General features: G+C 37.1%; 5 protein-coding genes and 2 pseudogenes across 26 annotated transcripts; 3 read left to right on the top strand and 4 right to left on the bottom strand.

Annotated features, from left to right (window-relative positions):
- Window positions 1-103,829: 103,829 nt before the first annotated feature.
- DTWD1 (DTW domain containing 1) lies at window positions 103,830-139,164 on the bottom strand. 7 transcript variants are annotated; one of them, XM_032176333.2, is made up of 6 exons: window positions 139,062-139,158; window positions 134,753-135,071; window positions 127,869-128,012; window positions 125,481-125,739; window positions 116,674-116,780; window positions 103,830-106,185 (listed from the first exon to the last, which is right to left on the bottom strand). In XM_032176333.2, exons 2-6 carry the CDS (start codon window positions 135,014-135,016, stop codon window positions 106,132-106,134), a joined length of 828 nt encoding a protein of 275 aa, XP_032032224.1. In that variant the 5' UTR covers window positions 135,017-135,071; window positions 139,062-139,158; the 3' UTR covers window positions 103,830-106,131. The 7 variants fall into 7 exon arrangements, with proteins under 7 accessions (XP_032032224.1, XP_032032225.1, XP_032032222.1 ...); XM_032176334.2 differs by lacking the exon at window positions 116,674-116,780; XM_032176331.2 differs by lacking the exon at window positions 103,830-106,185 and having other exon boundaries at window positions 114,293-116,780; window positions 139,070-139,164.
- Window positions 139,165-139,251: 87 nt separating this feature from the next.
- Window positions 139,252-379,517, top strand: FAM227B (family with sequence similarity 227 member B). Of its 11 annotated transcripts, none has more exons than XM_058427717.1 (18): window positions 139,253-139,483; window positions 142,043-142,212; window positions 144,936-145,058; window positions 149,213-149,266; window positions 171,512-171,743; window positions 173,387-173,454; window positions 183,815-183,850; window positions 184,629-184,733; window positions 186,365-186,463; window positions 193,157-193,258; window positions 215,435-215,561; window positions 227,008-227,145; window positions 361,327-361,424; window positions 371,284-371,445; window positions 372,413-372,489; window positions 373,627-373,701; window positions 376,070-376,139; window positions 379,254-379,517. In XM_058427717.1, exons 3-18 carry the CDS (start codon window positions 145,008-145,010, stop codon window positions 379,341-379,343), a joined length of 1,584 nt encoding a protein of 527 aa, XP_058283700.1. In that variant the 5' UTR covers window positions 139,253-139,483; window positions 142,043-142,212; window positions 144,936-145,007; the 3' UTR covers window positions 379,344-379,517. The 11 variants fall into 11 exon arrangements, with proteins under 11 accessions (XP_058283703.1, XP_058283700.1, XP_058283701.1 ...); XM_058427718.1 differs by having other exon boundaries at window positions 371,284-371,449; window positions 372,417-372,489; XM_058427721.1 differs by lacking the exon at window positions 379,254-379,517 and adding an exon at window positions 376,979-377,114.
- Window positions 246,794-307,498, bottom strand: FGF7 (fibroblast growth factor 7). Its single transcript, XM_032176335.2, has 3 exons — window positions 307,212-307,498; window positions 251,818-251,921; window positions 246,794-250,729 (listed from the first exon to the last, which is right to left on the bottom strand). The coding sequence occupies exons 1-3, from the start codon at window positions 307,495-307,497 to the stop codon at window positions 250,535-250,537; spliced, it is 585 nt and encodes a 194-aa protein (XP_032032226.1). The 5' UTR covers window position 307,498; the 3' UTR covers window positions 246,794-250,534.
- GALK2 (galactokinase 2) lies at window positions 378,566-541,695 on the bottom strand. 5 transcript variants are annotated; one of them, XM_032176324.2, is made up of 11 exons: window positions 527,058-527,375; window positions 505,204-505,292; window positions 488,210-488,333; window positions 469,720-469,810; window positions 466,328-466,474; window positions 431,561-431,659; window positions 429,920-430,072; window positions 416,149-416,359; window positions 388,060-388,261; window positions 379,779-379,957; window positions 378,566-378,629 (listed from the first exon to the last, which is right to left on the bottom strand). In XM_032176324.2, exons 1-11 carry the CDS (start codon window positions 527,108-527,110, stop codon window positions 378,616-378,618), a joined length of 1,362 nt encoding a protein of 453 aa, XP_032032215.1. In that variant the 5' UTR covers window positions 527,111-527,375; the 3' UTR covers window positions 378,566-378,615. The 5 variants fall into 5 exon arrangements, with proteins under 5 accessions (XP_032032215.1, XP_032032214.1, XP_032032217.1 ...); XM_032176323.2 differs by lacking the exon at window positions 378,566-378,629 and adding an exon at window positions 379,199-379,263; XM_032176326.2 differs by lacking the exons at window positions 378,566-378,629; window positions 527,058-527,375 and adding an exon at window positions 541,440-541,695 and having other exon boundaries at window positions 379,608-379,957.
- On the top strand, window positions 516,717-519,957 carry LOC116482369 (large ribosomal subunit protein eL15-like; annotated as a pseudogene).
- LOC116482648 (NADH dehydrogenase [ubiquinone] 1 alpha subcomplex assembly factor 4-like) lies at window positions 540,522-541,311 on the bottom strand (annotated as a pseudogene).
- A 55-nt stretch (window positions 541,696-541,750) lies between the features above and the next one.
- Window positions 541,751-572,148, top strand: COPS2 (COP9 signalosome subunit 2). Of its 2 annotated transcripts, none has more exons than XM_032176314.2 (13): window positions 541,751-541,931; window positions 552,341-552,454; window positions 553,108-553,185; window positions 557,761-557,886; window positions 559,951-560,061; window positions 560,182-560,259; window positions 562,896-563,070; window positions 563,297-563,475; window positions 563,570-563,622; window positions 566,860-566,957; window positions 568,117-568,199; window positions 568,917-568,975; window positions 569,580-572,148. In XM_032176314.2, the coding sequence occupies exons 1-13, from the start codon at window positions 541,878-541,880 to the stop codon at window positions 569,722-569,724; spliced, it is 1,353 nt and encodes a 450-aa protein (XP_032032205.1). In that variant the 5' UTR covers window positions 541,751-541,877; the 3' UTR covers window positions 569,725-572,148. The 2 variants fall into 2 exon arrangements, with proteins under 2 accessions (XP_032032205.1, XP_032032206.1); XM_032176315.2 differs by having other exon boundaries at window positions 541,752-541,931; window positions 559,972-560,061.
- Window positions 572,149-576,716: the final 4,568 nt, after the last annotated feature.

The raw sequence follows: 576,716 nt of genomic DNA, 5'->3' as shown, positions 1-576,716 counted from the left end.
TGACGTAGGTTGCTTTCAGATCTTTGCTATTATAAACAATGCTGCAGCAAACATAGGAGTGCAGATATCTCTTAGATATACTGATTTCCTTTCTTTTGGGTATATGCCCAGCAGTGAGATTGCTGGATCATATGGTAGCCCATTTTTAGTTTTTTTGAAGAATCTGCAAACTGTTCTCCATAGTGGTCATACTAATGAACATCTCTACCAACAGTATACAAGGGTTCCCTTTTCTCCACATCCTTGCCACCATTTCTTATTGCCTGTACTGGGGTGAGATGATATGTCATTGTAGCTTTGATTTGCATTTATCTGATGATCAATGATACTGGGCACCTATTCATATACTTGTTTGCCATTTGTATATCTTCTTTGGAGAAATGTCTATTCAGACCTTTTGCCCATTTAAAAATTGGATTAGGCCAGACATGGTGGCTCACACCTATAATCTCAGCACTTTGGGAGGCTGAGGCAGATGGATCACTGGAGGTCAGGAGTTTGAAACCAGCCTGGCCAACAGGGTGAAACTCCATCTCTACTAAAAATACAAAAATTAGTTGGTTGTGATGGCAGGTGCCTGTAATCCCAACTGCTTGGGAGGCTGAGGCAGAAGAACTGCTTGAACCTGCGAGATGGAGGTTGCAGTGAGCGGAGATCGCGTCACTGCACTCCGGCCTGGGTGACAAGAGCAAGACTCTGTCTCAAAAAAAAAAAAAAGGGGTTATTAGATTTTTTTTTTTCTTACAGAGTTGTTTGAGCTTTTTATACATTCTGGTTATTAATCCTTTGTGAGATGGGTAGTTTGCAAATATTTTCTCCCATTCTGTGGGTTGTTACCTTTCTTGACAGTTTCCTTTGCTGGTAGAAGGCTTTTTAACTTTATGTGATCCCATTTGTCCATGTTTGCTTTGGTTGCCTGTCCTTGTGAGGTATTACTCAAGACATCTTTGCCCAATACAATATCCTGGAAAGTTTCCACAATGTTTTCTTGTAGTAGTTTCATGATTTGAGGTCTTAGATTTAAATCTTTAATCCATTTTCATTTGATTTTTGTATGTGGTGAGAGATAGAAGTCTAGTTTCATTCTTCTGCATACGGATATCCAGTTTTCCCTGCACCATTTGTTATAGACTGTCGTTTCTTCAATGTATGTTCTTGTCACCTTTGACAAAAATTAGTTCACTGTAGATGTCCATACTTATTTCTACATTCTGTATTCTGTTCCAATGGTCTAGGTGTCTGTTTTTATGACAGTACCATGCTGTTTTGGTTACTATAGATCTGTAGTATAATCTGAAGTCAGGTAATGTGATTCCTCCAGTTTTGTTCTTTTTACTTAAGATAGCCTTGGCTATTCTGGGTCTTTTGTGGTTTCATATAAATTTTAGGATTTTTTTTTCTATTTCTGTAAAAAAATGTTATTGGTATTTTGATATGGATTTAATCAAATCTGTAGATTGCTTTGGGTAGAGTGGACATTTTAACAATATTGATTCTTCCAACCCATGACCACAGAATGCTGTTACATATTTTGTGTCCTCTTCAATTTCTTCAATCAGTGTTTTATAGTTTTCATTGTAGGGATCTTTTGCTTCTTTAGCTAATTCCTAGGTATTTATTTGTAGCTGTGGTAAAGGAGATTCCTTTCTTGATTTCTTTTTCAGATTGTTTGCTGTTGGCTTATAAGAAATGCTACTGATTTTAGTATGTGATTTTGTATCCTGCAACTTTACTGAATTTGTTTATCAGTTCTGATAGTTTTTTTGTGGCATCTTTAGGTGTTCCCAAATATAAGATCATATCATTTGCAAACAAGGATAATTTGACTTATTTCTTTCCAATTTAGATACCCTTTATTTCTTTCTCTTGCCTAATTGCTCTAGCTAGGACTTCCAGTACTATGTTGAATAACAATTATAAAATTGGGCATTCTTGTCGTAGTCCAAATCTTAGAGGAAAGGCACTTGGTTTTTCCCCATTCAGTATGATACTAGCTATGGGTCTTTCATATACAGCTTTTATTATGTTGAGATATATTCCTTCTACACCCAGATTAAAAAATTTTTTTTTATCATGAAAGGATGTTAAATTCTATCAAGTTATTTTTCAGTATCAGTTGAAATAGTCATATGGTTTCTGTCCTTCATTCTGTTGATACCATGTATTGCAGTGATTGATTTACATATGCTTGCATCCTTGGGATTTTACCCTTGGTCATGATGAATGACATTTTTAATGTGTTGTTGAATTTCGTTTGTTGGTATTTTGTTGAGGATTTTTATAACAATGTTCGTCAGGGATATTGACCTGCAGTTTTCTTTTTTTGATGTGTCTTTGTCTGCTTTTGGCCTCACAGAATGAGTTTGGAAGTAGTCCGTCCTCCTCTATTTTTTGGAATAGCTGGAGTAGGATTGATAGTAGTTGTTCTTTCAATGTTTGGTAGAATTCAGCTGTGAAGTCATCGAGTTCCAGGCTTGTCCTTGCTGGAAGACTATTTATTACAGCTTCAATATTGTTACTTGTTTTTGGTCTGTTCAGAATTTGGATTTCTTCATGGTTCAATGTTGGTAGGTTGTATATGTCTAGGAATTTATCCATTTCTTCTGGATTCTCCAATTTATTGGCATATAATTGCTCACAGAAGCACTAATGATCCTTTGAATTTCTGTGGTATCAGTTATAATGTCTTCTTTTTCATCTCTGATTTTATTTATTCATGTTTTCTCTCTTTTTTTTTCTTAGTCTGGCTAAAGGTTTGTCAATTTTGTTTACATTTTCAAAAAATAATTTTTTGTTTCATTAATCTTTTGTATTGTTTTCTTTATTTCAATTTCATTCATTTCTGCTGTCATTTTTATTATTTATTTTCTTTTACCAATTTGGGATCTGGTTTGCTCTTGCTTTTTTTAATTCCTTAAAAAGCACCATTAGGTTGTTTATTTGAATTTTTTTCTTCTTTTTGATGTATATGGCTATAAACTTTCCTCTTAGTATTGCTTTTGCTGTATCCCATAGGTTTTGATATGTTGTGCTTCTATTATCATTTGTTTCAAGAAATTTTTTAGTTTCCTTTTAAATTGACCCACTAGTCACTTAGGAGCACATTGTTTAATTTCCAGATGCATGTATAGTTTTCAAAATTCCCCTTGTTAATAATTTTAGTTTTGTTCTATTATGGTCAGAGAAAATGCTTGATATTTCAATTTTTTTAATGTTTTAAGACTTGTTTTATGACCTAACGTATGTTCTATCCTTAAGAACGATCACTGTGCTGAGGAAAAGAATGCATATTCTGCAGCTTTGGATGAAATGTTCTGTAAATGTCTATGAGGTCCATTTGTTCCATAGTGCAGATTAATTCTGACAACATTCCATGTTATTATTAATAAGTAAGGACTTACTCCTGCCATTTTTTAATTTGTTTTCTGGTTAGTATATGGTCTTCTCTTCATTCTTTCCTTCCTTCCTGTCTATTTTTTAGTGAAGGTGATTTTCTCTAGTCATATGACTTAACTTCTTTTTTTTGTTTTTTGTTTTTTGTGTATCTGTTGTATGATTTTTTATCTGAGTTTACCATGACACAAGCCCCACTGTGGCCACCACCGCTGGGACTGAGTTAGGTTAGACCTGAAGGCAAGATAGCACTGGGTTTCATCAAAGGCCCACTGTAACTACTATTTGACTACTGCCAATGTTGGCTCAAGGCTCTAGTGCTCTACAATCAGCAGGTGGTGAAGCCAGCTAGGCTTATGTCCTTCTTTTTAGGGCAGCACGCTTCCCCAGGCTCCGAGTGGATCCACTGATGCCATCTGGGAGCCAGGAACTGAAGTCATAAACCATAGAAAACTACCTGGTATTCTATTAAAGTTCAGCTTGGCTGGCACTTAAACCATGAGACACAGCCCTTTCCACTCTTCCCTCCCCTTTCCACACGCAGAGGAGCCTCACCCTTTGGCCACCACCACAGGGCCCATAGGGATCATTGCCAGGCTACAGCCAATTTTCACTTACGGCCCAAATGCAGCTTGTGGTGAAGTTTGCCAGGCCTGGGACTCACCCTTCTGGACAGTGGACTCCCGTCTGGCCCAGGACAGATCCAGAAATGCCAACTGAGTCAACACTTGGAATCAGTAACTCTAAGAGCCTGCTTGGTGCTCTGCTTCCCTGTGGCTGAGCTGGAACCTAAGGTGCAAGTCCAAGTCCCCTTTTACTTTTCCCTTTTCCTTTCTCAGGCAAAAACAGTTTCTCACTGTAACCACCACAGCTGGGAATGTTCTGGGTCTCATCTGAAGCCAGCATGTCTCTGTCTCACCCAAGGCCCACAGTGTAGTACCTGAGTATCACTGCTGGATATTCAAGGACCAAGACCCCTTTAGTCAGCAGGTGATGGGTACTTCCTGGACTGGGTCTATCCCTGAAAGGCAGTGGGTTCTATTCTAGCCCTGTTTATGTCTAGAAATGTCATCCAGAAGCTAGAGCCTGCAATGGGGGTCTCATGACTCTGACTTATTCTTCTATGGCTGAGCTGATATGCAAGATACAAGACAAAGTCCTGTTTACTCTTCCCCTTCCTCTCCTCAAGCAGAAGGAAGAGGTCTCTTTTAGAGCTACAAGCTACACTGCCTGGGGATGGGGGAGAGGTGGCACAAGAACACCCTTAGCTGTCCCAGCTGGTGTCTCAGTAGGTCACATGTCCCCCACATCCACTGGCTGTGAGCCCAGCTCAGCATTAGGACACACCCAGGAATTGCAGTCCTTGTGGCCTAGACTGCCTTTCAAGTGTATTTACTGCCCCAGAGCACTTTTGCCCACAATGGTGACGCTTGCTGGAACTCAAGTTTTGTCCAATGGGATGGACAATTCCCCTCTGACTAGGCCTGGACTAAATACTCCCTCCACAGGTGGGTGTCCACTGAGTTCAACCCGGATTTGCTTTCCACTGTGACAGGGCATAACTGAGTTCAATGCAAAGTTTCGCAATTCCTACACCCTCTCTCTCCCAAGAACACAGATTTTCTCTCTGTGCCAGATGGCCACTGCTAGAGCATGAGAGAAGGGTGGCATCAGCAATTCAAGACTGTCTTTCCTATTCTCTTCAATGGCTCTTTCAGTGATATGAAGCTAAAACCAGATTTTCTGACTGCTCTACTAATTTTTGGTTCGTATGAGGGTGCCTTTTTGCGTAGATAGTTAAATTTGGTGTTCCAGGTGGGAGGGGAGAGTGAATGGTGTAATCTTTTATTCAGCCATTTACTCCATCCCTCTTCTGCCTTCTGTATCTAAGGATGTTGCTTTTTGTATTTTTTTAAAGTTCTATATTATTTTTGATACATAATAGTTGTACATATTTATGGGTTACCGTGTGATGTTTCAAATCATGTATACATTGTGTAATGATAAACTCAGGGTATTTACCATATCCATCATCTCAAACATTTGACATTTTCTTTTGCTAAGTACATTGGAAACCCTCTTCAGTTATTTTGAAATACATGATATTGTTAACTATAACCACCTTACTGTGCAATAAAACACCATAACCTACTCCTAACTAACTGTAATTTTCTACCCATTTACCAACTTCTCTCCATTGGCCTTTCCTCCTACCCTCCCCAGCTTCTGGCAACCACTATTGTACTCTGTACTTCTGTGAGATCACCTTTTGTTTGGTTTTACAAATAGCTGAGATCATGCAGTATTTGCACTTCTGTGCTGGGCTTATGTCACTTAACATAATGTCCTTTAGGTGCATCCATGTTACTTCAAATGACAAGATTTCATTCTGTTTTATGATTGAATAGTATTCTACTCTGTTTACATACCACATTTTCTTTTTTTTTTTATAATTTAAACTTTTATTGTAAGTTCAGGGGTATATGTGCAGGTTTGTTACATGAGTATATTGCATGACGTGGAGGTTTGGGATACAAATGATCCCATCACCCAAGTAGGGAGCATACTACCCAACAGTTATTTTTTCACACTTTGTCCCCTTTCCCCACTTCCATCTCTTGTAGTCCCCAGTATCTATTGTTGCCCTCTCTATGGGCGTGAGTACCCAATCTTTAGCTCCCACTTACAAGTGAGAACATGCAACATTTGGTTGTCTGTTACTGAATTAATACATTTAGGATAATGACCTTCAGCTGCATCCATGTTGCTGCAAAGGCAGTGATTTCATTTTTTATGGCTCCATGGCATATATTTACTACATTTTCTTTATTCAATCTACCAGTGATGGGCACCTAGGTTGATTCTTTATCTTTACTATTGTGAATAGTGCTGTGATAAACATAGAAATGCATATATCTTTTTGGCAGGACAACTTATCTTATATTGGACATATACCCAGTAATGGGATTGCTAGGTCAAATGGTAGCTGTTTTAAGTTCTTTGGGACATCTCCAAACTGCTTTACACAGTGGCCAAGCTAATTTACATTCTCACCAACAGTGTATAAGCATTCCCTTTTCTTTGAAGCCTCACCATCATCTGCTGTTTTTTGACATTTTTTTTGTAATAGCCATTCTAACTGGTGTGAGATGGTATCTCACTGTGGTTTTGATTTGCATTTCTCTGATGATTACTGATGTTGAGCATTTTTTCATGTTATTGACTGTTTGTATTCTTTTGAGACATGTCTGTTAAGGTCTTTTGTGTACTTTTTAATGGGGTTATTTGTATTTTACTCGTTCAATTGTTTGAGTTCCTTATGGATTCTGGATATTAGACCTTTTTCAGATGCACAGTTAGAGAATATTTTCTATCATTTTGTAGGTTGTCTGTTTACTCTTTTGATAGCTTTCTTTGCTGTACAGAAGCTCTTCAGTTTAATCAGATCCACTTGTCAATTTTTGTTTTTGTTGTAATTGCTTTTATGAACTTAGTCATAAATTCTTTCCCAAGGCTGATGTCCAGAGTGGTGTTTCCTAGGTTTTCTTCCAGGATTCTTATAGTTTAATGTCTTACATTTAAATCTTTAATCCATCTTGAGCTAATTTTTGTATATGGTGAAAGATAAGAGCCCAGTTTCATTCTTCCGCATATGGCCAGCCAGCTATCTCAGCACCATCCTTTACTCATTGCTTATTTGTGTCAATTTTGTTAAAGATCACATGGCTATGGGTATCTGGCTTTACCTCTGGGTTCTTTATTCTGTTTCATTGGTCTATATGTCTGTTTTTGTTCCAGTATGATGCTGTTTGGGTTACTGTAAACTTACAGTGGCTTGAAGTCAGGTTATGTGATACCTTTAGCTTTATTCATTTTCTTACAATTGCTTTGGTTATTCAGGCTGCCTTTTTGTTCCATATAAATTTTAGAATATTTTTTTTCCACTTCTGTGATAAATGAAGTTGGTAGTTTGATTGGAATAGCACTGAATCTGCAGATTGTTTGGGAGGTATGGCCATCTTAATGATATTGATTCTTCCAATCCATGAGCAGGAAATGTTCCTCCATTTGTTATGCCATCTCTGATTTCTATCAGCAGTGTTTGTAGTTTTCTTTGTAGAGATATTTCATCTCCCTGGTTAGGTTTGTTCTTAGGGTTTTTTGTGTGTGGCTATTGCCAGTGGGGTTGCATTCTTGGTTTGGCACTCAGCTTGAAATTTATTGGTGTATAGAAACGCTACTGATTTTTGTACTATGATTCTGTATCCTGAAAATGTGCTGATGTTGTTTATTAGAGCTAGGAGCTCTGGAGTAGCAACCATGGGGTTTTCTAGGCATATAATCATATTGTCTGCAAACAGATAGTTTGCCCATCTCTCTATTTGTATGTTTTTTTGTGTCTTTCTCTTAACTAATTGTTCTGGCTAAAACTTCTACTACTATGTTCATTAAGAGTGGTGAAAGTGGGCATTCTTGTCTTATTCTGGTTCTCAATGGGAATGTTTCCAGCTTTTGCTTATGCACTATGATATTGGCTGTGTTTGTCGCAGATCTCTCTTATTAGGTTTAGGTATGTTCCTTTGATGCTTAATTCGGTGAAGGCTTTTCATATGAATGGATGTTGAATTTTATTGAATGCTTTTTCTGCATCTATTGAGATGATCATGTGGTTTTTGTTTATAGTTCTGTCCATGTGGTGACTCACATTTGTTGATCTGCAGATGTTTAACCAACCTTACATCTCAGGGTTAAAGCCTACTGATCATGGTGGATTAGCACTTTGATGTGCTGCTCGATTTGGTTTGCTACTATTTTGTTGAGGATTTTTGTGTCGATATTTATCAAGCATATTTGCCTGTAGTTTTCTTTTTTCACTGTGTTTTGCCAGGATTTAGTTCAGGATGATGCTGGCCTCATGGGATGTGTTAGGGAGGAGTCCCTCCTTCTTCATTTATTGGACTAGTTTCAGTAGGAATGATATCAGCTATTCTTTATATATGTCTGGTAGAATCTGGCTGTGAATTTCTCTGGTCCTGGGCTTTTTCTGGTTAGTAGGCTTTTTATTACAGATTCAGTTTTGGAATTCATTATTGGTCATTCAGGAATTTGATTTCTTCCTGGTTCAATCTTGAGAGGTTGTATGTTTCCAAGAATGTATCTATTTCTTCTGGCTTTTCTAGTTTTTGTGCATAGAGGTGTTCATAGCAGTCTCTGAGGGTTTTTTTTTTTTTTCTGTATTTCAGTGAGGTCTATGGTAATGTCCCAATGTCATTTCTACTTGTTTATTTGGATCTTCTCTTTTTTTTCTTTATTAGTTTAGCTAGTGGTCCATCAATCTTATTATATTCTTTCAAAGAACCAACCTGTATATTTGCTGATCTTTTGTATGGTTTTTCATGTCTCAATTTCCTCCAGTTTAGCTCTGATTTTGGTTATTTCTTCTCTTCTGCTAGCTTTGGGGTTGGTTTGCTCTTGTTTCTGTACTTCCTCTAGGTGTGATGTTAGGTGTGATGTTAGGTTGTTAATTTGAGATCTTTCTAACTTTGTGATGCGGGCATTAGCGCTATAAACTTCCATCCAAAACTGCTTTAGCTGTGGCCCAGAGATTTTGGTATGTTGTATCTTTGTTGCCATCAGCTTCAATTAAATTCTCAATTTTTGCCTTAATTTTATTATTTACCCAAAAGTCATTTGGGAGCAGGTGGTTTAGTTTCCATGCAGTAGTATGATTTTGAGCAATTTTCTTAGTATTGATTTCTATTTTTATTTTGCTGTGGTCTGAGAATGTGTTTTGTATAATTTTGGTTTGTTCAAATGCATTCAGGATTCTTTTATGAATGATTGTGTGGTCAGTTTTACAGTATGTGGCATGTGCAGATGAGAAGAATGTACATTCTGTTGGTGTAGGGTGGAGATTTCTGTAGATATCTGTTAGGACCATTTAGTCCAATGTCAAATTCATGTTCTGAATATCTTTGTTAGTTTTCTGCTGCAGTGATCTGTTTAATACTGTCAGTGAGGGTGTTGTAGTCTCCCACTATTATTTTGTGCTTATCTAAGTATCTTCAGAGGTCTAATAACTTGCTTTATGAATCTGGGTGCTCCTGTATAGGGTACAGGTAAATTTAGGACTGTTAGGTCTCATTGAACTCAACCTGTTACCATTATGTAATGCCCTTTATTGTCTTTTTTGATTGTTGTTGGTTTAAAGTCTGCTTTGACTGAAATTAGATTAGCAACCCCTGCTTTTTTCTGTTTTCCATTTGCTTGGTACATTTTTCTCCATTATTTTCCTTTGAGCTTACACATGTCATTGCATGTGAGAAGGTTCTCTCGTGGATAGCTGGATATAGGCCCTCAATACAGTTGGGTCTTGCTTCTTTATTCATCTTGCCACTCTGTCCCTTTTAATTTGGGGCATTTAGCTCTCTTATATTCAAGGTTAATATTGATATGTGCAGGTTTGAGTCTGTCATCATGTTTCTTGCTGGTTATTATGTAGACTTGATCATGTGATTGTTTCATAGTGTGAATAGTCTATGTAGTTAAGTGTGTTATTGTGGTGACCAATAATGGTCTTTCCTGTCCATATTTAGCATTCCCTTAAGGATCTCTTTTAAGGTAGATCAAGTGGTTAGGAATTTCCTTAGCATTTGCTTATCTGAAGAGGATCTTATTTCTTCTTCCCTTATGAAGCTTCATTTGGCTGGATATAAAATTCTCTGTTGGGATTTCTTTTCTCTAAGAATGCTGGATATAGGCCTTCACTTTCTCTTGGACTGTAAGGTTTCTACTACAGTGTCTGCTGTAAGCCTGATGGGCCTATACCCCTTGTAGGTGATATGCCCCTTCTTTCTAGCTGCCTTTATAATTTTTTTCTTTCATTTCAGCCTTGGAAAATTTGACAACTTTTTGTCTTGGTTGTGGTTGTCTTGTATAGTATGTCACAGGCATTCTCTGCATTTACTTGATTTGAATGTTAGACTCTTTAGCTTGGTTGAAGAAATTTCCATGGATGATATGCTTAAATGTGTTTTCCAAGTTGCTTGCTTTCTCTCCCTCTCTTTCAGGGACACCAATGAGTCATAGATTTGGTCTCTTTACATTATCCCATATTTCTTGGAGATTTTGTTAATTTTTTTTTTTTTTTTTTTTGTCTGACTGTGACAAAAGTCACACTCTGCAGAACTGGTCTTTGACCTCTGAGATTTTTTTCATTAGCTTGGTCAATTCTACTATTAACATTTTCAATTGTACTATGAAGCAAGTTTTTCAGCTCTGTCAGTTTAGTTTGGTTCTTTCTTAAAATGACCATTTTGTCTTTTATCTCCTGTATCATTTTATTATATTCTTAGATTCCTTGGATTGAGTTTAAACTTTCTTCTGCATGTCAATGATCTTCATTCTATCCATAATCTGTATTTTATTTCCGACATTTCTGCCATTTCAGCCTGGTGAAGAATCATTGATAGGGAGCTAGTGCAGTCATTTGGAGGTAAAAAGTCACTCTAGCTTTTTGAGCTGCCAGAATTCTTGTGCGGGTTCTTTCTCATCTGTGTTGGCTGATGTTCCTTCAATCTTTGAAGCTGCTGTTTTTTGGATGGCTGTTTTTGCTTTTATCTTCTTTGATGTCCTTTGAGGTTTGATTGTGGTGTGAGGCGGGTTGAGTCCACCGGCTTCAATTCTAGTCTGCTCCTGGGTCCTGAAGGAGCCCCTCCGATTACTGTTTCTGTGCCCACATTACTTTTATGCATGGGGTTCTGGTCCGTGGGCCTCCCTCAAACAGGGGCTGAAGATGGCAGACAGGCCATATCTTTGCCAGGTCTGCCCTAATCTGTTGTCTGTGTGCTTTCCATAGCAACATGTGGTTGCACTTGCTTGCAGACTTCAGGCAGGAGCAGGACTGCTGGGTGGAAGTTCTAGCCAGTGTGGCCTGTCTGGATTTGAGAAGCAGGGGTTGATGGAGTTTCCCATCCTGTCTTCCAGGTGTTTCCTGGGCAACAAGAGGCTATGCCCCTCAGCAAATTTAGACAGAAGGAGGACTGCTGGTTTGGAAGTTCTAGCAAGTATTGTTCACCTGCTTGTGACAGTTGGGGGTGGGTGGAGTCGCCCACTCTGCCATCTGGGTGTTTCTCAGAACAACAGGAGGCTGTACCCACTGGCTGAGTTCACATAGCAGGAACACTGGGCTAGAAGCTCTAGCTGCCATTTCTTGCCTGGTGACCAGCAATGAGGGTGAGGGGGTGATATGGTTTGGCCTTGTGTTGCCACCAAAATCTCACCTCAAATTGTAATTCCCATAATCCCCATGTATCAAGTGTGGGACCAAGTGGAGGTAATTGGATGACGGAGGTGATTTCCCTGATGCTGTTCTCATGATAGTGAGTGAGGCTCATAAGATCTGACGGTTTTACAAGTGTCTGGCATTTCTCCTGCTTGCACTCACTCCTTCCTGCAACCCTGTAAAGAAGGCACCCACTACTCCTTTGCCTTCCACAATGATTGCAAGTTTCCTGAGGCCTCCCCAGCAATGTGGAAATGTGAGTCAATTAAACCTCTTTACTTTATAAATTACCTAGTCTCGGGTATTTCTTCATAGCAGGGTACGAATGTACTAATACAGTAAATTGATACCAAAGTAGTAGAGTGCCAATAGAAAGATACCTGAAAATGTAGAAGTGACTTTGGAACTGGGTAACAGGCAGAGGTTGAAACAGTTTGGAGGGCTCAGAAGAAGACAGGAAGATCTGGGAAAATTTGGAACTTCCTAGAGACTTACTGAATGGTTTTGACCAAAATGCTGATAGTGGTATGGACAATGAAGCCCAGGCTGAGGCAGTTTTAGATGGGCATGAGAAAGTTACTGGGAACTGGAGCAAAGGTGACTTTTACTGTGCTTTAGTGAACAGACTGATGGCATTTTGCCACTGTCAGGCCTCTGAGCCCAAGCCTGCACATAGACATCCAGATGGCCTGAAGCAACTGAAGATCCACAAAAGAAGTGAAAATAGCCTTAACTGATGACATTCCACCATTGTGATTTGTTTCTGCCCCACCCTAACTGATCAATGTACTTTGTAATCTCCCCTACCCTTAAGAAGGTTCTTTGTAATCTCCCCCACCCTTAAGAAAGTTCTTTGTAATCTCCCCCACCCTTAAGAAGGTTCTTTGTAATTCTCCCCACCCGATAATGTACTTTGTGAGATCCACTCCCTGCCCACAAAACATTGTTCCTAACTCCACCTCCTGTCCCAAAACCTATAAGAACTAATGATAATCCCACCACTCATTGCTGACTATCTTTTCGGACTCAGCCCGCCTGCACCCAGGTGAAATAAACAGCTTTGTTGCTCACACAAAGCCTGTTTGGTGGTCTCTTCACATGGATGCGTATGACAGCCACTACCCTAGAGATCTGTGGAACTTTGAACTTGAAAGAGTTGATTTAAGGTATCTGGCAGAAATTTATAAGAAATTTATAAGCAGCAAAGCATTCAAGAGCTGACAGAGCATAAAAGTTCGTAAAATTTGCAGCCTGATGAAGCAGTAGAAAAGAAAAACCCATTTTGGGGGGAGAAATTCAAGCCAGCTGAAGAAATTTGCATACGTAATGAGGAGCCAAATGTTAATCACCAAGACAATGGGGAAAATGTCTCCAGGGCATGTCAGAGACCTTGTGGCAGCCCCTCCCATCACAGACCCTGAGGCCTAAGAGGGAAAAAATGGTTTTCTGGCTCTGGCCCAGTGCTCCCCTGCTGTGTGCAGCCTAAAGACTTGGCACCCTGTGTCCCAGCCCCTCCAGTAATGGCTAAAAGGGGCCAAGTTACAGCTCATGCTGTTGCTTCAGAGGGTTCAAGCCTCAAGCCTTGGCAGCTTACACATGGTGTTGGGCCTGCAGTACGCAGAAGTCAAGAATTGAAGTTGGGAACCTCCACCGAGATTTCAGAGGGTGTATGGAAATGTCTGGTTGTCCCGGCAAAAGTTTGCTGCAGGGGCAAAGCCATCATGGAGAAGCTCTGCTAGGGCAGTGTGGAAGGGAAATGTGGGTCAGAGCCTCCACACCAAGTCTCCATTGGGGCACTGCCTAGTAGAGCTGTGAGAAAAAGGCCACCATCCTCCAGATCCCAACATGTTAGATTCACCAACAGCTTTCACCGTATGCCTGGAAAAGCCACAGACACTCAACACCAGCTCATGAAAGCAGCTGGGAGGGGGGCTGTACCCTGCAAAGCCACAGGGGCAGAGCTGCCCAAGGCCATGGGAACACCCCTCTTGCATCAGCATGATCTGGATTTGAAACATGGAGTCAAAGGAAATCATTTTGGAACTTTAAGATTTAATGACTGCCCTATTGGGTTTTGGACTTGTATGGGGCCTGTAGCCCCTTGGTTTTGGCCAATTTCTCCCATTTGAACAGTTTTATTTACCCAATGCCTGTACCCACATTGTATCTATGAAGTAACTAACTTGCTTTTGATTTCACAGGCTCATAGGCTGAATGGACTTGCCTTGTCTCAGATGAGACTTTGGACTGTGGACTTTTTATTAATGCTGAAATGGTTAAGATTTTGGGGGACTTTGGGGAAGGCATGATTGGTTTTGAAGTGTGAAAAGATATGAGAGTTAAGAGAGGCTGGGACAGAATGATATGGTTTGGCTGTGTCCCCAGCCAAATCTCACCTTGAATTGTAATCCCCATTAAGGGAGGAGACCACCCATTATATTGTCTTATGCCCAACTTCTGCCTCGAAAGAAAGAAGTAAAAACCAAAAGGCAGAAATGAAATCCACAGGCAGACAGCCCGGGGCCACGCCCTGGGCCTGGTAGTTAAAGATTGACCCCTGACCTAACTGGTTATGTTATCTATAGATCCCAGACGTTGTATGGAAAAGCACTGTGAAAATCCCTGTCCTGTTCTGTTCTGATTACTGGTGCATGCAGCCCCCAGTCACATACCTCCTGCTTGCTCAATCACGACCCTCTCACACGGACCCCCTTAGAGGTGTGGGCCCTTAAAAGGGACAGGAATTGCTCACTCAGGGAGCTCCGCTCTTGAGACAGGAGGCTTGCTGATGCTCCTGGCCGAATAAACCCCTTCCTTCTTTAACTCTGTGTCTGTGGAGTTTTGTCTGTGGCTCATCCTGCTACACCATAATCCCCACATGTCAAGGGTGTGACCAGGTGGAGGTAATTGGATAATGCAGGTGGTTTCCCCAGTGCTGTTTCTATGATAGTGAATGAGTCTCATGAGATCTGATGGTTTTATAAGTGTCTGGCATTTCCCCTGCTTGCACTGACTTCATCCTGCCACCCTGTAAAGTAGGTGCCTGCTTCTCCTTTGCCTTCTGCTATGATTGTAAATTTCCTGAGGCCTCCCCAGCAATGCAAAACTGTGAGTCAATTAAACCTCTTTCCTTTATAAATTACCCAGTCTTGGGTATTTCTTCACTGCACTGTGAGAACAGACCAATACAGTGGGGTTACCTGCCCTGCTGGGTATTTCCCAGGACAACAGTAGGCTGCTCTTGCTGGCTGAGTTCAGGCAGAAGTGGGACTGCTGGGCTAGAAGCTTACATAGGAGTTGCCTGCCTGACTACAAATGCAGGGTTGGGGGAGTGAGGTAGCCTGCCCTGCAATCTAGATGCTTACTGGGAAAACAGGAGGCTATACACATAAGCTGAGGCCCCAGAGAAACAAGACTGCTGGGCTGGAAACTCTAGCACGCATTGCCTGCCTGGCTACCAGTGATGCAAAGGGGTTGGGACACTCACCCTTCCATCTGGGTGCTTCCCGGGACAACAAGAGGTTGCACCCTCTGGCTGAGTTCACACAGAAGCAGGACCACTGGGCCAGAAGCTCTAGCAGGTGTTGAGTTCCTGGCTACCAGTGGTGGGTGAGGATGGGATCACCCACCCTGCTATCTAGGTATTTCCTGGGAAAAGAGGCTGCACCTTCTGGCTGAGTTTATACTGAAGTGGGGCTGCTGAGCCAGAACCTGGTACTGAGCACCACCTAGTGAGGGGGTGTGGAGCAATCTTACTGCTCCCAGGCACTGCAACTGTGGCCTCTACTGGGGCTATGGTATCTGTGCTGATCTACTTCAGGGCCCAAGGCTTGTAGAGGTCCCCTTGGATTCAAGAGTTGCCCCTGGAAAATGTCTGCGTGGCTCTCTGCCTCAATCTAGAAGTGTGGTGAGGGTATGCAGTGAGGCCAGGAGTATTTTCCTGTTCCTGGTGTGCATAGGTTCCTGTGGAGAGTGTGAATCCCCCAAATGGGCTCACTTACTCACTCACTCATCCTCCCTTTTGCTTTTGGAGATGTTCTCCTGGCTCCATGCTGAGCCCAAACAGGCCAGTGCCAGCTTTGCTTCTTTCTGTTCTCTGTGTCCTTCTGCTGCCTCGATGGATCCTGATATGGTTTCTCAAATGATTGGCCTATAGGGTCAATGACTACTAGCCCTTTTGTTTTCTCTCCGTGAGAGCCGTACACATGAGCTGCTTCTAATCTGCTATCTTGACCTCCCCTCCCCAAATAATTTTTTAAATGAGCTGTTAAGTTCAGCTTGCTAGTATTTTGTGGATTTTTACATCTATGTTCATCGGGACCATTAGCCTATAGCTTTCTATATTTTTGTGGTAGAGCCTTATAGAATGAATTTGGAAGACTTCCCTCTTTAATTTTGGGGAGTTTTAGAATGATTGTTATTAGTTCTTTAAATGTTTGGTAGAATTCATCAGTGACTCCTTCCAGTCCTAGGCTTTTCTGTTTTGGGAGACATTTTATTATTGATTTAATCTCATTACTCAGTATTGGTCTGTTCAGATTTTCTATTTCTTATAACTCAATTTGTAAGATTATATGTGTCTAGGAACTTAACCATTTTTCTAGGTTTTTTGATTTGTTGGCCTATAGTTACTTATAATAGTCTGTTATTTTAAATATTTCTGTTGTATCAGTTGTAATGTCTCTTTTTTCATCTCTGATTTTATGTATTTAAATTTTGTCTGTTTTTACTTAGTCTGGCTTAAAGATTTGTCAATTTTGTTTATATTTCAGAAAAACCAACCCTTGTTTGCCTGATCTTTGCATTTTTTATGTCTATATTTGTATTTCTATTCTGATCTTTATTATTTCTACTTTTTTTTTGGTTTTGAAACAAACACAGTTCTGCTCTGTCATACAGGCTGGAGTGCAGTCTGGCAATAATAGCTCACTGCAGCCACAAACTCCTGGGCTCACGTGATCCTCCTACCTCAGTCTCCTACCTTAGCTGAGTAGCTAAGACTACAGGTGCATACCCCCATACCTGGTTAAATTTTTTTTTTTTTTGTAGATACATGGTCTCATCTTTTGCCTAAGCTAGTTTGAAACTTCTGGCTTCAAGTGATGCTTCTGCCTTGGCTTCCTGCAGCACTGGGATTACAGGCATAAACCACTGTGCCTGGCCTGCTCATGTTTATCTAATTTCTTGAGTTACAATATTAAGTTGTTTATTTAGGACCTTTCTAATTTTTTAATGTAAGTTTTTATTGCTATAAACTTCACTTTTAGAATTGCTTTTCCTGTATCTCATTGATTTTGGTATGTTGCATTCCCATTTTCATTTATCTCAAGAATATTTAAGGGGGTGGAGCCAAGATGGCCAAATAGGAACAGCTCCGGTCTCCAGCTCCCAGCCCGAGTGACACAGAAGATGGGTGATTTCTGCATTTCTGCTTGAGGTACCGGTTTCATCTCACTAGGGAGTGCCAAACAGTGGGTGCAGGACAGTCAGTGAAGCGCACTGTGCGCGAGCCGAAGCAGGGAGAGGCATTGCCTCACTCGGGAAGCGCAAGGGGTCAGGGAGTTCCCTTTCCTAGTCAAAGAAAGGGGTAACAGACGGCACCTGGAATATCAGGTCAGTCCCACCCTAATACTGCGCTTTTCCAATGGGCCTGGAAAACGGCACACCAGGAGATTGTGTCCTGCACCTGGCTCGGAGGGTCCTATGCCCATGGAGTCTCGCTGATTGCTAGCACAGCAGTCGGAGATCAAGCTGCAATGTGGCAGCGAGGCTGGGGGAGGGGCGCCCGCCATTGCCTAGGCTTGCTTAGGTAAACAAAGCAGCCAGGAAGCTCGAACTGGGTGGAGCCCACCACAGCTCAAGGAGGCCTGCCTGCCTCTGTAGGCTCCACCTCTGGGGGCAGGGCACAGACAAACAAAAAGTCAGCAGGAACCTCCACAGACTTAAATGTCCCTGTCTGACTGACAGCTTTGAAGAGAGTAGTGGTTCTCCCAGCATGCAGCTGGAGATCTGAGAACGGACAGACTGCCTCCTAAAGTGGGTCCCTCACCCCTGAGCAGCCTAACTGGGAGGCACCCCCCAGTAGGGACAGACTGACACCTCACTCGGCCCGGTACTCCTGTGAGACAAAACTTCCAGAGGAACTATCAGACAGCTGAATTTGTGGTCTCACAAAAATCCGCTGTTCTGCAGCCACCGCTGCTGACACCCAGCCAAACAGGGTCTGGAGTGGACCTCTAGTAAACTCCAACAGACCTGCAGCTGAGGGGCCTGTCTGGTAGAAGGAAAACTAACAAACAGAAAGGACATCCACACCAAAAACCCATCTGTACATCACCATCATCAAAGACAAAAAGTAGATAAAACCACAAAGATGGGGAAAAAACAGAGCAGAAAAACTGGAAACTCTAAAAAGCAGAGCACCTCTCCTCCTCCAAAGGAACGCAGTTCCTCACCAGCAACGGAACAAAGCTGGATGGAGGATGACTTTGACGAGTTGAGAGAAGAAGGCTTCAGATGAGCAAACTACTCTGAGCTACAGGAGGAAATTCAAAACAATAGCAAAGAAGTTAAAAACTTTGAAAAAAAATTAGAAGAATGGATAACTAGAATAACCAATGGAGAGAAGGGCTTAAAGGAGCTGATGGAGCTGAAAGCCAAGTTTCGAGAACTACGCGAAGATTGCAGAAGCCTCAGTAGCAGATGCGATCAACTGGAAGAAAGGGTATCAGTGATGGAAGATGAAATGAATGAAATGAAGCAAGAAGGGAAGTTTAGAGAAAAAAGAATAAAAAGAAATGAACAAAGTCTCCAAGAAATTTGGGACTATGTGAAAAGACCAAACCTACGTCTGATTGGTGTACCTGAAAATGACGGGGAGAATGGAACCAAGTTGCAAAACACTCTGCAAGATATTATCCAGGAGAACTTCCCCAATCTAGCAAGGCAGGCCAACATTCAGATTCAGGAAATACAGAGAACGCCACAAAGATACTCCTCGAGAAGGGCAACTCCAAGACACATAATTGTCAGATTCACCAAAGTTGAAATGAAGGAAAAAATGTTAAGGGCAGCCAGAGAGAAAGGTCGGGTTACCCACAAAGGGAAGCCCATCAGACTAACAGCTGATCTCTCAGCAGAAACTCTACAAGCCAGAAGAGAGTGAGGGCCGATATTCAACATTCTTAAAGAAAAGAATTTTCAACCCAGAATTTCCTATCCAGCCAAACTAAGCTTCATAAGTGAAGGAGAAATAAAATACTTTACAGACAAGCAAACGCTGAGTGATTTTGTCACCACCAGGCCTGCCCTAAAAGAGCTCCTGAAGGAAGCACTAAACATGGAAAGGAACAACCGGTACCAGCCACTGCAAAAACATGCCAAATTGTAAAGACCATCGAGGCTAGGAAGAAACAATAGCAACTAACGAGCAAAATAACCAACTAACATCATAATGACAGGATCAGATTCACACATAACAATATTAACTTTAAATGTAAATGGGCTAAATGCTCCAATTAAAAGACACAGACTGGCAAACTGGATAAGGAGTCAGGACCCATCAGTGTGCTGTATTCAGGAAACCCATCTCACGTGCAGAGACACACATAGACTCAAAATAAAGGGATGGAAGAAGATCTATCAAGCAAATGGAGAACAAAAAAAGGCAGGGGTTGCAATCCTAGTCTCTGATAAAATAGACTTTAAACCAACAAAGATCAAAAGAGACAAAGAAGGCCATTACATTATGGTAAAGGGATCAATTCAACAAGAAGAGCTAACTATCCTAAATATATATGCACCCAACATAGGAGCACCCAGATTCATAAAGCAAGTCCTGAGTGACCTACAAAGGGACTTAAACTCCCACACAATAATAATGGGAGATTTTAACACCCCACTGTCAACATTAGACAGATCAACGAGAGAGAAAGTTAACAAGGATATCCAGGAATTGAACTCAGCTCTACACAAAGTGGACCTAATAGACATCTACAGAACTCTCCACCCCAAATCAACAGAATATACATTTTTTTCAGCACCACACCACACCTATTCCAAAATTGACCACATAGTTGGAAGTAAAGCTCTCCTCAGCAAATGTAAAAGAACAGAAATTATAACAAACTGTCTCTCAGACCACAGTGCAATCGAACTAGAACTCAGGATTAAGAAACTCACTGAAAACCACTCAACTACATGGAAACTGAACAACCTGCTCCTGAATGACTATTGGGTACATAATGAAATGAAGGCAGAATAAAGATGTTCTTTGAAACCAACGAGAACAAAGACACAACATACCAGAATCTCTGGGACATGTTCAAAGCAGTGTGTAGAGGGAAATTTATAGCACTAAATGCCCACAAGAGAAAGCAGGAAAGATCCAAAATTGACACCCTAACATCACAATTAAAAGAACTAGAAAAGCAAGAGCAAACACATTCAAAAGCTAGCAGAAGGCTAGAAATAACTAAAATCAGAGCAGAACTGAAGGAAATAGAGACACAAAAAACCCTTCAAAAAATTAATGAATCCAGGAGCTGGTTTTTTGAAAAGATCAACAAAATTGATAGACCACTAGCAAGACTAATAAGAAAAGAGAGAAGAATCAAATAGATGCAATAAAAAATGAAAAAGGCGATATCACCACCGATCCCACAGAAATACAATCTACCATCAGAGAATACTACAAACACCTCTATGCAAATAAACTAGAAAATCTAGAAGAAATGGATAAATTCCTTGACAAATACACCCTCCCAAGACTAAATCAGGAAGAAGTTGAATCTCTGAATAGACCAATAACAGGTTCTGAAATTGTGGCAATAATCAATAACTTACCAACCAAAAAGAGTCCGGGACCTGATGGATTCACAGCCGAATTCTACCAGAGGTCCAAGGAGGAACTGGTACCATTCCTTCTGAAACTATTCCAATTGATAGAAAAAGAGGGAATCCTCCCTAACACATTTTATGAAGCCAGCATCGTCCTGATACCAAAGCCTGGCAGAGACATAACCAAAAAAGAGAATTTCAGACCAATATCCTTGATGAACATTGATGCAAAAATCCTCAATAAAATACTGGCAAACCGAATCCAGCAGCACATCAAAAAGCTTATCCACCATGATCAAGTGGGCTTCATCCCTGGGATGCAAGGCTGGTTCAACATATGCAAATCAATAAATGTAATCCAGCATATAAACAGAACCAAAGACAAAAACCACATGATTATCTCAATAGATGCAGAAAAGGCCTTTGACAAAATTCAACAACACTTCATGCTAAAAACTCTCAATAAATTAGGTATTGATGGGATGTATCTCAAAATAATAAGAGCTATCTATGACAAACCCACAGCCAATATCATACTGAATGGGCAAAAACTGGAAGCATTTCCTCTGAAACCTGGCATGAGACAGGGATGCCCTCTCTCACCACTCCTATTCAACATAGTGCTGGAAGTTCTGGCCAGGGCAATCAGGCAGGAGAAGGAAATAAAGGGTATTCAATTAGGAAAAGAGGAAGTCAAACTGTCCCTGTTTGCAGATGACATGATTGTATATCTAGAAAACCCCATTGTCTCAGCCCAAAATCTCCTTAAGCTGATTAGCAACTTCAGCAAAGTCTCAGGATACAAAATCAATGTACAAAAATCACAAGCATTCTTGTACACCAATCACAGACAAACAGAGAGCCAAATCATGAGTGAACTCCCATTCACAATTGCTTCAAAGAGAATAAAATACCTAGGAATCCAACTTACAAGGGATGTGAAGGACCTCTTCAAGGAGAACTATAAACCACTGCTCAATGAAATAAAAGAGGATACAAATGGAAGAACATTCCATGCTCATGGGTTGGAAGAATCAATATCGCGAAAATGGCCATACTGCCCAAGGTAATTTATAGATTCAATGCCATCCCCATCAAGCTACCAATGACTTTCTTCACAGAATTGGAAATAACTACTTTAAAGTTCATATGGAACCAAAAAAGAGCCCACATTGCCAAGTCAATCCTAACCCAAAAGAACAAAGCTGGAGGCATCACGCTACCTGACTTCAAACTATACTACAAGGCTACAGTAACCAAAACAGCATGGTACTGGTACCACAACAGAGACATAGATCAATGGAACAGAACAGAGCCCTCAGAAATGATGCCGCATATCTACAACTATCTGATCTTTGACAAACCTGACAAAAACAAGCAATGGGGAAAGGATTCCCTATTTAATAAATGGTGCTAGGAAAACTGGCTAGCCATATGTAGAAAGCTGAAACTAGATCCCTTCCTTACACCTTATACAAAAATTAATTCAAGATGGATTAAAGACTTAAATGTTAGACTTAAAACCATTAAAATCCTACAAAAAATCCTAGGCAATACCATTCAGGACATAGGCGTGGGCAAGGACTTCATGTCTAAAACACCAAAAGCAATGGCAACAAAAGCCAAAATTGACAAATGGGATCTAATTAAACTAAAGAGCTTCTGCACAGCAAAAGAAACTACCATCAGAGTGAACAGGCAACCTACAGAATGGGAGAAAATTTTTGCAACCTACTCATCTGACAAAGGGCTAATATCCAGAATCTACAATGAACTCAAACAAATTTACAAGAAATAAACAAACAACCCCATCAAAAAGTGGGCAAAGGACATGAACAGACACTTCTCAAAAGAAGACATTTATGCAGCCAAAAAACACATGAGGAAATGCTCATCATCACTGGCTATCAGAGAAATGCAAATCAAAACCACAGTGAGATACTATCTCACACCAGTTAGAATGGCCATCATTGAAGAAGCAGGAAACAACAGGTGCTGGGAGGATGTGGAGAAATGGGAACACTTTTACACTGTTGGTGGGACTGTAAACTAGTTCAACCATTGTGGAAGTCAGTGTGGCGATTCCTCAGGGATCTAGAACTAGAAATACCATTTGACCCAGCCATCCCATTACTGGGTATATACCCAAAGGACTATAAATCCTGCTGCTATAAAGACACATGCACACGTATGTTTATTGCGGCACTATTCACAATAGCAAAGAGTTGGAACCAACCCAAATGTCCAACAACGATAGACTGGATTAAGAAAATGTGGCACATATACATCATGGAATACTATGCAGCCATAAAAAATGATGAGTTCATGTCCTTTGTAGGGACATGGATGAAACTGGAAACCATCATTCTCAGTAAACTATCACAAGGACAAAAAACCAAACACCACATGTTCTCACTCATAGGTGGGAATTGAACAATGAGAACTCATGGACACAGGAAGGGGAACATCACACTCCGGGGACTGTTGTGAGGTGGGGGGAGGGGGGAGGGACAGCATTAGGAGATATACCTAATGCTAAATGACGAGTTAATGGGTGCAGGAAATCAACATGGCACATGGATACATATGTAACAAACCTGCACATTGTGCACATGTACCCTAAAACCTAAAGTATAATTAAAAAACAAAAAAAACAAAAAAAAACAGCAAGAAATAAAACCCCACACATCCACTACTAGGGACTCAATGATATAAATGATGACTGGCTTCTCATCAAAAAATAATGAAGGACAAATACAATGGAATAATACCTTTAATGTGATAAAAGAAACAAAAGCTGTCAGCCCATAACACTATCTTCCAAGAAGTGTAAAATAAAGACATTTTTTTTAAAAAGAATATTTGAAATGTATTTTAAAATTATTTATTGACCCATTTGTTGTTTAGGAGCATGTTGTTTAATTTCTATGTCTTTGTATAATTTCCAGAGTTCCTCCTGTTATTGTTTTCTAGTTTTATTTCATTGTGTTAACAAAAAAAAAATTGATATAATTTCAATTTTAAACAATGTGTTGAGACTTGTTTTGTGAGCTAAAATATGATCTGTCCTGGAGAAAGTTCCATGTGCTGATGAAAAGGATGTGTATTCTGCAGCTGTTGAGTGGCAATGTTCTGCAAATCTCAGATTCATTTGATCTAGAGTGCATTTTAAATCTCATGTTTCTTTGATGGATCTGTCTGGATGATCTGTCCATTGCTGAAAGTGGAATGCTAAGTCCCCTACAATTCTTGTGTTGCAGTCTATCACTATTTTAAGATAGAATATTATTTGATTTATATATTTAGGTGCTCTGGTGTTGAGTGTTTATGTATTTACAATTATTATATCCTCTTGCTAAAATGACTCCTTTCTCGTTATATAATGACCATCTTTGATCCTTTTTACAGTTTTTTACTTAATGCCTATATTTATCTGACATAGGTATAGCTACTCCTGTTTTTTATTTCCATTTACATGGGACATCATTTTCCATTTTTTTATTTTCAGTCTATGTATGTCCTTACAGATAAGAGTGAATGTCTTGTTTGCAGCACATAGTTGGAGCTTATTTTTTAATTGAATAATTTAATCAAAAATATTCACAGTTATTTTTCATAGGTAAGGATTTATTCCCACCATTCTGCTAATTGTTTCTGGTTATTTTGAAGATCTCTTATTGATTTTTTCCTCTCATTTACCTTTGTGGCTTGGTGGTTTTCTGTAATGATAAGCTTTGATTCCCTTCCCTTTCTAATTTGTGTCTCTGTTTTTTTTCTTTGTTGGTACCTCGGGGATTTCAAAAAAAAAACCTTATAGTTATGAAAGACTATTTTAAGCTGATAACTTTACATTGGTTGCATACAAATATTCTAGACTTTTACATGCCCCCCTATGATTTGTAATTTTTTTGCCTTTATCTTTTTATATTATATATTTCTTAACAACTTTTTGTGTGTATGATTATTGTTGAACATTTTTAATTTTTTTTGTTCCCATTAATGTTTTCCTTTTAAAGAACTCAGTCCACTTGAGAAGAGAACAGTAAGATGGGAGCACAGAAATGAAATATAGGCAAAAATTCAAAGATAAGATTGATTCCTGCACAATTTGGCTTGGAGACAGCCTGCAGATGATAGCCTTATTTCCCTTGTTTTCTTGGCTCCCTGAAGCTTATCTGCCCACTTCCAAATCCCCCTCCCCCGCAACTCATTCCCAGTCTGTACTTCAGTTAATGCCAACTTGTAGACCCAGTTCCTAAACCCTGAATCATTTTGAGGGCTTCAGTAACAAGTCATCATTAATTTATTAAATCAACATTGAACATTGGCCTTGCCCTTAAAGAGCTCACAATTTCTTGGAAGAGACATTAAGAAAACAGAATAATTACTTTGAAACTATATATTTTGTCCTACTAGAGAATTATTTTCAAAGGGCTGATGGAAGGAAGAGAAAAGATCCAGTAATAACTAGTGGGCACTCTGAAATTAGAGGAGCCTGGCTTCAAATACAGATTCTGATGTTCTCTAGTGGGGAGTCCTTTTCTTTCCCCTTCAACTTTTAAGTTCCAGGGTACATGTACGGAATGTGCAGGTTACATAGGTACAAGTGTACCATGGTGGTTGTATTAGTCCATTTTCATGCTGTTGATAAAGACATACCCAAGACTAGGTAATTTATAAGGAAAAAGAAGTTTCATGAACTCACAGTTCCACGTGGCTGGGGAGGCCTCACAATCATGGCAGAAGGCGAAAGGCGCATCTTACGTGGTGGCAGATGAGAGAATGAGAGCCAAGCGAAAGGGGAAACTTCTTATAAAACCACCAGATCTCTTGAGACTTATTCACTACCACGAGAACAGTATGGGGGAAACCACCGCCATGATTCAATTAACTCCCACCGGGTCCCTCCCACAACATGTGGGAATTATGAGAACTACAATTCAAGATGAGATTTGGGTGAGGACACACCCAAACCTACAGTGGTTTTCTGCACAGATCAACCCATCACCTAGGTATAAAGTCCAGCATCCATTAGCTGTTTTTTTCTGATGCTCTCCCTCCACAACCCCACAGGCCCCAGTGTGTGTAGTTCCACACCATGTGTCCATGTGTTCTAACGCTCCCACTTATAAGTGAGAGTATGTGGTGTTTGGTTTTCTGTTCCTGAGTTAGTTTGCTGAGGATAACAGCTGCCACCTCCGTCTATGTCCCTACAAAGGACATGATCTCATTCCTTTCATGGCTGTATAGTATTCCATGGTGTCTGTGTACCAGATTATCTGTATCCACTCTATCACTGATGAGCATTTGAGTTGATTCCATGTCTTTGCTATTGTAAAAAGTGCTGCAATGAACACACAAACATTTAAAATTTTAGCCTTCATACTAAAGGTTTGAAAAACTATATACCACCTAAATTATAGTAATGGAGTATTCTGAATTTTGTTATGAGTTTACCTCTACCAATGAGTTATACTTTTATACGATTTCACGGTAGTGATTAATGTCCTTTCAATTCTGGTTGAGGTACTCCCTGAAGCATTTCTTATAAGGCTGGTCTAGTGCTGAAGTTCCTCAGGTTTTGCTTGTCTGGAAAAGACTTTATTTTTTCTTCATTTCTGAAGGATAGATTTTCTGGGTATAGTATTCTTCGCTAAAAGCTCCCCCCCCCCACGCCCCCCCTTCAGCACTTTGAGTATCTGAACCCAATCTCTCCTGGCCTGCAAAGTTTCTGCTGATAAATTTGATTGTCTAATGGAGATTCTCTTATATGTGACGTGACACTTTTCTCTTGCTGCTTTTAGAATTCTCTTTGTCTTTGATTTTTGACAGTCTGATTGCCATGTTCCTCAGAGAGGACCTCTTTGGTTTAAATCTAGTTGAGGTTCTTGAGCTTCATGGATCTGGATGTGTATATCTCTATCAAGTCTTGGGAAGTTTTCAGCTATGATTTTGTTAAGTAAGTTTTCTGTGCCCTTTTTCACCTCTTCTCCATGTATAATTACCATTATGTGAATTTTTTTTTATGAATGGTATCTCATAGGCCTTGTAGGTTTTCCTTGTCCTTTTTCATTCTCTTTTTCTTTTCCTCTGGCTGGGTTATTTCAAAAGATCTGTTTTCAAGTTCAGATTTTTTTTCTTCTGCTTTGTCTGCTATTGAAGTTCTCAACTGTATTTTTTTATTGTCTTTGATGTCTTCAGCCCCAAGATTTCTGTTTAATGATATCTATCTCTTGAATTTTTCATTTAGATCATGAATTGTTTTCCTAATTTCATTGAGTTTTTATCTATATTCTCTTATATCTCATTGAGTTTCTTAAGGTAATTATTTTGAGTTATTTTCTAGGCAATCTGTAAATTTCTGTGTCTTTGGGGTCAATTACTGGAGAGTTACTGTGTTTCTTTCATAGTGTCATTATCTTTGCTTTTTCATTGTGTACCTGCATTGACATCTGTGCATTTGGTGAAATAATCACCTCTTCCAATTTCACAGAATAGCTATTGTAGAGAAAGATATTTTGCTTGCAGATGTGTCCTAGAGTGTCAGTTGGGTAGGGTGTGTAGGCTTTGGTTCTAGCTGGGTTCAGTAGTATGGTCTCTGTGCTGTTTCTTCAGCTACAGTCACTGTCAGCAATGCCTATGAATACTTCAGATGCTGAGGCTCAGGAGTCTGTGCAACTGCTCTGCTGGGTTGGGTGCATCCTCCTCACTGGGGGCAGGGGTACCAGGCTGGTCCACGTTATGGGTGCATGGGGGATGTTCTGCGAGGGTTGGGTGCAAGCTCTCAGCTGCAGGCAGGGGCACTGAGCTGCTCCATGCACTGTAGGTACATAGGGGTTGCTCTACCATAGTTGGATGTGGCTTCTTTGCTGGGGGAGGGGATACTGAGCTGTTTTGTGCACCATCGGTGTCTGTTCCTTGGGAGGTAGGGTGCCATGTGGGCTCAGGCACTGGAATTACGGGTGTTTCATTGGGCCTAGGTTCCAAGTAGCCAAGGTTGGGGTGCTGCAGCCACTGGGATGGAGAAGATGGAGAGCTTCTTAGGCAGTCTATTCCCAGGGTGTAGGAATGTATAGCTGCTCCGTTGTGGAGTGGTACACTACCTTGTGTTGGGGCAATGTAGTGGTGGCAGAACTTCAGAGACGAGCAGATGCAGTGGCTACTAGCCCCCAGAGCAGGACACACTTTAGTAGTCCTTAAGACTCTAGTCTCAAGATGGTGCTGTATAGTAGCAGCTTAGATCATGGTGAGGGAAGGGGCACAACATGTGCTCCTTCTTCAGAGTCATGCAGCTATGTGAACTCCAGGCAGCTGCCTAGACTGGTCTCAGGTACCAGAAGGACTTTAGGGTTCTCCAACAAAAAAGACTATAGGTGTTCATAGTTTTAGCGGAGGATGCTGGGGGCCTCCTGCTTACCTTTTCTCTGCAGAGAGAATCCCTCCTGTTCCAAGCTGATCCTGACCGGGGAGATAGGGTGGTAAAGTCAGGGCATTTCATTCTTATCTTTATGTGGCCATCCTGAGTCTCTATGCTCCTCAGGTTCTCTGCCGCTCCTCTGTTGTACTTGATTTCCCACCTTCAGATACTCTCCTTGAAATGTGTTTGTTGGTGTGTTCCGGTGTGTGTGTGTGGGCAGTGGGGGGGGCGGGGGGACAAGTGTTAGGTTTGTTTAGTCAGTCATCTTGCTGACGTTGTGTTTTTCTTAATTGGCCATATCTAACTGCCATTTATTGAGAACTTATCCTACTATGCACCATGCTAAGTTTGTCACATACGTTATTACATCAGTTTTCACAACAATCGTATAGTAGATGATATTGTTACTTTTTTTTTTATAAATGAGAAAAACTATCAATTTAGATTTTAAGTGCCTAGTTTGTTAAAACTTAATAAAGCAAAGAGGCAGTGCTAGGTTTTAGAATTAGGTTTATTTGATACCAATGCCCATGTTCTTTGAGATCTGTTACATTTCTGAAATGAGATCTAACCAAGCGTCCAAGTCCATTTGTCTATTTCTGCTTCCCCTGAGGTATCTATGTAGCAGGGTATGGCATTCTTGGCCTTGTACATGTTATGCAAAATTGTTTAATCACTGGAAATTTCATCTCTCATTGTAATTTTATATCCATATTTATACATTTCTCTAGCCAAGTTATACCACATGTACTCATATACTATTTTTCTGCTTTTGCTGTCATATAAGCAGGATCATATGAATCACTCTCATGTATCCAATTATAACACTGCTAGATAGGAAAAAATGACCACTAATGGTAAAGTTAGCCTAGTCAATATGATTAGTCTTTGTAAAACCATAAACAAAATCAGGAAAAACATTTTTTCAAGCATTTCGCTGACAGCTCTTTGATAATAATCATAAAAAGAAGATGAAATATTTTCTTAATCTACATACATCCTTTCTTAGATGAAGAAAATATTAAAATCCTATTCACCATGAATTTTCTTTCGAATAGGAACTTCTCCCCTGGTGAAGCTCAACTATGCCCTCTATTCATCAGGATTTGTGTGTGTGTGTGTGTGTGTGTGTGTGTGTGTGTGTGTTTAACTTTAGAGATGTGGTGGTGACTTATCTCCTGCCTCTAAAGACACTATTGGTCAATAGATTGGTTGATAGTGTCCACAAGAAAGCAATAAGATTCCTTCTTTGAAGGAAATATGCCAAATAGATGGAGACTTTATTAATTAAATAGAAGGACTAAGCCTTTTTCATAGTGGTGACTATGCCACGATCACTCTCATCAAGAAAATCATTCTACACAGAGTTAACATCAAATGATGGATTCGTGGCCATCTCCAGTGGTCATAATGAAAACCACCCGAAATCCCAGATTCGCCATGGATAAATTGCTACTCTAAATAGTCCAATGCTACAGAGGATCAGATCAATTTGGCTACAAATGGACTTCCTCCTCCCTTTCCTCTTTCTACTTTCTTTCTAGTGATAGTAAGAATAACAATCTTTATGGAGTCGTTACTACAAACCAAACATTATGCTGAGCTCCTAATACATATCAAATCATTTAATTCTCAAAAAAATCCTGTAACATAGCTATTAATGTGCCCCTTTTCTAAATCATAATTATGTTATCATTTTATAAAACATATACACTATAAAATTCCCTTCCTCCTTTGCCTGCCCTCACCACCTAATATCCATCACTTAGGAGGTGAGAGAGAGAAAAAGTTTCAAGGTCAGTGTGATTTTGTCTTCAGCTCTGCCTCCCTGCTATCTTGTGCCAAGCAGGGTCTCTAAGGCAATACCATCCACTTCTGGGGCTGTTGCATGCATGTGGATATAATTTTTCTAATCCAAAGAATGTTGGACAGTCCCTTTGGAACTTTGATGCTTGCTTTAATGGAAATCTGTGTCCTGCTGGAAGTCAGAAGCGAAGACATCATATGTCAATGCCTTTCCTCACTGCGATTTGAGTTGCAAGTTGAAGTAGCCACTTTTTTCATAAAATAATGATTGACACACTGAGTCAGTTTGGGTGTTCAGGCTTGGGTTTTTGATAGCATCTTTAAAGAATGAATGAAATGAGCCTGCCCCATAAAAAAAAATATGACTGACAATATTTGTTGACAGCAATCAATTTAAGCTTTCAAGTGAAAATTAGAACTTTTGAAATCTCAGCAATCAAATTTAAGCTTTCAAGTGAAAATTAGAACTTTTGAAATCTTATGTCCACCACTGTGACTTGACACCCTCTTAACACATAAATACTTATCTGATAATACTGGTGTTGATTTTAACAAGCCTGATTATTTTTTTATATGGCCTAATAAATTGTGTCAATACTTACAAGATTTGTATAACTCAATAAACCAATATTTTCCAAATGAACAATCAGGCATACTACAAAATCATGTATGGGTTAAAAATTTCCTTCAAAGTGCAGGAGAAGTGACTGGATTTTAAAGTAACAGAGTATTACCTTTAATAAACTAGCACTTATTGATCAAAAAACATATAGAGTTATCTGGAAAGCTTTTAAAATAATTTACGTGTTACAACTGCAAATTGTTTCGGGCCAGATTTTCTTCAAATACTTTAATCAAAACAATATATAACAGTAGAAGGAACATAGACTGAAATTCCAGCTGTCTTCTATTAAGCCAGACATAAAAGAGATTTGCAAAAATATAACACAACACTTCTCATTATCTTTTCTTGTTCTGGAAAATATAATAGCTATCTTTATTAAAAATTTTTTATGTTAACATGAAATGGGGTTATTTTAAAATAAATTAATAAATTATTACTAAAATACTTTCGTTTTTAATTTCTACTACAGTAAGCAGTATAGCTATAACTTATACTAGCAAAAGATCTTTGGGGTCCTCGATAATTTTTAAGAGTATAAACAAATCCTTAGAACAATAAATTTTAAGATCTTTGTGCTATGTGTGCAACATAGTAAAGTAAATGGTATGGGAGTGCAAAAGTAGAAGAAACAGTATGGGTTAGAATTGGCTTTGCTCCACAGCGGGATGTAGACCACAGACTGCTAAGATTTAGATGAAGGAACCAGAGAAGGAACAGTATGAGAAAGGCATAGTAGTAAGAACAGTCATGGTAGATTTGGAGTTCTCTGAGTCAATCAGTAGTGAATCAAGCAGTGAGAGTGCCTCTCATGCTCAAAATCTCTTCTTCCACTTCACCTCTCTGACCCTTCTTCCATTATCACCTTTTCTCTCCCTCCTTGCACTCCCTTTCTGTTTCTATCTCCACGTCTAGAAAAGGCTCCCTGCTTTGGAGAACGTGATTATATTGGGTCCACCTGGGTGATAGGCCCTACTCTTCCCAACTCAAGGTCCTTTACCTTAATCACATCAACAAAGGCCCTTTTCCATGTAGGGTAACATTCACAGGTTCTGTGTATTAGAACGTGGATATCTTTTAGGGTCCATTATTCTGTTTACCACACCGTGGGATAGTTTTTAGCAAGAAAGTGGCACAATAACAGTGGTATTGAGAAAACATTCTACAATAATTACCTAGTATGAACTGATCTGCCGCCAAGCTTAGAGCAGAGCTCTGCCTCTGTGGAAAACAGCTTCCATGTGTTTTTAGTACAATGCAGATGATGCATCCAGAAGGACATCTGTTGATATTCTGGTAGGATTATCACTTTCTCATTGCCATCCTGCCCACATTTGTCATTCAGGTCACCAAGGGGACAAACATCCATAGCTTCTGGAAGCAGCTTCTTTGCTTCACTTCCTATCTCTAAAATATTACATGAATAGAAAGGGCGCAGACTTGCCATACTAGATCCTAGAAACTAACATTTCAGCATGGTAAGAAATTTTCCCCTCTCAGACACTGGGATTTCAAGGGTGACCTTTCACATGAAGCATTTCATCAAAGAGTGTGGTTGGGTTACCAAATATTGAAGTGAGAGGCAACCTTTAAATGACTATTTGTTGGGTTACCACCAGTACTCTGGAGAACAATAAGCTTAAGTGATTTTGAGTATTAATTTATCAGAATGGCTAAATTATAAAAGAATGCTTGAATTCGATTTTAAAAAACTCACAAGAGGGATGTAGCTCAAATATTTTCCAACATAAGCTTCCTTTTGAAAGTAATTTAAACGTTTGTCTGCCCTCCCATCACATTTATGTGTGATATGTTTGGTAATTAAGTAAGGAGGACAGAAAGGGAATCCCTGCGGTATAAATTCCAGGAACAACTGTAGATTCATCCAAAGGTCGCTTATAAATCAGAACAAACCCAAATTCATAAGCTAGCCTCAAACAGAATCAACTATCTTATAAAAATGAGACAAAATGACAAAAGCAATTATTTTCACCCCTAAACATATTTATAAAAAGCAGGATGCTGTTTTTTTAGCCAGGCAAATAACTTACCCAGGGCATTCTTAACTATTGATGAATATTACAGCAGAAGAATGAACTTTGGCATTTGCAACTTGTACTGTGCAAAGCATAGCATCTATTCAATTCTCTTGGGTGTGTGGAGCTCACTATTTTTGCCTACGCATGTTTTCTCAGGAAAAAAATGTTATAAAGTCAGAACCATTCTTAAACAGAACAGACAGCATTTTCCCTAACACCTTCTCACTTTTATTTTGCAAGAGTTTCTTCTCCTAAGGAAGTAATCACAGCCCTTCTCTCTGGAACCTACCGCAAATGGTCATGGACAGAACTTAGAATTCCGTACTCTCCTATTCCTAATCCATTGACATTTCTCTGAACTGTATTCCATCTTTTGGACCCAAGGTATTATCCAGCTAATTATAGACAGATGTAACCTAATGGACTGTTTTGTGAGAATGCTAGGTTCTCTTTCAGTAACATTGTAGCCTACACATCCACACCCCACCATAGTATTTTAGTTCGAAATTTGAGCAGATTTAGTGATTAAGATGTGAAGTGGATAATGACATCCGCAAATTGGAAGGCCAGGGAAAAGTGCTAAATTTGGGAGCTCCTGGCATCCAGCTGGGAGAATGCATGTACTATGGCTCCAGAAAATAGGTGTAAGGAGAGTAGACAGTTTTTAGGGGAAATTTAAACACATGAAAGGGAAATTATATCTACTTCACAAGTTTGCCTTTGCTTCTGGTCTGTGATTTGTGTGGGCTTTTTAGTGTCCAGCAATTGCACTGAGGAGACAGTCAGAGTCAGCCATGTGTCTAAATTCTGCTCTATTTTAGGAATCATGAGTACTTGGGCAATTTCCTTTGTTGGAGAGTTCAAGAGGGAGAAACAGCCGGGCGCGTTGGCTCATGCCTGTAATCCCAGCACTTTGGGAGGCCGAGGCGGGTGGATCACGATGGCAGGAGATTGAGACCATCCTGGCTAACATGGTGAAACCCTGTCTCTACTAAAAATACAAAAAAGTAGCCGGGCGTGGTGGTGGGCGCCCGTAGACCCAGCTACTCGGGAGGCTGAGGCAGGAGAATGGCGTGAACCCGGGAGGCAGAGCTTGCTGTGAGCCCAGATGGCGCCACTGCACTCCAGCCTGGATGACACAGTGAGACTCCGTACGAAAAAAAGAAAAAAAGAAACAATGAGCCTAGAGAGCTGCGAGTTTGTGTCATGTCACATCCATATAAGCTAAGGGAAATCTCCTGTTAAAATCCTTGGAATGCCCAACCTTGGAAATTCAGAAATGTTAGACTACTGCCTTAATGACCCTGGAGAGACTCCCCTTCCCAGGGTTAATCGATTCCTAGAGACAGTAAAGAAATTGCCCAGGAGCACACTGGCAACCAAACGAATCAGTTCAAATGCAAACCAACCAATCAAGAGCCCACACCCCAAGCACTTCCTTTATTAGAGCTCTCATATTCTGAGCCTCTATCCACTTGCTCTAAGCACTCCAAGGCCAGGTACCAAACAAGCAGGGATAGTACCTATGCCCCAGAAACTGCTGAAATTATTCAAACTAGCTAATCCTAAAACTGTTTCCACTATGTCACTTGTTGCTTCCCACAGAAACAAAAATAATAATGTTCTTTCCTACAGTTCTCCCCTCTCCGTCTGTCTCCTAACTGGCCCTGGTGCTTCCCCATGTGTGCTTGTGGCATGCCCCCTTCTCTTGGGATCTGTGAATATAACTATCTTTCCAATGGAAGTCATCTCCTAATCTGTTGGCCTTACCATACCTAATAGTAATAAAACCTGTATTAAACAATATGAAATAAAACCTCTCTGGCTCCCTGAAGTAGATGATCTCTAGAGTCTCTTCTAGCTCTAATACTCTTTTATCCTCTTACTTTAAATAGGAAAGCATTTTACCATCTTTACAATAGGTATTTCAGTTATAAGGTCTTGAGCTTCTGAAGTTACTCAGTTTTTAATGCCAAGGGTTTTGTGAATCAGGACTTACATAAAGAGAAATTACACAGAAAGTGTTGTGTAAGAGTCATTGCTTAATCGGAAGCAAGGGAAAATGTTAGTTCTATTTTGGGAAACATTTCATTTTGCTCTATTATAGCTGAAGGATAAAAATCATTCTTAGTATGCTTTTTCTAGACTCCTGTTAGCTTTTCTACTTTCCTTTGCTTTTCTTTCTTCTTTGCCTTTGGATACAAAGTAGTATAAGGTTCCCTCCTGATGGTGTGATTGTATGAGTTTGGGATGCATGTTGGGAGAATCAGGAAAATATTGGGATAAAATTCTCCCTTTAAAAGGCACGCGGAGTATAAGGCAAAACACAGGAACTATATTCCAGTATATAAAGAATTAGATTAGTAATGGGAACATTACTGAATATTTACTGAACGAATGAACTAAATTCTCATCTAGCATAAACAGGGATTCCCTGTGTAGTCTTAATCCATCACCTCACCCTTCTTTGCCTTTACTTTCTGATAGAAAAACAATTATTCCAAATCCTCCACAAATATAATTAGTAGCACTGTTATGAGGAATCATTTGACTTTCAAAATAAATCTGAAAATTGCTTTCAGTTACTAAAATAAATTGCAGAGGAGGATTATGTTCAAGAGAAAATTATGTCTTGTGTAAGGGAATAAACAAGGAAGTGCATTTCGGTGAGAGAATGAACGTTTTGGTTCGCGTTGTGATACAAGGGTACCATAATTATTTGAAATCAGGAAAACAATTTACGGTATTTTTTTCAAAAAATTTTGTGTGAATTTTAAAATTTTTGTTATTTTGTTTCTGAAAATGCACCCATTTATATAACCTCTGGGAAGTCAGACAAAACAGATGTATGGCTCTCTGAAATGGGCAGGACTCAAACTGAAGTACAGTTGGCTGGATATTTAAGAGTACAGTGAGGAAAAGTCTCACCTTTCTACTCCACGTGAAGTTGTCAAATGAAACTTTCCAAATATTTTAGAGAAACAAAATGCCTCTGGCTCACATTCTGTTTGCCTTTGAGTCTTGCTCAAAATATATTTTTTCAAATGAAAAAAGGAAGGGTGAAGGAAACAGACTAAAAGTCAAGGAATTAATTTTGTGCAGAAGGAAAACAAAACCGTGGAATCTCTGTGTTCAAAAATTTGAAAAAAAAAAATTCAACTTATTTAATGCCCTCTAATTTGAAGACGAAAGAATGGTTGGACTGAGTCGTTCCTTCAGAAAGAGCTCTTTCTCTGTGCCTCAGAGACATTTGAAAGATCACAGAACCTTCCTCCAGAACAATTTCTAAGGTCAGAGAAACTGCCTTCTTCTGCTTACTTCAAATCTCTCTGTCAATGAAAATTTAATACTCTCCCCACAAAAATACTAGCTTCATATACACACAGACAAAAATATTCACAGAACTTTTCAGAGTTATGAGTTTCACTGGTTTTGTCTTGCTTTAAAGTGAACCCAGTGCTGAAAATCTTAAAGACCTTTCCCTCAAATAATAAATACAGGCCGGGCACGGTGGCTTACGCTTGTAATCCCAGCACTTTGGGAGGCTGAGGCGGGCAGATCACAAGGTCAGGAGATCGAGACCACGGTGAAACCCCGTCTCTACTAAAAATACAAAAAATTAGTCGGGCATGGTGGCGGGCGCCTGTAGTCCCAGCTACTCGGAGAGGCTGAGGCAGGAGAATGGTGTGAACCTGGGAGGCGGAGCTTGCAGTGAGCTGAGATCACGCCACTGCACTCCAGCCTGGGCGACAGAGCGAGACTCTGTCTCAAAAAATGAAATAAAATAAAATAAAATAAATAAATAAATACAGTGAGTAGCACTCTCCCTTCCCTCCAGAGCTATACTGATATCATCTGTAGGGTTAGGAACTGTGGGACATGAATGAACAGGTAAAAATAAAAATATTGGGTATACCGTTAACTCTTCCATTTTGAAAATAAGGTAGCTGAGGTTCAGAGATAGGGTAAGTTCCAGTGTGCACCTCTGAGACCACTTCTGAAAGTAATGTGAATCAGGCCTCAGACACAGGCCTCGCCCAAGGCCTCGTCCTTGCTCTTGCTACAGTGATCAGGGAACTGTGAATGTCTGCACTGGTCTTGGATTCCTTATCTGAGTGACCGAGTGTGACAGAAAGAGTAGGGGGTCCTTATGGACACCCCCTTCCATCCACACCTCTGCCCTATAGATTCTAAGCCACCAGAGGATTCTGGGTGCAGGCCTTTGAGCAAGCTGTGAAGGTGGTAACTGAAAATGCAAGGTGAGGAGTCAGGGCCTGGAATTTTCAAGGGCAAAACCAAATAATATGGCCTTTTCCTCCCCCATCTCCTATCCTTCATTTTTCTTTCCTTTTGAAAATGTTTTATTATGAGAAATACTCAATAGCAAACAAAATATGAATCAGAGGCATCTTCTTTGAGAATTTGGAAGCTATCATTTGGCATCTTCAGGTATGGGAGAAAAGTGAACCTTACACTCACTGAGTTCCTACATGTCCGGCCCATTGTACTTCATTGAATAATGGCCCATTGTGGAAGACCCTGTGTATATATTCATTTTGCCTAACTGCCCAGGGATTTTGTGAGTGGATCTATTTTCAGAACCAAAATGAATTCTCTACAGCAATCCTCAAATTTTATTCTGAATGAAAATCACCAGGAAAGCTTGTTAAAATACAGATTGCTGAGCCCCATCCCTACCTTTTAATTCAGTAGATCTAGGATGAAAAAAATGCTAACAAGTTTCCAAGTGATACTTACGGCTAGTCCCAGGGTTCAGGGCTAAAAGCAGTGGCTCCTTAGGACCCAGTCATAGATATGATGCTAATCGCCTTACATGCTACCACACACTCTGATAAGACCTCTCTTTTCTCTGACTCAGCAAAAGGCTATATCCCATGTAAGGAGGAGATGATGAAAATGATGCATTTCATCTTCTTTAGGAAACTTGCTGGTTTTATTCACCTCTTTAATGATTATTTTACACCTCTTTTTAGGCTCATTTATTTTACCCCTCACACATAAGTGACTACAAAATTCTATAGGTTCTGTATCCTAAATATCTGCAGAGGCTCTTCCTCTCCAGCCCTCTTCTCATCTCTTGATTCAGGTAACAATTGTCTCTCACTCACAATTTTGCAAGAGCTTTCTATATTTGGTATTCTTTTCTTACCATCCTTCAACTCATTTTCATTCCACTATCACAGAAAGTTTCCTGAAAAAGAAATGTGATCCTAAAACTGTGCTGCTCAGAATTTCTCCAGTGTACCCCCTTGGCCTTCAGCAGAGAGGAAGAAGGGAGGTGAGGTCTCAGAGACATTAATTTTCACTTTCAGTCATCCTCTTCCTTCCTCCAATCACACCAATACTCATAGCATTCTAGACCAACCTTGGCAGAAGGAGGAAGAGGTTAAACTGGACAACTTCCTCTACTCAAAACTGCTACCTTTCATTTCAGTTTAATAGCATTTATATGTACCTGCTATTTGCAATGCTTTGCGCTTTTTCACCAGTCCTCACAAAAATCAGGTAGTGTTACAGGGGGAAGGAATGAGACACAGCTTGAAGGAGCTACCTAAGTTTATACCAAGCTAATTAGATAAATGTGCCTGTACAGGTTGCTTGCCATTGAACATCACAACAGTCAGTTTGCTTTTCAAATATATGATTTAGGCAGTAGAGGTTAAGAATAGAAGCCCTAACTTCGGGCACTCTTGATTGGAAACCTGATTCTGCCATGTGGTAACTATGAGTAAGTTACTTATCCTTCTAATAATCCCCTTGTGATAATAGCAACCTAAAATAACCCCTGCAGCCTCTGACTCCATGTATTCATGCCTTTGTGAAACAGTCTCCTCTTGAGTGTGAGCAGAACCTGCAACTTGCTAATAGGATGTAACCAAGGTGATGGGATATCACTCCCGTGATTATACTGTGTTATAAGTGAAGGGATTTTGCAAGTGAAATTAAGTTAAGGTTCTAATCTGCAGAACCTCACAACCTCTGTAGAACTTCTGTTCTAATCTCCCCTAATCAAGTAGTCCTTTAAAAGGGGGCTTATTCCTACCCTGAGCCTAGAGATTCTGGATAGCAGACTCCCTCTTCTGTCCGCCCTAAAGAAGTAAGCCATTATTAATTTTACAGATGGACAGAAATAAATTTTGCCAGAATCCACATGGACTTGCAAGAGGACCCTGAGTCTCAGATAAGACTTCAGCCTCTTGAACATAGTATCGTGAGACCCTAAGCAGAGGAGTCAGATAAGTTTTGCCCAGACTTCTGATCCATGGAAACTGTGAAATAATAAATGCATGTTGTTTTAAGCTGCTAAGTTTGCATTATTCACTTATTTTTTATTACTCTTTAAGTTCTAGGATACATGTGCAGAACGTGCAGGTTTGTTACATAGGTGTATACATGTGCCACGGTGGTTTGCTGCACCCATCAACCCGTCATCTACATTAGGTATTTCTCCTAATGCTATCCCTCCCATTGCCCCCCACCCCACAACAGGCCCCGGTGTGTGATGTTCCCCTCCCAGTGTCCATGTGTTCCCATTGTTCAACTCCCACTTATGTGTGAGAACATGCGGTGTTTGGTTTTCTGTTCCTATGTGAACTAATTTACACTCCCACAAACAATGTAAAAGCATTCCTATTTCTCCACATCCTCTCCAGCATCTGTTGTTTCCTGACTTTTTAATGACTGCCATTCTAACTGGCGTGAGATGGTATCTCACTGTGGTTTTGATTTGCATTTCTCTAATGACCAGTGATGATGACCAGTGATGATGACAAGGCATGGGCAAAGACTTCATAAAACATCAAAAGCAATTGCAACAAAAGCCAAAATTGACAAATGGGATCTAATTAATTTAAAGACCTTCTGCACAGCAAAGGAAACTATCATCAGAGTAAACAGGCAACCTACAGAACAGGAAAAATTTTTTGCAATCTATCCATCTGACAAAGGGCTAATATCCAGAATCTACAAGGAACTTAAATTTGCAAGAAAAAAACAAACAACCCCATCAAAAAGTGGGTGAAGGATACGAACAGACACTTTTCAAAAGAAGACATTTATGCAGCCAACAAACATATGAAAAAAAGCATTCATTTTTTTAATGCAGCAATGGTTAACTAACACAGCCCTTCTTCCTGTATTTCACCACCAACAATCCTCCTCACACCCACCAAAAGAGGGAAGGTGGTAGAGGGAAGGCAGGGACCAAAGAGCACAATGTGTACTGGGCCGAGCTGGTTTGGGAGCAATCGCATCTTTACTTATCCCCAACCCTGGACAGGCAGAATGGCTTCAGTAGTGCTGCTCCGAGGAACCAGATAAAATACCCTAGAGGAGTGTGGCCTACCAGAGGGCAGAGGAGTGATGGGATTGGACAAAAAGACACTCTTCTTCTTCCACTTTCCCCACAGTTCTGCTTATTTCTGGAACTCAAGGAGGTAAGAGCTGTGCCAAGCAAAGAGGGTGGAGCTGGCTCTGCTTCTCAGGCTGTAGGCAGCCAGGAGCAGTCAGCTGTGACCACTCAAGCACTAAAGCACCTGAGTACCTAGGAGGTGTAAATCCTCAGGCTGTGGCTCTGTGGGGTTGGGGTTTGTATAAAGACAGGTGTGACATGCTCTGCTCTTTAAGGCCTGTAAAAACTGGTGGGTAGAACAACATTAACATATGGAGAAAGTTAAGTAATAAAGATGGCCACATCAAATGATTGGCACAGGCAGTAATGCATGGAGTGGAGAAACAGAGCTAGGCTTGATGACACAATACCCATAGTCATAGTTTGATTCTGCCACTAACTGCCTTGGGACTTAAGTCCGTCTCAACACATCTTTGGACTTGGGTTTCCTGGACTCTAATATAAAGAGCTTGTACGTTTGCTGGTTTGTAATTTATTCAGAAATAAATTGCCTTTCTCAAGTGAAATGAAGAAAACAGATGAAAAGCAGAGCTGTTCTAGCTAAAGCAAGGGAACCAGCATAAACACAACTGCAGGGGATGAGCCCTAAAGTCCCCTCTGACTTTAACATCTTCTGATGATGTTGTGGTTCTCCAGCAGAGACTGCCTGGGATATGAACTGGGAGGATGCATGCAGGACCCTGCAACTATCATAAGGTCCTGCAAGTATGGTAGTACTGGTGAGAAGGGGAGCCAATACAAGAGCATACACCCTCTACTCCTGCAGGGCTTCCAATGTATACATCAAGAACAGACACAGCCATCTTGCTTTTAGCCATTCTTCTATTAGGCTTGCAGCAGTCAATGTCAGCCAGAACTTTCTGTAGTGATCCAAAGACTGCTCTACTCTAAGTCCCAGCTAGAAAGGCTGAGATATGTAAGTTCCATTCTCTTTATGTGAACTGTACCAGGGAAGTCAGTTTTACTGTTTCAGGGAGACACTGCATTTCAACTGTGTGTGGCATCAAATAGAAACTCCCACCCCACCCATGCTATTTTCTATTCACAGATTATACACCCCACAGTCTCTACCAACCCTCACAGCCAGCATTATAAACACAAACAGCAGAAACAAGCCTTTCCCCAGATCTTGTAGTTTGGGCCCTGGCCAGTTCCTTGAAGAGCTTCCGTACTTGTGCATCAATAGCTGTCTCATATAGCTTCTGGTATTGTGTAGAGAAGACTAATAAATAAACAGGATATTCATTTTTCATCCAGTGCATTTACTGAACACCTACCATGTGTCTAGTACTGTGCCAGCCACTGTGGATACAGCAGTGAACTAGATAGAGGAATAAGTGCATCTATTCTTCAGGGGAATAAGTGTGGCATACTGCAGAATTCACTATGCTTATAGCTATTCTAGCTGACTCAATGGCAACCAGCCATCATTGAGACTCACTTGCCATAGGGATTTCTCTGCAGCTGATACCACAGCTATAAAGAGAAAATAATCTTGCTATTTTCCATGGGGAAATTTGGCTCAAAAAGATAAATGTATTTTAAATTTTTTTTCTGAGATTGTTTAACAGTATACTAAAGTAAGCATTTTCAAGGTGTTCTCTGTTAGGCCTCCTGGCAAATAGTTTCTGTGAGGGTGAAATAGACAAATTGCAAAAGATATGTGTCCTTGGTCGCTTGTGTGCTATCCAGGCTCTCACAACTGGCCATGCCCCTGGCATCCTGCTTTGCTGGATAGATTTCAGAGAAGGGTCTTCTGAAGGCCATGAAACCCAGTTTATAGCTCTGAGGGTAGATTAGGGTAAGGTCAAAAGAAAAGGCTTCAGATTCCATGCACAGCAGCTCATGTTTCTGTGAGGTTGTTTTATGACTCTGTGCAAATCCAGAATCCTGTCACTGGACAAAGTGGTCAAGTACAGGATCAGTATCAGAGGATAGAGGATGATGGGGTGCATGGTCCTATTTTAGACAGGGAAGTTCAGAAAGGCCTCCATGAGAAGGTGATATTTGCATTCAAACTAGAATAAAGTAAGGGAATGAATTATAGATTTCTGGAAGTAGAAAATTCCAGAGAAAAAGAAGAAACTGTACGAACATATCGAGGGTGGATAATGTTCAAGTTATAGGAAGAAGATAAGTGCAACTGGACACAGTGAACAAAGGAAAGGTCAATGGGCTAGATCCTGTGGGCCAGGTAAGCAGACTGAGGGAAGGACTTGGGATTGTCATTTGTGTGTGTGTGTGTGAAAGAGAAAGAGTGAGAGAGAGAGAGAGAGAGAGAAAGGGAGAGATGGGAAGTTATTAGAGAGTTCTAAGCAAGGGGTGATATAATCTAACATTGTGTGTTACAAAGCTCACTCTGACCAAGGCTAGCCCCCACGGACCCAGCTTCCAAGCCCACTACAGTGCCAGGCCAGCCATCATGGCCTCAGGTTCCAGGTCCACCCCAACATCAGGCTGGTTCCTGTAGCCATATGCTCTAGACCAGTCCCTGAAGACCTAGCTTCTAGGCCTACCTCAGCACCAGGACAACTCTTATGGCCACAGGCTCCAGGTCCACCTAGTACCAGGCTGGCCCACTGCAGACACCAGCATCAGTCCCACCCCAGTGAACTCAGGCTCTGGGTTTCCTCCAGAGACAGTTTACCCCCTGAAGCCCCAGGCTCCAGGCCAGCCTTCATGGTTCAGGGATCCAGGTTGTCACCAGTGGACCTAACCTCCAGACCTGCCCCATCACCAGGCTGACCTCACAGACAGCTTCCAGGCTGGCCCCTAGGGTCCTAAGCTCTATGGATCCAGGTACCAGGCCAGTCCCTGTGGACCCAGGCATTGGGATTACCTACCCACTGACCCAGGCACTATGCCAGCTGACCTAGAAACTTTCACAGCAAGCCTGCCTGCAGACCCTGCTGGCTACTCTGCTCAGAGTCTCTGGACAAGCTGACTGGTGAAGGCCTTTCACTGGAGATGTCAGTCTATAAAGACTGGAAAAGGTGCCCGCTTGTTCAAATGCAGACACTACTGCAAATCCACAAGGATCACAAATAATCAGGGAAACATGACACCACCAAAGGAAAAAAATAAAGTACCAATAACTGACCCTCAGAAATAGAGACCTATAAACTTCCTAAGACTTCAAAATAATTATCTTAAAGAAGTTTAGTAAGCTACAAGAGAACATAGACAACTAAACGATATCAGAAAAACAATACATAAACACAATGACAAGTTCAATAAAGAAAAACAAAACAAAACAAAAACCAAATAGAAATTTGGAGCTGAAGAACATAATGACTGTACTGAAAAATTCCATAGAGACCTTCAGCAGCAGACTTCATCAGACAGAAGAATCAAGGCACACAAAGATGTGTTTTTAAAAATTAGCCAGGCAGAAGAATAAAAAGAAAAAAGTGAAGAAAGCCTATGGAACTTGGGACACCATCAAACAAATGAATATATGCCTTTTTTGCAGTACCAAAAGGAGAAGAGGAAGAGAAAGAAGCAGAAAGCTTATGTGAAGAAACAATGACAGAAGCATTTTCAAATCTAGAGAAGGAAATGAACATCTGTATCCAAGAAGCTCAATGAATCCCAATATATTAAACATAATGAGATCTTGATTGAAACACATTGTTATACAATTCTTAAAAAAATAAAGAATTTTGAGAACAGTAAGAGAAAAGCAACTCATCACTTACAACAGAACCACTACAGGTAGATATCTCAGAAGAAATCTTGCATGCCAGGAGATAGTAGGATAATCAAGTGCTGAAAGAAACTATAGGTAGATATCTCAGAAGAAATCTTGCATGCCAGGAGATAGTAGGACAATCAAGTGCTGAAAGAAAATATCCTGGCAACCAACAATACTATACTCAGCAAAACTGTCCTTCAGAAATGAAGTAGAGATAGAGACTGTCCCAGACAAACAAAAGTTGAGGGAGTTATCACCACTAGATCTGCCTTACAAGAAATGCTTCATAAATTCAAGTTGTAATGAAAAATGCTAACAACATATAACAGTACAAAACTCATTGGAAAGGTGAGAGATAGTCAAATTCACAATACTCTAATACTGTAACAATTGTGTGAAAATCACTTTTAACTCTAGCATAAAGTTAAAAAGAAAAAATTATTAAAAATAACTATAGCTACAATAATGTGTCAAGGAATACATAATATAGAATGTAATTTGTAATATCAGTAATATGTAAGGGAAGGAGAACTTAAAATACAGAGTTTTTGTATGTTAAGTTGCTTATAGCCTAAAATAGCCTGTTATAAGATAATTTATGTAAGTCTCATTATAACCACAAAGAAAAAAACCTGTAGCAGATACCCAAAAGGAAATGATAAAGAAGTCAAAGCATACCACTGCCAAAAAAAAAAAAAAAAAATCAAATAACAAAAGAAGACAGGAAGAGAGGAATAAAGAAAAGAGCCCAAATAGCCAAGGCAAACCTAAGCAAAAAGAACAAAGCTGGAGGCATCAAATTACCTGATTTCAAACTATACTACAGGGCTGCAGTCACCAAAACAGCATAGTACTGGTACAAAAACAGGCACATAGATTAATGGAACAGAATAGAGAGCCCAGAAATAAGGCTGCACACCTACCACCACCTGATCTTTGACAAAGCTAACAAAAACAAGCAATGGGAAAAGACTCACTATTCAATAAATGATGCTGATATAACTGGCTAGCCACATGCAGAAGAAGCTGGACCCCTTCCTTACACCATATACAAAAATCAACTCAAGATGAATTAAAGACTTAAATGTAAATCCCCAAACTATAAAAACCCTGGAACACAACCTCGACAATACCATCCTGGACATAGGAACAGGCAAATATTTCATGACAAAGACACCAAAAGCAATTGCAACAAAAGCAAAAATTGACAAGTGGGATCTAATTAAACTTAAGAGCTTCTGCACAGCAAAAGAAACTGTGAACACAGTAAACATACAAACTACAGAATGAAAGAAAATATTTGCAAACTATGCATCTAATATTCAGGTGTATAAGGTCTAATATCCAGCATCTATAAGAAACTTAAACAAATTTACAAGAGAAAATAACCAACCCCATTAAAGTGGGCAGAGGAAATGAACAGACACTTTTCAAAAGAAGACATACATGTGGCCAAGAAGCATATGAAAAAGAAGCTCAATATCAGTGATTATCAGAGCAATGCAAATCAAAACCACAATGAGATATCATCTCACACCAGTCAGAATGGCTATTATTAAAAAGTCAAAAATAACAGATGCTAGTGAGGTTGCAGAGAAAAGGGAGCCCTTATACACTGCTGATGGGAGTGTTAATTAGTTCAACCATTGTGGAAAGCAGTATGATGATTACTCAATGAGCTAAAAGCAGAACTACCATTCAACCCAACAATCCCATTACTGGGTGTATACCCAGAGGAATATAAACCATTCTACCATAAAGACATGCATGTGAATATTCGTGTAGCACTATTCACAATAGCAAAGACATGGAATCAACTTAAATGCCTATTAATGACAGACTGGACAAAGAAATTTTGGTACATAGACACCACGGAATACTATGCAGCCATGAAAAAGTTAGATTATGTCTTTTGTGGGAACATGGATGGAGTTAGAGGCTATTATCCTAAGCAAACTAACACAGAAGAGAAAACCAAATACCACATGTTCTCACTTACAAATGGGAGCTAAATGATGAGAATTTATGAGCACAAAGAAGAAAACAAAGAAGAAACACGCTTCCCTTCACCCTCGTGGAGCGGAAGGGTGTGCAATTTTAATTTCTGGGCTATGAAGACACCAAGAATGAGCTTGCTCCCTAGATTTGGCAATTTTCAGTTATTTCTAAGCTGAAGCCTGGCAGGAGAGAACTCAAATTATTAATTACATTTGTTTCCAGTGTTCAAGACAGTTTCATGAGTGATATTCACTTCAGAGATATATTCTGCCAGTTTACTACAACCCCAAACTGCTTGCTTCAGAGTCTAGGAGCTCTACATGTCCTCTGGGCACAAGATCTGGGGCAGTTTCAGTCAATGAAAGTAAAATAAGGTTAGAAGCTGAAGTGAGGGTTGTTTCTTGCACTCCCCCCAACCCCCTTCACTAGATTTACAATCTCCTGGCAAGAGCTTGAGGTTGACTTACATTTGTCTCATCACTTGTAATGTGACTGTAACACACTGAACTATCTGAATCCCTTTATCTTTCATTTATGTCTACAGGTTCAGGGAAAGAATGGGATATTTATGAGCCCATCAATTTAACAGACCATGTCAATTTCTGCATCTCAGTCTGTAAAGCACACCTATGTGGATTTGAAAACTGCCTTTCAGACATGAACTTTATTTTTCATAATGAGGAACAGAGACATTATTGGGGAAGTGAAATGGGGAGAGAGGGAGGAAATAGTAATAAATCTTACCAAGGCAACTTCCAACCCTGGATTATGTCATTCAATTAGGATATGCTTATATAGATAAAGAGACTAGTCAGTATTTGCTTTCTTGCCTTAGAAAATCCGCCCTGTCACATTAGCTCACACTGGTAGTCCATTTACCTCATAGAAAAAGCACCAAAGCAGAAATCTATATTAATTTTTTTGGTATTTAAAAGATTATCTTACGTTTCATAAGAGTAACTTTTAGATTTATGTCTGCTACCGTTAAACTTCAGCAAGCAAATAGCCGTACATGACTAGTAGCTATAGTTTGATGAGAGGCTACTAGCATTTCAAATCAATGGATTAAATAGTAATACATTTTTTAAAAAATGTATAGTATTTTTAAAGCAATAAAAAGTTATTTTTGTTTCCCTAGCCTATTAAAAAAACACACATAGGCATTTAAAGATCTTGGCTATTAAAATAGAACAATGGTATATCAAAAGGGAATTAGGATGTAGTCAACCATGCCATGAATTGTTACCATGTATAACAATAATAACAGATGTGCTAGGGACTTTACATATGTTATATTTAAATATATGAATGATTAAGTTCAATACCCTTGGAAAAAATTAAGATCTTCTGATTTCATTACGTGATGAAGGGTTTGCAACAGTTAATTTTTGAATTTTATTTTGCTTAATTTAAAAATTAGTTTGCAATTCTAAGCATAAAGCTTATGGTGGGCACACAGTCCTGAAACTTAGAATTGTTATCCTTCTTTCATTTAGTTAATGAGTATTTACTGAGTAACTACTTTGTAATAAAGTCTGGGATGAATCAAATAGAAATTTAATTCTAATAAAATGATAAACAAATGTGGTTCAAATAAAAACATTTCATGGAAAAATGGTTTTTTCATGGAACTTTTATAAATTTACTTAAAATTTTGATGAAAAAGCAAAAGGCCAAAAATTTCCAGGATTATTTTGCAAAAAGAGAACAAAGTACGACATTTCTATCTACGAGATGCCAGACTTATAATACAGAAAGTTTGTATTAATACAGGGAAAAATAAGTAGTTCAATGGATCACAACAGGAAAACCAGAAACAGACATATATATATGTATATATATATATATGGAACATATGTGAAAGCAAAGACAGTATATAGGTCAGCAAGGAAAAAGCACGCTATTCAATACATGATACTAGAGCAATTATTTATCTACATGAAAAGAATCAAACAAAATTCCTATTTCACACCCTCCACAAAAACCAATTTCAGGTGAATTAAATGCCTAAACATGAAAAGAAAATCTGTAAAACATGTAGAAAATAGTTAATACAGGACACTGTCTTTGTATTGTTAGAATTTCTTAAGAAATACAATAGTAAAATTCATTAAATATATTCATCAATTGCTTACAATAAAATCTGGTTAAATTAGAAATTTTCTGAATGAAAAGACACTATAAACAGAGAGAAACTGGGACTAATAGGAACGTGGAACACAGAAAGAACTCCGGCCGATCAATAAGAAAACAATCCAATTGAAAATGGATGAAGGAAGAGGAAATCCAAATAGCCAGTAAGCTTTTGAAAAGATACTGAACTTCAACAATGGCAGATTAAACAAAGTGACACATTATATCACGACTATCAGAATGATAAATGCTTAAACCTGACAATATAAAATGTTAGCAAGGATACAATGAGAACTTTCATTATTGCAGGTGGGGATTATACAGACTGCAGAGCAATGCAGCAATACCTAATAAAGTTGAATATGCACGTGTCCTGTGGCCTAGCAATTCCATGAGAAATTCTGTCACATTTGCACAAGAAAACATGTGTAAGAGTATTCTTTACAGCATTACTTATAGGAGCAGCAGATTGGAAACAATTCAAAAGTACATCAACAAGAAAATAGATAAATTATGAAATACACTACAGGAGTGAAAATGGACTAGAATTGTATCTTTCAATATGAGTAATTTTCACGAATATAACATTAGATTATAAATGCAAGTTTGATAAAGACACTTAGAGTCTCCTTATGTTTTAAATGTATATAAGTTTTGAGAGCATGTAAGAACATTATATGTTGTTATGGATTTATGCATATACATATAAAAGCATAAAAAATTAAATATTATACCTAAAATTTATGATAATTATTACCTCTGGGTGGTGGGGGGTGTCAGGCCTCCGAGCCCAAGCTAAGCTATCATATCCTCTGTGACCTGCACGTATACATCCAGATGGCCTCTTCCTTGCCTTAACTGATGACATTCCACCACAAAAGAAGTGAAAATGGCCAGTCCTTGCCTTAAGTGATGACATTATCTTGTGAAATTCCTTCTCCTGGCTCATTCTGGCTCAAAAGCTCCCCTACTGAGCACCTTGTGACCCCTACTCCTGCCCACCAGAGAACAACCCCTCTTTGACTGTAATTTTCCTTTACCTACTGAAATCTTATAAAACGGCCCTACCCTTATCTCCGTTTGCTGACTTTCTTTTCGGACTAAGCCTGCCTGCACCCAGGTGATTAAAAAGCTTTATTGCTCACACAAATCCTGTTTGGTGGTCTCTTCACATGGACGTGAGTGAAATAGGGTGCCATGACTCGGATCGGGGGACCTCCCTTAGGAGATCAATCCCCTGTCCTCCTGCTCTTTGCTCCATGAGAAAGATCCACCTATAACCTTGGGTCCTCAGACCAACCAGCCCAAGGAACATCTCACCAATTTTAAATCCGGTAAGCGGCCTCTTTTTATTCTCTTCTCCAACCTCTCTCACTATCCCTTAACCTCTTTCTCCTTTCAATCTTGGTGCCACACTTCAATCTCTCCCTTCTCTTAATTTCAGTTCCTTTCCTTTTCTGGTAGACACGAAGGAGACGCATTTTATCCGTGGACCCAAAACTCCGGCGCTGGTCCCGGACTCAGGAAGACGGTCTTCCCTTGGTGTTTAATCACGCGGGGATGCCTGCCTGATTATTCACCCATATTTCAGAGGTGTCTGGCCACGCGGGGATGCCTGCCTTGGTCCTTCACCCTTAGCAGCAAGTACCGCTTTTCTAGGGGTCAAGAATCCCCCAACCCCTTCTCTCCATGTCTCTACCCCTTCTCTGCTTTTCTGGGGGACAAGAACCCCCTAACCCCTTCTCCTTCACCCTTAACAGCAAGTACCGCTTTTCTAAGGGGTAAGAACCCCCCAACCCCTTCTCTCTGTGTCTCTACCCCTTTTCCGCTTTTCTGGAGGGCAAGAACCCCCCAACCCCTTCTCTCCGTGTCTCTACTCTCTTTTTTCTGGGCTTGCCCCCTTCACTATGGGCAACCTTCCACTCTCCATTCCTCCCGCTTCTCCCTTAGCCTGTGTTCTCAAGAACTTAAAACCTCTTCAGGTCACACCTGACCTAAACCTAAATGCCTTATTTTCTTCTGCAATGCCGCTTGACCCCAGTACAAACTCGACAGCGGTTCCAAATAGCCAGAAAACGGCACTTTTGATTTTTCCATCCTACAAGATCTAAATAATTCTTGTCGTAAAATAGGCAAACAGTCTGAGGTGCCTGACGTCCAGGCACTCTTTTACACATTGTTCCTTCTCCAGTCTCTGTTCCCAGTGCAACTCGTCCCAAATCCTCCTTCTTTCCCTCTCACCTGTCCCCTCAGTCCCAACCCCAAGTGTCACTGAGTCTTTCTAATCTTCCTTTTCTACAGACCCATCTGACCTCTCCCCTCCTCCCCAGGCTGCTCCTCGCCAGGCCGAGCTAGGTCCCAATTCTTCCTCAGCCTCCGCTCCTCCACCCTATAATCTTTTTATCACCTCCCCTCCTCACACCCAGTCTGGCTTACAGTTTCGTTCCACGACTAGCCCTCCCCCACCTGCCCAGCCATTTCCTCTTAAAAAGGTGGCTGGAAGGCATAGTCAAGGTTAATGCTTTTTCTTTATCCCACCTCTCCGAAATCAGTTAGCGTTTAGGCTCTTTTTCATCAAATATGAAAAACCCAGCCCAGTTCATGGCTCATTTGGCAGCAACCCCGAGACGCTTTACAGCCCTAGACCCTAAAAGGTCAAAAGGCGTCTTATTCTCAATACACATTTTATTACCCAATCCGCTCCCGACTTTAAATAAAGCTCCAAAAATTAAATTCTGGCCCTCAAACCCCACCACAGGACTTAATTAACCTCGCCTTCAAGGTGTACAATAATAGAAAAAAGTTGCAATTCCTTGCCTCCTCTGTGAGACAAACCCCAGTCACATTTCCAGCACACAAGAACTTCCAAATGCCTGAACCACAGCGGCCCGGCGTTCCTCCAGAACCTCCTCCCCCAGGAGCTTGCTACAAGTGCCAGAAATCTGGCCACCGGGGCCAAGGAATGCCCACAGCCCAGGATTCCTCCTAAGCCACATCCCATCTGTGGGGGACCCCACTGAAATTCGGACTGTTCAACTCACCTGGCAGCTGCTCCCAGAGCCCCTGGAACTCTGGCCCAAGGCTCTCTGACTCCTTCTCAGATCTTCTCGGCTTAGCGGCTGAAGGCTGACAGTGCCTGAATGCCTCAGAAGCCCCCTACACCATCAGGGACGCCGAGCTTCAGGTAACTCTCACAGTGGAGGGTAAGTCCGTCCCCTTCTTAATCAATACGGAGGCTACCCACTCCACATTACCTTCTTTTCAAGGGCCTGTTTCCCTTGCTTCCATAACTGTTGTAGGTACTGACAGCCAGGCTTCTAAACCTCTTAAAACTCCCCAACTCTGGCACCAACTGAGGCAATACTCTTTTAAGCACTCCTTTTAGTTATCCCCACCTGCCCAGTTCCCTTATTAGGCCGAGACACTTTAACTAAATTATCTGCTTCCCTGACTATTCCTGGGCTCTAGCCACACCTTATTGCCACCTTTTCCCCAGTTCAAAGCCTTCTTCACATCCTCCCCTTGTACCTCCTCACCTTAACCCACAAGTATAAGACCCCTCTACTCCCTCCTTAGCGACCGATCATGCACCCCTTACCATCCCATTAAAACCTAATCACTCTTACCCTGCTCAATGCCAATATCCCATCCCACAGCATGCTTTAAAACGATTAAAGTCTGTTATCACTCGCCTGCTACAGCATGGCCTTTTAAAGCCTATAAACTCCCCTTACAATTCCCCCAATTATACCTGTCCTAAAACCAGACAAGGCTTACAGGTTAGTTCAGGATCTGCGCCTTATCAACCAAATTGTTTTGCCTATCTACCCTGTGGTGCCAAACTCATATACTCTCCTATCATCAATACCTCCCTCCACAACCCATTATTCTGTTCTAGATTTCAAACATGCTTTCTTTACTATTCATTTGCACCCTTCATCCCAGCCTCTCTTCGCTTTCACTTAGACTGACCCTGACACCCATCAGGCTCAGCAAATTACCTACGCTGTACTGCCGCAAGGCTTCACAGACAGCCCCCATTACTTCAGTCAAGCCCAAATTTCTTCCTCATCTGTTACCTATCTCGGCATAATTCTCATAAAAACACCTGTGCTCTCCCTGCTGCTCGTGTCTGGCTAATCTCCCAAACCCCAATCCCTTCTACAAAATAACAACTCCTTTCTTTCCTAGACATGGTTAGTAAGGTCAGAATTCTTACACAAGAGCCGGGACCGCGTCCTGCAACCTTTCTGTCCAAACAACTGGACCTTACTGTTTTAGCCCAGCTCTCATGTCTGCGTGCAGCAGCTGCCGCTGCCTTAATACTTTGAAAGGCCCTAAAAATCACAAACTGTGCTCAACTCACTCTCTACAGTTCTCATAACTTCCAAAATCTATTTTCTTCCTCACACCTGACACATATACTTTCTGATCCCTGGCTCCTTCAGCTGTACTCACTCTTTGTTGAGTCTCCCACAATTACCATTGTTCCTGGCCCGGACTTCAATCCAGCCTCCCACGGTATTCCGGATACCACACCTGACCGCCATGACTGTACCTCTCTGATCCACCTGACATTCACCACATTTTCCCATATTTCCTTCTTTTCTGTTCCTCACCCTGAACACACTTGGTTTATTGATAGTAGTTCCACCAGGCCTAATCGCCACACACCAGCAAAGGCAGGCTATGCTATAGTACAAGCCAACAGCCCGCCTCTTAGAACTTCTCATTTCCTTTCCATTGTGGAAATCTATCCTCAAGGAAATAACTTCTCAGTGTTCCATCTGCTATTCTACTACTCCTCAGGGATTATTCAGGCCCCCTCCCTTCCCTACACATCAAGCTCGAGGATTTTCCCTCACCCAGGACTGGCAACTCTTAACTCCCTCTTAGAGTGGATAGATGATCTTTGCTGGCAGGGGACCCTCCAATACTTTCACCCTGATGAAGTTCTATTCTTTACTTTTATACTCACTCTTATTCTCATTCCCATTCTTATGCCACCCTCTACTTCCCAGCTATCTCCACCACACTATCAACCTTACTCATTCTCTCCTAGCCGTTTCTAATCCCTCCTTAGTGAACAACCACTGGCTTTGCGTTTCCCTTTCTTCCAGTGCCTACACAGCTGTCCCCACCTTACATGCAGACTGGGCAATATCTCCTGTCTCCCTACACCTCCGAACTTCCTTTAACAGCCCTCACCTTTACCCTCCTGAAGAACTCATTTACTTTCTAGACAGGTCCAGCAAGACCTCCCCAGACATTTCACATCAGCAAGCTGCCGCCCTCCTCCACACTTACTTAAAAAATCTTTCTCCTTACATCAACTCTACTCCCCCCATATTTAGACCTCTCACAACACAAACTACTATTCCTGTGTTGCTCCTTTATGTATCTCTCGGCAAAGACCCACTGGAATTCCCCTAGGTAACCTTTCACCTTCTCTATGTTCCTTTACTCTTCATCTCCAAAGCCCTCTTCTTGTTTACTTATGCCCAGCCCCAAAAATAACAGTGAAAGGTTGCTCGTAGACAACGTTTTCTCATACACCATGAAAATCGAACCACCCCCTCTATGCAGTTACCTCATCAGTCCCCATTAAAACCTCCGACAGCTGCTGCCCTAGCTGGATCCCTAGGAGTCTGGGTACAAGACACCTCTTTCAGCACTCCCTCTCATCTTTTTACTTTGCATCTCCAGTTTTGCCTCGCACAAGATCTTTTCTTCCCCTGTGGATCCTCTACCTACATGTGTCTACCTGCTAATTGGACAGGCACATGCACACTAGTTTTCCTTACTCCCAAAATTCAATTTGCAAATACGACCGAAGAGCTCCCTGTTCCCCTCATGACACCAACATGACAAAAAAGACTTATTCCCCTAATTCCCTTGCTTGTCAGTTTAAGACTGTCTGCCTCCACTATTGCTCTCAGTACTGGAATAGCAGGCATTTCAACCTCTGTCACGACCTTCCGTAGCCTCTCTAATGCTTCTCTGCTAGCATCATGGGCATATCGCAAACTTTATCAGTCCTCCAGGCCCAAGTTGACTCTTTAGCTGCAGTTGTTCTCCAAAACTGCCGTGGCCTTGACTTACTGCTGAAAAAGGATGACTCTGTATATTCTTTAATGAAGAGTGTTGTTTTTACCTAAATCAATCTGGCCTGGTGTAAGACAACATAAAATACTCAAGGATAGAGCCTAAAAGCTTGCCAACCAAGCAAGTAATTATGCTGAACCCCCTTGGACACTCTCTAATCAGATGTCCTAGACCCTCCCAATTCTTAGTCCCTTAATAACTGTTTTTCTCCTTCTCTTATTCCGTTTAGTTTTTTGATTCATACAAAACCGCATCCAGGCCATCACCAATAATTCTACATGACAAATGTTTCTTCTAACAACCCCACAATATCATCCCTTACCACAAAATCTTCCTTCAGCTTAATCTCTCCCACTCTAGTTTCCCATGCCGCCCCTAATCCTGCTCAAAGCAGCCCTGAGAAACATCGCCCATTATCTCTCCATACCACCCCTGAAATTTTCGCTGCCCCAACACTTCAACACTATTTTGTTTTATTTTTCTTATTAATATAAGAAGACAGGAATGTCAGGCCTCTGAGCCCAAGCTAAGCCATCATATCCCCTGTGACCTGCATGTATACATCCAGATGGCCTCTTCCTTGCCTTAACTGATGACATTCCACCACAAAAGAAGTGAAAATGGCCAGTCCTTGCCTTAAGTGATGACATTATCTTGTGAAATTCTATCTCCTGGCTCATCCTGGCTCAAAAGCTCCACTACTGAGCACCTTGTGACCCCCACTCCTGCCCACCAGAGAACAACCCCTCTTTGAGTGTAATTTTCCTTTACCTACCGAAATCTTATAAAACGGCTTACCCTTATCTCCCTTCGCTGACTCTCTTTTCGGACTAAGCCCTCCTGCACCCAGGTGATTAAAAAGCTTTATTGCTCACACAAATCCTGTTTGGTGGTCTCTTCACACAGACGCAAGTGAAAGGAGGCATCTTAGGTCAGGCCCCAAAACAGAGCCTAATACAGGCATAAATATTGGGAGATGTGATCTCAGGGCAGCAAGAGTGAAGGAAAGGCAAAATGAGAGAGGAAAGGATAAGGAAGAGAAGTACAGCAATGTAACTGCACAGGCAGCACAAAGAACCATCCGTGGAACAGTCCATTAGAGAAAGGAAGGGAGAAGAAATGATTATTTTGGGTTCTTCCAGTCTTCTTGCTCTCATTGGTCATAATTTACTATCAGGAAACTAATTTTCCCACGCTTCCAGGTTCTCTCACTGGGCCTTTACGCAACTGCTGTGGAAGGCATCTCCAGTGCTCTGTGGCATGATAGCTTCATTCAAATCTGGAATTAGTAAGAAGATCTAGGGATTTCTAGTGTTTTCCTGCTGGAACTCAGGCAGTGGAACCTCTGCCCTGAGTGTACTGCAGTGGCACTGGCAGCTCACATGGAACAGCCAAGGGTCAGGAGACATGTGAGGGAGAGAGAATCTGAAAGGTTATGTATAAAATACTCAATATAAAGGGAGATGTGACTGGGAGGTACAAGAGGATTCAGCTGCATTAATAATGTTTTATTGCTTAAGCTGAGTATTAGGTTCATAGCTGTTCTATTTATACCTTTCAGATAGATAAGATAGATGAAATATAGATACAGGTATACAATCGTGTCACATCACAATGGGAATACATTCTGAGAAATGCGTCATTAGGCAATTTTGTTGTTGTGTGAACATCATAGAGCATACTTACACAAACCTGCTGTCCTCTCCTATGATAACAATGCCTTCTTCTGGAATACCTCCCAAAGGACGAGTCTGAGTCTGTTTTACAGTTAGCTTTTTTCTTTTCTAAATAAAAGGCACACACTCTAAAATAATGATACTTATAGTACAGTAAAAAGTAACACACAAACCTAGATGGTATAATTTACTACATGCCCAAGCTATATGATATAGCCTATTGCTCCTAGGCTACAAATGTGTATAGCAGGTTACTGTACTACATACTGTAGGCGATTATAACACAGTGGTAAGTCTTTGTGTATCTAAACATAGAAAAGGCACAGTAAAAATACAGTATAAGGGATAAAAACCTCCAAAGGGCACTTAACATGAATGGAGCTTGCAGAACTAGAAGTTGTTCTGGGTGAGTCAGCGAGTAAGTGTTGAGTGAATGTGAAGGCCTGTGACATTACTGTACACTATTGTAGTTTTTATACACATTGTACACTTAGGCCACACTACATTTATAAAAAAAATTTTCCTTCAATAATAAATTAATTTTAGCTTACTGTAATTTTTCACCTTATAAACTTTTTAATTTTTAAAAATTTTGAATCTTGTAATGACACAACTTTAAACACAAAAATGTACAACTCTGTGAAAATATTTTCTTTCTTTATATCTGTATTCTATAACTTTTTTCTGTTTTTAAGATTTTTTTTTACTTTATAAACTTTTTTGTTAAAAATGAAGACAAACACACATTAGCCTAGGCCTACACAGGGTCAGGATCATCAATATCACTGTCTTCCACCTCCACATGTTGTCCCACTGGAAGGTCTTCAGGGGCAATGCATGATGCTGTCCTCTCCTATGACAACAATGCCTTCTTCTGGAATACCTCCTGAAGGACTAGTCTAAGGCTGTTTTACAGTTAGCTTTTTTCTTTTCTAAATAGAAGGCATATATTCTAAAATAATGATATTTCCAGTACAGTAAGAAATAAACCAGTAACATAGTTGTTTCTTATTATCAAGTATTATGTACTGTACAAAACCGTATGTGCTAGACTTTTATACGAATAGCAGTGCAGTAGGTTTGTTCACACCAACACCACAACCATGTGAGTAATGCATTGTGCAATGACTTATAATGGCTACAACACCACTCGGTGATAGGAATTTTCCAGCTCATTATAATCCCATGGGACCACCATCATATATGCAATCAGTCATTTACTGAAATGTTAAATACATGACTGTATATTACACATTAAACAACATCTCTAAAGATGTTTTGATCCAGTTCAAAGGGCTTTAAAGATGTTTAATGTATTAAATTGAGCTACATTTTGAAACTTATAGAAACTAGTTTTTTTCCTACTCTTATGTTGGAAGTTGTGCTTAGCATTTTTTTTTTTTCTTTATACTTTTATGTTGGGAAGCACAGAGCTTGTGAGGAAGTATTGACCAATTATTTAAAAAAAATTTTATTTTCATGTTTGAGTGATGAGTAAGCTAATTTGTACCATTCCTATAATGGAGGTTTCATAGAAGAGGTGAATTTTAAAACTGGCCCTAAAGATAAGAAAATCTGGAAAAAAGTTGACAGGGAAGAGCATTTCATAAAAACAAACTGAGCATGGGATGTAGAAAACTAGCTCAGGGAACAAGGAATAATTATTTGACCAGATCATGTGAAGGAAGAAATGGGATATATAATTGGAAAGATACAATGAAGCTAGAATGCAGAGGACCTTGAAATGCCTAGTAGTCTATATTTCACTGGCAAAAGATAAATTGAAAATTCTAAACTATATTTTCCAGCCTGTCAGAAGTTTGATATAGTCACATGTCTGAGTTTTGACCAATAGGACATGTAAGAATGGCTCTTCCAGGCCTGGTCCATGAAACCTCCCTTGCCTGCTAAACAGATAAAGAAAATCTGATGGAGCTCTCTGAGGCCCCAAAAGATGGCAGAGCCACTCTGGAAGAAGCCTAGGTACCTGGATGACTATGTGAAGCAGAAACCCCACCATATCCTCTCTGTGTATCCCCAGTGGTTGGTGATGTAACCAAATAACAAATCTTTGTTGTGTTAAAACACTGAAAATAACTCTGTTTGTTATAGCATTTAGCCTATTCTGACTAATATACTACATAATTGCATTTATATGCCTATCTCTTACTGCTAAACAGTGAGATTTTTGGGGGGCAAAAACATATAGTTCTTAATTCACATTGACTAGCACAAACATATCAATAAGTATTTATTGAATTAATACATACTCAACTAAGGCAGGAGAAAGGACTAATATATTTTATAATGTTCTCCTTGTACCCACCTTTTCTCCTAAAGTGATTGTTGAAACAAACATGCAAAGAAAAAAAAGTTCTTAAACATCAGAAAAACAAAATAGCAAGCCAACCAGATGTCACCATTTCTCAGATATTCTGAGTATCTGACATTTGTTGCAGTAGAAAATAAAGGTTGGTTCTGAGGTTTCCAAAAGGCACAATCATACATCCTTCAAAGCCGTAAGGGAAAGAAGGCTTTCCATCCATCATTCTCATCATGAAAAGAGCAAAATTCTCTACATTCTGTAAGTCTAAAGCAATTTCTATCCCTAAGTTGTTACTTGTAACAAGGAAACTTGGAGTCAATTTTGCAAGGCTATTTACTAGAAAGTCATTTTGATGCATTTACTTGGGGCAGCTATTTGTCATAGCTGAGTCAAAATGCATTAAAGTGGCTTGAAATGTGCAAGTTTCCCCCCTTTTTTATTACCAGGAAATATTTACAACACATTAACCTCAGGCAATCTTAGGAGACTTTCATTTTAAGGATATCGGCATATGTTTTGTGAGTGCTGAGAGAATCATTAAATATATAATTAAGAATTCCCCATGGAGATTGATGCTAAATTAGTAGATCAAATTACTGCTACCCAAATATCCCCCCTTTCCCAAATTCCATATATATATATGTTTGTGTGTATATGTGTGTGTGTAAACATACTAGGAACCCCAACATTTTCAAATTAAAAAAACAGCTATCATTATTAAGCAGAAATTCTATGTATTCATTTAAAGTAAATGAATATGGCTATTATAACTTTAAAAGAGAAATCATGATGACACTCAAAGCATTCGTTCATGTAAATTCCTAGAGAATGGGCAGATGCTTAAGTTAGGAATGACTGATGGCCTTTTGTGAAATGAGCGAGCTTGGTAAATACAGACCTCTTGGTTATCTGTAGTTTGTCTTTCAGATTGTGTCTAGGTGTCTCCTCATTCTTACTCTCCCCTGATCCTCAGCTCATGCCTTGCTCAGCCCTATGCCAACAGCAATAAGGTGAGGATGATTATATCACACATTTCTTAATACTAAAAACAGTTGATGAGGCTAGAGGATCACTTGAGCCAAGGAGTTTAAGTCGAGCCTGGGCAACATAGTGAGACTTCAACTTTAAAAATAAAAAAATTAAAATTAAAAAGTTGAAATTGTAATACAGTTTGTTTGGGAGTTGTGTGAAAAAGTCCATACATGAAATTGACTGCCTTAAAAGAGCAACCGCAGACTGCCTTTATCCACCACATCCTTATTCTGCCTAACTCCCACCATCCTGTCAACCTCTATTTTGCCTCAAAGCTTCATGCCAAAGCAACTTCTGGTACTCAGTTTGGTAATTTGGGTTCCTAGTTGTTGAACACCTTCTGTCTCTGCACATGAATACAAGCACATCTTTTTAATATTCTCCCATGTACATTATTCATGTTGTGAACTTTGTTCACGATTTTTTTTTCTTGGGTAAAAACCAAACACTGCTTCAATTATAATGAAAGTTTCAAGTGAAATTTCTCAGGGAAAGTAATAGGGAAATATTTTGAAGTGCTAAGAGGAAACTTAATGGCAAAGTACATCTCCAGTTCTGTTAACTGACAAGTTTAAACTCATGTTAAGTCTCCAAAGTATTAACACAGCCATACAATTTTAAATTTTTCTAGTAATTCAAGACTAAGACATGGATTTTTAACCTTTTTTTCTAGGTCAGTGAGTTATGCAAATGTATCTGGTTTCCAAGATGCTGGGTTATGGATGTCACAAGAAAAAGAATCAACAGTCCTAGTCACAAAAAGGTAATGAAAGCAAGGAAAGAAGTTCTGTAATTAGAAACTTGAATTAGATGCTTGCAAGATGTAGTGTGTTGAATTAAAAAAGTCTGTAGAATCAAATCTGACTTTTAAGAAAGAAATAGTTTTATCAGAGAAAGTCATAATAATGCCATTGCTGTTTGAATCAAGAGGAAAGTAATAAACATCAGAGAAGAGAAGTAGCAGTGTTTTCTTCAGAGCCATTTCATGTCTGTTCACACAGTGCTTATGTATGAGAATGAAGCACATTATGGTTCAGAAGAAATGAAACAGCAAACAAAATACTGTCATGACACATTTCATCTCAGAAGTCTTAATGATCTGTTGTTTTTATGAAGATTATTATGTTCTGAATATCCCTATTCAGAAATGTTCCCAAGAAAATACCGTAGCCTTGAACAAAATAGAAGAACAACTGCAATCCTAAAATAGCAGGGCAGGAGACAGTGGAAAGTAGAAAAGACCTCTCAGTGTGTTCCTTGATGAGATATGAAGACTGATGATGGATTGCTTTTACTATTTTCTCCCATGATTTATTTTTACAATTATTTGATGAGAAATAGCATTTTATCAGAAAAACACTGCTGTAATGTTGATAAAGCATTGTTCTGAAAGAGAGGGAGGTCCCCTGAAAAATTTAACAGGGTAGTCATTCAGCTCTTTCAATTCTCAACAATCTCTCTATGTGACTCCATCTATGTCAACGTTTTTACACCATACAATAGCTCAAATTGTTAACTTGATAAATCCAGAATAGAGTTCTCTCTTGTTCTACAAACCCATACATCTATATATCCCTTCCTATTTGATATTTACTCCTGAACATCCTTCAGGAACTTCAAATCCACTGAACCTATCTTCATCATCTTCACTGTAATTTGTGATCCCTTTGAGAAGTGTTGCAATTACTGCTGCATTTGGAAACAGCTCATCCTTGACTTTCCCCATAAAGATTCAAAGTTTCCTTGCACTAAGAGACATAAATTGCCAATGATAGTTTTAGTCTGTGTGTCTCACAGTGGGTTTTGTTCTTGCAGCAAAGAATAGTATAATCTTCTATAACTGCTATAGATATTAATGAATAAAATGTTACCAACTCTTCTGATCTTGTTGGCAAAAATTCTACCGGTGTGTTAGGACTATCCTCTTTTAGAAGCAGCATTTCTTTTGTGAATAGGTAGGTAGAGAATGGTTAGATAGGTGGATAAAGGGACAGAGAGCTATACACATCAATGATTTATAACATAAAGGAATAAATGGAGGAATCAGCCACTGATTCTCAGTGGGGTGAAAAGTGACCCAGAATGAAGTGAGCGAATCCCTCTTCTGAGGGTTTTTTCTTGATCTGCTGTCAATATGGCTTGAGTTTTAGAGATCAATCCTATTTTCAAATATATTGCTCCATTTCGATACCACTTGTATCAATTTTGGCATTTGGGAAATATGGTCACCAAACTTATGGTAGAAAATGATAAATGTTTGTATCTCATATGTTTTCATTAGGGTTTTAAAAAATATTATGTTAGAGAAAATACATTACATGTTCAACTGTACGTATACTTCTATTTTTTAACTTTCCACTTTACTTTGGTCATTTCTCAGTCCTCGTCTTTCTTGATCTAACAGCAGCTTTCAATAAAATTGAACACTTCCTTTCTTGAATATGTTCTTTACTCGGCCTTAGCGTACCACTCTCTCTCTTAGTGTTCCCTTTATAGCACTGGCTGTTCTCTCTCGTCTCCTTTGGTGGCTCCTTCACATACACTTGACCTCTAGACCTTGTCCCACCTCGGGGGTCAATCTTTGAACATTTTTATATATCTACAATTTCCTGTGGTCTCACGGCTTTTAAAAACTATGCTATCTTTTAAAAGCATCTACCACTGATGCTCAAAGCCTGGAACTGTTACCTGAAGTCCTTTCTGTCTATTCAAAATCTCCACAAGGATGTTTAATATTAATTTAAAGTCAACATGTTTGACACAGAACTCCTGATTTTTCCCTCAACTCTAATTCTCCTGCCTTCAGCTTCATCTCTACCAACAGCAATTCATCTACCCAGTTGCATGGGCCAAAACCCCTGTACTTTTCTTTGATTCTTCTCTTTTTCTCATACCCCTCCACCAATCTTTCAGGAAATCTTGTTGGCTCCACCTTAAAAATATATCCATAATACTACTAATTATCATCATCTCTTTCTGTTCCAATTTATTTACCCACATCCACTGCTATGACTTTTGTCGAGATATCATCTCTTAGGCTGGGCACAGTGGCTCACGCCTGTAATCCTAACACTTTGGGAGGCTGAGGTGGGTGGGTCACCTGAGGTCAGGAGTTTGAGACCAGCCTGGCCAACATGGTGAAACCCCATCTCTACTAAAAATACAAAAATTAGCCAGGCATAGTGACGTGTACCTGTGGTCCCAGCTACTTGGGAAAGTGAGACAGGAGGATTGCTTGAACCTGGGAGGTGGAGGCTGCAGTGAGCTGAGATCACACCACTGCACTCCAGCCTGGGTGACAGAGCAAGACTGTCTCAAAAAAAAAAAAAAAAAAAGATATCATCTCTTACCTTGCTTATTGCAATAACTTTCTGTTTTTTTCTCTCTTTCTTTTTGACTTCCCTATAGTCTATTCTCAATAGCCAGAGTGAGCCTTTTAAAACTTGAGTCAGGTCGTGTCCTTCTTCTCCTCAGAATCTCCAAAGGTTTCCTATCTTTTTCAAAGTAAAAAGCCTATAAAGCCTTAAATGACTTGGTCCCCCAATAGCTCTTGTCCTCTCTTCTGTCACTCTTTTCCTTATTCATTATGCTCTAGTCTTACTGGCTTTTTTGCTTTTCTTTGAATTCCTAGCACTCTGCCATCTCAGGGCCTTTGCACTGGCTGTTCCCTTGATTAGAACAATTTTTCTCTAATACTTCCAAGTCTCACCCCTTATTTTATTCAATTATGTGCTCAATTGTCACTTTATCGGAGATAACTTCTCTGACCATATTAACATAAAGTAGCAACTTTCTGTCTCCCTAATCCTGGTTAATTTTCCTCCAATGCATGTTAAAACTACCTCACATACTATATTTTTTGTTAGAAGGGAATGCCTATCCTGTGTTAGTGGGTATGGAGAGAATCTCTCAGGATATTATGACAGTCAGGAGATAGCAGACTAAAAGAAGTAAGAAGGACTGGGCAGAGGCACTGAGGAAAGAGACTGTGGTTTTTAGAAAAGAGCTTTCTTTCTGTGGGCAGGGTTGATGCTGCTGTGCAATCAGCTCTCATGGATTCCATATTGTCTTAATGATCCTGGGAGAGATTAGTGGAAAGACAGAGATTGCAGGCACACATTATTTGTACATGAGATACTAGAGGTGGAAATGTCACCATTGTTAGCATCAGTTTCCTCCAGTCTTTGCCATGTTGAAGTATATTCATGCTCAAACCGCAAGGTTTCCCATAATACAGCAGGTATCCCAATTATCTTGGTCAATTCCCTGATAGGGATGACTCTTTACATGGTCATATTTCTTATTCCTTTATTTTTTTATTTTTTATTTTTTATTTTTTTGAGTCGGAGTCTGGCTCTATCGCCCAGGCTGGAGTGCAGCGGCACCATCTCGGCTCGCTGCAAGCTCTGCCTCCCGGGTTCACGCCATTCTCCTGCCTCAGCCTCCAGAGTAGCTGGGACTACAGGCGCCCGCCACCACGCCCGGCTAATTTTTTGTATTTTTAGTAGAGATGGGATTTCACCGTGTTAGCCAGGATGGTCTCGATCTCCTGACCTCGTGATACACCCACTTCGGCCTCCCAAAGTGCTGGGATTACAGGCATGAGCCACCGCGCCCGGCCTTCTTATTCCTTTCTTTTAAGGCAATGGTATCGATAGACAGTGGTGAGTTGTTAATGCCATAAGACATCAGTCCAGTAGCTGGTGCCAGGCCTACCACGGCTCACCTCCAAATCCCTGGCTTCCCTAAAACTGCGTGTCTGTACATGTCTGGTTCTAGGGTTATAAAAGCAACACTCTGGCAAAGACCACCTTGAAAATGTGCACCCAGACTGCAATTTCAGGGATTTGAGAAATCACAGAAATAGCTTCTTCTTTCCAATTTTAAAACTGGAAAAATAGATGGCATTTTTAAGGATAAAGAGAAATTAAGTGACTAAGCCCTACTAACTGCCACCCAACGGTCAAAATCCCCAGAGAGGATCACAAAGTAAGAGAAGTACGTGTGTTTTGTGTATCCCTCCCTTCTGGGAGCCCTCTTTCCCTGCCCTTCCATTTCCAACCAAAGGACAGTCATCCTGTGGTCTATGCATTTCAATTGTCATTCCCCTCCCTAGTCAAAAGCTTCTTTCAGAAAATAACCTGATATAAATCATTTATTCCTCAAATATAAGGCTACTTGCTTTGTTTTGTCTCTGTGAAATACATTTCAGCTCTGCAGCAGGGTGAAGATCGCTCACAGCTCACAGCTGTCAGGAAGATTGAAGTCAAAAGTTGGGGCAAACTTATTCAGGCACCGGGGAAATCAAGACCCACCGGACAAAACTTTGTCGGTGAAACAAAACCAGGGCATGGATTGTACTGGAGTCAGGGCAAGAGGTAGTCATTTGAGGAAATGGCATACACAGAAATTATCCTAAGATCAAAAAATGAATCCAGTCCCAGTGTGGGGAAAGGGTTGAATGTATTCTGTTTTTTAGTAAGGCTTAAGAAATAGGGCATATATGCAGTTGGTCTGGATAAATTCCCAGCCTTGTCAGGACAGGGAATGGGGAAGTGGGGAGTGTCGTTGGGGATGATTCTCTTTGGGAAAGTAAAGACTCTTGGGGGCAGAGCTGCACTTCCATTGTTCTTGAAGAGAGAACTAACATCTACTAAGCACTTTTTTGGTGATAGGTTCTGTGCTAAGAGCTTTGCTTGCATTATCTTATTGAATTATTGCAACAACGTTATGATGCAAATACTGTGTTTATCTCCATCACTTGTTAAAGCTCTCAGAGTAATAAATGTTGAATTCAGGCTGTGAATGCAGCTCTGGCTGTTTCTAGAGACAACACCCACTCGGAACAGACATATGGCCTCCATATGGTAGAATGTTGGACTAACGCAGTCTGCATTTGATATACAGCAACACTCCCCAGTATCTAAGTGAATGGAATGGGACCTCCTCAAAACTTTCCCTCATATAATGCTGTTTCCCTGAGATTTCCAAAGATCCTTATGATTCTCTGGGTTCAATGATGTTAATTTATGTGTTTTCACATCTCAAAATTTAATGAATTAGCAATGGCCTGCAGGATCTGGTCTCTGAATTACTAGCTTGAGATGGATCTCATATTCTTTTTGATCCAATCCAGATGTGCCTAATGGAGGCAGCCTTAAATAGGTATTATCATAAAGAAAATTCTTAAAAAGGTGTGAGTGGTGACAATTATATTTTAAATTTTATCATCACCTAACAACACGTCAGGCTGATCCAATTCTTCACTGGGATTTCTGATTCTCCATTAACTGTGGGCCAGGGGACACACTGCCCAAATCCCTGAAGGGAGTTCTCCTAATAATTGGAATATGCTGCCTAACTCCATTTCTAATTCCCTAAACTCTATTCTGGAATACATAGATATTGAATCAATACTTGCTTTGTGTCTCTCATCACAGGGACTCATGACTATCACACCATTTGTTGGCATTCATTCATTCAACACAGAATCACTAAGCATCTACTCTGGGCCATACTTTGAGACTTGACAGTGAACAGGACAGGCATTGTCATTTGGGAAGCTTATAGTCCAAAAGTAGAAACCACATTTTAGTGTAACCAGATACTATCCATGAAAGAGTCCCACACCACTTCCCAACAAGCTTCACTTTCTAGACATATTTTTAAATCTTAATAAAAATGCTATAGAGTTTTTGACTCGAGTTGAAACTGTTCTTGGGTCTCACTTAGATGAAGACAGTTCTTAAAAGACTTGAGCTTCTTGACCATAATATATTCCACTTCAAATATGGAGTAAATTTATTCCTGCTTCTGTATATTCTTGCTATGTATACAATTTGCCCTTCCTAGAAAACTTTTTCTTTCTACTTTGTTTATCTAATTCTTGCCTTCCTTCAAATACCAGCTCAGGTTCCCATATTCTTTGAAACTTTCTCTGGCACAAGGGAGTTCTTTGCCTAAAAATTCCCAGGGCATTCATTATCTTGTTGTCATGACTCCTTGGATTATTTGTTTCTTCTCATATCTACCTCCAGGAGTTTTTGACTTTTTCATCTTTGCATCCTGTTGTTTAGAAAAGTGTGTAGCACATCATGGCTACCCTGAAAATGTTTCTTTATGATAACATATATTTCTCTATTAACTTGATAATTATCAGGCCTAAAGAATAAACTTTTGACACTTTGTGACAATTAGCTTTTGTGACAATTAGCTTTTGGCCAGAGAAATTTACCCTTAGACTTAGGGTCTGCAGTTTTCTTTTAGGTTTCTGCATGGATTACAAGGCAAACTTTCTTTGTAATTAGTCCCAAACATGGCGGCGTATTATGGAAAGCAAGCAGAGGGCAAGAAAGAAGGCTTGTGGTTTCCAAGACTGCTATAGTAGCTGATACTCTTAGGGAAACAGCACTATGTTTGGCACCATTAATTATATAGGCACTATAAATAACATAGAATAAGAAATTGGATGAAAATCCCAGATAGACTACCAAGAATTAGGAGAACAAGATAAGATGATGGATTCAAATACTGAGAAATGTCAAAATGTAACAAAGAACAGGGTGACTCATTTGATTAATGTCCAGGGAAGTTCTTAAGTATCCAGATCACAGTCTAGGCAGTGAGTGAATCTGGAAACAAATCAAGCAATCTCAACATTAAGGGCCAGGAACCCCAGAAAATTCAGGGCAATAACTCTACAGGGCACCTAGAGTAAATGTCCTATATTTGTCTCTCTAGCCCAGCACTGTCTAACAGAAACATAATGTGAGTCACTTATATCAGTTTTAATTTACTATGGTCACATTAAAAAGTCAAAATTAGGCCGGGTGCTGTGGCTCTTGCCTGCAATCCCAGCACTTTGGGAGGCTGAGGCAGGAAGATCACTTGAGGTCAGGAGTTCAAGACCAGCCTGGCCAATATGCAAAACCTCGTCTCTACAAAAAATACAAAAATTAGCTGGATGTCATGGCACCCGCCTGTAATCCCAGCTACTCAGGAAACTAAGGCATGAGAATCACCTGAACCCAGGTGGCAGAGTTTGCAGTGAGTTGAGATTGTGCCACTGCACTCCAGCCTGGGCAACAGAGCAAGACTCTGTCTCAAAAAAAAAAGAAAAAAAAGTCAAAATTAAAAAGTGAAATTAATTAAACTACTATATTTTATCTAACTCAATAAATTCAACATATCACCTATCTGTATATTCAATATGAAAGTCATATTGAATATAATTGATGTATAAATGACCTAGTTTACATTTTCTTCTTTTCATGGTAAGTCTTCAAAATCTGGTGTGCATTTTACACTAAGAACACAATTCAGTTCAGGCTAGCCACATTTCAAGTGCTGATAGCCAGGTATGGCTAGTTGCTACCATACTGGACAGCATAGTTCTAGCCTACTGGTGAGAGTTGTTTCCTACGACTGCTAATCTTTGGGTTGCTTCACCATCATCCCTTGTTTTGCTTTTTATATACGAAATCACTTGTGGTAACCAATTCCCCAAATAAAAACTTCACTGTTGTAAATACTTGAGGCAGTTTCTGTTTTGTTTTTTTTTTTTTTTAGATCAGAATATGGCTAAAACAAAAGTATGAACCAAAGAAAGAATACATACAGAAGGAAAATCAGAGGGTGTTCCCTAGGAAGATAGAAAAGGAAGGTCACAAAAGCAAACTTTAGTAGCAAACACCAAAGCACTGTTAGAAGGGAGCAATTGTTGGCAATCAGACTTTTACAATTACAAGAATAACATTACTGGTCATGCTGAAAAAGGGGGTCTCAAACTCTATTAGCAAACACTTGACATTCAACTCTTCCTCCTTTTATTCCCTTACTACATTGCTGTAATTCTATGCACACTATGCAATCCTCATTACAATTTGGCTTCTCATGCAGGTCTGTCTACCAGATAAGAAAGCCTTAGCTATGCAGATTAAAAAACTTGCTCTCTTTGGGACTTTATCCAACCCTTGCATAAAGGTGTCTCCACTCTTTAGTATCTTGCTGCACATGGCAGATCCTGGCAGGAGTTTCCTATATTGCTTTCAGTCAGAGACCTGATCTGGCAGGCCTTAACTCTGTTTTTGGGCCTCCATCAGCTCTCCGTCTGTGAAAGAAGAAGAGATGAATTCTATTCACTGTTGTATGATCATAGAGAGCTGGAAGGACTTCTTGTCAGCTGGTCCAAACTCATAATTTTTACAAATGGGGAAAGCGAGACCCATGGGGATTAAAAAAATTGCTCAAGTTCATGCAGCAAGTTAGTAGCAGAATGGAGATTATGACCCATGTTTTCTGCTACAGTGCTCTTTATACTGTGTCATATATTAGATTATTACCTTAGATCACCCAATATTGATTTTGTGATTACAAATAAATTTTAGTAAGTAGGCAAAGTTACAAATACAGAATCCATGAAAGAAGACTGTGTGTATGTATGCATGTGCATGTGTGTATGGTGTGTGTATGTGTGTATAATGTGATATTCAGGCTCTGTGCCAAGCACTTTATGTGTATTGCCCTATTTAATCCTTGGAGTAACTCCATGAGATAGGTACTAGTTTTATGACAGTGTGCAAATTGAGGTTGAGTAACTTTCCCCAAATTTGAAAGGAGTAGAGCCAAAACTTCTGTCTTGGGGTCTCTGAATCCAAAGCCTATGTTCTTAGCCATTATGCTGAATTGCCTCCCTAAATGCGTCCCATGAGCTTTTCTTGACTTCAAAATTGCTTTCTTTTCTGGGTAGAGGTCAAGGGATGGTCTGTATTTCCAAAGCATCACTTTTTTGGTGAGTATAATCTAGAGCTGACTTATACTGTCAATCATAGCATTCTCTCTTTTCACTTAACCTGTATGTCTTAAAACACTGACTATCCATGAGATGAGTTGGCAAGATGTTCAGCCCAGATATTTAGGTCTGAATTCTTTAATAGGAAGGGTGATCAATGCTATAAGAAATTCTTCTCAATTTAAGGTAAGGGCTCCAAAGTTCAAATCCATGAAGTGTTTGGAGTTGTGGAATTGGATTTCCCACCCTCATTGAACCACAAATATCAATTTTAACATGATAGAGAATGTAACATTCTGTTTTAGGAATATCAAAAATACATAATTATAAAATCTATCACTTATTAAAATCTTATTTAATGATTGAATGAGAACACAATTGACAAGGTACTCACTGCTAATATGTAAGTTGTATGGGAAAAGCAATGAATGCTTTCAAAGCTTCCAATATTTTGCTCCTTTCTCTCCACCAAGTGGATCTATAGCTCAATCCTTGAACAGCTTCCAAAATCATCTGCTATTGGCTTATTGTTTTTTAATAGATTCCACAAAAAGCATTAGTTTCATGACTGAATGCAAAGCTTATAAAACTAAGCACTTGGAATACTTGTCTCCAGCAGCTCAGCGTTGTTTCTTTGCTGATTGTTCTGTATTCATCAAATATATTACATGTCAGTTCTGACTGCATGTAAACGGACCATAAGAGCATTTAGGAGTATGACATGAAACAATGACTATCCCCATCCCTTTCCTACTTTCTCAAAAGTGTGTGGTGTTCACTGTTCATTGCCTAGAGGGATTTGCCAAGAACAATGGCTACTCAGGCCAGTAGCATTTATTACAGTTACATCTTGAATTGATTAAAAACTCTTTCTCCATGCAATGATTATTTTTACCTTAAGCCAAAGGATGAGTTTTAATAAGGGATTTGTTGGAATCATCAGAGAAACAATGATATGGAAAGTGAGAATGAAATGATAGTTGTGTTTATCTTGTCAGTTACAACATGAATACTGAATGGAATTATTCAGGTTTGACTGAACCAAATAGCCAATTTATGACTTAAAGATGGAGATGTCACTTTTTTATCCATTGGATTTTAATATTCAAGAAAAATCTGAATACATTAATTGACAATAAAAATTGGGAGATTCATTTGTTAAGACTGGGCACTCTATGCTTTATTTTCAGTTTGTGGTTGACAGAAAAGTAAGAAATATTCCATTTAGGTACAACTAGCAATATTCTGGGACAATTTAAGAAAGTATCAACTGATAAAAAAAGAAGTACTAGTTTTGAGGAGTTGGGGAGGAGAAAGAGTATGTTGGCTATTTTGAAATAGTTTATTCATTCCAGGGAATGGATAACTGTTGGAGCTGAAACAAATTCCAAAGAAATAAAAACATCCCAGCTTAATTGACTGAGGAACAGGTATGCTTCAATAATACTAATATGCAGGAAAAGAGATACTTTGGTTACAGATTTCCTAGCTACTCACATAGAAGACATGTGAATTTAGTTGCCAACGAATGGATGAATGAGCAAAACACTGGGAAAAAAAACTTGAAGTAGGCATATTAAAAATTATATGCTTTCACCTGTAAAAGAAAACTAGAAATTTTCCAATTCCTCATGAATATCTTTCATAAAGAACAATCTTTCCTGAAAAGCCTAATTATCTAAGGGACTTTGTAAGGATGACAGGAAGATTTTGTCCAAAGACAGGTGGGTTAGGGAAAATATGAAGTTGCAATTGATTACTGAATACCAGAGAGCTGGAGTTGCAACAGAGGGACAGGGGACTTTTTAATGAAACATTAAAAATTTAGCTTATATAGTACCCTGTGAATGTTATACATTCACATTATACATATGTTTCTAAGTATACATTATCACTTTATATATATGCACGACTGTTACAGTTATGGCTTTTTGCTTAGCAACGTCACATGGCAGGATTGATGGGTTATTTATGAATTATCCATCCTAATTCTCTCCTTGAAGATAGAGGGACAGGCCATTCTGAATCCTTGGAAAAGAATGCCTTTAACCAAGGAATAACAAATCTAGTTTTAAAAATATTTGGCACCCTTATTCCTATTTTTAAAAATTTTAAATCGATACATAATACTTGTACGTTTTTATGGAGCAATGTGAATTTTGACAAGTGCATAGAATGTGTAACGATCAAGTCAGAATATTTAGGATATCCATCACCTTGAGCATTTATCATTTCTTTGTGTTGGGAACACTTTAAATCCTCTCTTCTAGTTATTGTGAAATATGCAATACATTGTTGTTAACTATAGTTACCTTACTGTGTGACCAAACATTATAACTTATTTCTTCTACATGACTGCACGGTTGTACCCATTAACCTACCTCTCTTTATTCCCCTCACCCCACAGGCACCCTTCCAAGCCTATGGTATGTATTATTCTACTCTCCACCCCCATGAGATCACCTTTTCAAGCTACTATATGAGTGAGAACACGTGATATTTGTTTCTCTGTCTGGCTTATTCACTTAACATAATGACTTCCAGTTCCATCCATGTTGCTGCAAATGACAGGATTTCATTCATTTTTATGGCTGAATAGTATTCTTTTATGTATATTATATATACCACATTTTCTTTATTCATTCATCTGTTGATGGACATTAAATTTGATTCCTTATTTTTGGAATTGTGAACAGTGATGTTATAAACATGGTGTGCAAGTATGCCTTTGATATACTGATTTTCTTTCTTTTGGATAAATATCCAGGAGTGGGATTGCTGGATCACGTGGCAGTTCCATGGTTAGTTTTTTGAGTAATTGTTATACTGTTTTTCCTAATGGTTGAACTAATTTGCATTCCACTAAAAGCATAGAAAAGTTCTCTTTTCTTCGTATCCTTACCAGCGTCTGTTATTTTTTGTCTTTTTAATAACAGCCATTCTAACTGCAGTAAAATGGTAACTCATTGTGGTTTTGATTTGCATTACCCTGATGATTAGTGAGGTTGAGCATTTTGTCATATACCTGTTGGCCATTTATATGTCTTCTTTTGAGAAATGTCTATTCATTTTCTTTGCCCGCTTTTTAATGGGCTTATTTGTTTTTTGCTGTTGAGTTGTTTGCGTACCTTGTAGATTCTGGATATTAGTCCCTTGTTGGATAGTTTGCAAATATTTTCTCTCATTTTACAGATTGTCTCTTCACTCTGTTTGTTGTTTTCTTTGCTGTGCAGAGCTTTTCAATTTAATATAGTCGCCTTTGTCTATTTAGTTGTTGTTGTTGCTTGTGCTTCTGTAGTGTTAGCCATAAAATCTTTGCCTAGATCAATGTCCTGGAGTGTTTCCCTTATGTTTTCTTCTAGCAGTTTTATGGCTTCAGGTCTATACATTTAAGTCTTTAATCCATTTTTAGTTTATTTTTTTAATGGTAGGAGACAGGGAATTAGTTTCATTATTCTGAATACAAATACTTTATTTTCCCAGAACCATTTAATGAAGGTGTCCTTTCCCCATTGTATGTTCTTGGCACCTTTGTAAAAAAATCAGTTGACTGTAAATATGTGGAGTTACTTCTGAGTTCTCTACTCTGTTCCATTTTAATACTTTCACTGCTCTTTCATAATAGTGAGCGCATTCCTCTGAGGAGCTTTACGCTTGAATTAACTCTTTATAACTAATATTGTTATAATTATTATATTTGATAGAAACTTCTACATGACTCTGCATGTAGAATCAAGTGAAGTACATGCCAGGTACAGTGTAAGAATAGGCATTGGCAAGCCATAGTTCAAATATTTGATAAAAATAAGTGTTAAGGTCTTTATCTGCTACTCAGAAGGGAAAACACTAATTATAAACAAACTATTAGTTGATCATTAGTTAAATATTATTTAACCAGCTCACTTTAACCTCATAAAGAGTTTTGACTTCAGCCTTAACATATGAAATACATTTCTGCATGTGTTCACTATACATTTCCGAAATACACAATGGTACATTCTTACTCTTTGGAGAGACAAAGGTACATTTTTTGTGCTTTATTTATGTTTCATCTCCAAATATATGACATGCCCTGAATTTGGTACTGGGGATATCCATCGAAACTCCAGCCTGGTAGAGGAGATAAGCACAGACAGATATTTGTAATACAGTGTGTTGATAGATGATGTGCTAAGTGCTACGAGAGCACAGAGAAGGGAATATCTAACTGTGCCTATGTTAGTTAAGGAGAATGGTCCAGTGGATCAATGAATGCTTGAACTTGGTATTGGAAACTGAATAGGTTGGGCAGCTTCAAATAGGAACCATTTGGAAGCCTGTTATACAGAGTCCAAGTGATTGGTAAGGATCTGAGGATGGCACATAATTGAATTTATTTGATGAGAATTTACATAGTGCTAATGTGTCAAGCCATGATCTAAGCACTTTATAAATATTAACTCATCCTGTGTAACTCATAAGCTCGCTATGAGGGTAAGTAGTATTATAATCATCCTCACTTTATGGATGAGGAGACCAAGTAACAAATGCCAAGACTTTTGCTTAAGTTAACAAAGCTCATGAATGATAAGGCTAAAATTTGAACCTAGGCAGTTTGGCTCTAGCCTCCTTCGTCTTAACCACTATACCACACTGCCTTTTTGTATTCCAGAGTAGGAGTTCATCCTTTGACTTGGGTAAATAGGTGAATGGCATCCCATTTATGAAGACTGGGGACACAGAAGGAGCAACATGTCTTTCAGACAAGTGTGGAGCTAATGAGTTCAGTTTTAGGTATGTTGAGTTTCAGATCCTTCTGCTCATTACTTTGCCTAGACCTGAATCACAAAAGATAATTGTTGACTGTAGCTGATTATTTCTAGAGCTCTAGAAAGTGGGCTAAGTGTCAGTGTCAATGCTGGTCTAAAGCTTCTTGGGATCCTGGTAGTGTAAGTTGAAAGCAGTGGCACACCGCAGAAGGAGGCAGGACATGTGTACTCACAGTCCTTCTGCCTACTACCCAAATTCCCTTAAGTCAGACCCCAACATGGGGCAAATCACCGAGACCTGTATTACCCTGATTTTTTTATATAAGTTTGGAAATCTGCAGTTCTTTTCTCCTTTTTGTCCCTCAAATCCACTGCAAAGGTAAAAGACCTTTTGCATTTTGTTGAGCATGTTTTGAACAACAGTCATAATCCAGAGGTCACTGAGTTAGGATCATTGTGACAAAAATGTCAAATAAGTAAGCATCTAGAAGATTTCACTTTAATTCATTTAAGACAAAGCAATGAAAGTAATATCTACTTAAGAGAACTAAACTCAGCCAAACTTCTGCCCAAACCCTCAGATTCAACTTTCATTGCTGTCAGTTGGAATTATTCAGAAATATTTAAAAGAGGCAACTCAGTCTATGATGTATCATTTTGCAAGTGCTTTTTGTCTGTTGCTTATTGTTAGTTTTATTTTTTCTCACTTGCCTAGATTTGGGATAAGGTACAAGATAAAACAAATTTTTAAAGCAGGTTTCAAAATTTTGGTGGTTGTTGAATTCCATTCCTTAATATTCTTGTCTCAGGAGAGGAAAGAAATAAAACAATTTCTCAACAAATAGGTAAAGTAAGTCTTGACATTTTGTCCTGTCATGAAACTAGGGGACGGGACAGGGAAAGGCAAATTGTTTTATATTTGAATAAGTGTTGTTTCATGGGCAATGGTTCCTCTGGGAATGTCTCTGAATTCATTCTCTGACTCTTAACTCTTCAATGTGCATACAGTTTTCTAAGTTTCCATGATGTAACACTCATTCAATAGTTTTCCCATTGTCCTAGAGCATAGTGAATTCTCCCTTAATTTCTCCCAGAAGTTCACAAGTCAGGAAGTCAGAAAACCTCAGCAGACAAACACTTCTAAGTGTTTGGCAGAGTTTGTAGATTATATTAGGGGCATCTCTCTCCAAGTACGAGCTGTACCCATACAGAATGATAAGCATGTGAAGCTACTCAAAACAGTGCTTCTAATACCAGCGCATGGGTTTATATTAAGATACTATATTATTATACTTGGAGAAAGTTAGTGACTTTTTCTTTTAGGGACTCAGGACTTATATATCAGACTGCACATAAGTCATCTTTACTAGGATGTCATAGATATTTCAACCTCAATACCTAGTACCTTCTCTTCAAGACAAATTCTTCCTCATACAATTTCTACTTCAGCTAGTGGCATCATTACATACCTAAACCAGGAAGCCAAGAGGACTTTCCAACTCCTACATTTCCCTGATTCTCCATACCAATCAACCAGCCTTGGCTTTATGTATAATCTTCTAAATATCTCTCAAATACAATCTCTCTTCTCTATCACCGTTGCCACAACCATTGCCTTATTTCAGGCCCATATTACCTATCCTCTGGACAATTGCAATTACCTTAAAACTAGTCTCAACCACTTCTAGTCTCTTTACCCATCCTATCTATTCTTCCTTCACCAAGCCATAAAAGCGAAATTTCTAAGTCACAATCTTATAATTCCCTTTCTTAACCCCACCTCCCAATGGCATTTAAATTCTTACATATGAAAGTTCAAGCTCCTCAGTATGGCACCTAAGGCCCTTTATGATCTAGCCCTTTGAAACTGTGTTCTAGTTTTTCTTTATCCTCCAATAGTGAGGTGTCCTGAACTTTCCAAGGCGTTTCATGCCTCTGTCCCTATTCAGACTGAGTCAGTGCCTTCACAGCTACTATTTGAGTAACATCCAAAGCATCTATAAGGACCCCATGCAGCACATCCTAAATAGCTGTAATGGGGTCTTTATGGATGCTTTGGGTGTTATTCAGGGAATTATCCAGGAGTGCCTCTTATCTAGGTTCCATAACTGTCATCATGTTATACCTATATTTTCCTTCTCTGTCAAGTTTCTTTGGTTCTCAGTAGAGTTCCATGACCTACTTAGCTTTTTACCTAGTTTCTCTTTAAAGCTTTCCTCTTGCTTTCTCACATCTGGTTCCAAGCAGGAAAGCCCTCAGGCAAGTGATACTCCATCTCTACATCCTATACCAAGTTCCTCATGTTAGATCCCGACAAGAGTCCATTTTGGTGGTGGAATGAGTTTCTGCCTTTGTACAACAATGCCATCTCCACCCTCTATTAATTACAGATGCCCTTCATTGTCCTTCAAAACCCAGCTCAAGCCAGGCATGGTGGTTCATGTCTGTAATCCCAACACTTTGGGAGGCCAAGGTGGGAGACTGCTTGGGCCCAGGAGTTCAAGACCAGCTTGGGCAACACAGTGAGACCTCATCTCTACAAAAAGTAAAATAAAAATAAATGATCTAGGCATAGTGGCATGTGCCTGTAGTTCCAGCTACTTGGGAGGCTGAGATGGGAGGATCACTTGAGTCTGGGAGCTCAAGGCTACAGTGAGCTGTGATCACACCACTGCACTCCAGGAAAGGGCTAGATCCTATCTCAAACAAACAAACAAACAAACAAACAAACAAACATCAGCTCAAATGTCACCAACTCTGAGAAGCTGTTCTTGTCTGGATTAAGATAGTCATCCCCGTTTATCTGCAGCTATATTCCTTGTACATATTTGTATGTCATTTATTCCTCTTTATTGGGTGATCTTGGGCAATGCTTTTAAGTTTGCTGTGCCTGGTTCCGTGAAAATAGGATAAACTCTCACTGTTGCTATCATATTGTAGACAGTAAGTGCGTACTAAGAGCTGGTAGAAAAAAATGCCTCTAACTAGGAATAGAAAACCATGTACACTCCATGGCTATTTTAGAGATCAGAAATAGCATTTCTATAATTGTAAGTTTCACTTATCCATGTGTAAATAATTGTGGCCCTGAAAAATTGTGGCCCATTGGCATAAATGGGTCCTCAATTTCACAAAATGCCTTAGTGAACTTAAATAAAATTAGACAAAGAATGTTACTGTTTGTTGACACAGATTATCTTTATATATCATAAGCAGTAATGAAGTATTTATTCACACAGTGGTCTCCTAACTTATGAGTTGCCCTCGTTTGGTGAAGTGGTCTCTCATCTCTCATCTCTCCTCAGATGGTAAACTGAAGAGCTTATATTCATGATTTATAGATAGCATGCCTTTGCACAACTACATCCCTATATCAGGGCCTCCTATGTAACTCAAGTATCAGGGAATCACATGAGGACAGGCCTAAGAATAATTCTATTCTCTAAATGGAACAGATTCAAAAATAGGTTTTCAACCCTTATTAGATAATTCAGCATCCATTGAACGGTCACCAATGACACTTTCCTCATCTTTTTCTCAGTCTTTGTTCTTCTTGCCCTTTTTACACTATTTATCATTCTTGAAACCCACCTTATTAAAATATTTTCCTCTTGGCTTCTACAATTCTCAATTCTCTTTTTCAAATCATGCCTCTTCTGATTTTTCATTTCTTCTGCCTATGACTGTGGGTGCTTTACCTGCTTTATATCTTGAGCTTCTGCTTTTCCTTCTCTCTATCCTCTCCTCTACACTTGGATGGGTGGATGACACCAAATCAATATCTTCAGTCCTGAATATCCCAAGACCCAGTTTGGAATTTCTTTCTCTCTGCTGGATATTTCCACAAAGATATGCCAACACCATTACTTTAAACTCAACACTCTGTATCCAAAGCCAATAATTGCAACCATCTCAAGAATAGATTCTCCTATCTCTGGTAGTCATGCCTCATGTTTGAGTCATATAGACATTTGATTAATGAACAAAAGTTAAAGAAACATTGGAAGTACATTTTTTCTCCTCTGGTCACATAGAAGGCAGACAAGATTAGAGGATACATTTTTCATAACTTTTACTTTACTTTTTGAAATTTCTATCAGCAACAGGGTTAAGCTTACGTAGAAGAATATTCAGCCTAATAAATAGTTGTGAAAACGTGTTTACAGAAAATATATCTGGCTTTTTCTTCTTCAAGGGGAAAATGAAAATTAGAAGAAATAAGGCACAAAATTTTGTGCTTTTAGGTTTAGAATAGTATGTTTACACATTCCCTTTTTTTTCTTTCTTGCTGTCAATTTTTTTTATCAGTTAGGAATTCTTGGTTTACTAGGTCTCATTCTTAAGGAATAGCTTTTTGGGTTCCAAGAGCTTTAACCAATGCCAATTTATAAATCAAGGTTTTCTAATACAAAGATCTCAAAGGTTCAGTTTTACAAAAATTTAAAAGAATAATTTCCCATGGATCCATACTTGCTAAAACAGTCAAACGCTCTCATCATTTTCTCCATGATGCCTAACAATACCCTACAAAGCTACTGTAAGAAGAGAAACTCCTTTGTTGCCCCTGCTGGTAGAGGTGAGTGTTCAGTTCTTCTGCTGCTCCTTAGGCCCATGAATATCAGATGTGTAAATAAAACTCACAATTGGCTGAACCTTCTCATCCCATTGTTTAAACCTCACCCATGAGATGATTCAGACTGTGTTTACTCAACTGCAAACTACTTTCTGATCTCAACCTAGAAAATTAGTCAAGCCAGTTGTTGGGGTTACAAGAAGATAGGAAGCTCAGAGAAAGTCTACAGAAAGGAGGTAGAAAGAAGCAAGTTCTTTCCAGAATCCCAAAGTTCCATGAAATAAGGCTTTAAATTATGCAAATTAATAGATTTAGCACTACAAACGTACATGGTCTTAAAATGTTAAGCAAAGATGCCAGGGTAACTGTAGAAGGTGATTATAGGCCTGAAACAGAAAACTTTATTTTTCCTCCTTAAAAAAAAAAAAAAATGTTTTTCCTCCTGTTTTTCTCCTAACAATAAAAACAAAGGGGTCAAAAACATGCCAAAGAATGATGAATTGAAGGAGACAATGCCATTTAGGGATAATTTAAATGTTTGTGTGGTCTTTCTGTTTTAATAATATTCAGTTGCTCAACAATTTTCTTTTTCTTTCCTTGTAGATTTTAAAAATACAGCAGCAAAAGATGTAAGAAGCCATTGGGAAATCTGTCTGATGGTCACAACTTAAGACATCTACATTTGTTTTCTTCTTCTCTCTACTCCCCCTCCCTTTCTTTTGGTCTCAGGATTCTTTCAACATTTGCATAAAACAAATATTTTACAGTTCAGAGAAATTTTTAGTACAGTTTTCCTGTGCAAATTACCAGAAAGCCTTGCCTGAGCAAACTGCTCAACCAAAAGTAGCACTATAGAGTGCTCTGGAATGTCAGTTACTGTGAGACAAGGTCATCTACGTTAAGTCTATGGTTTCAAATTCCACCTGAAATGGAGTTTGGGGTTAATTGTTTGTTGATTTATTTGTTTTTGCGATTCTGGATCTATATTTTATTTTTAGCCTACAAAAGCATTCAGGGTTGGAAATTTTCTTGCTTCTATCTAAGTAACATGTGTGGCTATTTTTTCCAAGAACGATTGATGCCGGATCAACTGAAGCAAGTCCATCAATAGTCAATCTCCATTTCAAGTATCAACATAGCTTCTGATAAAGATTATCGGTACATTACTAAACCTCTGCTTCTTATTAGAACTAGGAGTACCACTGAATTACGGATTCAAAAAGCTCTATGGGAGGTTATTTCTTTCATTAACTGTTTGGACACAAGATTAGTCACAGAAGTTTGAGTCACTAGATTATTTGATTTTAGTACCTAATGCTATTTATTCATTTTGATTATTTTGTAGATTACCCCACTATGTCTTCATCAGGCATTTGAAACTCCTTAAAGCCTCAGGTATTTTGGTTTTCTAAAGTAAAAATAGTTAAAAGAGGCAATGTGTAGAATCTACAATTTAAAAAAGGAAAATGTTAAAGTTAAGCAGACGTATGTGCTACAGCTCCCAACTTACTCTTACTAAAGCCAACAGGCCAACTCAGAGACAGGAAGCATGCAAAGCCTGACACCTAGCAGGTTTCAGTATCCATCCGCCAAGTGAATAGAGGTTAGAATCTCAAATCCTAGAAATGAGACTCATTTCTCTCCTCCTTAGCTTTTTGGAGTTTAAGAGTTGAAGCAGCCCTGAAAAGTACCGCTTAAGTCAGATAAAGCTATCAGAATTGAACTTTGATTTCTTCTGGGAAACTATATCTAGTTCTTCTGAAGTGTTGTGTGAACTACAGAAAGGTTCCACTGCTGGAAACTTCTCCCATACTGTTGTGCCTTACTACTTAGAAGTGTCCGTGCCCTCTTCAGCTGTGACTCTACTGACCTTAGGAACTCACTTAACAAGGCATGTGGGGACCCTTGCAGGAGCCCTGGTAATGGTGAAATGATCCTATTGTTACACTATTTATGGAGCAACAACTTTGTACAGAGAATGACTTGCTTGGCCTCCAATGCTGAGAATGCTGCTGATGCTGATGCCGCCGCGTAAGAGCATCATTTTAGGTGTCCTCAAGGACAGAACTTCCCTTTTGGGTAATGGAAATTAGAACAAAGAACTTCACGGGGGAATAAATATTAATGACTGATGTGACTTTCTTTAATGAAGAAGAAAATATGACAGCGTTTATTCCCTCCTGCATCATTTCCATAATTTGCTTTTTTACTGTGAATTTAGAGCAAATGTGTCATGCTGGTGTTTTGTCTTGCTTGTTTGATGCTGGGGGCTTTATGTATTATACACTTTACCCCTCACATTGTGTAATTTGCATTAAACCTGCAGTGAAAGTCCTTTATTGGTATCTTAGAAAAAAAAAGAAATGTGCTCTATCCAGATAAATATCAGTTGATGAAACTGACTTAACAAACCATGTCCAGAACCAATCAATATTTGTTAAATCCTTCAAATTTTTTTATTCTAATATACTGAGTTGGAGAACAAAATACCATACTAAATTGTTTATCCCATGCAATATTTAGGATACACTTAAATACTTAAAAAATGTTATTTATCTGAAATTCAAATTTAACAAGGCATCCTGTATTTTATCTGGCAATCTTAGCAAGTGGCAGGCAGAACATGTTGGAAGTCGCAAAGAGGGGACTGTGTTGGGGTGACTGCTGAAAATCAGCCCATGTACCATCTTCAATACTCAAATCTTGGTGACTGATTTCCTATCCATGTTGAGATAGATGTATAATATCTATTATTTATCAGTGTATAGACAATCTCATTTCTACAAATGTAAAGAACAACAAAAAAATAAGCACACTCTCAAAAAAAATGAATCATTTTGTCTCAGTAGAAATAGTTGAAATTATGGTGCTTTTCCCTCTGAACATATACAGGACAATTCTTTAAAAAAATTTTAATCTTTATTAAAGTGTTTGTTTTACATAGTTTGAGAAATCAAATAGCAGTAGAGTAATACATGGGATTACCATCCCTGCTCTGCCTACAGTAATACAGGGGATTACCATCTCTACTCAGAGTAGAGACACTGTCCCTACTGCCCTCCCCTACTGTGGAGCCCCACTTCCCAGAGGCAACCCACTTCTAATTTGTTTTGTTTCTCCTGGAGTTTATTTCCATATTTCTAGGTTGCACACATTAAAATGTTATTACTATTTTAGACAACATCTGTTGATTTTTGTCTATAAAAATTAGGATATAGCTCCTTACACAGACCAATGCCTTCCCCCAGCATACACACATTCTAAACTCTGTCTCTGAACTCCTACCCATTCTCTTAATATAACAATCTTTGATTGAATAAAAAGGAACATCATTATTAAGATATAAATATGGTTTATAGCAGAATCACATAGTATATGTTATCTTCCATGTACAACTTATGTTTTCCCTGGAGTTAATAACAGCTTAATTTTTCAAAGCTTATTCTTCTATGTACTAACTCTAATTCACCCCCAAATTCTTCTAAAGAATTCTAAAACTGTTTTCATGGTCAAAGTCAACAGAAAAGTTAGAAGTTCCATTCATCTTTTCATTAAAAGTAGCCTTTCTGAAGGCCTCTGTCCTCTTATTTTGATCTGGACTAGCTACTCTGCAGGCCTGCTACACAGACATTGTTCTAAGATTTTTGTTCAGTGTTCTCTTTTGGACTTCCCTAATGTTTCCTGTATTGACTTATCAAGATCCTAGATCCTCTGTATTCCTCTTTGTTTAATTAATTCCTTATATTGGTGAAGCATTTTTTTTAGAATTTTGGGAGGAAGGATGCATGGGTGGTGAACACAGACTCCTGAGTATCATGGAATTACATCATTCATCAAAAAAATCTGCACTGATCATAAGTTTTAGAGTTGGAAGAAATTTTTTAAACTACCCATCATTTCACTAATGAGGAAATCAAGACTGACATAGGTGAAGTAACTCTTGTTAAGGTTACACATTTATGAAACATATATAAGACTATTCAGAAAAATAATTTAACAAATTCTTTTTTAACTTCGAGAGGAAGCTTGTGACACCCTAAGCTACCAGGTTAAGCATGGGCAGAGGTGAGAAAGAAGATAAGCATAATTGTATCCCTATTAAAGCAATTCTTCCTAACCACTACTAGTACAGGGCGCTGGCTTATTAATAATGATCCTGAAATAAATGTATGTACTACATATTGCTGTGATTCACTGACCTCCATGGATAACTAAAGAGAGCTTAAGACTTCTGACGGTTCCAACAAGCCCTTTCAATCTCTTTGAAATCACTTAGAAAAGATATAAAATAAAAATTAAAAATAAAAATAAATACTGTATTCTTTTGAGGATTCACATGGCAAGGTTAAAGGGATCTCAAAATTGCTCTCCTTTCAGCAGTAAAATACCTTCTTTTTTAACCTCTAACCTCCCTCTTTTAAGTACAGCTTTGGTATCCTAGAGCTTCTCCCAACATAAGAAACTTTTCACGAAAACTGGGGACCAGTCATTTCTAAGGATCACTCCATCTTTATGAAGGAAAGCCCTGACATTCACAGCAACAAAAACGGTCTCTATCACAGATAGGGAGCATAGAATGGGAATATTGTTTTGGTTGAGTCTAATGAAAATAACGTTGGACAGGCAAATGCCTTTGTAATTACATCACAGACTGGGCCTGGGTATGAAAGTGGTGGTTTTACCTTAAGGTAACAAAAGGCCTTTCATTGTTAAGCAATAATATCAAATTTAAATGTCAAAGAATTTTCAAAATTGTGTAATACAACAGTCACAACTGATTCAGAGGAGTATAAGATGGTCTGCACCTAGTTAATTAAAATAGAACCACTTTAGCAATGTTAATTATGGCCTGTGCTGTTATGAAATCTTTTTTCATCAATTCTCGAAGTGTTCTTGCCTCCATAGAATTTTCCCCACTTTTGAAATCATGTGTCAAATCATTTGTAATCTGTTAAAAGCTATTGGTGACCTTTCTTTAAGCTTAAAAAGAAATAACTCCATCTGTTGGTTTCATCACCAGGGAATTCTGGAAAAGAGAAATCTCAGAAGTAAAAAGAGAAGAAAGGCATTTTATCTCCTGACCTTTGAAATTGTAATGTTATTTAATTGAATCTGATTTTTTTGTTAACAGCTATTTCATTGTAACATTTCTGGGAACTGTATTAAGTCAAATGTTCATAGACAAGCAGGTGTTTTCTCTCATGTTTGTATGTGTTCACATTTTCCCTTTTTCTCTCTGAATAATTCATTCTCGTCATGTGCTCCTCATTTTTTACCTTGTGAATCTTCTTTAGTGAGAAGTTCCTTGTTTAACAAATATTTCTTGACTAAGTGGTAAATAGTTGAAGATCACAGTTTTCCCCCTAGTAAACACTATTCATAGCTTTATCAGTAGTCATTTGAGCCACAAGACAAATTATGCTTACTTGTGAGATCCCCATATAAATATGGCTTTTGCATTGGCACTTTATTTTATTTTAAAATGTATAAAGTCAAAACGAGTCTATGTATTTTTTAAAAACTAAGAAATCTTTATATGTCTGTTTATGTTTTAACCATTTCTTGGGATCTTTATTTCTTTGTGTAGAGTAAAAGGAAAAGTGAGAGAAATGTCTTATGGCATTTAACATTCGAGGATTTTTTCTCAGTTGCCTTTGACAGTCTACTAGTGAATATTTTAAACTCCCTGTAAGATTTCAACACTTTTGCCCCCTGTGAAGAAGCACTGACAATTATAGACCAATTAGTGAGTAAATAGACCAGCTCTGCTTACTCAGAATGGGGTAGAGTGGGGCTGGGGAATAGAAGCACCACACTGTGAAGCTTCTCAGAAACATTAAGCTCGTCCTGGTTCCATCAGATAATTCAGCCCTGTGCATGAGCTGGCTAGAGGCCTGCAACAGCCAACCCAACCAACCTTTTAATAAGGTCAGATGCCCATTTTCAGAAGTTAGCTCTTGGCAGGCACTTACCTGATGCAGTTTTGGTCCTAAGGGGCATCTTCCTGCAGCCCACATCCCTGTCCCAGGTTGTCTTCTTAGTATGACTGACACCGCCTCATGTCATCATACTCAGCCCCAGCCTAGCCTCCACTTCATGCCTTGTTACATGCTGGGATTCACATTCTCTGTCTGGATACAAAGAAACCTCGCTGGCTTTAAAGCATCACCCCCAGGGGTTGAAAGGAGTTTAGGAAGGTCTACACTTTTCCATTAATTCTGAGCACAGTCATATTTAGCTTACATTTTCAGATAAAATTTGCATATAATGTAATACACAGATGTCACGTAAGCAGTTAAATGTTTTGACAGTGTATGCCTGTGTAACCAGCTACTCCAATGAAGATATAAAACAAAAGTCCCCTTATGTCCCTTGGTAATCAATCCCTGATCTCTACTTTCTGAGGCAACCACTGTTTAAATTTTTCCCCATATTTTTGCCTGTTCTTGACCTCCTTAGAATAAAATCACATGGTATGTCAAAAAGAAACAACAAAACCCCTCAAACACTATGTGAGCAAGAAGCTAAAACCAAATGGTAAGCTGGGTGTGGTTTTTTGAACCACAAAGAGTGAGTGGAACCAATCTTCAGGGTCACTGACGACTTGGTAACCACAGTAAATCCTGTTCATTATCTTAGGGGGAGTGTTGCAGGATTTCAGAAATGAAATGCTTCCCTGGAGCATATTTCTTCTAATTAATTGGGGTACTACAGGATTATCCAAGTGCGAATTTTTCTATAGGTTTTTTTTTTAAATACTAAGCCTCTCTTAGGGTTTGTATGTCTCAAGAAGTTCAAGTAGAATCCCTTCATTTTTTCATAAATCATTCCTTAAGAATTCAACCTCTAATGTGAATGGGTAAAACACTGAGTAGCCAGTAAAGTTCCCCAAATGTTTATTTTATCCCCATTATCAATAGTTCAGTGATTATCAGGGTCCACAATAATTTTCTCACTCACCTCCATTTTTATTTCCATGGCCTCAACTGAGGAATTAAAAGTAAATATGTATATTTTGGGAGACTGTTGATGCATTGTTGGTGGAATCTTCTTGTGGACTAAATTGTTTTAGCTGCTGTGTCATCCTGAAAAATAAATTAAATGTGCTTACAGCCTGACATTTTTACAAAGCTGAGTGCTGGACACACTGTTATTTCATTTTGTTTGATTTTAATCTGAGCTTCTAATGTCAGAATATTCTGTCATAGATATAAAACATGCTCTCACTGACTATACACTACTTTATATCTCCATTCCAGCATTTTTGATACTACAGGACACATTTTTTTTTCTTCCCTTTTGGATGGTACTCAGGCATTTCAGCTTGGTGTAGGTAAATCCAAATGAGGCTCCTTGCAGAGAATATCTTTGTAATCAGCTATTGTGTTCTGGGGTGGGATCAAGGAGGTATGAAGCTATTATGAAAGAAAAGTTAAGAATAACAAAATTATCTTCCTTTTAAAAGGAAGCACTTCAGAAACTAAAGTTTAGTTAAAGTCACAGAGGATCAATATCAGAGGAGAAAAGGTGAAGTTATTCAACTAACCCAGGTAGGGAGGCAGCACCTTGGAAAGACTGTGGTCTTCAAAGGTGAGCCAAGTGAAAGTGCCACCTCCATGAAGGCCTCTGAGCCAAACTCTACATCTGAAGTCTATGTGTTCTCATTATCTGCTCAAGGTCTGTGGGCTGCAGTTCTATGAATAGATGCTGGAAATATGTTCATGAGAAAGATGCAGACCTAGAACCAACTGGAATGTCTACTTATAACACCTTCCTCAAACAAGTGTCTTATCCGTCTGGCCCTAGAGACAAACAGTTCATGCCTCTCAGTGCGTTGGCGATGTCATGTCCTACAACTACAAGAGTTTTAATGTCAAAATGTGGCAAAGGGGTGGAGGTAAGGAAATGGTCAGTTGTACTCCTCACCACTACTCTCAGGTCCAGTCTGTAGGAATATCTGCAGGAAGGGCTACTCAGGATTTTTAGGCACATGGTGATAATAAAAAGCTGACCAACAACTTTTAGCTGGCTTTATTACTGTTTTCAAATTCGCTGCAGAAAATGCACCCTCTAATTGCCTGTACCCATTGCAGACTGCTCCCACAGATCCTCCCACCCTATAGCCTCCCTTGGGAAGCCGCTGTTGGATTCTCATAATGGGGGTACCCCAGAACACTCAACCATCCTCTTTCACCAAAAATTCCTCTCACAGACCTGCAAATTTTGTCTGCTACTTGAGGAAAGCTGAGAAATATAATGGTTTTCTGCCTGCAGGAGACCACAGGAGAGGGATGGGTATTGTTTCCTTGGTAGAAGGTTAGGCAGGATTCGTCAGGGAAAAGAGTTTAAGCATGAAGACTTTGATCAAGGTCAATAAAGTCCAAATGCTATGCCAATAATCATAGTATTTTCTTGATTTAATGTCAAAAAGAGGGAACTGGACCCAGTGATTGTTGACTTGGATGCATCACACTGACTTGTATAAAACAGAAATTCTACATCAGGAACCAGCAGATCTGGGTCCTAATCCTAGCATCACCACTGACTTTATTAGTTTGAACAGATTATTAATAATTATATGCCTCAAGCTTGTGGGGAAAGAGGAACACTTATACACTGTTGGTGGGAGTACAAATTACTTCAGCCACTGTGGAAGACAGTGTGGCAATTCCTCAAAGACCTAAAGCAGAACTACCATTTGACTCAGCAATCCCATTACTGGGTGTATACCCAAAGGAATATAAATCATTCTACCATAAAGACACATGCATATGTATGTTCATTGTAGCACCATTCACAATAGCAACGTAAATGTCCATCAATGATAGACTGGATAAAGAAAATGTGGTACATATACAACATGGAATATTACACAGTCATAAAAAAGAATGAGAGCATGTCCTTTGCAGGGACATGGAAGGAGCTGGAGGTTACTATCCTTAGCAAACTAATGTAGGAACAGAAAACCAAATACTGTATGTTCTCACTTACAAGTGGAAGCTAAATGATGAGAAGACATAGACACATAGAGGGGAACAACATACACTGGGGCCTATCAGTGGGGGAGGGTAGGAGGAGGGAGAGGATCAGAAAAAATAACTAATGGGAACGAGGCTTAATACCTGGGTGATGAAATAATCTGTACGACACACCCCCATGACACAAGTTTACCCATGTAACAAACCTGCACTTGTACCCCTGAACTTAAAATAAAAGTTAAAAAAATCTATGTGCCTCAGTCTCCTCTTTTTAAAAGTTAGGTTGATTATATCTGCTCTGTCTTTCCCAAAGGGTTGTTCAGTAACAACATGAAGATGACTGAAGAAGAACTGGGCAGTGGGCAACAAGAGCTGGAAAGAACATTTCCAGCCTTTCTACTCACTGAGAAACAGGCCTCTTCAGCTGGTTTCTGGGCCTCCTGTTCCCAAAGTAAACAAATGACCTCTTACTAAAAGGTATATTCCACACACCTATACTGACTTTATAGTCTAGACATAGACTTACTGGCCTTTATAGTCTTTGTGAAGACTATAAACTGATATCTAGCTGAAGACATAAACTCATGTTTTGAACCAACACAAGGCTGATACTTTGATTATCATAATTGTTACAATTATTGTTTATTTTTATTGAAGTAATCATATATACAGAACAGTGTATAAATAATAATGGTATAGCTCAATTTTTTTGCACAGCTTGAGCACATTCATGTGACCAGCACCTAGATCAAGAAACAGAGCATAAGCAGCACCCCAGAAACCTGCCTTGTGCCTCCTTCCAATGCTTCCACTTAAAGGTTACCACTATCCTGATTTCCATAGCCATAATTAGTTTTCCTAGTAGCCCTTTAACAGGATAGATATGCTACATCCATGGAGATGCTAATACCTCTTAAACTGTTATAGATCAGACACTCATTTTTTATCAAATGTGCTTCCCGATGAATTAATAAAGAATGGGGAAAAAGTGGGTAGGGTACAGCGGCATACACAGAAGAAAGGACTGGAAATTATCTTCTCCATAATTTGCTGGTTAAGACTAGTGTGTCATTTCCAGCAGGCATATGATCTTGTACTGTAACATTTTTGGAAAAGGAGCGGCTTAATTACATTGGAACTATTATGTTTCTTTTGCCTCGGCTAAATTGCAAAATACAATTTATAGAAATTTTTAAGCATTCTCTGTGGCTTAACTCGATAATTGTCCATACTTGGTGTGAGTTTGAGATGTACAATATAATATTGTCATCTTAGATTTTATTTTGAGGCCCTTTACCTCAAATGATATTCCCAACAGTACAGAATCCAATTGCCAGATCTTGGCAAGATCACCAATATATTTCCTGGGTAGTGACGGGGCGTTGGGAACAGGATGCAGGGGCAGGGAAGGGCAGGGTCTACGCACCAACTGCCTTTGTGCAGAAAACCTTTCCTTTCCCCCATATCAAACCCTCAACTGCATTCCATCAACTGCTAGGCTGGCCACAGCTGTGGCTGTTTCCAAAATGAAGATGGAATCTAGCCACGTTTGGATTTAGTATTTAGTCTAGAACTGCTGTTCCTTTGGATATTATTTTGAGAAGTACAACATTGCATAGGGGTTTAGTTTTCCTAACTAGCTCGTGAAAAAAATTTACAAATCCTCTTCTCCCCTAAATATAAAATATTGATGTAAAAATATTCTGTTTATTACATTTTCCTTTGGGGTATCCTTATTCAAATGAAAAAAGAGATGATTGCTTGATCTAGCTTGATCTACCTAAAAATCTTTTTTCTCCCCTAGAGCAGATACATTATATACCATATTAGTGACAACACAGAAGTGTATTTGACATAAGAATCTACATCGTGAAAGACTGGTGACTTCTTGTTATATAAGCTGTTTGATTTAGATCAAACAATATTCTCTAAGAGCCTACACTGTACCAGGCACAATGTTAGATACACATGACAGAATGACAAAAAGACATTGACCCAGCCCACAAGGAGTTCACAGACCAGTGAGAAAACAAAAGCAAAACCAATGATAACCATATAACAATTGCTTATTATAATGAAAATACTATATACAATGTTTCTTGGAAGAACAAGTTATTAATTCTCACTGAATGCATGGTCAGGGAAGAGATCACAGAGGAGGTGTTGTAGAATAATTGGCCAGCAGAGAAGAGAATCACACGCGACAGGCAGAAGGAATAAAAAATACAGAGGCATAGAGGAATGACATAGCCTAGTGTTCTTCAGAAACTCAAAAGAAATGAAAATTGTCTAAACAAAAGGTTAAGGTTGGCAGCTGGGGAGGCTAAAGCAGAAGTTTGGAATCAGATCATGGGGAGACTTCATCCCCTAAAATGTTTTAAGTAAAGGACCAATACAGTTACATTTGCAGCTTAAGGATTGACACTGGCATAGGAGCAGAAGCTCAATTTAAAGAGGGTGGTAACGAAGGCAAGAGGATGGATTAAAAAACAATGTTGTTTTCAGGGTTAAAATATACCAAGTCTTTAGTTTCATGCACACACTCATTCTCACCCTCACCCATTCTCTTGATCACCTCTATCTCTTCTATTTTAATTACTGCCTTTCTTCCACACCTCTCTAACCCTTTCTTTTTTTTATTTTATTTTATTATTATACTTTAGGTTTTAGGGTACATGTGCACAATGTGCAGGTTTGTTACATATGTATCCATGTGCCAAGTTGGTTTGCTGCACCCATTAACTCGTCATTTAGCATTAGGTATATCTCCTAATGCTGTCCCTCCCCCCTCCCCCCAACCCACAACAGTCCCCGGAGTGTGATGTTCCCCTTCCCGTGTCCATGAGTTCTCATTGTTCAATTCCCACCTATGAGTGAGAACATGTGGTGTTTGGTTTTTTGTCCTTGCGATAGTTTACTGAGAACAATGTTTTCCGGTTTCATCCATGTCCCTACAAAGGACATGAACTCATCATTTTTTATGGCTGCATAGTATTCCATGGTGTATATATGCCGCATTTTCTTAATCCAGTTTATCGTTGTTGGACATTTGGGTTGGTTCCAACTCTTTGCTATTGTGAATAGTGCCGCAATAAACATACGTGTGCATGTGTCTTTATAGCAGCATGATTTATAGTCCTTTGGGTATATACCCAGTAATGGGATGGCTGGGTCAAATGGTATTTCTAGTTCTAGATCCCTGAGGAATTGCCACACTGACTTCCACAATGGTTGAACTAGTTTACAGTCCCACCAACAGTGTAAAAGTGTTCCTATTTTTCCACATCCTCTCCAGCACCTGTTGTTTCCTGACTTTTTAATGATGGCCATTCTAACTGGTGTGAGATGGTATCTCATTGTGGTTTTGATTTGCATTTCTCTGATGGCCAGTGATGATGAGCATTTTTTCATGTGTTTTTTGGCTGCATAAATGTCTTCTTTTGAGAAGTGTCTGTTCATGTCTTTCACCCACTTTTTGATGGGGTTGTTTGTTTTTTTCTTATAAATTTGTTTGAGTTCATTGTAGATTCTGGATATTAGCCCTTTGTCAGATGAGTAGGTTGCAAAAATTTTCTCCCATTCTGTAGGTTGCCTGTTCACTCTGATGGTAGTTTCTCTTCCTGTGCAGAGGCTCTTTAGTTTAATTAGATCCCATTTGTCAATTTTGGCTTTTGTTGCCATTGCTTTTGGTGTTTTAGACATGAAGTCCTTGCCCACACCTATGTCCTGAATGGTATTGCCTAGGTTTTCTTGTAGGATTTTAATGGTTTTAGGTCTAACATTTAAGTCTTTAATCAATCTTGAATTAATTTTTGTATAAGGTATAAGGAAGGGATCCAGTTTCAGCTTTCTACACATGGCTAGCCAGTTTTCCTAGCACCATTTATTAAATAAGGAATCCTTTCCCCATTGCTTGTTTTTGTCAGGTTTGTCAAAGATCAGATACTTGTAGATAGGCGGTATTATTTCTGAGGGCTCTGTTCTGTTCCATTGATCTATGTCTCTGTTTTGATACCAGTACCATGCTGTTTTGGTTACTGTAGCCTTGTAGTATAGTTTGAAGTCAGGTAGCATGATGCCTCCAACTTTGTTCTTTTGGCTTAGGATTGACTTGGCAATGCGGGCCCTTTTTTGGTTCCATATGAACTTTAAAGTAGTTTTTTCCAATTCTGTGGAGAAAGTCATTGGTAGCTTGATGGGGATGGCATTGAATCTATAAATGACCTTGGGCAGTATGGCCATTTTCACGATATTGATTGTTCCAACCCATGAGCATGGAATGTTCTTCCATTTGTTTGTATCCTCTTATATTTCCTTGAGCAGTGGTTTGTAGTTCTCTTTGAAGAGGTCCTTCACATCCCTTGTAAGTTGGATTCCTAGGTATTTTATTCTCTTTGAAGCAATTGTGAATGGGAGTTCACTCATGATTTGGCTCTCTGTTTATGATTGGTGTACAAGAATGCTTGTGATTTTTGCACATTGATTTTGTATCCTGAGACTTTGCTGAAGTTGGTAATCAGCTTAAGGAGATTTTGGGCTGAGACGATGGGGTTTTCTAGATATACAATCATGTCATCTGCAAACAGGGACAATCTGACTTCCTCTTTTCCTAATTGAATACCCTTTATTTCCTTTTCCTGCCTGATTGCCCTGGCCAGAACTTCCAGCACTATGTTGAATAGGAGTGGTGAGAGAGGGCATCCCTGTCTTGTGCCAGTTTTCAAAGGGAATGCTTCCAGTTTTTGCCCACTCAGTATGATATTGGCTGTGGGTTTGTCATAGATAGCTCTTATTATTTTGAGATACATCCCATCAATACCTAATTTATTGAGAGTTCATAGCATGAAGGTTGTTGAATTTTGTCAAAGGTCTTTTCTGCATCTATTGAGATAATCATGTGGTTTTTGTCTTTGGTTCTGTTTATATGCTGGATTACATTTATTGATTTGCATATGTTGAACCAGCCTTGCATCCCAGGGATGAAGCCCACTTGATCATGGTGGATAAGCTTTTTGATGTGCTGCTGGATTCGGTTTGGCAGTATTTTACTGACGATTTTTGCATCAATGTTCATCAAGGATATTGGTCTGAAATTCTCTTTTTTGGTTATGTCTCTGCCAGGCTTTGGTATCAGGACGATGCTGGCTTCATAAAATGTGTTAGGGAGGATTCCCTCTTTTTCTATCGATTGGAATAGTTTCAGAAGGAATGGTACCAGTTCCTCCTTGTACCTCTGGTAGAATTCGGCTGTGAATCCATCAGGTCCTGGACTCTTTTTGGTTGGTAAGCTATTGATTATTGCCACAATTTCAGAGCCTGCTACTGGTCTATTCAGAGATTCAACTTCTTCCTGGTTTAGTCTTGGGAGGGTGTATTTGTCGAGGAATTTATCCATTTCTTCTAGATTTTCTAGTTTATTTGCATAGAGGTGTTTGTAGTATTCTCTGATGGTAGATTCTATTTCTGTGGGATCGGTGGTGATATCCCCTTTTTCATTTTTTATTGCATATATTTTATTCTTCTCTCTTTTCTTCTTTATTAGTCTTGCTAGCGGTCTATCAATTTTGTTGATCTTTCAGAAAACCAGCTCCTGGATTCATTAATTTTTTGAAGGGTTTTTTGTGTCTCTATTTTCTTCAGTTCTGCTCTGATTTTAGTTATTTCTAGCCTTCTGCTAGCTTTTGAATGTGTTTGCTCTTGCTTTTCTGGTTCTTTTAATTGTGATGTTAGGGTGTCAGTTTTGGATCTTTCCTGCTTTCTCTTGTGGGCATTTAGTGCTATAAATTTCCCTCTACACACTGCTTTGAATGTGTCCCAGAGATTCTGGTATGTTGTGTCTTTGTTCTCATTGGTTTCAAAGAACATCTTTATTTCTGCCTTCATTTCATTATGTACCCAGTAGTCATTCAGGAGCAGGTTGTTCAGTTTCCAAGTAGTTGAGCGGTTTTGAGTGAGTTTCTTAATCCTGAGTTCTAGTTTGATTGCACTGTGGTCTGACAGACAGTTTGTTATAATTTCTGTTCTTTTACATTTGCTGAGGAGAGCTTTACTTCCAACTATGTGGTCACTTTTGGAATAGGTGTGGTGTGGTGCTGAAAAAAAATGTATATTCTGTTGATTTGGGGTGGAGAGTTCTGTAGATGTCTATTAGGTCCACTTTGTGCAGAGCTGAGTTCAATTCCTGGATATCCTTGTTAACTTTCTGTCTCGTTGATCTGTCTAATGTTGACATTGGGGTGTTAAAATCTCCCATTATTATTGTGTGGGAGTTTAAGTCCCTTTGTAGGTCACTCAGGACTTGCTTTATGAATCTGGGTGCTCCTGTGTTGGATGCATATATATTTAGGATAGTTAGCTCTTCTTGTTGAATTGATCCCTTTACCATTATGTAATGGCCTTCTTTGTCTCTTTTGATCTTTGTTGGTTTAAAGTCTATTTTATCAGAGACTAGGATTGCAACCCCTGCCTTTTTTTGTTTTCCATTTGCTTGATAGATCTTCCTCCATCCCTTTATTTTGAGTCTGTGTGTGTCTCTGCACGTGAGATGGGTTTCCTGAATACAGCACACTGATGGGTCTTGACACCTTATCCAATTTGTCAGTCTGTGTCTTTTAATTGGAGCATTTAGCCCATTTACATTTAAAGTTAATATGGTTATGTGTGAATTTGATCCTGTCATTATGATGTTAGTTGGCTATTTTGCTCGTTAGTTGATGCAGTTTCTTCCTAGTTTCGATGTTCTTTACGATTTGGCATGTTTTTGCAGGAGCTGGTACCGGTTGTTCCTTTCCATGTTTAGTGCTTCCTTCAGGAGCTCTTTTAGGGCAGGCCTGGTGGTGACAAAATCACTCAGCGTTTGCTTGTCTGTAAAGTATTTTATTTCTCTTTCACTTATGAAGCTTAGTTTGGCTGGATAGGAAATTCTGGATTGAAAATTCTTTTCTTTAAGAATGTTGAATATCGGCCCCCACTCTCTTCTGGCTTGTAGAGTTTCTGCCGAGAGATCAGCTGTTAGTCTGATGGGCTTCCCTTTGTGGGTAACCCGTCCTTTCTCTCTGGCTGCCCTTAACATTTTTTCCTTCATTTCAACTTTGGTGAATCTGACAATTATGTGTCTTGGAGTTGCTCTTCTCGAGGAGTATCTTTGTGGCGTTCTCTGTATTTCCTGAATCTGAATGTTGGCCTGCCTTGCTAGATTGGGGAAGTTCTCCTGGATAATATCTTGCAGAGTGTTTTCCAACTTGGTTCCATTCTCCCCGTCATTTTCAGGTACACCAATCAGACGTAGGTTTGGTCTTTTCACATAGTCCCAAATTTCTTGGAGGCTTTGTTCGTTTCTTTTTAATCTTTTTTCTCTAAACTTCCCTTCTCGCTTCATTTCATTCATTTCATCTTCCATCACTGATACCCTTTCTTCCAGTTGATCGCGTTGGCTACCAAGGCTTCTGCAATCTTCGCGTAGTTCTCGAAACTTGGCTTTCAGCTCCATCAGCTCCTTTAAGCCCTTCTCTTCATTGGTTATTCTAGTTATCCATTCATCTAATTTTTTTTCAAAGTTTTTAACTTCTTTGCTATTGTTTTGAATTTCCTCCCGTAGCTCGGAGTAGTTTGATCATCTGAAGCCTTCTTCTCTCAACTCGTCAAAGTCATTCTCCGTCCAGCTTCGTTCCATTGCTGGTGAGGAAGTGCATTCCTTTGGAGGAGGAGAGGTGCTCTGCTTTTTAGAGTTTCCAGTTTTTCTGCTCTGTTTTTTCCCCATCTTTGTGGTTTTATCTACTTTTGGTCTTTGATGATGGTGATATACAGATGGGTTTTTGGTGTGGATGTCCTTTCTGTTTGTTAGTTTTCCTTCTACCAGACAGGACCCTGAGCTGCAGGTCTGTTGGAGTTTGCTAGAGGTCCACTCAAGACCCTCTTTGGCTGGGTGTCAGCAGCGGTGGCTGCAGAACAGCGGGTTTTCGTGAGACCACAAATTCCGCTGTCTGATAGTTCCTCTGGAAGTTTTGTCTCAGAGGAGTACCAGGCCGAGTGAGGTGTCAGTCTGTCCCTACTGGGGGGTGCCTCCGAGTTAGGCTGCTCAGGGGTCAGGGACCCACTTTAGGAGGCAGTCTGTCCGTTCTCAGATCTCCAGCTGCGTGCTGGGAGAACCACTACTCTCTTCAAAGCTGTCAGACAAGGACATTTAAGTCTGCGGAGCTTCCTGCTGAATTTTTGTTTGTCTGTGCCTGTCCCCAGAGGTGGAGCCTACAGAGGCAGGCAGGCCTCCTTGAGCTGTGGTGGGCTCCACCCAGTTTGAGCTTCCTGGCTGCTTTGTTTACCTAAGGAAGCCTGGGCAATGGCGGGCGCCCCTCCCCCAGCCTCGCTGACGCCTTGCAGTTTGATCTCAGACTGCTGTGCTAGCAATCAGCGAGACTCCGTGGGCATAGGGCCCTCTGAGCCAGGTGCGGGACACAATCTCCTGGTGTGCCATTTTCCAAGCCCATTGGAAAAGCGCAGTATTAGGGTGGGACTGATCCAGTTTTCCAGGTGCCATCTGTTACCCCTTTCTTTGACTAGGAAAGGGAACTCCCTGACCCCTTGCGCTTCTGGAGTGAGGCAATGCCTCGCCCTGCTTCGGCTCGTGCACAGTGTGAGGAACCGACTGTCCTGCACCCACTGTTTGGCACTCCCTAGTAAGATGAACCCAGTACCTCAAACAGAAGTGCAGAAATCACCCGTCTTCTGTGTCACTCACGCTGGGAGCTGTAGACCGGAGCTGTTCCTATTTGGCCATCTTGGCTCCACCCCAACCGTTTCTTATATTTTATGTACTACTATAGAAATTTTAGGAGAAATCCTTAAAAATATCCTGCATCATCCCATAGCCAATATGCCTAAGCTCCAAAACCAACTTATGAAAAAGTGAGAGGTTAATATGACCCATAGAAATACTACTTCATTTTCCATTATTATTAAGTATTTTGGAGAAGGCACCTGTTAAAGAATAGATGTGTTTGGTAGCCTCTCTGCTGGCTCTGATTAAATAATGGCAGAATTTGTAGCAGAGCCAAATATAGTTTCACTGCCATAATAAAGAGCAAAGAAAGTTTTTCATTACTAGTGACATGCTGGTGATGCCTAACCTTCCCTGGAGAACTTGCTTGGCCTTAGCCCTTAACCAATCAACCCTGACCTGTCACTAGTGTCCTCATGAGTTGTGACATAGAAGATTCCTTTGCACAATTCTGCATGGGTTAGCTAGCTTTGTGGCCTGCTCTCTTATGGAAGGCATGGGTTTACAGGGGAAAAGGAGAAGGTCATCTATGAGGTGATGGATCCATTTCAGAGCATACACATGAGCCACAGTGTGACAAGTTAAGGTGAAAAAGACTTTGAGGAGAACAAGAAGACTGCCAAAGGATCCCCAGATGGGCAACTCTAGATGAATCTGGAAGGAGAAATCCCATCCAACATGGGATGTCATCCTTAGGGAGTATACATGAAATCCAGGAGAGGGGGATATAAGGAATTTGAAAAAAAATTAAACATGGCACATGGATACATATGTAACAAACCTGCACATTGTGCACATGTACCCTAAAACTTAAAGTACAATAATAAAAAATAAAAATAAAAAAATACAAAGAGTTCTCAATTATGGTGACAAGTGAAAAAAAAAGAAAAAAATTAAAATGACTATTTAAAACTTTTAAGTAAAAAATGTTTCATTTACTTATAAAATTTAAATGTAATAGAAGGAGAGTGTGGGATACTTATATTTGTGAACAGAGAATGTGGGTGTTTTTTTTTTTTTTTCTTTAAGACTGGAAAATACTTCTCTAATCTACCCCTCTAACTCATGGAATAGAAGGAGGCAGGGAGGAGTGTGAGTGAAAAATGAAGAAAAGCTCAAATTTGATACCTAATGCAGTGGTTTAAGGTATTTTTTTCCTCATTATGCCTTAGTCTTTCCCTCTATAGTAAAAGGGAAGAAGCCCTTTGACTCCACAGTTATTAACTTTTAAAGGAGATAGAAGGACATGCCTTTGAAAATTGGGTATACTAGAAAACATATTTAAAGCCTGTTTCCAACGAGAAATGAAATAAAATATTTAATGTCTGTTTGCAAAGAATAAGAAAACTTGTACATTTCCTAAGTAGGTTTTGACTTTTCCTCTTTAAGCAAAAAATAGAATTTACTTGCAGCATAAGGGTAAACTTAGGATCAAGAATTATGTTTGCTGCATAATACCTAGCAGATTTTTAGACCTTTTAGGAGCTTTTCATGTTTCATTGTGGCATAATGGAAAGAATATCAACTGTACAGTCAGAAAAATCTGAGTTCAAAATCCAACTTAAACTTCTACTGCTGGCCAAGAGTAATCCCACTACAACCTATCTTTCCCATTGATTCTAGAACACTTGACTAACCCTATCAACCAACCTGACCTAACTGTAAAGCAGACTCCAGACTTTTTTTTTCAATTGAAATGGATATTCATGAATATAGATAATATCCTGGACTATAACACAAATCCTAAAAAATTAAAAATAATTGAAATCATACAAAGTGTATTCTCTAATCGAATAGGTATTAAATTAGGAATCAATAACAAAAATTCTGGAAAATCCCCAAATACTTGGAAGTTAAGTGGCACACTTCTAAATAACCCATGGGTCAAAGGGGAAGTTTCAAATGAAATTGGAAATTATTTTGAACCGATTGAAAATGAAGATACAACATGTCAAAATTTGTGGGATGCAGCTACAGCTACGTCCTTCTCAGCAGTGCTTAGAAGGAAATTTATAGTATTAAATGTTTATATTGAAAAAGCAGAAAAACCTCAAATCAATAATCCAAGTTTCAAACTTAAAACAGTAGGAAAAAAAGCTAATTAAACCCAAATCAAGCAAAAAGGAAAGGATAAATAGAATAAATCAATACAATTGATAAAAAGAAAACAAAAGGGAACAAAAAGCTTGTTCTTTGAAATGATCAATAAAATTGATAAATCTCTACTTAGATTTATCAAGAAAAAATAGAAAACTATAGACCTTACAGGCATTAAAGGTAGAAGAAGGGAATCCTATAATCACTGCTTATAGATTCCACAGGTTAGATGAACCAAACCAATTCTTGAAAGAGACAAACTGCCAAACTCACTCAAGAAAAAAGTTAACATAAATGTTTCTATATCTGTTTTAAAAAATGAATTTTAAGCATAAAGTTTCCAAAAATTAAAAAGTCCAGGCTCTGATGGTTTCCCTGATTAATTCTACCAAACATTTGGGAAAGAAATAATAAAAATCTGTAAATACAAAAATTGCAAGTCTTCAAGAAAACTGGAGATAACACTTCCCAACTCATTTTAGGAGGGTAGCATTACCCTGATACTACAACTACAGAAACACAGCACAAGAAAACTATGGCCCAATATACCTCACAAACAGAAATGCAAAAATTCTCAACAAAGTATTAGCAAATCAAATGCAAAAACATAAAAATGATAATAAATAACCAAGCAAAGTCTATCCCAGGAATGCAAGATTGGTCCCAAATTAGAAAATACAATTAGAGAAATGTATTTTAACATATAAACATACTAAAGAAGAAAAACCACATATATGCATAAAAAATGATAAAGTTCAAATTCCATTCATTGCATGTTTTTCAACAGACTCTCAGCAAACTAGGAACATAAGGGAACTTTCTTAATCTCATAATGGGTAGCATGTGCGCACATGCACATGAACATGCACACACAACTTAAACCTAGCATACTTAATGGTGAAGGTTTAAATTCCCTCCCTCCGTGATTGAGAACAAGGAAAGGATGTCTGTTCTTATACATCTATCCAATATTCAAGTCCTGGCCAATTCAACTGATCAAGAAAAACAAATAAAAAGCATACTTATTGAAAACGAAGAAATAAAACGTTGTCTATTCAGGGATGATGTGATTGTCTATATAGAAAATCCCAAGGAATCTAGCAAAATGTTCACAGAACAAATAAGTGAGTTTAGCAAATTCACAGGATACAAGGTCACTTTATAAAATAAATCACATTTTATAAAGAGATGGTCCCCAGCTTACAATAGTTTTTTTTTTTTAATTTTATTATTGTTATACTTCAAGTTTTAGGGTACATGTGCACAATGTGCAGGTTTGTTACTTATGTATACATGTGCCATGTTGGTGTGCTGCACCCATTAACTCGTCATTTAGCATTAGGTATATCTCCTAATGCTATCCCTCCCCCCTCCCCCCACCCCACAACAGTCCCCGGGATGTGATGTTCCCTTTCCTGTGTCCATGTGTTCTCATTGTTCAATTCCCACCTATGAGTGAGAACATGCGGTCTTTGGTTTTTTGTCCTTGCGATATTTTGCTGAGAATGATGGTTTCCAGTCGCATCCATGTCCCTACAAAGGACATGAACTCATCATTTTTTATGGCTGCATATTATTCCATGGTGTATATGTGCCACATTTTCTTAATCCAGTCTATTGTTGTTGGACATTTGGGTTGGTTCCAAGTCTTTGCTATTGTGAATAGTGCCGCAATAAACATACGTGTGCATGTGTCTTTATAGCTTACAATAGTTTGACTTGTAATTTTTCTACTTTACAATAGTGCAAAAGTGACAGCATTCAGTAGGAACTGTACTTTGAATTTTGATCTTTTTCCAGGCTAGATATGCTGTAAGATGCTCACTCATGATGCTAGACAGTGGCAGCAAGCCGCAGCTCCCAGTTAGCCAGGAAATCAGGGGGGTAAACATCCTATACTCTACAGTGTATTGTGTTGCTAGATGGTTTTGTCCAACTATAGGCTAATGTAAGTGTTCTGAGCACGTTTAAGGTAGGCTAGACTAAGCTATGATGTTTGGTAGGTTATGTGTATGCGCACTTTAGACTTAAGTTTCTTTCAATTTACAGTGTGTTCATCAGGAATTAACTACAGTTAAGTGGAGGAGCATATGTACTAGCAATGAACATTTGGAAATAAAAAATTTTTAAAAACAGTCACAAGCATGGTAGATACATCTGGCATGTAGCGGATGCACAATAAATATTTATTGAATGAGTAAGTATGCAATTGGACTTTCAAATGTATTCTATTTTTGTTTTTCAATACACTTACATTTCAAGATATGTTCTTCTAGGTATTATTAACATGGTCTTATATCCTTGACAGTATAACAATTATTCATGGACAATAGCAGTGTAGAATAAGCTGTATAGCTAGAAGCAGCCAAACAGGCTTAAAACATTATATTGAATAATCTACCTTAATTTTGATTGAATTCCCTTTACCTGTGGTATTGAAATCGGTACTGTATCCTTCTTGTAAGATAAACTTCTACAAAAACGTTAGCTTCATGTACCTCTGTCATATGTTACATGCTCTGTACACTTGGGGTAATTAACATTTATCATTAAAATTTAAAAATTATATCTGCACAATGTTAGTGACCTTAATTACACTGAACTTACTCACCTTTCAATGCAAATGAAGAGGGACAAATCTCAAGACTAACATTTCTGAAAACGGCAATCTCCAAATTAGTAACCAGGTCCCCCCAAATTAGTATTATACACCTATTTCTAACCCTAATTTTAGAATGAAAATCACAGACAAGTGGTAACTAGTGAGACAAGAGGTGTCTAGTCAGACAAGATACCTCTTTGGTGAAGTCAATACATACTGGTTATTTGTGATTAATTTTAGTTTGTTGCATTATTACATTCCTAAACTGTAGTTTTTTAATAGCTGGAGCAATGTTGTATGTTAGTGGGTGAAGTGGGAAAGTTTATTTGAGACACCAAAAGGGAAACATAGCCTTCATTTTAAAGCATTTAGTAATGAAACTATTTTTATCTAACTATTCAAACAGACAAATGGGCTCTAAATATATAAATTTGTTGTCTTTGCTTTGCTTTACTCATTTCTTTCTCCCCTCCCCTCCCCTCTTCTTTCCTTTTCTTTTCTTTTTAGACAGAGTCTCGCTCTGTCGCCTAGGCTGGAGTGCATTGGTGTGGTCTTGGCTCACTGAAACCTCCACTGCCCAAGTTCAAGCGATTCTCATGCCTCAGACTGCTGAGTAGCTGGGATTACAGGCATGCACCACCATGCCTGGCTAATTTTTGTATTTTTAGTAGAGGGTTTCTCTATGTTGGCCAGGCTGGTCTCAAACCCCTGGCCTCAAGTGATCTGCCCACTTTGGCCTCCCACAGTGCTGGAATTACAGGTGTGAACCACTGTGCCTAACCCTAAATATATAAATTTTTAAAAAGTAAGCTAAGAGCTTTAAAAAACTTCTAAATATATGACTGGCTCATCTCTTGACATAGAAAGAACCATTACTTTATGTATTAAAATTGTAGTCAAAGCAAAAATTTTTATAACTACCAAAATACTTATTTGGCCAATGACCTAAAATCAGAAGACTGATAGGAATACAAAAGATTTATTGAAAAAAAAAGATTGATTGCACTATATTCCTAGATCGAAAGAAAATGGAGTTTGTCATTATTCTAGCATGGACTGGAAAATTAGACTACAAATATGGATGCAGCAGAAGTGTTTCTAAGATGAAAGTTTAAATCAATAAACATTTACATCAAAAAGAAGCTAGATCTGAAACAAACAACCTAAAGTTACACCTCAAGTACTAGAGAAATAAGAACAAAGCCCAAGGCTAGCAGAAAGCAGGAAATAATAAAAATCAGAGCAGAAATAAATGAAATATAGACTATAAAAACAATAAAGATGATCAATGAAACCAAAAGTTGGTTTTTATAAAGATAAACAAAATGGACATATCTTTAGCTCAACTAAGAAAAAAAGAGAGAAGACTCAAATAAGAAAAATCAGAAACAAAAGAAGAGACATTACAACTGCTTCTACAGAAACAAAGTATCATACAAGAAGACTACCGTGAACAATTGTATGCCAATGATTTGAATTATCTACAAGAAATGGATAAATTCCTGGGCACATACAACCTTCCAAGACTGAATCATGAAGAAATAGAAAATCCAAACAGACCAATAACACATTAGGAAATTGAATCCATAATAAAAAGTCACCCATCAAGGAAAAGCCGAGGACCTGTTGGCTTCACTGCTGAATTCTACCAAATATTAAAAGAAGGACTAATACCAGTCCTTCTCAAACTCCTCAAAAATTTGAAGAACAGTGAATACTTCCAAAGCCAGACAAGAGCACTACAAGAAAAAAGAAACTACAGGCTGATATCCCTGATGAACACAGATGTAAAAATCCTCAACGAAATACTAGCAAACCAAATTCAACTAAAAGGGTCATTCACCATGACCAAGTGGGATTTATCCCAGGGATACAAGGATCATTCAACAAATGCAAATCTGTAAATGTGATACACCACATTAGCAAAATGAAAGACAAAAAACATGATCATCTCAACAGATATAGAAAATGCATTTGACAAAATTCAACATCCTTTCATAACAAAGCTCTCAACAAATTGAGGTACAGAAGAAGTGAACCTCAATATAATAAAGGCCATATGCAACAAACTGACAGCATATAATAGAATTAATGACTAGATAATGAAAAAAATCAGTCAACTACCTGGTTTCTTGCTATGGTGCTTATGTGTTATTCAGATTAACTATTTTCAATAGCTGCTTCAAGTGGTGCTGGCTGGGGTTGATCTTATGGCTGAGTACACCTTTTGGCTAAGCTGAACGAGCAAGCTCACGAAGGCTTCTCTTACCTGGCCTGGGCCTTGGTGTTGACTGGGGTACTTCAGTTATTTCCCTTCTTTCCTTGGTGTTAATGACTGGAGTACTTCAATTATTCCTTCTCTTCCCCATGTGGCCTTTCTTTCCTTGTAGTGTCTCCAGGGACTTGCCACATGGTCCTTCTCTCCAGCAGGATAGCCTAGATTTCTGAAGATGCCATCTTCCAGCTTTAAATATCTCTGTGCATTGATTTTATCTTAATTTACTTTTGGAATAGCTTCTTAATTCCCATTGTTCAAATAAACTGAGGTGTCCAAGCTTAAATTTGGAAAACATTTTTAACTTTCAAAAATAGTTTCCAAAAATAACAAAGACTTCTATTTTTTAAATACAAACAACATGTTTTCAGGGAAATGTGTCTTGGAAGAAAAAAAGAAATTATTTTCCCTAAGATTACAAAACATTAGGCCACTTGGTTCAGCCAGGGTATTTGCTTCCTCTCTCCTTCCCTCCCTCCTTTCCCTCCCTTCCTTCATCCATTCTTTCCTCCCTTCCTCCATTTCTCACTCCCTCCCTCCCTTCTTTCATTCCCTTTTATCTCCCTCCCTGCTTCCTTCCCTTCTTGCCTTCTCCTTCCCTTCCATTTCCCTCCCTTCCTTCCTCCCTCCCTTCTTTTTTTCTTCCCTTCTTCCTTTCTTTCTTTCCTTCTTCCCTTCCCTCTGGACAAAGTGCATGAAAATCAGAATATATTGTGCATTGAAGTATTAAAAATTTCTCTAGAGTTGCCTAAAATATTTGTGAAATATTTGCTTGAGAAACGGGAAGGGCAAAAATGTTACAATAGCAAATATTTAATAACACAAAAAGAGACAGGAATATATATCACTGTGACTGTGAAAAAATCCTCTATAATAAATGATAAGAATATTAGGTAATCTCTGAGAATATAATCAATATAGATTTCCTTTAATTTTGGTTTTAGAATCCATTTTACTTGGACCTAAGAATCCTTGAAGGCAACAAACTATTTTTCAGAATCAGGGTGGTTATAAAATTTCAAAATATATGATCAATTAAAATATAAATAATAATCATCAACAATTAGAAAAATTGATTCAATAATTTAGATTCTATTTGCAGCATTGCCAAATATGTATATTTGTTTTTAAAAGTTGACATTGATAATAAAATTATAAACATTAAGGTCTTAGTTCTTCAAGGTTAAAGAAATAGTCTTAAAATTGTTTGAATTTTTATTTAATTTACAGCAAAGAACCAGGTGCAATCAACACTTTCACATAGGACAAACATAAAGTATTTCTTGAGCTAACAGCCTTCACTTTTAAAAGTAAAACCAGAACTTTTATTCATCTTTCTTTCTGCTTCAGAAATTAACAGCTGCTCATTAAATATTCATTGATGCTTGTTATAATCGTACTGTATTTCACTAAATAAATGTTTATAACACATTTAACTACAAAATAGATATCACGTCTAAGTTTAACTTATATTCATACTAAAATGTAGTATTAATTTTTCAAAGATTTTTATGATAGGCCTAGAGAGGAAGGTAAAATATGTAGACGGCATATCTTCCTATAAACTTAGTGCATATCTAAAATACTCTTGAAGTATTCTCTACTGTTTTCTATTCCCAACTTCAGCCAGCAAAGTATTTTCCCTATCATAAATGATCTCAGGGAAAAGATGAGAAAAGCCGAACGTGCCAACAGTAAAACACGGTCCCAGAGTGATAATAAAATCGAAGGCTGTAAGATCCTTTGTGAAGAGTTTAGAATGACTTCAAGCTATACCTCATCGGCCCTGTAGGTTAGATAATCTTATGGGAATTATCTATAGCACCCCGATTCTTAGCCAAAGGTAGAAAGGGAATGTCTCAATATTTATAGAAGTTGCTTTTGTTCTAATGGGGTGGACTGATCTGATATAAAGGCTCACAGGGTTTTAAAGAAAATTGCATTGATGAAGATTCCACCAGCATGGACTAAAAGAAACACAGCAGTATGAAAAAAAATAGAGGTACGTAGGCCCCTGATTTTCTACAGGTCTTTTCTTCATAAGTCTTTTTTTCTTACCTCCTCTTCTACAAACAAAAAGACTGTTGTATAAGTTATCAATTGCTTTGTAATAAACCAACCCAAAACTTAATTACCTAAATCGACCATTTAAAAATTTCTCATTTCTGTGTACTGGCTGGTGGTTCTTCAGCTCCAAATGGTGTTACCTGGGGTCACTTATGTGGTTGCATGCAGACAGTGGCTAAACTGAGTTAGAAGGTTCAAGATCTCTTTAACTTGTCTGGGGCCTTGGTGCTTTCTATGCACTGAAATTCATATGTTGAAGCCCTAAACCTCAGTATGCTAGATTTGGAGGTGAGGACTTTGGGAAGTAATTTGGTTCCAAGAAGCCATGAGGTTGAAGACCCTCCATGATGAGATTGGTGCCCTTATAAGGGGACAAAAATACCAGAGTGCTCTCTCTCTCCATCATGTGAGGATATAGCAGGAAGATGGCTGTCTGCAAACCAGGAAGGGAGCGCCCACTAAACACCCAACCATGCTGACACCCTGATCTTGGATTTCCATATTTTCCATCTCCAGAAATGTAAGATATAAATTTCTGTTGTTTAAGTCCCTCAGTCTATGATATTTTTTGTTACAGTAGCTCCAACTGACTAAGGCAGTGCTATTGACTGGGACGTCTCAGTTCTTCCTTAGGTGGCCCTTCTCTCCACTCTCACTACACTGTATTTTCAGGTTCCACACTCTCATTTTTTTAAAGAAAAAAAAGTCACTCAATCTATGATATTTCTGTTATAGTATCCCAAACTGACTAAGGCAGTGCTATTGACTGAGGCATCTCAGTTCTTCCCTAGGTGGCCTTTTCATGTGGTGTCTCTAGGGACTCACCATGTCCCTAGAGATACGGATATCTCTAGAAGGATATCCTGGAATTCTAATATGAAGGTTCAGGAGAGTGAAAGTGAAAACTGCCAGACCTTACTTTTACCTCATTTTATTGGTCAAAGTGAGTTAGAAGGCCAATCCAGATTAAAAGGAAAAGGAAATGGACTCTACCCTCTGAAGAGAGGAGTCCAAGGAAGGGAAGGAATTGTTTGAGGGGCATCTTCGAAAACTATCACAGTCTGCCCCCTGGCCAGAGTTCTTGTCTCACTAACATGCAAAAATATACTTACTCTGTACCCTAGGAGTCTCATTCCATTATGGCATAAGTTTAAGTTCAGAATCTTATTGTCTAAACCATGTCCAGATATAATAAACTTCCTCAGTTACTGTTTTTCAAGTGAAGATGCTTGAGAGTAGCTTGTCCCAGTTAAGGTTTTCTAGGATGGAACACCACACAGAGACTATCATTCAAAAAAGGAGACAAGGAAACAGGAAGCATAAAACTAAAATCGTTTTCAGGGTCCCCCTACACCAAAGAAAGAGGCTATTCCTTGATTGTGGTTCAGTTCATCCCTCTGGTAGTGGTTTCCTAATCCATTGCTCTCCTTGCTTCATGGCTCCTCCCTCTGGGATTTTGGCTCCATCTTCCATGTATTTTTCCTTTTCTATAAAAAAATGACAAGTACTAGGTTGGAAAATTTCCTCTAAATTCTGCTTTCAAACTGAACAGTTTCTTCTTTAGTTCACTCAGTAAGTCTTTCTGTACATTATGAGAAGCAGCCATAATAAGTTAATCAGTACTTTCAACATACACCTGGAAATCTCCTTAAGACATCTACAAGCTATGAAGTTTCATTTTCTGTTCCATATTAAGACAAGCAAAATTATTGCCAAGCATTCTGTCAATGCATATCTCAATACTCCATTTCTTTCAATAATTCAATAATTTATTTACTGCCTTCCCATCCTCCAGTAAGAGTTTGTTCACTATTCTTCAAGGCTTAGCTGGCAGCTTCTTGCCACATGTATTATAGTGTGCTTAAGCAACACAATTTATTCTTATATAGTTCTGTAGAAGTCCAACACAAAAATCTCACTGATTTAAAATCAAGATGTTAGCTGAACTGCATTCCTTTCTGGACACTCTGGAAAGAATCTGTTTCTTTGCTTTTTCCAGCTTCCAGAGGCTACTTGGGGCTTGTGGTTCCTATCACTCACCTGTAAAGCCATCAATAGCAGGTTGAGTCCTTCTCATTTCCCATCATTCTGACATCCTCTCATGTATCCGTCTTCCATTTTTAAGGACTCATGCTTATATTGAGCCTACCTAGATAATTCAGGATAATCTGTACATTTCAAAGTGCTTAACTTAATGACAGAGGCAAAGTCCTTTTTACCATGTAAGGTTTAACCTTTTGTTATGGTAACACCCCACTCCTGATACCAATTTCTGTTATCTATTGCTGAATAACGAACTACTCCAAAATGTCATGAGCTGAAAAAAAACTGATTTGGGATTTCTCAAAATTCTGTTTAAACTCTTTGATTTTTTGCTTCCCATGTGCATTAAGGTAACTTTGGCAGCTACATTCAGCTGGACTTCAGTCACCAGACATGGGAAGGGTATGAACTCAAGCACAGTGTCCTTCTGCAGTTGAAGCAGACTCTGAAGGAGCTGACAGTTGGAGGCTGCTGACCTCATTCCTTGCAACTGGGAGGTCAGTCCTTTCTTGAACGTGAATCAGGCAGTGTAACTCTTTGCTTATTACAATCCACCCTTTGCTCCACATAGATCTATGTCTCCCTGTATGTTTAGGGAGCAGTTCCTAAAGGAATCAAGAAATCTCTTTTCTTGACCCCTCAGAAATTTAGAAGATGGAGATTAGTGGGACAAATTACAGTGCTTGCTGCTGCAGTGGGGCTTGGGAATGCAATAGAAGATGGAAGTAAACAGACCCAACTACAGTGCCTGCTACTTTAGTCAGGCTCAGGAATGCCATCAATAGTTGTCACATCCCCTCAACCTCCACTATCAATTCTAGATTTCCCTCAGCCTCTGCTACCACCTCTGCTGCTCCTCGTGGTTTATCTGGCATAACTCAGACCCACATTCCTTGAGAGGCCTGAGTTCTAGGCCATCATGCCCTTTTGAGGATGGGTTGCCACACCTACACATTACAGTCTCAATTTGGTAGGTTTATCACTTGGGCACCACATTTATTACTTCCGCCCAGATTGTGTAACCAGGATTCCAATCTCCTCTTGATTAGGGTCAACTGATCTTGACTCCTTTTATTGGCTGCTGCTCCCTGGACACAAGGAAGCCAAAGTATCCAAGTTGCTGCAGCTTATGTTTTTCAGTGAGATTTTTTATATATCTCCCGGCAAAAGTGTGTCCCCTTGCGGGACCAAGACCCTTCACTGCAGAGTTCAGAGTTATGAAGAGGTGCAAAGTACCATATGGGTCATTAGGGGAGGCACCTCTTCTTCCACTCTCTTTGCATCTACCCCTAGGAATAAATGGGTTCCAAGACCCATCTATTCTTCATATTGCGGCACATGCTATATAAGGATAATTGATCCAATATATACTCTGTATCTTGAGTATGGCATCCTATCCTTGTGGAACTTGCCTATGAACTGGTGTTCAGCTGTACCTTCAGCAGGTTGTTCCAATGTTCTATCAAGCTGACAGATTCCAAGTGGTGAAAAAAGTGATATTATTAGTGTATCCTGCGGATATAGGTCCACTCCTGCACTTGCTTTTCCATAACATAGGTTTCCCGATCTGATATGATATAATGTGAGATCGCATGCTGGTCAATACAATACTAAGTAAACTCAAATGGTGATACTGACTGAGGCTCTGCAAACAGGAAAAGCAAACTCCTATCTGGAAATTGTGTCTATTTCTATGACAAGGAAATGCTGGTCCTTCCAGGATGGAAGGGGCCCAATGTAACCAACTTGATCTTGAAGAATGGTATTATATCAGGTGTGCAGTATTGTCTCTGTTGCTTGTAGGTTGGACATTCAACAGCAGCAGCAGCTAAGGCAGCCTTGTTAAGTTGAAACTCAAGCTACTGAACCTATGCTTAGTCTTCATCCTTTCCACAGTGGACACTCCATTCATGTGCCCACTGTGCTAGCACTGGGTGGTGAATAACTGAAGCAGGATGGATGATGTCAACTAGGCAATGTGTTTAGTTTGCTTTATTGTTTAGTGACTCTTCAGTACTGAATGCTCTCTGGTGAGCACTGCACGTAATACAGACCTTCACAGTTCATGTACATACTTGACACAAGTATGTCCATTCACATGCCTCTATCCTAGACTTTGTGCTTGATCTTCCAGTATTTATTCTTAAGGACAAATACCAGTTTGGCTGCTTGGATTATTAAATTCTAGATGAGATTTGTATGCAACCAAAGAAGCCCTCTTTCTACAGAGCATTAGTGGCACTTGGCCATTCAATTCTCTTATTCTTAAATTTACTATTTCCTTCATGAGTCTCAAATACCTGATATACTGCACTTGCTGGTACATTCTCTTCCATGGGTAAATCTTCTCATTTTACTACTAATAAAAGTTACCACCTTGAGCCATGGGCTTTTGTTCCATGTGCCACATGTGATGGGATTCTCATTGGCAGCTTAGATCACCCCTGCTAACAATTACCACAGGTTGAGTCCTCTAAAGACGAATGCTGAGATGGAGTTTGGGGTGTAAGATGTTTATTAGAAAGTGTCACCTGTCAGGGGAAGGGGCAGAAGCAGGATTGGGCAGAAGAAATTAAGTTGTAATAGAGGGAGCTCTGGGGAAGGTTTTGCCTGACAGTGTAATAAATGAGGCTGAAGTAGCAAGGCCTTACATCTCCACTGAGGGCTGCTCTGAGATCTAAGACGAGGGTAACCTCAGGTGAAGCTTTTTCTATAGCTGTTGCAGATGAAGTGCTGATACTGGTGGATTTCTGTTCTCCACACTCCCTGCAGCTAATTAGCAAGTCCTTCCTAGAAGGGGGATATAGGCAGCACATTTTCATATCTACCACAATGTCTAACCTATCTTCAAATACTGGCTCTACCTTAAAAATACATGCAGGATCTTGTCATTCTGTACCACTCGCCCATGATCACAACCCCTGTCCAGGCAAATATCATCTCTCAAATGGACTACTGAAATAGCATTCTAATTGACCTTCCTATTTTATTTCTTACTTTCTTGCAGTCTATTTTTCATAAAGAAGCCAAATAATCCTTTAAAAATGTAAGTCAAATCTTGTCACTCATTTGCTTAAATTCTCTGATGGCTTCCTATCTCATCACTCAGAGTAAAACCTTAACATCTTACCATGGCTCCACCCCACTATTACTCCGTATGATCTCATCTTCTATCATTTTTTCCCTCCCACATACTGTTCCAAACTAGTGTCCTTGTTATTCCTCAAACATACTAAGTATACTGCTGCCTCAGTACCTTTGTGTGTGTGTGTGTGTATATATATATACATATATACACACACATATACACACACATATTGTTCCCTATAATTAAAACATTATTCACTTAATTATTTGCATGGTTCACTCTCTCTCCTTTCATTTAGGTCTCTGCTCAATTTTACCTTATCACAGGCTTTTCCATCTGACCATGCTATTTAAACTGGCACCCCTTTCTTGCACCAGTCACTATCAGTTCCTTACTCTGCTTTATTTTCTTCTTAGCACTTACTACCTTGGCATGCTATAGCCATCACCTAGACAATAATTTGACACATAGTATGCACTCAAAATTTTTTAGAATGGATGAATGAATGAATCCTGAAACCCTGAAACTTCCTTTTGCTGACTTTTTATTTATGTATTTATTTATTTTTTGAGATGGAGTCTCGCTCTGTTGCCCAGGCTGGAGTGCAATGGCACCATCTTGGCTCACTACAACTTCTGTCTCCTAGGTTCTAAGTGATTCTCCTGCTTCAGTCTCCCGAGTAGCTGGGATTACAGGCACATGCCATCACACCTGGCTAATTTTTGTATTTTTAGTAGAGACAGAGTTTCACCATGTTAGCCAGGCTGGTCTCAAACTCCTGACCTCAGGTGATCCACCTGCCTTGGCCTCCCAAAGTGCTGGGATTACAGGCATGAGCCACCGCGCCTGGCCTGCTGACTTCTTAATGCTCTCTTTTTTGCTTTTGGTTTCCTTCTCCATTTTACTGGAAAACATCTTCAGTATTCTCCTAAGCATCTTTATCTCAAGAACATATGAGAGGTAATACCTTTGAGACCTTGTATGTCTTTATACTATATTCATACTTGATTGATTATATGACTAAAAATAGAATCCAAATAGAAAACTATTTTCACTTAAAGTTGTAAAGGCATCACCCCATGTCTTCTAGTTTCCAATGCTGTTTTTAAGAAGTCCTTTAATATCCTGATTATTGGTCGATATACAACCTATTTCTTCTGTTTGAAATCTTTTAGTATTTCCTATCCATAGTGTTCTGAAATTCCTTGACGATAAGCCTTAATGTACATCTTTTTTTTTACTCTAATGACTTAATGTCCTCAATTTTAGAAATCACAAATTTTTTTCCACGCCTTTCCCATTCTGTTACTCCTATTATTCAAATGAAGGACCTCTTAGATTGGCCCTTAATCTTAAGTTTTTTTCCTCCTATTTTCTTTGACTTTCTGAGAGATCTCTTCAAGTGAAAATAAACAAACTTCAAGCTGGGGTCAGAAATGACCTTTTGAAAGAAAGCCAAAATAAGGCCTCGTTGTTGGATTAGCTAGTAATAGTGGCAGAATTGCTGAATAAAGAGTGAGGTCATAGTAAATTAATCAGCTAAGTGCTGGTATAAACATTACAGCACAGGTCAGTGAATTTTCTCCATCAAACAAAATATTCTGTAATATATAATTAGATAAATATGAATCACTATAACATATAAAACAAGACTATAGTTGTCAGTGCCTTAAGGGAATACAAAAAATGTCATAATTAAAAATAATTCAGGCTGGGCATTGTGGCTCAGGCCTGTTAATCCCAGCACTTTGGGAAGCCAAGGCAGGATCACTTGAGGTCAGGAGTTTGAGATGAGGCTGGCCAAACATGGCAAAACCCCATCTCTACTAAAAATACAAAAATTAGCTGGGTGTGGTGGCACATGCCTGTGATCCCAGCTACTCGGGGGGCTGAGGCATAAGAATTGCTTGAACTTGGGAGGTGGAGGTTGTAGTAAGCTGAGATCACACCACTGCACTCCAGCCTGGGAGACAAGAGCGAGACTGTCTCAAAAATAAACAAATAATAATTTGGGGAGAAGCGCTTTGGCTCATCTCTGCAATCCAGCTAGAAACTCAATTTCATGATGATGATATGCAGTGTATATAGAGCTTAATATACAGTGTATGAATAGACTTTGATTCCATCTACTTAATGCTCATTATTTTTTGTAAACCTAAGTAGTTGGTATGCAAATAATCTCCAACCTTCTCCTTTACAACCAAGGGTAATAGCTGTTACAAGCTCTATTGCCTTTCCCCTTAAGGTTTTTTAATTAAATATAATGTAACATGTAGCCTATGGTTGCATTTACAACTTTTAACTAAGATTGGCCTTAGGTATTTGGAATTCAGAATTTTCTATTCTTATGCTATATTTTATCTTCAACTCATATTTAATTTTTATTTCAGCAATCACTTTTTAAATTTCTGAGATCTTTTTATTGCTTGTTCTTTTTCACACTCTCCTATTCTTGTTTTGTGAATACAATACTCTTATTTTGAAGAGTTTCTTTTTGTTGCCATTATTCTCCGTTTGTCTATTTCCTTTGGATTTTCTCCCCCCCTTTTCCCCTTTTTTATTTGAAGGATTTCACCAAGTGTCTAGTGATGTTTGGCTCTTATGTATGGGTGGTGATTTTTGGCTGGTGGCCTTCAACGTAGGGTCAGTGTTTGGCTAAAGTTTTCACTAGGGTCTTTTAATTGTCAGTATTTGGAGATAGAAAGTTGCTATAATTAATGCTTCCAGTAACATGGAAGACAAAAAAATATACCTAATGCATTCATGGTACTTGGTGATATTTCGAGGCTCTTAGGTACCTTATCTATTGTACTTAATAACAGTCAGCTTATTCTTTCAAAATAAAATGTAAGAAACAGACAAGCTCAAAATTAAGGCAATGGGTATGGAAATGGAACTGAAATGAAATACATAACCTAGGATATGCAGAACTGGAAAATAAAATTGTTTCTCATCAAATAAAATGTGATCATTAAAAACAGCCTAGTACAAAGACCAAATCAAGGGATTGCCATTAACATGGCCTCAAAGAAAAGAACAAATAAAAGGTGTGGCCATTTACTCCTTTTTAAGACTTCTGAAGGGATTTAGGGGGACCTTCAGGATGAACCAAAGGGCTCCTAGAAAGATTAGAGGAATGAGATGCTTGATATGCTTAAGATATACATGTTTCTACAAATGAAGTCATGAGTACTTTGAGAATCTCCAGCTGACCTAGTTAGTCATTGCTTCTCTAAATCTCTCCTGCTTCGGCCTTCCAGACCTTTGTTACCCCAGTAATTCTCACATTGGGGTAAACCTTAATTTCTTTATTAAACTTCTTTATTCATGTAACTTGTAACAATGCTGCTTTTCTAACTAAATCCAGACTAAAACACCTGACTTCCCTAGAAAAAGAGACCCTAAAGGAAATACATCCATTACTTTATTAAAGGTACAATCCAGGCTGGTAAGAGCGAGGAAGAAAGGAAGTGAGGCTGGCAATAATGGGAGGCAAATGCAAACTGATAAATTACTGTGTAGCACTTGCTGCTGTTTCATGAAAAGCCATGAAGAGACACTGCCAATCATGTGGTAAGTACACTTGCTTGGCCAAAGAGTACACTTCTGGACAGGCAAGATGAAAAACAGTGTCTCTATACAGTCCATCAGAAGAAGAGCAATTTACCCAGCAGCTTCTTCTAGTCCATTGATCCAAGTTTTTCAGACAGTTAACTTCACAAACCTACCAGACTACATCACCTAGCCCTTTTAACAGTCATTGTGGCATGGGGTTTTTAAAGCCCAGAAGTGTTGTTATAGGCCAGGGATTCTGAACATATGGCTAATTGATCTCAAGCAGAGGAATCATACAAACCTGCTGGTAATCTGTTACTATATGAGGTGGTAGCTAAGGCAAAGCAAGTGGTCAAGAGCTCAAGAAACATGAGACTGAGAATCTTCTAAGGTACTTGAAGAAGATGATCTGATAATGCATCTGAAGATGAGATATCTATAGCCACAATAAATAGCCATAAAACATTGGTGGCATAATAGACATTCCTTGCTCACATATTTGGAATCAGGTAGGTGTCAGTTAGATGACTCTGCTGATCTTGGCTGGAATCATCGATATATCTTGGGTTTGGTTGGCCATCAGCCAATCTAGACAAGATTCAGTGAGGGTGACCAGGGCAACCTGGCTCTGTTCCATGGAGTCTCATGCTCCAGCAGGCTAACTCAGCCATGCATATTCTTATGTCAACAGCAGAAGCACAAGTGTAAGTAAAAATGCACTAAATCTCTGAATGCAGATGACCCAGAATCACAGTGGGGGGAGTACTTCAAAGGAACCTGAAAAATGACCATGAATACAGGCAAGAATAAAGAATTAGGGCCACTGTTACATCTATCACATCAAAAAAAAAAAAAAAAAAAGAAACCAAGACAAGTATAGTCAATTCATTGTTCTAACAGGTATTACTAACTTCTTTTGAAAAGAACCTGAGATTTTATCTGGACTTAGCTGTAAATTAGGCTCTTATGAAGTACGTGGGTCATCTTTCTTATGCCAGCTGAGAGATGGAGGCAAATGAGTGATAGAATTGTTCTCTATCTCTCGCTTTTTTTTTCTTTTCCCTCTGAACTGTTATGTTTAGTTGGTTTGTAAAGCCAGTTAAATGCAATAGATTTTGGCTCAGGGAAGTCCAAATTTAGCCTAGAGAAACCCAACTTTGGCCCTGCTTAAATCAATTCAAGCCTTCCTCTATTCCCAGGGCCAAGTTCTAAACATTAAAAAAAAATCTATTTTAATTCCATTCTTTTAGAATAACTGCTAAAATAAGCAAGCCAGTTAGTTTATTTGGCTAAGACTGTAAGACTAATAATGTTCAAGCCTTATATAATCCACATTCCTTTTTATGAATAGCATAATATAATGGTGACCTTACTGAACCAAACCAAATCAGAAGTTTCAGATTCTAGAACAGGCTCTGCTACTAACTAGGTGTATGATCTATCAATAATTTACTTACCTCTTTAATTCTCAGTTGCCCCATGTATATTAATAGGAATTGCTCTTAATTACAATACTCCGAATGTCCTATTTCCATGGGATGTTAATAAGTGCTACATATTCAAGTAAGTTTAAGATATATCAGCTTAAATAAAGTTCAAAATGTTTATTTCAGGACTTTTCAGAACCTTTAAAATGTTTTGCCTTCTGAATCCCTGGGAGGGAAACAACGTAATGTACAGCAAACTAATTTCACCAAGAACTCTTTCTTGCATAAAACATCATGTGTCCCACTGTATATACTTCAGGAAATGTGCTATTATTTCACCCAAACAGGTGAATTTATCAGAGTCCCCAAAAGAAATAGAAGGCTATTTCAAATGGGAATATTTGAGAAGAGTGTAATAAAACAACTACAGTATTTACAAATGTATGAGCAGGGTTTAGGTAAAGCAACAAGTGGTAGTGAACTAGCCTGGAGCTAGTAATAACTGTAAGCTGTTACCAGCCCTAAGTGAAAAGGGGTAAAGGGAGGGAGCAGGAACTAAACCTAGTGAGGTAACTGGGATAACTGCTTGGGAACACAAGGGATAGGATTCCTGATAAGGTACTATTTAGTAGAGGAACACAGCCAACTGATGATGACATGGCAGGAAAGGAGCCAGGGAAATAAATAACACCATTTCATTTTCCTCTCAACTTCTAATCTCCCACTGGTGCTTCCCATTTGTTGAACCCAACCAAAAGCAAGAGAGCAAAGGAACCTACCTCATAGAGGAGGGAGCAGAATAGAAAAGAGCAGACAGAAGCTATTCACCACAGTAGGGCTCTATTCACAAGCAACTAGGTCTAGGTAAATAAATGATGTCATCAGGACTCAGTCTTTTTCTCTCCACTCTGCTTTCCTTTGCTGACTTCATTCTAAGTCAGGCTTTTTTCACCTGGCAGCAGAGATGGCCACTAGCAGCTAGGCTTCAAGTATTATTAGTTCACAATTCCAAATAAAATAAAAAGAGTAAACATATATATAACACTTACTATATTTCAGGTACTGCTGAAAGCCCCTTAGATATTAACTCAGTTATTCCTATAAGGTAGTTGCTCAGTATTGCCTGCTTTGTACAAATGGAAGAAAATGACATGGTTGATAAGCAGAAAGGCTGAGATTTAGATTCAGGTAGTCTAGCTCCAGAGTCTCTGCTTTTAACAAACTTAGGACTTAAAGAAACAGTCCTAGATACCGGAACTCTAATTCTAGTTCTGCCTATGTTTGCTACTAACCTCAAGAAAAATCACTTATGACCTATTTTTCAGCCAGCAGATTGTAACCCCATTTACTTCTAAAGGTGGTCATGAGTACAGGTGAAAAGACATAAAGATGTTGAAATAAATAGCTAATTACATCTAATTGAATATGTTATATCTAATCACAGAGACATAACAGACTATATTAAAATGTAGCAATGAAACTGAGGTTTCACTGAGCAAATAACTTCTGAAACAAGTTTTTCAATCAACAGTATCTCTGAAAAATTCCCCTAGATACAATTTCCTTCCTTTTAAGAAATACAAAGTGATATATACGAAACTGGAATTTTTTCAAATCGTCTTACAGGCATTATATATGATTATTTCTTAAGAAAAAACAAAGCACAAATATAAGTTTATTAATGTTAGCAAAATAAAAAGACATAAGTGGCTTGTTAAAAACTAATGTGTAAGTTTTCCTGTTTCCTTATCTCCAGAGCATTTGGCATTCTTTATCAACTGGTACATAAAAGAATAGAAAAATAAAAGATTGTCATATTGCCCTCTGTATTTCTCTTTTAATATATCAGTATGGTAGTCTACCAGAAAGTAGTAAATGGCTTCAATTGTAGAAAGGAAAGTATCTGGCTTTCCTTTTTGATGGCGCCAAAAGCAAGTTTTTCTTGTTTTCAACTCAACTTGTAACAACCCTGTCAAAAAAAAAAAAAAAAAAAAAAAGAAAGAAAGGAAGAAAAAATATAAATATTTCTTCTTAACCACAGGCTTGGTACAATAATAATGATTTCTCTTAATTATTCTAAGAATTTTTTTTTTAAAGACTGCAGATAACTTCGTTCAATCCCAGTTTGAAACAAGGTATTTTCTTAAACACCTCAAGGTATATACAGAAGCAACATAAAACAAATAATAAAATCTTATACATGACAGTTAACACTGAGCCTTAGACCAATGAATTAAAAGTAGTTAACATTTAAGATATTCATGTCTTCCAATCTTCTATGTATCAGCATCTTCAAAAATCTGAATCTCTGACAGGACTACATTCACCAATTTTCAGAAGGGTTTCATTTCCTTGACAAACTGACTTTTTTGTTTGTTAGAGATGAGGTCTCACTCTGTCACCCAGGCTAGACTGCAGCAGTGTGATTACAGCTCACTGTTACCTCAAATTCTGGACTCAGTGATCCTCCCATCTCAGTCTCCCAAATAGCTGGGACTACATGCGCACACCACCATATCCAGCTAAGATTTTTTTTACTTTTATTTTTTTTTAGAGATAGCGTCTTGCTATGTTACCCAGGCTGGTCTCAAAATCCTGGGCTCAAGTGATCCTCCTGCCTTGGCCTCTCAAAGTGCTGGGATTATAGGCATGAGCTACAGTGCCCAGTCTAAACTAACTTTTAAAATATTATTCTGAAATTCACTGAAAGATAGGCAGCTTAATGTTCCTTAATACTGGTCAAAGTTTACTTCTTGATTATCACTTTCAGGCTATATTCATGAACAGAGTATCCTAAAGCTGTGGTTTCTTTTGTTTGCTTGTTTGTTTTAGCTCCGTCACATGTATGCTGCAGAGCTCAATAACACAGTCAGGTAGAATGCCTTGCTCTTGTACATTTAAAGAGGGAATAATTAATGCAGTCACAGAACAGTACTCTCATTTGTTATAACTCAGCTGTCATCATACAAACCCAGAATGCTTTTAGCTCCTTGGTCCAGTAATTGGACTCATACTGTATTTATTTTTTTGTTTTTGCAAATTTTATTTTAAAGTGTGAAATAAAAGAGAGAAGGTAGCATCAAAATTGGCCCAATGACCAACTGGAATTTCTAAGTCACTAATGATTTCCTACTGTCACATCCCACTTTTACTCAATGTAAAATGTAGCAGAGACAAGAAATAAATAATAAAAGAAATACAAAAATATTCAGAGATATGGAGGATCAAATGACTAACCGGAGTTCGAGGAAGAGAGAACAAAGAGAATGGAAGAGAGGGAGCGGTTAAAGAGATAATGCCTATGACTTTTCCAGAAATTGTTTTAAACTATAAAAAGCCACAGATACATGAAACATCCTGTGTCTCAAGCAGGATAAATACAAACAAATCAGTGCCTAGTTCTATTACTTATTTATGTAACTGAAAAACACCAAAGATAAAGAGAAGATTTTAAAAGAAGCCATGGAGAAGGGACAGATCATATACAAAGAAAAGGTAATTAGAATGACCAAAGACAGAATATTGAAGACACCAGAATAATATCTTCCAAGCATCAAACTAACAAACAAACAACAACAAAAAAAAACAGAACTGGCAACCTAAAATTGTGAATGCAGCAGTACAACCTACCAAGAAAAAAGTGACAAACATTTAATAGACAAATGAAAACTGAACATATGCCAATAAGAGACCAAATTAAAGGAATTCCTAAAGGATGTATTTGATAAAACACCGAGTAAAGAAAATGGTAAACATCTATACAAATCCAGATAAATGTTGCCCATATAAAACAAAAACAATAATAATATCTATTTTGTAGACTGACAATAAAGGACAGAAAAAAATAATGATATTAACAATAACAATGTGAACCAGGAGGAGGCTGAAGGAAGCTTCAGCATATGAAGTCCATACAATGTAAAAAAGGAGAGTTAAACATTGTTTGGCTTTGAACTTTTTAAGTGATACGGGCAATTCTCTAAAATAACTGAAATAGGAATAAAAATAGAATAAGAAAAAACCTCAGTCAAAAAAAGAAACAAAAGTTATAAAAAAGGACAAATAGAAATAAAAATTAAGATGGTAGGAAGTAGATCCAATTATTTCAATACTCACAGCAATTGTAAATAAACTAAACTTACTATTTAAAAGATATAGATTATCAGATTAAAACATGAGAAAGATGACCCCTACAATTAAAGAATTGGGCTTCAATTAAATATTGCATTAGAGGTCTTATTTAACATAGTAATAAAGAACAATAAATTAATTAGATGGATAAGAACTGGAAAGAAATGCAATTGGCATTACTTACACAGAAAATACAAAAAAATCTCAGGCAAATCATTAGCCATATAGTACCTTGCAGAAGAGAAGGATTCAAACAAGACACAAACATAGTGATAAATTCCACACTAAAAAATTTTTTTCCTCAAAAGAAAAGAAATTAAAAAGATGAACCACAAACTGCAAGAAGATATTCTGCAACATTATCTATATTCTAGAATATACAAAGAATTTCTACAAATCAATTAAGATAAAACACTAGAAAAATGGGCATAGATATTTCACAGAATAGAACACATATATGGCCAAATAAACAAACAATGTAATTATCAATCCTATTAGTAATTAGAGAAAAGTAAATGAAGATGACAATGAGACACCATTTTAAAATACTAAATTGGCAAAAATCAGACATTTGATAATACCAAGGTAGGAGAGATTATGGATCAATGGAGGGAGCTCTTATACATTAATGATGGAAATATTCCTTTGTATGTCCACTTTGAAAAACAATTTGGCATTATCCTGTAAAGGTGAATATTCTTATACTCAACAACTCAGCAATGTGGCTCCTAGGGATGTTTCCTAGAGGAGCTTGTACTTGCACAAGAATGTGTGTAGTAGCATTATTTGTAAAAGGAAAAACTAGAAATAACCAAAGTGTTTCATTAGCAGGAAACCAGATTAACTGTAGTATATTCACAGATATTATTCAGCAGTGAAATAGAATAAACTATAGCTACAGGATATGACAATATAGATAAACGCTAGAAACAAAATGTGACTTTAGAAAGAAAGTCCCAAGAAAACAACACACAGGTCAAAATAAAGCAAAACTAAATTATATATAGTTTATGAAAACATATATATAACACTATAATCTAAAAAAGCATAATTCAGGAAAATAACTGTCAGGGGAAGAAGGGGAATGGCACGAGGGAAAACACAGGTAAATGGAAGTTAGAAATACTGGTGCTTGAGTTCTTAATTGTTCATTATATCATTATGCTTTATAACTTAATGTTACATATATATGTGTGCAAGTGTGTGTGCATATATTATTTCATAAGTATCACAATTTATTCAAAAATATAAAACAGTTAAAAACAAACAAACAAAACCTCTTTGCTTATTTAGTGAAGGAATTGGAGCTTGAAGTCATGTCCCAGCCCAATTCTTTCCATTAGACTTAAAATACAATCTAATCATGTCAATGACAACCTTAAAAATTTTTTAATGATGCCACAGCACCATGGATAAAAGAACAAATGCCCAGGCATGCTGAATAAAATAAGACATTCATAATTTGAACTTCTCCAGTCTCTTTTACCATTCTATGTATGCATTCTAGACAACATTAAATATTTCAGTTTCTTGAATGCAAAATTTTTTTATACACTAGTATTTCTAACAATCAGTAACTTTATAATAAAATTATAGTAAAAATCATAAACATTTTTTCTTGAGGTGAGATTTTGCTCTGTTGTCCAGGCTGGAGTTCAGTGGCATGATCATAGCTCACCGCATCCTTGAACTCCTGGGCTTAAGCAATCCTCCTGCCTCAGTCTCCCAAGTACCTAAGACTACAGGTGCACACTACCACACCTTTGTAATTACTTTATTTTTTGTTGAGATGTAGGCCTTGCTATGTTGCCTAGACTAGTCTAGAACTCGTGTGTTCAGGTGATACTCCCACCTTCATCTCCCAAAGTGCCGGAATTATAGGAATGAGCCACTACACCTGGCTTAAAACTAGTAAAATATTTTAGCAGTAGAAACTTAAAGTAGATAATTACAAATGGCTTTTCCTTCCAAAAGTGCTGCCTCAGTTTCTTCAATTGCAAAGTGAGGGTGACATCCTTTACCTCATATATTTGATGTGAGGACTGAATAAGGTAGTACAGGACACAGCACTCACTCACTGACAGGGAGTGTAGTTTAGGCAACGCTTATAATGTGAACAAAGTTATCACTTTAAAAGTTGTATCAATACAGTCAAACTGAAGGGAAAGAGCTGGCTAATTTTTATAACAAATTACAGTATAATGCCATTTAAATATAATTTGGACTCCCACCCAACAAAAAGAAACAATGTCTCCCCCTACAGTCTGCCAAGGCTTCCCATGATAAATCTTTAAGAATGTTGTATCATTCTTTACCTGTAGGTTTAGGTTTACCTTTTATGATTAAATTAGGCACTCTGCCTTCAAGTGTTTTATTTTGACATTGGTAGAACACACAGAGCTATTTTTCTGTAAAAATTTGGCAAAACTGTAAGGTTGTACATTGTTAAGAGGATTCTTAACCTCAGCATTCATAGTAAGATAATGGAAACATAATTTCCAATACACCTGAGGGTTTAATTGAGGTATAGACTCAGTTTGTTCAGATTACTCCCATGAAATGACAAAAAGTTTTAAAGCCTAAAGCCAATAATTTATAAAAACCATGGATTGTTTCTTATGGAAGTAACTTAATGATGGAAATATTCCTTTGTATGTTCACTTTGAAAAACAATTTGGCATTATCCTGTAAAGGTGAATATTCTTATACTCAACAACTCAGCAATGTGGCTCCTAGGGATGTTTCCTAGAGGAGCTTGTACTTGCACAAGAATGTATATATTTCACATATACAGAGGTTATAGATATGTATAGAGCCCTAATTGTTTCCTGTGGTGCAATGAGAAGCCACAAAGGACAGGGGTTGAAGTAGGTCATGCAGAAAACTTGCCTCTAGAAATCTGTTCCTTTTATGATTTTAAAGAGATTAAGAAGCCCCTTTAAAAATTTTTGATCTAGCACAGAACTGAAATATATGATACTTTCCATGTGAATTGGGAAGGAATAACAAAAATCTTTTGTACAAATCTGATTTTAGGCAAGCCAAATTCGGACACTCTGAAAAGAGATTTTGAATAATACCACAATAATTCCTTTTATAGTTTTGTCAAGGGTTTTTACTTATGTTTTTTCATTTGATCTTTTCAATTACCATATAAGGTAACCATAAAGAAAAATGGCTCAGAAAAATCTTCAAACTGGCAAGTAACCTGCTGTAAACACCCACAGGAATGTGGCAGGCAGTGTTCCCTTTCTCTCTTTCAAAGAGCACAGCCTTAGGGCTTAGGCGTTTGTCTTTCTATCAAATATCGGCAACAAAATTTCTTAAAGATCTTATGCTCCGTAGTACCTGCCCTTCACTCTCTCCCACACACATAAGACACAAAGCGCACACAATTAGACTTTCAAAGCAACTTTACTAATGTGTATGAAGATCTCAGATGCATAAACTATATAAATTAAGCTAGTTAAATCTAGTGTTGTCACTCACTTCAGCTTGGAATTAATGAACACCAATCAGACTCCAAAAAGTGTCAAAATGTTCTTTTGTAGATAATGCACATTTTTAACACTAGCCTGAGAGAAGCTCTCCCAATTTGAAACAAACTGTTTTAGCTACTGCCTAATATCAACTGAATAGCTTTCTTGCCTTCTAATCATACATGGACAAGTAAAGTAAGTTTTAAATCACTATTACTAGGAACCAAGTTTTTCACTCTAAAAGAAATAAAAATCCTTATAATGTTAAATATGAATTGGAACTATCTGTGTGAACTCATGATACATAACTATGTATTTTTCCTGGCTCTATCCATTGAAGCAATGACATCCCAAAAGTAATGAATTTACCAGATCTTAGTTTCTAATACCATTTCCTATTAAAAGAAACTATAGCTTCTTAGAAAAACAATTGATTCCAGGTCTGAGGCAGAAAAAAAGTACAAGTGAACTTGTCTGTTGTACCAAAAAGACAAATGAGGCCATGCCATGAAGTACTTGGAAGGGTTTCCACTGGCAAAATTTGAGAGAACTAGAGCATCAAAAAGATTATTATCAAAAAGATTAGCATCAATATGCTATAATAAATTATTATAGCATATAATAAATTATAGCATACTGAATTAAAAAGAAAATCCATAAGATCATAGTGATCTCAAAAAGGGGTGGAAAGAGAAAGAAATAAAGAACAGGGGAAAAAGGAAAAGCTCTTCTTTACATAAGAATACTGGCTAACTAATGTAGGAAGAAATCATATAATTAAAATTTCCCCATTTTTCAATTCTCAATGTAATTATTCAATTTATGCAAGGATCATCAATGAATACTAAAATCACTGGTGAAAAGTTTTTGGGAAACAGTTCATAGTCTGAAAACATCACCCCATAGATTACTACTACTTACAAAGAGAAAAAATAAACCTTTATAATGGAGAGATTGGGCAATCACCACTTTAATCAAGTAATGAAAGTTATCACAAATATTAGAACAATTTGCATTATGTGCATCCTAATTTGATGCAACAATAAAGTATGAATTCACCTATGAATTGGTTAACCATACAATTTATCAGCTAAAAGGTTCATGATTCTGAGAGTGAAATTACATGTTATTAATAATTATACCCAAACGATAGATATAAACTAGACATAGACAACCCTGGATTTATCTTTACCTGTTTAAGTATCCTAGCCAACATATTTAGACTGAAACTAATCACAATGAAACATTCAGACAATTGACCTGTCCTCTTCACAAAAGTCTAAGTCACGAAAAACAAAAACAGGACTACTCTAGATTAAAACAGACTAAAGATACATAATAACCAAATAAACTGTGACGAGTTTAAATGCTATATGGGGGGAAGCTACAAAAGGTATTTTTGGGTCAATTAGGGAAATTTGAATATGGACAGTATATTAGATGATATTATGTAATTTTCATTAATTTTCTTAGGAGTGATAATGGTACTGTATTTATTATACAGGAGAACATCTTTTTTTTTTTTTTTTACACAAGTGTCATAGCAACTTTATTTGAAATAGTAAAAAATGAGAAACAACCAGTGTAAATGTCCATCAACAGATAAATAGATAACACTAATTGTAGCATATCCATACAACGAAATACTACTTTGCAATAAATGTATGACCTATTGATACATGCTACAACAAAAATGAGTGTCAAGTTATTTATTTTGTGTGAGAAAGCCAAACCAAAAAAAGGAAAAGAGTACATATTATATGATTCAATTTATATAATATTCCAGAAAATGCATCTAATCTATAATGACTAGATATAGATCATTGATTAGAGATGGGGTTGGAGAGTGTGGAAGTGTGCTGTGGGGAAAGCTGGATGAGAAAGACCATAAAAGGTCAGGCAGAAACTTTGGCAGGGGATGGACAGGTTCATTTTCTAACTTGTAGTGATGGTCTCACAGCTGTACACATATGAGAAAACTTTAATACTCTTGAAACATATGTAGTTTATTATATGTTAATTCTTCCTCAAAAAAGTTATTTTTAAAAACTGTAAGGAAGGCTGGGCACGGTGGCTCACGACTATAATCCCAGCACTTTGGGAGGCCAGGGCAGGCAGATCACCTGAGGTCAGGAGTTTGAGACCAGCCTGGCCAACATGGTGAAACCCGTCTCTATGAAAATACAAAAAAATTAACCAGGCGTGGTGGTGTGTGCCTGTAATCCCAGCTACTAGCAAGGCTGATGCAGGAGAATCGCCTGACCCCAGGAGGCAGAGGTTGCAGTGAGCCGAGATTGCACCACTGCCAGCCTGGGCAACAGAGCAAGACTCCCTCTCAAAAACAAACAAACAAACAAACAACAACAACAACAAAAAACCTGTAAGGCAAAAAACAAAAAACAAAAGAGAAGATCTATCTTAGTAAACGTGTTCACCATTAGAGTGTTTATAAAAGAGATGTCATTCTTTATTAATATAGGAGAATATTCTTAGAAAATGTACACTTAGGCCGGACATGGTAGCTCATGCCTATAATCCCAGCACTTTGGGAGGCCGAGGCAGGAGGATCACCTGAGGTCAGGAGTTTGAGACCAGCCTGGCCAAGATGGCGAATCCCCGTCTCTACTAAAAATACAAAATTTAGGCAGGTGTGGTGGTGGGCACCTGTAATCCCAGCTACCTGGGAGGCTGAGGTGGGAGGATCACTTGAACCCAGGAGGAGGAGGTTGCAGTGAGCCAAGACTGCACCATTGTACTCCAGCCTGGGCAACAGAGTGGGACTGTCTCAAAAAAAAAAAAAAAAGGAAAATGTACATTTAATATTTAAGGGTGAAGTGTTATAAAGCCTGAAACTTACTTTCAATTGATCAACCAAAAATATATATAATATATAAATACACACTCACATATATAATAAAAATAGAGAAATAAAGTAAATATGGCAAAATGTATAGGTATTCAATGCAACTCTACTTTCAAATTATCTGTAAGTTTGAAGTTTTTTTCAAAATAAGTCTGAGGGAGGAGCAGCCCAAAAAAACATTTTTTTTTTTTTTTACCTTGAAGTCGCTCATCAGTGAATATTTTGTTTGTTTGGTTCCAGGTGCTATCTATAAATATAATTTTTTTCAGTGTTGTGCCTTTGCACTTGCTGTCATTCAAATCACAGAACTCTTGTTCTTCAGTTCTTTTGCGTTTAAAAGATGGCTTGTCAGGGTCATCATTTTTGCCTCTAACATTATTTTGAATCCTTTTTTGCAGATGAAAAGAAATATCTTTTATTGAGATAGACTGAGGTCCAGGAAAAACGAGTGCAACCTAAAACAAAGAAAATTGGGTTAGCAGTGTGCTACTATGATCTTCAAAATGTATAAATTTTGATTGACTTAAAATTTTAAGAAAGACATGTTGAATATCTGAGAAACAAGCATTAGGTTGGTTCTATTGTATATGGTTCTTTAATATGTATGGTAAAGTTTTTGGCTCTCCCCTACTAATTTATAATCATAATATACTAATTATAACTACTATTTCCAAATAAGTTATTCACTGACTGATAGATGCCAAGTTAATCATACTTGAAATAAAAAGACTAAATTATATAATTTTTCATAAGATAAAAAGCAAAGTACATTATACTTCGTAAAAGAACCACTGAAAACTGTTCAATGATTAAATGCCATTTTCATCTATATCATAAGCCAAAGATAAAGCAAATGATATAGTGAATGCTGGTGAGGAAATGGTGGTTTGAGGGCAGGATTAAATAGCATAACTCTTCATGGAAGCAATTTGACAATTTAAATCAAGAGTCTTAAAATATTCATACCCTTTGGTTCAACGATCTCATTATGGGAATGTCATAAAATAATCCTAAACACACTTACAATATCTAAGTATATTTATTACAGTGAAAAATTAAAATGAAAAAATCTAACCTTCCAGGAAAAATTACATAAATATGATACCATTTTTCTTTCCACACATTTTTACTGAGATTTATATTGTTAGAGCTTCCAATGTCTGAACAGCTCCTGGCACAAAGCAGGCACCAAGAAAATATTTGTTAAATGAATAAATGTTGGAGAATCAAGGCAATTTTATCCCCATATGTTTCTCTATTTCCCAAATTTTCTTCAATGAGCACACAAATTTTTAAAATAAAAAGATAAAAACAAAATCACAATAAAATAAAATTACAAAACAAAAAATCTTGGCCGGGCACAGTGGCTGATGCCTGTAATCCCAGCACTTTGGGAGGCCAGGGTGAGAGGATCACTTGAGCCCTAGGAGTTTCAGACCAGCCTGGGCAACATAGTGAGACCTGTCTCTACAAAAAATAAAAATATTAGCTGGGAGTAGTGGCGCACACCCATGGCCTCAGCTACTCAGGAGCCTGAGGTATGGGGATTGCTTGGGCCCAGAAATTTAAGGCTGCAGCAAGCTGTGATCATGCCACTGCATTCCAACCTGGGCAACAGAGCAAGACTCTTAAAAAGCAAAAACCTTGAATTTTATACATTTCAAAGTTGTAAAAGTTTTTAAATATTCATAATACATGTCTATATTTCCCCGTATATCCAGTTAGCAAAGTCCAGGGCTTCTGAATTTTCTTAAATTATAAGCATATCACATCTCCTTACAGAACATAGCACTACATTCTATTTAATCAACATAAATGGAGTCTAGCTGACCAGAGAAGGAAATATTTTCCTAGATCCAAAACTCAAATATTATTTACAAACATAATTTTTTATATAAACTCAACCAAAAAAACATATATATATAGATAGATAGATAGATAGATATAGATATAGATATAAATAGGAAAGTAAAAATTTACCAAGTTCTTCCTGGAACAAATGAATGCACTAATTTTTAATTTTGTTTCTATATTAGCCACACCAACAAATGGCCTCCAGAGACCAAAAGGCTTTTACGCGCTTCTTTCAGTATCCAAGGCCTAATTTTTTGAGACACATTGTAAAATTACTTTTCAGCAAGAAGACCCATAATATCTCACCAATGTGACAATTGCAACTGGGTGAAAACCAATTAAGAATCTAAAACTGAGCAACGAAGGCCTCTGAGCAGCCAAAAGAAATGTTATAAAGCCTATGCACTAAAGCTCTTAATTTAGGAGGATTCCTGAATATCCTAACTCAGTCTTTCTTCTTTTAGAAGAGTAAAATAAAGGAGTAAAAACCTGAAGAAATAAGGCAGAAGAGCTATAAAATGCAGAAAGACTCAAAAACGCATAGCAGTCTAGAATCATCTGATCTTTGAAGATATCAATGAAATAAACTGTATATTGTCTAACACTACCTGAGCATAATACTTTATTAAGAAAAATATTAAATTATGTTTGAGTAAGTTCAGAAAGGCAATGGAGGTTAAAATTCATTTTTATATCCAATGTGAAGAGTTATAAAAACTAAGTTGCCTACTTCATGGTCCTTTTCTTCATATTCTGGAATACAAGGATACGTGTAAATGTTTACAAATTCAGGTGCTAAGAGTTTTGCATGTATAGCAGTACTTTTGCCATCTGTTTCATTTGGATGTTTAATGATGTCAATCTTCAATGGAAGCTAAAGGTAAAAAAAGGACAAATAAAAAAACAAATATAAACATTCTAATTTTTATGTTAATAAAAAGGGTCTTTAAAGCTAAATAGGAAGCTCACAATAAATTCCTATAAATACACATATGGTTTAAAAGATATACCAGAATATTAAGAATGGTGATCGTTACAAAACCAACCCAAATTTCTTCCTTGGCATTGTTATTCATGTACTAGGACAACTATTTTCAACTCATTTAACAGAGAATCTTCTCTTAAAGAAAAGCTCCAATGTCATTTTCATTTAAGTTATATTAACTCCAATTCTTTGCATTTCACCATGTGTGCCAAGCACATTTTTATAAATCCTATACACTTTAGGTTTGCCTATTTTGTGCCATTTTATTTTATTTTTATTTATCTTGAGATGGACTCTCACTCTGCCACCCAGGCTGGAGTGCAGTGGTGTGATCTCGGCTCACTGCAATCTCCGTCTCCTGGGTTAGGCAATTCTGCCTCAGCCTCCCAAGTAGCTGGCATTACAGGCACCTGCCACCATGCCCAGCTAACTGTTGTATTTTTTTAGTAGAGACGGGTTTTCACCATGTTGGCCAGGTTGGTCTTGAACTCCTGATCTCAAGCGATCTGCCTGCCTCAGCCTCCCAAAGTGCTGAGATTACGAGTGAGCCACCACACCCGGCCTCTTACGCTATTTTAAAAGGAAATGTAAGTTTGGGCAAAAAGCTTCAGATCTAAAATTCAAGTTGAAATTCTGTTCCTTGGACATACTTTCAAGTCAAAACTGTTATCCTTTGCAGGAAACATCATGATTTTCAGCATCACATTTTCAACAGCACAAATTAAATAATTATCAATTAAAAAATAGTAACAATAGATCTAAGAGGTGTAATCTTTATATCACAAACTCTCTTCAAAATCATCTTGCCTAAATAGTCCCCAATCTTTCTGGCACCAAGAAGGACTGGTTTCGTGGAAGACAATTTTTCCACAGACCAGGGTTGGGGGAGAGGGTTTGGGGATGATTCAAGTGCATTACACTTATTGTGCACTTTATTTCTATTATTATTACATTATAATATATAATGAAATAATTATACAACTCACCATAATGTAAAATCGGCAGGAGCCCTGAGCTTGTTTTCCTGCAACTTGATGGTCCCATCTAGGACATGGGAGACAGTGACAGATTTTCAGGCATTAGATTCTCATAAGGAGCATGCAATCTAGGTCCCTTGTATGCACAGTTCACAACAGGGTTCATGCTCCTATGAGAATCTAATGCTGCCGCTGATCTGACAGGAGGCAGAGCTCAGGTGGTAATGCGAGTGATGGGGAGTGGCTGTAAACAGACGGAAACTTCGCTTGCTCTCCAGCAGCTCACCTCTTGGTGTGCGGCCTGGTTCCTTATGACCAGTACTGGTCTGTGGTCTGGGGACTGGGGACCCCTGTTGCCTAAGTATTTCCCTTAAAGTTTCATTATTTGTTATAGATGTTGTTTGTAACATGTCTCTATGCAAAAATAATATTCTCTTGGATTTCGTAAATTGCATTTTTTTTATTTCACTTTGGCTTTTTTGGTTAGGTCTCTTTGTAATGCTTATACAAGTACTGCATTCAGCCATGATTATGAAAAAAATGCCAAATCATATCTCCCTTACTATATATAAGAAACCCTCTGGAGATGTGTTCTTGACTGCAGCTTTTAAATGACCTTTTGTTTTATTTGGTAGTCCCACCATCTCCAAGTTCCCATCCCATGCTAAATAAGTAGGATTCTAGGAATTTACCCTGGGCACACTATTTTACCCTGGAGGACAAAACTATTTTTCTTATGTCTTAAACTGTACATATTTAAAGTGTACAATCCAATAAGTTTTAACATATGTTAAATTCTTGAATCCATTGCTACAGTCAAAATAATGATTTGCCACTATCAAAAGTCTTCTCATGCCCTTCTTCCTTCTCCTCTCACCATCAACCACTGCCCTCCTCAGGCAATCCGTAATCCACTGCCACTATAGTTTGTACTTTCTAGAATTTTATATAAATGAAATCATACAATATACACTCTTCATTTGACTTTAGCTAAGAATAATTATTTTGAGGTTCTTCCATGTTGTGTGTGTGTATCATTAGTTCCAAAACTATTTTTGAATGGAGCAGCTACTAAATAATTTCAATTTCACATTTTTTTCTTCCTGGAAAATTATGTTGGGGACAGAACCATATAAATAATACACCCCAGGAAGACCTTGGTCTACAAATAAATTCCTCAAATAGTTTTCAATTAGGGTTTCAAACACTGTATCTCCTACCCTCCCCACTTAAGCCTAGCAATCATTTATAAGTTAGGCCCAATGATCATTTTTAAGTTAGGCCCAATTGCTTCTAATCATCAAACCAACTTCTAGTTATGGAAAATTTACCATTTAAGTAGGCAGTTCACAAATGATTGTACATCAGTCTACTTCTGGCTGAACACTACATCAGAATTTCCTCATGACACTCGGTCTCAGTTGAAACTACCTTCCCTCTCCCTAGGGTCTCTGAGCACCATGTCAGTATTATCTTAGCCCAGGGAAGGTACGAAGTAAGAAAAGAAAAAGAAGCAGATCATGACAAGAAAAGAAAAAGACAGCAGATCATAAAAGTGACCTTCTTATATGGCTGACGAGTAAAGCTGAAAATTCCAAAAGCTATCAATATTTCTGACCAGCTAGCTATCTTGGAGGGTATCATTTATATCAAGAACACAGGAGTGTTATTGACAAATTTTATAAATCATGTGCCTAGCCTATTTTTTTAATTATATGATAAAAGACAAAGCTTTATGAACTAAAGTCTGCAAGCATAATTATGCAAAACCTGTACACAGTCCAGGTATTGTTAGTTTTCCATGAGCATGAGATCTCTCGCATCATAAAACCAAAGCACAGAAACAGATCAAATAATGGAAATCCATGTTTGTGTTCTAGTTCACACATGTTAAAAGAAGATTATTTCTTAAGTAATGAGAAGAGTACAGAGTAACAATAATAGTGTTGACCACACAGGAACAAAAAACCAAACACCACATATTCTCACTCATAATTGGGAGTTGAACAATGAGAACACATGGACACAGGGAGGGGAACATCACATATTGGAGCCTGTCTGGGGGTGGGGGGCTAGGGGAGGGGTAGCTTTAGGAGCAATACCTAATGTAGATGATGGGTGCAGGAAACCACCATGGCACGTGTGTATCTATGTAACAAACCTGCAAGTTCTGCACATGTATCCAAGAACTTAAAGTATAATTAAAAAAGAAAGAAAGAAAAAAATTTGCTTTTTTACAAGCTACAAAAACATTTGCTCTGAGGCTTCGTATGGACATTAAAGCTTAACTCTGTTTAAAAAAAAAAAAAATAGTGTTGACCAGAGGGCAGTCTGAGTAGAGACATTCTGTTTTCAAACAAGTAAAGAATATCAATCTGCTCTCGAACACCTATGTTTTATAAAAAAGACTTACCACAAATCTTTCTGCCCAAGTTTATCAAAATGCTACTGACAAGGAGACCTAAGCATTTTCCCATGGGATTATCAACTTTCCCCAAGAGAGCCTTTTAAATTCTAGGCTCTAAATTCCTATGGCCTAGCAAAGTGTAACCATTGTAACATTGCACCATAGTGCAGTACTCATATGCTTGTGATGATGCTGATGTAAACAAACCTACTGCACTGCCAGTCATATAAAAGCATGCTATATAATAATGTTTAATAATGATAATATAAACCTGTTACTGGTTTATATATTTACTATACTACACTTAATTTTTTTAGTTTTAGAGTACACTCATTCTAATTAGAAAAAAGAAATGTTAACTGTAAAACAGCCTCAGGTAAGTGCTTAAGGAGGTATTCCAGAAAGCACTGCTATCATAGGAGATCACAGCTCCATACATTGCCCCTGAAGAGCTTCCAGTGGGACAAGATGTGGAGGTGGAAGAAGACAGTGATATTGATGATCTTGACACTGTGTAAGCCTAGGGTAACGTGTTTGTGTCTTGGTTTTCAACAAAAAAGTTTAAAAAGTAAAAATAAATAAATAATAAAAACAGAAAAAAGGTTACAGAGTAAGAATATAAAGAAATAAAATATTTTTGTTCAGCTGTACAATGTGTCTGTGTTTAAATCTAAGTGTTATCACAAGTTTTTAAAAAAGTTTATAAAGTAAAAAAGTCACAGTAAGCTAATTTATTATTGAAGAAAAATATTTTTCATAAATGTAGTGTACCCTAAGTATACAGTGTTTATAAAAACTACAATAGTGTACAGTAACATCACAGGCCTTCACATTCACTCACAACTCACCATTGACTCACCAAGAACAACTTCCAGTCCTGCAAACTCCATTCATGCTAAGTGCCCATAAAGGATTACTATTTTTATACTGTACTTCTACTGTACTTTTCTATGCTTATATTTGTTTAGATACACTAATACCATTGTGTGTACAACTATGTACAGTATGCAGTACAGTAAAATGCTGTAAAGATTTTGTAGGCTAGGAGCAATAGGTATTGCCCAGGTGTATAGTAGGCTATACTATGAAGGTTGTGTAAGTACATTCTATGATGTTTGCACAACAGTGAATTTGCCTAACAACTCATTTCTCGGGACACATTTCTCAGGATGTATCCCTGTCATTAGGAGACATATGACTATATTTATGAATGCATTCCCTAGACTAAAATTGGGAGGGAATTTACTCATTATATTGTCATCCTCCCTTCCCAAGTAGGCTATCTAAAAGCAAATGCTGAATGATTTGTTAAATTAAAAATAAAGTAAAAATTGCAAAGAACATTTTGTAGAGTTGTTATTACCATTAATGTATATTAAAGTATCAAATTTTATACAAGGCCATTAAAATATAAACACTTTAGAAAACTCTGCACAGTCCAGACCATTGAGAGATGATCAAACACTAATGTCTTGAGTCATTTCTATTATATGATGTGTATTAGACCACTGATTTGGAAAATACCCTCTATTACTAAATATCTATGAAAATATCAGCCCTGTAACTATATTACTGATTATTATTATTATAATATGCAATCCATTTTTTAATACAATACACCTTAGGATAAAACTTTTAATGGAATCCCTTCTTTATGTGGCTATGAGAGAAATGTAAAATAGAATAATTCTACGTATACTTCAAAAACCATACTTCAAAATGTAACATTCCTGTAAGATAATGGGAAACCTGAAAATAATTATTACCCTCAAGTTCTTGTTTTTTCTGAGCAAACTGTGAAGCTTATATTAAATTCCACACTTACTTATTCTTGGCTAGTAAACTTTCCATTAGCCTATATATGTGATTTTAGACGCTGAGGAGACCATGGACTGGCCAAGATGATATAGGCTAAACTGAAATTCAAATAAAATACAAGTGTCAAAGTACTCTTCTTACTTCAAATTTAAATGAACTTTAAAATCATCAAAACAAATATTTTTAAATATAGCTACAACTTATTTTTTTTTTACTGGCAAGTTCTAATGAGTCCATGTGTAGAATTTAGTCTCTCTAAAGTCTTAAACAGTCAAATTTTACACATTAATTGATTTATTCCTAAAGTTTGGGATAATGTTAGACAAATTAACATATATATAAAATAAATTCTTTGATTATGTAGACATGATGTCCTACAGACCTTTGACCTATACAAAAGTAGTCTTGGTAAGCACCAAAAAGTATAAAGGCAAGCAATCAAATCGGGCTTAAAATCACTCTAATGATAACACAGCCCAGGGAATTGGTCTTAGTTTTTAAATTTTACTTTATTTTCATTTTGGTCAATGAAATCTGCTCCCTCCCCATGTATAGGATAAGTCACAAAATCCTAGGTAAAAATCAACTCTAATTCTACTAGAATAGTGTTTTCTCAAGGAGCAGTCCAAAGACATGAGTGTTTGGAGCTCCTTCAGGGTGTCTATAAACTTTTTTTTTAGTATTCATATGGTTATATCACACATTTTTTTGCCATGTTGTAAATAAATTAAAATCATTAATGAAAAATTAATTGGTTTCATTAAAAACACCATTTCAGACCCAGAGACAAGAAAAACAAAGAGGTTTAGTAGTCTGTAGGACTAAATTTTCCATAAATACACTTCGTTTTCATAATGCTAGGAATGATAAATTCCTCTTCAAAAAGTTTAATTGTGTGATGTTCTTGTTTTTTGTTCACAAGCCCAAGCTCCTTGTACTCTCGTTTCCAGCCTGCAAACAACCCTCCCACTCTTGTTGTGCCCTGACATGGCCAAACATGTCCAGACATGCCTTATACTATAGCAGACAGACCACTCCTAACCCCTCCTTTTACAAATCGTGCATTTACCCTATTTGGAAAAGTTTAAGTCTTAGCCAACCGTAATCAGTTTTGATTGTGTGGTCCAACCCTAGCCAATAAGGGAAGGACACAGGGACAGGAACTGCATTAGAGTTAAAAATCCCTTCTTTCCTTTGTTCAGTGTGCTCTTGCGATCAGGCAGATGCAGGCTGCACCCTTCTGCAGAAGTAAATGTGCCCTGCTGAGAAATTTTCTGTCTAAGTGCTAGTTTTTCCTTGCAGCAGCAAGCACTTGTTTCTAACAATAACAACATTATTTATTAAGTTTATCAATTAGAGTAGGTATACATGAGATGTTTTTAAAAAATCTATTTTCATACTTTCAAACAATTAAATTTCTTACTAACCTTCACAAGTGGAATCTGTTCAATAGGTACATTTTCAACTGGAACATAACATGTATAGCAGTAGAACATTCTGGAACCACCACATTTGAGACATTTTGATCTCCCACTTTGCTGAGCTTTTTGAAGAACTTCTTGAGATGCTAAACATAAGTTTTGAAGGGGATCTTCTGAAGCTATGGGAGTAGTTTGTGACTGTTTTGTTTCCACAAATTTTGAATTGTTTTCTTCACTTCGTTTGAGAAATATAGGTGGATTGAGAGACATTCTTCATTCAAACTAAAGTTTAACAGCTATCTCTAGAACACATATCATAGGTGCACTGTAAAAAAAAAAAGTGTCAAGAGAAGGCAAAATAAAAACAGAAAACATTTTACTCAGTCTACAAAGAAAATTACTCAATTTAAGTCACAATTGTGTGCTGTTTTAGTACTTATTAAACATGTTTTAAACCACCAAATTGGCATACTTTAAAACATAAGATTAAAAGCAATAAACTCAAACTTATTTCAAATATAAAGTTCAGGTATTGAGAATCCATTTTTCAAGAACCCTTTTCTGTTCCAGAGATGGCAATTTTGTTTTCCAGATATTAGGAATGCAATGGTTCCACGTTAGTATCAGACAGGGATATATTCAATCCTGTTGGCTCTGACTTTGAATTGACATTAATGAAAAATAGGAAGATTCTAGTGGAATTGGCAAAATTTAGTTGGTTATGTTCTAAAAGATATAACCCTCTCCAAATTAAAACACACACTACATATGTGTCTGTGTGTACGTGTGCATATACATATAAAACTTAATATCCAATAAAATATAAGAGGCATCTACTACTCATTACAATTTGTAAAATATCCCATAAGGTAAAATATATGATCTTATAAATTTTAAAAATTTACAGAGTAACATCAATGTCCACTTACTCTAAGAATTTATGCTTTTTAAAAACATACAGCATTCAGATTCTTTAGTACTAGAGAAAAATGGTAAAATAACTTTCCCACTTAATATTTTCTTCAAAGAAGGGTGATGGCTGCCAAAATTGTTATCTGCATACCCTGTAAGGAAGATATCTTTCAAGGGAGAAACAACACTGGTGCCCTATTGATTCGATATGCATTCCACAGCTGTAAAATAATTCTCTTATTATAAAGCCTCCTGGCATTGTGGTTTCACTACGAAGCTCCGGGCACTTTAAGTAGAAACAGTGACAAGAGAAATGCTGTGACTCCAGCAGGAAACATTTTGTGGTCTCCCGAATAGAAAGTGAACAAAAAGACCAGAGAAACATAAAATACAACATAATTTGCTGAGAAGAAGTTAGTGACACTAATTTAATTACTCATCAAATAAATTTTTCTTTTCTTTTTTTTTTTAAGATTGTAAGTCCCAGTGAGTTTGAGACCCAAATAAAGAGATGCAAAGATGCCAGTTATAGTAGAAAAAGGTACTTGCCAAATGTACCCAAGGGGAAAACCAAAATACAGTAAATATTTTTGCTGTGTACTGATTAGGCACAGATTTGCATTTTGGGTAAGAAAGCAGTATTTGAGAACAATGGTCCAATCCCTTGTTCCTGCCTCACAAATAGAAAATCTTACCTACTTCTGACTGCCACTCCAACTCACCTGCCTAAAAATGGCTTTGATCTTTGTGACCATGACCTCAATGACTAAAAGTGCAGGATATTAAAATGCCCTCTTTTCTTGAGCTTCAGATTCTTTTAGGAATCACATGAAAATCTTAAACTTCATCCCTAGAAAATGCATATACAGACACAATATTTTGCACACAATTTCAGGTGGTTTGGAGATCTCCTAGAGTCCATCTATGACCCAGGTAAAGAAGTTCCAAGCTTGGGAAGGGCCGGGCATGGTGGCTCATGCCTATAATACTAGCATTTGGGAGGTTAAGGTGGGAGGATTACTTGAGCACAAGAGTTTGAGAACAGTCTGGACAACAAAGTGAGATCCCATCTCTAAAACAGAGAAAAAAAAAAGTTTGGGAAGAGATCCTAATAGTCCCCAAAAATGAGAGTTGCAAATGCTCTGTTGGCATCTCTTTGCTGCACATATGAAGCTAAGTTTCACCTAAACTCTCTTTGGGTTTGTCCTGGTGTTGCTTGAGGTTTTACAGAGAAACATTTTGAGGCTTTAATAGTCCTGAGTTATTCAGATGATGGGATTCATCCTAAAAAATGAAATTTGATTGGAGTAGCTCAACCTGACTTCACTTCCCTGGGTATTCCAGTAGCTATTTAGTGGGATTGCATGTGTCACTCAACGGCCCAGGCATAGTGGGACTGAAAAATGCAGATTCTGTGGATGTCATGAAAGTTACTGTGGTTGCCTCACATTTAACAGAAAACTACTGGTGAGCTTTTGGAGTTATCCTAGGGCCCTCAAAGTGCATTCCTCCTAGAGATACCTCAGAAATATCACTTTGCAGTTCACGGACCTGCTATCCACATAACTAAATGGATATTAGTGAAGCCTTATATAAATAACCTTCCTCTACAAAAATCAACCACCACAAATACCTGTAAGACAGTAAAAGAGAAATGTTTACGGCTCCACCTCTTAGTTCACCTACATACTCTCACTTATGGCTGAGGTGGCCACGTAGAAGAGGCCAGCAATTGTAAACCATGGGCAGCTCCCTCCAGTGGTCTCTGAAACTACATGATCAGGGCATCTGTCCTTATCTAGCCAACAGCCTGCCTCGACTGTGAGAAAATCATCTGTTGCAAATGGGGTTACTTAAAATCTTTAAAACATACTTGTTAACATCAAATATGTGCAAGGAAATACAATTTGAGTCATGGGGGCTAAAAAGACTTAGAAAACATAAAGACTGTTCCTAAGGAACTAACAATTTTAACACCTTGATGGTGCGTCCATCATTCTGGAACTTAAGGCTAAAAATACATTAATTTTTTATTCCTCCTTCTACCCAATTTCCACCCCAAATTAATTATACTCACCAAGTTGCATCAATTCTACCTTGTATATAATCCTCTATCTTCACTCTCAAAGTCAGGACTCTAATTCAGTTCCTTAATAACTAATAGACGGGCCACAGCAATGTCTTAAACCTCTTTGAGTACTTATTATTGGTTCCACATATTTGACATGGAAAAATGCATTTATTGTAGAGGTACTTTAGTGAATCTATCCCCTCCAGCATTCAACTCTGTAAGGGCAGATTCCTTCCCTGATCTCACCTATTCCTGATTCTTATGCAACAGCAGGAACTCAACAAACACTCGTTAACTAAATTAAAACCATTCTGCAAAACACATCCAGTAAGCATCTCGCTACTGAAGTATTTGACAAACTACCTTTATGGGCCAACTGCAGCCTAGCACAAGTGGCAGGCTGGCAATTATTTTTTTCTCCAAAATAATAACAGAAAATCTTCTACTTCTTCCATTATTGTAAGCTGACTCACCTCCCAATGGAACATTATATGGACTCCCCTGTCCTATATTGTGGACCAACTCAGTTTTAGAAAAAAAAACCACTTCAAATTTTCTTTAGAGTATTTTTAAGAACTTGGTCACATAGGACCCACAGGTCCAACATTGATTTTTCATAATCCAAGGTAGTACCCTTTTTTATATAGGATCAATGGCCCCTCCCATCCCACACCACCCGCCATATGGTAGCAGACTGTCTTGCCTTCATTTTCATGGTGCATTGGGTTAGTCCTTAAATGCTGCAATCTAAAATATTGATTTTACCATCCAACTTTGTGGGCCTGGCGACTGAAAATGTTAATATACTTCCTTATTGTCCTACATTCCCAATAAATAATTTAGACATAAGAAACAGGCTCTTTTTCTTATTATGTAACCACAACCTCAATATTTTAAATACACTGCATGGCATCACTAATTCTACGTCTGTACTAAGCTTCCCTTTCCGTGATAACCAAACCCCCACAAACCACTCCAAATACTAAAACTAAAATAAAATAAAATAAAGTATGGGGTTCCTAGGGAACTGACTTTGCCAGGACATACTTTTCGTTGGGGCGGAATGCACCGAAAATCATTGGTAGGACAAACAATTTTTTTTTTTTTGAAGAAAAATTTGGAAACCTTTTTCCCAAAGGGCCCGCAAGATCCTAAAAAAAGCAAGAGACCGCGCAGGGACCGAGGATCCCCCTCACAGGCGACACCCAGCGCGACCTCCGCTAGGGTCCTGACAAAGAATGTCCACTTCCCGCAGCCGCACCTCTGGGGCCAGACCACTGGTCTCCAGAGAGGCGCGGGGCCCTCCACCAGGGATCGGAGCGGTACTCAGACCTGCACACCTGCGAGTCCTCGAACAGCTCCACGCGCCTCCAGCTCCGCCCGAGCCCAAGCCACGCGCCGGGCCGTGATCGCGCACGGACCAGACGGAGCGCTTTCCCGGAGACACTAGAGGGAGGAGCCAGGCAGTTACTAGCGTCGTTGCTAAGGCCGGGGCCGCGCACACCGCACACCGCGCGGCTTAAGCAACAGGCTGGGACGACAGCGGGGCGGGGTTAGACGGGAAGTTCCGCCTCAGCATCTCACTCAGCGGCGGTGTCGCACTTCTCCTGAGAGGCTCTGGCGAGGGGCAGGGCCGCGTTCGTCCGGGACCCGCCTCAAGGCTCGCGGCCTTTCACCCGGTTTCCTCCCGATTCTTGCTGGGACAACATAATTGGGAAGCGGTTCTCGAAACATACTCTCAAGGCGTAGTTGCAGTGAGTTGAGAAATGTTGATCCCAGAGAAAAGTTTGCGTTTTGCCCACCTCAAAGATATTTTGGTTGTGAGAACTTGGTTATATTACTCTTCCATGGCTATGTCAGTATCATTATTTCGTGTGCTGTATGATAATGAAAGCTATTAGAAAAATCATTTGTATCTTTATGATTTAGTTTGCATAAAAACACGCATATAGAGTTAAGACTACTTTGTGTTTTTCCACTTTGAAGTATAATATGTGGATAAGTTATTAGAACATTCGTCCGTGCCTCTCCCCAAAGAATGCCCAAACTGAAGTGCACTCTAACAACTAAGATTTTAAAACACAATGGTCAAATGTTGAGCAATGTTTTATTGAGTACTCTGAATTTATCAAGTGGTAGATAAAGGGCATTACAGTGCCGTAGAAGTGCTCACGATATCAAGTAAAGCATGTTAAATTCAAGTACAGAAAATGCAATATCCTTATTACTGAGATAAAAAATGGAATTTAATAAATTACAGGAATTTCAAGAAAGCTGAGAATGGAGTGGTCAATAAAGGCTTCTTTTTCGGACTTGGGTAAGGCCTTGAAGAATGATTTAGGTTTAGGACAGTGTTTTTCAACTGGAAAGGGGATTGTGTGGGACCCATTAGTGGAGGTCTTGACCCATTTGTAAGCAAGGAAATCTCTTTACACTTAAAAAAAAAAGAAACAATATAGATTGGAAATATCAGCGCATGTAAGTAAATTTAGTGTTACTTAGTAAAGTACTGCTTTATGGAGCTTTTAATTGTATATATGCGTGTATGTGTGCACTAGGGCTTGTTTGTAAAATGTATTTTTTAGTGTATTTCAAACCCTAAAAAGTTTGAAAGCCAGTAATTTAGGGAGAAAGGTGAACTTTCTGGGTAGGGAAAGTAGAATAGCAAAGTCTATAAGCCAAGAATAAGTAATTCACAACCATTTTCCTTTTTAGCTTAACTGTAAATTTTATCAAAGTAGTTAAATTGCAGAGATTAAAAAGCAAATAATACTACTTGTTAGATTGAGCATTGGGTTGCTATCGTATGTAATAAATTACTCCAAAATATGATGGCTTAAAACAACCATTTTATTATGTTCACAGGTGATGTCAATAGGGCACAGTCATCAGCTTTTCTTTGGTAACTCAATTAGAAAGACTAGAGTAGGCATGCTAGCAGAGCTTCTGTAACTATAGGGCCGGGGTTTCCTCACAGTATGGAAGCAAGGTAGTCAGGCTTCTTAGCTTAAACTCAGAGCTCCAAAGGGAGTGTTGCAATGAACAAGGCAAAAATTGCCTGACGTTTTCTGACCTTGCCTCAAAAAGTAACATGGTGCTACTTCCCTCACTTGATTTTGCTTACAAATGCGTCAAAGTCCTGTTCCATTTTAGGAAAGGAGACATAGATCCCTCTTCTCAAAGGATTGGCAAAGAATTCTTGTGCATGTTTTAAAACCAGCATAGTGAATTTACTTCTGTAACAGAAAACCCCAAAATATCGATGGTTTAATACACTTTTTTTTTTCCTCACAAAAAATCCATTGTGGCTATTTCCAGTCAGACGAAATGTTAAATTCAAGGCCAGATGTTTTTATTTTTAATGGTTCTGCTGCCTTCTAGGACTGGCTTATTTGACAAGAAAGAAAGAAAATATGTCAATTTGGCCAAATTCTATTGGCCAGAATTTAGTCCCAAGGCCCCCACTTTAACTGCAGGGGATCCTGGGAAATGTAGAGAAACACACACGTATTGGTGAGCACTAACAGTTTGCCACATTCCAGGTTAAAGAAAACCCTGTAGTACCCAACCCTTCTACTCTATTCTCAATTCTTCTCACCAAAGGAAAATTCAAGTCTTTTAAATATTTCATCTGTTACCCCCATGTCTACTTACATTGCAGTTTCTTGATTTTCCAATTTCAGACATTACCCATTGACTTTCTCCTATGGAAGGCAGTGATACAGGTCTTTTATAACAACACCACCTCCAAGTGTGTGAACATTCCCTGTCTACCTCATACACTCTTCTTGTCCCTTCACCTGTCAATATAGTGATATCATAGGCTTTGGCTAAATCAACATTTAGTGTTATCACTACTGTCTAGGTGAATGTCATTCAACCCCAAGGTACATAGTATACTAAGATCGCATTAACTTTTAATACAACCTTTTAATTTCCTTTCTCTTAATAACTGCCATTTTTAATGTATTATTTATCTGTTCTCAAACACTTTGGCAAACTGCTAAAGCATCACAGTGAAATACATCAGTTAATCCAGTAGATTTTTTTTCCTTACGGATACTCTTCCTACAGCGTTACAACCTTTAGTTTATTCAGGATTGCTGGTTTCTCCAACATAGTACTGCTCTCCTGTGTGTTAGATCACTTGTTTCCTTTTTCTTTGTTTAATCCCTTTTTAAAAATGAACTACATTCTCTGATACCTTCCTGAAAAAAGGTAAATAGAAGTGTAGTAGATAGAATAATGGCCCCCAAAGATGTCTATGTCCTAATCTCCAGAACCTGTTGATATTTTATCTTTTATGGCAAAAGGAACTTCATATGTGATTAAGGAGATGGGCTAAATTACCCTGGATTGTCTGGGTGGCTGAACATAATCAAAGAGTTCTTATGAGAGGAAGACAAGATGTCAAGAGAGGGGAGAAGACTCTACACTGCTGGCTTTGAAGATAAAGGGAGGAGCTCTGAGCAAAGGATAACAGGTGACTGCTAGAAGCCCCCTTTCTCACAAAAAGATCTTCTGGGAGAAAAAATTATGTGTATTAAACCATTGATATTTTGCGTTTTTTTGTTACACAAGTAAATTTACTATGCTGGGCGACAAGAATGAAACTCTGTCTCTCACACACACACACACACACACACACACACACACACACAAAACATGAAAAGAGCATAGCCCTGCAGACCTATTTCAGATTCCCGACCTCTAGACATGTGAAATAATAAACTTTGTGATTTTTTAAGCCACTTTGTTAGCTGTTTGTTACAGCAGCAATAAGAAACTAATATGAGAATTTTTTTTTAGTATCTTGCAAATCTGAAAAATGCCACACATTTGATTGATGCTTTGTCTATATTTAAATTTACAGATTGAAAGTCATTTTCCTAACATAATCCTCTAAATTATTTTTTTATCCTCTGATTCTTGTTTACTTTAACATTTTTGTTCTAGTTTCTAGAAGATTTCTTCAGCTATTTTTCACTAGACTGTTGTTGAATAATTTTTATCATTATATTTGTACTTTGCATTTTTTCTTATTCTGTATTCATTTATAACATGCAGTTTTGGTTTCAGGGATGCATTATGTTATTATAGCTCTCTAAGAGTCTTAAAGACTTTTTTGAAGTTTCCTTCTGTTCCCCACATTGTCTGTATATGCCTAGATTTTATTTTTAGTCACTTGTTTGGATTTCTGTTTTTTTGTTTTTATATTTTTTATTTCACAATTAGTCCATAAATAATAATCTTTAGCATTCTATCCATTTTGAAATACAAGGATTAAAATGGTGATAGAAAGCCTCATGGTATCTGAACAGGAATTGTCAAGCATTCAGCTTCATAGTAGAGCAAGGTTTATCACTGGAAGTTTCTCAAACATTAAAAGAAGAAAAGGGACCAATAAAGATGAGAATAAATCAATGAAATTAGAAACAAATGTGCACTAAAGAAAAGCAACAAGGCCAAAACTGGTTCTTTGCAAAGATTAATAAAATTCATAAGCCTTTAGATAGACTGACCAAGATAAAGAAAAGTACAAATTTCAGAAATGAAAAAATGAAACATCACCACAGACACTACAGATTGTAAAGATAATAAGAGGATATTAAGAATAAATATTTATATCAAAATACTTGACATTTCAATTTTTCTTGAAAGATAATTTACCAAAATTAAGAAGTGATAGAATAGCTGAATCATCCTATATTAATTTTGATAGCTTATATCTGTATTAGTCTACCTAGGATGCTGTAATAGAATACCACAGAGTAGATGACTTAAACAACAGTAGTTTATTTTCTCACAGTTTTAAAGGCCAAAAGTCCAAGACCAAGGTGCCATCAGTGTGAGTTTCTAGTGAGGTCTCTCTTCCTGGCTTGTAGACCACTGCCTTCTCACCAGGTCCTTACAAAGCCTCTTCTCTTATACAGACAGAGCATCAGTTAAGTGTGTGGCATTTTTCACATCTGCAAAATGCTAAAAAAAAGAAAAATCACTCTTTCTCCTCATATTAGTTTCTTATTGCTGCTGTAACAAACAGCAAACAAGCAAAGTGGCTTAACACAACACAAAGTTTATTATTTCACAGTTCTATTTTCACAGATAAAATATCTGTATGTATATGGAGAGAGAGTATAAGCAAGCAAGCTCTCTGGTGTCTGTTCTTATAATAACACCAATCATATTAGAGCCCCACTCTTTTAGCCTCTTTTAACCTTAATTGTCTCCTCAAAGGCTCCATCTCCAAATAAAGTCACATCTTGTTATAAGTGTTAGGGCTTCAACATATGAATTTGGGGTGGGGGCATGATTAGGTCCGTAACAGTATCCTTAATTTAAAACTTCCCCATAATTTCAGGTTCAGGTTCAGGGAACATAACTAGCAGTGTCCAGCAAACATTTAAGGAAGAAAGGAAGAAATAGTACTGATCTTTCAGATTTTAAATTCTTTCAGATAATAGAAAAAAACAGAGGCATTTCCCAACTCATTTTTTTTGAGACCATAGTAGCCTTAATTTCAAATCTTCACATTATAAGATCGAAAAATTCAGGCCAATCTTTCTTATAAACATTATAATAGCTTATATTATTAGCCTTCCCTTGTCCATTTCTTGTTATATGCATGTCGTTTGTCATATGACATAGTAGAACCTCCAGCTTCATGAGCAGAATATCTTTTCCAGCCCCTCCTCCCCTGCTGCTTTCTTGGTGCGTTAGTCCGTTCTCACATTGCTATAAAGAATTACCAGAGACTGGGTAATTTTAAAGAAAAGAAGTTTAATTGACTCACAGTTCCACAGGCTGTACAGGAAGCATGGCTGGGGAGGCCTCAGGAAACTTACAATCATGGCAGAGGGTGAAGGGGAAGCAGATGCATCCTACATGGCTGGAGCAGGAGGAAAAGGGTGAAGGGGGAGGTGCTACACACTTTTAAACAACCAGATCTCGTGAGAAGTCTATCACAAAACAGCACTAGGGGGATGTTGCAAAATCATTAGATACCACCCCCATGATCCAAACACCTCCCACCAGGCCCCACCTCCAACACTGGGGATTCCAACAGTTCTACGTGAGATCTGAGTGGAGATACAGAGCCAAACTGTCTGACTTGGTAAAAGTCAGAAGTGAGGTTTGGGGGTGAGGGGAAAGGGATTGTTTGGCTGAATCATTTATTTTTGCATTTGGGTGTCTTTCATACTCCAGTTTGGTCACCCAACTCACATTGATGCCTAAGACCCAGCTGATTTCTCTTCATTTCTGCAAAGTTACTGTACCATGGCAGGCCAACGAACATGTCAAAGGAGGAGCAGCAGAGCTGGCCCCAGGGTAAGGAAGCTTCCACAGCTTTATGTTCACTTACAAAGGTTATATTTCTCTTGGAATTTCAGGTAATCAGGGCTCCCAGGTAGAGCTGGCTTTGTCACTGAAACACTAAGGGTTTGGTCTAGGTCTTAATGCTTGGTGCACAGATAGCCAATCACTGAGATGAGTATTGCCAAGGAAGAAAGCTTTAATAGGGTGCTGCAGCCGAGGAGATGGGAGATCAATCTCAAATCCATCTCCCTGACTAAAATTAGGGTTTTATATAGCAAGGAAGAAATGTAACCATGTGTGGGAAAACAGAAATTAGGGAATGGTGGTAAGGAGGAGGAGTTGGTTAACAGGAAACAGGTGGTCAGTTAGGCAATCATGATGGGTGATGGTGAGGAGTCTAGAGGCTAATTGTCAAGATATAGTGATTTGGTATGTTTTAGTTCCTTGACACTATCTGGGAGGCCTGATGGTTAGTTTTCTGGGGAGGGAACTCAGATAAGACCAATGTAACTTTCTCAAGTTTTAAGACTAGGAGGATTAATTTCTATATTTATTTAAAGAAACCATAAACATTAGTTCTATGGGACAATTAGGCTTGTTTTGAGCTTCATGGGTTTACAACTTCCGCAGTTGCACAGGGCCTTATGCTGAGAAGTACATGCATTTGGTTTAATGCTCCGATGTTATTATCTTCAAACTCTTAATAATTTTGAACAAGGAACTCTGAATGTTTACAAGTTATTTAACTGGTCCTGCCTCCTGGCATTCACCACTTTTCACTAACCCCATAGAAAAGTATGATTTTTTTTTGTCCAAGTTTGTCTTATTATCATGGAAGTATAGGTGTTTTATATCCTTCTACATCCTACCAAAAGTAGAAATCTGTTTAATTTATACCTTACCTTAATTTAATTTTACCCCAAGAGAAACATGGAATTTTTGAAATTAGTTAGAACTTCACTATGCAAGTTTCACTTTCTTCACTTTTCTAATTCCCTTTAATTTAAATGTGCATAGTATTTTTGGTGCTTTGTACTTGGAGTGGTTTGACAGCCATTACAAGAAGAAAAGGTCAATACTTTAATTGCTTTCATTAAGTTTAATTCTGTATATTTGTAAATCTGTTGTGAGTTCCTTCTAGCCAAATTGCTATACCCATTATCCCTGAAGATACTATATCACGAGTATTTTTCTGTCTGTAAGCCTTTTGCATGCACCATGTCTCATATCTCTCATTCTTTTCAATTTGACTAGCTCTAGAGTTCCCTGTTTCCCATAACATGTTCTTCACATCTCTGTGCATCATTGCTTCTATCTAAACATTTGTTTTCCTTTTTAAAATTTTTATTTTTAATTTTTAAGGGTACATCATAAGTATATATATATATTTATGGCATACATGAGATAATTTTTGATACATACAATATATAATAATTATATCAGAGTAAGTGGAGTATTCATCATTTCAAGCATTTATCATTTATTTATGTTGTAGACATTCCAATTATACTCTTTTATTTATTTTAAAATGTGCAGTAAATTATTTTTGACTATAGTTAGCCAGTTGTGCTATCAAATCTTAGATCTTATTCATTCTCTCTAGCTGTTTTTATTTGTCCCTTTGTTTTTTAGAGAGAGTCTCACTCTGTCACCCAGGCTGGAGTGTAGTGGCACCATCTTGGCTCACCGCAACCTCCACCTCTGGGGTTCAAGCGATTATCTCACCTCAGCTGGTGAGACTCCGTCTCGAGTAGCTGGGACACCTGGCTAATTTTTTTGTATTTTTAGTAAGAGACAGGGTTTTTACCATGTTGACCAGGCTGGTCTCTCATACTGTTGACCTCAAGCAATCCACCTGCCTTGGCCTCCCAAAGTGCTGGGATTACAGGCTGAGCCACCATGCCTAGCCACTCTGTTTTGTTTTGTTTTGTTTTACTTTTTTTTTTTATTTTTTATGGAGATTGGCTCTTGCTGTGTTGCCCAACCTTGTCTCAAACTCCTGGGCTCAAGCAGTCCTCCTGTCTTGGCCTCCCAAAGTGTGCTGGTATTACAGGCATGAGCCATTGTACCTGACCCTAACGTATATTTTTGTACCCATTGACTATACCCACTTTCCCCTCACTTCCCACTACCCTTCCCGGCCTCTGGCAACCATCATTCTATCTCTGTCTCCATGAGTTCAATTGTTTAATTTTTTAACTCTCACTAAATACTTATTTTCTATAATGGTTGTCACATACACTCTTTATCTTCTTCTTGTATTATCAGTTATATATTTTCTTATATTCATCATATTTTTAGATGAATGAAATATCCCCCAACTCAAATACGTAATTATGTTTTAGAAAATTTTTTCTAAAACATGAACTTGTGGTTCTGTAATCTTGACTACTTTATATATTGATATGAAATATGTGTTTTAATAAATAAAAATGTAATACAATGTTTTCAGTGATATCATGGATATTAGGGTATTAGACTTCTGAATTCCTCTTATTTTTGTCTTCTCACTGGATTTTCATTCTCTAGAAGTATTTTTATTATTTTTCAAGTACCTGTACCTTTCTGACATTCATCTACTCATTTATGCTTTAATTTATGCACACTGTGAGTTCTTATTATGCATTGACTATGAACTAGCCACTGTGTGAAATTTAGAAAATTCAGCCATGATTCACATATACACCATGGAATATTATGCAGCCATAAAAAATGATGAGTTCATGTCCTTTGTAGGGACATAGATGAAGCTGGAAACCATCATTCTCAGCAGACTATCTCAAGGACAAAAAACCAAACATCACATGTTCTCACTCATAGGTGGGAATTGAACAATGAGAACACATGGACACAGGAAGGGGAACATCAGACACTGGGGCCTGTTGTGGGGTGGGGAAAGGTGGGAGGGATAGCATTAGGAGATATACCTAACGTTAAATGACGAGTTAATGGGTGCAGCACACCAACATGGCACATGTATATATATATGTAACAAACCTGCACGTTGTGCACATGTACCCTAAAACTTGAAGTATAATAAAAAAAATAGCCTTTCCAAGGAATTGGCAGGCTACAAAATAAACATACCAAATTAAAAAAAAAGAGGCTGGGCGCGGTGGCTCACGCCTGTAATCCCAGCACTCTGGGAGGCCAAGACCGGCGGATCAGGAGGTCAGGAGATCGAGACCATCCTGGCTAACACGGTGAAACCCCGTCTCTACTAAAAATACAAAAAATTAGCCGGGCGCGGTGGCAGGCGCCTGTAGTCCCAGCTACTCGGGAGACTGAGGCAGGAGAATGGCGTGAACCCGGGAGGCGGAGCTTGCAGTGAGCCGAGGTCGCGCCACTGCACTCCAGCGTGGGCGACAGAGCGAGACTCCGTCTCAAAAAAAAAAAAAAAAAATTCAGCGGTGATTGCACCATAGTTTCTGTCCTCATAGAAATAATCTGCTGTATGTTACCATGGAGAAAACTTTGGGGGATAAGAAAGGCTTGATGGACAAAGTGACTTTTAATTTGTTATTTGAAGTAAGAGTTAAATAGGCCAAGAAAGGATTGGAAGAAGAGGGTTTGGGAAAGGGAGACTTCTAGGCAGAAGGAAGAATGTAGGCAACGTCTCTAAGGCGAAAAGGAGAAAGGTGTGGTCTGGATTAAAATTAGTTTGTCTAATGTTGAATACATTTTGAAATCACAAAGAAACTACTAAAAAATGTGATTTTTATCTATTAGACTGAAACATCCAAACATTTAAATTTATTTTAACTATGTAACTAGTTAACTTTTTAAAATACTTTATCAGCAAGAACATATTATATTTTTGGCTCTGAATTTATTATAGAGGCTATCCATGATACCCCAAAATATCTTGGAACTTTTTTAGGAATCTGAAGTGAGGACATAAAGCAAGATTCATGTACAGTTTTTCTCTAGGGCTAGTGTATAAGAGGGAAGCCTATTGCAAAATTTGGTTTGGAGGCTAAGAACTTAAACATTTATGTGTGTCCCTTTTCAAAGTGGAGGGATGGTACAAAATGAGCATTTTATGATATTTTACTGCTCTGAAAATGATAAATAGAGTGTCATTTTATTTAAGTAAATTATTTGTAAATATTATGAACAGTCTAGTGAGTTTATGCCAATGAACAATGTTGTTATTACTTTATTAGAAAATGCAAGAACCTCCAAAGAGCATTGAAGAATTCTTAAAGTTTCAAAATTGGGTGAGTAGAGCATCTTATTTTATGTGCCAGTACGTCATTTTAAAATATCAGTTACGGAGATTTAGAAGGCTTAGAATAAATTTTAAGACTAGAAATTTCAGAAATATGTTTCAATGAGGAAAGTGTATATATAATACTTATGTCCTTTGAGTAGGCTCTATGTTGTAGTCTTTCCCTCTTGTCAACATTCTATTCTCTTTTTCACATTAAAAAAATTCTAGCCCTATACAGACATTTCTCTATACTTTTGTTAATGTAAGATTTTTGTCTTATGTATTTAAACCTTAAAGAATATCCATCAGTTATGCTTACTTACCTCATTTATTTATGCACCACACCTGAGACAGGTAATTTGTAGAGGTGTTACATCAATATTCCTTGATTATTGAATGAGAGTGAAAAATTCAAAATGTGTTTTCATGTTGAAAGTTCAGTTTCCATTGTTATGTATAATTACTGACTTTGCCTGGGGTTATTGGACTTGCTAAGTCTTCCCTTGGATCCATGCACCTGCAAGTGTGAACGTCATATTTGTTTTGCATTGAGGAATGTCAAGTAAGGGCCAGAATAAAGATGTCAGTATAGAAAACAGAGAAAAGGTAGCTTTTTAATGAGATATGTTTGTATTTTGAGTGGATTGGAATATAAATAATTTACATTTATTTATGCTTAAATGTAAATAGTATTTGCTATGATTAAACTGCTAACAATGTAGTTTCAGAAATATCTACTTTTAAATATCTATCTTCTGTTTTTGTATTTGTTTAGATACTTTTTTTTGTTTTTTTGTTTTTTTTTACTTTCAATGTTTTGGGAAAGGATTGCGCTCGGGTGAAAACATTCCTAGTTATAAAAGTTTACTTCAGTCACATGGTGTATCTAAGTACGTTGAAATACTTTTAGAACAAACTTTTTGTAACTATTTTGATTTAAATGATGATGCAAATGTGCTGCAGCCTAATGACAATGTTTAAGGACTTTTTAATGTTTTAAGTTTTAAGTTAAAATTAAGCCAAATTCAGCAAATAATGGAGACTGTATTATTGTACATGTTTGAGGACCTATAATTTTAAATAAAAAATTCTAATTATTTGAAGTAGTAAATACATTATCCCTTTGCTTAAATTGAGAATGATACCAATCAAATCAAGATAATGGGTTTATGCCAGCTCTTCACTAAATACAGGATAAAATCAAACCATGTCTTATTAATAGTATGTCAGTAGTATCATCTTTGTATGCAAAGGATATATTTATATTTGTATTCAAAGGCTATATTTATAGCCTTCAAGTTTTATCAGATAGCATTTGATAAAACACATATCCATTTGTATCATTTTGTCATTTATAGGTTTCTCTGTAAATCTTTTCTTATTGTCTGAATTTCCCAACCAAATACTCATATTCTGTAGTTATTTTTTATGGTTTGACTGTGTTTATACATTGCCAAACTATTGGATAGTTGAAAATATTCAGGAATAAAATGACTAGATGTTTAATTTTTTGTTTGCTATACAAAGTCTTTGTCTAATAGACAATGGTAGAAAAGTAGTGACTGCAATGAATTCATTTAAGAAATATTTTTGAACACCTGCTATGTGCCAGGCACATAGATGCTTAGGATATACCAGTGAATAAAAACAAGCAAAGATGCCTGCCCTCATGGAGCTATTATTCTTTTAGAATTGAATCATATTATTAATCCAAGCTCTGCTATTAACTAACATTATAATAGTACTTGCAACCTACATGTTAGCTGCTTGTTTCTCTTGTCTTCTACTTAATCTTTTATTGTATCATCTAAAGTCCTCTCTTTTTTGCCAGTTCCTACCATTTCTATCTTTTTTGGTAATTTTAATATTTTATATCATCTACTCCTCTCTTTCACCTCTTCCTATCTCCTGTTGTACTTCTGTGTATCTTTTTATCTTCAATTGTTTTTATCCTCTCATTTCTCTATTGATCATTTCCCACATTCCCTTCACTCCATCACAATTCTATTTCTAGTTTTATTTTTATAAAAATATTTTTATGTTTTATTTTTATAACATCTTCTTTTTCCACTATTGTTGTATCAGTGTCAGCTCTCTTACTTATCCTGTTCATTCACTCATTTAGTTATTTCTGTTCACTACCCACTATTTTGCCAAATATTTTTCTGGGCACTGGAGTTACAGCAATGAACAAAGACAAAAAATTCTACTCTTAAGGAATCTACATTATCTTCCCCCTTTTTGTCTCATTTCTCTTTACTGTCACGCTTTAAAAAATTCTTTTTGGTTCTTCAAGTACTAAAGTGTTGATTACAATTTCTTCCATATTTATATATTATACTTTTGATTTTTCATGTTATTTATTTCTTATTACCTTTTTTCTGTGTCCATGCAACTTTTATCTGGTAGAACTTTAATTCATCTTCTGTTAGTTCATCAATGTTAATTTTTGTTAACAGGCCTGTTAGATTCGTAATCTATATCTGGAGAGTACTCCATGCTATGATTTTTCTTAGAGGATCAAAATTATTTTATGATAGAGAAAATAATTATTTCAATCCCATTCTCTTTTTTGAGGGAATAGCTTGATTTATTTGCTTATTTGTTTATTCATTTATTTATCATTAATCCATTTAAATCCTTATATCAAAGCTTAATATAAGGGAAAAAGAGCTAAATAATAGTCACTTTTCCTACTAATTCTAGGCATGCTTCTTATTTCTTACCTTTTGTTTGATACTTCAGCATTGTCTCTTGGGCTTTGGGACATGGGTGAAGACTTACCGATATATTCAATAAAAAAAATTCCTCTCTAAACTCCACAAGAGCCCTTTTGTTTGTCTACTCTCCCTTCTCCATCTCTAGTTTTGTATTAGCATATAATAATTTGTGCTTCTGCCACTGCCAAAGTTAATTGCATAATTAAAATAAACATAACAAATACATAGCCAATTCTTGCTTCACTGACCGTGTTTTAAATAAGATAAATGTTCTTCTTACTTATCACTAAGGACCACAGTGCTATAATGTAGAATTTAACTCCTTAGGGAACAAAAACTTCTAGTCCAATTCTTTTCTTCTTTTGGGATTTGAATACATTTATTTACTTTTAATTAATATAATCACTGTAGACTCTGGATGCTCATACTCTAGTAGTAGTGTTGATTTTCTTTCTGTCAGTATGAGCTGCCTGACAGCTAATCCGCCTGTTAGCTGCTAGTTGACTCAATTTGCCTTTTTAGGTCTGGCCACAAAATGTATTTTTTAGATAACACTCTATTCAGGAGGTATCTTATTGAAGGCAAAATATAAAGGAATAAGGAAGGAAAGTAATAGAGAAATGAGATGGGGAAAATAGATTATGATCTGCTACAAGATATGATCTACTCCAAGATAATCATCTGGTATCCATTTAATACAGCCACAAAGAATTAAAAGAATTTAAAAATCACCTTCTTTATATTAATGGCTTTGGGACACCAGTCAATCCCTTGATTACCTTGGTAATGTAGAGAAGACAGAGTCTCATCAGCCTTGTAGAATTTCTGGAAACTTTATTCAGCTCATAATATTTCAATATCTTGGGGAAAAGGATTGTGATATCACAAGTCTGACATAAAGAATACATTTTCATCAAGATTTGTACATATTATAACATCTTTTCAAATTCCTATTAGCCTCTTCCTTCCCCCTCAACTCCCCTAACAACAGCAACACATGACTCATAAGGACTGTGTTTTCAAATGTGGCTGCCATTCTAAATTGACAGTGTTGGTCTTCAGGGATTTTACCCTGTGACCTTCTCTTATTCTTCAAAATCTTTTAATTTTTTTTTTTTTTTTTTTTTTTTTTTTGAGACGGAGTCTCGCTCTGTCGCCCAGCCTGGAGTGCAATGGTGCAATCTTGGCTCACTGCAAGCTCCGCCTCCCGGGTTCACGCCATTCTCCTGCCTCAGCCTCTCCGAGTAGCTGGGACTACAGGCGCCCGCCACCACGCCCGGCTAATTTTTTTTTGTATTTTTAGTAGAGGCGGGGTTTCACCGTGGTCTCGATCTCCTGACCTCATGATCCGCCCGCCTCAGCCTCCCAAAATGCTGGGATTACAAGCGTGAGCCACCGTGCCCGGCGAAATCTTTTAAATTTTTGACACAGTTTTCCAGATTTCCATGCTGGAAAACTTTCCCAAGTGGCTATGTGTCTTATTTAAGATACACATTTACAGGATTTGGAAGAGGGCACTTACACATTTATATAGCACTCTTTTTTTCAAAATGACAGGGGGACCTTTTTGGAAAAGTTTTGCAGTGTTAAGCACTGGGTATTGTTTTCATATCTTACTGTTAGCACAGTTAATAAATGAACACATGTATGATGAGTTTAGGATTGCTTTTAAAGGAAGAAAAAAGGAGATGGAACAGACCAAGGTGGGTTTGAAATTTCTGATCTGCAGAGCTCAGATTTCTTCTCCTTAAGCTAAGGCCCCAGTGTATTTTACCCAAACTCCATTGCAGAGTTTCATCCTACACAAGTCTCCCATCATTCCAAAAAGTATTCTCTTATTCATAAACTTTTAATTATGTTGACTAACTTTCTTTGTTTTGCTATTATTTGATTTATCTTGTATTTAGATTTGCAAATATTAATGTTGTGGTTCTACTTCCCTTCTCCTCTTCATTTCCCTTGTTTCCCTTTCATTCCATCTGCTTCCTTTCCTAAACAATTTAGTATTAAAGCCATTTGGTGGCCAAAACAAGGCAGGCTTCCACATTGAGAAAGAAGGGTTTGCTTGGTGGCCCAGAGCAAGATTTCTGAGCCCAACAATGGTGCGGAGGATGTCCATGTGACACCACAGGCATCAGAATCCAAGGGAATGATGATGATATTCACACATAAAGGGAGAAGAGGAAGGTAGCCTTCACTCCGATGTGGGAGGTCAGAGATCAAGTGGGAGTAAGGAGGATGTCCTCACAGAATTGGCAACCTAACATGGGATATTAGAGCCCAAGTAGTATGAAAAGGATATCCACGTAGGGAAGAGTCTGGGAGCAAATATGAGAGATTGGTTACATAAAAGGATTGATCAAATAAGTAAATATATTAAAGATAATGGTAGCTAGGTTTTTAGTTGTTAGGGATGGCAATTATAATATGGAAAGAGAGAAAACTAGGATGGTTAGAATTGGAATTAGAGGCATCAGTGTGAACTCATGGCTTTGAATATATAAAAGTAAAAAAAAACAAAAAAGATTTAGGAGGAATGACTCCAGCAACATGGCAAAATAGCCTTTATCCCTTTGCAGAAATATCAGTTTGAACAACTATCCTTGCAAGAAAAGTACCTTTACAAGAGCTAAGGAATCCAGGTGAGATAGTACTAGCCTTCACTATATGGGAGTCCTAGGTGTAGCACAGAAATAAGAAAAGATAACCTGGAAGAGGTTAGGAAGGACATTTTCAAGTTACCAAGCAAGGGCAGAACAGTGTAGAGAGATACCTTTCATGTGGGAAAGGGAAAGGAGAATGAAGTGAGCATGTAACTTTGCCATGGACCGCAGCAAGAGGACTGTGCAAGCCCACCCTCCACAGCCCCAAGCTCCAGGTCCACTCCAGTGGCAGGATAGCTCCCACAGCCCCAGGGTATCCCTCTCAGACTCAAACTCCAGCTCCATGCCCGCCCCTTGGATTTTTCATTTTAGGCTAGCACATGAGGACCCAGGCTCCAGGCCCACTCCAGCACCAGGCTCCTGCAGGCTGCAGGCCATTTCCAGGGAAGGCAGGCTCCAGGGCAGTCAGACTTCAGGTCCACTCCAATGTACTCAGGACCAGGTCTGCACAAGTAGACCCCAGCACCAGGCCAGCCCATGGACCCAGGCTCCAGGACTGCTCCTGAGACCTAGGCTTAAAGCCAAACCCCACAAGTCCAGGAACCAGGACATCCCCCAAATAGATTCCAGGCCCACCCCAGCACCAGGCCAACCCCCACTTCAGTGTCCAGTTGGCCCCTGTGTACCCAGGCTTCAGTCCTGCCTCCACAGATTAAGTGTACAGGCTGTACCCAGTGGACTACTGTGCCAGGTCAACATCCCTTGAGCCTAGGACTCAGGACCACTCCGGTGGACCCAAGAGGTAATACCACCTAAGGGAACCCAGAGGCCCAACCCCATAAACCAAAGTACAAGGCTAGCCACTGTGGGCTCAGGTAACAGGCCTGCCCACATACTGAACCAGATACCAAGTCAGCTTACCTGACAATTCCAGCAGGAAGTCCATGGACCCCACCAGCTGGCCTGCCTACATTTTCTGGGTGGGCTGACAGGTGAAGGGCTTTTGTGCTGAAGCCAGCCCCCAGAAGAGGCGCCTGTTCTTCAAATGTGTAGACATCAAAACAAGGCCACAGAGGTCACAAATAGTCAGGGAAACATGACATCACCAAAGTAACAAAATGAAGCATTAGTTACCTAAAAAAATACAGATCTACAAACTGCCTGATGAAGACTTAAAAATATCTTCAAGAAGGTTAGTAAACAAGAGAACACAAAGAAAATCAGGAAAACAATAAAGGAACAAAAGTAGAGGCTTATAAAAGAGATAAAAAATCATGAAAAATCCACACACAGAAATTCTGGGAGCTGAAGAACATAATGATTAAACCAAAAAATTCCATAGAAAGCTTCAACAGCAGATGTGATCAAGCAGAAGAAAGAATAGGGGTACTCAAAAACAGCTCATTTGAAACTGCTGTCAGAGAAACAAAAACATAGAACGAAAAATAGTGAATAAAGCCTATAAGACATGGGACATTGTCAAGTGAAACATATATACATAATAGGAATTCCAGAAGGAGAAGAGAAGGAGAAAAGGGTAGAAAGCTTAAAGAAAGAATGATAGAAATATTCCTAAATTGAGACAGCAAAATAAACAGCAGGATCCATGAAGCCCAAAAAACTCCAGATAGATTAAGACAAAGAAGAAATCTTCCCCAAGATACATGATAATGAAATTCTCAAAAGTCAAAGATGAGATAATTTTGAAAGCAGCAAGAAGAAAGTTATTTATTATATACAGGTATAAGATTATAAGCAGATTTATCAGCAGGTACCTTGAAATCCAGGAGAGAGGGATGATACGAAGTGCTGAAAAAAAAACAAAACTGCCAGCCAAAATTTGATAACCTGGCAAGGCTCTCCTTCAAAAATGGAAGTCAAGATAACAAGTTTTGCACATATGGAAAAAGTGTTGGGAGTTTATCACCACCAGATGCTAAAGGGAGTTCTCCAAGTTCAAATGAAGAACACTAACAATATAAAAACATTAAAGTTTAAAACTCACTATAAATGTTAAGAATATAGTCAAAATCAGAATACTGTAATAGTGTATTAGTAGTATGTAAATTACTTTTAACTCTATTATAAGAGTTAAAAGGCAAAAATATTAAAAATAACTATATATCAAACTGAATTCAACAAAACATTAAAAGTATCATTCATCATGGCCAAGTGGGATTTATTCTGGGGATGCAGGGATGGTTCAACATACACAAATCAGTCAACGTGATATGTCATCTCAACAGAATGAAGGACAAAACCCATATGATTTCCGCTGATGCTGAAAAAGCGTTTGATAAAATCCAACATTCCTTCAAGATAAAAATCCTCAAAAAACTGGATATAGAAGGAATATACTTTAACGTAATAAAAGCTATATATGACAGACCCACAGCTAGTAACATACTGAATGGAGACGAGCTGAATGCCTTTCCTGTAAGATCAGGAACATAACAAGGATGCCCACGTTCGCCACTATTATTCTAACTTTCACCACTATTATTCAACCATAGTACTGGAAGTCCTAGGTAGAGCAATCAGACAAAAGAAAGAAAGAAATGGCATCTAAATTGGAAAGGAAGAAGTCAAATTCTCCTTGTTTACAGATGATATGATCTTATATTTGGAAAAACCTAAAGACTTCATCAAAAAACCCTCTAGAACTGGGAAAAAAAATTTAGTAAGCTTGCAGGATACAAAACAACATACAAAAATCAGCACTTCTATATGCCAAGAGAGAAAAATCTGAAAAACAAATTAAAAAGTAATCCCATGTATAGTAGCCAAAAGTAAATGAAATACCTAGGAATTAAATTAACCAAAGAAGTGAAAGATCTCTGCAATGAAAACTATCATGAAAGAAATTTAAGAGGACACCAAAATGTGGAAAGATATTCCATGTTTATGGATTGGAATAATCAATATTGTTAAAATGTCCAAACTACCCAAAGCAATTTACAGATGTAATGCAATCCCTATCAAAGTACCAATGACATTCTTCACAGAAATAGAAAAAAAAATCCTAAAATTTATATGAAACCACAAAAGACCCAGAATAGCCAAAGCTATTCTAAGCAAAAAGAGTAAAACCAGAGGAATCACATTACCTGACTTCAAATTATACTACAAGCTGTGTTAACCAAAACAGCTTGGTACTAGCATAAAAACACATACACACCCATGGAACAAAATAAGAGAACCCAGAAACAAATCCACACACCTGCAGGGAACTCATTTTCAACAAAGGTGCTAAGTACATACATTGAATAAAGGACAGTTTCTTCAATAAATGGTGCTGGGAAAACTGGATATCCATATGCAGAAGAATGAAATTAGACCCCTATCTCTTGCCGTATACAAAAATCAAATCAAAAGGGATTAAAGACTTAAATTTAGGATCTCAAACTATGAAACTACTACAAGAAAACATTGGGAAAACTCTCCAGCACATTGATCTGGGCAAAGATTTCTTGAGCAATATGCCACAAGCACAGACAACCAAAGCAAACATGGACAAATGGGATCGCATTGAGCTAAAAAGCTTCTGACCAGCAAAGGAGACTACCAGTAAAGTGAAGAGACAGGCCATAGAATGGGAGGAAATATTTGCAAATTACTCATCTGATAAGGGATGATTAATAACCAGAATATATAATGAGCTTAAGCAACTCTATAGGAAAACTAATAATCTGATTAACAAATAGGCAAAATATTTGAATAGACATTTCTCAAAAGGAGACATACAAATGGCAAACAGTCATATGAAAAGGTGCTCAACATCACTGATCATCAGAGAAATGCAAATTAAAACTATAATGACATACCATCTTACCCCAGTTAAAATGGCTTATATCCAAAAGACAGGCAATAACAAATGCTAGTGAGGATGTGGAGTAAAGGGAACCCTCGTACACTGTTGGTGGGGATGTAAGTTAGTACAACAACTATGGTGAACAATTTGAAGGTTCCTCAAAAATCTAAAGATAGAGGTACCATACAATCTAACAGTCCCACTGCTGAGTGTATACCCCAGAGAAAAAAAATCAGTATGTCAAAGAGATATCTGCACTCCCAGGTTTGTTGCAGCACTGTTGACGATAGCTAAGATTAGGAAGCAATCTTAAGTGTACATGAGCTGATGAATGTATAAAGAGAATGTGGTACCTTTACACATGGAGTACTATTCAGCCATAAAAAAGTGGGAGATCCTGTAATCCACACAACATAGATGGAACAGAAAATTATTATGTTGAGTGAAATAAGCCAGGCACAGAAAGACAAACATTGCATTTCTCACTTATTTGTGGGTTCTAAAAATCAAAACAATTGAACTCATGGAAATAGAGAGTAGAAGGACAGTTACCAGAAACTGGGAAAAGGAGTGGGAGGACTGGGGGGAGATGGGGATGGTTAATAGGTATAAAAATATTAGAAAAAATGAATAAGACCAAGTATTGATAGCACAATAAGGTGAGTATAGTCAATAATGATTTAATTGCACATTTAAAATAACTAAAAGAGTATAATTGGATTATTTGTGACACATAGGATAAATGCTTGAGGGGATGGATACCCCATTTTTCATGATGTGATTATTATGCATTGCATGCCTATATCAAAACCTCTCATATATCCCATAAATATGTATACCTACTATGTACCCACAAAAATTAAAATTGAATTATTACAATAATTTGATAATGGATACACAATATATATAAAATATAAATAGTGAAATCAGTAGCTTAAAATGTGAGAGTGGGAGTTAAAGTGTAGAGTTTTTGTATGTGGTACATATGAAGTTGTTATCATCCCAAAATATAATAACTATAAGATGTTTTATGTAGGCCTTTTATAACCACAAAGAAAAACCTTGTGTACATACACAAGAGATAAAGAGAAAGGAATCAAAGTGTACCATTATTAAAAAAAATCATCAAATCACAAAGGAAGAGAGGATTAGAGGAAGAAGAGAATGAAGTTACTATTAGGTTGGAGCAAAAGTAATTGTGGTTTTTTGCCCTTAAAAGTGGCATTAAAAGTAATGGCAAAAACCGCAATTACTTTTGCTCCAACCTAATACAAAACAATCAGAAAACAGTGAATAAAGTGGCAGTATTCAATTCTTTTTTTTTTTTTTTGAGACAGAGTCTTGCTCTGTCACCCAGGCTGGAGTGCAATGGCACGATCTCCACTCACCGCAACCTCTGCCTCCTGGATTCAAGTGATTCTCCTGCTTCAGCCTCCTGTGTAGCTGGGATTACAGGCACACACCACCACACCCATCTAATTTTTGGTATTTTTAGTAGAGATTGGGTTTCACCATGTTGGCCAGGCTGGTCTTGAACTCCTGACCTGGTAATCCGCCTGCCTCAGCCTCCCAAAGTTCTGGGATTACAAGTGTGAGCCACCACGCCCTGCCCGGCAGTAGTAAATCATTCCATGTCAATACTTGCTTTAAATGTAAATGGGTTAAATTCTTTAATCAACAGGTATAAGTGGCTGGATGGATTTTTTTTTTTTTTTGAGATGGAGTCTTGCTCTGTCACCCAGGCTGGAGTGCAGTGGTGCGATCTCAGCTCACTGCAACCTCTCCCTCCTGGGTTCAAGAGATTCTCCCTGCCTCAGCCTCCTGAGTAGCTGGGACTACAGGCACACACCACCACACCTGGGTAATTTTTGTATTTTTAGTAGAGATGGGATTTCACCATATTGGTCAGGCTGGTCTCAAACTCCTAACCTTGGGTGACCCACCCGCCTTGGCCTCCCAAAGTGCTGAGATTACAGGCATGAGCCACCATGCCTGGCCAGATTAAAAAAAAAAAAAAAGAAACAGCTATATGCTGCATACAAAAGACTCATTTTAGCTTTAAGGACACACACAGACTGAAGGTGAAGAGATGATTAAAATAAATTTACGCAATGGTAATAAAAGAGAACTAGGATAGCCCCACTTCTATCAGATTAAGTAAGCTTTAAAGTCAAAATCTTTTAAGAGAGACAAAGAGGGTATTCATATAATAATAAAAGGGTCAGTTTGCAAAGAGTGTCTAACAATTGTAAATATATATGCACCCAGTGTCAGAACACCTAAATATATGAAGCAAATATTAACAGAATTGAAGGGAGAAATATCAGCAATACATTAACAATAGGAGACTTTAAGGCTGTGTTTTCAAAAATGGATAGATCATCTGGAGAGAAAATTAATAGGGAAATAGAGGACTTGAACAACTCTCTAGACAAAATGGTCCTAACACATATACAGATCATTCTATCCAAAAGCAACAAAATGCAAATTTTTCTCAAGAACACAAAGAAAATTCTCCAGGATGGATTATATATTGGGCCACAAAACAAGTCTTAACAAATTTTATAAGATCGAAGTCTTATCAAGTATCTCTTCTGACCACAATAATATTAAACTAGAAATCAGTAATAGGAGGAGAACTGGAAATTGAACAAAATACTCTTGAATAGCCAGTAGGTCAAGGAAGAAATCAAAAGGGAAATCAAATTATCTTGAGATAAATGAAAATGGAAATAATGTACCAAAACTTGTGGAATGCACCAAAGGATTTCTAAGAGGGAAGTTTATAGCAATAAATGCCTACATTAAGAAAAAAGTCTCAAATAAACAATCTAACTTACATCTCAAGTAATGAGAACAAGCAGAACTAACTAAGCCCAAAGTCGGTAGAAGGAAGGAAATAGCAAAGATCAGAGCAGAAATAAATGGAGAGACTGGAAAAACAATAGAGATAATCAACAAAACTGAATTGTATTTTTTGAAAAGATTAACAAAACTGTCAAATCTCTGGCTAAACTAAGTGAAAAAAAGAAGAAAGATTCAAATAAATAGAATCAGAAATGAAAGAGGAGACATTGAAGTTGATACCACAGAAATATAAATAATTATAGTAGGCTACCATGAGAAATTATATACAAATAAATTGAATAACCTAAAATAAATGAATAAATTCCTTGAAACATACAACCTACCATGACTAGATCATGAAAAAATATCTGAACAGACCAATAATGAGTAAAGAGATTGAATCAGTAATTGAAAACCTCCCAATAAACAAAAGCCCAGGACCCTTTAACTTTACTCGTGAATCCTACCAAACATTGAAAGAATATCAATCTTTCTCAGACTCTTCTGAAAAATAGAAGAGGAAAGAATACTTTCAAATTTATTTTATGAGGCTAGTGTTACCCTGATACCACAAGGACACTACAAGAGAAGAAAACTGTGGACTGTTATGTCTTATGATGAATAGTAATGGCAAAATCCTCAACAAAAACAAGCGAACCCAATTCAACAGTACATTAAAAGGATCATATACCATGATCAAGTAGGATTTATTCATGGGATGCAAGGACGATTCAACATACACAAATCAATAAATGTGATAAACCACATTAACAGAATGAAGAAGAAAATCATTATCAGCTCAACAGATGAAGAAAAAGCATGTAACAAAATTTAGCATTGCTTCATGATTTTAAAAACTCAGCAAATTTAGGTACAGAAGGAATGTACTTTGAGATTATAAGGACCATATATGAAAGCCCACATCTAACATCATAATCAATAGTGAAAAACGGAAAGGTTTTCCTCTAAGAACAGAAACAACACAAGGATTCCCACTCAGCACTCCTATTCATTGTGGTATTGAAAGTTCTAGAGCAGTTAGAAAAAAAAGAAACAAAGCATCCAAATAGGAAAGGAAGAAGTGAAATTGTCTCTGCAGGTAACGTAATCTTGTATATACAAAACTCTAAAGACTCCAGAAACTGTTAGAAATACTGAATGAATTCAGTAAATTTGCACAACATGGAATCAACATTCAAAAATGAGTAATATTTCTAGGTACTGGCAATTAACTATTTAAAAAAGAAATCAAGAAATCTTTTTTACAATAACATGAAAAAATACTTATGGGTAAATTTAAAGAAGGAAGTATTAGCATGTAGCTTTTTTTTGTTGTCTTTTCCTAGTTTTGGTATTAAGGTGATACTGGCTTCATAGAATGATTTAGGGAGGATTCCCTCCTTCTCTGTCTTTTGAAATAGTTTCAGTAGGATTGGTATCAATTCTTCTTTGAATGTCTAATATAATTCAGCTGTGAATCCACCTTGTCCTGGACTTTTTTTTGTTGGTAATTATTTATTACCATTTCAATATTACTGCTCATTATTTGTCTGTTTAGAGTTTCTATTTTTTTCCTGGTTTAATCTATGAGTGTTGTGTATTTCCAGGAATTGATCCATCTCCTCTAGGTTTTCTAGTTTGTGTGTGTGAAGATGTTCACAGTAGCCTTGAATAAACTTTTGTATCTCTGTGTTATCAGTTGTAATATCTCCCCTTTCTTTCCTAATTGACCTTATTTGGATCTTCTCTCCTTTTCTTGCTTAATCTCGCTAATGGTCTGTCAATTTTGTTAATCTATTCAAAAAAAAGAACCAGCTTTTTGTTTAGTTTATCTTTGTCTTGTTTTTGTTGTTTTAATTTCATTTAGTTCTGCTGTGATCTTATTTCTTTTCTTCAGCTGGGTTTGGGTTTGGTTTGGTTTCTGTTTCTCTAGTTCCTTGAGGTGTCACCGTAGATTGTCTTCTTGTGCTCTTTCAGGCTTTTTGATGTAGGTATTTAATGCTATGAACATTCCTCTTAGCACTGGTTTTGCTGTGCCTCAGAGGTTTTGATAGGTTGTGTCAGTATTATGGTTCAGTTCAATTTTTAAATTTCCATCTTGATTTCATTGTTGACCCACCGACCATTCAGGAGCAGGTTATTTCATTCCCAGGTATTTGCATGGTTTTGAGGATTCTTTCTGGAGTTGATTTCCAATTTTATTCTATTGTGGTCTGAAAAAGTACTTCATGTAATTTTGATTTTCTTGAATTTATTGAGACTTGTTTTGTGGCCTGACATATGGTCTGTCTTGGAGAATGTTTCATGAGCTGATGAATAGAATGTATATTCTGCATTTGTTGGCCAGTATGTTCTGTAAATATCTGTTAAGTCCATTTGTTGTAGGGTATAGTTTAAGTCCATAATTTCTTTGTTGACTTTCTGTTTTGATGACTTGTTTGGTGCTGTCAGTGGAGTATTGAAGTCCCCCACTATTATTGTGTTCCCATCTATCTCATTTCTTAGGTCTAGTAGTGATTGTTTTATAAATTTGGGAGCTCCAGTTTTAGGTGCATATATATTTAGGATTGTGATATTTTCCTGTTGGACTAGTCCTTTCATCATTATATAATGTCCCTCTTTGTCTTTTTTGACTCTTGTTGCTTTAAAGTTTATTTTGTCTGATATAAGAATAGCTACTCCTGCACTTTTGCTGTGAATTTGCATGGAATATCATTTTCCACCCCTTTACCTTAAGTTTATGTGAGTCTTTATGTGTTATGTGAGTCTCTTGAAGATAACAGATACTAGGTTGATGAATTTTTATCCATTCTGTATCTTCTAAGTGGAGCATTTAGGCCATTTACATCCAATGTATTGAGATATGAGGTACTATTCTATTCATCATGCCAGTTGTTACTTGAATACCATGGTTTTTTTTCATTGTGTTATTGTTTTATAGGCCCTGTGAGATTTATGCCTTAAGAATGTTTTGTTTTGTTTTGTTTTCAAGATTTGTTTCAAGATTTAGAACTCGTTTTAGCAGTTCTTTTAGTGCTGGCTTGGTAGTGGCGAATTCTCTCATCATTTGTTTGTCTGAAGAAGACTTTTATCTTGTCTTCATTTATGAATCTTAGCTTTTCTGGATACAAAATTCTTAACTGATAATAATTTTGTTTAAGGAGACTAAAGATAGGACCCCAGTCTCTTCTGGCTTATAATGTTTCTGCTGAAAAATCTGTTGTTAATCTGATAGGTTTTCCTCTATAGGTTACCTGATGCTTTTGCCTCACAGCTCTTAAAATTCTTTACTTTGTTTTGACTTTAGATAACCTAATGACTGTGTGCCTAGGTGATGATTATATTGCAGTGAATTTCCTGGATGTCCATTGAGCTTCCTCTGTTTGCATGTCTAGATTTCTAGCAAGGCAGGGAAGTCTTTCTTGATTATTACCTCAAGTAAGTTTTTGAAACTTTCAGATTTCCTCCTCAGGAGTACCAGTTATTTTTAGGTTTGGTCATGTAACATAATCTCAAACTCTTTGGAGGCTTTGTTCATTTTTTAAAAAATTATTTTTCCTTTGTCTTTGTTGGACTGGGTCAATTCAAAAGCCTTCTTGACTTTGAGCTCTGAAGTTCTTTCTTCTACTTGTTTGATTCTATTGTTGAAATTTTTCAGTGTGTTTTGCGTTTTTCTAAGTGTGTCTTTCATTCCAGAATTTGTGATTTTTATTTATGATATGTATTTCTCTGGAGTTTTTTTGTCCATATTCTGTATTTATTTTTAATTCCTTCATGTTTGTTTTCACCTTTCTCTGGTGCTTTCTTGAGTACAAAATTCAGCATCCCTTTATGATTAAAACCTTCAGCAAAATCAACATAGAAGGGACATACCTTAAGGTAATAAAAGCTATGTCAAATGCACAGCCAACATTGTACTGAACAGGGAAACGTTTAAAACATTCCTTCTGAGACCTTGAACAAGACAACTATGCCCACTTTCACCACTTCTATTCAACCCAGTACTGAAGTCCTAGCTAGAACAATCAGATAAGAGAAATAAGGGCATCCAAATAGGTAAAGAGTACGTCAAACTGTCACTGTTCACTGTTGATATGATTATATACCTAGAAGATGATAAAGACTAATTTGAAAATCTCCTAGATCTGATAAATGATTTCGGTAAAGTCTCAGGATATAATATCAATGTATACAAATCAGTAGCACTGGTATATACAAATAACAACTAAGCTGAGAATCAATTCAGGAACTCCACCTCTTTTACAATTAATTAAATTAAATTAATAAAATATAAAATAAAATTAAAAATACTTAGGAGTATGTCTAACCAAGGAGATGAAAGACCTCTACAAGATAAACTATAAAACACTGCTGAAAGAAATCATAGATGACACAAACAAATGGAAACACATCTCATGTTCATGAATGGGTAGAATCAATATAGTGAAAATGACTGTACTGCCAAAAGCAAGCTACAAATTCAGTGCAATTCCCATCAAAATAACATAATCATTCTTCACAGAACTAGAAAAAACATTCTAAAATTTATATGTAACCAGAAAAATGCCTTCATGCCCAAAGCAAGACTAAGCAAAAAGAACAAATCTGGAGGCATTATAATACCCAACTTCAAACTACACTATAAGGCTGTAGTCACCAAAACAGCATGGTACTGGTATAAAAATAGGCATATAGACCAATGGACAGAACAGAGAACCTTTAAATAAAGTCAAATATTGACAGCCAACTGATCTTCAACAGAGCAAACAAAAACATAAAGTGGGGGAAGGAAACCCTGCTCAACAAATGTTGGTGGGATAATTGGCAAGCCACATGTAGAAGGATGAAACTGGATCCTCATGTCTCACCATATACAATAACCAAATCAAGATGGATGAAAGACTTAAGTCTAAGACATGAAACCATAAAGATCTGAAGATAATATTGGAAAAACCCTTCTAGACCTTGGCAGAGGCAAAGACTTCATGACCAAGAACCCCAAAACAAATGCAACAAAAACAAAGATAAATAGATGGGACTTAATTAAACTAAAAGTCTTCTGCACAGCAAGATAAATAATCAGCAGAGTAAACAGACGACCCATAGAGTGGCAAAAAAGTCTTTGTGAACTGTGCATTGGACAAAGGACTAATATCCAGAATGTACAAGGAACTCAAATCAGCAAGAAAAAAAAAAACACATGAAGAAATGCTCATCATCACTGGCCATCAGAGAAATGCAAATCAAAACCACAGTGAGATACCATCTCATACCAGTTAGAATGGCCATCATTAAAAAATCAGGAAACAACAGGTGCTGGAGAGGATGTGGAGAAATAGGAACACTTTTACACTGTTGGTGGGACTGTAAACTAGTTCAACCATTGTGGAAGTCAGTGTGGCGATTCCTCAGGGATCTAGAACTAGAAATACCATTTGACCCAGCCATCCCATTACTGGGTATATACCCAAAGGAGTATAAATCATGCTGCTATAAAGACACATGCACACGTATGTTTATTGCGGCACTATTCACAATAGCAAAGACTTGGAACCAACCCAAATGTCCAACAACAATAGACTGGATTAAGAAAATGTGGCACATATACACCATGGAATACTATGCAGCCATAAAAAATGATGAGTTCGTGTCCTTTGTAGGGACATGGATGAAACTGGAAAACATCATTCTCAGTAAACTATCGCAAGGACAAAAAACCAAAGACCGCATGTTCTCACTCATAGGTGAGAATTGAACAATGAGAACTCATGGACACAGGAAGGGGAACATCACATTCCGGGTACTGTTGTGGGGTGGGGGGTGGGGGGGGCGGGGACAGCATTAGGAGATATACCTAATGCTAAATGACGAGCTAATGGGTGCAGGAAATCAACATGGCACATGGATACATATGTAACAAACCTGCACATTGTGCACATGTACCCTAAAACCTAAAGTATAATAATAAAAAATAATAATAATAATAATTCCATCAAAAAGTGGGCTAAGGATATGAATAGACAATTCTCAAAAGAAGATATACAAATGGCCAAAAAACCTATGAAAAAATGCTCAACATCATTAATTATCAGGGAAATGCAAATCAAAACCACAATGCAATGCCACCTTACTCCTGCAAGAATTGCCAGAATTAAAAAATAATATATATATATTGGTGTGGATATGGTGGAAAGGGAACACTTTTACTCCATTGGTGTGAATGTAAAGTAGTACAATCACTATGGAAAACAGTATGGAGATTCCTTAAAGAACTAAAAGTAGATCTACCATTTGATCCAGTAATCCCATTATTAGATATGTACCCAGAGGAAAAGAAGTCATTATATAAAAAAGACACTTGCACTCACATGTTTATAGCTGCACAATTTGCATTTGCAAAAATGTGGAACCAGCCCAAATGCCCGATCAACAAGTTGATAAAGAAAATGTGGTGTACATATACCATAGAATACTACTCAGCCATAAAAAGGAACCAAATAATGGCATTTGAAGCAACCTGGATGGAGTTGGAGCCATTATTCTAAGTGAAGTAACTTAAGAATGGAAAATCAAATATCGTATGTTTTCACAAGTGGCAGCTAAGCTATGAGGACACAAAAGCATAAGAACGATACAGTGAACTTTGGGAACTTGGGGGAAGGGTTCGGGGGGTGAGGTACAAAAGACTACACATTGGGTACAGTGTATACTGCTCAGGTGATAGGTGCACCAAAATCTCAGAAATCACCACTGAAGAACCTATTCATGTAACGAAAACCACCTGTTCCCCCAAAACTATTGAAATTAAAAAATAACAAAAATAAAAATAAAAAACAAAATGCAGATTCTGACAGCAAAAAAATTTTTTAAAATGAGGTAAATGATCTATACACTGAAAACTATAAAACATTGATGAAAGAAATTGAAGATGAGAGCAGCTCCAAAATGGCCAAATAGGAACAGCTCCAGTCTACAGCTCCCAGCATGATCGATGCAGAAGACGGGTGATATCTGCATTTTCAACTGAGGTACCTGCTTCATCTCATTGGGACTGGTTGGACAGAGGGTGCAGCTCTTGGAGGTGAGCCAAAGCAGGGTGGGGCATCACCTCACCCAGGAAGCACAAGGGGTCGGGGAATTTCCCTTTCCTAGTCAAGGGAAGCTGTGACAGACTGTACCTGGAAAATCGGTACACTCCTGCCCAAATACTGTGCCTTTCCCACGGTGTTAGCAACTGGCAGACCAGGAGATTCTTTCCTGTGCCTGGCTCAGTGGTTCCCACGCCCACGGAACTTTGCTTACTGCTGGTGCAGCAGTCTGAGATCAATCTGAGAGGCTGAAGCCTGGCGTGGAGAGGGGTGTTGGCCATTGCTGAGGCTTGAGTAGGTAAACAAAGTGGGCAGGAAGCTTGAACTGGGTGGAGCCCACTGCAGCTCAGCAAGGCCTACTGCCTCTATAGACTCCACCTCTGTGGGCAGGGCATAGCTGAACAAAAGGCAGCAGACAACTTCTGCACACTTAAACGTCCCTATCTGACACCTCTGAAGAGAGCAGTGGTTCCCCAGCATGGCGTCTGATCTCTGAGAATGGACAGACTGCCTCCTCAAGTGGATCCCTGACCGCCGTGTAGCCTAATTGGGAGACACCTCTCAGTAGGGGCCAACAGACACCTCATACAGGCAAGTGCAACTCTGGGACAAAGCTTCCAGAGTAAGGAGCAGGCAACAATATTTGCTGTTCTTCAATATTTGCTGTTCTGCAGCCTCCGCCAGTGATACCCAGGCAAACACGGTCTGGAGTGGACCACCAGCAAACTCCAACAGACCTGCAGTTGAGGGACCTGATTGTTAGAAGAAAAACTATCAAACAGAAAGGAATAGCATCAACACCCACAAAAAGGACACACACACCAAAACCTCTTCTGTAGGTCACCAACATCAAAGACCAAAGTTAGATAAAACCACAAAGATGGGGAGAAACCAGAGCGGAAAATCTGAAAATTCTAAAAACCAGAGCACTTCTTCTCCAAAGGATCGCAGCCCCTTGCCAGCAATGGAACAAAGCTGGACGGAGAATGACTTTGATGAGTTGACAGAAGTAGGCTTTAGGAGGTCAGTAATAACAAAATTCTCTGAGCTAAAGGAACGTGTTCTAACCCATTGCAAGGAAGCTAAAAACCTTGAAAAAAAGACGATTAGCTAACTAGAATAAACAATGTAAAGAAGAGCTTAACTGACCTAATGGAGCACAAAACCATGCCACGAGAACTTCTTGACATGTGCACAAGCTTCAATAGCCAATTTGATCAAGTGGAAGAAAGATATGGAATCAACCTAAGTGCTTTTCAACATAAGAATGGAAAAAGAAAATGTGGTGTATGTGTGTGGCTATATATACATAGAACACATTTTCTTTGTGTGTGTGCGTGTGTATCCATGCACACATACACAAAATAGAATATTATTCAGCCTTAAGAAAGAGGCTGGGGGCGGTGGCTCATGCCTGTAATCCCAGCATTTTGGGAGGCCAAGGCGAGCGGATCACGAGGTCAGGAGTTTGAGACCAGCCTGGCCAACATAGTGAAACCCCATCTCTATTAAAAAATGCAAAAATTAGTTGGGCATGGTAGCGCGTGCCTGTAATCCCAGCTACTTGGGAGGCTGAGGCAGGAGAATCGCTTGAACCTGGGAGGCAGAGGTTGTGGTGAGCCAAGATCATGCCACTGCACTCCAGCCTGGGCAACAGAGCAAGACTCCAAAAAAAAAAATAAAAAGGAAGGAAGGGCCAGGTGCAGTGGCTCACGCCTGTAATCCCAGCACTTTGGGAGGCTGAGGAAGGATGGAAGGAAGGAAGGAAGGAGGGAGGGAGGGAAGGAAGGAAGGAAGGAAGGAAGGAAGGAAGGAATGGAGGGAGGGCGCAGTGGCTCACGCCTGTAATCCCAGCGCTTTGGGAGGCCGAGGTGGGTGGATTACGAGGTCAGGAGATCAAGACCATCCTGGATAACACAAACCCCATCTCTGCTAAAAATACAAAAAATTAGCCGGGCATGGTGGCGGGCACCTGTAGTCTCAACTACTTGGGAGGCTGCGCCTGTAGTCCCAACTACTCGGAAGGCTGAGGCAGGAGAATGGCATGAACCCGGTAGGCAGAGCTTGCAGTGAGCCAAGATTGCACCACTACACTCCAGCCTGGGCGACAGAGTGAGACTCTGTCTCAAAAAAAAAAAAAACAAACAAAAAAAAACAAAAACAAAAAAAAGAGAGAGAGAAAGAGAAAGAAAAGAGAGATCTCTCTATTTTTGACAATGTGGATGATCTTGGAGGACATGATGCTATGTAAAATAAGCCAGGCACAAAAAGGAACTGTGGCATGATCTCACTTATAAGTGGAATGTATAAAAATGGAACTCATAGGAGCAGAAAGTAGAATGGAGTCTTACTGGGACTTGTGAAAGAAAGGGAGAAATGGATTAAAGGGTGCAAAGTTTCGGACAGGACAGATAAATTCTGGGGATCAATTGGTCAGCATGATGATTACAGTTAATAATAATGTATGGTGTACTTGAAAATTGCTAAAAGAGTAGATCTTAAATGTTCTCAACACATAAACTCTGTGAGGTGATGGATATGTTATTTACCTTTTTGGCAATCATTGCACAGTGTATACATTTATCGAAGCTTCACATTGTACACCATAAATATTTACAATTTTAATTTGTCAATTATACTTTAATAAAACTAGAAAAAGATGAAAATAAGTTAAAATTATCTCTTCTAATCTTCCCCCTTCCCTTCCCCACAGATATTGTGGAACTGTCGTAGACTGAAAGGGACCAAAGAGACATGAAGCCAAAACTTAACATTTTTCTTCTGAACTAGATTCTTTTGCTATGAAGGGCATAATTGGTTCCACTGAAACTTGAATAGAGTCTTTGTATTAAATATAAATAATGTATCAGTGCCAATTTCCTGATTCTAATGGTTGCATTTATTATGTAGGAGAATGTTTTTGGTTTTTGGAAATATACACTGAAGTTTTAAAGGATGATGGGCTATCATATAAGCAAATTATTCTCAAATGATTCAGGAAAATAGTTTTAGTAAAGCACTTGTAATTTTTCTGACGTTTGTGATTGTTTCAAATTTTTAAAAAGTGATAAAAAACAATGCTGTGGAATAAAATCTCAATTATAGCTCATTGGTTTTGAACTCTATTATTTAAATTCATTAAAAATGACTTAAGCTATATTCTCTCTTTCACATTTTTTGCAGGATTATTGGCCAAGGGAAATCCATTTTAGAGATGATGATAAATGGTCATGCACTCTGAAAAAAATAAAAGAAGATAGTTCATTTGTTTCAATTTATACACACCTATGGAAAAATGTTCCTCGAATATTTGAAGCACTTTTGATCATGGAATCAAAATTAAGGGAATATTCACTTATTTTGCAAAACCACACCTCTAAAATATTTAAGTGGAAAACCATGATTCCTGAGACAAGTGAGCCTTATTTATTTTTATCTTTTATAGAAATGGAGTCTCACTATGTTTCCCAGGCTGGTCTCCAAATCTTGGCCTCAAGTGATCCTCCTGAGTCACCCTCCAAAAGTGTTGGAATTATAGGCATAAGCCAGTGCACCTGGCCAGTCCTTATTTTTTGTGTTAGTAAAGTAATGGTCAGTTGTCTGTGTGTGTGTGTGTGTGTGTGTGTGTGTGTGTGTGTGTGTGTGTGTAATCTCATAAAGAATGAAATTCTAAGGTATAAATTTTAAAAATATTTTATTTTAAAACCTCTTCATTTCAAAATGGTTGAATACACATTTTTTAGTTGAACATAAATATGTGGTTTCAAAGGAAGTATTACTAAAACAAAGCCTTAAAACAGTTGTTAAACTGTTAAGCTTTTGTTAAATTGGAGTGGAGGTACAGAGTATTAGGAAAACAGGAGAGCAAGATTGCATCAACTAATATTCTGACTAGAAACATATCAGTAAGGGTCAGGATAGAACAGAAATATCTAAAACTGAAAGTAAAAGGGGTGATAGTTAACCTATATGGGCTCTCAGGCTGATTTGTAGGAGTAGCTGGTATTCACTATGGAATAGCTGAATGAATGAGAAAGCATACAGCAAGTAAAGATAATTTTTACTTCTTTTCAATATTTGTATAACATTTTTCTTATTTAATTGTATTAACATTTCCAGAATAGTTTTAAATACTTATAATTATTCTTGTCTTATTCTTGATTTAATGGGCAAATTTGTCATATATATATGTCTTGAAAATGATATTAATTGTACTTATAAAGTATTTTTAGGTATTAGATTCATTATGTTATTTTGGTATTTAATATTCTTTTTTGAACTTAGATGTGTGTAATTCTGAAGATGTGTTTAAATACACTTCTATTAAATTAACTTTTTCTAAATTTCCATATTTAAATTGTAATTTTTTAAAATTTTATATATTTTTAATGTATAAAAGTTATAGCTTCTGTGTATGTATATATAAATACACACACATATATATATAGCTTGTATACACACATACCGACACCCATGTGTGCATATAAATTAGTCTTGTAATGACATAAAATACCCACAAGTAAACAAAGTATGAACATATCCTTTCATGTCTTCCTTCTGTTTTTTAAAAAAGGTTATTTTTTATATATATATTGTCCTCAATATGTAGATATCAGAACTTGGATTCAAGTCTATCTAGGTTATCTGACTTCAGAGCCCCCCATATTGTCTCACTGGGCCATGCTCCACAGTACTGCACTTTCTTGAAATTAAGGTGACCATGAAACAACCAAGTGTAAGTGGCTGAGCTATTTGAAAAATGTGGACTTTTTTAGGAGAAGGGATTGACATAAAACTTTATACATAGGAGTAAGTGCCACAGACATGTTAGTTGGAACATGATATTTCAGAAGAAGGAAACAGAAGATATACTTTATATAATAATTACAATTATTCATTCAGCTAACAGTGTGTATTAACATATGCTTATCAAAATTGCTAGTTGATTTCACTGAATAATTTTGTATATAATTTGTTTAAAGTATTTAAAATTTTGTTTATTTTTAGAGGAGGTACATATGTATAATATATATACTGTGAATTCTTATTTTCTTAAAGGTTCTTATAGAAAATTGGAACGATATGGGGAATTTCTAAAGAAGTACCATAAGAAAAAAAAGATAATGGTATGGTATCTATGTTTTTATCATCCTTGAAATTTGGATTTTCACAGAAAATATAAACACTACATTTCCACAGATGAGCACTAATAACATTTTTGTAAATGTCCTTTTAGTCTACTGTTACGAATCTATCATCTCTATGTTTTAAAGATAGCTGCACATACCTTCTTTTCATACTCAATATTACTGAGTATTGGCATCTTCACATAACTACAAGTTATTTGAAGACTTATTTCAAGGTATACTATTACATTTTTTGGTTATTTAATAATTTGTAACATACTTAGTAGTGCAGGTCCTATATAGCCCTCTTATTTTAGAAAATTAATAATTCTTTTTGATGACCTTTACTTTGCCAATTTTAAAAAATCTTTTTGAGATTTTGATAAAAATGGCAAGTCTTTTGAATTACTTTCAGATACTTAGTCTTTTTAAAAATATGTTCTAAAATTACATAATGTTAGAGCTAGAAAAACTTTGTGTCACCATTAGTCTAGACACCTCATTTAATGCTTTATTTTAAAAAATTTAACTTTTATTTTCAGTTCAGGGTTACATGTGCAGGTTTGTTATATAAATAGACTTGTGACATATGGGTTTGTTGTACAGATTATTTTGTCACCCAGGTATTAAACTTAGTGCCCATTAGTTATTTTTCCTGATTTTCTCCTTCCTCCTGCCATCCACATAGGCCCCAGTGTCTGTTGTTCCCCTCTATGAGTTCATGTGTTCTCATAATTTAGCTCCCACTTAAAAGTGAGAACATGCAGTATTTGTTTTTCTGTTCCTGCATTAGTTTGCTAAGGATAATGGCCTCCAGCTGGATCCATATACCCGCAAAGGACATGATCTTCTTGTTTCTTAGGGCTGCATAGTATTCCATGGTGTATATATACCAGTCAACCATTGATGGGCATTTAGGTTGATTCCATGCCTTTGCTATTGTGAATAGTGCTGCAGTGAACATATATTTGCATGTGTCTTTATGGTAGAATGATATATATTCCTTTTGAGTTCTTTCAGAGATCATCAAACTGCTTCCCACAGTGGCTGAACTAATTTATATTCCCACCAGCTGTGTATTATAAGCATTCCCTTTCTCTGCAACCTCGTCAGCTTCTGTTATTTTTTGACTTTTTAATAACAGTTATTCTGACTAGTGTGAGATGGTATCTCATTGTGGTTTTGACTTGAACTTCTCTAATGATCAGTGATGTTGAGCTTTTTTCATGTTTGTTGGCTGCATGTATGTTTTCTTTTGAAAAGTGTTTGTTCATGCCTTTTGCCCACTTTTTAATGGGGTTAGGTGCTTTTTTCTTATTAAGTTCCACATGAGTTTTGGATATTAGACCTTTGTAAGATGCGTAGTTTGCAAATATTTTCTCCCATTCTGTAGGTTGGTTGTTTACTCTGTTGGTAGTTTATTTTGCTATGCAGAAGCTCTTTAGTTCAATTGGATCCTATTTGTCAATTTTTGCTTTTGTTGCAATTGCATTTGGCATATTTGTCATGAAATCTTTGCCCATACCTATGTCCAGAATGGTATTACCTAGGTTGTCCTCCAGGGTTTTCATAGTTTTAGGTTTTACATTTTGGTCTTTAATCTATCTTGAATTAACTTTTGTATAAGGTGCAAGGAAAAGGTCCAGTTTCAGTCTTCTGCATATGGCTAGCCAGTTATCCCAGCACTATTTATTGAATAGGGAGTCTTTTTCCCATTGCTGGTTTTTGTCAGCTTTATCAAAGATCAGATAGTTGTAGATGTGTGGCCTTATTTATGGGTTCTTTATTCTGTTCCATTGGTCTATGTGTCTGTTTTTGTACCAGTTCCATGCTGTTTGGGTGGCTGTAGCCCTGTAGTTTATAATAGTTGGAAGTTAAGTAGCATCATGCCCCCAGCTTTGTTGTTTTTGCTTGGGATTGTCTTGGGTATTTTAGCTCTTTTTTTGGTTCCATATGAATTTAAAAATAGCCTTTTTAAAAAATGCTATATGTTCTAAATGCTCTAGTTCTGTGAATAATGTGATTGGTAGTTTAATAGGAATACCATTGAATCTACAAATTGCTTTGGGCAGTTATGGTCATTTTAACGATATTGATTCTTCCTGTTCACGAGCATGGAATGTTTTTCCATTTGTTTGTGTCATCTCCGATTTCTTTTTTTTTAATTTAATTTAATTTTATTATTATACTTTAAGTATTAGGGTACATGTGCACAACGTGCAGGTTTGTTACATATGTATACATGTGCCATGTTGGTGTGCTGCACCCATTAACTTGTCATTTAGCTTTAGGTGTATCTCCTAATGCTATCCCTCCCCACTCCCCCCACCCCACAACAGGCCCTGGGGTGTGATGTTCCCCTTCCTGTGTCCATGTGTTCTCATTGTTCAATTCCCACCTATGAGTGAGAACATGCAGTGTTTGGTTTTTTGTCCTTGTAATAGTTTGCTGAGAATGATGGTTTCCAGCTTCATCCATGTCCCTACAAAGGACATGAACTCATCATTTTTTATGGCTGCATAGTATTCCATGGTGTATATGTGCCACATTTTCTTAATCCAGTCTATCATTGTTGGACATTTGGGTTGGTTCCAAGTCTTTGCTGTTGTGAATAGTGCCGCAATAAACATACATGTGCATGTGTCTTTATAGAAGCATGATTTATAATCCTTTGGGTATATACCCAGTAATGGGATGGCTGGGTCAAATGGTATTTCCAGTTCTAGATCCCTGAGGAATCGCCACACTGACTTCCACAATGGTTGAACTAGTTTACAGTCCCACCAACAGTGTAAAAGTGTTCCTATTTCTCCGCATCCTCTCCAGCACCTGTTGTTTCCTGACTTTTTAATGATGGCCATTCTAACTGGTGTGAGATGGTATCTCACTGTGGTTTTGATTTGCATTTCTCTGATGGCCATTGATGATGAGCATTTTTTCATGTGTTTTTTGGCTGCATAAATGTCTTCTTTTGAGAAGTGTCTGTTCATATCCTTCGCCCACTTTTTGATGGGGTTGTTTGTTTTTTTCTTGTAAATTTGTTTGAGTTCATTGTAGATTCTGGCTATTAGCCCTTTGTCAGATGAGTAGGTTGCAAACATTTTCTCCCATTCTGTAGGTTGCCTGTTCACTCTGATGGTAGTTTCTTTTGCTGTGCAGAAGCTCTTTAGTTTAATTAGATCCGAGAAGTGTTTTGTAGTTCTTGTAGAGATCTTTCACCTCTCTGGTAAGCAGTATTCCTACATATTTTTGTGTGTCTGTGACAATCATGAATGGGATTGTGTTTCTGATCTGGCTCTTGGCTTGAGTGTTGTTGGTATATAGGAATACTAATGATTTTTATACATTAATTTTGTATCCTGAGACTTCGCTGAAGTCGTTTATCAGCTTAAGGAGCTTTTGAGACTATGGGGTTTTCTAGGTATAGGATCATGTCATCTGAAAACAGAGTAGTATGACTTCCTTTCTTTCTATTTGGATGCCCTTTATTTCTTTCTCGTGCCTGATAGCTCTGACTAGGGCTTCCAATACTATGTTCAATAGAAGCGGTGAGAGAGGGCATCCTTTTCTTGTGCCAGTTTTCAAGGGGAATGCTTCCAGCTTTTGCCCATTTATTATGACATTGGCTGTAAGTTTGTCATAGTTGGCTGTTATTATTTTGAGGTATTTACCTTCAATATGTAGTTTAATGAGAGTTTTTCTCATGAAAGGATGTTGAATTTTATCGAAATCCTTTTCTGCATCTATTGAGATAATCGTGGTTTTTTAATTTTAGTTTTGTTTATGTGATGAATCACACTTATTGATTTGCATATATTGATCCAATTTTGCATCCCAGGGATAAAGCCTACTTAATTGTGGTGGATAAGCTTTTTGATGTACTGCTGGATTCAATTTGCCAGTATTTTGTTGAGGATTTTTGCATCAGTGTTCATCAAGAGTATTGGCCTGTAGTTCTCTTTTTTTGTTGTATCTCTGCCCAGTTTTAGTAACAGGATGATGCTGGCCTCATAGAATGAGTTAGGGAGGAGTCCTTCTTCCTTAATTTTTTGGAAGAGTTTCAGCAGGTATGGTACCAGCCCTTCTTTGTAAATCTGGTAGAATTCAGTTGTGAATTTATCTCGTCCTGGGCTTTAATAGGTTGATAGGCTATTTATTACTGATTCAATTTCAGACCTCATTATTGGTCTTTTCAGGGATTCAATTTCTTTTTGGCTCAGTCTTGGGAGGGTATATGTGTCCAGGAATTTATCAGTTTCTTCCAGGTTTTCTAGTTTATGTGCATAGAGGTGCTTATAGTATTCTCCGATGGTTGTATTTCTGTGGGGTCAGAGGTGATATCCCCCTTATAATTTTTTTTTTTTTTGCAAAGTGAAAGCAAGTTTATTAAGAAAGTAAAGGAATGAAAAAATGGCTACTCCATAGACAGAGGAGCCCCAAGGGCTGCTGGTTGCCCATTTTTATGGTTATTTTTGATGATATGCTAAACAAGGGGTGGATTATTCCTGCCTCCCCTTTTTAGCCAAAAAGGGTAACTTCCTGACATTGTCATGTCATTTGTAAACTGTCATGGTGCTGGTGGGAGTGTAGCAGTGAGGATGACTTGAGGTCTGTCACTCTCGTCGCCAGTTTGGTTTTGGTGGGTTTTGGCCGCCTCCTTTACTGCAACCTGTTTTATCAGCAAGGCCTTTATGATCTGTAAACTTTTGTGCTGACCTCCTATTCTCTTATCATTTCTGGTTGTGTTTATTTGATTCTTCTCTGTTTTCCTCTTTATTAGTCTAGCTAGCAGTCTATTTTTTTAATTAAAAAAAAAAAAACAGGAGTTGTCCTGGATTTTTTATCTTCTGACTGTTTTTTTGTGTCTCAGTCTCCTTCAGTTCAGCTCTGATTTTGGTTATTTTTTGTCTTCTGCTAGCTTTGGGGTTGGTTTTCTTTTGGTTCCCTGGTTCTTTTAGTCGTGATGTTAGGTTGTTAACTTCAGATCTTTTTAACTTTTTGATGTCGGCATTTAGTGCTGTAAATTTCCCTCTTAACACTGCCTTAGCTGTGTCCCAGAGATTCTGGTATATCTTTATTCTCATCAGTTCCAAAGGACTACTTGATTTCTGCCTTAATTCCATTTTTTTTCCTAAAAGTCATTCAGTAGCAGGTTATTCAATTTCCATGTAATTGTATGGTTTTGAGTGAATTTCTTAGTCTTGATTTCTAATTTGATTGTTGTGTGGTCCAAGAGACTGTCATGAATTCAGTTCTTTTGCATTTGCTGAGGAGTGTTTTACTTCTGATTATGTGATCGATTTTAGAGTATGTCCCATGTGGGCAATGAGAATGTGTATTCTGTTATTTTGGAGTGGTGAGTTCTGTAGATGTCTACCAGGTCCATTTGACCCAGTGCTGGGTTTAGGTCCTGAATACATTTGTTAATTTTCTGCTTCAATGATTCTGTCCTAATATTGTCATTGGGGTGTTAAAAGTCTTCCAGTATTACTGTGTGGGAGTCTAAGTCTTTTTGAAGGTCTCTAAGAACTTGCCTTATGAATCTGGGTGCTCCTGTGTTGGGTGCATATATATTTAGGATAGTTAGGTCTTCTTGTTGAATTGAGTCTTTTACCATTATGTAATTCCCTTGTCTTTTTTGATTTTTGTTGGTTTAAAGTCTGTTTTGTCTGAAATTAGGATTGCAACTCCTGCTTTTTTCTGTTTCTCAGTTTCTTGGTAAATTTTTTTCCATTTCTTTACTTTGAGCCTATGTGTGTCATTGCATGCAAGATGGGTCTCTTGGAGATAGCATACTAATGGATCTTGGTTCTTTATCCAGGTTTCCACTCTATGCCTTTTAACGGGGCATTTAGCCCCCATTTACATTCAAGGTTAGTATTGATATGTGTTGATTTGATCCTGTCATCATGATGTTAGCTGGTTATTATGCAGATTTGTTTATGTGGTTGCTTTATAGTGTCACTGGTATGTGTACTGCAAGCAGGTGCAGCCAGGCTGGGGCCCTGGGAGAGGCCAGCAGACCAAGGGGTGCCCAAGATGGGCTGGCCCCATCTTTTGGGCAAGATGGCCTTGCATAGTTCAGGTCTGACAGTTCCCCTAGGGCTGTCATCTTGTTGTTAGTTTGTTATTATGCAGACTTGATTGTGTGGGTACTTTTTAGTGTCACTGGTGTATGTACTTAAATATGTTTCTCTGGTGGCTAGTAATGGTCTTTGATTTCCGTATTTAGCACTCCCTGAAGGACCTCTTGCAAAGCAGGTCTGTTGGTAATGAATTCCTTTAACATTTGCTTGTCTGAGAAAGATCTTATTTCTCCTTCACTTATGAAGCTTAGTTTGGCTAGATATGAAATTCTTAGTTGGAATTTCTTTTCTTTAAGAATACTTAATACAGCTGGGTATGGTGGCTCATGCCTGTAATCCAGCACTTTGGGAGGCCGAGGCAGGTGGATCACATGAGGTCAAGAATTTGAGATCATCCTGACCAACATGGTGAAACCCTGTCTCTACTAAAAATACAAAATTAGCCAGGCGCAGTGGTGTGTAATTCCAGCTACTTGGGAGGCTGAGGCAGGAGGATTTGAACCCGAGAGGAGGAAGTTGCAGTGAGCCAAGATTGTGCCACTGCACTCCAGCCTGGGCAACAAGAGCGAAACTCTGTCTCAAAAAAAAAAAAAAAAAAATACTGAATATAGGCCCCCAATCTCTTCTGGCTTGTAGGATTTTTGCTGAAAGGTCTGCTGTTAGCCTGGTGAAGTTCCCTTTGTAGGTTTACCTGCCCTTCTTTCTAGCCGCATTTAATATTTTTTCTTTCATATCAACCTTGAAGAATCTGATAACTGTGTGTCTTATGGATGGTCATCTTGTATAGTATCTCACAAGGGTTCTCTCTACATTTCCTGAATTTGAATTTTGGCCTCTAACGAGATTTGGGAAATTATTATGGATGATGTCCCGAAATATGTTTTCCAAGTTCCTTTTCTCTCCCCCTTTTTCAGGAACACTATAGATTTGATCTCTTTACATAATCTCATATTTCTCAGAGGTTTTGTTCATTATTTTTTATTTATTTTTATGTGACTGAGTTATTTCTGAGAAGCAATCTTTGAGGCCTGAGATTCATTCCTCAGCTTGGTCTATTCTGCTGTTAATACTTGTGATTGTATTATTAAATACTTGTAGTGTGTTTTTCAGCTGTCAGTTCAGTTTGGTTCTTTCTTAAAATTATCATTTCAACTTTCAGCACCTGTATTGTTTTAGTGTAATCCTTAGATTCTTTGGAGTTGGTGTCAGTTTCTCCTGAATTTTCATGATCTTTATTTCTATCCATGTTCTGAATTCTTTGCCTGTCATTTCAGCCATTTCAACCTGGTTAAGCACCATTACTGGAACTAGTGCAGTCATTTGGAGGAAAAAGACACTTCGGCTTTTTGAATTGCCAGAGTTCTTGTGCTGATTCTTTCTCATCTGTGTGGGCTGATGTTCCTTTAACTGTGGTGTAATTTGAGTGTAGTCAATTCGCTTTGTTTCTGGATGTTTTCAGAGGGCTGAGACTTTGTGTTGGGTATTTTTTTGTAGCTGAATTATTGTCCTTGGTTTTATCGGGGCATGTATTTGCAAAGTATTTTTAGTGTTGAAGTTTGGAATGTGATTCAGTAGATGGTGCTTAAGCATACTGGTTAGTAGCTGGGCACTTGCTCAGCCAAGTGGCTCTTCTGTATTTCCTCACATTTACAAGGCATGCTCCTTTCAAAGAAGTTTTAAAATTCTCACTACTTAACTTTATCAAATGACTTTTCAAAATCTATTGAAATGGCCTTTAGGTAAATTATACTAACAAAAGTTTTAATAGTTATTCTTTTTGTTAAATATAAAAGTTTTATTGAATTTATCAATCAGAATTTTAACATGTATTTATATTTTTGTGGTCTCATTTTCAGGTTATATGACCAAAAACTATGTTTTTTGTTACTGCAACTCTGCTGCTTGAAAACTTCCACTATTTCTTTTCCTCCTGCAGAATAAAGCCAGGACTTGGAGATTAACCTTAACATTTAATTAAATCTGACTTCATCTTTTTTATTGATACATAATCATTGTCCCCATTTACAGGGTACCTGTGATATTTTGATGCATGCATAAAATGTGTAATGATAAAATCAGGTTATTTAGAATAGCTATCATTTTTTGTGTCAGGAACATTTCAAATATTCTTTTATAGCTATTTTGAAATATACAATACATTGTTGCTAACTATAGTTGCCCTACTATCCTATCAAACAGTAGAACTTAATCATTCTAAATAACTATATGTTTGTACACATTAACCAACCTCTCTTAATCTCTTCCACTCCCCAAACACCCTTCTCACAGCCTCTGGTAACCACCATTCTACTCTATACCTCCACAAAATAAACTTTTTAAGTTCCCACATATGAGTAAGAACACATAATACTTGTCTTTCTGTGCCTTATTTCACTTAACAAACAACCTTCAGTTTTATCCATATTGCTGCAAATGACAGGATTTCATTCATTTAATGTCTAAATAGTATTCCATTGTGTATATACAACACATTTTATCTATTTATCCTTTGATGGAAACTTAGGTTGGTTCCATACCTTAGCTATCGTGGATAGTGTTCCAGTAAACCTGAGAGTGCAGGTATCCCTTTGTTTTCCTTTCTTTTGGAGAGATACTGAGTAGTGGGATTGCTGGACTAATTGTATGACAGTTCTATTTTTAGTTTTTTGGGAAACCTCTGTACTGTTTTCCATGATAGCTGTACTAATTTACATTCCCACCAATAGCATTATAAGAATTCTCTTTTCTCTTCATCCTTACTAGCATTTGTTGTCTTTTGATAATAGCCATTCTAACTTGGATAAGATGATATTTCATTGTGGGTTTGACTTGCATTTCTTTGATGATTTGTGATGTTGAATGTTTTTCATAGGCCATTTGTATGTCTTCTTTTGAGAAATGTATATTCAGATCCTTTGCCTCCTTTTTCATGGTATTATTTGTTGTTTATTTTTGCTGTTAAGTTGTTCCAGTGCCTTGAATACTAATATATTCTGGATATTTGTCTCTTGTTAAATAAGTAGCTTGCAAATATTTTCTCCCATTACAAAGGTTGTGTCATCACTCTGTTAATTGTTTCCTTTGCTGTACAGAAGCCTCCTATTTTAATATAGTCCTATTTCTGACCTCATCTTTATTGATCTGTAGCTTTCAAGCACATAGCCTTCTTTCCAATCATATTTGATCTCATTTTTCCTAAAAAGTCTCTCTTTCTTATTCCTGTGTACACTTTAAAAAGTGAGAATAATATGATCCTCTATCTGGAAGCAATACATCATTCTTTCCAATTTGTTTTATATGTCATATGTCATCTCCTTTCTAATATATGTGTATGTGTAATATGTGTGTCTGTGTGGTATTGTGTGTGTAAAACTTGCTTGTAAGCTTAGTTATTGTTGGAGTAATTAGGAATGTGGAAATTAACCTGCCATCTATCTATCTGTCTGTCTGTCTGTCTGTCTATCTATGTCTGTCTATAGTATATATATATTATGTATGTTTTATATATATATATATATGTAAACATGACTAGATGATCAAAAACTAATCTATGTGTATAAAGCAGTGTAGTAGACATTAAAATTGGCCACCCAATTCCCTTTCAAAGAAGTACCTGTGCTCTAGGGCCTAAGAGTGCTGTTAAGAGACACCCTTCAACTGTCAGCCCCTTCATTGGTTTACTTACCTCCAGAGAACTTCCTCTTCTGAGGAAATATCTTTCCAGGAACCATCTGGTGACTGCTCAAGTTGGAGCAGAAAGGCTTGGCTATTTCAGTCCAATGCAGGACAGCTCTGATCGATGCTTTCAGCTCTAGAACTCTTCTTCAAGCCAGTTGTGGCTATTAGGCCTCCATCATAGCTAATTTCTCCATCTGCCCAATTCTGCCTCTTCCCTTGACTGCCAAAGGCATTGATTCCAAAAGGCATTGATTCCAAAAGCACTCGCAATAAACATTCTGAACACTAAACTTCCCCAGAGAGTCTATTTCCCAGGGAACCTGACTGTAATAAGTAGTTTGTTTATTATAGCCCTTATATCTATTTGTTTTGTTTGTATATATATCTGATTCCGTTTTTGAACCATAAGTAGTTTGAGGGCAAAGGCCATCTTTGAATTTCCAGTATCAAACACAGCAATAGTATTTTAGGCCTCTGTAGGATATATATACATGTATCTATATTTATCTATGCATACTAGTTAACTGAACAAATTTACTAAATGTAAAATTTCTTTAATTTAGAGTTTTAAAGATTTTATTTAAAATGTTTTCCAGCTTTCAGATGAAATGGAGACAGAGAAGAATATAGAGGTACTTAAAATTTCTGTTCTGCCAGATTGTATATCAAGTGTATTATGTAGGACTAAAATAATGTTTACAACAATATAAACATAGCTCTAAATATAGAGAGAGGTACCAGAGGAGAGAGTTGGAAACAAGTATAGAAGCTTTCTCTTTCTGCCTAGTCTTTATTTACTTAAGTGTAGTCTAGCTAAAATTCTTGATCATTTGAGTTTATATCAAAATTAGTTCTGAAATATGATTCTGTTTTTATTTTAGATATGGCATATGAATGTGCTAGGGTTCTTAACTTCAAAGAAGCAGAAAATATGAAGGTTTTTCTTTTTTTGCAGGGGGTGTGGGGAATGGAGCCTCACTCTGTGGCCCAGGCTGGAGTGCAGTGGCGCAACCTTGGCTTACTGCAACCTCTGCCTCCCAGATTCAAATGATTCTCCTGCCTCAGCCTCCCAAGTAGCTGTGATTACAGGCGCATGCCACCACGCCCAGCTAATTTTTGTATTTTTAATAGAAACAGGGTTTTACCATGTTGTCCAGGCTGGTCTCGAACTCCTGACCTCAAGTGATCCACCCACTTCAGCCTCCCAATGTGCTGGGATTACAGGCATGAGCCACTGTGCACGGCTGAAGGTTTTTCTTAGATGGGTTATATAATTTTTAGTTAATTTAGTAAAAAGAAGTAATTATGTGAGTGAGTGTTAGTTAAATGTTGGTCTTCTGTAGTTATATGAGTCTACTATAGTGAGAAGAGTGAAATATTTACTCTCCTGTTATATTTTCCTCTTTCTAGGGTTGCAGCTTCACAGACTTCAAAGCAAATGAACTTACTCAGCTACCCAGACATTTGGATGCCGAACAAATTTATCTTTTTATTTTAAAAGCCCATAATTTTGATGTATGTAAATATTTCATTTTATTGTAGGTTACATTGTGACATTATGATTTAATGAATCAGACCTTTACTTAAAGCTATGATAAATTAGGTGTTCAATGAGATTTGATCCTTTGGGCATTAAATTTGGCAGGAAAGACCAGTGATGTGTCTAACCCACTGATTACCAGAAAAGAATGTTTTAAACTCTGTGTTACTGCTTTGGGACCCTGAGGTTCCTAGCGTACACTGGCTTGGCATGTAACCGTAACAGGTGTTTCTTCCTTCTGTCTGTTCCTGCTCTGTCAGCTCAGGATGTTTTAGCCTGCTCATTTTTGATCCTGAAATAAGTTGTGAGTGCCCTTCTTTACAACCCTTCTGGGTGTTTCTTTTGAGTCTTCAAGTGTCCGTGGGAATTTTTGGGTAGTATCCCTATAGGGTAACCAAACTATGAAAAACTGCAGGTGTTGGGAGGTAATTAGATCAATAGCCAGTGAATACGAGGGCTAAAATGAGGGTGGGATGGTTACCTGGTAAAACTGGTCATTTTGCCCTCTATTTCAATTTTCTGCTCTTTGTGTTTATGTACATTACATATGTTCTTTTTCATTAAAAAGTATTAAATCCAAGTTGAAACTGTTACCAGTGTACATCATACTATACTTAGTGGCCTATGAAAAAGATGTGTCCCCACAGAATACATAATAATTTTCTTGCCATGAAAGTTTATATGATGTCCTTTTTATAGACCTGTACTTGAAGAGGAATTCATACCTCTGGATGCACTTAAAAGAAATCTTGAATGTTACTCAATCTGGCATTAAAACATTTTTTGAATAAGGAGATAAAATAATCTACTGAATCTGCCTATTTAAACCAAAACTTATATTTTCTAGTAGTTACAGTAGACAAATTTAGCTGTTTATTCCAATTTTGATTAATTGTTTGCTTAGGAAGAACACTAGACAGGCTCAGGATAGGGGCTTATTGGAATATAAGTCCATGATTGATTGTTGATATTTGTCCTCAGTGGAAAAGGGGGAAATAATGGCATGAATCTTACATTTTTGCTGTTCTTGGTGTCCTTTCAATATCTACTAGCCAAATATGGTTACTGAGCATATGAAATATGACTAGTATGACTGAGGAGCTGAATTTTTTATTGTATTTCTTTTAACTACTTTATATATAAATCTAAAAACTAAATTTGATTTGGTTATTAAAAAGCTTTTAATTATGTTTGGAAGAAAATTACAAACATGTATTCTGTGAAGTCTAAATATTAATCTAGTACTTCTGATGAAAATGTAGTGTTCAAGTTGAGATATGCTATCAAAAATATATACCGTATTTCAAATGCCTAGTACTAAAAATGGAATGCAAAATATTCTAATAATTTTTATTAAAATTATGTTGAAATGATATTTTAAATCTATTTGGTTAAATAAAATGTCACTAAAATTAATTTCACTTTTTACTTTTTTGATGTGGCTACAAGAAAATTTAACATTATGTATGTGGCTCATGTTAAATTTCTGTTGGACAGTTCTGATCTATAAGCAATGAAAGCATACTCTTTATAAAGCCTATTTACATTAACACGTTTTGTAATATATTTTAATCTCCATGCATCTCTCTTTTGTTTTTTTCCATAGGAAAGAGTTTTTAAAATCTGGAAGACTCATTTTCTCTCAGAAGCCTCCATTGCTCTTTTGCATGACTGCTTTTGGTGGTGGTTTCTCCATAAATTTCGGGTATAGTGATTTTTAAAAATTTATTTTTTAAGTTGATTTTTGGCATAATTAATTTTTCAGTAGAGATAAGTCTAGTGCAAAAATGCTTTTCTGGATGCAACTACAGAGATTAGTTTTTGAGCATTCCACACATTAGAAATCCTATTTGATGTCTAGAGTTCTTTCAGAGGAGTTAAAACTTCAATATAGATTTCAAAAGATGCTGGATCTTTGAAATTAGACTTCATATATTATATCTATTATAATATATATCACATATTATATAGTTAGAGTCTAAGTCAGATTTTTAATCAGAAGATCCAGAATTAGAAAGGTGAGAATTCTGATTAGGATTGAACAGATAAAGAAGGTGTATTAGTCTGTTTTCACACTCTTATAAAGAACCACCTAAGACTGAGCAATTTATGAAGGAAAGAGATTGAATTGACTCACGTTTCCGCATGGTTGTGGAGGCCTCAGGAAACTTACAATCATGGTGGAAGGCAAAAGGGAAGCAGGCACCTTCTTCACAGGAAGGCAGGAAAGACAGTAAGGGAAGGGAAAGTGCCACACTTTTTAAACCACAGATCTCATGAGAATTCACTGACTATTACGAGAACATCATGGAGGAAACCATTCCCATGATTCAGTCACTTCCCTCCAGGTCCCTCCCTCGACATGTGGGGATTACAATTCAAGATGAGATTTGTTTGGGGAGACAGAGCCAAACCATATCAGAGGGGGTATCTGGGAATCAATAAGAGAAGAAATAAACAGCACCTGAGGCTGTGTTTTACTAGAAAAATTTCAGTAATAATATTATAATACCCTTAATGTTTAAAAAAAATTGTTCTTGGGACCTTGACTACAAAAAAGACAAATACCTGGAAAGTGCATCATTCCCCTCCAAACAACAACAAAAGAAAGGCATTTAACTTGCAAAGTCAGTTTTTTTTTTAATCCATCATACAAAGTAGATTTCAAAGCAATGTTGCCAGGGATAAAGAAAGTAATTTTATAATGTCAAAGTGGTCAATTCATCAACCTAACGTAATTCCAAATATTTATGCACCTAATAAAAATGCTTCAAAACACATTTAATAAGAACTTTTAATACTTCAAAGAGAAATACACAAATCAGTACGTATAGAGACTTCAGTCCCTTCTTTGAATAGTTGGTAGAATATACAGAAAATCAGTAAGGGTACAGAATGATATAGAAGGCTTGAACAACACTGTCAAGCAACTTGACATAATTGACATTTATTAAACATCTCTCTTGTATTAGTTGGTTTTGTGCTGCAATAACAGAATGGTGATTTATAATGAACAGAATGAATTGGCTCACAGTAGGCTGGGAAGTCCAAGATAGAGGGGCCGGCATGTGGTGAGGGCCTTTTTGCTGCATCATCCCTTGGCAGCAAGTAGAAGGGTGAAAGAGGGAACAAGCAAGAGGGCCCCCTCCTATGATAACAAACCCACTTGTGTGATAATGGCATAATCTGTTCATGAGGGTAATGTCCCCAAGACCCAGACACCTCCCATTAGGCCTCATCTCCCAACACCACTGCATTGGGGATCAAGTTTTCAATACATGAACTTTGAGGGACACATTCAAATCATAGCACCTCCCAATAACAGCAGAATATACATTTTTCTCAAGTCCACATTAAACATTTGCTAAGATTAACTATATTCTGAGCTAGGAAAATATCCTAATAAGTTTATAAGAATTCAAGTCAAACACAGTGTTTCAGATCAACATGGAATTATATCATAAAATAATAACAGATACCTAGAAAATCCCCAAATATTTGGAAATGAACACAATTCTCAGTAACCATGGATCAAATTAGGAATCAATAAGGAAATCAAAAATTATTCTGAACTGAATGAAAATGAAAACACATTAAAATGTGTGAGATATAACTAAAGCAGTATTTAGAGAGAAAATCATAGAATTAAAATGCCTACATTAGAAAAAAGAGAAAGTTCTCCAGAAAGAGAAAGTTCAGTTTCTACCTTAAGAAAGTGGAAAAAGAAAAAAAAGCCAAACCTATGGAAAGCAGAAGAAAATAAAATAATAAAGATCAGAGAGAAAATTAATAACGTTAAAAAGAGAAAATAAAGAAACTCAATTAGGCCAAAAGTTGGTTATTTGAGAATTCTAAAAATGAGGTAGCACAAGAGCAAATTGAAGCCTGTGTTTCACTGAGAGTGACCATAGAGGAAACAAAACCCAAATACAGCTCATTACTTGACTTAATTGAGTCCAGCTCCTAAAGGCTTAGCAAAAGAAGAGGAATGCCTATTCCCAAGCATAAATATTATATACCTCAGTTTCTACAGGCCTATGAAACTGCCCTGCTCTCAAACAGAAGGTATAAGACATAAAAGAAGGAAAGGAATTGTGGGGTTGTTTGGTATGAAAATGATCAGCTTAATGAGAAAATGTCACGTTGTTTTTCCAGGTGAATGTACAATTTTATACTCCCATTGTTAATATATTGAGTTCCCATTGTTCCTGAACAACCAGTGGGTCAAAGAACAAATCAAAAAGGAAATCAGAAAATAACTTGAGACAAATGAAAACAAAAACACAACATACCAAAACTTATGAGATGCAGCAAAAGCAATGCAAAGAGGGAAATTTATAGCTGTAAATTCTTACATTAAAAAAGAAGAAAGCCATAGCAATTAGGCCAGATAAAGAAATAAAAGTATCCTAATAGAAAAGGAAGAAGTGAAATATCTCTGTAACAACATCTTATATATAGAAAATCCTAAAGATTCCACCAAAAAACTGTTAGAAATATTGTGTGAATTAAGTTGTGGGATACAAAATCAACATCCAAATATTAGTAGCATTTCTGTACACTAACAATGAATTATACAAAAAAGAAATCAAGAAAACAATTCTGTTTACAATAGTAATAACAAAAAGTAAAATACTTAGATTTAAACTTAACCAAGGAGGTGAGAGATCTGCATACTAGAAATATAAAATACTGATGAAAGAGATTGAAGATGACACAAATAAATGGAAAGATATCCTGTGTTTATAGATTGAAAGAATTAGTATTATTAAAATGTCTGTACTACCCAAAGCAACCTACAGAATCAATGCAATCCCTAACAAAATTCCAGTGATCTTTAAACAGAGATAGAAAAAAACAGTCCTAAAATTTATATGGAACTACAGAAGATCCTGAATAGTCTGAGCAATCTTGAGCAGAAAGAACAAAGCTTGAAGTATCACACTACCTAACTTCAAAATATACTACAATGCTGTAGTAACCAAAAAAAGCAGAGTATTGGAATAAAAACAGACACATATACGCGTAGAACAGAAAAGAGAGCCCCCAAATGAATCTACACATTTACAACTAATTGGTTTTCAACAAAGGTGCCAAGACACATAACAGAGAATGGACAGTCTTCAATAATTGTTGTTGGGATAACTGAGTATCCACATGCAGAAGACGGAAATTGAACCCTTATTTCACATCATATACAAAAGTCAGCATGAATTAAAGACGTAAATATAAGATCTGAAACTGTAAAACTACTAGAAGAAAACAGAGGAAAAGCTCCATGACATTGGTTTGTACGATGATTTTTTGAATATGAAGCCAAATGTACAGGCAACAAAAGCAAAAAATAGACAAATGGAATTGCATCAAACTAAAAAGCTTCAGCACAGCAAAGCAAACAGTCAATAGATTGAAGAGAGAACCTGTAGAATGGGAGAAAATATTTGAAAACCATACATCTGATTAAGGGTTAATGTCCAAAATATATAAGCAATTTAAACAATTTAATAGCAGGAAAACCACCTGATTTTAAAAGGAACAAAGTAAATTAGTACAGTCATTTTGGAAAATAGTATGAAGTTTCCACAAAAAAACTGAAAGTAGAATCACCATAAGATCCAGCAATCCCATTTCTGTTTATATCCAAAGGAGTTTAAACTGCTGTGTTGAAAATATTTGCACTTTCATGTTCATTTTAGCATTAATCGCAATAACCAAGATATGAAAGCAACCTGAATGTCCATCAATGGATGAATGGATAAAGAAGGTTTGGTATATAAATATATATAATATATATTTAATATGTAATATTAAATATATTCATAATAATATAATAAATTATATAAATAAATTCATAATATGTAATATTAAATATATATTTAAATGTATTTATATATTCTATATTATATATTATATAAAAATATATATAGCCTTTAAAAAGAAGGATATCCTGTAATTTCCAGCAACCTAGATGGAACTGGATGTTTTACTAACTGAAATAAGCCAGTCACAGAAGGACAAATACTGTATGATCTCACTTACATGTGGAATCTAAAAAAGTCAATCTCATAGAAACAGCAGAAAGGTAGTTATCAGAGGCTGAGGGTGGGGAGGAATGGGGAAAGGTGAGATGATCAAAAGGTACAAAGTTTCACTTACACCAGAGAAATAAGTTTTAGTGATCTATTATACTGCATGGTGACCACAATAAATAGTACATTTCAAATTTGATAAAATAATTTGATAAAATTTTTAAAATGGGCAAAGGCTCTAAACACTTCTCAAAGGAAGACAGACAAATAGCTATGTGAACAGTATTTGAAAAAATGCTCAACATCACTAATCATTAGGGGAATACAAACCAAAACCACAATGGGATATCATCTCACACAACTGTTTGATGTGTGAGATTTTATCTCACATGGCTGTTATCAAAAAGATGAAAGATAACAAGTTTTGGTGAGGTCATGGAGAAAAGGAAATGCTTGTATACGATTGGAAATATGAATTACTACAGCTAATATGGAAAACAGTATGGATTTCTCAAAAACTAAAAATAGAACTACCACATGCTCCAGTAATCCCACTTCTGGATATACATCCAAAGGAATTGAAATCAATATGTCAAATAGATATATCTATGTCCACGTTCATTGCAGCACAATAGCTAAGACAGGAAATCAACCTAAGTGTCCATCATGGAAATCAACCTAATTGTCTGTCAACGAATGAATGGATAATGTGGTGTAAGTACACAATAGAATATTCTTGGGCCTTAAAAAAAGGAAATCCTAACACTTGTGACAACCTGAATGAACCTGGAGAACTTTTTGCTAAGTGGAATTAGCCAGGCTCATAAAGACAAACATCACATGATCTCACTTATATGTGGAACCTAAAAAAGTTGAACTCACAGGAGTAGAAAGCAGAGCAGTAGTTACAGAGGCTGGGCTGAAGGCTGGCAATGGGCACATGTTCAAAGGGTAAAGAGGTTCAGTGAGACAGGAGGAATAACTTTTTGAGATCCATTGCACAACATAGTCACTACAGTTAACAGTACTATATTATATACTTCAAAATTGCTAAGAAAGTAAATTTTAAATGTCTCACCTCAACAAATTATAAGTAACTGAGATAATGGATATATTAAGCAGCTTGATTTAATCATTTCACATTGTATACATATATCAAAATGATACATGGTACCCTATAAATAAATACAATTATGATTTATAAATTAAAAATAATAAAACATTAAAAATCAAAGAAGAAAGATCTGAAATCACACCGTCTCACACATTAAGTAACTGGAAACAGAACAAATTAAATCCTAAGTTAACAGAAGGAAGGAAATAATAAATATTGCAGCAGAGATAAATGAAATAAAGAATTGAAAAACAGAAAAAAAAATAACAAAACTAGAAGTTCTGTCTCTGAGAAGAACAAAATGGACAAACCTTTAGCTAGAATGACTATTAAAAAATAGGGAAGACTATAATTACTAAAATTATAAAAAAGTGGGGACAATATTTTCAATTTTATGGAGGTTAAAAGGATTATAAGAGTGCTGTAAATGAATATATGCCAACAAATTGGAATAATGTAGTTGAAATAGACAAATTCTTAGAAACATACAATCTAACAAGATGGAATCACAAAGAAATAGAAAATCTAAATAGATTGTAACTATTAAGGAGATTAAATCAGTAATCAAAAACCTCCCATCAAAGAAAAGCCCTGTACCAGATGGCGTCACTGGGGAATTCTACCAACATTTAAAGAAGAATAAACACCAGTCCTTCTGAAACTCTTTCAAAAAGTTAAAGAGGAAACACTTTCCAACTCAACCTGTGAGTTAGAAGATATTACTCTGATACTAAAGCCCAAAAAGACACTACAATGAAAAGAAACTACCAATATCTTTTATGGTGAATTTTGACACAAAAATCCTCAACAAAATACTAGCAAATCAAAAGCAACAGCATGTTAAAAGGATTATACACCATAACCAATGAGATTTATTCCTGGAATGTAAGGATAATTAACTCATCAAATGTTTGCATGCTTTTTGTTGCCAGGTACTGTGCTAAGGCCTTGAAATACAAAGTTATAAAAATATGATCCCTGTCCTTATTTAATTTTACTACATGTCTTTAAGATAAGTATATATTACCTACATTTGACAGATGAGCAACCTGGGACTTAATTAACTTGCCCAGGGTAATACAGCTAATGCGTAACAGCCAGTTTTAAAATTTGGGTCTGCATTATGCGAAAACCCATGCTGATTCTCTTGTACCAATTGATCTGCTCGTGAGAATAAATAAAATTGCTGTCATCACGTAAACAAATTCCAGTTTTAAATTGTAATACTGACTTTAATTTTACACATTTTTTTAAGCCTGACAGAGAAAACCAAGATTGCTTATTCGATAGAATTTCAGAAAGTTATGTGACACTTTTCATGAGCATACCTCTAAGTCGAAAGGATGCATTTTTTCAGGTAAGCATTGAAATTAACAGTTATGCTAATTATTTTTAAAGTGAATGAAATAGAAAGAATAGTTATTTTATTTAAACCCATATGAGAATATATTTTGTTACTTTTGAAAGCAAAGTTTGTGTAGAATATTAGTAATATTTTTAAAGTTATGCTCTTATTAACCCCTCAAAATATTGTATTCCCTGGCATCAAGGTCTTACGTAATCTCCTTAGTGACTACAGGTACTTTGTTTGCATATTAATAATTTTAAAACTACTGAGTCACTCTGTGTATGGTCCTGTTTTTTTTTCTGTTTACTTACAAAATTATTTATGACTTTTCCTTTACTTTATAATGAATCTTGATCCATTTAAGCAGACTTTACAAGTTTATTTTATGCCCAAGGACTAAGCACCTGTTATAGTAAAGTACAATACATAAAATTATGAATCAAATGCTTGCTGTGCTTTTCTGTTATTGTACTAACTGATGGATAGGATTTATTCAATAAGTAATGTCCCTGGGTAGTGTGAAATGGAGATGGTAAGAATCTCATTGGGTATTTTTAAGTTTAATATTTAGCATTTCAAAACACAAGCCATATTCAAATACTTTGTTGCATTAGCAATTTGTAAATCAGAAATCATAGTAAATACTTTGGAGTTTGTAAATGTTTTCATGAGGAAGCCATACCCAAAATAAAAAGGTAAGTGTCTTTCATGATGAAAATATGAACAAGCCTAAATTCACAAATTTGCCAAATATTTATATTTAATCTTGACCTATCTTACTCACAAACACATTTGTAAAGTTTGATAGAAAGAAACTACCACTAGTAGACTGGGAATAAGGATACTTGGCTTCATGTCCAGAATATACTACTGATTACCTGGGTGATCTCAGCAAGCCACTCAGCCTCTCAGGTTGACAGCTGGGTTGTATATCAAATGAAGAGATTGATTAGATCTTGATTATTTTAAGACAGTGATTCTTAAATTGTTATCAGTGATGTTCTGACAGGTTTTTTCTTATTTGCAGCAAAAAGTTAGTGATTAGGCATGTTGCAATTAAATTGTCTAAAGATCACAAAAACAGCTGTTTCTGCTACCCATATTCTTTCAGTTAACCTATTCTTCTATGGCTTTTATTTTAACTATTTACTGAGAGTGCCTAATCCACCTACATGATTTTATGAAATCAAGCATGTTTTAGTACAGGGCCCTTAAGAAAAAGATAAGAGGCTTTTAAATATGGACAAAGAATAAAATGGTGGTAACATTGTGTATCCCCCATTCTTTAGTTTCTGTTTCTACTTTTATGATCCAAATGTTCTCACTTGTGATGGATGTGTCTTTTGATAAATCTTATACTTACAACCTCTCTCAAACCGTGATTTGATTTTTTTCTGGGTTCTGATTTTCAGTAACTTTTTCTAAGAAGAAATTAGAAGTTGTTTAATTAAGTTGCAAAGCCTCATTTGAGAACAGACAAGATGTGCTTAATGATTAGACTCCTAGACTTGCACTAAGTCTTCCTTTAAAACTCCCTGTCCATGCATTTATATGCGAGAGCCACCTGCCTTCAGGATCTCATCTCTTATTGACCATAATTTCAATTATTTTTAACTAATTCAAATAAGTGAGGGTTTTATTACTATTAACTCATCTGATTTATATTTCCTAAGGAAGATAAATGTATTAATATTTAAGAAAGAAAAAAATTATCTTCCAGTCCACTATTTAGCACAAATTAATCTGAACTTAAATATATTTTGTATGGCTTTTACTTTCCTTTCTTCCAACGTCACACAATGATATTCTCTCAGAAATTTTCCAAATAGTTTGACACTTAATCTCCTTCATCTCCTGAAGGCAGGATATTCATAGAAAATGTTTAGAAGTTCCCTTTCTTCTCCTTATTCAACATTTTAATTTTAACCATTGGTATAATTTGTGTACCACAAATAGAATATGTGATCATTTATGGTAGAAAAAAATGCTCATGGCTCATTTAATAAAATTAAATATGTCAATGTATTATAGAGTTTTTCCCTTTTCTCTTCACTTCCCAAGAAAAATCATGGAGATCTTAAAAGAACACCATCACTTACCAGCAAATTGAGCACTAATAGATTAAGTGACTGTATTACTCTCCTACTACTGTTGTAAAAATTATATATTTAGTGGCTTAAAGCAATATAAATTAATTTTCTTAGCTATGGAGGCCAGAAGCCCCAAATGAGTCTCACAGGGCTAAAATCAAGGTGTCAGCAGGACCAATGTCTTTAGGAGGGCCCAGAGGAGAATCTATTCCTTGCCTCTTCTGTCTTCTGGAGGTTGCCAGTATTCTTTAGCTTATGGTTGTATCACTCCAATCTCTGCTTCTGTTTTTGAATTGCTTTCTCATTTTCTATAGTCAAATTTCCCTCAGCTGCCCTTTTAGAAGGACACTTATGATGACATTTAGAGCCCATGGGATAATCTCCTTATTTTAAGTGGGGATTAAGTTAAGATCTTTAATCTTAACCCCCACTGAAGATCTTTAACTATCACATTTGCAATATGCTTTTGCCTTATAAGGTAACATTTACAGGTTCCAGGGATTAGAACATGTATATATTTTGCACCAATGTTCAGTCTGTCACAATGACTTGTAAGAGACCTTCTAATTCTAAAATTTTACAAAGTGATGGGCTTAATGTGTGATTATAAATACTTATCTGAATGCAGAGTATGCAAATAGTTGTATCGATTTGTCTTTAATATGAAAACATTGTGTTTTTCTATGTTGAGTCACTCCCTGAGAGGAATTTAATAGTTTAGGGATTTGAAAGCTAACAGGATACTGGTAGTCCCTTATATTTGTTTATTTCTGATTTTTTTTTTTTTTTTTGAGATGGAGTCTCACTCTGTCACCCAGGCTGGAGTTCAGTGGCGCAATCACAGCTTACTGCAACCTCCGCCTCCTGGGTTCAAGCGATTCTTCTGCCTCAGCCTCCCGAGTAGCTGGGACTATAGGTGCCCATCAGCACCCCCGGCTAATTTTTGTATTTTTGGTAGAGACCGTATTGGCCACACTGCTCTCGAACTCCTGACCTCGTGATCTGCCCACCTCAGCCTCCCAAAGTGCTGGGATTACAGGTGTGAACTACCGTGCCCGGCCTCTGATTATGGTTTTAATATTGAAATAATACTGATTGCACTATATAAACTCATGAAAACAACCTACAGTTACTTAAAAATGTACTTTTTATTGCTATGGCTCATATGCATCATTTACAAAAATTGCAACATTTACTTTAGGTTCAGGGAGTGCACATGCACGTTCATTACATGGGTATAGTGTATGAAAGATCCTGTCATCCAGGTAGTAAGTATAGTATAGTGAGTTTTTCACTCCTCACCCCCAACACCTCCCTCTTCTATCTAGTAGTCCCCAATGTCTATTGTTCTCATCTTTAGATCTATATGTATTCAATGTTTAGCTCCCACTTATAAGTGAGAACGTGTGGTATTTGGTTTTCTGTTTCTGTGTTAATTAGCTTAGATTAATGGCCTCCAGCTGCAACCACGTTGCTGCAAAGGACATGATTTCGTTCCTTTTTATAGCTGTATAGTATTCCATGTTGTATATATACCACATTTTCTTCATCCAGTCCACCACTGATGGATAGTTAGGTTGATTCCATGTCGTTGCTATTGTGAACAGTGCTGTGATGAACATACAAGTGCATGTGTCTTTTTGATAGAACAACTTATTTTCCTTTGAGTAAACACTCGTTGTTATGGGATTCCTGGGTCTAGTGGTAGTTCTGTTTTTTAAGTTATTTGAGAAATCTCTTAACTGTTTTCCACAGTGGCTGAACTAATAAACATTTCCACCAACAGTGCATAAGCATTCCTTTTTCTCTGCAGCCTTGCCAGCATCCATTGTTTTTGAATCTTTAATAATGCACACTCAGATTGATGTGAGATAGTATGTCATTGTGGTTTCGATGCATTTCTCTAATGGTTGGTGTTGGTGAGCATTTTTTCATATGTTTGTTTGCTGCGTGTATGTCTTCTTTTGAGAATTGGCTGTTCTTTTCCTTTATCCACGTTTTAGTGGGATTATTTCTTCTTTGTTGAAATGCTTAAATCTTAAGTTTATAGGTTTTGGATATTGGGCCTTTGTTGGATGAATAGTTTGTGAATATTTTCTCCTATTCTGTAGGTCGCCTGTTTATGCTGTTGATAGTTTCCTATGTTGTGCAGAAGCTCTTTAGTTTAATTATATCCTGCTTGTCAATTTCTGTTTTTGTTGTAGTTGCTTTTGCAGACTTACTCGTAAATTCTCTGCCAAGGCCAATGTCCAGAAAGGTACTTCCTAGGTTTTCTTCTAGGATTTTTATAGTATTACATCTTATATTTGTCTTTAATCCATCTTGAGTCAATCTTTGTATATGGTGATAGGTAGAAGTCCAGTTTTGTTCTTCAGCATATGGCTAGCCAGTTACCCCAGCATCATTTATTGAATAGAGAGTCCTTTCCTGATTGCTTGTTTTGTCTACTTGTTGAAGATCAGATGTTTATAAGTGTGCAGCTTTATTTTTGGCTTCTCTGTCCTGTTCTGTTTGTCTGTGTGTCTGCTGTTGAACCAGTACCATGCTGTTTTGGTTACTGTAACCTTATAGTATAGTCAGAAGTCAGGTAATGTGATGTCTCTGAATTTGTTCTTTTTGCTTGGGATTACTTTGGCTATTTGGGCTCTTTTGTGTTTCCATATGAATTTTAGAATAGATTTTTCTACTTCTGTGAAAAATAGCATTGGTAGTTTGACAGGAACAGCATTAAATTTGTAGGTTGCTTTAGGCAGTATGGCCATTTTTAACAATGTTGATTCTTCCATTCCATGAGTATGGAATGTTTTTCCATTTGTTCATGTCATCTGTGATTTCTTTGAGCAGTGTTTTGTAGTTTTTCTTGTAGAGATCTTTCACCTCCCTGGTTAGCTGCATTCCTCGGTATTTTATTTTTGGCTTTTGTAAATATGATTGCATTCTTGATTTGGCTCTCAGCTTTAACATTATGGGTGTATAGAAATGCTACTGAGTTTTGTACATTGGTTTTGTATTCTGAAACTCTACTGGAGTTGTTTATCAGTCTTACAGACCTTTTGGCAGAGTCTTTAGACTGTTCTAGGTATAGAATTATATCATTAGTGAAGAGAGATTATTTGATTTCTTTTACTATTTGTATGCCTTTTATTTCTTTTTCTTGCCTGATTGCTCTGGCTAGGACTTCCAGTACTAGTTAAATAGGAATGGTGAGTGTGGGAATCCTTGCCTTTTTTGGTTCTTATGGGGAATGCTCCCAGCTTTTGCCCTTCCAGTATGATATTGGCTGTGGGTTTGTTATAGATGGCTCTTATTATTTTGAGGTATGTTCCTTCAGTGCCCACTTTTTTGAGGATTTTTATCATGAAGGGATGTTGAATTTATCTAATGCTTTTTCTGCATCTATTGAGATTATCATATTTTTTTAAAAAATTATATTTATGTGGTGAACCACATTTGTTGATTTGTGTACGTTGAACCAACCTTGCATCACAGGAATAAAGCTTATTTTATCATGGTGAATTCACATTTCGATGTACTGCTGGATTTTGTTTGCTAGAATTTTGTTGAGAATTTTTGCCTCTGTGTTCATCAGGGATGTTGGCCTATAGTTTTTTTTTTTCCTTTTGTCTTTTCCAGATTTTGGTATCAGAGTGATGTTGGTTTGGTAGAATATGTGAGGAGAAGCCCTGCTAAGGTTCCTCAGTTTCTTTGAATAGTTTAACTAGGGTTGGTACCAGCTCTTCTTTGTTCAACTGGTAGATTTTACTATGAATCCATCTGGTACAGGGTTCTTTTTGGTACATAGGTTATTATTATTATTATTATTATATTATTATTATTATTATTATTGTTATTACTGATTCAATTTCAGAATTTGATATTGGTCTGTTCAGGGATTCAATTTCTTCCTGCTTCAGTCATGGGAAGTTTTATATTTCTAGGAATTTATTATTTATTCTAGATTTTCTAATTTGTGTGTGTGGTGTTGTTCATAATAGTCTCTGAGAATCTATTGTATTTTTGTGGGATTGGTTGTAATATCTCCTTTGTCACTTCTGACCATGTTTATTTGGATCTTCTCTTTTTTTCTCTTTATTAATCTAGCTAGTGGTCTATTGACGTTGTTTATCCTCTCAAAGAATCAGCTTTTGGCTTGGATGATCCTTTTTATGGATTTCTGGGTCTCAACTTCATTAAGAACTACTCTGATTTTACTTACTTCTTGTCTTCTACTAGCTTTGGGGTTATATTGTTTTTATTTTTCTAGTTCCTTTAGGTGTAATATTATATTGTTAATTTGAGATACTTGTAACTTCTGTATGTAGGTGTTTAGTGCTATAAACTTTGCTCTTAACATTGCTTTGGCTGCATACCAGAAATTTGGATATGTTGTGTCTCTATTTTCATTTATTCCAAATATTTTGTTTATTTGTATCTAACTTAGTTGTTTACCCAAAAATTATTTAGGAGAAAGTTGTGTAATTTTCATGTAATTTTGTGGTTTTGAGAGATCTTCTTGATATTGATTTGTGTTGTTATTTCACTGTGGTATTATTTAACTTTTTTTGAATTTATTGAGACCTGCTTTATGGCTGAGCATGTGGTTGATCTTAGAGTATGTTCTATGTGAAGATGAGAATAATGCACATTTCTAGTTGATGGGTGGAGTGCTCTGTAGATATTTATTAGGTCCAACTGATCAAGTGTTGAATTTAAGTTCAGGACTTCTGTGTCAGTTTTCTGCCTTGATGATCTGTCTAATGCTGTCAGTGGGGCGTTGAAGTTTCCTACTAATATTGTGTGGCTAAGTCTTTTCATAGGTCCATAAGTACTTGTTTTATTAATCTGGGTGCTTCAATATTGGATGTGTATATATTTAGGAAAGTTAAGGCTTCTTGTTGAATTGAACCCTTTATCATTATGTAGGGCCTTCTTTGTCCTTTTTTACTGTTATCAGTTAAATGTCTGTTTTATCTTATAAGAATAGCTACTGTTGCTCTTTTCTTGTTTTCCCTTTGCATGGTAGATCTTTCTCCAACCCTGAGGCTGTAGGTGTCATTATATGTGAGATGGGTCTCTTGAGGAAAGTAGATAGATGAGTCTTGTCTTTCAAGTCAACTTGCCACTCTTCCTTTTAAGTGGGGCATTAAGACCATATACATTCAAAGTAAGTATTGATATGTGAGATTTTGATTCTATTGTGAAGTTCTTAGCTTATTGTTTTCTATCTTCTACTATGTAGTTGCTTTATTGGGTATGTGGGTTATATACTTAAGTTTAATTTTGTGTTAGTAGGTGTCATTTTTTTGTTTCTACATTTAGAACTCCCTTAATGATCTCTTATAAGGCTGGTATAGTGGTAATAAATTACCTTATTGATTGCTTGTCTGAAAAATATTCTGTTTCTCTCTTACTTACAAAGCTTAGTTTAGTGGGATATGAAAATTCTTGGTGGGAATTTATTTTCCTTGACAGTGCTGAAAATAGACCTCCAATCTATTCCGGTTTGAAAGGCTTCTGCTGATAAGTCTGCTGTAAGCCTGATGAGATTCCCTTCATACATAATCTGACCATTTTCTCTAGGTGGCTGGAAGATACTTTTATTAGCATTGACCTTAGACATTCTGGTGACTATATGCCTTCATGATATTCGTTTTGTATGGTATCTGGCAGGTGTTCTCTTGATTTTTTAAATCTGGATGTCTACCTCTCTAGCAAAATTAGGAAATTTTTCTTGAATTATTTTTTCAAATATGTTTTCCAGGTTGTGAACTTGTTCTCCTTCTCTTTCAGGAATACCAGTAATTCATAGATTTCGTTGCTTTACATAATCCCATTTTTTTGATACTTTGTTCATTTTTCTTAATTATTTTTTATTTATTTTTGTCTGACTGGGTTAGTTCAAAGTACTGATCTTCAAGCTCTGAAATTTTTCTTCTGCTTAGTCTAGACTATTGATAAAACTTTCAGTGGTATTTTGAAATTTCTTCAGTGAGTTTTTTATTTCCAGTGCTCTAATTGATTTATTTTCATGATGTTTAGCACTTCCTTCATTTCCTGGATTCCTTTAGAAGTTTCTTTGTGTTGATTTTTAATCTTTTCTTGAATCTCATTGAGCTTCCTTGCAATCCATGCTTTAAATTCATACTTGTCAGTTCTGAGTTTCTTTTTTGGTCAGGAGCCATTGCGGAGGAACTAGAATGATCTTTTGGTGGTGTTGCAACATTCATATATTTTTGGTGTCAGAATTTTTTTTTTTTTGAGACAGTCTTGGAGTCTCGCTCTGTTGCCCAGGCTGGAGTGCAGTGGCACAATCTCAGCTCACTGCAGCCTCCACCTTTCAGCTTCAAGTGATTCTCCTGCCTCAGCCTCCTGAGTATCTGGGATTACAGGCACGTGCCACCACGCCCTGCTAATTTTTGTATTTTTAGTAGAGACGGGGTTTCACCGTGTTGGTCAGGCTAGTCTTGAACTCCTGACCTCGTGATCTGCCCGCCTCAGCCTCCCAAAGTACTGGGATTACAGGCGTGAGCCATCTCACCCAGCCTATAGTGTCAGAATTCTTATGCTAGTTCCTGCTCATCTGGAGAGGAGTGGGTGGGTCTTTTGGTATTGCCTCTATTGCCTTATGGTGTTTTGGCTTTGCTTCTATTGCCTTATGCACTTCTGTGGGCTGGCTTTATATTGAGCTGTGCAGTTTGGCCTACAAGTTGGTCAGTGGTGCTTTCAGGTGAGAGCCAGTTGCAACATAAGCAGGTAGGTATGTACCTGATCTTTGTTTATTGAGGTGCTCTCTGTTGTTTCAAGTGAAGGACTCAACATTGGAGTACCTGGTGCTGTAAGTTTCCTGTTCTGTGGGGTTGGAGAGACACAGCTGCATCAAGCTGGAGCCCCTTGCTTTCCCACAAATACCCAAATGGCAAGCACAGGCACCTGCCCTGATGAGGGTTAATGGGAGGAGTTCCTTATGAAGTGCACTAAAGACTTTGCAGGGAGTTGAGATGTTTGCACCAGCTTCCTGTCCTATATAGGCAGGAACTTGATCTGTTTTCCTATTACACAGTTGTTCCAGGGCTCATGACTCCTAGTTTAGATTCATATTCTAGTCTATCTCCGGACTACAATGAGGTTGAGAGCCACAATAAATGCCTGTTTTATGACTGTCTGTGAGAGTGGTTTCAGGGCATAATTTAATCTCTGAACCTGTTACAGACAGTTTTATGGCTAACCTCTTTGCCAGTGTGACAGTACTGCTGCTGCTTGTAAATGGTAGGTGGGCAGGGGGGTCTCCACCCTTGGGCCCACATGAGTGAGTTTTGGTTCTGGTGGTGGTGGCTGGTTAGGTCAGCCTGACTTCAGGCCCTGGGGAAGTGGTCCAGTGCCTGTAGAGTTGGAACAGGGTAGGGGTAGGGTACGTAGGTAATTTCCAGGCTCCTAGATGGCTTGCAGAGCAATGGGTATGAGTCCTGAAAGGGCTGTGCCCGAATCAGGCTAACCCAGAGTTCAAGTGCTGGTTATGATGAAGAGTGGCAGGTTGGTCCCTGGGTCACTGGCCAAACTCTTAGGTGGTGGCAGGTAAAATGCTTACATGGTGGAAACCAGGGGCAGGCGGAACACTTAGGTGGGGGGAACCAAAAGGAATATCACAAACTTGTGGGAGTTGGGTTTTCAGAATGGCTGTGGACTGCAGATGAAATGTTCAAGTAGGGTAAGGGTGGCTATGCAGTGGGCCTTTCACTGAGGAGGGGAAGATCCCTCAGCTGGAGCAATGGAGACTGGCAGCTGTGGGGCACATGGCACACTTGCACTTCACTCTTACCCAAGCAGTGCTAGACTTCACTGTCAGAACAATGCAAAGGTGCCAAGCCTTGTTTGTTACCTTTTGGAGTTTTGTCCCAGAGAAATGCAGATCTGTGACTGACAACAGGTGTTTAGGTGGATCCAGGGCTGCTGCACTGGGAGCCCAGGTTGGCAAGCCCTGCCTTGCAAGGAGCAGTGTGGGTAGGGTTCACACAGTCTTCAGTCTGGGTGCTTCCTGGAGAAATGCAGAGCTGTGACCACCCACAGTATTCAGGCAAAGTTGGTGCTGCCACATTAGGAGCCCAAGTCAGCAAGCCCTGCCAGGTGAGGAGCAGTGGGGATTGGAGGTCACATAGTCTGCAGCCTGGGTGCTTCCTGGAGAAACTCAGAGCCATGACCACCCAGGTTCAGGTAGGGGTGGGGCCACTGTGCTGGAAACCCATGCTGACAAGCCTTGCGTAATGAGGAGCAGTGGGGCAGTCTGGCTGCTTCTTAGCACCATGGCTGCAGCCTCTGTTGGGGCTACAGCAGATGGCACTGGACTACTCAGGGATTCAAGGCCTATAGGGCTCCATGTGGGCTTGAATGGTTCTTCTGCAAAGACTCTAGGTGGCTCTCTATCTCAATCTGGAGGCTCCTGGGGGTCAGGAATATCTCTCATGTCCGGTATTGCAAAGGTCTATCACAGAAGTGTAGATCCCCTCAGGACTCTCACTCACTCACCTTTCCCTGCATTAGGGAGCTTCCTCTACTCTGTATCAGTTCTGGGTGTGCAGCTGCCTGTCTTCACTCCTCTTTGTTCCCTGTTGGTCCTGTTGCTTCCTTGGTGAATCTTCATGGGATCTCCTTGATAATCCACTTGAGGAACTAGTATTTACTCACCACTTTGTTTCATCTCCATGAGAGCAGTGTATACTAGCTGCTTCCCGTCTGTCATCTTAAACTCCTCTGTACATGACTTTCTAAAAGAGGATAGCAACAGCAAAGTTAAGTGAAATGAACAATTATGAAGCCTTAATTGTTCATTTGATTCTCTATCTGAATTAAGTTTTTTTCCAAAACATTGTCAGATTGACTGGATTTTCAACTCTTACTTGTTTATGTCCCTCAATTAAAGGTACAAAGAAGTAATAAAATGGCCAAAACCAAGTTATAAGAAGAAAAAAAGACATGTATATTTCATGAAATAAGTAATAATTTCTAAGGTGGCTGACTAGATGCAGCCAGGAGGAATATCTGCTACCAAGGGACTGGGACACTGGGAAGACTGTTGCACTCTAAGCATATCATCAGAGGGAAGGCACTGAGAGTGGATGGAGGGAGAATACACATGCTGGGATAGAGGGGGAGGAATATGGGAACTCTGCATGCGGCTACCATGCACGAGGACTTCTTCCTGGCCCCAGTGACTCCTGAGGAAGAGGTGAGATGAGCAGGCAAGGGGCAACTCACTCTCACCAGGGACCTCTGGAATCCTGGCATCAAAGGACCCATGACCCCTATCAACACTTGAGCTAGCAGGGAATGCTGGTTGGAGATATGTTGGGGCAGGACTGTAGCCTGTGCAGAGGCCAGAGGGATTAGTGCAGGAATGTCTGTGATGGAGCACAACCAGGAATGCCCATACCTGAAGGCTTGCCATGCTACCCTAGGAGACTTTCGTTTTAGGGGAACTGTCAGACCTGAACAGAGCAGGGTATCCTTGCCTGGGAGATGGGCCAGTCTGACCTGAGTGCCCCCCTGTCTGTCAGCCTCTCCTTGGGTCCAGCCTGTCCATGGTTGCTTGCAGTATGGCATTGGATGCCCAAATGGGCTGCCTCCCGGGAGCCTACATTAAAGCTCTTGCAGTGGCAAACAGTGCCTGGCCATCAAGAGTTCCAGCAGAATGGCCCCTGTCTGATGAAGTGCTTTTGCTGGCAGCACACATCAGAGTGTTGTGGCCTGTGGCCCAAGAACACTTTAGCCCACCAGCACAGCAGATTTCTAACCTCAAGGGGCCTGGGAACAAAGCTGGGGCAGGATACCAGCTCTCCAGAGTTACAGCACCCTGCCCAGGAGTGCTGAGCTGAGCTGTATAGCCTAATTTCTTTCAGAAACAAAGTCAGTAAACTGAACCCACCTTATACCACAATTAAACCCCTGACAAAATCAAGTAAGATAAAAGAAAAAAAATCCAAAGAAAGCAACTTTAAAGATTGAAGAAACATCAGCTCACAAAGATGAGAAGGAACAAGTGCAAGAACTCTGGGAACTCAAAAAGATAGACTGCTTACCTCCCAACAACTTTACTAGTTCCCCAACAATGGTTCTTAATCAGGATGAAATGGTTCCCGGGTCACTTGTCAAGACTCGATGAGCTGGTCAAATCTGCATCAATAATAACCTAATTCTAGATACAGAATTTAGAATACAGATTAAAAAGAATTCATTGAAACTCAATCCAGGAATTCTAAGGAATACAATAAAATGATACAGGCGGTAAAAGACAAAATGGCCATTTTTAAAAAGAAGCAGCACTGACACAGCTGAAAAACTCACTTCAAGAATTTCAGAGTACAGTTTCAAGTATTAACGCAGAATAGACCAAGCTGAGGAAAGACTCTTCACAGCTCAAAGACTGATTCTCCAAAATCAACCAGTCAGACAAATACAAAGAAAAAACAATGAACAAGAATGAACAAAACCTTCGAGAAATATGGGATTATGTAAAGAGACCAAATCTATGACTCATTGACGTCCCTGAAAGAGGGAGAGAAAGCAAGCAGCATGGAAAACATTTCAGAATATTGTTTATGAAAAATTACCCAACCTCACTAGAGAGGCCAACATTCAAATTCAAGAACTGTGAAGAACTGCAAAATACTATACAAGAAGACCATCTCCAAGTCACATAGTCATCAGATTCTCCAAGGTTGACAAGAAAGAAAAACATTAATGACAGCTAGAGAGAAGAGGCAGTCACCTACAAAGGAAACCTCACCAATTTACCAGCAGACCTTCCAGCAAAAGCCCTATGACCCAGAAGAGACTGGCAGCCTGTATTCAACATTCTTAAAAGAATTTCCAAACAAGAATTAATATCCAGCCAAACTAAACTTCATAATTGAAAGAGAAATAGTTTTTTTCAGATAAGCAAATGTTAAGGGAATTCACTACCAACAAATCTGCTTTATAAGAGGTCCTGAAGAGAGTGCTAAATATGGAAAGGAAAGGTTTTTACTGGCCACTAAACCAACGACATTATAAAACAATCACATAAAGAAGTCTGCATAATAACCAGCTAAAAACACAATGACTGGATTAAATCTGCATATATCAATAATAACCTTGAATGTAAATGGGCTAAATGCCTCAATTGAAAGGGACAGAGTGGCAAGTTGAATAAAGAAGACCCAACTGCATGCTGTCTTCAAGAGACCAATCTCACATACAGTGATACCGATAGGCTCAAAGTAAAGGGATGGAGAAAAATCCACCTAGCAAACAGAAAAGAAGCATAAGTTGCTATTCTAGTTTAAGATAAAACAGGAAGAGGCAGAGCACAATGGCAGAATAGAAACCTCACTGATTGTCCCTCGACAAGGACACCAAGTTAACAACTATCTACACAGAAAAAAACACCTTCATAAAAACAAAAATCAGGCAAGTACTTATAGTGCCTAGTTTTACCTTCATGTCACTGAAAGAAGCACTGAAGAGATAGGAAAAGCAGTCTGGAATCACGAACACCACCCCTACCCAACCTCCAGCAGTGGCAGTGTAGTGCAGAGAGCATTTCTGGGTGCTGGGGAAAGAACACAACATTGTGAGGCAGTTAACTCAGTGCTGTCCTGTTAGAGCAGAAAGAAAACCAAGCCAAACTCAGCTGATACTGGCCCACGGAGGGAGCATTTAAACCAGCCCTAGACAGAGGGGAATTGTGGATCCCAGTTGTCAGAACTTGAGAACCTGCAAACGTTGCCACAGAGGGCTACACATTCTGTGTCTCCAAGTAAATCTGAAAGTCTAGGCCATAAGGACTGCGACTCTTAAGCAAGACCTATTACTGAACGAGGTCCAGAGACAATGGACTACAGTGTGCACACAATATAGTGACACATCAGTAGGGGCAGCCAAGGGAGTACTGGCATCACCTCTCTCATAATCCCAGGCTGCACAGCTCACAGCTCCAAAAAAGACCCCTTCCTTCTGCTAGAGGAAAGGAGAGGGAAGAGTGGGGAGGACTTTGACTTGCATCTTGGATACCAGCTCAGCCGCAGCAGGATAGGGCATCAGACAGAGATGTGAGGCCCTTATTCCAGGCCCTAGTTTCCAGATGACATTTCTAAACACACCCTGGGCAAAAATGGAGCACACTGTCTTGAAGGAAAGGGCCCAATCCTGGCAGCATTATCACCTGCTAACTGAAGAGCCCTTGAGCCCTGAATAACTAGCAGCAATACCCAAGTACTACATTGAGGGCCCTGGGTGATACTCTGAGACTTGCTGGCTTTAGGTACCAGCATGGCCACAGGTGGGGAGAGCACCAGGTGGGCTCTTGGGGTCCCCAGTTCCAGGACTTGACTCTTGGGCAGCATTTCTGGACCTGCCCTTGGCCAGAGAGAAGCCGACTTCCTTGAAGGTTGTGTCCCAGGCCAGGCAGCATTCAACAAGAGCTCATTTAAGAGCCTGTGGCCCTTAAGGGAACATTGGTGATAGTCTGGCAATATCCCTGATAGCATGGTGTGGCAGTGGCTACAGGGTGAGATGACACTGCCTTTGGAAAGGGGAGGGAAGAGTAGGAAGGACTGCATCTTGTGGTTTGAGTGCCAGCTCTAAGGTTTTTTCCTTTAGTCTCTGGCTCCCAGGCAGCACACCTGGACCTACCAGGGGCCTGGGGAACCTCGCCACCCTGAAGGGAAGGACACAGGCCTGGCTGGCTTTGCCACTTGCTGATTGTAGAGCCCCAGGGCCTTGAGCAAACATACACAGTAGTTAGGGAGTGATTGCTGCAGGCCTTCAGTGAGACCCAGCATTGTTCTGGCTTCAGGTCTTACCCAAAGCAGTCATAATGGTGATAGCCACAGGAGTGCTTGTGTCAGTCCACCTACATTTTTAGGTGTCAGAACAGAAAGAGAGATTCTGTATGTTTGGGATAAAGTAAGGGAGGAGAACAAAAGTCTCTGCCTGGTAATTCAGAGAATTACCTCCACAAGTCTGCAAGAACCACAGTGTTACTGGGCTTGGGGTGTCCCTTAAAGTAGATACAGCTTATATCACAACACCCAAGCTCTTCCAAGTATCTGGAAAGCCTTCCCAAGTAGGACAGCTACAAATAAGCACAGACAGTGAATATTACAATAAATACCTAACTCTTTAATGCCCAGACACCAAAGAACATCAACTGGCATCAACACATCCCGGAAAAGACTTCAGCAATTAACTAAATAAGGCACCAGGGACCAGTTTTGGAGAAAGAGATATGTGACCTTTGAGACGAAATTTAAAAATAGCTGTGTTGAGGAAACTCAAATCAATTCAGGATAACACAGAGAAGGAATCTGAATTATATCAGATAAATTTAACAAAGAGATAGAAATAAAAAGAAGCAGAAATTCTGGAGCTGAAAATGCAATTGGCACACTGCAGAATGCATCAGAGTCCTTAAATAGCAGAATGGATCAAGCAGCAGAAAGAATTAGTGAGCTTGAAGATAGGCTATTTGAAAACACACAAGGAAATCAAAAGAAAAAAGAATAAGAGACAATGAAACATGCCTACAGAATCTAGAAAGTAGCCTCAAAAGGGCAAATCTGAGTTACTGGCCTTAAAAAGGAGGTAGAGAAAGAGATGGGGTAGATAGGTTATTGAAAGGGATAATAGACAATTTCCTTAAACCTAAAGGAAAAATATCAATATCCAAGTACAAGAAGGTTATAGAACACTGAGCAGCTTTAACCCAAAGATTACTTAAGATGTTTAATAATCAGACTCCCAAAGGTCAAGGATAAAGAAAAGATCCTGAAAGCAGCAAGATAAAAGAAAGAAACAACATACAATAATGCTCCGATATATCTGGCAGCAGGCTTTTCAGTGGAAACCTTATAGGCCAGAAGAGAATGGAATGATATATTTAAAGTGCAGAAGGAACAAAAACATTTATGCTAAAGTAGTATATCTGGCAAAAATATCCTTCAAACATGAAGGGGAGATAAAGATATTCCCACACAAAAGCTGAGGGATTTCAGCAATACCAGACCTGTCCTACAAGAAATGCTAAAGGGAGGACTTCAATCAGAAAGAAAAAACATTAATGAGCAATAAGTGATCACTTACATTTACAAAATTCACTGGTAATAGTAAGTACACAGAAAAAACACAGAATATTAAAATACTGCAACTGTTGTGTGTAAACTACTCTTATCCTAAGTAGAAAGACTAAATAAAGGAGGAACCATTCAAAAATTATAATTTCAACAACTTTTTAAGACATAATACAGTAAGATATAAATAGAAACAACAAAAAGTTAAAAAGTGGGGGGAGAAATTTAAAACATTGAGTTTTTATTAGTTTGTTTATGGAAATAGTGTTATGTTGTTACCAGGTTAAAATATGGGGTTTAAAATAGTATTTGCAAGCCTCCTGGTAACCTCAAACCAAAAAACATACAGTAGATACACAAAAAATATGAAGCAAGAAACTAAAGCATGTCACCAGAGAAAATCACGTTCACTACAGGAAGACAGGAGCAAAGAAAGAAGGAAGAGAAGACCACAGAGCAAGAAAACAAATAACAAAATCACAGAAGTAAGCCCTTACTTACCAATAATAATATTGAGTGTAAGTGGACTAAACTCTAATTAAAAGACTGGCTGAATGGATGAAAAAACAAGACTCATTGTTCTGTTGCTGACAAAAAACACGCTTCATCTATAAAGATACACATAGACTGGAAATAAAGGTATGAAGAAAGGTATTCTATGCCAATGGAAACCAAAAAAAGAGGAATTGCTATACTTACATCAGACAAAATAGACTTAAATACAGAAACTATAAGAAGAAACAAAGAAGGTTATTACATAATAATAAAGGGGTCAATTCAGCAAGAGAATATAACAATTTAAAAATATATATGCAAATCAATAACGAGAAGAAATTTTGAAAGTAAACATGTGGAAATTAAACAGTATGCTCCTAATGACCAGTGGGTCAATGAAGAAATTAAGAAAGAATTTGAAAAATCTCTTTAAACAAATGACTATGGAAACACAACATGCCAAAATCTATGGAATAGAGTGAAAGCAGTACTAAGAGGCATATTTATAGCTGTAAGTGCCTACATCAATAAAGAACAACTTCAAAGAAACAGTCTAATAATGTGTCTTAAAGAATTAGAAAAGCAGGAGCAAACCAAACCCAAAATTAGGAGAAGAAAATAAATAATAAAGATCAGAGCAGAAGTAAATGAAATTGAAATGAAAACAAATGATAAGAAAGATTAATAAAACAAGTTTGTTTTTTGAAAAGTTAGAAAAATCTAACTTGTTAGATTTTCTAAATCGTTAGCCAGACTAAGTAGAAAAGACAAGATACAAATCAGAAATGAAAAAGGAGACATTGCAACTGATACTGCAGAAAGTCAAAGGGTTATTGGTTGCTACCATGAGCAACTGTATGCCAATAAATTAGAAAATCTAGAGGAAATTGACAGACTTCTAAACACTACCACCTCCCAAGATTGAACCAGGAACAAATTCAAATCCTGAACAAACCAAGTAATGAGATCAAAGCCATAATAAAAAGTACCCCAGTAAGGAAAAGCCCAGGACTTGCTGGCTTCACTGCTGAATTTTACCAAACATTCAAAGAAGAACTAATACCAATTCTACTCAAACTATTTCAAAAAAAGAGAGGAGGAGGGAATACTCCCAAACTCATTCTACAAGGCAGTATTATTTGGATACCAAAACTAGACAAAGGCACATCAAGAAAAGAAAACTACAGACCAGTATACACTGATGGATATTGATGCAAAAATCCTCAACAAGATACCACAAACCAAATTCAACAGTACATTAGAAAGATCATTCATCAATACCAAGTGGCATTTATTCCTGCAGTGGAAGAATGGTTCAACATATGCAAATCAATCAGTGTGATACATCATATTAACAGAATGAAGGATAAAAACCATATGATCATTTCAATTGATGCTGAAAAAAAGCATTTGATAAAATTCCATATCCCTTCATGATAAAAATTATCAAAAAATTGGTGATATAAGTAATATACCTCAGCATAGTAAAAACCGTATATGACAGACTCAGAGCTAGTATCATGCTGAATAGGGAAAAACTGATAGTTTTTCCTCTAAGATCTGGAACATGACAAGGATACACACTGTCACCAGTTGTTCAACATAGTACTGGAATTCCATCTGCTGATGAAAAGAATGTATATTCTGAAGTTGTTGGTAGACTATTCTGTAAATATCTATTAAGTCCATTTGTTCTAGGGCATAATTTATGTCCATTATTTCTTTGTTGACTTTCCATCTTGATGACCTGTTTGGTGTCGTCAGTGGAGTATTGAAGTCCTCCACTTTTATTGTGTTGCTGTATATCTAATGTCTTGTGCCTAGTAATAATTGTTATACATATCTGTGAGTTCCTATGTTAGATGCATATAAATTTAGGATTGTGACATTTTCCTGTTGGACTGATTGCTTTATCATTATATAAATGTCTCTTTTTGTCTTTTTTAACTGCTGTTGCTTTAAAGTCTATTTTGTCTGATATAAGAATAGCTACTCCTGCTCCCTTCTGGTGAGATCATATGATAGGCCACAAAACAAGTCTCAATAAATTTAAGAAAATCAAAATTATATGAAGTACTCTTTCAGACCACAGTAGAATAAAATTAGAAATTACTCCAAAAGGAACCCTCAAAATGATACCAATACATGGAAGTTAAATAATCTGCTCCTGAATGATCTTTGGGTGAACAATGAAATTAAGATGAAAATTTTAAAATTCTTTGAACTGAACAATAATACTGACATGACTTATCTAAACCTCTGGGACACAGCAAAAGCCATGCTAACAGGAAAGTTCATAGCGTTAAATGTCTATATCAAAAAGCCTAAAAAAGCACAAATAGACAATCTAAGGTCACATCTCAAGGAACTAGAGAAACAAGAACAAACCAATCCCAAACCCAGCTGAAGAAAATCAACAACAAAGATCAGAGCAGAACTAAATGAAATTGAAACAAAAAAGTATAAAAGACAAACAAAACAAAAAGTTGATTCTTTGAAAAGATTAACAAATTTGACAGACCATTAGCAAGATTAAGCAAGAAAATAGAAGATCCAAGTAAGCTCAATTAGAAACAAAATGGGAGACATTACCACCGATACCACAGAAATACAAAAGATCGTTTAAGGCTACTATGAACACCTTTATGCACACAAATTACAAAATCTAGAGGAGATGGATAAATTCCAGGAAATATCCAACTCTCCTAGATTATATCAGGAAGAAATAGAAACTCTGAACGGAGCAATAACAAGTACTGAGATTGCAACAGTAATAAAAAAATTGCCAAAAAAAAATTTGAGGATCAGATAGATTCACAGCTGAATTGTATCAGACATTTAAAGAAGAATTGGTACCAATTTTACTGAAACTGTTCCAAAAGATGGTGAAAGAGGGACTCCTCCCTAATTCATTTTATGAAGCCAGAATCACCCTAATACCAAAACCAGGAAAGAACATGACGAAAAAAGAAAACTACAGACCAATATTCTTGATGAACATAGATGCAAAAATCATCAACAAAATACTAGCTAACCAATTCCAACAGCATATCAAAAATATAATACCCCACGATAAAGTACGTTTCATAACAGGGATGCAGGGATGGTTTAACATACCATCAATATGTCAATAAATGTGATACATCACAAAAACAAAATTAAAAAGCATGTGATTATCTCAATAGATGCAGAAAAATTATTTGACAAAATCCGGCATCACTTTATGATTAAAACCCTCAGCAAAATTGGCATAGAGGAGACATACCTCAGGGTTATAAAGTCATCTATGACAAATACACAGCCAACATTATACTGAATGGGGAGAAGTTGAAAGCATTGCCCCCTGAGAACTGAAACAAGACAAGGATGCCCACTTTCACCACTTCTATTTAACATACTGGAAGTCCTAGCCAGAGCAATCAAACAAGAGAATGAAATAAAGGGCATCCAAATGAGTAAAAAGGAAGTTATATTGTCACTGTTTTCTGTTGATATGATTGTATACCTAGAAAACCCTAAAGACTCATCCAAAAAGCTCCTATATCTGACAAATTAATTCACTAAAGTTTCAGGATATGAAATCAATGTACACAAATAAGTAGCACTGCTATACACCAACAACAACCAAGCTGAGAATCAAATGAAGAACTCAGTCTCTTTTACAACAGCTGCAAATATAAATAAATAAAATAAATAAATAAATAACTTGGGAATATAACTAACCAAGGCGGTGAAAGACCTCTACAAGGAAAACTATAAAACACTGCTGAAACAAATCACAGATGAGACAAACAAATAAAAACACATCCCATGCTCACAGATGGATAGAATCAATATTGTGAAAATGATCATACTGCCAAAAGCAACCTACAAATTCAATGCAATTCCCATAAGAATAACATCGTCTTTCTTCACAGAACTAGAAAAAATTCTAAAATTCATATGGAACCAAAAAGCCCACAAAGCCAAAGTAAGACTAAGCAAAAAGAACAAATTTAGAGGCATCACATTACCCGACTTCAAACTATACTACAAGGCTATGTTACCAAAACACCATGGTACTAGTATAAAAATAGGCAAGTAGACAAATCGAAGAGCATAGAAAACACTTAAATAAAGCCAAATACTTACAGCCAACTGATCTTTGACAAAGCAAACAAAAACATAAAGTGGGGAAAGGAGACCCTATTTAACAAATGGTTCTGCGATAATTGGCAAACCACATGTAGAAGAATAAAGCTGGATCCTTGTCTCTTATACAAAAGTCAACTCAAGATGGCTCAAAGACTTAAATCTAAGACCTGAAACCATAAAAATTCTAGAAGATAACATTGGAAAAACTCTTCTAGACATTGGTTTAGGCAGAGTTCATGACCAAAAAACCAAAAGCAAATTCAACAAAAACAAAAACAGATGGTGGGACTTAATTAAACTAAAAAGCTTCTGCACAACAAAAGAAACAATCGGCAGAGTAAACAGCCTCCTGAGTGGGTGCAAATGTTTGCAAACTATTCATCCGACAAAGGACTAATATCCAGAATCTACAAGAAACTCAAACGAATCAGCAAGAAAAAAACAAATAATTACATTAAAAAGTGGACAAAAGACATGAATAGAGAATTCTCAAAAGAAGATATACAAATGGCCAACAAACATATGAAAAACTGCACTACATCGCTGATTATTAGGGAAATACAAATCAAAATCAAAATATGATACCATTTTACTCCTGCAAGAATTACCATAATTAAAAATTCCAAAAATAATATATGTTGGCATGGGTGTGGTGAAAAGGGAGCACTTTTACACTGCTGGTGGTAATGTAAACAAATAAAACAACTATGGAAAACAGTATGGGGATTACTCAAAGAACTAAAAGTAGAACTACCGTTTGATCCAGCAATCCCACTACTGGGTATCTACCCAGAGGAAAAAAGACATTATATGAAAAAGTCACTTGCACATGCATGTTTATAGCGGCACAATTTGCAATTGCAAAAATATGAAACCAGCCTAAATGCCTATCACCCAACAAGTGGATAAAGAAAATGTGGTATATATATATATATAAAGAAATGTTTATAAAAAGAAATAATCTGTTCACAAAACCTCCTTAACATGTAATTTACCTATATAAGAAACCTGCACATGTACCCTTGAATATAAAATAAAAGTTAAAAATATTAAATAAATGTAAAACTAGTTTTAAAAACTAAAATTTAAAATCATAAGGAAACCAAAGAAATTTAATTTCCAGGTAGTTGGAGGGAGTGGAGAGTGTGGCATTGCTCCCTACTGAAACATATTCTAGTTAAAATTTAGCTTTCAGGCATAGTGATGTACATTAATTTATATAAATGTGATTTTAGAATTTAAAAAATGGCGAATTTTTATTCGGTTAATAAATTGTAAGGCAAATTTAAAAAATAATTTCTTTGACAGCTGACATATATTAAAATCTAAAAATATAAAATTAATCTAATATGATTTTATTTTGGTAGATATATCCTGATTGTTTGGCACAAGCCATATATGCAACGTTCCATGAAGCATTTCCAGAATCGAGTTACCTCTTTAATGATGAATTTAAAGAAGATCTAGGGAATAACATTTTTCTTTGGTGTTCAGGTATGAATATATCATTTAAATATTGATCATTGTTTTGGTTTCTAAAATTTTGGGGTTGCAGTATTTTATTTATTCCATCCAAAAATATAGGTAGTTCTTTTTCTTACAAAGCATGCCATAGCAGTACCCATGTGTTAAAATAAATGTTATTTATTTTCTTCTGAAAATTTCATTATACCATAATTAATTACTTATTAAATTTAGAGCCAAATATCTTATAATCAATAGAATTATTACGGAAAACTGAAATGTCACAGAAATAAAGTCATACCATGTATGTACTATACTTGGACCATACATGTTTTAAACTGCTTTTAGAATACTACTTACATTTAATTAGCAACTAGTATTATTTAGGTTAAAATCTAGAAATAATTTAATTTCTCAGAGAACATTAATCAAGGAAAACCTGTTTGTGAATCACTGTGTGTGTGTAGGTGAAAATGGTAGGATTGAAAAGCTAAAGGAAAGCAAAACTCTATCCTAGAACATTTATCAAGAGATTTACTGTGCAGAAGCTCTTTAGTTTAATTAGATCCCATTTGTCAATTTTGGCTTTTGTTGCCATTGCTTTTGGTGTTTTAGACATGAAGTCCTTGCCCACGCCTATGTTCTGAATGGTATTGCCTAGGTTTTCTTGTACCATCAGAGTGAACAGGCAACCTACAGAATGGGAGAACATTTTTGCAACCTACTCATCTGACAAAGGGCTAATATCCAGAATCTGCAATGAACTCAAACAAATTTACAAGAAAAAAACAAACAAGCCCATCAAAAAGTGGGCAAAGGACATGAACAGACACTTCTCAAAAGAAGACATTTATGCAGCCAAAAAACATGAAAAAATGCTCATCATCACTGGCCATCAGAGAAATGCAAATCAAAACCACAGTGAGATACCATCTCACACCAGTTAGAATGGCCATCATTAAAAAATCAGGAAACAACAGGTGCTGGAGAGGATGTGGAGAAATAGGAACACTTTTACACTGTTGGTGGGACTGTAAACTAGTTCAACCATTGTGGAAGTCAGTGTGGCCATTCCTCAGGGATCTAGAACTAGAAATACCATTTGACCCAGCCATCCCATTACTGGGTATATACCCAACGTACTATAAATCATGCTGCTATAAAGACACATGCACACGTATGTTTATTGCGGCACTATTCACAATAGCAAAGAGTTGGTACCAACCCAAATGTCCAACAACGATAGACTGGATTAAGAAAATGTGGCACATATACACCATGGAATACTATGCAGCCATAAAAAAGGATTGAGTTCATGTCCTTTGTAGGGACATAGATGAAACTGGAAACCATCATTCTCAGCAAACTATCGCAAGGACAAAAAACCAAACACCGCATGTTCTCACTCATAGGTGGGAATTGAACAATGAGAACTCATGGACACGGGAAGGGGAACATCACACTCCGGAGACTGTTGTGGGTTGGGGGGAGGGGGGAGGGACAGCATTAGGAGATATACCTAATGCTAAATGACGAGTTAATGGGTACAGCAAAACAACATGGCACATGCATACATATGTAACAAACCTGCACATTGTGCACATGTACCCTAAAACCTAAAGTATAATAATAAAAAATTAAAAAAATAAAAAGATAACTCATTATATCGACACTTAAAAAAATAAATCTATAAAACTAATCTATTGTGTTAGTAGTGAGACTAATAGTTACCCTTGGAATGGATAGTAACTAGAACAGAGGACTCCTAGGTGCTCGTTATGTGAGCACTATATATTAAATTTGTAAAAAATTAATTGAGCTATACATTTATGATTTGTTCATTTTCTGAATATTTATATGAATTAACGAAAAGTTAAGTTGAAAACAAAGGCAATAGTAGCTGCAGTAAAGCCTCTATGATTTATTTAATCATTAATATCTTTGTATAGATTTCTCTTACACTGCTTTCTCTTACAGTTTATATCCATCAAGAATCACATGTTTTCTGAGTCTAATTCTCATAAATGATTTTCTCAATTTATATTTGTGACTCAAATAGATTTTTATCTTTCATTTGTGACTGTTTCGTGCTGGCAAAAGCACTTGTTGAAAGAGTTTTATAAAACATATTTTTATTTCTTTGTCGAGGAAATGTTTGTATTACAGATGTAAAATACTAGATTCAATGTTCTCTTTAATGTATCATATATTCTTCTTCAGGATGAAGTAATCACTTTCTTAGGCTCTTCACAGTATACTGAGTTCCATTAATTTCATTAACAACTGGCTTTAGTTTTGGTTCATTTTTTCACAACTAAACTTATACACAATCAGAGAAAAAAAGGATCACAAGAAGCTGTATTAGTTTTCTATTGCTGCTGTAACAAGTTGCCATTTAGTAATTTATAACAACACAAATGTATATCTTACAGTTCTGGAAATTAGAAGTCCAACTGGAGTAAAATCAAGATACTGACAGAGATGTGTTCCTTTAGAGGCTTTTTGGGAGAATCTGTTTCTTTGTAGCTTCTAAAAGCTCTCTGTATTTGCCTTATAGCCCTTTTCCATTTTCAAAGCCATAAGTGTCTGATCTCATATCACATCACTTTGACACTGACTGCTTTGCCTCTCTCTTCCACATTTAAGGATTCTTGTGAATTCATTGAGCCTGCCTGAACAATATAATCACCCTATTTTATGGTCAGCCAATTAGAAAACTTAATTCTGTCTTCTCCCTTAAGTCCCCTTTACCATATAACAAGTCATATTCATAGTTTTGGGGGATTAGAACATGGATGATTTTGAAGGCTACCTCTGCCCACCACAGAGACACATTAAGGTTTTGTATAACTGGCTAGACTATGTCACAAGCTTTATGACTGAATTCCACATCCCAGCCTTACAAAAAGCAAAATTAAAACCTGTGCCATTACTTATGGCTTCTGCCTAGGATTTAGATAGCTAAAAATATATTGCTCCCTCCCTTCTACCAAAAAACACTGAACTATCTGCAATTTCAAAACCTTTCCTGAACCCATCAGAGGTTGTAGGCACCAATCCAAAATCTATTTTTAAAAAGTAGCCACCAAGCAGAGAGGGGATGCAAGCCTTGTTTACCTGGAGGAGATGCAGTACTTTGCCATAAAATCAAGTAAGAACAATTTAGCAGAAATTTTTAGTGAATTGCTAAAAGCTGAGCATAGATTAGTGTGCGGATAAAAGAGAAGTTGCCCTACATTTATGTTTTACACCATGGACCTCATAAGAAAGCTTAGGGATAGTGTGACAATCCTGAGAATGTCTGGGAGAATGGAAGAGCAGTCACTGAAGGAAAGGGATAAAGCCCCTACTTTATGTAAAAAATAACAATAAAAATTTTTTTAAGTATTGGCATGGGGACAGCATACCCTGTTGTCCTTAAAGAACTGGTGAAGACCTGATTTACCTACAAGAAAGAAGCAGAGAAAAAACCCTCTACTTCTGAGGCCAGGACTACATACTAGGTCCAAAATATTAGAGGTGTGCTACAGCTGGAGCAAGTCTGGATCATTGAGAAGACCCCACTCCAAGACACAGTAACATAGCCCATCACTGAGCTGATTCAGGGCAACGGAGGATATCCCATTGCCACCCATCTAACAAACATCAATTAACAAATATCAGCAGTTTATTTCTGAGAGAGGGGAAAGTAGTGTATAAAAATACTGTTTTTGAGAAGAAGGCACAAAGAGAAGATCTAAAGTTGATAGACAAACAGACAAACACAACAAAACACTTGTGGAATAATAGTTCCCATCCTAAGAGGAATTTGAAGCATATGCAGTACTAAAAGTAATAATAGCAACAAGAAAACATAAACACAGTTTATTCTAGACTAGATTTGGTCAGTTTCTCACACTAAATTTGAGCAAAAGAAGAAGCCCATTTTCAGGCATGAAAACTACTTACCTCATCTTTACTACACTACATAATATATTTGGTCTTCAACAAAAATTATAAGGTATGCAAAAAAGCCATAGAAAAAGAAAACACCATGAAGTGAAAAAGCAATCAACGGAATCAGTTTCGGGTAAGGCTCATATATTGGAATATCAGACAGGAAATTTGAAATAACCATAATTAATATGTGAAAGGCTTTAGTGGAAAAGGTGCATAACATGCATACTTAGATGTGTAATTTCAGCAGAGACATTGAAAACTCTAAGAAAGGATCAAATGAAAAACACATGAACAGAGATGAATGTCATTGACAAACTTATCACATAAACTTTTCACACCCAAGGAAAGAATCCATTAACTTGAACATAGATCAGAGAAATTACCCAAACAGAAACACAAAGAGAAAAAAAGAGTGAAAAGTACAGAACAGAGCATCCAAGAGCTGTAAGACAACCTCAAACTGTCAGGCATATATGTAATTGGAATCCCTAAAGGAGAAAAGAGAGAATATATTATAAAAGAAATATTTGAGAAGGTAATGGCTGAGATCTTCCTAAATGGAAAAGAGTAGTCTTTTCAAAAAATTGTCCTGGAGCTCATGGATATCCGTAAGTTGAAAAATAAACTTTGATTCAAATCTTCTAACCTACGCAAAAATTAACTGAAACGGATTATAGCCCTAAGTGTAAAACTTAAAACTATAAAACTTTTGGAAGAAAGCATGAAAGACATTTTTGTGACATTAGGTTAGGCACAATTTCTTAGCTAAGACACCAAAGGCATAGTGCATAAAAGAAAAGTCTTGGCCGGGCGCGGTGGCTCAAGCCTGTAATTCCAGCACTTTGGGAGGCCGAGGCGGGTGGATCACTAGGTCAGGAGATCGAGACCATGGTGAAACCCCGTCTCTACTAAAAATACAAAAAATTAGCCGGGCGTGGTGGCGGGCGCCTGTAGTCCCATCTACTCGGAGAGGCTGAGGCAGGAGAATGGCGTGAACCCGGGAGGTGGAGCTTGCAGTGAGCCGAGATCGCGCCACTGCACTCCAGCCTGGGGGACAGAGAAAGACTCCGTCTCAAAAAAAAAAAAAAAAAGAAAAAGAAAAATCTTGACAAATTGTATTTAATCAAAATTAAGAACTTCTGTTACTCAGAAGACACTGTTAATAGAAATGAAAAGAAAATTCACAGCCTGGAAGAAAACACTGGTGTATCATATTTATAATAAAAGATTTGTATCGAGACATATGAAGAGCTCAAAACTAACTGAAAAGAAATCAAACATCTCAATTTAAAAATGGGTGAAATATTCTAATGAAATAGGAAGAGAGGAAGTCATATTATGTCTGTTTGCAGATGACATGATCCTATATTTAGAAAACCGCATAGTCTCAGCCCCAAAACCCCTTAAGCTGATAAGTAACTTCAGCAAAGTCTTAGAATACAAAATCAATATACAAACATCACAAGCATTCCTGTACATTAGCAAGACAAGCAAAGAGCCAACTCATGAATAAACTCCCATTCACAATTGCTACAAAGAGAATAAAATACCTAGGAATACAGCTAACAAGGGACATGAAAGACCTCTTCAAGGAGAACTACAAACCACTGCTCAAGGAAATAAGAGAGGACACAAACAAATGGAAAAACATTCTATCCTCATGGATAGGAAAAGTCAATATCGTGAAAATGGCCATACTGCCCAAAGTAATTTATAAATTTAATTCTATTTCCATCAAACTACCATTGACATTCTTCACAGAATTAGCAAAAACTACTTTAAAATTCAGATGGAACCAATAAAAGAGCCCACATAGCCAAGACCTTCCTAAGCAGAAAGAACAAACCTGGAGGCATCACACTACCTGACTTCAAACTATCCTACAAGGTTACCGTAACCAAAACAGCAAAGTACTGGTACGAAAACAGACATGTAGACCAGTAGAACAGAATAGAGACCTCAGAAATAAGACCACACATCTACAACTATCTGATCTTTGGCAAACCTGACAAAAACAAGCAATGGGGAAAGGATTCCCTATTTAATAAGGTGCTGGGGAAACTGGCTAGCCATAATGCAGAAAACTAAAACTGGACCCCTTCCTTATACCTTATATAAAAATATAACTCAAGATGGATTAAAGACTTAAATGTAAAACCAAAAACCATAAAAACCCTAGAAGAAAACCTAGGTAATACCATTCAGGACATAGGCATGGGTGAAGATTTAATGATGAAATTGCCAAAAGCAATTGCAACAAAAGCTGAAACTGACAAATGGGATCTAATTAAACTAAAGAACTTCTGCACAGCAAGAGATCATCAGAGCAAACAGGCAACCTACAGAATGGGAGAAAATTTTTGCAAGCTACCCATCTGACAAAGGTTTAATATCCAGAATGTACAAGGAACTTAAACGAATTTACAAGAAAAAAAAAACCCATCAAAAAGTGGGCAAAGGATATGAACAGACACTCCTCAAAAGAAGATATTTATGTGGCCAACAAATATATTAAAAAAAACCTCAACATCACTGATCATTAAAGAAATGCAAATCAAAGCCACAGTAAGATACCATCTCACACCAGTCAGAATGGTGGTTATTAGAAAGTCAAGAAACAACAGATGTTGGTGAGGCTGTGGAGAAATGGGAACACTTTTACATTGTTGGTGGGAATGGAAATTAGTTCAACCATTGTGGAAGACAGTGTGGCTTTTCCTCAAGGATCTAGAATCAGAAATACCATTTGATCCAGCAATTCCATTGCTAGATATATACTCAAAGGAATATAAATCATTCTATTATAAAGATACAGGCGCATGTATGTTTATTGCAGCACTATTCACAACATCAAAGACATGAAACCAACCCAAATGTCCATCAATGATAGACTGGATAAAGAAAATGTGTTACATATACACCATGGAATACTATGCAGCCACAAAAAAGAATCAGATCATGCCCTCTGCAGGGACATGGATGAAGCTAGAAGCCATCATCCTCAGCAAACTAACACAGGAACAGAAAACCAAGCACCTCATGTTCTCACTCATAAGTGGGAGTTGAACAATGAGATCACGTGGACACAGGAAGGAGAAAAACACACACCAGGGCCTGTCGAGGGAGGAGAGGGTGAGGCGAGAGAAGGGAGAGCATCAGGACAAATAGCTAATGCATGCAGGGCTTAAAACCTAGGTGACAGGTTAGGTGCAGCAAACCACCATGGCACATGTGTACCTATGTAACAAACCTGCACATTCTGCACATGTATCCCAGAATGTAAAGTTAAATAAATAAATAATTAAAAAAATAAATATTTGAATAGGCACCTCATCGAAGAATTCGTATGAACCTAAGAACGTCATCTCAATTATTGGCATAGCCATAATAATTCTGGAAGATTGTGGGTAATGAAAAGGGACAAAAAATAATTCAGAAAGAAATGTACAACTCTTAGTAATTAATAGAAGAAGCAAGCAAAAAAATGAAATCTAGACAGGTACAAACGATTTAAATAACATGATTAACAAACATGAAGTAATATATGCATATAGAACACTACAATTGAAAAATATACATTACTTCCAAACACAAAATATTTTTAAAAATTCTTTTTATATTCAGCCAAAAATCAAATACTTCCAGGTTTCAAGAGATTTAAATCATATGGAATCATTCACTGAATGCAGTGCAATACGTTAGAAACTATGACCAAAAAATAGGAAGTCTTTATGTAAGTTGAAAATTAAAAATATGTGTCTACGTGTGTAACTATGTAACAAACCTGCACGTTCTGCATATGTACACCAGAACTGAGAGTATAATAATAATGAAAAGAAATATGTGCCTAATAACATGCTCATTTATCTAAGCCTCCACCCAGTTCTGTTCCCTTGCTGGAGAGGCATTGTGATCACTGGGTATATACCCAAAGAAATATAAATCATTCTATTATAAAGACATGTACATGTATGTTCATTGCAGTACTGTTGACAATAGCAAAGACATAGAATCAACCCAAATGCCCATCAATGATAGGCTAGATAAAGAATATGTGGTACATATACACCACGGAATACTGTGCAACCACAGAAAGGAACAAGATCATGTCCTTTGCAAGGATATGGATGCATCTGGAAGCTATTTTCCTGAGCAAACCCAGGAACAGAAAACCAAACACTGCATGTTCTCACTTTTAAGTGGGAGCTGAACAATGAGAACACAGGGACATATGCAGGGGAACAACACACACTAGGGCCTGTTGGGGATGCAGAGGGAGGGAGAGCATCAGGAAGAATAGCTAATGGATGCTGGGCTTAGTACCTAGGTGATGGGGATCTGTGCAGCAAATCATCATAGTACACGTTTACCTATGTAACAAACCTGCACATCCACACATGTTCCCTGGAACTTAAAAGTTAATGAAAAAATAAAATAAGAAATATGTGCCTACTAACTCGATCTTCAAAGAAGATATCATAATGGAAATTAGAGAAATGGAAACTAGTTTTGAACAAGTTGACATGAATAAATACTATGTCTCAAAATATATAAGAGGACAGCTAAGGTTCTTGGAAAGTAATTTATGGCCTTTAATGTGTATTTTCAAAAAAGAATAAAGACTGAAGACCAGTGATCTATTTAAGCATCCATCTCAAATGGGAAGAAACTAACCCTTCAGAAGCCTTTTTGTTTTTGACATCTCAATTCTCTATATTATATTCAAAAAGAGGAAACAGAGAGAAAGCAAAGTAAGAAATAATCAAAGAATTACTTCAAAAAGTTTTCCATGCTTGAAAAACTTGAGTTTCTAGTTTGAAAGAGATTATCTAGTGCTTAGGACAATGGATAAAAATTGCTGTATGCCACAGTAAATTGTTGTGAGTCCTTAGAACCCAGAGAACAAAAAGAAAATGCTAAAAAAAAAAACTTCCGGAGAACAGAAAGATTAAGAAACAGAATTGTATCATCCCAGTTATCAGCTACTTTGAAAGATGGAAGAGAATGGAACAATGTCTTACAAATTCTAAGGGAGAATTATTTATAACCTAGGACCTTAGACCCAACCAATTTGTCAAGTAAGTGTAAAGATGAACTAAAGACATTGTTAACTTATATACATCTTTTCTCCTCAAGTTATTGGAGAAAAAACCACTAAAATAAGGCATAAATTAATGAAGAGGTTAAGATGAGAGTCAAGAAATGGAGGCTTTAACACATGAGACATGTAAATTGAATCTCCAAAATATTGGTGAAGGGAGCTCCCTAAATGATAACTGCACAGGCCTAATGGAAAAATTTGTTCAGATTCGAGCACATTGGCAGGCTTTGGGAGAGATGTCTCCAAGAATATTAAACTGAAAGTTTCTATAATGCATCTGGATATATTCAAAGGCAATTTAGACAATAGTGGGGGGAACAGTTTGGAGCTAAGTTAATTGTAAGTACTTAGAACATAAGAAAACAAAAACATCCAACAATTATTAACTTCAGATAAAGAAATTTTCTTAAGAAAATAAGTATAGCAGATTCATTTTTAAAGTCTCAATTCTCCACATTATTCTCTATATTCAAAAAGAGAAAACTGGTTCAGCTGTCAACAAGATTTTATATAGTTATAATAATGTAAATGCTGATATTCACACAGTGAAAATTATAATGGTTGATATTACGTAAAGACTAGAAAGTTAGCTTGTATGTGGTGATAATGGGTTAGGATGGTGAAAGATCGTTAAATCTTTATCTTCCCTAGTTGGACGTCAATAGATAATGCCTAAAATTAACACATCAAAATGTAACAATATAGCCCTTTTTTGTGTGTGCTATGGTTATGGGTCCCAAATAAAGATAGTTGTTTCTGGGAAGCAAGATATGGTCTTGGGGATGTGTGAGGAACTATGAGACTTTGGAAATTAAACAAATAGTTTAACATATAGTTTCACTCTTTAAATTATATGTCTGTATAAATTTTATAAAATGAAAAATGAAAATTCAAATATATGTAAGTTACCAAATAATTGCAAAGACATTTTAGGTTTTTACCTCCTTTATTTTATGTGCCATTTGTTTCTAAATCCTGTAGAATAACAATTTCCTAGGAAATACTTGAATAGATCCTACTAGAGTTTAGTTTTTTAAAATTGACAATGTGAAAAGATGAATTTCAAGTGTTGTGGCTCTATATTAATGTCATTCTTTGGAACAATTCATGTTTTGTGACCAGTTTGAATTAAAACTTGTAAATAATGTTGGAATGTAGTCTGATATCAACCAGTGGCTAATTTGCAAAAAAAAAAGTAACAGTGAAACTAACTTATATTAAGTGCTTACTATGGATCAGGCACCATGTTAAATAATTTCAGGTCTGCCTTGATGGCAGACAGGGACTAGAATGAAATGACTTTTGTGCCCCTTGTGTCAAGCACATAGTTTGGTACATAGTAATCCCTCTCTCTCTTTATATATCAGGACCAAGTAGGGTTTATGCAATACTGGACAGTATTAACCATGTATTTTATTTTCTATATTCTGATACTTTGATATCTGGGACCTTGATGACCCTAGAAGGACTGCACTTCCTAGGGTTAGTTAATTCCTAGAGGCAACTTGCCCATGAGCATGTTTTTTAAATGCTTTTTGATTTTTAAACAAACCAACCAATTCAGAGGTCACACACAACCGTTTCCTTTATTTGGCTCTTAAACTCTGGGTCACTATCCACCTGCCCTAATCATCCCAGGACTAGGTAGCAGACTAGGAATAGCTCCTATGCACTAAAGCCTGCTGAAATTAAACTAGTCAATCATAGGCCTTCTTGCCTTGCTTCTTCCTTCCTAAGGAAAGCACAATAAAGACTCTCCCCCACAGTTCTCCCCTCTTTCTCTGCCTCCTGACTGGCCCAAGGGCTTGCCCATGTGGCCCCCTGTGGCATGACATCCCCCTACTCTTGGGAACTGTGAGTAATAAACTGTCTTTACAAACGCAATCTGCTGATCTGTTGGCCTTACTATACTTCAATTTTTCTATTAATGCACAATATTTTAAAACATGCAATCTATCTAGAAGCACTCAAGTGAATCATACTGAAGTCTTCTGCTAAATAAGTGGTAACTGTATCTAAAAACATTTAGCAAATTATAATTTGATGGCTTAGTCTAGTGAATAATCCTCATTGAACACTCACTACTGAGAAAATGTTAGCTACATTTATGAGCATGTTAGTTTATAGTCATAATTATTGTTAACATATAATATTAATAATAATATTAGTTCATATTTGTGTCGTACTTTCCCATTTACCAACACTGTAACATATATTTCAAAATAATTTATGTTATTCTCATTTTTATTGCAGAGGACACAGATGTTTAGAGTGGTTAGATGACTTATCTAATCCTACGCAGCTTAAAAGGAACAAAAAAGGAACTTTTTTGTTGTGAGGATGAAGTGTATAATTATCATAAAAATGCTTTGACAAATTAAAAGATATTTTCAAAATCCAAATTTATTTGGCTAAATATGTATTTTATATTAACAGGTTTAAAACCTCAAAAAGGCTTTTGGACCCACTGGAAACTGAAAGAACTCTCCACAACCACCATTCATGGTAGCAAAAAAGCACCTGCAAAATCAGTAAAGGAAAGAATTGCAGACAGTCAAGAACGTATATCAAATAGTAAGTAAAGTTTTTGTATACTGCAAAATGGAATAGGTAGCAAAAATCAATTAATTTATTTATTAGGCAGAATTTTCTAATGATTTATTTTTTGGTGATGGCCTTAAAATAGCATTTGATTTATAGGTTGATGTTATAGTGGTACATACTTAAGTCCTTTTTCCATTTGCCTGTTACAAAATAATGATTTTTTAAAATTTTTATCCTTTTTGTCTTTATGTATACTACAGATATTCTCACTTACTTGTATTGCTAACTGGTTAATCATGTGTTGTCTCAATAGATAAATTTACATTTTTTATTTTGTTCATTTAAATTATGTTTTCTTTAGGGTTTCAGTTTTGTGGTGTGTTTGTCAAGATTTAACTAAGATTATAAAAATACCTACCTACATTTTTTCTAGTATTTTTAAATTTCCATATAAATTTAACTCTTTGTTATAAACAGCATAGTTGTATTCCAATATGATGGAGTTTTTTTTCCAAATGATCCGTTTATTAAATAGTCCACTTATAGCCTACCAGTTTATTTACATTTTAATACTCTTTTCTGTTCCTTTGAGCCACGTGCCAAATTCTTGTGCCAGGACCAAAGTCCTCAGTTACTCTACATTAATAAGCTTTGTAAGGCGAGTTTATTTCTCTCCTGTTTATGCTGTTTCTTTAATACTAAACATAAGTCTAATGCTCAGGTCTCATGTCTGACCAGTTAAATCAGAGTCTAGGCTTAGTAATGTTTAAAGCTCCTCAGTGCCTCAGATGATTTCATGTGCAGGCCATGTTACAAACCACTAATGCAGAGGGAAATACCTTTCTAACCTATACCTTGATGTAGGCCACGGAAGAGGAGGAATTAACCTACCCAGCCTACTCTTTGGGAAGTTATTCTTTAGTTAATCTTTGATTCTAGAATTATTTAATTAGTTAATTATTCTTCTTCAGATCTGAGAATTTTGAATTTAGAGCATCAGTGTTTTAACTGTGGTTTTCTGTATTCTTATCACAGTATATATCATCCAATATGATTTCTGTCTTTTATTAGTTACAGGAAATTTTCTAGTTTGCTGTCACCCTCAGTGTTTTACCAAAACTTCGTACATATTTGTTATGGGGGATGGGGGGCTATTTCTAGGGATTTCTAATAGAAAGAGTAATAGTCTACTATCTTTTTTTTTTTTTTTTTTTGAGAAGGAGTCTCACTCACCCAGGCTGGAGTGCAGTGGCGCAATCTCGGCTCACTGCAGGCTCCGCCCCCCGGGGTTCACTCCATTCTCCTGCCTCAGCCTCCTGCGTAGCTGAGACTGCAGGTGCCCGCCACCTCGCCCAGCAAATTTTTTGTATTTTTAGTAGAGACGGGGTTTCACCGTGTTAGCCAGGATGATCTCGATCTCCTGACTATCTTGAGCCAATTTTGTTTATCTGTTTTGATTTCTCACCCTCACATGTGAATAACTAAATTGAGAGTATTTTGTGAACTTTCCATTTTTTTTAAGTAACAGAAAAGTGGTAAGAATAGCATAAAGAACTCCTATATATCCTTTACCTACCAATTATTTATATTTTGCTTGTTCTTTAAATCATTCTCTTTCTTCTTTTTTCACATAAGCAATTAAAGATTAAATTTCCCTAAGCACTGCTTTAAGTGTGTTGTGTTTAGATATGTTGTATTTTATCACTTAATTAAAAATTTTCTAACATTTACTATAATTTCTACTTTGACCCATTAGTAGATCGAAGTAGGCTTATTTAGAAATTTATTGTTTAATTTCCAAATGTTTGGGACCTTTCTAGATATCTTAAAATTACTGATTTCTAATAAAAAAAAAAACTACTGTGGTCTGAGGGCATACTCTGTATGATCTTTTGCAATGTATTGAGGCTTGTTTTATGGTCCAGAATGTGGTCTGTCTTGGTGAACATTCCATGTACACTTGAGAAGAATGTATATCTGCAGTTAGAAAAAATCTCAATTAGATCAAGGTGGCTAATAGTATTATTCAGCTCTTCTGTATCGAGTCAGCTAACTGTAGCCTGTGAATTAAATCTGGTGTGCAGCATGTTTTTATACATTCTATGAACTTAGAATGGTTTTTGCATTTTTAAGGGTTGTAAAAAACAGAAACATAAAACAAAATAAAGAATATGCGACAGAGACTACATTGGCCTGAAAATCCTACAATACTGACTTGCCTTTTATAGAAAAATTTTGTTCACCCTAGTTCTATGTCTTTATTGATATTTTATTTCATTCTATTAATTACTGAGAGGGGATATTAAAATATAATTTTAGAATTATCTATTTCTCCCTTTAATGTTATTGATTTTTGCTGTATCCATTTTTAAATTATTGAGCAAATATACTTTTATTAAGTTTTTCCTTTAATCATTATAAAATGTTCCTTTGTAGCTATGATAATTCTCCTTTTCTTGAGTTCATTTTGTCTAATCTTAATATAGACACTTCAGATTTCCTATGCTTATGGTTCACATCGTATCTTTTCTCATCATTTTACATATAACTAGTTCATGTTCTTATTTACTTTTTGTAAACAATCTGTAGTTGAGCCTTGTTTTTTTATTCAGGATGACAATCTCTTCACTTGAATTTGGAGTGTTACTTCATTTACGTTTAATGTAATTATTGATATGATTAATCTTATTACTAGTTTCTATTTGTTTTGAGATTTATCCCATCTGTTCTTTGTTTTTCAGTTATACTTTCCTGTCTTCTTTTGGTTAATTGAATATTTTTGTCATTCTATTTTAATTCCTCTATTGGCTATTTACCTATACCACTTTTGTATTTTTAGAGGCTGCTTTAATGCTTGCAAAATGCATTCTTAAATTATCAAAATACTATCTAAAGTTAATATTGTCCTACTTCACTTAAAATGTAGGACCTTGGAGCAGTGTAGTTACATATACACCCCCTTGTCTTTTTTGCTATTGTCAAATATATCTACATAAATGATAGCCTCACATTATATAGTGTCATGACTTTTGTTTCAAATAATTATGTTTTTTCAGCTTTTTTGAGATCTAATTGGTGTTCAATAAATTGCATATATTTAAAGTGTAAAATTTGATGGGTTTTGATGTATGTATAAATCTGTAAAACCATTACAACTCGAGCTAAAAAACATATCTATCTCTCTCAAAAGTTCCTTATGCTCTTTTTGTAATTCCTTCTCGCCACCAATCCGCAGGCAATCATTTATGTGATTTTTGTCACTATAGGTTAGAATGCAATTTTCTAGAATTTTACATAAGTGAAATTATAGAGTGCATGCTGTCTTTCAATTAACATTTTTTATTCCACATAATTATTCTGAGATTCATTCATGTTGTTACATGTATTAATAATCTCTTCCTTTGTATTGCTGAATAGTAGTCCTCCATAGTAGGAATACAATACGATTTGTTTATCCATTCATCTCCTGGTGGCTACTTGTATTGTTCTCAGTATTTGGCTATTATAAATACAGCTGCTGTGAACATTTATATACAAGTATTTGTTTGGATATAGGATTTTATTTCTCTTTGATAAACATCTAGTAGTGGGATGGCAGAGCAGCATGGTTATGTAATATATTAGGTCATTCTTGCATTGCTATAAATAAATATCTGAACCTGGGTAATTTAGGAAAAAAGAGGCTTAATTGGCTCATGGTTCTGCATGCTTTACAGAAAGCATGGTGTTGGTATCTGCTCAGCTTCTAGGAAGGCCTCAGGAAGTTTACAATCATGGCAGAAAGCAAAGAGGGAGCAGGCACATCACATGGTGAAAGAAGAAGCAATTGAGAGAAAGTGGAAGGGAGGTGCTACACACTTTTTTTTTAAACTTTAACATGTACATGAATGACCTTTATTTTATTAAAAGTTTCTGTTCAGTGGGTCTGGGGTGGGACCTGGGATTTTGTTTCTTGCAGGCTTCAGGGAATGCGAGTGTTGCTAGTTCCACACACTTTGAATAACAAAGTTATAAACAATATATATCTGATCTTTTCTTTTTTTTATTATACTTTAAGTTTTAGAGTACATGTGCACAATGTACAGGTTTGTTACATATGTATACATGTGCCATGTTGGTGTGCTGCACCCAGTAACTTGTCATTTATATTAGGTATGTCTCCTAATGCTATCCCTCCCCCCTCCCCCCACCCCACAACAGGCCCCGGGGTGTGATGTTCCCCTTCCTGTGTCCAAGTGTTCTCATCGTTCAATTCCCACCTATGAGTGAGAACATACGGTGTTTGGTTTTTTGTCCTTGCAATGGTTTGCTCAGAATGATGGTTTCCAGCTTCATCCATGTCTCTACAAAGGACATGAACTCATCATTTTTTATGGCTGCATAGTATTCCATGGTGTATATGTGCCACATTTTCTTAATCCAGTCTATCACTGTTGGACATTTGGGTTGGTTCCAAGTCTTTGCTATTGTGAATAGTGCCGCAATAAACCTACGTGTGCATGTGTCTTTATAGCAGCATGACTAATACTCCTTTGGGTATATACCCAGTAATGGGATGGCTGGGTCAAATGGTATTTCTAGTTCTAGATCCCTGAGGAATCGCCACACCAGCTTCCACAATGGTTGAACTAGTTTACAGTCCCACCAACAGTGTAAAAGTGTTCCTATTTCTCCACATCCTCTCCAGCACCTGTAGTTTCCTGACTTTTTAATGATGGCCATTCTAACTGGTGTGAGATGGTATCTCATTGTGGTTTTGATTTGCATTTCTCTGATGGCCAGTGATGATGAGCATTTTTTCATGTGTCTTTTGGCTGCATAAATGTCTTCTTTTGAGAAGTGTCTGTTTATATCCCTTGCCCACTTTTTGATGGGGTTGTTTGTTTTTTTCTTGTAAATTTGTTTGAGTTCATTGTAGATTCTGGATATTAGCCCTTTGTCAGATGAGTAGATTGCAAAAATTTTCTCCCATTCCGTAGGTTGCCTATTCACTCTGATGGTAGTTTCTTTTGCTGTGCAGAAGCTCTTTAATTAGATCCCAATTGTCAATTTTGGCTTTTGTTATCATTGCTTTTGTTGTTTTAGACATGAAGTCCTTGCCCATGCCTATGTCCTGAATGGTATTGCCTAGGTTTTCTTCTAGGGTTTTTATGGTTTTAGGTCTAACATTTAAGTCTTTAATCCATCTTGAATTAATTTTTGTATAAGGTGTAAGGAAGGGATCCAGTTTCAGCTTTCTACATATGGCTAGCCAGTTTTCCCAGCACCATTTATTAAATAGGGAATCCTTTCCCCATTTCTTGTTTTTGTCAGGTTTGTCAAAGATCAGATAGTTGTAGATGTGTTGCATTATTTCTGGGGGCTCTGTTCTGTTCCATTGGTCTATATCTCTGTTTTGGTACCAGGACCACGCTATTTTGGTTACTGTAGCCTTGTAGTATAGTTTGAAGTCAGGTAGCGTGATGCCTCCAGCTTTGTTCTTTTGGCTTAGGATTGACTTGGCAATGCAGGGTGTCACACACTTTTAAACAACCAGATTTTGTGTTAACTCAGAGTGAGAGCTTACTTATCACCAAGGGGATGTCCCAAGTCATTCATGAGGGCTCTGCCTTCATGATCCAACCACTTCCCACCAGGCCCCACCTCCAACACTGGGGATTACATTTCAACATGAGATTTGGACAGGGACAAATATCTAAACTATATCATTTCACCACTGACCCCTCCCAAATCTTGTCCTTCTCACATTGCAAAATACAATCATGCCTTCCCAACGGTCCCCAAAAATCTTAACTCATTCCAGCATTAACTCAAAAGTCCAAAGTCTCATCTAAAACAAGGCAAGTCTCTTCCGCCTATGAGCCTGTAAGGTCAAAAACGAGTTACTTACTTCCAAAATACAATGGGAGTATAGGCATTGGGTAAACATTGCCATTCCAAAAGGGAGAAATCAGCCAGAAGAAAAGAACTGAAGGCCCAATGCAAGTTCAAACCTGGCAGAGCAGTCATTAAATCTTAAAGCTCCAAAATAACCTCCTTTGACTTTATGTTCCACATCTAGGGCACACTGGTGCAAAGGATGGGCACCAAACGCCTTGAGCAGCTTCACCCCTGTGGCTTTGTGGGGTTCTGCCCCCACAGCTGCTCTCACAGGTTATTGAGTGTCTGTGGCTTTTTCAGGTTCAGGGTGCGAGCTGCCAGTAGATCTACCATTCTTGGGTCTGGAGGGCAGTGGCCCCCTTCTCACAGCTCGACTAGGCAGTGCCCCAGTGGATACTCTGTTTTGGGGCTCTTACCCTACGTTTTCCCTCTTTACTGCCCTAATAAAGGTTATCTATGAGGGCTCTGCCCCTGCAGCAGGCTTCTGCTTGGGCAACCAGGCTTTTTCATACATCCTCAAATCTAAGCAGAGGCTACAAAACGTTCTTCACTCTTGCATTCTGTGCACCTACAGGCTTAACACCATGAGGAAGCTGCCAAGTTTTATAGCTTGCATTCTCCAAAGTGGCAGCTCAAGCTGTACCTGGACCTTTTAAAGCCCCAGCTAGAACTGAAGCAGCTGGGATGCAGAGAGCAGTGGCCCAAGACTGTGCAGGGCAGCAGGTCCCTGGACCTGACCCATAAAACTATTTAGTCTTCCTAGGCCTCAGGGCCTGTAACTAGATGACCTGTGTGTTAGATTTCTGGTATGCCTTCAGGGCCTTTTTCTGTTTTCTTGGCTATTAGCACTTGGCTCCCTTTTGTTATGCAAATTTCTCTAGCAAGTGATTGCTACAAAGCCTACTTGAATTATTCTTCCAAAAGAGCCTTTTCTTTCTCTGCCACATGGCTAGGCTGCCAATTTTCTAAACTTTTATGTTATGCTTCCTGTTTAATATAAGTTCCACATTTATCATTTCTTTGCTACTGCATCTGAGTGTTGGTTGTTACAAGCAGCCAGGGTTACATCTTGAATACTCTGTTGCCTAGAAATTTCTTCCACCAGATACCCTAAATTATCACTCTAAAGTTCAAGCTTTCACAGATCCCTAGGGTAGGAAAACAATGCAGCCAAGTTCTTTGCTAAGGTACAACACAGCTGACCTTTGCTTCAGTTCCCAATAAGTTTCTTATTTCCATCTGAGACCTCATCAGCCTGGGCTTCACTGCCCATATCAATATCAGCATTTTGACCACAACCATTTAACTAGTTTCCAAGAAGTTCTGAACTTTCCCTCATCTTCCTGTCTTCTTCTGAGCCTTCCACACTCTTCCAGCCTCTGCCCATTATGCAGTTCCAAATCTGCTTCTGCATTTTCAATTATCTGTATAGCAATGCCCTACTCCCGGTACCAACTTTCTGTATTAGTTCATTCTTGCTATAAAAGAATACCTGTGACCAGGTAATTTACAAGAAAAAGAGGTTTAATTGGCTCATGGTTCTGGACGCTTTACAGGAAGCACGGTGCTGGCATCTGCTCAGCTTCTAGAGAAGCATTAGGAAGCTTACAAGCATGGCAGAAGGTGAAGGGAGAGCAGGCGTGTCACATGGCAAAAGCAGGATCAAGCAAGAGTGGGGCAGAGGTGCCACAAAATTTTAAACAACCAGACCTCATGTGAACTCAGAACAAGAGCTCACTTAACACCAAGGGAATGGCCCCAGCCATTCTTGAGGGATCTGTCCCCATGATCCAGCCACCTCCCACCAGGCCCCACATCCAACATTGGGGATTACATTTCAACATGAGATTTGGTTGGGGGTAGATATCCAAACTATATCATGTATGTATAACATTTTAAGAAATTGCCAATCTCTTATCCAAAATTTTACATTTCTACCAGTATACAAGTTATATTTACTTCCTTACTAACACTTGGGATGGTCTTTTTAATTTTAGCTATTCTTGTGAGTTATATACTGATATTTAGTTAGGTTTTATTTTAATTTCTCTAATGATCAGTCACGATGAGCTTCTTTTCATGTGCTTGTTTGCCATCCGTGTATCTTAAAGCTCCAAAATAACCTCCTTTGACTTTATGTCCCACATCTAGGGCACACTGGTGCAAAGGATGGGCACCAAAGGCCTTGGGCAGCTTCACCCCTGTGGCTTTGTGGGGTTCTGCCCCCACAGCTGCTCTCACAGGTTATTGAGTGCCTGCTGAAGTGTCTGTTCAAATATTTTGGCCATTTTTATTTGTTTGTCTTCTTATTGAGTTGTAAGAGTTCTTTATATATTTTATGCTTATTTATTTAGTTAGTTCATTTTTAAAGACAGGATGTTGTTCTGTCACCCAGGCTGGAGTACAGTGCTATGATCACAACTCACTGCAGCCTAGAAAAAAGTTATTCATATATTTAGAAACAGGTCCTTTTTCAGATATGTATTTTACAAATATTTCTTAATATCTTTTAAAAAGCAAAATTTATAATTAGAAGAAACCCATTTATCAATTTTTTAATATAGTTTGTGCTTTTTGCAGTCTATTTAATAACATTTGTGAACCCAATTTCACTAAGATTATATTCTATATTTTCTTCTAGAAATTTTATAGTATGTAGCTTTATAGTTTAGAGTTGTAGCTCTTACTTTTAGGTCTCTAATTCATTTTGAGTAACTTTTCTTAATTATATGTGTAAACATTAAGAATCACTTCTTAGCATATTGCTTCAGCACCATTTGTTGAAAAGATTATCCTCTCCTCATTGAATTATCTTGGAAATCAATTGACCATACATATTGGTTTATGTCTGTTCTCTGTATTCTGTTCCACTGATGCCAATAACCGGCTACCTTTAAAACTGTAGTTTTATAATATATCTTGAAGTTAGGTACTATAAGTCCTCCAACTTTGCACTTCTTTTACACAATTATTTTGGTTATTCTAGATTCTTTTCATTTCCATATAAATTTGAAAAACCGCTAGTCAGTTTCTAAAATATATACTCAGGCATCTTTATTTTAAATGTATTGATCAATTTGGGGAGAATTGGTATCTTAACAAAGTGAGTTTTTCAGTTCACAAACATAGAATATGCCTATATTTATATAATACTTTAATTTCTCTCAGCAGTGTTTTCTAGTTTTTACTATACAGACACATCTTTTTCCAATTATACATGGCATTTTAAATTTTCAATTTTGATTATTCATGCTACTATATAGGAAAAAACTATTTTTACTTTGCATTTTTATTGGGTGCATGTATATTTAGGATAGTTAAGTCTTTTTGTTGTATTGAATACTTTATCATTATGTAATGCCCTTCTTTGTCCTTTTTGATTATTGTTGTTTTGTCTTGATATAAGAATAGCAACCCTTGCTCTTTTCGTTTTCCATTTGGCTGACAGATCCTTTTCCATCCCTTTATTTTGAGTCTATGGGTGTCATTTCACGTGAGATGGGTCTCTTGAAGATAGCAGACTATTGGGTCTTGATTCTTTTTTCAACTTGGCACTCTATGCCTTTTAAATGGAAAGCTTGAAAGTGTATTATATATTTTATTTATCTCTAAATATTTGAAATATGCTTTTTGTATCTGATGCTAAAACGTGACAAGATTTTTTTGTTTCTAGATGAGATGGTCTAAGCTGTGGGAGCAAGGGCCAAGTTATAGTGGCTGTTTCTTTTAATTTATTGCTAAAATTTTAATTTAATAGTTCATGTTCAACCTGGGAAAATCTTCAGTTTGAAATATGTACTTGATAAAGTGTGTTAACTTAATAGAGTTAAAGCTCTGTTAACTGCCTTACTCTCATAAATGAGTAATCTTTTTATGTGACAGGTGACTTTTATTATCATCTCCATTTTTATAAGTGACGAAACCAAAATATAAGTTAAGTAATTTTCCCAAAGCCACATAACTGATCAGTGCTAGAATATGAATTGAAATTCAAGAAATTTTGGCCACAGAGTCTGAACTCATAACCACTTCACATACTGCCTATCAGTCATTTGATTTTACAGGCTTGTAATTATATTAAGGCTTAAAATTATCATCGTAGAATAAGTGTTGTAACTTATGAGAGTTACCATAGACTTAATACTTCATTTATGGCAAATGTGAATGAGTTTTTAGGTCTTTTCCTGGATTAAATTTTAATAGATGAAGGTGAATGAGGAAAGATGCTAGTAGAAAGGCCAGAAAGGTAGCAGAAGACAGGACAAAAATTTACTTGTTTTCCAGTTTTGTGTGTGAATTTCTCTAGAAATAGCAAGCAATAGTTAGGGGACTTGGAAAATTCACACTTTGGGGCCAAAGTGGTGCAGAGGCACAATGGCAACAATGGGCCAGAATTTCTAAACCTCTAAAAGAAACACAGCCTCCACTGAGAATCACATGTCTACCACACACCACTGTTTTTGATGGTGGAATTAAAAGAGAAGTTGTTGTACCGTTTCAAAGAGGTAAAGGTCACTAAAGAGGTATTTTTTCTATAATCTTCTGCTTAGATTGTGACTACTAGGAAATCTACTTAAGAAAGACGTTTGTTCAAATTTATGAGTTTCTTTTTTGAACTTTGAGCATCTCATATTTCTCCAGAGCTTTAATCTACTTTTAAAACTATCTTCTGTGTTTTTATATCAGTTAGTGGTCAGTGAGTGCCTCCCCCCAACTCATTGATTTTGTCCTTGATGGCAGAGCAGGGTATGGATTGACAGTGAGAAACTGAAACATTCCTATCCTATAGGAAATTATTGCAAAGGGGCTTGGCTCATGGTATCTGAGAGCTTCTATATCCTGCTTGTTGCTTTACACTTGCTGTGTTCCTTACCCCGAGTCTGGACACAGTCATCATTGTGGAGAATTCTCTGAACGTAAGATTCAGATCAATGTATTTACTGGTGCCATAAGTATGTTTTTGTTTGGAGGCTTTCCTATATTATAGTCCCTAATGTTTCATCTGCTCTAATGTATTCAACTTGCACGTAAAGAACTTGAGTGTCTTTGAGCAGGTCATACAACCCCTCTGAGCTTTATTTTTACAGCTGAAAAATGAGGTGAGTAGAATATTTCTATATTCCCCTTTTCTAGCATTTTGTTCTTTAATGACTTCTATCCATAGGTGCTGAGTAATCTTCCAAAGTGATTGCTGACTGTTCAGGTGTAATTAGTAATAGAGACTGGTGGTTTAGGATTCATGATTTGAGAACTCCTCCTTCTCTATAGCTGTGTGTGTGTGTGTGTGAGTGTGTGACTGTGTGTATACTAAAACCTTATTCTGTGTGCTGGAGGAAGGCTAAGGCAGATAAAGAGCAGAACTAGGGTAAAACATGAGTATATGTACATATGCATGCATATACGTATATATGACTTAAAAGAAATATTCTGTGTTCCATATATACTGCTGTCTTAGGATTGCTTCTTCTAATCTAAAACATATTTAAAACATAATTTTTTTCTACATGTGAGGTGTCACTTATTGTAATGTGGAGTTAACTTTTTTCCAGAATTTTACAAAGAGGACTTTCTGTTTTGTTTTTAATGAAATAAACACACAGTGGATAGTTAAAATTTGCCTTCCAAACAAAATGTCATGATATCTCCCTTTTTAGGACTGGAATGTAAGCAGTTATAGAATTTCAGTATCTGGAATGACTCATGATTTATAAGCCAGCTCCTTTTAAACAGTGTGTTGTTAGATTATTTACAAGACTAAAGTTTTAATGTTAATTTCTTTGTTGTGGTACAATACCATTTAAGCTTTTGAACTCAAAGATCATTTTTTAAAACTATTTTTATACCTCTCCCCCAGTTTCTAAATTCAATTTTTTCTCTTTGTCGGATTTCAAGGTTAAAACAATAACAAGTCTCATTATTTTTATAAACTATAGCTTAAACCACAAGCAATAAGAAAAATCCTTATATTCAACTAACATGTACGTTTATGTACCTAGTACACATTACTGTACTTGGCACTGTAAGGAGATAACAAATAAAAAGAAACACAGTAGTTACTCACATACAAGTACTAGGTGATATTTAGCAAATGACATGTTACAGAAATATTTAAAGTAATAGCCAGATGCTTTAGGATTCCATATGTTATAAAGAGCTACTTAGAGTTTATTATTTATTTATTTATTTTATTTTTCAAGACAGAGTCTCGCTCTGTCACCCAGGCTGAAGTGCAGTGGTGGGATCTTGGCTCACTGCAACCTCCGCCTCCCAGGTTCAAGCAGTTCTTCTGCCTCAGTCTCCCAAGTAGCTGGGACTACAGGCATGCACCACCACATTCAGCTAATTTTTGTATTTTTAGTAGAGACAGGGATTCTCCATGTGGGCCAGACTGGTCTCAAACTCCTGACCTCAAGTGATCTGTCCACCTTTGCCTCCCAAAGTGCTGGGATTACAGCATGAGCCACCATGCCCGGCCTGGATTTTAGTTTGCACCTCTAATTTTGCTACCTGTTCACTATTAGCAATGCTCAGGGACAATAAAAAAGAAATCATTAAAAGTAGGATATAAAATAGCACTTTGAGAACTAAGCCAGTAAAATTTCCACATTATGCTTTTCATTATACATCATTAAAAGAAAACCAAGAAATTTGCACAGCTAAGGAGTGAGGAAACCCCAGAAATATGCTATTAAGACGGTCAGACATACAAACTCCCAATGTGGTAGCAATTTGGTAAGTTGTATTGTTGTTATTGTATTTTACACTATGTAGAGAAAGACTATATGAACAGAAGCAGAGTGAATAACATAAGGCACAGAGTAGCCCAAAGAACTGGAAATTTGGTAGAAATTTAACAGAACTATTCAGATTATTATGAGTTAGATTTCATCATAATTTGGAGAATATGTATATTTCAAACCCATTTTCTCTCCTTTTGCTTTGATGCCATGCTCACCAAGCAATTTCAAGTTATTTAACTTCCAAGATAATTTTCCATGTCTACCATAAGATCACCTGCAAATACCTCCCCCAGATATATTGGTCTGTTGGTTGGTAGCAGTAGTCAGAGGGGCTGGGTTTAATTTTGAAACAGCGGGTTTCCATTATATTATGAAATGAATTATTAGCATATTAGACTAAATGACATTAAAATGCGGTGTTATGGAGAAGTGAATGATAAGAGTTTGAATACCTGAGAGATTTAGTCATCAGTTTGCACAAAACAATGTGATATATTTCTATTCATTTTCAACAATCACATTTGTATCATGCTTAGGTATTAGAATGACTCTTTGCAGTGAGGTGTGCTTATTATTCTGTCACTGCATTGGAATTGGTTTGTCCATTAGTTTAATAAATATTTGCTGAGTGCAATGAACATTTACTGAGTCCTTATATTTCCTGAGTATTAAATATATTTACTGAGTGCTTAACAGATACTCTTAAAGGAGCTTCGGATACATAAGGGAACAAAACAGATAATATCCTTTTCCTTATGTAACTTATGGGCTAGTGAGGAGAGACAGACAATAACCAACAAGTGTGATTAAATAAGTTATATAGAATGTGTAGTAGGCATACATATACCTCCCACACACCTCTAGACTGTGGTATGAATACTCTGTGAGGAAAAAAAAAGAACCTCCAACTGAGAGGATTGCAGGGGAAGCAGTATCCTAAGACGACAGCTAAGTTTTCATTAGAGTAAATCAGTGCAATGTACAAATCTAGCAAAATGTTAGGAAAAGTTTTCACTAATAAAGTCCATCTTGTAACATGGACTTCCAGGACAATACTGGACCCTGTTAAACACAGAATGAAGTCAGCTAGAAAGTTTGCAACAAAAACAAGACTAAAATTGCAGTTCTTGACAATATACATTTCTTTGTTCAACTGAATTTTTTGAATTTATTGCTGACTCTATGTTTAGGGTGTTGTGTGTGTGTGTGTGTGTGTGTGTGTCTCCCACTAAGGCAATAGAGATGATACTGGTTTGACAGTTGTTTAATATATGCATATTTATATTTAAGACTCAAGCATTAAAATTGCTGTTACGGTCAAAGCACAATGGTAACTTATACATGTGCTCTACAACTGACATGCTAAAGACTTAGGAAGTTTTTTTCTTGATAGTCTGTCAGCTATCACTTATGGTTCTTAGTGGTTCCAAAGGCTCATTTGTTCCAAATCTGATCCACATAAAATTGGTTATATATCTATAGGTATGTAATTGTTTTAAATTTTGAAGCATGGATTTTATTAACACTATTACAGTGCCTGACACTGTACTATTGACTACACACATACACACACACACATATATATATATACACATACATACACACACAGACCCCTTTATATATTTGTGTAACTGAAATAGATGTGGGCATATATAACATAAGTGTGTGTGTATTTGTGTTGCTTAAGTAGATAAGTGTAGATGGATGGATAGATAGACATACGGGTATGCCTATCCATCCTCTACTGAGATAGAGATAAAAATTCTCTAAATGCTAGATTAATGGCACAGATTGACATGCAGTGGGAATTTATAGAAGAGAAAAATCATTGTAAGGCAGGACCAAGTCTGGTAATAATTCATTAAAGAGGAGAATCTTGATTTTGTTCTTGATGGCAGAGCAGGGTATGGATTGATAGTGAGAAGTTGAGACATTCTGGATGATAGAGACAATATAGACAAATCACAGAGACACAAGGAAGTATGGTGTGTGTACAAAATGACATGAGAACAACGGTCTAAAGAGACTATGAAGTTTGTGAACAGTGAGGAGATTGGACCAGATGGATGGAACCAATTTGTTGATGGTTTTGATTTCTAGTTTAAAGAATTTTACCCAAATTCAGTGAACCCTAGAGAGACAACATGGGTTCTACAATTGGTAATTGACATAGTTTAAATGACATTTTAGGAATATTAGGTAGCTAAACAGGAATTGAGACAATGAGGACTTGGAACAGAAAAACAAATAGGATGCTATTGCTAAACTTTAGGTACAATTTAATGAGGTCATGAAAGTAGTGAGGAAGAGATGAGACTGAGGGACATTAGGTAAGAAGAGTTGAGCAATCTTGGTGATTACTGGATAAAGGAACAGATTCAAGAAGAAGATTCAGGACACAGTCACCACTAAAATATGGTAACAATGACTCCATTATTATGAAATTATGGATTTTCAGTAAGTTTAGTTAATTGAATGAGATCAGCAATGTGGGTGCCAGGTTTGATCATTCATGTAAAAGACCATGCTATTTATTACATCAATGCGGTACCAACATCCCACTCTTCCAGCTCCATAAAAACTGAATGTGAAGATAATTTTTTAAACCACATTTGCTATTGTTATTCTAATAATAAATATCATACATATTAATGTAGAAAATTTGAAAATAAAAAGTATTTAGAAGACAATAAAATATCACCTGTGATTTAACCTTAATAACATTAGGGCATGGTAAATATTTCTCTTTTGAAAGGGAATAAAAATTCCAATATTATTTTTGAAACAGTGAATGGAGCTAATTAGGAAGATTTATTCCAAGAAAGTAACATTTTTCTTTTTTCATTATAGAGCAATATCATAAAAGTTGGACAAATGAGTAGCTAGTTGAGTGACATGTACAATAAATGAGAAATATGAAAAATTAACCATGCTGTTAACTATAGAAACTTAAAGTTGAATTGAGATAAGCACTGTCACCTAGCAAAACAATGACAGACAGGAATAAAGAAAAGGGAGAAAAGCTGAAAAATGTTACATGATTCATTCTAAGAAGGCCTATGAGCATGAATTGCTGAACACACTAAGCTTTCAAGGATAAGAGATGAAGTACTTCAAAAGCAAAAAGTTTTGATCTCTTGCTTTTCCTGATGGATTCTATTTAAATTGTATACAGGACTAGCATCACTATCAATGCTATCAAATATCTTGTGCATTCAAACCTGTGACTGATAGAATTTTATAAAAGTATAGATGTGTTTTTACCTCACGTAGTGATTGCTGCGTTTGTTAAATAAGATATTTGTAAAAACAGATTCTAAAGGACCTTGCCAATATATAACACAGACCTTTGTATAGCAATAGATAAGATTATGTAGGCATGATGACAAGACTGGAAAGATCTTTGTATATAAACTTTATTATATATTATCAATAGATTATTAATATGGATCAGTTAGTAAGCAAGTATTAATATTATTAAGTACTTTTTGAGGTTCTATTTCCTTACCAGATTCCATGGGGAATTTTAATAAGGCAATAGTTATTTTTACTTTTATCACACTCGACATATATTTATCATACAGTGCCTGATACAAACATGGTTGAATTGTCAATATATGCTTGTTTAACTGAAGTAGATGAAGACACGTATACATAAACACATATATATGTGTGTGTGTATGCATATGTGTGTGTGCGTGCAATCAATTACCATATTAGAATGCAATAGGATTCAGAGAAGGAAAAAAATTGTTATAAGGCAGGGGCAAGTTTGGGAATAGCTCATTAAACTTGAGCTTTGTCCTTAAGAGCAGAACAGGGTATGGATTGATTGACAGTAGGAAGTAGAGATATTCTAAGCAGTGGGGACAGTATAGACAAAACTCAGAGGCAGAATCAATTTACAGCTTGTGTAAATCATGATAAATAAAATGGACTAAAGAAACTACGAGATTTATATTGACCAGTGAGAAGATTGGACAGTCAAGTTAGAGCCAATTGTTTGACAGCTTTGGGTGCTAGTTTAAGAGATTTAAACTAAACCCAATAGGCAAAAAAGGGCCAATATGGGTCTTCAATTGGCGACTGACATAGTCAAAGTAGTATTATAGGAAGATTAAAGAATTAGGCAGCATATGAGATGGGAAGGAATTTGAAATAAGAAAGATTAAGGAGCTGTTGCTAAATTCTAGGCATGAAGTAATAAAGCTGTAGGAGGATGAAGAAAGAGATGAATCTGAATGGATGTTGAGAAAGAAGTTAGCTGAGTGTTGGTGATTTACCATATTCACAGAGTCAAAGGGAAGGAGAGACAAGAATAAGAGCTGACTAAATTCTGAGTATAAAAATGAGAATATTTACTCCAGCACTGCTGATTAGAATGTATTCTGAAAAAAACTTCCAGAAAATCAGTTTTTCAATTTTATTTCCTGTAATTGTCCTAAGAAAATCAGAAATATAAGGAAGCATATATAAATTGTTCATATTTATCTTAGTAAAAAAAATTGAAATAACCAAAAATAATCAACAATAGAAGATACATAATAAAGAAGTGATAGTAAAGTAGAAGCCCTCTCATCTAGCCTGGTTGTATCTATTAATTGGTTGATTAATGGAAAAATTTCAGTCAAGTGGAGAATCATTAAGGTGATATGTACATGCCCTAAATATATTTACTTCAAACATAAAAAGGTACATTCATCATTTTTCGATGTAGAGCTATGCATACTCTGAGTATGATTCTAATAATGATTATACCCATTAAATATTGTCTATAGTATCCAGTATCCGTTTCTTTAAAATGAACCGAGAATTCAGTGATATCTGCCAAACAACTTAAGTGCATAATTTCTCTAGATTTTTGTTACTTTTTCTTGTTGTTTTGCCCACCTAATTAAGCAGCAAAGTTTTTAATTACTCACCTTCTTCCATTGCCACTCCTTAGCCACTATAAGGACAGGCTCCTATTCTGAAGAATATGGAAAACAATTGCAATTTTAAACAGAGGATGCATGATCTGAGATATATTTTAACAGAATCACTCTGGCTGCTCTGTTTGAGAATGGACTGTGGTGGGGGAGGGAGAACTTTTGTGCACTTTGTATTCCATAATCATTCTGATGCAAAAACAACTGTAACTCTCTTTCTAGTGTCTACATATCCTGTGAGCCCCAGTTGTGAATAGCAGAAAATACGGAGGCATCTAGGAAAACCTAGGGGCAGGAGGGGCTGGGAGGGAATAAGGCCTTTCAAGGTGTTTAAAGAAGAGACAAAGATGAAGAAGCAGGCATAGTTTCTGAAGAGCTTTTTTGGTTTTTGTTGTTGTTTGCATTTACCTAACTAGTTCTCGACTGCAGAGGCACATTAGAATCTTCTGGGGAATTTTTAAAATACCACTGCATGGGCCACCTGTCATGTACACTGATGTTAATTGGCCTGCGTTGGGGCCTAGGTGTCTCTCTCTCTCTCTCTCTCTGTCTCTCTCTCTCTCTCTTTCTCTCTCTCTCGCTGTCTCTCTCTCTCTATATATATATATCCCATTCTGTATATATCTATGTATCTATAGATATATAGAGAACAGGGGATACCAGTGTGTACCTACCTCTGAAATCAATTGTTTTCAAGTCTTTTTAGGTCTTATTCTCAGGTGGTCTTGGGTAACTGGTGGCTGATTGCCTTCAGCATCTAGAACAAAACACTCTAGGCCCAGAGGAATTCCAGCTGGCATCTATGATCTTATTCTCTTGAGGTAGGGCAGCTAAAGGGAGGATTATCTTCACGTTGAGTCTGATAGCAGGGTAATTTGCTTCATGTGGAGGCAAAGGGATATTGTTAATTTTCCAGCTACACTGGGAGTTCTAAGTAGGCACATCTCAGGCTAATAGGAAGTCCAGATTGGTTCAAACCTTTTCTTAATTATCCTGTGTAGGAATGGACCACACAGTATCCCTCAAGGAAGAATCAAGAATGTTTCCACAGAGAATATACATATTTCATCTCTTTCTCTGCTGAATGGATCCCCACTGAAAGCCATGAATTACTCTTATTAGACCCTGTAGAATCCCTGTTTATGGCAGTGACATTAAAAACATCTAGTTTATGACTTGGATTAGGCAGCCTGTAAAATGGCTTCCAGTGATCCCTGCCTTCTGGTATGTATGCCCTTGTATAATACCCTCCTCATGAGTATAGGCAGAGGTAACATCACTTTTGAAACTAGGTTATATATATTAAAACAAACAAACCTGTGGCTTCCATTTTGGGTACTTTATCTCACACTCTGATTTCCTGCTCCGTGGGAAACAGACTGTAATGTTGTAAGCAGTGCTATGGAGAGGTCCATGTGGTAAGGAAGTGATAGGTCCTGATAACAGCCAGTGAGGATCTAAGGTGGATCCCTTTCTGAGTTGAATATTGAGATAGATGACTACAGCCCTGGTCTACACCTTGATTGCAGCCTCCTGAGGAATTCTGACCAAAAACACTGTGCTGAACCATGCCCAGGCTCCTGAGCCACATAAACTATGAGAAAACAAATATTTGTTTCAAGCCATTAAGTTTTGGTTTCTTACACAGCAATAGATAACTAACACATGGAAGGATTCATCAAGGGAAGGGTTTTTCATAAGTGACATGTTATTTTCATCTCACATTTCAATTATTGGAATATAAATGAAAGGAAATAAATTTGGATAGGATCTCATAAATTAAATGATAAGAATTTGGAAAATGCAACCACATGATAACCAGGAAGTAAAAGGAAAACATAAGAGGCATCTTCCCAGACGAGAGTAAATATCTAGTTCCCTGGGAAGTGTAGTCTGAGAATGGAGAAATCAGATGTTACTGGAAAGAGGCTAGGACTGTATTATTTCTTGCTTCCTGTCAAGTCTTTTCAACTCAAGAGAAAGTAAATTTTCTTGACAAACCATTCAAAATTAAAGGATAGGTGGGAGTATATGTGTCCCTGAAGGAACAAGTGACCTTCCATTGAAAGCAGCAGCTTGGTTGAATAAATACTGTACAGAAGTGGAATAAAGAGTAGCTGACAACAGTGCTGAAATAGTTACACATGAAGTTTTAATGAGCTATTTCATATTAAGATACATATTGAGAATTCAAACCGGAGAGACCAGTTAATAGATATTTTCCCAACTCTGTTTAAGGGTGATCATAGAAATGATACCCACAAGTTAGTCATAGTGGCCTGCATCCATTTCAATACATCAGTGATGTATTCCGATTGGCCAGTAATCACCCATACTGACTGTTAAATATTTTTGTTATCACTCTTATGCATGGTGAATTTGAGTTCTGGTTTTCTTTAGCCTTGTGTTATTTATGTGTAAAGTTGGATTATGGGAGGCAAAGAATCTCTGGTGTCTCATTCACGCTCAAGTAAATGGCAGTGGGGTAGGGATGTAAATGAAACTGCATAATAAGCCCTGCAAGTCATTCTGATGTATCAGTTTTGCTTACTGGTGTTTAATTGCAGACATTGTCATATTAACGCAACCACAAATACATTATGGAGGAAGACGCAGAAATCACATGAGTCTTAAGAGAAAAGAAATGTTCTGTCTGTGGTGGGCCCCCTTTGCATTATTCTCTAACTTCTCTACTATTAGAGAAATTTCAGTAGAAAATCGTGAGGGGCACTGTTTTAGAGTTTTTGTTGTTATAGGATTGCTTTTACTACAGCTAGGTCCCCTCGTACATCTTTATGTTCTTTGGCAGTCTAGAGAACCAGAAGAGCAAACTCTATGAGATAGAAACCCTAAGAATTTACCTCCAGCATCCCTTCTCTTCTGTCATTAAATTGAATTTGTAGCCAACTCAAAGGCTGACAATTTATACTATGGTTTTTATATTTTTATATTATAATTTATATTATGGCTTATGTCAAAATGTTTTGTTCACTGCTTTGAAAGTATCTTTTGTTTACTTTTGTTATCATTTCATATTTTAATTTTTTCCTTTCTAATTGTTAGAAACTCATGTATTTAATTTTATCTTTCAAAGAACATTTTTAAAAGGCTTACTCTGCTTATATGTATATTTTGCACAGAGCTTTCCATTCATAAACAAAAGGCAAATAGGAATCAGAATTGAAAACTACACAATTTCTTTTCTCCTTTGAGTCAAATCATCACAGTATAGATTAGTCATTGTGTATGAAGTGCATTGCCAAGACATAGTCACATTTGTGTACAAATGTAAAGGCTGTATCTCAATAGAAATAAAAAACAAAAAAATGCAGAAGACCATTAGCTAATAATACTAATAATCTAAGAGTAGAAAGCATGTGCTAACTGATCTAGACTCTTGTGACAGTTGTATATCTACCCAGCTGCATGACCTTAGGTGTATCAAAATCTCAATTTCCTAAACTACAAATGAGTAAGAGGGATGGGGGCGCCTTACAGTTTTAAGATTCTAGAATTCTAAGTGTGTGTAACTAGAGCAAATTTTATTTTCTAAAATTTGCATAATAAATTTAAAAATAGGAGAAAAATAATTAAAGTACTTATTTCTAGAAGTCTTTTTTAGGTGACTTATACTACCAGGAATGGATTTACCACTAAATATTGGTTTTGCCTAATTCAGCATTGCTATGTAATTTGATGGAAGTATAACTCCATAGACAAAGAGCATTTGGTCCTAACATAGCTTGTATTTTATGTGTATATACACTATTTCTATTTAAATTTCTGTATAGTCATGTTTTACCCTTTTAAAATGAAGATTAGTTTTATTATGTATTTTCTTTTGTCTATAAACATTCAGTGAATTCACACTGAAAACTGATTATGAATAGATAGTCTGCTAGGCACTAAGGAATCACATATGAAAAACTAAGTCCTCCTCTGCCCTCAATATGCTCACAAGACTACAGTTACTGCAGCCTGACCTCAAAACCTAGCTAGCAAAGTCCTTGAATCAGCTGATAGTTCACAATACCGTTCATGCTCTCTCCCAAGAGTGTATCTGAGGAAGGACAGTTCTTTCTAGTTTTCTACATCCTGGTCGTATAGGTCAACCACAGGAAAATCAAATGAATCTATTGTTTTTGTTGACCTAGCCTTTTCATATAACTCTCATCTATAAATGTATTACCAAATACTATTTATATAAAGGGACTTGAATGACAAATATTTTGAAATTAAAACCACAATGGTTAGCATACCTTTTCAATTAGATAAATGTTGACCTCCCATTGGTGAACATATAAAGTGCTACCAAGATCTGCCAATGAAAGACTTTTAAAGTGGAAATTCATCTTTGTAATAATCCTGTTATCTGTAGGCTGACCTCAAGCCTTCATGACATTCAGGGCCCCTTATTCCTAACTGTATCTTCTATTTTGGACATTGTGCTCTTGCCCTGTAACAGGAAAACAACTTTCAGTGCTGCCACCTTTTGAACAGCAGAGATTTCTAGAGATTAGAAAATTACTAAATTTAAATATACATAGTTTTAAAATATGATACTTTTCTACCCATGCATTCAAATATATTCTAACTTTAAAATCCTGTAAATACTTATATTTGTAATGATTTTACTTATATGATCCAATTAATTGGCAAGAATATGTGGTGAAAGATTTTTTACATATTTGTATTGTTCTGTGTGAGACATCTATTGTAAGCATTGCTTCAGGCTCTCATTTTTGTCTGCCTTCCAGGATTTGCTGGCCCAAGTGCTGTGTGCTAAACTTCGTGTCAGTCACAAAGGGGAGGGAAACTTGCAGTTGAGCCAGACAGTTTTGTTATTCCTTTAAAATTAAAAGCATATGAAACAGATACAGCTTATTAAGTTTTTTTTATAAATAACATAAACTTAAATAACAAAACAATAAAGTTCAAAAACAACTTAAAATAGAGTTTAATGCTGTAACCATAGGAAAAAAAGCATGATTATTTGTGGGAAGAACATTATTAAAAGCCATATTCCCAAATATGAATTATACAAAGATAGATTATGTTACTTGAAAAAAACTTAAAGATTTCTCAATTTTACTTTGAGGAATTATAAAATGTTATTATGTGGCAAGTGAGATGAAGTACAGTATTATCATCAATCACTGTTGCTATCTTATATACAAGATTTTTGGAAACATCCTTTTAGCAATACCCTTTCCACTTGAGCAGCATTAGAAATTTTGTTCTTATTAATAGGTATAAGCATGTTCTAATCCTGTACTTTTGTTATCTATTTTATTGACTTTCATAATAGATTTTTTTGAGAATATTCTTTTTTTCTGGTTAGAGTTTAAGTAGATTATAATTTTTCACTAGAAAGCATTTAAAATGCTGCTCGTTTTCCATAGTTAGTGTGGCTTGATTATCTGACAAATCCTGCCAGCAGCCTGTAGGTTTGATATACCTTATATAACATCATCTGCATTATTATTATTATTATAGCAGCCATTTTATAAGCAGATAGGAATATTTAAATAATCATTATCAGATAATCAAATCTAACATACTCTTTAAGGGTAAATTAATTTAAGAAAAAAATTACTATTACTAACACCATGATTGTACAACCAGTTTTACAATTTTTTACAACCTTTAGTTACTAAATCTGATTTTTGTGTATACTTTTCAAATCTTTTTTTAATGCAGTGTCTTAAAACACACATAAATGCACAAGTCCAGCTTGATCAGTTTTTCAGTAGTTTTCCGGCCTTTCTTGATTACTAAAAAATAAAAAGAAAGAAAATTTTGAGAAGAAAGAAAACAGTCCACTTAAAGAAATCTCCCTGCTGGAACTGGTTCTTTATATACCATATTCAATTAAGTTATTGCCATAGGAAGAAAGTGGGCTGTTTTTTGTTCTTTCTTCGTTTTTTTTCCTCTTACAGGAATCCCCTTTTGATTTAAGGCAACAAACATTTCCCCTCCATTGTGTGTCCATTTAGCTGATGCATATGTGTTGTAATGGTTTTCCAGAATTAGTTCTTTGAAGTTACAATCTTCATTGCATTCTTTCTGTTAAAACAAACAAACAAACAAACAAACATTATCCAAATGATATTTAGAGAGGCTCAATTAAACAAAGAGTAAGCAGGTAATATTTGGTTGAATTGAAACATACACAACTTTTTTTAACCCTCAGATTGAGCAGGCCTAATGTGGTTTATTAGCTATACTTATGTAGTATATTTACATAAAAAGATGTCTTAAATTTGAAATAAAAACACCACATAATACACAGCTAGTTATGAAATATGTGTAGCTTTTTGGAAGCTCATGTCAACTATTCTTTAAAATTAGGACCTATTTCCCCCTAAGTAACAGGCCTCATATTACTATTCCCACATCACTCATTCTTTAACCACTGGAAAGTTGGTATAATTAGCAGAACCTCTGCCTCCCTCAGGTGAGAGACTTGTTTCACAACTTTTCTTTATTTACTTCTACATTGTCTTCAATGGTAATGGAAGATAAAAGGTTAATTTGTTCATCCATGCAACCATTTGTTCATTCAATTAAACCTGTATCATTATATAAGTAGCCTGTTCCAGGCATTATGCTGAGCTGTGGGGAATACAAAGGAAAGCCAATTATATTTTATTATAGTGGGATGAACTGTTACATATTTTGCATTGTAGTGAAGTGGGAACAATATGAATAATTACAGTTCAAAGCCCATGATTGTGAGATTGATGTTGATGAATGAACTAAACATTTCAAGATTTTTTCCCAAGAATTTTCATGTCAGCTATGTGCAAATTGGGTGAACTTTAACAAAAAGAGCTTTAATACTGGCAAATGGAAATTTTGGATTTTAAATATCTAAAATGCACATGGAATTTTAGAGCTGGAAGGATCCTTAGAGGTCAGTTAATTCAACTCATTTTACAGATGAAGAAACCAAAATCCAAAGAACAAGCCATTTGTGCAAAGTCACACAGAAAACATTTTTTCTTTTAACGTTTGAGTATAAAGTGTTTTAATAAAATCATTAAATTATACAGTTGGAGATAAATTAATTCCATTTTTACTTTTCAGAAAGGTGAGATATTTTGACAAAAATGAGTTTTAAAAATTAAGCCTAAGCTATAAATTATCAATACCTTTGCATAGAGTTTTCCTTCCTTGTTCATTGCAAGATAGAATTCACTTTCCACCCCTTTGATTGCCACAATTCCAACTGCCACTGTCCTGATTTCCATGATATCTGCAAGGAATCACAGAAAGACATGTTAAATATTCGTTCAGCTTTGCAAATGATCCACGAATGGCCATTTGTTCTTATTTCCATTTTAATCGGAAGTTTTTAAAATTTTTAATGTGATTATTTACTCAGCCCAAGACCCCTGACCCACAACAGATACACACAAACACCAGAATAGTCATTATATAAGGGAAGTGCAAACTGACGGTTTTTTATTTTGTAGAAAATGTGTCTGTATCAAACAAATAGTTACATATTTGAGTTCAGCTTTTTATTCTCTAGAATTAAATTTCTAATTTACTATAATAATAATAGCTAATGTTTATTGAACTCATACCACATGCCAAGGATTATTGCATTGCTCTTATGTATTAACTCATTTACTCATAACCACAGATTGAGGCAGGTAGTCTTGTTATCCCAGTTTTACAGATCAGGAAACTGAAGCACAGAGAAACTAAGAAATTTGCCCAAATTCTTATACCTGATAAGTAGCAGAACTGGAATTTGAACCCAGACATTCTGGCTCTTAATCATTATATAATTACTTTTCTATTTGGATAAACTTTATCTTAAAAATTATTGCCAACAGAATAGCTCTTGAATATACTGAAAGTGAAGAAAATTCTAATTAAAGCAATTGTAAATGATGGTAAACAGAGCCTACTGCCTTAAAAAAAAAGATTGTTTTAAACTGATAGTATTTTGATACATGAAAAGACCATTTAAAACAAAATTATGAATCCTGTTTATATAATACTTCATAACTTTATACCTTTGTAATTAACTTTTAAATCTTGAAATAGTATTTATAAAACATGTTTACACAAGAATGGTAACTTACTATTTTCCTTTATTATATATATCTTCCTTAAATCCTGTGTTTTAATGACACACTAAAGTAAAATCTCAAGAAATTTATTAAAATGATACAAAAATTAAAATTTTAGTGCACTTTTATGCAATTTGCTATTAATTACATTCTCTACATGAAGGTACAGTCCTGAGACATTCTTTTACCTATGTCTAACACAGTACAAAGTGTCAATTATCTGTGTGATTGGGCCTTCAAAAGCTATTTTCTAAAATATTGACTTAAAGAAAAAACTAATTGTTTTGCACCATACCTTCACTTCATTCTCTTATTTATTTTTTTGACTTCATTTCTGCTACCTGGATAATAAAATTTCTATTCATGTCATTGGGATTTAATGTAGCCCAGCTAATATTTGTCATTTGCCTCACATATATGTTGCATATAGAAGCCCTTTTCCCAATATACTATACTTAACGCTAGTCAGAGCTCGTCCAGTTGAGAGTTTCACAGCTACTCATCTAGAAATTGGGTTTTATTAAGAAAATGCAAATGAATGGATATTAATCTTTTTATATATTTATTAAGCATTATCACAATGCATACAACCCTACTGTGGTTTTAGGACACAAATTAAGAAAAACAGCCCTGGTTTGTGACACCAGAAGTTAAAACCTAATAGAAACAGCAAACACGTCCATATATTTTGAAGAATTTTGAATAGGCTAGAGAAAATTTTAATAATTGCTTACAAGCACATGAAGGATTATGATGTTGATGCATTCATGTAGTGTTCAACACATCTTCACTGAGAGCCAATTCTATGCTAGGCTCAATTCACAGACAAGCCTTGCCCTTTTAGAGCACTCTTATTTGGTAACTACAACTTCATTGCATCAAAGGAAGCACAAAGGGAAATAACATGCAGAAGAATACTATTAGGTTAAATTTGTACTAATACAATGAAAAATACTGAAGAAATTCATTGATTCAACATATTTGCAATACCTCCAAAATGGAATAAATGTATCAGTTAGGTTGGTGCAAAAGTAACTGTGGCTTTTGCCATTACTTTTATGACAAAAACTATAATTACCTTTGCACCAACCTAATATTTAAAAGACATATGGAATAGTTGGTTTCTAAAGATCTTAGCGTTGTAAAATATCATTAAGAAGTCAATATTTTCTTTTCCTTCAAGTCTGCCATTCCTCCCTTTATGTAATATATTTTCTTTTAGATAAAAGAGAATGCTGATGCACAAGCTTAGAGTGTCTTTCATGATCAGTTATTAGGGACTGGAATCTGTAATGTTTGCTGGCTTTTCTTTTACAGAACAATTGTACAACATAAATGTTGACTGATAGAGTTATTATTAATTGTGATAGGCAGACATCTTGCCTTTCCAGTCCAGTCATGACAGTAAGTTCAGATTGCCCCACTCCCAAAACATTTTCCTCTATCCCCTGCCTGTCTATTGCCCACTATTTCTTTACTGCACTTTACAAGAGGTGATGGCTGGTTGTGGTAGCTCACACCTGTAATCCCAGCACTTTGGGAGGCCGAGTCAGGTGGATCACTTGAGGTCAGGAGTTCAATACCAACCTGGCCAACGTGGCGAAACCCCGTTTCTACTAAAAATACAAAAAATTATCCGGGTGTGGTGGCGGGTGCCTGTAATCCCAGCTACTCAGGAGGCTGAGGCAGGAGAATTGCTTGAACCCAGAAGGCAGAGGCTGCAGTGAGCCAAAACGGCGCGACTGCCTTCTAGCCTAGGCAACACAGTGAGACTCCGTCTCACCAAAAAAAAAAAAAAAAAAAAGAAAAAAACAATTAGTTGGGCATGGTGGTGCATTCCTATAATTCCAGCTACTTGAGAGGCTGAGGCAGGAGAATCACTTGAACTTGGGAGGCAGAGGTTGCAATGAGCCGAGGTCACACCACAGCACTCCAGTCTGGGTAGAGTGAAGCTCTGTCCCAAAATAATAGATAAATAAATAAATAAAAACAAGGTGATGAACATTTTTAATCTTATCCCTCCACATATTAGGGTTAAGGATACCAAAAATTATTTGTAAAAATTCTATGTTTAGCTGAGATGAGAATAGACTTATATTCTTAATTGCTTGACATATTTTAAAAATACCATTCACACTGGGAAATCAACATATCTAAAAGACAATTCCTTGGGGAGAGCATTAAGCAGTGTTGGCAGAATTAGTACCTTATCAACCCTATTTTCTAGTCTATTTTGTTCCATGTCCTACGACCCTCTTTTATTCAAGAAAAACTCAAGAATAAAGAAATTAACATTATCAGTCTTTTGTTCAGTTGCAGTGTGGAGAGTGATGTTCCTTTCAATATGCACAAATATTTATAGAAGTATTAACTATGGGCCGGGCGCAGTGGCTCACGCCTGTAATCCCAGCACTTTGGGAGGCCAACACGGGCGGATCACCTGAGGTCAGGAGTTCAAGACCAGCCTGGCAAATATGGTGAAACCCCATCTCTACTAAAAATATAAAAATTAGCCAGGCATGATGGTGAGTGTCTGTAATCCCAGTTACTCGGGAGGCTGAGGCAGGAGAATCACTTGAACCTGGGAGGTGGAGGTTGCAGTGAGCCGAGATTTCACCATTGCACTCCAGCCTGGACAACAAGAGCTAGACTCCATCTCACAAAAAAAAAAAAAAAAGAAGAGGTATTAACTATGAAATCCTACCCTCCAAATCAGAAGCCACGAAGTTGCTCAGAAAACATAATAAAAAAATACGTAATATGCAAATATTAAGTTAGTTACCAATATAAGTTAATTATACTTGGTCCTTTTGTCTACAGTGTATTCATTGCCTCACATAAAACAAATAGAAGAGGCTGTCTTTCTTTGTGGATTTCCATTTGTGCTTAAGAGAAGTTTGTTCACATAAGTAGCACTCAGTGAATTTATTCCCAAAAATTTAAGGCATATTACATAGGTGCATCAAATTGTTGACATAATGTCCATGATAGCATAATGGTAGAGTTCAAAAATATAAATAAAGAAGAGAGAGAGAATCAGCTCATGCAATAGAACATGAAAAACCAGGCAATATGTCAAGCACATTGACCATTTAGCCTTGTCAGCAATATTGTCAACAATAGCATAAATTTATGATTTAGGATGTCACCCTTACACACTAGAGACTATGCCCTAAATAGCTTCCCTATTTTTTATCCTCTGGTTCAATAATTCATGAATTTATCTAAACCTTTTTGTCTGCTTATTATTTAAACCTGTATCACACTTGGAATGAAAAGTGGGGAACTTTGATCTACATGGCAATTACTTTTTAAAAAAATTCTCTAAAATCTTTCAGAATTTTAGGTGTCCCTCTAATCTTGTATTTCAGAAATTGATACCAATTCTTTTTTTAATTACCAATAGCTTTGTGATTTTAAAGTGTTTTAACTTTCTTGTTTGAAAAATTACTTTTTAGTGTCTCACTACACAGAATCCATGCTCACCAATCTCAGCATCATTAATATTTCTTTTTCCTGAAACTTTAAAGCTTTATATTTAAAGTTTTGAAGGGGTATATATTAATATGACTGTGCTAAAATGATAACTAAATATTATTTTCAAGTTGGAAAAAAAAGTGGAGGCAGCGGTTTGATGGTTAGCCAATCAGAACATTTAATCTTGTCCTTGATCAAATATACCCTCTTCAGCATGTTAAAACTGAGAACTAGTATCAACAACAAAGAAACATTTAAATTTAAATACATTTTGTGATTTTCTGTCAAGCCTGGATTGTTGAGTGGGAAATCTTAACCATTATGTATTTATGTTAGGTTTAAGGCTATAGATTCCATTCATTTTACATCACTAAAATACACCGACATATACATATATGCAAAAAATATAGCAATATATCCAACATATACAAAAAACACTGAAAACACAACAATAAGAAAAAAAACTAGTTAAAAAGTGGGCAAAATCTGGACACCTCACTAAAAATACACAAAGGGCAAATAAGCATATGAAAAGATGCTCAATATCATAGATCATTAAGGAATTGCAACATGGATGCAGCCGGAGGCCATTATCCTAAGCAAATTAGCACAGGAAAAGAAAACTAAATACTGCTTGTTTTCACTTATAAGTGGGAGCTAAACACTGGGTACTTAGGGACATAAAGATGGCAACAACTGACACTGGGGACTACTGGCGGGGAGTAGATGAGGGAAGGGTTGAAAAACCATTAGGTACTATGCTCAGTACCTGGGTGACGGGAGCAATCATACCTCAAACCTCAGTATCACACAATATACCCAGGTAACAGACCTGCACATGTACCCCCTGAATCTAAAATAAAAGCTGAGATTATTTAAAAAGGAATTGCAAATTAAAACAACAGTGAGATACCTCTGTACAACTATTAGCATGACTAAACTCCAAAAAATTGACAGTGCTGTATGCTGGCAAGGATGCAAAGCAACTAAAACTCTTTCATTACTGGTGGGAATGCAAAATGGTGCAGTCACATGGGAAGACAGTTTGGCAGTTTCTTAAAAATTAAACATACTCTTACTATATAATCCAGCAGTCATGCCCCCAGGTTATTTGCCCAATTGAATTGAAAACTTATGTCCACACAAAAACCTGAACATGACTATTTATAGAAGCTTTATTCGTATCATCAAAAACCAGACGCAACCAGCATATCCAATAGGTAAATGGATAAACAAACTATGGTACATGTATACATTGGAATATTATTTAGCAATAAAAAGATATTGAGCTGTGAAGCCACAGAAAGACAAGGGGAACCTTAAGTCCATATTGCTAAGTGAAAGAAACCAGTCTGAAAAAGCCACATACTGTATGATTCCAGCCATATGACATTCTGGCAAAGGCAAAACTTTAGAGACAGTAAGATCAGTGGTTGCAAGGGCCTTGAGGAGAGCAGAAAAAGGATGAAAAGCTGAATCACGGGATTTTTAAATCAGTGAAACTATTCTGTGTAATACTGTAATAGTGGATACATGATATACATTTGTCAGAACTGATAGAACTATACAAAGCAAAGCGTGGACCTTAGTATAAACTGATGGTATAAATAAATATTGGCTCATCTGTTGTAATAAATGTGCCACATTAATGCAAGATATTTGTAATGGAGGAACTGTGGGGTGAAATGGAGATTGTTTATGGGAACTCTATTTAATCTGCTCAATTTTTTTTTTTTTTTTTTTGAGACAGAGTCTCGCTCTGTCGCCCAGGCTGGAGTGCAGTGGCGCAATCTCGGCTCACTGCAAGCCCTGCCTCCCGGGTTTGTGCCATTTCCCTGCCTCAGCCTCCCGAGTAGCTGGGACTACAGGCACCCGCCACCACGCCCAGCTAATTTTTTTTGTATTTTTAGTAGAGACGAGGTTTCACTGTGTTAGCCAGGATGGTCTCGATCTCCTGACCTTGTGATCTGCCCACCTCGGCCTCCCAAAGTGCTGGGATTACAGGCGTGAGCCACCGCGCCCGGCCTGTCTGCTCAGTTTTTTTTTTGTAAATCTAAAAGTGTTCTAAAATATAAAGTCTACTAATTTTTAAATGCAGCTGACTTTAATAATATAATATCATTGAGTGCAGAGAAACTATTTGTACTGACATTTTACGTTATTTATTTATGTCCCAGATATATAGAACATATGGGATTTGTTATTAATTATTATTTAAAATGTCTTTGGCAATGGATTAAGATCTTCTTACCCAATGGATAACTTCTTTTTGTGAAATATGGACAGTAAGGAGGAGTAAGGTCATAATAAAAACACACTTTGGAAATTGTAGGATACAAATACTGGATATACAGACCACTGTTTCACTTGTTAAGTGTACAGTATCTCTCAGGTGTTTGGGAACGGAAAACAAGAGCCAGTAATATTTTAGAAACTTTATCTGATTACTTTAATTATGATATCCTATCTGGATATTAATAAATATATACAAAAATTCAGTTAGTATTTTCTCTTTCCACAGAAAAAATAAAATGAGTGATACCTAGCAGTATATGCCAATTGCAAAAAAAAAAAAAAAAAAAAAACAGGAAAATAAATAGGAATTCAGAAGAAAGAAGTGGTCAAGGGAGGATTTGAGGAATAGATAGAGCTTGAATTAGATCTTGATGGATGAATAGAGTTGACATAGGTAGAAAAGATGGAAACATGCTAATTGAGAGATAAAAGTACTATGTGCAAGGCCATGGAAGCAAAGATTCAAAAGTCATGTTCAGAAGATTGAAACTAGAGCTGTATGTCTGGAATAGGAAGTGTAACAAAATAGTGAGAGGGTGGAAAAAGAGTTAGGGCCAAATTGTCAAGGGTCTTGAACCTCCCAGGTTCAAGCAATTCTTGTTCCTCAGCCTCCCTTGTAGCTGCAATTACAGGCATGCACCACCACACCCGCCTAATTTTTGTAATTTTAGTAGAGACCCAGTTTTGCCATGTTGGCCAGGCTGGTCTCAAACTCCTGACCTCAGGTGATTCACCTGCCTCAGCCTCCCAAAGTGTTGGGATTACAAGTATGAGCCACCATGCCCGCCCCTAGCTGTAAATTTTCTGCAAATTGTGTACATTCTTGGGAATTGTTACAAAGTAAAAAAAATATCAAATTGTTTTTAGATGTTATGAAAAAATTAATACACTTAATAAATAATAAAGTTAGCATCATATTTTATTTGTTAAATATCTGCTAATCTGTATATTTTATTTTCAAATTTTACTGTCACTATCTTAATATTAAAGTTTAAATACATTTGCAAGCCTTTGAAATGTTCACAGGCTCCCATCTCTGTGCATATAGGTCAAATGAATAAAATGTCCCTGTCCTTAACTCTGAAATCTTTTCAAAGGACTACCCTGGTTCCTTTTCACTAGCACCAACTTTCTTGAACATGTAGCCAGAATCTGCTCATTCTTCTTCAATTTAACTTTTGCATCCTAACTTCTATCTCTTTATTGGCGTTCTCTCTTCAAGCTCATGAATAAACTCCTAATTGCCAAATCCAAGAGTTCTTTCAGTAACGCTTTATTTTATGCACTATTTGGCTCGCTTCACACTCCTTGTTCTATTCCTAATTCTCATGTTTCACTAATCGTGCACTACCGGAGTGCAGGGTGAAAAAATTAATCAAGCTGATCAATTTTTGTGTAACCAATTCTATATATCTTTTGTGATAATTTATTATATTGTATCTATGCTTAAAAGTATGTTTTCCATACCATTGTCTGAAATATAGTTTATTCTAACTTTTATAGTTTGAATTTTAAATATAAATTCAAATTATCTTAAATTCATCTGGAATTAATTCTGGGGTATGATGTGAGATGATACTCTAAACCAGCAGTCAGAGGACGGGGGCCGGGGGAAGGTTCAGGATGAAACTGTTCCACTTCAAATCGTCAGGCATTAGTGAGATTTTCATAAGGAGCACACAACCTAGATCCCTGGCATATGCAGTTCACAATAGGGTTCACGCTCCTATGAGATTCTAATGCCACAGCTAATCTGACAGGCGGTGGAATGCTTGCTCACCCGCCACTCACCTCCTGCTCTGCGGCCTAGTTCCTAACAGGCCGCAGACCAGTACCAGTCCTCAGCCCAGGGGTTGGAGGCTCCTGCCGCAAACTGATATTTTATTCCTTCAAATAGCTATCTAGTTTTTTCAACTTATTTATTAAACATTCTATTCCTTTTTTTACTGATGCCTCTCTTTTACCTTTTATTGACTGTTTTGTCCCACTGATTTACCTGTCTGTCAGCTATATAATCTCATTAATTTATTGTAGGTTACCAGTTTTCAGGTGATTCATTACATTTACAAGTAGCTCTGATTGTGTTACCAATTATACGTGAATATATCCTCTGAAGCTATGCAGAATAAATCAATACCATTTCCACATAACAGCCCTTGAAAGAGGTGAAGACACTGATCATGCTTCCCGTTATCCTTAGTTTCTTTGGCCCTTTCTCATACGGTATGAATTCCAGACTCTTTACCAGCTACATTATTTACTTAAAATAAGTATCTCAGCAAGAACTGGACTGATATAGGTAGCCTAAGACAGAATATTGTTCATTATTTTCCTTGATATAGAACATAAACATATTTTACAGTAATACAATCTCACCATCTCCTTAAAAATATTTAATCCTGTCATTATTTTAGAGTTTGAATATAATAAAAAGTTTGCCTATCAAAAATAAATTTTGTTTTAGGTTAGTATATTTTTCAAGGTTATATTATAAAGTTTGTTTAAATATGTTTTATATATAAAGGCAAATGTCAACTGTTCCCCTTCAACAAATGATGAATGTTCTTCATTTTCTTTAAATTAATTATGTTTTTAAAAACCTCATGATTTTTGAAAAAATAAGTTTTAAAATGACCTCATATAGCATGTGTAGAATTAAAAGTGAGTTAAATAAATATATGTTGAAATATAAATGTTATAACGTCAAAGATGACAAAATCTAGTTTGGGGATCTAATCATTAAAATTCTTTCTATGCTTTAAAAAAATTAGCTCACTTATTTTGACAATTTCTTTGGTTTCTAAATGTTGAAATAAGAGAAATAGTTTTATTCTTCTATTTGCAAATAGTGCTCCATAAATAAAATATTGCAGGGGTAGAGAGTCATTATACCCCTCCAAAATGTGAGACCAACTCCAATATGATTGTCACAATATTTTCTGTAACATACAAAGGTATTTAACAAGTATTTATTGAGTGTTTATTGCCAGACCCATTCTTGGCGCTAGGACTGTAGTGATCTGAAGAAAATTATCTAAAATTAACTGTAAATTGTCAAATATACGTCAATTTAAGAAATAAAATAAAAGCAAATTTTAAAGTTATTTTATGCTTCTAATAACTTATATTTAACTCAATGTTCTTTATACTTTCTCTTGTTAACCAATGGTTTGTTAAGGTTATAAATTTAGCAGCATATGACAATGAATGAACTTATTTATATAATAGTGAACATCATCATGACTTCATTAAATGATGAAAGGATGAGTTAACTAAACTGTGAGTAAATCTATCTCATCTTTCTAAATTCCAGGCATTCATATTTGATATGTTTGTGGAGGCACTCAAACCATTCTTTTCTAAATTGAAAAAATACAAAAATTTTTTAAAAAAATATTAAGTTGAAAAAAGATTACAGTATGCCTTTAGTTAAATTAATCCCCCAAGTACCTTTGGAAACATTTGAGTGGTCCACATACAATTGCTTAAGAAATGGTGAGTTTTAATTCAGTCACTTTAATTCTGTTTATAATTTGGCATGGAATAAAATCACAAATAACTGATACATGAGTATATTAAAATTTATGGTACCCAAAATATTAGATACTCCTTTCTCTTATTTGTCATTGGAAAATTTGGGAAATGTCTTCATCTGTAATGTCATGTAACTTTTCCATCTACTATTTATCATTGCATCTGTGCTTTTTTTCTACCCATTTGAAGTTACACGTTTTGATTCTGGCCCTTTTCTTATGAGGCATAATAAGCTTTCTATTCTCTTCTTGTCATATCTTCGCCCCTTAAGTCTTCAAGCTTATGATAGTATAATGTCATTCATTGTGATGTTCATTCCTTCAATCATATGTAGGCATTTTTCTCCCCAACTTTCTGAGCAAAGACTTTTAATTGTTCCCAACTTTTATTCTCTCTTTTTTCCATGGCAATAGAATTTTTAGCTGACTGCACAAAATAAACTTTGCATTTCCCAGTCTTTTTTGCAGCTTAATGTGGCCATGTGACCAAGTTTTAGCTGATGTGATTTAACTGAAGTGTCCTATGGCAACTTCCAAAAGTCTTCCATAAAAGGTAGCCAGCAGAAGCCCTTTGTGCTCATTTTTAATCCCTTTATTCCACCTTCCTGCTGGAATTTGGATTCTACCTTGGGTTATGAGAACAAAGAGATTATGGAACGGTGAGCTAAATGGACCTGGAAACTTCCAGATGTTTTTGTGGAGCAGAGTTGTCACTCCTCCAGACGTTTATTGCATAGAGAAATAAACAATTTTTTTAAGCCAAACTGAATCTTAACTAATGCACCCCAATTTCATTTTACTTCAAATGCATTCTTCATGAAGTGTACATAAAACTCCAGCAGCCTATTTTTTCAGTTATTCTAAGCTAACAGCCAGAAAGACAAGTCTTATTTTCAACACTGTTGTTAATGGCCAGGTGTTTACTTTCACAGCTTTTTTTTTTTTTTTTTTTTCTTTTTTCACTTCTAAAGTCATGAGATAGAACTAGAAGAAAAAATGAAAACAACACCTGTGCTGTCATGTCTTTCACTTTCTTATCCAGAACTTCACTGTCACGAGGGATTCCAAGTTTCTTCTGGTGCTGTCATTTATTCCTACATGTGTCAGCATTTAGTTAGCTTGATAAATCTTTTCTGGCTGCCCTTTACATCTTGATACACGTGTCAGAAGACCACAGCTCCCCCGTCAGCAAACTTTCAAACCTGTGTTCAACTGCTTCCTAGCCAAGAAATTACCTAATGTCAGCTAGCTTTTCTGGATGCTCATTATTGTTACATAAAGCATGAGATGCTGTTGTCACTCTCAAAAAGACCAGATTCACCATTCTTGGTTAGAAAATCATAACTTTTCATTTTTGAATAAAATAAGTTATTGATTACTTAACTATGTTCAGTACTCTACATATCTGTCATCTTTCTTCTGTATATAAATTCGTTACATTTGCCATATTATTATTATTATTTTTTGATATAGAGTCTCACTCTGTAGCCCAGGCTATAGTGCAGTGGCGCCATCTAGGTGCACTACAACCTCCACCTCTCAGGTTCAAGCAATTCTCCTCCCTCAGCCTCCCGAGTAACTGGAATTACAGGTGTGTGCCACCACACCAGCTAATTTTTGTATTTTTAGTACAGAAGGGGTTTCGTCATATTAGCCAGGCTAATCTTGAACTCCTGACCTCAGGTTATCCGCCCACCTTGGCCTCCCAAAATGCTGGGATTGCAGGCACAAGTCACTGTATCCAGCCTCACATTTGCCATATTCTTAATGATGGTTTGGATTCCCTAGCCTCTTTAGATTTTTTCTTCCTGGCTTCCTTTCTGAATTAGTTTTTCTGCTCCCTTTAAAAGTACTTATCTTTTCTAATAAGCTGTAGCATAGAAAAGAGTATCAACAAGACTTTTCACTTTCACATCTAGTCAAGAAAAACAGTTTATATTATACATGAATTGGTAACCATCTCAGGCACAAGATGTGGAACAAACACAACAAATATGTTCCAAGTGGGCTGCAGTAGTTCCCTTGGTGTCCTTACATCCTGGAATTTCTCCCAGCAAGCTGTTTGAGTTCTTGGATGTATTTCTTTTCATTCTTTCTAGATGACACCCTTGTCACTGCATTTCTACTTCGTTGATCTTCTAGAAAGTAATACATAATACTGGAATGTACCACCTTAATGTCAAACTTCAGCAAATATGATAGATCACAAATACTCATTTATACTTAACAGCAATGATCCAAATTATTTCTATCACATTTACACATTCCTCTTGCTATGCCCATTTTTTCAACTTCCAGGCCCAATGGATGTTGAGGCTAAAGCAAAAGAAGTTAGAGAAGTCAAATATCATTTCAAAAACAGGTCATTTTGAGAATTAAGTTATGATAAAAGTTAAGGGGATGCTATTTTTACTAGGTGGGAGTGATAATGTGTTGGAGTTTTTATGAAGATATTAAGTTTGAAGTGATAGTGGTTGTGTATATACTTGTCCTAAATTTGGCATAAGAAAATCACTTTGTGATCTAGATCCACAGTGAAATTGTAGCTGTACTAGATATGTAGGATCAACAGAATTGTTTATTGGTAATAGAAAAGAAATTTGCTCAGCACCAAAAAATTTCATATCTGACTTTTTAAAATATAGTGATGATAGTGTTTTAATTTTAAAAATATTTAATATGTACTCAGTGTTCCCAATGTTCCCAGTGTTAAAGAATTATAAGGTGTCACTTAAAGTATTCTCACATGTGGTTTTTCTATCCCTGTCTCCCTCTTTAATTTACAATCTACAGTAACATTTTAGAATTCCATCATTTTCCATGCTCTGATCATAATACCGTGGTCTTCGAAAGATGGAGCAACATTAGAATGTCCCATTTTGATTATGGTTTTATGTAGGGCTTAAATTTTACCAGAGAATTAAGAAATATATTAAAGCATAGCTACCATTTCTATTTAATGCCATCCTCTAATGAAAAGATAGAATCATTAAACTCTTAATTGTACTGTGAAGGTGAGAATTCTTTGGTTTGATGTGGATTTACGTTTTCTCCATTCTCTTTATCACCATTTCTCATTTTGAGTTTGCTTATCATTGTGACTTTTTAGAGTCATAAAAAATTGAAAGATAATGACAATATGTTTCAGCCAGTAGCTTCTCAATCACATTACTGCTGTTATCAATCACTTTTAAAGGCATAACTTAGTTGTAACCAGTGTCTTTATAGTGAAGATTATTTCATTCTCTGCCAACTACTAATTAGTTCTTGCAAATGAAGTCCTTGGCTACCTTTTGTCTGCCTTATAGTAAAATCAAGGAATTTAAGTAAATACTTTATTGAATTATTTCAATTCAATACTTTATTGAAGTGACACCTAATAATTTAATCCATAAGCCACTGTTTTGGCCTTGACTACAGAAATAAATTTTTCTTGTTCTGACTCTAAGAAAGGGAGTAAAAATTGTGCTATGAACAGCCAAGTGATTTGTTGGTCTGAGATTTCAGAATGAAGTAAACATAGTGCTTATAAATCACATATAATGTATTAAAATTAAATATAATTGTAATGCTCCATATCCTTCAAATAGAAATAGAATTAAATTTAATTTAATTTTAAGAGTATCCCTGGAGTAAACAGCAGTTTTCTGTGTAGACAATATTGATGAGATAAGTGGTATAATTATCTCTAACCAGGAAATGTTTCTCTAAAAGAAAATATGTTTGAAAGCAGAGTAATATAAGTTTTATATCAAGTGTTATAGACAAATGTCTTATAAGAAAATAAATGACTCAAGTACCATTTTACATTTATTTCATTCAGTCTTACATTTATTTTACAGATGTTTTATGAGTCATTTCTTTTCTTGTAAACAACTTGTATAAGTCATCTCCATCATGAACCAAGTCAAAATCATGTAAGATATATACATATACATAAAACATGTAGCTGTATTTTTTTAAGGTGTCACCCTGAAACATAAGCAAATGACCTTTAGTAATGTATGCATGTTATTCAAAATTGACTTATTCAAAAGTGACAGTGAAATAGAAAAAGCCCAAATTATGAGCACTTAAGTTGAAATAAACTTGTTCCATCAGTTAAGCAGAGTGACTGCTTAACATGGAAGACAAACCTCTTTTGTCATTGCTAGTGTTGGGATAGGACCATTAACTGGATATGCTGTGCACATGTTGGCTTTGCTGCCTGGAGGGAATGATTCAATGTTTGAATTAGGAAAGAATTGAGTTCACTTTCTCCACATTTCTTTATTGACTTTCACTTTGAAGGGGTAACACAGAGGACTCTGTGGAGGTAGTGACCTCCAGCAGGCTGTATACAGAACCTGCTTCCAGGTTCTTCTCTTTTCCCATGAACCCTAGAGTCCACTATTGTAAAAAAACACAATGATACATATGGTCGATAATACTAATCTTGTCATTGGATCACTTTACCCTAAGAAAGCATGCCCTGTAGCTGTTAAATAACAGATTTAAGTCAGAACCTTGGAATACACTAAAAGAAATTAGAAAACTAATCGAAGCCTGCAAGAAAGAAACTCAAGTAGATAAATTATTACTGAAACCCAGAAAGTATAATTCCCCTCAAATCAGCATGAAATTCAAAACAGTTCCACATGATTGCATAATTGCTGGTATCAAGTATAACTGAAATGTCCTGCAACAAGAGAACTGATTCTACATCATCCTCATTATTAGGGAATAAATCAAATATACTTCTTATTAATCCCATATATATTTTATAATGATGTCAAAAACCATTTAAATGACGTGTCTGGTTAACCAAAAATAATTATGTCACTCATTCAAGGATTTATCAAGAAAATAAAACATTAGAAAATCTTTAGAAAGTATATCAGCTTGTGGTACAATTATAGCAATACTTTCCTTTGAAAGAATTTAAGTTGCAGCAGCTTGTTTCAGCAGGGTTAGAACTATATCAGAATTTGAAGTAAACTATTCGGTTGTGCAATATACAGTGTGATATTTATCCAATAGCATATTACTGAAGAATGTCATGGGAACATCATTGAACTGTATTGCACAGACTTAATTTCTATACCAATTTACTGATCATTTTCCTCATCATTTATGGCCTCTCAGGAATGCAAGGGACCCACCTTTCTCCTTTGGGCCAGAGAAGATATATTCCCTGAATCAGACAGGAGGAAATACTTTTTGTTTACTCTCTAATCGCTTAAGATTCTAAACTTTTATCCAGAAAGAATTATTTGTCTGACAGTGTAGACTATTTACATCTGCTAAATACTACACTATGTTTTTTAAAAAATGGCTCCAAAATTATCAGAATAGGTGTGGATATTATAGTCCCAGAACACATGATAAAGTGTCAGATTTTTATGTGAAATGGAAATAGTTGAAGCAATCTCTTCCCACCATCTAGAAAATCTCTTCCATTTTCTGGATTTTCCTAAAGTCTAAAATATCTTCAACAGGAAACCAGATTTTCATTACATAGGATGAGAGGTAAGTTTCAAAATACAAATGTACCAGGGAGGAGTTAACACCTATGCATAAATTTATACTGTGTATAAGTGACTATACCTTCTCTGAGAGCAGAATTTGGGCTAGAAGGAAGTGATCACAAGGGCACTAAGAGTAAAATTGAAGGGGGGAAATGGTCAGAAAAAGAAGTTATAGAAACTTTCATTAACGTTTTGTTCATAGCTACCTCTAGGAGTCACAAAGCATGTTATGCTACACTTTATCTAATTCAGAGACACCAGCTTAGATGATAAACTACACATCCACTTTCTCCCTTTATTTTAAATACTAATATACTCCGTGAAATTTACTGTCCAGTAGATATGTAATGTAATCTTTCTTCCCTCCCTCTTTAACTTGTGTTTAAATGTTCTGCTACCCAGGCATAAGATAATTCTAAACATTTTGGTTTCAAATCATGCTGGTCATCAGCATGGAAAAATTAAAGCACAATTTAAAGTCATTTTGGTCATTGGCTTTCTTAGGACTTTTAAAGCATATGTTCTTTGCTAGCAGTCTAAACAAGGAATTCTTATGTGGAGTAGTTAATATTTTTTCACAGAAATGAAAGTGAAAGGAAAAAGAGACAGAAATAAAAACATCTGAGTTTACTTAAGAAGATAATTAAAAGATTTGAAAAGGGTTAAAGACCCCCAAGCTCTTACCAGAAACAATTATATGTTCTCTCTATATTACCAATGTATATCCAGCCGTTCTCTTCTGTTTCCATTGCCATCACATTAGTCCAGGCCTTCATTTTCTGGTGCCTCAACTATTATTATAGTTTCTTAACTAGACCTTTGCCTCCAGCCCTTCTGACTTTAACCCTTTATGTATTCATAAGACATATGTTATAAAGGTTACTCTTCTGCTCCAAAAGTTTCAGTGGTATACTCTATTAAAAACAAAAGCAAACAAAAACCTCTTTTATTTACATCCAAAGCTCTCCAAAATCTGACTCCAGCCTACAATATTTTCTCCCACTTTTCTTCTACAACTTAGAAGATCCTTTGACTTCAAACAGATTTACGAATTGTCTTCCTCTCCCATGCAAAATGTCAGAGTCTCTACCTGCTCTGCCTACCAGTTCCTAGAATTACATAGAATGCTCTACTCAAGTACTTCCCAAATGTTGCCTCATGGACTGATTGCATGGAATTACAAGATGAACTCTAAAAGATTTTCAGGTTTCCAGTTCCCATTCCTCAGAAAGTCTGATCCAATAGGTATGAGGTGAAGCTTGATAATTAGTATTTTAACAGCTTCCACCTACCTCAGTACCCAAATTGAACTTCCAGTTTCTCCATAGTGATTAATAGTTTTCTAATCTGTGGTCATCTGTTTTACTTTAAGAACATACTGCTGTACTATTAATTAGCACCCACCTCTATTGTTCTCTTGTTATTTATAAATTTTGCCTATTTTTAAATCTAGGTTGTCAACTATTTGAAGAGACTATCTTATGCTTCTGCTAACCCCCAGTACTTGGTACAGGGATTTGTATTTGACACACCCTCAATAAATGACAAAAACACCATATTAAGTAGTGTGTCAAATTATAAGTTGGCATATGAATGTTATTATTCCAAGATTAAAGAATCAAGAAGTTTTCTAATCATACTAAATGTCGAAAAACTAAGGTTAGATTGAATAACAAAAGTATTTGCTAAATTTCCTTCTAATTTTCATTACATTTTGGAGTTTAATTAAATAAGCACAAAATTCCTTGGTTAATTTAAATAATACTTTATCTCAGATTGTATTTTATGATGCCAACTCAAAAAGGTTGAGAGAATCCCAAATATCTCTAGTTTTCCAATCAATTATAGGTCTGTCTTTTTTGGTTTTGGCTAAATCTCTCTTGAATCTATTTGTATTTTCAACATGCAACACTCATATTATGGGTAACAACTTACATATGTTTTCCATGTACTATGTAAGATAGCATATCTGTTTATCTGTCTTGCTCCTAACACATTAACACTTTAAGAAGTAGGCCAGGCACGGTGGCTCACGCCTGTAATCCCAGCACTTTGGGAGGCCAAGGTGGGCAGATCACTTGAGCTCAGGAGTTCGAGCAGCCTGACCAACATGGTGAAACCCGTCTCTACCAAAAAAAAAAAAAAAAAAGCCAGACATGGTTGCCTGTAATCCCATCTACTTGGGAGGCTGAGGCAGGAGAATCGCTTTAACCCAGGAGGCAGAGGTTGCAGTGAGTTGAGATCATGTCACTGCACTCCAGCCTGGGCAACAGTGCGAGACTCCATCTCTAAAAATAAAATTAAGAAGTACATTCTAGTTCTAATATTTCATGAATTATCCAAGCCTCTGTTCTTATCCATATTATGATTTTATATACATTGAATACAGTCCATTATAGTTTCTTAACTAGACATTTATAACATTATAGTTTCTTAATTAGAAACTAGTTAAGGTGTTTATTATCACCTTAATAAACATTTATTATTCTAGATGATAGCTAAAATGTTTTTTAGGTATGTCATGTATGTCTTACGTTATTCATTTATTCATTCTAATTGCAGGATGCTTCCATTGTACTATATAGTTTTTATTAATGCTAAGCAAGGAGAATGGCATCTGTCTTCCAGATGTAGATACACCACACTGTTTACACAGAGATACTATGTGTTCTGTTTTGTGTCTTACATTCTTCCTGATAGTGTCCATACTTTATTGGTCATTTGGGACCACTGCACATTAAGATAACATTTTTATGGGAACATCTGAAATGATTTATTGGTGTCATTTTTGCAAGGAAATCATTATTCAGTGACTTTTATCTTGTAAATGTAATTTAAATTTTATTACAAAATTTAATACATTAAAAGTCATCTGCCAATTTTTTGCCTACCTATATATAAATGTTCTGTCTTCCAACATTTTATCATCATTAGCTTAGTTCATGAATTTAGAGATGTTAGTCTAACCTACAAACTTGGAATTTTCACTACACATAACATACTTTTAGTTCATTTATAAAAATGTCAACTAAGTTGGATCATTTTAGAGGAATCTCACTGTTAACACATTTTTATTTAAAATATTAATTCAAACTAATTCCTTTTCTGTTTCTCTTTTAAGAAACAGTGATTCTCAACATGATAGACTAGAGGTGGGGGCAGAAATTGTTGGGCAAAAAATATCCTTCGGGAAATAAAGTGTCAGAATCACTGCTTTTTAAATCTACACATACTCTGTGGAGATTCTGATTACCTACCCTCCCTACACCCTCATTGAGAAAATCCATCCCCTGCCTAACCCATCCCTCATGAGGCTTATCACAGTAGTTAGCCAATGAAACTAATAGAATTATTGTCCATACATCAGGTGTTTGGGGATGGAAAAAAAATCACAACTTATTCAAAGCCAGGTTTTAAAAAGCGTCTCACCTCCGCCAATGAAAAAGATTAGCTTTATCCTAGGATAAAAATAGTAACTCTAAAACAAACAAACAAAAAACAAACAAAAACCTTGTTTGCTGAGCCACATCAAATCAGTTTGAAGTACTCTAAAAAACGATATTTATGTGCTTATAAGAGCGTTAGCAAATACTTAACAATTTTCCCCTACAGAAGCTGCCTTGCCTTTCCTCAGAATCTATTCCATAAACATTATAAGTACTTTGTAGCAGCATAGTAGTGAAATAGAGAAAATCAGACAGAAGGAACTGTGTGAGAAAGGCACAGAAGCATAAAACACTGTGGCATTTGGGGGTTAACTTGGTGTGCTTGCAACTTGTACACGGTGAACTTCCAGGAAAAGAAATAAGAAATATAGGCAGGGCTAGACCGTTAAGAACTCATGCAGCTAGTTGAGTTTGGATTTTTTTTTTTTTTTTTTTGAGACGGAATCTCACTGTGTCGCCTAGGCTGGAGTGCAGTGGCACAATCTCGGCTCACTGAAACCTCTGCCTTCCGGGTTCCAGTGATTCTCATGCGGCCTCCCAAGTAGCTGGGATTACAGGCGCCCATCACCACACCCGGGTAATTTTTGTATTTTTAGTAGAGGTGGGGTTTCACTATGTTGGCCAGGCTGGTCTCGAACCCCTGACTTCAGGTGATCCACCCACCTCAGCCTCCCAAAGTGCTGGGATTACAGCTGTGAGCCACCGCACCTGGCCGAATTTGAATTTTTATTCTGTAGGGGATGGTAAGCCACTGAAAAGTTGAGAAAAATACTTCTAGCAGCAGTGTGGGAGATAAATTGGCAAGAGGCAAGACCAGTGAAGAGACTGTGGTACTGATCTAAGCAGGAGCTGATGGAGGCCTACTCCAGGGCAAGAATCGTCAGGATTGGGAGACAGTGAACTTGTTTCTTCAAACAGGTTGTATTTCCATAAATGGTTCATATAGATCCTGAATCTGTTTTGAGTGATTTAAGACACAAACTCTTAAAAGACCTCAAAGTTTTGTTGATATTTAGAGAATCCAATAATGCTATATTTATCATGACACAGTTCCATTCTGCTAAAATTGAATGTATAAAGTGCCTAAGTTAGGACCTAGAGAATAAAATGTATTTATTTATTTTAAATGTAATATCATTTATAATTTATCAATAATCTTTCAGAATACAGTCATCCTTTCCATACATGCCAAAGTCTTCACTAGTCTAAGCTGCTTTCATAATCTGATATATCATATCTTATCTTTCAAGATTGTATTTTAACTTAATTGGAAGTAAAATAAATTGAATGAGAGAAAGAGGAAGGAAGAGCAGTCATAGAATCTGTGAGCAACAGTGAGTTAGCTTTCCTCTTATTGGTAAGAGTCACTGTAGCCTACCCTTACCTCCCTACTCTATACTTTCCAGTTCTCTGCCAAGGAAAGTGGATCATGCACAATGAATCAAAAGATACAAAGTTAAAATAGAATCAGTAGAGACTTTTTAACAAATTGTATTAGAAATTATATTTGACCATGCTGGAAAAGAGAATTATGAGACTGGACTAAAAATATTTCTGGACTAAGGCTGGCCCTCTAGTGAGTACAAGGGGAAAAAGGGTTGTGATTAAGAAATATCATCCGAAAACATCTAAATTTAGTATATATATGTTAGGAGCTTACTATTTATCTTGCAAAATACATGTTTAGAAATTATTTTCTGCAAGATATTTTAAATAATAAGACCATTTTCAGTGCACTCATATATTATTAAAGTATAAAAAAGCAATAATCAATCTTTTTTTCATCCCAGATCCTCCAAAGTGATCCCAGATCCTCACACATTTCTCCTTTCACCATGCTCTCATACTACTTTTAAATACAATTTTTTTTTTTTTTGAGACGGAGTCTCACTCTGTCACCCAGGGTGGAGTACAGTGACATGATCTCAGCTCACTGCAACCGCCACTTCCCAGGTTCAAGCAATTTCTGACTAATTTTTGTATTTTTAGTAGAGATGAGGTTTTGCCATGTTGGCCAGGCTGGTCTCGAACTCCTTACCTTAAGTAATCTGCCTGCCTTGGCCTCCCAAAGTGCTTGGATTACAGAGCCACTGCCCCTGGGCAATAATTAATCTTAAAGCTACGTGTATTAGATAAATGAGGATACCCTAGTAACCATATGTAGATAGTGAGCTCCCAGTTGTTTAATTTGAAATTAAATCAATACCATAATTAGCATAAGAAAATTCAACTTGAATTTCACATGTATCTCTTTAAGTTTTAATGGAATATAAAAATTTTTCATCAAAAAAATAAGGATTGCTCTTATTCTTTTTCATGCTTTGAGAATGTACATATTGTACCTGCACTATCTGAATACATAGTGTACAACTTATTCTAGCCAGTATCTGCAGGGATTAACTTCATATGCCTAAATTAAACAGAAGTGCGTGGCTCTTTCAGAGACAAGACATCTAGCAGTAAGTAGGAGAAGTATAGAGCATGAAATACGCAGTTTCTCAGATTAGCTAAAGTCTGCATTGAAAACAGACATGATGTCAGATAAGCCACTCCTCTTTTTATAGCTTGGATGATGGCTAAGGAATGTGTATTTAGTGTTTTTCAAATCTGCATAAAATGAATCAAAGTTATTGACTGTATACCTACCCAGTATCTAACATTGTGCATGGATTTGTACAGGGAATACAAAAAATAAATTGTTAGCTCTCTATCTTTGAGGAACTAATTGCCTTTTGAGATAATGAGACCTGCAATTAGCCCAAATGACAAGGAAGACTCTAAGTGGCAAAGTAGTAAAGAAGAGAAAAGATCTGTCACTATTCCAGTCGAGGAGGACTTCGACAGATAGGAAGAAGAAGTTCATCAGGATGGAAGAGATATTTAAGTCAGGGAGAAACATACTAGAAGGAAATAGACTAAGAAAAATGGCAGAGGTGGGATGAAGCATAGTATTTTCAGGGGAAGGCTGGCCCCACAAGATGAGTATCACTCATTCTTTACAGTCTACATGGATGCCAGCTATCAACACTGAGCTTTGACATAGGGGAATTTGGCTTGGACAGTATTCCTTTAAGAAAGAAAAATTAAAAACAAACCAAATGCATTCTGAAAAAGACAAAACAAAACATAAACAACACTCTTCTCTGATATCTGCCTCACACACAAAGCTTTGCCCTCTAATATGTCCCTGCTAAGGACAGAAAATCATATTGCCAAAACAAAGAAGCTGCATAGTTTTTACAAGTGCCAGAGGGGTTTTAGATTGTTTAATTATTATATACATGACTGGTATCAAGAGTCCTATTTTTTTCAGACTATAATGAATACAATGTGTGTGTGTTAAAATGTTTTATGACTTGGCTGTTGCTAGAACATTTTTGGGATTGGCCAGTACTCCCACCTCAAATATTTGGTAATGATCGCCTGAACTGTGAAGAAATGTCAAAATATAAGTAGTAAAAACATAGTCCTTCAAAAGGAATCCTGGTACCACAGATTTAGAATTTGAGCTAATTTGAGCACATGCATTCAGACTTTGCAGTGGAATCAGAGATCATATATGGACACCCACTACACAACTAAAACACTTAAGTAAATTATATGTCATTCCACTAAAATCAAACTTCACCTTCCATAAGCATGACTATATGTTTGTCTCAACATATTGTTATCTGTGGGTGGATCAGTACTTACGTACTATGTAAGTAATTGTGCAGCTTACCTACTTCTAGGGGCACTGAGTTTTTTGGACTTTTTTTTTAAGGCTTCAGAAGTAACTTTGGCAGGTACTAGGAAAAATAGTATCACTTTTCTTCCTCTCTTGGGGCTTGCCTCTTCCATGATACTTGATGCCCTGGCTTGACATTTCTTGCACAGGTTGTCACAGTGCTAACAAAAACATAAAGTTTGTTGTTGGTAGAGACGAACTAGGCAGTGGTGAGGTGTGGTGTCAAGGGAAGAAAGTGATAGCTGTGGAAATTTCGTCTACAGACAGTGTGTGGGTGGATAAATATTTAAGAACAGACTCTCCAGAAGAAAAGAAAAGTCTCTAATGTGTGGCATTTGCCCATTTACATTGTGTAAACACCTCCACCATGGCCAGTTTTATGCCCATGTCAAGATACCAACATGGTGTTGGGAAGAGATGAATGTGGAGTTGGAAAGAGATGCACACAGGAGCCAGGATGAGCCATCTCCAGCACACCACCAGCTACAAATCTCAAGCACAGTTTATGTCATGAACTATAGCCTGGTTTTGGCCCCTGAAAATGTGTAAAATCATTTTAGAAAGCATAAAATAATAGTGTAGAGCACTATAGAAATACTAGTTGTAATTATTCCTCAAACTCTATAAGTTTACATAAAAGCAATATTTGTAAAATATAGAAGAGATAAAAGAAAACAAGAGGACTTTAAAATATATTAATTAAGATAAAGATAGAGGATGGGAAAAGAAAAGCACTTAACACAATGCTGAAATGCAGGTTCATTTTAAAAATCTCTTTTCACTCTTCTATCTCAAAAAAAAGAAAAGAAAGAAAACAGCACTGCAAGAATGGACAACACATGGACTAGGAGGTTCAGAAAATTCATGGAATAAACATACTAATTACAGGTGTTCTGATTCTAAGAGAGTTTTTGAATTTGTTGCAGGCATCACATGGTGTGCTGCTCCCTTAGAAAGCACCTAATGCAGAGAACCTATTGGGAGCCCACTCCTCCATGTTTGAAAGTAGCCAAATGTACAATTCTCTCCTCCTCTGGCCAGGACAGCTGACATCTGCACACCAATTACAATGTGGTGTGAGAAACATACATGCACACTCTTTCTCCTGGACAAAGATTCAAAGCATTTTGCAACTTTCTGGGAAACTCAGAAGATATTCAGTAATGTTTGTATTTATATCACCAGAGAAGGAAGATATATTAGTTGAGTATTAGTTATATGACAGAAGATTTTGTGTGTTTTTTAATAGAAATGAAGGACAGTCAAATGAATTGCTTTATTGTTCTGGATAGCAGATCAATATTTGTATAGGCAGTGGTAATTTTTACCAACTAGTCTCGTAAAAAATAATTATTACTAAATAGAGTAGTAGATTCTATTTAGTAATAGTAGTAGTAGGTCAGTCTAGAAAAAATAGACAAAATACTGGTGCAGGGGAGAAATACTTTGAATTCATCTGCAACACTTATTTTTTATTTATAAATTGAATTTATAGAATAAATTTCTAAAAGACAGGATTGTAGGAACTTCAGAAATATCCACAACTGTAATTAATCCTATTGCTTTTAGGAAACATTATTATGAAGTTGATTTTGAGTTTTGTTTTCTGATGTATTAGATTCCCATTTGTATGAAAGTCAGAAAATATGGGAACATAAAGTTCCCTTTGATTTCTATAAAGACGAGCTTGGCAATGGTAAAAAGCAATTTTTAGTCATCCTGTTCTTAAAGAGTTTCTTCTAGTGAGCATTATCTTAAAATGCATAAAGTGTGTTGAATCTTAAATTGGTAAAGAGGGAACAGGAAAATCTTGGATGAAAAATAATCCAAATAAAACCAAAACCTTTAAATGAGAATTAATTAGAAACACAAGTTAACTATGCTGGAAGTGCATGTTTATGAGTTTAAGTGACCTTTAAAGATGACTCAAAGCCAAGCAATAGTTTATTTGTGGATTATGACTATTTAAATGTGCTATTTGGCAGGTGGGGGGGTTCTTTTTCTCCAGAGTATATTAATTCAGTATAAATGAATTAATATACATTGGAAATCTATTGTCATTGGGACCTGAGGACCACTTCAGAAATCCTGCTCTAAGATCATACTCATATCAATAATTTATGTTAGTGATTATAAATACCTTCACTTATCCATCTTATCAAGCTGAAGCCCTACCTCAGCACCTTTCACGAAGTTTTCAGAGAATTTTTACATGTTTTATCTCATTTGATCTCCCCAACAACAGTCTTGCTATAAAGTGAATATTGTGCTTTTGGGGAAAAAATATTATCAATCGAGAAAGTGATGCCTAACGAAAGATAAGTAACATCAGTAAAGGCTTAATTTTTCTAACATTAATTAAATGTTTAACTTGTGCTAAAATTAGCACAAAAATAACTAGATTCATTTAATTGTAAGTTTTTTATATCATTATGAACGCTTTCCAAAAGTATACCATTTAACTGATGACTATAAAAACTCCTATTCTCTAATATAATGTATTAATCAATTCTCTTAATTTTAAATATACTAAATAAAGCCTCAAGACTTGCCATCTATTTTCTAAATACTGAAGTAATAGACATTGGAGAAATCTATTGTCACTGGGACCTGGGACCACTTCAAAGATTCTGCTCTAAGATCATACTCATTTTATGGACTCATTTTTCAAGTCTGTACTCAAGTTTTCTCTCCTCTTGAGAAATGAAAGTAGAAAAGTTTCTGTTCTCTAAGGAATTTGATAATATATTCACTCATAAAAAGTTATAGATTTTTGAGAAAAAATGACTCAAGTATTTATATTTTACTGAAAAGTTCAGTCCTCTTGATTTTCCTGTTTTAGTTAATGGCATCATAATTTTCCAAACCATTCAGCTTTGAAATTTGAATGCTTTTAAAAAAATGTTCTCTCTCATAGCCCATATCTAATTACCACTTTCTATGGATTCCACCTCAGTGTAGTTTACACACTGATTTGATTTTTTCCCATTTCTATTGCTAACACCATTGTTACCGCATTTGGAATATTATAGTATTCAACGAACTCTTTCTCTCTTTGCCTACTTTCTCCTCATTCCAGTCAATCCAATAAACTGCTTCCTGCTTTCCCAAAGAAAAAACACTGTTAAAAGTTTTAGTAGTTCTCTACTGTTCATGAAATGAAACCCAAACGTCTTGCTGTAAATTATGGAGTCTTCCTGTTTTGACAGGCATGGTGGTGTAGTAGTAAAAATGATACTGGCTTTGAGACATGGCTTTAAATCTAGATTCATACACTCACTAGCTGTGTGATTTTGAGCAAAGTGACGACTTTTTCAATTCTGAGTTCCCTTCTCTATAATATAAAGGTATCTTTAAAAATTAAATTGGATTGAATTGTAATGCACTTAACACAGTAAAAACAGTTGCCTGTCTTTTTCTGGTCCTATTTTTCATCAACAAAGTTGGACTTTGATTCTCACAACTCTGCATCTTTTGCTTATTTGTGACTTCCATCACCTGTCAATACCCTGTTCATCTTTCAAAGTGAGACTCAAGTTCCTTCCCTGGTCGTTTCCTCTTTTTTTCTTTTCAGAAATTCACAAAATATAGTATCTCTCACTCTTTTTGGAAAGAACACTTATCCTGCCTTATTTTGTAGTTACTTATGTTAGTTATCTCTCCTTCTCAAACATTTATTCCTTGAGGAGAGAAAGGCAAAGGAAAAAAAAGTAATTCTTGAATAGTCTTATTTTTATATATATCCAGTTGAATGCTTGCATAGAGTAGAAACGCTGAATTTATTGAATAAATGGAAATATAATGGTTGAGAAATTTTACTTCAAGTATGTTACCCACATAGCATTACATTTTACATTAACCTTTCTTAACCCTGTCAAGAAATTTTAATTGGCAGAAATGACTTGTCATATAAGACACTGTCCAGCTGCTTTCCCTTTCCATTATTTCTTTCAACTTCTAAATAAAACTCTGCACTTTGTACTTCTTTCACAAAGCATTCTATTATGATCATCAAACACATTTTGGGAATTGGGGTAATAATTCAAGTCTCAGAGGGAAATAGGGTAAAAAATGAAATTCTAAAGAATTAATTCTGAAATATAGCATATCTGGAAAAAGAACTGAAAAAAATCTCAATCAAATGTGTTTAACAAAATTATAATACAGAGTCTAGACTTACTTTTAACATTTTAGAATGTCTTATAAGTTAGTGAAAGGCAGAAGTGGCATCAATATGTGGTCACATTAAAGCATGTAACAGCATGTTGAGCTAGTTCTTATTTATGTCAATAGCTCTTCTAGAGTGTTTCTGATACTCCCCTAAACAACATAGTTCCCATTCTGTAGTAATTTCCAACACATTTTGAGATCTAGAGTGAAAAATTAAGAGGAGCATATTTCTGGGTACATAAAGAGAAAAAAGAATAAAGCCATGGTTCAATAATATCCAATAGTGATAAGATAAGCTACGTGAGACAAACTGAAAAATTTCTTCTATTGACCGTACCCAAAGTGGAGCACATTTTATTTTCTCCACTTTAAGCAAGAAAATAGCATACATTTGATGTTTAAAACATCAAAATCACTTATTTAAGTGCTGCCATTTAAAAATATGTCTGTTTAGAAATATAGGACATTAGATTAAAAATTGCTAAATATATTTCTTTAAAGACTTTTATCTAAATCCAAAAACTTTTTTATAACTGACGATGGACCTACCCAGAAATTCAGTAAAGAATATTTGTCTTATGTTTTTCAGAGTAGTGCAATTGAGCACCCATATGGTATCATACCCATTATTTTTAACATTGCCTTACTACAATTTTATTACTTAAGGAAACATACAATTTGTTTGAAAAATGCTGGGGCTTTATGCATTTTTCTGCACACAGTATTCATCATGAAGTAGATATTCTTAAAATGAAAGCTGTGTATAAATACAGATTGACCTTGATTTTCATGCTAGATGAATTCATGACAAATATAAGCGCTATACATTAGGGATTCCATGGCCACTTTGTTAACACTGTGTATTCACCACCTAGCGGAATGGCTGACACATAGATGACAGGAATATCACCAGATTTGAGGTGCCTGTCACATTGCATACATACAAATCACCTGAGACGCCAATTAACAACAGATTTTGACTCAATAGGTGAGGGTTAAGGCTTAGGGAATATGCTTTAAAACAAGTAAAATAGGTGATCCTAATACAGGTGATCCCCCAACTACACTTTAAATCATACTGCTGTTTAGGGGCAAGGTACCTGTTTTCCATCCCACCTCACTAAAATCCCTGGAATTGGTTAATGGAACATGGTGAAACTGAAGGCCTGCAGAGAGTGCTTTAAGAATATATTATGGGCCGGGCGCGGTGGCTCACTCTTGTAATCTCAGCACTTTGGGAGGCCGAGGCGGGCGGATCACGAAGTCAGGAGATCGAGACCACGGTGAAACCCCGTCTCTACTAAAAATACAAAAAATCAGCCGGGCGTGGTGGCGGGCGCCTGTAGTCCCAGCTACTCGGAGAGGCTGAGGCAGGAGAATGGCGTGAACCGGGGAGGCGGAGCTTGCAGTGAGCCAAGATCGCGCCACTGCACTCCAGCCTGGGTGACAGAGCGAGACTCTGTCTCAAAAAAAAAAAAAAAAAAATATATATATATATATACTATTCATTTCAACACCTCACAGAAGAAAAAAATACTGTATCATTATGATACTAATTTTGTGCCTAATAAAACTTTTTTAGTTTTTATAATTTCTTCTCTCACAAAACCTTAGCCTCTATGATACATAATATATGTAGTTGTCAAACTTTCTGTAGAAATTGGCAAGCTCTAATTGGTTAAAATTTTAAGTGACAGTATTATTTATTTTATATGTAAGTATCCATATTCTTAGTTAATATTTTGGAAACAAATACATATAAACCCTAAAGGAAATTGGTTTTTGATATACTTTTTCTAGGTCATGGGATTTATATCTGACTTAAAATTTTGATTGAATTAAACTGTCGTTTTAAAAAAAACAGTTTTTAAACATATGTTTCCCCACTCACACACATACAGATGGCATTGACCAGGGAAATATATTTTGGGGGAAGGAGCATTCAAAGGAGTTGATTAGCTGTAGCTATGCTAACTATATCTATAGTTTAGTTTTTTTCCCAAATAGGTTCAGCCCACACGTGGAAAAGAATAACTGGGCAGCTTCAGACAAAAAACCTAAGCTATCCAATTGCCTGTAACAGATTTTACAGTAAAACAGATGAGGTTTATTTTTAAATGAACTATCATAACAAACTCAGTGTTATTAATTTTGTTATACTGGATTTAAAGATCAAGAACGTAATTGAAAACCTATGATGTGGGAATCAAGAGGCATAAGGAAGTTTTTGTTCTCTGAAATGTCTTTCTTATCCAGACTCTTGCCGGCTGCAGCCCTTGAATTGTAGCATTGGAAACTAGTTGCTCTACATTAAACATCATATTTTCAGGGGCACATAACTAAAGAGTAAGTATTTCTGAGAAAGTTCACACATTGAGCTATTAACCATTAATAATGTCAGTTTATAAAATGGCTCTCTAATGGTGTGGCTGGCTAAGAGGAGGGGCTTAAAAAAATGGCATTCAGGATAGTTTTGAAAGGTCAGTGTAAGGGAAAAAAAATTATCTGTACCAACATATTCAATGACATAGGCCCAGAGAAATGAACTCTAGACAGTCAGGAACACAATAAAAATTCCAAGATTTGGAAGAAAGAGATAGCTTGTATTGACAGGAAACTGCTAAAAGATGATGATGAGGGAAATGAACACACACTTCATCAGTTGTTCAACTGTTATTCTTCTGTCACTTGAGTCTTGACATAGAAACTAAATTCACTCTTCTGCCATTCTAATTCCATTATTCTGAATTTCTTTATAGTGAATTTCCCTGTAAGAAGGCATGTTTATTCCACAACTCTGTTTTAATTTGTTTCTTCTCTGTTTTAAGTTGTATAAATTATGGATTTATACAACTTTGGCACATGCATTGCTGATCCATTCCTTATGGGCTCATGCAACCACATTTGTATGAATGGCAGCATCACAGTCTAGTTTGTGATTGAGCATGACATTTTCTTTGCATATGTCTGTAGAGTGTTCCCTCTATACATTTCCAAAAACCTGTTTTCCGACTCAGAAATTATAACATTAGAATTCACAGGATGACAGTATCTCTAAAGTTAAGTAATCTCTATGGATATCTGATCTCATTTACATGTATCTTTATTTATAATTGACTGTGATATTGGGATGAAGCTAACAAAATTTAAGAAAGAGAAAAGCAAGGCACTGTAAATACAAAAAGCAATTGCACAATTATAGAAGCAAAGGAGACCTAACTTGGCAGCAATTCATCTGAAAGGGACCTGGACAAGCTTAAGATGAGCCAACAGTATGGCATATTTGCCTCAAACTATATTAATGGGAAGGCAACCTTGGCTGCCTTAATAGAAGTGTAAGGTTGCCAAGGAGGCAGTAATCTTGCTGATTCTGGCCCCACCCTATGCAATTTGGAGCACTGCATTCTGGGTATCCTATTTTAAGTGGTATTCTTAGAGGACTGGTAGGTGGTGAATATCTGAGAAATCATGTTTAAGTGTAATGGTTGAGTGAATTTACATTGCTTAGCCTAGAAAAGGTAAGATTAAATAGAAATATAACTGTCTTTATATACTAAAATCACTGTCCTATAGAGGACAATTTGTAGGTATAGAAGTAAAAAACATTTACCTATTTATGGTCTTATTTTAGATTGATTTCATGATTGTTTTATTCCATATAGAAATAACTAGCAACAAATACTAGGAGCCCAATATGAGCCTATGCAGGTGGAAATTAGGTAACAAGAAAAACTTAGACTTAGTAATGTAGTCTGAGATAGTGCTGGAGTGAGCAGTTCTCTACAGACTGAAGGTATCATTCAAGTCTCTGTTCGAATTCCTATGTTAGCCAGACCAGCATTTAAAATAGCCAAAAATTACTTATCAAGGGGATGAGTGCAGACGGAAAAGAATGTTATTTCTCCTATGAAAGTGGTTTTTTTAGTGGCATATCCGTATTATTCATATGCAAAAAAAGAGCATGAGGAAAGGGGCTTAAACTGAAGCAGGAGTAATTTCCCTAGATATGAGAAAGTATCCAACTGTTAGGGTAATATAATATTGGAATCGACTGCTAAAGAAAATTGTAGAGGGTTCATTCTTGGAGAGCTTCAAGAAAAGTTTTGCCAGTTATCTGTCTTGGGTTGCTTAGTCTACTGGGTATTTGGGGGAGCCTTTCTTATCTTATCAGAGTGTGATGAGAGGAAATTGACAGCCACATGTATTAAAAGCAACAGTTTATTTTATATATATATATGTGCATATGTGGATGTTCATCAAAAAATAGTATATGCTCATCCAAGAATATTTGGAAATCACTGAAAAAAAGTAAAGAGAATAACCAGAAATATCACTATTGTAATCTAGTATATTTATTTTTAATCATTTTTCTGTGAATTTTGATTAACTTAGGAGTTTTTTAAAACAATAAATATACTCTTTTAAAATTGCTTTTTAAATTTAAGCACAAGGAATTTACCCAGTCACTTTAATGAACAATTAATATGCACTTCAGTTCTATATTGTGGTTAGTTAAAGCAAAGAAATGGAGAAAAGGAATTAAAAGAGTTAAATGGAAAGAAAGGAGAGAAGGGAAGAGAAAAAAGAATAAGGAAAAGAAAAGAGGGAGAAAAGGTAACAGGAAAGAAGACAAAGTTGGAAGTAGATGTAGAAAAAACAGAAGAGTTGGGGGGACAACAATAGTGAAATGTTAGGGAGAAGGTTGAAAAGAAAGTTCTAGTAATTTATGATAGAGATCCTCAGATAACCCTCATTCATCTGGCCCTCAAATATGTTAGCTGTAAATAGGAGCATAATATGTTGGTTCATATTTCTGTCTTTTGAAGTTCTGATAAGTTTGTTATTTACTGATTATAAATCTGTATATACTCTCAGACATTAAAATAATTTCAAACTCTCAAATCAATAAGATATCTGGAGCAGCTTTTGAAAGATGAAGTTCTTCTCTGGTTGCAGAAGTAAAGGCTAGATCTTTAAAGGACAAGAGCCTGAGGATTCTACCTCTACCTTACATTAATTGGCATGAAAAACAAAAGGCAAACCTATTGTTTATTCAATTCATTCTCGTTCTGTGTATCTTGGATTTTATGTTTTTATGTTTTCTCCTTCATGTTGGTGACCAGTTAGTTGAATTAGTTTGGAGCAAGCAGTAATGAGGACAAAGTCATTCCACATAAAAATTTCCTTAAGCATTAACAATTATCCATGAATCGATTGCATGTTTTACCCAAATCATCTTCTTCAAAAATGAAGGAGATAGCTTTGAAATCTATCAATTTGCATAAATTTACCAGAAAATTCACCCCAAGCAAATACACCACTGATGGTGAACATGTATTTTAAACCTGACAAACAATACATCAATGCATATGCTACGAAGACTTAGTAATTAAATCACATTAAGATTGAGAAGCTCTTATTCTAGCATGATTTCTATACTAGCTGCCATATTTGACTCTTTTAATGCACATCTGGGTATCTAGAAACATATGTTCCAAATCTGACTCTATCACTAACTAGCTCTGTGATCTTTGCTTACTTCTTAACCTCACAGAAGCTCAAAATGTATTTACCTCTAAGTAAAGTTCAAGTGATGAGAGTATTTTGCCAGCCATGTTACAGAGTTTCTTAGTTAATATTCTCAAGCTCTTACAAGTGTCAAAAGAAATAACAATATAGTGCAATATTATTTACAATGGGCCTGGTGGATTATATAACAACACTTTGTCCACCTAAATTATTATTACAAGGAACACATTTTGAAAGCCTTATATCAGTGTAGGAAACCACAGGCTTGCATATTTGACCTTTAACATGATTTTATTCAGTGTTTAGGGTAACGTTAGTAGAATCACAGTCCATTTATTCAGGACGAGTTCTCGCACCCCCAAATTCCAGTGAGTGTTCTGGTTATACCTGTCAAAATCTCTAGAAACTTCAGAACTTCCAGAGTATCTCTCTGCCTTGTATCTCTCCTGCTTTCTTGATGTATCTGTGTATTGCTTTTCCTTCTCTTTAGTGAGCACTCCTTCCTCACTTCTCCCCCTGCTTGTATCTTTCTCCATTTGCTTCCTAACATCCTTCCTTTAATTCTGTCTCTCCCATTTATCCTTGTTTTGTGCTATCTACTCTTTTTATAATATGAAGTTAAAATATGTTTTGAAGCATTTTATCTGTTCACTAGCTCGGTGTTACCACTTTCTTTGCACCATATTCTCCAGCTAGACGAGACAGAGATCCCCATTCCTCATTGTTGTCCTAATGCATCTGCACCTTTTTTTCACATTTTGTTCTCTTCTTTAAAAAAGCTCTTTACCCTCTATGAAATCCTCCAACCAATCCTTCCTTCAAGCAAATGCACCTTTACCAGGAAATTTTCCTTTCCCAGTTCTTCCGTTCTGTCCTCTTTACCTCCTTAGGTGCACCCAGAAATATTCTCTTTCAGTCTCCTTATCACTCCTTTGTTCATATGAAACTTACTAGCAACTATCATAACTTACCAAATTATTTCCTATGGCAGTACATTAAGGGTAAAAGTCACATTGTTTATCTTTGTATCTGCTATTACACAATGTCACCTGTACATCGAAGGTGCTCCATGAGTACTGAATTGAACTGCACTAATTTAAATCTTAATGAACTAGATCTAATTGCCCTTTGATTCCATGTAACATTCAGTTAAGATTTTCTAAGATGAGTGAGTGGCTCTTAACGTAAAAAGAAAAAAGTGTTCCCATATTTATCAATGAGTGAAGCCTTCCTCAGTGAAAATTGTTGTCAGCCTACTCCCAATTATAATACACTAATTACTTCATCTTTACTTAAAGGTAGTGAATTATTTAATAAAACATTGTTATTTAGAAATACACCATAGTTTTAATATACAAGAAAACTAACATTGTAAATATGTCTATTCCAGTAAGGAAAAAATTCATGAATTTATATAAAATTATAATGTAGATGGGGAAGTCTGATACTTGAGCATTTTTAACAAGAAATTATTAGTGATAGTATAGATATGTTTGTCTAGTAAACTTTCTATCTAATTTCAAATGATCATACTAAATTTTAGTTTGAAATTATCTGATAATTGGAATCTGGTGATAAGAGAGTTTCAAATACACTCTTTTACTATTATTTCTTGGCTAACATGAGCAGGACTTTAAACAGATACCTGAAATTTTTAAAAACTGGACAGCTATTATCATCTGAACTTGATGGATCATATACTTTTCTATATTTTATTTTATTCTTTCAATTGACATAATAATTGTACATATTTATGGTGTACACAGTGATGTTTTCATATATACAATGTATAGTGATCAGAGCAGGGTAATTAGTATGTCCATGATCTAGACATTTATCTGAACAAAACTAGTAGAAAATTAACAAAATATAAAACAGCTTAAGCAAAAGGTCCATTCGTTTTGGATAAAAATGTTCTAAAGAAAAAACAATAGAAAACTTACATTTCAAGTGGGAAAAATGTCTAGAGAGGAAAATTTAGCATGATAAAAATAAGTTTGCCACAGGAACAGAAAACCAAATACTGCATGTTTTCACTTATAAGTGAGAGCTAAACACTGAGTACTCATGGACATAAAAATGGCAACAATAGAAACTGGGAACTACTAGCAAGAGGTAGAGAGGTAGGCAAGGGTTGAAAACTTAACTATTGGGTACTATGCTCAGTACCTGGGTAATGGGATCATTCATACCCCAAACCTTAGCATCACACAATATACCCAAGTAACAAACCTACACATGTACTCCCTGAATCTAAAATAAAAGTTGAAAAAACACCAACCATTTTAAATTATGAAATTTTAATCTGTAAAGAAAAGGATTACAGAGGATAGGTCTCAAATCTATATAATTAGGACTTTAACCAAATGAATATGAATTCATATATAAATATATGAATATGAATCAGAATGAATATGAATACATGAATATTTGTTCTAAAGTATTTTATTTAAATTTACATACAAAGCTTCTAATTACCAGTATTCTGAGATGTGATAAAAACAAAAAAAGAGAGGCCAAACTTTATGCATTAGGTTGTAAATTTATTTTTTTAGCTCAAAGTATATCACAAAAACATCGATTCAAGATGGCTTAAATTGATTATTGAATGATAGATTCATGCAGAGTATTTAAAAAGCTGGAGATATTTGCAATTTATTTCTAGCCTTTGAGACAGACCACAGAAGATATGCACAAAGGGTCCTTGGTCTGCAGTCAGCAACAGAATATAGGCTAAGAAGATTCCTGACTCAACTTAGATCTGCTTCATTAGGCTTCATTAGATACCAAGTTATTTCAGCTTGAGATAAACCTTATGTTCTCTCGCACATATAGCATTTTAACTGAATGTAATTAGACCCACGTACTACAATCTGTTGATGTTTTGAAGCAGATAATTTCAGTGTTATTTCTTTGTCTACTTACTTTTTATCCTAAAAAAGTTTTTAAAGACAAATATGTGATCATCTATATTCTTTATTTTTTACTTTTTCATACTATAAAACAGAATCTGTTATAGTTTAAAACAACTTTGGTTCCCTGCATTTTCAAATCTTTTCATAGTAGCATGTTCTACTGAAATGTTAAAATGTTAAAAAGAATAAACACTGGGCTAAATAGCTGGATTGTGGCCTTCCATTCTCCATTTTTTCATTGTCTTGAGAGCAATCATAAATCCTGAAAGGGAGAATGGATACTATAATGAAAAATTAAATAGCACATATGATTCTCATTGATGAGTTTTCTGCTATCCCAGCAATGCCACTGCCTACCCCAGCATTGCTTCCAACACTGCCCTCAGATCCTTATAAGAAAGGTGACCTTGCATCCTTGTTTGCCCAGCACAATCTCAGTTTACACCTGCTATCCTGATGTGTTTATTTACAGCACAATCTTTTACTCTCAAAAGTGTTCCAGTTTGGATGATAGATTATATGTAGAAGCATGATGTAAATGTTTAACAACTGACTCTCAGGGAAAAAAAGTGTACATATATATGCACACGTAGTTCATTACAAATTCTATTGATATAAAGGAAGCATAGCACACAAGCATATAAATAATAAAATACAATACTCACAAAATGCTTTCGCTATTTCTGTTTTTCTCTGAAGCCAAACCATGGTTGTAATAGAGGAACAACTATAGTTCTGACAATAATATTTGTTGATATTTTCATTTATGTTAATAAGTAAGAAGAAGGTAAATGAATGAAGATGTACATTGGAACTTCACTCACTTCTCAATGATATGAGTGACTTCTTTGCTGAATTAGATCATAGTTTTTAGAGATACTAGAAAACTAATGTCTCATTTTTGTTCTATTCACAATGAAACAGTTATAGACGCAAACCCTTAAAGTTTAATCTACATTATTAACGTTTTTTTTGTATCTTCGCTTAAATGTAGACCATCAACAAAATAGTGAATCAAGCCCTGATTTGTAGCACTGGCCAATTTATGTGGTATAGGTGCTCTTATCATAGTTGGGTCCAAGCTACCAACAAAACATCACTGAACAGAGTTGGGAAGAAATATACAGACACATACCATTATCTAGTATTTCCATCATATAAATACGTTAGAAATAACCTAGTAGTAAAGAGTTTTGGGTATTTATTACTTTTAATGTAATTTATTTCATTCTAAGTTTATGTAATTAAATGTTTAATAATGGCTGTATTTAACAAGTTTACAAAATTTTTGAAAATTTAACAATTGGCTGTCATGGACCAGTACAAGCGGCTTCAGCAGACCACCAAATATGGTCACCCTACTTATAACTAATCCCATATATTCAAACATTCATTGGCTACATATTTTCAAGCACCTAATATGTGCCAGGAATTGTGCTAGTTTTGTGAGATGCAATACAGCAGAGTTCGAGATAGAAACTATTTCTGCCTTCACACGATTTCCAACAGCCTTTGACTCTCCCACTTCCAATCTCTTTTTCCCAATCAACCCAATCATTAGTGGTGTGAGCAGCACATATTTGGTGGATTGTAGTGACTTAGTAGGGATATAGGTGTCGTGTGGAAGCACAAACAGGGAATTAAAAAGAAGAAAAGCCAATGGTTGGGTATTTGAAGTGTCTAGTATAAATAGTAGCAAATTAGAACTGAGCTTTTTCTGTCAAATGTTTAAATAACCATGCTAGTAGATTTCCTTTACCTGCAGCTTTATAATGGCAGGCAACAATAAAAGACACTGCATTCATGTAATTAGTGAGTAACAACTCTATGCAAAGCACTAGTCTAATGCTGAGATGGGAGGTGAGGGATAAGGAAAGGCGAGAGAGTGACAAGGGAATTGGAAAAGGTTGACATAATAGATGGAAAGACCTATAATACTTCCAACTCCTGGTTCTAAAGTCTAGGAGAATACAATAATCTAAGGAGAAAATCATAACAGTAATGCCATATATTTGTATACTATTTTACAGTTCTCACATTTTACTCTCACAAGGTACTCAGCAGTGTGCAGGGGTGGACTGAAATGGCCAAGGGGAGCTTCATGGAGAGTTGAGACTTAATCTGGGCCCTGAAGAATGGGTAGATACTGAGAAGAAAAATTCTAGTCAATATTGTCATGCAGAGTGAAAAAGTACGGATGTTTATAGTCTAGGAAAAATAGTGAATAGATTGGCTGGCTAGAATAGAATCTTTCCATTAGCAAACAGGAGAAAATAAGGTAAAAGAAAAAGCGAGCCAAATTATAGAGTTTCTTAATGATGAGCTGAGAGAAGCCTTACAATACCTTTATTCACTGAAGTTTTTATTGCTTCTTACTTAATTCAACTACTTGAACACATTGTTTGCTAATGTGCTGGACACTATAATGGATCTTTTGATAAAAAGATGAAAAAGAAAAGTTCCCTGCCCTCAAAGAGCTCTAGCCAGACAGACATATACAAATAATTATAATACTTGAGCACTACACAAAATGATAAAAATAAATGTGTAAGTACAATGAGAAGGTTGCTCCCTCCTCCTACTGACCACTGGGAAACACCGTATGCGATTAGTCATGTGACTGATAGGAATTCAATGAGATAATACATTTTCTTTAAAAACTTTACACAATACTGCTATTAAGAATAAGAATTATGAAAATGTGTAATAAAATAAAGAATAAGAATTATGAATAAAATAAAATAGTATTATAATCATTATCATTGTTATTTGAGAGGCTGAACATATGAAATGATGTGGAGCCCCTGAGGAGTACTGCTGTGGTGAATCAGAAGAAAATTATACCATGTCATGAAATGCACTCTCCTTTTCTCTCTCTCTATGGAAATCCTAACTAATCTTTATGTCCCACTTTGTCTGTAATGCTTCCTGGTCTACTTTCCTGGTCTACTTCAATCCTCTGGAGCTCCTGTTGGAACTGTGGCCAATACCATATGATTTAGCCTTTAATGTCTCTCTAATTTTATTTTTATTTTACTTCATCTTGTGTTGATATTAGTTTTATTTCTAAAATTGGATTCTTAGAGGCTGAATCCAAGACATATGTTATGCTTCCTAATCGTTGTATCCCCTATTGAGCCTGTAACACTGCAGACTTAAATTGATGCTAAATAAGTATGAATTGAGTGTTTAATTTGAAAATCTAAGTCGTGGGCACCCAGGCAACATTGGCAGTATTGTTTGGTGAGCCCTCTGACCTCCTTCTGCAGTCTCTTCCACTTCTGTATTCTCTTCTCCTTTTAAGGTGATCTCATGTTCTCTGTGTTCTACCCAATCAAAACCCACATTCAGGAAATTATCTTATTTACTCATTCATTTTAAAGGTGTAAGCTATTCATAAGTATTTAAGCATTATGTTTTGGGGGTAATTTACACTTTGAAAGATAAAACATTAAGCCAAAAAGAATGAATCTCTAAGCAGTAAGCAGGTTGAGTTTTCTTGTTACAGTTTTTTGAGTCTAAACCAACTTATAACCAGTATCATCTTGATAGAAAACTTAAAATGTAAAATATTAGAATGTTTAATAATACCTCAGTAATCAACTTCAGAATGTTATATAACAAAACAACTCAATGGGTGGAAACAGCATTGGCTTTTCATTTCTTTAGAGCCCTGAGTTCAGGTCCTGACTCTGTTGTTTACTAGTACCAAACCATTCTCTGACTGTCAAACTGAGCCTCATTTTCCTCATTTATAAAATGGAATTAGATGTGAGAAATCATGTAAAGCACCAAGCACTGTGCCTGACAAATAGTTAATACCCAATAAAGAGAAGTTTTTATTCCCCCATCTATTTATTTAATAAATATTAATGCATTAATTTGGTTAATTTTATTTTAGCTATATGACTGTACAACAATATGTCCATTTTAGATAATTTTATGTAAATAGTAGGACATTAAGTACTTTCAATTTCAATTTCAATTAAGTATTTGGTTTTATATTATAGATGGCCAACTATAATCAATTTGCTGATCTCTTTTTCCTATATATATAAACATTGGCTTTTCACTATAAATACTTTGGAGCAATATTCTACCCCTCTATGATGACTCTTTTACTTATAAGAAATATGTCAACTTTTTGACATTTGGTGGGGGAACAAAAGGGGAAATGATCCAAATTGTAAGAGTGTATAAACAGAAGGAAATCAGCTAAGCTTTTGGTGTTACAAACCACAGTAATAATGCATATTGTTTACACAGTGAGTTTGACTAAAAGTATGCTGAACTAAAAACCAGAAGACTTCAATTCCAGTCCAAACCACCACTGCCACTAATTCATGATGTCATTTTGAAAAGTTATCTTCTTGTGACTCAGTTCCCTCATCAAATAAAATAAGCATGATAGACTAGATCAGTGCTTCTTAAACTTTTATTGGAAACACAGATACTTTTGAGAATGTGATCAAGGCTTTGAATCCTGTCCCCAATATTTGTGCGTTATTTTTTCCTTTCCAGTTTCCCTGAGGGCTATCTGCAAACTTCATGTCAAAATCTTTGGACTCTGATCTCGTGGCTTCCTTCCAGACCTATAACTCCAGAATGGAGCTGTCTTTGTTTCATACAATCATTAGTGTGATTTTAAGCAAGCAAATCATCCAGTTTCTTTCTCAATGCTATGAAGTGGGGTATTAACACATGGTATAAGGTTTCCTCCCTCTGTCTGCAGTAAGAGAAGAGAGCCACGTTCCTCCTAAGGAGACCCTAACCCAAATTAGCAGTTCCAGTAAGGAAAGCTATCTACTTCCTCAGGCTTGTTCAGAAACAAGCTTATTCCACAAACGTATTGCTCTGTTTCTCTTCTATTGTTGCTTTAACTTAATTTTATGTGTATTTAGAATTTTAACTTGACTAAAAATTCTTCAGATGCAAAAACCATGCATGGTAGTTAGTCCCTGGTTTGGCCCCAATGATCCCTAACACTTAGTATTCACTATTCACACCCTTGGGTAGTTCCCTCCCCCCACGTTTTACTGTTTTACTAGGGTTGGTGTGTGTGACCAATAAAATAAGGCAGAAATGATGGTACGTCACACTGCAATTTCTATCTTAAAGATTCTCTCTCTCTTTGCCTCCCTTTGTCTCTCTCTTTCTCCCTCCCTCTCTCTCTTTCTCTCCTACCCCTCTCATTGCTCAGTCTGAAGGAGGCCAGTTGCCATGTTATAAGGACGCTCAGGAAGCCTGTGGAGAGGCCCACATAGCAAAGAGGAAGTTTCCGGCCAACAGCCTAATAGAAACAGAGGCCTGCCAACAAGCATGTGAGAATGCTTTATAGGCCCCAGTCAAGATTTGAGAAGACTTCAGCCCTAGCTGACAGTTTGATTGCAACCTCGTAAGAGTCCCTAAGACCAACCCACTCAGCTAAGCTACTCCCAAATTCCTCACCCTCTGTAACCGCAAGATAATAAATACGGTTTTAAGCTGGTAAATTTTAGGTAACTTGTTATGCAACAATAGATAACTAATTTTCTCTCTCTCTCTTTTTCTGTCTCTCTTTTTTCTCTCTCTCTCTCTTCTCTTTCTCTCCTTCTCTCACCTCACCACCCACTCTCTCTCTTTCTCAGTTGCTTAGCACTATTGGTAACATTTAACAACTGAAATCTATTCAAGAAATCTGGCCTACCTGTCTTCAATTTTTATTTATAAAACAAATATAAAACCAAAAACTGAGGCCCAGGATAGTCAAGTATTTGCCCAAGGTCATTCAGTTAATTATTGGAAGAAAAAGGATTAATACCCAGGTTCCATAATATATGATACAGTATTATTTCCTTGTCCTCATGCTCCCTCTCACTTTCTTATCAACTCGGTCTACTCCTATGCTATATATAATGTGTATTAACATTTATACAAAATAACGGTATTGGTGTGATAAGCTAAGACTGACAAATCATTGGTGAATTTTCTAGCCTACTTTTCTCCCTTTTCTCTTCTGCAGTTGACAATCTGGTCCATTTATAAATCCCTGTATCAAAGACTGGGTGGAACAAAGCAATGGATATTCATTATCATGAGTTAATTTCATTGCTTTGTGGGTAGTTCTGGTAAGAGGACTTGGTAAGAAAGGTTAAATTTTTAACAAAGTAATATTTGAGTTATTAATTGATATTAACTATCCAGGTCATTTTTGTGAATAATGTAAATGAATGTTTTTGATTAGTTACTGCTTCTACTATTCTTCAATGGCTCCTTATAGCCTATGGGTAAAGCTTCATATTCCCTAAAACAACTTTCCAAGATATAAGACTTCCCTGCAGTCTTATCTCTTCCTACTTCCTATCTTGAACTTGGTACTCCTGAAACACTAATTCCCATACAAACCTACTGACACACAACTCAGCTTTTTCTTCATGTGCTATTTTCCAGGAAGGGATACCCTTTCTTCTGACTCCCTTCCCCATTTCCTACCCTCTTCTCTAGCCTGATTCACTCCCACTGGCTCTTTGAGATGTGGTTAAAATATGTTTTTTGAGAGTCTTGCCCTTTCTCTCCCAGGTTCTGTTAGCTGGCCTCCACTAGAGTCCTCTAACTCCCTGAACATATCTTTATCACAGTACTTACTATATTCTACTGAAATTGACTCTTTGGTGTTGGTATCCACACATAGGCTGAATTTTTTCAATAGTGGGTCCTTGCATTGTGTATCTGTGCATACATAGTACATAATACGTAATATATGCTCAGTAAATATTGCAATAAATAGTATTCTAATTGCTGGAAAGAGCCACTGCAACTTTCAGAATACAAACCTTCTAAGATATTCTTAAGACACTGAAAGAACCTAAAGTTAATCAAGTCACAAATAATGCATGTCTAGTTTTCAGAAAAATATTGAGAAACAGAGATATGATTTACCCAGAATCATACCCCAAAAAAATCCTTAAAATAGAATTCCAGATATACTATCTTTGCATTAATTCATCATTTTTATTCCCTTTCTTTTGCCTCTTACTTTTTGTGGAGCACAGTCCTAAAAGGATTAAAAATAAACTAAGGACATGGACAAAAGAAAGAACCTATTTGCCAGTAAACTGTTTCTTTTTCACCATCCTTCAGACATGCTTGTTAAAACAAACTCTCTGCTGTTTCTTTTATTTGTTTTTGTGTTGCTTTGTATTTGAATTTAGTGGCTTTAGGGAAGGAAATTATCTTTAGGCATTCCTAAATATGACTAAGTTATCTGAGATTATCTGAAATTAAACTGTATATATACAATTTAATATATAATATATGTAGTGTCTGGATAATTATTATTATGCATTCTATAATAATTTTCCAGACACTAAAGAACAGAAGTATAGCTTTAATAAATGTCAGAAATGTGTTTAAAATACAACCAAGTTAAATTGTGTAGCATCTTTAGCAATGTGTAAGCAAAATAAACTGAAGGTTGCTACGCCTTCTCAGAGGAAGACAGATGGATATGTTTTGTACAAGGAAAGTTGGAGTAAGTTTGTATTTAATAAGATGAAGATAATGCCAAGTATTCATTAGGTCATATTACAGAGAAGAAAATTTCAGTTGTTTGTATTTCTTCAGATGCAAATTATCCCACTGCTTGATACAAATTAATATGTGATGTTTTAATAACACCAGTGACAGTATAGTGATACATGTGGTGATACTAAAACTGTGCTTTGGAGTTAAACCTACTTGCATTCACATCCCAACTTTGACAGTTACTAGCTATGTAACCTAGAGCAAGTTACTTAATTCTGTGAGCCAAAGCTCCCCCATCTGCAAATGAGCATAAGTCTGCCCACCTAATAAGAGCCCTGTGAAGATTAAATTAAATAATGTATATAAAGTGTTTAACACAGTGCCAGGCACATAGAAACCACTCACACATTTAATTTTTGTTGTAGTAGTCTTTTTTGTTATCTTAATACTAATGGCCCATGTTTTCATTGAGGGAAAAAATTTACTTAAAAATGCCTCATTTTTCCTCTTCTCAGTCTCTTAGTAACCAATTTGTGTTGATTATAGGAAAGCTGGAAGGTTTAAAGCAGGATTCCATATATGAACTTCTTGCTCCTTAATATACAATGATGTTAATCACACAATGGACTCATCAGACCTACTATGCAATATATAATCTTTGTAAGTTAACTGACTACTCAAATATTTTCAGAAAACAATCAACATTGTATGCAAAGGTTTTTGATAGGATCATCTGAAACACTGGCTAATTTTGAACACCAATCTTTCTTCATTAAAATGAACAACATCTAAATAGGAAGTAAAACAGGCCCATGTATAATTTTAAGACAGTTAGAATTTATATACCAGCAAACTTATTAAGCTGGCCAATTTCCTGAGGGTCTTTTTTTTCTTCCGTGAAATGAAGTAACAGTGTAATTGCAAGCTTACAGCATGGAGATATTTTGAGAATTAATCAGAATGGAATGTACTCTGTACCAATTTCATTATTGGCATATGTATTTTTAAAGAATTAACATTAATTATATACTTACATTTATTCACTCAATAAAAATGTTCCCAGTTGTACATTGTAAGATTTTGCAGACTAAATTAAAAGATTTATGGCAACAGTAACAAATTTACTTCTATACAGTGCAGTAATTTTAGTGGTAATATTAATTTGAATATCTAATAAACTACTAAATAGTACTTCAAAACATCATAAATTTTAAATTACAACAAAGCAACTATGATGTAGATTTATGCTCATCTTCTTTGGGATATCTATTATTATTCAATATCTGGCCATCTTCCAGCCAGTTAAGAGAAAATTTGAAGATCAAATTTGGCCAGAATCTTTTCAAAGCTGAAAGCACTTCTGTGTGACTGTTAAACATCCAACATTATTTTATAACACATTATTTATACAAGAAGGGAGGTGAGCCTAATTTTGCAGAAACAAAGACATATCAGTAGTTTTATGAAAGTAGCATACTTCATGAATTAGAAGGCATAAAACTATGCACAGCTGCTTGACTACTGAGTGTCTTGATTACATAGTTGAAACAGGTGATCCAGTGCTCATGGTAGTAAAAGTATGTCTTATCTTAAAGAATGTGGTAGATAACCTTCATAATTTTGTCCTTACATGCCAAACATATGACTCAAAATTATTATTTTTCTCACATTTTAGAAACTGTTAGGGAAAAAAACTCCATAAAGATAACTTCGATTTTACAGTGATTTTCAACAGCTGACATAGGCAAGTTACACTTATGATCAAAGATTGAAAAGGCATTAAAAAGTGAAAAATATTTCATTCATTTTTTTCACACTTATGCCTTTTCCCGATGTACCCCCTCTCACTTCATACACAATGATTTTAATGTATACCATTTTGTATGTGTTCGAAATGAACATTACTGTTTTGTATGAATGTATTTTTATTGTTGTAAAATACACACAACATACTGTTTATCATAAAAAAGTGAAAAATATGCAGTTATTCAGAAAAAATATATTCCAATTGAATTATGCCTTTAAAATTTCCCTTTAAAGGAAAAACATTGTATGAACTTTGAAAAATTGGTTCTCTTTTTTTATTAATTCAACAAATGATCATTGATGTTTTCCCTTGCCAGATTGAGCATACACAGTGAACAAATTCACAGTCTATGTTTTTAGATTTAATTTAAGTTGCTGGTAGTTTTTAATAAACATAGCAATCATTCAAAGCATGCAAATTAATAAAGAGTAAATGTTCTTATATTTTTAATAGAAAAAAAAACTTTTACCTTGGTGAGTTTAACATTGATACTTGGAAAGATGTTAAATCTCTTTTCATTTCCCAATCTTGCAGTACTGTTACTACCAAACATCTACAAAAAGCATTGCCTCTGAGGATAATACATCTGTCCTCTATCTTTTGTCCTTTCATCCTTCAGGCCATTTCCTCTCAGAAAAGATTTCCATGCCCTTCTCCTTGTGTTGGGTTAGACAACCTGCAATATGCTCTAAACTTACTCACTCTGACTTGGAGTTCTCCCTTGACTCCCAACTGTTAATTCTGTAAAAGCATGGACTGTATATTTGCTTACTATTGTATTCTTAGTCTAGCAAAAAGAGGTATAAATAACTTGGTTGAATTAATTTAAAAAAAAAGTCATTAGCCTTTAAAATTTTGCATATCTTCATTATTCATGCAAACAAAGGAGGAAACTATGTAGCACCTACAAGTGACCTTCCTATGAGAGTTGCCTCAATATGAACCAGATAAACTAGGCCTATGGTCAGAAGTACAGTTAGAGACCCCGTAAGATACCAAAAGACTCCTGAAGATCAGGCTACTGGCACTAAAACGAATTGAGAGTAGATTCACCAACTTTCTCGACTTCTCCCTAGTTCTCTCTTCCTATGCATATGCCCTCTCCTCCCTTCAGTGCTGATCACGAACTCCAGGATCAATATTAGTAGGCAGATCCCTGCCCCAAAATTATCAGTTCACTGCTTGTTTTCTAGCATAGCTCATTTAATTATTAAAGACTTTTTCTGTTTTTGTCTCTAATGCAGATATTCCTTAAACCAGTATCAACTATGAATTACTATTTTTTTCTGTTTATAGTTTTTGGCATGCATGGATTAGCTGGCAGTCAGGTGGGAACAAGAATGGGTGTCATGGAGGGCCACAGCTCCTCTAGAATTGGTCTTCACTATGCCCTGCCAATCAACCTTCCGTCACCAGTGGTAACTGTGTCTGCTTATATAGTTGGCCTCTACAATAAACCAAATTTTCCACCAGTTCCTTGAAATCACCTAGAAAGACATTAAATCAAATTGGTTCTGGAGGCCATTTTTTTTTTAATGATAGAGAATGAGAGGGAAGTGCGGTGTATTTCTCTTTTATTTCAGCAAGGCTTTTAATTCTTGCCCACTTTAAATTTTCATGATAATTTAGTAATCTATTTCTTATTTACAACTAATTTTAAATGTGTAATAAATTAAACGATAAATATATTGAGTGATCACCAATCTTTCTCCCCTCTTTCACCCTTTCACCTCTTACACTGGGCTAAGTGCTGCTGTTCCTACCATTGGAAGATTTAAAAAAATAAAAAGTAAGATATGGTACTTATTTTCTCAGAACTGGCATTCTAGTGACAGTGCCAAATGCAAACAGCAAGAATTATAAGACAAGGCAGATGTGCTGTGCACAGGTAGAAAAGCAATTGGGGCACAGAAAGAGAATAAGACCATTACTGGCTCTGTATTTAAAATCTCAAATAATTGATTTCTTTGAAGAATGTGGAGATTAATTCATTAAATTTGTAGTCCTTTCATCAGATTATGTTAAATTTCTAAATAATTTTTAGCCAGTAAATGAAACTTATTTCTTTATTGAAATAATTGAAATAGCAACAACTTTTGCTCCGACTAGTTTTTTGAAAAGTAAAAATTTATTGTTTTAGATGTATACAGTAAGAATTTTTCAATCATATTAGGATCCTAAAGCATTTTTAGGTTACAGCATAGGAAATGTTTTTGGTTAGTTTATCGGTGGCCCAAATAATAGCTGTTGGGCATCATTTCTTGTTACAGGAGGGTGGTCCTATAAATCTGCTCAGAACTCAGAAAGAATTTTATATTAGGCTTAAATCCCGCTGCAAATCCCTGGATTTCTGTCCAGTATTCATGCACAAAATATTACTCTAATAGTCCGAAAATATATATAATCTTCTGACTTTGGCATACATGCTTAGTTGGTCATTATTAAAATGTTAGTTCAGGTCAATTAGTTTTTTTATTTGGTTCAAACAATTTAGTGGCAACTTCGTTTAGTTCTCGACAACACCAAAGATAGATCCTTAGACAATAGCTCTCAAGTTGAAATTTAATAAAATTTAAATATTCCACCCAAACCAGGGACTAAGAATGGAGGTGAGGGAGAGGAGGAGTGTTATGTTGTCAAATAAGTTTAAGAAATCATGTATACTCTTTTCCTAGAGTTTTTAAAATTCACATTAGTATAGTATAGACTCAGAGAAATTCTGCTGAAAAAAAATTGTTCAATTTTATTTAACCAAAATATTTCTCAGCAGGTTAGTTAGAGAAGCTGTGCTGCAGGAAACAGCCTTAATATCTCAGGGGGCACTACTGTTATAAAGAAACACAGTTTGGAAATATTACCTTAAGAAAATTCTGCAAGCTGTGTTCATTCTGAATTTGGTCTCAAACCATTTTCTTAGCATTACTTACAGTTACATCTAAAGTTCAAATAGCCAGATAAAATGGGAAATATTACAATAGAATATAACAAATGTGGTATTTGAGGATATTGAAACGTGTCTTATTTCTCTTACATTAATCTTAAAAATAAATTCAGTTTCAGAATAATTCTGCTAAATAAGCAAAGATTATTACAGTTTTCGGCACAAAATCAACCAAGAGATTCAAACCTATTTGAGTAATACCTGTAATAATCTATTATCATTTCAACCCCTCTGTATTATTATCTGAAATTATTATTTCAATCTCTAGGTAAATCCAACCCCCAGCATTTTAGTGGTTTTGTTTCTTCCCTCTACTATCTTGTCATTCCATTGTCTTATTCTTTAAGTGCATCAAGAAAGTTAGTGGAGCTATATTTTATGAGAAACTTTGCTTCATTTTAAGTTTACAGAAGATTTAAAATCCATTAATTTTTATGTAAAGTCTTTTTCCTTTTCTCTTTTGCTCTTTTTCCTCCTGTTCACAAAGTTATTTTCTTCCTCTTTATTTTTAGATGGACACTAGCTAATGACTCTATCAAGTACTCATGACCACTCCAGTAGAAGAGATTACTTTCTTCTGGAGGGCAGTTAAGCAACTGGAGAATCTCTAAAGCCAATTCTCCCCAATATACATCAAATTTTTTTCCTCTGAGAATGATGTTGGCTGCCTAAAGACAAGGTTTACCTGGGCATGGGTACTGGATAATTCTCTCTCACTCCCCATCTTAATCACTGTGTCTTTACATATTGCTACACAAACCCTTTCATACACATAGTTAAGGAACTTTAATGACATTTTTGTTAGTGAATTTGACATGACTTCTCTACTAAAGATATGTCCAGATATAATCTCAAATGCAGATATAAAACTTGGTCCAAAAGCGGTTAAACATTCAGGAACTCTTTAACATAATTTTCCAAATCATGTGAAAGGCAGAGGATTTTCATTTACAACCTATTTGAGGGGTAAAAATATTAGATATTGTTTAGTAAAGGAGTTTATATTGAAGTCTATTTCATTGAACAAGAGTCATTTTTCTCCATATTACTTAAGTATACATAATTTTATTGTATGTGAGATATATAAAATTTAAAAGTGAAAAAGTATTGTATTCCAATAGTGATGTTAGAGAAGTTATTGTGCTACCAAAAATTGTGTGATACAAAGGAAGAAAGCTATGATCCTTAGAAAATAAAAAAAGCTTTGCCTTAATGTTGTGCATCATTCCAGTCTTAAAAAGAGAACAATCCTCTAGCTTTATGTCTTTTCTCTGATCTGGATAGACCCTTGCTATGGTTTGAATGTCCCCTCCAAAACTCGTGTTGAAATTTAATTGCCATTGTGATGGTATTAAGAGATGGGACCATTAAGAGGTGATTAGGCCACGAAGGCTTCAACCTTCTGAATAGATTAATGTCATTTTCTCAGAAGTGGGTTATCAAGAGAGTGGGTTGTTACAAAAAATGATTTCAGCCCTGTGTGTCTCACACTCTCTTACTCTCATACATTCTTACCCTTCTGCCTTCCACCATGGAATGACACAGCAAGCAGGCCCTTGCTAGATGCCATTACCTTGATATTGGACTTCCCAGCCTCCAGAACCGTGAAGAATAAATTTCTTTTCATTATAAATTATCCAGTCTGCAGTATTCTCTTATATCAACACAAAGCAGACTAAGCCAACCCTCTAGAATTGTGGTTCCCTCCCGCTGGGTTTCCTAGGCTGGAGGTTGTCTCCTTAAACCTCTGCCTTTGAACTTGGTGGTGTGGTCATGAGAGGTGAGATCCTAATCTGGGGGCATCTGAGTTCATAGTCATAAGGTGGCTCATTTAAGTGCAGAATAAGCAGACATTGAGGCCTGTACTCCAAGTACCCTACTGCAACACCACTTTAGAGTGTCAGAAGAGATGCAGACCTGCCTGTCATTGTGAGACTGTGGCACAGAACCTATTCTTCCCTGCAGCTAACTCATTCACCAAAGCAGTCTTCTTAACATAGTAGCTACAGAGCTATCATCACGTGCGTTTCCAGGCCAGTTCACCAAATGTTGGAGCCACTAAGATTTGTCAGAGAGGTCAAATGAGCCTAGAAGAACCCTCTCAGTGCATAATTCAGAGATTTATGCCTAATCAAGCCTATTTCAAAATCCTCTAGGGTTCAAGTTAACTTTGAATCCCTCTACAGGGTCTGAAACATTCCCAAGACACCTGAGGTGGTCCAGGCTGAATTAGAATTCTTGGTCTCCATAAGCAGTGGTTTGCAACCTTAGCTGCACTTTAGAATAATTGGAGAACTTTAACAAATACTAATGCCTGGTCTTTCCCGTCTTTGTGAGATTCTGACTTAATTCCCCAGTAATCTAATGTGATCCCCTTAGTCCAGTGGTTCTCATCCCAGGCAGCATGTCAGAATTATCTGGGGAGCTTTTAAAATTCGTGATGCCCAGACTGTACCTCAGATCAATTTAATGAAAATTTTTTTGTGGGTGGAATCTGGCATCAGTATTTTTTTAAACTTCCCCAGCTGATTGTAATATTTAGACAAGGTTGAGAAATAGAAAAATCTAGAAAAGGCAACTCTTTCAATATATCTAAGAGCTGACTTCTTCCATCCTCTGTAATTCACTTGGGCCTCTGAATGCTCTAAAACTGTAGGCTAAAGAGTTATTGTACAGCTGAGTCATAAGGGTCAGTCTAGATGAGGATTTACAAAAGAGAAAAGAGATGGTAAGAGATGCACTCATGGCAATGAATGAACTTATTAGCACTTCGTAAGTGCCAGGCACATGTGATAGCCAAAAAGAAAAGATTATAAAATTAAAAACTAATCAAAGAATAGCTAATATTTTCAAATCTGCTCCCCAGCAATTTATCCATTCTCCATAATTTAAAGCCCTAACAAGTTACTTAAGGGAATGCGGGTCACCAGTTCTACAAGATTCTACCTTGTCTATAATTGCTAGGATTTTGGTTTGACTGCATAGGTATGTTACTTATTATCTATTTTTTTAAAGGCAGGGGTTGCCCTTACATTGCTATTTTTGATTCTGATAATGTGAATTATTGTTCTTTTAGATAACTTGCTAGGAACTGTTTAGAATATAAGCAAATTTACCATCTCCATATCCAGAGGCGATATGTGTATTTGCTAGCTTCTAACAGACATTATTGTTAAGTAGGAGCCTATCCAAAGAATTGTTGACAAATGAGTCGCTGAAGGTTTTGTAGCCAAAGTCTAATTCAGCAACACTGTGTTTATTTGCCTTTTGCCAATTGTTAGGCCATATCCCATCACAGTCTAACAGTCTAAAAGAGAATATTGCCAAATCATTGGCCAGTTTTCAGAATGGCTAACCCTTTTCTTGCTATGGAACTAACAATGCTTCATTATAATCAAGTGAGGCAATTTATGACAAGAAATTCTTAAAAGGAGTAGATGATATTGACTATTTTTGGGAAGAGCACAACTTTTTAGTAATTGGATACCAAAAGCAAGAAAATTATCCTGAGGGATTGGATTCTGTCTTCCACATCTGTCTCTCAAGGCGGTCACTGAGTGCCCAGTGCACTGCTGCTGTCTCTCACTCGGCACCTCAATACTCAGCTTAAAGAGCAGTGTTATTTCTGTCAGGTGCAGAATGATAGCCTCTGTCTGCTGTTGGACTGCCTGGTGCAGCAGTTATCTAAATTCACCCTCTGATCTTGTCCCCATGGGGAGAGTTCTGACAACAAAAGTGGAAGTATTGACCATTCATCTCGCCCTTTTATGATGTTCTCAATGCTCTTCTTCTTCTTCTGCAGAGAAAATGAATATTTACTTCATTTTGAATGTGTACTTTGGAGGGACATTTTATGCTTTTAGTATTCTTATTATTAGTTAAGGTTAGGTACCAGTTTCATCACCTGGAAACCCACTGTTAGGCTAAATATGAAGCCACCGGAGAGATAAGTAAAGAGGAGAGACTTTCTGCCTCCTGGGTAACAGTAATACACAATCCTTATGACCAGTTCTCTAGTAGCAGCTTCTGTCCCCTCAAGAGTCAGAAATGTGGTCCAGTATCTCTTGGCCTCTCATGAATTCCCCCATCTTCATAGTTCTTATTTATATGTCTACTAATACAAGTCTTATTTCCGTTGGGTTCCTTGGTACACTGTTTCTGTAATATATTCATTCTAATCTAAACTTAAAATATTTCACAAAACAACACAGTAATTAAGGTAAGACTAAAGTAAGTGACAACCTCACAATCCAGGATGGCTTAAGTAATTTTTAAAAATTCCCTAAAGCTATGAGACATGAGCAGTCACATCCACTTGCCCACCACTCCCTTTTCTTTCTCCATGCCCTCCATCCATCTACCCCAGCCCAAAACATTCTGGAAGCAGAATTATACATCTAGATATTTTACTTCTCCTGCTAGCTCCAATCCATATTTACTAGTATCTTTAAAAACCACGTTCCTGTCTGAAAGCGTTGCTTCTGCTGGTGAAGTGAGTAGTCCTCTGAAGCCTATTGACATTCTCAGGTCAGTCATTCAAAAAAAAGTCATGAGAAAAGATTGGGGACTTTCTTTTGGTAACCAAAAGAATAATTATATTTTGCATAGCTGGCATATTACTTTTCATGTAAAATTTTATCTTCCAAGACACTAAAATCTATACCAACTTAAAAGACCTCCAAAGAAAGGTGATTGACAACCTGTTGAAAAAATTTAAGGCATCAAAACATTGAAAATGAAATTCTGAGTTTGGTTCTGATCTTTAATCAGAATCCTGCTGCATTTCATTCTAGTAGACAATCCAATTACCTTTTTCTCTCATTTTAATGAAAATAGGAAGGAAACATTCTTTCATTAATTTGCCCAGTCATTCAATTAATGATTGAGGAATGTAAACAATCTTCAAATGTCATAATTTCAAGTTTCCATTCTTGTTATTTTAAATAAATTCTGGGCATTTTTTGAACCTGGATTTCCTAATATAGCAGCTTCAACTTCACATGTGTCAGCACAATTGGACATTCACTCTTAAAATTATTATAGTAAGGCTACCCTTCAAATAATAGGAAATGGCTATCAGAATTTTCTTCTAACATGTTATTCTCCATTGTAGCATTTCCCTCTGTACCTAAGGACCTCCTATAGGAAAAAAAAGGGTGCCTTATCCTCTTTTTAACTTTGGAGAAATCTTACTGACTTCTTCTCTAATAAGATAGCCACATAACCTGACAACAGTTTTAGGGTTTACTTAAAGGATTCTGATGAAAGTTTCCCTTTCCAGGATAATTAACGGTATCAAGAAAGTATACCATATATACAGCCTATTAAAAAGTTTATAGAAGTAAAAATTATTTACATGATGTGTATCTTGTCTTTTTAGTACACTGGTATTGTGACATTCTAATTTATAACAATATTGAGCGACTTCCTTTTTTTTTCTTTTGTGCTATAGAGTTGGTGTTAGAGGAGATGGTTTACAAAATTGGCTTTAGGGTTACTCAAAGTTAGCACTAAATTGTGTTTCAAACTATAAAATAATTTTAGCATTTTATGCATGTGTACTACCTGAGTTTCATCATTTCAAGAAATTTTAACACAAAATAAAATTTACATATGCGAATGTATTCCAATTGAAGATATTGTTGATCCTAAATAATTATGCGTAGTATTCATTTTCACTGGATTTTACATCTACTTTTTTACTTTTTCATTACTCGGTAAAAGGATTCAAAAGGAGTAGTCAGCATATAGAATTCCACAGTTAAGGTTTGGTAACCTTATTACTATAATTTGAAATTAGTTCTGACAGCTCATCCTATTACTTTCATCTCATTCATTGTGTGAGATAATTATACAGTGGGTATTTAGGTTTCTTTATATTTATGAAATATATTCTGTGGTTTAAAATAGAATAGACTATAAGAACTGGAAAGTATCTTGGAAATCATCTGTACCTATCCCACATTTTATAGATGAAAAATTGAGGGTCAGAAAAACTAAGAAATTGTCCCCAGATCATAATTCAAATTATGACCCATGTGTCATAATTTTTACCTAGGCTGTGTCCTCTCCACCAGGTTTTATTATCCATGATATTATTATTGATATATAATATTATCCATGATATTATTATTGATATATAATATTATCCATGATAATATTATATAATATTGTTACTATATCCATGATATTATCCATGATAAATCTGAGCAACTTTTAAATAAATTAATTATAAGCCAAATTCTGTTGCTCATATAGAAGTAGATATCAAAAAAATTTTCTCCAAATAGTCATTTCCTTAGATAAACTTTAGTATAATAAGAATGATCTTCTAGGACTAACATGATACCTTTATTAATCTCAGTAATAATAATAAATAATAATAATAAAACCATAACTGTCCAGTCATTAAAATGGCCTTAACATTCTATATCAATTATGTTTAAAAAGAAGGTCCTCTCATTTTCATATTGGAAACAATTCTCTGAAATTCCCATTTATTGGTTGATTAGTTCAGAACCCTAAAAGTCATTCAGTAAACAGGCAACAAAAGTTTGAGTAATTGCCGCAAGCCTGGCACTGTGATTTGCACATGTTTACACCAGTCTCCCCATGCATTCTTTTTCAAATGACTTTAAAACAATCAATATGAAATTGTATATTAATAACAATGTTGTCTGAGTGCTAGTAATGTAAACAAAATTTATTTTTACTAAGTATTTTAAATCCTTAATGTATATGTTGAGGTGTGTATCTTATTCCATTACATTTAATACTATTGAAGTTGGTTATTCATCATAACCATTAAATGCAAAACACAACCCTGATATTTTAACATAAGAAGAATAACTGATTCTTGGGAAAAATGTAAGGCATTAAATTGAAAAACATGGAATTATCATCTCTTCCAGCTTACTTTTTTTCCCTCACATTTACATTTTTTTTAAGGTAGCACAGAACTTTTATGACATAAAAGATTTAGTTAAGGAAAATGTTAGGAGAGATCTGTTTTTCTGCCTAAGTTGATAAGTAATCAACCAATCAATTAATACAAGCTCATTATGACTCAAATGAATAAGGATACCACAGATTCCCTTCTGTCATTATACACAATTGCAAAGGAATGCACATCTTAGCACAGATTAAGTATTTTAATTTACATCATGAAAATATTATTTCAAAGAAAATCAAATTAATAAAAATAATTTCCCTACTCTTTAAACTAGTGATAAATAGCTTTTAGTGATAATTTATGAAGTTCTAAATTAGATATCTTAATGAGTTTTGCTAGACAATATTAAGTCACATTTTGGTGTGAATAATATTATTTACATTTTGCTTAACTTATGAGCATTTTCAGGGCAAGGAGTATATATTTTCAAATTGGCTTAGATTATTGGGTCCAACTATAATGTAAGTAGATTTACCCTGTTCCAAGAGATATTTTTAGGGGCATAGTTCAACATAGTTCAATTTAGAGAAATTAGATGACATTTTATTTAACTTTTTTTCCAAGAAGCAAAAGGAAGCTGAGAAAACATGTCACCTGAAAATTGATCCATTAACAGATTGCTAAGGTTCATAAGCAGTACTTAAAATAAAATTACTTACTGTAATTATTCTTCATCTCTTGGGTCCCTTTTACTTTGCCTCTTTTATCAATCCTCAGGTACCACTGTGTTCGACAGAAGAGTCTTCTCACTCTTATATCTCCTCCTTCCATGTAATCATAACTTCTTGTGTGTCGCTCAGGGCTGGAACAGTTCACATTTGTAGCCATTTGCTCTGGAGTCATGTCATTGCAAGCTAAAGATATAGTACCCACTAGACAGATAATGTGAAAGTATGATCTGTAGAGCAAAGTTGGCAGGATCCATGTCAGTATCCATTTGTGCATTATAGTGTAGTGCTCCGGGTGTTCATGAATAACATAATGAAAATTGAATCTTGAGTTGATTGTTACTCCTAGGTCATTGACCTCTTCCTATCTGTGAATTGTAGATTGATTTAAGAAAGAGTAGTTGCTCTTTCCAAATTGTTAGCCTTATCCTTTTTGTTCCTGATAACAACACAGGATTCCTCCTTAAATAACTCTGTTGATAAATCCTCATAAAAACAGTTCGTAGTAAGTTCAGTTGCTGTGACGCTGTTTGCTATTTGACTTCTGTTTGCAATGAGAGATTAAGAATAGGGAGGGGAGGAGAGAGGAAGATAAAAAATTGTATGTATAAATTTTAGTGGGTAAGTAGTAGTATTAATATACAGTATAGGTTATTCTTTGAAGATACATTTAAAACAGCCTTCACAGAGGATATCAAAATCTTTACCGCTTTATGTGTAGATTTATAAAATTTATGCATGAGTAGAGACAAAACAATATGACTGTATCATTCATTCCCATTGCTATTTTGTGAGAACCATACTGCACTCAGAACTGTTGATTTAAGTTAAGTTTTTACAATTACTACTAACAAAGTGTAACTGCTTTCTCCCTAGACTTCTTTATTATATGCTTTTACATTTGTGGTTAATCAATTATTTTCTCCTGAACTGCCCAGGTTTTTTAAGTTAAATGTCAGGATTGCTCTGGAGAACTTCAATCTTATCTTTATGTTCTACAGCATAATTACTATAGATAGTTACATGGCTCAAAAATCTTGTAACTTTACTTTCCTGCTCAGTACTAAAATCAGAAAAAGAGATAAACTTTTAGAAAACATTCAGCATTGTTTTTAAAGACAAATAACAGTAACTTACTTGTTTTGTTGATAACAGCTGGATATATAAGAATTCCATGTCTGTTGTCTGCCTTGTGCAACTTGAGCCTTTCTACTGTAGCTACAAACTATTTCTCAGCTGAAAAGTTCTCCAGCAGAATCATAATTGTTTCCATAAATCAACAGGCAGGAGAATTTTCTCTGTGTGTGTGAGCGCGTGTGTGCTTGTGTGTGTGTGTGTGTGAGCCTTTTATTCAGGGCTTTTCGATAAATACCTTTGCTGACCTCATTGGAAGCAATTAAAACTTAGCCAGTGAGCTGTTAGTTGAATACAACAGCGAGAATAAAAGGAGGCTTGTATAGTATTCAATGGTCATGAGAGGGAGCTATGAACATGTTTTATGCTTAAATCTACAAGTGGGTACCTACTTTGTAGAAACAGATCTCTGGTACTGAAGCAGTTAGAAGGGGAAAGGGAATTTTTTTAAACCTTCTTTGCAATATAGCAGTTGTATTATACTTGGAAAATTATTCATTTGAACATATATATAGGGTTTTTTAATATTTAGAAAATCTTTTCCATAGCTTTATGATACATGCATTTCTTCAGTTACTTCTTTGTGCTCAGAATGTTAGAACAAAACTAATATATGTTAACTAACATATGAGTGCCTCAAAGCACTGTGTAAATAAGTTGAATATTATCACATCATACAGAGACAATTCATTGAATATGAATATAAGTACAATTTTTATGTATTATATTCCTAGGCTGAAAGTGAGAAGATCTAGATTCTTATTTGAGTTGGACCACTAATGACCAGTATGACTTTGGGCAAGTTACCTGCTGTTCCAGAGTCTCAGCTGCTACATTTGTAAAATTGGTGTATTGGTCTAATGCCTCTATGGTGCTTTACAATTCTGTGATCTGTGACTTATACTCACTACTAATACAAGGAACAGGGCACCTACTTTTAAAAGCTGTTATTCTTTAAAAAGGAGGAAATGGTTTCACATTGATTATCAGTGTTTGATTTTTGCCTCAATAAGAATATTGGAACAATAAATGTTAATTTAGAGATGGAATTATAAGATGTATTGCTAAGGTAAATAAGAGAAAGCTATTTTACTTTCCAGCATGAGTTCTCTCCTTTACTTCCTGTTCTGGTATACATGAAGTAGTGCTGTAGTGTTGTATTAGATTCTTGTTGTAGAATAATTGTGTTGTCTATCTAAATCAGTATTAAGAAAGTATATTAAAATTATCTTTTTCATGTTATATACTCCTCAAAACACACACACACACACACACACACGCACGCACACACACACACACACACACTATGTGAAATGCACTACTTTACCACCAGGTGGTGCATGTAGACCAAATAGGAAAAGGAAATTAAATCTACTCAACTGGATTATAGTTTATGTGATTTCTCTTTGTATCTGTCCCTTTAGGGAACAGAATGAAGAGCACAGAATAGTTCAGATGTACCCAGTTACTCTTTATATGCCAAATGTTGAATGTTCCACATTTATTAAAGCAGAGGAGGACAGACTCTTTGATAATTGCATCTGTTGAAAGCTAAAAAGCTGAAAACATCCTATCATGTATTCTCTAAAAGGAGGAAGAGAAGGAGGAAAGAAAATATAATGTTATTGTGTTCTGAATCACACTCCGCTAGTTTTGGAGGTAACAATAATGAGCAGGCTCAGAATTCCTAGGACTTAGATATTGCTTCTAAAGAAATAAAAGTTATCAATAGTAAGTTTACAGTGTAAAGATATTCAAGAGCTACTAAATCCATTTGTTCCATACTGAACCCACGGATTTTAAACCAAGAAATCAGTAAGTTAGAAGTCCACATTTGCTAACTAAGTGCTAAATACTAAAATAAAAGAAATGGATAGTTTGTTAGCAAAGAGTGCTTAGTGCCTCCTTAATATCTGCTATATAGGATTAACTGTAAAATGGGAAACAAAAGAATAAAATTGTGCTCTATGAAAGTGCATTAGATGCTATTACACTCTGTAATTTGGAAATATGATCCCAGTAATACTAATGAACAGATTAATCTCAACAAGGAATCTATATCAATGGTTTAAATTATTTGATTATCATTTTTTATTGGAGAATTATTAATTCAGGATGGGCCCACAATTCATTAGGACCACAGCTATAATGGAGAACCAAACTTAGATTTCACTGTGCCCTTATTATGCTTATGCTTCTAAATGAATTCTCCAGTAACTAAGAATAACTTTAGGCAACTCTAGATGGGGTAACCCTCTGGATGTTTTAAGTTATACATTGGCAATCATTTGTTGCTCTTGTTTTAATAGACCTATAGTGATAGATTAAGCACAGGAATACTTTGAATCATTGTCTTTTTTTGTTATTTGTAGATTGAATTTTCTTTTTTAACACACCATTGCTGGCTTCAAAGAATTAACTGTCCCGGCATGGTGGCTTACGCCTGTAATCCCAGCACTTTGGGAGGCTGAGGCAGATGGATCACAAAGTCAGGAGATCGAGACCATCCTGGCTAACACAGTGAAACCCCGTCTCTACTAAAAATACAAAAAAATTAGCGAGGCGTGGTAGCCAGCGCCTGTGGTCCCAGCTACTCGGGAGGCTGAGGCGGGAGAATGGTGTGAACCCGGGAAGCGGAGCTTGCAGTGAGCAGAGATCGCGCCACTGCACTCCAGCCTAGGCGACAAAGCAAGACTCCCTCTCAAAAAAAAAAAAAAAAACAAAAAACTTTGCCTCATTCGTAATCATGTATAATATAATCAGTAGAAGGGAACATAATTAAATATTTTCATTACTTTGCATTCTTACATCTTATTCTGTTCCATATCCTCTCAGTTTTCATTCTTCCCCAAAACATAGATAATTCTTTTTATTAGTTTCTTGTGTATCTTTTCAGAGTTTCGCTATGCTTATACAGGCAAACTGGATACATATGTTTGTGTGTATATATTTATACACATACGTATTATTTTTTACTTTTACCCTTTTTATACAAAAGGTAGCACGCCATATGCATTGTTTTGTATGGTTTTTTTTAACAGAAAAATCTTCCTATCTCATTATTTAGGAAGCTTCTCACATTTTTGTTGTTGTTATAGCCACAGGGTAGTCCGCTGAATGGGTATATCACAATGTATTTGAGCAGCCTCCTATTGAGGAACATTTAATTTTTTTCAGTACTTTTCTATTACCAGAAAAATGCTGTAATGAATAAAGACATAAAATATGGACATAAATTTTATACTATGAAAATAAATCTATAGGATCAATTTCCAGAAGTAGACTGCCTGGGACAAAAGGTATAAAAAAAAGGTATTGCCCACTTATCCTCCACAGAGGTTGTACTAGTTTTATAATCCCACCAGCAGTAGGTAAGAGTGCTCATTTATTTCAAAAAATTTATTGTGAAAACATTTGGAGTTTTGTTAGTCTGACAAGTGAAAATGCCATTAAATTGTAGTTACCCTTTGCATTTCTCTTCTTATGAGACAAGGTAACCATCATGGACAAGTGCTACAAAGAAAAGATACATAGTGCCATGAGTATCTATAATAAGTGGCAATATGTAAGCTTTCCCTGCAAAACTTCCACTAAAGGTGCAACTTTACAGCATGAATGGGAGTTAACCAGGTGAAGAGGTACTATACAAAAAAAAAAAAAAAAAACCTGTCCTTTTCACAGTGAAACACAGGTTTGGTCCAAGTAGAGAGAATGAGAAGGGACTGTGGTGCATGAAGAGGTTGGAGAGGCAGGCAAGATCTCCATGTGCTTTATTAAGGCATATGATCTGTATTCCAGGAGCAATAGGAAGCCATTATAATATGGTAAGCAGAAGACTGACATGATCAGAATTTTACTCTGCCTCTGTTCTGGTCAAAACTTAATTCCTATTGGCAGAATGGGCTTATGAAATATTAAACTGTGTTCATTTAAACCATTTTTTTGTTCTTCATATTTTCAAAAAGATATTGGAAAGGAAAGGTTGAGGGAAAAAAGTCATAAATGCTTCCTGACTAGGGCAAAACATGAATCCCTTTCAAAAGGTCATGCCAAGTGCACTGAAACTAAAGGAAGCCCTAGAGTGCATTTGAGAAGCAGCCCAGGGAAACTGTCATAGAGTCCCATGGACCTGGGATCATAGAGAAAAGTTTATGGCCCCCATATTTGGGGAGCCATGCTTGTATATATATCTGTACCACAGCACATAGCAGAGGCAGCAATACTGCAGAGAATCAGGGCTGCCTCATGTGTCTGAACAAATAGGTCCATAAGGACCCCTCATAAATATTTCCCATATTTTAAAATAATTCTGAAAGTAGCAGGGAGTTCAGACCTGTAGAAATTATGTGAACAGAGTGACTGAATACCCCAGAAGAGGAATCAGGGTAGACAAATGACTCAACACCTAGATGGCCTAGCTTTGGCCATGCATAAAACTCTTGAAATCTATCCCATCTTGAAACAGAAGAGGGAAACCCAAGAATAACTGAAGTTAAGTTTTTTACCAAACTGGAAGAGCAGAATTCTCAAAATTAAAGCTAGGTTGATTTATATTTATAAATATAAATTTATATGTTATTCTTTGCATATCTGAAATTGTGGTCCAACGCATATTTCTTTTTTTTTTCTTTTTTTTATCTTTTAGGTTCAGGGGTACATGTGCAGGTTTGTTATACAGGTAAACTCATGTCACAAGGGTTCGGTGTACAGATTATCACCGAAGCACTAAGCATAGTACCTGATAGTTATATTTTCTCTTCCCTCCCTCCACCCTCAAGTGGACCCCAGTATCTGTTGTTCCTCTATTTGTGTCCATTTGTTCTCACTATTTAGCTCTATTTATAAGTGAGAGAATATGGTATTTGATTTGCTGTTCCTGTGTTAGTTTGCTAAGGATAATGGCCTCCAGCTCCATCCATGTTCCTGCAAAGGACATGATGGCTGCAAAGTATTCCATAGTCTATATGTACCACATTTTCTTTATCCAGTCTACCATTGAGGGCATTTAGATTGATTCCATATCTTTGCTATGGTGAATAGTGCTGCAATGAACATACACATGCATGTGTCTTTATGGTAGAATGATTTATATTCCTTTGGGTACATACCCAGTAGTAGGATTGCTGGGTCAAATGGTAATTGTGTTTTTAGTTCTTTGAGGAATTGCCACACTTCTTTCCATAATGGTTGAACTAATTTACACTCCTATCAGCAGTGTATAAGTGTTCCCTTTTCTCTGAAAGCTTGCCAGCATTTATTTTTTGACTTTTTAGTAATAGCCATTCTGACTGATCTGAGATAGGATCTCACTGTGTTTTTTATTTGCATTTCTCTAATGATTAGCAGTATTGAGCATTTTTTCATATGTTTTTTAGACACATGTATGTCTTTTCAAAATTGTTCATGTCCTTTGCCCACTTTTTAATGGGGCTGTTTGGTTTTGCTTATAAATTTGTTTAAGATCTTTGTAGATGCTGGATGTTAAATCTTTGTCAGATGAATTGTTTGCAAAAATTTTCTCCTATTCTGTAAGTTGTCTGTTTACTTTGTTGATAATTCCTTTGCTGTGCAGGAGCTCTTTAGCCTAATTAGATCCAATTTGTCAATTTTTGCTTTTGTTGCATTGCTTTTGGCATGTCTGTCATGAAATCTTTGCTAGTTCCTATGTCCAGAATGGTATTTACTAGGTTATCTTCCAGGGTTTTTATAGTTTTAAGTTTTACATCTAAGTCTTTAATCCATCTTTGGTTTATTTTTGTACGTGGTGTAAGGAAGGGGTCCAGCTTCAATCTGCTTCATATGGCTAGCCAGTTATCCCAGCACCGTTTATTGAACAGGGAGTTATTTCTTCATTGCTTGTTTTTGTGAGATTTGTCAAAGATCAGATAGTTGTGGGTGTGCAGCCTTATTTCTGGGCTCATTCTGTTCCATTGAACTGGATGTCTCTTTCTGTACCAGTACCATACTGTTTTAGTACTGTTGCCTTATAGTATAGTTTGAAGTCAGGTAGCATGATGCCTCCAGCTTTGTTATTATTTTTTTAAGAGAGTCACCCAGGCTGAAGTGCAGTGGCATAATCATGGCTTACTGCAGCCTCAAGTTTCTGGGCTCAGTGATCCTCGCGCATCCTGAGTAGCTGGGACTACAGGCATGCATCACCATACCAGGCTATTTTTTTGTATTTTTTGCAAAGACAGGATTTTTCCATGTTGCCCAGGCTGGTCTCAAACTCCTGACCTCAAGCAGTCTGCCTACCTGGGCTTCCCAACATGCTGGGATTGCAGGTGTGAGCAACTGCACCCAGCCAGCTGTGTTCTTTTGGCCTAGGATTGCCTTGGATCTTCAGGCTCTTTTATGGTTCCATATGAATTTCAAACTAGTTTTCTTTAGTTCTGTGAAGAATGTCATTGGTAATTTGATAGGAATAGCATTGAATCTATAAATTGCTTTGGGCAGTATGGCCATTTTAATGATCTTGATTCTTCCTATCCATGAACATGGAATGTTTTTCCATGCATTTGTGTCATCTCTGATTTCTTTGAGCAATGTTTTGTAATTTTCATTTTGGAGATCTTTCACCTCGCTGGTTAGCTGTATTCCTAGGTATTTGTGTGTGTGTGTGTGTGTGTGTGTGTGTGTGTGTATGTGTGTGGCAATTGTGGATGGGATTGTGTTCCTGATTTGGTTCTCAGCTTGACTGTTGGTGTATAAGAATGCTAGTGATTTTTGTACATTGATTTTGTTCCTGAAACTTTGCTAAAGTTATTTATCAATTCAAAGAGCTTTTGGACAGAGACTATGGGGTTTTCTACGTAGAAAATCATGTCATCTGCAAACAGGGATAGTTTGACTTCTTCTCTTCCTATTTGATTGCCTTTTATTTCTTTCTCTTGCCTGATAGTTCTGACCTGGACTTCAAATATGATGTTGAATAGAAGTGGTGAGAGAGGGCATCTTTGTCCAAGACATATTTCTACTACATTCTCAGAGATGTCCTTACACTATGAATTTATCTTCCTCTTTTCTTCTGTCTACCCATTCCATAAATCAGCTTGAACCCTGGGTCATGCCATATAACCAATCTTACTTATTTCCTTGATTCATCCATCTAACAAATATTTATCAAATAGATACTTGGTGCCAGATGTTGTGCTGGCCTTTTGGAGATACAATGGTGAATATTCTGGAAGTGACCTCTGCCCTAACACAGCATGCATTCCAGTGAGAGAAAAAACATAAACAAGTAGATTGGTGGGGGTTGGGGGTGGGGGTGGATCTTGGTGTGTTCCAAGAACTGAATGAAGGCTAATATGAATGAAAAATGGAAAAAGTAGTGAGAGATGAATGAGCCTGAAGAGGTAGGCAGGGACCAGATCATAATGAACTTTGTAGGTCACGGTAATAGGAGTTTGGGTTTATTCTAAGTATTAATATAAAAGGAGGCTGTAGTATGGACACGTCAACCCAAACCTGATGGGCCTGGTCAAAGACAGTAGTTTAAACTCTGGCATAAAATCCCAAAAGTAATTGAGCAAGCCTGAGGTCCCTATAAATCCTCAATTATGTAAACTTGTGCTTACCCTTGGCATAATGCCCTAACATTCTAAAACTAACTGTATATAAGATACAAAGTATGAGTCATATGTTCAAAATTGTGTTGTGCTGGTGACTCAAATATATAAATATCTCAGTTTACAAAAGTTACTTGACTCTTGTATCTCTGAGTCTATAAAAATTTATGCTTTAATTTTATATTTATAAGAAGTTATCTGAAATGCTAATCTAAATTTAAAGTTCTTAAAATTATATTATGAATTTACTGAATTGTGATACAACTTTAGACCTAGAGCAAAATCTCTAGTTGGAGCTACTAGTTTGGGTTTTTATTTTCCACTTGTACATTTCTATACAATGAAAGCGTATTATGTAATTCATTCTTGATTGTCTTGATTCCCCTTAAGTTACTGCTTAACTTTAGGAAACAATCAATTTCCTTGAGTAAGTGCTTTACATTGGTGCCTAGTTTTGACAGCTTCATGCCATTCTAAATGTTGAAAAATGTTCTAACAGAGAGAGTTTTGCTTCATCCCTAGAAGAACATCATGACAAACACAAAGACCTTGCGCAACTGAGGTTATTACATTGTTAGCTCTAAATTGTCATTATTTGGTTCTACATGAATTGTCTATGTAGCAAGGCAGCAAAATGAGGGATAAAACTAGCAATAGCAATTTTTCTTTTAAAAATGTTTCATGGATATCAATGTGTTAGTAGCAAAACTGGCTTAATTTTTAATTCATTAGCTTTCAAAGCATGTTCAAAAGTGAGAAAAAGAGGCAGAATAAAAGTAATTACGATAGTAAAGAAGAAAGTTAGGGAGTCCACCACCTTAATTATAGAGCTACATCCATGAAAAGCCAAGTATTCAGTAAAAATTTGTATTTGTGTAAAACTGGTGGCTATCGCAATAACTTATGCATGAGAAAGGAGGTTTATACTTCTGCTTAAGCTCCTCTTCAAGCTAAACGTTATTTCTATCCTCAGCTACAACTTATATTTTTCCTTCAATAGTTTTTAATATTAATTCAAACATAGTGAGTCCTCCTTATTCCTCTAATTTATTTCAAAAAATGTCAATTCTACCACAACTTCTTCTACACCTGTTTCTTCCTATCAGTTATCACTGTCACATCCTAGATCAAGTTATTGTTATAGTTCACATTAATTCTATTCCTCATCCACCTCTTTGTATCTTCTCTCCCCAATCTCCAATCCGTTTTAAATGTTGTTATGAGATTAATCTTTCTAAAATATAATTGCAACCATGTTATTTCTCTGCCCCAAAGTCATAAGTAACATCCCCATTTTTCCTAAATAAAACTCTACTCTTCTTTTTCCAATATGCAGACTACTGTTTCCAATGCCCTCTATGATCCTCAATATCCCCCAAACACTAGGCTCTCTCACTTGGTTTGGAGTGTAGGGAGATTTCCCCCCTCCCTCCCCCCACACACACTTCTCTTCTTGGTAGAGAAGTGGACTAACAGAGAAATCTCCCTCAGAAATTCTCTCTCTCTCTACCTTCTCTCCCTCACTATCTCCCCATCTCTTTCTCTCTCTTATATATTCAGTCTGCGTGAGGGACCCAAGAGTCATGTAACCAATTATCAGATATTTCCTTTGAAATTTTACATATTGAGTTTTTAATGATGCAATAAAGTCCTTGGTCCTATTTAACTGATAACTCAGCTAATTATTTTAAATCAACACTTACTGTGTATTCAGATAGTGTGCATTATGACATACTGTTCAATAAGATAAGCAAGGTCCCTGACTTAGAGCTTAAATTATTGGAGGAGGGGGCAGATAATAGACATTAAAAATAACTCTGATGGCTATTACAGGAGGAAATAAATAGGTTGCTATGGTATCATTTAACACAGACAGGAGAAGGATGTTTCAAATCTCATTACAAAATGTCTTTCTGTAGAATTGTCATTTAAGCTCAGATCTGATACATGAGAAGAAATCAGAAGTGGAGGTAGAGCATTCTAGATAAAGGTAACAAGAGCAAAAGTTCTGAGGTGAAAATGAGCTTGTTGTGTTCTAGAAACCAAAAGATAGTATAACTGGAGCATACTGAACAAAGGGAAAGTTGGGCAATACGAGACCAATGTACATAAGGCCTTGATACCAACATTAAAGACTTTGGATTTGATCTTAAGTATAATAGGTTGTAATTAGCAAGTATAATGGGTATAATCATTCTGAAAACTTTTTGGAGAATGTTTGGGAGATGGCAAAAGTTGAAATAAGGAGACTGGTTAGGAGGCCATAATTGAAATACAGGTCAGAGATGGTATCTTAGACTAATTATGGTAGGGAAGATGGAAAGGAGTAGGTAGATGTATGTTGGAGACTGTATTAGTCTGTTCTTACACTGCTGATAAAGTCATTCCCGAGACTGGGCAATTTACAAAAGAAAGATGTTTAATCGACCTACAGTTCCACATGGTTGGGGAGGCCTCACAATCATGGTGGAAGGCAAGGAGGAGCATGTCAGGTCTTAACACAGATGGTAGCAGGTAAAGAGAGAGAATGAGAGAGAAGGAAAAGCTGAAACCCCTTACAAAACCATCAGATCTCGTAAGACTTATTCACTACCATGAGAACAGTGTGGGGGAAACTGCCCCCATGATTCAATTATCTCCCACCAGGTCCCTCCCACAACATGTGGGAATTATGGGAGTACAATTCAAGATGAGATCTGGGTGAGGACACAGAGCCAAACCATATCAGAGACAAAGCTTTATTCAATGTAAGAGACAAAGAGGAGTCAAGGTTAAATTCCAGATGTCCAATATTTGTAGCTGGATAAATGGTGATGTCATTTGCTGAGCTAAGGGAGACTGGGAGAAGACCAGGATTAGAGGGGAAAATCAGACAACTGGAAAGTTTGGCTGAGAGAAATGCTATCACCCAAAGGCCAATTCATTCTGGATCAGAGAGATCTGGACCTTTTTACTCCTTTGAATGAGAACCAAGAAGCATCTTGAAATTCAATTTCCACACAAGTGTGGAAGTAGAAACAAAATCTCTTTTTAAGGATATCTGGTGCAAAAGGAAAGTTTTTCTTGTGCAGTATTAACTATGCATTTTAATGAAAATAATAACGGCCATCCTCCCTCATTTTTCTAATTAAAGATGTCTCTGACAACCAGCATATCATAGGCCCCAGTAATATGATGTGTGATATTGGAAGTCAGACTATATTATGGGACCTTATTGTGAAAACCTAAAACTGATTTATTCTTTGATTTCAGCTATAAATGGGTTTCAAAGTTGCCAAAAAATGTCAATCTACTTAGTGTTCAAATCAATTCTTGTGACACTGAGAAAAAAAAAAATTTAAGAATAACAGTGTTGATATTTTGAAAAAAAATTAATCCTTAGTACCCTCTCTGGTTATTTGACCTGAAAGAAAATTGCTTTCATATTCCTGAAAGCTATACTTCTTTCCATAGAAGGATGTTAGCAGAGAACCATAGTAGTAGAGTTGCTCATATAAGATTATAACACCACCCTGTATTGCACAACAAAAAGAATATGTTAAAACTAAAATATTGTCTAATGCCAAGAAAAAATGGCTAATTTGGCAAAAATTATATTAATCATTTTATAGTGCCCAGAAGAACAACAAAATAAGACTGATTTTTTTCTAATATAATTTTTTGGCTACACATGATTATAGCTTTGATTTCTTAGCCTAAGTAGTTTGGAAGTTGGAAACATTGTAGCATGAGCTTAGAAAGCTGCTGAATAAGTAGAAATACAAAATTATAGCATGTTTTAGAAGAAATATTGCTTCTTAATGCCAAGTACTGTATATGTAATAAATCAAACTGTCACCTGGTTTAATTGAATTAATAAAAGAATATCGAAATAGCTTATTAGCTTATCTGCAAATGAGGATGTAAAAGTACTGAAAGATGTTTGAAAATTGCTTTCTCTCTAAAATATTTAAAATTCCCCGTAACAATTGATATATCCTATTATTTGTGCACAATTTTGGCAATGTCTGCAAAGCAAAAAGGACAAGTTTGAATTCAAAACCCAATTTGAATGGTAACAAATTCTGAATTGAGAGATTCCAAATATAAGAACTTTTGCCATATTTTAAATTATGCTAAGAATACATGGCTTATTAGGATAATATTTATTATTTTTGCCTTGAATAAATAAAATTAAAGGGGATAATTCTAGTTCTTAGTACAACTAAAGGATTAAGTAAAAGTCTACTTCAAAAATGGTAATGACATTTTTTATATGTACTCATCCTTTACCTTGATTGCCTTCTTTATGCCTTCCATTCCATTTTATGCCACTCACATGTCGACATATTGTGACAATAAATATACTTTATTTCCAATGTCATCAAATATAAAACCAGAATGCAAACTCAGAAGTATCAAAAATATCATTGTTCATCTTATCTCTCAAAAAGCTGGACAAGAAAGAATGAAATATATAAAATTTTTTGATTATTTTAGCATACCTAGAATATATTTTGATTTAAAAGGGGACTTTTTTTCTTTCAACAATGTTCCTCATCTCGTTAGTACTTAATTTATCCCTTTTAGAATGAGAAATCATCTTTTTTTCTGTTTTTCACTTCCTTGGTTTACAGATAAAATTATATTATGCTGTTACCCTGGTGATACCAAATATTTACATAGATTTAGAGATTTTTTGGGGGGTTCTATTTTCAATTCTGCAACTGTTTTTTATCCTATCCATCCTCCTTCCCTTTCTCTGCATTTTTATTTTCCACTTTGTTATTTTTTTTTCCTAGCTTCCTCTCTCATTTGTTTACTTTCCCTCTCTCCCTGCCCACCCCCCCCACACACAGATACACACACACACACACACACACACACACACACACACTCAAATGCTTTTTCTGTCATTCCCATGCTTCAGGTTTCTAGAAAACTCATTAGGTCATTCTTATATTAATTTTCTACTTGCTTATCATTTTTTCAATCTGGTCTTGAAAAACACATCTGGTTTCCATTCTAATCAGTATTCCTCTGAGAGTAGCATCATGTTATAGAAGTCAAAGAATTCTCAAATAATAACCCATAATGATGCAACTTATGGTAATTTAAACTTTTATCCAGTAACTTTAAAAGAGCTATTCATGTAGTCTAACTTGGCAGCCTTTTTTTTTTTAAGATAAAAGTTTATGGAGGTGGGATTTGTATGGGTAATCATTTAAAGAAACAATAGTTGGAAACCTTTTTCAAAATGACAAATTTTTAACTAAACATGGAAAATGATTCGCTATTTTCAGTAGCAGTTCATTTCTGAGAGTTCACAATTGAAATGACACATACAACTTACGTGCTATGGAAATGAGGTGATAGTGAAGCCTATGTACTGAAAAAGGAAGACAGAAACCTTAAAACTACTAAGAAAGAGCAAATAGATGTTGTGAGAAATTATTGAAAACTACTTACAAAACATAAAGCTATGTGCATTATGAGAGGATATAGTATTCAGAGGTAGCACGGAACAACGTGGCCTATGGGGAGCTGTCAGCGTTCAAACAATTTGCAATCAGACATTCTGCATTTGAATTATCGTTCTTAATAATTGTGTGACATAGGCAAGTTATTTAACTTCTCTGAGTCCCTCACATGTTACTAGAATAATAGAGGACAAATTTCCACATGAAGCTTAAAGGGCTGGAGAGTGGATGCAAAAAATAAATAGGGTGCTTTAGAAGATCCGAAGTGAGAGTACAGTTGTGAAAGAAGATAATTAGATAATTCTAGTGCCAGCATTATAGGTGAGATTGAGCAGAAACCTCACGTGGGAAGGTGAGCCTGAAAAGAAATGAGAACAAGGAAAATACTAGAGCCTGAATGATCTTAATAAACAATAAAAGCAGAGATGAATACAGTAGAAAACAGAAAGAGACTAATCTTCTGGCATATATCTCTATTTTATATATTAAAGCCTTACATAGCACTTACTGCATGCCAGGCAGTTTTCTAAGCATTTTATAAAATTAAATAATGCAGTCATATTAAGTTGGCATTATTTTTATCCTCATTTTGCAAGTGATGAAACTAGTCTTAGGTATAGTTTGCCAGAACAGAGAAAGAAGTGGAATAAAATTTGAGGTGACTTCAGTTCTCCAGCAAACATTGCTAGAAAGTTAAGGGAGAGATAGTTCTGTCCAGGAAGAAAATAGTAATAACAATAATGATTACAACAACAGCATTTATTGAGCCTTTATTAAGTGCCAGCCACTGTTTTAAGTTTATATAGATCTCTCTTTTGGCATATATATATATATATCTATATATATATAGAGAGAGAGAGAGAGAGAGAGAGAGAAGGAACAGTAATAAAAGAGTACAAGTACTCCTTTATCCTCATTTTCCAGATGAAGAAACAAGGCACAAGAGAGTTTAAGTAACTTTCACAAGTTAATAAAGTTTGAAATAAATTGGAATATTGATACAGAAGGGCTAATTTGAAGCCTGAGCCTTTAGTCACTTAATACTTTCAATGTACGATTTATTTTCATAAAGGGGGTGGGGAGGGTGTCCCTAACATGCTTCACTTTTTCAAGTGTGCCACATCTTAAAGTGGAATATGCTAGTTGACATGGTCAGTTCACATGTAAAGAACCCAAATAAGAAGCCCTCCAATACTGAAGTGAAACTTGATAAGAAAAAAAACATACTCGTCTCCAGAGGACTCTCATGCCAGCCATCCATAATACTAAACTTAATCTTTAATCATACATATGAACCAAAGATGACAAACATTTGGAGAAAAGAAGAAAGATCAAAGTGAAGGCACCAAGAAAACTGATCCTTCATAAAGGCAATCCAAGAAATATAAAATGTGTATTTCAAATTCTTACTAGAATTTATATACTCATTCACTTTAAAAATATTCACTACACACCTCCTACTATGTATCAGACTCCGAATTGTGGTAGTAAATGCCATGGTGATATAACCCTACCCCTCCACCCCCAGAAAAAACCACCACAACAACACATGTTACTTGCTCCCGTGGAGCTTATCTGAAATTATATTGCATTATTTTAAAAGCATAATGTGACAGAAAATGAAGCAGAAAAAAACAAGATTAAGTATCAAGGCTATGATAGCAGAAAAAATAATTTGGCAGAATGGTTAAGTAATAGACTGAATATGGCTAAAAAAAAAATAAATGATTTGTAATGTCCAGCATTCAAAATTAGAACAAAAAACAGAGAGGCAGAAAATAGAGAAATGTTAAAGGATGTGGAAGATCAATTTAGATAGTTTATCTTCACTTCAAAATGAATTCCAGGAAGAAAATATGAAGGAAAAGCGAGAGAGCAAAGAACACTTCACAAAATTGAATAAGAACTCAAGTGATCAATTGAAATGACCCACCAATGGCTAAGCATAATGAGTGAAGACCCATGTCAGGGTGAAACCTCTGAACTCAAACAATAAGTAGAAAATATTGAAAGTTTCTAAAAATAAAATTTGCACAAGTTGCTTACAAAGGAACTAGAATCAGATTGGCATCAGATTATATCATTAGGCAGCACTTGATGCTAGAAGAAAGTACGGAATACCTACAAAGATTTGAGCAAAATGATATTAAGCTAAAATATATACCAGTTAAAATATTATTCAGATGCAAGTATAAATGAAAACATTTTCATGCAAATAAGAACTTCAAATGTTTCCCAACTTTAGACCCTCCCTGAAATAATTACTGTGGCAAAATAAAAAATGTTTCCAAGAGGAAGTGTGGGATACAAAACAAAAAGGATGAAATACTACTCAACAATAAAAATAAACTATTTGCTGGTATGTAGAACGTGTGCATGAATCTCAAATGCATTATGCTAAGTGAAAGAAGCCAGACCCAAAAGGCTACATGCTGTATGGTTCCATTTTACATTCTAGAAAGGCAAAAACTATAGGTACAGAAACAGATTGCCAGAGGAAGTGGTGTGGGGATGAGAGATTGACAACAATGGGGCAGGAAAGGATTATTTGGGTGATGGAACAGTTCTATATCTTGATTGTGGGGGTAGTTACACAATCATGTGCTTTTGGCAGAACTCACAAAACTAAAGGTGAAAATTGCAGCATATAAATGATACCTTATATATAAATACATATTATATATATATTAGTACTATATATAATTAATATAATAATATAATATATTATATATAATGTAATATATATTATATTATATATAATATATTTTATATTATATGTAATATAATATAATATATAATATAATAATATAATATATGTATTAAATACATATATATATGTTAGTACTAATGAGGGACAAAACAGCAGAGAGTAAAGAAACTAGTTAAATATATATTTGAATCTCAGTGTTAAAATTTTAAAAACAGGGGAGAGGGCAAGGTGGCAGACTAGACAAAGCCAGGTGGAACAGCTGCCACCGAGGGACTGAGGTGACTGGTGTACTACTAACAGATCTTCAGAGGGAAGGCACCAAGTGCGGTCGCAGGGAAAACACAGAAGCTGGGCTGAAGTGGGAAAAAGCCAGGAACGCTGCCTGGGGCTATGGTGCACCAGGACTTGTTCCTGGTTCCCAGCGACTCAAGGAGAGTGGGCCAGTTGAACTGGCAAGGAGCAACCGGCTCTCACCATGGGCCTCAATGCAGGAGGAGACTCCTAAACCACCACAGACACTCGAGTTGACAGGGAGAGCTGCTTAGAAAAGTGGTAGGGACAGCAAGCCAGCTGATGTGGAGCCCAGAGGTTTGGCATGAGAGCATCCGTAGCAGAACACGGCCAGGGACAGCCATCCTCCTAGGCTTGGCTTGCTCCCATAGGAGACATTAGCCCCAGGAGAACTATCGGACCTGAACTCTGCAGGTCAGTCTTGCCCATCAGACGGGGCCAGTCCAACCTGAGCACTTCTTGGTCTGCTGGCTTCTCCTGGGCCCCCAGCCTTGCCACATCTGCTTGCAGGGCATCCTCGGGTGTTCTGGGGTCCTGCCTCATAGCTCCTGCGCTGGTGGATCATGCTTGACTGGTGGAGAGCGCCAGTGGGGCAGTCCCCATAGCCAGCCCAGCCGCTCTGCCTGCTCCCTCTCCACACTGTGTCTTCCCTCAGGCCCACAGCAAACCCCAATCATGTTACTGGCACACGCGTGTATGGGTGGGTTTTGCTTTCCTTGCCCTGCCAGTGGTTGTGTGTGTGTGTGTGTGTGTGTGTGTGTGTGTGTCTCTGTGTATGCACCCTGCCCTGCCACTGCTGGGTCAGAAGTACACTCTGCTCCCCCACGGCACTCCCCACCACTAACCATCATTGCAGTTGGAGCCTTGGCTGGCACTTAGCCAGCTAGCCAGCCCCACCCTGGCCAGCACCCCACCCTCCGGCCAAAGCTGCTGCTGTGAGAGTGAAGCTAAGCATGGAGAACAGCAGACCCTCCCCCACCCTGAGCGATCACCCCTGCCTGCAGTGCATAGATCACACACAGTCCTGTGCCCTCCAGCGCCCCAACACCATGCCAACACTACCAACAGTGCAACTGCCTGCAGTCACCAGCAGGGACCACCCCCCACAACCCATCAGTCCTGGAGCCATATTGCCTCTGCCACTGAGATGAATGCCCATATGAAAACAGGAGCCCTGGCATCCACTAGCATCCTGCTTCAGCCAACGAGTGTGCACCCCACCACGTTGCTATTGCTGCTGCTGCTGCTGCTGCTGCTGCTGGCATGTGTGAACGAAGATGGATCCTGCTGTCACTGCACTATGAAAAGCTCTGACCGACACAACCCATCAGAATGTAGTGACCAGTGGTCTGGGAGCAACTCAGCTCCCCCAGGACAGTGGATTTCTAACCTTGAGGAGCCAGAGAACAAAGTCAGGGCGCAATACAAGTCCCTCAGAGTTAGAGCTCGCAGTCCAGGAGTTGGGAGCTGAGTGTTGGCCCCCTAGAATCTTCCAGAAATGAAGCCAGTCGGTTAAATCTACCTTATGCCACAATCAAACCTTCAGGGTCATCAAATAGGATAAAAGAAATAACTATTCAAAGGTTAGCACTTCAAAGACTGAAGGAACATAAGCCCACAAAAATGAGAAAGAACCAGCTCAAGAACCCTGACAACTCAAAAAGCCAGAGTGCCTTCTTTGCTCCAAATGACTGCACCACTTCTCCAGCAAGGGTTCTGAACCAGGCTGAGATGGCTGAAATGATAGAAATAGAATTCAGAATATGGATAGAAATGAAGATCATTGAGATGCAGGAATACATTGAAACCCAATCTAAGGAAGCTAAAATAAAATGATGTAAAAGCTGACAGACAAAATAGCCACTATAGAAAGGAACATAATCAACCCGATAGAGCTGAAAAACATGCTACAATAATTTTACAATGTGATCACAAGTGTTAATAGCAGAATAGACCACATGGAAGAAAGAATCTCAGAGCTTGAAGACTGGCTTTCTGAAATAAGACAGTTGGACAAGAATAGAGAAAAAAGAATAAAAAGCAACAAACAAAATCTCTGAGAAATATGAGATTATTTAAAGAAACCAACTCTATGACTCATTGGTGTCCCCGAAAGAGATGGGGTGAGTACAAGCAACTTGGAAAACATATTTCAGGATATCATTCATAAGAACTTCCTCAACTTAGCTAAAGAGGTCAACATTCAAATTCGGGAAGGCAGAGAACCCCAGTAAGATATTTCACACAAGAAGATCATCCCAAGACACATAATCATCAGATTCTGTAAGGTTGAAATGAAAGAAAAAATGTTAAAGGCAGCTAGAGAGAAAGGTCAGGTCACCTACAAAGGGAAGCCCATAAGACTAACAGAGGGCTTCTCAGCAGAAACCCTACAAGCCAGAAGAGATTGGGGGCCAATATTCAACATTATTAAAGAAAGTGAATTCCAACCCAGAATTTCATTTCTCACCAAACTAGCTTCATAAGTGAAGGAGAAATAATATCCTTTTCAGACAAGAAATGCTGTGGAAATTAGTTACCACCAGACCTGCCTTACAAGAGCTCCTGAAGGAAGCACTAAATATGGAAAAACCATTGTCAGCCACTACAAAAACACACAGACCAGTGACACTATAAAACAACCACATAAACAAGCGCCCATACGAACCAGCTAACATCATGATGACAGGATCAAATCCACACACAACAATACTAACCGTGAATGTAAATGGGATAAATGCACCAATTAAAAGACACAGAGTGGCAAGCTGGGTAAAGAACCAAGACCCATTGGTATACTGTCTTCAAGAGATGCATCTCACATGCAATGACACCCATAGTCTCAAAGTAAAGGGATGGAGAAAAAACTACCAAGAAAATGGAAAAGTGAAAAAAATAGGAGTTGCAATTCTAATTTCAGACAAAACAGACTTTTAAACCAACAAACATAAAAAAAAAAGACAAGGAAGGGTGTTACATAATGATAAAGGGTTCAATTCGGTAAGAAGACCTAATTATCCTAAATATATATGCACCCAACACAGGAGTACCCAGATTCATAAAGCAACTTCTTAGAGACCTACAAAGAGACTTAGACTCTCATACAATAATAGTGGGGGACTTTAACACCCCACTGACAGTATTAATACAGATCATTGAGGCAGAAAATTAACAAAGATACTCAAGACCTGAACTCAGCACTGGATCAAATGGACCTGATAGATATCTACAGAACTCTCCACCCAAAACAACAGAATACACATTCTTTTCCTTGCCACATGGTATATACTCTAAAATTGATCATATCATTGAACATAGAACATTCCTCAGCAAATGCAGAACTGAAATCATAACAACCAATCTCTTGGACCACAGCACAATACAATTAGAAATCAAGAATAAGAAATGCATTCAAAATCATACAATTACATGGAAATTGAATAACCTGCTCCTGAATAACTTTTGGGTAAATAATGAAATTAAGGAAGAAATTAAGAAGTTCTTTGAAATTAATGAGAACAAAGATGCAACATACCAGAATCTCTGGGACACGGCTAAGGCAGTGTTAAGAGGGAAATGTATAGGACTAAATTCTCACATAAAAGAGATAAAAAGATCTCAAGTTAACAACCTAACATTGCAACTAAAAGAACTAGAGAACCAAGAGAAAACCAGCCCCAAAGCTAGCAGAAAACAAGAAATAACCAAAATCAGAGCTAAACTGAAGGACATTAAGACACGAAAAAACATTCAAAAGATCAATGAATCTAGCAGTTTTTTTTCGAAAAAAATTAATAAACTAGATAGACTGCTAGCTAGACCAATAAGGAAAAGAGAGAAGATCCAAACAAACACAATCACAAAAGACGAAGGGGATATTACCCCTAGCTCACAGAAATACGAACAACCATCAGATAATACTATAAACACCTCTGTGCACATAAACTAGAAAATCTAGAAGGAATGGATAAATTCCTGGACACATACACACTCCCAAGACTGAACCAGGAAGAAATTCAATCCCTGAATAGATCAATAACAAGTTCTGAAATTGAGGCAGTAATAAATAGCCTACCAACCAATAAAAATGCAGGACCAGATTCATAGCTTAATTCTACCAAAAGGTACAAAGAAAAGCTGGACCATTTCTACTGAAACTTCCAAAAAATTGCAAAGGAGGGACCCCTCCCTAGCTCATTCTATGAGGCCAGCATCATCCTGATACCAAGACCTAGCAGAGATACAACTTCAGGCCAATACTCCTGATGAACATAGATGCAAAAATCCTCAACCAAATACTGGCAAACTAAATCTAGCAGCACATCCAAAAGCTTATCCACCATGATCAAGTTGGTTTCATCCCTGGGATGCAAGGTTGGTTCAACATACACAAATCAGTAAATGTGATTCATCACATAAACAGAACTAAAGACAAAAACCACACGATATCTCAATAGATGCAGAAAAAAGGCCTTCAATAAAATTCAACATGCTTTCAAGTTAAAAACTCTCAATAAACTAGGTATTGAAGGAACATACCTCAAAATAGTAAGAGCCATATATGACAAACCCACAGCCAATATCATACTGAATGGACAAAAGCTGGAAGCATTCCTATTGAAAATCGGCACAACACAAGGATATTGACTCTCACCACTCCTATTCAACATAGCATTGGAAGCTCTGGCCAGGGCAATCAGGCAAGAGAAAGAAATAAAGCGTATTCAAATAGGAAAAGAGGAAGTCAAATTATCTTTCTGTGCAGATGACATGATCCTATATCTAGAAAACCCCACTGTCTCAGTCCAAAAGCTTCTTAAGCTGATAAACAAATTCAGCAAAGTCCCAGGATACAAAATCAATGTGCAAAAATTGCTATCATTCCTATACACAAACAATAGGTACAGAGAACCAAATCATGGATTGTGAATGAATTCCTACTCACAATTGCTACAAAAAAAATAAAATGCCTAGGAATTACAGCTAACAAGGGAAGTGAAGGACCTTTTCAAGGAGAACTACAAAAGACTGCTTAAAGAAATTAGAAGACACAAATGGAAAAACCTTCCATGCTCATGGATAGACAGAATCAATATTGTGATAATGGCCATTTGGCCCAAAGTAATTTGTAGATTCAATGACATTGACATTCTTCACAGAATTAGGAAAAACTTTTACAATTTATATGGAATCCAAAAAGAGCCCAAATAGCCCTTTCTCTGCAAAAACAAAGAAGAGCCAATATACACATCATCTCTGTGTCTTTCTATCATGCCCTTTGCTTGTCTTGCAATATTTTATTGTACACCAAGCTTGTATATAAAAGAACTATAGAGTCTGAAGATGATATTATTTGTCACCAGAGGTGGTTCTTCCTTTTCTCATTTAGGATGAGGGACCGAGACTATTATTTAATCAGTGGTTGAGCTAGATCAGAGCTGGAATGCAGTTTTGGTAAGATTAACCCACATTTTGTTCTCCTCTGTTCTTTGGACATGGCATTCATGGGCCTTAAATCAAGAACCTGGAAGTTTCTGAATCCCCAGCCATGAAAATTTAGAGAGATTCAACTCTATCCTTTGAATGTGTTGAGCTTAACTCTTTAACCTTTGATACCACACATCTTCAAAATTTAATATATGTCTTGATGAGAAGACCAACCACGTGTTTGCAAGACTGCCTCGTAGTCACTGTAAGAACTGTAAAAGACTTCATAGAGACTTCAGAAGTTTCTGACCCAGCCCTGCCTCAGCCTTTCGAAACACCACATAACTCAGCAAATATCCTGTGGTAAAAATTAGCTGCCATGTATGTGATGCTGCTTTAAATTTTTATACCTGCCTGCATAATTGTCCAAAGTTCTGATGGTTCATCTCTTCCATAGTAATGTACTTCTGCCTATGCTAACCCTGATTCTCAGCAGTACTCAGAATCTGCAGATGCTTTCAAGGGACGAAAATAACTGAGAGTGACAGCTCACATAGGAAAGACTCTTCCCTCTAGAATTTTAACCTCTCCCTTGCCCATTGTTTCCAGTGTCCTTAAAATAGCATTTTTGTAATATCTGTGCTTTTTTCTCATTATTGAAGTGGAAACATTGCCTACAAGAACTACTATATCCTACTGAGAACCAAAAGTGATTTTTTTAAACCATCTTTATTGTTCTTACAAAAAAAAACTTAAAACCCCCTAGAAAAGTTGAAAACAAAGCAATAGAAAAACAAAATACCACGTAACTATTTACCAAAAGAAAGCTAACATAGTAATATTCATATAGAATAAATTAAAATTTAAGGAAGAAGACATTGGTAAGTATTAATATGTGTATACCAAAAATATTGCCTAGAAATATATAAAGCAAAAATGTTCAGACTCTCATGGATTAACTGACAAATCCGTAACAACAATATAATATTTTAATCCTCCTCTCTCAAATAAGAGTAGTTAACTCTGGCAAAGAATTGTTAAAGAATATTAGGAGAACATTTGTAAGTTTGGCATGCGTGTGTGTGTTTGTGTGTGTGTATTAGACACTGCATTCAACAGTCAAGACTATACATTCTTTTCAAGTGAAGGTACAAATGGAACAATTACATTTTCCACATACTGTCATAAATGAAATCTCAGCAATATATAGACTTTATTACCTTCCTACTGCTCCTCACCCACTGAAGTCCTTTCTTCCTTACCTAAATTAAACATGGCTAATCATTATAGTTATTTATTTGCACTCACCTTCAACTCTTTTGCAATTCTTCCTTTTCAGTTCACTGAAAAAGCCACAAACCTAATTAAAGATAATTCTCCACACCTGAATTTGTGCAGCTAAATGTATACAGAAATTATACAACCATGCTGAATAGTCTCATTTTAAATTCATAATTATATAACTCAAATCAGCCTTAATTCTGTCAGACAATCCTACTGCATTCCCTATTACTTTATTTCTCTCATTCACCTAGACAACTACCTCCACCTTTATTTCTCTTCAACTCTCCAGCACCACCTCCCCATCTTCAATCTCAGATGGTGACTTTGCTTTCTACTTCAATTAGAAATTTAAAGCAATGAGAACCTCCACAAATTCCCACCACCACATCTACCCAATTACCAGCATTATGTACCATATTCTCTGCTTTCCCTTCTTTGCTCCTACCTAAGGTCAACTTTTCCTAGCATTTCACAAATATAGCTTCATTTACTCCTCAATTATCCTATGAACTGGTGTTGATGGTATCATTTTACAGCTGGGGGGAAAGCTTCAAAGTCAAATCATTAGAGAAGGACTGTTCTAGCTCTGTGTTCTCTATCCCCTTGTTACTCAAAGGTGATTCCACAGATCAGTATCATCACCAACACCCGTGATGTTATTGGGCCCCAGACCTAATTAATCAAAAAAAGCGATGCATTTTAAAAAGATTCTCAAGTGTTTCTTATGCTGTTTGATATTTAAAAAACACTCCTGTATACCAGTTTGTCCCTCCCCATGCACATTCCACTATAGTATAGTGGCACCAATTATTTAAAAAATAAAATTGGTTCTTAGATTATGTTTTACTAGAACTCAATCCTTCTCCAAGGTACTAATTCAAGCCCTCCATAAATTCTATTAGTTTCTTGCAAATGAAGTTTCTGATGGTGTTCCTTCTTTTGGTGTGATTGATTTGATTAAGTTTGGATTCAGTTAGTCTCAGTAGTCAGGGTAGGAGCTTGGTGGTAGCCACATCAAAGAATTTGGAATTACCAGCCTTGTAAGAGCCAATCCTTATTGTATTCATTCATTTTAACTGTTAATTTCTCATTCACTGAGAAAGGACTTGGTTTAATTAACAATAGAACAAAATTTTGCAAATTTGATCTTGATATATGGACTTATTTTAAGGCATATTGTTAGTGGTGAAGATTGGGAACCCACCTATGGAAAAAATTTGAAAGCCTATAATTTATTTTTTTAAATAATGGAATTAAATTTTAGTTTTTTGTTCAGTGCAGAAGTCTGACTTACAGTAAACACTCTGATGGAAATATTTTAGTGAAAGGGTAGGGAACTGACACTACGTCATTAAGACTTCTGCTAGCATTTTTCCCATTAGAGCACAATGGCTCCAAACAAAGAGGAAATGATACTGGTGAACCACAGCACCCTCCATTTACACTAAGAGGAAAACACATTGAACTCTCATGAAAGTTTTCTCTCTTTTACATTTGAGCCCTCTCCCCACATTTTGAAAGAAACCTGCATTTCAAATAAAGTATACATACACTGACCTCACCAAAACGTAAATTTTGTTATCATTTTGATTGCATTATTTCAAAGTTTTAAATGTTTAAATTAAAAATATTCCACTTTATACTTCTGTAGTAACAGGGAACTATGTACTCCTTTGCTCCTCTTTTCTTCATGATTTTCATAGTGGTAGGATTGGTCCATTCCTGTGGCTATTACAAAAAACTACACCCAGCTAACAAAAAGTTTCAAGCAAGCCCTTGGCAAACATTTCAAAATTCTCTCTTCCAATTAAAAACTTCCAATAGACTATCATGTTACCTTTGTCCACTACAAATAGTCTGTGGGGAAATTAAGTCTATGACCATTTGAAATAATTAGGCTCATTAAGAGCTTATGACTTAAGGGGTAAAGCCACATCACTCACGTCGTTCATTAAGCAACTATAATATTTAAATGAACTTATAATTACCCACCAGTTATTTCAATCATCCTCAAAGATTTGAGTTCAGTGCATTATTTCTTGACAGATGCATTTTTAAAAGCTTCTTACACTTGGATAACCACTCCATCTTAATGTCCTTTGCTGTTTGTCTTCTTCACGTTCTTAAAATAAGGACACTCAGGGTGGTCTGTTCATTGTCTTGCCTTGTTACTCAGCTTCACTTTTATATACACTCCACTGCCTGAATTCATTTTCCATGTTTGAACCCCTGCAAATCTAATCAGTTTTTAAGTAAGACCTCACTGACTGCCTCATCACACAGTCTCTTTTGCATGTCCCTCCCCATGCACATTCCACTATAGTATAGTGGCACCAGTAATTTAAAAAATAAAATTGGTTCTTAGATTATGTTTTACTAGAACTCAATCCTTCTCCAAGTTACTAACTAATTCAAGCCCTCCATAAATTCTATTAGTTTCTTGCAAATGAAGTTTCTGATGGTGTTCAGTTCACAGTCTCTTTTGCATCCAGAAGTTTCATTTCTGATGCAATGTATTTGCCCCTTTATCTCATATTAACTTTATAATAGATGTTGAATTTTTCCACAAGTATGACCTGTAATATGTTTTATCAACTCATTTGGTCATAATTGACTGTTAAAGGCTGTATTCTTTACTTGTCTTGAAACTTGCAGTGTTTTTCACATTGTCTACTGTTACTAAACCAAATATGGGTCTGCTTGCCTGGCACAGTAAAGCCAAACACCCACACCAATGTTTGCAGTAAGAGTAAGGAGGGCGTTTATTTGCAGGGTGCCAAGCAAGGAGAATTAGGCAGCTAATCCTTAAGAGCTGGCCTCCCCAATGGCCTATAAGCAAGGGCTCTTAAAAGCAGAGACACCTCTTTTTAGGAAAGCAGAAGTTACAGTCAAAATTGTAAATCAATACCTGGAGGTTATATTAATACACTGGTTTGACCCAAAATGGCAGGCTGTCTTGAAGTGGGGGCTTACAGGTCATAGGTGGATTCAGAGATTCTTTGATTTGCAATTGCTTAAGGAAGTCAAGGCTTTGTTTAAAAACTTGGGGTCATCAGAAGGGAATGTTGAGGTTTGACCTGTGGGCATTACTCTCTCAAGGCCCTTTAGGAAAAAATTTAGAACAAAGAACAGCAATTAGATTTCATATTCCCTTTATCTGAAGTCTGTGTGACTGTGGTTGGCCTTTTCCATCTGGTGGGTTTCTGAAAAACAACTTAGGGACATGTGTCATCTTTAGTTTCTATAGGGAACCAAACATCTTATCCTTCTTGCTTATTGAGTTGCTGATTTACTTCTCAAGGCTAGCTATATGCCTGGAATTTCTCTTGAAGGGACTCAAGGCTTTTCCCTTATTTTCATGCTTGGGGTGTCCCAGCAGGCCCCTAAGAGGGGTCTCTGTTCTGTCTTGCTACAAGAGGTATTTCTTAAAGAAATGCGTGAATAAATGAATAAATGGCAAATAGCTGATTTAGGCTGGAGAAATACTATTTGTGTTTTTTTTCCTGCTTAATAGAGGTAGATTAATTTGATCTATCTCTTCATGTCTTAATTCATATAATCTAAAATAAAGGACATAATTTGAATATAAATAAAATTTTTTGAAAGGCTTCACTTTTACAAATGAAGAAGTTGAGACCCAATTGGAAAGTGAGTTGCCAGAAACTACATATATAGTCTGAAAAATTTAAACTAGAACTAGTCCTGAATCTTCATCCCATGGTCTTCCTAAGGACAGTTCTTTCCAATGGAAATACCAGGTTAATAGCAGTGTCTCAGTTGTTAGGCTGTTTCAAGGAAGGGATAACTGAAAGGTATGGCAAAGCACAAAGGTCAGTTCATATTGGTTGTCACATGTTTAAAGTTTTTGTTAGTATTAAAACAATGGGCAATATATTTGTATATATATTTAATTATGTATATGCCCATTTTTTCACATAAGGTTTATTTTACATAGCTGTACATAAACATGTTGGATACAACAGCATAAAATAACATGTTAAATAAGCAGCTAAGGAAAAGAGGATTTAAAAAGTGAGATAGGAGGGAAGATAAAAGCCTGAAATGAGGTTAGAATGTGAAATTCTATTGAAAAATCTTTTACTTTTGCTAGACTTGGCCCATGAATTAGATTGGCTCTGAGCATTCTATCTGTCAAGGCAGAGGAAATGACAATGCCACTTTTTATAACTGGGAGGTATCCAAAAACAAAACAATATGCACATCAAGTACACCTATTCCTTATACTAAGAACAAATAGTATTTTTTTCTTGTGGATCCCTATATCAAACAGGATAGACAGAATTATGCTACAGTAACAAACATTAATAAAATCTTAGTGGCTTATGCTGACAAAGACTTATTTTTCACTCACACTGTGTGTCCATTGCATATAAGATGGGGTCTCTATCTACCACAGTAACTCATATATACAAGCCAAAGGAGACTTCATCTCATTTATAATCAGTGCAGCAGGAGAAAGAGAAATGGGTGGCCCGTATAGTGGTTCTTAAAGCTTCCACTCGGAAAAGACACATTTCATTTGAGCTCAAATTTCTTCATTTCATTTCCCAGAGCAAGCCCCGTGTCCATACTTATCTTCAGTGAACTTAAAGATAGTTTGCAGTCCAACCTTGTGCCTTGGAAGGATGAAAAGGTGAATATTTCTGAACAGCCCAACTGATTACCACACTTCCCATAGAGAAGTACTGCATAAAGTAACGAGTTATGTTGACACAGAAAATACGGCCAGAACTGAGTCTATGACATTGCACGATGTTGACCAAGGGCATAAAGACAAGGCAAAAGCTGGTAAAAATGGTTCTACCGGTGGCTAGGAAAAATCAGTTCTGATACATAGCTCTTTACTGGTCTACCTGAATTCAGGAATATGTTTCAGCTTTCCTAAAGAAAGGGATAAAAGTTACTCCTAAATATATATTTCTTCTCTCAACAAAGCTTTTCTATGTATGAACTAATAGTCAGTTTGCATTTCTATCCCTTAAGAAATATTAACAACAATACTTTTTTCTTCTTTTTTAAAATTCAATAGCTTTTGAGGTACAATGGTTTTTTTTTTACATGGATGGATGAATTACATAGTGCTGAATTCTGAGATTTTAGTGCACCCATCACCCAAGTAGTGTACATTTTACCTAATGTGTAGTTTTGTATCCCTAGCCCTCCTCTCACCCTCCCCGCTCTGAGTCTCTAAAATCTATTATATCACTCTGTATGCCTTTGCATACTCATAGCTTAGCTCCCACTTAAAAGTGAGAACATATGGTTTTCAGTTTTCCACTTGTATGTTACTTCACTTAGAATAATGGCCTCCAGCTCCATCTAAGTTGCTGCAAAAGAGGTAATTTCATTCCTTTGAATGGCTGAGTAGTCCATGGTGTGTATGTGCCACATTTTCCGTATCCACTCATTAGTTGATGGGCACTTAGGTTGGTTCTACATCTTTGCAATTGTGAATTGTGCTGCTATAAACATACATGGGCAAGTGTCTTTTTCATATAATGACTTCTTTCCTTTGGGTAGATACCCCGTAGTGGGATTGCTGGATCAAATGGTAGTTCTATATTTAACTCCTCAAGGGCCCTTCATTACGGTTTTCCATAGAGGTTGTACTAATTTATATTCCCACCAGTAGTGAATAAGTGTTCCCTTTTTCCCACATCCATGCCAACCTCTATTGTTTTTTGACATTTTATTAATAATAATGGCCATTCTTTCAGAATTCACTGTGATATCTCATTGTGGTTTTAATTTGCATTTCCCTGATTACTGATATTGAGCATTTTTTCATATATTTATTGACCATTTGTATATCTTCTTTTAAGAAATGTCTATTCATGTCCTTTGCCCACTTTTTAATGGAATTATTTGTATTTTTTCTTGGTAATTTGAGTTCCTTGTACATTCTGGATACTAGTCCTTTTTTGCATGTGTAGTTTGCAAATATTTTCTCCCATTCTGTGGATTTTCTGTTTACTCTGTCGATTATTTCTTTTGTTGTGCAGAAGGTTTTTAGTTTAATTAGGTCTCATTTGTTTATTTTTGTTTTTGTTATATTTGCTTTTGGGATCTTTGTTATAAATTCTTTGCCTAGGTCAGTGTCTAGAAGAGTTTTTCCAACGTTGTCTTCTAGAATTTGTATAGTTTCAGGTCCTGTATTTGAGTCATTGATTCATCTTGAGTTGATTTTTGTATAAGATGAGAGATAGGAATCCAGTTTCATTCTTCTACGTGTGGCTTGCCAGTTTTCCTAGCACCATTTAATGTAATAAATGATGTTAATTCCCTAACTTATGTTTTTGTGTACTTTGTTGAAGATCAGTTGGCTGTAAGTATTTGGCTTGATTTCTGGGTTCTCTATTCTGTTCCTTTGGGTCTAGGTGCCCACTTTTATATCAGTATCATGCTGTCTTAGTAACTGTAGGCTTATAGTATAATTTGAAGTCCGGTAATGTGATGCCTCCGAATTTGTTCTTTTTGCTTAGGATTTCTGTGGCTATTTGGGCTCTTTTTTGGTTCCATATGAATTTTAGGATTGTTCTTTCTAATTTTGTGAAAAACAATGTTGGTATTTTGATGGGAATTGTATTAAATCTGTAGATTCCTTTGGGCAGTATGATCATTTGCACAATATTGACTCTTCCAATCCATGAGCATGAAATGTGTTTTCATTTGTTTCTGTCATCTATAATTTCTTTCAGCAGTTTTGTAGTCCTCCTTGTAGAGATCTTTCACCTCCATAGTTAAATATATTCCTAGATATTTTATTTATTTTTTCTTTTTTGCAGATCTTATAAAAGAGATCACATTCTTGATCTGGTTCTCAGCTTGATGCTATACATGAACAATGATATTGTTGTACATTGACTTTGAAACCTGAGACTTTACTGAATTCATTTATTAAATCTAAGAGTCTTTTGGAGGAGTACTTAGGATTTTCTGGGTACACAGTCATATCATCTGCAAACAGTGATAGTTGGACTTCCTCTTCTCCAGTTTCAATGTCCTTTATTTCTTTCTCTTGCCTGATTGGTCTGGATAGCACTTCCAGAACTCTGTTGAATAGGAGTGGTGAAAGTGATCGTCCTTGTCTTGTTTCTGTTCTCAGGGGAAATGCTTACAACTTTTCCCCATTCAATAAGATGTTGGCTATGGGTTTGTCATATATGGATTTTATTATTTTGAGATAGGTGCCTTCTATGCCTGGTTCTTATTATAAAGGGATGCTGTATTTTATCAGATGCTTTTTCTGCATCTATTGGGATAATAATATGGTTTTTGTTTTTAATTCTGTTTATGTGATGTATCACACTTACTGACTTGCATATATTAAACCATCCCAGCATCCCTGGGATGAAACCCACTTGACCATGATTAATTACCTTTTTGACATCCTGTGGGATTTGTTTAGCTAGTATTTTTGGGGCAATTTTTGAATCTATGTTCATAAGGAAAATTGATTTGTAGTTTTCTTTTTTTGTTGTGTCTTTTCCTGGATTTGGTATCAGGATGATACTAGCTTCATAGAATGATTTAGGGAGGATTCCTTCCTTCTCAATCTTTTGGAATAGTTTCAGTAGGATTAGTACCAATTCTTTGAATGTCTGGTAGAATTCAGGTGTGAATCCATCTGGTCCTGGGCTTTTATTTTGTTGACAATTTTTAAATTACTGATTCAATCTCACTGCTTCTTATTAGTCTTTTCAAGGTTTCTATTCCTGATTTAGTCTAGGCGGATTGTATGTTTCCAGGAATTCATCCATTTCCTCTAGGTTTTCTAGTTTGTGCACATAAAGGTGTTCATAATAGTCTTGAATGATTGTTTCTGTAATTCTGTGGTGTTGGTTGTAATGTCTGCAGTTTCATTTCTAATTGAGCTTATTTGGATCTTCCCTCTTCTTGGTTAATCTAGCTAATGGTCTATCAATTTTATTTTTTTCAAAGAACTAACTTTTTTTCACTGATCTTTTGTATTGTTTTGTTTGAATTTTATTTAGTTCTGCTCTGATCTGTGTTATTTCTTTTCTTCTAGCTTCAGGTTTAGTCTGTTCTCGTTTCTCTAGTTCCTTGAGGTGTGACAGGTCATCAATTTGTGCACTTTCGGACTTCTTGATGTAGGCAAAACTTTCCTCTAAGCACTGCTTTTGCTGTATTCCAGAGGTTTTGATAACTTGGGTCATTATCATCATTCAATTCAAATAATTTTTAAATTTCCATCTTGATTTCATTGTTAACCCAGATATCAGTCAGAAGCAGCTTATTTAATTTCCATGTATTTGTATAGTTCCGAGGGTTCCTTTTGGAATTGGTTTCTAGCTTTATTCCACTGTGACCTGAGAAGATACTTGATATAATTTTGATTTTTTAAAATTTTTTGAGATTTGTTTTATGGCCTATTATATGGTCTGTCTTGGAGAATGTTCCACGTGCTCATGAGAAGAATGTATATTCTGGAAATCTTGGGTAGCACGATCTGTAAATATCTTTAAGTTCATTTGTTCTAGCATGTCATTTAAGTCCACTGTTCCTCTATTGACTTTCTGTCTTGAAGATCTGGTAGTGCTGTCAGTGGCACACTGAAGTCTCCCAATATTATTGTTTTGCTGTCAGTCTTGTTTCTTAGGTTTAATAGTGATTGTTTCATAAATGTAGATGCTTCAGTGTTTGGTACATATAAATTTAGGATTGTAATTTCTTCTTGTTGAATTGATCCTTTTATCAATATAATAGGGACCATCTTTCTTTTTTTAGTGTTGTTGCTTTGAAGTCTGTTTTGTCTGATAAAAGAATAGCTACTCCTGCTCACTTTTGGTTTCCATTTGCATGGAATACCTTTTTACACACTTTTACCTTGAGTTTATTTGAATCTTTCCATGTTAGTTGAGTCTCTTGAAGTAGATATTTCTATTGTGATTTTTTTTTATCTATTCTGCCATTCTGTATCTTTTAAGTGGAGCATTTAGGCCTTTTACAGTCAACATTAATATTGAGATGTAAGGTGCTGTTTTCTTCATCATGTTGTTACCTAGTTTTTTTTTTTTTTCATTGTGTTACTGTTTTATAGGCCCAGTGAGTTTTAAGCTTTCAAGAGGTTCTATTTGGGTGCATATTGGGCTTTTGTTTTAAGGTTTAGAACCCCTTTTATTAATAACAGTATTGATTACCATTTATATAACCTTTACAATATGCCAGACACTGTGTTTTTACATATATATTCTCATTTTATCCACTTACCAAGTTTATAAGGTAATTATTATAATCTCCAAATTATGTTTGAAGAAACAGGCTTAAAGAAATTAATTTGCCTAAGGTCACTTAATCAGCAAATGGCAAAGCTGGCATTTAAATTTGTGTCCGTCTGACTCCAAAGCCTATGTGCTTAACTAATATACTACTCTGCATCAGAAATGCAGGTTAAGGTTACATGAATGTACTTTAAACAATTGGTCAAGAGGGAGTTAGATCCACTCTCCTAATAAATAGGAGAGGAGAAAACCTGGCCTGATAAGAAACCTTGCCAAACCTTTCTCCAAACGTCCAAAATTCTTGAGTGACATTGTCTTAGGAGATACCTTCAGAGAAGACTCAAATGCTATTAGAGCATGTTTTACAGGAAGAGCAAGGTCCTGAAATTCTCTGCCATTGGTGGGCCATTCACTTTGAGTATAACTGAAATGTTTTTCATGGAAAAAAAACTGGAGCTGTGGTCTGAAAAATAGAATAGTATGTATAGAATCATACATATAAAATATTGTTCCAATAAATGTCCCAATCAATTAAAAAATCTTGTCAAAGTAATTATAAAGAATGTATAAAACACAACAAGAAAATAAGATAAGGAGAAATATTTAAGGGAATTATTAATTAATACATATTGTTGTCATTTTAAATCTTGGGTCTATAATCTTAACTATTACTAGTCACAGCAGAACAGTTTATAAGGCATTTTTATACCACAGCTTATTTATACTTTAAGTGGCAGAATGAAAACAATGCCAATCTGGTATAATATGACTGTTTAATTCTGTTGGTAGGAAAGTCACACACACAAGAATGTTTTCCAATTCCTTGAAATTCCCAAGTGATCAACAACTAAGAGGATCACTGTGTTCCTGTGGCACTTCCATATTTTTTTCTGCTATAGAGCTATTATGTTGCATTGCAACTACCTAAGAATACATCTGAGACTCGTCCCCACCCCATCCCCACAGACAGTGAGCCCTATCTTCATCCTTGTATCCCAGGCATTGAGCATAATTAACACTCAGTAGCCACTTTTGTAATGAATGAGTATGGGTAGAATGAGTGATAATATATAGCAGTTTTTGCTACTAGTGCTCAAAGAGTAAAATATCCTTGAGAAATTGAGGAGTTCATACAAGTTTCTTAGTCAAAGTTTTTTTGGTTGTAACACAAATCCGCTTGAACTGTGTAATGGATGTTAAAATGAGGCTGTTGCTGTTCTAGTTTCTTCTGAATTCTTAAAGGCTGATGACATTAATAGGTACATCCTAAAGAGAAGTCCTACCTTGCAGGATATTAACCCACCTTGAACCTATAAAACATAGCAAAGAGGAGTGTTGAGGAATCAAGAGAATTCCTTAGGACAGAAGTAACTTTGGAATACTTTTTCCCTCAGTCCCAGTGAGGAACACATTGGGATGTTAAAGAAACCAAGAAACAGAAGCTGCTGCCTCCTCATTCAAAGCCAGGTGTCTCCTGTATTTGGGGGGAGTATGACAAATGGTAGAGAAAACTATGGCCCATCATTAGCACGTGAGATTATGAGTCTCAACAACCTGGCACATTATCTTTTTCTTTATTTGTTTGTCTTTAAATAGCATATCAGCATTTCTTTGATTGCTTTAGTTTCTGGTGAAATTAAAAAATTATTTGCCAATCGTATTCCTTTTTTATAACTTAGTTCTTATGTCTGTCATCTGTTATCTACTGAGGTTTTGTTTCATACTGAGGTTTTGTCATCTGTTATCTACTGAGGTCTTGTTAGAAATATTTTTTGCCAGTTTTCCTTCTGTGGTACTGTACTTTTTGCCTAGCAGGACTTTTGAATTTTTACATAATAAAATATAGGCATACCTCAGAGATACTGCAGGCTTTGTGTAAGACCATTGCAATAAAGCAAATATTGCAACAAAGTGAGTCACACAAATGTTTTGGTTTCCCAGTGTATATAAAAGTTATGTTTGTACTATATTGTAGTCTCTTAAGGGTATAATAGCATTTTGCCTAATAAAAAGTACATACCTTAATTTAAAAATACTTTACTGCTAAAAAATGCTGACACAGAGACAGGAAGTGAACACAGGTGTTGGAAAAATGGCAACAACAGACTTGCTCTACACAGAGTTCCATGAACATTCCATTTGTAAAAAAGCAGTATCTGTGAAGTACAATAAAGTGCAGTTAAACAAGATATGCCTGTATATTAATGTTTTACTCTATAATCTCATCTTTTGTAGACTTCTCCACCACCTATACATATATTTTTTCTAGTTTATATATTGTTCTGCTTTTTTTAATCCAGATTTACTTTTCCAAACCATCAACTGTTTATTCTTTGTTAGGGAGCTAAGATTACACAAGAATGGAACACCTCAAAATGATTCTGCATAATAGCACAAAGTAGGAAAAAAAGACAACAGAAGAAGGAGATTGAAATAAATGTTAAATGAACCAATTTGCATTTCTACCACAATGAGAATTCAAACCTTGCTTCTGAGTTTAATGGCTTTTTAAAATTGTGCTTTTTAAAATTGTACTCAGCATCTACCTATGATTGTTGCTTTTTAAAAGGTTGTGAATTTCATTCTCGTTATGGTAAAGATATTCTCAAAACCTTTATCAGCTACCCATAGAGTGTTTTCTTTATAAGGCCTCCATAAAAAAAGAGAGCTCCATCTTACCCTAGTAACAAAAATAGCTAGCTGGGAATCTTCACAGGGATTGTTCTTTTTTATCTCATAGACACTGTGAAGAGTGTAATGAATAAGATGTCCTTGTTTATTAAGTTAGCTGTTAAAAAAAATGTGCATTTTGAGAATGATTCCTGGCCCATTTTGTTGCCACTTCTGCTTTTCTCTGTCCTTTCATTACACTTTAATTGCATGCTACGATTGCAGTATTTAGGTACCTTTGTAAGTGCACAAGTCATTTCTACATGAATATCGGGAGAATAAGAAAAAAAGGGAAAGAAATTTCATTTCAATATGTGATGCGGTAGAGATCAAATTTATTTTTTCCTAAAGAGTTAACATTTGCCTTATTTCTTTTATTCAATGATTCATCTTTTCTTAATGATTAGGAATGTCACATTTGCTAAATAGTAAACTCATTAATATTTGCTTGAAACTATAAATTATGTTACTCTTTCCTAATGATTGCAATACCTAATTTTATGTCCACACCATGTTATTTCAATCATTATTGTTTTATATATTTTAATATATGACAGTATAATTCTTCTATCATGACTTTTTTCACGACTTCCTGCATATTGTACCTATACTAAACTTTTTAATTTGCACTTTAGAATAAGTTTGCCCTGTTCCCCTCCCCACCAAACAATCATATATAGATTGTTTTAGAATTGTATTTAATATTTATAAATTATTTGGGGGAGAACTTATACCTTCATAATTTTTATTCTATACATTCAGAAATATCATGTGTATCTTTAGTTTGTAATGTTCTGCATCTAGGTCCTAAACATTTCTTAAATAATTTCTTCCTACATATTTCACATATTTTAAAATTAGGAATGAGATTTTAAAATATTTTATTGTCTAACTGGTCAACTGCTGACATTTATAACAGCCATACATTTTTATGTATTTGTAATTTGCAACTAAACTCTCCTACTTAACAATGCTTATTAAAATGATTATCTTGTGTTTGCTTGGAAGACCGTAATATCACTTGTAAAAACAAAAACAATTAGTGTTGTCTTCCTGATTCCAATATTTACACCTCCTATTTATTTTTATTGGCCTACTGAATTGGTTAGGATTTACAGAGCAATGTTAAATAACAGTTGTGATGGTGGGAATATCTACTAAAATTTCAGCTATTAGCAAATACAAAGTACCTTATAAATATCACTGAAGCAAGTAAAGAGTTAATATTTTACATAACAAAAAATTTTTACATGAGAAGAAATATAAAGGTAGCTATTACTTCTCATGGATGTCACCAAGGAACCATGTTTCTTATGTCCTCCTGCTTCAGCATCCTTAGCATGTTACTTTTATATTGTCACAAGATAATTGCTGTATCTCCTGGCATTCCAGCCACACAGGAAAAAAGAGAAAGAACACCAGGCATATAGTAAGCCTTTTCTTTATCAGGTTTGGCTTTTTATTTATGAAATAAAACCTTCCCCAGGGGTGATATGATTTGGATGTGTGTGCCCTCCAAATCTCATGTTGAGATATAATCCCCAGTGTTGGAGATGGGCCTAGAGGGAGATATTTGGACCAGGAGGTGGGGGCAGATCCTTCATGAATGGCTTACCACCATCCCTTTGGTGATGAGTGAGCTCTTGCTCTGAATTCGTGTGAGATCGGTTGTTCAGTTGTTTAAAAATGCATGACACCTCCCCTCCCCCTCGCTCTTGCTTCGTTTCTCACCAGATGACACATGGGCTCCTCCTTTGCCTTTTACCATGATTGTAAGCTCCCTGAGGCGTGCACCAGAAGCAGATGCTGGCACTATGTTTCTTGTACATCCCGCAGAACCATAATCCAATTAAACCTATTTTCTTTATTAGTTACCCAGCCTCAGGTATTTCTTTACAGCAGTGCAAGAATGGACTAACACAAGGGGCTTCTGCCTACATTTCATTGGCCACAACTGTGTCACAAGGGGCCAATTAAATCAAATCAAATCAAATTCAGAAGAGTTAAGTAACTCAAGTGTTTAGCTTGAGTAGAAAAAGATAAAGGGCAGAAAAAAATAAAGTAGAAAAAAAAATAAAGGACTTTGAAGTGGATGTTAAATGAACCAATTTACATAACTACCATAGAAAGAATCCAAACTTTGTTCCTGATTTTAATGACATGCATCAAATTATTCTGCATTTAAGTAATATTTTGAATTTTTATTTCAAGATGATTTCTTTAGCATGTTAGAGACATAACCTTCTTTTATGGGTTTACTTAGTGTTTCATTTGGAATGAATATTACATTTTATTAAATATATATTTTTTAATCAATGCAAAACTCCTGCTTGAGAAAAGTGGAGGGAAAGGTAAAAAGGACTTTGTCTTCACCTTAGGTACCAGCAAAGCCATGGCAGGGCAGAGCACCATGTGGGAACTTGGGGTCCCCGATTCCAGGATTTGACTCTTGGACAGCATTTCTGGACCTGCCCTTGGACAGAGGGGAGCACGCCACCCTGAAGGGTGAGGCCCAGGCCAGGCAGCATTCACCACAAGCTGACTGAAGAGCCTGTGGGCCTTAAGGGAACTTACGTAGTAGTCTGGCAGTACTCCCCATGGCCTGGGGTGTCAGTGGCTATGGGGTGAGGCTCCTCTGCCTTTGGAAAGGGGAAGAAAGAGAGGTCTTGTGGTTTGAGTGCCAGTTCAGCTGCAATACAATAGAATACCAGTTAGACTTCTAAGGTTTTTGACACTAGTTCCTGACTCCTGGATGGCACCTCTGGACCCACCCAGGGCCTGGGGTACCTCAACACCCTGAAGGGAAGGAAATAGGCCAGGATGGCTTTGCCACCAGCTGATTGTAAAGCCCTGGGGCCTTGAGCAAACATAGGCAGTAGCCAGGGAGTGGTTACAGCTGGCCTTGAGCAAGACCCAGTGCTGTGCCGGCTTCAGGTCTGACCCAGTACAATCGTAGTGGTGGTGGCCACAGTGGTGCATGTGTCACTCCAGCTCCAGCTTCGGGTGGCTCAGAATGGAGAAAGAAACCCTGTTTGGGAGAAAGTAAGGGGTGAGAAAAGAGTCTCTACCTTGTAATCCAGAGGATTCTGCTGGATTATGTCCAAAATCATCAAAGTACAAATAAATAAAATTAGAAATGAAAAAGGAAGCAATACAACAGATATCACAGAAATTGAAAGGATCATTAGTGGCTACTGTGAGCAAATATATGGCAATACATTGGAAAATCTAGAATAAATGGACAAATTTCTAGACACATACAACCTACCAAGATTGAACCATAAATAAATCCAAAACCTCAACAGATGAATAACAAATACTGAGATCAAAGTCCTAACAAAAAGTCTCCTGGTAAAGAAAAGCCCAGGATCTCATAGCTGAATTCTAGCAAACATTTAAAGAAGAACTAACCAATCCTACTCAAAATCAAAAACTAGAGAAGGAGGGAATACTTCCAAATTTACTCTACAAGGCCAGTATTACCCTGATACCAAAACCAGATACAGACACATCAAAAAAAGAAAACTACAGACCAATATCTCTGATTAATATTGATGTGAAAACCCTGAAGAAAACACTAGCAAACAATACATTAGAAATTAAACAATACATTAGAAAGATTATTCATCAGATCCAAGTGGGATTTATTCCAGGGATGCAAGCATGGTTCAACGTATGCAAATCGATCAATGTAATACACCATATCAACAAAATGAAAGATAAAAACGATATGATCCTTTCAATTGATGCTGAAAAAGCATTTGATAAAGTTTAACATCCCTTCATGATAAAAACCCTCAAAAAACTGGGAATAGCAGGAACGTACCTCAACATAATAAAAGCCATATACAACAGACCCACATCTAGTATTATACTGAGTGAGGAAAAACTAAAAGCTCTAAGATTTAGAGCATGACAAGGATGCCCACTTTCACCTCTGTTATTCAACATAGTACTGGAAGTCCTAGCTAGAGCAATCAGACAAGAGAAGGAAATAAAGGGCATCCAAATTGGAAAGGAAGAAGTCAAATGATTGTTATTTGCAGATGAGTTGATCTTATATTTGGAAAAACCTAAAGACTCCACAAGAAAGCTATTAGAACTGATAAATTCAGTAAAGCTTCAGGATACAAAATCAACATACAAAAATCAGTAGCACATCTATATGCCAACAGTGAACAATCTGAATAAGAAATCTTAAAAGTAACCCATTTACAATAGCCACACATAAAATTAAATACCTAGGAATTATCAAAGAAGTGAAAGAACTCTATAATGAAAACAATAAAACACTGATGAAATAAATTGAAGAGGACACCAAAAAATGGAAATATTGGAAAAATATTCAGTGTTCACAGATTGGAATAATAATATTGTTAACACGTTCATACTAACCAAAGCAATCTACAAATTCAATGCTATCCCTATCAAAATACCAATGATATTCTTTACATAAATAGAAAAAAAAAATCCTAAAAGAATACCAAGAAAAACCAAAGCTATCTTAAGCAAAAAGAGCAAAACTAGAGGAATGACATTACCTGACTTCAAATTATACTACAGAGCTACAGTAACCAAAACAGCATGGTACTGGCATAAAAATAGACACACAGACCAATGGAACAGAATATAGAACCCAGAAACAAACCCACACACCTACAGTGAACTCATTTTTAACAAAAGTGCCAAGAACATACATTAGGGAAAAGACAGTCTCGTTAACAAGTAATGCTGAGAAAGCTAGATCTCCGTATTCAGAAGACCGAAACTACACCGCTATCTCTTGTCGTATACAAAATGAAATAAAAATGAAATAAAGACTTACATCTGAGACCTCAAACTATAAAACTACTGCAAGAAAACATCAAGAAACTCTCCAGGACATTGGTCTAAGTGACAATTTTTTGAGCAACACCCCACAAGCACAGGCAATCAAAGGCAACTTTGACAGATGTGAACACATCAAGTTGAAAAGCTTCTGCACAGCAGAGGATACAATCAACAAAGTGAAGAGACAACCCACAAAATGGCAGAAAATATTTGCAAACTACTTATCTGACAAGGGATTAATAACCAGGGTATATAAGGAGCTCAAGTAACTCTATGGGAAAAGAATTGAATAATCTAGTCAAAAAATGAGCAAAAGACTTGAATAGACTTCTCAAAAGAAGACATACAAATGGCAAACAGGCATATGAAAAAGTGCTCAACATTATTGATCATCAGAGAAATGCAAATCAAAACTGCGAGATACCATCTCACCCCACTTAAAATGGTTTATTTCCAAGACAGGCAATAATAGGTGAAGATATGGAGAAAAGGGAACCCTCATACACTGTTTGTGGAAATATAAATTAGTACAGCCACTATGGAGAACAGTTTGGAGGTTCCTCAAAAAACTAAAAATTGAGCTACCATATAATCTAGTAATCTCACTGCTGGATATATACCCCCAAAAGAAAGGAAATCAGTATATCAAAGAAATATCTGCACTCCTGTATGTTGCAACACTGTTCACAATAGCTAAAATTTGGAAGCAACCTAAATGTCCATCAGTAGATGAAAGAATAAGAAAATGTGTACATATACACAATGGAGTACTATTCAGCCATAAAAAGAGTAAGGTCAAGGCATTTGCAACAACATGGAAGAAACTGGAGTGAAATAAGCCAGGCACAGAAAGACAAACATTGCATGTTCTCAATTATTTATGGGATCTAAAAATTAAAACAATTGAACTCATGGACTTAGAGACTAGAAGAATGGTTAACAGAGGCTGGAAGGGTAGTGGCAGGCTGGGGAAGAGGTTGGGATGATTAATGGGGACAATAAAAAAGGTAGTTAGAAAAAATGAATAAGACCTAGTATTTGATAGCACAACAGGGTGACTATAGTCAATAATAACTTAATTGTACATTTTTAACAGAAGAGAAAACCACCCCATTTACAATACCATAAAAACAAATAAGATACTTAGGAATAGATTAGCAAAAGATGTGTAAGGCTTATCCACAAAAATTACAAACCAGTATTGAAAGAAAGTATAGAAAAACTTAATGAATGAAAAAACCTCCATGCTAATGGATTGGAAGATTTAATATTGTTAATACAATACTCCCCAAAATGACAAATGCAACACAATGCCTATTAAATTCTAGCTACCTGTTTTGGGAATGATTTAGAAATTCATATGGAAATGCAAGGGAACAAGAATAACCAAATCACTATTGAAAAAGGAAGAACAAGGTTGGAAGACTCACAATTCCTGATTTCAAAACTGGCTACAAAGCCACATTAATCAAGACAATGTGGTACTGGCATAAGGGTAAACATATAGGTAAATGAAATAGACTGGAGAGTCCAGTAATAAATTTCACATTCGTGGGTCATTGATTTTCTAGAAGAATGTTGAGACCATTCAATGTAAAAAGAATGATTTTTTCAGCACTGCTGTGACAACTGGGGTATTCACCTACAAAAGAATAAAGTTGGACTTGTACCTCACACAATATACAAAATTTAACTCAAAATGGATTGTATACTTAAATATAATAGTTAAAAATATAAAAATCTCAGAGAGAAAACAGGAGTAACTCTTCCTGACCTTGATTTAGGAATGAGTCTTAGATATGACACCAAATAAAGCAACAAAATTAAAAATAAATAAATTGAACTTCATTCAAATGTTAAAACTTAGTGCTTCAAAGGACATCATCAAGAAATTAAAAACTTAATCCACAGAATGGAAGAAAATATTTGCAAATCAGGTATCTGATAAAAAAGATTTGTATTCAGAGTATATGAAGAACTCTTATAACTCAATGAAGAAAGACAAACCAATTTTTAAATAGACAAAGAATTTAAATAGACATTTCTCCAAAGAAGATATACAAATGACCAATAAAAACTAAAATGTTGGGTTCAGTGGCTCACACCTGCAAATCCTAGCACATTGAGAGGTCAAGGTAGGAGGATTACTAGAGCCCAGGAGTTCACAGCCAGCCTGGGCAACATAACGAGATCTTGTCTCTACAAAAATAAAAAAATTAGACAGGTGTGGTGGCACATGCTTGTGGTCTCAGCCACTCAGAAGGCTGACGTGAGAGAACTGCTTGAGTCTTGGAAGTTGAAGCTGCATTGAGCTGTGTTTGTGACACTGCACTCCGTCCTGGGTGACAGAGTAAAACCCTATCTCAAAAAAAAAAAAAAAAAAAAAGATGGTTCAACAACAAGCAAACACAAATTAAAACCACAGTGAAATACCACTTGACACTCATTTGGGTGGCTAAAATAAAAAAAGACAGACAATAACAAGTATTGGCAAGAATGTGGAAAAATTAGAATTCTCATACTTGTTTATGGAATTGTAAATGGTGCAATCACTTTGGAAAAATAGTTTGGTAGTTCCTAAAATGGTTGCATATAAAGATAATATATAACTCAGCAGTTCTACTCCTAAATATATGCCCAAGGTGATTGAAAGCACATGTTCACCAAAAAAAAAAAAAAAAAAAAAAACTTGTACACATACCTGAGACTGGGTAAATTATAAAGAGAAAGATGTTTGATGGACTCACAGTTCCACATGGCTGGGGAGGCCTCACAATCATGGCAGGAGGCAAAAGGCACACCTTACATGGTGGCACACAAGACAGAATTAGAGCCAAGTGAAAGGGGAAACCCCTTATAAAACTATCAGATCTTGTGAGACTTATTCACTGCCATGAGAACAGTATGGGGGAAACCACCCCGATGATTCAATTATCTCCTACCAGATCCCTCCCACAACGTATGGGAATTATGGGAGCTAATTCCCATAATTTGACTGGGAACACAGCCACGCATATCATTCTGCACCAGATCCTCCCAAATCTCATGTCCTCTCACTTCAAAATCAATCATGCCTTCCCAGCAGTCCCCCAAAGTCTTATTTCAGCATTAACTCAAAAGTCCACAGTCCGAAGTCTCATTTCAGACAAGGCAAGTCCCTTCTGCCTATGAACCTGTAAAATCAAAAGCAAGTTAGTTCTTTCTAGATACAATGGGGTTACATGCATTGGATAAATACAGCCATTCCAAATGGGAGAACTTGGCCTAAACAGAGGGGCTAAAGGCCCCATGCAAGCCTGAAATCCAGCAGGGCAGTCAAATCTTAAAGCTCCAGAATGATCTTCTTTGACTCCAGGCCTCACATCCAGGTAACACTGAAGCAAGAGGTGAGTTCCCATGGTCTTGGTCAGCTCCACCCCTGTGGCTTTGCAGAGTACAGCCTCCCTTCTGGCTGCTTTTATGGGCTGACATTGAGTGTTGGCAGCTCTTCCAGGCACACAGTGCAAGCTGTTGTGGATCTACCATTCTGGGGTCTGGAGGACAGTGGCCGTCTTTTCACAGCTCTACTAGGCAGTGCCCCAGTGGGGACCCTGCGTGATGGCTTCAACCCCACATTTCCCTTCCACACTGCCCTAGCAGAGGTTCTTTATGAGGGCCCAACCCCTGCAGCAAACTTCTTCCTGGACATCCAGGGATTTTCATACATCCTCAGAAATCTAGGCAGAGGGTCACAAATCTCAATTTTGACTTCTGTGCACCTGAAGCCTCAACACCACATGGAAGCTGCCAAGTCTTGGGGCTTGCACCCTCTGAAGCAATGGCCTGCGCTATACCTCGGCCCCTTTTAACCATGGCTAGAGTGGCTGGGACACAGGGCAACAACTCCCTAGGCTACATACAGCAAGGGGGCTCTGGGCCCAGCCCATGAAACCATTTTTTCCTCCTAGGCCTCTGGGCTTGTGATGGCAGGAGCTGCCACAAAGGTCTCTGACATGCCCTGTAAACATTTTTCCCATTGTCTTGGTGATTAACATTTGTTTCCTCATTACTTATGCAAATTTCTGCAGCTGACTTGAATTTCTCCTCAGAAAATGGGTTTGTCTTTTCTATCACAGCGTCAGGCTACAAATTTTTCAAACTTTTATATGCTGTTTCCCTTTTAACACCGAATGCTTTTAACAGCACCCAAGTCACTTCTTGAATGCTTTGCTGCTTAGAAATTTCTTCTGCCAGATACCCTAAATCATCTCCCTCGAGTTCCAAGTTCCACAGATCTCTAGGGCAAAGACAAAATGCCACCAGTCTCTTTGCTAAAACATTGCAAGAGTCACCTTTACTTCAGTTCACGACAAGTTTCTCTTCTCCATCCGAGACCATCTCAGTCTGGCTTTCATTGGCCATATCATTTTCAGCATTTTGGTCAAGGCCATTCAACAAGTCTCTAGAAAGTTCCAAACTTTCTCACATTTTCCTGTCTTTTTCTAAGCCCTCCAAACTGTTCCAAACTCTGCCTGTTACCCAGTTCCAAAGTTGCTTCCACATTTTCAGGTATCTTTACAGCAGCACCCCATACTACCAATACCAATTTACTATGTTAGTCCATTTTCACACTACTGATAAAGACATAACCAAGACTGGGTGATTTATAAAGAAAAAGAGGTTTGATGGACTCACAATTCCATGTGACTGAGGAGGCCCTCACAATCATGGTGGAAGTGAAAGGCACATCTTACATGGTAGTAGTCAAGAGAGAATAACAGCCAGGGAAACCCCTGGTTTTATAAGGGAAACCCCTTATAAAACCATCAGATCTCATGAGACTTATTCACTACCATGAGAACAGTATGGGGGAAACCACCCCCATGATCCCATTTTCTCCCACCAGGTTCCTCCCACAACATGTGGGAATTATTGGAGTTACAATTCAAGATGAGATTTGGGTGGGGATACAGCCAACCCATATCAAGTGGCTACTATGAAAAAAATATATATGCCAATTAATTGGAAAATCTAGAAAAAATGGACAAATTCCTAGACACATACAACCTACCTAGATTGAATGAGAAATAAATCCAAAAGCTGAATAGCCCAATAACAAGTAATGAGACCAAAGTAATAATAAAAGGTTATCCAAGAGAAAGAAAACCTGGGACACAATGGCTTCAGTGATGAATTCTACTGGGAACTAATGCCAATTCTACTTAAACTGTTCCAAAACATACAGGAAGAGGGAATACTTTCAAACTCATTCTCTGTGGCCAGCATTACCCTGATACCAAAGCCAGATAAAGACACATCAAAAAAAGAAAACTACAGGCCAATATCTCCAATGAATATTAATGCAAAACCACTCACCAACAACTAGCTAAGCAAATGTAATGGTACATTAAAAAGGTCATTCATTACGATCAAGTGGGATTTATCCCAGAGATGTAAGGATGGTTCGACATATGCAAATCAATCAATGTCATACATCATATCAACAGAATGGAGGACAAAAATTATATGACCTTTTCAATTAATGCCAGAAAAGCATCTGATAAAGTTTAACATCCCTTCATGATAAAAAAAAAAACCTCAAAAAATGGGTTTAGAAGGAACATCCCTCAGCATGATAAAAGCCTTATATGACAGAACCACAGCTAGTTTTATACTAAATGGGGAAAAAAACTGAAAGCCTTTCCTTTAAGATCTGGAACATGACAAGCATGCCTACTTTCACCACTATTATTCAATATAGTACTAGAAGTCCTAGCTAGAACAATCAGACAACAGAAAGAAATAAAGGGCATTCAAATTGGAAAGGAAGTCAAATTATCCTTATTTGCAGATGATGCGACCTTATATTTGGAAAAACCACCAAAAAAAATTAGAACTGACAAATTCAGTAAAGTTGCAAGATACAAAATCAAGATACAAAAATCAATAGCATTTCTATATGCCAACAGTGAGCAATCTGAAAAAGAAATAAAAAATGTAATACCATTTGCAATAGCCACAAATAAAATTAAATACCTAGGAATTAACATAACCAAAGTGAAAGACCTCTACAATGAAAACTATAAAACATTAATGACAGAAATTGAAGAGGACACCAAAAAAAATTGAAAGATATTCCGTGTTCCTAGATTGCAATAATCAATATAGTTAAAATGTCTGATCTATAGATTCATTGCAATCTCTATTATAATACCAATGACATTCCACAAAGAAATACAAAAACATATACAAAGCTATAGTAACCAAAACAGCATGGTACTGGCATAAAAACAGACACATAGGCCAATGGCACAAAATAGAGAACCCAGAAACAAATTCACACACCTACAATGAACTCATTTTCAACACAGGTGCCAAGAATATATATTGGGGAAAAGACAATCTCTTCAATAAATGGTGCTGGAAAAACTAGATGTCCCTACGCAGAAGAATGAAACTTGATCCCTATCTCTCACCATATACAAAAATCAAATTACAATGAATTTAGTACTTAAATCTAAGACCTCAAACTATGAAACTACTGCAAGAAACTGTTGAAGAAAACCTCCAGGACATAGGTCCAGGCAAAAATTTCTGGAGCAATACCCCCACAAACACAGGCAACTAAAGCAAAATGTACAAATGAGATCACATTAAGCTAAAAAAAAAAAAAAAGAAGAAGAAGAAGAAGAAAAACCTTCTACACAGCAAAGGAAGCAATCAAGAAAGGGAAAAGACACAGAGAATATTTGCAAAACTATCTATCCTGACAGGGAATTAATAACCAAAATATATAAGAAGTTCAAACAACTCTATAGGAAAAAATCTAATAACCTGATCAAAAAATTGGCAAAAGAATTGAACTTTTCTCAAAAGAAAGCATACAAATGGCAAAACAAAAAGTGTTCAACCTTCTTGATTATCAGAGAAATGCAAAGCAAAACTATAATGAGATATCACTCCAATTAAAATGGCTTATATTCAAAAGACAGGCTATAACAAATGCTGGCAGATGGAGAAAAGGGATGTGGAGAAAAGGGAACCCTTATACACTGTTGGTGGGAATGTAAATTAGTACAACCACTGTACAGAACAGTTTGGAGGTTCCTCAAAAAGCTAAAAATAGAGCTACTATACAAACCAGCAATCTCATTGCCAGGTATATATACCCAAAAATATGGTACGTATATACAATGAGTACTATTCAGCCACAAAAAAGAATAAGACTTTGTCATTTGCAACAACATGGATGGAACTGGAGGTCATTATGATAAGTGAAATAACATAGGCACAGAATGATAAACATTACATGTTCTCACCTATTTGTGGGATCTAAAAATCAAAACGAACTCATGGAGATAAAGAATAGAAGAATGGTTAATAAAGGCTGGGAAGTGTATTGGAGGTCTGTGGGGAGGTAAGCATGATTAATGCGTACAAAAAGAAATAGTTAGAATAAATAAGACCTAGTATTTGATAGCACAACAGAAGGACTATAGTCAATAATTTAATTGTTCATTTTAAAATAAGCCAGGTGCGGTGGCTCACGCTTGTAATCCCAGCACTTTGGGAGGCCGAGGCGGGCGGATCACGAGGTCAGGAGATCGAGACCATGGTGAAACCCCGTCTCTACTAAAAATACAAAAAAATTAGCCGGGCGTGGTGGCGGGCGCCTGTAGTCCCAGCTCCTCGGAGAGGCTGAGGCAGGAGAATGGCGTGAACCCGGGAGGCGGAGCTTGCAGTGAGCCGAGATTGCGCCACTGCACTCCAGCCTGGGTGACAGAGCGAGACTCCGTCTCAAAAAAAAAAATAAATAAATAAAATAAAATAAGACCAAAACAGTGTTATTGCATTATTTGTAACACAAAGGATAACTGTTTGAGGGGATGGATATCTAATCTTTTATGATGTGATTATTATACATTGCATGCCTGTACCAAAATATCTCATGACCTCCATAAATATATACACCTAATATGTACCTGCAAAAATTAAAAATTGAAAAAGTTTGTTTAAATGTGATTTACTACTGAAAGAGATTTAAAAAAAAAACAAAAAACGCATGACCATCTCAGTAGACACCAAAAAAAGCTTTTGGTGAAATCCAACATCCATGATAAAAACTCTCAACAAACTAGACATCAAACGAATATTCCTCAAAGGAATAAGTGTCATTCCTAACAGAACCATAGTCAGCAGCATACTGAATAAGCAAAAGCTAGAAGTATTCCCACTGAGAACTGGACAAAGACAAGGATGCCCACTCATCACTCCTATGCAACAAAGTACTGGAAGTCCTAGCCACAGCAATCAGGCAAGATAAAGAAATAAAAGGCATCCAAATAGGAAAATAACTCAAATTCTCTCTCTTCATTGGTGATATGATTCTGTAACTAGAAACCCCTAAAGACGTCGGGCGCGGTGGCTCACGCCTGTAATCCCAACACTTTGGGAGGCCGAGGCAGGCAAATGACAAAGTCAGGAGATCGAAACCATCCTGGCTAACATGGTGAAACCCCATCTCTACTAAAAATACAAAAAATTAGCCAGGCGTGATGGCATGTGCCTGTGGTCCCAGCTACTCAGGAGGCTGAGGCAGGAGAATCGCTTGAACCCAGGAGACAGAGGTTGCAGGGAGCTGAGAACCCTCCACTGCACTTCAGCTTGGGCAACAGAGCGAGATTCCATCTCAGAAAAAGAAAAAAAAGGAAAACCCTAAAGAATCTGCCAAAAGACTTCAGCGAAGTTTCAGGATACAAAATCAATGTACAAAACTCAGTGACATTTCTATATACCAATAACATTCAAGCTGAGAACCAAATCAAGAATGCAATCTCATTTACAATAGTCACATACAAAAAATAAAATACCTAGGAATACATCTAAGCAAAGAAGTGCAAGATCTCTAGAAAGAGAACTACAAAACACTGCTGAAAGAAATCATATCTGACACAAACAAGTGGAAAAACATCCCATGCTCATGTATTGGAAGAATCGATAACGTTAAAATGGCCATACTTCCCAAAGCAATTTACAGATAAAACACTGTTCCTATCAAATTACCAATGTTATTATTTTTATATCATATATGTTGTCTTTCATACTATTTGTCTAATTATTCTAGTTGTTCTACAATAATTTAGCTTTTATTGCAGTTTTAATTACTTTCCCACACTGAAGCACAGAATGTGCTGAGCATATCAAATAATATGTAAGCACCCCATGAATGCTATTGCTAATAATTTAGATTTTGCTCATTAAATGAGATCAAAAGAAATAATAGACAACAGTCATAATGTTAAGAGTAGCATATGAAACCATGAGGACTGTGGACAAGTTTAAAAGAAAAATGTGGTACATGATAGAAATTATATGGGAAAAAAAAGTTGAATATTTGCCTTTCACACAAAGTATTGCAAATTTTCCTGGCCTTCTCTTTTATGGGACATTTTCAGATATGGAACTGTGGAAACATGGTTTCAATGAGGGACACATCAATAATAAGTTCACACAATCACTAATACAAAGGAGGAACACATCAATAATAAGGTCAAACCATCACTAATACAAAGATGGTTAAGAATTTTTATGACAGTACCAGTCAAGACTGTCAAGGTTTGGTTATAAAATAAAGATAGTCTCAATTCCTTCTAATTTTATTATTCTCAATAAGCATAGTTTGTACTCCACATACAATTAAATTAGTCTCAATTTTATATCATCCTAAAAGGTCTTGTGTAGATAAATTTACATATCATGGGAAAAGTAATTTATCAGATGGTATGCTCTAAGTTTTGCCTCTGAACCCATTTAGTGGTGGATTTTTAAAAAATGTTTTTCATTCTATAGGAAAGATTTTTAAATGGGTCAATAAGTTTCTTCACCAGCACCTTTGATCAAATCTTAAGCTTAAAAGCTACTCTTTTATAAAACATATGTAATGTTTGGCTTCACAGAGCCTTAGTTCATAAATAAATACATCAGTTTCTTATTCAGATACTTGTCACTTTGGTTCTTATAAAAAAATAGAAATACTTTAAAAATAATAACTTGTGTCTTGCATCTATAACTTGCCTGAGCAATGATTTGGTTCTTAGAGATACAACTATAATTCATAGTAAGAAATAATGGATAAAAGTAACTCCCAAAAATGCCAAAATAAAGTAATAATAAGATGGCACTTTCCTTGGGAACCAAATGTGATATGAATCACTAATTTATTATAACATAAAAATCTTCATGTTCTTGGATATACTAAATTTGGTACAGAATTAGTGAAACCTAAGGATGCTAGTGACCTACATAAGCATACACTTCATAGTTAACAAAGTATATGTATAAACACTCGGACTGTATAATCTCTCTGTGAAGTTATTTATAATTATGTATATTATGTTAACATAACATTACAAGGAGAAGCAATTCTAATTTAGAGCATTGTGAAGGTCCTTAATCTTTCAGTTTGCCAATTTGAACCATGAATTTCACACAGAGAGGTGGGAGGATGGATCTGTAAGTAGGTATGTAGAGAGATATAACTCATTTGAGGTTTAATATATATACAAACCAATGACTGGGCCTGCAGATGATCAGATTGAAAGGACTTGGAAGTATGCATATAAAGATCTGAAACAGTCAGAGAAGCATGATCAGAAAATACACACAATAAGACATTAAGAATATACTCATGAGGCTGGGCATGGTGGCTCATGCTTGTAATCCTACCACTTTGGGAAGCCAAGGTAGGAGGATCTTTTGAGGTCAGGAGTTTGAGACCACCCTGACCAATATGGTCAAACCCAGTCTCTACTAAAAATAGTAAAAATCAGCTGGCCATGGTGGTGAACGCCTGTAATCTCAGTGCTCAGGAGGCTGAGGCAGGAGAATCACTTGAACCTGGGAGGTGGAGCCTAGATGGCGCCACTGCACTCCAGCCTGGGCAACAGAGCAAGACTCGGTCTCAAAAACTCATGAATATGCAATACTTTATTTGAAATACTCATCATTTTCCTATATTATTGGACAAAATTGCATTCACATTTTATTTTTTATTTGCTCAGATCACATACATTTTTCCTAATGGATACTTATATTTTCTCTTTATTTCTCCTGGCATTTCTTTTCTACCCCTCTCTCCAAGGTACATTCCAACTCTTGCGCTTCTAAAATTATTATTACTGTGCTATTTTGGTGCATTCTATAGTTCTTATTTATGAGGCTTATTGGATTCCTTCCTAGACTTCATTAGAACAACTAAAAATCTCGGGAATTCTGACCATTTACAGGATTTAAAAGTCGACGGTAAAATTATATCAGGCTTGGGTCTCAGGTATTCTCTTTGTAAATGACTCTGAAAGATCTGATCTTGAAGTAGTCTAGCCTCAAAAATTCTTGCTTTGATACCAACTATCTTTATAAAGTAGAGCTTTTATCTGGTGTGGTTGGTTAATGGAAAAACCAGTTGCCCAAATCAGGAATCATGGAAAATGATACTTGTATCTTTTAGCATTTTAACTTAAAACAAGTTAAATATTGCATCATTTGTCTGTCTTTTAATGCAAGTATGAGGCCTTTTCTTGAATTATCTTGCATTTCAATACTAGATTAAAAGTCTCTAAGAGTAGTTCTGATTTTAATTACATATATTCTAAAGTGTATCTATCAGCAATACTTTTTCTGTTTCTATAGTTTAGTCAATTATTGTATTAATATTTGTGGCCTACACTTGACCTTTCTTTAATTTTTCCAACATATAGGAGTTATTTGCATTTCAGGAAGACTGTTAGAATAAAAACTGCAAAAGTGGATAGTGATAACCATACTTACCTACCTGTCTCCCTTTTAGGGGGGATAACATCTCAAAAATAAATAGGAGATAATTATGGAAATGAAAGTTTCCCAATGCAAGTGGAGGAAGACTGGAACATTTTTTCACTAGTGAAATTTCTGGAGACTTAGTAAGAACAGTTAAGACATATTTTATTATAGTTTTATCAGATAGAGTCATTTTTGGATTTTCAGGTAATATTCCCAAGCTTTCAGAGATACTGAGAACAGAAGAGGCACTAAAACTATAATTCGGGGGAATATTAACATTTTTCCCTAAAACTAATCAATGGGTTAGAGGAAAAAAAGCTAATAAATATAGGCATTTTAATGTTATTGATTAGTCATCATATCTAGATGAGTTTCTTTGCAATTTTTATTTGACTCTTTTTCTCTTCAAATTGTTTTGCTTTAGTATTTTGCCATTGCCTTACTACCAGCTTAGATATTTTGCCTCATATTAATGTATACTACTGTCTGTTAAATACCAATTCCACAATTAAGCTCAGGTGATCTGAAAAGTAAGCTTTTTATTGTGTGTACAGTGAACATGAAGGAGAGGTTCTTTTATTTTTTTAATTATACTGGTTCATAGAAGACTAGAAATTAAGTAATATCATATATATTAAGTATTATATGTGTATTTAAGAATTTTCAAAATTGAGCAAATTTTGAAGAAGAAAATATGGTTTATTACTTTTCTTGCCCATTCTAATTCTAAATCTAATATTCTTTCTACTCAAAATGTTTAAATGTAAGTTCCTTGCTAACCAATTCTTTAATCTCCGGTGGACATAAATGCTTACCTGCCTTTAGTATTTCAAGCTAATGCCTAATATTTCCTAATGTCTAATGTCAAAAATCAACCCAAGTAACTTTCTTTAACTCTTAAGAGGTTTGTTATCAACATTACAATCACTAGATCTGATTAGTCTACCCAGTAACTGATAATCAGTGCCAGAGTCTAGAACAAACCTCTCAGATCACCCTTTTTCTCGGATGTTAAGATACACTTAATACCTAGCTTGTGCTTTTAGGCTGATTGACATATCTGATTAAATCACATGGTTCTCTTTTCCTTTAAGAAGTGGCACGAATCCCTCTGTATCCTCATGCATATTCATGCCGGTTGAAAGGAAAGGTCATCAAGTCTCGTCTTATCTGGGTGTATTGTCAGAATATGGAAAAACAGGACTCTAACAGGTAGAGGCCCAAGTTGCTTATTGCATTTAATTAGAGGGTCATTGCTCTGGACTTAGAAGCAAAAGACCTAGATTTGTGTCCTCTCCTTCTACTACTTAGTAAATAGTAGCATAAACAAGTCATAGAACTTGCACTTTAGTCTTCTCAACTGTAAATTACGGAAAATGTTTCTTAGCTCACCGAATGGTTTGCGAGGATGACATAATGTAAATAAATGAATTTTATTTCATTTATAAATGAATATTTATAATAATAATAAAGCCCTATTGAGTAAAAATATGAAATGTAATGTTTATTTCCTCTTTGGGACAAGTTATAACAATGTCTTAACACTCTTTATCCATGTTTGTCCTTCTCCATGTTTAGGGTGCATCGTTAAAAGGCGAAAGAGGTATCGTGCTTTTTCTGTGAAGGAAAAAAATACCAGAATTTTAAAAAGTATTTTATTTTCTGTTTTAGCTATCGACTTCAATATTATAAAGATTCTAAACAATCCAAGAGCATATACGTTGCCCATATCCAAGGAAGAATCAAGATTATCAAGACTAGCAACAAAGGTTTGGAGTATAATAATCATGAAAAAATTTCATACTTGTTTAATTTGCAATATAATTGCAATTGACTGTGCTGTACATAGGCAATGCTGGTTATTACATTCTTACCATATATTTTGGAAAAGAATTTAATGGTCAAAAGAGATTTGTTTGAGGTTTAATCTTAATATTACAAAGTTTTATTTTCTTCTGAAAATAACCCCATCTCTAATGAAAAATATCATAATATTTATCTTTTTTCCCCACAACATGTCTTGTCACTGTTTCTCCTTTGGTTGACATACAAAGGCTCCATCTGGTGTTTGCACATGAGTATGATCTGAATAAGCAGCAAAGCTGCAGGCAAAACTTCAAAGGAGTATCAATAATAGTTGACCTGTCCTTACTTCTTAAGCCATGGTCCTAGAATAATTGACCACATGTAGATACTGTTACTCTTGAGTCTTGAATGCTTAGTTTCTCGACATTCTTGAAGGTGCCATGCAAGTAGAGATTTCATGTACTCACCACCATGTGTTGCCTTAGCCAAAATTTGATGAGATTATTGACCTGAAATTCTGAATTTGGTATCTTAATTTGTTAGACAATTAGGTTTTAAGTTGGTTACAGTCTTTATTGCTAAAATATTGCCTACATCATCTTGTCAAGTCTGATAAGATAATTTATTTAAAATTAAAAATTATGCCTATATAAAAACCACTTTCTGAAAGTCAGTATTTATGTTTTTCCCGGTATTTAATAACCCAAGTTTAATAAAATATCTTCCTACTTTATTCTGACCTTCACAGTAAGGCTAAGGATGGTTTGCAGGCACTTCAGATATTAACTGGTGATGTATAGAAGTCAATTTTGAATCAATGACAATGTCACACCATTTCCTTTGGGGCAATATTGCCAGATTTAGAAATCAGAGATAAGTAATAGAAATTGTATATCTGGTCTTCAGCAAACACTAAAAATGGTCTCTTGTACTTTGTTTAGTAGCTAACACATGGGTTTGTAACAGATTAAACAACCTTTTTCAGAGGATGCTGTTAACAGATAGAAATTGGAAATATATCTTTAGTAGTATAGCACATTGCTGCATTTTTTGCCCTGTCCCATTGTACTAGTCAGCTTGGATTGCCATAACAAAATACCATGGACTGAGTAGCTTAAACAACAGAAATTCATTTCTCATAGTTCTGGAGGATGGGAAATCCAAGATCAAGGATCCAGCCAATTTGGTTTTCTGGTGAAAGCTCTCTTCCTGTCTTGCAGATGGCCTCTTCCTTGTCGTGTCCTCATATGGCAGAGAGAGTGAGCTCTGGTCTCTTCTTCTTCTTATAAAGACTCCAATTCCATCATTGACAACCTCATCTAAACCTAATTACGAAGAGCTCTGAAATCATATTGCTTCAGCAATGGCCAAACTATTTATAAGTATTTCTTCTGGAAGGAAAAGACTCTGAAGGCCATAATAACTGTTTTCAAATACGTAGAGAGCTACTGTAGGAAAGCAGAATTAGAGTTTTTTCTGTATGGCTCCAAAAAAAGTATAACTTTTGCCAATAAATAAGTGAAAGATACAGGGATATAGATTTCAGCTCAAGATGAAAAATTTTCCAGGCACCAAAGTTGTCCACATGCTAAATGGCTGCCTGTGGGTTTCTAGTCCCTGAAAGTGACACTGGGTATGAGCATTAGCAGAACATATATTCAAGCCTCAAAAATCAATGTTTAGCTTTCTACTCATTGTAGCAATTATCCTTTAATAAATTAACTGAGAAATTAGGCACCCAAATCACCCCTTGGACTTTCTATTTCATCCCTTATGATCATTCTTTTTTTTTTTTTATTATACTTTAGGGTTTTAGGGTACATGTACACAATGTGCAGGTTTGTTACATATGTATCCATGTGCCATGTTGATTTCCTGCACCCATTAACTCGTCATTTAGCATTAGGTGTATCTCCTAATGCTGTCCCTCCCCCCTCCCCCCACCCCACAACAGTCCCCGGAGTGTGATGTTCCCCTTCCTGTGTCCATGAGTTCTCATTGTTCAATTCCCAACTATGAGTGAGAACATGCGGTGTTTGGTTTTTTGTCCTTGCGATAGTTTACTGAGAATGATGTTTTCCAGTTTCATCCATGTCCCTACAAAGGACACGAACTCATCATTTTTTATGGCTGCATAGTATTCCATGGTGTATATGTGCCACATTTTCTTAATCCAGTCTATCGTTGTTAGACATTTGGGTTGGTTCCAACTCTTTGCTATTGTGAATAGTGCTGCAATAAACATACGTGTGCATGTGTCTTTATAGCAGCATGATTTATAGTCCTTTGGGTATATACCCAGTAATGGGATGGCTGAGTCAAATGGTATTTCTAGTTCAAGATCCCTGAGCAATTGCCACACTGACTTCCACAATGGTTGAACTAGTTTACAGTCCCACCAACAGTGTAAAAGTGTTCCTATTTCTCCACATCCTCTCCAGCACCTGTTGTTTCCTGATTTTTTAATGATGGCCATTCTAACTGGTGTGAGATGGTATCTCACTGTGGTTTTGATTTGCATTTCTCTGATGGCCAGTGATGATGAGCATTTCTTCATGTGTTTTTTGGCTGCATAAATTGTCTTCTTTTGAGAAGTGTCTGTTCATGTCCTCTGCCCACTTTTTGATGGGGTTGTTTGTTTTTTTCTTGTAAATTTGTTTGAGTTCATTGTAGATTCTGGATATTAGCCCTTTGTCAGATGAGTAGGTTGCAAAAATTTTCTCCCATTCTGTAGGTTGCCTGTTCACTCTGATGATAGTTTCTTTTGCTGTGCAGAAGCTCTGTAGTTTAATGAGATCCCATTTGTCAATTTTGGCTTTTGTTGCCATTGCTTTTGGTGTTTTAGACATGAAGTCCTTGCCCACGCCTATGTCTTGAATGGTATTGCCTAGGTTTTCTTGTAGGATTTTAATGGTTTTAGGTCTAACATATAAGTCTTTAATCCATCTTGAATTAATTTTTGTATAAGGTGTAAGGAAGGGATCCAGTTTCAGCTTTCTACATATGGCTAGCCAGTTTTCCCAGCACCATTTATTAAATAGGGAATCCTTTCCCCATTTCTTGTTTTTGTCAGGTTTGTCAAAGATCAGATAGTTGTAGCTATGTGGCATCATTTCTGAGGGCTCTGTTCTGTTACATTGATCTATGTCTCTGTTGTGGTACCAGTACCATGCTGTTTTGGTTACTGTAGCCTTGTAGTATAGTTTAAAGTCAGGTAGCGTGATGCCTCCAGCTTTGTTCTTTTGGCTTAGGATTGACTTGGCGATGCAGGCTCTTTTTTGGTTCCATATGAACTTTAAAGTAGTTTTTTCCAATTCTGTGAAGAAAGTCCTTGATAGCTTGATGGGGATGGCATTGAATCTATAAATTACCTTGGGCAGTATGGCCATTTTCACGATATTGATTCTTCCAACCCATGAGCATGGAATGTTCTTCCATTTGTTTGTATCCTCTTTGATTTCATTGAGCAGTGGTTTGTAGTTCTCCTTGAAGAGGTCCTTCACATCCCTTGTAAGTTGGATTCCTAGGTATTTTATTCTCTTTGAAGCAATTGTGAATGGGAGTTCACTCATGATTTGGCTCTCTGTTTGTCTGTGATTGGTGTACAAGAATGCTTGTGATTTTTGTACATTAATTTTGTATCCTGAGACTTTGCTGAAGTTGCTAATCAGCTTAAGGAGATTTTGGGCTGAGACAATGGGGTTTTCTAGATATACAATCTTGTCATCTGCAAACAGGGACAATTTGACTTCCTCTTTTCCTAATTGAATACCCTTTATTTCCTTCTCCTGCCTGATTGCTCTGGCCAGAACTTCCAGCACTATGTTGAATAGGAGCGGTGAGAGAGGGCATCCCTGTCTTGTGCCAGTTTTCAGAGGGAATGCTTCCAGTTTTTGCCCATTCAGTATGATATTGGCTGTGGGTTTGTCATAGATAGCTCTTATTATCTTGAGATACGTCCCATCAATACCTAATTTATTGAGAGTTTTTAGCATGAAGGGTTGTTGAATTTTGTCAAAGGCCTTTTCTGCATCTATTGAGATAATCATGTGGTTTTTGTCTTTGGTTCTGTTTATATGCTGGATTACATTTATTGATTTGTGTCTGTTGAACCAGCCTTGCATCCCAGGGATGAAGCCCACTTGATCATGGTGGATAAGCTTTTTGATGTGCTGCTGGATTCGGTTTGCCAGTATTTTATTGAGGATTTTTGCATCAATGTTCATCAAGGATATTGGTCTGAAATTCTCTTTTTTGGTTATGTCTCTGTCAGGCTTTGGTATCCGGACGATGCTGGCTTCATAAAATGTGTTAGGGAGGATTCCCTCTTTTTCTATCGATTGGAATAGTTTCAGAAGGAATGGTACCAGTTCCTCCTTGTACCTCTGGTAGAATTCGGCTGTGAATCCATCAGGTCCTGGACTCTTTTTGGTTGGTAAGCTATTGATTATTGCCACAATTTCCGAACCTGTTATTGGTCTATTCAGAGATTCAACTTCTTCCTGGTTTAGTCTTGGGAGGGTGTATTTGTCGAGGAATTTATCCATTTCTTCTAGATTTTCTAGTTTATTTGCGTAGAGGTGTTTGTAGTATTCTCTGATGGTAGATTGTATTTCTGTGGGATCAGTGGTGATATCCCCTTTTTCGTTTTTTATTGCATCTATTTGATTCTTCTCTCTTTTCTTCTTTATTAGTCTTGCTAGCAGTCCATCAATTTTGTTGATCTTTTCAAAAAACCAGCTCCTGGATTCATTAATTTTTTGAAGGGTTTTTTGTGTCTCTATTTCCTTCAGTTCTGCTCTGATTTTAGTTATTTCTAGCCTTCTGCTAGCTTTTGAATGTGTTTGCTCTTGCTTTTCTAGTTCTTTTAATTGTGATATTAGGGTGTCAATTTTGGATCTTTCCTGCTTTCTCTTGTGGGCATTTAGTGCTATAAATTTCCCTCTACACACTGCTTTGAATGTGTCCCAGAGATTCTGGTATGTTGTGTCTTTGTTCTCGTTGGTTTCAAAGAACATCTTTATTTCTGCCTTCATTTCATTATGTACCCAATAGTCATTCAGGAGCAGGTTGTTCAGTTTCCATGTAGTTGAGCGGTTTTGAGTGAGTTTCTTGATCCTGAGTTCTAGTTTGATTGCACTGTGGTCTGAGAGACAGTTTGTTATAATTTCTGTTGTTTTACATTTGCTGAGGAGAGCTTTACTTCCAACTATGTGGTCAATTTTGGAATAGGTGTGGTGTGGTGCTGAAAAAAATGTATATTCTGTTGACTTGGGGTGGAGAGTTCTGTAGATGTCTATTAGGTCCACTTTATGTAGAGCTGAATTCAATTCCTGGATATCCTTGTTAACTTTCTGTCTCGTTGATCTGTCTAATGCTGACAGTGGGGTGTTAAAATCTCCCATTATTATTGTGTGGGAGTTTAAGTCCCTTTGTAGGTCACTGAGGACTTGCTTTATGAATCTGGGTGCTCCTGTGTTGGGTGCATATATATTTAGGATAGTTAGCTCTTCTTGTTGAATTGATCCCTGTACCATTATGTAATGGCCTTCTTTGTCTCTTTTGATCTTTGTTGGTTTAAAGTCTATTTTATCAGAGACTAGGATTGCAACCCCTGCCTTTTTTTGTTTTCCAGTTGCTTGATAGATCTTCCTCCATCCCTTTATTTTGAGTCTATGTGTGTCTCTGCACGTGAGATGGGTTTCCTGAATACAGCACACTGATGGGTCCTGACTCCTTATCCAGTTTGCCAGTCTGTGTCTTTTGATTGGAGCATTTAGCCCATTTACATTTAACGTTAATATTGTTATGTGTGAATCTGATCCTGTCATTATGATGTTAGTTGGTTATTTTGCTCGTTAGTTGCTATAGTTTCTTCCTAGCCTCGCTGGTCTTTACAATTTGGCATGTTTTTGCAGTGGCTGGAACCGGTTGTTCCTTTCCATGTTTAGTGCTTCCTTCAGGAGCTCTTTTAGGGCAGGCATGGTGGTGACAAAATCACTCAGCGTTTGCTTGTCTGTAAAGTATTTTATTTCTCCTTCACTTATGAAGCTTAGTTTGGCGGGATAGCAAATTCTGGGTTGAAAATTCTTTTCTTTAAGAATGTTGAATATCGGCCCCCACTCTCTTCTGGCTTGTAGAGTTTCTGCTGAGAGATCAGCTGTTAGTCTGATGGGCTTCCCTTTGTGGGTAACCCGACCTTTCTCTCTGGCTGCCCTTAACATTTTTTCCTTCATTTCAACTTTGGTGAATCTGACAATTATGTGTCTTGGAGTTGCCCTTCTCGAGGAGTATCTTTGTGGCGTTCTCTGTATTTCTTGAATCTGAATGCTGGCCTGCCTTGCTAGATTGGGGAAGTTCTCCTGGATAATATCTTGCAGAGTGTTTTCCAACTTGGTTCCATTCTCCCCATCATTTTCAGGTACACCAATCAGACGTAGGTTTGGTCTTTTCACATAGTCCCAAATTTCTTGGAGGCTTTGTTCATTTCTTTTTATTCTTTTTTCTCTAAACTTCCCTTCTCTCTTCATTTCATTCATTTCATCTTCCATCAGCGATACCCTTTCTTCCAGTTGATCGCATCTGCTACTGAGGCTTCTGCAATCTTCGCGTAGTTCTCGAAACTTGGCTTTCAGCTCCATCAGCTCCTTTAAGCCCTTCTCTCCATTGGTTATTCTAGTTATCCATCCTTCTAATTTTTTTTCAAAGTTTTTAACTTCTTTGCTATTGTTTTGAATTTCCTCTCGTAGCTCAGAGTAGTTTGATCGTCTGAAGCCTTCTTCTCTCAACTCATCAAAGTCATCCTCCATCCAGCTTTGTTCCGTTGCTGGTGAGGAACTGCGTTCCTTTGGAGGAGGAGAGGTGCTCTGTTTTTTAGAGTTTCCAGTTTTTCTGCTCTGTTTTTTCCCCATCTTTGTGGTTTTATCTACTTTTTGTCTTTGATGATGGTGATGTACAGATGGGTTTTTGGTGTTGATGTCCTTTCTGTTTGTTAGTTTTCCTTCTACCAGACAGGACCCTCAGCTGCAGGTCTGTTGGAGTTTACTAGAGGTCCACTCCAGACCCTGTTTGGCTGGGTGTCAGCAGCGGTGGCTGCAGAACAGCAGATTTTCATGAGACCACAAATTCAGCTGTCTGATAGTTCCTCTGAAAGTTTTGTCTCAGAGGAGTACCTGGTTGAATGAGGTGTCAGTCTGACCCTACTGGGGGGGTGCCTCCCAGTTAGGCTGCTCAGGGGTGAGGGACCCACTTTAGGAGGCAGTCTGTCCGTTCTCAGATCTCCAGCTGCGTGCTGGGAGAACCACTACTCTCTTCAAAGCTGTCAGTCAGACAGGGACATTGAAGTCTGTGGAGGTTCTTGCTGAGTTTTTGTTTGTCTGTGCCCTGCCCCCAGAGGTGGAGCCTACAGAGGCAGGCAGGCCTCCTTGAGCTGTGGTGGGCTCCCCCCAGTTCGAGCTTCCTGGCTGCTTTGTTTACCTAAGCAAGCCTGGGCAATGGCGGGCGCCCCTCCCCCAGCCTCGCTGCCGCCTTGCAGCTTGATCTCAGACTGCTGTGCTAGCAATCAGCGAGACTCCGTGGGCATAGGACCCTCCGAGCCAGGTGCGGGACACAATCTCCTAGTGTGCCGTTTTCCAGGCCCATTGGAAAAGCGCAGTATTAGGATGGGACTGACCCGATATTCCAGGTGCCGTCTGTTTCCCCTTTCTTTGACTAGGAAAGGGAACTCCCTGACCCCTTGCGCTTCCCGAGTGAGGCAATGCCTCGCCCTGCTTCGGCTCGCGCACAGTGTGCTTCACCGACTGTCCTGCACCCGCTGTTAGGCACTCCCTAGTGAGATGAAACCAGTACCTCAAGGAGAAATGCAGAAATCACCCGTCTTCTGTGTCGCTGGGGCTGGGAGCTGGAGACCAGAGCTGTTCCTATTCGGCCATCTTGGCTCCACCACCCATGATCATTCTTAAGTTTATGGAGTTGCTTGATTCTTTGAATTTAGGCTAGGTTGACTTCACAATAAAAGTCTTGTTTCATGGAATCTTAAAGTGCTCTGACAAATTTCTGCTATTATCTTTCATGGGATGAATGGAAACATTAGGGTTTCTGCTCATTGGTTTGGCTATTTGGAGTGTCTCTAGCAAGAGGTTTTTGGTTAACTTGCGACATTCTGCTTTAAAAACCAAAACACCAGGCCAGGCGCGGTGGCTCACGCCTGTTATTCCAGCACTTTGGGAGGCCGAGGCGGGCAGATCATGAGGTCAGGAGATCAAAACCATCCTGGCTAACACGGTGCAACCCCATCTCTACTAAAATTAAAAAAAAATTAGCCAGGCCTGGTGGCGGGCGCCTGTAGTCCCAGCTGCTCAGAAGGCTGAGGCAAGAGAATGGCGTGAACCTGAGAGGCAAAGCTTGCAGTGAGCCAAGATCGCGCCACTGCACTCCAGCCTGGGCGAAAGAGCGAGACTCCGTCTCAAAAAAATAAAAACAAACAAACAAAAACAACAACACAGGATTTGCATTTAATACCTATTTGCCTCTTACCTGGCTGAAGTACTCTTAAAAACCATGAATTCTTATAGAGGAAAAAGGGCTGCAAACTGTGATTTTCTTAACTTAATAACTGATCACTGCAGAAAAATAACAGAAATGTCTATTTCTAGAATTTTAGTAAGATAGAATGTTTATCTTATAGTACTCAAGAAAGAAACAGGAAGAGTGTTGCAAAATATCTATCTAGACAGGCAAATTTCTTAAAAATCTAAACTGAGCGTGGGCTAGTTTTGCATACATTTTGAAGATTGAGCTATATATAACCCAATGTGAATTATCATGGGAGCTTAAAATGAAGGAGTGATTTACATCATAGAAAACATGTCTGATATTGGCATTAACTTTTTACTAGCAAAGAATTGCTATTGATTATGATAGTCCCATTATTTGAAATGATTCTGTAGCTGCTAGGAATTCTGAAACATATTTTTTGCAAAAACCTATAGAATAAAAAAGTGACCATAAGCAAAAGAAATTAAGAGAACTTTATGTATCAATAAAAGCAAATGAAAACAAAATTTTATTTCCCCACAGTAAGTGGAATCAATAAAAAATCTTTCATAATGGTATTACAAAGATTGAGGAAAACTTAAAATATTAGTAGTTGCTATACTGACATTTCTCCCATAAGAAGGGAATAATAGAATCTTGGAGTAATTATATTTATGGTTATTGTATTCTTGACATAGAATTTTTGGTCAACAGGTTTTTTTTTTTTTTCCATCAGCACCTTGATGCTATCCCACTGCCTTCTGGCGTGTTTTGTTATGATAAGAAGTTAGTTATTAAAGTTCGCCTATATATGAGTGGCTTTCTCTTGCTGCTTTTGAGGTTTTTCTTCTTGTCTTTATTTTTAAAAACTTTGTCTAGGATGTGCTAGGTGTGACTTTATTCTACTTAGAGATTGCTGAACTTCTTGGATGTGTTTTTCATAAATTTTGAAAATTTAGACCATCATTTGTTCAGATATTTTTCCTATGTCTTTTCCTGGCTTTGTTCATTTTCTTTCTTTTTTTTTTCCTGTTCTTAAGACTGAATAATATCTATTGCCTATATGCAAGCCTGGTGATAAATCAAAAGGGTAGAAGAGCCTTACTGCACATACTTATAGACTCATACTTTGGTAAATTCCTCTAATTAAGAAGATGCTTTCTGGAATTTCCTTTATTTTAATATATCAAATGGTAACTTTATGCTAAATATGAAGTTATATTTTATTCACAGTTTTTTAGAAGCACAAAAGTAATCATCGTCTTGATTCTTTTCTTCCTCTTACAGTCGCACTATAGTAGTACTGGTCCAGAGTTTAATCGTGTTCTCTTCAATTTTGGAGGTCAGAGTCCATTGATTTTATATTATCTTAAGATGCATGAGCTGGCTGGTATTTCCAAAGCATCTAAGAAAACCAAGATTAAACTCACTAGGATATTCCAGGAACCATATCCTTTTTAAAGCTTTGCTTTAATATAATTTGTTTCAAAAATAATATTCAAAACGTTTCACTGAATGTCTCAATTGAGAAAAAAATTGAATGCATGTTTTATCAATGCTTGTCTTTAGTATTAATATTTACTTATGCTTAAAACTTTGGTAGTATGTTTGGCTTTTCTTTATTAGATCTAATGCTATGATTTTGCATGTAAGAAAAATAAAACAAACATTAACCAAATACCTTTTAAAACTGGTATACTTGGTTCTCTGATAAAAGGCTATCTTTGCAACTTTACTGTTCAGTGACTGGTTTCAACCATTTGTCAGAATTATGAGGCATGGGCTTCTAGCCTTCTCCAAAGAGAGTCTTACAGGCTCACGCCTGTAATCCCAATACTTTGGGAGGCCAAGGCAGGAGGATTGCTAGGGCCCAGGAGTTTGAAGTTCAAGACCAGTCTGGGCAAGATAGCGAGAACCTGTCTACTACTCAGGAAGCTGAGGCAGGAGGACTCCTTTGAGCCCAGGAGTTTGAGGTCACAGTGAACTATGATCATGCTACCACACTGCAGCCTGGGTGACAAAGCAAGACCCTGAGTCAAAAATGAATAAATAAATAAGAAAAAAATGAATTTTGGTACATTTTTAATATTTTGGTAATTTTTAATATTTACATTTAACAAGTTGCTGCTTTTAAAACAAACACATACAAAAGGTAATTACAGGATTTATGAGACTATTAAATCATAGTGCCCTGTGGTTGCTGTGGTTGAGATAATGGGACACAAGTTTAAAGTGATGTTGTCTTCTTTCAGTCCTCTGAGTGTAACTCCAGACATAATATTCATGTTTATACTTGAGACTCTTCATTACTGAAAAGTGAAGGTCACATGGTACCCTTGGTTCCTCTGTGAAGGGTACTATTTACTTCCCAAATGTTTCTAATTGAAAATCATTCCTTAATAATAAGCCTAGCACACTACCTGCTCCAACATACCGTGATGTTATAAAGGAGGCAAAAAGACAATTTGCAAGGAACCAAAAGGATTTTAGGATGTAAGTTGATGCTATACTATTGTTAAATATAAAATAATACTTTTTAAGAGCTGGAAACAATCAGAGAAATCATCTAAACTAAGTTCCTTATGTTAATGATGAGGAGAGTCATGTCTGAGCATCTTATAGACTCAGAGATTCTTTTCAGGTAAGTGTCAAGGGTGTATGTTGTAACCATGGAGCCATGGCAAGTGAGAGGGACAGAAGAAAGGAAGGAAGCTTTGCTTGGTGTGACTGGAGGGGTGCACCCCAACAGGAAGAGGCAAGAGCTCCAGGGAATGGAGATTGGAGTATCGTCCATTTACAAAGATAAGCCCTGGATGACTAGCAGAAAAATTCCCTGCAGTGGAAGGAATTCCTTGGAGATGGGGTGGCAGCTGGGCTGGTGTCAAGCAAGGAAATCAAGGCAGCAAAGTCCTTCCTGAAATGTTTTCTTGGGGGAACATTTTCAGTTATTCATAATAATTTGTAAAATAATTGCTTGTGGTCAGTCATGATAATCTTATGTGCTAGGAAGCCAGGAATGGGTTAGTGAGCGAATATCCATCAATTTTTACTAGAACAGATTGGCAGGGTCCAGTTCTTCTGTCCATGCTGTCAAGGCTACTGCCTTGAGATGTGATTGCCTTTAGGGGGAGAAAGGATGATCCTCCCTTTTGGGTGCCTCCTGCTGTCCAAGGAGCACCTCCAAGAGAGGTAAATGGAGGACCACCAGTTATGTCCTATCCAGCAGGTAGATCTAAAAGCCTGTGCCCCTGCTTTCCAAGGGTCCCCATTCCCCTCTCTCCCACCCACCCACCCACCCACAGGTGTATGTGTACGTCCACACACACATATCCCTTAGATTTCCTGTGCTTATTGGGAAAAACGGATGGACACCTTTTTAGAGGGCCCCTGTGGTAGCAGAAGGTGGAGTCCAGCTGTACTCAGGTGTGGTGTGTGATACTTTCGGCATATGTTTGTAAGAGGGAACGTGCTGAGGGATTCTTTACACTAAATAGTGCATAGGGAGGGAATGAATTGGTTTGTAGAGGGCTTTTACTAACACATGTATATCAGTAAATTGTTGATTTATCCTTTCCCAATTAGTAATGCCTGCATTATTTTAAAATTTAACTTCAAACTTTGACTTTATAGGGAAAAGCTCAGAATTAATGAAGAAATAAAACTTCTAAAACGGCAGCAGGAAAGAATTGACAAGGAGCTTGATAGGTTTGTCTCTTATTCAACTTGGTAGTGCTTAAGATCATCTTTAATTGAAGAGATGTTAAATACAACCACAAAACCGCAAAAAATTTTCTAGTTAACAGTTAATCTGGAGTAACATTTTAACTTTCTTTAATCACAAAATCATCTACTCTGCTAATTAATTGCTAAACATTATCATCATCTATTTTTATTCTCCAGCCATAGGACTTAAGCTCAAGCCCTTTTCAAAATAAACCTATAAGCCTGCCCCATCCTATGGAAGTTGTAAACTAGAAAAACAACCGATTTAGCTGGTCTCTGTTGGGCTAGTTTTTTATTTCCCTTCTTCCTCTATGCATATAAACATTTTTCCTCAATGAAGCAAGAAAAATTGGGCTCACCTGTTTATTTTATAAATTAAACTATAAGAAGAAAAACTATAAAGTATTGAGATTAACCTACTTCTTCCAACACACCCGCAAGAACGTGCAGAATAAGAAGTATCAGACAAGTTCAGCCCTTCAGACAAGCCCCCTAGGGAGACTATAACTTTATGCCAGTCACACTTCATACTTCTAAATACTATCTTAGAACTTATAAAGCTAGTTTTCCAGTCACATGAGAAAATTCAACCCACTACTTTAGGATCTTATCTCACTTTTCACCAAAAACTTTATCACCCAGCTTTCTACTTCACAACACCTGTTATAAGGTTCCATTCCGGGTGACTCTTACAAGTTTCCAAAAATCAAATCCACATAGGACAAGAGTTTTCACCACTGAGAATATGCAGAAGAATGTAGGACAATTCTCAGAGTAACTCACAAGAAGTATTCAAATATGTTTAATGCAATAGCACACTGTTGAAACATACGTACTTGGATATAGAAATCCCATGTGCTTGTTAAAGTTATAGGCACAATGTATGAGCTTCCATTTGTAATCTTCAAAAGAGATATTCATGAGAGGAAAGGCAATCAGAAAGGGGGAGGATTAGCAACGTTATAAAACTTCATGAATGTACTAAAACCACTGAACTGTACACTTTAATGGGTCAATTTTATGGTATGTAACATATATCTCAATAAAACATTTTTTTTAAAGGGGAGATTGTAAACTTTTTAAAAGAGTGACTTGGAAGAGGGAGTGATTTTAACTTAGTGAGATGAGACAGATTCTAAGGATACTGTGCAGTTCAAGGAGATTCTAAGAAGGTGTTACTGAGAAACGACACCATAAGAGCCAGATTCGAGACAAGCATGGAAGGAAAAATGTGAGGCCTAAAGAGCAATCAGTGAGGAGGAAACCCAGCTTGAGAAGACAAAACAAGCAGAGAGAGAATGAGTGAGGGGGCATGTGCCAGTCACAGAGCACGAATGCAAGAGAACTTCCGACTAAGTAATCCCACTGTGCCTTCAGGGGTGCACTAGTCTAACTGCTGAAGAAACCTTGGATAGGCCTGGCAAGGGGTTAAATAGCTCATCTAAACTTGCTGCTTCAGCAATGTGCATTTGGGATTTGCAGAAAATTTTACTTCCTGCCAATTTCATGGAAAAATAGGTTTTAAATATTTCAGTTGAAAATTGCCAGTGAAATTAATAGTCTTATATATCCTTTATTCCGTTTCTCTTTCTCTCATCTGTGTTACTTTTACTAATGTTTCTCCTTGTCTCAAGTTTCTGTCCTTCCTTGCCTAGCTACCATTGCTTCTCCCCTCATTCTTAGATCTCTGGAAAGGTTCCTGCTGCTTCCTGAATTCAACCATTCAAGTCCCTCATAAATAATATTTCTTGAATGAATACTTGGTGACAGATACCATGAGATTCCTGGATCCCTGCTCACAATGAGCATACAGTCTAGTAAGCGCTCTCACCCTCTGGCCTTTTCCATCTCCCTCTCTTTCTTTCCTGTATTTCTCCCTTGCCAGTCTCTTTTACTCTTCTCTCCCCACTGTCACTCCTTAAACTCTGGGCTGGAGCCTCATGAGTGGAATCAGTTAAAGCAATACTGTGTGAACCAGCTAACTGAAGAGGATGTGCCACGGCTGGGACGAGAACCACACAGTGGGTGGAATTGAAGGCTTGAGTCACAATGCTTGGGTTCAGACTGTCTCCTTGCTAAGTGTATGACGATTGTGAATGTGTGTGTGTGTGTTGCACACCTGCACATGCAGTGGGGGTGGTTGTCTGAACTTATCTGAGCCTGTTTCCTCATTTATAAAATAGGATAAAAGGAGTACCTACTTCAGAAGTTTTAAGGGTAATTGAATAAATATATGTAAAGTGCTTGGCGAATGCCCAGCATATTAAATTCTTAATAAATGTTGGCTATTAGATGGTGTCAGTACAAGGACAATTAGTTTGGTTACTGATTTTCTTTATTCCATGATTAGACTCCAAGCAAAGGCTACCAAGAAACCTCATGAAGTGAAACAGGACTTTGAGACGTTCCTACATAAACTGGTAGGTTTTCTTTCTGAAAATAATTGAGAATTCTCTCTCTAGCTTCTTTTATATAGACTGGACAATATTTCATAAGCAATGTATGGTAGCACACCCAAATTACAGTGGCAGGAGAGGATACATTCTTGTCACTTAATCATCCACATGCACATGTAAGAAAATCTCTGTTTTACATATTTAGTGACAACTCATGTTCACGTTCCCCATTTCCAGCTTCTGACCAGGAACAGTTTATGTAACTGAAAAGCTCCAAATGCAGTTAGAATTACAAACTAATAATCACTGATGTTTGAAGTTGTATTTTGTTTTTCATTAATAATTCAACAAAATCATATTGGGTACCAACATTTGTGTTAGATGAATGGTCCCTGCCCTCAATTAATGGAAACACAAGGCAGAATATGATAAGGTTCTAAACAGGACTCAAGTATGAGAAAGAAAGAAAAGAAAGAGCCTGTTCCATCTTTCTGATTTTCCTTGTCATCTTCTCTTTTGCTTCTCTTTACTTATGGGCAGTCTTGTAAAGTCTGAAGGGCTTCTTCCCTCCCAACGGACAAGAACATGTAGAGACTAGTGTATAATATGTCTGAACACTGGAGAATTGGAGGTCAGGGATAGAGGAGAGCCTTTTATTTTCAGCATGTCAAGGCTTCCATTCAAAAATCTAGAGCAATCCCATTGGCTGCTAGTATAATGTCAAAAATGGGTCAAATCAAATTCCTACATGGGCCAGAAAAGTGATAGGAAGAGTGAAACACCTCGGTGTTGTATAATATACAAACCGGACAGTATAATAAGCAAACAGGACTATTCTTTTTCTTTTTTTGTTGTTGAAACAGGGTCTCACTCTGTCACCTGTCATCCAGGCTGGAGTGCAGTGCTGCAGTCATGGCTCACTGCAGCCTTGAAGTCCTCAGCTCAAGTGATCCTCCTGTCTCAGCCTCCCAAGTAGCTGGGACAGCAGGCACATGCCACCACTCCCAGCTAAGGACTATTTTTTACATCCACACACAAAAATATTCATTCTCTCTTTTTTTTTTTTCTTCGGTCTATCTTCCCGACTATTGATAGGAACATGGGCACAGAGAAATACCTAATTAGAATAGGAAAACAACAGTGCAAGTGTCCTGATAAAGGGCAAGTGACCTCAGCTGGTAAGTGGTAAATGATGTGAGTGTCAGGGAAACTATTATACAAGCAGTTGTGGAAACTGTAGCGCACGGGAAAGCCATGCCTCATCTAACAAGGCAGCTGCTATCTCAGCCCTAGTTCATTGATGCCCTGTAGAAATGTAGGACAAGTAGTATCAGATATTCCACCACTCAGTAATCCAGATTCTGAGTAATCCAGAATATCTGATACTGCTTATACAATCTCCTGATTTGGAGCCCAAGTTTTTAGTCATTCTGTGGGCCAAACTATATCCATCTGCAGACCAGATGTGGCCCATGGGTTGCTGGGCTATAATCCCTGATCTAAATGCTGCCTGGATTTGACTCTTCAAAAGCTAGCTCCAGCCAGTGTAGTCAATCTTATTCTTCACTACATACCAACGCAAACCCTTCACTCTCACTGAGCCTCCTACACGCACCATGTTTGCCTATAACCATAGGCTTTGCTCATCTGCACTGTGCACTCCACGGCTTTTAAACTCTACTCATCCTTTAGGGCCATGCTCAAAGTCCATTTACTGCATGGTCTTTTTTCTAATGGTCCCGGCCCTATCCCTGCCAGGTAAGTTTAGCATCTCTCATAACGTCTAGAATACCACATAGTGATAGTAAGACTGAAACATAGTTCCTTTTATCAAGAGAGAAATCAAAACAAATATAGAATAGATTCCTTGCTTAGAATGACCATGTGTGTCACCCAAAGAAGAGTGCACACTGGAAATTTTTACTCACCTTTTGTGAAGAAGAAATCACCTGGTGAAAATTGTAAATGGAACAGCAAAGCAATGACAAGTGCCTTTTTTTTTTTTTACACTGATCCAGGTATCTTTAAAGAATTATATACCGACCACAAATCCTTTGTGGAAAATGGCACGGTATTAAAAAATAAAGGATTATAAATTTAAATAAATTCAGGTTTCGGATTTTTGGGTTTATAGAACTCAAAATTCTTTTAACAAATTTGACTCCAGCTTTCTCAAGCATTTACCTTTCTGCTAAGAATGAAAATGCATCAGAAGTTTATTTTAAAATAGAATATTGGCTTTCCTAGTATTCTATGTATGACTGCTATCCTTTAAGAAATAAAACCAGCTTTGTGCAGGCCTCCCTTAAACTGGAATTCTAGATGGTGATGCCCAATCTGTGAGTTAAACATTAATGAGCTAATGAAATCACAGAATAATAAGTAATTGTGATATTTTTCTGGATAATTCATGCCATAAAACCATTGCTATCTCAATTACCTGAGTATTTCAGCAGAATAATTTTTGGTCCAAATCATTACGTAATTCAGAAAGTGCTTCCTATAGTCCATCATCTGTAAGAGAAAGCCAGTCATTTGCCATCACCAGCTAAACATTTCTACCCACTCTTGATATACATACAGAGGTACCCATCAATACCATTACAAATCCCAGAACTCATTAAGTCTTTTCATAGTTACTTTCACCCACATACCTGCATACCTGCTTTACACTGGGGTGCATATATACAAACAAGATTTGCTAGACAAGCAAATAAGGGATATAAGGAGTGTGTGGGATTTCTTGGAGGTGCCTCTTGGATTAGAGAGGTATTTGAGAAAAAGTAGTAGAAAAAGAGTGATAAGAAAGTAAGTTCTATGAACAAACTGAATTATCTGAATTACCATTTAGATAATTCCTTATTTCAATGTGAATAGAAGAGACTTAAAGTGTTTTTTATCTAAGTTTTTCTATTAAGTAATGGAGATAGCTCAGGGCCAAAAGAATTGAAAGTGGTTATTTATATGATGTCACATGGTTTAAAAATATTCAAATGAGTCTGAATTTTCTTCCTGTATCCTCCTTTTGTCAAAAAAAAAAAAAAATCCTTCCTCTCTTGATAATTGGAGAAATCTCACATTCAATTATACAATGTCCAAGAAAATCTGTGAAACTTTAATCATGTATTATCTTCATAGCGTTCTGAAGCTGAAATTGAGAGAGAATGTGTGGCATTACTATCGTCATCATCATCAACAGACAACTACAACTTTGAGGAAGAATACTAAGAGAAACCAGAAATGAACTCTATTCAAGAATAATACATACAATTCAGTGGTATCAGTTAATTGTAACAATATATTTAATTCAAGTCCAATCCATGTAATCAGTATTAAGAGTGTATTTTACCATTCATCTTTAAAATCTTCAAATCAATAAATCTCAGTAAATTATTCTTAAAAGATCTGCCCAAGCATGATCTTGGCTCTAACAGTAAAACCATATTTTAAGATGGAAAAATAATCATTATGAAGCATAGAGAGCTTTCAACCATTTCTTTGAAAATATATCTTGATATAATAGCAACCATTCATCATAATACAAAACAGAAGGGAGATTAATTTACTGTGGCATAGAAAGTCCTGCCAATTCCTAAGTGCCCTAAATAGTTTCTCTGAGACTTTTTACATTTTTTCAGGCCTCAAGGAAAACCAAAGCCCCACCTCCAGGTTTGGTAGCAGACAAACTTTGCTTCTCCGGCGCTAAGCTCCCATCACTCCTCTGGTAATAAGCTTTGTGCACATTTGCTAGGAAGCTTGGCAGCTTGTCCGCAGGTACTATTGATACTGTGCAGCCTCCCCATCCTGCTCCAGTAAGTCGTGACCCTTGAGCCCCAAACTTCCTAAAACAATAAGAAAAAAATATATTAGAACCTATAAATGAAAATACAAGTGATTCGCTTGGTGTTTGTAGAACACATAGCCTATCTAAGTTCTAAGAAGAAAATATATGTGGGGTTTTTAGGTGTCATCAAACATTTTAGGACGTTAAGACATTTATACTGTTTCAGACAGTGATGTGGAATTTTTTCATTGTATCTAAATCTAGTCCCTGGTTTTGACTCCAAGTGGTAAGTAAGTCAACAGTACTCCTCCCATTTCATGACTGGCAATAACCCACTGTAATATTGATTCCATAAAGTAGCCACTTGAAGAGTGGTATAGCAAGCTTACAGGTAAATCAGGAAGGAGGCATTAAAAGAAAACAGGCAATGGTAAAAGAAATGCAGGCAACCCTGAATCAGAAGGTCACTCTAAATGAGGGCAAATCAAAATTTAAAATGTACAGTCTTACACAAGTTTTCCCCAATGGCTATTTCAGCTGCATTCTTAAGGCCGGGCTGTTTCACAAAGAAGAATCAGTCCCCTAGAACAGATAGCCTAGTTCACTGAATAAACTTATCAACAAAAAACTTGTTATTAAACTCCAGGTTGGGTGGGTGGTTGGTTGAATCTCTAATGGAAAATTAACCAAGCCTTTCCACAAAGGGGATGGCAGTCCCTAGAGGTCCACACCACCTTCCCTGTGCCTTCTGGAGGTGGTGTGATTACTGGACTCAGAAGTTGACATCAGATGAGATGTATCTGATTGGAATGGCAACAACTATATAAAGGACCACACAGCAAGAGTTAATTTTAGTTACTGTGAACCAGGCACATTTTCAAACCTAAGATTTTTAACCAAAGTGAAAGGCCCTATCACAATGTACACAGATCACTTAGCTTTAAAAGATGCAATTTATCCTGATACGAAAGTTAACATGTACTTACAAGTAATACTTCTTAATAAAATTCACTCTAAATTATTAGTGGATTAAAGGCTCTATGATTAATTTAGCACAATTTTGTCTCTTTTTTTCAATCTAAAAGAGATACTTTACTTCCTGGACATATCAATAGAATACTACCTCTACTCTAGAACATCAGAATTACTGCATGTCAGTAATTGATTTTCCCGTCAATGATTCTTCTCAGTTGATTTCTTTTTATCATCTGCTGTATTATATATATTAAAATATGCTTTTCAAATGAAAATAGGTATTTAAGAAAGAAAAAAATGCTTACAAACAAATAAACATCACCGATCTCCTCCTATCCCTTAAACATTCAACTTATGGCCCAGCAGCTGAACTAAGCCTGAAATCCCATCATCTAGGTTAAAAATTTTCTCTGACTTTGGGATCCTTGGATTATTCTAAATTTCTAGGTTGGCAAAGGGCCTGTTTGCAGTTTGTTGGATTTAAAAAATGGTTGTCATGCCGGGTGCAGTGGCTCACGCCTGTAATCCCAGCACTTTGGGAGGCCAAAGCAGGCGGATCATGAGGTCAGGGGTTCGAGACCAGCCTGACCAACATAGTGAAACCCCGTCTCTACTAAAAATACAAAAATTAGCCAGGTGCATGCCTGTAATCCCAGCTACTCAGGAGGCTGAAGCAGGAGAACTGCTTGAACCCAGGAGGTGGAGGTTGCAGTGAGCCAAGATTGCACTCCAGCCTGGGTGACACAGTGAGACTCCATCTCAAAAAAAAAAAAAAAAAAATGGTTGTCATATGCAGTCACATCAAACTCTTACTGTGGAAGATGCTGGGGAAAACTGAGGTGTCACTGAAGTGTCTCTGGAAGACCCTAAAATATGGGCATTAAAGCCAGCCATGACATGGTCTAGAGAAGAACAGTGTGCCTTCTTTTTGATTTTCTAAGATCCGAAATATGCCATTTTGCTGGACTCAAGTTATCAAGTCTTTAAAGGTCCTCAATCCAACTTCTAAAAGGCATATTTTATTATACTTTCTCATTTGAACAGTTTTTGAAAGCTATTGTTTTTCAAAATTGAACCTAAAGCAAACTGAGAGTATTGTTTTTAATCTGGCTGTAAAACATATAGGAACTGGGCCAGAGGTCTGTTTTCCTGAGACTTTTACTAGTTTCCAGGGAGCAGAAGCTGGAAGTCTTTGTAGGTAAAGATAATTTGCTACTGAGTCTCCGGAGCTGCTCTGTCACCACCCTGCCTGCTACAGATGAAAATGGACTGAATTGCATCAGTCACATGGTCTGAAATCATCAGGGCTCAAATTTCCCAAATAAAGAATGATAAGTGCTATTATAAATAGCCTTCTGCCCCCAAGTCAGTGGCACATCCGATCACAAGTCAGGGCTGCCCCAACAGCTGGTCAGCAGCCTGCCCAGCTATATACACTTATAAAGGCAGAAAGGTCTGTCTGCAGTGTTCCCTGCTGGTGCTTAATAGGCCCTTTGGCATATGCCATAGAAATTCTGAGAAGACCAAAAGTTAGGAGACCGATATACACTTTAAATTAAGAAAGAAAAGTAAGTGAACCAAGGGTGTTTAGTGAACTTTTCACGTTTGCGCCTTTTTCTGGAAGAACAATAAAACATTAAAAATATATCTCCTGAGCTATTGCACATCAGAGAGGCAATACAAGAATTACAAAAACCAAAACCTTAAAATCCCTCGGATCCCACTTTGATGATTGTGATGGCTGGACTGGGAATAACGTAGAAGGGTTTGTTAAAGCAACAAAGGCAGCCTCTGCTTTATAAAGCATGATGGCAAAGGCTAGGGCAGACGAGGGATGGAGATTATGAGGAATGTTCTCTTTGATCCTTGTGTATTCACAGAATTAACTGTCCAGGCACCCAATACAGCCAAAGTCAAATTTCCTACTTTTAAGTGAACTAATTCGACCATAAGGCGCTTACTAAGTTGCAAGATACAGAGCAATGGAGAAGGTGGGGAGGAGATCCAGGAGACCCAACTGCACTACACACTTGAAAAAGAGGGAAGGTAAGAAATTATGCCTTGTATTTAAATTCTGTGTCATCTCTTTCTAAATAAGTAAATATATATTATACAAATGGATAAGAAATAAATTATTTCAGGAAATCTTGAATTTAGGAACAGGTCACATCCATCTCTCTGACCAGAGCCCAGCACAATTCTAGGAATTTAATAGGTTCTAATAAATGGCTGCTGGACTACAATATTTCCCTTAAAATATTTTTAAAATTATATATAATATAAGCAATCAGCAGTGTACTTTTTTACTTGGGAAGACTTCTAGCTTCTGCTCTCTGGGAAATGGCAAGAATCACAGGTAAGGGACCTTCTAGCAGTTTCTATGATTTTTACAGCCAGGTTAGACACCGTGCCTACAAATTGCTTTACAGTCAAGAACCACAGCCTTCAGTGTTCAAATGAGAAAGGATAAGAAAATATGCCCACATGTCTACTTTAGAAATGTAAGCCACTTAAAGGCCATTGAAGAGCAGTGGGTTTGGGTCCTGCAAATGGCATATATATTCATAAGTCAAAGAGGCCCAAAGAGAAGTGAACCCCTAAGGGGAGCTGAAATGGCTCGCTCCCTCTTTTTTTTTTTTGACAGGGTATGCATATTAGCACTTAAGGTCGTGGGGAAAGAGCATGCAACAATGGATTTGCACTTCATTCTTCCCCATTATGACCTTGTTAAAGAATGGGTGCGAGAGGCTGAGCAGCCTCACCGTGGAATACATTGCAGAAAGACTTCTGAAGAAGACAAAGTAAATTAACTTTTGTAATCATAGTTGATCCACTAAAATTTGTCATTCATCTCCCTTAATAGCTTGGGCAATAACGCAGCAATTAATCCTCTCTAATTTCAACAAGTGTCAAAACAAAAATAAAAGGCATTACCCATTTTGTCTTAAGTAAAACCAGGGAACCAATAGTGAATGAGCTGTCTCACATATAACTGACTTGGTTTCAAAATTGTTTTGTGTTCTCTAGTAAATTCTACTTAAAATTTAGTCATTTATTTCTGTTTACATTTTGTTTGGTTACAAAAGATATTTTATAATTCAGCAAACATTATCTTTTTCCTTCATTATTTACTTTGTTTCATATAATTTAAGTTCTAACAGTAATTTAATTTTTTAAAAAAGCCTCACTCTATAAGTATAGTTTCCTTCCTCCTCCCTGCCCCTTTCTTTAGATTCTAAACTGATTTTCTCTTGAAGAGCAGGAAAAGGTTCAACTGAAAAAGAGAGCTAGCAATGGTGCTCTTTCCCAATCCCCCTTCTCTCCACTTGGGTCACAAAGTTGTTCTATACATTGTCTTATATGCTAACTAGGAGATGCCTTTTTAATTCAGTCTAGCTCAGATCACTCTAAGATTTGCTGCTTGTGTATAGCAACTTAGTGATTCTAGGTATTCAAGCCCTTAATTTACTCACTCAATTAGTTGTCTTTTCATACAAATAGTTTCCAAGAAGCCCTTCAGAAACACCAAAGGAATTTTGAAGTGCCGTAAGTGGACCAGGGAGGGTGATGTAAGATTATTTTTGGCAGTGCTCTTCCTTGAACCCATTTCCGCTTCCCTCCTCCTCCCTCTTTTGGGGAAAACAAGCAACCTGCTCAGGCTGCCCAGTCTTAGTCACACCTTCCCTACCGATGTTAACATTTTGAATGGTGGCAGGGTAATTGTGGAGGTGGTGGTGGTTTTTAAACAAAGCAATACTTTGCCAGAGGTTGTGTCTGTGGCACCAGTGGCTCACACCAGGCCTTACCAGGACCCCTTCCAGTATGTCCAACACCTTCTCTGCCTGACCCAGTGATACAGTCACAAGGCTTCAGAAGGAACTAGGGCTTATGAGTAGCTCCACTGTTCATTTGAACCTTTCCCCATGTTACTACCTGCTACTCTTGTGCCGTCTGTCTTCCCCATCCTTTTTAACTGTCCTTTATCCATCCTTTATCTTATTCCCACTAATTTCTGCATTCTTCTGAACCCCTCCTTCTTCCATCATTACTTTTCAGACATCCTTTTTTTTTTTTTCCCTGAGACGGAGTCTTGCTCTGTGGCCCAGGCTGGAGTGCAGTGGTGCAATCTCGGCTCACTGCAAGCTCCACCTCCCGGGTTCACGCCATTCTCCTGCCTCAGCCTCCCGAGTAGCTGGGACTACAGGCGCATGCTGCCGCGCCCAGATAATTTTTTGTATTTTTAATAGAGATGGGGTTTCACCGTGTTAGCCAGGATGATCTCGATCTCCTGACCTCATGATCCGCCCGCCTCGGCCTCCCAAAATTCTGGGATTACAGGCGTGAGCCATTGGGCACGGCAAGAGAAAGTCACAGCTTTTGAAAGTGGGAAAGTGGAGAGTAGACTGCAATTTTACATGGTACACAGATACCCATGTGAAAATATGTATTGACTGAAGGAGGGAAGGACATAATGCCTGCATCAACTTAATTCCCCTGGGGCTATCCTCCTCTGAGGTTGCTCTGCCACTTAGGACCTTTCAGTAACTTGCAACCAACTGAAACATTTGAAGAATATTATCTGCTGGTCACAGTGACAGCAAAGAAAAAATTAATTATATAAGAAGCTTTAAGGACCAGACAACTATTCTGGCCAACAAGCCAGAAGATAATCTTTCAATGTGGAAAACTTGGACCCTGTATGGTTATGGAATAAGTAGAAAATAACTTTGATACTTAGCAATTGACTTTCCAAACAAAACAATCATGAAAAAGTGATGGAACTCCTGAATTTTTCACAGAACTGAATTTTTCTCAGAAAATAAATACAGCAAATGAAAATGAAACACTTTAGCTGCCATTAAGAAAGGATTTTCCAAAAACAAATAAAATGAAAAGATAAATAAAAGGTACTCTTCCAAACCCATTTAAGACATAGCCATAAACTTTTTCACTAGAACCATATTTTTTAAATGTATAGATCTGTAGACTGCTAGAACAGAAAGAGCCAATGGAGATCACAAAGCGAAGCAACAGTTCCAGCTCAGAATGAAAAGAGAGTCGGAATCCAAGCTTCCTCACTTACAGCCCACTTTTCTTCCTACTCTACACATTACGTTCCTGCTCAACATGACTTTGCTTAATGTTCAAATGCTGGAAACTATGACAACAAAGGCCTCCATCATAAAGCTTCAAAGCTAGGAGAGGAAAATAGGTTACAAACACAAATGTACACACACGTATATATGACCCACATTTGAGTGTAATCACATCTCAGTATAACCCAAGGGGAGAGGCAGGTGTGGCAAAATCATTGGATTGGGAGCCAGGCTTTCCAATGAACTCATATGTGAAACTTACTCAAATTATTTAATCTCTTAGTGCCTTCTTGGATCTCTAAGACCCCTTCCTGATCTAATATTTTATGGTACTCTAAGATACCTCTTACCCACAATGGTGAAGTGTGCTTTTCAAAAATGTGGCTTTTAGAGGCACAAGGAAAGTTTCTCAGGACAAAAACCCAGGAGTCGTCTTGATTTCTCTTTTACCCACACAGCAATTATCTAAGTCTTCCTTCCAGGCATATTTGGCATAGAATTGCCTAGCATTTCCATTGCCCCCTTTCTCTACTCAAAGCCAGAAGCCTTCCGATGGCCTACACGGCCTATATGGTATGGCTCCCCACTTCCTCCCTTACTTCATCTACTACCTCTCCTTCCTTCCTGGCCCTCTGCCATGTTGATCTTGCTGAGCCTCACACCTGACAGCCAAGTATCCACCTCAGGGCCTATGCATTTGCTGTTCTCATTTATTGACCTCCTTCAGGTCTCTGCTCAGATATCTCTTCCTCAGAGTGACCTTCTTCAACCACTCCATAGAAAGAGTACCCACCCAAACCTGTAGTCTCTATTCCTTCTCATTTTTTCCACACTTATCACTACCATTCAAATTATTTTTAATTATCATTTCTCTCTTTCCCCACGAGAATGTAAGCTCCATGAGAACAAGTACAGGTTGACCACTCTAGGAAGAGAAAGTTCATTTGAGAATTCCAGGAAGCTGGCAAATGCCCTTCCACAGCTTTTCAGGTGGGATTCCAACCATCCCACTTCCTTCCAGGCAAAGACATTTCTTCCTGATCTCTGCAGAAATAATTCCACTTCCTCTTATTTCCAGAACTAAACAATATTTGTCCCTTCCGTATACTAGGCCCTTGATATTTTCAGAAAGGAGTACTTAAAATGAAACAAGCTGGGGAAGGCTTTTGGCAATGAGTGAGCAAACATGTCAGCAGAGTGATCTTCATCAATGCTGTGATGATCAGGCCATTTGTGATCACTGGAGTTACTTGGTTTGAACTTTTCAGGCTGGGAGTGTGGCAATGACTGAGGCAGGCCACAAGTGCCAAGTGGTTAATTACATTTCCATTACTAATTGTAGTGTAGCATTGTGTTCTCACAGTGAAGTAACATCTAGCGTTTGAGAGCTCTCCCAGTTTCAGTTCTCCCAGGGTCACTGAGCTCCTTCCTGGGTAAGAGGACTAACTCTATTATCCCCATTCTTTCACAATTTTAGGAAAGCTGATTTTAGGACTTTGTGAAAGAGTTGTCCTTTTTACATTTCTGCTTCAATTAACCATGTATCACCTGGGCTTTCTTCAGCCCTTATTTCCTCAAACTGCCTAAACTAAACCTGGAAGGCAGGAAATGCTGGCTTTCTGGGTGATTCCTTCAGCAATCTCCCCACACATTGCCATCAAGCTTGAGATCCTCTGTCAGTTTTCTCCCTTCTTCTGAGTAGAACTACTAAACTTAATTAGGACACTGGACAGGAGTTTCTGGCAGAGCAGCAGTATAATAAAACATATCATGAGAAAGTTAACAGGGGCCAGCTCTGAGCAAAGTTATCATCCTGAAAAGTGAATCATCCAGACAGAAAGGTCTTTCTCATGATGTAAAGAGCTGACTCCAAACTGACTCCAAACCCAGAGCCTCATAAAATCATGGAGCCAGGTAGCAAATCTCATCCTACCAGTATTTAGAAGGGAACAAGTTTAGCTCTATATCATCGGAGACCCCTCATATAGGAAGTGGGGAACGATCTTCATTCCCGTAGATTATGAAATGTTGCAATTTTTTCCATTAATTTAAACAATATTATTTGATGGCCCCCACCAGGCTGCCTCACCGACAGATGTCCACCAGCTGGTCCAGCTCAGGGCAGCTGCACTCATACATGTCCCGGCAGCTCATGTGGCTCTGGTTCATCAACTCGCCCAGCAGCTGGACCATGTCTTCAGGTGCTTCTTCACATATCTTCTTAAACTGGAGCACTCGCGCAGCCTCACTGTACACATGCTTTGCCCGCTGATAGAGCTTGAAGATGAGCACTGAGGAAGGAAGGGGATGGGGAAGGAGGTTAGGAATAGTTACTGGACAACCCAGTATAAAGAAAAATACACTTTTGAAGACTTTCATTTCTGTTTTCATTATCAATATCTTTAATAAGTCTCTCTTTTGCTGAAAGGATTCTTTCAATTGAAATGTGTCTATTTGCAAGTCAGTTTTACTTTTTTCTTGATACCGAATAAAATCTTGTAACTATATTTCCTTCACTTCACTCAACACACATGTGCATACACTTGTGTGCAATCTAATCCATCCTAATGAAGATAGACCTAACATGTATTGAGTACACCCTACATGCCAGACACTTTAAAATACTACTTTGTGTAGGCCAGGCGCAGTAGGTCACATCTGTAATCCCAGCACTTTGGGAGGCCGAGGCAGGTGGATCACCTGAGGTCAGGAGTTCAAGACCAGCCTGACCAACATGGTGGAAACCCATCTCTACTAAAAATACAAAAATTACCTGGGCCTGATGATGGTGGGTACATGTAATCCCAGCTATTTGAGAGGCTGAAGCAGGAGAATTGCTTGAACCTGGGAGGCAGAGGTAGCAGTGAGCTGAGATCACACCATTGTACTCCAGCCTGGGTGATACAGCAAGACTCCATCTCAAAAAAAAAAGAAGAAAAAAAAAAGTACTACCTCGTATAGTTCTCATCACAGCACTGAGGGATGTGCAGTATGATCCCTGTTAACAGAAAAGAGAAGGAGGCTCAATAGAGTGAAGTGACATGCTTAAGGACACACATCCAGAACGTGGTGGAAGCCAGACAGATCAGGGATGCCTGGCCCTAGAGCCATATTCTTTCCACTCTGCCCCAACAGAAAGGACCACTGGAAATTCTTATAGTGGCAATTTTTTTAATAAAAATATTATATGTCCCAGATAAACACAATTATTTATATGGGATATATGTTTATATATGTACCTATATATATAAAATGCAGCATTATTTATCATAGAAGAAAATAAGAAACAAATCTCTAATAACAGAGGACTTTAAAAAAATTATGCTATATTCATTTTTGAAATATTACTGCTATCAAAACTCAGATTCTGGGGCTGGGCGCAGTGGCTCATGTCTGTAATCCCAGCACTTTGGGAGGCTGAGGCGGGTGGTTCACAAGGTAAGGACATCGAGACCATCCTGGCTAACACGGTGAAACCCCGTCTCTACTAAAAATACAAAAAATTAGCCAGGCACGGTGGCGGGCGCCTGTAGTCCCAGCTACTTGGGAGGCATGAACCCGGAAGGCGGAGCTTGCAGTGAGCCGAGATCGCGCCACTGCACTCCAGCCTGGGCGACAGAGCGAGATTCCATCTCAAAAAAAAAAAAAAAAAAAAAAAAACTCAGATTCTAAGGCAATTTTATATATAGGAAATTATTCATTATTAAGTGAGAAAACAACCTACAAAACTATATGTACAAGTGATACTAATTTTGCATACACATATTTATGTACATTTTAATTTAAAAAACTGATAGGAAAGCACAAATATGTTAATAGTAGTTATCTCTGTGGTCCATTATGGGTGATTTTATTTTCCTTTTGACACATGTATGTATTTTCCAGATTATCCACAGTGATACTGTAATTTCAGCTACAGAAACATGGTCTATTGCAATGGCTATGTCTATAATGTTTACACATTCCTGTGAATAACAACTGAGACTTCCTTACCATTTTCACCCATGCTGAACAGTGGCTGAGCTGGTGTGGTGGGTCTGGGAAAATTTTGGAAAATTTATGAAAATTCCCAGGCCTAGGGGAAAGAGACAAGGCTGAAAATCAAAAAGTCTATAATTTCTTTCTTTCTTTTTTTTTTTAAATTTTACTTTAAATTCTGGGATACATGTGCAGAACGTGCAGGTTTGTTACATAGATATACCATGCCATGGTGGTTTGCTGCACCCATCAACCCGTCATATCTATTAGGTATTTCTCCTAATGCTATCCCTCCTCTAGCTCCCTACCCACCAACAGGCCTCAGTATGTGTTGTTCCCCTCCCTGTGTCCATGTGTCCATTGTTCAACTCCCACTTATGGGTGAGAACATGTGGTGTTTGGTTTTCTGCTCCTGTGTTAGTTTGCTGAGAATGATAGTTTGCAGCTTCATCCATGTCCCTGTAAAGGACATGAACTCATCCTTTTTTATGGCTGCATAGTATTCCATGGTGTATATGTGCCACATTTTCTTTATCTAATCTATCATTGATGGGCATTTGGGTTGGTTCCAAGTCTTTGCTATTGTGAATAGTGCCGCAATAAACATACGTGTGCATGTGTCTTTATAGTAGAATGATTTATAGTCCTTTGGGTATATACCCAGTAACGGGATTGCTCGGTCAAATGGTATTCCTAGTTCTAGATCCTCGAGGAATCGCCACACTGTCTTCCACAATGGTTGAACTAATTTACATTCCCAGCAACAGTGTAAAAGCATTCCTATTTCTCCACATCCTCTCCAGCATCTATTGCTTCCTGACTTTTTAATAATCGCCTTTCTAACTGGTGTCAGATGGTATTTCATTGTGGTTTTGATTTGCATTTCTCTAATGACCAGTGATGATGCGCTTTTTTTCAAGTTTTTGGGCAACATAAATGTTTTCTTTTGAGAAGTATCTGTTCATATCAAAAAGTCTGTAATTTCTTAACAGATCTGTGACAACTAGCTGTACACAAATTGCTACCTTTATAATGCTCTCTTTATTTCGTCACCTCTAAAATGAGGTTGAGAATCACTTCTCAGGATCCTTCCAGCCCTAACATTTTATAATTCTATGAAGGACTTCTTCCAAAAGTATCTATCCTTCAACATTCCCCCCATATTGTTATACTTTGTAAAGAAGATACTGTCATTGGTAGCTTTTGTTTACACCCCCAGTTCTACTCTCTGCCCTTTTCCACCCTACTATCAGCCCCAAAGGCCGACCTGTATAGACTACACCAGTGAGTCCCTTGCCATCTAGATTTGAGAGCAGGAAAAGATCAGCAATAGATAGGAGGGAAGAGAGTGAGGTCAGAGGATTTATTCCCCGGCTCCTCCCTTGCAGAGCCATTTAGAGCTGGCACTGTCCCTCCACTGAAGGACACTGAACATCCTTCAAAATCTCCTTTTCTACATGACTTTGTCTCCTCCTGGGTCTGCCTCTAGGTTCCTCTCCCCTAAACTATGATTACTTTTTCGGAAGCACTGTTACATTCCTACTAATGAACCAATAATTTTTTTTTTTGCCCTTTATTTTTCTTATTTTAAAATCTTTTTTATTATACTTTAAGTTCTAGGGTACATGTGCACAACATGGAGGTTTGTTACATATGTATACATGTGCCATGTTGGTTTGCCGCACCCATTAAGTTGTCATTTACATTAGGTATATCTCCTAATGCTATCCCTCCCCCCTTCCCCCACCCCACCACAGGCCCCGGTGTGTGATGTTCCCCTCCCTGTGTCCATGTGTTCTCATTGCTCAACTCCCAGCTATGAGTGAGAACATGCGGTGTTTGAACCAATAAATCTTATTAAAGTTTCAGGTTTCGTTTTTTCCCCTCCACAGCACTGTCCTTATAACTATTACTTTCGTAGATACCCACTATAGCATTATCACACCTAACAAAGTTGTCAGTGATTCCTTAATATTGCCTCATATTCAGTCCATATTTAAATATTCCCAATTGTCCACCAGTTTAAATTTCAACTGGTTTACACCAAGATCCAAACAAATTCCACACATTATGTTCAGTTATGTCTAATAAGTCTCTTTTAGTCAATCAAGAATTTAGTAGTTCAGTGATTTTTGATACTCTGGATTTTCAATATCCCATCCAAGCACATTTTAGGGCCATATCCTATAATAAAACTCAATATAGTCCATCAGGGAGAGTACACTTTGGTTTTCCTTTAGGATTACATATTTCTTTAGGAATAAATATTTTCTTTTAGGATTAAATATTTTAGAATAGAAACTATCCAGAGAAATGTTTTCTATTAAACCCAGGACTGGTGCTTTGATTTTGACAAAAAACATTCACAATACACCCTGCAGACTACCAGAACCTCACAATCCTGGCACCTTCCTGAATCTGTTCTCTTCTTGCAGAGGAAGTGTGTCACAGCAGGACTTCTGAATAGGAATGTCTAACGAGGACTCTTGCTGGGCATTCTCAAGGTGCATGAGAGATTGCCATGGCTTGCAATCTCCTGAACGGTAGTAACTCAGACAACAAGGGAAAGGGCAGAAAGGGCATCTGTTTTCAATTGTGATATAAAAATCTTGCCAAAAGCTACAACAGATTTGGAGACCACCCCTTGGGTGGGAAAGCAGTTCTGTGTTGGCTGAATGTCACAAATGCTCTCTGGATCCAGGGTTCTGGCTTGTTATGTGCTGGCAACTCATGAGGTCTCTGTTATACAGATACCAAAAAATCCAAGAAAATCTGAAGCTTTATCCATAACAGCTTTCTTCCCTGTCCAGCTAACATTATAGCTGGATGTTCCAGCTGTCTATAAGCTCTTGTAATCCTTGGGGGCAATTATTACATTAAAGGATGAAGGAAGCTGTTTCTTACTATTTTCATTGCATGCATGATTACTTCCAAGGCAAATTCAATTTAAGAATATAACATTAGATGATATTTTCCTCCAATATTGTTAATGGGCTATCCTATTCAAGAGAAATCCAAAACTTCAAAGTGGGATATACCGCATAGTCTTCAGAACACTGATTTTCTCCAATGTGAATCTTACATAATTACTGAATCTAGTCATGAAATCATGGCACAAATTCTGAAATCTAAATGTTCATGGCCATATATACTTAAACTGCAAAATAAATATTTCATTTTGTTGCTAATAATTTTGGCTTGTATAATAAATTCTATTGGCTAAGTTCCTTCTGACTAGCCTCCTAGCTGGGCTTCCAGCACACCATGTGGCTCCTGCGATAGGCCCGTGGCAGTAGCTGTTTTGTTGTCTTGAAATGCTCTTCCCCAAGATCTTCACATGGCTGGTTCCTTCTTGTGGCTCAACACTCAGATGTCACAGCTTTAAAGAGACTCAACTCCAATCTGGAGTAGCCTCCACACATACATATTTTCTCCATTCTATTTTATGCTCCCAACACTTATCACCATCCAATATTTTCCTGTGTGTTCATTTGTTCATTGGTTTGTGGTTGTCTCCCACCAATGGAAGCTCAGCTCCACGAAAGCAAGGGCCTTGTCTAGTTTCTTCATAACTATCCCTAGCAGCTAAGATAGGATCTGGCACTTAGTAGGGGTTCAATAAATGTTTGTTGAATGCATGATTCAGATCCTTCTCCTTGTAACAAAACTGCACTGAAACTAGGCTAAATAAACAGTAGTGAGACAAGTACAATATGGAATATAAAGGAGACGTACTATTTTGACAATTTATACTCACTAGCATCCTCACCAAAAAGTGGGGAAAGTTTGCTAAAATAAAGTTTGGAAACAATTAGTAAACTTCAGTACCCAAAGTCTACCCTAATATTCATTATCACAGATGACTGAGAATTGTTTATATTGTATTTTGCTTTACAGATGTGAAAGAAAAGAGATTTCTAAAACAAAATCTGTTTCAAATAAAAGAGAAATAATACAAAAATAGATAATCGTAAACAGTTAAAATTAGTTTTTTTTCTTTTAGGCAATCTTTGTAACAAAGAGTTGCCTATTAACATTTTCCTTTAAAAGATAGTTATATAGTTTATGATCAGAACCCATCTCTAATCAAGGAATCTAAATCAGGGCACACATAATTGGTTATTTTGTTGGATCTCTGGTGGGAAAGGGTGAGGGAAAGCCTTTGACAGGTGAGGCACACTGAGCACCATTTTAAGCTCTGAGGACGGCAGGTCAACAGTAGATAAAGGACATGTCTATTTCATCTCTGAAAGAGTCCCACTGATTTAAATTCAACCTCTGCATGCAAGGGCTAGTGGCCTCTTCTTTATTACCTCATCTTCTGCTAAGAGCAATGCCAAAAGCAGTGAGTCATCTGAAAGAGCTTCACTAATTTAATTTTAAGTTCTCCATGCAGGGCTGGTGGCCTCTTGTTTATTACCTCATCTTCTGCTAAGGGGGATGCCATAAGCACTGAGTATGATAGTCATCTAGCGACAGTTAACCAACAGTTCTTATTGAGCACCTGCTATGCACCCAATAAATACCATGCTCCAAATGACAGGAAAGCCACATGAAGTAGAACCTCTGCATTAAGGGAACTTATAACTTAGTTACACAGGTAAGACAAACTACAACACTGCTAGACAGTGAGCAATTGCAGCAGACATCCGAGTGCTGGAAATGCTGAAGGTGCACTAAGAAGACAGGGCTTGCTGGGGAAGGACCAGTAGTGGGAGATGTCACAGGAGAGGGGCCTGAGCCACACAGTGTCCCTGCTGTGAAGAGAGAATGGCCAAAGGCCCAAGTGGGAACAGGCAGAGTGTGTTCATGGGCCTGAAGAGAGCAAGCTGACCAGAATCTGGCTCTCTAGAAAGCTATCCTCACATCTGAGGCTTTAACATCCTCAGCTACATCCACTACACAAAGATTATAAACTAACAACCCATGTGCCATAGCCAGCCACGGTGATGCCTTCTTGACTCAAATATCTTTATATTGGAAGATTTACCTAAGAATCTGGATTTCTACTTACTTTTGGAAAACCCAAAGGTCTGACAGTGCTGGATCTGCATTACTGTCTAGCAACTGTTGCCTGGAGCTAAGGAATACCTACCCCTTTGAGACAGGGTACACACACTTTATTCCACACAGTTCTCACCATTCCCAACTATGTGACACTTAGCCTGCCTCACTAGTTTATATGCCAGCCTTGTCCTTGCAGGTATGTGCTTATGGTCCTTGTTCTATAAAACTTTCTATAATAGGACCTCTCAGCAGAAGAGTGGGCAAATATCTTCCCTCAGTGGGTCATCACACCATAATGAGCCACTGTTACTGTTACTATCAAATATCACCTCCCATAGGTGCACTGATAAACAATGATTTGAATTATAATCTGTCTTCCTGTAACTTCTACTCTTTGGTCTTGGTTCTGTTCCCCAGACATATGTAAACACAAGGTAACCCTTCAGATATCTGAAGACAGCTCTCATGCACTGTGCCTTTTACACATTGTTGAGGGTCCACTATGTACCTGCTTAGGGACCAATAATGAATAAGTGTATTAATCAGGGTTCTCCAGTGGGACAAAACCAACAGGATATATAGGTATACAAAAGAGGGAGAATTGGCTGATATAATCACAAGGAGAAGTCTCCTTGATAGGCTGTCTCCAAGCTAGGGAGGGAGAGAGGACAGTAGTATGACTCAGTCCAAGTCTGAGAACCTCAAAAGCAGAGAAGCCAACAGTGCAGCCCTCAGTCTGAAGCCAAAGGTCCTAGGGCCCCCAGAAGGCTGCCGGTGTAAGTCCCAGAATCCAAGGCTGAAGAACCTAGAATCTGATGTCCAAGGGCAGGAGAAGAGGAAACAAGCATCTGACATGGGAAGAGAAAGAGAGCAAGAGGACTCAGCAAAACCTATCTCCCTTCTTCTACCTGCTTTGTTCTACCCATACTGGCAGCCTGTTGGATGGTGCCCACTCACATCACAATAAGATAAGCTCTTTACTCTCCACAAGTAATAGTCTACTAGAAAGAAATCATTAAATGAGATCAATAAAGGGCAAGAGATGCTAAAGCAGCATCTCACAGCTAAAATAGAGACACACAGTCAAGAAGGTGTCTGGATCTAGATGCACCTGAGAGTAGAGCTTGAGATAAAGACTTGGATGCAGGGAGCAGTAATCTAGGAAGCAGGGGTGAAAGAGGAAGGAAAGTGATTCAGGAAAGAAAGCAAGCCAATAAAGGGGGCTTAATGAGCAGATTGACTGTGTGGACAGCCCCCAGCCCAATCTCTCAGGGATCTCTCTGAAGAGTCATGTCGAATGTGCCTACCATTGGCCCACAGGCAATGGGAAGGCTGGGGCATTGGCCCATTCACATTCTCATTGTTTGAGTGTTTCCCCCAAGAAGGGTTAACTTCTCCACAAAGATGTGCCTGGGTAACACCTCTGCCTTCAGTGACTTTGGAGAACGCACAATGGCTACAAAGAAGAGGCACTCATACAAGCTGCTAGCTTAACATGGGCTGCCAGCAATGCTGAAATCAGGTGGGCCAAGGGGATGTAGCACAGTAATCATTACATCCACAGAGGAATTAAACCAGTGAAATCTAAATAGATGAGTAGGTGTTCAGCAAACCAATGAAATGGTGGGATAAGAAGCAAAGAAAAGGGTTGGGCAGAAAGAACATCAAAAGCAAAGATGTAAAGATTATAAACCATTAGGTGCTTTTAGAGAAACAAAATACTTTGACTACTGGAACACGAAAAGAGGATAAAGAAATAGAAGCAACAGACAATGTAACAGGAGAGAAAATCAAAGCAATGGGCTGAGGCCAGCCAGATAATGAGGACTTTGTATGTCTAAATGGTATCTTGCAGATAAGTGGTTCTTGGCCCTTTAAGGATTATAGAAACTTCTGAGAAGTAAATAAAACAATGGACCCTCTCCCCCATGTGAATGAACAAATAACCAAAATACTGCATATAACACAACATACACAGATTCCATAAAGCTATTTTTGAATCCAGGTTAAAAATTCCAGTTAGATTGAGGAAAGGATATGCTTGTCAACAAATGGTGCTGAGAAAACTGGATATTTATATGCAGAAGAAGACAAATAGACTCCTATCTCTCACCATATAAAAAAAACAACTTAAGATGGATTAAAGACTTAAATGTAAAACCCAAAACTATAAAACTACTAGAAGAGAACACAGGGGAAATGCTTCAGGACACTGGTATAGGCAAAGATCTTATGGGTAAGACAACAAAAATCACCGGTGACAACAACAAAAATAGACAAATAGGACAACATGAAACTAAAAAGATTCTACACAGCAAAGGAAACCTATCAACAGAGTGAAGAGACAACCTGCAGAATGGGAGAGAATACCTGCAAACTACTCATCCAACAAGAAACTAATATCCAGAATATACAAAGAACTCAAACAACTCAACAACAACAACAAAATCCAATTAAAAAATAGGCAAAGGGTCTGAATAGAGATTTCTCAAAAGAAGACATATAAGTGGACGACAGGAATATGAAAAAATGCTTAACATCACTAATCATCAGGGAAATGCAAATCAAAACCACCATGAGGTATCGTCTCACCCAGTTAGAATGGCTACTATCAAAAAGACAAAAAATAACAAGTGCTGGTGAGGATGCAGAGAAAAGGGAACTCTTCTACACCGTTGGTGCGAATATAAATTAGTACAGCCATTATGGAAAACAGTATAGAGATTTCTGAAAAAACTAAAAATAGAACTACCATATGATTCATCAATCTCACTACTGGGTATTTATCCAAAAGAAAGAAAATCAGTATATCAAAGGGCTATTTGTACCCCATGTTTATTACAGCACTATTCACAATAGCCAACATATAGGATCAACCTAAATGTTCACCAACAGATGAATGAAGAAAATGTGGCATGTACACTTAATAAAGTACTATTGAACAATAAAAAAATGAAATCCTGTCACTAGCAGAAATATGGATAAACCTAGAAGGCATTATGTTATGTGAGATAAATCAGGCACAGAGAGATAAAAACCACATGATCTCACCCATCTTCAGGAGCTAAAAATAACTGAGCTCATGGAAGTAGAGAATAGAATTATAGATACTAGAGGCTAGGAAGGGTAGTGGGGGAAGGCAGGTAGGAAGAGAACGATTACAAAATTGTAGCTAGATAGGAGGAATATGTTCTAGTGTCCTATAGCACTGTAGAGTGACTACAGTTAATAAGAATTTATTATACATGTTCAAAAAAACTAGAAGAGGTCTGGCACGGTGGCTCATGCCTGTAATCCCAGCACTTTGGGTGGATCACCTGAGGTCGGGAGTTCGAGACCAGCCTGACCAACATGGAGAAACCCGTCTCTACTAAAAATACAAAATTAGCAGGGTGTGGTGGGGCATGCCTGTAATCCCAGCTACTCAGGGGGCCAAGGCATGAGAATCGCTTGAACCTGGGAGGCAGAGGTTGCAGGGAGCCAAGATCGTGCCATTGCACTCCAGCCTGGGCAACAAGAACGAAGCTCCATCTCAAAAAAAAAACAAACAACAAACAAACAAAAAAAGCAACTAGAAAAGAGGGTTCTGAATGTTCCAACACAAAGACATGCTAAATGTTTGAGGTGATGTATAGCCTAATTATCTTGATTTGATCATTACATATTTGTATACCTGTATTGAAATATCACTCTGTACCCTATAAATATGTACAATTATCATATGTTAACAAAAATTAAAGAAAAAATTCACTTAATAGTAAAAAATAATTCCAGTTAGAAATAAGGAATCATTATAAGTTTTTAGTAATTATATCAGTCAGGATTCTTGTTTGTAAACAGAAACCTACACCAACTACCTTAAGCAAAAAAGAAACTTATTTTGAAGATATTAAGACGCTCACAAAATCTTTTAGGATTATATATTTCCATTCTCTATTAGAATGTGAAACCAGGTGGGAAGTGGTTAGAAGCTAAGGGAAGCAGCCAGTGAAGAACACTGCCAAAATCATTCCACAAGAGCAGTCTGGATATGACATTGGAATCTAGACACTTTATCAACTGACCTATGCCTGTTAGACTCAAAGCCCCAGCCATAAACATGTGCCTGGACACCAGAAGAAGCCTAGTACCCTTGTCCACATGCAGGTGTCAAGTGACTCAAAAGAGACAAATCTGACCCTTCAGCTTCTACCATAGAATGCAAGACCTTCCCCATCACCAATATACACATAGCACACTTCCCTGAGATGGAAAAGGGGCCCAGATGCTAGGTAGCCAAAACTATGGCAGCTGCCACCTGCCCACTGCAGCAGTGAAATACCACAACTATTTGAGTCTTCTCTCCAGAGCAACCTTCCAAGTTCCAACCTGATCGAATTTCCAGTCTCCTTCACCTGTTTATTCTTCCAAATACACTTTAGTCTGTGTATGCCCTTCTTGAAGGGTGCTTCCCAGGCCTGAATGCAGTTCTGGACGTCAGTCGATGACTGCAAGGGAGAGCTGGACCATCATCTCCCTCATTCTTTACGCAGCGAGTTTCTCCACGTAGCCTCATGTCACCAAACTGCATAAAGGTTTATAAATAAAGAAGAATGCAGAGCATTGGTTTTCACCTATCAAGCTAAAAAGTAATAAGTATTTTAAGAATATTTTATTACCTTGAATGAAGACTATCTCGGGATAATTAATCATAAAGAATAAATATGCTGGTCTGAGATAATTGGAAATCTTTATCATGTAAGTGTATAATTAATCTTTCTGAGACTTTCATACCCAGGAATATTTTCCCACTGTTTGAGTGAGGGGCTAAAAGTAGTTGTGGCTGTAGCTGGCTGTGTGCAATCATATAATTACACATTACTGGTTAATTTCTCTAACAAATAGAAAGCTCTACTAGGCTAAACCAAGAGTTGGTCTCCAAGAAGAGCAATCCAGAGGTGGATGAGGAAAACCACTTCAGAACGCAGAACAGAGTCCTCTGTTTTCCTTTGCAGCGAAGTCATAATAAGAAGTCCGTGCTCTGAGGCAAAGACTCTTTGGAGAATTTAAGCAATATAATTGAAAAACACTTGAATAATCCTCATTGAAGTTGGAATGTGGTTTCAAATTTATTTTCCTAGTAATAATATTTTTTAAAAATGTTAAACTTCTGAAATGGTCAAACCCACAAAAAATAAACTGCTGTTTTCAGCCACATTAGTATCCCATTCCCATGCTGCAAAGACTAAATTAAATTAGCATTTTACATTTAAAGGGAAAATATCTTTACCTGATTTTAAAAGCAAACCCACTGATGAAAAAAATGCACTTTCAACATAAAACACACTAATCCATGGAAAAGTACATTCCAAGAAGCATTTGTGAATATTTGAAAATCAACAGCATAATGCTGTTTTATGGAGAGTAACAGTGCTCCTCATGTTTATGGCTTCCCTTTTTCAGATTTCCAAAGTAGCAAGAGCCTTCAAGGTCTGTTCCATAGTACATTTTACTCCGCTGATCAAAACCTTTGCCTCACTCCACTGTAGTCACCCTCACCTGCATTTTATACGCTGGCATATGCTAAGCTCCTGAAAATAACTCCAGGGTCATACACATTACAAGACAGAGCCCATCACTCTCTTCTTTCCATTCTATCCTCTACCTTTGTAGTTTGGATTCTTATCATCCCATGTCTGTACCATTGCACTACCTTCTAACTGGTATCCCTCTCCCCTCTAATCAACCTGCTCCTACATACCATAACAAACTTCCCAAATTGCCATTTTGATTGTGGCATTTGTGAATATTTCATTGCATCGAAATCTAGCATATTTTTCCATTGCCCAGCAAATGAAAGCCCCTGTATTTCAATTCATCAAGACACATCAACAGTCCCCCAAATGATATGGTTGTGACACTATCCTCTCCCTGTTGACTTGAGATGCCTGCCCTGCACCATCACTGCCTGTCCACTGGCAGCATGCAGAGTCCCAGAATGAAGATGCTACATCAGCATCCTACCCAGTCTGATTCTGCAATCCCCACATCTCTTTCAGTATCAGCCTGGATGCCACCTCTTTCACAAAACTCTCCAAAAACATAACAGTCAGAGGCATCCATACCTCCCATCTCGGCATACTTCTTTAATTACTTTGTGTTCCTTTCTAATTATAGTTACCATATACTGCTTCTGGAGGGCAGGGACTGTGTCTATCTTTATAGCCCCCTTGGAACCTAATAGAGTGTCTTGAATATGGCAGGTTCTCAATACACATCATCTTGCTCTCATCCCATTAGCAAGGAAATAATCTGAAACTGCTCCCTGGATGAGCCACATTTTTGTGTCTCACTCTCTTGAGGGAATTACTTTCCCATTAATTTTCCAGAACTTCCCTAAAACTTCATTCTTGGAAAATGTGAAAAGAGGACACAATTTCAAGCCATTTAAAAAGGAGCCTAGAGAGTGAAGAAGGAATCTTGGTCAATGCAGAGCTGCAAGAAGGACTATGAGAAACATGGTCATGCTTGCCTAGAGCTGGCCTGGCCTGGTATTTTTACACGAAAGGGAATAAGCTCTTTTCCTAGCTTTCTTCTATTAATCGAATTACAGGAAAAATATATAAGGGAATAAAAAGGGATGAAAGAGAGGCAAAACATCTTGAGGATATGAGGAAAGGGGCTGCCTGAAAATGAAGCCAACCCGAAGAAACAGATCCAAGAATTGGATTCTGATGATGGCATCTGAGCCCTGGATCAAGCTGCATCTGAAGCTATGTCTGCTTTTGGACTCTTCCGTTCCATATAAGTCAGTTAATTCCTTTTATGGGTTGAGTTTTCTGTTACTTGGAACAGCAACGATCACATCTATGGTCAGATGATAATTTTGTAAAATACAAAGACTGTGCAAATACACTTCAGTATTTCCCTATTATATCACTTATTTCTTTGTTACAGGTTTATAAAAAGGGGCATAAAACTTCCTGAAAATTCTGCCTACATAATTTGTATGAGTTTCATAATTAATAAAAATATACAAAGATTTCAAAACTAAAGAAACTAAAAAAAAAAAAAAGAGAGGCAAAAGAAAAATTAGTGCTTACCTGTGAAATAAGTAGCATATTTCTATTAGAACACTTTAGTTATTATTTTATTGTTGTCTTCCCACAAAATTAAATAAGAATAAGGATTATGCTGGCCTTACTAATTTCTAATACACAGTACCTAGCACAGTGCTTAAATAGTTGGCTTTCAATCAAACATTTGTTGACAAAGGAATAAAAATCTACCTCTATTATGTTATTTATTTCCCAAAATGATGGAAAAGTAGTAGGTGAACAGATTATGTTAACAGTTTAAGCAAGTATGAAACTATGTTATCTGGCATGTAAAATGACCCTACTAGATTACATAGGCTGTTGTCCAGAGTTTGCTTTTGGAAGTAGGCACTGGAGCAGAACAGGAAGAGTGACCTGGGGTGACTGAAAGTGAGGGAGCTCTGAATCGTGCCAAATGTGGCCCTTCTCTGAATTTCCTCATGGCAAGTATTGAAGGACAATACACCTACATTATACCTGAACTTTCCAAAATGCAGTGCAGCATTAAGAAGATAAAAATCTTTCACTTTCACAAACATCTAGAGATGTCCCTATTCTCAAGGTGTTAACACTATAACTGGCAATATCCTGAAAGAATAAATCAAGATGCTGCTATTTCATAGTACTCCATGATTACAAATGTGCTTATGTAGCTCTCCGGAAGCCAGTTGGGAAGTGAATGCACACAGGTGTGTTTGTTTGTGGTTTCTCTGCATTTGTGTTTATGTGCTTTTCCATAAGCAACCTTCCCCCCTTTATCAGATTCTTTTTCCTGTTTTCTTTATTCATATGACTCTTTCCCTTGTGATCTTCATCCTCTCTGTCCCCCTTCCCTTTTTAGGCTAAAATAGAGAAATGAAACATGTATCTTGCTATTTCTTGTGTTAATTAAGTAGACTTTTATATTGCTTTTTCTTGGAACATTGTATAACTTCTCACTAAAAGACTAAATTATATTGCTTTCCTATGTAGGTGGTCTCTGGTCTTTTTTTACTGTTCCATCAGTGGCTCTTGACAGAATAAGGGTTTCCCAATATTAGAGAAGTCCTAATGGACTAAGGATGTTAATCTTTGTGGTCTCTCCCATTCTAATCCTTTCTAAAGACAAAACAAGAAACCATCTTCCTCAAACATTTTCTAAAACACTATGGAGCGTCTCTACCCTGAATATAGAGTGGTGGCCTGTCATATTTTCATCTGAAACCTGCAGCATGAATGACGATCAAATGAGATCTCATATGGTTAAACTGTTAGTGTCTATACACATACAATAGGTCATTATTTTTGTTGTAATTACTATTGATATTTGGCAATAACCTGCTAAAAGCCACTAGATCCATCCACAGTTACTCACCTCAGCTGACTCTCCCGGAAACAAATGGCATAGTAGGTAGAAAGCAGCATACAATTTCTAATTTAGAAATTATTAGGAAACTTTCTTCCACCTGAAGCTAAGTACTTTGAAAAAGGACTACAGAAATTGAACAACTAATAAACAGAAGGAGATGTTTTCTTGACCTAGGATATTAGAATGACTAGCTCCCGAAAAGAGACCATGAACTCTGCAAGACAGGGAAGAAAGTGACAAGCCATCATTACCAAGTAAGCTTTCACCAGATCACATGCAGATAAAATGCCAGAATGAGAGAAATGTGCAATATAAGAAGAGATCACAGTATGTCTGTCTAATTCTTAAATGAAAATAACTTGAAATTTGATCAAGAGCAGTATTCATTGTCCCAGATGTTTGGAAAAAATGTCAACTTCATATCTGTATATGAGAAAGTAAATTGGTTCTCATTGGTATCACCAAGATTTGATGGGATGAGACTCATAGCCACTCAACATGGGAAAGTACAGTTGTCATTAGGCTGCTTCCAAATATTCCAGCTCTCCTCACACATATTAAGACTGTACTACCTCACCCTCACTGAAGTTCATCACATCCATCTGACTGGCTTTGGCCAATCGAATGAGCATAGAGGTGATGCTGGTCACTCTGGCAGATGTTAAGAGCCAGAGAGCAATTAACAACATTACCTTCCTCCTGCCTCAATGATTGTGGACAAACGTGTTGAGATGGAGCCCTCTGCTCCTAGCTCCGCAAGTGTCTTAGATGAACAAACTCTTTTGCTGACTTGTGTTAGATATAAAGAGTGAGTAAGAAATAAACGTTTGCTTGGTCAAGCCACTGAGACTTTGAAATTGTTTGTTACTGAAGCACAATCAGTTTGAGCTTACCAATACATGAGAATCACTTTGACCAAAATAAATGAATTTCCCCATAAGAAAAGCTGCTTTGTATACAAAGAGAACACTTACTTATGTGGAAACCTACAAAACATAAAAATGAAAGCATAAGTAGCAAAAAAGGAAAATAGGATGGCAAGATGTTGGCCTCTTAAGTAGATGATGACTATAGAAGATGCTTTCCTATAGATGTTTCCAAACCAGCAGAGGAGTGACAGAGGAGACAGTGAGATGTCCTTATATCTGCAGAAGCCTCATTCTACTCAAAACATAGTATCTAATAACTTCACAGCTGATCCTTTGATAATTTCACTCCTGAAAGACAGAGATACATCCAAGATAAATTTGAGCAAAGGGAATACTGAGTAACATTTCCTTAGACTTAAATACATATATTTACAAGTTTAGAAATTACACATTTTCCTTTCCTTTTCTTGCCTTCCTTCCCCTCGAGGCAGCCACAAATGAGAAGACCAGCAAGGCTAGACCCAAAGAAGCAGCTGGGGCTGAGGAGATGTACAGGAACTACAGGGTCAGAAACAAAGAGGCCCGCAAGGCTGGACCAAGGTGGTGGTCAGAGCTGAGGAGACCAAGTCGGCCAGTGATGCCAAGGCCAAGGAGGCAGCTGGGGTGAAGAAGATAGTTGGCAGGGTCAGGAAACCAGGTACATACAGGGAGAATGAGCAAATAAGTAAATATACTAAGAATGATGAGAGACATGTATTTTTCATGCTTCAAAGGTCTACATAGGAGCAGCTGGTGCCATGGCAGTTCATGCACATTGTCACTTCTCTGCTGGCCTCAGAAGCCAGAATCATGGTCACTATTAGCCTTGTGGGACAAGAGGCACACTGTGAGTACTGACCTACCTACCAGTGGCTGAGAAGCTGACCAACACACAACACAAATCACTGGTGTGATTCCAACACACGTCCTAGGCTCTTCCTACAGAAGTTGAAAGTTTTATGATGCCGTGCCTTTAAAAATCCTACTTAATAAGGTATGCTCACATTCATTTTTAGTTTTGAAAGGGGAAGGTGAACCAATGAATAGAAACATATCATGCACACATCTGAAAGAGGAAGTGGAATTTCCTGGTTATCTGCAATATCAGGTGAGCCCATTTTTTTTCCCTAGGAAACAAGGTAGGAACCTTTATTCCTGGCATGAACCTGTCCTCCACAGCCAGACAACTGAAAAGTCAATAGAAGCTGATGGGCAAAAAGAAGTGACCAGGCAGAGAGAGAAAGAAAAAAGGACTAATGAAAACAAATTTTCTGCAAACTTGACTTCCAAAATAAAGAATAATATCTTTTGTGTGAAAGAAAAATCATTATCATATGATTTATTCTTTTATACTTTGTTTTACAACAGTCTATTATTTTTCCCATAAAAACAAAAACAATAGACAAAACCAAAGGACCCATTTTATTGGCTTTCTCATTAGAAGTCCATCTCACAGATTTTAAGGATTTCTGTTCAACCAACATCTGTAAACTCTAGAAGGGTCTATAACTTCCTTTGGAGTTTCATCTAGCTTTTTATGGAAAACTTTTCTTCCAAAACATTTACAATAAGAACAATGGAATCTGTTGAGATTGCAGAGTTTAGTGCTTGATATCTTATAAGTTACATTTAAATCAATTTCCTTCATAATTGAGAACCCTTAACTGGACATTTAAATTACTAAACAACTGACCCTTTTTACATTGTAAAGCACCTTTATACTTTTTATTAGATAAAAACAAACTACTCTTCTTAGACTTAACCAAGATAATATATGAGAACTGCATTTTTATTAAACGTGAAAATTCCATAGCACTTCTCACAGCTCTTTTAGAACACAACAGCTTATGCATATTATGGCCAAGTTGAGTTGTTCCTTAAATAAAGCAAGCTTCTAGATGCCACACAGTCTTATCTCTTCTAAGGCCAAAACACTAGAATGGGAAATAGCCATAAAGGAAACTCTTTGGACATAAAGCTACCTAGCTTTATCATTACTCCTTAGTCTCAAGAAAAAATTAGAGCCAAGCAAAGTCAAAATTAGATGTCACCTCCCGTAATTGGTGCAGGATTGCTAAGGGCAGCTTGTAAGTGTGCCAAGATTTAAGAAGTGATGGCAGAAAAAATATTGGATTAAGTTAGAAGACTAGGATTTGGGGTCTGGCTCCAGCTCGTACCACCTATGTGGTCTTGACAAATCACTAAATTCTCTCACCTCAGTTTCTTCATCTGTGAAATGCAGATAACCCTGTGCCCCAGGGTTGTTGTGAGATTCAAATTAGATGGTGTGTGTAAAGGGTCATGTGGCAACTATAAAGTGTATAACAAGTTGTTTTGTTCTTTTTTTCTTTACCACTGACTCTAGATGTCTTCCTAAAAAGCAGTCTACATCAGGGCTTTGCTCTTTATTAAAAGCCATGATTATCACCAATGACTCTGGAGATCATACAAGGCAAACAAATGAGAAAGGAACTGACCAGCACTTAGTCCGCATGTGGTCACAGGCAAAGTTGATAACTGAAGTAATGAAATTCGGGTCTAACCCAGCACAATGTGGCCAAGCAGCTGGGCCACCCCAACCCAGATCAGTTTGGACACTCCCAAAAGAAATGCTCCCAACAAATTCCGTTTTTTTTTGTTTTTTTTTTTTGTTGTTGTTTTTTAAGCTAGAATCTAAACCACCTGACCCATTCTCTCTACTTTACTGCCCATTTACTTCCTCAGAAATTCTTCTTCCTCCAATGTGTGTTCTTGACTTATACGCTTGATACATGTGCCTATCTCTGCTCACCCTGACCACAGCTTCAAATTTTCTTCTTGGGTCACACCATGGGAAACATCCCTCCCAATTAAGTCTGGCCCCTGAGGCTCCAAGACTCCAGATCACTCTACCATACCCTTAGACAATTCCTACCTGTGGGTAAGGCCTGGCAAATAAGCCTGAAACTATTCCTAAACAGTTTCTAAACAACATCTAAAGGATTGAAGGATTTTGCTTTGTGTGTGTTTAATTTGAATGGCCACTGAGCATTTCTAAATCTAATTATTAGAAATTTGGAAACAGAAAATAGGAACTGCACATGGGCCTTTGGAAGTCTGGCTGGTTTAACAGGAGCTTCAAGCCACAGCTTGATTTGAACATCTCTCCCTACACTGTCACCTCAAGGTCAACATCCTTAAAAAAAAAAAATTCCAACCAAGAGTTTCATATCTGGACAAACAAGTTTCCTAAGTGAAGAGGAAATAAAATCCTTTTCAGACAAGCAAAGGCTAAGGGAATTCATTACCATCGGACCTGCCTTACGAAAGATCCTTAAGGAAGTGTTAAACATGGAAACAAAATACTGGTACCTGCCACCACAAAACACACTTAAGTACATAGCCCACCAACACTATTGTATTAGTCTGTTCTCATTCTGCCAATAAGGACATACCTGAGAGTAATTTACAAAGGAAAGAGGTTTAATTGAAATAGTTCAGCATGGCTGGGGAGGCCTCAGGAACTTATAGTCATGGCGGAATGAGAAGCAAACATGTCCTTCTTCACATGGTGGCAGCAAGGAGAAGTGCCAAGTGAAGGTTGGAGAAGTGCCAAGTGAAGGTTGGAAAAGCCCCTTATAAAACCATCAGTTCTCAAGAGAACTCACTCACAATCATGAAAACAGCAGCATGGGGATAACTGGCCCCATGATTCAATTACCTCCCAGGATCTCTCCCATGACATGTCGGGATTATGGGAACTACAATTCAAGGTAAGATTTGGGTGGGGACATGGCCAAACCATATCAACTGTAAAGCAATTATATAATCAGTTCTACAAAACAACCAGCTAACAAAGCGATGACAAGATCAAACCCTCAAATGTCAATATTAGCTTGGAATTTAAACAGACTAAATGCCCCACTTAAAAGACACAGAGTGATGAGTTGGATAAAGAAGCAAGAACCAACTGCATGCTGTCTTCAAGAGACTCATCTCACATGCAATGACACCTGTAGGCTCGAAGTAAAGGGATGGAGAAAGATCTATCAAGCAAACAGAAGACAAAAAGAGCCGGGGTTGCTATTCTTATTTCAGACAAAACAGACTTTAAGCTAACAATGATCAAAAAGGTCAAAAATGGGCATTACATAATAATAAAGGGTTCATTTCAGCAAGATGACTTAATTGTCCTAAATATATATTCACCCAACATTAGAGCACCCAGATTTATAAAACCAAGTTCTTTGAGACCCACAAAGAGACTTAGATAACCAAACAATAATAGTGGGAGACATTAACACCCTACTGACAGAACATCCAGGCAGAAAACTAACAGATATTAGGGACTTAAACTCAGCACTTGACCAAATGGACCTAACAGATATCTATAGAATACGCCACCCAACAACAACAGAATATACATTCTTCCCATCTGCATATGGCATGTATTATAAGACTGACCGCATGCCCAGCCATAAAGTAATTCTCAACAAATTAAAAAAAAATCATACTAATCACGCTCTCAGACTACAACACGAAAGAAGGAAGGGGAGGGGAGGAAGGGGAGGGGAGGGGAGGGGAGGGGAGGGGGGGAGGGGAGGGGAGGGGAAGGGAAGGGAAGGGAAGGGAGAAAGACCAAGAAGATCTCTCAAAACCATACGATCCCATGGAAACTAAACAACTTGCTCCTGAATAACTTTTAGGTAAAGAAGGATATTAAGGCAATGAAATTAATTTTGTAAAACTAATGAAAACAAAGATATATCAGAATTTGTAGGACACAGCTAAAGTAGTGTTAAGAGGAAAGTTTATAGCACTAAACACCTACATCAAAACGTTAGAAAGATCTCAAATTAATAACCAAACATCACACCTAAAAGAACTAGGAAAACAATAGCAAACCAACCACAAAGCTAGCAGAAGAAAGGAAACAACCAAAATCAGAGCTGAACCAAATGAAATTGAGACATAAAAATCCATACAAAAGATCAATGAAACCAAAACTAGTTCTTTGAATGAATAAATAAGATTGACAGACTGCTGCCTAGATTAATAAAGAAAAAAGGGAGAAGATCCAAATAAACATAATCAGAAATGACAAAGGTGATATTACCACTGACCTCAGAGAAATACAAAAAATCCTCAGACACTATTGCAGACACCTCTGTGCCCTCAAACGAGAAAACCTAAAAGAAATGGATAAACTCCAGGAACTGAACCAGGAAGAAACTGAATTCCTGAACAGACAAATAAAAAGTTCTAAAACTGAATCAGTAATAAAAAATCTACCAACCAGAAAAAGCCCTGGAGCAGATGGATTCACAGCCAAATTCTACCAAACATATAAAGAAGACCTGTTAGCAATCCTACTGGAATTATTCCAAAAATTGAAGAAGAGGGACACCTGCCTAACTCATTCTATGAGGCCAGCATGATTCCGATACCAAAACCTGGCAAAGACACAACAAAAAAAGAAAATTTCAGGCCAATATCCCTGATGAATATAGATGCAAAACTATTCTGCAAAACTAGGAAACTGAATCCAGCAGCATATCACAAAGCTAGTCCACCACAATCAAGCAGCCTTCATTCCTTGGATGCAAGGTTAGTTCAACATAGGCAAATCAATAAGTGTGATTCACAACATAAAAAGAATTAAACAAAAACCATATGATCATCTCAATAGAAATAAAAAGACTTTCAATAAAATTCAAGAACTCCTTATGTTAAAAACTACCAACAAACTGGGCATCAAAGGAACATACCTCAAAATAATAAGAGCCATCTACAACAAACCCGCAGTCAACATCATACTGAACAGACAAAAGCTGGAGGCATTCCCCTGAGAACCAGAACAAAACAAGGATTCCCATTCTCACCTATTCAACATAGTATTGGAGGTCCTAGCCACAGCAATCAGGCAAGAGAAAGAAATAAAAGGCATCCAAGTAGGAAAATAGGAAGTCAAACTATCTCTCTACACTGACAATATGATCCTATACCTAGAAAACCCTATAGTCTCTGCCCAAAGGCTAGTGGAACTGACAAATAACTTCAGTAAAGTTTCAGAATACAAAATCCATGTACAAAAATCAGTAGTATTTTTATACACCAGTAATGTCCAAGCTAAGAGCCAAATCAAGAACACAATACCATTCACAATAGCCACAAAAAGAAAGAAATACTTAGGAATATAGCTAACCAAGGAGGTGAAAGATCTCTACAATAAGAATTACAAAACATGGCTGAAAGAAATCAGAGACAACACAAACAAATGGGAAAACATTCCATGCTCATGGGTTGGAAGAATCAATATTATCAAAATGACCATACTGCCCAAGGCAGATCCAATGCTTTTCCTATCAAACTACCAATGTCATTTCTCAGAAAAAAAAATTCAAAAATTCAAATAAAAAATGGGCCCAAATAGCCAAAGCAATCCTAAGGAAAAAGAACAGAGCTGGAGCCATTATACCACCCAACTTTAAACTATGCTACAAGGCTACAGTAACCAAAACAGCATAAAACAACAGACACATAGACTGATGCAACAGAATAGAAAACTCAGAAGTAAATCCACACAACTACAGCCATGTGATCTTTGACGAAGTCAACAAAAATAAGCAATGGAGAAATGACTCCCTATTCAATAAATGGTACTGGGATAGCTGGCTATTCATGCACAGAAAATGGAAACTGGACCCCTTCCTTTTACCATACACAAAAATCAACTCAAGGTAGATTAAAAACTTAAATGTGAGACTTAAAACTATAAAAATTCTAGAAAAAAAAGCCAGTATATGCAGTTCTGAACATAGAACTTGACAAAGATTTCATGATGAAATCTCCAAAAGCAATTGCAACAAAAACAAAAATTGACAAGACATAAACTAAAGAGACATAAACTAAAGAGCTTCTGTACAGCAAAAGAAACTGTCAACAGAGTAAACAGACAACCTACAGAATAGGATAAAATTTTTGCAAACTGTGCATCTTACAAATGTCTAATATCCAGAATCTATAAAAAATGTAAACAAATCAACAAGCAAGAAACAAATAACTCCATTAAAAAATGGGCAAAGGACAAGGACAGATACTTCTCAAAAGAAGACAAACACATGGCCAACAAGCATATAAAAAAATGCTCAATATCACTAATCATTACATAAATGCAAATTAAAACCATAATGAGATAACATCTCACACCAGTCAGAATGGCTGTTACTAAAAAGTCATAAAATAACAGATGTTGCCAAGTTTCCCAAGAAAAGGGAATGCTTATACACTGCTGGTGAGAATGAAAATTAATTCAGCCATTGTGGAAAACAGTTTGGAGATTTCTCAAAGAACTTAAAACAGAACTACCATTCAACTCAGCAATCCCATTACTGGGTATATACCCAAATGAATATACATCATTCTACCAAAAAGACACATGTGGACGGGTGCGGTGGCTCACACCTGTAATCCCAACACTTTGGGAGGCCGAGGCGGGAGAATCACGAGGTCAGGAGTTCAAGACGAGCCTGGCCAACATGGTGAAACCCTGTCTCTACTAAAAATACAAAAAATTAGCTGGGCATAGTGGCGGGTGCCTGTAATCCCAGCTACTCGGGAGGCTGTGGCAGGAGAATCTCTTGAACCAGGGAGGCAGAGGTTGCAGTGAGCCAAGATCGCACCACTGCACTCCAGCCCAGGCTACAGAGTGAGACTCTGTCTAAAAAAAAAAAAAAAAAGACACATGCACTCATATATTCACTGCAGCACTATTCACACTAGCAAAGATATGGAATCAAACTAGATGCCCAATGGTTGACTGGATAAAGAAAACGTGGTGCAAATACACTGCAGAATACTATGCTGCCATAAAAAGGAATGAAATAATGTCCTATGTAGCAACAAGGATGCAGTTGGAGGGCATTATCCTAAACAAATTAATGCAGGAACAGAAAACAAAATACCATATGTTCTCAGTTGTAAGTGGGAGGTAAACACTGAGTACATATGGTGACAAAGAAAGGAAAAGTATACACCAGGGCCTACTAGAGGATGGCCAGTGGGAGGAGAGTGAGAGTCAAAAAACTACCCTTTGGATACTATGCTCACTACCTGGGTGACAAAATCATGTGTACACCAAACCCCAGAAACATGCAATTTACACATGTAAGAAACCTACATGTGCATGCCCTGAACCTAAAATTAAGTTGAAAAAGAAAATAAATAAAAGTTCTGGAAAAAAAGAAATAAGATGAAGCATGCTTCATTTTTACAAAAACTGTGAAGTCATTATTCTTCAGGGGGAAAAGCTTATGAATATATACATAGAAAGAGAGGCAGAGAGACAGCAATACATGTTGTTTGATAAGCAAATTGCTCTTTGTATTTTCCAAAGCATTCTGGGAAATTTACTTATTCAAAAAAAGCCTAAAAGAAAGGAAGGAAAGACAGGCAGATGCAGAAAGAAACAAAGATGGATACAGAGAAATAGAATAGGTTGTGGATTAACAAGTATAAGCAAAAGATAAGAATTATATTAAGCTTTTAAGAGAGGTAGAAACTGCATTTCAGAAAGGGGAGAAAATTCATTTATAAAAGCACAGTAGCGTTTAGGATTAAAAGCCCAGAGGGAAGACCAAACTTCCAATTAGTAAGTGTAATGGTCCAACCAAGGTAACACTGTCCACACGGGCATGTATGGGCTCAAAAGGGACACAGGACAGAACATAGTTAAGACAGGACTAGAACAGTTCAGGAATTTAGGTAATGGTAAGCCTCTGAAGGCTTCTGAACTAAGTGATACCATGAAATGACTCTTTTAAGATCATTAGACAGTCAACATTTTCAATGTCCATCAAGACTTTCTCACCTTTTCAACAATAACCCCCAAATCTAATTATTATATCATTGGGATCTTTACCTGTTTTACATCTCTATTTAGATATCTTGCTATCACACCAGACAAATTCAATGATAGATAGATAGATAAATCTATCTATCTATCTAGCTAGCTAGCTATAGAGAGAAATGAGCTTGTCATCTTACTGCCAAAATCACTTCGATACTATAATTTCCTAACTTTCCCAGTTATCCATACCTTGGACTTATTTACCTTATATTTCTTTTCTTCTTCCCTTCCTTCCTTCTTCCTCTCCCTCCTTCCCTTCCTTCCTTCTTCCTCTCCCTCCTTCCCTTCCTTCTTCCCTTTCTTCTTTCCTTCACTCCTAGATACCAGCAATTGCCAATTGCAACTGAATTCTATTTTATAGTCTTGAGAATCTACCAGTTGAGCCATCTACCCTACTTCAGGCTCTTCTCATTCAGTATAGAGTATAAAGCAATAGTTTCCTAACTGGCATCCTTTTAGGCAGTCTTTTTGTCCTTCAACTCATACTGCACACAATACCTCTTGGTGCATGTTCTCCAGTACTCCACTCCTTGTGCTACTTTGTCTTCATTCAAGCTCTACTCTCTGCCTGGAAAGGCTGGTCATCTCTCTAAGTCTAGGAAATTCATAACTTTCTCTAAGGATCCAGCCCAAAATTGAACCACCATCTACAGGACCTGAGCTACTTTTCCCTCCATACTCTTAGGGTTCTTGATAAATACCTTTATTATAGAAGGTATTATTTACTGTGATCATTGTATGGCACTCTCCCCCAATTAGACACTAAGTCACTATAAAGTAGAGACCGTGTCCTGATTATCTTTGTATCCTAGCACAATTTCCAGTCCACAGAAGTCAATACGTGTTTGTTAAAGAAATCAATATCTTAGGTCAAAGGAGAAAGGCAATTCCCCTGAACCTCTCCCCATCCAATACCTTACCCCACTTCTTCATTCAATAAATACTGATTACCTCCCGCATTACCTATACAACACACACACACAAGTTATTTAATATGGACTTTGGTGATCTGGGTCTGTCTACAACCTTGGCCTGATACTGTATCATTCTCTACTATGTACATTATTTTCAAGAAACACTGAACTATCTGTAGTTCTCTGGACATATAATCTTCTCTCACTTCTTTCTGCCTCTGTATCTACTGTTTTGTCAGACTGGAATTCTTTCTGACTGTTTGCCTACCTAGGAAATACCTATTTAACTTTTGGCTGGTTGCTAACTCCTTAGTTAAGCTGGCTAGCTTGCTTGCTTGCTTATTTATTTATTTATTTATTTATTTATTTATTTATTTGAGACAGGGTCTCACCCTGGAGTTATTTATTTATTTATTTATTTATTTATTTATTTATTTATTTATTTATTTATTTGAGACAGGGTCTCACCCTGGAGTTTATTTATTTATTTATTTATTTATTTATTTATTTACTTGAGACAGGGTCTCACCCTGGAGTGCAGTGGCACAATGTCAGCTCACTGCAACCTCTGTCTCCTGGATTCAAAAAATTCTCATGCCTCAGCTACCTGAGTAGCTGGCATTACAGGTGCTTGCCACGATGCCTGGCTTATTTTTGTGTTTCTGGTAGAGACAGGTTTTACTATGTTGGCCAGGCTGGTCTCGAACTCCTGGCCTCAAGTGATCCACCCACCTCAGCCTCCCAAAGTGCTGGAATTACAGGCATGAGCCTCTGCACCCGGCCTTAAGCTGGCTTTGACTTCTTTGTTTTCTGGTCTCCCTAGACCCAAGTACAACTCCATCACCACACTCATCACTCTATTAGTACCTCTGCTACCAAGCATTATTCTTAGCACATTATACAGATTATTCTTAGAAGCATTCCTGTTATGCCTATTTTCATGGCAAAACTGTGGTAAACTTTAGTCTACTGCCTTTCTGGAATGAGAGCCAGCAAACATTTTCTGCAAAGAACCAGATAGTAAATATTTTAGGTTTTGTGGACTATTTAATCTCTATCACAACTACTCAACTCTTATAGTGCAAAGGCAGCCATAACTAATACATGGCCATGTTGTAGTAAAAGTTTTTTTTTATAAAAACAGATGGCAGGCCTGATTTGGCCAGTAAGCCATAGTTGCTTATTCTGGTTCTAAAGACTCAATCAAGCTTCATCAAATTAAATTGGATCGACAGTGTTAGAAACTAAAACCCAATCCCTGCTTCCATATGATTCCCTTATCTCATCCCAAAGTTTTCAGTACTTGCAGCCTTTAAGATACTACTTTGTGGGTAAATCCACAGTAGCAACTCAACAATCAGTTGTAGAACTGAACTGAATGAGACAGAAATGGGTCCCTGAGGCTGATGTTTGTGTTAATCTCCTACTCATCCGCCATAACCCTCCACTAAGGGCAACTTGATCTTAACTAGATGTCCTTGCACCCAGTACTGATTTCTCACAAATAGATAACCTCTAGTCTAAGCGGAACAGCCAGCCCAAGACTCCATCCTGTGCCTGCAACATTTACCTGGGCTTCATCTCAGTTTCTGATGTTATTGGTATAAAAATAAAGTTAATTGAAAGCAGACCACAAATAGAAATAAGCTTCCACACTAAAGTGGACCACAAGTTTCAACCTAAGAAGTGAACATTTTATAGTGTTCTGAGTATTGTTGCACAGAGTTAGAGCAGTTCTCTTAGTCCATTTTTTATACAAGTAGCATAATAACCAGAAAAAAATGGATAAGGCAAAAAAAAAAGATAAAAAAGAGAAGCTTTCTGAATTATAAGCCCCTGGAAGACAGGAATCATGTCTCATTCACCCTTGCCTACCCAGCATAGTGGTGAATGAAAGAATGAACGAATACATTTATGAAGCTAAGATTCTAAATAATTAAGCTTGCCAAAACACAGTCTCCAAATTCCCTCAAGTATGCTTTAAAACCAGTGGAGAAGTTGAAACCTTCCAGCTGTGAGTGAGGGAATAACCTGTATCTTACTTTCTCCAGCCAACTCACCATCTTCAGTGTTTGGACTCAGGATTTGGGTTCGGAGTTCCTCCAGGCTAATTCCCAGGCACCTGCAGATCTCCTCAGGGTTATAGGGTTCAGGATGAAGGGCATCTTCTGTGACCAACAGCATTTCTTCTAGACTAATCCCTAGTTTAGCCTGCACCTCCTCCAGCCTCAGTACTTTGTCCCATTGCAAGCTTTTGTATTTAGCCAGGAGCTGCAAATTCAAACCAAGATAATGGTCAGTTTTGATTCAGAATTTGATGTGTACTATTTTAATTAGCCAGATTTAACTTTAAGCTGTTTGTTGTTGTTGTTGTTGTTGTTTTCCATTCAACCTATCCAACTTTCCCACCATTACTTGGAAATGCATACTGGCTTCAGATGCCTGGAATTAAACATGTTTGTATGACACTCACAGACTAGTTAAGTATTTGTCCTGAAACACACACACACACACACACACACACACGCACACACAACTAATCCCTCACTGATTTTTTTTTGGCCTGTCACCACTTTCCCTCAGAGCTATTTCTTTGAATAATTTTACTCTTTTATCCTTATTCAGTTCATGCCTACTGCATTCCTCCCTAGGAAGTCAAGAGAAAACTATTTAAATCTCATGTGACCTGGGTCTTGAGAGGATACTGTACGTCCAATTAGGGTACTTCCTGTTTACTATATGTCTCTGAAAATGGCATTATATGGGCATTTGGGGTAAAATCCTAAATTTGAAATGAAAACCTTATTGATGACCTTATGTGAAGCACTTAATTAGGTCGCTGGTGGTAGTAGCTGTATGTTCCTCTACCCTCAAGAAAAAGAGTTTGGCTTCTAACTGCATCCTGAGGTACCTCCTCAATCTGACGGTGAGGGTTAAGTATAAACCAAATCTGTAACCACCCATGGGAACCCCAATCCAGAATATACTTCTGTCATTCTCCCCAAGCAATATCAGAGTGGGTGGCAATCAAAACAGTGAGGATTTCTCTCATCCTGAGGTCTACAATATTCATTGCCTGGGTGTGAAGACAGAGGGGCATTTTAAACAGCAAAAAGAAACAAGAGAAGGGGAAATCAGTCTTCAAGAAAATGTGCATCTGATTTACTCTTCCATTATGTTGATGATTTTCTTTCTTTTTGACAGGAAGCAGTTTACCAAAAGACTATTGTACTCTGGTTACGGCCACTGACTTCTGAAGAATGTTAATAACAGAAGTTCTTATATTAATTTAATCCTCTTTTTAAAACCCTGGCTCATATATTTGAAATGAGTTAATGATTTTAAGGCCAAACTGGGAAACAAAACAATAGAACTATGATTTTCGGTTTGATTATTTCATGGAACATGGTGTCATTTAAAACAAAAAACAAAAAGCAAAAAAAAAAAAAAAAAAAAAAACATGAGCTAAGACTTCTTCTGACCTGTTTGCTTAGCACATTTAGTTCATGGTTATTAGCAGTACTGGACTGATAGCTCCACAGACTGACCCATTCATTCATTCATTTCATTCACTCATTCTTGTTCTATATTCCAATGTATTCCAAAAATAATTTGAGAAAACTTACAAAGATATACATAATACAAAAGAATAGATATTTATTTTATATGAAAAAAAGAGCTGAAGTTAATGATCTCCTACAATGATGCTTTCTGGCAACACATCCACAATCCAACTGAGATAAGCAATGAAGCTAACAAAAATAATAGTGTGGTATAGTCTAAAGTATGCCCCGTATTTCTTAAAATCTTCAACAACCCCGTGAGACAGATATTATTATTCTATTTAGAAAATAATAGTAGGCTGGGTACGGTGGCTCAAGCCCGTACAATCAATCCCAGCGCTTTGGGAAGCCGAGGCGGGTGGATCACTTGAGGTCAGGAGTTCAAGACCAGCCTGGCCAACATGATGAAACCCCATCTCTACTAATAATACAAAAATTAGCTGAGCGTGGTGGTGCATGCTTGTAATCCCAGCTCCTCGGGAGGCTGAGGTAGGAGAATCGCTTGAACCCGGGAGGCGGAGGTTGCAGTAAGCTGAGATCCTGCCATTGCACTCCATCCTGGGCAACAAGAGTGAAACTCCGTCTCCAAAAATAATAATAATAATAGTAAGTGACTTGTCCAAAGTCACTTAACAAGGCCGGGTGTGGTGGCCTCATTAATCCCAGCTTTGGGAGACTGAGGTAGACAGATCACTTGAACTCATGAGTTCAAGGCCAGCCTGACCAACATGGCAAAACCTCGTCTCTACCAAAAATACAAAAACTAGCTGGGCATGGTGGCATGTGCCTGTCATCCCAGCTACTCAGGAGGCTAAGGAATGAAAATCACTTGAAACCAGGAGGCAGAGGTTGCAGTGAACGGAGGTCATGCCACTGTGCTCTGGCCTGGGTGATGAAGTGAGACTCGGTCTCAAAAAAACAAAGTAACTCAACTAGTTAATAACAGAGTTGGAAACTGAATCCAGGTCTTATAACTCTTTCTTCCTTCCCCTAGGCCACATTCTCAATGAGGTATGGATGATAACTATATCATGTTACCCATATGAATTCAAATCACTGATCAAGTCTTAGAAACGCATTTCAAAACACAAACCTAGATCTGTGCTAGAAGTGAACATTCCAGAAATTTAAAAACACTTTGATAAATGGGTTCCTTCCAAACTGAAAAAGAAAAACGTCAGAGAACTGCCCCCAAGAGATGACAGTGGGCTCTTTCTAAGAAGCTTTCAGTCCACAATGATCTCCAAGTTCCCATTCCCATTCTCTCTTGAACCAGTCACATTGCCCCAGGCACTTGATCCAAGCAAACTGGGCCAGTGATATGTGGGGAGAAAGTCTGCAAGGGATGGCTGCAGCCCACAAGATTCACTTTTCAAAGGCAGCCTCCTGATGTGCCTTCTGCAGACTGAGGCACTAACATAGAGTTCACATTCACTCCAGCAATATCCCACTTTACTGTGACACCAGTTGTCCAGTGAGCCCTCAGCTGGAGAATCCACACAGCCAATTTGGTGTGTATTTCAATTAAGGATGAAATCTACCATATGCCCTCAATGACAGCTGCACAGCCCGTGAGCTGTTGAATTACACTACATTGAGGGAGTCAAATAGAAAAGCCTCTTAAGCCCTTTGAAATTTGGCTTGGAAAACAGAAAGATGACTTGCAGATGAAGGAAATGGGTGGATAAGATCACCGTTGCTCAAAGACAGAGCTTCATGAAGGCACTTGTGGCCCAGGTGACTGGCCTCCTTCACATTTGTGAAGCAGGGCTATGAGTCAGGGCTGTGGGTTATTTTGTCACAACTTTCTCACTCAGTAGTAGGGTGGGGAAATAAGAGAAGGCAGTTCTTTGTCCACATTCACCATTTTCTTTTCACCATGGCAAACATTAAGTATTCATATCAGACACCACTTCTGAGAGGTTCCTGAGCTCTGTTCCATGCTCTGTGGATAAGAAAGCAGGCAACAGGTGCTTTTTCCACAGTCATGGAAAGAGGCACTGATAAATAGTGCTAAAACTCTGTTTTAGGTTGGTTTCTCTCAGACGCAGGCCCTGTGACAAAAATTTGAGGGTAAGAATTTGAGGGGAAGGTGATCCTAAGAAGCATTAAGAGGAGTGGAAAGTGAGACAGGAAGAGAAGCCAATATGAGGTGTACTGATGTTGGCAAGTGAGTCTGGCCTGCTGAGCTTCAAATCACAGGTTCTCTGGAACCTGTATGTGTAAAGCTCAGTCATGTCCTACCATGGGCAAAAAAGCCAAAGTATTTACCCAATAACTCCCCGTTATCACTGATTGAGGCAGCTCTCAAGGATATTAACTCCCTAGCACTTTCAGGTTGTCCCAGACACAAACAAAAATACTAAGCCCTCTGCTCTTGGTCTGAGACTCCCTGGGTCTTCTGGTAAAACGGTATGGTAGAGAAAGTGTTAAGATATTCATGAAGAATTCTCATCATCTCCTACTTTGTAGTCAACTTCTAGTGCATACTACCTTCTCAAAACCTATCACTGGCAGCACCATGCTTTTCACCAACCATTGCACCTTGAAGCTGTAGCCCTTATTGAGTCAACACGTTTTCTTCATTTCCTTCATTCATGTGCGTCTGCTCACAGTGAGTGTCTACTGAGTGCCTGTTACTTCCCAGGCTACAGGCAGAGAGCAGTGAGTAAGGCACACATGGCTCCTGACCACGTGCAGCTCACAGTCCACCAGAAAAGACAGAGGTTAAATTAAAACTACGTTTAACATAAAGAACTTAATCCAATTATGATAAACTGCTATAATAGAAAAATACAGGACATGGTAAGAGCACATAAAAGAGTGTTTAACCTAATTGAGGTCAGGAGGTAGTCAAGGAAAACTTCCTCAAAGTAATGAAGTATATGCCAGAAGGAAAACAAAAATCCAATCATAGACAGCCTGTACCCAACCCTTACCACATCCAGTCAGAGCTTCTCTCACATCTCTCCCTTTTTATCCCATCCTCACTGATACTCTAGTACCTACTTCTCTTCAACCAAGGCAAAAGCTCCTGCTGCCATATTAATATTTCTAAAATACCTCGCTAACAACCACCGCTTTCAAAGCCAAGCCTGGGTAAGCCTGAGCATGGCACTGAAGGTCCTGCCACAATCTGGCTCCATTAAACACATTACCCCTATTCCCCAGTATGTATGTCCTCTGCCATGCAGCTCGGACTCACCATTGCCTGAATACTCCATGCCAGAGTCTTGGCAGAGTATGCACTATTGAATCAACTGGCTGCGTGAAATTGGCTACATTCTTGAGTATTTGGTTTTTCTCTGCTCAAATTCAAGGAAACTGCCAAAACCCTGAGAATATTATGCCAACTTCTCCTCCCATTCTATCACCAGACAAAGAATAAGTTTCATACTAAGTGACAGGAGCTGAAAAACTGGGTGACTGATGGCCCCTGACCAGACAGGCCCTGTAAAGAATCACTGTAAATTTTCCTTGAAGTGTCAAAGGATCATATGAAACTCTCTCCTTCACTGCTTGTCATGTTGCCACAAGGAGCTCTGGGTATGCAAAAAGCAACAGTATAATTTCTCTTCCCTACTTGACTTCCCATAATACTTATTATGGGCATCACACATTTTATTCTTCAATGTAACTAAGGGATACTGTATAAGAAAAGCACTTCTGGAAACATTTAAGCCCCAAATGTGTGCAAAATATGAAAAATGTTGTACCTACTAAAGATCTCTGGCTACTTTATCATAAAAATGTGCTTCATTAAGATATCATTTATACAAGTAGTAATTATAAATCTCTATTGAGTTTGCCTTCAAAAATTTTTAATTTTAGTCAAATGCTCTACAAGGCTCTGATTTTTTATGAATTTGCATCAATTATCTTTTGAAAGCTGATGGAGAGAGAGAAAGAGACAGAGACAGAGAAACAAGATGAGAAAGACGTTAAGAATAGAGGAAATTGCTAGCATTAATGCAAAACAAAGAAAAATTGTCTCTATTGGTTTAGTGTACTTCCCTGTGTTAACTTGATTTTAACAAGGTACTCATTTTCAAAAAAGAATCTGAGAAAAATAGGAAGAAAGGAAAAATAAATGTTATTCATTACAACTTTGCCATGTAGAGCCCTAGCTGATCAGTCTCAGTCTCATTTTCAAAACTATCTTGATTAGCCATTCTTCAGCTGACACTTCATTATTGTTGTTGGAAAACAAAGTTTGCTCAGGTTGAGATAAGCTTTTTTTTTTAACCTTTTAACATGAGAGTTTAATTTATTTAATGAGACCATCTTCAAAAAAAAATTATATTCATTCACATGTTGCCAAAAATGGAAGAATAGAACCATATTGCAAAGAAAATATGCTTAGTAGAATTCCAGACTATATTCCTAAGCAAAAGCATATTCCTAATATCCATATCTCTGAGTAAAGTGCACATTAGCAGTTTTATCTTCATTTCCCTTTTGTATAAAACCTGGGATTTTAGTGATTTGCAGCAACATGATTTAGAAAACATTTTCCATCTTGATAAAGTCTTTCATTTTTCTTTCTTCCACATTTTAAAAGAGAAAAATTCAGAGTATTTAAAACCGTGTGTTTATCTACGTCAATTGGGAGGAGTGTGTAGCAAAAAGCCAAATGCAGATGCCAATTTTGCTGACCAAAGTACCTCTAAAATGCATATGGGGTTATGCAGTTAAACTGAGAAAACATCCTCAAGAACAGGAGGTTCTGCAGTGGATTAAGATCTTCAGCTACTACTGCTTCCAAAGGAGATGCCCTTTTTCTAGTTAACTCTCAAAAAACATTCCAACATCACAATAACTTTTACTACAGAGACTCAGCACTACAATTTTATCCGTCATTTTCTTCTTGTATCTTTGGGAGAGTAGTCACAACATGAACTGATTTTACATGTCTAATACTTGTTTCAGCTCACCTATGGATCTGGTAGAGGATATCTAATTTCGTGATAAAACTTTGAAAACAATGTTGTGTATGTTTGAGGTCTCCTTAGGAAGGCAATACTTACTCATCAACCTCAAGATAAAAGGTCAACAAGACTAAGCCCTCAAACAAATAAGACACTAATTTCTTCCATCTCCTGAGAAAGGAAGTGTGTCGTAAAAGAAAGAAAGTTCATTGAACGCTTGATATTAAAAAGTTTACAGCACTGTTTCTCTGCACATATGCACTGATCAAATACTATGAAGAGTTCAGTGTTAAAGCACTTCTATTACTTTATTTTTAGACATTATCTTAATAAGTAAATTAAAAATTCAAAACATTTAAATCATAATTTTTCAAAAACTGTATGCCCCCAAATATTCCAGAAACAAAAAGCTTTTATTTTCCTCACTCAGTATATCTCTAATTTCCTGAACTTCCCAACCTCAGAGGATAGAAGTAAGAGGAGAAGTGCTAAGTCAGTAACAAGGGAAAACTACACTTTACACACCTCCACAGGATCTAGGCCAGTGCTCAGCATACAATAGGTACTTGTAAAAAACTGTGAAATTGTGCAAAATAAAGTACAGAGCAGGTGATACAGGGAGTAGTCATTCATCTATTCAACAAATGTTTATCCTGTGTCTCTTCAGCTTAAGCACCACATCAAGCATTAGGGATATAAGAGTTAACAAGACAAACACAGCCTCAGCTCTCAGGTAAAACTGAATCCGAAAGAAGAGACAGACATTAAATAAATGATTGTGATAAGTGCCATAACTGAAAAATGAAGTGCTTCAAAATATAAAGGGGGGTCTAACTTAGTCTAAGAGTAAGGAAGTCAGGGAAGGCTTCCTTGAGGGACATTTAGACTAAGACTTCAAAGTGGGCTGAAGAAAGAATGTCCTGGGCAGGTGCAAAGTCTCTGAGATGAGAACGAGTCTCATGGCTGGAGTGTAAGGAAAGCAGGTGATGCTAAGAGATGAAGAGGATGAGGTGCACGGTTCTCAGATATGGTGGCTCTCCAGGTGGTGATGTGGACTTTTTACTTTATTCCAACGAAATAGGAAGCTTCTGAAAGGTGGTAAGCAGGGGAATTTAAATCTCTCAGATTTAAATTTCTAAACCGTCATGCTGTTATTTAAAGAATGATTGGGAAAGAGATGAGCATGAATTTAAGGAACAGTGAGAAGGCTAATGTGATAGTCAATAAGTGATGATGGGACCGATAGAAAAATATAAGGTCTGTGAAAGATTGAGTTCAATTTCAACATGCTCAGTTTAAGAGGTCTATGATTCATTCAAGTAAAGATGGTCAATAAGGCATTGGATATAGAGGTTTGGAGCTCAGCCAAGAAAGCCTTAGTTGAAGATGTTTATTAGGAAGTCATCATCATAGAGATGGAAGTTGAAGCTGAGGGCATGAGAGCAACAGAAGAAAGACCACTAGAAAGAAGACGACGACCAAGGCCAAGGCCTTGAAGAACACCAACATTTAAACATCTGTGGGAGGAGGAGTGAATTCCTGCCATCCCTTCATCCCTGCCCGGTGTGGGTCGGTGGAGGGAATGGCTAAAACTAAAAAGAAATAGCAACAAAAATATAACGGGGAAAAAAAAAACAGGAACTGAAGTATACTGGAAACCTAAGGAAGAGAATGTTTCAAGAGGGAAAGACTGGTTACCTTTGTTGAAAGATAACAAATAACAATGAGTTTCTTAATCCTGAGTTCTAGTTTGATTGCACTGTGGTCTGAGAGACAGTTTGTTATAATTTCTGTTCTTTTACATTTGCTGAGGAGAGCTTTACTTCCAACTATGTGGTCAATTTTGGAATAGGTGTGGTGTGGTGCTGAAAAAATGTATATTCTGTTGATTTGGGGTGGAGAGTTCTGTAGATGTCTATTAGGTCCACTTTGTGCAGAGCTGAGTTCAATTCCTGGATATCCTTGTTAACTTTCTGTCTCGTTGATCTGTCTAATGTTGACGGTGGGGTGTTACAACCTCCCATTATTATTGTGTGGGAGTTTAAGTCCCTTTGTAGGTCACTCAGGACTTGCTTTATGAATCTGGGTGCTCCTGTGTTCGGTGCATATATATTTAGGATAGTTAGCTCTTCTTGTTGAATTGATCCCTGTACCATTATGTAATGGCCTTCTTTGTCTCTTTTGATCTTTGTTGGTTTAAAGTCTATTTTATCAGAGACTAGGATTGCAACCCCTGCCTTTTTTTGTTTTCCATTTGCTTGATAGATCTTCCTCCATCCCTTTATTTTGAGTCTATGTGTGTCTCTGCACGTGAGATGGGTTTCCTGAATACAGCACACTGATGGGTCCTGACTCCTTATCCAGTTTGCCAGTCTGTCTCTTTTAATTGGAGCATTTAGCCCATTTACATTTGAAGTTAATATTGTTATGTGTGAATCTGATCCTGTCATTATGATGTTAGTTGGTTATTTTGCTTGTTAGTTGAAGCAGTTTCTTCCTAGCTTCGTCACTCAAAACCACTCAACTACATGGAAACTGAACAACCTGCTCCTGAATGATTATTGTGTACATAATGAAATGAAGGCAGAAATAAAGATGTTCTTTGAAACCAACGAGAACAAAGACACAACATACCAGAATCTCTGGGACACATTCAAAGCAGTGTGTAGAGGGAAATTTATAGCACTAAATGCCCACAAGAGAAAGCAGGAAAGATCCAAAATTGACACCCTAACATCACAATTAAAAGAACTAGAAAAGCAAGAGCAAACACATTCAAAAGCTAGCAGAGGATAGAAATAACTAAAATCAGAGCAGAACTGAAGAAAATAGAGACACAAAAAACCCTTCAAAAAATTAATGAATCCAGGAGCTGGTTTTTTGAGAAGATCAACAAAATAGATAGACCACTAGCAAGACTAATAAAGAAGAAAAGAGAGAAGAATCAAATAGATGCAATAAAAAATGAAAAAGGGGATATCACCACCGATCCCACAGAAATACAATCTACCATCAGAGAATACTACAAACACCTCTATGCAAATAAACTAGAAAATCTAGAAGAAATGGATAAATTCCTCGACAAATACACCCTCCCAAGACTAAACCAGGAAGAAGTTGAATCTCTGAATAGACCAATAACAGGTTCGGAAATTGTGGCAATAATCAACAGCTTACCAACCAAAAAGAGTCCAGGACCTGATGGATTCACAGCCGAATTCTACCAGAGGTACAAGGAGGAACTGGTACCATTCCTTCTGAAACTATTCCAATCGATAGAAAAAGAGGGAATCCTCCCTAACACATTTTATGAAGCCAGCATCGTCCTGATACCAAAGCCTGGCAGAGACATAACCAAAAAAGAGAATTTCAGACCAATATCCTTGATGAACATTGATGCAAAAATCCTCAATAAAATACTGGCAAACCGAATCCAGCAGCACATCAAAAAGCTTATCCACCATGATCAAGTGGGCTTCATCCCTGGGATGCAAGGCTGGTTCAACATACGCAAATCAATAAATGTAATCCAGCATATAAACAGAACCAAAGACAAAAACCACATGATTATCTCAATAGATGCAGAAAAGGCCTTTGACAAAATTCAACAACCCTTCATGCTAAAAACTCTCAATAAATTAGGTATTGATGGGATGTATCTCAAAATAATAAGAGCTATCTATGACAAACCCACAGCCAATATCATACTGAATGGGCAAAAACTGGAAGCATTCCCTCTGAAAACTGGCACAAGACAGGGATGCCCTCTCTCACCACTCCTATTCAACATAGTGCTGGAAGTTCTGGCCAGAGCAATCAGGCAGGAGAAGGAAATAAAGGGTATTCAATTAGGAAAAGAGGAAGTCAAATTGTCCCTGTTTGCAGATGACATGATTGTATATCTAGAAAACCCCATTGTCTCAGCTCAAAATCTCCTTAAGCTGATTAGCAACTTCAGCAAAGTCTCAGGATACAAAATCAATGTACAAAAATCACAAGCATTCTTGTACACCAATCACAGACAAACAGAGAGCCAAACCATGAGTGAACTCCCATTCACAATTGCTTCAAAGAGAATAAAATACCTAGGAATCCAACTTACAAGGGATATGAAGGACCTCTTCAAGGAGAACTACAAACCACTGTTCAATGAAATAAAAGAGGATACAAACAAATGGAAGAACATTCCATGCTCATGGGTTGGAAGAATCAATATCGTGAAAATGGCCATACTGCCCAAGGTCATTTATAGATTCAATGCCATCCCCATCAAGCTACCAATGACTTTCTTCACAGAATTGGAAAAAACTACTTTAAAGTTCATATGGAACCAGAAAAGAGCCCGCATCGCCAAGTCAATCCTAAGCCAAAAGAACAAAGCTGGAGGCATCACGCTACCTGACTTCAAACTATACTACAAGGCTACAGTAACCAAAACAGGATGGTCCTGGTACCACAACAGAGACGTAGATCAATGGAACAGAACAGAGTCCTCAGAAATGATGCCGCATATCTACAACTATCTGATCTTTGACAAACCTGACAAAAACAAGCAATGGGGAAAGGATTCCCTATTTAATAAATGGTGCTGGGAAAACTGGCTAGCCATATGTAGAAAGCTGAAACTGGATCCCTTCCTTACACCTTATACAAAAATTAATTCAAGATGGATTAAAGACTTAAATGTTAGACCTAAAACCATTAAAATCCTACAAGAAAACCTAGGCAATACCATTCAGGACATAGGCGTGGGCAAGGACTTCATGTCTAAAACACCAAAAGCAATGGCAACAAAAGCCAAAATTGACAAATGGGATCTCATTAAACTAAAGAGCTTCTGCACAGCAAAAGAAACTACCATCAGAGTGAACAGGCAACCTACAGAATGGGAGAAAATTTTTGCAACCTACTCATCTGACAAAGGGCTAATATCCAGAATCTACAATGAACTCAAACAAATTTATAAGAAAAAAACAAACAACCCCATCAAAAAGTGGGCGAAGGACATGAACAGACACTTCTCAAAAGAAGACATTTATGCAGCCAAAAAAACACATGAAAAAATGCTCATCATCACTGGCCATCAGAGAAATGCAAATCAAAACCACAGTGAGATACCATCTCACACCAGTTAGAATGGCCATCATTAAAAAGTCAGGAAACAACAGGTGCTGGAGAGGATGTGGAGAAATAGGAACACTTTTACACTGTTGGTGGGACTGTAAACTAGTTCAACCATTGTGGAAGTCAGTGTGGCGATTCCTCAGGAATCTAGAACTAGAAATACCATTTGACCCAGCCATCCCATTACTGGGTATATACCCAAAGGACTATAAATCATGCTGCTATAAAGACACATGCACACGTATGTTTAGTGCGGCACTATTCACAATAGCAAAGAGTTGGAACCAATCCAAATGTCCAACAACGATAGACTGGATTAAGAAAATGTGGCACATATACACCATGGAATACTATGCAGCCATAAAAAATGATGAGTTCGTGTCCTTTGTAGGGACATGGATGAAACTGGAAAACATCATTCTCAGTAAACTATCACAAGGACAAAAAACCAAACACCGCATGTTCTCACTCATAGGTGGGAATTGAACAATGAGAACTCATGGACACAGGAAGGGGAACATCACACTCGGAGGACCGTTGTGGGGTGGGGGGAGGGGGGAGGGACAGCATTAGGAGATATACCTAATGCTAAATGACGAGTTAATGGGTGCAGGAAAACAACATGGGACATGGATACATATGTAACAAACCTGCACATTGTGCACATGTACCCTAAAACCTAAAGTATAATAATAAAAAATAAAAATAAAAAAATAAAAAAAAAAGAAATGACAATGAGAAATAAGATGAAGACTGAAAAGGGCCCACTGGATTTACCAATGAAAAAATCTTTGGTGGCCTAAGAAAGAGCAAATTCAATATTGTAGAGAATGCAGAAGTGAGATTTTGGTAAATTCCAGAATAAGAGGGAGGTAGAGGAGTAAAGATAACATATATAAAGCAATTTTTGAGAAGTTTAACTGTGAAGAGAATGAAAAAGTAGAAATAGAAATAGTAGATGGAGATAGTTGTGAGGCTTAGGGTAGACTTTTCTAATACAAAATACTAGAATAGGTGGAGTCTGATGGAAAGCATTTAGTAGAGAAATATAGGTGAGGAACAGGTTAAAGATGGAGTGAGTTCCCTGCAGCACACATGGAAGGGCTGGCTTTGACATGAGATGTAGATATAGAGAGACATGCAGATATGATGGCAGGAAGCCAAAGTCTATGTGACCACATCTATTTCCAACATGAAATATGGGAGAAGATCACTTTTGGAAGTTAGGCTGAATCAAGTAATGGGTGTTTGAGAGAAGTACAGAAGGTCTGAAATTATTACTACTAAGAAAATAGATTTCAGGCTGTATTTAGGAGCTGGTAAATGTTGGTGATCATAAGTCTTAGGTGATATCCATCAGGAGATCAAAGCAAGAGTGGAAGAAAGCACAGTGGAGCTCCTGACCCAGAATCCACTTCCTAGCCTCCAGCCTCAGTCCTCTCTCCAACTTTCTAGTCGTATTATGAGCTATTCTGGATTATTTATAACATTTAATTACTGTGTCACTTTTTGGATCACTGGATTACTTACTAGCTGATCACATATTAACCATTTCCTGTTTCATAATCCCTTAACTTGAACTCTTAACTCTATTGTCCACTCTCTCTAGTCCCATGTCCTTTGCCCCTTTGTATATCTTCATGCTGCTAGAACTACAATAGCTACTCGATGAATACTACCTAAATAGATTTAAGGTTTAACTGTGGGGGTTTTCTAAAGAAAGACTTCCAAGACTCCCTGCTGGTTTGTGTTTCCCTAGTAGACATGTAAAAATCTTCTTTCTGGGTATGGGCTCTGTGGGGACTGCACCAATCCTGTATTTTTGGAGTAATGAATGATAACCCAATGCAAAAACTGCATCTTAGAGGACCAGGAGGGGTGAGGCTGCCATCACTTTTGTTGAGGAAATAAGACCAGCTGTGGTCATTCCCATCAATTGTCCCCAATTATCTTTCTCCACCCACAGACCGAACCCATAACTCTGCTTCACATATATAAGCTGCCCTTTTCTTCCCAGTGCCACCCCAGAAGACTCAACTGGTTCATCTGTCTTCTGAGTTAAAAATCAGATTTCTCTGTACCCAAAGACCTTCAGTTGGAATGCTGTTGCAGTCAGAATGTTGCCCTAAAATTTGGGGAAAGAGATAAAGTAATAGAGAACAATTAAAGACAAGGAAAACTCTACTTCAAGTTTCACTAGCTTGCCAAGTTCATACCTTCGCAGCCAGCCGACACTCCATCACTCTGATATTGAAATGGGAAGTTGCTGCCTTATTCATCTCCACACAACTGTTGGCAATCACAAACACTGCTCCACTTGGGAGTTTTACATCAGTTGCCCTCAGAGGACTAAATTCTATCAACTTGGCCTGTTAGAAGAAAGATGAAAGGAGAAATATAATTTATTAGAATGCAGAAAATGTTCAAGTGTTTATGTATTTATTTATCTTAAAGTGTTTTGTCAAAAATGCATTCATTGATTCAAATATTACTTATTGACCTCCAGGCGCTGTACTAGGCACTGGAAATACAACAGTGAACAGGAAAGACACTGTCACTCCTCTCATAGAGCCCACAATCAAGTGGGAAAGACAGTCTAGTAGACAGACAAATACATTTCCAAGTTGTGTTACAATGGTAGCAAAGCACAGATGCTATACGGATACATAGCTGAAGCATCTGATCAGATACAGCCTACTGTAGGCTCCACTCAGTTGAAAAAGAGAAATCTAAACTGAGTCCTAAAAGATGAGCAAAAGTAGGGCAGACAGAGGGTTTCTTTCCTCAAAAAGCATGTCAAGAAGAGGGAAGAACTTAGGCAAGTCCCGGGGCAAAAAACAACATGGAATGTTAATGGAGCTACGGGCATGGAAATTTGGTTAGAGCTTACAGTTTGAGGGGTAAGAAGCGGTGAGAGGTTAGGATAGAGGGGTAAAGCAGGGGTCAGATGGTGAAGTGTTTTTTAAGCCCAAAGAACTTGGACTGTGTTCAGACTCTACAGCTAACTTACATTAACATCAGGACTCTGGCCCTCATGTCTGCCTGTTGAGTCTCATCCAAAACACCCAAAGTATTTTCTTAGTATTAAAACAAATTTCCTCATGCCTCATGTCTTTGGCTTAGGGGAATCAATAACAAATATTCTTAATAAGAAGGAATCCAGGTGTTCTTGGAAAATAGCCAAGCCTGTAGGAATCTGATGAAAAACTAAGAAAATGTTTTAAAGAAATGTTTGCTCTATTTTGGAAATGAGCAGCTTATGAGCAACAACTAAAACCTCTGCTCTGCCTAAAGGAGTTGATAGCCAAGGGGAAGTGGTATCCAGCTAAGGAATTCATTCCTGGCTTACTGTCAACATTCTTTTTCCCACCACTGAAGCCCCAAAAATGTTGACAGAGAAAAATGATACCAAAGAGTAAATTATAAAAAGAGGGACTGTGAATATATGTGGTAAGAGAACTATGATTTGGGTTTAAAACCAACATAAGATTATAAAAATGCATGAGATGAAGTGATTTAGGACAGGAGCGGGAAATGAGGTTCCAATAACTAGGGAATTGAGAAAGCTCACCTTAACAATGAAGAAAAATAGAAGAGGGGAAAAAGCTAGACACATGAGAAAAACAGACCAGAGGTATCATTCTGGAAGTGTAAGAGAAAGGCAATCAACATGAAATAGAGTAGGTTAACTGGTGGCAGCCTTGAGTTACAAGCAGTTGGGAAGTAATATCCTACAATACAGCCTAATATAGTAGGCTGTCCATAACCAAGCATCCTGGGGCTTTCAGGGCCTTCCCCTCCATGTAAATTTTCCCACTAGGAATTTCCGAATGGCTCCTATTTGGAATGCTACCTACAGTTCCTTCTTCTGCAAGAAATGATATAGACTGGTCCATGCCTCCTCCTTCAGTGCCAATGTAACGCTCACTCTTGGCACAGATTTCTGCAAGTTCCACCTGGAAAGGTAAAAACTGATTTATACTGTGAGTAGTCATAAGCCATTTCTCATTCATTTCTTACTACATGCATGACAAATAGGTTTGAATTCCAGCGCCAACTCTGATCAACTAATAGTAGCCTGCCTGGAGCACTGCATTAAAAAGGGCTCCAGACTATAGGAAAATATACCAACATCGATTAACAATGTCTGCTATGGGTATGAAATAAGATATTGACTGTGCATGCTATGTTTTTGCCATCCCTAAAAGTCTCCACAGAGCAAGCAGTTTCTACCATCTTTCTATTTACTCTATCCTTCCCTAGACTGGTATCACTGAGAATCTCATATGGGCAATCATTCATTTTTGCCTCAGCTTCCTTTGTCTCCCAACAGTGAACTACTATTCCACAGTCTACCCATAACCAAAGTGGGGTCATTAAACTTTATTTTCCTGCCCAAAAGTAATGAAGTCTCTCTGGCATTTCCATTAAATGTAAGAATCAGAACTGGTGTCATCTCATCAGGCTCGTCTTCCTCCAACCAAGATGTTCTAACCCAAAGTGAAAATATTAAAATATCTGTTTAAGAATCTTTAATGGCTTCCTGTTGATTAAGAAATAAATCTAAACTCCTCAACCAGGCATTTTGAAGGCTTCCAAAATCTGGGACCATTATGCATGTGAAATTGACCACTCTTATCCAGTTAGATTTGTCTCTTTGACCATTTCACACATGTTTATGCAACTTGGTATTACTTCCTGTCTTCTCTCCTGTATAAATTGTACTTTTGTTCAATATCCAGTTTATTGGCTAGCTACTATAGATAAATCTCTGGACTGACCACCGAAATCTTTCTTCATGGCCGGGCACTGTGGCTTACGCCTGTAATCCCAGCACTTTGGGAGGTCAAGGCGGGCAGATCATGAGGTAAAGAGATCAAGACCATCCTGGCCAACATGGTGAAACCCCATCTCTACTAAAAATACAAAAATTAGCTGGGCGTTGTGGCCCATGCCTGTAGTCCCAGCTACTCAGGAGGCTGAGGCAGGAGAGTCGCTTGAACCTGGGCAGTGGAGGTTGCAGTGAGCCAAGATTGCACCACTGCACTCCAGCCTGGCGACAGAGTGTGACCCCTTCTCAAAAAAAAAAAAAAAAACTTTCTTCATCATGGAGTCTTCTTTGAATATTATTCCCATCATGGTGTCCCCTTTTTCTAAACTCCTAAAATATTTGTAGTTAGTATCATCTAATACTCACACTACTATTCATTCATTCATCTGTTCAGTTTTATTTATTGTAAGACTTTATTCAGGCCCTTATTTCTGTTTTACTATATGATGTTTCTAGAATAATTATTCTGAAACACTGATATAATCATCTCTTGCCTGCTTGGTTGCCAACACCTTAATGCTCATACTCTTCAGCATGGTACACAAGGTCTTTAATGACTTAACCCTAGTGCACTTCTCCAGCCTGCTATCCCACCACTCCTACTGTAAACCCTAAGCTCCAGCCAACAGCGATACTAAACAAATGCTGTTCTTTACTACCCAAGGCTCTTTCACATCTCATTGTCTTTACAAATACGATTTTCCATTCTCTTCACTCAATACTCCCCCCAGCATTCCCAACTAGTCAACAACTCAAGCAGCACCTTGCCGTGGAACCTGCACCACCACCCATATGCACACATACCACATAACTCCTCCTCAGCACTCCCTGTTAATAACTCTATTATCATGTATTGAATATGCTTTAAGTGTGGGTCTACTTGTCTTTTTATCTACATGTCTGTGAATCACAGTGCTATTATTGCTCCTTAATTGTTAATTGTTTCATGTTTCTATCATATCTGTTTCTTGTGAGAAATGAATAAAATATGGTGTTTCTTTCTTGTCCCCTACTTCACATAATGCCAAACACATAGTAAATATTAATAAACACCTGCTGCTTTCAATTTCTGAGAATAGCTGCCCAAACACCATCTGACAGATTCTGCAAGTGTCATATTCCTTGTTGGTCATGTGGATTCACTAACATTAACTTTTGTCTTGTGACATGAGGTAAACTTAGGATTTTGATGCAATAGGCATTGTTCACAGTCTGCTGACACACAGAGCCAGTGTCCATAATATGTACATTAAAAATAAATTAGTAACCAAAAGATCAAAACACTTGGATTTAAAATGTAGAGAAACAACATACCTAGATGAAGCAGTAGATTCATCATTATGTAAGAGATGATGGAACCTGGGTGCCCAACTAACTGTGACCCTGGGCCAGTGTAAAAAGTCCGCTCCCCTCAACAGCAATAACAGCCACATTTACTGAGTCACAGTATGTGGTAAGTATGCTAAGTACCTTGCATTACTTCTTTTGTAAGCATTATCTCCTTCAAACCTCCAAACAAAGTTCTGCTTATCCCCATTATAGACATGGGGAAAATGGGGCTTAGAGATATATAACCAGAAGTGGAAGAGCCAGGATTTGAACCTCACCTGACTCCAAAGCCTGTATTCTTTTCTCACTGGACTTCAACTACTCCCTGCAAAATGGAGATGATGTAATCTATTTTTCACTACCTCAAAGGGATATGAAAAGACAAATGAGATTCACCAAAATTTAAGTTATCCTCCCTCTTAAGAGGAAAAAACCAGAACACTGAGAAGTTTGATACGTTTATGCTTATTATTTTTTCCATGTATTCATATTCTATTAACAATGCTAATAGTTTTAGTAATTAAGGTTTATTGAGCACTTATTATGTGCTAGGTAGTGTTCTAATTGCTTTGCCTGAATTATTTATTTCTCACACAACCCTATTGATATGGTTTGGCTGTGTCCCCACCCAAAAGCTCATCTTGAATTGTAATCCTCATAATCCCTATGTGTCAAGGGCAGGACCAGGTGGGGGTAATTGGATCACAGGGTTGGTTTCCCCCATGCTGTTCTCATGACAGTGAGTGAGTCTCAGGAGATCTGATGATTTTATAAGTGTCTGGCATTTCCCCTGCTTGCACTCACTCCGCCCTGCCGCCTGGTGAAGAAAGTACCTGCTTCTCCTTTGCCTTCTGCCATGATTGTAAGTTTCCTGAGGCCACCCCAGCAATGTGGAACTGTGAGTCAATTACATCTCTTTCCTTTAAAAATTACCCAGTATCAAGTATTTCTTCATAGCAGTATGATAACGGACTAATACACCTATAAAATAGGTCTCTGCAGCTTACAGATTAGGAAACTGAGTGGGTTTATTAGCTGAGACTAGGCTAGTAATTATTAAAGATATAATTCAAACTCAAATGATCTGACTCCAGCACCCATAATCTTCACCACCACCATATATTACCTCCTACCCATAATAAGGAGAAAAGTACCCACCTCCCTAGCCACAGCATTATTGTAATGATCCAAGAAACTAAAGTTTAAAACTTCAAATAAAAGTACTTCATAGTGCTCTAAAGTACTACACAGTTGTTGTTATCTTTACATGATGAATAAGGAATCATCTGATTTACACAAGAAAGCAGCTAAGTCCCAAGCCAAACGTAAAGACAAGTTATGATTACTATAGAATACAAGACCATTTTTTAAGTGTTCAGGGAAACAGAATTTAAAGAATCTGGATTCCTCTAAAACAGCCAATTCAACATTAGGGAGTAATGAAGCCTAAGGCAAACAGGAAAATAGATGCCCGATTTTTTTTTTTTTTTTTTTTTTTTTTTGAGAAGGAGTCTAGCTCTGTCGCCCAGGCTGGAGTGCAGCGGTGCGATCTCGGCTCACTGCAAGCTCCGCCTCCCGGGTTCACGCCATTCTCCTGCCTCAGCCTCCCGAGTAGCTGGGACTACAGGCTCCCACCACCACGCCTGGCTAATTTTTGTATTTTTAGTAGAGACGGGGTTTCACCATGTTAGCCAGGATGGTCTCGATCTCCTGACCTCATGATCTGCCAACCTTGGTCTCCCAAAGTGCTGGGATTACAGGCGTGAGCCACCGCACCCGACCATATGCCCGATTTAAAGCATTTGGGTCTACTTACAGGGGGCAGGGAGTCTCCACTCACAAAATATAAAACTTGCCTGTAGTAAAATATTCAACTGCAGGCCCACCAGCTGGTTTCCCCAGCGGCCCTACCTCTTCACCCCAGTACCATAAGCAGAAAGGTCAAATCCTTTTTTTTTGTTTGTTTGAGACGGAGTCTCACTCTGTCACCCAGGCTGGAGTGCAGTGGCCCGATCCCCGCTCACTGCAAGCTCTGCCTCCCGGGTTCACGCCATTCTCCTGCCTCAGGCTCCTGAGTAGCTGAGACTACAGGCGCCCACCACCACACCTGGCTAATTTTTTGTATTTTTTAGTAGAGACGGGGTTTCACCGTGTTAGCCAGGATGGTCTCGATCTCCCGACCTCGTGATCCACCCGCCTTGGCCTCCCAAAGTGCTGGGATTACAAGTGTGAGCCACCACGCCCGGCCAGAAAGATCAAATCCTAAATCATTATGAGATGTAAAGAAACTAGAAACAGCCGGGTGTGGTGGCTCACACCTGTAATCCCAGCACTTTGGGAGGCCGAGGCGGGCGGATCACGAGGTCAGGACATTGAGACCATCCTGGTTAACACGGTGAAACCCTGTCTCTACTAAAAACACAAAAATTAGCCGGGCGTGTTGGCGGGCGCCTGTAGTCCCAGCTACTCGGGTGGCTGAGGCAGAAGAATGGTGTGAACCCGGGAGGCGGAGCTTGCAGTGAGCCGAGATTGCACCACTGCACTCTGGCCTGGGCAACAGAGCGAGACTCTGTCTCAAAAAAGAAAATAGAAACAAAGGTTAAAAAAACAAAAACCAAACAACACGAAACAAAAAAAAAAAACCTCAGATTCTATTAAGAAAAAAACTTGCATTCTTCTGATGGTAAACAAAAATTAGGCCCACAGAAATCAAAGAAATAATAAATAATTAATAAATAAATTAGGCCCATGGCCTAAGCCAGAGATAGCATGACCTGAACTCAGAGAACAATTAATGAAGGGATCTGGTGCCTTAACAGCACTACAATGTAAAAGGAAGCAGAGAATGTTGTCATTATGGATGATGTGAGGGAGACATGTGAGCGAGTCTATCCATGCTTTTTCTGTCCTTTCGGACACTGAAAATAGAACCATAAAATGTCCTCCAAGGATTATAATCAGACAGAGTGACTTGCAAAGACACTGAATCAATACTCCATACCTACTTAAATTATGTAAAATCTCAATAGATTTCACAAGAATAAGGAGTAGCTGTCAAAAGCACATTATCAAAAGCATATAGAAAAGAAGCTTATCGGAAGCTAACTTCATGGATAGAACAAAATGAATTCAGGAACCCCATTCTCTTTAGCAAAGGACAAAGGCATATTTCTACCTGATGGCTAAGTGATTCTAAGGCTTTTCCACCGTACCCCATAAACACAAACACACAACCCGAAAACCCTCAAGCTAGATCAGCAAAGCTCTAATGAAGAATGGGTTCACTCCCCTCTCTACCATGTATTTTATTTTGCCCTTAAACTTGAGCACCACAAGAACCCCAGGGATTTCCAAACTAGTCACTTGTGACATTTTGCTCTCTATCCCTTCTTTCAAAACCCTAATGACTGAGAATCATTAGGGAAGACAACTTGACTGCATGGGAAACTTTGCCAAAGTGTGTAACCAATAAGCTGCTATCTATTCAGACATCTGCCCTCTGGACAGTTGGGAGAAACCTGACATTATTTACAGATCTTCTTTTAAAGCTACTAAACGTAGTTAATGAAGCTACTTTAGCCCTTTGTGTGGTTCTCTTGAAGCAGCCTGGGAAGGAAACAAAAGGCTTGTGGCCTTCCTAAATTAAACAGTTTATCCATCTGCACGCCAGTGGAACTCCAGGTAAGAGGAGAAATGAAATAACAGGGTTCAACTTAACAGAGAATCTAATTAAATCTAACTGATTAGCACTGAGAAAGGCTAAAGATTCATGAATGTTATGCCTCACTAAACGTGGATATCCACAAAAAAACAATAATAATAATACAAAAAGACAAGAATACAGTGACCTGTTTTTGTTTAGCAGTTTCAATAATGAGATTGTTAAAAGTTGAATTACACTGGAAGGAATGTTTCTCTGAGTTAGTTAACCATGCCTTCGGGAAGTCTAACTATTCAGAACACAAGGCTCTAACCAAGACAAAATTATACTGTTATAGTCGGCTGCCATAAGTGCAAGTCGAGGGAAAAGAAGGAAATAAACAGACCCATTCATTCATTCAACAATCATTTAAATAGTGACCTAACAGATAAGTGAATAGGCCAGTGTCTGCCCTCAAGGAGCTCACAATATTGATAGTGTCTTTAGGTAAACAAGTCTTCCAAAAGAAAATGTAAACCTGGAGTGCCAGACAGCTTCTGTTTGCCTCTCCAGATCTGTCCACTTCCCTTCACCCTGCTATCTGCCCCAGAAGGCTGCCCAGGATGAACTACAGTCATGTGCTGCACAAAAACATTCTGGAGTGGTCTCATAAGAGTAAAATGGAGCTGAACAATTCCTATCACCTAGTGACACCATAGCTCAGAGCAGTTGTAACATCACATTACATTTGTGGTAATGTTGATGTATACAAACCTACTGCACTGCCAGTCATATAAAAGTGTAGTACGTATGATTATGCACAGTACATAATACTTGATAATGGTAACAAATGACTATGCTACTGGTGTACATATTTATTATACTTTTTATCATTATTTTAGAGCATATGCCTTCTACTTATTAAAAAAAAAGTTAACTGTAAAACAGTCTCAAGACAGGTCTTCGGGAAGTATGCCAGAAGAAGGCACTGCTATCACAGGAGATGACAGCTCCGTGCATGTTATTGCCCCTGAAGACCTTCCAGTAGGACAAGAGGTGGAGGTGGAACACAGTCATATTGATGATCCTGACTCTGTTTTAGTTTTTAACAAAAAAACTAAAAGTTTAAAAAGTTAAAAAAATAAAAAATTTTAAAAATAGAAAAGAGCTCATAGAATAAGGCTATAAGGAAACACTTTGTACAGCTATACAATGTGTTTGTGTTTCAAGCTAAGTGTTATTACAAGAGTCAAAAAGTTTTTTTTTTTTAATTTTGTTTATAAAGTAAAAAAGTTATAGCAAGCTAACATTAGTTTATTACTGAAGGAAAACATTTTTATATAAATTTAGTGTGGCCTACATGTACAGTGTTGATAAAGTCTACAGTAGTGTACAGTTATGTCCTGGGCCTTCACATTCACTCACCACTCACAGACTCACCCAGAGCAACTGCCAGTCCTGCAAGCTCCATTCATGATAAATGCCCAATATAACTGTACCATTTTTTTCTTTTAAACCATATTTTTACTTTACCTTTTTTATGTTTAGATACACAAATACCATTGTGTTACAACTGCCTATAGTATTCAGTACAGTAATATGCTGTACTGGTTCTATAGCCTAGAAGCAATAGGCTGTACCATATAGACTAGGCGTGTAGTAGGCTACACCATCTAGGTTTGTGTTAGTACACTCTATGATGTTGACACAATGACAAAATCATCTAACAGCACATTTCTCAGTCCATAACCCCATTGTTAAGCAATGCATAATTGTGCATCAACAGGCTCAGGTGCTCTCTGCTTCCCATTAGGTTCTTCTAACAGAAGACTCTGGCAGGAAATGGGGAAGGGAGGGAGAGTGAAGTGAGGTCTCTCCCTGTCGAAGGTACCTTCAGGCCCAAGGGCAGCAACAGCACAGCTACAGGTTAGTCCTGGATGTCCCCTAAACCCACATCTTTGTAAACAGTCCCAGTGAAATAAATTGTCCTTTAGTATTGAGTGTGCCATCTGTTTTCTGTTACAACCCTGACTGTTTCATCTAGATAAGGTAAAAACATTAATGGCTCCTCTGACTTTACCTCAAATATTTTCTCTATTTTCTCCCTCTCTAATCCTTCTACACCCTAACTTTCAAAATTTCTATGTTCTTATCTGGGGGTATTTTCAAATTCTTCCCCAAGTTGTCAAACATATTAGGTAGAGCCCATCCAGGACAGAGAAATTCTCCATGAAATAGCACCAAGATAACTCTAAAAGAGACTGAAGCAGACTTGCTTTCTTTTGAAACATGACTGATGACCAAGCTCTAACTTACAGACACTTTGTAAGGAAAAAAAAAAAGCCTGTTCTAATATTTTTTTTTCAAGAAGGAGGCTATTATTTCTTCTTCACATCTGTAACTTAAAGAGATGTAATGCAAAGGAATTAGTAACTTTTGCATTTTTTACTTCAAGAAAAGTTGCCTAGGACAAAGACAGCCAATTCCCAAACTGGGCACAGCAGATGCAAATGACCCTGATGGTTCAGGCTGAAAAGTTCCTGTAAATAATACAGGAAAGAAAGGAAGGAGTTTAAATATCAAAACAAGCAGAAACTAGAAAAAAACAACAACAGTGAGGAGGTTTCTCCAAAGTCAATCTAAGAAGTCTGCAAAAATGTAGAAACACCACAGAGTTTGCATTAAGCACTCCGAGTTTGCATTAAGTACTCATGCTTTTTTCACACATAGCTTGTTTTTAGTTCTTAGGGCTGGATATTCATATGTTCTCCTATAAAAGCTCAATGGGCTCAGAAAGTGTGTATCACAAAAGAACAAAAGTACACTCTCCTATCTGTGTACAGTGGAGAGAACATGATCTAATGAACCTGGAGAAAGCTAGTAGTTGGGACATGTGGCTCTAAAAATATCTCAGGTGCTCACTGAGGGCAGAAGCACAGTCTTCCAGTGGCTCCCTCCAGACTCGTCGTCGACAAGAGAAAGACAAAGACGACTTCCTTAACCTAACTGACCTGCAATCCAAGTCACAGAGGGACCCAGATTCTGAGAAGGAGCCTTCAACAATGAGGCTGGAGCAAAGTATTTTATTCAAACACTTTGGGATCCTAGGCCCATGGGAATCCTGGGGAAATGTCTATGATAGGTTTCTTCTAGACCTCAACCATCACGGCCTGTGCTGGATGAGGAGGAATCTTATTAGTACCTAACAATGTACAACCTTGGATATTTCTCCCGATGATGATTCTGGATGTGCAAATGTGTGTGGTAAAACTGTTAAAATATTAACATGAATCTAAAAGGTAATAATGAGATGCAAAGGGAGAAAAGAGTACAGTATACTCTGCTACTCCAAGTGCGGTCTTCACACGCAGCATTGGTGTCACCTGGGAACTGGTGAAACCTGCACAATCTCATGCTCCATCCCAGACCTACTGAATCAGAATCTGCAGCTTAACAAGATCCCCAGGCGATCTGCAAGCACATTAAATCTGAAACAGCCCTTTAAATGATTTCCTACATGACAAGGCTTTCTTGATAAATTAAACAAATTGGGAAAGAATTTAATAAAAAAGTGAAGAAAGCTGACAAATACCAAATGTCTTCTAAGGCTAGACACTGTGCAGGGTATTTTGTACATCTTATTTAACTTACAAAACAACCCAGAAAAAGAATTATAACTTTTTATAGAATTGTAAATTCTCTATCTCATAGAGAAGGAAATTGAGGCTCAAAAAGGTCAATAAACTGACCTAAAATAAGATTCAAAGCCAAAAAGGCCTGGCTCCAAAGTCCACCAAGCTACCTTGTCATTCTGCTTCAGGAAACAGAGGCTGTGCCCAAAATTGGGCAGTGGTGAGCCAATGGAGCACAAGCTGTGCATATCTGAACTGAAACTCCTTTTCATTAGAATGAACAATGAAGTTGACCATAAGTTCTAGGAAGCAGACATTTCTGATTCATCACAATGTTCCTCCATTTTCTCTTCAAGTTAAAAAATGTGTACCTTGCTGGATGGTCTGAGGCTTGGAAGGCTTTGCCATTATCCATCTCCAAACACAATTCCCAAATACTTTCCACCCAAAGATCCCAATGTTCTTCATTGTTTTGCAATCCAGAGTGATCTCAATATAGGGCTAATATCTTGGTATGATTTCTATAGCCCGATAATTGTAATGCCAGCTAACACAGTGCCTCAGACACTGTTCTAAGCACTTTTTGTGTTCTATCTAGTTTCAGATTCGTGAGGGAGGGAGTTTCAAATCCATTTTATAATGAAGAAACTGAAGCATAGAGAGGTTAAATAAACTGCCCAAGATCATTCAGCTAGTAAGTGACAAAGCCAGAATTTGAGCTCAGAGTCTTGGTTCTATGCTTTTAAGCATAATACTATACTTTATCTCTCAGGGAAACGTTTCAGGATTAGACCAGGAACCCAAAATTCAGTAGCCCCCATAGCCTTCCCTGCATACTTATCTCTCACTAGCACAATTGACTGAATCCCTTTCATTGTTTAAATTCTTAAAAAACACAGGGTGGGAGTTGGAGGGAATAGTCAGCAAACACATACCAAAGTAACTACTACTGGGAAGAGGAGAAGAGGGGAGAAAAAACTGCCTAAAAAAAAGTTGTTGGGGAAAGCCAACAGGAGGCAGAAGCCTGGCCGGCCTGATGGAATCAGACAATAATATGACCCAAGTCACTGATACTAAATACCAACAGGGCCTCCATTGCCTGTGGTAAAGGCTAGTGTCACTCCTTTGGCTGATAGAATACTTATTTTGGCTCTGACCTTCTAAAAATGCTAAATAATGATAACAATGGATGGGCAGCAGGCTTACAATCTCTGTGGTTTGGCAAGCATGTCCTGGAATTGCACATTCCTTCCCATGGATAGAGGAACCCTCCTATTCCCTGAAGGAAGGGTTCCTTATACTGTGTTTTGAGCAGAACAGTCCTGTCCTGACCTTGAGGTCCTAACTGCAGGATCTCTAGTGGCAAACCAATCTGTACTCTCCTAGAGAATGATAAGAGAGGGGCATTTGATGACTAGTTATTATTTCTTTCCCTAGCATAATAATAACTATGAGAATACTTGCTAATTTTCCCAATATGGATCTGATCATACAGATATAGATGCAAACCAAAGAGAAAGAAAGAACTTCTATGAATCATCATCTGAGTCAACCAAATACATATCTCAGTGTACACATTTGCCTTGGGGAAAGGGTTTTATGTATACAATAGTTAATTCGCAAACACTTTGACATGTAGTGGGAAGCATCTTTAGGGTCAGGAAATGCTGAGGGTGTTCCAAGAGTTGTTACTGAAATAAATTGATTTTACTGCACTGTGCTCAAATGTTATGCTCAGAGCATCTACTGAAGGTCATTATAAGAAACAGTCATGTGAACACCACTTTTGCATTTGTTTTCGGACACTGCAGAGGTGATTTTCATTATATTTTATGCGCTCTAAAGAATCCATGTGAGAAACACATTTCAGAATTTAGCACCCCCAGGGAAAATACTGCCTCTTCTGAAGAACTGGAATGATTCCTCTATTCTGATCATGAGACCTCTATAACTTACTATTGCCCTTTTCACCTTGGCCTCCAGGAATCTTAGTAAGTAAGATTAAACAAAACAATTACATTAAGTAATTAAGAGTTGGTATGTTTTTATTCTTCTTTCTTTTGTCCTAGTTTTCTACTCTAATTTATTAACCTTATTGAATATTTTGGATTGTATAATTCCTAGACACTTTAAAGAAAATAGGCACTTGGTACAAGTAGAATAAAAAACTGAGACATAGCAGATGGGAGGAATAGTTACGTTAAGGGAGCAACGATAAACAAGAGTACATTCTAAGAAGGGGGAGCAAGAATGGTGAGGAGGTCCAGTAGCCATATTCCATAAGGAAGAGTTGAAACAACAGTGGATGTGTGGCTTAGAGAAAGAATAAGAGGACACACAAGCGGTTCCTTCAAACTTCAAAGGATCCTAATATCAAAAGGAGGAGACAATTGGGGATACCTAGGTAGAAAGGGTAGAGTCTGATTAAATAGAAGGAAAATCTTTCCAATGATTAGAGTGGTCCAAGAATGAAAAGGGCTAATTTGTGAAGCAGTGAGATCACTATGGTAACAGAGGCTAGAAAATGATCTCCTATTAATATCTCAAGTTGGGAGGTGACTGGAATAAAAATGCACATAGGGAGAGGGCCCCTGAGTTCTGGGGTTCAGAGACAGCAGCCTCTTAACTTCAATTCCTAGGGAAACTACACTTCCTTGTCCTCCTCCAAATTTTAAAAATTTATAAATATTCTGTTCTACAAAAGATGAAAATGTATGTAGAAATGCTGAAACAAAAGGGTTAAATTCCTCACTCTTTGCAAAATAGGACAGGGAAGTAAAAGGAAAACTTCATGAAAGAGTAGAGAATTTCCATTTTGTCCTGTCTTCCAAAATGTGCATTCTTGGGCACAACTCTACTCCCCATGATGTTTATAAGGCCTATGCTGAGTTGAGGCTACCACAAGAGCTCACCTTCACCCTCCATGCAATCTACCAGGCCCCTGACCTTGCACTGCACAATATACCCTATGGAAGAAGTACCTCAGGGGCAGATTCATTTTATCTCTTGTATAGCACTTTTTAAATATATATTTGCGGGTCTATGCTACACACCATAGGAGAACCAAAAGAAGTGCTGACAACCAATAACTTTCATGAACAATCTAATTACAAATCACAGCCCAAGTACACTCTAATACATAAAGCAAAAAGCTGACCTAGAAAACCTATCCTTTGAAAAATAAATGATTGTAATCTCTTTCTCCAGATTTTCATTCCTTGAGTACCTATGTATAGTTACTCCTGACACTCCCCTAAATTATAAATGTTATAAATACTATGCTTAACAAAACTTAGATAAAAATAGAAACAATATTGCAGATGATGTTGCATAATCACTATCTTGGATGTAAATATAAAAATGTCATTTAGTTTAGCACACTATTGGTAGAAGGGCTCAAAGGAGAGGGAAGTAATTTCTAATGGAACAAAAGCTAACCTAAACCAGGAGATGTACCCAACTGGTAAGGTAATTTGCTAGAAAATAAATCCATTTTACACACTGCCAATCCATGGAGCAAAAGATGCTAACATTGTCTAAAGAGAGACAGTAGAAGAAGGGGAGAAAAAGAAGATGATCATTTCTAAGGTATACCAGTAAGGATAGAACCCTGGCTGGCTGCTTTGCAAGGTGGATAATGGGCTCCCTGCTACTGAACCAAACAGCAGCCCGCAACATCAGCCACTGTCCTTACATTACACCACCTGTGCCTCAGACTGCAGCTCTGCTCGTTTTCTCTCTTCACTTCATGATTCTTTCTATCCACATCTTTCAGAGGATATATTACTTATTTCTATAGCTGAAGTTTTAGCTGTGCAAAGCACTCTAGAACACTCTGCATTTTACATTGACATATGACACAGTGACTTCAAAAAATGAGTAATTTTTGGCTTGCATCTGCAACTCAGCTTTTACATCTCAGCTGACACCACAAAGCCTTTCCCAAAACTACCCTTTCCCATTTAAATTGGGGTCTCCCTGTTCTCTCTCATAATATGTTTCCTTCATAACATTTATCAGAATCTGTTACAGATATTTGTGTATGTTTGTTTAATATTAGTCTTCCTACATTAGTCTAAGCTCCATGAGGGGAGGAGTCATTCTGTTCACCTTGTATCTCTAATACCTAAACTATTTGTTGATAAATGAATGCTGAATAAATGAATGAATGAACAAATGAATATACAATGTCAACTCCCCATTTCTCTGCTAACCCACCATATTCAGAGACAAAAATCTTCCCCTAATAAATGAATATGTACCAAATTAAAATCCTGGAACTATGCAGTCATTACATGACACTGGCACATCTTGGAGAGTGAAATATCACTTTCTTTTGCTTCATTCAGAGTTTTATAACAGACAAACCTATCTCATTCTTCTTTATATGTTTATGTGCTGAGATACAGAAAAAAAAAACAAACAGAAAATTCACTACAGTCAATATTTTCCAACTTCCTTCTTTGATAAAAATATGAAAGAAGTAAGGATTTTACTTCTTTCCATTTTTCTGATTTATTCAACAAAAATGTGCCAATAACTATCAAAACATCTATAATATGACCAATATGAAAAGGAGGAAATAAAGAACTAGAAAATTCCACTAAAACAGAAATAACATGTTATCACAGAAATGGCATTATGTGTAGAAGAAAAAGGGTTTAAGTGATAAAACCATCCAAGACATACCCAAACAGATTTCCCAGTCTGTTACTAGAAACACTGCTGCCATTATTGAAGGGATTGGTATTCCCCATTGGACTGAGACTCTGGAGACAGAAGACCTTGACAAAGATTCTTTGCTTGCCCAAACTTTAGTCATGCTCCTGAACCAGCTACTAGGCCCATCTGTTCACCTTGCTAAATCAGTTTAGTAAGAACACCCCATCCTCAATATCTGATCTCCCTTGAATCTGATAAGGTTCGTCATCTTCCACCATCCCCCAGGTAATGACTGATGACCTTGGCCTGCATTCAGCAAGAATCCTTTTAGGTCAGGTTAGCTGGAATCCTCATTACTCCTGATGTTTAATTTCCCATTCACTGGCTCCTACCCTGCTCCTTGGCTATAACTTCCCATTTGGCCATGCTGTATTCAGAGTTGAGCCCAATTTCTCTCTCCCATTGCAAAATCTCATCACAATGGTCCTTAAGAAAGCCTGCTTTGCCATGTTTTAACAAGTATCATTGAATATTTTTTTTCTTTAACACCCTTTACCCCTTTACTTGGCTCAAGTAACTCCCTTCCATACTGGTTTTTAGTTCATCATCTCTTGTTCCTCCCAGGTCCCAACCACAACTCTCAATCCCCTGAAATTAATACAGTAGTTATAAAACCCACTGTAATGGACCCATGTGAGATGTCTAGCTACCCTCTTCCCATCTCTACACTTTTCTGGGGACACTGAACTCTTTTTCCTCCTTCTTAGCCCTCTACCTCCAACTATTAATACCACAAGGTTATAACGATATAACTCATAATTGCCAGATTCACACACACACCCAATCTCCCATCCACCCAACAAAACGCTTTATCACCGTTCATAGATCCAGGAGTGGGTACCTGGCTGAAGACACTAATCAGATTCCCTTCTAGAGTTCCTTCTTCAGAAAAATCTTCCCAATGGGGAAAGAGTCAGTTTTAAGCGATCTATGTCTATCTCATATGATCATAGAAGCTGTCAGCAGCCATATTTTCTAAAATGGAGACCAGAGAAGTAGAGGAAGCTGGTCTGAAGATTAAGAAGAGTGAAACAGACAAGCAAAACAGAGAGCAAGACAAGTGAGAGAGGCAGTCTTAACAACACTTAGGTTTCTGGTTTCTGTGCATTCCTGAAACCCAGCTCCATTATATTAGACTGCAAAATGACCACAAATTCTTCCCCTCTCTGTTTCTGTTCCCTTGCAATGTGACTTTGCAGCTCCTCCCATCAAAAGATGAAATCTGTTTCTCCACTCATTAAATCTGGGATAAAACTTGGTTTGCTCAATTTGGATAGAGGCATATGAGATATAAACAGAAACTTGAAAAGCACTTGTACATTGCAGCTTGCCCTCTACCTGTTCTTGGAAGCTGGAGATCTCCATTTGGACAAGCCTGGACTAACCTGGAGGATGATAAACATGTGGCCCAAGTCCTCCTATCATGTCGGCTGACAGCCAGCCAATCCAGAAACAGAACTGCCAACCTGACCAGCAGCTGAGATCAGATGTCTTAATGAGTCCAGCCAAAATAGACAGAATTATTGTCAAGCTGAACCCAGTCCAAGTGGTGGTTGTCTTAAGCCACTATATTTTGAAAAAATTTGTTACACAGCAAAAGTTAACTGACATACCCTCCTTTGCATTTTAGGACACATACTTAAAGCAAACAGTCCTTTTTTAATGAAGCTGGCTTGAGTGGGCTATTTTTCCTTGCTAGCAAGAATCTTAAAAACTCAGGTGTGCTTTTGGAATATTTTGTCTTCACAGAAGCCCAAAGAATATTCAAACATTCAAACAATTTTAAACATTTTGTTCCATTCAGTTAAAAAAAATGGAACTACTCACTTTATCCTTCCCTGAGGTCTATGACCATCTTCTCTATAGCTTATCAATTTTTAGTATATACATATATGTGTACTTCCAAATAAACATGCTTCTGGGGATATAGTAACAGAAGAAAACAGACCAGAATTCTAAACCCTTCTCATGTTCTACTTGCTCTTTCACTACAACTAAATTCAAGGAGCAACTCCTCTGGGGAACTTTTCCTGGCCTCCTGGGATCTGAGTTACATACTTTAACTCTCTGCCCTATTACATCATGTGGGTGTATAGCACAGTGGTTAAAGCATGTAAGTTTCCTCCTCTGCAAAATACAAATTATAATAATTACCTACTTCATTGTGTCACTGTTAGGATTTTAAAAGCCTAGCATATAGTTAGCATATTGATATCCCACCACCTCAGGATCTTTATATCTACCATTCCTTCAGTCTGGAATGCCCTTATCCCAAAATCTCTGCTCAAATGTTACCTCATCAGACAGACCTTCCCTCACTTCCTTAAAATATACTAATAACCCCTGCCACTCTCCACCTCAAACCCTGCTTTTTCTTCAAGGCTTTTACCACTTTAGGTTATCTTTTCACTTATTTCTTTTCTATCACCCTTCTTCCCCACTTAATTGTAAGCTCCATGAGAGCAGGCACTGCATTTTAGTAATTGCTCTACCCTAGTGCCAAGGATAGTGCCTGACACAAAATAGATGTTATTAAAAATTGTTAATTGAATCAACATATGAGCTAAATGTAGTCTCTTTGAGTTGTAATATTTAAAGATACAAAGATTTTATTTTTCTCATAATACTTAAGGTGACCGTGAGTCCAATATTTGGTTGTGTAAGATTATGGATAATTTCTTTAATTTCTAATGAAATCAAATTTTATTTTATTATGATTACAATTAAAATTAAATAAAATAATCCATAATCTTATAAAATAGGATATATTGCTTTTACAGTTAAAAAATTTTAAGGAACATATAATCATTTCTAATGAGATCAGGAAAAACCTACGGTTATTAAGAAATATCGTTTCACCCATTTAAGATGTTGTGCTGTATTTCCCACTTCTACCCATGGCTTTGGGAACACCCAGCTCATGAACTAGCCCTCAGTGCTAAAACTCATACTTGAAAACTGTATTCTCATTGCCATTGCGTTCAGTCAGTATTTATAATTTTTAACTACAACACTTTAATTAGAAAATATTTAATTGATCTTAAATTTCTGATAAACAAAAACTCTAACTTTACTAGTTATAATAGCTATGTAATGCCTATGCTTTACACTAAAGGAGAATACAATCAGGGATAAAAGAGAGGTTTCCACATGCATCCAGAGATATTTATGCCTTTAGAAACATCTCCATTTTGGGTAGCCAATTATATTATAGGAGTGCATCCTATTTCCTTGCCTCTGTTGCTCCTTTACCACCTCCCTGTGTAATAACTCCTTCATCTGAGAATGTAAGAGGCAGGTGACAAAATTCAGCAAGTTCAAGTGTGACATCCAAGAGGAACAGTCTTTACTAGAACTGTTACTATGACAACTTTACTAATTCACATGCTTAAATTTATGGGATTTATGTCTGTATATAACAGACAAAGCCTATTAGCAACTAGGGGGAACCCAGCAACTAGCACAAATGCCTAAAACTAATGATGATAGTCACCAGCCAGTGTGGCAGAGACACCAACAACTCAGAATAGACATCAGCCATTAGAGAGGCAGGAGAGAGACCAGTGGATCAACCCTGCCTGGAACATAATAACTCCTCAGTAAATGTGGATAAATGAATAAATCCTCTGGATTAAACCAAATTGTAAAATTGATAGAATCTCAAGTTAAAACTCAAATAATTATTTATGTCATCACCAGGAAATTATCATGTTGCAAATGAGACTACATTTTTTTTTATTAATTCAGTTAGGCACCATACTGCCTGATCTAAATCAGTTGTGATTTGAGTCTATGGGGATCCAAACATTTAAAAAATAAATAGTCTTTATGCTTGAAAACCCCATGATGGTCTAGAGGGAAACATCTTTACAACACAAACTGAGAAGCGCAATAGTGAAGTTAAAAGTTAATAGGATATTGACATCTTACAGGCCAAGTTGCTTTAATCAAGGGGACAACAGGGGAGAATCTATTTAACCAAATACATCTGGCTAAAGCTTGCAAATTGACACGGATGGTACTGAGTAAGCAAATAAAAATGAATGGTTCAGTACCAGCAATACAACTATCTGTCTGCCTCCTATAGATGAGGAAAGGACTGCACTGTTTATCTTTTCTTTCTTCCAATGTGCTAACTACATGACTAGAGAAACCTGAAAAGATCAAATAACAATCAAATGATGGTTCCATCAACACCATCCATCTGGAAAGAAAGAAAAGGCTAAAACACAAAAGAAAGCATGCACATGAAGAGCAGCTATCTGCCCATGTCAAGGCTCTCTTAGGTACACCTGTTCCCTGCAGAAGCTCTGGCTTATGCCAATTTATCTAGAAGGGCTACAGTATCATTTTTACAGTTATATATACTACTGACCAGCCTCTTTTAATCTAACACAGAGCTCTAGAGAATTAAGCCTGTGTAGCATAAACCCCTTAAAAGATTACAATAATTACAGACACAAAGACATGTAAATATTTGTTAGTCAAACCAAATTCACGTTGCCTGGTATTTTCTTTGGAGCCTGCCCATGTCATTATACTGAAATGTGATATATACAAACCCTGAGTGACTGCAAGTGAAATAATGTAACCCTATATACACAGTGGCAGTTTAAAATTACATCTGCTTTGGTTATTTTTATGTTAGACATCTCAGTTTATTCCAAGCTTAGTACATTTTGTTTCCTAAACAAAACAATGAAGAATGTGAACAGACTTAAATAGCAGTGCAATAATGAAGAATTGAAATTCCTTGACAAAGTTGAGAATTTGTGATTTTTAAGTCATCGGTATTTTTCACTCATTTGACAAACATGCATTATTATATTTATTAAAACACGTAATAGAAGACTATGTTATAGTCTCTATCATCACTTTTAATACACTTTTAAAGAACTTTTATTAACAAAAACTCCACCTTTATAAAAGGGAATTCATATGACATACCTAAACTATGGCATTATTTTGATAGGCAGCAGATCTCTACCTATCTCTGTGTATTAAATAATGTTAAGTACAATTGGAGAAACAGAAACCATGTGATGCAATTCACCAAGAAGGACATCCATCACCTATACAGTATTCTTGGGGGAAAAAACCTTAGTCTCTATCTAATAATAAGGCAATCGTCTGACAAATCCAAATTCAGGAAATTTGAAGAAAAAAATTTGGCCTGGACTCTTCAAAATTGTCGGTGTCATAAAAGACAAAAAATGCTGGGGAACTGTTCTAAAATAAACGAAAAGAAAACTAAATGCAATGATGACATTAATTAAATCCAATTATTGGTAAAACTGAGTATTATTGTGAGTAGTATTTAATTCCTTTCTTTTAAATTTTTCTGATCCAGAATGTATTCAATTATCTTGAATAAGTAAATTCTCAATCAGAAAAAATTAAACGAAAGAAAGAAAAAGAACAAGAAAAAGAAGTTCTAAAGGACATTACTATTGAGACAACTGGAAAATTTGAATATGAACTGCATATTAGATAATAATATTATATCAATGTTAAATGTTCCAATGATATAGTGTGGCATGTTAAAGAATGCCTTGCTCTGAGGGGATGAATATTGATGTACTCAGAGGTGATGTCCGCAATTAATTCCCAAATGGCTCAGAAAAAAAAGTAGAGAGAAAGATAAAGCAAATGTGGCAAAATGTTTCCAAGGATCTATGTGAAAGACATCCATGTTCATTGCCTATTCTTGCCTCTTCTATACTTTTGAAATTTTCTCATAATTAAAAGTTGGAAAAAAAATTTTAAGTGGTACATTAACAATACATCTAATCGTGTGTGAGAGAGACGTAACATTGCTGTCAATAGGTAACAATATTATCCCAAATAATTGAAGAAAATCAGTGAAAACTTCTAAATATAAAAGCACCCTGCATTAACACATAGGTTTCTGTGAACTATCCCTAAAAAAATCTACATCTTTTAAATTTTTCCAATAAATTTCTTCCTTTATCACCAAATTTGCTTTTATCCAAATTTTCTGCTTTATCACCAAATTTAAACCATAGTGACATTATTTGAAGAATTATTTATAAAACCTGATGAGAATTAAAATATTTTGTCATGAAAATAAATATAAATACAAATTAAATTATAAAAATAAAAAGGAGCACTTTCATTACAATGAAAAGGTCTTGACAGCATAAAGAGTTCTGATTGCTTAGATTTTTGCTTATATTTTACAAAGCAATAACATAATTTTATCAGAAGAAGAAATGATCAGATAATCTCTGAATGCTTTTGTAACCATAGGACTCATCACCAATTTTACTTTCCCTGTAACTTGCTTAAAATATAAGACTTATGGTCTTTGATGGTCATAAATAAATTCCACAGGATCTTGCTTCCCTTTAATTTATATAAATACAGTCAAAATTAACAACCAGTTGTTAATTCATCGAAATATACTACTAACACTAGGGGAAAATGGCTGCTTTACAGATGAAGGTAGTTCACTAATTCAACCCAATCCTATTACTTGCCTCCTTTATGTCAGGCACTGTAAAGATGCTCATAAGAAAGTGATACAATCATCTCTCTTTAGGGAGAAAAGTTTTAAGGTTATTTACAATTTGCCAGACTAACTGCACTTCTTTTATTCTGAACAAATTTATATGTCCTTCAAGATTGAAAATTCATCCCTATTGTCAATACCAGTGGCTGACCCAAGATCCAGAAGGGCTGAATGAACCTAAACCTATCCACCCAATGACTGTGCCCCTCAAGAGTTTTGTGTAGTTGTTGACTGAAGCTTTATGAATGGTTAGCATATAAAGAGTTCTTACAAAGTAATAAGATGATAAATACTCCAGGAGAAATGAGCTGAGTTGATATACAGCCAAATCAAAAAATGCAAGTGATCAATAAAAGACATGGAAAAGATTAAACATTTAAACTATCTAATTAAACTAATAATTAAAGAAATGACCATGACAACATCTTTCAGATTAGGAAAGATTAAAAAGATTGATAGAACTTTAGTAGTAGGGAAATAGATCCTTTCATGCAATGTTGCTGCATTGCTGGTAAAATATTTCAGGATTGGGCAGTGTATTTCAAAAGTTAAAATTATCATATCTTTTAACCCAGTAACTTTATGTTCTGGGATTTATGCTAAAGAAAAAAGTGAATAAGTATGAAAATAATTGTCTACAAGAATATTCATCAGAGCCTTCTTTATAACAGTGGAAACTTGAAAACAACCTACATTTCCATCATAGAGGTCTAGTTAAATAAATTATAGCATATCCTTATAAAGAAATATTGTTAAGTATTAAAACTGATGTTATACAAAACCCTGGAAACAACTGAAATGTCCAGTAGTCAGGCCAATTTTAGAACATTGCCATCACACCAAAATCTATAATTGGGCATTATAGTATGACCATATATTAGAAAACAAGGCAGCCATTAAAGAGAGTTCAGTATATGTAGATGTGCTGACATGGAATGATTCCCAATTTATGGTTTTAAGTGAAAAAGCAATGCAAAGGGAAAGGTGTGTGTGTGTGTGTGTGTGTGTGTGTGTGTGTGTGTGTATAAATTTTTTTTTGAAACGAAGTCTTACTCTGTCGCCCAGACTGGAGTGCAATGGTGTGATCTCGGCCCACTGCAACATCTGCCTCCCGGGTTCAAGCGATTCTCCTGCCTCAGCCTCCTGATAGCTGGGATTACAGGTGCTCACCATCATACCCAGCTAATTTTTTGTATTTTTAGTAGAGACAGAGTTTCACCACGTTGGCCAGGCTGGTCTCAAACTCCTGACCTCAAGTGATCCACCCACCTTTGCCTTCCAAAGTGCTGGGATTACAGGCATGAGGCACCGCACCTGGCCAATATATACATATATTTATATATAAAATTTTCCTGGGTGTTTTACAAAAAGGGGAAACATATGTATATATTACATTGAATAGAGTATTTCTGGAAGGATTCATTAAAAACCTTTAACAGTGGTTGATTCTAGGGATGAAGAAAGTCTTGCTATTTTTTATGTTTAGGAAGTATAGGACATAGAGAAAAGTATATAAAGCATAAAAATAAAGCTCAATAATTTGTCACAAAGGAAACATCCTTGTAACCACCAACAAGGTTAAGAAATGAAGCACTTAGAATTAGAGTGGAATGATGGTTGCTGGTGCAGGGTGAGGGGGATGGGGAGTTACTAATCAACTGGCATAAAGCTTCAGTCAAACAAGCTGGACAAGCTCTAGAGATCTGCTCTACAACATTGCACCTACAGTCAATGATAATGTATTATACATTTAAAAATTTGTTAAGAGGGTAGATCTCATGATAAGTGCTCTTGCCACAATAAAAGAAAAGAAAAAGGAATGAACCTCTGCCAGCACTCTAGAAGGTCCCTTCATGTCTCTACCTAATCATTTCTCTTCCCTAATTCCCAAAGGCAGTCATTATACTGAATTCTACTAATTTGCTAAGAGTTTTTATCATGAATGCATGTTAAATCTTATCAAACTCTTTCCTTTATAGATCAAGATGATGTTTTATTGTTAATATGGTAAATAACACTGATTGATTTTTAAATGATAAACCAACTTTAAATTCTCAGAATAAACTCATCTTAGCCACAATGTATTAGTCTATCATATTACCAGATTAAATTTGTGAACATTTTGTTCAGAATTTTTTGCATCCAATGTCATGAGAGAGATTGACCTGTAATTCTCTTTTCTTGTGATGTCCTTGTCAGGTTTGGTATCAAGGTATCACATTTGGTTTGGCAGAAAGGTTTTACTGGCCTCATAATACAAGTTGGGAAGTGTTCTTTGTTTTCATATTCTTTGGAAGAATTTGTATATGCTACTTTTGCATGACATTTCCATTTTTATGTTAATCTAATCTCCCTACTGAAATTATAAACTTCTAAGGCCCAAAGACTGTATCTAAGGTTTCCTATATCCTGAGAATCCAACCCTTTGCTTTGGATATAGTAGAATTTCAAAAAAATATCATTATAACCTTGACAAAGAGTATAAAATCTGTCAATTTATTTAAAAAATCCAATTCACATTAATTATATACCTGAAAATTTATAATTTACTTCCCTGTCTTTTAGGACATCAGAAGGATCACAGAATGTTAAGGCTGGACCTCATCTCCAGGGTGTTCCTGATGTCTATGATACTGATTATGTTAGACGATATGGTATAATTACATTATACCATAGGTAGCATCATGGCTGAGTAGAAAAGTATCTATTTTGGATCAAAAATATGTGAGCTAGAATCCAGATAACTCCACTTACATGTGATTTGTCTTTGGTGACATTATATAAATTCTCTGAGCCTCATATTTTCCTCTGCAAAATTGAAATAGTAGCAAAACTTATTTACAAGACTACCACAAAGTTAGAGGTGATGTGCATAAAACATCTAGGTACTTAATAGTAATTTTTTTAAAAAGACATCTTTTACTCTCATGAAAATTCTAACATAAAACTTTAAAGTCATATTTTACAGTAATAACCTCCAAATCTTTGTGTCTCCAATACTGCAGTGCATGCTTTAACCAGTTTCATTTATTAACCTTTTCTCTCTGAATCACTTTTTTCTCCACACAATATGATTTGGCTCCTTACTCTTCCCATGACCACTGTTAGAAATGCTTGTTCCCCAGTGCCATAAAGAAATAGCATGTGAACATAAATTTAATTTCCTCAGCAAGGCCATTTTTACTTTCTGCAGAAAGGGTACATTCACCAGCAGCTTTGCCACAAGAGTACACTGAACAAAGGAGACAGAGTCATTTATAACCTGACACGTCCACCCTACTGCTATGTCCGGTTTCCATTGGCTAGAACGGGACCTCACATTCTGTATTTGTCCTGACTGGCTAGCAACTTAGAACTTTTTAAAAGAGGCACAGGTAGACGAGAACAAAGGAAGGAGGAAGTAACTTGTGGAATGCTGAGAAAAGTAAAAACACCTCCAAATAAGGAAGAGGAACAGGCTATGACCTAATGCCCGCTTGGACCACTATAAGCATGCCAGGGCAAATTCTTAGGCTAAATTGTGGGAGCTAAGAACATAAAGTACATTGATTTCTTTATTAGAGCTAGCAGATATTTAAGAATGTTAGCACAGCTCTTTGAATAAATTTTGCTTCTAAGAGAAGTACTATTTATTCCTAATTAGACAGGGAGGAGAGTCTCTTTGAAGAGGAACCTCTACTTTACTTTTTATACCACCAATACACTCAACAAAACTTCATACAATTACAAAAACTTCCCTGACTATTAATTTATTTTCCTACCTTACCTATTTTCTTGCTAAACTCTTTCCCTGAACTTCATCAAAATCTCCTATCAGGAAGGTCAGAGAACTGTAGGTATTCAGCCAGTTTAACTGAGTCATCCTTGTGAAGTTAAAGGAAGAACTATTCTCACTCTCATTTTAGAAACAGAAACTGAGGCATAGGGAAGTTATCACAAGTTACAGAGCAAATTGGCCACAGAGGGGACAAAGTTAAGTCAGCCTTTCATTGTCTTCCTTACTCTATCAAATATTAGTCTGGGAGTCAGCATAGGTAACTCTTGACCAAGATGGCTACCATAACCTCTGTGAAACAGAAATGCATAAAAATAAATGAGAAACACTTCTGAATTTGGTAGGGGGGTTATCTATCCTTGTATTTTCATCTTTAAGTTATTTTCAATGCACACAACTGATGTAGTAGGTAAAGGCTATGCACATATGTGTAGTACTTAATATCACTTGCATTGTTCCAGTTAATTATTTAAATACTGTATAAGACTTAGCTTATTGTGGGGTGCAAGTCAAAATCTGGAGGCCTTGAAACACAGTCACTGAGTAATAACCATTTAAGGATCACAACAAAAGTTCAAAACACAACCAGGCATACATATGAATTTGTAGCAAGAGTGGTTTCATTTGCAACCACTTGCAAACAGTGACCCATACTCCTCAAATCTGCTGTTCCCTAATTATGCTTGTTTGCCTTCGTTTATGCTAAAGGTAAACAAGTATTTAGCCTAGAAGAGAAAACGGAAAAAAAACCCAGAAGTGACCCAAACAATGTCTGCAAAGACAAATAGCTTAGTCACATCACCCACGTGAATCCAAACTACTCAAAATCATTAAATAAATGATTCAGTCTCCAATCCTACTCCTAAAAAAGGATACAACCAGAGGATCTCTTTTAATTGACAAAACTACGTGAATGGTTTTGTATTTACATTATTAACTTAAAACTTAGAACACATTTAAACACAGGCCACCCAGAGCTAACACTATAGCTTCCTGGTTTTTGTACCAGTGAGCACATGGCTTCAGTCCATGTTCAACACTTAATTAAGAGATTCTTTTCAAAGATTGTATTCTGGATTTACCATCTTTTCAGAGGCCATACTGCTGCAGTTCATTAGCACTCAACATCTGGCTGGAATGTTTTAAACTACTACTTTCCTTAACCATTATATGGATGAGGTTTCGTTATTCTAAGCAAACTGAAACAATGTCCTTGTGTGGACTTCTAAGTGTAATAATTAGTGACAGTGCAAATTGGTTTCTGATTTTTCTTATACCATGTAACAAACTATTAAAACATTCAAATCACAGTTTATATAATTGTGAGATCCTTTTCATTTTATAACACAGACATGTCTTTATTCTTTAGGCACAAGGTCTTATTCTGAAGGCCAAGAAATACTTCACTGAAATGCAGCTATATGTGAAGAAAAATATAGTCTTGTACTTTCTCAAGGAAACAGCACTTATAAACTCAGAAAAGTGAAAATGTGGACATATTTGGCACAGAACTTTGAACATTCCACTTACTCTGTTTATGAACCTCAGAGGTCTCCAGTACAGTACGGATTTCAAACTTCAAAAACACTCCCCTGAAAAAGAGTATCAACCCATGTCTATATAACTAATTTGCCCCTGAAATGAAGTTAAGTAAATCTGTTCAGGGACTTAAGCAACTAGAAAGCATCCCTGTAGTCAAAAAGTTTTTAAAAGGAATTTCACGAGGCTGCATAAGAATTTCTAGGCCTTGGCTGACACCTATTTATAAGTCTGGCTCAGAGAACTGTTAAAATACACTTATGGGTTCACTCTGCCTGAAATGCCCTTGGGCCCCTCCCAGTGCTTTGTTTCCCAGCCATTCCTTCCTTTAACATTTTCTTAGAACTCACCAATTACTTGAAATTGTCCCTGTTTAACTTCACCAAGGAGACATTATTTCAACCTCTTTATTCATTTACATATAAAATACCTTACACTTTGTATGAGATAGATGGTCAGTTAATAAATCTTCTGTTACTATTCCACTATATGCATTTAAGTTCCATAAGGGCATTGACCATTTGTCTTCCTTCCTTCTTTTCTTTTTTCTCTTTTCTTCTCTTTTCTTTCTTATTGTTTCCTCTCTTGCCACTGTCAGGGGTATGGTATAATATTCCCAGGTAAAAGAACTTAACCGTGTAAATCACATCTTGCCATCCCCAGCTCACAGCCCTCCAAAGGTTTTCCATTACGCTTAGAATGAAAGCCAAAGGAGATGCTACACACCATGGCCCTTGACCAACTCTCTCAACTCACCTCCCACTTCTCCCCACTTCTCTCTCACCACACCCCAACCACAGGGACCTCTTATTCCTGAGACATGACAAACTCTCTTTCACCTTAGGGCTTTTGCACTTGCTGTTCCCTCTGACACTCTTTCTCAGCTGCTCACTCCCTAAGGTCTCTGTTCAAATGTCCTCTTCTTGCAGAGAACTTCTCCTAGCTCCCTAGATAAAATATACGATTTCCCTTAACTACGGCCTAGCTGATATTATATATTTATTTGTATAGCTCTTCATTATCTATCTCATACCATCACTTCCGCCAGTATGGAAACTCCATAAAAGCAGGGGCACTTCACTGGTTTTATTCACAGTTGTATTTCCAGTGCCTAGAACAACGCATGGCATATAGTAGGTATTCAACAAACGCCATTGAATCACTGCTTTCAAGTGGTAGGATAGGAAGTTTATACTGTCTTCTTCTCTTGAAAGCACTCCTCACAAATCCAGTATTATACATGTTATTCTGGGCTTCCCAATACAGGATTCTTGATGCCATCTAAGAGATTCCCCAGCTTCCTCAGTGAACTATAACTCTCAAAGGAAGGTTTTATTTCCAATTCATATTCTGGGTAACTCAGAATCATGTAAATTGTGTTTTTGACAAAATGCCAGAGATATCCACGTACAAGAATTCTCCCTTACCCCACTATTCCCAGCTGGCTCTTTCAGTCTTCATCAGCCAAGATAATATGGGTTTTCTCTTCCTTAGACTTCAGTATGGGGGATGCAGCTCAACCCTATACTTCTCTACTACACCTCCCAGATCCTCCAAAGTGGGTCTTCTGAATATCACCTGCTCAGTCTACAACCTCATGAATTCAAAATCTACTCCCAACCCCACACCAGCAGAGGGAGGAATTTGTGGATAGATGCTAGTCTAACACAACTTACTACCCAAAACTAGCTTTTAGAGTTGCAACCTGTTTCCCAAGTAGGCCAGCTATTTCTATTCTAAGATTCCTAAGAGGCACTTGGTCCTTTCTTCTTGGTCTCCAAGGACAACTCCAAGAACAGACAGAAACTGGACACTAGAGCAGCCCAAATCCCATTCTTACAAAATACAGGCATACCTTATAGAACACCTCAGCAACTAACGTTTTCTTGGTGAAAGACTTCTTGATTTTTGACACCCAAACTTCATAGAATGTTCATATCTCTCAAAACAACACTTTCTGAAAGGTGTTTATGTAGGAAAACATACATATTTACACCCTAAAACCTAAACACAACATTGTTAACAAAATAGTATGCAGAGTACTGAAACACCAGGTGTCAACACAGAAGACATACCGGTATTACTATATAAAGTAACTGCTTGTTAACAAACATATTAACTGTTGAATGTTCAAGAAAATTGGTTTAAGCATTTTTCATGCTACTTCTGTGTGACTTATATAAAGAAAGTTTTACTGTATTTTTATAACACTGTAGGAAATTACTTAGAGGTTTTGAGTTGAGGAATAATGCATTATACTTTTTCCTATTTTAAAAAAAATAGGCCCTTGCTGAATCATTTTGTGCAGAACATCTGATTTGTTGGAATGGACTACTGCCACTAAATGGAAGATGCCTGTATTTTCTTGGATTCTTCCACCCAAAACCCATCAATAGGCCTCACCCTAGGCCATTGATTTGGTCACATTCCAACAGCTCATCTGTTCTCAATCTCTAGCCTTGACTCATTGAATCCCTTCTCATCTCTTCATCTTCCAGGTTCCCCCAGGTGTGGTCATACAGGTCATCTTACTTTTCATTCTATTTCCATTCTTATTTTTCATTCTATTCACTTCTTCTCTCTATCTTTTATTTTACTTTCGCCAAAGTGATATTTGCATATAATCTAAAAGATTAAATAGAGGTAAAAGGCTTATAACAACAACAAAGGCAGCCCCTAGCTCACTCTGTCATCCCCATCCCCAATGCAATGTGTACAGCAGCAAATACTTTTGGCTCTTTGCTTTTGCTTCCAATTCCGAATAACATTGGTAAATGTTATTGCCTGTTGTTTCATTTTAAACATTATTTATTGCTTTCCTATTATGGTAAGTGAGGATTTTAGCTCTCTGACATCCACCTTTCCTTTACCCTCCTCCACCTTTCTCAATAAAGTTATGCCCAAAATTTTGTTTAAATTCATATTTGGTGTGTTAATTATTGAGATTATTGTTCACTTATGAGCAAAAAAATGATTGATTTCATTTCTGTTACAAACTTTTTTGTTTTTCCTATATTTAATAATTGCCCCATTTCTTCATTTGCTTAGATTTGTACATCTAGCTGAGCTTTGTCATATCCTACAACAGCTCTGTGAAATTACTCTGAATCCATTTTCCACGTGGTTGAACATATCAGATTTAGCAGATTTTTTGGCTTTTTTTTTTTTTTACTGACAAGATTTATAAGTTTCATTTTTCCCTCTCCTCATTTTAATCTGCACTGCTTTCTAAGCTGCTGGATATTATGGGTGTTACGTTGGAATTCCCCTTATGTTCTATAAATACCAATGTTCTATAAATACCTAACCCCTCTCTCATGTATTGGATTTCTCATTTCCTAGTTCCCATGCGATCTTTCTTGGTTTACTCCCTAGTTTTGGTGGATTACATCCTCTAGACTTTCACACTTTACATGTTGAAAATGTTTTAGTATACCCTCACACTTGATTAATTCATTTAAACAGATAGCCTAAACTAAAATTTATTAATATTTTAGAGACATTTATCAACTGCCTTTATCTTCCAATACTGTTTTTGAGAAATTAGTTTACATTCCTGATCCTTTGATTATGATTTCTTTCCCTTCTTTTCTCTTGCTCTGTCAACTAGCTTTTAGTGTCTTTTCTATAAACACTCAAGTTTCAAAATTTCCAGATGATATTCTTTGGTTTGGCCTTTTACATTTATTATACCAAACACCCAGTGAGCCCTTTCAATCAGAATTCACATTTTCACTTTGGAGAAATATTATTTTTTAAAAAAAAATCTTCTGGACAGACACAGTAGCTCACACCTATAATCCCAGAGCTTTGAGAGGCCGATGAGGGAGGATCACTTGAGGTCAGGAGTTTGAGACAAGCCTGGGCAAAATAGAGAGGCCCCAACTCTATTTTTAATAATAATAATAATTTCTAATAACTGTTTTTTCTGTTTTTCCTTACTAGTTGGATGGATTTCTGGAATTGATCCATAAATTTTCCTGTTTTTCTCTCTTATTGTCCAGCTCTTTTATTCTCTACTATATCAGAGGGTTCTTCCAGTCTGTTCTCTTTTTTTGAGACAAGGTCTCACTGTGTTGCCCAGGCTGGTCTTGAACTCCTGGGCTCAAGCAATCCTCCCTCCTCAGCCTCCCAAAGTGCTGAGATTGCAGGCATGAGCCACCATGCCCAGCTGTTTCCAATCTTTTTGCTAAATTTTGTCTTGTTGTCATATTTTAATATGCAAAAGCTCTATCTTATCGTTGGTTCCTTTTTTAAAAAAGTCACACTATTATTTTTCAATGACTTAACATTTTCTTTTATCTCTCTGAGGACATCATGTCTTTGATTCTTCTGCTCTCAGCATGGTCTCTGTTTCCTCTAGGTTCCTGTTTTCTCTGTTTTTTTCTTTGGTTCATTTTGGAGGTTTTCTTCCCAAATCTTACTATAATTTGATGCCCTACCACATTTAAGAGTGAGTCACTAAAAAGCTTATTAGAAGCTTTGTAAATGGGCTTCTAACAAGGTCATAGAGGAGCTGGAGAAGGGGGTGACTAAATGTCAGTATCTGTATGAACCATCTCTGGGATGGTTAAGTTTCCTTTGAGAACGACCCTTCAACATTCCTGCTGGAGTGTAGGGTGGTGAGGTTGCCAGTGTGCCAGTAATGACTAGAAGAAGGGAGCTAAGAATTTCACTTTTCAGATGCAGAATGTCCTCTAATCTCCCAGTTTTCAAGTCTTTCTCGTCCTGCCTTTCTCGGTGCTCAGTGTCCCCAAGTACAAATGATCTCTGGTGGTTTCTCCAGAGACTCCTGCAAAGGTAGGGGGAAATGGTCCAGGTGAAGAGAGGCCTTTTAGGGTCTAAATAGTCCTCACAAAGGCTTTCAGATAAATCCCCACCCACCATATTACCCTGCTTTCTTCCTAAGCCTTGCCAGAGAGCTGTGGGATGAGTCAGCTGCCTTTCCATCTACAACTCCCTCGCAGGCACTTGGCTCTGACCTTTCTCCATTCTCCTAAGTCATGTAACATTCCTCTATCCACTTTCCATCTTTGTATTTTGTGGTTTATGGTTATTTATGTCTCCTTGGCTTACCAAAGATAAAGCTTGTGCTTCCTTTTCTTATTTTCCCTGTTGTTTGGAAATGATTTTTAAGAAAAGAAGATTAATTTAGGGACACAGAAAACGAGTATGTAAGTCTTACTCTGACATGTTGAAATCAGAAGTCTCTAGATTTTCCTTTTTCACAGATCTTTTACTACATCATACTCTCTTGTACCAGTAACATTCTGATTCATAATTTCTGGCTTCCAGATTCTCTGGGTGATTAGCCATATTGTTTTCCGGTTTCAGATATGCAACATTTAGTGTATTAATGAATTAACAAGTTCCACATCTACTTATCATATCCTATCTGCAGTAATTGTTGTCTGCAACTGAATGGGGTTTACTGGATATAAAATAATAAGAAAGGCTTTAGTCACCAATCTGTTGTGGGACTTAGTGTCCTTATCAAACAGGCTGGTTATTTTCGGTCGTCCCTCTGTCCCTCTATTCTCACACTTCTCCTATCCCAAAAGCCTGACCTCTATGGACAATTCCCCTCAACTATTCCCACTCATTGCTATTTTCACCTGTGTCATTCTTTCTCTGCCTTGCTGCATTTCTGGCAACATTACCCTACATCCACAGCTCCTAAAGTATAATGGCTTCCAGTTTCACAAGAGAACCCTTCCTAGTTAGTTCCCTTGACCTTACCCACACCTCTGTAAAAGTCTCTTTATTAAACTCTCTTCTGTTATACCTAACATGTCATTTGTTTCCTATGGTAACACTAATACATCAGTAAAAGGAGCATTTTGAACTAGCTCATCTCTAAAGTCCCTTGAATTCTTATATTCTATGATTTTTACAAGAGTAAAATCACATGGCATTTAAATTAAAGACTCTGAACAAATTACAGACTTCCTTTCATTCAAGATTCTGTCTCACTCCAGAAAAAAAAAAAAACTCTCCAAATAATTATGCTCCATCCTTAGAAAATATAAATATTGTTAGTACAACTTAGACTAGCTGAGAAAGCCAGGATATCCATTATTGTTCCCTTTTTGCTTAGGCACTGCAGTAAGATAGTTCTGATAAAAAATGTATTTGCTATTTCCGACTTTGAAAACAGACAATCAGAATTCATTCCAAGGGTTCAAGTGTTTCTCTTTATCTTCTTTCCTTCCTATTTCTTAGATATGTATATTATCAAAACACCAGAAAAATAGAAAAACTAAGTCTCCCATTAAAAGTGAAATGAATTCCTTGACTTCACACCCTCCTCCAAATACCAAATTATCTTTTTCCATGCATCACCAGACTTTTTGTATCCACTGAACTTTATCACTTTCTTACCCCTTATAGACCCTTCAACCCATTTCCATCTAAAACTGCTCTTGCCAAAGTTTTGTACAACTTCTTTGTTGTGATATTCAACGGATACTTCTCAGAACTTGTGGTAACCTCTCAGAAGCATATGACAACACTATCACTCCTTTCATGAAACATTATCTTCCTAGTCTTTGCTGTTGCCTCACCTTTCTGGTTTTTCTCATACTTACTGGACTACTCCTCAATCCCTTCAGTGGACATCCCTTCCTCTGCCCATTCTTCAAATGTTCATGCTTCTTGGGGCTCTGTCCTAGTTTTCCTTATCTTTCCACCTATATTCCACCACCAGGTATCTTGATCCACTCCTGTGACTTCAAAAACAATGATAAACTAATGATTCTCAAATGCACCATCTCAAGTCCAGATCTCCTCCTGACCTTCATATTTTTTTCATAACTAAATACTAAATAACTCCATCAGTATGCCCACAGATTCCTCACACTCAACATTTCAGCTTCCACTCAAACCTATTTTTCCCCCATATCTCTTATTCCAATGAATCATACCACCCAGACACCGATATAATCTTTGAGACTTTGCTGTTCCCCATTCCCATGCCCAATCAATGACCAAGTCCTACTGATTCCGAGATCTTGAATCTATCTAATTCTAACCATTCTCATTGCCACTTCTCTAAACCAAATCATCTCCCTACTGCTAAAACCCTGAAATGCAGACTTTGTAATACAGCCAGGGAGATCCTTCTAAAATACAGATATGATCACCTTACCCTCTTCCTAAAACCCTGCAATGGTTTCCCACTGCTATGAAGATGATGCCTAAATTCTTTAACAAAGTTCACAAGGCCCAGCAACTGATCTCCTGCTCTGTTATCCAAATTGCTGTATGCTTCAGCCTTATTGAGACATTTTTTTTGTTACTCCAACAAGCCATGATTGCTTTTACTCTGGACATTTCCACATGATGTTCTCTCAACCCAATACATGCTTATCTGATGTCATCAGTGTTATCATGCCATCAATACCTACAACTCCTTTAATCTTTGGTCTCTCCATTTAGATGTCCTATGCTCTCTAAATCTGGGTTATATCTGCTCCCATAGAAAACTACTTATCCACTTACTATATTCTATTGCAGTTGCCTATTTACTTGTCTCTTTTCCCTTTTAGACTATAAGCATAGTGAAAGTTGAGACTATACCTATTATATCTCCAATGGCACAAAATAGCCATTAAATAAATAATAGTTGAATGATGAACAAACAAATGAATAAATAAACAAATCAGATTAAAAGTTGTACCAGGGGAAACACATTTTACATATGGACTTCCTGTCCCTTGCTTCTTCTCTTCTCAAAAAATAATAGTAATATGTAAGCCCCCTTTCCCTCCCAACCAGCCATTGCTCACTAAGGGCTAATTAATGTACACTTACACAGGACAGCTAATAAAAAGGATTCTGTCTGAATCTTTGCTTTCTCCTTCATTTCTGCCTTTCCTCCTATATATAAAATTTTCAAACTGAAAGTTTAAACACGCTTAAAAGAGACTAAGCATGTGGCTGCCTTTCTCTTGATCTGCCCAAACCATCTGTAAACCTGGTAGTATATGTACATGGGGTAAAAAGAACCTATGATAACATTTTATTTGAACCAGAATGCTAAAGCAGTAATTAAAGCTGAGCACACCTGCTCTAAACTGCAGAGTCAGAGATTTATGTGAACTTATAAACTTGAGGCTTTCTGACCTCTTGTACAATTTATATTTCCTTTAAATAAGCATTTCCTCTTGTAATGCAATATTTTAAAGTTTATTTCTGTGACTAATCTGCTGGCATATTCAGTTCCTTTATTACCTAGTCTTTACCCTTGTAACCCACTACTTGTCAAATTTTTAATTTAAGGTTTTGGGTGAAAATAAGCAGGCTCAACCATGAGAGGAAGAATTTCTTGCCCTAAATTTAACTTGTTAATGAGATGATCTAAAATGATATCCATACATTCAAATCCCATATTTAATACAGTGTATTTTTATACAGTTATTCACAGATCTATTCACTCACTGTTTGGAGGGTATAAGCTACTTTATAGTGATTTATCACTTGTTAAGTTACAATGCTTGCCCACATGTGCAGTCCTTTTAGAGAAGACAGTTTTTCAATCAAGGAAGGCATTCTGACTTGAGATTTGGATGCTAATGATATTAGAAGGAGAGGGTTCTAAGAGGTTTCCTATCAAAGGTAGTTACCTTGGATAGATTCCTTCCCAGCGCTGTGAGCGTCACCAAGCCAGCACAACAGACCAAAGCACTGGAGCTGGAGAGGCCAGAACTTGGTGGGATATTTCCATCTACCAGGCAGTTCATTCCAGTCAGGTTACTAAGACCAAAGTGTTCCTAAGAATATAAGGAAAAAAGCAACAGTAATTCAGTATTGAATTCAAGGAGTAGTGAAATCTTCTTTCATTCCCCAGAGAACAAAAGTCTATCAATAGACTTATAATAGTTATAGAAACTACTTACACAATTCAATTTAGTTGAGACTATATGTGACATTTTATTTAATGACTCTTGGCCACAGGGTAATTCCCTTAAATGCCTTTAATTTTCTTGCCTTGAATGTTCTTTTTCTTGAATATTAATTGATTTGAATATGGAAAAAATATAAAATTGCCTTGAATGTTCTTTTTCTTGAGTATTAACTGATTTGAACAAATATGGAAAAAATATAAAACAATTATAATTCAATTTGTCAAGTAGCAAGACAAGAAATATACAATTATCTGTGAGGTAATCTAAATCTCCATGCAGCACAACTCCAGCATTCTGTTATTATAAAAGTCCAGCCCCCAAGCAGTGACTTGTTTCTAAGGAGTGCCTTACTTCAGAAGGTTCTCTCAAAAAAAAGAGTTCCAAACTTTCTCAGTTCTGTTTTACTTATGAAAAAACCTAGGCACCAAGAGATGAAGAAACTTTCCCAAGATGACACACAGGGAGACGAGAGTAGGGCCCAGGTCTCTGATTCCTGTTTGAAAACTTCTCCACTGCAGTTAGAAACCTGAGCCAGCAAACCGTCATTGTGATTTAATATGCCAGCTATGTGAGAAAATCCAGATTCTTACTACAGTTTATAGATACAGTTTAGCCATATGGTAGCTTTAAAGATAGTCAAATTATAATTCAGCCACAAATGAGAATACAGACCCTAAACAAGTCGAGGAAACTCTATTTCTACAAATAGGAGAGCCCAAAGAAATAATCAGATTCTGATTTAAATATGGAAAGCTCTAGTATACTTACATGACTTTCTAACACTAGGACACTTTGGATGATATCATATCATAACCTTTGTGGTTTAAGTTTACAAATAAATTCAAGTCTACCTCCTTCTCAAGAAAAAGTACCACAGTCTTTGCAAATTACTCAAATGACTGAAGATTAATGTATGAAATACTATTACCTAATTATGCATTTCATCATACATATTATACAAGGGAGAATTTCAATAAGCTAGCTAGAATAACTAAAATAACAAAATTCTGCAAATAAAAGACTTTTTTCCTTAATTTTTGTCTGTCTGTCCTAGCTAGCAAAACTCTCGCACCACAATAAGAAGAAATTTAGCTGGGTGTACTTCTCTTCCTGATTTCAAGTCATCTAAAAATTTCCTTCCAGAAATACAAACAAACTATAAACTGAAACTCTACTGTTGCTAATGCCCTTTCATACAGAATATTAGACAGCTTGTTTAAAAAAAAAAAAAAAACTTGAAGAATACAATATATTTAATATAAACTGATCAAACACAGGTGTCTTGAGTGGGAATCATACTTCAGAACTTATCAGCCAGGCGCAGTGGCTCACGCCTGCAATCCCAGCACTTTGGGAGGCCGAGGCGGGTGGGTCATGAAGTCAGGAGTTCAAGACCAGCCTGGCCAAAATAGTGAAACCCCATCTCTACTAAAAATACAAACATTAGCCGGGCACGGTGGCAGGCGCCTGTAATCCCAGCTACTCGGGAGGGTGAGGCAGGAGAATCGCTTGAACCTGGTAGGCAGAGGTTGCAGTGAGCCGAGATGATGCCACTACACTCCAGCCTCGGCGACAGAGCAAGACTCCATCTCAAAAAAAAAAAAAAAAAAGAACTTACCATGCAATGTTTAAATGAAAATGTATAACAAATTCAAAATGCAAATGGGTATATGCCATATTCTGTAATAGCTCTATCCCAAAAGCATAACATGTTCCATTTAATATAAGCAAATTATCCTCTGAAACTTTCTAGTATTTGAATTTGAAAGTTTCTGAACAGGCTAGCATTTAAATTACCTTTCTGCCAAAAGTTCATTGTATAAGTTTGCTTTTGCACATAAATTGTCAAACCAAACAGGAAGGCTTTAAAACCTGAAATGCTCAAAAATAACACAAAGCAACATGCATTATTTAGGCCACTTTACCCATATGCTGCAAAAAGGCATGTTGTTACAAGGAAGATTAAAATTGCATTTGCCAGGCAAATGCTTCGAAATACTGTAATTCCCACTAATGCATATGATAAGCCAGATGATTTGAAGATTTAAAACCTGCCAATAACTTTTCCCGTAAGTTATTACCATGTGTCTGAGAGAAAGGAAAACACAAAAGAAACAAAGAAATGAATTCATTAACTTTAAGAACAAAAACTACCCCTGTTACAGTATAGGACTACACATTAGAAATAAATTTGATGTATTTCTGTAATGGATGTGCCACTAAGTCCTAGCTGCTCATTACAAAGTTTCAGATAGGACTGCCAGGCAGTAAGGAGCACAAGCTCTCTAAAACACGGGTCAGTTTGTTTGTTTACTTTTAGCTCACAAAGGCAAAATTTACTTCTTATTGTCCTACTATGATTCTATACAAGTCACTACATCTAAAATAATTATCGCAATATAAAAGTGGCTCTAAGAACAGCAAATATCAATTTTCTTTTAGTCCTTGATACTTTTTCAATTATGAGAGTGAAAACATTTTATTTTCTTGTTCTTGTATGTAACATTAGAGATTTTCAAAGTAATTATTCAATGTTTCTTGGAAAATACTTATACTAATACATTTCATTATGTCTTTTTTAATCCCTTCTGAAGTAGCAAGAACAATACTAGCTACCATTTATTAAATGGCTACCATCAAGCCTTATGTAATTCTTTTAACAACTCTTTGTCAGGAAGGCAATGACATCATTTTACCGATAAATCTGAGACTTAAGAGGTTAAATTACCACAGCTGAGAAGAGCCCAGATTCAAACGTGGGCTGACTCTAAATCCTATTACAGTATACCCCTATACATCCCAAGTATAAATGTAAATAATAGTATTAAAACATATCCTCAAAAGTATGTTTAAACAAAGATTTTAAAACCAGACAGATGTTTGTCAGATGCACCTATTTATGAACAGCCAGCTATATAAAAACCACTACTGCCCCCTGTGAACACTACCCCAAAACAGTCGTATCTTCCCCACTCTCTGAAACACAAACTAGCAAAACAGAACAGAAGCATCGGTGTAAGGAGATGAAAAAGATGTAGTAAATACAATAAATCTGACAGAATACACATGACAATCTCAACTGCTAGTGAGTGCCTTATAAACCAATTTACCTGAATTCCTTTAACTCCACATAAGAAATAGTTGTGCCACAAAGGCTTGGTTTTATCAATCTGGATGTTATTAGCACTAGTACTGAAGTCCCTGCGAAGACAAAAGACACCATTAATTTAAAATCTGTAGGCCTTGAGCTGCAAAATCAATGGCTGACTGCTGCCATCTTGTGCCAACACAGTGATACTGACTCTCCTTTCCCTTTTACGTTCAAACTGTGTGTCTACAGCAAAACATCTCCAGCTGCTAAGAGTTAAGAGAGGAAGTTGTAGTGGCCTTAATGACTAAACTACCTCCAACTGACCCTTTTTATTTCCTGAAACAGACAGGAAACAATATATTTTAGAGTAATCTACAACTATTTTCTCTTTCATGTTGGTCCTTGTTAAACTGGTGTAAACCACATGAATGTTATCCTCTGGGCCTGCTGTTTGGCACACTCCCAAACTGAAACAGAAGTACTCAAAGCCATCTCTGCCACCCATCCAATTTTACCGTCTGCAAAATTTAAGAAAAAAAAAGAACAAACAAAATAATGATTTGGATGCATAATCAACTTAACAAAATAAGATTCCATGAGTTTATACTAATGTAAGTTAACAAAGGAATACAAAGCTAAATGAAGAGGAAGGAAAAACTCTTTATTATGGTAAAATGCTAACTGACAGATATAGAAGGAATGACGTGAATAGAAAAGTCACTACATGGTAAACTTTATGATAATTTGTTTCAGGAAACAATCATCAATGGATTGTTAAACTCAATAAACTGGCTAAACTGGGCTAAACTTAGTAAAAATGTGATGAGAAGCAAGATATTTACAGTATCTCCCCACCAGACACTTATGAACTACAATGGTAAAACATAGTATCTGGGCTGGGCGCAGCAGCTCACACCTCTAATCTCAGCACTTTGGGAGGCCAAGGCAGGCGGATCACAAGGTCAAGAGTTCGAGACAAGCCTGGCCAATATGGTGAAACCTCATCTCTACTAAAAATACAAAAATTAGCTGGGTGTGGTGGTGGGTGCCTGTAGTCCCAGCTACTTGGGAGGCTGAGGCAGAAGAATTGCTTGAACCCGGGAGGTGGAGGTTGCAGTGAGCTGAGAACATGCCACTGCACCCCAGCCTGGGCGACAGAGTGAGATTCCATCTCAAAAAAAAAAAAGTATCTGGTATGGTTTGACTGTGTCCCCACTCAAATCTCATCTTGAATTGTAGCTCCCATAATTCTCACACGTTGTGGGAGGGACCCGATGGTAGGTAACTGAATCATGGAGGTGGATCTTTCTTGTGCTTTTGTCATGATAGTGAATAAGTCTCATGGGATCTGCTGGTTTTACAAAGGGGAGTTCCCCTGCACATGCTCTCTTTGCCTGCTGCCATGTAAGATGTGACTTTGTTCGTCATTTGCTTTCTGCCATGATTGTGAGGCTTCCCCCGCCATATGAAACTGTGAGTCAATTAAACCTCTTTCCTTTATAATTACCCAGTCTAGGGTTTTTCTTTATTAACAACATGAAAACGGACTAATACAGTATCTTTATGGTAGAAAGATCTGGCAGATGGCACCTTAATCAAATGATCAAAATTACCACCACCAGTAAAGGGATGTTTTGTGCCTCCTTGATACAATATACTAAGCATACATCCATGGAATGTGGGATTTCCTTATGCTATTCTTGTGTCTTCTTTGTAAGTCAAAAAAAATACTTCAAAATGAAAAATAGGTAGATAAATAAATAGGCTCCTAAAATCAGCCAAAGGACAATGTATGTGAAATGGGAGAATCAATTAAAGAGGAGGAAATGAGGCAAAATTCCCCATATCGACTGAGTGCTCTAATATAACTGACTAAATATCTACTATATGCCAGTCATTGTAATAGATACCTTCCATGGATTATTTTAACTCGATAACATGGATATGTTATCTCTTTCAAAATATATTAAGTGGCTAACCACTTAAGCATACAAAGCATGCATGGGAATATAAAGGTAAAAGGCAGAAGGCTTGCCTTTTAAAAGTTCACAATCTAGCCAAGATGACATGAACATAAATAACTACCAAACAGTAATGGCATGTGATAATAATACTGGGTGGCATATGTGGCTAAGAGAGTATTATTTCTAAAAGTCCACATTTGATAGAGAGAGGACGTCTTCCCGGAGGCTCAGAGAGGTGTAGTTGCTTTCCAAAAATGCATAGTCTGACTTCAGCTCATCAGAATTTTACTCTACTGTCACTCACAGAAGTTGAAAATATGTTGCTCACAGTCAACAAGAGGTCATAGAATTTGAAAGCAGATAAAGTTATGTTAGCATATCTGACAAGTTCTATTCCTAGTTAAGAGGACATCTTGAAAGTCACTAAGAAAAGAAAACCAGAAAGAGATTTTGAGAGGGGAATATGAACAGAGGGGGTAGGCAGATATGAGGAGAAAAAGAGGAGGATGGTTGCACATATGTAGGAAGCTACATGAGCAATGTTCCAGAAAGAACTGTGATATAATTTGGATTTGCATCCCTGCCCAAATCTCAGGCCAAGTTGTGATTCCCCAGTGTTGGAGGTGGGACCTGGTGGGAGGTGATTGGATCATGGGGGTAGATTTCCCCCTTTGGTATTGTTTTCATGATAGAGCTCTCACTAGATCTGGTTGTTTAAAAAGTATGTGGCACTTCCCACCTCCTGGCTCTGGCAATGTAGACATGCCTGCTTCCCCTTTGCCTTCCACCATGCTTGTAAGTATCCTGAGGCCTCCCTAGCCATGCTTCCTGTACAGCCTGTAGAATTGTGAGCCAATTAAACCTCTTTTCTTTATAAATTACTCAGTCTCAGGTATTTCTTTATAGCAGTGCAAGAATGAACTCATATGGAAAATTGGTGACAAGGAGAGGGGCATTGGTATAAAGATACCTGAAAATGTGAATTTGGGTTGGGAACTGGGTAACAGGTAGAGGTTGGACCAATTTGGAGGGCTGAGAAAAAGACAGGAAGATGAGGAAAATTTGTAACTTCCTAGAGACTTGCTGAATGGCTGTTTCAAAAATGCTGATAGTGATATGGACAATGAAATCCCAGCTAAAGAGGTCTCAGATGAAAATGAGGAACTTCTTGGGAACTGGTGTAGAGGTCATTTTTGTTATGCATTAACAGAGCCTGGAGGCCTTGTGCCCCTGCTCTAGGGATATGTGGAACTTTGAACTTGAGAGTGATGGTTTAGGTATCTGACAGGAGAAATTTCTAAGCAGCAAAGCATTCAAGATATAGCCTGCTGTTGGCCGGGCGCGGTGGCTCACGCTTGTAATCCCAGCACTTTGGGAGGCCGAGGAGGGTGGATCACGAGGTCAGGAGATCGAGACCATGGTGAAACCTCGTCTCTACTAAAAATACAAAAAAAATTAGCCGGGCGTGATGGCGGGCACCTGTAGTCCCAGCTACTTGGAGGCTGAGGCAGGAGAATGGCGTGAACCCGGAAGGCGGAGCTTGCAGTGAGCCGAGATTGTGCCACTGCACTCCAGCCTGGGTGACAGAGCGAGACTCCGCCTCAGAAAAAAAAAAAAAAAAAGATATAGCCTGCTGCTTCTAACAACCTATGTTCATATGCATGAGCAAAGAAATGACCTGAAACTGAAACTTACATTTAAAAGGGAAGCAAAGTGTACAAGTTTGAAAAATTTGAAGCCTGGCCATGTGGCAGAAAAGAAAAGGCCTTTTTGGAGGAGGAGTTCAAGCCAGGTACATAAATTTGCATAAGTAAAGAACAGTCAAATGCTGATGGCCAAGACAAAGGGGAAAAGACCTCCAAGGCATTTCAGAAACCTTTGCAGCAGTTCCTTCCGTCACAGGCATGTAGGTCTAAGAAGGAAGAATGGTTTCATGAACAGGGACCAGGGTCCCACTGCCCTGCACAGCCTCAAGACACTGCTCCCCATATCCTGGCCTCTCTGCCTCCAGAGGTGGATAAAAGGAATTCCAGATACAGCTCAGGCTGCTGCTTCAGAATGTGCAAGCCATAAAACTTGGTGTTTCTACGAGGTGTTAAGCCTGCCAATGTTCAGAGTGCAAGAGTTAAGTCTTGGCGAGCCTCTGCCTAGATTTCAGAGGATGTGTAGAAAAGCCTAAATGTCCAGGCAGAAGCCTGCTGCAGGAGCAGAGTCCTCATGGAGAATCTCTACTAGGGCAGTACTGAAGGGAAATCTGGGGTTGAATCCCCCACACAGAGCCCCCACTGGGGCACTATCCAGTGGAGCTGTGAGAAGAGGGCCATTGTCTTCGAGACTGCAGAATGGTAGATCAACCAGGAGCTTGCACCATGCACATGTAAAAGCCACAGGTGCATGAACACTAGCCCATGAAAGCAGCCTCAGGGGCTTTACTTTGCAAATCTTCAGGGTGGAGCTTCTCAATGGCTTAGGAGCCCACCCCTTGCCCCAGTGTGCCCTGGAAGTGAGACATGGAGTCAAAGGAGATTATTTGGAGCTTTAAGATTTAATGACTCTCTTGCTGGGTTTCAAACTTACATGGGGCCTGTAGCCCCTCTCTTTTGGCTAATTTCTCCCTTTTGGAAAAGAAGTATTTACCCAGTGTCTGTACCCTCATTTTATGTTGGAAGTAATAACTAACCCATTTTTTATTGTACAGGCTTATAGGCAGAAGGGACTTGCCTTGTCTCAGATGAGATTTTGGACTGTGGACTTGTAAGTTAATGCTGGAATGAGTTAAGACTCTGAGGACTGTTGAGAAGGGATGACTGAATTTTGGAATGTGAGTTCATGAGACTTGGGAGGGGCCAGGGACAGAATAATACGGTTTGGATTTACGTCCCTGCCCTAATCTCATGTCAAATTATAATCCCCAGTTTTGGAAGTGGGGCCTGGTGGAAAGTGATTGGATCACAGAGGTGGATTTCCCCCTTTGGTACTCTTCTCATGATACAGTTCTCACTTGACTTGGTTGTGTAAAAAGTGTGTAGCTGCCCCCAGCCCTCTTCCTCCTGTTCCACTCATGTAAGACATGCCTGCTTCTCCTTTGCTTTCCACCATGTTTGTAATTTGCCTGAGGCCTCCCCAGCCATGCTTCCTGTACATCCTGTAGAGGATCACGAGCCAATTATACCTCTTTTATTTATAAATTACCCAGTCTCAGGTATTTCTTTACAGCAGTGTAAGAATGGACTAATACAAACTGAAAAGTGCCAGCTCCCACAGAATTAGAAGTATAGCTTAAGTCTGTCAGAAAAAACAAAAAAAAACTGCTTTTTGATTAGTTATTGATCTTTGCCCTTTCCCGCATCCCTATCTCACCTCTCTACCTAGCCTTTTCTTGAGGTTCAAAACCAGACACTCATTTTCCCACCAACTCTCAACCCTGCATTACATTATCCATTTGCTTTCTCTACCCCCACTTCCATGTTTGTAGAATTCTGAGAAAAGAATCCTGAAAATGAGCAGACATGACCCATTATTACATTAATACTTTCCACTTACATATTTTATTCGTTTACTTGTTCTTCAAAGAAACACCTGCCCAGTGTCTACCCTGTGTGTGTCTGGACCTGGGGTAGGTAGACCATTATAAGACACCTGTGTGTGTCTGGATCTGGGGTAGACCATTTATAATAAGAGTAGCATCAAAAAATATATGAAGTCGGAGGCACAGAAGAATGCCTATAGGCATCTGGTACTTGCCTCCTCCACAAAGAAGAACCAAAATAACAAGTTGACAATCACAGTTAGAATAGATCATGTAAGAGAGAACACTGAATTCAACAAGAAGTGACAAGAAACACCTAAGGCAAGGAAGGAGAGGAAATCAGGGCAGCCTGCTCAGCCAGAATCAGCTGGGAGCCTGGAGAGGCTCTTCAGTGTGGGTAAAGGGCAAGAGAAACACCCCAAGTGGTCCACATTACTATCAAGGACTCCTGCAATCCTAGCCATAGGAGAGCCCCTCAACCCTTCAGGACCATGTGACTGACAGAGGAACTACTTGGAGATCACATGATGGCATTGCTCCAAAGAGGAAATTCATGCTGGGTTTTACACACCCCCAAGTCCTAAGCAACTCACTATACTGAGATCCCAGACTCTACTAGACCGCATCCTGCCATGGGGACCAACAGCTCCTGTCTCCACATCCTTGCAACCTCTCTGATATCCCCTACCCACAGACACCACGAGTGCTAACTGCTGTTGTCAGAGCCAAAATGTAAGCCACTGGCAATAACTACAATACTCCCAGCAGTGATGCTGCTGTGTATTTTCACGAGCCCTAAATATAGACTCCCTCACTCACAGCAACTTCCATTGCACTGCTGGGGCCAAACCATGAGCCACTGGCAGAACCCTGGTATTCATAGCAGCAGGGCCACCATGAATTTTCAAGTGCCCTGAGGAAAGGCTATGCCACCTACAGCCACCACCTGGAGCCAAAGTGCATGCTCCCCAGCCAATTGTCTATTACTGCTGCCAGTGAAAGCAACCTCACTCTCCCCCGCAGCTAGGCCACAACACAGCCACTGCCACCACCACCTGGGCATTCCACTAGGTGGCTTGGTTCACTCTACTACTGCCTACCACTTGCATACACCATCAGGAGGCCTGAGGATAGGCCTGCCCTGCCAGACTCCACCCCTATGCCTAAGCATACCACCCAGGGTACTAAGAATGGCTGTGTCCAATCTACCACCATTGGCACCTGAACACTCTCCCAGGGACCTAAAGATGAGCCCACCCAACCTACTACTACTATCACAGCTAGCTTCCAACTGCATGCAACACCTGTGGCATGGGGGACCAACTCACCCAGCCTAACACAGCCACCAACAACAATGCAAAATGCTTAGGAGCCAGAGGATTGTTCTACTACTGCTACTGCCATCACACAGGTGACACTAACTACCCAGGGGTCCAAGGACCCAGCCACACGCACGGCTGACTGCTACAACTGCCAGGATCCACAGTCTCCAACAACAACAATATCCTAAGTCACTGAGGAAATCAGAGACCACTGATACTGTTTATGGCCAAAGGAATTATACAGAGACTACAATACTACAAGTGCCAAGAATCAATGCCAACATGCCAACCGAACCAATATCATAGGTACATCTTTGAGAAAAAGTCATTGTCTATAAAAGCAAATTCTAAAATTTGGAAGAGGCAAATTCACCAATTCACCAGCAATAGATTCCAATGACAAAGAAATTTATTAAATTCCAGAAATAGAATTCAAAGTAATGACATTTAAAAAGCTCAGTGAAGCCGGGTGTGGTGGTTCACACCTATAATCCCAGCACTTTGGAAGGCTGAAGCAGGCAGATCACTTGAGGTCAGGAGTTTTAGACCAGCCCAGCCAACATGGTGAAACACCATCTCTACTAAAAATACAAAAATCAGCCAGGTGTGGTGGTGGGTGCCTGTAATCCCAGCTACTCGGGAGGCTGAGGCATGAGAATCACTTGAACCCAGGATGCAGAGGCTGTAGTGAACCAATATCATGCCACTGCACCCCAGCCTGAGCAACAGATTGAGACTCCATCTCAATATATATATATATATATATCAGTGAAAGACAAGAGAACACAGACACAAAGAAATCGGAAAAAAATTCTAGCATATGAAAAAGAAATTTAACAAATGGATATCATAAAATAGACAAAAATATTGGAACAGAACAATTCACTGAATGAAATAAAACATGCATTTGAAAGCTTCAACAATAAACTAGATCAAGCAGAAGAATTTCAGTATCTGAAGATAGCTCTTTTGAAATAACACAGTCAGACAAATATAAGGAAAAAAGAATAAGAGAGAATGATAAAACCTTATGTAACTTATGAAGCATCATAAAGCAACCAAATATTTGAATTTTTGGTGTTCAAGAAAGCAGAGAAAACCAAAAGGATAGAAAACCTACTTAACAAAATAATAGCTGAAAACTTCCCCAGTCCAGTAACAGATTTACATATTCTGATACAGGAAGCTCAGAGATACCCAAACAAATATGACTTTAAAAGGTCTTCTCCATGGCACATTATAGCAAAGTTGTCAAAAGTCAAAGACAACAAGAGAATTCTTAAAGCAGCAAAAGAAAAGCATCCAGACACTTATAAAGGAGTCCCACCAAAACAACAGTGGATTTCTCAGCAGAAACCATACAGGCCCTGAGAAAATGGGATGATATATTCAAAGTGTAGATAGAAAAAGACTAGCAGCCAAGGATACTATACTCAACAAAATCATCCTTCATAAATGAAGGAGAACTGAAGTCTTTCCCAGAAAAACAAAAGCTGAGCACATTTATCATGAATGGGCTGAACCTACAAGCAGTGCTTAAGGGAGTACTATACCTGGAAGCAAAGGGATAATATATACACCAACAGGAAAATATATAAAAGTACAAAGCCCACTGGTAGAGTAAACTCATGAGTAAGAAAGAGAAAGGACTCAAATGTTACCACTACAGAACACCACCAAACCACAACAAACAAGACAGAAATAAAAAAAAAAAGATATATAAAACAACCAGAAGTCAATTAACAAAATGACAGGAATAAGCCCTCCCATATCAATAACAACATTGAATGTAAACAGATTAAAATTTCCAATTAAAAGATATAAACTAGGATAACTGATTTAAAAACATGACCCTAAAATAAGCCCCCTACAAAAATAAAACCTCTTTTCATCCTGAAAAAAACACACATATATTGAAAGTAAGGGAATGAAAAAAATATATTCCATGCAAACAGAAACCAAAAGCAAGCAGGAATAGCCATGCTTATGTCAGATAAAATAGACTTTAAGTCAAAAAAAGTAAAAATAGACAAAGAGAGGTATTATATAATGACAAAGGGATCAAATTAGCAAAGGATATGACAATTCTAAACACATATGCATTCAACAACAGAGCACCCAGATATATAAAGCAAATATTATTATGACTAAAGGGAGAAAGAGAGCACAATACAATAATACTTGGGGACTTCAGCAGCCCACTCTCAACATTACAGAGATCATCACAACAGAAAATTTAAAAACACTGGATTTAGACTGCACTACTGACCAAACAGCTCTAACAGAAATTTACAAAACATTTCATCCAGCAGCTACAGAATATACATTCTTCTCATCAGCAGATGAAACATTCTCCAGCATAGACCATATGTTAGGACACATAACAAGCCTCAACAAATTTTTTAAAATGGAAATCATGTCAGATACCTTCTTAGATACAACAGAATAAAACTAGACAGTGTGTATCAAATATCTTCTTAGATATAATGGATTAAAATTAGATAGTAATAAAAAGAGGAACTTGTGATACTGTACAAATACAAGGAAATTTAACAGTATGATTCTGAATGACCACTAGCTCAAGGAAGAAATTAACATAGAAATAAAAAAATTTATTCAAATAAATGAGAACTGAAACACAACATACCAAAATCTATGGAATACACTAAAAACACTGCCAACAGAGAAGATCATAGCAATGAATGCCTACATCTAAAAAGAAAGAGTTCAAATAAGCAACCTAATTACGCATCTCAGGGAATTAGAAAAGCAATAAAAAACGAAACCCAAAAATAGTAGAAGGAAAGAAATAATGAAGATCAGAATAGAACTAAATAAAGTAGCTACTAAAAAAACACAAAGGGTTAAAGCTTTTGGAGGGATAGCAGATCAGGTGGCTGACTAGACACAGCCAGGAAGCACCACTCCCACTGAATGAGACTAAATATTAAGTAAACTAACACACTTTGAGCAAATCTGAGAGAGAAAACACCAAGAGTAGATACAGAAGCAACACAGACACTGAGGCTGAAAAGAGAAGAAGCTGGGAACCTTGTGTGGGGTTGCTGAATGCTGGGGCTCATGCTCAGCCCTGAAAGCCTCCTGATGGAAGGGTTAGTGAAGGGATAGTGGGGCAACCCACTCTTGCTACAGATCTCCAGTCCTAGGTACAAGAGATCCTATGATGCCCATAAACATTTAAACTGGCAAGGGGATCTGCCTGGAGAGTAGGCAGTAAAAGTACTCCAGCCTATATGGAATGGAGGTTTGGCACACATGGCAGCCACAGCAGAATACAGCCATAGGTGCCCATCCCCCAAGGCTCTCCTTCTTCCTCTGAGTAACTCTAAGCCCAGTTGATCACTGGGTCAAGAGAACAGGGCTGACTTTCCAGTGGGAACGGGACATGTCTGTTCTGCAGGCACTCCTTCCCACCAGCCCCTTCCAAGGCCTCTGCCCAGCTGCTCTAACAGGAGCATGAGTACAGTGCAGCCTCCACTGCCCAGTACAGGTGCTTTACCAAAAGGCCAGCCTGAGTACTTTCTCAGAGGTCTGGAAGCAGTTGGAATCCCTCAGCACAGTTGGTGCTGTGCCAAAGGAGCCAAAAGATGGAGCTGTGGGCCAGTCCCAACAGCTCAGGGTTGCAGCATGCAGCTTGGGAATCTTGAGCCAAGATCTGTAGCCAGTGCTAGAGCAGGGAAGGAGCCCACACCCTCAGAAGACAGAGAGGAGTGACACACACAGGCTTGTAAGCCAGCACCAGAGAAGGGCATCTCTCCCTCTACAGCAGCAGTCCCCAACCTTTGTAGCACAGGGATCAGTTTTGTGGAAGACAATTTTTCCATGGATGGTGTATGTTGGGGAGGAGGGGATGGTTTCAGGTTGAAACTATTCTACCTCAGATTGTCAGGCATTGGATTATCGTAAGGAGCATGCAACCTAGATCCCTCCCACATGCAGTCCACAATAGGGTTCATGCTTCTATGACAGTCTAATGCCACTGCTGATCTGACGGGAGACCGAGCTCAGGTGGTAATAATGCTCACTCACCCACTGCTCACCTCCTGCTGTGTGGCTCACTTCTGAACAGGCCATGAAGCGGTAACAGGGATTGGGGAACCCTGCTCTACAGGACCAGTCCAAGAATGGTGTGGCCTATCTGCAGGTCATAGCCTCTGCCTGAGGGAGCCCTGCAGCCCAGAAGACCTAATAAAAAAAAAAGACAGGATCAGTGCCAGTGATCAGAGGGGGCTTCCTCAAAGCTCAGGAACAGACCTGCTGAGAGGGTCATCTGTCTCCCTCTACCCCACTATAGAGCACTACTGCATATGCACTGAAATACAAAAAAAGCTGTGAAGCTGATTAAGAGCCTATCTGCTGGCCACCACTCTTAAGCACCATTTACTGGATCACAACCCAAATTAAAACACCAAAAATAATCTGCCAATATACATCACTTGTGAAACCAGGGGCAAGAATCTAGCCACAAATAAAGATCCTGTACAGAGCCTTGGCCCTCTGAAAGCAACCAGAAATGAAGCCAACTGACTATCCTCCATTTAAACCACAGTTAAAAGAACACCAGTTCTCTCAGAGGAGAATCAGTGAAAAAACTAAAGTAAAAGGAAAAAAGTTGGAGTTATCACATTACCCAACTTCAAAGTATACTACAAGGCTATAGTAACCAAAACAGCATAGTATTGGTACAAAAACAGATACATAGATATAGACTTATAGAACAGAATAGAAAACCCAGAAATAAAGCTGAACACCTACATCCATCTGATCTTCCACAAAGTTAACAAAAACAAGCAATGAAGGAAGGGCTCCCTATTCAATAAATGGTGCTGGTATAACTGGTTAGCCATATGCAGTAGAATGAAATTGGACCCCTATCTTTCAGCATATACAAAAATTTATTCAAGATGGATGAAAGATTTAAATATAAGACCTCAAACTGTACGAATCCTAGAAGAAAACCTAGGAAATGGTTAGAATTTGGCAAAGATTTTATGGCTAATTCTCCAAAAGCAACTGTGATAAAAAAAAAAAATTGACAAGTGAGACCTAATTAAAGAGCTTCTGCACAGTAAAAGAAACTGTCAACAGAGTAAACAGATAACTCACAAAATGAGAGAAAACATTCACAAACTATGCATCTGCCAAAGGTCTAATATCAGAATCTGTAAAAATTGTAAACAAATCAAAAAGCAAAAAACAAATAATCCCATTTAAAAATGGGCAGAGTATATGAACAAACACTTCTCAAAGGAAGACATACAAATGCAAATCAAAACCACAATGAGATACCATCTCACACCAGTCAGAATGACTATTATGTAAATGTCAACAAGAAAGAGATGCTGGCAAGGCCGTGTAGAAAAAGGAATGCTTATACACTCTTGGTGGGAGTGTAAATTAGTTCAGCCACTGTGGAAAGCAGTTTGGAGTTTCCTCACAGAACTTAAAACAGAACTATCATTTAACCCAGCAATCCCGTTACTGGGTATATACCCATAGGAAAATAAATTGTTCTAAAAAAAAAGACACGTGCACTCACATGTTCATTGAAGCACTATTTACCATAGCAAACACATGGAATCAACCCAGGTGCCCATCAGTGGTGGGTTGGATAAAGAAACTGTGGTATACATACACCGGGGAATACTATGCAGCCATAAAAATGATGAAATCATATCCTTTGCAACAACATGGATGCAGTTGAAGGCTATAGTCCTAAGCAAATTAACACAGGAACAGAAAATCAAGTACTGCTGCATGTTCTCAATTATAAGTGGGAGCTAAATATGAGTACACAGGGACATAAAGATGGGAACAATAGACACTGAGGACTAGTACGCAATGGCAGGGGCAGTAGGGAGGCAGGAAGTGTGGGCTGAAAAACTGCCTAACTACCTGGGTGATGGGATCATCTGTACCCCAAACATCACCATTACAAAATGCATCCAAGTAACAAACCTGCACATGTAACCCCTGAATCTAAAATAAAAGTTGAAATTATTTTATTGAAAAAATACAAAGAATCAAGAAAATGGAAAGTTGATTATTTGAAAAGAACAAAATTGATAAACTGCTAGCCAGATTAACCACGAAAAAAAGTGAGAAGACCCAAATAAACAAAATCAGAATCAAAAAAGGAACATTACAACTGATACCATGGAAATACAAAAGCTTATCAGACACTGTTATGAACAACTATACTATACACAAACAAATCAGAAAAGCTAAAGGAAATTGATAAATTCCTAAACACACAACATACCAAGATTAAATCAGGAAGAAACAAAAAACATAAACAGACTAGTAACAAGTACCAAGATTGAAACAGTAAAATGAAAAGGCTTCCAACAAAGAAAAGCCCAAGACTGGACGGCTTCACTGAAAAACTCTACCAAACTTACAAAGAACAAATACCAATCCTCTTCAAACAATTCCAATAAATTGAAGAGAAGGGAATTAACCTAGTCCCAAAAGGCAAGTATCACTCTGATGCTAAAATCAGACAAAGGTGTAACAAAAACCAAAACTGCAGGCCAAGATCCCTATTTACATATATGTAAAAATCTTCAACAAAATTGCAGCAAACTGAATCCAACAGCACATCAAAAAGATAAAACACCATGATCAAGTGGAATTTATCCCAGGGATGCAAGGATTGTTCAAGAAACACAAATCACTAAATGTGACACATCACATCAGTAGAATAAAGGACAGAAACCATATAATCATCTCAATAGACATAGAGAAAGCATGTAATAAAATTCAACATCCTTTCACAATAAAAACTCTCAATTATCAGGCATAGAATAAATACACCATAACACAATACAAGTCTCATATGACAAACCCACAGCTAACATCACATCAAATAAAGAAAAGTTGAAGCCTTTCCTGTAAAACCTGGAACCCAACAAAGATGACCAATATCACTACTCCTAGTCAACATAATACTGGAAATCTTAGCCAGAATAATCAGGCAAAAATAAAAATAGAAGGATCCAAGCTGAAAAGGAGGAAGTTAAATTGTCCTGTTTCACAGGTGACATGATTTTATATCCAGAAAAACCTAGACTCCAAAAAAACTCCTACACCTGATAAATTCAGTAAAGTTGCAGTATAAAAAAACCAGCATACAAAAATCTGCAGCATTTCAATACACCAATAATGAACTAGCTGAGAAAGAAATTAAGCCAGAAATGCTGTTTATAATAGCTACAAAAAAAATACCTAAGAATAAATTTAACCAAGGAGATGAAAGATCTCTAAGGAAAGCTAGAAAACACTGATGAATGAAATTGAAGAGGACACAAACAAATGAAAAGACATCCCATGTTCATGGATTGAAAAAATTAATATTGTTAAAATGAACATACTGCCCAAAGCAGTCTACAAATTCAGTGCAATCCCTATAAAAATACTACTGTCATTTTCACAAAAATAGAAAAAAATCCTAAAATATGTATAAAACCAAAAAAAAAGAGCCCAAATAGCCAAAGCACTCCTGCACAAAAAGAACAGAGCAAGAGGCATCACACTATCTGACCTCAAAATATATTACAAGGCTATAAAAACCCAAACAGCAAGGTATTGGTATCAAAACAGACACTTGTAGTAATGGGACAGAAGAGAGAACCCAGAAATACTTCCATGTATGTACAGCAAACTCATTTTCTTTTTTTTTTTAATTTTTTTATTTTTTTCGAGAGTTTTTTTGCTCTTGTTGCCCAGGCTGGAGTGCAGTGGCATGATCTCGGCTCACTGCAACCTCTGCCTCCTGGGTTCAAGCGATTCTCCTGCCTCAGCCTCCTGAGCATCTGGGATTATAGGCATGCACCACCACGCCCAGCTAACTTTTTGTATTTTTAACAGAGACAGGGCTTCATCATGTTGGCTAGGCTGGTCTCAAATTCCTGACCTCGGGTGATCTGCCCATCTCAGCCTCCCAAAGTGCAGGGATTATAGGCATGAGCCACCGTGCCTGGCCAGCAAACTCATTTTCAACAAAGGTACCAAGGAAATACATTCAGGAAAGAACACCCTCTTGAATAAATGGTGCTGGGAAAACTCAATACCCATACGCAGAAGAATGAATTGAACCCCTATTTCTCACTATCTACAAAATTCAATCCAAGATAGGTTAAAGACTTAAACATAACACCTACAACTATAAAACTACTAGAAAAAAATATAGGGGAAACGCTTTAGGATATAGCCAAAGATTTTATGGCTAAGATCTCAAAAGTACACTTTTCTCAAAAGGGAACACTTATACACTGTTGGTGGGAATGTAAATTGGTGCAGCCGTTATAGAAAACAGTAGGGAGATTTCTCAGAGCACTAAAAACACAACTACCATATGATCCAGCAACTCTAATACTGCGTATTTATCCAAAGGAAAAGAAATCAATATATCAAGGGGATACCTGCACTCCATGTTTATTCCAGTACCATTCACAATAGCAAAGATAGGGAATCAACCTAAGTGCCCACCAACAGATGAATAAATAAAGAAAATGTATATATACACAATGGAATACTATTCAGCCATAAAAAAATAAAATCATGTCATTTGCAGCAACGTGGATGGAATAAGCCAGGTACAGAAAAACAAACATCAGATATTCTCACTCACGTGTGGGAACTTAAAAAATTGATCTCATGAAGGTACAGGGTAGAATGATAGATAATACAGGTGAGGAATGGTCAGTGAATGGGGCATAAAAAGAGGTTGGCAAATAGGTAAAAACATACGGTTAGATAGAAGGAATAAGTTCTAATGGTCTATAGCAGAGTAGGGGGACTATAGTTAACAACCATGTATTGTATATTTCAAAATAGCTACAAGAAAGGATCTGCAATGTCCCAACACAGAAGTGACAGAGCAAGACACTGTCTCAAAAAAAAAAATAAATAAAGACTTCTATCTATAAGAAACTCAAAAACAGGGAAATGATTTGAGAAGACCCTTCAACAAAGAATACATCTAGGTAGCAAATAAGTAGATGAAAAGATGTTCAACATCATTCATCAGAGAAATTTTAAAACTTGAAATATGCTACTACACATTTATGAGAATAGCTAAAATTTTAAGACATGTTAGTAACACCACTGGTGAGAATGTAAAATTATACAACTTTGGCAAGCAGAAAATATCTTTCTTTTTTTTTTTTTTTTGAGACAGAGTCTCGCTCTGTCACCCTGGCTGGAGTACAGTGGCGCGATCTTAGCTCACTGCAACCTCCACCTCCCAGGTTCAAGCGATTCTCCTGCCTCAGCCTCCTGAGTAGCTGGGATTACAGTTGCATGCCACAATGCCCAACTAATTTTTTTGTATTCTTAGTGGAGACAAGCTTTTGTCATGCTGCCCAGGCTGGTCTTGAACTCCCAGGCTCAAGCGATCCATCCACCTCAGACTCCCAAAATGCTGGGATTACAGGCGTGAACCACAGTGCCCAGCCAGAAAATTTCTTTAAAAGGCTATATTAGTTCGTTTTCATGCCGCTGATAAAGACATACTTAAGACTGAGCAATTTACAAAAGCAAGAGGTTTAATGGACTTACAGTTCCACGTGGCTGCAGGAGCCTCACAATCACGGCAGAAGGCAAGGAGGAGCAAGTCACATCTTATATGGATGGTGGCAGGCAAAAAGAGAGCTTGTGCAGGGAAACTCCCATTTTTAAAACCATCAGATCTCATGAGACTTATTCATTATCACAAGAACAGCATGGGAAAGACCCAACCCCATGATTCAATTACCTCCCACCAGGTTCCTCCCAGGACACGTGGGAATTGTGGGAGTTACAACTCAAGATGAGATTTGGGTGGGGACACCACCAAACCATATCAAAGGCAAACCAGGACGGATGCAGTGGCTCAAACCTGTAATCTCAGCAGTTTGGGAGGCTGATGCAGGTGGATCACCTGAGGTCAGTAGTTCAAGACCAGCCTGGTCAACATGGTGAAATCCCATCTCTACCAAAAAATACAAAAATTCGCCAGGTGTGATGGCATGTGCCTGTAATCCCAGCTACTCCGGAGACTGAAGTGGGAGAATCTCTTGAACCCGGGAGGCAGAGGTTGAGTTAAGCCAAGATTGCCCCACTACACTCCAGGCTGAGCAACAGGGTGAGACCCTGTCTCAATAAATAAATAAATGGCAAACCAGACACTCCAATCATAGGTATTTATCCAACAGAAATGAAACATATGTCCACACATATATTTGTACATAAATATTTGTAGCAGTATTATTCATTCAGGCAAAAACTGGGAATGATCTAAATGTCCATTATTGGCAAACAGATAAACAAATTAAGATATACCTACACAATGAATGCTAAAATGAATGGACAATTCTAGGAGGCATACTGCATGCTTCCTAGGGGTCCTGGTAGAATCGAGCCTCCTGCCTCTAGGAAGGACTATATATCTTGATAATTCACCTCTAATTGCCCAACTCATTCTTCATGCTCTTTCCTACTGCTCCTGGGACCATTTCTCAAATATACTACCTTCATCCAGGTCTGTCTCAGGATCTACTTTTGTGAACAATGAAACTGAAACCACATATTCATTATTGTGGGAATGATTAAGTAAACTTTACTAAATCAAGATGACAAAATATTATGCACCGATTTTTAAATGTTCATAAACAATGACACGAAAATATGTTTGAGATAATGTGAGCTTTTCAAGGGTCCAAAATGCACACAAGATATATTATCAGACATGTGAAATGAAAAGGAAAAAAAGATCTTCTACAGTAAGTTCCATATAAAAGTAAAAAACTTCTACTTCTTGCACAAGCTGGTATATAGTCTTATCAAAAATATTTTCTGAATACATGAATGTTATTGCAGATAAACTAACCAATGAATAAGCCAAACATATAATATGCCAAATATAAGCCAAAATCTTTTTCTGTAATTATCAAGTCAAATCCACTATAATACATTAGAAGCAAGTAGAGCTTATCCCAGAAATGCAAAAAGGGCTCAACATTAGAAAATTCATCAGACTAATTCACCATATTTTAAAAAAACTGATCTTCAATTCTAGACATTTAATTAAATTCAATACCCATTAGTAAACTTGTTTAATCTTAGCAAACTAAGATTTTTTTTAAAGACTTTGTTAACTTGATAAAGCATATGTACTAGAAACTTATCTCTATTAGGCACCAGACTCTGTTTTATATGCTAGGGCATTGAAGAAGAGAGGCAACAGTGCCTGAAGTCACAGAGTTTACAGTCTACTGGGTGACACAGGTAAATAAACAGATAATAATAATACAGCATAATAAGATGCTATGACAAGATACTTAGAAGGTGCCACAGTAACATAGGAAAACATCAGACCTGACTTTGCTGGAGTTAATTAGATCAATAGATGATAAGTACCTATCGGACAAGAACAGAGTTATTTATCTTTGTATCACCTGGTATCTAAGGCAATGTCTAGCACATGGTAAGTCTTTGGTAATATTCCTTAAATGAATTGACAAATGAACAAAATGAACAAACAATAAATAATGGCCTTAGAATTTTTTGAATGTCAGGTACAAAATATCAATAAATTAAATGACTTGTTATAAATTTGATATCTCCTAAAGAGTTCATTTGGGTACAAACAGAACCATACATACACACACATTAGCAATTTTAAATACTCACGGATACAAGGGATTTGTATTGGCCAGTTGGAGAGTGTATGTTTTCACAGGTTCTACAGCTATTAGCACATCTTGTTCTACAGCCATAGGAAGAACAGAATATCCACAATAATCTATATGCTCTCCTAGAAAAAAGAGAAAGCTTTTTTAATCATTGCTAATATATAAAACAAAAGCACCTCAAGAAAGTTTACATACAGGAAAAAACTGACCATGAGCCAGGTTTTCACAGTAAATAAAAATAAAGGGAAGCAGAGCAAGATGGCCAAATAGAACCCTTCCATGCTCAAACTGAGCAACTATCTATGCAATAAACACCTTCATAAGAACCCAGAAAATTCAGGTGAGTACCTGAAAATCACAGTACCTGGTTTTAACATAACATCAGGGATAGAGGAATTGAAGAGGACAGGAAAGACAGTCTTGCATTGCCTACAGGATCCCTCCCAAAATGGAGAGAGAAACTGTGTTTGGGGGAGGGAGGGTGAAGTGAGTGTGGGTCTTTGCACTGGAACTCAGTGCTGCCATGTTACAGCAAAACACAAAACAGAGCAGAATTCTGCTAGCACCCAAGGAGGGAGCATTTAGATCAGCCCTGGACAAGACAGAATTCTCAATCTCAGCAGGAGGAACTTGAGTCCCAACCAGCCTCACCTCTGGCTAACTAAAGTGGCCTGGTGCCCAGAATAAGCTTAAGTGGCTGTCAGGCCACAAGTACTGCAGTCCTCGGGCAAGCCCTGGTACTGCACCGGCCTTGGAGGCAGTAGACTTGGGATGTGTGACCAAGTGTGACACCAGCTGTGGCAGCCAGGGGAGTGCCTGATCACATTGCACCCAACTCCAGGAAGTGCAGCTTGAGGAGAGATTCCTTTACCTTAAGGAAAGAAGTGGGAAGAGTACAGAAGACTGTCTTGCGATTTGGGTACCAGCTCAGCCAAAGTAAAGCACCAAGGAGATTCCTGAAGCTGTCAATTCCAGGACTTAGTTCCTGGACCCACCCTCATTCAGAGGGAATCCACTGCCCTGAAGAGAAGAACCCAGTCTTGGCAGGATTCACCTGCTCACTAAAGATCCCTTGGGCCTTGAATAAACATCAGTAGTAACCAGGCAAGATCCAGTATTATACAGGCTTCAGGTGTGACCCAGCACAGTGCCAGCTCTGGAAGCCATGGAAGTGCTCTAGGCAGCCCAGTATGGAGAGAGACTACTTCTGACTGGGAGGAGTAAAGGGAAAACATCAAGAGGACTTTGCCTGACAACCCAGGGAATTCTCCTTTACCTTACCAAAACTCGTCAAGGCAGTGCCTCTCTAGATGTCAGGAAGAATTGCAGCATTCCTGGGCTTAGAGCATGTCCTTGTGCTGATATGCCCATAAGGACCACAGGCTTAGAACACAATACACTCAACCCCATTTGAATACATGAAAAGCCTTCTCAAGAATGAAGGGTACAAACAAGCCCAGACTACACAGACAAATAAATATCTAATTTGTCAATGCCCATAAGGGATGAATGTCCACAAGCATCAAGAGTATCCAGGAAAACATGACCTCATTAAATGAACTACAGAAGATACCAGTGACCAATCCCAGAAAGATGGAGATGTATGTCCTTTCAGACAGAGAATTCAAAAGAGCTGTCTTGAGGAAGCTCAACAAACTTAAAGATAACACAGGGAAGAAATTCATTATTCTACCAGAGAAATTTAACAAAGAGATTAAAATAGTTTTTGAAATTTCAAACAGAAATTCTGCATCTGAAAAATTCAACTGACAAACTCAAAAATGTCTCAGAGTCTCTCAACAGCAGAATCGATCAAGAAAAATAAACAGTGAACCTGAAGACAGGCTATATAAAAATACACAGTCAGAGGAGAGAAAAGAAAAATAATTTAAAAAGAATGAAGCCTCTCTACAAGATCTAGAAAATAGCCTAAAAGGGGCAAATCTAAGATTTATTGGCTTTAAAGAGGATGTAGAGATAGAGAGATCAGGGTAGAAAGTTCATTCAGTGAAATACTGATAGAAAACTTTCCAAACCTAAGAAAAGATACAAATATTAAGGTATAAGAAGATCACACAACACCAAAAGGATTCAACCCAAATAAGACTAACTCAATTAATATATTAATCAAACTCTCAAAGGTCAAGGATAAAGAAAGTATCCTAAAAGCAGAAAAAGAAAAGAAGCAAAGAACATATAAAGGGGCTCCAATATGTCTGGCAGGAGACAACTCCGCAGGAAACTTAGAGGCCAAGAGAGGGAGATGACATATTCAAAGTGTTGAAGAAAAACAACTTTTGAACTAGAATATTATTTCCAGTAAAATTATCTTTCAAACATGAAAGAGAAATACTTTCCCAGACAAACACAGCTGAGGGGTTTCATCAACACCAGACCTGTCTTGCAAAAAATGCTAAAGAGAGTTCTTCAATCTGAAAGAAAAGCACATTAATGTAAAAAATATATATCACATGGTGGTACAGAACTAACTGGTAGCGGTAAATGAACAGATGAATACAGAATACTCTAACACTGTAACTATAGTGTTAAAACACTCATATCTTAGTAGGAAGATTAAAAGACAAACCTATCAAAAATAGTAACTGAAACAGCTTTCTGAGCATAAAAAGATATAAACAGAGACAATCAAAAGTGACAAAGCAGCCAGGCATGGTGGCTCAAGCCTGTAATCCTAGCACTTTGGGAGGACAAGGAGGGAAGATCACGAGGTCAGGAGATCGAGACTATCCTGGCTAACATGGTGAAACCCCATCTCTACTAAAAATACAAAAAAAAAAAAAAATAGCTGGGCGTGGTGGCAGGTGCCTGTAGTCCCAGCTACTTGGGAGGCTGAGGCAGGAGAATCGCTTGAACCTGGGAGGCAGAGGTTGCAGGGAGCCGAGATCATGCCACTGTACTCCACCCTGGGTGACAGAGTGAGACTCCATCTCAAAAAAAAAAAAAAAAAAGTGACAGTGAAGAAATGCGGTTAAGGTGTAGTTTTAGGGGGTTTTTTTTGTTTTCTTTTTGCTGATTTCTTTTTTATTTTCATTGTAATCAGAGTTAAGCTGTCATCTGCTTAAAATAATTGGTTATGTTATTTGCAAGCCTCACAGTAACCACAAAACAAAAACCTGTAACAGATACAAAAAAAGTTGGGTTTGTCTGTTTGTTTGTTTTTGAGACAGAGTCTTGCTCGGTCGCCCAGGCTGGAGTGCAGTGGCATGATCTCAGCTCACTGCATGCTCCGCCTCCCAGGTTCATGCCATTCTCCTGCCTCAGCCTCCCGAGTAGCTGGGACTACAGGCACCTGCCAGCATGCCCAGCTAAATTTTTTTGTATTTTTTAGTAGAGATGGGGTTTCACCGTGTTAGCCAGGATGGTCTCAATCTCCTGACCTCATGATCCGCCCACCTCTTCCTGCCAACGTGCTGGGATTACAGGCGTGGGGCACCGCGCCCAGCCCAAAAAAAGTTTTAAATAATAAATTAAAACATTGTCAGAAAAAGTCACTTTTACACAAAGGAAGACAAGAAGGAAGGAAGAAAGAGAGGACCAACAAAACAACCAGAAAATAAATAACAAAATGGCTGTAGTAAGTCTGTACCTTATAACTATAACATTGAATATAAATGGACTAAATTCCCAATAAAAGACAAAGTGGATGAATGGTTTAAAAAAACAAAAACAATAAGCTAACCTCATCCATAAAGATATGCAGACCAAAAAAAAAATAAAATAAAATAGAAAAAGATATTCTGGAACACACACCAGGGCCAATTGTGGGGTAGAGGGGAAGGGGAAGAAGAGCATTAGAACAAATAGCTAATGTATGCAGGGCTTAAAACCTAGATGATGGGTTGACAGGTGCAGCAAACCACCATGGCACATGTATACCTATGTATCAAACCTACACATTCTGCATTTATATCCCAGAACTTAAAGTAAAATTTTTAAAAAAAGAAAAAGATATTCCATACAAATGAAAACCAAACGAGAGCAAGAGTAGTTATGCATAAATAAACAGGATTCAAGATAAAAACTCTAAAAAGAGACAAAGGTCATTATATAATGTCAAAGGAGTCAGTTCAGCAACAGGATATAACAATTGTAAATATATATGCACCCAATGCTGGAGCACTCAGATATGTAAAACAAATATTATTAAAACTAAAAAGAAGGATAGATGCCTATAGAATAATAGCTGGGGACTTCAAAACCTCACTTTCAGCCCTGGGATATTCATCCAGGGAGAAAATCAACAAAGAAACATCAGACTTAATCTGCACTATAGAACAAATGGATATTTATAAAAACATTTCATCCAACAGCCCCAGAATACACATTCTTCTCATCAGTGCCCAGAATATTCTCCAGGATAGATCATAAGTTAGACCACAAAACAAGTCTCAAAAAGTTCAAAAAAGTTAAAATAATATCAGGTATCTTCTCTGATCATAATGAAATAAAATTAGAAATAAACATGAAGAAAAACTTTGGAAACTAAACAAACACATGGAAAGTAAAAAATATGCTCCTGAATGACCAGTGGGTCAATGAAAAAATTAAGAAATTTTTAAATTTCATGAAACATGTGGGAGTGAAAAGACAATAGATCAAAATCTCCATGATACAGAAAGAGCAGTACAAAAAAAGGACATTTAAAACAATAAACACCTATATCAAAAAGGTAAAAATATGTCAAATAAGCAACCTAAAGATGCATCTTAACAAATGAGAAAGGCAAAAGCAAATGAAATGCAGAATTAGTAGAGGAAAAGAAAGAATTCGGATCAGAGCAAAAATAAGTAAAATTGAAATTTAAAACTACAAAAAAAAATCAATGAAATTAAAAGTTGGTGTTTTGCAAACATAAACTAAATCAAAAAACCTTTAGCCACACTAAGTAAAAAAGAGGTCAAGCACACTGGCTCACACCTGTAATCCCAGCACTTTGGGAGGGGAGGCCAAGGTGCACAGATCACAAGGCCAGGCGTTCAAGACCAGCCTGGCCAACAGGGTGAAACCCCATCTCTACTAAAAATACAAAAATTAGCCAGGCATGGTGGCGGACACCTGTAATCCCAGCTACTTGAGAGGCTGAGGCAGGACAATCACTTGAACCCGAGAGGCGGAGGTTGCAGTGAGTTGAGATAGCGCCACTGCACTCCAGCCTGGGCAACAGAGCGAGATTCCATTTCAAACAGAAAAAGTAAAAAATAAAGAAGATTCAAATAAAAAAAGTCAGAGAATTTTTTTAAAAGATATTATAACTGAGAGCAGAGAGTCAAGGCATCATTAGAGACTATTATGAGCAACTATATACCAACAAATTAGAAAACCAAGAAGAAAGGGATCAATGCCTAGACCCATATGATATGGCTTGGATCTGTGTCCCCACCAAAATCTCATGTTGAAATGTAATACCTAATGCTGGAAGTGAAGCCTGGTGGGTGTTGATTGAATCATGGAGGTGGTTTCTAATGGCTTAACACAATCTCCTGAGTGTGGTTCTCATGAGAGAGTTCTCACAAGATCTGATCATTTAAAAGAGTATAGCACTTCCCTTCCCTCTCATCCTCCTGCTCTAGCCATGTAAGGCATGCCTCCTTCCCCTTTGTCTTCCACCATGCTTGTAAGTTTCCTGAGGTTTTCCCAGCCATGCTTCCTGTACAGCCTGCAAAATTGTGAGCCAAATAAACCTCTTTTTTTTAATAAATTATCCAGTCTCAGATACTTCTTCACAGCAGTGCAAGAGCAGATTAATACAGAAAACTGGTATCAGAAGTGGGGCATTGCTATAAAGATAATTGAAAATGTGAAAGCATCTTTGGAACTAGGTAAGTGGCAGCGGTTGGAACAGTTTGGAGGGCTCAGAAAAAAGATACGAAGATGAGGGCAAGTTTGGAACTTCCAAGAAACTTGTTGAATGGTTGTGTCCAAAATGCTGACAATAATATTAACAATGAAGTCCCAGCTAAAGAGGTCTCAGATGAAAATACAAAACTTTTTGAGAACTAGAGTAAAGGTCACTTTGGTTATGCTTTAGCAAAGAGAACGAGTTTGAAAAATTTGAAGCCCAGCCATGTGGTAGAAATGAAAAGGCCTTTTTTTTTTTTTTTTGTGATGGCCAACATTGGGAAACCCCATCTCTAATAAAGATACAAAAATTAGCCAGTCATGTTGGCACATACCTGTAATCCCAGCTACTCAGGACACTGAGGCACAAGAATCACTTGAGTCCAGCAGGTGCAGGTTGCGGTGAGCCAAAATCATGCCACTACACTCCAGCCTGGGCAACAGGGCGAAACTACATCTCAAAAGTTAAAAATAAAATAAAATAGGCCAGGCACGGTGGCTCACGTCTGTAATCCTAACACTCTGGGAGGCTGAGGTGGGTGGATCACCTTAGGTCAGGAGTTCGCAACCAGCCTGGCCTTCATGGTGAAACCCTGTCTCTACTAAAAATACAAAAAATTAGCCAAGCATGGTGGTGGGTGACTGTAATCCCAGCTACTTGGGAGGCTAAGGCAGGAAAATCACTTCAATCTGGGAGGCAGACGTTGCAGTGAGCTGAAATCGCACCATTGCACTCCAGCTTGGGCAAAAAGAGCAAAACTCTGCCTAAAAATAATAATAATAATAAAATAAAATAAATGCTCAGCCACTAAAAAAAGGTAGAAATTTTGCATATAAACAACCTAATGGTACATCTCTAGCAAAAAACAATCCAAATCCAAAATTAGTAGAAGGAAAGAAATAATAAAGATCAGAGCAGAAGTAAATTTGAGACAAAAATTAATGAAATGAAAAGGTAAACATAATGGCACATCTTTAGCTAGACTGAGAAAAAGAGAACACACAAATAAATACAATTTAAAAAAACAGAAAAGGAGACATTACAAGTGACACCACAAAATACAAAGGATCATTAAAGCCTATTGTGAACAACTACTATGCCAACAAATTGCAAAACCTAAAGGACATGCATAAGTTTCTGGACACATAAAACCTATGAAGATTGAACCAAGTAGAAATAGAAAACCTGAACGCACCAATAACAAGTAACAAGATTGAAGCAATAATAAAAAGTCTCCCAACGAAGAAATGCTCAGGACCAGAGGGCTTCACCCATGAATTCTACCAAACCTTTAAAGAAGAACTAACACCAATTCTTTTCAGACTTGCAAAAAATTTGAAAGGCAGGGAATTCTTTGAAACTATTCTATGAGGCCAGCATTATTCTGATACCAAAACTGAATAAGGACACAACAGAAAAAGAAAACTACAGGACAATATCTCAGTTGAACATATAATCAAAAATCCTCAATAAAATGTTGGCAAAATGAACCCAAGAACCCATAAAAAGATTATATACCATGATCAAATGGGATTAATCCTTGAAATGCAAGGAAGGGGTTCAACATACACAAATCCAAAAATATGATATATCACATCAACAGAATGAAGGACAAAAGCCATATAATCTTTACAATCAATTCAGAAAAAGCATTTGATAAAATTCAACATTTCTTCATGATAAAAACTCAACATACTAGGTACAGAAGGAACATGTCTCAATACACAATAAAGGCCATATATGACAAACCCATAGCTAACGTCACACCAAATGAGGAAAAATGGAAAGCTTTTTGTCTAAGCACTAGAACAAGACAAGCATACCCAATTCCACCATTCTTATTCAAAATACTACTGGAAGTCTGAGCCAGAGCAATCAGGCAAGAGAAAAATGTAAAGGGCATCCAAATTGAAAAGGAGGAAGTCAGATGGTCTCTACTTGTACACAACATGATCTTATACGTAGAAAAACCTAAAGACCACAAAAAGCTTTTAGAGCTGATAAATTCAGTAAAGTCGCAAGATACAAAATCAGTATTAAAAATAGCTAGTGTTTCATTAAATGTAAATGGCCCAAATGCTCCACTTAAAAGATAGAGAACCATAAAAAGGATAAGGACTAACCAGCCAACTATCTACTGCCTTCAGGAGACTCACCTAATACATAAGGACTCACATAAACTTAAAGTAAAGGGGTGGAAAAAGGCATTTCATGCAAATGGACACCAAAGTGAGCAGGGGTAGCTATTCTTATATCAGACAAAACAAACTTTAAAGCAAGAGCAGTTAAAAGAGACAAAGAGGGATATTATACAATGGTAAAAAGGCTTTGTCCAACAGGAAAATATCACAATCCTAAAGATATATGCACCTAACACTAGAGCTCCCAAATTTATAAAACAATTACTAATAGACCTAAGAAATGAGATAGACAGCAACACGATACTAGTGGGGGACTTCAATACTCCACTGACAGCACTAGACAGGTCATCAAGACAGAAAGTCAACAAAGAAACAATGGATTTAAACTAAACCTTGGAACAAATGGACTTAACACATATATACAGAACACTTCACCCAACAACCACAGAAAACACATCCTTTTCAACAGGGCATGGAACTTTCTCCAAGACAGACCACGTGACAGGCCACAAAACAAGCCTTAATAAATTTAAGAAAATTGAAATTATATCAAGCACTCTCTAAGACTGCAATGAAATAAAACTGGAAATCAACTATAAAAGGAACCTTCAAAACCATGCAAATACATGGAAATTAAATAACCTGCTCCTAAATGAGCATTGGGTCAAAAACGAGATCAAGATGGAAATATAAAAATTCTTTGAACTGAATGACAATAATGACACAACCTATCAAAACCTCTGGGATACAGCTAAGGCAGTGCTAAGAGGAAAGTTCATAGCCCTAAACACATACATCAAAAAGTCTGAAACAGCACAAACAGACAATCTAAGGTGACACCTCAACGAACTAAAGAAACAAGAACAAACCAAACCCAAACACAGCAGAAGAAAGGAAATAACCAAGATCAGAGCCAAACTAAATGAAACTGAAACAAACAAACAAACAAAATACAAAAAGTAAATGAAATAAAAAGGTGTTTCTTTGAAAAGATAAAATTGGGCCAGCGCAGGGGCTCACGGCTGTAATCCCAGCACTTTGGGAGGCTGAGGCAGGTGGATCACCTGAGGTCAGGAGTTCAAGACCAGCCTGTCCAACATGGTGAAACCTCGTCTCTACTAAAAGTACAAAAATTAGCTGGGCATGGTGGTGGGTGCCTGTAATCCTAGCTGCTCAGGAGGCTGAGGCAGGAGAAGCTTGAACCCGGGTGGCGGACATTGCAGTGAGCTGAGATTGCACCACTGCACTCCAGCCTGGGTGACAAAAGCGACACTCCGTCTCAAAAAAAAAAAAGAAAAAGAAAATTGATAGACCATTAGCAAGATGAACCCAAGAAAAGAAGAGAGAAAATCCAAATAACCTCACTAAGAAACAAAAGAGGAGATACTACAATTGATACCACTGAAATACAAAAGATCATTCAAGGCTACTATGAACACCTTTACACGAATAAACTAGAAAACCTAGAATAGATGGATAAATTCCTGGAAAAATACAACCCTCCTAGCTTAAATCAGGAAGAATTAGATACCCTGAACAGACCAATCACAAGCAGCGAGACTGAAATGGTAATTTAAAAATTGCTAACAAAAAAAAGTACAGGACCAGACAGATTCACAGCAGAACTCTATCAGACATTCAAAAAAGAATTGGAACCAATCCTTTTCACAGTATTCCACAAGACAGAGAAAGAAGGAACCTTTCCTAATTCATTTTATGAAGCCAGCATCACCCTAATATCAAAACCAGGAAAGGACATAACCAAGAAAGAAAACTACAGTTCAATATCCTTGATGAACATAGATGCTAACATCCTTAACAAAATCCCAGCTAAAAAAAAAAAAAAAAATACAAAAAAAAAAACAAAATCCCAGCTAACCAAATCCAACAACATATCAAAAAGTTAATCTACCATGATCAAGTGGGTTTCATACCAGGGATGCAGGGATGGTTTAACATACGCAAGTCTATAAATGAATTAAAAACAAAAATCACATGATCATCTCAATAGATGCAGAAAAAGCATTCGATAAAATCCAGCAAGCTTTATGATTAAAACTCTCAGCAAAATTGGCATAAAAGGGACATACCTTAATGTAATAAAAGCCATCTACAACAGACCCACAGCCAACGTAATATTGAATGAGGTAAAGTTGAAAGCATTCCCTCTGAGAACTGGGACAAGACTAAGATGCCCACTCTCACCACTCCTTTTCAACATGGTACTGGAAGTCCTAGCCAGAGCAATCAGACAAGAGAAAGAAATATAGGGCATCCAAATTGGTAAAGAGGAAGTCAAATTGTCACTGTTTGCTGATGATACGATCGTTTACCTTGAAAACCCTATGGACTCCTTCAGAAAGCTCCTGGAACTGATAAAAGAATTCAGCAAAGTTTCCAGATACAAGATTAATGTATACAAATATAGCTCTTCTATATACCAACAGCAACCAGACAATCAAATCAAGAACTCAACCTCTTTTACAATAGCTGCAAAAATAAATAAATAAAAAATAAAATAAAATACTTAGGAATATACCTAACAAAGGAGACAAAAGACCTCTACAAGGAAAACTACAAAACACTGCTGAAAGAAATCACAGACAACACAAACAAATGGAAACACATCCCACGCTCATGGATGGGTAGAATCAATATTGTGAAAATGACCATACTGCCAAAAGCAATCTACAAATTCAATGCAATCTCCATCAAAATACCACCATCATTCTTCACAGACTTAAAAAAAAAATTATAAAATTCATATGGAACCAAAAAAGAGCCTGCATAGCAAAAACAAGACTAAGCAAAAAGAAACAAATCTGGAGGCATCACACTACCTGATTTCAAACTATACCATTAGGCCATAGTCAACCAAAACAGCGTGGTACTAATATAAAAATAGGCACGTAGACCAATGGAACAAAATAGAGAACCCACAAATAAACCCAAATACTTATAGCCAACTGATCTTCAACAAAGCAAACAAAATCAAAAAGTGGGGAAAGGACACCCCTTTCAACAAATTGTGCTGGGATAATTGGCTAGCCACATGTGGGAGAATGAAACTGGATGCCTATCTCTCACCTTATACAAAAATCAACTCAAAATGGATTAAGGACTTAAATCTAAGATATGAAACTAAAAAAATTCTAGCAGATAACATTGGAAAAACCCTTCTAGACATTGGCTTAGGCAAGGATTTCATGACCAAGAACCCAAAAGTAAATGCGATAAAAGCAAAGATAAATAGCTGGGACCTAATTAAACTAAAGAGCTTTTGCATGGCAAAAGGAACAGTCGGCAGAGTAAAAAGATAACCTACAGAGTTGGAGAAAATCTTCACAATCTATACATGTGACAAAGGACTAATGTGCAGAATCTACAATGAACTCAAACAAATCAGTAAGAAAAAAACAAACCATCCTGTCAAAGAGTGGGCTAAGGACACGAATAGACAATTCTCAAAGGAAGATACAGAAATGGCCAACAAACATATGAAAAAATGCTCAACATCACTAATGATCAGGGAAATGCAAATCAAAACCACAATATGATACCACCTCACTCCTGCAAGAACGGCCATAATCAAAAAATCAAAAAAGAGTAGATGTTGGTGTGGATGTGGTGAACAGGGAACACTTCTACACTGCTGTTGGGAATGTAAACTAGTACAGCTGCTATGGAAAACAGTGTGGAGATTCCTTAAAGAACTAAAAGTAGAACTACCATTTGATCCAGCAATCCCACTAATGGGTATCTACCCAGAGGAAAAGAAGTCATTACTTGAAAAAGATACTTGCACACACATGTTTATAGTGGCACAATTCACAATTGCCACTATATGTCATTGGTATTATGGAACCAACCCAATCATGCAACCAGGCCAAATGCCCATCAATCAATGAATGGATAAAGAAACTGTGGTATATATACAATGGAATACTATGCAGCCATAAAAAGGAATGAATTAACAGTATTTGCAGTGACCTCGATGAGACTGGAGACTATTTTTCTAAGTTAAATAACTCAGAAATGGAAAACCAAACATCGTATGTTCTCACTGATATGTGGGGGCTAAGCTATGAGGATGCAAAGGTATAAGAATTAGGTAACGGACATTGGGGACTTGCGAGGAAGAGTGGGAGGGGAGCGCAGGATAGAAGACTACAAATACAGTGCAGTGTATGCTGCTTAGGTGATGGGTACACCAAAATCTCACAAATCACCACTAAAAAACTTATTCATGTAACCAAATACCACCTGTACTCCAATAACTTATGGAAAAATAAAATTTTAAAATAATAAATAAAAGTACTTTGAAAAAATTTTAAAAATCACTAGTGTTTCTATACACCAATAACAGACTACCTGAAAAAGAAATCAACCAAGCAATCCCATTTGAAATAGCTATAAAAAATGAATATCTAGGAATAAATTTAACCAAAGTGATAAAAGACCTGTACAATGAAAACAATAAAACACTGATGAAAGAAACTGAAGAGGATACAAAAAAAAGGAAAGACATCCCACATTCTTAGACTGGAATAATTAATATTGTTAAAATGACCATACTACTACAGATTCAATGCAATTCCTCGTATGATACCAATGACATTCTTCACAGAAATAAAAAAAAAAAAAATTCTAAAATTTGTGTGGAACCACAAAAGACCCCAAATAACCAAAGCAATCCTGAGCCAAAAAAAAAAAAAAAGAAGAAGAAGAAGAAGAAAAGTTGGAGGCATCACACTATCTGACTTCAAATATACTAGAAAGCTACAGTAATACTATGGTTTTGGCGTAAAAACAGACATACAGACCAATAGAACAGAATAGAGAACCCAGAGCTAAATCCATGTATTTACGGCCAACTGATTTCTTTTTTTTTTTTTTTTTTTGAGACAGGATCCTGCTGGAGTGCAGTAGTGGTTTGATCTCGGCTCACTGCAGCCTCTGCCTCCCAGATTCAAGAGATTCTCGTGCCTCAGCCCCCTGCATAGCTGGGATTACAGGTGTGTGCCACCACACCCAGCTAATTTTTGTATTTCTAGCAGAGACGAGGTTTCATCATGTTGGCCAGGCTGCTTTCAAACTCCTCACCTCAAGTGATCCACCCTCCTCGGCTTCCTAAAGTGCTGGGATTACAAGTGTGAGCCACCATGCCTGGCCAAGGCCAAATGATTTTCAACAGTTACTTTCATTCATAGGGAAAAGGACAATCTGTTTAATAAATGGTGATGGAAAAACTAGATATCCATATGCAAAAGAATAAAAATAGGCCCCAATATCTCACCATTTATAAAAATGAATTTAAAATGGATTAAAGACTTAAACATCAGAACTGAAACTATGAAACTACTAGAAGAAAACATAAAGGAAACACTTCAAGACATTACACTTCAAGACATTGGTCTAGGCAAAGATTTTATGAATAAGACTATAAAAGCACAGGCAAAGAAAAAAATAGACAAATGAAATTTTATCAAACTCAAAAGCTTCTGCACAGCAAAGGAAACCTGCCAATAGAGTGAAGAGACAACCTGTTGAAAGGGATAAAATATTTGTATTCACCCAACAAGGAATTAATCTCCAGAGTATATAAAAAACTTAACTCAACAGTAGTAAAACAAATATTCCAATTAAAAAATTGGCAAATGGTCTGGGTGTGGTGGCTCACACCTGTAATCCCAGCATTTTGGGAGGCCAAGGTGGGCAGATCATCTGAGGTCAGCAGTTCAAGACCATCCTGGCCAACATGGTGAAACCCCATCTCTACTAACAATATAAAAATTAGCTGGGCATGGTGGCACGTGCCTGTAGTCCCAGGTACTTGGGAGGCCGAGGCAGGAGAATTGCTCGAACCCAGAAGTGGAGGTTGCAGTGAGCCCAGATCATGCCACTGCACTCCAGCCTGGGCAACAGAGAGAGACTGTCTCAAAATAAATTAATTAATTAATTAAATAAAATAAAAATTGGCAAATGATCTAAATAGACATTTCTAAAAAGAAGACATACAAATGACTTACAACCATAGAAAAATGCTTAAGATCACTAATAATCAGGAAATTGCAAATCAAAACCACCAGGAGATATTATCTCACTTCAGTTAGGATGACTATTATCAAAAAGACAAAAAATAATAAGTGTTAGAGAGAATGCGGAGAAATGAGAATTCTTCTACACTGTTGGTGGGAAAGTAAATTGGTATAGCCATATGGAAAACAGTATGAAGGCTCCTCAAAAAACTAAAAATAGAACTACCATATGATCCAGCAATCCCATTACTAGGTATATATCCAAAGAAAAGGACATCAGTATGTCAAAGAGATATGTGGCTCTCTTGTTTATTGCAACACTATTCACAATAGTCAAGATACAGAATCAACATAAATGTCCATTCACAGATGAATGGATTTTTAAAATGTGGTGTATGTGTGCAGTGGAATACTATTCAGCCACCTAAAAGAGTGAAATCCTGTTATTCACAGCAACATGGATGAGCTTAGAGGACATTATGTTAAGTGAAATAAGTCAGGCACAGTAAGATACATACCTCATGTTCTCACTCATATATGGAAGCTAAAAGAGTTGATCTCATAAATAGAGGATAAATTAATGGTTACTAGAGGCTGGGAAGGATAACATGTAGTGAGGGCAGGAAGAGCAGGTAGGGAGAGGTCAGTTAACAGACACAAGAGGCCAGGTGTGGAGGCTCACGCCTGTAATCTCAGCACTTTGGGAGGCCAAGGCAGGTGGATCACTTGAGGTCAGGAGTTCGAGACCAGTCGGGCCAACATGATGAGAGCCCGTCTCTACTAAAAATACAAAAATTAATCAGGTGCGGTGGTGCACACCTATAGTCCCAGCTACTTGGGAGGCTGAGGCAGGAGAAGCACTTGAACCTGGGAGGCAGAGGTTGCAGTGAGCCGAGATGGAGCCACTGTACTGCAGCCTGGGTGACAGAGCAAAACTCCATCTCAAAAAAAAAAAAAAAAAGTCAAAACAATCATAAGTTGAGCCATCATTAAGTCAGGGACCTTTACAAGTCTGTACTTGTAAGTTCAATATCTTTTTGCGGAAAATGAGCAACTTACTAAATCTTATGAAAGGGAGTACATCCTCTATTCTACTACTTCTAGTTTCCATCCTTGAAAACAAATAAACCAAAAAAGTAATACTCATTGGAAATAATAAAATGATAAAATGAAACTAAGGTATCCTTTCTATGAAATTACCTGCTATAACAGTAAAAACAAAATAAAAACCTGGAAATAGCTTTAGTTACAATGAGAGAAAGTTGTTAAATAAATTATATTAATTTAGTAAGCTATCATGAAGTCATTAAAATAATTATGAGCACTATACAGAACCACAGTGCTGTGGTTTGAATGTCTCCTCCAAAACTCATACTGAAATTTAATTGCCATTGTGACAATATTAAACGGTGGGACCTTTAAGAGGTGATAAGATCATGAGAGCTCTCCCCTCAGGAACAGATTAATGCCACTATCTCCGGAGTGGGTTAGTTACCTCACGAGTGGGTTCCTGATCAAAGGATGAAGTTCAGCACACATCCTTTCTATGTCTTGCATGATCTCTTGCCCTCCTGCCCTTCCACCATAGAATAACTCAATAAGAAGGCCAGACACGGTGGCTCATGCCTGTAATCCCAGCACTTCGGGAGGCTGAGGCGGGCAGATCACCTGAGCTCGGGAGTTCGAGACCAGCCTGACCAACATGGAGAAACCCTGTCTCTACTAAAAATACAAAAAATTAGCCAGGCATGGTGGCACATGCCTGTAATCCCAGCTACTCGGGAGGCTGAGGCAGGAGAATCACTTGAACCTGGGAGTCAGAGGTTGCGGTGAGCCGATATTGCACCATTGCACACCAGCCTGGGCAATAAGAGCAAAACACCATCTCAGAAAAACAAGAGAATAACACAATAAGAAGGCCATCACCAGATGCGAGTACCATGATCTTGAACTTCTCTGCCTCCAGAATCATGAGCCAAATAAACTTCTATTGTTGATAAATTACCCCATCTGTGGAATTCTGTTATACCAGCAGAAAATGGAAATAGATACATGGAAATATTTATGATATATTAAATGAAAAAAAGATAAAAATGGTATGTAGTCTAAGTACAACTATGTCAATTATTACATATAGGGACATTGATAAAATGATAGTAAACGAAATGTTGAAAGGTTGTGTTATTTACCACTAAAAGGTAGTAAAATTCAAAGTACTTCACATGATAAACAAAAGGAAAAATAAATTCATCCAGAAGGCCTGCAAAATCTGGACCACACTTTTAGTAGCAAGGAATTGTAAGGTTTCCCTGTGTCCTCTAACCCAGTGAGTAAATATAAAACCATCAAGGCCGGGCGCGGTGGCTCACGCTTGTAATCCCAGCACTTTGGGAGGCCAAGGCGGGCGGATCACGAGGTCAGGAGATCGAGACCACGGTGAAACCCCGTCTCTACTAAAAATACAAAAAAAAAAAATTAGCCGGGCGTGGTGGCGGGCGCCTGTAGTCCCAGCTACTCGGAGAGGCTGAGGCAGGAGAATGGCGTCAACCCGGGAGGCGGAGCTTGCAGTGAGCCGAGATCGCGCCACTGCACTCCAGCCTGGGCGACAGAGCGAGACTCCGTTTCAAAAAAAAAAAAAACCATCAAAACTACTTACCACAGTCTAAAATTTTAACCTGTGGCCTAGAAAAATATTTTCATTTTTTATGAAAACAATATTAACAACTTGGTTTCAACAAATTAATACATTTAAAAAACAAATGAACAATACTAATAACATGGATTGGGAAAGATAAAAGTGAACTGTGTTCCTTATGCAAAGGCACATCTTACTATTAGTAGATATATGTGAAATATTCTATTTTGGGAAAAATCGAGAAAGAAATATATTTTTAAAAATTTAGATCTTACCAAAGGATGAAGAAAAAAATAAGAGAAGGAACTTTTGAAATACCTATTATGTTGACTCTTCCTGGTGCTCGAACATAAAACTTGGGAATAGATCCAAACTTGGAGTTAAACATCTCCTTTAGCTTCAGTAACCTGAAAATAAAAGTACAATATTTCAGAATATCATATAACAGAAAATCCATAAGATAACACACACACACACACACACACACTCCATATGCCTGCCACCATTAATTATTCCTTAAAAGAATAAAAGCAAAATTTCCTAGTGACATACTTCCTTGAAAATCCCAAGATGAACAATACTGTAATCTCTAAGTGGCACAAAAGTATAGCTAAGCACACTGAAGAATTTAAAAGTTAAGATTGATATACCCAACAGAAAAAGCTATTTCCTTCCCTTTTGAAGAATGTAGTTTCTGTATACTTTTTTGGCGACATTCAGGGAAGAATCTCTTTACATTAAAAGTGTACCATGCGGTAGTATATTTGGTTTCCTAAGGCTGTCATAGCAAAGAACTATAAACTGGATGGCTTAATACAACAGAGATTTATAATCACAATTCTGCAGCCAGAAGTCTAAAACTAGAGGTCAGTAGTACCTCTGAAAGCTGTAGAGGAGAATCATTTCTTCCCTGCCTCTTTCTGCCTTCTGGTAGCAGCCATCAATCCTTGGTGTTCCTTGGCTTACAGCTTTATTACGCTCATCTCTGCCATGTCATCACATAGCATTCTGTCTGTTTTTCCTTCTTATAAGGATACCAGTCATATTGGATTAAAGTCCATCCACTCTAACTGAGTATGACCTCTTCTTAATTCATTACATTTGCGAAGATGCTAGTTCAAATAAGGTCACATTCTGCAGTTTCAAGTAGATATGAATTTGGGGGGTTATACTGTCTAACTCAGAACATGTAGTCAAATGAAAACTAGACTGGTATCAGGAAGCCACAGTTCTAATTCTAATGAGACCTCTAATTCAACATCAAAGTTTGGCAAATCATTTTCTCTTGGCCTCTCTTCTCTAAAATTTGAGAATTTGAACTAGATATTCCTCATAGGTCCCTTCCAAATCCAAAATTCTTGTAATATATTTAATAACTTGATACTCTCAAATTATCTCAAGTCAATTCTGTGAATAGCCCTCATTATTTGTAGTCCCACATCATACTGTATCTGGGTAATAACACCAGGATGATAAACATTTATTAAAGCCTAATATATTCAGGAAATTAATTAATTAAGAAACAGAGACCCACACCCAAAAAAACTCAAGAAAATGTCATATAATAATAGAAAAATATGTTGAATATTGTTGGAAGTTATTCAAGCTCGTCTCTTGGGAATTGAATAGTCATCAGAAACTGTTTATATCAGTTTCTTTGGCTCTCTTCCTGCCTCATTCTCTTGTTGCTCCAAAGACACTATTATAAACTTCTCTCTGCTCAGTACTCTTTGCATTCCACCTGCCTCTGTGAACCTCTTAGTTTCTGCTCCTCCATACCTTCAGTTTTCATGACACTGTGGCCTTGACTCTACAAGACTTAACAGCTCCAGCATCCTATACTAACTGATTACATTTCTGTGTCCTTTCGTTCAAATCCTCAAAAGATATAATCAGCTTGGCAGAGTTTAGGTCCTGTATCCATACAGGTCTAAACATCTGTGGCCAAAGAGTGAGGTCATTTAGTACAAATAAGGTCACCTGTTTTAGTTACAAATATGATCACTTGTGTTTACTTCTTCAGCAGAAGCTGTGGATGAGAACAAAAGATCGCAGCAGGGAGACAATAACTCATATCGCTAGCATATCACTCAAAATACATCTACTGGACTACCTGGCAGATGCAGCTGCCTAAATCTTTCTCTATATATCCTCAAAGAACAAAACAAGAACAAATAAAAGTATACAAAAACTTTGTCTTCAGTATAACTAGAAGACAAAATGTCAAACTTTAAGTTATCTATAATAGGGGGAAAAAAGAAGAAGGGAGAAAAGAAGACCATACTGAACTACAAAACATTAGTGAACTACAAAACATAGTGAAACAAAAATTAAGCAAAAAAGCCAGGCGCCCTGGGTTTGCCTGTAGTTCCAGCTACTCTGGAGGCTAAGGCAGAAGGATCGCTTGAGCCTAGAAGTTCTGGGCTGCAGTGAGCTATGCTCACCAGGTGTCTGCACTAAGTTGGGCTTGAATATGGTGACCTGTGGAGGCCAAGGGATTACCACGTTGCCTAAGGAGGAGTAAACCAACCTAGGAGGGAAATGGAGCAGGTCAAAACTGCCGCACTGATCGAGTAGCCACTGCACTCTAGCCTGGGCAACATGAGACCTTGTCTTTGAAAAAAAAGGAAAGAATGAAAGAGGAAGGAAGGAAGGAAGCAAAATTTATCAACAGCATCATTAAAAGAAGGAAGGAAGGAAGGAAGGAAGGAAGGAAGGAAGGAAGGAAGGAAGGAAGGCAGGCAGGCAGGCAGGCAGGCAGGCAGGCAAGGAGGGAGGGAGGGAGGGAGGGAGGGGGAGGGGAGGGGGAGGGGAGGAGAAGAGGGGGACAGAGGGAAAATTGAGTAAAATAAAGAGAAAAGAAGGGAGCCACCAAAACTAAGATTAATCTAAAACTACTATGAGAAAGAAAAGGTCCACCTATTAAAAAACGGGAGGTGTAGGAAAGAAAAAGAGGAAAGTAGAATAAGCTCATTGATTACTAAATAGGCAAGAGGTAAAAGTTAAAAGACACCAAAAAAAACTCACAAAGCAATGACTTTTTTTAAGTTATAGTACAGGCATATACAAGGTATTATTAAACAAACAAACAAAAACAAAGAACAGGGCCTGTGCAGTCAGGTAGACCTGGACTTAAAACTCTTCTCTACACATGATGAAATTCATTAATCTCATTCACCTTTAAATGGGATAGAAACATGTATCCCATAGATTTGTTGGGAAGATTAATAAGGTCATTTGGAACAGTGTCCAGCCCAGCATTGGCATGAAGTATGTGTTTAATAAATGGTAGTTATATCTTAGTTCCTGGGTTCAATATCATTTCCAGTCTGTAGCAGGTGAATAAGAATACATCACAAGCTGGGATTACAGGCCCAGGTGGAGGTTGCAGTGAGCAGAGGCCACGCCATTGCACTCCAGCCTGGGCAACAAGAGTGAAACTCCATCTCAAAAAAAAAAAAAAAAAAATACATCACAAGCAATGAGAGATGGTAGGTAATTAAGTGTTTAGCTTATGTCAGGATAGGAAGTAATGTTAGTGCACTGGGTAATTTTAATGATGCTGTTGATAAATCTTGCTGCTCTCTGCCCAGCTTCTTCTATTTTATAAAGAAGTTTGTTGAAACAACTGAGGTTATTTGTCTGGATTTGAGATAGAATGACATAAAATATTAGTGCTTTTCAACAACCACCACTGGAAAAAAAAAACTGACAAAGCAGATAGTAGAAGTTAAATAAGAAAATATTCCCCTATTTTCTAAGGGTGTTTAAAAATATAAGTACAAAGGTAACCAATAAAACAAAAATATAAATCTTCTTAAATACCACAAAAATTTCAAAACTAAAGGAGAAAAGAAAAATATCTGGTAGATAAAGAAAAACATAAAATGTACCATAGTATATAATTACAGGTTGAGCATCCCTAATTCAAAATTTCAAAATCCAAATCATTCCAAAATTTGAAGCTTTTTAAGCATGGACATGACGTCATAAGTGGAAAATTCCACATTTAAGTATTTAACACAAACTTTCATAAATAAAATTATTTAAAATATTGTATAAAACTACCTTCATGCTATGTGAATAAAGTGTATATGAAACAAATAAATTTCATGTTTAGATTTGGGTGCTATCCCCAAGATATCTCATTACGTATACGTAAATATTCCAAAATCCAATAAATCTGAAATCTGAAAAACTTCTAGTCTCAAGCATTTTGGATAAGGGATACTCAACCTGTATAAAATAATATGACAGAACTGAAATCAAACATATTAGTCACATTAATAAATGTGAATGAGCCTCAACTATTAAAACATAAAGATTTGCAATTCTGCTCCTAAAACACGACTGAACGTATTATGCTGTATACTAGACACATAAATAAACAAGGTGATTCCGAAAGACTAAATATAAAGGAATGGGCAAAGGTATTATAGGCAAATGAAAACAATAAGAAAACAAGTAGTAATCCTGATCAAAATTGTAGAATTTAAGCTTACACATTAAATGTGTATAGAAGGATACCTTTCTTTAGAGAGAGAGAGATAGGGACTCGCTCTGTTGCCCAGGCTAAAGTTCAATGGGCAGTGGCATGATCATGGCTCACGGCAGCCTAGAACTCCTGGGATCAGGCAATCCTGCGGTCTCAGCCTCAGCAGAACTACAGAGGCATGCTGCCATGCCTAGCTAAAATATTTTTTAATTTTTTGTAGAGGCATAGTCTCACTATGTTGCCTAGGCTGGTCTCAAACTTCTGGCTTCAAGTGATCCTCCTGCCTCAGCCTACCAGAAGGATATTTCTTAATACTGACAGCCACAAATCAAAATGAAGATATGGCAGTTAAGAAATATCCCAAATGAAACAGTAATCACTTGTATAAGGCAAAACTACAAGGCAATGTAAGGAAATACAGGTAGAAATACATTAACAATAAGAGATTATAAGGCACCTTAGTAGATCAAGGAGTCCAAAAACACAGAGAAAAGACTCAATAAACTTGATAAAGTAAATTTTATGGATGTATACTTACATCAAACATTTTACCCTGATAATAGGCAATATAACTGCTCAAGAGTACATGGAACATTCACAAATACTGATCATATATTTGGTTACAATGAAACATTAGTAAATTCCATAAAGTAGAAATAATACAAACAACACTCAATGCAATAGAACTAGAAATTATTAACAAGAAAAATAACAAAAAGGTCTTCCTACCTACAAATTTCTTAAGTGTCTTTTAAACAACTCTTGGGTGAAAGGGGAAATGAAGTGAAAGATAGAATCTAAAAATAATGATAACATTAAAAGCTCTACTCATAAAAAATATATGGGATACATTTAAAGCAGTCAGAAAACTCCATGGCTCTAAACACTTTAGCAGTAAAAATGAAAAATGTTAATAAAAGACTAAATTCTCAGCTCCATAAGCTAGAAAATAAAAAGAATGACACAAGAAGGTAAGAACAGGAAGTAATGATATGGGGAGTAGAAAACAGCAGACCTAAATTAATAAATTCAAAGCCTGTGGTTTTAGGAAAAAAGTTAACAAAATAAGCCATTAGCTAATGAATTAATAATATGGGGGATAAAGCACAAATGTACAAAATAAAAAAGTAACAAAGGGAAAATACTACTAAACAGAAGACTTTTTTTTAAATAAGAAATGACTTTGCAGACCTCTATCCAAATATATCAGAAACTATAATAGTCTGATTCCATTTTTGATGTTTGACTGCTGCCAGCTTTTCGACCTTAACTCTCTCTCTTTCCCCTTTCTACTTCACATTAAGCAAAGGCATTAAAAAAAAAAGCCCCTCTCTTTTGCCACCAGCCAAACCACATGTAGAAATCCTCTCCCTGGCTCTACCCTCTAACCATCATAAAAACCCCAAGTCAGTCTCCTTTCCCTGCTCTTTCTAACCAGTTTTGGACCAGCTTAGGCAACCTGCCATGCTCCCCAAGAAAGCCTTATAATGTCAGTAATAAACGTCTGGAAAACCACAGAGAATTAATGATAAAACCAACGTGAATAATAAAAGAATTCACGAAGGTAAGAGGATGTAAGATTAACATGCAGAAATCAGTAGACTTCATATGCAAAAACAAAAACCAATTAGAGACTAGAATGATAAAGAAAATATCATTAATGTTAGCACCAAAAAACACTAACTGCTTGCAAACAAACTTCATAAACGTGCAAAATCTATTTAAGAAGAGTTTTTAAACATTCTTGAAAGACAAATAGACTTAAAAGAAACGGGCTGGGCACTGTAGCTCATGCCTGTAATCCCAGCACTTTGGGAGGCCGAGGTGGATGGATCACGAGGTCAAGAGTTCCAGACCAGCCTTGCCAACATAGTGAAACACCATCTCTACTAAAAATACAAAAAATTAGCCAGGCGTGGTGGCACACACCTGTAATCCCAGCTACTCCGGAGGCTGAGGCAGGAGAATCACTTCAACCCAGGAGGCAGAGGTTGCAGTGAGCCAAGATCGTGCCACTTGCACTCTAGCCTCCAGCACAGGCGACAGTGTGAGATCCATCTCAAAAAAAAAAAAAAGAAATGAAAAGATATCCCTGTTTTGGATAAGATGATACAACATCATAAAGATGTAGTTCTCCCAAAGTTAATTTACAAATTCAACTAAATCTCCCAAAAAATATCAATAAGCTTTTCTTATGGAGATAGACAAGTTAGCTAAAAAGATCTTATGAAAAACAAATACGTAGCCAGGCATGGTGGCTCACGCCTGTAATCCAAGCATTTTGGGAAGCCAAGGCAGGCGGATCACCTGAGGGCGGGAGTTCAAGACCAGCCTGACCAACATGGAGAAACCCCATATCTAGTATAAATACAAAATTAGCTGAGCATGGTGGCACATGCTTGTAATCCTAGCTACTCGGGAGGCTGAGGCAGGAGAATCGCTTAAACCTGGGAAGCAGAGGTTGCGGTGAGCCAAGATTGCGCCATTGCACTCCAGCCCAGGCAATAACAGTGAAACTCCATCTCAAAAAAAAAAAAAGAAAAGAAAAGAAAAACAAATATGTAACAATAGTGGGCAAAACACTAAAAAAAGAAAAAACAAAAACAAAAAAACCCTGCTTTGAGAGAGGAGTAACCTTACCAAACATTAAAACATACTATAAGGCCTCCGTAATGAAAACAGTGAGATATCAGCACATAAATAGACTAGCAGACTTCAGTGGAATAATATCATGTCCAGAAACAGATTCAAATAAAAATTTAATATATGATGATGGTGGCATCTCAAATCATCATACAAAGGTAAATTTTTTTTTTTTTGAGACGTAGTCTCGCTCTGTCACCTAGGCTGGAATGCAGTGGCGGATCTCAACTCACTCCAACATCCACCTCCCTGGTTCAAGCGATTCTTCTGCCTCAGCCTCCCGAGTACCTGTGACTACCGGCACATGCCACCACACCTGGATAATTTTTGTATTTTTAGTAGAGAGGAGTGGGGTATGGGTTGAAAAACTACCAGGTACTATGCTTATTACCTGAATGACAGGATACAGGCCCCAAACCCCAGCATCACACAATATTCCCATATAACAAATGTGCACATGTACCCACATATCAACAGTAAAAGTTAATTTTTTTAAAAAAGAAATCATCTGAAGATAGAAAACTCACTGGTAATAAGAAGGACACAAACACAGAACATTATAACACTATAACTGTGTTATGTATACTACTTATATCTTGAGTAGAAAGACTAAAACATGAACCCATCAAAAATAATAACTACAATAACTTCTCAAGACACAGACAATAAGATATGAATAAAAACAACAAAAAGTTAAAAAAGAAGGTAGATGAAGTGTTTTTATTAGTTTTCTCTTTTCTTGTTTGTTTCTTTTTGTAATCGGTATTAATATCAGTTTAAAAAAATGGGTGATAAGATGTTACTTGCAAGCCTCATGGTAACCTCAAATAAAAAACACAAAACAGATACACAAAAAATAAAAAGGTAGAAATTAGAAACCAGAGAAAATCACCTTCACAAAAAGCAAGACAGGAAGGAAGGAAGAGAAGACTATAAAACAACAAGAACACAGTAATAAAATGGCAGAAAAGTCCTTACTTATCAACAATAACATTGAACGTAAATGGACTCAGCTCTCCAGTCAAAAAACATAGAACGGCTGAATGGATTAAAAACAAAACAAAATCCAATGATCTCTTGCCTACAAGAAACAAACTTCACTTCTAAAGACACACATAGACTGAAAAAGAAAAGGGATGAAAAAAGATATTCCATGCCAATGGAAACCAAAAAAGAGCAGGTGTAGCTACACTCCACTTCAACACTCCACTTTCAGCATTGGACAGATCATCCAGACAGAAAATCAACAAAGAAACACGAGACGTAATCTGCACTATACCAAATGGACCTCATAGTTATTTACAGAACATTTCATCCAACGGTGGCAGAATACACATTCCTCTCCTCAGCACATGGTTCATTCTCAAAAACAGACCATATGTTAGGCCACAAAACTAGTCTTTTTTTTTTTTTTTTTGAGACAAAGTTTCACTCTTGTTGCCCAGGCTGGAGTGCAGTGGTGTGATCTTGGCTCACCGCAACCTCCGCCTCCCGGGTTCAAGCCATTCTCATGCCTCAGCCTCCCAAGTAGCTGGGATTACAGGCATGCGCTACCACGCCCGGCTAATTTTGTATTTTTAGTAAAGTTGGGGTTTCTCCATGTTGGTCAGGCTGGTCTCAAACTCCTGACTTCAAGTGATCCGCCCGCCTTGGCCTCCCAAAGTGCTGGGATTACAGGCATGAGCCACCGCACCCAGCCAAAACTAGTCTTTAAAAATTCAAAAAAATGAAATCATATCATGTATCTTTTTTGACAACAATGGAATAAGACTAGAAATCAATAAGAGGAACTTTAGAAACTATACAAACACAATTAAACAATATGTTCCTGAATGACCAGTAGGTCAATGAAGAAGTTAAGAAGAAAATTTAAAAATTTCTTGAAACAAATAAAAATGGAAACACAACACAGCAAAACCTTTGGGTTACAGTGATGGAATGCTAAGAGGAAAGTTTATAAAAATAAATGCCTACATCAAAAAAGTGGAAAAACACCAAATAAATGACCTAATGACGCATCTTAACATGGAAAAACAAGAGAAAGCCAAACCTGAAATTAGTATAAGAAAAGAAATAATAAAGATGAGAGGGGAAATAAATAAAATTAAAGCAAAAAATACAAAAGATAAACAAAAGGAGAAGTTAGTATTTTGAAAAGACAGACAAAAAACATTGGGGAAACATCCAGGACATTGGTTTGAGCAAAGATTTTTTTGTCTAATGTCCTAAAAGTAAAGGCTACCAAAGCAAAAATGGACAAATCAGATCACATCAAGTTGTTTTTGTTTTGTTTTGTTTTGTTTTGTTTTCTTGAGACGGAGTCTCGCTCTGTCGCCCAGGCTGGAGTGCAGTGGCGCAATCTTGGCTCACTGCAAGCTCCGCTTCCTGGGTTCACGCCATTCTCCTGCCTCAGCCTCTCCGAGTAGCTGGGACTACAGGCGCCCGCCACCACGCCCGGCTAATTTTTTTTGTATTTTTAGTACAGATGGGGTTTCACCGTGGTCTCGATCTCCTGACCTCGTGATCCGCCCGCCTCGGCCTCCCAAAGTGCTGGGATTACAAGCGTGAGCCACCGCACCCGGCCAGATCACATCAAGTTAAAAAGCTTCTGCACAGCAAAGGAAAAAACCAATGCAGTGAAGAGACAACCTACAGAATGAGAAAAAATATCTGCAAACTATCTGACAGGGATTAAAAACCAGAAAATGTAATGAGCTTAAACAATGTAATAGGAAAAAATGTAATAATTCTATTCAAAAATGGGCAAAAGATCTGAATAAATATTTTTCAAAAGATGTAAAAATAGCAAACAGGTATATGAAAAAGTGATTAACATCATTGATCATCAGAGAAATGCAAATTAAAACTGCAATAAGGTATCATCTCACCCAAGCTACAATAGCTTTCATCCAAAAAACAGGTAATAACAAATGCTGGTAAGGATGTGGAGAAAAGAGAACCCTCATACACTGTTGGTGGAAATGTGAATTAGTACAACTACTATCGAGAACAGTTGAGAGGTTCTTCAAAAAATTAAAAATAGAACTACCTTATGATCCAGCAATCCCACTGCTAGGTATATATCCAAAAGGAAATCAGTGTATTGAAAAGATACCTGCACTCTATGTTTATTGCAGTACCATTTACAATAGCCAAGATTTGGAGGCAACCTAAGTGTCCAGCAACAGACAAATGGATAAAGAAACGTGGCCTATACACACAATGGAGTACTACTCAGCCATAAAAAAGAATGAGATCCTGTCATTTGGAACAACATGGATGGATCTGGGGGACATTATGTTAAGTGAAATAAGTCATGCACAGAAATACAAACTTCATACGTTCTCATTCATCTGCAGGAGCTAAAAATTAAAACAATTGAACTCATGGAGAAAGAGAGTAGAATGACGGTTACCAGAGGTTGCGAAGGGTAGCAGAGATGAGGGAGTGGGGATGGCTAATAGGTACAAAAATATAGTTAGATAGAATGAACAAGATCTAGTATTTGATAGCATAACAGTTATTATAGTCAACAAAAATTTATTTTACATTTTATAATAACTAAAAGATTATAATTGGAATGTTTATAACACAAAGAAATGATAAATGCTTGAGGTGATGCATACACTATTTACCCTGATGGGATTATTATACATTGTATGCCTGTACCAAAATATCTCATGTACCCCATAAATATATACATCTATATTATGTACCCATAAAAATTAAAAATTAAAAAAATTAAAACAGATAATGATAAAGCAAATGTGGTAAAATGTTAAGCTTGAGGAATTTGGGAGAGGAATATACAGTAATTTTTTCAACTATTATTTGACTTTTCTATAAGTCTAAAAATATTTCAAAATAAAAACTATTTTTTTAATACAAAAATTAGCCAGGCATGGTGGCAGGATCCTGTAATCCCAGCTACTCAGGAGGCTGAGGCACAAGAATCGCTTGAACCCAGGAGGTGGAGGCTGCAGTGAGCCGAGATCGTGCCACAGCACCACTGCACTCCAGCCTAGGCAACAGAGTGAGACTCAGTTTCAAAAAAAAAAAAAAAAGTCTTTTTTAAAAAAGAAACATTTACTGATGCTTTACTAAGTACTCTTTGAAAGGAGATGAATAAGAATCCTTGGCCTTAAGAAATTTAAAAGTTGGCCAGGTGCGGTGGCCCATGTATGTAATCCCAGCACTTTGGGAGGCCAAGGCAGATCAATTGAGCTCAGGAATTCCAGACCAGCCTGAGCAACAAGGCAAAACCCCATCTCTACAAAAAATACAAAAAATTAGCTGGGCACCATGGTGCATGCATGCCTGTAGTCCTAGCTACTCAGGAGGCTGAGGTGGGAGAATCACCAGGAAGTCAAGGCTGCAGTGAGCCATAATTGTGCCACTGCACTTCAATCTGGGCAACAGAGTGAGACCCTGTCTCAAAAGAAAGAAGAGGAGATGAGGGGAGGGGGGAGGGAAGAGGAAGGAAAGAAAAGGAAGGAAAGGGAGGGAGGGAGGGAGGGAAGGAAGGAAGGAAGGAAGGAAGGAAGGAAGGAAGGAAGGAAGGAAGGAAGGATCGGTCTAGCAAAAGAGGAAAATAGGTAAGCCAAAATTCACAATACAGTGGGACAATACAGAGTGATAAGTTGGCCAAATACAGTCCTTTGGGAGCACAGAGAAACATCATTTAGTCTCTGCTATGACAGAATATGATATGAGTGGTAAGATACATCAAAAAGAGGGAAGGTACATTAAAAGATCCCCAAAGAGGTGGTAATGTTTGAAATAAATTTTAAAGGATGATGTTAGACAGGTGGGGTAGGGTGAAGCATTCTAGGCAATTGACATGAAAAGGCCCAAGCATACAGCATTCGGAAAACTACAATTAGGTTTCTAAAAACATCAGAAGAGAAAAGGAGGGGAGGAGGTTGGAGGCTATCAAGTCTCAGATCCTAAAGGCCCTTATTATGCCATATTGAGAAACCTGGCTTTTAACATACAGGCAATGGATGTGAACAGACGTTTAAAAATGAAGTAAATCATCAATTTTGCATTTGAAAAAGCTCACTGGGTAGCGTGTGGAATTTGGATTATAGAAATAAAGAGATCTAATAGCAGTTCATTGTAATATATCTAGAGAGAAATGCTGAAAGTACTTTAAAGCTATAGGTAGAGAAGGGTGAAATTAAGGTGACATTTAAAATGTCAAATCCAAAGGAATTGGTACAATTAAATGTGGGAAAGAGAGCAATAAGTATAACTCCCACTTTGCTGGTTTAGATAATCCTGCTAGCCTTAATAAGGGTTAATGTTTCTGCCTGTGAAAATCATATACAGATGAAATTCAAGTTCTCCTGAACTTGAATCCTTATTAATTTGTTTTTATAAGGACTGCAAACACAAATAACATGAAGTGCTAACAGCAGAGTTAGAATAAGTCTCCTAAAATGTGTCTTAATGAAATTATTTTGAATTATAAAACTTTGTCATTTTCCTAGACTTCCTTGGGAAGGCAGTCTGTTCATGACTTATAACTGCTTCATCACCAAGAGGCTTACTATACAACATTCCTACCTTTGAAATTCAAATGCATGGAGGCTATAAAAGGAAACAAGGAAAGCATTTTTCTCCAAGAACAGAAAGAACTGAAGTGTACAGTGTTTTTCTAAACTTCATACCTAACCCTCTAATAATGAATGGTAGGGCTGTAATTGGGGGAAGTAGCTGTATTTTACCTCTAGGTGAGCTACCAACAAGACCTAGTGTCTTAATGCAGTCACTGAAAGTATGCCCCCAAAAAAATGCAATGAGCATTTCAATATGAAAATAAGAGCTCCTACAAAGATCATACTGTTAAAGGGGGAATTGGCCAAAGTATTGCAGCACAAATTGCTGGCTCTGGTGCTCTGAATGCTCTTTTGACTTAAAATCTTAAAAAAAAAAAAAAAAAGAAAGAAGCAAAGAAAAAAGAATAGCAGTATCAGTAACAGAACTTGAGAAACAAAGCTATGACTGTCGTGAATGAAATGGACTTTAATAAAAGGACTGATTCTCTCAGACCATGTGGCTAACTGCAGAAATGAATGAATTAAAATTTCAGGAGCTATGACATGTATTTTCAGTCTTCCACTGTGACCTTGGGCAAGTCCCCCATCCTGTCTGTGCTTGTTTTCTCTTCAATATCAGGATATCGAGGCATGGCATTACAGAAAATGTTAATTTTTAATACTAATTTAAGAACAATTGGTTATAACATGAATTTTTATGTTAATTTGTATGAGTTGCTCCATGCCTCAACTTTCTTCATCTACAAACCGAGGCTAATACTAGAACTCACTGCAAAGGTTTGTTTGAGGGTTTTATAAGTATAAAATAATTATTAGTTATTACTATTATTACTGTTATATTTGAGAATTTAATATATGTTAGAGATGGAACCTCAAAGTATGGTAATTACCATTGGGAAAGGAGGGTGAATTTGAATCTCTGTTTTGTTCCTTTCATCACAATAAATTTCTCCAAGATCAAAAATTAAACATAAAAATAAAACTATAATTATATTAGAGATCTTAGAAAACAAGGTTATGATGGTGAAAATAAAAATAGTAGATAGGTTGAACAGAAGAATGAAAAGAGTTAAAGAGCAAATTAATGAGCAAGAAGCTGAAGGAAAGTGGAAATTAAGGCCACAGCTGTAGCTATTTTGAAAATAATAATGAGAGGTCTACATATCAAAACCCATGAGACACAACCATAATAGCACTCAGAAAATTTTCTAGCCTTCTATTCATGTAAGAAAATAAATAATGGGGGAGAAAGTCTCTTTCCTTTCCATCTGGGAACAGCCATCAGGTAAGCCAAGATAACTGCATACAAGTACATTCAGGAGCTATGAAGGAAGCAGCAGTCTGATACCATGCACTTTCTTCGGACAGTCCCTGCTAGCAGTACTGACAGCTCTCTGCTCTACCACAGGGCTCCACATCCCACCCAGCCCAAAAAAGTGCACCGACAAGGCTACAAGGCCAAACAAGTTTACGTTATATATAGGATTCGTGTGCGCCATGGTGGCTGAAAATGCCCAGTTCCTAAGGGTGCAGCTTATAGCAAGCCTGTCCACTGTGGTGTTAACCAGCTAAAGTATGCTCGAAGTCCATTGAAGACAGGAAAGCTGGACACCACTGTGGGGTTCTAAGAGTCCTGAATTCATATATATATATATGTGTATATATATATATATGTGTGTGTATATATATGTATGTATGTATACACACACACATATACATGTACATATATTTTTATTTATACATATACACAGACATATTTATACATTTTATTTCTATATATACATATATATAAATATATTTCTTTTTTTTTTTTTTTTTGAGACAGAGTCTTGCTCTGTCACCCAGGCTGGAGTGCAGTGGCACAATCTCCACTCACTGCAACCTCCGCCTCCTGGGTTCAACCAATTCTCATGCCTCAGCCTCCCGAGTAGCTGGGATTATAGGCGTGCGCCACCACACCCAGCTAATTTTTGTATGTTTAGTAGAAACAGGGTTTCACCATGTTGGCCAGGCTGGTCTCGAACTCCTGGCCTCAAGTGATCCACTCACCTTGGCCTCCCAAAGTACTGGGATTACAGGCATGAGCCACCATGCCCGGCTAAGAGTCCTGAGTTCTTACTTTGGTGAAGATTCAACATACAAAATGTTTGAAGTTATCCTCATTCATCCACTCCATAAAGCTGTCAGAAAAAATCCTGCCACCCAGTGGATCACCAAACCAGTCCACAAGCAAAGGGTGATGCATGGGCTGACATCTGCAGGCTAAAAGATCCGTGGCCTTGGTAGGGTCATAAGTTCCACCACACTCCTGGTGATTCTCACTGTGCATCTTGGAAAAGGCACAATAGTCTCCAACTCCACCGTTACCACTAATGTAAGTAATGTTTGTAAAGTTGATACCTAAAAAATAATTTGGGACAGTCATGTCTGCTTACAAGTATTATTTGTCTGTTAAAACTAGTCTGTAGATTGTTTCATGAATTCTTTGTCAAATTATGAAAGTTAAAGTTCAATAATGTTTGAAAACAAGTATTATTTGTCTGTTAAAACTAGTCTGTAGATTGTTTCATGAATTCTTTGTCAAATTATGAAAGTTAAAGTTCAATAATGTTTGAAAACTATAAGTGATGATGTATCTTGTTTCTAGTAAGATAAACTTTTTTGATCTTGCTTTATCTGATTAGGGAGTTATATGGCAGTGTTTAAAACATACTGTGTGGTATAATAGGTTTAACATAAATTATTTAAAAGAAAAAAGAAAATAAATAATGAAAATAAATAAAGTATGCATATAACACAGGAACCTAGCAAAAAGTAATTAAATAAATTAGAAGAAGCAAATTAACAGATAAAAGCAAAATTTATTGAACCAGGGGAAAATAGCAGATTGGATAAAAAAATTACAAGGTGGTTCTTCAATTTAAAAAAATACATAGAAAAAAAACTTTGAGTGTCATTAAACATAATCAATACTAGAAATAATAGACAAACATAAATTTTAAAAAGGTTTAAAAATTTTTAAATGGCTGATTTTTCTAAAAAAAATACAAATTTCTAAAATTGACACAAGAGGTTAAAAATAAAGAAATAGAAAAGTTGTCAGAAACAAAGCCCAAAAAGTGTTATAACAAGTTAGTTGGACCTTCAAGGAAAAAGTGGTATTTTCTTTTTATAAATGGTTCTAAATAATAGAAGCTGTGGAAAGTTTCCCATCTCACTTTAGGCTAGTCTAACCCAGATGTTTACATTTGACAAGAATGGCCCTCAAAAGCAAACTATAGGCTAATCTCACTTGTGAAATAGATAGAAAAACTCTAAATAAAATGTTGGTAAATTTAATGCAGTAATCACCTAAAATAACCTATGTGACCAAGCAGAGTTCATTCCAGGAATATGAAGGTAATCAGCACCAGAAATCTGTTGATTAAATGAACTATGCTAACAGAATAAAAAGAGGAAAATTCTATGACTTCATGATCCTCTCGAAAAATCCAAATAAGAAACAAATGTATTTTCATAGCCATTCCTTATTTTTTAAAATAAAATATAAAACTTTTTAAATCTCTGTCATGTGTTGATCTAAAGACAAAAAAAGTGAGGCAAACTTAATACAGAGTTTATTTGGGCCAAGTTTGAAGACTGCAACCCAGGAACGTAGATTCAAGTTAACATGAATATACCCTCTGATTAGCAGTAGTTACTAGTGGTTTTTAAAGGAAAAAAATGGGGTGGTTCCTAACTTGTTTACCAAGAATTTACGTTAAAATAGCATAACCTATTGATTGGCTGTACTTTGTTCTTTGTATCACAGATTACAGGAACATCAAGATAACAGGGGAAGCAGGAACAGGAGAAGTCAGGAACAAAAGGCCTTTAAATGATTGCCCCCTGGCACATGGGTTCCAGGAGGGTGAGGGATGTGACTAAAGTGCCATATTCATGTCTCTCTGGGCCTGATAGATTTTTGCATATCTCACATTGTAGCAGGACAAGCCACAGACAAAACCCCTCAGACACCAAGTTAAAGAAGGAAGGGGTTTATTCGGCCGGGAGCATCGGCAAGACTCCTGTCTCAAGAGCCAAGCTCCCCGAGTGAGCAATTACTGTCCCTTTTAAGAGATCACAACTCTAAGGGGGTCCACATGAGAGGGTCATGATCAATTGAGCAAGCAGGGGGTACATGGCTGGGGAATGCATACACTGATAATTAGAAAGGAACAGAACAAGACAGGGATCTTCACAGTGCTTTTTTATGCAAATAACTGATTAGGTCAGGGGTTGATCTTTAACTACCAGCCCAGGGTGTGGCACTGGGCTGTCTGCTTGTGGATTTCATTTCTGCCTTTTAGTTTTTACTTCTTTTTTTGGAGGCAGAAATTGGGCATAAGACAATATGAGAGGTGGTCTCCTCCCTTAACATAGCTCAGATGGCTCAGAGCTATTTTTCTTTTCTCACCTACTAGAAAAGGGCATGTCCTTAATTTAATAAAGGATGTTTACCAGAAACAGCAAACATCATATTTGATGGCAAAATATTAGAAGCATTCCCATTTGTGATCTGAGAAACTAAAGTAGATGTCTCTTTATCAAGTAAGGGGGACTCTAAAGTTAAGGTAACAAAAGTTACTGGTCGAGGTGTGACAACTTCCTAAATTCTCATGGCTACAAGTAAAACCACACTCTGGCTAAACCTCCTAGCAATAGGAGCTATTGGACACCTCCTAACTCTGACTTATGATCCAGACCACTACAACTCTGAATGGACAGAGAACCAGCCTTACAAACATTCTTTTCTGATAAACAACTGCAGACCTTAAGCCAGTTTCAGCCAGCCTATAAAGGCTGTGCACTAATTGTCTTTGTGCCCTACAGTTCACCTTGTTATGTAAAGAGCCAAATTCCACCTCATTTTAATGCTAAAACCTGCCGCAAAGTGAACATGGGATGTATGTTACATATATGTTTACCCACTGTGCATGTGCTTGGCTCCCCTCATAAATATGTATAGCTTTTCCCCAAAACCTGCTGAATATGTATGACTCTATTGTATAAAACAGACTCTGTGGGGCCTAAAACCCAAACTTCCTCTTCCCTACTTGAAGTTAGAGCACCTTCAGTCCACACTGCAGACTCTCTCTTTTTGGTCTACAAACTGATATTGCCAAAAAAGCTCTCCTTTCTACTGTCTCACCATTCTGTGGTTATTTGGATGACATATTAAAATAAGGGTGAAGACAAAGATGCTATCATCATTATTATTCAACATACTACACTGCATAAATTATAAAATGTCTACATAATAAAAGATGTCATAAAGTTAAACTAGAAACTCTATAATATATATAGAATAAATGGTTTCTATTAAAAATACATATACATACAAAAATACACACATATAAAAAGAGTTTCTAAAAATAACAAGAAACAGGCCAAGTGCTGTGGCTCATGCCTGTAATCCCAGCACTTTGGGAGGCCGAGGCAGGCAGATCACGAGGTCAGGAGTTTGAAACCAGCCTGGCCAACATAGTGAAACCCTGTCTCTACTAAAAATACAAAAATTAGCCAGGCGTGGTGGTGCGCACCTGTAGTCCCAGCTAGTTGGGAGGCTGAGGCAGGAAAACTGCTTGAACCCGGCAAGCAGTGGTTGTGGTGAGCCGAGTTCACGCCACTGCACTCCAGCCTGGGCAACAGAGTGAGACTCTCTCTTAAAAACAAAACAAACAAACAAAAAAGCAAGAAATAGGCAATCCAATAACATCTTTTTTGCAGGGCCATTTGACAGGAGCTATCAACATTTTAAATGTTTATTACCTTTGGCTCTGCTTCCATTTTCATGAATGAACTTTTAAAAATTCACACAAATGCTCAGAGAATATATATACATGTATGTATATATATTTTTTGTGTGTATATATATATATATACACATACACAAGGATGTTTGTTGCAGCATTGTTTATAAGAGAGAAAAATTAGAAATCTAAGTGTACTAAATGTTGAGTGGTTAAATAAATAATGGTATTCATGCTACAAAATACTCTCAGCCCTTAAAAACAGTGAAATAGTCCGCGGCACAGCGGCTCAGCCTGTAATCCCAGGGAGACCAAGGTGGGTGGATCACTTGAGGTCAGGAGTTCAAGACCAGCCTGGCCAATATGGTGAAATCCTGTCTCTACTAAAAATACAAAAATTAGCCAGGCATGGCGGCACATTCCTGTGATCCCAACTACTTGGAAGGCTGAGACAGGAGAATCTCTTGAACCCAAGAGGCAGAGGCTTCAGTAAGCCAAGATAGCGCCACTGCACTCCAGCTGACAGAGCGAGACTCTGTCTCAAAAAATAAAATGAAATAAGTAAAAATAGTGAAATATATCTGTATGAACTGATATACTGGATATCTGAGAAAGATTAAGTAAAAAAAGTAAAAAACAACAAATATATTATAATTATTGGACTTATGTGAATATATCATTTTTATAAAATATAGTAACAATGATATAAGGACACAATAATATTACAAGGATACAAACAAAATGAATAACTTCTAAGAAGGGAAGTAGAAATTGGCAGCCCAGGGTAGAAATCAGACACAATCAGGAAAGAAACTGTGGGATTTTCAGGCTTTACTGAATATACTTTTAAATAATCCAAATTTGTAATATTAAGAATGTATTCAGTGTCACCCTGCTAGCTCAACTGGTAGAATAGAGACTCAAGAACGTGTTCATACAGCAGCATTATTCATAAGAGCCAAAAGATGGAAGCAACCCAAATGTCCATCAATTGTTGAATGTACAAACATAATGTATATCCATTTTTTTATGGTCCTTTTTATTTGACCATAAAAAGGAATGATGTACTGATACATGTTAAATGACATACTGATACATGAACCTTCAGAACATTATGCCACATGGAAGAAGCCAGTCACCAAAAAAACACACATTTTATATGATTCCATTCATTTGAAATACCCAAAGTGACTAAATCTATAAATACAGAAAACAGAGCAGTAGTTGTTTAAGGCTAGGTGAGGGGAAAGGGAATGGAGTTCCGGGGCGTGATAATCTAAGGGATGGCTGGGTTCTTTCTGAGAAGAAAACATTCTAAATTTGACTATGGTGATGGTTGCATATGAATACACTAAACCCATTTAATTGCAAACTTTAAATGAATTAGTTATATGATACGTGAATGTCAATAAAACTGCTCCAAAAATAACAATAATCCAACAAGTTTTACAACTTAATCCAAAAGAGAAAGTAAAGATAAGAGATACAACTGCTGGTCGGGCACGGTGGCTCACACCTGTAATCCCAGCACTTTGGGAGGCCAAGGTGGGCGGATCACGAGGTCAGGAGATCGAGACCATCCTGGTTAACACGGTGAAACCCCGTCTCTACTAAAAATACAAAAAATTAGCCGGGTGTGGTGGTGGGCGCCTGTAGTCCCAGCTACTCGGGGGGCTGAGGCAGGAGAATGGTGTGAACCCGGGAAGCAGAGCTTGCAGTGAGCCAAGATCACACCACTGCACTCCGGGCTGGGCGAAATAGTAACAATAAATATTTGTTACATGAATGAATAATATAAAAATCATGAAAAGCAAGAAGGAACACTAAGGAAATTCAGTAAACAATTCTTCACTTTTAGTACATGTACCTATACTTGTTACCACCTTCCTCCCCCAAACAGGGTAAATATAGATAGAAATGTTGATCTTTATTTTTACAATCACATAAAATGGAAACACATTAGGAATTTACACATGGATATGTTTTATGTAGAAGACTAAACTATAGGCCTGGCACGGTGGCTCACACGTGTAATCCCAGCACTTTGGGAGGCTGAGACGGGCAGATCACCTGAGGTCAGGAGTTGGAGACCAACCTGGCCAACATGGCGAAACCCTGTCTCTACCAAAAACACAAAAAAATAACCAGGCGTGGTGGCGAGCACCTGTAATCCCAGTTACTCGGGAGGCTGAGGCAGGAGAATGGCTTGAACCTGGGAGGTGGAGGTTGCAGTGAGCAGAGACTGCACCACTATACTCCAGCCTGGGCAACAGAATAAGACTTTGTCTCAAAAAAAAAAAAAAAAAAAAAAGACTAAACTACAAGAGATCAGGTTATTTACATGTAACAAATTTCTCATTAATCTTATTGGAAGCATGCCTTTAACAGTGTGTCTTAATTCATTCAAATACATAAGGGCAACAGTGCTATACAAGAACCTCTAGAGTATATTAAAACATTCAAAGACATTGAAAAGCAGTCCAAAGCTGTGCTAGACTCTATAATAAGAAATCATGTTTCTTTCTGGTAACTAAAGACACACTGTTTGCTGGTTTAAGGATGAAAGAACATTTTCAAGTTGTAGTAAAGTATAATATCACCAACTGACACATGGTGGTAATAAACCACCAAGTAGGAAGAGCTTAAGGACTTGATGTCAGAGAAAAAAGTTAACAGAAAAAAACTAAAAGCAGCAAAGGCAGAGGGCCCGGCACGATGGCTCACGTCTGTAATCCCAGCACTTTGGGAGGCCAGGTTGGGCGGATCACTTGAGCTCAGGAGTTCGAGACCAGCCTGACCAACATAGAGAAACCCCATCTCTGGTAAAATACAAAATTAGCCAGGTGTGGTGGCGCCTGCCTGTAATCCCAGCTTCTCAGGAGGCTGAGACAGGGGAATCGCTTGAACCCGGGAGGCGGAGGTTGCGGTGAGCCAAGATCGCGCCATTGCACTCCAGCCTGGGCAACGAGCAAAACTCCGTCAACAAAAAAAAAAAAAAAAGAAGGAAGGAAGGAAGGAAAAAGAAAAGAAAAACAGCAAAGGCAGAGAGTCAGGAAAGCCCTTGGCTAATGTAGCAGGTGAGAGACTTCATTTTATGAGACCTCAGCCCCATTAGTCAGAACCAAGTATTTCTACAAGTACCTGTAACTGAAAAGATCCTCCCCGAGACATCACTAAACTATTGGTTACTCTGTAGCTAGGGACTGCCAGCAAATTAATTCCCTAAGTGACAGTTCAGAGATTCTCGTGTTTTTTGTTTTGTTTTAAAGAGGATGCAGACACCAAGAGGGTTTTTGTGTTTGTTTTCAAAGAATATTTAGAAACAAGACTTTTAAAAAGCAGTATCAACTGGCATGCAAGACAAAGAGAGGAGTTCAGTGTGGATATGGGCATTTCTGCTGAAGCCCAGTAGAAAGAGTGCACTAATTACAGCAAGAAAAGGAAAAGAATCTGCATGGACGAAGCAAAAAACATACAACCCTTCGTAGTAGTCAAGGTGGAATGTGTTTGCCTCGTGATCTTTTTTGCAAGCCCAGCCACGTGTCCTTATAGAATCCCAAGGGTTCTACTTGCTCCCTGGGACCAAAAGCAGCGCCCCGAGGGAGCAGCCAAGTGCTGTGGACCCGATCTACACGTACCCAACCCAGGAGATCCCAAAGCCCGGCGTCTCCTCTCCCCCACCTGGGATGTTCTGCCACCTGGACCCGACGCGTAGCAGGGCTCTCTGTAGCCATATTTCGCTAGATCCTTCTTTCTTCTGTAGTTTCAAGTGTCTAAGCAAAGCTACCAGAGCAATCACGAGACTTCTGTGACAGGAGCTGTTTTCTTCCGGGAGATAAACAGCTCCCGCCCTGCGGAAATCCTGCAGCTTCGCTGAGGTGGCTGCTTCCAATCGTCCCCGCCTCTGGCTCCTCCTCCCTGGACTCAGCCAGGGCTCCCTCCAAGCAACAGTCAGGTACAGCCTCTGTCCTGCTCCCAGGGAGGGACTAGGGCCTCGCGGGAGCCCCTGCGCAGAGCACGTGCGAAGCCGACTAGTGAGGTTTTCTTTTCGCGCCGTGTGGATGTCAGAGAACAATGTCATAACCTGGCGCCCTACATACACCTAGTTTCTGATCTGTCTCGGGCTGCGTTTTTTTTTTTTTTTTTTTTTTAAGTTATGGTTTTGGTCTTTATTGTCCAGCAGCTACTCCCCAAACCACTAAAATGTTTAGCTATTGCTTCTTTTGCGGATTACTTCCAAATCAAGCAACATAAAATTGATGTTTCACTTGATTTAAATAGATGTGCATTTATTTACAGGTTAGAGGCATTGGTGGGCCTTCCTAGAACACAGTAGTGAAAAGACGGAAACACATGCCTTTTAATGTGCAAGACCCCTTAGCATCCAGTTAAACCTCTTCATTTTTCACTTACCTAGAGAAATCCTAGATGCCCTATCTTAAAAAGTACACTATCCCCAGTACATCACTTGCTTTTCCTTCCTTTACAGTTCTATTTGCTTATGTATTTATTGTGTCTCTCACCACCTCCATCATCACTACCACTAGAAAGCAACGGGGGACAGGCAGATTGGTTTTTAATGAATAGGTAAGATAAACTGAACGAACGACGAGAGGTGAAATGATGTGCCTGAGGTCACAGTGATCATTGGGAGCAAAACTGGAATTAAAATTCAGATCTATTAACTCTCAATCTAGTGCACTTTGCACCTCAGAAATATTGAGATTAAACCCAAGTGAAGACAGCTAGCAATAAACCCATTCCAAAGTTTCCTGATTAAGGAAGTGTGAGCCAACATGCCCAACACACTAGGGGTAGTAGCATAACTCAGAGAGATTTGATAAGTTGTACACATCAGTAAGTTGCTGCTCCAGAATTTCTATATGTATATGCACACTTTCTCTCCATGTTTCCTTCCCCCTTCTGTATACATGTATACAGGAGGAAGGGGGAAGGAAACATGGAGACAAAGTGTGAATGGACAATAAAGCATAGCCAAAGAGTGGCAACCCCTTGGCACCCCTTTGGGTTATTACTGTAAATGGTACATCAAAGAAACAAAGTTACTCTGGTCTCAGGGCAGCTTTCTCACTATTATTTCAGTCCCTCTTTACCATTTTCAAATGAATGAATTATATCTTCTTGTTTCTGGGCCCCAATAAATCCCAGTTTGATGTTCATTTTGGTTTAATTTTGAGTAACAGGAGTCATCACTGTCACTTGTAAATAGTTTTAATAGGGAGATAACCTAAATTTTTTTAAAAATGTAAAATGTTTAGGGACATCAGTAAATACAGAAAAGAGCAGAATCTTCTTTTTTTTTTTTTTTTTTTTTAGGTGGAGTTTTGCTCTTTGTTGCCCAGGCTGGAGTGCAATGGCATGATCTCTGTTCACTACAACCTCCACCTCCCAGGTTCAAACGATTCTCGTGTCTCAGCCTCCCGAGTAGCTGGGAATACAGGCGCCCGCCACCACATCGGCTAATTTTTGTATTTTTAGTAAAGACAGGGTTTCACCACGTTGGGCAGGCTGGTCTCGAGCTCCTGACCTCAGGTGATCAGCCCACCTCGGCCTTCCAAAATTCTGGGATTAAAGGCGTGAGCCACCGTGCCCAGTCCAGAATCATTTTTTATTCAGATGTTTCTAATATATTCTTTTGCATTAGTTGAGAAATAACAAATTTTAAAGTTTTGAATTTTTTTAATAGTCCAAAATAAACTCATTTTATACAGGGTTAAAAAAATGACTATAGAAACTATTTCAAAAAAGAATACTTCCTACTGAATGTGTACTTGATGACCAAACATTAACTTTGCTAAATGAAACCAGATGGCAAATCATTAGTTTGGACCTTGGATACATTGCTATTGCAGTCTCAACAAAACTGACGCAGACTAGAAAGCACCTTACAGAGCAACTAGTAAAGCATCCTGTTTTGAAATAATTGGCACAAAGTAAAACAGGATTAACAGACCTAGAATTAAAACCTAGGTCTCTAGACTCCTAGCCTAGAGGCCATACTACTTCTGAATGTGTAACCTTTGTTGAGACCCCAGTAAACTGTGCTTAAAAATAAATTATTGAAATAATTAGAATCCTTGTCCCAAATTAAAATGTGTACATTATAATTTTCATAAAACATTACTCTTAAAATAACCTGTCCAAACTACTAGAGAACCCCAAATAGACACCAAAAATAAAACTAACATTACTTTCTTATACTACCTTCCTTATACTAGGCATCTGGCTAAGTAAGCACTTTGCATATATTATTGTCTCTTTAAACCTTTCCAACAATCCTTATGGGATAGAAAAATATTATTTCCTTTTCAATTTCAAGAAGATATTCCTTTAGTTCTTATTAGACATATCTAATAGTGAAAATATTTAAGCATTTGGCTGGGTGCAGTGGCTCATGCCTGTAATCCCAGCACTTTGGGAGGCCGAGGTGGGCAGATTACCTGAGGTCAGGAGTTCAAGAATGGCCTGGCCAACATGGTGAAACCCCATCTCTACTAAAAATACAAAAATATAGCCAGGTGTGGTGGCAGGCACCTGTAATCCCAGCAACTTGGGAGGCTGAGGCGGGAGAATCGCTTGAACCCAGGAGATGGAGATTGAGTAAGCCAAGATCATGCCATTGCACTGCAGCCTTGGCAACCAAGAGTGAAGCTCCATCTCAAAAAAAAAAGAAAAGAAAATATTTAAACATTTATATTTTACAGTATTTTTATTTTCACAAATCCTGAACCTCTTGGGTCTTTGCTTTTTGCAAGTAGGCACTCTTACAATAGGTTTAGAATCTGAATTATAAACTAATAAATGGTATATTATGATGGAGTCTTAAACAGAAACCTAATTAATAAACTTGAAATTGTTTCTCCTCAAAGGATATTAGTCTCCATTCAGATAAAATATTATAGCAAACTAAACAAAAACAAAACAAACACTAAAATGAAATAAAACAAAAACCTGATCCAAAATATGAGTTAAAGCATGGGTGTTAGAGACTTACAGACCTGGCTAATGCCTATTGATGTTTCTCAGCTTAGAAATCACTTCCTTCAGGAAGTTTTCCACGTTCTCTACCCAAAACTAAGTGTCTAAGACCATAGAGGGATTGACCATTTATCTGAAATAATGTTATTTCTGTATTTCTGTGGTTTAATCTGTTTGTGCAACCTCTGGAAAATATTTCCTATTTTGACTTACAATAAAAACTATTGTTCACAATTGGGAGAATCTACTTCAGTGACCTATTTTGGATATTTTCTCATTATAGTAAATAATATGTAATACTTGTTTATGTCTTCTTTATAATGATGTTACATTCCTTCTTTTTCTTTTTTTTTGTTGAGACCAAGTCTCGCTCTTGTTGCCCAGGCTGGAGTGCAATGGTGCGATCTCAGCTCACTGCAACCTCCGCCTTCCAGGTTCAAGTGATTCTCCCACCTCAGCCTCCCGAGTAGCTGGGATTACAGGCACCTGCCACCTGATTTTTGTATTTTTAGTAGAGATGGGGTTTCACCATGTTGGCCAGGCTGGTCTCAAACTCCTGAACTGAGGCCATCCACCTGCCTCAGCCTCCCAAAGTGCTGAGATTACAGGCGTGAGCTACTGCACCCAGTCCCTTATTCTTCTGTTTATAGAATAGATACTGCTCTCTAGTGTATATAATCATTAAATGGCAAAAGATAAACTCATGAATCAGAGAAATCTACATTTATGTAGTTATGGAGGAAATAAAAATTGTGCAAAAATGCTTTGACCGAACATAGATTGTTTTGCAGAGTGAAAAACAAAGCAAAACAAAACGAAGCCTCTAAGCACCTTCTGCTTGCCCAGTCATACAAAGCATCACATCAGTACTCTATTACTTGTGTTTTCTGTCTAGTCTAAATTTTTCTACTCAAAGTGTGGTCCTCAGAACAGCAGCATCAGCATCACTTGAAAGTTTTTAGAAATACATTATCTTGGGCCGGGTGCGGTGGCTCACGCCTGTAATTCCAGCACTTTGGGAGGCCAAGGCGGGCAGATCACAAGGTCAGGAGATCGAGACCATTCTGGCTAACACGGGTAAAACCCCATCTCTACTAAAAATACTAAAAATTAGCCGGGCATGGTGGTGGATGCCTGTAGTCCCAGCTACTTGGGAGGCTGACGCAGGAGAATGGCCTGAACCTGGGAGGTGGAGCTTGCAGTGAGCGGAGATGGAGCCATTGCACTCCAGCCTGGGTGACAGAGCAAGACTTTGCCTCAAAAAAAAAAAAAAGAAATACATTATCTCGGGCCCAGACCTACTGAATCAGAATCTACAATGTAAGTCAAACATGTCATTTTAAATTTTCTAGAAGCCACTTTCAAAACAGTAAAAAGAAATGTTAAATTTAATAATATATTTTATCTAATACACCAAAATATCATTTTAAATATAATAATTTAAATTATTCAGACATTTTACTTTTTTAAATAAGTTTTCAAAATCCAGCATGTCTCAATTACAGCATATCTCAATTATGATGAGAAACAAGTGGCTGCTATATTAGACAGCACAGAGCTAGATTATAAGCTCCCTGAAGGCAAAGATTGTTTTACTCTGATTTTACAGACTCTGGCTCAGTGTTGAGCAGGCACTCAAGGAATGTTTAATGAAGGAATAAATTAATGAAACTGGATTAGCGTGGTTCCACTACTTTGTGACCCTAGGCGAGTCTGAAATTCCTCTTCTAAAAAAGGGAGATAAAAATACCTACTTCATAGGGTTATTATGAAGATTTTAAAAACCATCCCAACATTCTCTCCAGTTATTCTCTATCACCTAAATCTGGTTTGCTGTCTTTGAGGCCATCTGAAATTACATTATTTATTGATTTTTATACTTATTACCTGTCACCTCCACTAGAATTCATATTCCATGTTTCATCCATTATTCTACCATTCATTCATTCATTTAACAAATGTTTCTCTGTGCTACTATGTTCTAAGCACTATTCTAGGCACTGGGGATACAACAATAAACATAAAAAGCTCCTGCTATTATGGCAAATTAAAATTTGTTAAGTAAATAAATGAATATATTACAAAAATTGATGCAAACTCTGCATCTAGTATACATTCCATCATCAAAATGAAATCTGATAAACAAAAATTTAGATTCTGAAATTAGAAGTTTGCATTTCAAGCTTACAGTGTACATTAGCCTGACCAACTTACAGATAAATTGCCCCAATTTAAAACTATATTTTGTTTTTTCCTTTTTATTTCTTTTTTTTTTTTTTTTTGATGGAGTTTCACTCTTGTTGTCCAGGCTGAGTGCAACAGCATGATCTTGGCTCACTGCAACCTCTGCCTGCTGGGTTCAAGCGATTCTCCTGCCTCAGCCTCTGGAGCATCTGGGATTACAGGCATGCGCCATCACACCCAGCTAATTTTTGTATGATTAGTACATGTTGGCCAGGCTGATCTTGAACTCCGGACCTCAGGTGATCCACCTGCCTCGGCCTCCCAAAGTGCTGGGATTACAGGCATGAGCCACCATGCCCAGCCTTCCTTTTTATTTCTTAACCCAGAAACTAAATATAGTACCAAGAATCTTCAAACTAGACAATTCTTTCCTCACCTTGTCATAACCATCCAATGTTGCCCACCTCAATGAGGAGCTGATTGTGGTTATTACCTTAAGCAATTTTTTTTGGTTTTTGTTTTTTTTTTGGGGAATACATTTGCTAACGCTCTCCAGTGACTGACATAACTGCATCTACTGGTTGTCAGTTGGCTTTGGCCCAAAATAATACTTAGGCCAAAGTAGCATATTTTGGGGTGGCATATTCTGAACCCATTCAATGCTTAATCATACTGTATTAGCATATTCCTCCTAGGTCAACTATAGAGATGAAAGATATAATTGCAGTCTGGAGCATTCTGAAGGCTTAGTATAAGTAGTTGTTGATTCCCTTAACCCTGCCTCCATCTCTATAAATAGTCCCTTAATTAAATTTTCAGTTAACTCCCCTGAGTATGCCACGAGTTTTCTTTCCCGAACTTTACTAATACAAAAGGAGTCCTCTTTTTCTGCTCTTCTAACACACAGTGTTCAGTCTCCCCAAATTAATATAGTAAAAAAAATTTAAAAGATGATTGGTCTGAAAGGATGCCAAATCATAAACCTGTTTGGTATGACTCAGCCAAGGCCTGTGAAGACTCATGAATGCTAAAGTTTACTTAAACACATCACATTTTCATTGAGAATCTTCTAATAAGCAAGGCATATGCTGTTTCAGAGAATTCAGAAGTAAGAAAGACAGTTGTGTCCTCAAGGAGCTTTCTGTTTAATAATGAATAAATGGAAATAATTGTAATACAAGGTGGCACACAATTATGAAAAATATATTTTAAAAGGATCAAATTATGCTGACAATTAAACTGTCATTGGATTTTTGACAAAGGTGCCAAGACAACTCAATAGAAAAAGCGTATCTTTTCAACAAATGACGCTGGAACGATTTGATATCCATATGCAAACTAATGAACCTCCACATTCATTCACACTATACACGAAAATTAAATTTGAAATGGATCGCAGACCTAAATGTAAGAGGTAAAACTACGTAAAACTTCCAGAAAAAAACGTAAGTGAAAATCTCAGTGCCCTTGGATATGACAAAGATGAATACAACACAAAAAGCATAAAGAACTCTTACAACTCAACAGTAATAAGATAAACAACCCGGTTTAAAAAATAGGCAAAATATATTTAAAAACATTTCACCACAGAAGATACAAGGATGACAAATAAGCACACAAAAAATGTTCAACATTAGTCATTAAGTAAATGCAAATTAAAACTACAATAGTATACTGCTACATTCCTGCTAGCGTAGCTAAAGTTAAAAAGATTGACCACACTAAATGTTGGCAAGGATGTGGAGCAACTAGAACTCTTATGCACTGCTGTTGGATATGCAAAATGGTAAAACCACTTAGGAAAACAATTTGAGAGTTTCTTAAAAAGTTAAATATATACCTACCATAGGACCCAACCATTTCACTACAAGATATTTACTAACTGCATTCACATCTGTTCTGTGTAACAATATTACTACAAATGTAGTAGTATAAATAAATACACATTTATTATCTCACAATTTTCCGTCCTGTTTTAAGGTCTCACAAACGCTTATTTGAGGCTCAACTGGGGAAGGATTCACTTCCAAGAGCACATGGCTGTTAGCAGCATTCAGTTCCTTGTGAGCTGTCAGACTAAGACCATATATATATATTTTTTTTTGGCTGGCTGCTAGCCAGATGCCACCATCAGCTCCCTGTTGTGTTGTCCTTCCCAACATGGGCACTTGCCTTCCTCAAAGCCAGCAAAGGAGATCATCTTTCCTGTCAGGACTGACTTAACAATCTTGTATAATGTAACCATGTATATATAATCATGTATATCGCCTTTGCTGTATCTTAGTTAGAAGCAAGTCACAGATCCCACTCATGCTCAAAAAGCAAAGAATTATTCAAGGAAATAGATAATGGGTAGCCACCATAGAGTCTGTCTATCATAAATTACCCAAGAGAAACAAAACATATGTCCACACAAAAACTCGCGCACAAATGTTCTAAGCAGCTTCATTTATATTAGCCACAAACTGAAAAAAACTTAAAATATCTATCAACAGATAAATGGGTAAGATGAATTGTAATATATCCATGTAATGAATATTCAGCAATAAAAAGAAACAACTGATACATGCAACAACCTGGACTAATCTCAACATAATTATACTAAATGAAAGAAACCAGGAAAATGAGAGCACATATGGCATGATTCCATTTATATAAAATTCCTGAAAATGTAAACTAATCTATAGTGACAAAAAGTAGATCAGTAGTTACCTGGGAAAAGTTAAGGGGGGAGGAGAGAAATTACTGCAAGGAATCTGTGAGGAAACTTTTGCAGTGATAATATGTTCATTATCTTGTGTCGTGATAGTTTCACAGGTGTATACATATGTCAAAGTTCATTAAATTTTATACTTTAAGGCTGGGAGTGGTGGCTCATGCCTGTACTCCCAGCACTTTGGGAGGCCAAGGCGAGTGGATCACCTGAGGTCAGGAGTTCGAGACCAGCCTGACCAACATGGCGAAACCTCATCACTACTAAAAATGCAAAAATTAGCTGGGCGTGGTGGTGGATGCCTGTAATTCCAGCTTCTAGGGAGGCTGAGGCAGGAGAATTGCCTGAACCCAGGAGGCGGAAGTTGTAGTGAGCCGAGATCATGCCACTGCACTCTAGACTGGGCAACAGAGCAAGACTCCATCTCAAAAAATAAAATAAATAAATAAATTTTATACTTTAAGTATATGCAGCTTAATTTACCTTCCTGAGGTAAATCAAGCTACTGAATAATACCTCAATAATGCCATTTTATGAAAATATGTTTTAAAAACATAGGATCCGCTTTCAACAAGGGCAGCATGTCACACAAATGCAATCCGTTAAAATTACAATTTTCTATTATTTACCATTGAATAAAATTAATGTCAAGAAAAAATAAAAGAGAATATCTTAACGGTATAAAGTATTCAGGACAGGCTATGTGAATAAGGTCACATTAACATGGATTTTTAAGGACAGAAAAAGATTTTGATGTGTGATACAGAAAGATTAATCTATTAACATTTTTATTTATCCAACAAGCACTTATTAGCACCTGTGTACTCAAGCAGCATGCTCAGCACAGTGAAGACCTTTTCAACTGCTGTTAGTAAATTTCTAGACTAGACTTAATAAATTTGGTCATGGCCAAGGAAATTATACTCAAAATTTAGCTGCCGTTCACCCAGTCTTCCTACTTACCAGCTTATTTGCATACTTATTTTCCCATTGTAGGAATAAGGCATTACATTTAAAAGCAGCAAATTATGTAATATATTTAAACGTAAATCAACATGCAGTTTCATATATGTGATCAGTATGCATTTGTTAAGCATATTATCCATTTTGCAACTGCTATCTTGAGTACAAAGTAAAACTATGAAACTTTGATTACTCTGAGCAAATAAACCTCTTTACCTCGGGATCCTATTTTCTCTTTTGAACAATTACAAGTAGAGTAACCATGTGATTTACTGTCTAACTTCTGAAAGTGATGGGTGCTATTAATTTTTTTTTTTTTTTTGAGATGGAGTCTTGCTCTATCACCAGGCTACAGTGCAGTGGCACGATCTCAGGTCACTGCAACCTCTGCCTCCGCCTCCCGGGTTCAAGCAATTCTCCTGCCTCAGCCTCAGGTAGCTGGGACTACAGGCGCACACCACCACGCCCAGCTAATTTTTGTATTTTTAGTAGAGATGGGGTTTCGCGATGTTGGCCAGGATGGTCTCGATCTCTTGACCTCGTGATCCACCCACCTCGGCCTCCCAAAGTGCTAGGATTCCAGGTGTGAGCCACCGTACCCGGCCTGGGTGCTATTACTATCATGATAGGTCAACAGTAGTAAACGAGATCAGTCCCAGGAAAACTGGGATGTGTAGTCATCCCAGGTATAGGTAGTTTTGTTTTGTTGTAAAGTTACAAGTATAGGTTTCTGAACGCCACTCAGAACTACTGAATCAGAATCTCTACTGCGGGATTTGGGAAGCCTTATACTGTAAAGTGATATCATTAAAGGATCTTCCAATTCTAATTTATACGTTTAATATGGTAATTTTGAATAGAGACTGGATATTGAATGATAGGGAATTATTATTAATCTTTTTTTTTTCTTTTTTGAGACAAACTCTCACTCTGTCGCCCAGGCTGGAGTGCAGTGGCGCAATCTTGGCTCACTGCAACCTCCACCTCCCAGATGCAAGCGATTCTCCTGCCTAAGGCTCCTGAGTATCTGAGATTACAGGCATGCGCCACCATGCCTGGATAATTTTTGTATTTTTAGTAGAGACAGGATTTCTCCATGTTGGCCAGGCTGCTCTCAAACTCCTAACCTCAGGTGATCCACCTGCCTCAGCCTCCCAAAGTGCTGGGTTTACAGGCACGAGCCACCGTGCCTGGCCAGTATTATTAATCTTATATGTAATAATGATGTGATTATATAGGAGAATGTTCTTATTTTTAGGAAATACACATAGCTGCATTTAGGGGTGATGTGTCATGATATCCGAATCCTCCTTTCAACTGATACAGGGAACACACACATACATACAATCAAAGCTGATAGTGGGTATATACATGTCCACTGTACTATTCTTTCAATTTTATGTATACTTGAAATTTATCATAATAAAACATTGATAAGAAAAGACTGTTAGGGAAAAACATTTCTATGTATAGGCGAGAACACATTACTGTCACAAATACAACTTAAAAGAACTATGACCAAAAAGGTGTCAATTCAAGTAATTACTAAAAAAGAATCAAGTCTGTAATTTCTCTTCTTGGAATTATTTCTTTCTTTCTTTCTTCCTTTTTCTTTTTTTTTTCTTTTTTTTTGAGACAGAGTCTTGCTCTGTCACCCAGGCTGAAGTGCAATGGTGCGATCTCAGCTCACTGCAACCTCCACCTCCCTGGTTCAAAAGATTCTCCTGCCTCAGCCTCCTGAGTAGCTGGGATTACAGGCACCCGCCACCATGCCTGGCTAATTTTTTTTTTTTTTTTTTGTATTTTTAGCAGAGACAGGGTTTTGCCACACTGGCCAGGCTGGTCTGAAACTCCTGACCTCAGGTGGTCCGTCTTCCTCGGCCTCCCAAAGTGCTGGGATTACAGGCGTGAGCCACTGCACCAATTATTTTTAAAGAATAAAATTTCAAAGATATTCACTGCAGAATTGCTTAAAATAGTGTTATTTCTGCAATACTCTGAATGTATAACAATGGCATGAATTATGGTGCACTGGTACATTCAAGAAGGAATTATTACACAGCCACTATAATAATTATTATTAGGAATATATTTTAAGACTGGGCAATGTGGTTCACACCTGTAATACCAGTGCTTTGGAAGGTTGAGGTGGGAGGATTGCAAGACCAGCCTGGGCAACATAGTGAGACCCCTGTCTCTACAAAAAAAATATTTTACATTCATCAGGAATGGTGGCATGTACCTGAAGTCCCAGCCACTGAGGAGGCTGAGATGGGAAGATCACTTAAACCAAGGAGTTCGAGGCTGCAGTAAGCTATGATGGTGCCACTGCACTCCAGCCTGGGTGACAGAGCAAGATCTTGTCTCTAAATATAAACAAACAACCAAACATTGACCTATGCTGCTACATAGATGCAAAAATAATCCAAATCTATATCTATGCTTAATTACATAACATTTTGTGGAGTCACGTGGACAGATCTGGAAGTTTACGTGGAAAATGCTACCTATTTGAAAAACGGTTTTTCCCCTTTATTTCATTTTTTTCTTTATTTTGAATTCTGCCAATGATTTTGTGTAATAGTATTTTTTTAATGGTATGGGAAGAAATCCTTTATCATGTGACACCACCTAACAGCTGCCTAACCACACAATGTAGATATGAATAAAGATGGCTCAGAAATGAGAGTGTACTAGTATTAGTGACTCAACTAGTGACCATTATGACAAATGGAATAAAGTTTTGACTGATTTACAGGAGTTTTAAAATGCATTTTATACAGAGTAGTTATTTCATGTTTTCTTAAAACAATTATTGTACTGAACTAAAAATAAAGTAGGTACTTTGTTCACCTAACCAATCTACATTCAAAGACATGCTTACAAATTTTCCACTTAGTCCATTTTTCTGTTCTCAGCATTACTACAAATGCCTCATTCCGTTACCATGTTGAATTCTTTAACATCTTCTATATCATTTCCAGGGGCATCTCTGGGAAGTAGTGATGCCTATCTTCCCTCAGAAGCACACTGATAACACCAATATACCCACAATTCACACTTAGTCCCTTCTCTGAGGTGTGCTGCTTTTTGGTACATCAGAAAAAACACACGACTAGGATTTGAAAAACTAAGTTCTGGGCCTGGTTAGGTCATAAACTACAGAAACCTTAGGTCATATATTCTCCCCAGGCGTTTCTCCACTACAAAAAAAAATTCACTATTTCCTTGGTCTTTTGTAGTCCTTTAGTATTTCATTTATCTTCATGATAACCCTTAAATTTAAGTAAGGTAGCATTATGCTCATTTTATAGAAGAAATTCAATCTCAAAGAGGACATAGTCTCCCAAAGATCCCACAAGTAGTAATATATTAGGCAGAGCTAAACTCACACACTCTTACTCAAGATCCTAGTACTGGTACATACCGTGCTAATAAGTTTGCTAAAATGGATGAAGCAGCAATTTCTCAGGTCCCTTCCAATGATCCTGTTCTCTGCTTCTACTTGCTATTTTTTCTCTCTTCTCCCAACTAGCATTAACATCCGAAACTATATATAATCACCAAATTTCATTTACCATGGCTTTTTGATTTAATTATTCTTTAAATTTTTCTAGTTCCATGTTAAATCCAGAGAAATCTTACTTTTTCGAAAGTTTCTGCTACTGCCTCCCTCTCTGAAGGCCATGGGACTTACTTATTTGTCAAAGCAGAAATTCCCAACATTTCGTAAACACCACTAATTACTTTTTATAACTGTAAAGACAATTATTCCATACTTAATACCAATTCAAAATAAAATAAATCCTCAATACTTCTTATTCCCTGGGGTAGTCATTTTAATTAGATTTTATTGATTCGTTATTTTCTCCTATGTGCCTTTATTTGGGAAATACTGTTAGTCTACCTTACTATCGAGTCTCTTTCCCTAACAAGAAAATGTCAGTCTTAAGAGTCAGGAAAGCTTTTACTTTCACTATCACATATGAAGAATGAACTAAACACCTAACTTGGAAAGGAAAACTTAAATGAGGGATTCAGGACACTTCCCAAAGGGTCATATGACCAATTTAAAAGTTGGTATGATGTGTCTAAAATAACAAATTAACTCTTTTACTTATAATAAAGGTACAGATGTGCTGATTAGTCATGCTAACATGTACATATGAAATATGCCTAAACCAAATTAAAAGAAAATAAAATACAGTCTATGGCAATCTTGAAAATTCAGGGAGCTCAATAAATATTAAGAGGATGCTCTCACAATGAGAGCATTAAACACTTGGTAATTAACATAATTTAATATGCAAAAATAAGAAAATATACAGCATGAGGGATGAGGAGTACACATAGGAAATTTTTGTGATTTTCTTCACTTTGATTGTATTGCTTTCTTGTCTTCAGGAGGGAAGATTTTGACTTCAAAAGTAACAAAATATTTAAGAAGGGAATTCACATGTTTCTGTTCTAAATGATATTCTTGCGCTATTTTCTCAGCAGTTCATGTTTCTGGATAAAGTTTATGATTATTGAAAAGCGTCAATGCTTCTACAGTGGAAATTTTGCCTTTGGGAATGCTCTAAATATTTATCATATCAAAGTGATGGCCTTTCGGCAATCTGAATTCCTTTGGCTCCTGACGTGTTTCAGCAGCTTTCACCTGCACGGAAGACACAGGATCTTTGGAATCAACATACACATATTTTAGAAATGACAGCAGCTTGTCATCTTTACGAGCAATCTCTCCCTTAATTTCTGTATAGAGACTAATCTGCTCTGGCAGGAGGCTGTTGGTAGAGGGGTGCCTGGGAGCGAGACAGGGCTTCATGTTGCCGATTTCCCGTTCCGCTCGGTTCTCTTGAAATTCCCGATCCCGCGAGTCACCGCAGCCCACATCTCCTCACAACATGATGCCCTCAGGTTCACAGTAATGTATTTTTTAAAAACCAGTCGTTGTTACCTTAATTCGGTCCCAAGGGCTGTAAAGGTCAGTTTACAATTCGTTGAACAACTGAGTTAAGATTTAAGGCAACTCAACTGATAGCTGCATACCTATAGGATATCCACGGAATTGTTTTGTCAACTACAAATATAACAAGCATTAAGTGTAAACTGTGTTGCTGAAAAGTACTCCAAGTATCTTAGGAACACCCACCCCAATGTGTGGGCTAAATGCACACGTACAATGATAGCAGAAATAATACCTGTCATACAGGACGGACATGTCAGCCTTTTCTCCGCGAAAGGCTTCTGGTCCTAAGCTGTCCCTTACTTTCACCGGAATGAGATGCTTCCAGAGTCCCAAGCAAGGAAGGAGACTGCTCCCTTACCCAGGAGGCTGGAAACTGCTCGACGCGAGCGCAGTTTCTGACGCCGTTGGGCTGAGACCTGCAGCACCTGACGAAGTCCCAGTTGCTAGGTTTAGTTGCTAAGGCACCAACCGCTGCGGAGGAAAAGGGAGGCGGTGCAGTCTCTTTTGGAGTCGTAGCGAATCATCTACATGTCGAGATAATTGGTTCCGGCAGGAAACAGCTCCTCTAAGAGGGACTGGAAGGCGGAAAGAAGCTGAGAGTGACGCCTCTGAGCCGCGGAGGATTGTGGGAGGAGGTTGTCTCCAATTTCTCCTCCCCCTCCCGGCCAAGATGTCTGACATGGAGGATGATTTCATGTGCGATGATGAGGAGGACTACGACCTGGTGAGGCGCAGGGAATAGAACTCTGGGGGTGGAGACGTGTCTAGTTTTCAGGGTCTGGGCCAGGGCGCCCGCGGCCTCTCCCCGTAGAGCATGTGCCGTTTCCAGCCTCTCTCAGTGCGGTGACAGGACTGGTTTACCTCCTCCCCGTTCCCGCACCGGGCCCGGGCCCTGCTTCTCCAGCATGGGGGAAGGGAGGGCAAAGGAGGCAGCGAAGGGGGCCCCGGGCCTTGCCCTCCGAGTCTGAGCGCCTCTTCGGTTTACACGGATGCTCCTGGCCCCAGGCGTTCGGTTCTCTGTGTCTTCTGCCTCCCCACCGCGCTAGCCGCCTCGGTGACCATGCTGCGGTGTAGGCCCTGGCTTTGCCCTTTCGGGCCCAGCCTTCCGGGCCCCCACTTCTTCACACTTGAACTGGGCGGGTGCGAAATGCTAGGAGAAGTCTGAAAACTGGGGGGGTTTTACTGCTCCCAGGCCTGACCGCGAAACGCAACTTGTGAGTCTCCTGGAGACAGCTTAAATAGTCTGCCAGGGCCAGTTTTGGTCCGAGGTAAGTGTATAGGGGAGAGTTCAGAGCAAAGATAACTGAAAAAAAGGTAGTCGAACCACTTTTTCAGTTCTTTATAAAGAAAAGCTGGGGAGAAGGTTTTGCTTGTGGTGTTTTTGGAGGACGGGTGAAAGATAACTGAACCCATGGCTTTTCCCTTAGAAATTTACCGGTATACAAAGTTTAAAACAGCAACAGCATAGAAATAAACGAATTTATCTGACTCAATGGAGATTTTTAAAGATTCAAAGCTTCATTTATTAATGGATTTGCAAGTTTGAATAACGTTTGCTGTTCAAAAACATCGTGTGGCAACTCAGAAAATTATCTTGATCCAGAATTAACGTCAGTTTTGCTGTGTTTCTTTATTTTGGGGGTGTTTCATATGGTTCTTTTATGGTGATGCTGCATTATCATAAAGTTACGAAATAGATGTTTTGGGACGTCTGACTCATTTTAAGTGCCAGAGATTGTCAAAATATTAATACATTGTTTTGAATTAGTCTATAACTTCTTGTATATATTTTCAGTTTTTTGCATTTTAAAATAAGGCACACTTTGCAAAAGGGAGAACGGAAATTCTCGCTATTATTTGAAAGTCGTAGTAGAGATTTGTATAATTTTTAAAGTTAAATGTAGTTTCGCTAATAGTTATGGTTTCTACCTTACATTTTAGTTTGTGCAAGCCAGTTGTAGGCAGTGACTTCAGTTCATTAAGAATATGTATCTGTCCATTTTTACTTATTACCTGTTTATTCATATTACAGGTGTTTTCTTATCAAAATGTTTGTTTTAAATGTGCTTGTATTTTTTTAATTGATTCATAGTATTTTGTACATATTTATGGGGGGTTTTGTTACATGCACAGGATATGTAATGATCAAGTCTGTATTTAGGATATCCATCACCTTGTGTTTTTATCATTTCTGTGTCTAGGGAATATTTAAAGTCATCTCTTCTAGATATGTTGAAATATAAAATACGTTTTAACCATAGTCACCCTACTCCGCTATCAAACATTAGAACTTACTCCTATCTAACTGTTGGTTTGTACATACCATTAACCAACTTCTCTTACTTCCCCACTCCTCTTTCCCCCCAACACCCTTCCTATCATTCTACTCTCTACCACCATGAAATCAACTTCTTTTGCTCCCACATCTGAGTGAGAACATGTGATATTTGTCTTTCTGTGCCTGGCATATTTCACTTAACCTAAATCTCCAGATCCATGTTGCTGCAAATTGACAGAATTTCATTCTTTTTTATGGTCAAATAATATTCCATTATGTATGTATACCACATTTTCTTCATCCGTTTATCCATTGATGGACACTTAGGTTGATTCCCGTCTTTGCTGTTGTGAATAATGCTGCAATGAACATGGAGTGCAGGTATCCCTTTAATAGACCGATTTTCTTTCCTTTGGATAAACCCAGGAGTGGATTGCAGGATCTTATGGTAGTTCTACTTCTAGTTTTTGAGAAATCTCCATAATGGCTATACTAATTTACATCTCCATCAAAAGTGTAGAAGAGTTCTGTTTACTCCACTTTCTTGCCAGCATTCTATTATTTTTTGTCTTTTTGATTAATAACCATTCTAATTGTGGTTTTGATTTGCATTTCTTTGGTAGTGACATTGAGCTTTTTTTTTTTTTCATGTATGTGTTGGCCATTTGTATGTCTTCTTTATTTATTTATGCGCGTATATATTTTTAGAGATGGGATTTTGCTGTGTTACTCAGGCTGGGCCCAAACTCCTGGGCCCAACCAATCATCCCGCCTCAGCCTCTTAAGTATCTGAGACTACTGGCACGTGCCACCGTGCCCAGCTGTATGTCATCTCTTGAGAAATTGCATTTGTATTATTAGTTTGTGTTTGTGTTTGTGCTTATCTCTTTCCTAAGCAATAGTCTGTTGGATATGTAACTTATTAGCACTGTGATTAAGCTGAAGATCATCTTTGAGAATGTAATGTAGTAATAGCAGTGAGAATCTTTTTGTCCCATAAAGTATTTGATTAACTTTTGCAAGATTTTTTATTAAACATACAGTGTTTTAACTTGGTTATGTTTTCCCAGCCTTTTAGGGCCTACACTACATGAGCAGTATAATAAAGTTGAATATATAATTGCTTTAACTTTTTTTTTTTTTTGAAACGGAGTCTCATTCTGTTGCCCAGGCTGGAGTACAGTGGCACAATCTCAGCTCACTGCAACCTCCGCCTCCCGAGTTCAAGCGATTCTTCTGCCTCAGCCTCCTTAGTAGCTGAGATTACAGGCGCCTGCCACCACACCTGGCTAATTTTTTGCGTTTTTATTAGAGGCGGGGTTTCACCATTTTGGTCAGACTGGTCTTGAACTCCTGACCTCAAGTGATCTGCCCCTCCTCAGCCTTCCAAAGTGCTGGGATTACGGGTGTTAGTCACCACAACCAGCCTTGTTTTAACTTTTTTATTTCTTAAAGTAAGATTTTGCACTACTACATAATGGAATGAAATGTTAGAGTTTTCTGTTGGGTTTTTTGTTTTTCTTCCCCTAGCATTATATTAAATAGCTCTTCCTGCCTTCATCTGTCTCTCATCAGGTGTCTAATTGTAAAATTATTTATGATGAATTTACTAACAGTTAAAACTTTTGGTGGCATAAAATTTATTTAGTAATTTGTTTTTCATTTCCTTAAATCATATATTAAAAAAAAAAAATTAATGAAGCAGGTTACCATTTCATGCTTACCTTTTGCCAAAAGAGTTTTTCTTTTTTTAAAATAGTTATTTTGTCTGGGATTTTCTTTTTTTTTTTTTTTTTCTGTTTCTTAGTATTTAAAAAATGTGCAGAATTGACTTGCTTTCTCAAGATTTATTTTTATAAAAAATGTATTTTTTTTTTGGAAAATTGGTCATCACCTCGTTTTAGTTAAAATGTTAACTAAGAGCAGTGAGTATTGCTGACCACAGTGATACTCAGCATATCTTTATTGGTCATCCATTGATATATTTTAACACCCTAAATCACTTTGTTCTTCCCCAATCTGGTAGAAATAGGTAGTTAGGATACCACCTGAAAAATTAAGTCTGTTTCTAAAACTGTACTGTTTTTACCCAAGAAAGTAAATAATGATTTCTGCCTAAGAAGGATCTAAAATAAAACAAACTTGTTATTTAAAAAAAGAAATGAATGTAAAAGAAATTCAACATACATGTATGGTCATGTATGTTCTAAGATCTGTTTGATTTTCATTAGAGGCAGAAGCAGGCATTTCTAAACATAGTAATCTGTGGTAGGCGATGGTGCTAGTAAATGACATTTAATGCAATGCTAATTTTACAGGTTTATAGATTATTTGCTGATCCAGTAATACTAAACAATAACCATAGTGCCATTCATTAAGTTGGTAAGGCCATTGATAAGCTGTTTTAATTCCTCAGTCCAATCGTTCTACCGTGAAACTTCTAATAATCTTTTTAGAAAGAATTTAAGACAAATTGACTTTATTCCAAAAATTCGTCTTTAGTTAAGTCCTGTTATATGTAGGATATTATATATTTGAATATAATTTTTTTTTTTTTTTTTTTTTGAGGCAGAGTTGTGCTCTTTCGCCCAGGCTGGAGTGCAGTGGCGTGATCTTGGCTCACTGCAACCTCCACCTCCCGGGTCCAAGCGATTCTCCTGCCTCAGCCTCCTGAATAGCTGGGACCACAGGCACCCACCACCATGCCTGGCTAATTTTTATATTTTAGTAGAGACAGGGTTTCACCATGTTGGCCAGGCTGGTCTCAAACTCCTGACCTCAGGTGATTGGCCTTCCTCACCCTCCCAAAGTGCTAAGATTACACGCGTGAGCCACCACGCCCAGTCTATATTTGGATATAATTATTTAAATGTATTACAAGGAAAACATTGTCTAAAAATTAGAATAATTCCACTTGGTTAAATATATGACCAGCTGTGAGCCTCATTATATTCCCCTAGTCAAGCTCATAGTTGGGATTAGGAAATAAATGTTTACTAGTATTGTTTTTCTTGTCTTAATATATAGCAGTTTTATTTATTTTTTTAACTTTTAGGTTCAAGGGTACATGTGCAGGTTAGTTATATAGATAAGTTCGTATTACAAGGGTTTATTATACAGATTATTTCATCACAGGTACTAAGCCAAGTACCCAATAGTTATTTTTTCTGCTCCTCTCCCTCCTCCCACCCTTCTCTTTCAAGTAGGCCCTAGTGTCTGTTCCCTTCTTTGTGTTAACGAGTTCTCATCATTTAGTCCCACTTAAAACAGAGAACATGCAGTATTTGGTTTTCTGTTCCTGCATTAGTTGGGTAGGAAAAATGGCCTCCAACTCCACCCATGTTCCCATTATTTTTTATGGTATAGCAGTTTTAATGCTCTACATTTTTACTTATTTGTCTATTTTTTTGTGTGTAGTGGGGAGGAAAATGAGTCTTAGCTACAGGATCTCTTACAGACTCTCGTATTTGTCATCCTTTTAATAAAAAGATCAGTAGAAAGATGATGGTCAATTGCCAGTGCTATGTACATAGTGAACATGTATTCAGTATAAATGTGAAGTTCAAAAAGTATCAAAGACGGTATAATACATATTATCCCAATTTTGTTAGGTGGGAAAAATATAGAAAAATGTCTGCAAATAAATTATCAATGGTTTTAATTTTTTTTTTTTCTTTTTTTTGGAGACAGAGTCTTACTCTGTTGCCCAGGCTGGAGTGCAGTGGCGCGATTCTCGTGCCTCAGCCTCCCAAATGGCTGGGATTACAGGCATGCGCCACCATGCCCGGCTAATTTTTTGTATTTTCAGTAGAGACAGGGTTTCTCATGTTGGTCAGGCTGGTCTCGAACTCCTGACCTCAGATGATCCACCGGCCTCTGCCTCCCAAAGTGCTGGGATTACAGGCGTGAGCCACCGTGCCCAGCAGACAGTTTTTTTTTGTCTTGTTTTGTTTTTTAATTCTAATTTACTCCATAGTTAACAAATCAGCCCCCATTAACTTGTGTGTATTTTTTTAAATGGATAACTTTATCAGTAGCTAAACCATAAATGGCTACCTAGGATTTGAATCATGTCTGGTTTTTAAGGATAATGAAACACTGCTCTGTACCTCTTAGTGTGCCAACATATGGTACAGCTGTTAGACAAGGCTCAGAAAGCATTGTTAATGGTCAGGATTGTTTTCCTAAAGTACATTTCTTAGGTCTTCTATTGCCAATAGATACAAGAGTAAGTAAATGAGCTATGGAACTGATCCTGATCCTGGAACTGATACTGTTCAGCAGTAGCTACATTCCAGATATAGTCAAAATTGACCCTGGCTGCTGTGTGTTATTTTGGAATGTTTACCCACCTTTTATTTTCGTTAACCAAACACTTACTAAGAGTTTTGTAATATCCCAGGCTCTCGGAATACACAGATGAATAAGAAAGTTCCTGCTTCTGGGAAGTTCACAATTTGGACTGTTTTAACATACAAAGCTCTATGTTAGAGAGATGCATGTCATACGGAAGCATGACTGAGAAAAAAAATTTAGTTTGCTAAGAAGAGTGATGCTAAGATGAGTTGATGAACACATTTCCCAGCAGTATTAGGGCAGGGGAGTATCTTAGGAGAAAAGCAGAAAGTTTGTTAGGAGGGAAAGTGGTTTAGAATTCTAGCAAAAAGAGCAGTTTATGCCAAAGCAGAGATTTAAAATTGTGTGGCATGTTTGAGAAAGGGTAGATTTTGGTTGTGTGGATGGATCACAAATTGCTTGGGGGAAATAACAGGACATGAGTAGGTTGGAACTATTATTGAACTTTAGGGTTTTTTTTATTTTTAATCCCTTTTACAACTGTTCTTGTAAAACAAGTGCTTGTTTATCTTTCATAATTTGCTTAACCTCTTCATTTGTTTTTAAAGCATTCTTTATATACTAATTAAAATTTCACTTTCTCGTCTGTTAAAAAACATTTAAACTTTTACAAATTATTATCTCTTTTTCATTTGATGTAACTAATTCAGTTTAGCAGTACTTACTCAATACTTCTAGATTTCCTATTCTGGGTAATGGCATCATGTGTTACCAAGCCTTCGATTGTCATTATGGATAACTTTATTTTCCTTTATCTTGTGTACATATGGGCACTTTTATTTTACATCCTTAACATTGTTTAACATCTTCTGTGTTTATTCCATCATTTATTGTGTCCCCTACCTTTTCTCCTTATTCTACTTCTTGGGATCAGGCCTTCACAGCTCCTGGCCAGACTTTTAAGATTATCCAGTGGGCTACCTCATTGCTACCAGAGTACTCTTAAAGAAACACAAATCTATTTCCTTGTAAAATCTTTTAGAGGCTCTTTATTGGATCTAATCTCCTTGCAAGACTTCTGTTGTCCTGTTCCTCTGTTCGATACGAGTTCATCTTTCATCAGCCCTTTACATAACATCCTGTGCTTCAGCCCAAACTATTCATACTGTTTCAAGCTTCCTTGCATTTGCATGTTAATTGCATTGTTTCAGCTGCCCTTCCTCATTGCTGGCGATTCCTGTTCATAATTTTATACCTGACTTGGGTATCTTTTTCCTTCCTCTAACTCAGAAGTAGTTGATTACTCCTTTTCGAGATGCCAGTAGACTTAGTATGTGTGTCTATTATTGCTTATATTATATTAATGGTTTTGTTTGCATATCCTTAATAGACCATGAATAGCTTGAGGAGAAGGGCTGTTACTTTGGATTTGTGTGAGCAATAATTAATTGCTGGCATATATTAAAGATCATGATTGTTGAGTATAAATAGTAGAAGCACCTAAACAATAGAATTGTTCTTCCAAAGACTTCAAAACATTAGTTTGAAAAATTATACCTGTGTAATAACTGAAGAATAATTTGCAGTAGTGCACAGCTTGTGATAATTGATTCAGTGGGGTGCAAATGACGGGTTAGTGATGTCATGATGGCTGGTTCAAGCCTATGAACATGGCGTTGCAGATCATAACAAGGAACTGCCTATTTGTAGTCAATCAGTAGAACATCAGTTGTGCCAATCCTCATGTATTTATATATTTTAGCAATAACATTTGTTTAAGAGTTGAATTGCAGTTATGCAAAAGCATTATACATGCCATTTCTTAATCCGTATGATATGAAAAACCAAAAGAATGTAGTCACAAAATGTAGAGGGCTGAATCAAATCTTTTCTCATTGTGATTTTTTTTTTTTTTTTTTTGGTGTTGTAACATCTAAAGTTTAGATATCTCTATCTGAAATCTATCAGGTCCCAGAAGTTACAGATAACTACTCTTATTATAAGTATTCCGTGACTGAATGACAAGACACTGTGTGACATATGACAGGAAATGTCAAGGATCCTGTTTTTAACAATGTTATAATTGGTTCAGTAATTTCCAGACAATTTAAGTTAATCTCTTCCCTTTCTAAAATACTGTTTCTTTTGCTAGGAAGCTCCAAAACACTAGTCCTACTGTTGTCATGTATACCTTTCAGCTTCTACTTTCCTCTTCTCAAAACCTGACCTAATTGTTTTTTCTAATTTGTTTTGAGCCAAGAAACCAAAAGTAAATGGACTCTGAATTTTTACTTTGTGATTAGTGTAAATCAGAAATACTTTTCATTTTACTTCCAGGTTCAAGGCTGCATTCTGAAGGTTTGGGTTGCAAAAAATAGTAATTTTCTGGTTCAGCGAGCTATTCCTCTATCTTATTCAACAGTGTTAAGTGAAGTTTTTATTTTAGTTATTGTATGATAAATCATATATGGTAAATCTGTTTATATTTGTTCCAACTTAATAAAACAGTTAGAAAAGAGCTGATTTCCAAAGGCATAGAGTAGGTTTTATAGCTGTGATTCTTTACTCCAAGTCTTCTTTAGAATACCCTTAGGCTGAGATCTGAAATGATACACAGTAGTTAACTAGATGAAGAGAGGTAGAGGTAGAGGTGGAAGGAGATAGAAATAGCACATAAAAGTGGGAGAATTTGGCACTTCTTAAGGCCATTGAGTTAAGGCCAGGATGGCTGCAGCAAAGTGAATGAGGGAGAACTTGATAGGAGATAAGGTTGGACACAGGAGTCAAGTTTTGATGATTTTGCTGTCGATTTTAAGAGGAATAGGAATCATTTTTGAGGAGAGGAATAAGATAATTTACATTTCGTGAAAATTATTTCACCTGCTTAACCATGAGGATATTAGAACTTAAAAAGGAGAATGAGAAGGCTGTTAAAGTTTGTGGAGAGATGAAAGTAGTTGGGTAGGGTAGGGTGGTAGCAGGCAGGGGGTTTGGGAGTGGATAGATTTGAGATTTATTTTGAAGGTAGGGTCAATAAGGATTTTTATGTTCCAACAAATAGTTACCTTCCATTGTTTATGCTGTTACTACATGTACTATTCCCTTTATCCTCTCCCGTTTTGTCTAGCAGGCAAACTTCCATTTATCTTTCAAAATCCAGGTTTGAAGCCATCACCGTCACAGCATCATTCTGTGCATGGTTGGCTTATTCATTCTTTACTAATTTCTCTTTTTTTAGCTTGATCAGTTTCTTTGTAGTCAAGCCTAGATTACAAGGGTTAAGAAGTAAATGAATAATTATGAAACTTATTTACTACCTAGTTTCGTCTTGTCCCTAAAAGAAGTGTTTCAAGTGATTTTCATATGTTAAACATAATGGAATTCCAAGTCTTAAATCTGTAAGACTGACAGACATGCCTTCACACGAGGAAGGAATTATCCTCCAGAGGGCGCACATTACAAAGCCGTTCTTGATTATTGAAAAGTTCATCTTGTGTTAATGTGTTTTTGAGCTTTCGAGTAACTTAGTATACACAGCATACCTTTCTTCACTCCTATGCTTTTATGAGACTGTAGCAGAATTTTTCATAAATATCTCATAAAGAAATTTGTTACCTGTATTTGGATTTAGAAATAACTATAAAACTATTCTTGTCTTTTTGTGTTTGTTTCCAGGTACTATTCTTAATTTGATATAAACTTGCCCTCTGTAATGACTTAAAGCTGAGAAGGAAATCATCTTTATCTTATGACTCATAAGATAATAATTTCCGTTATACCAATCCATGTGTATTTTGTAATCCTCATTATTTGACTGAATGTCCTGTAAGTGTGTGACACTCTTGTTTACACTGCTCCACAAAATAGTTGTTTTATTCCAGTTTTCCCTTCTGCCTTGTTTTTTTCCCACTAAGAATTGAACTCATGTAATGGAAAGTCTCATAAAATTATATAAATCCATTTTGTTTTATTCTGATTTGTTATAAAGCTGATTAACATTAGTATAAACAGCTGTTGTGTAGTGCACGTAAGGCAAGTATTCTTATTAACATAATTATATTCAGTGCTAGATGACTTTGCCATGTGTAGATTACCATCCTAGCTAGTTTTAAACCATGTTACAATAATGAAATTTAGACTTGGGGAATAGAAAAATTAGATTACAGAACCAAAAATTAATAATTAGAACACATCTACATTAGGATTCCCTCAGATTTCATGACCAACGAAAGCTTAACCACTACAGAATTGGGGTCATTAACCAATATTAGGTCTTTGCATTCTTCTTTTATGTTGATTCTATAGACATTTTAGCTTTCATCTGAAAGAAAGAAATGATTATATTCTGCTATACGCTTGATTTTGACTCCTCCCACCTCCTCTTCAACCCCTGGTTTTATATACCAGTTGAATTTCAGTGGCATTTTACGTATGTATTCAAAGTTGTTTTGTTTTGTAAAAATATGTGGTTTTTCTGTCTTAACAGCATTCACTTTTTACATTGCTGTGTGTGGGTTTCTTTTTTTTTTTCTTTTAATATTTCTTTCTTTCTGACACAGGAATACTCTGAAGATAGTAACTCCGAGCCAAATGTGGATTTGGAAAATCAGTACTATAATTCCAAAGCATTAAAAGAAGATGACCCAAAAGCAGCATTAAGCAGTTTCCAAAAGGTTTATATTCTTTTCCGTTTGATTCTATTTGTTAATTTTTTTAATGATATGCTAGAACAAATAAGTCCCAGGTGATTTTATCTCAGAAATGTGTTTTGAATACTTAATTATCCTATCAGTTAGCATTAGGCAGCACAAGCAAGTGTTTCAAAAGGGTTATCCTGATGTTTTTTCCAATCAAGCTGTCTATGGAGCAGGGCCATTGTCCTGAAAAACTAGGATGGTTCTGGTAGAAGAACCACCAACATGATGGTCAGTAGGTATTATCACTGCAATCTTGTTTCTTTTAGGGATAAATCACACAGTTGTGGTTTCATTATTATAAATAGCTTGATTTCTTGATTTACTGATACACTTATGGATTATTTTTACCATAGGTTGGTTATTCAGGGGAAAAAATATTTCAGAAACTGTATAATAATCAAGAAGTGGCTCTTAATTTTTCTGATGAAGGAACTTTAAGCTTGCTTATCCTTATGTAGGCATCTTACAACTTGTTTTTTTTAAAGACTGAAAAATGACATTGAGAAATGGTGATATCCTTGGGGAAATGTTTTTTATGCATTAGTGTAAAATTAATTCAGTACTTACACATTGGACATTATTAGAAAATAATGTGTTAAGATAAACTAAAAATTTCTTCCTCTTTTTAGGTTTTGGAACTTGAAGGTGAAAAAGGAGAATGGGGATTTAAAGCACTGAAACAAATGATTAAGATTAACTTCAAGTTGGTAAGATTTGTTTTGAGGAGAATTAAACTAATAAATTTTGTAGGTAAAAACCTCATCACGACAAAGTACTATTATATCTACTTTTCTGAAGTACTTCTTTGGATGTGTTTTTATATTTAGTCTGCTTTGCAGTTGGGACTATAGTAATACTAAGTAAACAAAAAATGATTCTTCATAGGATACAGAAGTTTTCTATTTAAGAAAACTTATTCTTTTAGATGCATTTACAGTATTTGGCTTTTTTTTTCTTCTTCCCCGCTCTGTCACCCAGGCTGGAGTGCAGTGGTGCAATCTTGGTTCACTGCAACCTCTGCCTCCTGGGTTCAAGCGATTCTCCTGCCTCAGCCTCTTGAGTAGCTGGAAGTACAGGCACGTGCCACCATGCGCAGCTAAATTTTTGTGTTTTTAGAAGAGACGGGCTTTCACCATGTTAGCCAGGATGGTCTCGATCTCCTGACCTCGTGATCTGCCCGCCTCGGCCTCCCAAAGTGCTGGGATTACAGGCGTGAGCCACCGCGCCTGGCCAGGGCTGCATTATTAATAGATTGACTTTTCCACAAAGGATTAGTGTTTACTTTGGAGTTTTAAAATTCTCCTGTTTATTATAAAGAGTTTCTCTTCCATTGACTAGGGCCAAAACATTATGCTTAGCATTATGCTTAACTCTTCTCATTGTCTGTTACCCCACAAATAATCCATTGGCAAATCCACGTGGCTTTATATCCAATATGACTGCACTTACCATTTCTACCTCTGCTACTCTGGTCCAAGGCACCATGATTTCTTACCTGGATTATTGCGATAGCCTCTTAACTGGTCTCCTTACTTTCATCATTACCCTGCTACAGTTCTCCACAAGTAGCAGAGTGATCCTTTTAAAATAAGTCAGATTATGCCATTCTTTTGCTCCATGTCTTCTAGTGGTCCCCATCTCCCTCAGTAAAATCCAAAATTCTTACCATGACCTACAAGTCCCTATGTAAGCTCATCCTTTGCTGCTGTTTTTATTTGCTCCATCACTGGCCTTCTTGCTGTTCCTCAAGTCATCCCAAGCACAATCCTGTGTAAAGGCTTGCACCTGCTGTTTCCTCTGCCTCAGAAGCTCTTCTCTGATATAACCATAGGGGTTTTTTCTTCATTTGATTCAGGTCTCTGCTCAATGGCACCACTTATCAGGATGGCCTTCCCATGACCACCTGATATAAAATAGCATTCTTCCCATCATTACTTAAATTTCTTCTTTGCTCTTTTTCTTTGCATATGTCACCATGTGATCTATTATTTATTGCCCCTCTTCATACCACCCCTCCCCCCAAGTAAATTGTAAGCTCCATGAGAGCAGGACTTTGTTTTATTCGTTGTTATATTCTTAGAACCTATAATGGTGGCTGTCATTTGGTTGGTACTCAAATATTTTATTGAACGAACTCATAACTTATTCTAGAGAAACTGGAATTATGACATACTCAAAATGGCATTCCTCGGTTTCTTTAAACTGGTAAAGAATACAGGGTAGAAGTGGAGGGGAAAAGGATCAGGAGATGATAGGACTAGGTACAAACATGAATCTTAGATCACTAAACAAGAAGAAGAACTTTTGAGAGAAAGATAAAGTTGAAGCTCAGATTAGCAGGGAGTGAAGCAGTTGGAAGGTTCAGGAACTATGGCAAATTGAAGAATAGCTGATACGTTAACCACTTTCTTTTTCCCCTACTTTTGTATTTCCCATATGGTATGTTTCCTTTACCTCCCCATTAGCTTCTCTATCCCATCTGACTAGTACTTGTATCCAGGTTAACTTCTACTAATCTTGTACCTCTTCTTTTTGAGGTACTGTCACTCCGGTATGGTTTATCTCACCTTTAATAGGAGGGGCACTCCATGGCATCTCCTACAGAAGCTGTTGACAAAATGTTTTTGTTCATTTCTTCCGCAAAATATATCAGAACAGTTCAAAACATGTTAAATGTTATTAAATATATTGTATATTGCATTTAAATCTAGTTAAAGAATGAAAATTATCTACATTATATTTACCCTTTCTACTCCTACTGCTCTGATACTCTCAAAACATTTTTATGTTGCCCAGAGCCCCGTGCTTTCTTTCCATTTTTTGTTTGCAAGAATATTAAACACAAACATTTACTGTATTCAGATTAATAACTTAGAAGGCTGTGTAAGAAGCACCAAGTGTTTCAAGGGACAGAAATTTGTGATTAAACAATTATAATGCCATTAGGGGCTGAATGTTTAACTCGTAGGTTCTGTGATCTGAGATAATACCAAGAGTCCCTATAGAAATCTGCTATTTTAATGTACTAGCAGTGGTTTCATTTTGAGTCCATTTGAGCACTGTGCTACCCTCAAGACTTGGTTTTGCCATTTTTACCTTGAGCAGAGTGGGAAGGAAGGGAGAGGGTTTTTTGCATTTTGTGTTATTTTGTCTACCTTATCTACCTTTTGTTTGCTGTAGCAGCATCTGTGAATAAGTTATGGTTCACAAGAGTGATTTCAGCTTCTGTACCTGCCCCTCTCGTTTTCTGATTGGACTCAGAGTAGGACCTATGTTATGTGTAGTGATTTTAGATAGTAAAAAGTTGGAAGGGTTCACTATCAACTGCTCTGGGACCAATTTACCTACTCTTCCTTCAGTCTTTAATTATAATGTAATTGTTTTTTAAGTGAGCTATAAATTATTATAACATGAGGTAAATTCAAAACTAACTTTTTTTTTGAGATGAAGTCTTGCTCTGTTGCCCAGGCTGGAGTGCAGTGGTGCAGTCTTGGTTCACTGCATCGCTGCAACTTCTGCCTCCCGGGCTCAAGCTATCCTGCTGCCTTAGCCTCCAAGTAGCTGGGACTACAGGCGCGTGCCACCACACCTGACTAATATTTGTGTTTTTTGTAAAGATGGGGTTTCACCATGTTGCTCAGGCTGATCTCAAACTCCTGGACTTAGGCAATGCTCATGGCCTCTCAAAGGGCTGGGATTACAGGAGTGAGCCACCAAGCCCAGCCCAAAACTGTAACTTTTTGCAAAACTCCTATTTCAGTGCCAAGATACAGCTTCAAAGTTAGGATAGTCGTATTTCTCTGATTTCCCTTTTGCTGCAAGATATGTACTGTAATGTGGATTTAGCAGCTCATTGACAGGATGTTACCTATCATTTACCCCCACATGAAACTTGGAAACAGAAGTGGTTGTATATGTGTACATATATATTTCCATAGTTCTATCCCTTTTTTTTGTCCCATCCACCTCTACTGTTTTCTTTATCGTAATTCAATTCTTGCTTAGAAGGTTTCAGGGATTGTTCTCAAGTTTTCTTGTTCTTCGTGCTGTGCCTCAGGGCAGAATGTATTGTCATAAGCAAGATAATTACAGCATTATTAGTTTATTCCACACCCTAATAAATACATATGTTCAATTAGTCAAGGAAAGAAGCATTTGTATCTGCCAGTGCTTCATGTCTTTGATTAGAAAAAAAAAATAGAACTCAGTAAAAAGAGAGATTAACAGCAGTTGCAGATTATGAGGATTGTGGGTGCAGGTTATAAGGTTAGACTCATAAATTGACTTACAGGATATACTTAGGAATGGTAAACCTCTCCCAGAATAAGTCTCAGTACTCCTTTATTTTTTAGACCTTTCTTGTTTCCTGGAACAACCTCAATAGTACAAATACAAGGAATAACAACATTAACTATATCTGCTATTGAGTAGAACCTTAGATGGTGGGTCTTTTCTTGACTTGAAACGAGTATTGAGGCTTGAAAAGATGTTTAATTTCACATTTTTATATATAGCCAGCCAGTTGTAGGGAGAAAAGAAACAGGTAACTCTTATTGCAGAGTTTCCTGAGGAAGGGATGAAATTACAGGGGAGAATATAGCTACTATCCTGCATAGCAGGTACCCAAGGCGTTTGCAAGCTTGGATTTTGGCCGAGTGCAGTGGCTCACACCTGTAATTCCAGCACTTTGGGAGGCCGAGGCAGGCAGATCACCTGAGATCGGGAGTTCAAGACCAGCCTGACCAACATGGAGAAACCCTGTCCCTACTAAAAAAAAAAAAAAAAAATTAGCCAGGTGTGGTGGCACATGCCTGTAATCCCAGCTACTTGGGAGGCTGAGGAAGGAGAATCTCTTGAACCTGGGAGGCAGAGGTTGCAGTGAGCCAAGATCGCACCATGCACTGCAGCCTAGGCAACAAGAGCAAAACTCTGTCTCAAAAAAAAGAAAAAATTTGGATTTTATTTGTATGTTTAGGCTTATGAATATTTTAGTAGGTTTTATGATTTAAATATGTTGTGCAATGACAATTTCTGAAATTTGGAAAATTTAGCAGTTGTACTTGTTTCATAAGCTAACTTTATACATTTAGTTTGAGTAATCTAGTCATTTCAAATTTAAGATAATTATAATGTTCCTGTCATAGTTCCTTTTTTACAAAACCATATTAGGAACTATATGAACTACATTTCATTATGTAGTAGTGTATTCTATAATGTTAATCATGCGTACATATTTTAGTACCTAAATTTGCATCTGATAATTCATTTTTCTTTTCTCACAGACAAACTTTCCAGAAATGATGAATAGATATAAACAGCTATTGACCTATATTCGGAGTGCAGTCACAAGAAATTATTCTGAAAAATCCATTAATTCTATTCTTGATTATATCTCTACTTCTAAACAGGTTAGACTCAATTTTCCCCTCTTGGGATGATCAATGTGTTTATTATTTATAGTAAGGGCTTTGTTCTTTATAGATGGAAAGGCCTAGAGCTTCTATATAAGTAGTTATGCTAGTTCTTAGTATGCTTTAAAAATGATAAGTACTATTTTCCTGGTTATATTACTGATTATATAATAGTAAAAGGTAATAACTCCAGCTTGATCTCTTTAAATAATGCCTTCAGATACTAAAATCTGTAAACAACTTTTCAGGCTTATGTTAGGCGCCTATACAGTTGCTACCACAGGTCCTTCTCATAAACTCCATTAGCACTTTAGCTAGCCATTCTGAGGTGTTAAATACACTGAATCACAGGTTATTTGTGTGGATTTGGTTATATTAAAATCTTTGAGAAGTGCCTGTGCTCTTATCAGTTAGTGTTTGGCATTACTCAACAGGTGCTCAGTAAATGCTTCTGCAAAGGATGGGTGGATAATGAAAGAAGAGCTACTGAGGAAAGAAACTAAAGAAGGTATTGGGAGTGATAGTGCTTTCATTAAGAGTCTAGATTTTGGTTGTTAAGAAAACCAATGATTATTTTATATATTTTTTTGCTAAGATAATTTTTAATTGGATCATTTGTCCTTATCCTTGTAAGCAGTATAGTCCTCAGTTTTAGTTTTTCGTCCTCTTACTCTGTGATATTTGAGTACAAGATATAGTCTCTATATCATTTAGTATTTCTTAGAATATTTGATACTTTTTGTACTCATAAAGAATGTTCAGATCAGAATCAGCCTCATTTAATGTCTTTTCTACTAGATGTCATTTTTTTCAGGCAGTTTCTACTCTTTACATCTAAATTTTATGTAATGCCAATAGACGAAGCTAAACTTACATGTTTTGTTAGAATATTAACACTTAACGACACTAATTCTAGAGTTAAGCTATATATCATGGAGCTTTCATAAAGTGGGAAAATGTTTTCCAACTCTTAAAAACGAGTGTCATCAAAACATATTTGGTACACTGTTTATAAATATTATGCCAGTAATTGGAGCAGGGAGAGGGAATCGAGTGATTTTTGAAACTTCAGAACTGCATGCCCTGTGTGCGGTTATAAGTAAGGTTTTTGTCTTTTGAAAGTAACAACAGATATTGGGTGGGTGGTACTCTGTTCTATTCAGTATGCCATCAGTAGTCATGCACAAATAGAGAGTGTTTTCTGAAAATGTGAAATTTTCCTGCCCTTACAGTCCCTTGATCCTGTTAAACAGAGAATTAGATATTGAAACAAAGGCAAAGCCAGAAGCAGAGGGAAGAGGGTGGGCAGGGGAACTTAACAAGATGTAAAACAAATCATGATTTCCATGAAAAAATGCCACACAGATTGGTGAATTGGTGGTGATTAGACATAGCTAAAATTAGACTAGACTTTTCTCTCCACCCACCTCCATGGTTTACCAGTGACTTAAAAGCTATGCAGTAGAGTTACTTAGTCAGATTTATAGAAGAATTTTGAGGGAAGGAGCTTATTCTTTGTTTCTTCACCAGCATGCTTAGTGTTTGCCACATTGTAGGCTCCAAATAAGAGTTGAGTGAATAAGATAACACGTTAGTAATAATACAACTAGTTCTATGTACATTTCATTTACTGCTGTTAATATGAAATGAGTGGCTGATCTGAGTGGAGTGGTATTTACAGCTAATTGAGCACAACCAGTTACAGATTACTTTGTTCCTTCTCCACTCCCACTGCTTCACTCGACTAGCTCTTTAAAAAGTAAAATAAAATACAGAATGAATTATTAGATTGGGAAGGACAAGCATATACTATTACAGCATGAGAACTTACGGCACTATGTTTATATGGGGAAATATTTTCTGGGTTCTGTAAAACAACAGATCATGGCACTTGTAAATTTGGTCTGTATTTTGCTTCAGTTTGTTAATTTTTTGGACTATAGAAGACATTCAGTAAGATACAGATAGTGTATCTTATGTGTATTAAAGTTCAAAGATGCACTTTTAGTTTGTTCAAATTAACTTTATTAACAGGTACAAATTTGCTGTTTACAATTATAGAATTCTGATTTTTTATGTCAGATGGATTTACTGCAGGAATTCTATGAAACAACACTGGAAGCTTTGAAAGATGCTAAGAATGATAGACTGTGGTTTAAGACAAACACAAAGGTAACAATTATAATACTTACACTTTTCTTTTGAAAAGTGGGTGGGTGTTTTTAATAAAGTCTCCTAAAGATACACATCTTCTGTTGAAATCTTGATTTTAATAAGTTTGCTTTCTTGCAGCTTGGAAAATTATATTTAGAACGAGAGGAATATGGAAAGCTTCAAAAAATTTTACGCCAGTTACATCAGTCCTGCCAGGTAGCTTTCCCTTATTTTTTTCTGAATATTTCTTCATAATAAAAAGTATAAGCAATAATTATATTAAAATTATTGTTTAGGGATGTTTTAGTTTAAGCATTATCCGAAAAGTAAAATTTAGAAAATAAGTTATAAAATTACCTTTTTTTTTTCTTTTTCTTTTTGAGAGAGGGTATGGCTCTGTCACCCAGGCTGGAGAGTGCAGTGGCGTGATCTTGGCTCACTGCAACCTCTGCCTTCTGGGCTGAAGCAGTCTTCCCACCTCAGCCTCCTAAGTAGCTGGGACTACAAGTGCACACCACCGTGCCCAGCTAATTTTTTGTATTTTTTTGTAGAGGTGGGTTTTTGCCATGTTGCCCAGGCTAGTCTTGAACTCCTGAGCTCAGGCAATCACCTGCCTTGGCCACCCAAAGTGCTGGGATTACAGGTGTGAGCCACCATGCCTGGCCCCTCAATCTTTATTCTTTGTGTAATGAGGTACCAGTATCAATAAACAAACAGGCCTATTGTAATACTTACTATTATATTGATATTTAGTTATATACCCTATGAAAATAGAGCCAGGATATTATAAACGTGTAATAAAGATATTTTTATATTCCAATTTATATGAATCATAGCAGCATTGTCCAACTTTAAGTGATACTGGGAATGTTCTGTATCTGTTATCCAATATGGTAGCACCAGCTGTGTGTAGCTATCAAGCATTTGAAGTATGGCTATTGTGACAGAGGTACCGAGTTCTTTATTTTATGTAATTAATTACTTTAAATTTGAAAAGCCATATGGTCAGGAGAGAATGGCTGTATAACTTTTTAACCAGGCTTTCATTTTATATTCCCTTTTTTGTCTTAACCGAATACATCATTTAATACTAGTTTAAATTGAATGTGGAAATACTGCTTTAAATATTTTTCAACTCTTCCAATGCCATGTACTATTTTTTTTTCAACTCCTCCCCACGCTTGCCACCATGTAGTATTATTTTAATGATATATGTGTCATTTCTGTGAATGGGAGAAACGATCAAGAAACTGTTGTAAATGAATCACCTGCAGATATTCAATAGTTTTGTTTTGTAAAGCGGATTAGTCACTTAGGAATTATTTCTTATCTACACATTGTTAGGATGTTTTAGTCTGATGCATAACGAACTGAAGGTTCAGTTCCCTATGAAATGGAAATGCTGGAGCAGCCATCTCTGAATGGTGGAGGGTCTTTCAGTATGGATATAAGGAATTTGAGAAAACCCTTTGAAGAAGTTTTGCTTTAAGAACATAAAAATGCTATCAGGATGGTAAATAGCATTATATTACTTAGGACTTTGATGGAAGTATGTTCAGGGAAAGATGCAGGATACTCTAGATGTATAAATTGTTTTGTATATTGTATGTTTTACTCTGGTTATGATTCATTAGTGAGTAATTATACAGAATTTTAAGTTTGAAGACCCAGTAAATTTTGGCTTAGTGTATGTCAGTGTGAGATATTTATGAATATCTTCCTGTTGATCATATTGCTATTTTTCATGGCCCACATTTCGTGGGCTGTTGGTCAACTTTAAAGTCATGTTCAAATGTCAGCACCTTTTTGTGATTCCTGTGACGTCCTCCAGGAAAGTGAGTCCCTATTTCATTCTCCTAGGCACTTGGTTTGTGCTTCACCTAGTCATTGTCACTTATATTGTAATTTATCTACTGACAGATTAATCTTCTACTAGAGTGTGAACTTTTTGAGACCAAGAACCTTGGCTTTTTTAACTTTGTATTTCCCCATGATAGACCCAGTGCCTGACATGTGGAAGGGACTTAGGAAGGGCTTTGTAATTGAGTAAGTGGTTCTAAAGCAGTTGTGAAGATTTGGGGAAGACAATAATAAATCTCCTAGATAAAAACAGAAACATTAAAACATTTCATATGTACAGCAGTCCCCCCAACCCTTATCCACGGATTGCTTTCTTCAATTTCAGTTTCCTGTGGTCAGCTTATTTCCTGTGGTCTGAAAATAAGATATTTTGAGAGACAGAGAGATCACATTCACATAACTTTTATTATAGTATATTGTTATGTGTTCTATTTTATGATCAGTTATTGTTAATGTCTCACTGTACCTGATTTATAAATTAAACTTAATCGTAGGTATGTATGTACAGTAAGTTTTCACTTAACATTGTTAATAGGTTCTTAGAAACTGATTTAATGTTGTTTTGTTCAACACCACATTGATGAGGGGAAAAAATGATTTCATTGTACATTGTTTTGCTTAAGGTCATGGTTTCCAAGAACCTATCGACAGTGTTAAATGAGGACTTACTATATAGGAAAAAACATACTACTATACATAGTTTCAGGCATCCACTGGAGGTCTTGGGATATATTCCCTGTGGATAAGGAAGGACTACTATACAAAAAACCTTTGGCTACTTTTTCCTTATCTCAAACTAAAAAGTAGAAAGGATGTATTAGTTTCTTTTTGGCCGTTACAAGTGGTATTCTTAGTACTGTAGCTCCGAATTAAAATTTGTATTGTGTTTTCACATGGAAATAGTATTATAAATGTAAGATTTCCAGGCTATTGCAAATAAGAATTACTGTCTGAATTCTATCTTGTCTAAAGTTAAATATTTGCTTTCCTAGACTGATGATGGAGAAGATGATCTCAAAAAAGGTACACAGTTATTAGAAATATATGCTTTGGAAATTCAAATGTACACAGCACAGAAAAATAACAAAAAACTTAAAGCACTCTATGAACAGTCACTTCACATCAAGTCTGCCATCCCTCATCCACTGATTATGGGAGTTATCAGAGGCAAGTTTGGTTTGGAGAGGGTGGGCAGTGGCATGGGGAGATATCAAAGTGTTTAATTAAACTCCTGCTTTTTAGAACTTCAGTACTTGGGGCCAGTACTATTCAAGTTATAGAATTTAAAAACTGAAAGGCACTGAAATAGTTTTCATTTGGCATTTATGAGGTGGTCAGTTTTGTTATTACAGAACTGAAAATGTCCTATTTTCTCATGTCTTATTCTTCACAGAATGTGGTGGTAAAATGCACTTGAGGGAAGGTGAATTTGAAAAGGCACACACTGATTTTTTTGAAGCCTTCAAGAATTATGATGAATCTGGAAGTCCAAGACGAACCACTTGCTTAAAATATTTGGTCTTAGCAAATATGCTTATGAAATCGGGAATAAATCCATTTGACTCACAGGAGGTACGTGTGTTTTGTTAATTGCTCTTGTCAGCTATCTGGAAATAATGTTTCTTTGTACATATACTGAGTTAATTGTTTTCTTTACTGTGTTTAGGCCAAGCCGTACAAAAATGATCCAGAAATTTTAGCAATGACGAATTTAGTAAGGTAAGATTTTATATTTCAGTTAAGGTAAATTTCCTTAAAGCAGTTCATAAGGGAGAGAGATAAAACTTTTCAGAACTCAGTTAATATTCAACATTTGCCCTTTTGTATTTTCTTAGAAAAGTTTGTAGAATTTTTTTTTTTTTTTTTTTTTTTTTTTTGAGACGGAGTCTCGCTCTGTTGCCCAGGCTGGAGTGCAGTGGCGCAATCTCGGCTCACTGCAAGCTCCGCCTCCCGGGTTCACGCCATTCTCCTGCCTCAGCCTCTCCGAGTAGCTGGGACTACAGGTGCCCGCCACCACGCCCGGCTAATTTTTTGTATTTTTAGTAGAGACGGGGTTTCACCGTAGTCTCGACCTCCTGACCTCGTGATCCGCCCGCCTCGGCCTCCCAAAGTGCTAGGATTACAAGCGTGAGCCACCGCGCCCGGCAAGTTTGTAGAATTTTTATCTTCTGAAGTTATTTATTACACTGTTTTCTGTAGCCACAAGATTTTATAAAGTATCTACTACTTAGTTTTCCTATTATCCGTGTGTGTGTCTGTCTGTGCGCGCATGCATGCACCTGTGTCTTTCAGTGGAAAACTGATTGTGGATGTCTTAAAACATTATTTCACAATGATACTGCCTATACCTCTCTTAATCCAGAATGAAATTATGAACTAGTCCAAGATGAGTCAAGAATTTTCAGTAAGACAAGATGGCATAAGCATATTTTTTTACTCATATATTTTCTCAATGACAAGATGAAAGTATTTTTTAAAATGTTTACAATGGATAGGCTGGGCGTGGTGGCTCACGCCTGTAATCCCAGCACTTTGGGAGGCCGAGGCGGGTGGATCACGAAATCAGGAGATCGAGACCATCCTGGCTAACACGGTGAAACCCCGTCTCTACTAAAAATACAAAAAATTAGCTAGGCGTGGTGGCGGGCGCCTGTAGTCCCAGCTACTTGGGAGGCTGAGGCAGGAGAGTGGTGTGAACCCAGGAGGCGGGGCTTGCAGTGAGCCGATATTGTGCCACTGAACTCCAGCCTGGGTGACAGAGCAAGACTCCGTCTCAAAAAAAAAAAAAAAAAGAAAATGTTTACAATGGATAATTTTCTGAGGTGGAGTGTGGGGTGACAGAAGGGTCATAGTGGTTAAGAAACCCAAGATTGATTGAACGACTCTGTGGAGAAAGATGTAATGATAGTTAACCACTGAAGAACCTACCATAGTCAACTAATATTCGACAAAATTATGGAAGAGAAGACCAAACAAAAAACCTAGAAGGAAAGGCCCATTTTTGCAAAAGGAATTAGTGAGTAAGAGAAACTTTCCTCCAGGCGTAGAATAAATGGAACCCAGGGTTTTTGTGGGGTTTATTCATTAAAAAAGTATAAGAAATTTACTAAGTTTCTTCAAGTCTTTTATTTTAAGTTGTACAGCTGAGTTTTACCACAGCTGGAAAAATGTAGTTAGGGACATGAAGCAGGGCTTTTTTTTTTTTGCAGATATATGTAAATAATTTAGGTGACCAGAAGTTCTATTTATAGTACTTTTTCATTTAACAGAAAATACTGTTAGACTGCACATTATGGGTCACCTACATATAAATTGTATATACTTGGAGAAGATAGCTTATTTCATGATATTAAAGTTCCTGTGTAAAATGTCCTCATTTAACTTTTTTTAAAGAAACCTTAATTTTGGCTGTAAAAAAAAATAAAAGTGTTTTTTTTAGGGGGACTAAGAACAGTTTGGAATTAAAAACCTTAAGTTACCACATTAAATCAGTTTCTTTATTGTTTACTTCATTTTAATTTGTTTGTTGAATTAGGTTGCTTTTCATTATTAAAGGAAACTTCATCTTTATTTCAGATAGTTTATTTCATTCACATTTGGTCACATTAACTAAGAACCAAAGTTGTTTATGATGTTAAATTGCTAAGCAGCAGTTTACACTTTTAAAACTCTAAGACGTATTGAGGAAAAGCTTTACCCTAGACATTGATATTTTATATAAATTAAATTGGCTAAGTACATTGAAATCGGTTAAAGGACTGATTTGTCAGACCTTTATCTGACCTATATCAGAATATATAACGATATTTATATATTTCTTATATCCAACTACTCCAGCGAAGCCACTGTATTAGAACTCAAAACTTAATGGTAAATTTTGACCCACATAGTGTGACGCATGGTGTCCCACAATTTTGTATAAGGTGTTTTTTTTTGAAACCCCACTTAAGAAATGGAAGAATGTCTTACAGTTAAAATATGTATGTATACAAATATAAAACAAATGTTTGTGCAAGTGTTTTCAATGCTTGAATATGTCCTCCTATAGTATATTACAGCAAGTATTTGGGGTAGGTAAGAAAGTAATGCTTCCTAATTTTATCTTCCTAGTCAGTTGCCAGGAGACTAGAGGAAAATAATTCCTGTTGAAGCACTTGAATCACGTGCCCCTAACATGAAGTTACATTGGGACCCAACAGATGGAAGCACTAGCAGAGGGCGTGCAGTATAGCCGATGATAATATCTTACATATAAAGCAGACAATGGTGCCATATCCAGAAGGTTGGATTCTTCCTTCTCAGCACCTTTAGCAATTCCCATAGAGCTTTACAGAATTATTTCAAGAGGAGATACTAGATACCTCAGAGAATTATGAATATAAATCAGTCTTTGGCCTTGCAACAGGGGATTGAGAAATGTTCCTTTTGAAAATTTTGACAGTTGTTGGTAGCTTTCTAGAAGATAAAAATTAGGAAGCTGCATTTTCTGAATAACCTACACAGAGGATATACTTTCTTATTTGAAAGACAAGGCTACACCCCTTCATGTAGTGTACATGAAACCTGGTTCCTTTCATTATGAACAATTAGGAATTAAATGCACAATTTCACTTGAAAACATCAAACATTAAATAGTTGTTAAATGTTTTGTTGCCAACTTTTAACAGAAGTAAGATATTGAGGTGATTTTAATTAACTATGTATAAATATAGTCTATAACCCCAAAAGAAGATTTATGTAATCTTTCTTTTAAAAAGCCAAAGCATGAAAAGGAAATTTGTATTTTTTTGGCAGAAGGTTATGTGTGCTTGCTTAACTGTGATTTCCATGACAGAAAGTATAATATTATTTAGATTTTTGCATATGAAAATTGAGAAATGGGCTCTTTGGGTTATCTGATTTAATACATAACTTCTTCATGTTTGACATAATTTACACTTTTTGTTTTTCTATTAGTGCCTATCAGAATAATGACATCACTGAATTTGAAAAGATTCTAAAAACAAATCACAGCAACATCATGGATGATCCTTTCATAAGAGAACACATTGAAGGTATGTTCTTTCTGCCAACTGGATTCTATTACTTTCTTTGCCACTGTCAAACAAATGCTTCTTAATGAAGCTGCATGGCATTAAGCTGTTTTCTTTCTGTCTATTGCAAAGTATAGATATGTTTCTAAATGCTGTCATTGGATGGGATATTCCTTAAAATTATGAAGCTCTTTTAAAGAAATTGGCCAATTTCATATTAATATAGTCAAGTTTATATATAATGTCCATTTTGTTTAAGGTAACTGTCCCTTTTTAAAAAAGTCTAATATAGATGCTGTTGCATATTTATTATTGATGCTTAGGTTCAAAGTTAATTTTTAGTGTTTATTTTTGACAAATAACAAAAGTTATTAAAATATCCTGCTATAGATAATGCTAAGATGTATGTACTATGAAAGATAAGGTAACATTGTGAAGGTTTCATACCAGTAAGTGAACGAGGTTTTTAGCAAGTTATATTGAATTACCAAAGACTACAATCATCTCTTTGTTCTTGGACTTCTTTTATAGCTCCAATTTTCCCACCTATTATTTAGCTATTTGAAGGTTTTTAAATGACCATTTGAAACTAAATTTCAGATGCATCAGGAGTAATGTTCTGTTCCCCATCTTCCTTTCTCTTTTAATCAACAGACATTTTAAAAGTTCTTACATGAACCTGGAATGATACTGCAGTTTATAGATATAGAAAAATGTAGAATCTTTGTACATGAATTTCAATCTGGTTTTTAAAAATTTTAGGAACTATTGTACAGACAAAACTGGAGGAAATTGTAAAAGCATTATATAAAATATAGTACTCTAGGTTTTGAGAGAGTCTAAAACAAGGAACTTGGCTGGCTGGTATAAATCAGAGCTTCTTTAAAGATATTAACTGTTGAGGAAATGATAAGTAGTGTAATACTGAGAAGGCAAAATACTATTTTAGTAGAGTCTCAACATCAGCAAAATGAAGGAGGTGGGAACAAGAAATTATGGGATAGGCAGCAACTGATCATACTGTGCATCCATTGACCCAGGTATTTTAAAATCTAAACACTTTATATCTTTGCCAAGCAGGAAGATATATTTTAAGACGATAATTAGGAGTACATAATGATTCATAAAGATATCATACAAACTGTTAAATAAAACGTTTTTTTAATTTTTTGTCTTTCAGAGCTTTTGCGAAACATCAGAACACAAGTGCTTATAAAATTAATTAAGCCTTACACAAGAATACATATTCCTTTTATTTCTAAGGTACTTATATTCATAGATTTTAATGATGTTTATAATTTATAGTTATAAATGCAGTATACCAGTCTTCCATTTAAGAGTCACTCTAACTTGGTAACATTTTATTATAATACATTTTTTAAATTAAACATAACTTAAGGGCTTTACTTTTAATTTTTTTTTTTTTTTTAAGAGACAGGGTCTTGCTGTATAGCCCAGGCTGGAGTACAGTGGCTATTCACAGGCATAGTGTGGCACACTATAGTCTTGAACTCCTGACCTCAGGCAATCCTCCTACCTCAGCCTCCTGAGTAGCTAGGACTGGACTTTACTTTTAATGTGAATTTTTCTGTTTTCTTGGCATAAATTGAGTTAACAGAAAAGAGCCTTAACATTGTAACAAAGAAATTAGGAATCACTAAATTTCTTTTTAAAGATTCTTTCACCCTCAGAGAAAATTGTAGGGGAGAGTAGTGGCTAAAATATGTAATTCCTGAAGGGTTAACTTCAACCACAATAAAATTGTTGTAGGAATGTACTTCAGAAGTTAAAAATTTAAGTCTTTATCAGACCTGTGTTCTCGGATATATTTTGAAGTGATAATGAAATATGTTTAAAAATCTTATCTTCTCTTCACTAATTTTCCTTTAAGTGATAGAAATGAATTAAAATTAGAATGATTATGTAAAATTATGAAGTCTTTAAAATGTTAATTAGTATATAACAAGTCTTTTGTCTTAGGAGTTAAACATAGATGTAGCTGATGTGGAGAGCTTGCTGGTGCAGTGCATATTGGATAAGTAAGTACTTTACTATTTTTTATCACAAAATATTTGGTACCATAAGTTTTGAGTAATAGTGACAAAGGTAGCAATTGGATTCTTGATTGTTCATAAAAAGCACCCTCGGGAATGGTTTTCTATTAGAAGAGATACATATGTATGTGTGGTGGTTTTTGATGAATGAGCATATTAAACACATCTCAGAAAAAGTTCTAAATGATTTTTCAGAAGGATTTCTTATTATATACAGCCAAAGAATTATTTAATGAATAGTATTTATGTACGTTTTTAAGTATAGGGTATGTGGTACATAACATTTTTGAAATTATATCTTACTTAAAAACAGTACATTGTTTAGAGCTTCACAGGTGATACCTGCCTTTGATTAATCGGATAAATTATGCCTTATGGTTCTTTCAGTGAAACTGATGAAAAGTATCTGAAATCTGGTTTCTATCTAGAGTTTGAATAACACAGTGAAGTTAAAACTAACACTGAACTCATTTAATGTAGGCAGCTGCTTTTTTTGGCATTTGTTGATACTGTATTTTATGAAACATTAGTCCAGAAACTGTGCTTGATGAAAGTCTTTTGTAGACACATCTTATTTATTTATTTCTAGCACTATTCATGGCCGAATTGATCAAGTCAACCAACTCCTTGAACTGGATCATCAGAAGAGGGGTGGTGCACGATATACTGCACTAGATAAATGGACCAACCAACTAAATTCTCTCAACCAGGCTGTAGTCAGTAAACTGGCTTAACAGAGAACAAGCTTTTACAGACGTCCTTAAGGCAACAGTGCAGAGATGTAATCCTTAAAAGAACTGGGAATGGCAAAACTACTGTCGGTTGATGTGTCCTGAAAATTATTGGAGTTATGGCAGAAGTGCTTTTTTGATCAACTGGTTTGTGTTTTGCTGCTGCATTTATCCCAAGAAAAACAGCTTTAATCTCCAGAAGAAAACCAAAATACCATGGGATTTATGCTGTATTGACATCTTGCCCTAAACATACAACATCATAGTAATTTGTCATGGGCAACATGACCAGAGAGAAGATTTTTGTCATGATTTTAAATACACTGACACGCTACTGTTGGTTAAATTTAAACATGTTTTACCTGCAGAAATTCTCTCACAAATAACCTGCAATAACTTGAAATGCATACCCTTTTGAACACTTCCTTTTCTCATGTATAAATTAAAATGTTTGCTGCATTTTGCAAAATGTCAATTCTCTAAAAATGTGTCCGTATATTTCTGTACCTGCAGTGTAGTAAAGGTTTAGACGAAACCCCATAATTATAGTGGCATACTGTCACTTAGGTTTCAAGCAGCAAAATAAACAGTGCAGCTCAGAAATTGTAGTTTGGTTCTTGATGTGTTTTTATTACATTTGGAGTTCTTTTGTTTTTTAGTACCTTGGAAATTTCAAATTATTTTATCTTCATTTAACGATTTTAAAAAGCCTGGGGGCAAATAAGTTGGTTATTTGCTTTCAAGTTTTTAAAAGTAGTCTTTATTGATAGAGTAAGGAGAACTACTTTCTAACACACGTGCATAGTTATGACAGTGATGCTTTAAAGGAATAAAATTCTTTTTTTTTAAAGAGTGATATTCCTTTTCAAAAGAATACTAACTCTCAGAATGTTCACTTTAAACGAATATGCCAGAACATAGACAGCTAAATGAATGTTACTCTGCATAGTGATCATGCTGGAAGGTTATTTCCTAATGCCAGCAATCTACCATTGCCCAAAACCTGCTGAGTTTACTCTTTTAGAATTGCATTCAAAGTTAATTTGTCACACACGCTAAACTTTATGATTATACATTGTTTTAAAAAATATAGTATTAGGAAGCTTGATTATTTTTAGTTACCATTATTTGGCACCAAATGAAAGTTTCCAAAACTTCCACCTAACTTTGAGGTAATGCAGAAAGTAAGTAACTGGCTTTGAAAGCAATCCCAAAAGAGTTTTAAAGGTTTTTTGAGCAGTGGCAGTATACTTAGGAGAATGAACTGTGTGGCCTTCCAAGGTAACTACCTTAAAGGAACTCAGCTCATTTGAATGTATTGAGTTTTGGATGTATTTGTTTCATTTTTTTAAAAGTTCACATTATTTTATAGTGTCGAAAGGAAGAACTAAGATTAACATAATTTCTTTGGTTTTTCTATTGCTTGTTATTATTATGTAAAAACTGGGTGGCAGTTCAGAAGGAAGATTGTGGTTACAGAAGAGTGACAACCAAGAATTTTTTGATCATTAAATCAGATTTTATAAACAGTGGAAGGAGCATGGACTTAAAATAAGGCATGCTTATTCGGTTTTGTCAAAATTTTACGAAAATATGTGATATATATTTATACTAAAATATATAATCCTTAGATTTAGAAAAGCAATCAGTTAATGTCTTTAGCAGACTAAAGCAGTATTAAACACAGGTACAAGTTGGAAATTGTAGAAAACGGAAAGAAAACAAAAGACAAAATGTCTATGGTAGGGAATAAAAGAGTTTAACATATTATAAAATTATGTGTATTTTCTTCTCTTTTACATAAATCATTTGTGAAAAGTGTGCTAAACTTTTTTTACAAGAGCGATATTGATTAGGATTTATTTTTCAATATAATTTGGAGACCCTTTGTTATCCAAATAAAAATGATGAGTTTTTGTGCCTGTATTCAAATATGTATGCATGTGATAACCCTTGAAAGCTAAAGCCCTTCTTAACTTAGAGTTGATGGAATTAGAATTCAAAGATTTGAATGAAATGATTTAACCTTTATCCTCCAATTCTTACAGTGCCCAGTTCTCCTGTGCTATCTTTGCTTTGTACAATAGTGCATCTTCCACTTTCTAGAGAGAAAGCATGCACTTGTTATTTGGAAAACTGGGCTAAATATGTAACAGTTTCCAAAGTTATACCATAATAATTTATTGTAATTGTGTATTACATAGCTTTGTTTACCCAGATATAGGTGTGTTCTTTTTTTTTCTGTTAGTCATCTGTGACTTTTGTTCTGGAATACAGGTTTTTAAATATATCTTAACAGTCTGACCAACTTAAAATAATTTATTCTTCCCTTAAAACATTTTTCTGTGTTTTTGTGCATCAAATATTGTAGAGTTGAAGTCTTAGAGATTGCTTATCAAAATATAAATTTAGGGGAAGTTAAAAATCGATTGGCAAATTTGTAGCATTTATTCACTGATTAAATCTTTTCCACTTTTGTGAAAACCGTACCAGTGGTTTACATCATATTGTAATGTGTTCATCTCATTTTTCTTTTTATCCCTAGACCTAGCTAAAAGTTACTGCAAAGAAATCTTTGGCTGCCGCAAGTAGATGCTGTCTGCTACAAGAGCTGGATTTCCATTACTCATTCTTGCTCTTACATTAAAGTTGTTGATTAAATACTTTTTCTCTACATCTTAATGTAACATAACTGATTTCTTTTTAAAGATGAGTATATATGTACTAATTAATGCTCTCATTACATGAGTCCCTTCTAACTACAGGCTGATACATCTTTCAAGAAAACTGAGAACCTAATATTTAAGTGAGGCCTATTTTAAATGAGCTGTGCTGTGGGTGGTACTGTTTGTTACCTTACACAAGGCTTAGATTTGTCTTAGACTGAAAAAGTCTTATTCTTAGTATTTAAAATATCCATGCTGGTAGAAATTTTGTGGGAAATTTTCTTTTTTAATCAATAGTTATAATTCTTCAGTAAACACAGGTATGTATACTTTTGTGGTGTCAGTGTCAGTCTAAGTCTATGGGTGAAGCAGTTAGTCCATAAGACAAAAAATTATTTGCCTAGTGGATTCCCTTTACCTCTTTTTAAGAAGCTCAGAGATCTGTAATCATTAATTTACTAAGGATTTTTAAAAATATTATTTTAGTCACTTTTAAACCTGAAAATTTTTCTTTTGATTTAGATTTTTGAAGTGAGACTTGAGCATACACAAGTAAAGCTGGGAGTTTCATTCTTCGTATGGGATTTATGACTAAATATTTCTAGCATTTTGAAGAAGATAAACATTTTGAACTGAAATATATAACAAAAAAAAGGAATTTGACATTTAACTATTTTGTTTCAAAGTGTTTAAGAACACTATCCAGAACAAGAGATGGAGTATCAGGTTTCAGAATGTGACACAAAAGGCATTTGGTCTTCATTTATGTGACCAAAATTAAAATTTTCTTCTCTTTCTTTTTCTGGAGGTTTTCTTTTTGTTTTCATTGTTTTAGGTTTTTTTTTCCCCGAAGTCAGCATCCTATTTATATTTGTTTGATACAGTTTTTTTGTTTTTGTTTTTCCTTTTTTTGGAAACAGCTTCGCTTTTGTCACCCAGGCTAGAGTGCAGTGGCGCAATCTCAGTTCACTGCCACCTCCACCTCCTGGGTTCAAGTGATTCTTCTGCCTCAACCTCCCGAGTAGCTGGGATTACAGACACCCGCCACCACGCCCAGCTAATTTTTGTATTTTTAGTAGAGATGGGATTTCACCATGTTGGCCAGGCTGGTCTCAAACTCCTGACCTCAGGTGATCCACCGCCTTGGCCTCCCATAGTGCTGGGATTACAAGCGTGAGCCACCACGCCTGGCCTGATACAGTTTTAAGCAGGAATTTGGCAGAAATTTCGTAACGAAGACAAATTGGAGGTTCTCTTTAACTCGAGATTATTAAATTTATAGTAACTTCTTGGGCCATTAAAATGTGGGTTTAAATGCCATTTGGAGGATTTGTGTTATATTAAGCACCACAAATTTAAACTGATGCTAAAATTTAGCAGCATTTATTTGCTTTTGAATTTTAAGATTTGTCTTAGGTAATGTCTCAGAAGAAACCAGTGTGTGGTTCTCTAAAATTTTACTTTTTTAGTGTCATGTATAATAATATCGAAACTACCTGTAGTAGTTAAAAATATTAGGGCATCAAAGGTATATGCCAAGTCTACCTTAAAACCCTGTGACAGGAAAAAAGAAAAAATTATTTCTTAAATACTTAATATTCAGGGGCAACTTTGTCCTGTGTTGGCAAAATTATAAACTTTGCTCAGAATTTCCACATGAAGAGCTGGCCAAAACTTTTTTGTGTGCATATGTATACATATGTAATAAGTGAAACATACTTGTTGGAGTACAAAATTCATCACCAGTTTATCATAGTAATTTTCCAGTTTTCTATTTTACTTAATATCACTTATTTCTGACACAGGCAAATGTCATATGCCATGAAAAGAATTACCAGCGTACCAGTAACTTGCGTGTTATGACTAGGTTTCATGTGGAAGACTGTCCAAATTTACATAATCTAGAGTAATTTTTTAATTCTGAAGTAAGGGCATTTTAAAATTTAATTGCTAAAGGTTGTTTTATTGTACATCCATTTTATGGGAGTTTAGAGAGTAGAAAAAGTAATCTCTAGCGTCATCCCATGAAGTTGTCAAAAGTTGGCATGCTTATTAGCAACATATTAATGCCAAGTGTTGAGTATCTAATTTCTGTTCAAATTTCTGTTCTGGCTATCCCTTACTGCTTACTACAGTAATAAATTTTTATGCATCTATTTTAAATTACACTGAAGAAAATTAAAATATATTTCAAGAAATGGAGCAATGACGTGGAAAATAGAAAGTTGTTTGGTTTTGCAATGTGTTACGTAATTGGTTGCATTATAAATTTTCTCCATTTTGTTTATCATAAGCTAATATAAAAGGTAACAAATTCCTTGAGCTAACACTAGGTGGGAAGGAAGTAGTAGGTGATTAGGAATGTAACAGGACGTCTGCCTGAAGTGGTCAGTTCCACCAATTAATAATTGAGAACTGATTATATGTGCAGGATGTGTCATAAGATGCTATAAGGATTAAATACTCAAGGGTTTTTTTACTTAGCTGGAAGTGCACATTCCTTATTGGTAATAAAAAGTATGCAATCTACTTCTTAAGTATTAACTGTATTACATTAGTTACAATGCCCAAGATCAGCACAGTAACTTTACAATATATATGCTTGATCTAGTACTTCAAAAATGTATACTTCTGTAAAATAGCTGTTGGGTGTTTTCAGAGTGTTTCTCTAAAGTACTAAAAATCCTGTTCATTTGGTTTGAAAGGATTTTAATATTTTCCATGTTGAAGATTACCTTTTTATTATGCTTTGAAGCATTCATGGAGGAGCTGGTCTCTCCTGAGCTGTTTAATTATCTGACCTGGAACAATTCATGTTGCAAACAAATGTCTCTTAGGAATTATTCCTTCAGTATAAAATTAAACACTTTAAAGCAGGAAATTAAGCCAAGGAAAGACGTGGGGTAAGAAATGTTCTCTCCCAAGCTTTGTAAGCCTTGTTATGGTGCTTTAAAATGAACTATTTAAGGACTGCAACATCTAAGAAACCACTTGTGAATTTATTATATATCCGAAAATAGTGGTCTCAGATGTAACGTTCACCTGGTGGTGGAATGGACCACCCTAATCTCGAAGTACAGTGATAACGCAATCTGACAGCTTTTGAAAGTCAAAAGAACTTTCAGACTAATAGCCATATAACCAAGGTTCCAATGTAAGTGTGTAAAACTAATGTCACTGCCAATTGTCATTGCAAATCCTTTGGCCTTCCAAGTTGTGGGAGTAGAAGAGGAGTGAAGAAGATTAGCTACTTCTATTTCAGCTGCATTTCACACAGCAGTGGTAGGTGGTATTATGTTGATAGCATTAGCCCAGCAAGAAACTACATAAGCAATATACATCTGACATTTGAGTTATTTTATTTGTGGTACTTAATAGTTTTATATTCCCAGCTCTCAATTTTTAGAGTAATGAATGGAATTTTTTTGTTTCTTTCCAGAAACCTATTTTAAGCTTTGGATTATGAACCATTGTAGGATAGTGGTCTTCAACTGAAGAAGAGTTACCTAACTCAAAAAATAAGTTTTGTGGCCAGGCAAGGTGGCTCACTTCTGTAATCCCAGCACTTTGGGAGACCAAGGCAGGCAGATCACTTGAGCCCAGGAGTTTGAAACCAGCCTGGGCAACATGGTGAAACCCCATCTCTACAAAAAAAAATAAAAATTAGCCAGCATGATGGTATGGGTCGTAGTCCCAGCTTCTCCAGAGCTGTTGTGGGAGGATCACCTGAGCCCACGGAGATTGAGGCTGTAGTGAGCCATGATCATGCCACTACAGTCCAGCCTGGGTAACAGACCTTGTCTCAAAAAGCTTTGGGACTAAATATAGATAATAAACTAATGTACTAATTGGGTAAGGTAGGGTTGGTTGTTAAGTCACTGTCATTACGGTCTTTACCACCAACAGGTAAAGAAAGGAATTCAAACATGCTAGAATACTAAAAGGGTTATATCCTTTCTCTAACCGCTTAATCAGGTATTTATTGTGCCTACCATGTGCTAGGGACCATTCTAAAGTTGAAGAATACCATATGGAATAAATTATACTTGAGCTTAGCTGTATGGGGAGAGGCAGATACACAAGTTAATTTTAGAGAACCATTCTATCAATAAAAGTTTATTTCACACTTAAATGAGGAAAGAAGCTGGACATGCAGATCTAGAGGAAGAGCAGTTCAGGCAGAGGTTAAGTGCATCTTCGTAGGGATGGGTATCTCAGATTCAAACGAGGCAGGGTATGATAAGACTTTAGAAGTGGGCGGGGACCAGATTATGTGTAGTCTTAGGGGTAATTAGCTGAGATTTTATTCTAAATACACTGGGAAGACTG

Source organism: Hylobates moloch, unplaced genomic scaffold (genome assembly GCF_009828535.3).
Source record: "Hylobates moloch isolate HMO894 unplaced genomic scaffold, HMol_V3 SCAFFOLD_14, whole genome shotgun sequence".
NCBI classification, from domain to species: domain Eukaryota; kingdom Metazoa; phylum Chordata; class Mammalia; order Primates; family Hylobatidae; genus Hylobates; species Hylobates moloch.
This window is presented reverse-complemented; position numbering and strand designations above follow the sequence as displayed.

What these genes read in the sequence shown, in the direction of transcription:
- DTWD1 (XM_032176331.2), bottom strand. Translation starts at nt 135,016, where the DNA reads ATGTCTCTCAATCCACCTATATTTCTCAAACGAAGTGAAGAAAACAAT. An exon ending in AACAGATTCCACTTGTGAAG is followed by an intron (nt 128,013 to 134,752) that starts GTTAGTAAGAAA and finishes TTTTACCTTTAG; the next exon opens with CTTCCATTGAAGATTGACAT. An exon ending in CACTGATGAGCGACTTCAAG is followed by an intron (nt 116,781 to 125,480) that starts GTAAAAAAAAAA and finishes TTTTTTTGACAG; the next exon opens with GGTTGTTACAAGTTGAGTTG.
- FAM227B (XM_058427720.1), top strand. Translation starts at nt 145,008, where the DNA reads ATGGCAGGCCAACGAACATGTCAAAGGAGGAGCAGCAGAGCTGGCCCC. An exon ending in TAAAAGCCCATAATTTTGAT is followed by an intron (nt 184,734 to 186,364) that starts GTATGTAAATAT and finishes TTTTTTCCATAG; the next exon opens with GAAAGAGTTTTTAAAATCTG. An exon ending in TCAAGAACGTATATCAAATA is followed by an intron (nt 227,146 to 361,326) that starts GTAAGTAAAGTT and finishes TTTCTGTTTTAG; the next exon opens with CTATCGACTTCAATATTATA.
- FGF7 (XM_032176335.2), bottom strand. Translation starts at nt 307,497, where the DNA reads ATGCACAAATGGATACTGACATGGATCCTGCCAACTTTGCTCTACAGA. An exon ending in AGAGATGAAGAATAATTACA is followed by an intron (nt 251,922 to 307,211) that starts GTAAGTAATTTT and finishes GATTCCTTGCAG; the next exon opens with ATATCATGGAAATCAGGACA. An exon ending in AAGGAAAACTCTATGCAAAG is followed by an intron (nt 250,730 to 251,817) that starts GTATTGATAATT and finishes TTGTTTTAACAG; the next exon opens with AAAGAATGCAATGAAGATTG.
- GALK2 (XM_032176323.2), bottom strand. Translation starts at nt 527,110, where the DNA reads ATGGCTACAGAGAGCCCTGCTACGCGTCGGGTCCAGGTGGCAGAACAT. An exon ending in AGTGTCGGCTGGCTGCGAAG is followed by an intron (nt 416,360 to 429,919) that starts GTATGAACTTGG and finishes TTGAATTTGCAG; the next exon opens with CTCCTGGCTAAATACAAAAG. An exon ending in CAGCTGGTGGACATCTGTCG is followed by an intron (nt 379,958 to 388,059) that starts GTGAGGCAGCCT and finishes TTATTGTTTTAG; the next exon opens with GAAGTTTGGGGCTCAAGGGT.
- COPS2 (XM_032176314.2), top strand. Translation starts at nt 541,878, where the DNA reads ATGTCTGACATGGAGGATGATTTCATGTGCGATGATGAGGAGGACTAC. An exon ending in ATCCATTTGACTCACAGGAG is followed by an intron (nt 563,476 to 563,569) that starts GTACGTGTGTTT and finishes TACTGTGTTTAG; the next exon opens with GCCAAGCCGTACAAAAATGA. An exon ending in ATATTCCTTTTATTTCTAAG is followed by an intron (nt 568,200 to 568,916) that starts GTACTTATATTC and finishes CTTTTGTCTTAG; the next exon opens with GAGTTAAACATAGATGTAGC.